This window comes from Eublepharis macularius, chromosome 3 (genome assembly GCF_028583425.1).
Source record: "Eublepharis macularius isolate TG4126 chromosome 3, MPM_Emac_v1.0, whole genome shotgun sequence".
Classification (NCBI taxonomy): domain Eukaryota; kingdom Metazoa; phylum Chordata; class Lepidosauria; order Squamata; family Eublepharidae; genus Eublepharis; species Eublepharis macularius.
This window is the reverse complement of record NC_072792.1, coordinates 177,531,082-178,052,706: the sequence shown is the minus strand read 5'-3', so window position 1 is coordinate 178,052,706 and position 521,625 is coordinate 177,531,082. Positions and strand designations below refer to the sequence as shown.

At 45.1% G+C, this 521,625-nt stretch overlaps 1 protein-coding gene and 1 non-coding gene across 10 annotated transcripts; both read right to left on the bottom strand.

The window, feature by feature from the left end:
- Positions 1 to 44,478: 44,478 nt before the first annotated feature.
- TENM4 (teneurin transmembrane protein 4) lies at positions 44,479 to 516,981 on the bottom strand. 9 transcript variants are annotated; one of them, XM_054974008.1, is made up of 30 exons: positions 516,759 to 516,981; positions 512,297 to 512,581; positions 401,032 to 401,056; positions 313,808 to 314,029; positions 297,484 to 297,719; positions 246,932 to 247,054; positions 235,045 to 235,262; positions 232,460 to 232,670; positions 204,691 to 204,792; positions 200,819 to 201,013; positions 190,143 to 190,343; positions 167,691 to 167,876; positions 146,043 to 146,189; positions 137,117 to 137,333; positions 123,728 to 123,847; positions 114,082 to 114,343; positions 106,367 to 106,634; positions 103,117 to 103,260; positions 101,322 to 101,571; positions 97,882 to 97,902; positions 97,708 to 97,710; positions 93,945 to 94,171; positions 88,350 to 88,504; positions 79,691 to 80,568; positions 72,458 to 72,630; positions 64,457 to 64,692; positions 61,495 to 61,791; positions 58,123 to 59,737; positions 49,995 to 50,137; positions 44,479 to 46,132 (listed from the first exon to the last, which is right to left on the bottom strand). In XM_054974008.1, the coding sequence occupies exons 1-30, from the start codon at positions 516,979 to 516,981 to the stop codon at positions 45,374 to 45,376; spliced, it is 8,142 nt and encodes a 2,713-aa protein (XP_054829983.1). In that variant the 3' UTR covers positions 44,479 to 45,373. The 9 variants fall into 9 exon arrangements, with proteins under 9 accessions (XP_054829983.1, XP_054829980.1, XP_054829984.1 ...); XM_054974005.1 differs by lacking the exons at positions 97,708 to 97,710; positions 401,032 to 401,056 and adding exons at positions 159,027 to 159,053; positions 302,920 to 303,018 and having other exon boundaries at positions 93,945 to 94,177; positions 235,045 to 235,259; positions 246,884 to 247,054; positions 313,808 to 314,060; positions 512,312 to 512,581; XM_054974009.1 differs by lacking the exons at positions 97,708 to 97,710; positions 97,882 to 97,902 and adding an exon at positions 101,106 to 101,108.
- TRNAA-AGC (transfer RNA alanine (anticodon AGC)) lies at positions 127,764 to 127,835 on the bottom strand. Its single transcript has one exon. It is a non-coding gene; the product is annotated as a tRNA-Ala (tRNA).
- Positions 516,982 to 521,625: the final 4,644 nt, after the last annotated feature.

Below are 521,625 nucleotides of genomic sequence, written 5' to 3'. Positions count from 1 at the left end.
CACAGAGTTGTTATTAAATACTGTGTAATAAACGTAACTTTGGAGCAGAACATCTGAGGGGGCTGTCTTTCGCCACATGAGCTTGCCATAGTAGTACAGTATGGAGAACCTTACTCATTATTTATTATACTGCCAGCTATATAATGCACCCAGAATCAAATTCCTGGCAGAATTTTATCTGTCACAGCCACAGATGAGAAACTGAGAAAACCATGTTCCTGTTAGCAGACAGCAAGAGCCACGCATCCTGTAAAGTTTCACAGTTTGCGTTAGCAGCCCGGAATATCAGATGCAAGGCTTCTCCGAATGGGGTGTCTTTATGACCGGTACGATTCCTCGTACAGTTTATTTTAATTTTTTCTAACTCACGTGGGATGGAATGGTTTTTAGGTGAAGGATGTTCTTCTTATTTTGTGATGGCCCACGGCGAATGACAATAAATCTAAAATCTGAGTAGTGCAGTGTTGAAAATGCCAGAAAAGGCCCAGAAAAACTTGCTTCAAAACCCACCTCAGCCAAGTCCTTGGGCTACTTATTCTCTCTCAGCCCTGCCTACCTCACCAAACTGTTGTGAGAGCAAAATTGAGACATGGGAGACAAGGAAGAACTGAAGTAGATAAGATAACCCGCATGGACCTGCTCTTTCTTTGAGACCGTTTGGTGCTAGACTGCTCCACAAGCACTTTTGCTAGCCTGTAGTTACAAAATAGTAAAGAGTCCAGTAGCACCTTTAAGACTAACCAACTTTATTGTAGCATAAGCTTTTGAGAACCACAGCTCTCTTCATCAGATGCACCTGATGAAGAGAGCTATGATTCTTGAAAGCTTATGCTTGTAGAAAGAGTCACACATGAGTTGAGGAACTCGCATGTCACACTGCATTTAAAGAGGCTTGTGGAGAGTGGAGGGGAAGGAGGGAAACTTGTTGGATGAACTTGGGCCAGTCAAACACTGGCAGCCTAACCTACCTTACAGGATTGTTGTGAGGATAAAATAGAGCTGAGGAGAATAAGGTAAGCCACTTTGGGTCACCGTTGGGGAGAAGGGTAGGGTATAACAGTAAATAAATAAATACTTTGGAGGGCTAGGTGGCAGTGCAGTATAGTGGTTAGAGTCGGGCTAGGATGGGAGAGGCTCAGGTTTGAACCTCTACTCTGCCACAGAAGTTCACTGTAGGCCAGTCATATACCCTCACCCTGACCTACCTCACAAGGCTGTTGTGAGGACAAAATAGAGAAGGGAAGTGCAACGCTGTAAGTCATTTTTAAGGAGAAAAGTGGATCATGGTTATATCAATTCATTAACAGCAGGATTTGAATCTGGCAACACTTTAGAGACTAACAAGATTTTATTAATTAATTAGAGCCAGTTTGGCGTAGTGGTTAAGAGTGCGGGAATTTGGAGAACTGGGTTTGATTCCCCACTCCTCCACTCAAAGCCAGCTGGGTGACCTTTGGTCAGTCACAGCTCTCTCAGAGCTCTCTCAGCCCCACCCACCTCACAGGGTGATTGTTGTTGTGGGGATAACAACAACATACTTTGTAAACGGCTCTGAGTGGGCATTAAGTTGTCCTGAAGGGCAGTATATAAATCAAATGATGTTGTTGTTATAATCATCCTGCAAATGAAAAACTAGTAAAACAGGGAACTGCTCTAGAGCAACCTGCTCCTTGTGAGAATGCTCTTTCATGTGCCAAAAAGATTTTGGCAAATATTCAAAAACATTAAATACCCGCCCCCCCCCAACTCTGCAGCATAAAACAGTACAGTCTGCCTTTTCTACAGTTTCTGATAAGCCCTGTACACACATAACAGTGAAAGCATGGACAACTGACACACACATGCCTACATCTGCTTGTAAAAAACAGCTCACGCCCTGGAAATCTAGTTGATCTCTAAGGTGCTACTGGACCCAAATCTTGCTCTTCTACTCCAGATCAACATGGCTACCCACTTGAAACTACTGTTTTATTATATTAACCAAGGACTAAAAGAAATAGGGACGCTTCATTAACACCCCTTGGATAAATGTGGGACTTAAAAGGCATATTCAACTGCACATGTATTGAATGGTTATTATTCAGCCCATATATACAGAACAGTTATGCTTGTACATGCATTTGTAGATAAAAGGTAAAGGACGTCACATCACATCACAACGTTTTCTTGGCAGACTATTTATGGGGTGGTTTGCCATTGCCTTCCCGAGTCATCTACACTTTAATCTATTGTAGTGTAGATGCATTCGTAGTAACTTGCAAATTTTAAGCAGCCTCGAGATGAATACGTATGGCATCACCACCAATCTCTTTATTGCATTCGCACAGTCTCGTAGGAACAGTACACGATAAAATCAAATATCCATCAAGATAAAATAATAATTTTAAAAATTCCAGACATTTTCATGGAAAAGATTTAAAAAATACTTAATAACTGTTTTAAAATAGCACACAAGGCAAACACCACACAATCCAAAAGCTAATGGTGTACAGGTCATATGCACATGAGAAACGCCTTCTATGCCTATAATTTCCCTTGCCAGTCTCTCCAAAGCCTCTACAACCCCCTTATACCTTTGCAAAGATGCCCTTTCGTGCAACTTGAGACCACCTTGCATACAACCCCCGTTGCATTGCATTGTATTGCATTGCATGCAAAACCCCTACCCAACTCTGCCAAATCCCAAGTTATCTACCCCCAACTCGTTTCGCTCTTTCTTTCCACGAAACCTTTTAGCAAGCTCCATCCTTACCCACCCCAGAAAGCTAAAAAAAAGGAAAAATCCTCTTTAAATAGCCAAACCACGCTGCTGCCTTCCGCTTTCCTCCTTTTTCAGTCCACCCGCATGTGATTCACCTCTCAGCCAATAGCGATTGCCAGATGGAGAGAGTAGCCAATCGGAAAAGGAGCTCGTTGTGAAAAGGCCGACCCTCCCAGGTGCAATGTGTTATGGGATTTGTAGTTCACAAGCTAGCGCAGGCTCTGTTCTTTGCTGGTGACCTGAAGGTCATTGATTTAAATCGATCGATCGATCGATTTTTATTGCATTACGAGACAGCCGTAGCAACAGTACAAGACAGAAAAAGAAACATCCATCAAGATAAAATATTAAATAAAAAAATTCCAGACATTTTCGCGGACAAAGTTAAAATATATAATAAATATTTCCTCTGTTTATTACAGTCAAAGACCAACATAACACAGAAACAGGAAACTGCATTACCCTAAAATATGATGTAAAAGTATAAAATCGATATACGATTAAAATATGATGCCAATATACATCCATGGTTAAAAGTTACATATATATAAATATTTCCTAATAATAGCTATAATAGCAGCCATCCCATAAAATTATGCCGTCTTGTTTTGTTAATAACCATTTAAAATATTTCATAACAGTAAATCAGATATTATTTTGCCCCCACCTGGGCGGGAGGAATTTATAGAAAGCAGAGCAACAACAGACCTCAGCTCCAGAATATATTCTCAATAGTGTTTGTTTGTTTGTTTGTTTGTTTGGGAAATGTGCACGCCGCCTTGCCTTGCGTTTAGTATAAGTTGAGGTCCGTGAGCTGTTCAGACAGAAAAACTTTGGAGTAGAGCATAATAAAGAGTCAAAATAATATGTTCAGTCCAAACTGTTTTACGCCCTGGAGGAAGTGAGGAGTGGTACTCACGAAACGGGTTAATGTTATTTGCCTGCAAATCCCCGTCGGCGTTGTTTTCCACATGTTTTTGACTTCATGGACTGTTAATGAATAATATTTGGCACAAGCCCCCACCTGCCGATTCTTCTCTGTTAATTTTGGCATTCGCACTTTAACTGGTGGATTTGTTCCGGACAGTGAAGATTTGTAATCTCCTTGTATTTGCTAATGATTGGACTCTGTATTTATGCACTTTTGAACGATATTGTATAATCTATTATGTACGTATGCATGTATATATAGCACTTCTGCACTTTGTAATATATGAAATTGGATTATACTTTGGTTTTTGATTGTTTTGAGCCCTGGTCTGTTGTTTTCGATTTCCTTGTGCCGGGGTTGCCCTTGGTATTTTTAGAGACCAACTCAAGGCAGGTTGTAATCAAAACTATAAAGCAGGGTGGGTACATGCAACGATATAGAAACCTTGCTTAAAGTAAAGCATAAAAATCTGGGTTTAGTCAGTGCATGGATGGGAGATCATGGCCTGGTGCCTTGGATTGCATGGGAGAAGAAAGGTAGACTATGCAGTTACATTGGGTGCAAACTATGCAACACTTAATTATTTAGGAGCTTTAAAAAAAAAACTCAGGCATTAAGACTGTGCTTTAAGAAAATGCTTGAAAGAGATACTCTGGTAAAGGGACAGGGACTGTAGACTATACTACTGCATATTGCCTGTTGATGTCAATGTGCTCTTTTGCTGGGTAGTTTCCACGTTGTTTAATATGTCATGTTCAAAGTGCTTGTGCTTGAATATAATGGCAGATATACGCCCTTTCTACCAGGGCTTTTTTTCAGCAGGAACGCAGTGGAACGGAGTTCTGGAACCTCTTGAAAATGGTCACGTGGCTGGTGGCCCCGCCCCCTGATATCCAGACAGAGGGGAGTTTAGATCACCCTCCGTGCTGCTGGAGCAGCACAGAGGGCAATCTAAATTCCCCTCTGTCTGGAGATCAGGGACCGGGGCCACCAGCCATGTGACCATTTTCACCGAGAGTGATTTAAAATTTTAAAAACTCCCCCCTTGTTCCAGCTGACCCAAAGTGACATCATTGGTCCTGGAAGCATGCGTGCACTTTGCGCGAGCGCATGTGGTACCAGGGGCACCACCTCCCGCTAAGAGTTACCCCCTGTGCTGGCAACCCACTGAGTTCTACCGCTTCTTTTCCTAGAAAAAAAGCCCTGCTTTCTACTATGTATGGCAGTCCTGTTGTTTCTTTTTAAAGCATTCTTTTTAAAGCTGATCTTGTATTGAAAGAAACAAACATTCATAAGGTTGCCAACCTCCAGGTAGTGGCTACAGACCTCCTGGAATTGCAATGGATCTCCAGGCCATCGAGATCAGTTCCTCTGGTGAAAATGGTTGCAGTGGAGGGTGGACTCTGTGCCATTATACCCCACTGAAGTCCCTCCCCTCTCTAAACCCCGCCTCCTCCAGGCTCCACCCCCCCCCAAATCTTCAATAATTTTCCTACATGCAGCTGGCAGCTCTATTTATTTTGTTTTCAACAACTTTTCACCCCCATATTCCTGTACGGTATTTATGTTTCTTTTCACGTTTCTGCTATGCACTCCCCCTGTATTATATCGAACGTTCCACTGTTGATCGTGGAGACTGTGAGCGGAACTACAAGTGACAAAAGGCACAGATTGGACACTTGCCAGCTTCCCTCAAGTTTTGATGGGAAATGTAGGCAGCTTGGCAGAATGTTGGACAAGTGACAGTTGAAAAGTCCATTGGACAGCAGTCAGAGAGCCAAGCTGCAAGACCAGGACGCCTACATTTCTCATCAAAACTTGAGGGAAGCTGACAAGTGTCCAACCTGTGCCTTTTGTCACTTATAGTTCTGCTCTGTGTGATCCGCCTTGAGTCTTGGTGAGAAAAGAGGACCATAAGTAAATAAATTAATAAATAGATAAATAAATAAGAGTCTAGCCTTTATTCTTTCTCCACATAATCTTCACAATAATCCTGTGAGGCAGGTTAGGCAGAGAGTAAGTAACTGCCCTCCCATAACCTAGCAAACTTTGTGTCAGAGTAGGTATTTGAACAGCGATCTTTCCAGCTCTAGGCCAACACTGGCTGTCATTATTATTTTATAAAGACGTGTGCAACTGCTTCGTTTCGTGCTGCTTTTATTGTGTTGCACTGAGCTCACCCAACCTAATTGAAAGCAAATATTTATTTTATTTATTTATTTCAAATTTGTATTCCGCCCTCCCTGTGAGCGGGCTCAGGGCGGATAACAACATATTAAAAATACCATTAAAAATTCATGTTCATTAAAAACAACACATTTAGAACAGGATGGTGGACAGCCTTCACAGAGAGGGTTAAGATTTATACACCCCATTTTTCCAGGCCAGCGGAGACCCAGCCTCAGCCATATGCCTGGCGGAACAACTCTGTCTTGCAGGCCTGGCGAAAGGATAGTAGGTCCTGCCGGGCCCTGATCTCAGCAGACAGAGAGTTCCACCAGGTTGGAGCCAGGACCAAAAAGGCCCTGGCTCTAGTCGAGGCTCGGCGGGCCTCCTTGGGGCCAGGGACCACCAACAGCTGTTTGTCCCCTGATCGGAGTGTCCTCCGGGGAATATATGGGGAGATGTTTGCCTCGCTGCCGGTCATAATTTTCTTTAGCCTGTTTGTAGGTCTGTTCATAAGAAGTCAAGAAGCTTTGCTGCACTGTGATATTTTATTCTGCAACAGCCTGTCCTGAACTGAATTAAAAGCCAAGAGGCAGACTTCTCTTTTATCATGCACAGAGTTGCTAGGGGGGCAAGCCCCCACAAACCAAGGGGCCTTTTGCTAACGCCCCTTGGGTTGGGAAAACGGAGGCTAGAGATCTTGTTTTTCTCGCAGCGTGGTTGGGCGTTTAGTGGAGTTACAAGCAGAAATTCGACAGGGGAAGCTTGTTCCTTGCTTTGCACCATTTGTCTGCCTGGTTCAGCCTGTGGTATACACGGGAGGACGTTTTCTCATCTCACAAAGCTCACCAGACAGCTGCAGACCAATCTGCACAGTGGTTCTTTAATTGAAAAAAATATCTTGGTATTTGGCCAGTTGCATAATACCGTGTGGTGCGAGCAGGGAGGAGGGAAGTAAAAGTAGAAGGGGGGAAATATAGAATAATTGCTTGTTGGAAAAGAGAAAGAATACGTGCAAAATCCTTCACTTTTAACCTTTCCTTGCTAGCAGGAAAGCTTTTATGAAACCAAGTGGGTTCAGAGATTAAAGACACAGGCAGAACCCTACAGTGAGCAGAAAAACAAAGACGTGACTTTTACTTTGGTGGTTTTAAAAAAATATGAAAGTATAAGAGAGTATATGCAGGAGTTTCTTCACCAAGTAAGGGAAGGAGGAGGTAAAATCTGCCTAAAAGCCATCCATGAAGCCGAGGCCCTTCTTACTAATTTCCGTTGGGTTGCAGCTAAAACAGTGTTTCTCCGCACGTGCAAAGAGTTGCCAGTTTAGTAAGAATTATATAGAATTTTGTATTCTCTTGGACAACAGCCAGAACTAGGGAAATGCAACTGGGACGAACCCCAGCAGGGAAGTTTTTACTTTGAGTCGTCTAGCGCACTTGCATCATAACAGCAGAAAGGAGAAAAGAGGGCAGTAAATATTTTAAATAAATAAATGAAAAAAATACAATACAATTGCATTGGAACCCATTCCAAGTCACATCTAGGGAGCCCTCCTAAGCCATTTTTCCCCCTACGCTAAGGGCATGTTTATGTAACTGGTATGCCAAACAGATGCTTGCAATAGAGAAGATGAGAATTCATCAATATTGCACCCCCCAAAAAAAACTTGTATTTGCTTTTTGAATTTAACAGATAATTGACATCAGAATACGGTATAGCAAAAGTGTGTGTTATGTGCCATCAAGTCGCCTCTGACCTATGGCGACCCTATGAATGAAAGACCTCCAAAATGTCCTATCATTAACAGACTTGCTCAGTGGTTGTTGGGGGTTTTCCGGGCTGTATTGCCGTGGTCTTGGCATTGTAGTTCCTGACGTTTCGCCAGCAGCTGTGGCTGGCATCTTCAGAGGTGTAGCACCAAAAGACAGAGATCTCTCAGTGTCACAGTGTGGAAAAGATGTAGGTCATTTGTATCTACTCAGGAGGGGTGGGGTTGAGCTGAGTCATCCTGTAAGAGTTTCCCAGGGTGTGGAATGCTAATGGAGGGAGGCTTCACTGTATTTTGGAGGTCTTTCATTCATAGGGTCGCCATAGGTCAGAGGCGACTTGATGGCAAAATCCTGGCAAAAACACTTTATTTCTTGAACAGCTTTAGGTTACACAGTAGGAGGGCACAACAGGGCATGATAGCAATGTACTACAAAAAATAATACAACCCACTTCACCGTTTTTGACAGCAATTGTGTTTGTGTGATTCTCTGATGTGAAGTGAGTTGTGTTATTTTTGCGTAGTACACTGCTTTCCTGCTCTGCGGTGCCTTCCTACTGTGTAACCTAAAGCAGTTACAGAAATAAAGTGCTTTTGACAGCTATTTTTTGGGGTGATTCTTTAATGTGAAGTGAGTTGTGTTATTTTTGTGTAAGATACTGCTTCCATGCCCTTTGGTGTCCCCCCCCTGCTGTGTAGCCTAAAGCTGTTCAAGAAATAAAGTGTTTTTGACAGGAATTGTGCTTTTGTGATTCTCTGATGTTAAGTGAGTTGTGTTATTTTTGTGTAAGATAGTGCTGCCATGCCCTTTGGTGTTCCCCCCTGCTGTGTAACCTAAAGCTGTTCAAGAAATAAAGTGTTTTTGACAGGAATTGTGTTTTTGTGATTCTCTGATGTTAAGTGAGTTGTGTTATTTTTGTGTAAGATAGTGCTGCCATGCCCTTTGGTGTTCCCCCCTGCTGTGTAACCTAAAGCTGTTCAAGAAATAAAGTGTTTTTGACAGGAATCATGCTTTGTGATTCTCTGATGTTAAGTGAGTTGTGTTATTTTTGTGTAAGATAGTGCTGCCATGCCCTTTGGTGTTCCCCCCTGCTGTGTAACCTAAAGCTGTTCAAGAAATAAAGTGTTTTTGACAGGAATCATGCTTTGTGATTCTCTGATGTTAAGTGAGTTTTGTTTTAATTTTTCTGTGTGGGGGACTGCTGGTGTAATGTGTCATAATGCTTTGCCTACTTGTACTTTGGAAGGGAGAAAAAAAAATTAAAACTTTATTTTGTGTTGTTCTTGTTTTATTCTTTGTTGTGCAGTTGGTTCCCATCATAGGGAACAATGGGGCTGGCTGGCCAGCCATCTCTGTAGGTGGTGGGGGAATTTGAGGGAGGGTGTCTGTGGTTCAGGTGCTCTTTCACAGGGACCAGCTGGCACTCAGAAGTGTGCCCACCATTGTGGCACCCCTGGGCTGTGCAGAATTGCCCAGGGAAAGAGAGTTTAGAAGTTCCCAGCATAGGGAACAAAGGGAGAGGGCTGGCCTTTGCCAGCCTGTTCCTGGGGTTATGGGTGTGGGGCAGGTGGGGGTGGATTTGGGTCTGTGAGGGGCTAATGTGGGGATTTGGGTCTGTGTGTGGCAGCTGGGGGGGAATTGGGTTTGTGTGGGGCTGTAAGGGGTGGACTTTAGGGGCTGAGAGGACCTACTTGGGGATGCCATGAAATGGCCCCCCCAAGTGGGAGCAGTCTGAGCCTTGGTGGGGGGTGGGAGGAAGGGTGGGAGAAGGGCCCCAGAGGGCTGGGGGGCATTTTGCATGCAAAATGCCACCCCTGGCAACACAAGCCTCCCCCAGCTGTCAGTGGTAGAGATGAGAGCAGAGCACCTACTTGGGGAGGCCATGAAATGGCCCCCCCAAGTGGGAGCAGGCTGAGCCTTGGTGGGGGGTGGGAGGAGGGGTGGGAGAAGGGCCCCTGAGGGCTGGGGGGCATTTTGCATGCAAAATGCCACCCCTGGCAAAGGAAGCCTGCCTCTTCATTTTTTCCCCATAGGAAATAATGAAGAAAGATCAGCAGCAGCATGCTAACAATATGCTGCTCCTTCGCTTTCTTATGGGAGGATGGGGGGACCTGCTTTGGGGGGCCATAACATGGCCCCCCAAAGTCCAATCTGTCTGAAACTTGGGTGGTTGTTAGAGAAGGGTTAGAGGAAGGTCCCCACCAATTTTGGGCTTATTCGGTGGGAAAATGCCTCCTCCAGGCGTCCTGGAAGACGGAGGCATTTTCCCATAGGAAAGCCGAAAGAATCCCGAAACGTTTCGGCTTTTTTCTTTCGGCTACCCGAAACGTTTCGGCATTCCCCGAAACGTTTCGGCATTCCCCGAAAGAAGCCGAAACACTTTTGTTTCGGCATTCTTTCGGCATTCTGAATGCCGAAACGCACATCCCTACTTTTCATATTTGCAAGTGGACAAGAAGATTGAAGGAAAGCAAATTCTTAGTCATTGAGTGATTCCGCACACATTGGATAATGCGCTTCATCTGGAACAGATTTTTTTTTTGTGCAGAACAAAAAATCCAACTCAAATGATTGATAAAGTGCATTGAAAGTGTATTATCCAACGTGTGCGGAACCAGCCATTGTTATGAAAATCCAACCTAGACTACTTCTGCTTCCCACTGGTGGTACATGTCCTAACAGAAAGGTGGTGGAAAAGCACATACCTTGTACGGAGAAGGGCCGTTTCCAGACGGCTTACCTTCTGCCGCTCCATGCCACAACGCCGCGGCTCGTGCTGTGGCGAACGCAAAATAGCGTGTTTTCTCGCGCGAGTTTTGCGCAATTGCGCAAAACTCGTGCGAGAAAACGCGCTATTTCGCGTTTTCTCCAGCACGAGCTGCGACGTTGCGGCATGGAGCGGCAGAAGGTAAGCCGTCTGGAAATGGCCAAGGTCTCCATCCCTGGCGTCTCCCATTGAAAGTTAGCGGAGATGGCTAAACTTACAGCTCTGATCAGAGGTAAAACATTGTCTGTTTTTATGCTTAACTGGAAACCCCTTATTGATTTTCTGCGTGAGTCGAGGAAAAATAAACTGATGGTTTGTGGATTTGATTTTTAAGAAGATAAATCTGGGAAAAATAAATGGAAGGGGGGCAGTATTGGAAAAGGTACATTTTGGAGATATCAAAAAACCCTAAAAGTATAATGTTTGTTGAAATATGACGTGTTGAGAAAAATGGAAAATGAAACGTATTCTTTGTTATTTCTAATCTTCGTCTTTCTTTTCTCGTATTCTTTTTTCTTTACTTTTTTCTTTTATTTCTTTGCCTTTTTTAATTGGGCTTTTAATCTTACTAATAAAATAAAAAATTCTTATTTTAAAAAAAGGTTGTTCCAAGTGCGTAGCAGTAGACGAGTAAGGTTCAAGTCCCGTAGCACCTTAAAGACCACAAAGATTTTCCAGAGTATTGAAAAAGTATTGGAAAAGGATATCTCACAAACTGGGGAAAGACCTTGCGCAAATGAGAAAGCCGTAATGATATGAAGAGACAACAGAGTGTAATGTTCAGTGTGTCGGACTAGGAGTACGGTTTCCAGGTTCGTTTACCCTCCCGGCACCTTACTGCTCTTACCGCCTTCTTGCCTTCTTTATTCTTTACTTGCATATGTGCAGCGCATACGGTCCCACGGCCAGGGCCGGATCCAGGATTGCCGGCGCCCAGGGCAACCCAAGTCTGGCTTCCCATGCACGCGCACAGCACACGCACACTCCCAGTGCTGCGTGATGATGTCATTTCTGTGACATCATCATGCAGGGCGGAGCGTGCTGCCAGCGCAAGCCGGCTGCCCCAGTGCATGGTGTGCCACAGAGCTGGCAGTGGCAGCGCGGGCGGTTGGGAGGCCGCCCATGCCATTCACCTGCCCTGCTGAGGGGGTGGCCGGCTTGCTGCATGCTCCCTGTCTTGCAGGGCGGGCGAATGGCATGGGCGGCCTCCCCCCCTCCACTCAGCTGCCCGCACTGCACTCCCAGTGGGTGGCAGCTGCGCCTGGCGGCCCCCTCTTTGGCGGCACCGGGGGCAGACTACCCCCTTGCCCCCCCCATCGATCCGACCCTGCCCACGGCTGGGCTGTGATGTCACTTCCGTCGACGGCATTTCTGGTGATGTTGCCGCACAGGTACAGGGGGTGTGCCCGCTTAACTGCAGGCTGATTTGGGCCTCAAACAGGCCCAGTTCTGCCCATCTGGGACCCAAATTGGCCCACGGTGAAGCATGGGAGTGCTCCCAGGGTGGGACGATGATGTCAGTGACATTGTTGTGTCACCTCGGGAGCATAGCTGGGAGGCCTGTTCCCGTACATTCTTCCCCCGCCAGCCAGGTAAGTGGTGGCGGGGGCAGAGGGTGAAAGTGGGGGATCCCCTCCTCCCACTGGGGGAATGGGTTCCCTAGATTAGAGAGACCCAGATTTGAATCTCCACTCCACTGTGGAAGCTTGCTAGGTGACCTTGGGCCAGTCACACGCTCCCTCAAGATTGCTGTGTGGACAAAATGGAGGATGCAAGAATGACGTAAGCTGCGTTGGGTCCCCGTTGGGGAGATAGACAGGGTATGGGTGAGCTTGAGCCCATCGCTACGTCTCAGCCTGAACGACATCAGTGGAGGATAAAATGGAGGAGATGTAGGTTGCCAGTTCCAGGTCAGGCAATTCCAGGAGATTTTGGGGGTGGAGCCTACAGAGGGTGGGGTTTAGGGAGGGGAGGGACCTCAGCAGAGTATAATGCCGTAAAGTTCACCCTCCAAAGCAGCCGTTTTCTCCAGGGGAACTGATGTCTATCAGCTGGAGATCAGTTGTAATTCCAGGAGATATCCAGCTACCCCCTGGAGGCCTCTGTCTATCATCTTTGAGAATTCATGGGGAACAGGTAAAGTGCCAGAGGCAGGCAAATGTCCCCATCTTCAAGAAGGGGATAAAGGAGGATCCAGTGTGTCCAGACCGAATTTTTTCATGCCCAAGATGAAGTGAGTTTCCCACTCACGAAACGGGCTAATGACATTTGCCTGCACTTCCCCGTCGGCGTTTTTTGAATTAATTTAAATTATTGGACTGTGAATGATACAACACCTCTCCACGACTCTCCGCCTCCGGCTTTTTATTAAAATAGACACTTTGCACTTTAAATGAATGGAATGAACTGTATGGACTGCAAAGACTCTCTAATGATATGTGTACTGGATATGATTATACTGTGTATTTTTGTATTGTGAATTTATTAACTATATAATTGGACACTTTGCACTATTGCACTTTTGCACTTTCATATGGTATACAGAATATACAATATTTGTATAAGTGGTTCCCTGGTGTACTTGTTTTTCCTCCACCCCCTGGAGGCTGGCAACCCTAAGGAGACAGGAATGACGTATGTGTCCCTGAGCTCCTTGGAGGGAGGGCAAGATTAAAATGAATGTAAAAAGCAAATAAGAACTTGTCTCTCTCAGGCCTGGAGAAAACTCCCCGCAGCTGTGCATGTGTGTCCTTGGGGAAAAATGGTAACATTACTTTGTGATACTCGGGGATTAAGCAAAAAACAGAGCCCACGAGCGCTGAAAATGGCCCTTTCTTTCCCCCTTTATTGATTAGCAAGGCACCAGCCGAGTGCATTAGATTGCCGGCATTCAGCCCCTTGCCTGATTTCTGAAAGGGACTCCATGCACGGCCTTGTCTCTATCCGTGCGGTTGCTGACACCCGCAATCATGAAGCGTTATATTTAGGATTGAATTACAGTAAGAGGTTGGCGGTCGTGCGTCAGACGCTTTCTGCCGGCTATTACAACTGCCATTCGCCGAATGCCCCAAAATGGGTCTGTTATGTACAAAATATCTACAGGGTGCTTTATGTCTGCCGCAAAGTGAAAGAAACAGCGGAGCTATTGATCAGCCACCACTGAACCATTGGAGAGGAGACGGAGGGAGGAAGGGAAAGAGAAGGGAAGGAGGGAGAAGCTGGAGAGAATAAAGTGTTAAGGCTATGGAATAAATAAACCGCCTGTCAACTGAATGAATGTAGGACAAGCAATAATGTCCATTTACAGAAACTCCTAGAGTTGGAAGGGTCTTTGTAGACCATCTAATAATCCAGTTCCTTGCACAATACAAGAAACCCAAAGCTAGATAATCTCCGACAGGTAGGGTTGCCAACTCTGGGTTGGGAAATTCCTGGAGATTTGTGGGTGGAACCTGAGGAGGGCAAAGAGTCCAGCAGGGATGTGACGTCATAGAATCTACCCTCCGGACCTGCCCGTTTTCTACAGGGAAAGTGATCTCTGTAGTCCAGAAATGAGTTGTAATTCCAATAGAACTCCAGGCTGGAGGTTAAAACAAAAATAAAGAGTGGATAACCCCCAATCGAGAGGAGAAGAATACACAATAAAAATAGACAATTATTTATATCTAATAAAGTACAATAGTGAAAAAGTCCCAAGTTAATCATATACGCGTATTTTCCTTTTCCTTTTTGCAGGCGTTCTCCTACACCTGCAAAAAGAAAAATATGAGTATATGCAGGGCTCATTTCGAGGGGGAACGCGCAGGAACACAGTTCTGGCAGTTCCCCAAAGAGGTCACATGACAGGTGGCCCCACCCACCTGACTCTCGGCCATTTTGGGCCTGTTTTGGTCTGGATTGGGGCTGAAACAGCCTGGATTGGGCCTCTGACAGGTGGTGGATTACTCTCCCACTCAGCAGCGGCCTGATCCTGACCATTTTGGCTCCCTTTTTGGCCATTTTCAGCCCCTTTTTGCCATTTTGGGCCCAATTTCGGCCCTGAATGACCAGGATTGGGTCCAAAACACGCAGGATAGGTGATGTCAGGGGGTGTGGCATATGCTAATGAATTATGCTAATGAGTTGTGCTAATGAGTTCCTCCAGCTCTTTTTCTACGAAATGACCCCTGAGTATATGATTAACTTGAGACTTTTTGGCCGTCTTTGCCACTTTTTAGATTGTGATTTGGACCCTGAGGGGTGCTTCTCCTTCCGGTCAGTCCCCACTTGGAGGCCAGGTCTACTGGTCCTGTAATGGAATGGGTGGTAGACCTGGCTTCTGTGGGTCCAGAGGCCAGTCTACTACACCAGCTGACAGTAGCCGTCCAGCCTTTGTCCGAAGAAGCAGAGAACACTCATACCTTGGCAATTGGAGCCATTGCCAAGTCCGCTGCTGGGACTTTTTTCTTAATATTCAACCCAAATCTGTCCTTCCTGTAACTTAAGCCCCATTGATCCAGCTTTGCCCTCTGAAATGGAGAGCAGAGAACATGCCTTCCTGTGAAGAGCTCAGTCATGTCTGCCCTCAGCCTTCTCTTCGCTAGGAGTAACCTACCCAGTTCTGCCAACCTTTCCTCATAGGACATTTGAGCAGGAACTCTGACCATATTCGTTGCCTTCCCCTGAACTGCTCCAATCTGTCTACAACTTTCTAAAAGTCCGGTGCCTAGAACTGGAACAGTACTCTAGTTAGGCTCTGACTAGTCCAGCATGAAACGGACCCGCTACTTCTCATGACTTGAACACTGTGGTGTTATGAATGCCTCTCACAATCACATTTGCCTTTTCTGCAGTTGCATCACCCTGCTGGCTCAATGTTCCGCTTTTGATCAATTGCAACCTGATGGAAAGGAGATTATGGTGGATCTGGTTGATTGCCTGTTGGCTTGGTATGATGCTCAAGAGCTGACCGGGATTAATTTTACAAAAAAGTCCCACAATTTCTGGTTGTAGAACTTTTTGTGGTTTATTTGCCACATTGCCAAATGAGGGCATCATAAAGCAGGCTGTAGTCTAGCAAAGGTAACTTATGTACCTCCATGTGGATGTGCAGGTAGGCAGCTCTGCCCCTCCACCTGCTCGATGGATTCATCGAATGCTAAAGCTAGACGTGCTTCTAGGGTCACTACTAGCAAAGCATAACCGTAGCTCGATCAGGGCTTTAGGAACAACCCAGATAATTTTAGTCCAGTTTAAATTACTTCTTCATAATGTTCCACAAAACATTTGTCTGATTATGAATTGCACTGCATTTTTTAAAACCTGGAAGCAAATTGTGTTGTATGCAAACCCTTTACATGCGCTTAACAGGCAATGTATCTGCCATCCATCCTTCTAGTATTTGCTAAACTAGAAGCAGGGATTAGAGGGCAAAGAGCAAGCAAGTAGCAGGAGTGGATTCTAGTTGGCATGCAGCAGCTGGCGAGGCTGGGGGCGTATAATCTGGCTCCAAAGCCAATGGCCAGATCCATATATTGTTGCATCTTGCAAAAAGGTATGTATGCGACAGGTGCAATGTGCGTTTCCCAAACAGCTGTGCTAAGAAGGACCCTGGGGATATTTCAGCACCAGAGACTGCAAGAATACACACTGCCCTGGAAGGAAGTATGACTGCTCCCTAGCTAGAACTGTATTGGTCTGACCTTAATTGTATCCTTTGTAGCGCCAACGTTGTAACGGTTCCTGCTTATGTGCCTTTAACAGCAGCTTGCTCTGCCATCAGTAGCAGATGACAATGTTTATTCTCCATGCTGTGCAAAGTAGCTCCTGCTGGTTTCTGCAAATCTATGGAAGGCATAGGAGCAGACCAGGCTGTTTTTTCCTGGTTAGTTAGCAACTCTACTCACTGGCCACGGGAAAAGCAGACAGCTTTCCCCATCGTTTTATCTCCAAGCCAGGAAAAGACTTCAGCCAATAATTATTTTAATGCCAGGCTCCTGTTAAGGCATAGTAAAAAAGCTGAATCCCTGGACAGTGTTGTTGTATACACAGTAGCATGCACACCGACGTGTGAGACGCCTAAACAATCGCACATTTTCCCCATTTTCATGAGAATGGGAAGTTGGAGAAGCAATGTGCACATATGGCCAGGAGGTGGCAGCATAGCACAGTAAAAGATTTTTTTTTGCTTGATTATTCCTAAAAGACATTTTATCTCTTAGCGTTTTTCATTTTTAAAAAAATAAAGAAACCATTTTTCTATCCAAAAGGTGATGTTTTCCAGCCGTCCATCTTTGCAGGATTGCTCCTGCGAAAAGCACGCGTCCATAAAGTTCCCTTTTATTTTCCTAAGTAAAGCCATCGCTTGCTGCCTTCATTGGACATTTATGCCGAGCCTCCTCTTTCCCCTTAAAATATTATTTTACGGCTTCTGCAGGTAAAGCATTTTGATGTTCATAAAGTATAAAATACTATAAAACGGAGAGTTCCCAAGCGAATTATTTTATGCATCAAGTTACATTGGTGCTTTTTTTTTTACTTTGGGAGCAGTTTTCACAGTGAAGCACAGGTATGAAACATTTCCTTCTTAAGATCTGAAATAAGATAGCTTAAGATAGCTCAAGGCTTAATTCTTGGGTCGTCTGGGTCTACAGAGTAAAGGATAATTGTTAGTGCATCCTCCCAACTCCAGGGGGCGCAGCTTCATAACACAAAGTAATGTATTTCTAAGTTAATGGTGGAGACGCTCGAGCTCAAGGCATGAGCGATCTTTCCCCTACTTTCTCCTGCCCGTTCCCCATCATTCTTTTCTTGGAGTGATTCCGCACACGTTGGATAATGCACTTCCAATCCTCTTTATGGATCATTTGGAATGGATTTTTTCATGTGCGGAACAAAAAATCCACCTCAAATGATTGATAAAGTGCATTGAAAGTGCATTATCCAACGTGTGCAGAATCAGCCTTAGAGTCATAGCAAAGTTTATCAAAACTAGGCAGGGCCAGTGTCAATGGTAAGCATCATTGGACAGCAGTCAAGGGCTTAGGAGAAATTTGGAAGGGTCCGCCAGGAACAGCAATCGCAGGCCGTGCGCTCACTTTTCCCTTTTCTCTGTTGTGGTGGCAGTATGTGCATTTCTGGAACGATTGGGCCTGCACATCCCTGCCCCAAGGTTGCCAACCCTAGGGGTGGGAAAGAGGCTTGGGAATGGAGCTTTGGAAGGGTGGAGTTTTATTATGAAAGGGAAGGGAAGGGATTGCCCACCGTCACTCGGAGCCGTGGTGGGAGAACAAAAAAAATTAACCTGCAGTCTCACTGCAGCATTGTGTCGTTTTTGGTAAAAAAAAAAAAAGAGGAAGTGATGTAGGGTAGCTCTAGGAATTGCCAGAAACTCTGTAGTAAAACCATAGCATTTCCAATGGGTTTGGGAATGGAGCTTGGGAAGGGTGGAGTTTTATTATGAAAGGGAAGGGAAGGGATTGCCCACCGTCACACGTAGCCGTGGTGGGAGAACAAAAAAAATCAACCTGCAGTCTCACTGCAGCATTGTGTCATTTTTGGTTAAAAAAAAAAGAGGAAGTGATGTAGGGTAGCTCTAGGAATTGCCAGAAACTCTGTGGTAAAACCATAGCATTTCCAGTGATTCCTAGAGGTACCCTATTTTATGGCTTCTTCTTTTTTTATGGAAAGTTATGTGATGCTACAGCTGGCATCGTGGCTCCTCCATATCCCTACCACAGCGCTCCTGCTGCTTTCCAGGCATTGCTTTGCCTGGCAACACTAATATGATGCCATGTTGTCATCCCCCACCCCCCCAAAAGCTGCTATTTTCTCCAGGGGAACTGATGCCTGCATCCTGGGGAGCAGGTGCAATTCTGAAAGAACTGCAGGCCCTGCCTGGAGGTTGGCAGCTTTACCCTGCTGAGCTCCCCATTAAGGAAGGCGGCGTGAGACTGAAAGAAAATGCTGCGTGTGAGAACATGAACACTACTTTATTAGAATACAGCAATGTATTAAAGCTGCTCTTGCCCTCGTGATGTATCTCGTCCATAAGAGTTTCCATTAACGCTAAATAAGGAACAGCGCCTTGAAACTAGGAACTCCCAAGAAGCTGCCTCCTGCGGAGTTGGACTGCTGCAGTTCCATCCGTCCTAAGCTGACCCTTAAGCACTCCGCCTCAATGAACTTACTTGGCTGTAACTCTGCTGAGACTGAACTGTAGGTCTGTTAAGGTCAATCTTGCCTGCTTGGACGAGCAGTGGCTTTTCAGGGACACGGGCTGATGCCTTTCACTGCACCTACAACCAGATCTTTTCAAATGGAGATCCTGGGGGTTGGATCTGGGACCTTCTACGTGGAAGGCAGATGCTGTACCACAGCCACAGCTCCTCCCCTTGACAAGAGCATATGAAACTACCTTATACTGCCGGAACATTGATCTATCAAGGTCAATAATGGTTACTCTGACTGTCGGCATCTATTCAGGTTTTCAGGTCTTTCATGCTACCCTTGTAGGGAGATGGGTACAGGTGCCAGTCTGATTATGTCTTTTCTGTTGATGGGCTCTAGGAGCTGCATCTCCTAGGGTTGCCAGGCAAGATCTGCAAGCAGTACGAGACTGGGGGGAGACATGAGGAGGCAGGAATTGGTGATGGTGTGACGTGACTTCTGGGAAAACCTGGAGTGATATCATGCCTCTCTAGGCATTGCCGAAAACTCTATGGTGAAACCAGTTTCCAGTGTTTCCTAGAAAGAATTGACATCACTGTGTTTTACCTGAAAGTGATGTCACACCATTGGTCCAGTGGCCATTAAAAAAATTATCCAGTTGCTGCACTGAAATGGGAGCTGGGGGAAATAAGAACCCTGCATCTCAGGCAGAAATTCAACAGGTGAAAGGTTTCCCTGATCATCACAGCTCTGTTTGGAGGAATTCTGCATCTGTTGAATTTCTTTGCATCATGTATTTGTTTAAGAGTACAAATACCTGAAAGGGGAGAAAACATGATATCTAGTTTTCATACCTTTACAGGGAAAGCATAAGAAGAAAATAACAAGAAACTGCTCCTGTAAGACCAAGATAATGTAAGAATTCGCTTTTGGTTGAAAGACATTGTCAGGAAAGGGAATTTGCCATATAAAATGGCAGTGTTATTTTCTTATTATTTATTTAGAATATTTATAAATCTGCCTTACTCCAAAGACCCTCAGGATCCAAGCCCTCTCCGTAAAATCACTCATGGTGGCTTGCAATACAACCCCCACCCCCTGCACACACGCCCCAAATAAGCCCACAAAATGGAGGGAGAGCACAAAAATGGTAAAATCGACGCACTGGATTAACCAAATGTTTGTACAAATAAAGTCATTTTTCTCAGGCACCCACAGGCTCACAGTGAAGCCAAGCAAACCACTGTAGGGATGTTCTTCTGTAGTTGAGAGGCCACCACAAAAAAGGCCCTGACTTATGTTGCTACCCATCTTACCTCAGAGAAAGTAGGGCCTCTTATGTATGTCTGAGGAGGCAGTCTGTCAGTCTGTCTGTCTGTCTCCCTCTGTCCGTCCGTCCATCCGTCCAGTTTATATACCACCTCTCCACCATGTCTGGTGCTCAAGGTGATTTACAGCAAACATATAAAATACAAACAGTAAAACTGGTAATACAATATTAAAATAGAAAACAGACATTAAAAGCAATAACATAGTAAAATACAAACATTAAAACCCATAGTAGAATACCAATATTAAAACCCTTGCATCTAACATTTAAACATTTAAAAGAACAATGCCGTCCCTAAATCCTACTGATGTCCATTGTATATAATAAATAAATCCAGGGCTTTTTTTCAGCAGGAACGCGGTGGAACGGAGTTCCGGAGTCTCTTGAAAATGGTCACATGGCTGGTGGCTCAGCGGCGCGGAGGGCAATCTACACTCCCCTCTGTCTGGAGATCAGAGGGTGGAGCCATCAGCCATGTGACCATTTTCTCCGAGGGCAACCCACTGAGCCCTGAATAAACCATATGGAGTCAAGCTAACAGCCTCCAAATGCCAGATGAAACATCTCTGCTTTGCAGACCATCCAGAATTTCACCAAATCCTGGACGGAATGAGTCTCCTCTGTTAGTGCATTCAAGAGGGAGGTAACCACAACTGTAAAAGCCCTCGCTCTGGTCGAAGAGAGTCAAACAACCCTAGGGACAGGAACCACCAACAGGCCCCGAGTTGCGGAACGTAGGGCACGTGGGAGGTTATACCAGGAGAGGCGATCCCATAAATATGAGGGTCCCAGACACATAGAATCTTGGCCTTTCCTGAAGAACTCTAGAAGTTAAGTCTCAGATAAGGTTGCCCAGCAGGGGGGAAAGGCGGCACATGTGGTGAAATGTTCTGTAAGGAACAAAGGGTAGCTCTAGGAAACACTGTACAGAAAAGCTGGACGATCTTACCATGGCAGCTCTAGGAATTGCTGGATAAGAACTTCCTGTAAGCAAAGCCTTATTTTCTTTTTAATTTTTCTCCCAAGACACGGATCCCACCCACAACCCTCCCTTCATACCTGGCAGTGTTACGAAGCAATTGTGTCACTTCCGGATCATGCAGGAAGTGACATCATGATGCCAGCAAGCCGCTGTTTCCCTCATCCCCCCCCCAGGATTTCCCCCCACTGCCCAGGTAAATGGAGGCAGACACAGCTGAGGGTAGGTAGGAGGTCTCCTGCCAAAGTGGGAGACCCGGCCTCCCTAGAAATATTACATACAGAAGGTCCTGAAGAGCTGTCAACAATGTGAAACAGAGAGGGGCAGCCGTCAGCCTCCTAAAGTGATATTTGGTGTGAAAAGGGGGCTTTATCATTCTTTACCAAGTCCCTATTTTTATCTGTGATATGTTAGCAATTATGTGATACATAATTCCTTTTGGGGATGTTTATTTATTTGTTTACTTCATTTATACCTAGGGACCCAAAGTGGCTTACATCATTGCCCACTTCTACCTGGTAAATGGCAAGTCTACACTGGAGCATGTTGAACCTCAGGTAGTTCCTAGATCAAACACAGGGCCAAACTACAAGCGACGAATGACACAGGTTGGACACTTGCCAGCTTCCCTCAAGTTTTGATGGGAAATGTAGGCAGCTTGGCGGAATGTTGGACAAGTGACAGTTGAAAAGTCCATTGGACAGCAGTTGGAGAGCCAAGCTGCAAGACCAGGATGCCAACATTTCCCATCAAAACTTGAGGGAAGCTGACAAGTGTCCAACCTGTGTCATTCGTCACGTGTAGCTTGGCCCACAGTAAGATACGGGAGATCAAGATTGGGGGGGGGTTGAGACTGGGTGTTCTTGGAGCCAGCCTCACCTGTTGGGGGGTGGTCCTTCACCCTCTTGTGAAAGGGGCCTCCTTGACCACAGAAAAAGAAAGGAAGGAGGCCTCTGTGATCACATGATACTGAGTCAGACCATTTGTCTATTCAGGTCTTTCCCATCACCTGCCACCAGTTTCTTTAACTGGAGATGCCGGGATTGAACTAGTGGTGAACTACTGCATGCAAAACAGATGTTCTCCCCTGAACCAGGGCCCCTCCCTGTGAGGAGAGGCACCAAGCATGCCCTCCTTGGTCAGCTTTTTGGGCCCTTATGCGCATACTTCACAAGGACCCGGCAAATAAGGAGGGAGAAAGTTGCAGACGGCAGAAAAAAACGCTTGGAACAGAGTCGAAGCTCGAGGGGGGTGGGAGAAAGCCTGAAGCTGCATGGAAAGGCGATTGCAGACAGCGCAGCTCAATCCCGAAACCCACTCCTTCCGAACACAGCCATGTGCGTTCCCTTTAGCATGTGCACATGGCTAATGAGATTTGCAGAGCAGAGATTTGAACTTGGGGATCCCACATCCTAGCCCAATCTGTTTTTCATCGGCGCTCCTGTACATCAACAGCTGTCCTTAATGTGACGATGGACGCGCAGCACGTGTCGTTCCATTTCATGCGTGTTCCTTCCTCAGCATGTTCAAGAAGAGACGGCACGGTTTGCTACTCTAGAACGATCACCGCACCATGAAGCCATCATGAGTTGGTTCCTAAGAGTTAATTCATACATCCATTATTAATGTGTGCCTGGAAATTCAATTTACTCTCATTAAAGAGTGATTAATAGTAAAGGTTCGGTAGATTACGGTCATGCTGCCGCGGCTCTTCCAGTACATTCAACTTGACAAATGTGGGGTTTTTTTAAAAAAAAGAAAACACACACACAACTTGCAACTTCTAGCTATTTGGAAACCATCTGAATTGGTATCTCTAGTAGGGGGAGTTAATGAAAAGGGAAGGGAGGGGTAGGACTCTGAATTAAGGAAATGTCCCCTTTCGCTGGTGCCTTATCTTCATCAGCTTTCTTAAAGATAAGCACAGATGGCTAAACTAAATAGGGTCCCGTCTCAATGGGAAAATATAAATAAGTATTCCATTATCAACTGGACTACACACTTGCCTGCAGGTAAAGAGATGAGGTGGCAGAACAGACTGCAGGTGAAAGATGACTTTTTCAAAGTGTCTTTACATTTGTAATTCCTTGTAACTAGAAAATAAGAACAGCATGTAAAAGGCTAGGAGAGAAACCATCTCCCTGACGTGCAAATCTTTTTATTGCAGGGAGTTTTCGGCCCCGACCTGGGAGGCCCGGGCTAGCCCAACCTTGGAAGCTACGCAGGTTGACCCTGGTTAGTACTTGGATGGGATACCCACAAAGGAAGTCCACAGAGATAGTTTAGGTGGGTAGCTGTGTTAGTCTGCAGTAGAACAGCTGGATTTGATTCCAGTGGCACCTTTGAGATCAACAAGAGCTTCATATTGTATGCTTTTGAGAGAGACAGAACTCCGTGCTGCAGACCCGATCTAATCTAGTGAAACTCATGTCTGAAGAAGGGAGCTCTGACTCTTGAAAGCTTACACTCTGAAACTCTTGTTGGTTTCTAAGGTGGAACTGGACTCAACACCTGCTGTTACACAGAGACAAGGCATGGAAATCCACTGTCTCTTAATTGTTTTGCAGGTTTTATTTCATTCTTTCAAAAACTGCATTTTCAGTTTTTTGCCAACTGCTCTGAGCATTTTTATTTTATTTTTTAAAAATATTTATATACATTTTATATCTAAATTATATAAATTTATATTTATATAATTCATGTAAATCAATATATTGTATTTATTTATTTAAAAGATTTATATGCTTTCAATCCAAAATTGGGTCTCCAAGGTGGTGAACAACAGATAATTAAGATACGTAATTTAAAATGCATATATAAACAGATATTTTTAAAATGCATCTGAACGTACAATTAAAAATATGGACTTAAAATCAAAACGCACAGCCAGGGAAGAGAGCCAATAAGAGAGAACCGGGGAAACTGGCTAAGAGTTTACTGACTTTTTCGTAAAGCAGCATAGATGTTTTAGACTAAACAACTAAATTAATTGTTAAAAGGCACGCCGCTGAGCTTAAGAGTGTTTATTTGGAAGTAAAAGTCACCGTCCATTACAACGTACGCCTAGGTTTATGCAATGTAATGGCACAGCATTCATATTGTTAATATACTAAGGCATTGCTTTGAACAACGTAGCTTGGAATAAGTGTTTTACGACAGCAGGTAGTACATAAGACAACATAGTGGTGAAGTCTATGGTCCTTAACTCATTAGCGGAGCATCTGAGAGCCCCTCCCTACAATACAAAAGCCTTTTTGAATAATTTGGTTTTGCATTGTTTGTGGAAAGCTAGGAGAGTGGGGGCACCTCCTCAGGCAGGCCGTTCTACAGGGTAGGGGCCACCACAGAGAAAGCCCGTGTACAGACTGCTGTTGATTTCGCCCATGTGCAGGGTGGCACCTGCGGGAGACCCTGTTCAGATGACTGAAGCTGCCGTGGGGGAACATAGGGAGGGAGGCAGTCCCATAGGTATGCTTGACCAAGGCTGTGAAGGGCTTTGTATGTGATAATACCTTGAACTGAGCATGGTAGATGATAGGTAGCCAATGGAGTGACTGCAGAATGGGGGTGATGTTCATGCTCCTGCTTGCTCCTGATAGCAGTTTGTACCAGTTGGAGTCTCCTAGTTAATTTGGATGGGAGACCTATGTATAGCGCATTACAATAGTCGCTAAGTCACTTTAAGTCACTTGAATAGGTTAGGCTCCCATACAACCCCTCAAAGAGGCCAGTAGATCTCCAAGTTTGGTAAGAATCACATTCCTTGCAATTTACGCCAATGTGTACTGGATTGCTCTGAATTATTTTGTACATCAAAGCTACAAAAAGGGATATTGAATTGTGACAAGGTATAGACTTCCTTCCCTTAGAACCTGCTTAGGATGTTGTATCCAATATTTTGTTTAGCAGAGTCCCCGTCACTGGCAATCAAGGGTCTGCATTAAGAGAGTCTGCCAACATTTCCCCCCAGGTATCCAGACTTCTGTCTCCTCTCAACTCTAGTACCTGTGGGACCGCCTCTTCCATTATGTCCCCTGCAGGGTGTTGCGCTCTGCAGACAAGCAACTCCTGGTGGTCCCCAGCCCGAAAGACATCTGTCTGGCCTCAACCAGGGCCAGGGCTTTTTCTGCCCTGGCCCCGGCCTGGTGGAACGCTCTCCCGCTGGAGATCTGGGCCCTGCGGGACCTGTCACAGTTCCGCAGGGCCTGTAAAACGGAGATGTTCCGCCGGGCTTTTGGCTGAGTGCTAGTGGGTGTCCTCCTTCTTCCATCTAAGACCACCACTTTTTATGGGGCTGCCCACGGCCATCTGCTATGCTCATATACGGACTCCCAATATTTGTTTAAACAGCCAGCTCCTGGACTATTTTAAAAATTATTATTGACTTTATGGTTTTTGTGACTTTTAATGTATTTTTTGAATGTTGTCAGCCGCCCTGAGCCTATCTGTGGGGAGGGCAGGGTATAAATCAAAATAAATAAATTAATTAACAAATAAACAAACAAACAAAGAAAGAAACAACCCATTCTAGTTTCCCCACTGCATGCTCAAGGAGCCAAACTTTTATTCCAAGCCCAAATTAGTCCATACTGCCTTATCTGAGTGAAGGCGTATACCAAGTGTGAGCTCCATTTACATCTTGTAAGAATGAAATGCTGCCCTCAAGTCATGGTTGACTTATGGCGACCCCTGGTGGGGTTTTCATGGCAAGAGACTAACAGAGGTGGTTTGCCATTGCCTGCCTCTGCAATGCTGGTCTTTGTTGGAGGTCTCCCATCCAATTACTAACCAAGGCCGACCGTTTAGCTTCTGAGAGCTGATGAGATCAGGCTCACCTGGGCTGTCAAAAAAGGCAGCACCCCAACAGGTGCTGCTTGCTTGTTTTCCATGCCTCCGGTATTTTTCATGCATCCTTTTTGTATAATTTTAAGACACCCCTAGAGTGCCTTATGCACTTTGCGTGCCCTTACATCAGGCACCTTTTTGACCAGTAAATGTTGTCCAACTACTTTTTCAGCGTTCTACTTGAGATTGGTCTCTCTTCAGGACAGGTCATATGCTTTATTATTGCGCCTAGACTCACACATACACTAGTATATTTAGGAATGTATAGAAACAGTAAATCAATCAGGAAATCTGTAACATCCTGTTAGTTATGGCCGTGTATGATTTGTAACCATGTATGATACGGAGTGTGCGTACAAGTGATTATCTCTTCGTTTTGTTATATGTCTTTTGTTGTATTCTTTCTAGTTTGTGCCTTTGCAGTGATTCCATTGTTTGTCTATGAGATAGTAGTAAAGCCCCATTGTCATACTTGAGTATCGAGTCCCCCAAACGATCATGATAGAGTAATGGGGGCACTCCATCCTGTTTCTCCCTCCCTTATTCAGTTCTCGTCTTTGGGTTGTACTGCTAGTTGTTACTATCCATGGGACCCTAGTATATATTGGAACAGGTCCCAATTTATGCATTAACCTTTTTGGTACTGGTCTGCACTAGAGGTCGGCACGAACTGAAATATGAACCAAAGTTCGTCACGAACCGGGCCATATTTTGGTTCATGAACTGGCTGTTCGTCAGACGGCATTTCTGACAACTCGCAACAATTTTTAGGCTGGTTTGTTTGGTTAGTTTTTTGGTTCGTCACTGCAGACAGCCTGGCACTGATCAATCAGTTTCCTAGGCAACAGGGTGTGGGCTTTCTGCAGACCGTCTAGTGCCCTGGAAGTGATGTATTCACGAACCAAATGAACTGGTTCATGAACCAGGCATGCCGGTTCATGGTTCGTGAAACATGATGAACTACAAACTGCAACAAACCACTGTTTTCCTGGTTCATGCCCATCTGTAGTCTACACTCTAAACTTACTCAGAGGGGCACCTCTTAGGGCTAGTGGATAGATATGTGTGGTCATTTGGGTAACAGAGTGTCGTATTTCAGCCTCCATTTATTTTGGAGTTTTAGACATGGCTCCCAGTACCTATTTAAAAATGTACAAAGGTTGAGCAGATGAAAATCAAGCATATATGCACATGCATACAGTACCAGCAACATCAGTCCAGCACCCACCACTTGTTTAAGAGGCTAGTGTGGTATAGTGTTCACTAGGGATCCCCCACTCCCATCCTCCACCCTCCACTCCCTGCCACCACTTGGTGGGGGAATAGGCCTCCTGGGCGTGCTCTAAGGGCAGCACAACATCACTTCTGGGAGTGATAGCATCAGACCTGATCGGAGCCAATGGGCCCTTTGGGGCCCAAATCGGCCTGCTATGAAGTGCAGGAGAGCTGCTAGCCTCTATGCGATGACATCACTTCCTGGAAGTGACATCATCACACTGCCCTGGGAGTATGCGCCCTGGGAGTATGCGTAGGAGGCCTATTCCCCTGCCTCTCCCTTGCTGGCCAGATGAGTGGTGGATGGTGGGAGGGTGGATGGTGGGAGTGGAGGGTCCCAAAGGTGAGTGCCAGGTCTCCCTCCTCCTGCTGAGAGGGTAAAGGGATCTGACAACCCTATGCTCAATCCTTCCTCCGCCATAAAACTCACTCAGTTGCCTTTATTAGAAAACTTTTCCAACAAGGTACAAACTCATCTGATTTTCTGTGCAACCCTGGTTTCTCAGCTCCCTTTTGTATAGGTGAAATATAACAACAACAACTTTCGATTTATATACCGCCCTTCAGGACAACTTAATGCCCACTCAGAGCAGTTTACAAAGTATGTTATTATCATCACCACAACAAACACCCTGTGAGGTAGGTGGGGCTGAGAGAGCTCTGAGAGAGCTGTGACTGACCCAAGGTCACCCAGTTGGCTTCAAGCGGAGGAGTGGGGATTCAAACCCCGTTCTCCAGATTAGAGTCCCGCACTCTTAACCACTACACCAAACTGGCAGTATTTAGGGTGACAGTATTTAGGGTGGCTTAGAGTAATGACTGGCACCAAAGGCCAAGGTCGTCACTTATCTACCATCAACAGCTTCCAAAATCAGTATAAAGAATACGCGGACACTGAGAGATCTCTGTCTTTTGGTGCTACACCTCTGAAGATGCCAGCCACAGCTGCTGGCGAAACGTCAGGAACTACAATGCCAAGACCACGGCAATACAGCCCGGAAAACCCACAACATCCATCGTTCTCCGGCCGTGAAAGCCTTCGACAATACAATACGCGGTTCATTTTTATTTATTTACGTTATTCAAGTTTAGCGTGATCTGGGAGACCCAGGTTCAAATCTCCGTTCTACCATGAAGCTCACTGGATGATTTTCAGCCAGTCTCTCTGTCTCAGCCTCTCCCACTTTGCAAGGATGTTGTGATGGTAAAATGGAGGAGGAGAGAACAATATAAGATGCCCCAAACTCATTGGAGGAAAGACAGAACCAAAACATGCTCAATAAAATAAATGAAAATAAATGTTCGTAAAAAGAGTACACTGCTCTGCATGCTTATGGAGCATACAGAGAGTGACCAGTTCTGCATGATTAAGAAGCGTATTTCAAACAGTATTATTATGTCTCGGTGGCCCCCATCACGTTTGTGTCGTATGTTCCAAGTGGGATTTAATGATCTGGGGCAAAGGAGATTCCCTAAAGAATAGGGGAGGTCCTTTTCAATGAAGGCCATCTGTAGAAACACCCCTCTGTCCGTTATCGCAGCTGTTTTCCTTTGGCTTTCGGCTACGAAGAAAAGCCCCTTTCCGCCGGCAAGAATTTGGCTTTAGCTATATGCACATGTGGGGAGCACTGTTGCAAATCGTGCTGAAAATCAGAGTTGGCAGGGCGGCTCAGGGACGTCTTTGAACAGTTATTGCGAGCAGAGTAAAACATTTACGTAAGAGCATGCAAGCAAATCCCTGGGGTGAGAAAGAGCAGCCAGAGTCCTGCTCTACGTTAGCCTGTGGGGTTTTCTCACCTGTTCTTTCTTGAACCCATTTATGCTCTTCTATTACTACTATTATTTTAAAAACACACTCGCCCTGTGCTCAGATCTCCCAGGTAACTCATGCCATATGTGTGGTGCCCTTCAAACTGAAACGGCACCGAAAGTTCACATTTCACTCTCCTGTTTTCCTAGCGTGCGGAGATTTGTTTGGAGTAATTTCAGACACTTTCATAATTTCCAAAAGCCATAATTAGATCACGGGCCCCGAGACCGTCTCTGGCAGGGAAAATAACCCTTTATTTCCTTTCCTTTGCCTAATACTAATAGCTCGGAATTTGTGAGGGCTGCTATCTTTCTCCGGCTTGACCCCTCAAGGGTAATTATAGCCGTTCTGAGGCTAGGTCAATAACCACATTTATGGGATTCTAGGTGAGATTTAACTATTCCCTTTCCTAATAAAAATCTGGTGTGCTCACTTAAAAACATTATTTATCATTGCATTATTTGGAATATAAGAAAAGTCCAGAAATATATTGTCAGCCTCTTATTTATTTATACGGCATTCTTCTTTTTCAAGCAGAGCCAACTTGGTGCAGTGGTTAAGAGCGGCAGGACTCTAATCTGGAGAACCGGGTTTGATTTTCACTCCTCTGCTTGAAGTCAGCTGGGTGACCTTGGGTCAGTCGCAGCTCTCTCCGAGCACTCTTTTAGCCCCACCTACCTCACAGGGTGATTGTTGTGGGGATAATAGCATACTTTGTAAACCGCTCTGAGTAGGTATTAAGTCATTTTGAGGAGTGGTATATAAATTGAATGTTATCTCCCCCTTCCCCTCCTCCCCCCACCCCTTTTCTTGGACCTAGGTCTTGAACACTATGAGCCAAGCTACAAGTGACACCTTACACAGGTTGGACATTTGTCAGCTTCCCTCAAGTTTTGATGGGAAATGTAGGCATCCTGGTTTTACAGCTTGGCTCTCCATTACAGCTGCAAGACCAGGACGCCTACATTTCCCATCAAAACTTGAGGGGAGCTGACAAGTGTCCCACCTGTGTCAGGCGTCACTTGTAGCTTGGCTCTAAGGCTAAAAGAAAACTTACATAGAACCCATGTCTCGAAACACCTCCCCTTGATACTTCTCTGCGGCCTCTTGAAATCGAGCAACAAAATAGGTACGTTTGCAGTCAGAAAGCTCTAAAAGGAATTGAACCTTTCGCACTGATGTCGCTAAAGGAAACATATTCCATTTATCAAAACAAGGCATAATCCGTTTTAGCCTAAACGGGAGCACATAAGGGCATTGCAGGAATTTATACCGCATTTATGAAACTCGAAAGCTTGGAGCCTATCCACCCTTTCCACTGGGAAAGATACTTCCAGCCAAGGAAAAAGGGGAACGTGATTTGTGGCGAATTCTCACTCTTTCTGCAGACCTTCACTTACTCCACGTACCGTTCATGGGGGTACACCAAACTCTGTGGACACGTTTCAGGTATAGGGGATGGATGAACTGCAGGCTGTGGCACCAGTGGAAGGAAGGAGAAAAGTTCCCATTTATCTGGTTCAGCTTCACTGCAATTAGGATCCAACCCTAAATCTGTATAGGGATGAATCCTGCCTGCTTTTCGACTGGTGAAAGACTCATTGGGATACCATCCTCCAGGAATTGCAACTGATCTCCCGACTACAGAGATCAGGGTGAACTCTGGCATCACATACCTGCTGAGCTCCTTACCCTCCCCGACTCCCCGAACTCCACGTACCCCAGACTCCGCCTCCATATCTGCAGAAATTTCCCGAGCCAGAGCTGGGAGCCTTATGAAAGAGGGAAGGCTCTCTGAAAAGGATCATGGGATTCAGATGGATAAAAACCATGCACAACAGGGACAGTGGGAACTAGGAGGCCAAATGGGAATTCTACTGGGATGTAGCATAGTGGTTATGGGGTTGGGATGCGAGTCAGCACTCTGCTAGTTTGAATTCCACTACTGCCACAAACTCAGCAGGTGGCCTTGGGTGAGCCAGTCTTCTCAGCCCCCGTTCCTCAGCTGTGTTGTGGGGATGATAATAACACTTTGATATTTGTTAATATAACATTGTTCACCTTTCTGAGTGGGACCTTAATCTGTCCAGCAGAGCGGTATATCAATACACTGTTAGGTAAAGGATCGAGTCATTACTGACCCATGGTGGGACGTCGCATCACGACGTTTTCTTAGCAGACTTTTAACAGGGTGGTTTGCCATTGCCTTCCCCATTCATCTACACTTTACCTCCAGGAAACTGGGTACTCATTTTACCGACCTTGGAAGGATGGAAGGCTGAGCCAACCTTGAGCCAGCTACCTGAACCCGGCTTCTGCCAGGATCGAACTCAGGTCGTGAGCAGAGCTTGGGCTGCAGTACTGCAGCTTACCACTCTGTGCCATGGGACTCTTGTGAAAATACACTGTTATTATTAACTTATGAGCCAAAAGTAAACTTCCTTGTCACGTAAGGTTGCCAGCCTCCAGGTGATCTCTTGGAATTACAACTGAACTCCAGGTGACAGATATCAGTTCCCCTGGAGAAAATGGCTGCTTTGGAGGGTGGAATCTATGACATCACATTCCTGATGTAATGCTCCAAACTCCACCCTCCCCAGGTTCCACCCCCTAAATCTACAAGAATTGTCCAATCGGGAGCTGGCACTTTGAGCTAAATGTTGGGGTGGGGGTATTTATAAGCAAGAGTTGCTGGGTGGAAAAGAAAGTTTTTCTTTTATCTAGCTCATCAAGGAAAAACATGGAAGACTTACATAAATTGTGCCCAGAATGAGCACAACTTGTGGATGACCTCAAACACGGGAGGTGCTTCCTCGCTGTCCACAAAGGGTAAAATCCCACACAAGGTAAAATCTAGCTTTTAATTCTCCCTGGAGTATCTCTTTGCGAGAAGCCTTTCCTTCCAATTGGCACAAGCGGCCAAAATAAACTCTGGAGGTGAAAAAGCCTTCGGGGGAAATTTGCAGGGGAAACTGGTGGAGTGAGGAGAGGGTTAAGCTGTGGATTCCCCTTTGAGGTAGATTAAAACTGGTGTGCTTTTCATCTGGTTTAAAAGAGAACGCCCCTGGAAGGCCGCATGTCATGCTGAGATAGGGTTGCCGGCCTCCAGGGGATTGCTGGAGTTCTCCTGGAATGACGACTGATGCCCAGGCTACAGAGATCAGTTCCCCTGGAGAAAAGGGCAGCTCCAATGGGTGAACTCTATGGCATCACACCCTGGATGAGCTCATACCCTCCCGAAACTCCACACTTCACAAATATCCCAAGCTAGACTTGGCACCCTTATACTTCGACTGAGCACGATGTCATGTGGATTTCCCCCTTTGAATGTGGGGGCTTCCTCCTTTCCAACAGGGAAAAGTCCCCATGTGGAAGAGGAATGGTAACGAGATGTGCTACAGAGTTCAGACATGAAGATAGGCAGGTAGGGTTGCTAGACCCCTCTGCCCCAACTGGTGCTTCTTGCTGCTGCCCAAATGGCCAGTGGGGGGAAATATGTTGCAGAACGGAGGGGAATTAACAGCTGTGTAGATGTGTCATCACATCACCACTGATGTGCTGATGTCACTTCCTGTATGCGTGGAAGCAACAACATCACATCACTGGGTGAAACCCTGGTATTCGGGCAAAACCACAGTGTTTTATCCGAATTCCAGAGTGGTTCTGGCAGTGCTGGTGATGTGATGGCATCACTTCCAGAAGTGACATCAGCATGTTCCTGGTGACATCACAACTTCACTGGAAAGGGCCTTGCGATCCAGCAAGCCCCTCCTTGCCTTCTACCAGTTGCTGGGGGGACCTGAAAAACCATTGAGTATTACCTAAATTCCAGAGTGGTTCTGGTGGTGCCAGCGACATGATGACATCACTTCCAGAGGTGACAACAACACATTGCCAGTGACATCACAGCTCTTCTGGCAAGGGTCCCTGCGATCCATTAGAAGGAATTAGGAAAAATCCCACACCAAATGCGGAGGAAAGGATCTGGTTAGTTTGCTAGCTCACTCAGAGGTGTTTCTAGGGTTGCCTTCTTCTGGTTGGTGGGGTAAGGGAACTCTCATGTCCGATGAACTGTTCCTGCTGCTGGTGAGCTAGGCGGTGGTTGAAAAATGGGGGAAAGGGGTTGATCACCAACATTTTGGCTGAATGCAAGAGCATCCCCAGAGATTTGATGATGTCACTTCCGGCCACACCCAAACTGATAGCTTTGTCATTACGTGTTGTTAGCTATGTCATTATGTCACCGCTGAGCCCCCCAATGAATTTCCCACTGGTTGCTGGCTTTACGCTTGTGTAAAACCTATGTCAGTTAAATATGTGCATTTACTCCATCCAGATACACATAATCATTACACTTCCAACCCTAGATCTCTCTCGGCTTTGTTACCTGAGATCAACAGGAAAACATAATTCAGTATCCGTGGTGCACATTTATCTCTGTGTTGCTGTGTCATGGCTGTTCCATGGGACGTCGCAAAACTAATTCTCATATCATCAGAAGCAAAAGGAAAATGGAAGGTAGGCAAAACAGAAGGGAAAGAGTTTGCTATCTCCACCGCCCCCTAATCCCCTGTCTCTCCCGGGCCCGCTATCACCACTTCCACAACGTTCCTGCCACATTGCAGCGCAGAAGATAACATAATCCTAAATCCCCCATACAGTGTGGACTCCGCAGTCCTGACTTTGCTCCCCCCAACCCGCTTTTGATTTAAAGCAGAACATATTACATCAAACAAATCACAGCTGGAGAATGTGCTTCCTTGCCCAGTATCAAACTGAATCCCACCGGGTTTCACGTGTATTATTTTCTAAGGCCAGATATTTTCATTTCACCCTCCCCTTCTTTCTTTCTCACAAAGCCATGCACCCTTTTAACGTGGCCATGTGCACAAGCCTTGCTGTTAACAGGCCCCCATAAATATTGTGATGTATTTTCCCTCTTACTAAATAATTCTGATTTATTGGTAGGAAAGAACTACACTGGCTGCCTAGGACTTAATGCTTCCAATATGTTGTTACAGGCTTCTCAAATATAAAATGGCTGCCAGAACTCAGAGAGTTGCTCACTTACTGTTTTGGACTCTCCAAGTCTTACTGGAAACCACACGGACAACTTTAGTGGCTGTTGCGGCTGGGTAATGGCACCATCAACGCAACCGAATCTGAGTTATGTGCGCAGCCAAATCACACGGTTGGGGTTTTAACCGTTATTTTAAATGTAAAACTCCCTCACAAAGCATGTCAAAGACTGGGATAAAGCTTCTAACCATCTTCCTGTAGCGCGAATCTGGTCTTTGTAGTATGGGTTTTGTTGTTGCTGTTGTTGCTTGGGAGAGCAAAGATGCAATTTTTGCACTGCAGTCCAAAGTGGTATAATTAGGGTTACCAGCTCCAGGCTGGGAAATTACTGGAGATTTGGGGGGTGAAGGACCTTAGTGAGGGTATACTTCCAAGGCAGCCATTTTCTCCACGGGAACCAAACTCTCACACCTGGAGATCAGTTGTAATTCTGGGAGATCTCCAGCCACCACCTGGAAGTTGGCAACCCTAGGTACAATCCTAGGAGACATCTATCATGTGATTCCACAAGGGTGGCATTGTCAGTCTGTAATGTGTACATTAAATTTCTCATCAGCATCATGTGAGAAGACATTTTGAAGCCCTCATTTAGTGCTGAGATCCTCTAATTTACCTGCCTGTCACATTTTTATCCTGTCCATTCTCTAAAGAGAACAGGGCTCTTTTCACACTACATACCTGCTTCCAGAACATCGTGAAACACAGCGCAAAAAACGCGGAAGATAGCATCTTCTTGCAAGAGTTTTGCGCGATGTCGCGCAAAACTCGTGCGACGTCGTGCAAAACTCTCACGAGAAGATGCTATCTTCCACGTTTTTTGCGCTGCGTTTCACGATGTTCTGAAAGCAGGTCCGATTCCACACGGCTTACCTGAAGCCGGAATGTTGTGGAACATGCCGGAAAAAACGCGGAAGATCACGTTTTCTTGCGGGAGTTTTGTGCAACATCGCGCAAAACTCACGCAAGAAAACACGATCTTCCACGTTTTTTCTGGCATGTTCCACAACGTCCCGGCTTCAGGTAAGCCGTGCGGAATCGGCCCAGGTATGTAGTGTGAAAAGGGCCCAGGTTCTCCCCTCCATTTTATCTTCACAACAAGCCTGTCAAGTATGCAAATCTAAAAATGTCTAGCAGCCTTAAGGTCAGAAAACAAAGCTGCATGACAAAGAAGGGGCTTGAATTCAGGTTGAATTCAGGTCTCTTCCCCGGGTGTTTCCCCTCTCTGCTAAGAAAGAGGCTTATGGAGTTTTGCCCCAAACTTCACAGTAGAGCAGATTTGGCAAAGACCTGTGGAAATCCCAAGTAGCACATGAATGCATCGTGTGTCTGTGGTGGAAGTGAGGGAAAAACCCACTTTCCAAAAGCGTCAAATCCATGGCAAATGACCTGTGTGGAACGGCCTAGTCTGACACTTTAGAAGAGCGTCGGGTGACCGGATGAAAAAGCTTCTGGACTTTTACTAGATCACAGAAATGTTCTCAAGTTCAGCTTGCCGTGCAGGAACATTAGCAGATGTTCTGTTAACAATCCCTTCCTTTACACAGCTGCTAAAGGTCCAGATCTCCTGTGTATCTGGTCGTTCAGAGAATGGAGGAAATCAGTCAGTATGTCAAACTGCTGCATGCATGTTACTTTTGTGTTATTATTCTAAAAAATAATGGTAATATATGGTGACGTTAGGCTCTAAAGCTTTTGACAAAGTCCTTCACCAAAAACTTCAGAGTAAACTTAACAGTTTCAGGACTGCCAGACTGTGGGTGGCAACCAGAGGGAGTTTTGAGGGCGGGGACAGTTTGTAGGTGCTGCTATGTCACTTCCAGGGAAAAGTGGCATAGAGTAGATCTAGGAATTGCCAGAAACTCTTATGGTTTCACCATAGGGTTTTCAGCAATTCCTAGAGCTACTCGACATCACTTCCAGGTTTTCCCTGGTGCATAGAACAATGCCTTTTTTTCTTCCTACTGCCTGTAGTGGGAGGCCTAGCAGACCTAGACCTAGAGGATTGGACTTACTCTGGATTAGAAACTGATCAAGTAACAGGAATCAGGGAGTAGGAGCACATGGACATTTCTTACCATGAACGCAGACAGAGAAACAGCGGAGTCCTCCAGGGACTGGTGCTTTTCATCTTCTGCTCATGAATGATTTGCAATCAGGTGAGGAGTGAAGTGGTCATATTCGTGGCTGAGACCAAGTTATTTGGGATGGTAAAATAGAAACAGGACTGTGAAGAGCTCCAAAAAGACATCTCATTTCCCCTGCTATTCTCTCTCTCTCTCTCTCTCTCTCTCTCTCTCTTTTAAAAAAATCTGCTACGTTACTGGGTTTCATTGAAGGTTTATTGCTGTCTTTCGGTGACTTTATATGTGGTTGAAGTTTTATAGCTTTAGGCTTCTGGGGTGTCTTGGAGTTTTTATGAGGGTTTCTATTTTGTATGTTTTAAAGTTATAAGTTGCTGTGTATACTTTTGGAGAAAGGCAGGATAGAAACGCCATAAGAAAATATCTCCAAACTGAGCGAGCAGCTAGGATTTCCAGAATTGTCTAGGCAAATGTTGGGATATTTTAACGGGTGGTGCCCGAATGAATCCTAGAGCATCACCCTGACTTGGTGACATTCGCTTCCACATTTGCACCAGAAGTGACATCACAGCATTGGCACAGCACCAATTACGTTGTTCACCTCCCCAAAACTCTCACGTTATATGTTACCAGCAATCGGCTGGGAACCCTTATCTTGTGCCACTTTTTAACCGTTTTACTACTGGAGCAGGGCTGGCTCATTCAGTGAGTGGATCAGGCAGAATTCAGTGGATTTCCTAAATCAAATAGGAATCCAGGGGGCATGGTGGTGTAGTGTTACTATTTCTGGGCTCATTCCAACACTGTGCATCCAGACCGCATCCTGGACCTCAAAACTGTCTCTCATTGGTGGTCGACAAGTAGGGCTGCTGCTAAGCCCTGGGTCAGGCCAGGGAACCCCTTACCTCAAGCTGTTATTGCCCACTGCCACTTCAAGCAGTGGTGAGTGGGTGCCAGCATGACATCACTTTCAGGGAAAACCATAGAGTTTCTGGCAATTCTTAGAGCTACTCATCATCACCTTTAGGTTTTCAGTAGAAAAGAAGGGGGGGGGGGCGCACGAGCAAAATGAAGAAAAAAAGGAAAATGGTGCAAAGGGAAGAGTCTTTAATGTTTATATAACCTATTCATTTCACAACTGCTTTGTCAGAGAGATCTTCCAAATTCCTTTTAGCATCATTCCCATGTACATGCTCTGGGTCCACTCTGCTATAGTGTGTACACGGCAATGATACTAAAAGGATGTATTGTCGAAGGCAATACAGCCCGGAAAACCCCCAACAACCATAGATACTAAAAGGAATTTGGAAGATTCTCTGATGAAGCTGTTGTGAAATATGCAGGGATTATATAAACATTAAAGACACCATTTGCCTTTTTTCCTTCGTTTTATCTCCAGGTTTTCTCCAGAAGCCCCCCCCCCCACCCCATTCCTGTCCCCAAACCTCTCTCTGGCCAATAGCCAAGTCATGAAATTGGGTACTTTCTCTTCCCTTTTTGTTTTTAACCACTTGCCTTTTTGTTTTTAACTCAGTGGAAAGTTTTCTGGTGCATTTTACCTGTCACCTCTAACTCCCCCCACCACCATGGCCTCTCTTGCTACCAAGTAGCACAGAAGGGTCCAATGAGATGCTACTTGCATGGGTTGAAAAGCCCTGCCAGAAGGGACTGGAGCTGCATAACACAGGTGCAGCTTTCTCACATCCTCTGTTGCCATTCACATGGTGGGGTTAAGGTTAAAAGAACTTTCTGTCCTCTCACATGGGATGAAAGGGCAGGGGCGCACAATGGTGGGTGGAGTCTCTGTGAGTGGGACCCAGGCCGGGGGTCAGGTGGGGTGCCCATGGAGTCCCTTAGGCTTCAGACTGCCTAATTCTATTGAGGCATGGACTGGAGGGACGTGCAGTTGTCTTTCTGCGGTTTTGCCCTAATTACTAGAGCTTTGCGTGTAAGGTGTGAGTGAGTGAGTTCAAGGTGATGCACTCAAGTCGGATTTATTTGGAGATGTCAGCATCTGTTCCTCCGTTAAGGTGAAAAACTGGTGAAAAAAGGGACGGTGATTACCTCCAGCTGAGTTAAAAATCTTACGAGTGCCTGAATCGGTGCGAAGATGATGGCAGGCAAGTTCTCAGAAAGCATCAAAGAGAAAGTTTAGGAGGAGCTCGGATGTGACAGGATCTCTCTGGGGGTGGCAATCTTCTCTCGGGCTTCAAAGGCCCTTTGGTGTCCACGTACGCCACAGGTTTGTGTTCTCAGGGGATTTTCCAGAGGCTGTGTGGCGATCAATACTTCCTCTTTGATCAGTTCTTTTTCTAAAGGAAAAGAGTTGGCTTTGAAAATCATTCTTGTTTTAAGTAGTAAAACGGTCCCAAGAGATCGGGGCTCCCTCATTGCCGTGAAATTCCAGACAAACACATATTCTTTGGGGCCTACTGGGGTTAGGTCTCTCGGTTACCCATCTGGGGCAGGGAATTACATTCCCCAGCTCCAATTTCCTGTCCCTAAGAAACGGAACAGGAGAAAAAACAGCCTCCATATAGTGATGCGCTAGGAATTTCCCTTTTTGCTTTATGGCAAAAACCAGGGGTGGTAGCCTAGAGCATCACCTGGAATTGACACCACGCCTTGCCCGAAGTCTTGTCCTTCCCAGGCACCAACACCCCAAATCTTCCAGTATTTGCCTATGCGGGAACCCTAACCTGAGAGGTTAACTAAGCTGGAGCGTTCTGTTTTTATCCATTGCCCTGGAATGTTTAGGGATATTTCACGTGATGCGATTATCGCTTGATGATGGAGCAACAGTCTGTAGGCCTTCTGGACCAAAAAACTGTAGATAATCCTATGGATGTCAATAGAAGCCATTGTGTTTTCAATACCCCAGTGTTAACTGTTCTTGTAGACTTAGAGCCAAGCTACAAGTGATGCCTGACACAGGTTGGACACTTGTCAGCTTCCCTCAAGTTTTGATGGGAAATGTAGGCATCCTGGTCTTACAGCTTGGCTCTCCATTTAGTTGAAGTTTACAGAACACCCCCCCCCCCACACACACACACTCCCAGCAGAGGGGAAGGGGGGCGCCCGGCGAGAGCCCAATGCCTGCACTTCCCTCCCAACCACATGTTCTCCCTCCCATAGCTGCTCTGTAAACTTCAGTTAAGTGGAGAGCCAAGCTGCAAGACCAGGACACCTACATTTCCCATCAAAACTTGAGGGAAGCTGACAAGTGTCCAACCTGTGTCAGGTGTCACTTGTAGCTTGGCTCTTAGGCTAACTTTGTGATGGACTGTAGCCATAATAAATAGCAAATAAGATCAAAATGTTACTAGTTCTCCCTTAAAGGATCTTAAAGTATATCTTTTCACCAAACCATCACTGTTGGATGGGTCCTGTGTTGAACACCCATATTGTAAATCTCCATTTGGATCTGGAGTCAATGTTAACAACTCTTTATCTATTCCAAGCCATCAAAAACTCTCCCAAGTATTTTTTTTTAAACACAAAATATTCTTTTATTTGTCACCGAAGGCTACACACGGTCACTTTTGTTCTGAGATTTTTTTTGTTTGATTTTTGTTTTCTAGAAGGTATCTACATCTGCATGTATTTACAAGCCGGTCTTATTTACACAGTCAAGAATACAGTGTTAGAAACACAAAAGTGTTGAGAGAAAAAAAATTCTCAAAAAATTAGTTCCAGACAACAGGAAATTACACGCAGTAATGAGAACAAAATTTCCAGTGCTGGGATTTCAAGGACGGCTTTGATCGAAAGTCCTTCTAAAAGTGGTAGCCGTGTTCAGCAGTTCTCCTATTATATAAAGCATATTTTTAAATTCTTTGCTGACCGTAGAAAATAAGGTGTTTGGTTATTTCCATAACAAGTGTCTTAACCTTAAGCCATTCCTTGCTGGAAAGGTATGGGGAGGTTTGTGATTGTGTGTGCATGTGTGTTCACATGGGAGTTTTGGACTCTCCTTTGTAAACATCAGTAACCTCTGAAGCGGTGTCATAATTTACAGCTTCATCTTTAGCACGATTTTGTTTTTTTACTGTATGGGGAAAACAGTCGGCATTATGGAATTTCAAACCAAGAGTTTCCGAAAGAGTTCTGGATCGCTTCTTATACTATCTGAAACAAAATTGCTCCCATTACGTGAGGAATGTTTTCAGAAAGATTCTGGGGTCTTAACCAGCGAGGGTGAATTCAGACATGTACCAAGCAGTTACAACAACATATGTATAACTATGTATGTTATTCCATGGGTTGGATCCAGGCTAAATTGGCAATATCCACCGATTCTCCCTTCCCGCTGCAGGACATGTCATTTCTTGAGGTCCTCTATCCCCCCTCCCAGATGTAGCATTTTATGGTGATAAATGGGCTACAGTGGGGCGGGGGGGGGGAAGGAAAGTTCCATTCTGCCACTGGAAAATTAGTCTGGATCTAGCCTCTTATGTGTATCTCCACTGACATCTCTTTCCTAGGTGGCTAACAGTCCACTTCACATTGCACGGCACAGTCCAAAAGTAGATGCCACCAAGTTCCATTGAAATGAATGGGATGAGAAGCCCACTTCATATCCATTGATTTCCATGGGGCTTGGGCCCAAGGAAATTTTTCTGGATGGCATCGTGTGGCCACAACTCACTGTAGAGAGAATTCTTTTTTGGAATGTTGCCCCCCAAATATGCCCTGGAGTGATTCCACCACTGTGTAAACAAACGAGATACTCAGCTAGAGAGAAATAGAAAGCTATAATGCAATACGGTGTCTACCGTATCAGGTCCAGGAGCAGTTATTACACGTTTCATACATCCTGGGCTGTATGTTTATTATATTCCCATTCTCCCATTTCCACCTTCTTTTTGATACCCCATCTAGTTTGCGCTCTCTCTTTCCATCTACCAAGGTTTTTTTTCTGGAATCTCATACTAGAAATCCAAATTGCACACACAAGATTATGCCCTCCAAAATCACAAGTAGGATGAATCTGTTGGACGTATCACCTACAAGGGATGAAGGATTCAAAGAGTTAACAGCCAACGATGTAAATGAAGAATGTCAGTCATTCCCTATGTGTTTTGAAACATAGCTTTATCGGGAATCTGCAATTCTTTCCTTTTTCTTTCAGCAAAAAACAGAAGTCGTCTACTACTACTACTTCTACTACTGTAGTAGGCTACTACTGGTAGGCTTTTGCCACTTTTCATTATCTTGTGTTTGGTGCAGCCCTCCGGTATTCTTCATGCCCATGAAAGATGACAATTTAGTTCATCTAATTGACTTATACATACATTGCATGACCATTAAGGCTCCCTGCACACTTGTGGCATTGTTGTTATTAACAATGTTCAGCAATTGCCTTAAGTCTGCACGCATCGATGTATGTTTTGGGGTGGCAATACCAGGCCACTGGAAGACACAGCCAAAATTTCATTCTGGACCCTTGTTGTTAGCACACAACCCTTTGGAAATCAATGAGTGAGGCAGGCTATTGTGTAGAGAGAGGAAAAATCCCGACTTTCATAGTTGTTTGAATTCACCTTCCGTGTGAATGCATTCAGCATTCTAAAAGGAATCTTTCTAAAAGGAATAGCCTTCGAAGCTGCAGAGAACTTCATTCAAATATACTCCAGTTTGACCACTCCGCTGGTACGTCTCTTTTCCTTTGCTGAGGATTGTTAAATTAGTGTGTGTGGGGAAAACACCTCTTAATTAGTTCTCTTAACTTGGAATTGAGTAATGGTGAAGTCTTTTGGTCCTAAAAACAGGCCAGACACACCACTGTAATGAAAACTTGGAGCTTGGTTGTCAAGCTGGTAAGAATTTTTCACAGGGCAATCCTGAGCAGAATTATACCGTTCCAAGACCAATGAAATGAACAGGCTTAGAAGGGTGTCACTCAAGACTGCAGTCAGACTCTCAACCCATGTTAGCGCAGGGGTTGATCAAACTGTGTTTGACAGTTCTTTGGGTGGATTATCGAGAGCTCCTCGTGAAACAGTGGACAGATCTTCCTATCAGATAACTCGTCCACCGCAACTGATCCTTTCCTACAACGTACAGCTAAAGGAGTGTGACGAGGTGGATGCTTTAAGAGGCATTGTCAATTCATGTCAGCCAACGAGGAAGACCTATAGCACAGATCGGAAGCCCGCAAGAATTGAGACTGTGCATCATAGAATGTGACCCAGAATCCAAACATGAGCCAGAATCTTGTACCGTGCATGTGGATTCCATGGCAGTGTGTCAGGGATTTCTTGGCAGATAGATCAGTGCGAAAAGGGTTCCCTGGATATAGAAAGTCTGGAAACCAATGCATCCCTTCCTATTAGGAGTCTGTAATAGACAGTGCAGTAGATCACAACTCAACAGCTTTTCGAGAACAATTTTCATGTCTACACATGCCACCATCTGCACACACAATTGTGAATATCCTGCCCTCCTCATCTGCTGTAACGCCCCCTACCCCGGCCTTGGCATGTCTTTTCTTCAAGGCTCTTATGGAAAGGTCTGCATGGGTTTTCCTAGCTGTCTCCCCTCCAAATACTAGCCAAGTCCTTATTTGGGCTTGCGGAGCCTCCAATTTCAGGAAGACACATGCTACGAAGTGCCACCAACGTCCCCTGCAGTTGGAAAAATAGAAAATACACAAATGCGCCACATGGAAATAAAAAAGAGGCTCAGGACGAACAAAAGACTGTAAAATCCTTTTCGGTAAAAGTGATCAGAAAAAACACCTCTTGAGGAATGTGCATGTTTTATGACCGTAAGAGTCAGCTTATATTTTAGCTGGCCTTATTGCACAGTGAACGGCGCATGCAGCAGAAGGTCAAGTAAGGTCAAATGTGAGAATGCCCACGTGGTGCTTAATCCTGGGTTTTCTGGGGCCTTAGGGAAGAGTCCTCTGCTACTTCAAACCCTCCCCCCCCCCGCCCCAGATCGCTCACCTTGATAAAAGTCCCTCCTTCCCCACAAGGTCCTCCCTGCTAAATGTGGCACGGGGAGAGGCTTGCTGTCTGGACACATTGCGTCCAGGTGCATTGCTCACACCCTACTTGACCTCCAGCGCTGCATTCATTTCTCTCTCCTAGGCACCAGCCTCCTCCTCTCTTGCTCTCTTGCGTAGTGGAGAAGCAGGCAAAGGTGCACCTAGAACGACGCAACAAGCCGCTTTTGCCACTGCGTGGAAACAATGTGTCTAGTTTGCAAGGCATCTAGAAAGCACCTTCCCGTCTAGCCAATGCAGTTCCTAGAATAACCTGCCCTCTCTTATTCCTGACTCTGCAGGAAACAGCAGCGGGGGCCAGGAAGGGGCCAGGATGGTACTGGTAGGCATATGCCCTAACCCCTTTCCAAGAATCTCAAGAAGGAGGCTCAGTGAGCTCAAAGTGGCCCAGGGATGTCTTGCTCGGGCTTGAACCCAGCCTTCTTGGGTACATATTGGTGCCCGTGTGCAAGAGCTGCAGCTAAAGATGTTTTCCAAACTATGCATTCATATAGCAGTTTGCATGCACATGGTGACATGAGGTCACAGATTCCACATTGCACCTACAGAACTGCATCTTGATAAGAGACTCTTGGGATGTTGCGGCGTTCCTGTAAGAGGCTGGTCTTTAGCAACTGTGCAACTGAGCAGAACTAGCAATTCTCAAGAAATGTTAGTTTGATTTTGCAGAACCGTCTCACTATAGGAAAACTGGGGAATAAAATCATGGGGACATCTTGCGCCATAATTCGAACTCAGGTTGAACTGACCCAATTGCAAGGCTGAGTGGGGGGCACCTTGGCTGGGCATGCAAACATGCCTTGTGGATGTGGCAAACAATTCCCGTCCCTTCATTGTTACTATTTCTCCTGCCTCCATCACTCCAGTTTCCCTGCTTTGGATCTACATAGCGTTCAACTCCACGAAGTGGTTAAAAAAAAACAACCCTCAACGAAATCCAAATTCTTTAGAAATCCACATTTCGGAGGCAAAATGAAGCGCACAAAATTAGCAGGCGTAGGAAATTCTGCGTAACTTATTCTGGAAGCAGAACTTGTATTTCCTGGGGTCACGATAGCGCAGAATATGGATTTTCTTTGCAAAGAATCAATGGCTGTATCCACAGATCTGGCCAGACAGTATAATGTGCGCCGGGTTGTGTGAATCTACCCTGATGCTCCAGGAAGGCTCAATGGTGGAGTGTCTGCTCTGCATGCTTAATGCCTAAACTCCAACTTTTAGTATGTCCAATTAAAAGATCTCAGCAGAGCAGGGAAACGTTATGCCTGAGATTACGGGGAGTTGCTACCGATCACAGGATACCATCCTGGGATATACAGATTAACGATCTGCCTGCGGCTAAGATATATCCTTATGAAATCATTCTGATCAATCCAACAAGAAGACTACGCCTGGTATACTGGCACTCCTGCTGTTAAGGGGGAGCTTGCATTCTAGAAAGAGGACGTTTAAGTCACTTGACCTGGGGTACAGAAATACTATATATTTAAGGAGGGTATGACATTGACAAATATACATCACTGGTGCTTTCCGTCCAGACGTTATGTGAGAAAGTTATGCTAGCTGAGCGTGAATCTTTTTCTGAAGTTTCCCCCCGCCCAACCGGGTTTCAAACCAAACGACGACAACGAAATAAAATCTGCAGGAAAACACATTCTGTCGCTCTTTCACAGAAACGAAAAACAGGACAACAAAATAGCCTATCGTAGTAAAAAAAGACTCGTTTTAAAAAAATAAAAAAAAAGATTATTCTGTTTCGGGACGGAAAAAGACTCATCTCGCAAGTCTTTAAGAGGCAGCTATTTTGCCTCGTTTGGCCATTTCTCGAGCTGCAGGGTTGCCCAGAAAGGGTATGAAATGGGAAAATGACCCACAAGTTCTCTTTTTAGAGGCTCACAATTATCTAGAGGGATCGCGTTAAGAAGGTTTGGAACAGTCTCCAGCTTCTTTTTTCTCTGTTTTCACAGCAGAAAGTCATGAGCTCATATCCCCCCGTTCCTTACCGAAAATCCATTCCCCCTACCCTTAACTCTAGTGTGAAGGGACTGTAGGAACCCAGTACAGAAACCCTTCTCTTGTTGCATGAAGTAAACTAAAGACTCCCTGTTTTTCCCCATTTTTCTGAACGGGGAAAGGACAAAAACAAAAGGACACACGGATCCCACTGTCTGTACTGGTCCTCAGCGGGGCAAGGGGAATAATGATAAAAGGCGAGAAGGCCAAATTTTCAAAAAAGAAAACAAAATGATGTTGCATGAGTTACAGTGCAACTGTATTATCGCTCCATCCCCCAACCTTGTTCATTATCGTTTTTGTGTGTGTGTTTGTGTTTTTATAAAAAGGACTGAGTACAACACAGTCTGGTACGCGGCCACAAAAGAGCAGCTGTCTTTGGCAAGAAGTCAACGCATCAACCCTCTCTGTCACCTTCTGCCCATCTCGCTCTGTCTCATAAAATGGATGTTGTTAGCGCTGTCCGAGAGTTCGGGGTACTGCTCCACGGAGATTACAAAGTAGCCATCGTAGCCCTGAACCCGCCCCGTGTTCAGCAACTGCTGTTTCTCCCCTTCTGTCCAGGAGCGGGTCCCTTCCTCCCCATCCCGCAGTCTCTGCTGCTCCCGTGCCCAGGCTTGAGCTATGGCACGTTGCCTGGCCAACTCCAGCACCCGGGTCTTCTCCTCGTCCAAAGTGGTCCCGTAGCGGGTGTTTAGACACAGTGCTCCGTACTGGAGCTGGATGTCCGTGTAACGTCTAGTCCTTCCATTAAGCACTGTGTTGATTTGGGAGACGGTGACATTGACGCCATTCTCCAAGGTTCTCCGCCCGCCCGTGAGACCCAGAATGGACAAGTCGCTGTCTGATGGCCCTTGCTTGACAAAATAATGCGTGTCCATGCCCTCGATGGTGAAGTGCAAGTTCTCCAGGTAATGAGCATTGTTCAGTATGGCTGCAATCCTCCGCCCGTCCTCATTTGCCGTGCTGATAATGTCAGTGGTGACCCGCCCGTCTTTCATGGCAAACTTGACCCCCTTGCCGATGACGGAGCCGCCTGAAGCAAAATTATTGTTCTCCTTGACCTCTCGGCATCCGGCAATGCTTGAGGTGTAGATCTGTTCAAAGCGTTCCAGGGTGACAAAAGACTTCAGTTGTTTCTGTACTTCACACTGTACTCCCAAGATCGACTGACAGCGAGAAAAAAGGAAGGAAAGGGAGAAACTGATATTAGCAATAGGTGGCATAGGTAATATTTCTGCAAGACAACTAATGCGTCCCAGCCCTTTAAGAAGGATGGAGAATAATTTCTGTAAATACATTTTTAGCTTATTTTAAGCTTTTTCCTCCCATAGGATGCTGTTGTGCTTACATTACTGCCGTTTTTTTCATGCTCTTAGAGATACATTTCACTACGAACTGTCGTGCTGGATCAGACCAAAGGTCTATCTGCAGTCCATCAATCGGCCTCCTACAATGTCAATCAGATGCCAAGGGAGGCTTAACTGCAGTGGACAACGGTGGGAGCTATTTTATTAATTGTCTTCAACATCTAGTAATCAGCAACCTACTGCCTCTAGCACAAAGATCCGTCTCTAGCTATCGTGAGTCACAATTCTTACTAGCTCCTTCCATGTGGAGGCACATACTTAGGGCCAAGCTACACATGACGAATGACACTTGAACAGCAAGTGTATTTCTCCCTGTTCACTTGCACTCCACTCAATCCACTTGCCGTTCAAGTGTCATTCGTCATGTGTAGCTTGGCCCTTAGTTTGGCGGCTCTGCAATAACAGGGCAGAGGGAGAACGTGTTCACTGAATGACCTTGCTGTAGCCTTCCCTGCTGCATAAGGATACCTCTCGCCGTCTTCGTGTGCATTGCACACCTGCAGTCTCACAAACCAGCATAGCTATTTACTCAGGTGGACAAGAATATCTGTGCACCAGACCAGATCATATCATTATATGCAAGCGGCATGTAACGGAGAGCTGGAACTGTAGGGAGGAGATACTATAGCTTTGTGCTATAGTAACCCACTTCCCTTCCACCCTCCACGCCCCTTTCAGCTATAGGAGCTGCCACACATCCTCGTCCCACTATGTTTTATTCAGGAAAGGCAGCTGGGAAGGAATGTATCCCCAGTCCTTTGGCTCTCAGGCCTATGTTCTTGCCTTTGGGTGATGAGACATTTGATGGCAATGCTTATAAACGTATCAGAAATACTTTTCATCCTGGCTGGCCTACCGTCGTACTAAGTGATTGACATGTCACATGTTCTCCAAGGCTCAAAAGGTGATACCCCTTTAGTCTTCTTTGACACACTGTCCCCTAGCAATGGTGGTAGAGAGTGCTGTCAAGTCACAGCTGACTTATAGAGACCCCCCCCGCTGCAGTTTTCAAGGCAAGAGACTAACAGAGGTGGTTTACCATTGCCTGCCTCTGCAACCCTGGTCTTCGTTGGAGGTCTCCCATCCAATTACTAACCAAGGCCGACCCTGCTTAGCTTCTGAGATCTGATGAGATCAGGCTTGTCCGGACTATCCAAGCGAAGGCCACCTAGGAATACCAGAAAGCCAAAGACCCATGACAGCCAATGTCGATGCCATTAGGTCATGGGTTCAGATCTCCACTCTGCCACAAAGTCTGCTGAGTGATGTTACTCACTCCTTTCTCTCAGCCTAACCTAACTTGCAGGGTAATGCTGGTGATAAAATGGCTACGAATAAGCCACGCACACTGTCTGAGTTCCCCGGGTGAAGGACAGAATAAAAAGATACTAGACTGATAGTCAGATAGTGTGGGATGTTATCACAAGTACTGCCAGAACCATAATTTAAAAAATTCTCTGTTATCACAAAACTAAGTCCTGTGTCTTTGAAAAGCTGCTTAATTTTAAGATCTAACGACCCTGAATACACCCTTTTTAATAATACAGCAACGCATTGGGGAAGAGTGCTTTCTTCTCCATATGAAAAACAACTCGTGCGCTCCATGGCAGTGAAAATAAAAAGGAAGACCCGCAAACAGATTATTCAGAGTTCAAAGAGAGAGTGTCTCCTGCCTTTGAAATTTTTCTATCCAGTCTGTTTCATCTTCCATCACGAATTTCCCCTTAAGTGAACTGGTGAAGAAGAGAAATAGAAAATGCCATTTGAGTGGGGAGGGAAAGAGAGAGGGAGAGAGAGAGAGAGACTCCAGACCTCTGATAATGCAGCGGCTTTCAGCAAACCGTTGAGATAAAGAAGGATGGCGCAACATCAGAAGTGAGGAGCGCCTCGGTCTAGCAAAGAGCAGCTCTGGGAGATTTGAAACCGAGATCTGGCCGAGTTCTGGATTCACTTTACTTATTGCAAAAGTCTCACTTGAACTCACTTTGGTCATTGCAAATGTCTTTCGCTGTAGCAATTAACAGGCAACCGGGCAGGGCTATTGCATTCCGCGTTTGTCCCAGTGCTAGACAGTTTTAGAAAACACTGTCGAATCTCTAAGCCTTGGTAGGGGGAAGAAGTCAGCCTTCCCTACCAATCCCAGCGCCTTACATTTCTGAACCAGTGAGAGAGAGAGAGAGATTCTCTGCCCACCAGCACTGGACTGGAGGCCTGTCTGGGGACACAGAGTGCATTGTCCCTTCTGAGGCTTCTACAACCTACTCCGCTATTCTGGAAGAACCCAATGAATTCATTCTACTCCTCCACAGGTCAGAACCATGAAGTTCCACTCATCCATTTTTATTCTCCCCTTCCTCTAAGGAGTTCACAATGGCATGCAATATAATAACATAACAACAACAACAACAACAATATATGATTTATATACCGCCCTTCAGGACAACTTAACATCCACTCAGAGCGGTTTACAAAGTAGGTCACTATTATCCCCACAACGATCCCCCTGTGAGGCGGGTGGGGCTGAGAGAGCTGTGACTGACCCAAGGTCACCCAGCTGGCTTTCAAGGGGAGGAGTGGGGAATCAAACCTGGCTCTCCAGATTAGGGTCCTGCCGCTCTGAACCACTACACCAAACTGGCCCTCTTGTTTGTCCTCACAACAGCCCTCTGAGGAAGGGGAGAGAAAGTGATGAGCCCAAAGATACCCAGAGAACTTCTTGTCTGACTGCAGGGCTTAGAACAACACTCTGCTCCACTGCACTTGCTTTCCGGTCCCTGATTCTGGGTTTTCAAAGGCTGACTGAGAAGAAACATCTGTGACAGGCCCACACTGTATAAGGGAAAGAGCACTCCAATCCTCCGGACTGGAAAGAGTGCCGTCATGCTACTGTGTCGGGGTCAGACAGAACTGATTCCAGCCAGACCAGCTTCCACATCTAGGAAGCTGACATGGCCAAGCCAAAGGCAAGCAACACAGGCAAGCAAGAGGTCAAGTCTGATAAACATGCAACGAGGCCCGGAAGCAGTCACAGACAGACGTTTAGTAAGCTAGCAGACCTGGATCCTTTCCCAATGAAGAAGTTACTGGGAGTGAGGAGTCAGCCCAGAGGCAGGATAGCTCCAGGCCAGCCCTGATTGGCTCTCTCAACCACATTTTACTGGTTTGTGGCCTCAATCTGAAGAGGCTGGGACTTAATACAGCTGATGACCAGGTATAGTTTGGTAAGGCCAGGAGCTTGGTTCCCAGCTTCTGGCTAGGACTTCGTAGGGGAATTGGTGGCAGCTTCTGAACTTGGGAGCAAGTAGTCCTTTGCGACACCCCCACTCCGACCCTGAGAAACCCCTCTGAGTTCTTGACAAAGAAAACGTGGAGAAGATCCCACAGTCAGCATTGGTGTCTTCAGATAAAGGATCTCAGGTAGCAGGTGCTGGGGAAGAACTTTGTCTTCCCCAGACCCTGGAAAGATGCTGCTTGCTAGAGCTGTCGATATGGGGTGAGAGCTGCTTGCTAGAGCTGCTTGCTAGAGCTGTCGATATGGGGTGAGATGTCCTGACTCCAAAAAAGGCAACATTTCATATTCCATAATCTAGCAACAACCCCAAGAGAAGGTCTCCTTGAAGCCCCAGAAGCATAAGGGTCCATGCAAAGTCCGGTGGGTTACCTTGCTATTGTCCCATTCCTGGGTTTTCAGCTGCGTGTGGGTGAGTTCATAAGAGGGCTCCACAGCCTCCACATCAGGTTTAGGATATCCAGGGATAACATTGTGTAGCTGAAACCCGAATGTAAGCAGCCAGCTGTTGACATCTGGAACAGGAGAAGAGAAAAACTGGAAGTCATTGGCTAACTGCACAGCACGACATGTGGATGCCAGAAAGAGCTGTCAAGCAACCACATTTCAGAGGCGGAACAGCAGACCATCCCACCCAAGTTGGGGAAACTGCGGTTTGGGTAATTTGTGTGTGTTAATTCATGTCAAGAAGTATATATCTGAAAGTGTCCTTTGCGCCTGGAAAGTGTCCTTTGCCCTCCCACCATGCCTGTTTCTGGCTTAGCTGAGAATCTCCACCCAGAGGAGTATCTACATTTAATGCAGTGATTCTCAGACTTTGGGTTGGGACACAAAAGTGGGCTATGAGGCCTGGAGGGGAATCAGATTGAGCCGTGAAAGGATATTCTGGGAGGACTGACAGCAAATTTGGGTTTGCGTCAGCAGAATAGGCAGAACGGCCACGAAATACAGCCAGTTGCTCAACTAGTGCTGTATATTTATAAATGTCAACAAGGGAAATTTAAAAAGGGCTTCTTGTTCAATTTTAACTGTCGCAAAATTTCTGCGTTTTTGTGCTGGGGCGGGAGACAGTGGCATGGAGTTATTTTGCAAGGCGAGTCCAAAAAAGTTGAGTGAGCTAAGAAGGTGGTTTCATTTAAAAAAAAGTCTGAATACAACGGATTAATTTTTTTTTCTAAAAAAAAAAAAAAAATTATCATTCCCGTGAGTTACTAGGGGAGCCAAATTTAAGCAGCTGTGGTATATAAAAATATATATTAAAATAAAATATAATGTAGAGGCTGAGGTAACGAAGAAAATTGGGTAGCTAGCAAAGAAACCGTGGTGACTGAAAGATGGCCACATGACCATACATTCAGGGAACCGGTGGAACCAACTGGTCAGGGAGTTGGGCTTGGATTCGGGAGAATCGGGGGCTGAAGTTCTACCTCCTCCATGAATTTATCTTTCCTGGAGCAATAAAGTGACCCCCCCTTTAGCCATGTTACAGCCACCTAAGGGTAAGTTGCTTATCACACATCCTAAGTTCTCCTTCCACATGATAAGGGAAACAGTGGGTTCTTTTTCACTATCTGTCAGCAGCAGGCCGAGGGCTGGCTTCTCCCAGCTATCCAGAATAGAAAACCATGTTATCAGCTAATGAACCAAAGCACAGCAGAGGGCTGGATATCCTTATCTGCTTGCTTATGCGCAGGGCACCGAAACCTGCGCCTCTAAGAATTTAAGAGATAAAAAGCAATATTATTCTTTAAAAAAAAAAATTATTTGATGAACATTCGCTTCAAAACAAAAACAGCTGAGCTCTCCGTCCCTCACCTATTCACCTGCTATATTAATCACAGCAATAATCTGCTTCCTTTGGGCTGTATGACTATGCCGGGCAGAAGATTGTGCTCTGAATTTGCACAACAGAAATCTCAGTCTGGAAGCGCACCCAAAATAATCCGGGGTGCACACCCCCTGCCCCGGGATACATCCCAAACAGGTCCAATCCTGTACCGCTCGTCGATATCCACTGCTCTCCAAATTAATCAGCTCCATTCCAAGCTGTTCCCATTGCTCAAAAGCAATGAACATCCATTTATTTATTCTATTTATTTACTGGATTTTTAGCCCACCCTCCCTGCAAGCAGGCTCAGGGCGGGTTACAATCATAAATGAAATACAATAGGTAAAACCAGTAATAGCATCTCAGTGCAAACATGGATATCCACATTCCAGATGGGGCACCCTTCCCCCTTTCCCTGCCCACCATACACAAGGGAAGAAAAGGGTGGGAGGTGTGGGTTGGTGAACCTCTAACTCCTCAAGCATGGGGAGGCAGATGGACCATATGCTCCCCACCCCCACTGACAGGAGACCGGCAGGGAGGCTAATTAGATGGATCCAGTGCTGGCCTCAACCATATGCCTGGCGGAACATCTCTGTCTTACAGGCCCGTCGAAAAGATACAAGATCTTGGCGGGCCCGAGTATCTTCCGACTGAGAGTTTCACCAGGTTGAGGCCAGCGGAGCCTCCCTGGGACCAGGGACCACCAGTAGATGCTTACTTGCAGATCTAAGGGCTCTCTGAGGTACATATGGGGAGAGGTGGTCCCTCAGGTATGCTGGTCCCAGTCCGTTTAGGGCTTTATAGGTCAGAACCAGAACCCTGAACCTGATCCGGAGCCAATGCAGCTGCTGCAGAGTTGGAGTCACATGTGCCCTGAAAGAAATTCCTGTCGGGAGGACACAAGCAGCAGCGTTTTGGACCCACTGCAGTTTCCGGGTCAGGCCCAAGGGAAGCCCTGCGTAGAGCGAGTTACAGTAATCTAATCTGGAGGCATAAATTGTATTAACCATCATTCCTTCATCCCAGGGAAATCTGGGAACTTGAACCAGGCAGCAGGAGGTAAAAGAGATTTAAAAGAGACCTGCAGCGCACGTGAGGGTGCTCTACGCTAGTCCTTTTCAAACAACCCCTCTGTATGCTGACGGAAAGTGTTAAGAGCTGCCCTCTTCCACGTGCTCACTGGCTGGTAAGCACGGTGCCTATGCGTAGCTCATGACCATGGCGGCGTGCTTACGTACGCTTTCTTCGTCCTCGTGACTAGGATCGCTGCTTCCCAAACAATGTCGATCACAGGGAAGAAGCGCATGCACAGCTGCTGTCTCTACCCATATGTGCCAAGCTCATGAGCTAGCGATCACACAGAGCGGCCAACATGCTCATGTCCACTCTCCCTCCTTGCATGTTCAATCAACGCCTGGAGAGGCTGTGACTACCGAATTGGGCCATCTAGTTCAATATGAGACTTGTTGCAGCTCTGAAAGGTCTCAGCAGAGGGGCCTTTTCAAACACCCACTTCCTGAGACTATCTGGAGGTGTTAAGGACAGAAAATGGGCCCTTCGGCCTCCAAAGCACGGGTCCTTCTACCGAGCAGTGGCATTCTCATATGTATGCATGTGCTGTCAAGTCACAACTGACTTATGGAGAGCCCAGCAAGGGGTTCTCAAGGCAAATGAGAAGCAGAGGTGGTTTGCCATTGCCTTCCTCTGCAGAGTCTTCCTTGGTGGTCGCCCATCCAAGCACCGACCCTGGTTAGCTTCCGAGATTTGACGAGATCAGACTATACACCCTGCTGCCTTCCTTCTCAGCATCCTCATCACTAAATTTTTTAATGAGAAGAAATCCATGAGATCTTCTATACAAAACCAGTGCAAAGAGTGGCAATATGCTCTTTGCATAGCTGCTTAGTCTTCCAGTGCATCCATTTGAGATAATTTTTTTTAAATAGCAAAACTACATGAAGATTTACCCCTCCAGATTCTCAGGGTTGATTTGCAGGGGTTTTTTTTGGGGGGGGGGAGAATCCACCTTCTCCCTTGTGGGTGAGCACAGCCTGCAAGGTGTAGTTTCAAGATGGGGCGGGTGAGAGGTTACCAAATTAAATGTCCATGCCCCAAAAGATCAAGATGGGTTGCTGTGTGGAGCCTGATCTTCAACATGATTGGGAAAATCAAAAAGAGTCCAGTAGCACCTTTAAGACTAACCAACTTTATTGTAGCATAAGCTTTCGAGAATCACAGTTCTCTTCGTCAGATGCATGGAGGGCAAGAAGAAACTGGTCAGATATATAGGTGGAGAGGGGGGGGGAGAAGTAGATGCAAACAGTAGCTTCTGATATGGAGATCAGTTTGCTTCTGTTAAGGAAGTCAGTTATTTTCCCAATAACCAGTTATTGGGAAAATAACTGGTTATGTCATTCAACCATGTCCTGAACTTGTTTTTCTTAATTTGTGGGGAAATGAGGACATCCACATAATCCGAAAAGATCTGATTTCAATTATGATCAGTGCGGCCAAAGCCATAATCACAAAATCATGGAAATCCAAAGTCCCACTCACAAAACAGCCTTGGATTAATAAATTATGGGAATTTCTCACAATGGAGAAAATCACAGACCACGTCTCAACCGCTGAGAACCAGAACTTCTGATCCAATTTCTATGAGAAATGGTGGCCTTTTCTAGACTATACGGAAAAGCAAAACAAATACTTGCAGTCAATACCTGACAATCTCAAAGTTATAGCAATTTATTAAATTTCATGTTCTTTCGTTGTCTTTACTGTAGATATTGTAAATACTGCCAAGGCAACTGATACGCTGTCTCGAGCACATGTTTATATTCATACTGTTTATATAGTTATATGGTTATATATTTATGTTTTTTTAACTATTGCATATTGTTAAAAAAATTCAAAAATTAAAATTAAAAAAAAAAGCTGGGTCGCTGTGTTTGTCTGTAGCAGTAGAAAAGAGCAAGAGTCCAGTAGCACCTCTAAGACTCACAAAACTGGTGGTAGGGTATGAGCTTTCGTGAGCCACAGCTCACTTCTTCAGATAACTACAGCTCACGAAAGCTCATACCCTTCCACAAATTTTTTGAGTCTCATGTCCAAAAAGGCACCTTGAAAGTTTACCAGCTCTTTGGTACCTGGAAGGCAGGGCTTTAAAAACATCAGTAACCACAGGACCCTTCTACTGCCTCTTGAGCTCATCCAAAACCACCTAATTTAATTTGGCAGCACCCCCCGGGTGCTCTGTTTCAAGAAGCCTACAAAACACAGATTTGGGTATTCATCACACCCTGGAAGGTTTTTACAGTCTCCTCTTTTACACCGAACAGTCTAATGAAGAGTTCTGCAAAACCTGAAAGCTTGCTACCCATTTTGTGACATGTTGGTTGGTCCCAATTAAGAAAATATCAGATTGCCGTTGGCTTCATGATTATCAGCATTGTACACGCTGTTTTTTTGCAGGGGAGGTCAATGCAATGTAAGTAGAAGTTCGAAAGAAACTTTTTCCTTCGAAGGACAGAAGATCACAAAGAGAAAAGGACTAAAGGGCATGATCGAGTCTCAACATTTTAAATGCCCACTGATTTCAAATTGAGACATTTAAATATATGCTTACATCTGCCACTGAAACCCGTGGGAAACCTGTGGATGGATCGTGTCCCAAGTATTAACCTGCTGGAAAGGCCACGACACGTTTCTAATTTTGAGGCAGAGCAGTGCATCTCACATGACACGGATTACATTCTTGTTTCCTCCCACAGCGGCTTGCTAGCACATGTCAGAATGAATTCATTTGGGGCCATGGCCAAGGGCCTGCCCAATGCGCACAGGGGTAATAGAAACGTTGATCCAATCGCTCAGAGTTTCCCACCCCTGGGACCGAAAACAATTTGTCAGGAAGAGATTGCTGCGCCACAAAAACGCATTTACAAACGCATGTTCCAAAGGCCCCTGAAGGTGAATTCCAATTAAGGAAAAATCTCCTTTGCCTTGTATAAGCTTAGGGCCTTCAGCTTTCATTCTGGCCTCTGGTGTAAGGCAGTTCTGTATGGGAGCATTTCTGGCATCAGAGGAGAGGAAAGGCAGTTTTACCTGCGCAATACTGACAGTGCAGTTCTAAGCAGAATTACATTTTTCACAGACTTTGACAGACCCAGAAAGACGTAACTCAGTTTACCATTACCTGGATGGGCCAGGCTGATTCTGTGAACCTACTGTCCAAAGAGACTACCTCGTGAAAACTAAGCCCAATAACACATGAATAAACTTTATATTAGGGTCATATTCTGTGTTTTGATCTATGCAAAGGTATTATCTTTCTACTAGTTCCTACCACAAAATAATTTATATCTAGCCTAATACAGGCTTTTGCCCTTGAAAGGTTTTAACATGTATCCATATCAGAACCATACATTTAAAGTGCTGGTGCATTATCAATGTTCCGTAAAGACCATTTTCCTATGCTCTATATTCAAGTATACCTAATATAAAGTTTGTGTGTTATCTGACTTAGTTTTCATGGCATAGTCTCTTTGGATAGCTTGTTCTCGTGATACTCTCACATTTTTCTGAGAGTCTGTGAACCTGGGCAGAGGGAGGGCAGAAAAGGTTACATCAGGGCTTAGTTCTTGTGGCCCCTTCTTACATGCCCAATCACCACTTTGGAATCAGGAAGCAATTTTCCCCAGGGCAGTTTGGACAGAGATCCTGATGGTGTTTTGTCATCTCTCTGGACATAGACCAATGGTCACTGGAGTGTGTGTGTGTGTGTGTGGTGGGGGGAAGGTAGTTGTGAATTTCCTGCATTGTGCAGGGGGTTGGACTAGATGACTCTGGAGGTCCCTTTCAATCCTATGATTCTATGACCTTGTCAGAACTTGGAAGCCAAGTAAGGTCAGCCCTCTTTAGTACTTGGATGGGAGACCACCAAGGATGCCCAGGGTCATATTTGAACCCATATTGGTTTGGTATGTGGTATTTTATCACACCTCCAAGGTAATCCCACTGACTCCAATGCTGCTAGTTTTGTTTGTCCAAAGGCTGCAGTCTCTTCCGTCTGGCCTACTTTTAAAGCTATGGATACTTGTTTTCCATCAGCCTTTAAGTACCAATTCTCATGGATGAATTAACGCTTAATCACATTGTTATTTTTAAAAGGCTTGATAAAAGGTCGTGATTAGAAAGGATTTATCCGCTGTTCAGCAACAGAAAGGATCCCTAATGCCATTTATTTAGATGCAATTTAGAATCTGGGCTGCCAGCTGATGCACACGGTGATACCTCTGTGTGACCGATAGGAAATTAGAAGGACATTAATCACCTTTTAATCTGGTGGAAGGGATGTCTGGAGAAGCGGGAGGAAGCGGTGGGGGAGAGGGGCTCCTCAAGTATGTTTTTGCTTCTTCCTTGGCTTCAGAGGTCGCAGGTGTGTGTTTGGGGGAAATGTGGTTGCTTTAGTTGTTTATGATACACTTTCCGCATAGAAAAGGCCCTCCTGCCCCATTGTTTTAAGCCTTCCTCCATAGTGCATTAGATCTTACCAGCTTTACCTTGATAAGCTAAGTACAAACTTTCCCCCTTTATTTAACCTGCCTGTCACAGACTGGTTGCCACAGATAAACGGCAGAGACGTAACGACAAACTATGGTTTACTGTATCATGAACAAGGACAAGGGATCCTGGGTCCTGCATGTTCACTCCTCCTCCCTCCTAACCTTGCATGGGGCTAAACATTCTCACTTTCATGGCAAACCAGAGTTTGCTGTTATGTCCAAACCACAAATTAGTATGTACCCTATTCCCTACAAACAATCCAAAGTTCTGGTTTAATCCTGGTTTGTAATAGCTGGGGACAACGCATAGCGTGTGCTTCGGCTGTAACAACAAATTGTTCACAAGCTGGCCATGTCTGAGGGTAAAAGGGAGTGGGGGAACTTTTATTTATTATTTATTTATTTATTAGGTTTTTCATTCTGCCTCTCCCTCGAAAAAGGCCTGAAGTGGTTTACAGCATTAAAAACAACTCTCTCGTTCTGAGCCTCCAGGCTTATTTGCATAACAACAAACCACACTACATGGTACAAAATTTGAGTAGCAGGATCTGAGCCCAGTGGAACCTTAGAGACCAATAACATTTTCTAGGTTTAAGCTCTTGAGAGTCAAAGCTCCCTTCTTTAGATAGCTTTGAACCTCGAAAGCTTACATCCTGTAAACCTTGTTGGTCTTTAAGGTGCCACTGGACTCAGATGCTGCTGTCCTACTGAAGACCAACATGGCTACTTACAAGAAATTAGGGTGTGATTCACACATGCAGCCTTCCAGTTACCTAGAGGGATGGGTGGGGTCTCCCTTCTTGAAGGTCTTCAAGGAGAGGCTGACTAGCCATCTGCCAGGCATGCTCCGGTTTTAGGTTTCCTGCACTGAGTCTGGACTTTCCATTCCATTTCTGGACTTTCCCTTTCCATTCTAGGACTTTATGACATAATCGTGTATTCTTCCGAATAAAGCCCCAAAGAAGATCCCAAGAGCTTGGAAACACTACGAGTGCAGATTTGAAAACCTTGCACATTAATTTTTTTAAAAAAGATACATAGACAAATATAAAGTAATTGGGAGTTGATGCACGGGTAACAGAGCAGATAGCCAAAAAAGGAACCTTACCTGTCATATAGCACTTGATATCCTGAGAGTTACTAATAGGGTTGTTATTTTTGAACATGTAAAGATTGAAAGGCATTATGTTGCTGCTGCTCAAGCGTTTCCAAATTTCATGGTCTGGGCTTGTCCACCGACCGGCAAGCACATCATAATCTCTCTTCCCCATATGTATGAGTTTGGTAAGGGGATCATACAGGCCTCCTTGGTAACCAATGATGATTTGAAAGTTTGGGTTGGTGTCCATGTAGATCTCCCCGTAAGCTGTGTACAATATCTGCTTGATCATTAAGCCTGTCCCGCTAAAGACTGCCAAAGGAGTCCCAATGTTATCGCAGGCAATGTAAAACTCGTCTCCACTGCTCAGCTCCATAGCAAACAGGTGTCCCTGGAGGTCATAGTAGAGGGAGGTTATCTCTGAACTTGAGTGATTGTAGAGATGGGTGACTTTGGTGGGGTTGGTGAGGTCTGCGTAAAAGAACTGCAAATGATGGCCGTGGGCCGTTTTGCTGGAGACCCTTCTTCCAAGTCCATCATAACGATATTTCACACTCCACCCGCTAGCTTTGTTGTATGCCTTGATGAGCAGCCCGGCTGAGTTGTACTCAAAAACGTCGTTCCCTCTTTGCCGCAGGAAGCCATCTTCATCCATCTTGTACTGCACGTCCCCCAGTCTCGTAATCCTGTCCCTGAGATCATACCTCAGTGGAGTGAGGCGGGCACTATTGCCAGGACTCAGTAAGTGGAGATTTCCATTGAGGTCATAACTGTACCGCCAGAGCGGCTTCTCATTGATCGACACAGTCTGTAGCTGTCCGTCCGCATCATACTCGTACGAATACCTGGTTGTGTTTGCATACGGGCCGACCTTCAACTCCTTCTTCACGACTCTCCCCATGTTGTCATACTGTACGGTCATCCAGTACATGAGGGACCTGAATATCTCATACTGCACTTCTTTCATCCTGCCGTAGGCATCAAAATGCTTTGTGTGAGTCATGACAGCTGTGGTGATGATTTGATTGATGTCGTAATAGATGACCCCGAACTTGCCGAACTGTTCGGTTTTACCCGAAACGTCATCGTATCGGTAAAGGTCAATGGGTAGTGGAGTCTCGTTGATCACCGCTTGCATGCTGGTAACCCGGAAACTGTTGTCATAGTTATAGTCAAAGCGGGCATTCACCATTCCCTCTTCTGTGAAGCGAAAGATCTGCCGGTCAATGAGTGGCCCAATCTGTCTATATCTGATGGTACAGGTGAACCCTTCATTTTGCAAGTTTATGGTCTTCAACATCCCAGCGGTTTCATCGTAGGTGAAACTGATTTTGGTTGTGTCGTAGAGCATTTCAGCCAGCTTGGAGAGCTTGCCGTATTTGTAGATGACCCGCCTCCCCGTCCCCAAATGATAGGTGTGAAGGAGCTGTTTTTCCTCATTGAAATCCTGAATGACACTAGCGTTGCCCTCGGGTGGCCTGTAGATATTCCTGTAGTAACCAATGGAACGGATGGTTTCCAAGGTCTGCCGGGCTACGTTGGGCATTGTCACGGATGACAAACGATCGTTCTTATCAAACTCGAAAATGTACTGCCGCTGACTGTGAAGCAGTAGCACCATGGACTGTAAGCAGGAGAGAAAAATTATGATAATTCCTCATTTTTAAAGACATGAGAAATTTGAACTTCCACAAGCAGGAAACCACTGGCAAACTGCTTCTTTCAGAGATTTATTCGTGATCTGCCGGAGAGGAAACCCCTGACTGGTAGCACAATGAAACACTCTCACACATTCCTGTTTTGTGATACTGATATGCTCCCCCCTTTTGGCGAAGCAATAGATCCAAAATGAAAGAGAAGTCCAGCGGCAGTTTAAAGACTACCAAAGTTCATTCCGGCACAAGCTTTCATGAGTCAGAGCTCACTTTATCAGATGTATTCAAGTCTGGAGCTCTGGTTCACTGAAAACTTACACTTGCAGTGCAATCCTAAACAGAATTACTCTAGTCTAACCCCATCGATTTCAACAATGGGGTGAGACAGGTGTAACTCTACTTAGGATTGCAATGCAAGTGGCTAAAATGCTATTTTATTTGGCTGCTATAAACTAGCATGGATGTTCACTGGGAATCATCAGCAGATCCCATTTCTGAAAGAAAAAACAACAACCCAAAAGAGTAAAGGTTTATGTTTACTTAAGTCAAATCCCTTTTGCCTTTACTGATGTGCCCTTGTGAAAATCCATTGCTCATCACTAATGTTCCAAGATGTGGCTAGTGGAAAGAAGGAATTGTTTTCCCCGGAATGAAGAATTTGTGGACAAATACATCTTTTCCAAGTTTATGGTTAGATAATTATGAGGGTTTTCCACACAGTAACCATTCCCTATAGCTTTCCGGTAGTTGCTGCAGCTGCCAATTCAGCGCAACAGCAACAGGGCTTCTAGATGGTGGATCTCCGCACACTTTCCCTGCCCTGTTCCTCTGTGGACAATATTCTCATCCCATATCACATTTTTTTAAAGCAATAACTAGATTGCTATAGCACTGTAGCATTATAATAATCTATTTACTAGATTCTCTGAATTCCTAGCTTTTGCTTAAAAGAAAAAGTATCTAGCCCTTTTTGTTGCAGAGAGAGAAAGGAAAAGATGTATCTTGCTAATGAAAATGGCTAGATACTTAAAATCTTAAGCTGGGAATTCAGAGGACCTAACAGATAAGGGAGGTATAATGGTATAATGTATAGGTACTGCTGATTTTTAAAAAAGTCCTTCGATTGCATGGGGGAGGAAATGGCAGTTGCAGGGGAATGCAGCTGGGAAAAATGGCCCTGAAGTGGGTGGTGCCATACCTTCCATATAGAAAGCAAAACAGAAAAAGTAAGTATCTAGCCCTTTTTGTTGCAGAGAGAGAAAGGAAAAGATGTATCTTATTAATGAAAATGGCTAGATACTTAAAAAATATTAAGCTGGGAATTCAGAGGACCTAACAGATAAGAGAGGTATAATGGTATAGCGTATAGCAAACAGAAAAAGTAAGTTCAGCTGCATACTGGCAGAAAACACTGGATGGGGAAAGCATGGGAAAGCCATGGAAAGACAACGGACGGGCAACAGTGCTGTGCGGATGCTTGGAATAATCTGCTGCAGTTGGAAGCCTAAACCAGAGCAAAGAGCCCGAGTGGAAGTCACCACTGCCTCCTCACCCAGAAGCCCCCAAACTACCCATTGAACTCGCTTGAGATCAAAAACAAATTTGAGTATTAACCATAAGAGCCACTGGAGTAAAAGACGAAGGAAAGGCAGAGGATATATGGAGGGGAATCAACATGTGACCCTCTAAAAGCTCCTGCAGCGTCCCATCTGTAGGTGGTACTGACCTTTTCTAAGTAAGTATAGCTCCAAGACTTCCCATCGGCAAAGATTCGGGACGTAATCCGTCCTGACTGGTCATAGTCCATCCTTTCTGACATGGTCCCTCTTTGGATCCCGGCAATGTGTCCTCCCGAGGAGTAGGTCACATTCACCCCATTCAGCCTGCTGCTGGGAGACCAAAGGCTGGGCCTGCCAGCTTGGTCATACAGAATCCGGAGGGTAAACTTGCGATGATCGTCATAGATCTTCTCTGTCCTTGTCACCCGGTCAAAGTCGAGGGATAGCAAGTTTCTGTTATGAACCTGCAACAGACATGGGAGGAATGAGAATCAGAAAGACACAGAAGGGCCTGCGAGGATGAATTATTAACTTCTCTTCGAAGCAAACAACCAATAATGTTTTTTCTAGCAAGGTGACAAATTTTGGTTTCTGTAAAACAACTCTAAGCTCCAGGATGTAATGGGGGTGGGTGGGGGGGAGGAAGGAATAAGAAAACTGCAGGAAAATAAAACGATGCTGAAACACAGAAGTCGGCCCCTACACCGAATACAAACACCCTTGAAACTCCGCATTGGAATCTGAAGGGGGAATTAAGTGACCGGAATTAGGAAGAAAACCCGAAGAGGTACAGGGCCAAAAGTGGCGAAAAGCACCCGTGCAAAAAAGGTGTCCCATTCGTCTCGCAGACAATAACTCAAGTCCCGGTTTGCCTTGATACACACAGGCTTCCGCATTCCAATCTGCGCTAGGCAGGGCTTTTTTTCAGCTGGAACGCAGTGGAACGGAGTTCCGGCACCTCTTGAAAATGGTCACATGGCTGGTGGCCCCGCCCCCTGATCTCCTGACAGAGGGGAGTTTAGATTGCCCTCTGCGCCGCTCCAGCAGTGCGGAGGGCATTCTAAACCCCCCTCTGTCTGGAGATCAGGGGGCGGGGCCACCAGCCATGTGACCATTTTCTCCGAGGGCAACCCACTGAGTTCCACCACCTCTTTCCCCAGAAAAAAAGCCCTGGCGCCAGGCATCTCTGTAGTGAAAGAGTGTATGATGGCATCACCAGGGAACAAGCCTAGACTTAGCCAGGATGTATGTGGTCCTACGTCACATGAAACCACAGTTAAGACTGTGATTAATAAACCCGTTTCATTCTATGGGTACAAACCCTGGTTTGACAGAATGGCCTGTATTCAGACAAACACGCTACTGACATTCCGTTTAATTCAACCATACTTACATGTTATGTCTGAACTGAACCCCAGTGCGTGTTTGTGTGTTTAATTTTTTTTTTCAATCTCAAGAATTTGAAAATATCACTTTTTACCACCAATGCCACATAAATTTCCTTCTGTACCTCCTGACTGAACTACAGCCCAGTACACATTAAGAAGTCCCAGCTCTGGAGGGAGTGTTTTGATATGCACTGCAAGGCCTAAAGAATGAGAATTTATAACACAAACACAGAGGCAACAGCTGAGAGCCAAAACAGAACCTTGTAATAAGAGCTGCATCCCCAGGAGTAATTAATTGCAATTGCAAGGCTAAAATATATGGCCCGCGTGGCAGTTTCACCAGCAAAAAAACCCAAGTGCATTTCAGGGGAAGCCTGTAGCTTGGCGACGTGCTGTATTGAAGTCTGGAAGGATGGGGTTGCAACGTTCCAATTAGCCAAGCCGGGGCTTTGCTATGTAGTACGGTTCTGCGTGCTGGTACGATCTATCATTGTGACTACCACTGCTCTCTTGCCACCTGAATGGCAGCGAAATAACGAGATGGTTTGTTAAATACACAGAAATGGATTAATCAGATAACTCCTCTAACTGTGAAGACGCCAGGGTGCTGGGCAGCTTGTCTAGCCAGCTGTAGCAAAAGGTTTGCCTCGGTGGAAAAAAGCCCGTGTGCTCCTGAGCGGCGTTAAGAGCAGATGCTTTTTTTGAGAGAGGGTCCAATCATTACCTAGGCAGAACATTTTTATTTATTTACGAAACATTTATATATCACCTCTACAGGGAACTTTTCAAGGTAGCATGAGCCTGTGGGGGGAAATCTAATGCTTTAAGGGTGTTGGGAACATCTTAGCATTTGCTTGGCATGCAGAAGGTACCAGGTTCGATCTCAGGCATCTGCAGTTAAAAGTCTTAAGGTTGTCATTGATGTGAAAGCCGTCTGCTTTAGGCCCTGAAAAACCGCCGCTGACCCTGATACACCAATGGTCCGATTCAATATAGGGAAGATTCATGCGCCTGAGTGGTGCGCGTTCCTCTACATGTGGCAGCTGACTGTGAAACAGTCAAGAAATACAGCCAGCTGAGCATTTGTGCATTAACTTTTGTTCTATATAGGGGAGAGAGGGTGCAGAATACTTTGACATAGAACTCTTGGTTCGTTGCCACAAATGTGGCAAGAGCAATGTACTCTCTGTAGCATGGCTAAGGTATGCCCATTAGACATGTCCAGCAACCCACCTCTAGGCTCACCTGTGAATTCAGTTTAGTTCACAGAATCACCTGTGGCTGGCCTGCCTATTTATGCACAGATCTCTCTTCTGATCAAGAGCTATTTTTTTTTATGCAACTTGATTTTGGAATTCTATCACCTTCTGTAGTGAGTTTTTCACAATACAATTTTTCCAATAAATTATATATATATAAAAAGAAGAGCTATTTGACTATTTGGGAGATACACTCACTCGCCAGCCTCCTGGTTGGGGTGGGAGAGGGGGAAGAGGATGGAACACCAAAAACAGAATGAAGAGTATGCACAGAGAAACAGCCTACCACAAAACAGGTATTTAAAAAATAGTCAGGACAGCCGGAGAAAAGCCGTATAGTGGCTGGAGTGACTACTCGTAGCGGCAAATCTGGTGCAGACGGTAACAAAAAAAATGCCGCAGTATGGGAACAGAGCTGGTGAAATTGACCTGTGCAGACTCGATTGGCATAGCACAAGAAGAGCACAGCCTCTTTCACTCACCCTCAGCCTGCGTCCAAAGACTGTGATCTGGCCTCTCGCCTGCTCTTTACGTTGTCTCCACTCAACCAGGTTGAGGCCGTTGTCAATGGGGAGGGTGACGTTCCTCTTCCCCACGGTGGGGTTCACTGTGCCGGCCAGCAGATGAGGTTCGGTCTGCAGGGCTACCTCCATGCCGTTGGCCAGCATAAGCCGGAGAGAGCCGTCGGCACCGATGTAATAGCTGTTGCGCACTTGATCTGTAGGATGGAAAAGTCGGATCAGAGCGGGTTCTGAGGACAGCGAAGATGCTACCAACACCCTTAAAGCATTATGCCCGTCTTTACATTTACTATCTGCTGGAACTGACTCATTCTTTGGCCTTTCAGCTGTAAGCTCTCTGCACGGGGATCGTGTCATCTTTCAATTCTGCAGAGAGCCTTGAAATGCACCGGCAGAAAATGGAAATGTAACTAGGTGGCCTTACCTGTCTGTCATGGACAGAACAATCTCTCTGGTTTTGTGCATCTGCTTGTTAACACCTCGGCTTGCCAAAGCACAATTACAGGATGTCATTGTCAAATATGTATCAACTAGTAACAAAACCCATCGTGGGGAAAAATACAATGGGCTCTAGAAAGGGGAGGGTGGGCAGTTGGGCATTGCCACCTGCTCCACACTTGATTCCGGCCGGGAGAAAGTGGGAGTGGGTACTGCCACCTGTTCCACGCCTGATCCTGGCCTGGTGACGGGGGATGTGCATTTCCTCCTGCTCTGCTCCTAATCTTGGCTGATGAAGGGGGGTGGGCATCACCGCCTGCTCCTTTCGTGATCACACCTGCGTGAAGAGGAGCAGGCATTGCCTCCTGCTCCACGCCTGATTCTGGCCAGGTGAAGGGAGGCAGGCATTGCTGCCTGCTCAGTGCTTGATCTCAGCTGGGTGAAGGAAAGTGGGCATTGCTGCCTGCTCTGGGCCTGATTCTAATGGGCTGAAGGCAGGGGGGGGGCTGCCACCTGCTCTGCTCCTGATCCCAGCTGGGTGGAGGTGGGTTGTGGGCATTGCCTCCTGCGCCACGCCTGATTCTGGCCAGGTGAAGGGAGGCAGGCAGGCATTGCCCATATCCAGTTCCTGATCCCAGCTGGGTGAAGCGGGGGCTGGCATTGCCACCTGCTATGCTTCTGATCCTGAGCAACACAGAGGGGAAACCCCCACGGAAACCAAACAAAACACCAATCAGTATATAAACTTTGAAAGTTCTTAAAGTGCCAGTGCAATATACAGTGCAAACTTTTAACATGAAAAGTATCAAATTCATTCAAATTACATTCATATACAGAAACATAAACATTCAGATAAACTCTACAGTAGTAGTTATAAACATTCAGATAAACTCTACAGTAGTAGTAATAGCAGCATAGACAGAAAGTGTCCAGAAGTATGCACAGACTACAGAGGTAAACCCCTCCTAATGACGATATTCTTGCTGTCCTTTATTCCATATTCTTCCAACAGGGATATATAAGAAGCTAAGACCTTTTTCCTCCACGCTCAATCTGGGGCCGGCTGCAAATCACAGATTTCGTGCCCACTTCATCAGGAGCGTGATTTCTATCGTGAAAAAGATTATATCAATCACTCCCCTCAATATATCAACCTAACCCAATTCTCACTGTTCCCAATTCATTTCCATACTCACATATCCCATCCATTATTCTTATTCACAATAAAGATTGCTAATTAGTCAACCTGGAGTCTGGCTGCTGCCTGTTCTTTACCGCGTGCATAGTCCCCTCATTAGACCTTTTTGTCTCTACTCCTTGATTGGAGACTCACAACTTAAAGGTACAGGCTTACAAAATACAAGTCAACTATGATGTGCAACTTACAGGTAACAGTTCAGTAACAGCTCATTATTCAAGCCCTTTGGTTTCACACAGTCAAATTTGAATATCCAGTAAGCCTCCCGTTGGAGAAGCCACGATTGTATTCCCTCTCGTTCACCCTTGGCAGCCACTTCTAAAATTACAATCTTAAGGCTATTAGCTTGGTGCTTTTGCTCCTTAAAGTGCTGAGTCAGTGGTGCTTCTATGACATTGTTCCGAATACGTGCCATGTGCTCCAGTATCCTGACCTTGACGGGTCTGAGCGTGCAGCCGATGTAAAACAAGTTGCAGGGGCATTCCAGAGCATAAACCACTCCTTTACTCTGGCAATTGGCAAAATGGCCAAAACTATGCTTAAATCCCCTGATGGAGATCTCTTTACCCTCCACAAACAGATCACAAATCTGGCAGTGCCCGCATTTGAAATTCCCCTTAGGGAGGCGGCATAAGTTGGTCTCACTGCAAACATCAGCCCTAACTAATACATCCTTAAGATTCTTAGTTTTACGGAAGCCTACCCTTGGTTTCAATTCACAGCCTTTGATGCTCTCTATAATATTCCAATGGTGAGAGATGATCTTCCTTATCTGGTTAGCCCTGGGAGTGAAGTCCAAAGCCCAGACTATCCTATCTTCCTGTGTTTTTCTTTCTGATTCAAACAGGGATCTTCTCTCTCTCACTCTTGCTCTCTGCCAAGCATGCTCCACCACTTTCTCTGGGTAATTCCTCCTCAAAAACTGCCTACAGAGGGATCTGCCATCTCTGTCAAAATCCACTGCACAGGACGAATTCCGTTTAATCCTGAGCAGCTGCCCAAAGGGGATGTTCTCCCTTAGATGCCGGGGGTGAAAGGATTGGAAATCCAAATATGAATTTTTATCTGTCTCCTTACTGTAGGTCTTAATTTTAACCAAATGGTCCCCACTCCTGTATGTAACCACATCCAAATAGTTAATTTGTTGTTCATTATGTTGCCACGTGAACTTGACATTAGGATCCTGACTATTCAGCCACTCACAAAATTCTTCCACTCCCTCCATGTTCCTATAGATGAAATAAAGGTCATCTATGAAACGGAAATATTGGACAATATGTTCTCTATATGGGTTTGAAGGATGTAGTATAAAGTGATTCTCCCAGCTGCCCATGAATAAGTTGGCTATACTGGGTGCCACAGAGCTACCCATCGCTACCCCTCTCAATTGAAAATAGAAATCTTTCTCAAAGCGGAAATAGTTTTTCTCAAGTACCAAGTCCAACAATTGTAACAGAAAAGCCCTAGAATGCCTATGGCCCTGCTCCCTAATCAGCGCATCCTCCACCACCATTCTAGCTGATTCATGTGGGATGATTGTGTACAAGGAGCACACATCCATGGTGAGGATTGGTGTTTTGTTTGGTTTCCGTGGGGGTTTCCCCTCTGTGTTGCTCAGCTTTCATTACGGAAACGGCCATTCTCTTTAACTCCCCAATGCTTCTGATCCTAGCTGGGTAAAGGCAGGGGGTGGGCATTGCCACCTGCTCCACTCCTGATCACAGCTGGATGAAGACTGGGGAGGGGGGGAGGCATTGCTGCCTGCTCCGACCTGCTCCCAGCCTGGGCTTTCCACCATGGCACACTCTCTGGAGGGATCGGCTGCCTCACCTGGGCTTCCCTCCATGGCATTGCCCTGTGGAGGTACACCAGGGTAGGAAGTGAGTCGTCAGGAACACTCTTACTCTTTTATATAGTAGGATGGGGGTGGTCTATATCTGTACATCAAAGAAAGAGGCTAACTTGCCAGTAAATTTCAAGAAAACCTCATCTTCCTATCTAATTGGAACTGTTAATTAAAACGGGAGAAGCTTAAAAAATTAATTTACAACAGAAGGCTGCAAGTTCTGGCCTTTGCCAGGACCCCAAGACCAACAAAGACCTATTTTAAACAGAACCTCAGTCCTGACTGCATGGAGCACCCGCAAGGTCGTAGTAGGACAATTCTCAGTTTTCAGAGAGTTTGCTGTTTGTCCTGCTTCTTCCATGATTATGGGGGCACCTTGACTGTGCCCCAAAACCACGGCACTGGTTTTGATTGGGGATGATGTGTCTGCACAGCAGCCTAGCAGCCCTTCCAGCTCCAGCAAGCTCGAGATTGAGATACTTGACCAGGAGACAATTATTAGAGACCTGCGTTCTTGTCTCGAGATGCATAAATCACAGCTGAGTCAATTAATTCCCTGAAGAGCCCTGAATGGCAGCGTCTGTTGCTTAATTAGACTCCTGAGGTGAAGCTGACCTCCCGGCCCAGCATTCGCCAGACATTTAATGTTTCTGAAATCTGCCTGGGCTGATTAAGAGCAGAGTTGGCTTGCTTATAAGAGAAGGAACAGTTAGGTCATAAAGCAACCTGAACACATGAATCTGTCTTATGCTGAATCAGAACCTAGGTCCATCAAAATCAGTATTGCCCACTCGGACTGGCAGTAGCTCTCCAGATTTTGGGCAGAGGTCTTTCACATCACCTGTGACAAGATCCTTAACTGGAGATGCTGGGAGTTGAACTTGAGACCTTCTGCATGCCAAGAATGTCCTCTACCATTGAGCTACAGCCCCTCCCCAACTTGGAAAGGACAGGTGATGTCTCCTTGGCCCTTCTATACCCCTGATCTATGCCCCTGTCTCCTATCCATCTATCCATCCATCCACCCACCCACCCAACCCACCCATCCCGCCCCTCCCTCCCTCTGTCCATCCATCTGTCCCTCTCTCCCTCCGTCCGTCCGTCCCTCCCTCCCTCCCTCCCTCCACAATGGGGACTCGAAGTGGTTCCTCCTCCATTTTATCCTTGCAACTGGGGATATGCTGAGAGTGTGCATCTGCCCCAGAGTAACCCAGTAAGCGTTAACGGTAGAGTGGGGGATTTGAACCTGCATCTTCCAGATCCTGGTCTAACACCTTAACCATTACACCACATTGGCTCTCTTACCACACCAGTCCTTGCACATACATCTATTCCAGATTCCATCAAAAACTCAAAATAACCCCTGACCTTAAAGAGCAGAATGTCCCCGGACACTTGGTTGAAATGTGTTCTCAAATTTAGTTGAATGCTTCCCGATCAACAATTAGAAAAAGGTTGCCTCGGAATAAATTTTGAAGTGGAAATGCTTCCACGTGGGAAGTGTCATTCATTGTGTATGTGGGTCATTATGAATAATGATCGGTATGGGAGAGGGGTTTTTTTGCATGTGACGAACGGTGCGCACATCGCCTATTACTGCCCACCCAATAATCCCCTTTTATGCAGAGATCTGTAATTAGCAAATCTGCTGATTTTAATGGCAACTTGAGCATGAAAGCTTTCTCTGGAATGCCCTTTTGTGTCTTTTTGCATACTGTCAAGTCGCAATCCATTTATGGTGACCCCAGCAAGGGGTTTTTGAAGGCAAGTGAGAAGCAGAGGCGGTTTGCCATTGCCTTCCACTGCAGAGTCTTCTTTGGCAGTCCCATCCAAACACCGACCCTGTTTAACTTCCAAGATCTGACGAGATCAGGCTGTACCATATCACCTTCCCTTTTTCTGTCTTTTTACTTTAGAAAGAGTTATACTATGCATGAGATTTAATGCACATTTAGTTTTCCCTGGTGCAGAATTTGGTTTATTGGTATGTCGCTATATCACTAGGCTAGCCACTTAACCCTGCCTCTGGTTAAAATCCTTTTAATATCAAGAGTAACCAGAGGCCTAGGCTGTGTGGCGAGAGGAATGCACGAGCGAGGAAACAGGCTGAACACCAAGTGGAAAACAGCTGTGGCACCAATAACAGGTCTTGTTTGTTAATTAGGTGTGAGCGTGTACACGTCAGCACTGAAAGGCATTATAAGGCACCAGGATATGGGGCAGTCACGGTGCTGGGATTACTACAGTGGTGTCTGTTTCCTGCAGCGTGGTCAGATGCGTGCCGTTCAGCCCTTCTCACCCCTTGCCCAAGACTGCAGAGGAGTCCTCGATTCCTTGTTTGGATAGACTTGGATTAACGTCCTGATTTATCTGCATAGCTCAGGGGAAGTTACAGAAATATTCCCAATTTTGCATTAACTCCGACTCAAAGGAGGGGGGTAGCCAATGGAAGAAAGCTGGATGGATACTTGGACTCAAGTTTGTTGCTGCAGGGTGGAAGGGCTAAACTAGATGTTACGGTGTCCGCAGATCTGACCCTGGGAAGCTGCCACCATTTCAGAGCTGAACTCGGGCCATTTAAAAACGCTGCAAAATTCTGACCCCGATTGGGCCAGCAGTGTGGTGGCCCCGGGTGCTCTTGTTTCGACTTGGGAGGGGAAACAAGAGCTGGTCCTGCCGTGCTATGGGCTTGACCAGAATGGAGCCTCCACAGTATTTTCAAACGGCTTGAGTTCAGCTCTAAAATGGTGGTTGGCCTCTTGGATGCGGTGACGTCTACTTTGGCCCAAAGGGGTGGAGAGTCAGTTGCTCTTAAATCCACCAAAGGAAATGACTTGGCTTCAGTTCCCCCTCTTGCTTTTGGGGAGCTGATTCACACCCTTGTCAGACCATTTTCACTTTTTTACAAACTAGCAGGAGCCCTCCTCTGAGCCAGGTGGGTTTAGTAGTAACCTGGTATAGACGATGCTGTTACTCACATGTTGACTCAAGGAGGGAGAATGAATCATAGGGTTGGAAGGGACCTCTATGGTCCAGAAGATGGCAGAAAACCTCCAGGATCCCTGGCCAAACTGGCCTGGGCATGAGTTTGCTGGCCTTGCCCCCTGCCTCCACACGATTGCCTGGTGTCTGCATATACACCCCCACTCCACGACACCTCATGCATTAAAGGGATAGGAAAGCGGTATCAAAACGGGAGAACCAGTTTGGTGTAGTGGTTAAGAGTGCAGGACTCTAATCTGGAGAACCGGGATTGATTCCCCACTCCTCCACCTGAAGCCAGCTGGGTGGCCTTGGGCTAGTTGCAGCTCTCTCAGAGCTCTCTCAGCCCCATCCACCTCACAGGGTGTTTTGTTGTGGGGATAATAATGACATACTTTGTAAACTGCTCTGAGTGGGTGTTAAGTCATCCTGAAAGGCGGTATATAAATCGAATGTTATTATTCAATGTTTTAAATAAATATGCCAACATATCTGACCTTCTGAAACCTTTCATATTTGGGTTAGAAAGCCAGCCTGGTGTAGTGGACTAGGATATGGGAGGCCCAAGTTCAAAACCCCACTCTGCCTGGGAAGCTTGCTGGGTGATCTTGGGCCAGTCATGCTGTCTTGGCCTAACCTACCTCACAGGGCTGTTTTGAGGATAAAATTCAGGAGAGGAGAATGAAGCCAGCTGCTCTGGATCCCCAGCGAGGAGAAATGCGGGGTGTCAATAAAATTCATAAATAAATTTACTAAACCGACAATTGTCTCATTTCTAAAGTTATTAATAGAATCATAGCGTTGGAAGGGGCCATACAGACCATCTAGTCCAACCCCCTGCCCAGTGCAGGATCAGCTTAACTGACAAAATCAAAATTGACAAAATCAAAATCGAGAGGGTGCAGAGGAGAGCGACGAGGATGATCAGGGGCCTGGAGACTGAGCCCTACAAGGAAAGGCTGAGGGCCTTGGGAATGTTTAGTTTGGAGAAGAGGAGATTGAGGGGGGACATGATTGCTCTCTTTAAATATTTGAAAGGCTGTCATTTGGAGGAGGGCAAGGAGCTGTTCCAGTTGGCAGCAGAGGGTAGGACCCAAAGCAATGGGCTTAAATTACATGCACAAAGGTACTGGCTGAACATTAGGAAAAACTTTTTCACGGTCAGAGTAGTTCAAAAGTGGAATCAGCTGCCTAGGGAGGTGGTTAGCTCCCCTTCACTGACAGTTTTCAAGAAGAGGCTGGATGAATATTGGATGAATATTCATGTTAGATTGTTTTGTGCGTTCGGACTGTGACGGCCTTTGGCCACAGACAATATACTACTACCACCAAATGAGGCCGAAGACAGATTCACACAACCCTTGGGAGTGCCTGTGATTTTCCACCCATGGTGGCCCATCGCGTGATGCACCAGAATCAGATGTTCCTTGCCATGTGCCTAGCCCCTTCCCGCCAACTAAAGCCAGGCCAAAGCTCAGCGCACCGGCGCTCGGCTCACCTTGCAGTAAGGTATAAAAGGCACCCGAGGCTGACAGGTTAGTCGTTATGGTGACGTCATCTTTGCTGGACGTCTCCACCTGGACGTGGACCGAGCTGTCAGTGTCACTCCGGAAACTGCTGACCTGACCGGTAGGGAAAGTGATGTTGGTGAGACGCCCAAAGCTGTCGTACCTGGAAAGGAAGGAAAAGATGCATCAGTTGCAAATGCGGCGGGGAGGGAGCCTCCACCCCGTGGTTTTGGGCTTAAAATAGTTGTGAACGTGAGATAATCCATTGTCTATTTTTTAAAAAAAATTATTTTCTAAATGACAAAGGAGATACAGAAAAAAAAAGATCAGAAAAAACAGAAATATCCTTAAGATACCGGCTGATTCCGCACACGTTGGATAATGCACTTCCAATGCACTTTAGCTGTCGTTTGGAAGTGGATTTTTTGTTTCACACTCGAAAAATTCAGTTCCAAATGATCTCTAAAGAGGATTGGAAGTGCATTATCTAACGTGTGCGGAATCAGCCACCCTTTACACAGATTATCTAGAGCACGATCACTATACATCATTTGAATATTATGTTCAAGCCCGCAACATTATTATAAAGTGTTTAACAATATTTACCACTATATCCCTTCCACCTCCAAATCAATAGCTCAGAACACACCATGATCTATACATTTCATGACTATATGCACTCTACTCTACTACTCTACTACACTTTACTACACTAAGCTAATCGAGTTAAATAATGTATGTTTCCATTTTGGAAAATCTAAGGCTTATAATAAACAACAGGTAATCTTGATGTATTGTCGGGACCACATCGGGACCACAAAGCGTAGCATCCAGACAAGAATAAAAGAACATGAAAGACACTGCAGACTTGGACAACCTGAAAAATCAGCAGTGGCTGAACATAGCCTAACTCAAACAGGGCACAGTATCTTATTCCAGGACACCAAAATACTGGACAACACTTCCAACTACTTTGTCAGACTGCACAGGGAAGCCATTGAAGTTCACAAGCATAAGCAAAACTTTAACAGGAAAGAAGAAACCTTAAGAATGAACAGAGCATGGTTTCCAGTTCTGAAAAACACCAGGCTAACAAAACACTCTATACACGACAATAGCCCTGCAGAGAAGATTAGCACATCAAGCACCAATCCATATGCAAAAGAACCTTCTCAGGATACAGTGAAGCCTCCCTCCATTAGCATTCCACACCCTGGGAAACTCTTACAGGATGACTCAGCTCAACCCCACCCCTCCTGAGTAGATACAAATGACCTACATCTTTTCCACACTGTGACACTGAGAGATCTCTGTCTTTTGGTGCTACACCTCTGAAGATGCCAGCCACAGCTGCTGGCGAAACGTCAGGAACTACAATGCCAAGACCACGGCAATACAACCCGGAAAAACCAACAACAACCAACAGGTAATCTTGACTTCTCTGAAAAAGCTCTCTGGAAACGAGATGACAGCCGGATTCTCGTCAGTAGTCACAGATGGACTGGGGCTTTTCCATGTGATTCTGGGACCCCCCCCCTGGATTATTTCTTAGTTAGCAGGATTGCATCAAATGTTCTTTGATCTTTATGAATGGGCACACTGGCGCTAGCACTTTAAATGAAATAAAGTTTCCTGCTACAGCAAGGTTACTTAGAGAGGCTTGTGTTTCTCTGCTATTTAGGATTGATTATTTGTACCTGTCTGTTTTCTACTGTAAATGAGACTTGTGGAACTGTGAATTGTTTTTTGAAATTACTGTATAAAAACCAGATATATTTGTTTAAATCATATATATTTATTCGTTCATGCAATTCACCAAAAATATAGATCAATATAGGTATTGACCTATAAGGCCCTGCGTGGACTGGGACCAGCGTATCTGAGGGACCCTCTCTCCCCATATATTCTGCAGAGGACCCTCTGATCGGGAGGAAAGCAACTGTTATCAGTCCCTGGCTCCAAGGAGGCCCGCCTGGCCTCGACTAGAGCCAGAGCTTTCTCAGTCCTGGCTCCTACCTGGTGGAACGCTCTGTCTACCGAGACCAGGGCCCGGCAGGACCTACTATCCTTCCGCCGGGCCTGTAAGACAGAGTTGTTCTGCCAGGCTTATGGCTGAGGTTGGGCCTCCGCTGGCTAGAGGATACACCATCTACCCCCCTCTCCATGAGAGCTGCCCGCCACTGTTTTTTAAGCTGCTGCCATTTTCAGTTTTACTGTTGTATTGTTTGTCTTAATGGTACTGCAGCCATCAGGAAAAAGCGTGCTGCTATTTTTGTATGATGTTTTTAATGTTTAATATGGAATGTTTTAATTGATTTAATGTTGTTATCTACCCTGAGCCTGCTCACGGGGAGGGCGGAATACAAATATGATATAAATAAATAAATTAAAAAATTATTTAAATATTCTTAACAATCCCTTGTTTGTAGCTAGCTTTCACGGTGTTCTGTTAACTATAGCCTGTATTTCAAAGAGATAGGAATTAAGTACTTAAAAAAAAAAGGTATTTTGTGTGCCGTAAACAATCTGAGCAACCATCCAGAAACCCACCCAACATCCTGTGGTTGGGCTTGGCATCTGTAGAGCAGCCCTCTTCCCAGTTTCCGAGGTGGGTGGGCGTCTCACGTATGATAGTTGCTAAATGGTTGCCCGTTGTGGGAGCTGGGATGCAGCCAGGGAGATTTAACATTCTTTTTAACTGTTATTTTTAATTAGCAGCAGACAAGGTGTAAAATATTCATGCCCGAACACAAAAGCTTCCCTGCTACCAAGAAAAAAAAAAGTTACAAAAGGAAGCTCTTAATACAGGTCTGCCGTGGAAATTCCTCTTTGCCACACAGGAACGATCCCCCCCTCTCAAATCCTTTCATTTCACTCTTCCTTCTTTCTTATACTTTTGCTTTGATTTGCAGTTTCTAAAGATAAATGTTGGCCTTTCATCTTGCTTTGGAGGTTTTCTTCCCTAATCCCGCACCTTGATTCATGCAATTTAACATTCTGAAACCTGTGTACGTGTGCGTGTGTGTGTGAGAGAGAATGAATTAAACATTTTGAATAATTGGTTTATGTGAACATTGTTTGAAGAATCTATCAAAGATTGTGTGAGAAAAACACCACTGTGGAAGCAATCCTACACAAATCTACTCTGAAGTAAGTCCCGTGTTAATTCAATGGAGTTTACTCCCAGGAAAGGGCCCTTAGGATTTCAGCCAAAGCGTGGAAAGGCACCAGCCTGCTTTCGACTACTGGTGCAAAAGTCAAGCTGAACAGGCATAAACAGGGTAAAGAGTGTGTCTGTGCGTACGTGCGCTTTCTGAGATTGCAATGCTCAATGTAGAACTTAAAAATGGGCAGACAATTTGGCACCATGAAAATAAAACACTTAAAAAAAGAAAACAAGCTTCTAGTCCTTAAGGCTTGAAAGCAATGCCTACAATATGCTTTCTACCCCACTTTTTTTTCCAAGGAGCTCAGGGTATATGGTTTGCCCCTCCCGCATTTTATCCTTACTATAACCAGAGCTTTTTTTCAGCAGGAACATGGTGGAACAGAGTTCCGGCACCTCTTGAAAATGGTCGCATGGCCAGTGGCCCTGCCCCGATCTCCAGACAGAGGGGAGTTTAGATTGCCCTACGCGCCAGTGGTGCGGAGGGCAATCTAAATTTCCCTCTGTCTGGAGATCAGGGGGCAGGGCCACCGGCCATGTGACCATTTTTTCCAAGGGCAATTTAAACTTTAAAAAACTCCCCCCTTGTTCCAGCTGACCCAAAGTGACATCATTTTGCAGTCCTGAGTTCCACCACGTCTTTTCCCAGAAAAAAGCCCTGACTATAACCATGTCAACACTAACCACTACACTACACTGCCCCAGTTCAAAAGATTCCCAAGAAACAGGGGCAAGGTTTCAGCATCCTGTACATCTTTTTATTGCTACCATGACTTGCAATGGTTGAACACACTTTGCAGAATAAGCACCCATCTCACAATGTGGTTGGGACATGCCCTTGGGAAATGTGCATGGACCATATATTCCACAGCTGTGGCACCAACGCCCAGAAACAATACTGCTTGTGCATCATCCGGCAAATCTCAGGCTTTTGAAAAAGGCAAAATGTCTAGTCTTAAGGCTGTGGAAACAGAGTATGGGCAACACCTCTGTGTGCGAGCATATGCATGTGAGAGAGTATACAATATTTCCGCACACAATAGTATGTGCAGCTGCATGCTCTTTCTTTGCATTCAGTGGAAGTAAAATTAATTCTGCAAAACAACATTGTTTTGCTAGCTTTGTCTCACTTAGCTGTTCTTGTCACAGTAGTTGGTGTGTGCGTGTTTTAAATGCAGCCCTCACTAAAGGACTGGGCTTAGTGCGTAAATCTCTGTAATGTGACCAAGCTAAGCAGAGGGTCAGCCTGACCAAAATCTCACCCCGGCCCTGCCAAGCCCCACACCTTCACCTGCCATCTTCATTACCATTAGCCTCCTGCTGCCCCCTCTATAAACTTACAGTGCAATCCTATGAAGAGTTCCTCCAGTCTAAGCCCATCGATTTCAATGGCTTTAGAGCGGGGTAACTCTTCTTAGGATCGCACTGTTATTCTTGCAAGGGGAGTGGGGTGGAAGAAATAGCAGAAGAGATATTGGAGACCTCAACAGTCATTCCTGGGCAGGAACTAGCTGCTCCTCTCGATCTGGATAGCCTGGCAAGCCCGATAACCTGCAATCACACTGATCAAAGAAAACCATCTTGGTGGAAATCTCTGAATCGCACGTCACTGGTTTTGTTAGTAATTCTTGCAAGTCTGCCTCCAGTAAATAGATTTTTCACATTTTGTTGCTCGCGAACAAAAAAGCTGATTTGTGTGATACGTCATAGGATATAAATCCATGAGAAATGGCTAATATCCACTCATCTTCATTCTTGGAGAGGAGCCTTTAGAATAGAAATTAAGCACGTCTCTCCCTGCCACACCTGACAGCTCTCTTTCGCAGGACGTCTACGTGGGGCGCTTTTACAAAGGGACAAGGCCTATAGTTTATGGCACTGTTTATTGTGTATGCCTTTCTGGTTTTTACTGCATTGTTTTCTAATTTCTGTAATCCGGGTTTTGTATTTCTTATGTCATGCCTTATCCTGTTTTTATCCCGTTTTCTAGCTTGTGAATCCAATCTTGCTGCCAAGTTATGTCTTCTACTTTTCCTATTGCATTGTTAAATTTTGTAGGACGCCTTGCTTCTCAGCGAGAAACGCAGACTTTAAATAAAGTTAATAAATAAACATCTATTTATTAAAAAGGAGAACACTGTAAATCTGTCAACCCTGGATTCTAAAGAAAAACCACATTCATAAGACCAGTTCAGTGGAACAGAACTACAGCAGGCGTCAGCTTTGGTTGAGTGCACCTTTAAGAAAAAAAAAGGTTTGAAATCAGGCAGAAGTGGAGCGATGTCAATGTTCCATCTCTATTCATCTCTCCATCCAGCCTTCATGGAAGCACTTAACGGCTACATAATTCAGTTTGGGAAAGTAGGCTAAGAGAACGGCTCTCCTGCAGCTGCAGGTGCGTCCTGGTATTTGTAGGGAGGCAAATCCTCCCCAATTCAATTCATTTCAGCTAAGCCGGCTAGGCCCTACTTTCACCGCTGAAGGATTTAGAGGGAGGCTGGCCTCCATCACATCCTAATATTCTCATGTTCCCTTAATGCTCAGACTTGCACCAGAATTAAGGACAAATGCCGAGTGCGGGGGAAGAGTCCGAGCAGCCGGTGCGCGGCAATGAATTCATCACCGGCTAAAGGCAGAGCCGTCGCCCGTCCGATTGGGCTGCCCCGGCCTTTGCAATCACTGGCAATTATTAGCCTGACAAAGGAAACCACAGCCATCCGTCCCGTGAACAGAAAGGCATTCAGCCAAGGTTCATTGCACAGAATTAGAGCAATATCGGGGGCTTATGAGACCTAATTGTTTGCTTGTGAACATCCGACGATGTCATTTGTCACATTGCTGGCATGGAAAGGAATCTTTCCCTGGGAATGGAGGCGGGGACTCCAGAAGTACCTACTCAGAGGGGCTGATCCTTCCATTCTCACAAGCTCTTTATTTTCAGCAGATCTTTGGCAGTGAAACAATTTGCTGGAAAAATGGCTCAACACAGAATACTGTTGCAATACTGCGCTCTCCTTCTTTGGAGGTTTTTAAAGAGAGGCTAGATGGCCATCTGACAGCAATGCTGATTCTGTGAACCTGGGCAGATCATGAGACGGAGGGCAGGAAGGGTTACGTCAGTGCTTAGTTCTTGTGGCCCCTTCTTACATACCCAGGGGAATGCCAATTGCCACTTTGGGGTCAGGAAGCAATTTCCCCCAGGCTAGTTTGGCTAAGGATGGTGTTTTGCTATCTTCTGGGTTTGGAGCAGGGGTCACTGTGTGTGTGTGTGTGGGGGGGTAGTTGTGAATTTCCTGCATTGTGCAGGGGGTTGGACTAGATGACCCTGGAGATCCCTTCCAGCCCTATGATTCTATGATTTAGGATTAGCACTAGTGCTTTCGGTGCAAGAGAGACGGAAGAAAGAAAGAACTGGACTGGATCCTCTGTTTTAGGAACCAGAGATGGAGGAGATCTTTGAAAATGAGGCACTGTGGGTTCCAAACACAAATTTCCGCAATCTGACCCCTTGCTGATCTGAACGCTGCCTGAGTGTTAGACTCGGGTTCATTCTGTACTCCAAACGGTGAGCTCTGGCTGGTTTGTTAAATTAGTTTTATATTTTTATGATGTTTTAATGTATATTTTATGTTGTAAGCCGCCTTGAGCCCGTTTGTGGGAAAGGCAGGATATAAATCGAATAAAATAAATATGTAAATAAATATCCTCTTATCCTTTCCTTTCCCAAACTCACTTGGCAGCAGTCTGGAAGATTCACAGCAGGGCCTCCTTTAGACCATGAGTGTGATTTTAGCAAGTTGTGAATTCCACCCAGTGAAATCTGGGCCCTTTTCACACTACTTACCTGCCCCTGGAATGCTGCGAAATATCGCGCAAAACCCCCGGAAGATAGCATCTTCTCGCGAGAGTTTTGTGCGACATCGTGCAAAACTCTCGCGAGAAGACGCTATCTTCTGCGTTTTTTGCACGATATTTCACAACATTCCGGGAGCAGGTAAGTAGTGTGAAAAGGGCCCTGTTCCAGGGTGACCAAAACAGAGTCCCTACAGATACTCACTCGTAAAATGTGGTCCACCCGTTTTCGTTGCTCTTTGTAGCCAGGAGACCGGAGTTGCCATGATAGGTCATCATAGTCACTTCATGCCCCTGGGCTGTTACGCTCTTAAGGGCGCTGTTGGTGCCAATGGTTAGCCAGTAGACTTGGCCATCTGGTACTACCAGCCCGAGCGGCATCCCTGTGGAATCTCTCCGGATGTTGACCAAGTTCCCGTTGTTGTCAATAATCAAGGTTATGTCCCCGTCTCCTGTGTAGGTAAAGTTGTAAAGGTAATCTCCGGTAGTGAGACTCTGAGTGAACAGGTGCTTGCCGCTGGTGTCGAACAAATAGAGCTCCTGATCGATGGGCGAGGACAGCTCGTATAAGTTCTGCGTGTTGAGAAATGGCTTGTTCTTCCGGATGAAGCGGATCCGGATGTTCCCGAGATCAGCCACGTACAATTCGCCATCGGCACACACAGCAAGGGATGAAGGGGCATTCAGTTTGGCATCCTTGGCATATCCGTCATCCCCAGAGAAGCAATCACAGTTGGCATCGTTCTTGCAATCGCAGCCACTCGGAGCACCGGCCACCAGTGAGATCTCCCCGTTGGTGGTGACCTGCCTGATACGGTTGATCTTCTTCTCGTCGGTCTCCGCAATGTACAGGACACCGTTGTGGGAGACGGCCAGGGCTGTTGCAGATTCCAAAGTTGCATGAATAGCCACCTTACTCAGGAGGAAGTGATCGATACCTGGGACCTGGCAGTGCATCGGCCTTCCTGCCACAATACGTACTTGGTGGTTTTCTGAGATTTGCAGGACAACGTTATTGTCGAGGACATACAGGGAATTGTCCATTGGGTTGACTGCTAGGTCGGTGGGCCACTCCAGACGGACCTAATTATATAGGAAGAAGAAATTATTGATAGAATTTACCACCCCTTTTTTATATGCTGTTAGCATTCTGCAACAATAACATCTTGCAGAATACAGAGGGTATGCAATTTTTTTCTCATTGATTTTATTATCTAAGTAACATGGATGGGAGAGACCATAGTGAGAGGAATGCCAAAGCGGCAGGGAGCAGCTCCTATCAGGAAAAGCCCAGTGGCTGCTACAGTAGATAGCAGCAACTGTTGCTTTCAGAACTTACCAAAAGAGGGAAGAGGGACCCTGCAGAGGCCGGGAGTGAGGATCTCCTACTCCCACCGGGGGTGGGGCGGGGCTGGAAATCCTACCTCAGCCTGACTTACAGCAAACAGTCCTGCGGAGACACTGGAGTAAAATGGGAAGAAGTGGATGCACCAATCCACCCCAAGCTCTGTGGTAGGCCTTATCCTCACTGAAGAGGTAAACCAGTCCAAGCTACATTGCTTTAGGCTGTAGATGGGAACGTGCCATAACTGAAGGCTCCTTTGAAGAGATGTAAAACCCCTGCACTTGGAAAGCTAGCATGTCCAGGAGAAGACTACATCAGCATGCGCCTTCCTGACATTTTTTTTTCCAATGTGGAAGATATTCATTTTTATACAGAGAGATGTTCCTTTAAGAGAGCCACTCCCCCACCGCACAGCCCGAAGAGGTTTCGCCCCCCTGCACAGAACTTGGCAAAGCTGAGCCATGTGCCTTTTTTTTTTTTGGCTCCTGGCCCTCTTTAACCCTTCCTGTGGTAAAACATGACAGCCTGTGGTTTCCCCCTTTCAATAATGCATGCTCGTCTCTGCCTTCCTGACAGTCTTCAGAGCAAGAGTTGCGCTTTCAGCCTCGAGTTAGCATCGAGAATGTAAGTTTATTCGGAAAACGACAAGGGAATTTTTCTTTCCCTTCCACCTCTTAAAACCAATTTCTTGTCAACAACGGCAGCTAAATATTTTATAGCTTCTGGTCCCTCACTGCCTGAGGGGGCCTGACTGAAGAGACCTTCCCGAGCTGCTTTAAATGATGAAAAGAGAGGTTTCTCGCTGGAGTTCCTTTAAAGAGACCTCTCGGCACCATCTGTCTCTGGCAGGCTGCTAAAGCAGAAATGGGTCCCTTACATTTTAAACTGTCGCTGATGAGCTAGGATTTTTTTAAAAAAAAAACCTTTTGTAGATTATCATGTATGTCTTAAAAGTTCATCCGAAGATGAGATGGAACTGGGCAAGCCTGTGTGTGTGTTTGTGCGTGTAAAAAATAAGACAGAATTTGAAGCCTGCAGGGGCTGTGTGTGTGTGTGTGAATAATAGGACAGAGATCCCTTTCTTCCTCTTATTCTTTCTGCAGCTGTTATGTTTGTGCTGTCCTTAGCTCGCTGAATCCACACATTGTTGTGCTATTGCTGTGCAACAGCAACAGTTTGCAATGGATGTTGTCTTGTCCACGCTGGGAAATCAAGTTGCAAATGACTGATATAGTGCAACGATAGCACAACATCCAAAGACGTACAGATGCAGCCTGACTTTGCACCTGTGTTGTAGCATGTTAGCGCACCTACGGGGGGAGCATTACTTTTAAGACAGACATACCGAGTCTCCGTACACGAGACATCTTCCACGGGGATGCTCAGGTGTAGGGAGATGCAATGTTAGCTGAGAAGTGAAGTTTTAAAAGACAGAGCAGGTGGAGATGGCTCCTCAGAAGGCCTGTCAATTTCATCTTTGCCTCCCTGAAGGGGAGGTGAAATTGACAGAGCCTTTGGGAAGGCGAAGATGAAATTAACAAAACCTCTGAGGAGCCATCTCCTCCAGCTCTGTCTTTTTAAACTGCCCTCTTGTAGAGTGGTGAAATTGACAGCGCCTTCAGCTTTGTCACTTCCCAGCTAACACTGCATCTCCCTACACTTGAGCGTCCTCTTGTAACATGTCTCGTGTAGAGACACTCATACAAACACTCATACTGCATATTGCATAGCAATGCTTGAACTTCTAAACCATAGGGGGGTATTAAAATGGTTGTTCTCTTTCTTAGCTTTTTTTTTTACAGCTCTCTACTTAAAGAGATATCAGAAGTTTATCTGTTCCAGGTACAAAGTGAAACCTACATGTCCCAGCCAATAATCGCTCAGTGTTGCCTTTAGAGACGTTTATTATAAATCAATCTAATCTGCCAGATTAGCTCTATTGGATTACAATCAACCAAAGTGCACAGAAAAATCTCTGCTTTCTCAACTTTTGTGATTAAGTTTGTAGATACCCAACACTTATCTATTCTGGAGTGTATCTGATGTTTGTCCAAAAAATATGTAGTCTCTCTCCCTTGGGTGCAATAATCTCCAGATATCTTCAAGTTCCAGGATGTGCATATAGTTGAATATATATTTGAGGAGTTTCCCTACCAGATTAACTTCTTATATGCATAATAAGCCAATTTCAGAATTTTAGGAAAAACTGAAAGTCTTTTTTGACTATCAAAAAGAGTCCAGTAGCAACTTTAAGACTAACCAATTTTATTGTAGCATAAGCTTTCGAGAATCACAGTTCTCTTCATCAGATGCATGAGAACTGTGATTCTCGAAAGCTTATGCTACAATAAAATTGGTTAGTCTTAAAGGTGCTACTGGACTCTTTTTGATTTTGCTACTACAGACTAACACGGCTAACTCCTCTGGATTTTTTGACTATGTGGCTGAAAGATAAGTTTTTGCTGAATCTAAAATAGTGAGTATAAATAAGTGAGGGGATGGAGAGAAGAAATATTATGTAGTTTTAATAATTATGTCTATTCTTTAATGTTACTTTTTGTTATATTATTACGTAGTTTTAATGGTTTGTTACATATTTTGTTTTCGATTGTATTTATTGTTTAATGTTACTTTCTGTTATATAGTCTGCTTTTGATATTTTTTCTACAGTCCAATGCTATTTTCTGCCTTAATAAAATTATTTAAAAAATTAAATAAATCTAATCAATCTTAAAATTATCAGTATACAAAGATCATAAAAAAGACAATGCCTTATGTAAAAGATCAGAAGCAGATAAGCATACAAGTCACCACCAACCCTTATTCTATCCATCTTAAATCCAAAAGATCCATTTTAAATATCTCACCAAAGCACTTTCTAATAGATTAGATATTCTCATGCAACATGGGCTTGAAAGATTCAGGGGTCTTTGGGCCGTGGCAATCTAATATAGGCTCAATGATATGAAACCCACACAACTGTGCCAAGATCCTTTTATTTGTCATTTCAGATGGTCTGAGAAGCCCTTGTCTAGCCTAGAAGAAATCTTTCTATTGAAATGCCCGTAACAAAGTTTGTTCTAAAAAAGATTAAATTGAACAGAGATCTGTCTGGGCGTCCTTCTGGTCTTTGTCGCAGAACCACAAGTGACAAAAGGCACAGATTGGACACTTGTCTGCTTCCCTCAAGTTTTGATGGGAAATGTAGGCAGCTTGGCGGAATGTTGGACAAGTGACAGTTGAAAAGTCCATTGGACAGCAGTCAGAGAGTGAAGCTGCGAGACCAGGATGCCTACATGTCCCATCAAAACTTGAGGGAAGCAGACAAGTGTCCAATCTGTGCCTTTTGTCACTTGTGGTTCTGCTCTTAGTTATCCTTTTCAGGGATGTACAGCAAGAAAGTCTCAGAAAAAAACAGAACAACTGTCAACCTTGCCTTTGTTTAATCAATCAATACCAATCTCAACTGAGGGCCAGAATACACCATAAAATTCCACATGCAAAGGATTACGGGGTGTGTTTTGGTCTATGCGTTCAGTTGGTTTGAAGAGCAGGCCTGGGGGTGGGGGACAGCAGGCTCCCCAAGTAAAATGGAAGCATAGACAGGGGAGGGAATGTGGGCTTGTGTTTGCACTGTACCTACCTACTGCCCCGCAACTTGTCAACTCACAACTCTCCATGCCCTTCCCTGTCTTGGCTGGATGCCATTTTCCTGCTTCATGCCATTTCCCTTTGCTGAATTAGAAGTTGGGTACCGTTTCCTGAGAACTTAATAAGGACGTGGGATTCTTCAGCCAATACAAGTGTTAACTTGCTGAGTGAAATGAAGGAACCTCCATGTTCAGAGGTAGTGTACCCCAGAATGCTATTTCTTGTGAGATAGAGAGTGATTCTGCACACCTTGGATAATGCACTTCCAATCCTCTTTATAGATCATTTGGAACGGATATTTTCATGTGCGGAACAAAAAATCCACCTCAAACAATTGATAAAGTGCATTGAAAGTGCATTATCCAACGTGTGCGGAATTAGCAAATGTATGGGTGAGGGCTATAGCCTTAAGATCCACCCTGCCTTTGGCTGGCCACTGTTGGAAACAAGATTCAGGAACAAAGGAAGGCACCCTTTGATCTGGGAAGGATTTTCTTACGGTCTTACTCCCTGCTTTCCCAGGAGAGGCTGAAAAAGGAAGCCCCTGGGTTATCCATTGTGAAAGATCAGCACACAAATAAGAAAAACCAAACTTTGATGGCTACTTTATAAAGTTTGTCTTTAAAAAAATATCACAGAGGGGGAAAAAATCCCGAGTCTGTCTATATCAGGTTCTTGCCTGTCGGACAGAAGCTACGGTGTGCCAAGATGGCTTTTGACAATCAGTGTTTACCTCAGGTCCACTAGGCGGGTGACCTTTCTAGCTCTGTAATTTTTATCCTGCTCGTAAATGGCGGACCGTGGGGTAGCTGCTGCATAGAAGCAGGAGCAATCTTTTCAAATTAGGGGGGGGGGGGGAGGAAGCAAAAGAACGGGTACCAGGTGGGAGCACGGAAATTATATGGGTGGTTGCAAAAAGAAAAACCCCACGGGCTTCTATTGTGTGTAACTAGCAGCATTCTAGGTTTCCAACTGGGAGCTGTGGTTTTGTAGAACAAAGTTTCCATCCCTGCAGCCATTCAAATAACAATTTGGGGTGTAAAACCCTGGCAGTTAGAGGTGATGTCTCCAGTACTGATTGTCTGGACGGACAGTGCCCTGAACACTAAACCCTGTGCAGCATCCAATGCAAAGAAATGCAGGTGTCAAAATAGATTTTAAAAAACCCAAAACGTTAGCAGCTGGACTTAAAAAGCCCAGCACGACAGCCGTTGCAACCTGTTTGCAATCTGATGTAATTCAAGTTCCTTCGTTTTTCCTGCTGTTGATAATTTCGGCAGAACGGAATGTTTCTGAGATATTAATCTGAATCAGTCCCTGAAACCACACACTGTGTCCAATTTTATCTGTTCCCTTCCCTACCAAATGAAGGGGGGGGCGGGGAGGAAGCCAAAACTCTCACGTACTTGCAAATGTATCTGACAGATAACAGCGAATCTGAAGTCATTTCGAAATCGAGCTGCTTTTTGCTATAAGCGGACTCTGATTATCCTAGGCCAGTGGTTCTCACTCTCGCAGCTCCGCGTTTGTAGTTTTACCATAATCTAAAAGAGATACATTTGCTTTCAACCCTAACATGAGGAGGACACCTTAGGAAGCCTGACAGCTTATCTGTTCTTCTGGTAATGGCTTTTTTAAAAAATGGGAACCACTTACTCCATTGGGTAAAGGTTTTGCTCAATTACCTGTCCCATGTTTCAGGAGCCGTATTTGGAAACAATGCTATTGTAATGCTCTATACATTGGCCTCCCATCTAAGTTAACTAGGAGGCTCCAATTAGTGCAAAATGCTGCAGCTCAATTGTTATCAGGAGTGAGCAGGAGCATGAACATCACTCCCATCCTACAGTCGCTCCACTGGCTACCCGTCGTTTACCGTGCTCAGTTCAAAGTATTAGTTATTATATACAAAGCTCCTCACGGCTTTAGTCCGGCATACCTACGGGACCGCCTCGCTCCGTATGTCCCTCCATGGCTGCTTCGCTCATCTGAACAGGGTCTCCTGCAGGTACCAGGCTGCACACAGGTGAAGTCAGCAGCAGCCCGTGCACGGGCTTTCTCTGTGGTGGCCCCTATCCTGTGGAAGTCTGAGGAAGTCAGAAGAGCTCCCACTCTCCTGGCTTTCCACAAACAATGCAAAACCGAACTTTTCAAAAAGGCTTTTTACTCAAATGGGAGGGCTGCATTGTAGGGAGGGGGTCTCAGGTGCTTCACTAACGAGTTGGGGATCATAGACTTCATCACCATTTTTGCCTCCTATACTATCTGCAGCTTTAAATATGTACTCCTATGTACAACCATCGCTCCGTGCTGTCTAATGTTAGTCCTAGAATTGATCATGTTTTGCTTCAGTATCTCTACTGTGTTTTGGATCCTTGCTAATGCTATGTCTTTAAACTTGTATCTGTTTACCTTATGGTATTGTATTGAAATGTACTTACTTGATACTGATTGTATGAACCTCATATTAATCTCATATTAACCTTGGACGTGCCACAGGTGGCATGTCCAAGAACCACATGTGAATTCTGAGCCACTGCGTATCACTGTCCGAGGCTATATTCAGCTTAACACTGGCTGTTGATTGCAAGCCAATGGCAGAGCTGCAGTGACGTCACGGAATTCACAGACATTCAAAAATCTGAGGGAGAATACTCAGTGACGGAATTCTGGCAAAGCAGCTTTCGGAGGTGAAATGTCAATTTCAGCTGAAGAAAAGAAGTCATACATGTTTGGGAGTCAGGAGAGGGGCTATGGGTTGACAGCTGAAGTGCTGGGTGGACAGACGTCAGTCTGGGAATTCTGTGCCTGGAACTTAATTCCCAGGTGCCCATGGACCCAGTTTGGATCAAGATCACAGCGTGCAGGGGCTTAAGCCTCCCCCTCCCTCCTACAATATTTTCCAGCCCTAAAATGGCTCCAGGGAACTGCCATTAAGTTTTCCCTAACAGGGCAAAAATTGGCTTCTTGGGAGCTATTTCAGGTCAGAAAAATGGCATTGGAAGGAAGGCTTAAACCTCCTTTCCCTAATCACTGTTTTCCCAATCCAAATTTGGCTCACACGGCTGTGGCTTCCTTTTAATGAACAGGCTTCCTTGGGAGGTGACGGGCTCTCCTTCTTTGGAGGTTTCTAAGCAGAGGCTAGATGGCTATCTGACAGCAATGTTGATTCTGTGAACCTGGGCAGATCATGAGAGGGAGGGCAGGGAGGGTTACATCAATGCTTAGTTCTCGTGACCGCTTCCTACATGCCCTGGCTAAGGTCGCTCGCCACCATGGGATCAGGTAGCAATTTTCCCCAGGCCAGTTTGGCTAGGGATCTTGATGGTGTTTTGCCATCTTCTGGGCATGGAGCAGGAGTCACGAGGTGTGTGTGTGGGGGGGGGGGTAGGTAGTTGTGGATTTCCTGCATTGTGCAGGGGGTTGGACTAGATGACCCTAGAGGTCCCTTCCAACCTTATGATTCTATGCATGTCTATGTTTTGTTTTTAACAGCATTTTAATGCTTTGGTTTTATTATTTTACTTGCAGTACACCCTGAGCAGATCTCTGGGGAGGGGGGGATAACATATAAATTTTCCAAGCAAACAGACAAATAAATAAATAATCCAGGAAGAGCTTTATGAAAGAAATGGGCATTGAATGGCAGTGATACCACAGAACGCAAACAAACACTTCAACTTCTGACAGGCAAGACTTAACGATAGAAAGCTGAATCACAGGAGAGCTTGTGAGAGAAAGGATCTGGAAGAGGAGAAGATCAAACAACTCAACAGAGATGGAAGGGAGGCAGCTCCATAAGAAGAATCGAAGTCTAAAGCAGGGAAAGAAAATAAAACGATGAAAACAACAACAGAAGTCTGAGTACCTGCGAGATATCCATGACCGAGTCACAGCTCAAAGGCCTGGCAGAAGTGAGGTCATTGGAACCGAGCACAGTCGAGATAATCCCATTCTGGTCAATGCGGCGGATCATGGTGCCATCCACAAAATAAATGAGCCCAAATTTGTCCACAGTGATGCCTGCGAAGAGGGAACAGACATGGCATGGGTAACCCACAAAGGAAGAACGAGTCTGTCTCAATGTCTCAGCTTTGTTAAAAACAAACAAACATGCTTTTGCATGCCTGTTTATTTTACATACACACATTCATGCAGTAAGTTCTCAATAGGTGACAGGAGCAGGAAGAGTCAGAAGAAAGCTAAAAAGGGGCCGTTTTCACACTACTAACCTGCTTCCGTAACATTGCGAAACGTCGGGAAAAAAACCCGGAAGATAGCGTCTACTCACGAGAGTTTTGCGCGACATCGCGCAAAACTCCTGCGAGAAGACGCTATCATCCACGTTTTTTGCGCAACGTTTCGCAGCGTTACGGAAGCAGGTTAGTAGTGTGAAAACGGCCAGGGCAAAGCCGGTGAAAGCATCAATGTTTCTCATGTAAGGGATAGTTTTGAATCCCTACCTTTCTGTAACGACTCGTGGAAAAGAAGACTACCTGATCCCACCAGAGTCAGCTGAATTGCAAGACCTCACCTTTCCCGTTGTCCTTTGTTTCATTCTCTAATAGCTGATGAATGTGTGACGAAGAAATGATTTACATATGCATTCGGTAATGAACGCTCATGGGAAATAATCTCTCTTCCCCAAAGAGATACTCGCGATGCACCGTTTTGTGTGTGTTTGTTACCCTTTTCTTCTCCCCTCCCCGGCTCGCTCATTGCAATCTTCTTCAATTGTGAGACTTTATGGTTCTTCTGTCTAGTTTTTCTTTTTTAGTGAAGACGACCATCCACTGGTGAGCGAACGCTTCGGTGTCAGCAGCGACAAGTCGGAGATCTAATTTTTCTTCCCTTCTGATTGCTCGTTGGAGAAGAACAGTATGAACAGATGATAATTGGAAAGTGATAGCTCTTTAATTTACTGGGGATGTGGAAATTCATTAGCATCTTTGGTGTTTTGCAGTGCTTGAGGTGAAATAAGCTGGAAGCAGAGGTACGAGACACAGTCTGCGTTGACATATGGCTACAGAAACTTTTTGTGTGGGCGGCCTGCGTAGATTTCTCTTGTACATGCAGAATCTTGGCTTGCAGTTACCGTAAAGCGGTTTGCTAGGTCCACTAGCTGGCCATGAGCATAAATGGCTGTAAAAGGGGGGCAGACAGATTCAAGGAGAGGTCCATCATCAATGGCAACTAGCTACAGAAGTAAAGGGAACCTCTCCATATATTCAGACCCAGCAAACCTCTAAAACCTAGTGCTATACCCTGTTTGTTGGCCATCCAAAGCAATGACTGGTTGCTGTGTGAAATGAGGATGCTCTTTAGATATGTCATCAATGTATTTGTTATCTATTTCTGTATATGTTGACTTAAATTCTGGTCCTGGATCATGATAACAAAACTTGAATTGACAGCTGTCCACATGGAGCCAGGCAGGCTGGTTATCTGAGGTTCCTCTTTGCTGTACAATTGTTGCATTTAGAGGACATTAGAGGACATTTAGAGGACTTAGAAGTATCCAGCAGGGGTCTTCTTTTTATGACTCTATTTTCTATTTCTATGAGGCCCATAGACACAACTGAAGAGCCCGCACAAAAAGGTGGAATTGGGACTGTGTCATTCCACATCCCTCGTACTCCTGACATCTGTACCTTCAAGGCCATATTTGATTAAGATTTCTTTTAAAAGCTATATATTTGGATATCATCTTTAAAAAATAAAAATGAAGGCCCATGTGTTTAAAGCTCAATGTGCGTATTGATGAAACTGATGTTCTCCAAAACCGGGACAGAGTAATGGTTACACAGATCGGACCCTTTCTACTTACAGATTTAGGAGTTAACCGTGTTAGTCTGCAGCAGCAAAATAGCAAAGAGTCCAGTAGCACCTTCAAGACTAACCAACTTTATTGTAGCATAAGCTTTCGAGAACCACAGCTATCTTCATCAGATGCATCGTCAGCTTTCAAGAACCACAGCTCTCTTAGTGACGAAAAGAGCTGTGGTTCTTGAAAGCTGATGATGCATCTGACAAAGAGAACTGTGATTCTCAAAAGATGACAACGCATCTGACGAAGAGAGCTGTGGTTCTTGAAAGCTGACAACGCATCTGACGAAGAGAGCTGTGGTTCTTGAAAGCTGACAATGCATCTGACGAAGAGAGCTGTGGTTCTTGAAAGCTGATGATGCATCTGACGAAGAGAACTGTGATTCTCAAAAGCTGACAATGCATCTGACGAAGAGAGCTGTGGTTCTTGAAAGCTGACGATGCATCTGATGAAGAGAGCTGTGGTTCTCAAAAGCTTATGCTACAATAAAGTTGGTTAGACTTAAAGGTGCTACTGGACTCTTTACTATTTTTCTATTTACAGATATAGCCTTGTTCAGTTGTTAATATGATTTTGGCACTCCAACCCTGCATGACAGGTGAGTGTATTACCTGTACCCTCCAGACAAATGTGGTCACTATTTTGTGTGAATGGGGTAGTGGGTGCATTTTCAAGCTTTAGTGCATCCCAATTTGGCACATCAAAAATCTGGGTTTCCGACTGAGCATAAAAAAGCCTGAAAATATGCGGGTTGCCAAAATCACACAAAATGGCGACTGCACGAGTTGACAGGATGGCACCTAGTGTGTATTGAGAAGACTGTGAGAGGGGGAGAGAAGGAGAGGGAGGAATATTGGTTTGCTCCCCATTGAGGGTGCAACAGAGGCAAGCCCAGGTTTGCTGTGTGGTGTATGATTTTTACAGTGCAGTTTGGTATGGTATTTTTTGAAAACTTTTATTTTTACTGCTTTTAATGCACATTCTTTTATTGTTGCCACTTTTTTTTAAAAAAAACTGATTTTAATCAGTTCTCTTTTTTTAAAAAGAAGGGTTGCAGAATATTTTAAATGTATGCACTGCCTGGAGATGGAAACCGATCAATACAGAACTTGTGAAACAGCCCTTTTGCAAAGTAGGAAGAAAACTCAGGTAAGAAGTTTCTAAATACTTTGATACGAAACAAAGGAAGGCCTTTCCCTTCTGATGTACAGCAGGATAGAGGCATTCTGGACTTCCTTTAACCTGCATTCTGCCAGGGTATAATTTAGATTCACCTGACAGGCAGACATCAGCAATCTTTTGTGTTTGGTTAAATATGGGGAACAATTTCTGCCTGCTGTAAACGATGTTAAACAAACAGTATTGGTGCCTCCGACTCAATGGTCAGCGCAACACAGAGAGTTCGGGGCCTCTGCAAAAAGGTCCCTGCTGAAAGCTGGGCTGCACTAAGGAGATATTGTTGATGGGTGACAGGGTGTGAGAGATGCTCATTTACAAGAGGGGGGTGGGGGAGAGCATGCCATGTGCAATCCATTTCTACCCCAAATGCACAGAGGCATTTACAGATCCAGGCTCTGTAAATGCCAGGAGGTCTCTGTGAGGACGGCAAGGTTTTTACAATAACTGCAAACCAAAGCCTTATTGATAGTGTCTTATGCATGCAGCTAATAAGCAAGGCAATGCATCAGGCGTGCACACATTTCTGGTTAACCGATTTCCTTAGCCTGCAAGCCAATGCCAGAATTTACAAAAACTTCCTTTCCTTCTTTCTTGCTCCCTCCCACATATACACATACGAACTCCCTTGTCCCTCCCATCCAACTATCTGTCACGCTTTATCTCTTCCATCGAATGAAAACGATACGATTCCTCCTGGCCAAGTTTCAGTTTGAATCCAAGCCACAGATACAGCGAAAATGAGATTTTAGAACATAAATCTGCCAAGGTTATTAAGCAAATCTAAAACAGCTATAAAGAGCGGCTCCCCCTCGCCCCCCGCCCCGTTGGCATGGAGTATACATGGACGGCAATGAGACACGGGCTGGTCGATTGCAAACATTTGGGTAAGGCTTGCAAGTGAGCACTTCGTATGAAAACAGGAAGATGCCTTTATGCCAAGCTGAACTTTGGGTTCATTTCTCTTAGCGCAGCCTGAATGGAACTCGAGTGAAGAAAGGTCTTTCCCAAAGACTTGCGATCACAGATCCTTGAACTGCAAACGGACAGGTGGCATCTTTGGTATACAGGGCATGTGCGCCACTACCACGGAGCCACGACTCATAGAATCATAAGAGTTGGAAGGGGCCATACAGACCATCTAGTCCAACCCCCTGCCCAGTGCAGGATCAGCCTAAAGCAACTCCTCATTGAACGGGGTGGCCCCGCCGCCCCTTGAGCTGCGAATTTCCCCTCCTCTGTCAATCAATTAATATTATTTTGGAGAAGCAGGAGGAGCTTGACAGGTGTGGATAAACTTACTATTGTAGGAAATCCCAAGCTCTATGCTGGGGCCCACTCCCAGCGTGCCACACAAAATGAATCCATCAAATAATTAAAGCCACTTGCAAGGCCGGAGTACCTCCCTACCCCTTAAAGGGATGCTGCGCGCTTTCTGGCTCCGGCTTCACCTCCTTTCAAACGGCTTGCATCACTTACTCACTCAATGCAGAGACGCAGCTAGGGTTGCCAGCAGAGCACTGGCAACTGTCAGAGGTGGTAGGGGGTGGGGACATGCAAAACAGATGTCACGGCAATGTCACTTCTGGCACAAATCCGGAAGTGACGTCAGCATACTGGAGGCAAGGGATGTTATCATAGAGTTTTGGTGGAATCCTAGAGTGTCGAGTTCTCAAGGGAAATGATACCCATGTCCCCATCCCCCCACTTCGACTGAGTGGAGATGAGTATCCAGGCCCCAGGGAGGAAGAACCATCCTATATGCAAGAGATTTAGATGCCCTCAAAGGAAACGAGGCCGGAACTAGGAACACTAAAGAAAACTCAAGGTTGTATTCTCCTTTGAAGGCTGGAAATTCTTACTCTTCCAAGCTCTAAAAAGGGATTTTTTAAGGCATAAGAGCATGCCTCTGAGCTGCTGCTACCAGAATCGGCTCTCTCCTTCCTTCACAAAGTTCAGAGCATGCCTGGACCAGTAGCACCCCAGAATGCACAATATCTACTGTGGGACTTACAAGTTTGCCTTCATGGACTTTTCGGCTCCCACTCACTGTATTTACATAAGTGGAGAACCACACCTGTTGGACTTATAAGACTTTAAGGAGTGGCTTGCCTGCTATTGATTTATGTATATTACTGTTTCTTTACTTGTAGCTATACGTTCATACGAAGTGACGTTCATTATATAACATCAGAGCATTGAAATTTGTCCTTTGGGTACTCTGATTTTCTTACCGTCCACTTGTGGTTAGTCTGCTTTCTGATTTATTAGTTTACGTGGAGGTACCTCTTTGTTTTGAGTATCAGAATGCACCCAGGGCAGCACTGTATGTGTTTAGGGGGTGGTGAGCTGGCTGGCGGGGGACCAGGGCACCCAAAGCCCATGGACCAGTCCGCTTGTCCACACAGCATGCCTCTTTCCAAGCCTCCTAATTCTCTCGAAGAAGGTTGTCTGCCTTACCCCTGGGATTTGTGAGTGTGGCCTCGGTCGCTTTCCCACCGTCTCCGCAACGGGTGTCATCAAAGGGCAGGCACTGGTCCCCAGTGCCAGCCACCACCTCCGAGTTCTTCACAACGTCCTTTACTACAGTGGTTGATTTGATTTTGAAGACTCGGCGGCTGTTGGTGTCAGAGAGGTAGATGGATCCGGTAATGGGGTCTGTGGTTAGGTAATACTTGTGAGCAGGGCTGTGGCTGGGGGGGAAAAAAAACAAGAGAGAGGGGATCACGGGAAGGCAGTTTGCACCCAGCTCATGTCATGAACCAAATGATGTCATAGCATCACAGCCAATCGGATTTGGCTGCATGGTGGCAGCACTGAGGGCAAAGGAACTTATTCGTCGACCTCAACGGATGGGGGAAGAAAAGATTCTGCCAACACTCTCAAATGCCAAACAGAATTCGCACCCCTTTTTGACCCTCCCCTGAAAAAACACCAAAGGGAGGCACAAATCATTTGTGCAAATCAACCCTCTCCTGGCAGATCTGCTTTGATTCTTACTTGCTCCTTTGCTGGACTGGGGTGGGTGGGTGATGTTTATGGAGATTCCCACCTGGGAGAGATGGGAGCATCCAACCCAGAGGCTTTCACCGTTTTGGGAATCCCTGATCTAATCAGCCTCCCACTGTTCCCTCAGATGTCAAATAGCAGCTTAGGTATATTTGCCAGAAATTAGTTTCACAGATCCTCGCATTTCTCTATTGCCTCTCTTTTAAATAACACCTATTTTCCAATTTCTTACAAACGCCTCAACCTGTACATTGCGGCTTTCATCCAGCTTAACTGAGCGCTGCTGCTGCTTTATTTTGAGGGGCTGCCGGCAGAAGGGAGAGGGGAGGGGAGAAAGCGGCCGTTCTGATTTATCCCTGAATATCCCCTGCGATTTACCCTATTAAAGCCTGAGCAGATTCCATCTGCACAAGATGACACTGATTCTTGCTAAATAAAATACTCTGACCTTCAACAACTCCGCCTGGCAGTTTGGGTTCCATCTGTATTCCTTCCCCATGACAGCCAACTGGCAGGGTATTATTTCATTTACCTGCATGTCACTCAACTTGAGCAAGTGGTATCTACCCTGGTGGCGGAGGTGCCCTGTGGGAATCCGCCGCCATCCATTCTGATCAGGCCCCGGCGTGCGCCGGTATCGTCAACACAGCTAGGCTGAATGTCAGTCAACTGTTGAGCCGCTCATAATCACCAGAAGTGGGCAGGCGAGAGATTCATAACCGAACGCTGACATTCCCTCGCACCTTGTTTGCCTCAGGACATTCAAAGCACTTTTGGCAGGGATAATCTTCAAATTGAATAAGGCCCCCGAGACAATTTACACAAGTGTGAAGGGGCAACCTGATACCTCTATCCACTTCTTGTGGGTGGGCATGATTACGGATTTCCGAGAACTCTGTTGGCTTCCGAGAAACATTTTCATATTTATATCAGAACAGGGAGGACCCCAGCTTTCGGGTCAGATCTACTTCCCACATGTAATGTTATTTGGCACGTTTGCCAGGCTGGGGGGGAGACAGAGACTCACTCTTGTGACATCACTTCTGATTGTATAACTGGAAGTGATGGCACTGCATTGTGTGGCGCTCTAGGACTCACCCCAAACTCTATGGTTTTTACTATAGAGTTTTGGTTGAATCCTAGTGCGTCCCATGATGTGGTAATATCACTTCTGGTTACGGAGCTGGAAGTGTCATGGTGGCTTCATGGGATGCCATTTCAGCCCTTCCATTTCCCCCCTGCCATTACTTCATAGGCTGCTTGATTGAGTCAGCGGTTGGAGGCTGCTCGCCAAAGCGGGAACATGGCCTCCCTAATTTGGCAATATCCCCAATTCTTAATCAAGGGTCTGGTTAATTTGGCCACGGTTTTATGCAGCAGGAATAATTTTAAAGAAGGTGTTCAAATGGTAAGAAACAAGAGCTATTCCACGCTTTAATATTATATACAGAATCAAAAAGCAAACGAGCCTATTGTGTAAATATATGTTATTGTAGGTAATGTCATGCTGAAAAGGACTTCAGGGAAGTCTTTGCTGCTTGGCAGTGCCTGATCATTGGGATTAGTCTGCGTGGCAAAACACACTCCTCGCTCCCAGCCTGCTGTCTTGAGAACAAGATGCTCAGCTGAGAACACAGAAGAATCTGGAGACCCAGGGACCAAATTTGGCATGATGCAAAAAAAAATCTGCGCTGAGGACCTTTCACTTAAAAAAAAAAAAAGACATCAGGTGGGCTGTATAGGGGTTGAGGTTAATTGGAACTTCAAGGGAGGCAATTTAAATCGTCAAAGAAGGAGAGGCCTGGATTATTATAATAATGATAATAATAATAATAACATTCAGTTTATATACGTCCCTTCAGGAAAACTTAATGCCCACTCAGAGTGCTTTACAAAGTGTGTTATTATTATCCTCACGACAATCTCCCTGTGAGGTGGGTGGGGCTGAGAGAGCTCTGAGAGAGCTGTGACTGACCCAAGGTCACCCAGCTGGCTTCAAGCGGAGGAGTGGGGAATAAAACCTGGCTCTTCAGATTAGGGTCCTGCCGCTCTTAAGTGACTGACCCAAGGTCACCCAGCTGGCTTCAAGCGGAGGAGTGGGGAATCAAACCTGGCTCTCCAGATTAGAGTCCTGCCGCTCTTAACCACTACACCAAACTGGCTCTCACTCCTCCTCCAAACAACCACTCCCCACTCTTCAAAGCTGCTGCTAATTTGCTTTAAAAAACCCAAAAAGCGGGAACAGATCCTGATCACAAATTTCTTACATCATGTCTAGGCTTGGGCCTTAAATTGGGCTGGCGTTTAAACAAAATGGCCATTTACTCATGCACAAGGCTTGCAGGGGGTGGGGGGGTGGTAGGGTTACGGCTGTGCAGATATCAAAAAAACACACTTATTTGCCAGCTGTTGATGGTAAAGAAGTGACAACCTTGGCCTTTGGTGCCAGTAATTGCTCTAAGCCACCCTAAATACTGCCAGTTTGGTGTCGTGGTTAAGAGCGGCAGGACTCTGATCTGGAGAGCTGGATTTGATTCCCCACTCCTCCGCTTGAAGCCAGCTGGGTGACCTCGGGTCAGTCACAGCTCTCTCAGAGCTCTCTCAGCCCCACCTACCTCACAGGATGATTGTCATGAGGATAACAATAGCACACTTTGTAAACCGCTCTGAGTGGGCGTTAAGTTGTCCTGAAGGGCGGTATATAAATCAAATGTTGCAGTTGTTATTATTATTAAAACTGCGACCATCATGGCAGCCACTTGTGTATATGGGAGAGAGCCAATGGGATACACTCAGAACAGATGGCGCCTAAACTCAACCACTGAGAGTCAAGTCTGCTCCTATCTGCATAACCCCAGCCAGGGTTCAGTGGCAAGCCACTCCTTCTCAGTCCAGCCCCATATCTGTAATATATATTTTAAACACCAGTGCAAAAGTAAATGCAGACTTCCTCACGGGACCCCAAACAGAAACGGACATGAGAACTGGGCAAATAATCATGGTTTTTCCTAGCAACGCACTCGCATGTTACGTTCCAGGGAAATGTGATTTTTCTTCAACGGCCATTTCCATACGGCTTACCTTATTCTGCAAAATAGCGAAAGCTCGCGTGATAACAGCGTCTTCTCGCGAGATTTCGCGTGAGATTTCACTATTTTGCAGAATAAGGTAAGCCGTGTGGAAACGGCCAACATTACGTGCTTGGGTCTCTTACTTGCTTGAAAAATATAGACGCAACTTCCCCGCCCTGAGGGCCAGCCCTTAACAAGAACACCTTCACCTGTTAATCACTTGCAAATAGCTGGACATTAACAAACGAACAAAAAAGGGTAAGAAAGAAAGAAATGAGCAGGGAGAGAAAGTGACAATTCTTCCCTGCTTGGCTTACCTATGTCTGAAATCTTTATTTCTGACAGAAGAGCAGGAAAGCAGAAGGGAGACGAGAAAAGGAGGAGAGACAGGGTTAGCGGCGGAGTCCCCAGCATTATTAGCAGGCTGAAAACTTGACAGTAACAACCGTGCCATACAAGGCAATAATAAATAAAGATTTAACAAGCCTGACACTGATACATTTCATAATGGAGATTACTTGTCAGCGAGCCACCACGGACGCTCCTGTCCATCACCGAGAAAGCCATTTCTTGGCTGCCGTTCGACTTGCTGGTGCAGGTATTATCTGGGGTACGGCAGTCTTCCACGTCCACGGTTCCCCCACCATTGCTTCCCCCTCAAAACTTAATTTCTCAGGACACAGCTCTCTGTTCTTTGCAGTCATTTACACAAATCCCTCAGCACATGTGCAATCGTGTTTTCTTTCCCAGAATCCAACCCCCCACCCAACCGCTCATACCCCCTCAGCATCATTCCATGGCAAAGAGACTGCCCGCACTATTCACCAAGATCAGAAAACCTGTGATTTTTGCATGCTACTGTAGTAGGTTTAATAGCATTCTCCTCCAGGGCAAGGAGACTTGTTTCTCCTTTATTTAGTAAATTTATTGACTGCCTTTTAGCTGTAACTGGGTTCTGAGGCAGTTCGCAACACAATTTAAAAACAAAATAACATAATAACGGCAACTGGAAAACAATTACCATATTTAACCGAGAAGCCGCTTTTGCCAGCCTAAACAGAGTTACATTCTTCGCAGCTTGTTGACTTAAAGGGAATTTGGTTTAGGATTGCCCTGTTGGTGTAAGGCCCTCCCTAACAACTGGTCATCCTGCCCCAGGGGCTGTGTCAACGTTGGAGGGTTGTTACATTATTTATGCGCTGCCGTTTTAATGATCTATTGTGAATTTACTCTTATGCTATCATGTTTTAAATTTTATACACTTGTAATCGGCTCAGAGCCCGCTTGTGGGGTGGCCGGACTAAAAGGCAAACAAACAAACGAACGAACAAATGAACGAACGAACGAATAAAGCGGCTCTTCAAACCAGTCCAGAAATTTCACATGGATAATCACTTTCTATTCCTAAGGAGAGGGCATTCCGCAGGTAAGGGGGGCAGCAACAGAAAAGCCCATTTCTTTTTAAAGTTTGTCGCATCAGTAGAAAACACCTTTCTCGGGAGGAAAGTGCCAAGCTGCACCAAGGAATTGGAACCACGAGGAGCCATTTTTTTTGCAAACTGGGCCTTACAAGAAACTTTCAGTTGCACACTTTAAAAAAAACTTGTACCATTGGTCACTGTGTCTCTTTTTATTTTATGGGAAGGCAATTTAGCACCTGCAACATGGGCAATGCTGCTGGCCTTATGTTTTACTGCATGAGGCTCATAAAGCGGCCATGGGAGAGAGCCGCAGCGATGCTGGCGCTGTTTACAGGATTCGTGAGCACAAGTTACAAACCTTCCCTTGCCGCAATCTTTCTGAAACCCCATTTTACAGCTGCCATTCCTCCTGTGGCACGCAGGCCACCGATCTCCAATAAAGAAACCACGCTGAATGGCATTCATCTCCAAGGGAACACTGCTTTGAAACGGCATTGTTTAAAAAAAAACATTTGTGCCAAAGTAGCAACCAACACCCCCCCCCCCCCATGGCTGCTAGCCGAGGGAAGCTGGCCAGCCAGTCAGCTTGGTATATCTCTTTCAGTCTTCAATCCATGGAAGTTAAGCACAAAAGAAGCCGGAAGGATGGAGGCAGCTTTCCAACTGGAGTGAATTTGTCATTCCATCATGAGCTGGAAGGTATCAGGTTTCTCTTTTGAGATTTAGCCTAGACACAGTCATACTCTTATTCAGATCCACTGAGCCTGGGATCAATGGCTGTGGTTGGCCACAGATCTCCAGTGGTTTAGGAAGAGGGCTGTCTTAGCCCCTACTAACCATTCTAACTAGAGATGCCACAGAATGAAACTGAGTCCATGCGAGCGAGTAAATTGTGGGCCCAAATACTGACCTCCAAACTATGAAATTTACATCAAAAAGGCTATCCTTGGGAAACTGTGCTTTTAAGGAAAGGGCGGTGGTTGTTAAGAGAAGCTTTGCTCGTGTTTTCTAAGCGAAGGGTGCATCTTCCTAGCAGCTTGCTAGTGGGGCTGTAACTTGAGGTCTACAGCCAGCTGATAGAAAGGGCACGGAAAGTCCTTGTGAACAGTCCCTGATTTTTCCCTGGTTCTGAAAGCAGAATGCATTCATGGGCCCTTTCCATGTGGCTTACCTTGTTCCGGAAATCTTGCGAGAAGACGCTGTTATCACGTCTTCTCGCACGATAACAGTATCTTTTCACACAATTTCATGCGAGATTTTGCTGTTTTCCAGAACAAGGTAAGCCGTGTGGAAACGGCCATGAAACCCCTACAGTGGCTTCCTGTCTCCTTCCACTGCAGGCGCAACCTTGTTCTCACCCTCAAAGCTCTCTATGGGTTTGCTTCCCCTCCTCTGTGCGTCCTCGTTTCCCTAGTTCTGAAAGTCACCTGCCACCTTGCCACCCAAGGTTTCCTGAAAGACTCTGCCCCTAGCTCCTTCCCAGCCTAAATTTGGATTGTAAGCTCTTGGGGCGGGGAGGGGGGATGATTGTCCCTTTCTGGTAAATCAGGGAGGGGCCATGGCTCAGTGGCAGAAGGTCCAAGTTCAGTCTCTGGCATCTCCAGGCAGCGGAGGTGGGGAAAGGCCCTTCCTTCTCTGCCAGTAGCTCCAGAAAGATGCCTCCTGTTGGTGCAGATAATACTAAACGGGATAGATCAGTGATCTAAACTGGCAGCTGCGTGTGTGGGCAAACGTCACGGGTACCACTGGTGCTACATTGGTAGCATATGGTCTGTCGATGTCTCTTGTAAATGGACGCAGGTTGCACTACCTCTGCAGGATGCAGAAAAAATATAGTATGAATTGTCACTTTATGCGCTTTGCCCGCTGACCTGCAATTTCTCCCTCCTTGCCCCTGTACTATAGGGAGTTGGTGGGACAGTTGGTAACTTGGAAGATGACTTTGGACACATAAATCACAGTTAATTCGCTGTCTGAGTTATGAATGACCCTCTAATGTCCCGAATACCCTCTACACATTGTCATTAGTCCCGATATCCTTCCAAGCTCATGTCCTTCCTTGGGGCTGCTGGTTAATTCTCAGCATTCCCCATGGAGGCTCCAAGGAGGAGAGGCTGAACTTACTAGGCCAGCCCTTGTCTCTGGCTCTTCTCCAGCCACACCAGTGATGAATTTGTCCTGCCCGTCCTTCTGTTGGCACTGCTACTCTCGCACAGAAACTATAAAAAAAGTCACTCTTTGCCACTGGTGGGGGGGGGGGGCGGGGCATGCCATATTTGGCACACAAGATTGGCTATCAAAACTGACTCCTCCCCTCACCGGGCAGCCTGGCATACCTTAACTCCAGGATGTTGATGACATTTCCGGATGGGAAAATTCTTCGGATGTAGTTGAAGTCTCCGACGTAAAGGCTCCCGTTGGACCCGCAGGTCAGGGCAACGGGAGCCAGGAGCTTGTTCCCATCAGCAAGGCCGTTGCAACTCGGGCAGGAGATGCTCCGCCTACGTCCGTTCCCCATAATGCTCCCTATGACGGGTGGCTGCTGAGAAATGAACTGGTTTTCCCCATTTCCCTTATGCAAGATCCCTAGACAGAAGCAGAGGGGGAAACAATGTAGAAAAGACTGGTGTAAACAGTTTAGCAGCTGCCACTGAGCCGCCTGGAATAATATAAATGCATGCAGCCCCCAAAGCAACAAGAGCAATCTAAGCAGAGCAATATTCACCTCCCTGTACATTCCTCCCTGCTTTCAAGTGTGAACAGTAACCCATACGGCTTCCCCTTTATGCCTAGTTTGGTCCTGAGTAGCTTAGAAGCTGTTTTCCAGTCAGCAATTATCAGCCAGGCCTCCACTTTTTTCTTCTAAATGTCTTTTATTGTATTCAGCTGCAAGCACAGAGTGACTGCAAAACTGCTACGGCCTGGCCAGCTGCCCTCACTAAGCCTCTGAGCAAACTTGTACCAAAATGCTCATCTAAAAACAGCTGTCTAACATCTAGAGGAGTTAGCCGTGTTAGTCTGTAGCTGCAAAATAGCAAAGAGTCCAGTAGCACCTTTAAGACTAAGCAACTTATTTGTAGCATAAGCTTTTGAGAATCACAGCTTAAATGCATGGAGTGCATTCATGCATCTGATGAAGAGAGCTGTGGTTCTCAAAAGCGAACACTGCATCTGACGAAGAGAGCTGTGGTTCTTGAAAGCTTATGCTACAAATAAGTTGCTTAGTCTTAATGGTGCTACTGGACTCTTTACTAGCTGTCTGACAGTGACAAATGGAAAACAAAACTTGCTATAAATCATGGAAAGTGCTGTCAAGTCACATCTGACTTATGGCAGCCCCATAGCGTTTTCAAGGCAAGAGACATTCCGAGATGGTTTGCCATTGGCTGCCTCTGTGTGCAACCCTCGACTTCCTTGGTGGTCTCCCATACAATTAACAATCAGAACAATCCTGCTGAGCTTCCCAGAGCTGACAAGTCTGGGTTCTCGTGTCTGAAGAAGGGAGCTCTGTCTCTTGAAAGATTATAGTCTGAAAATCTTGCTGGTCTCTAAGGTGGTCTCTAGACTCAAATCTTGCTGTTCTACTACAGACCAACATGGCTACACACCTAAAACTATCTAGATTTCATTGGTTTTCTGGGCAGGAGAATCTGGCCACTGTGGAACATGCCCTGGTTACACCTAGATTAGATTACCGCAATCCATCTCCTTTGACATTGCGCTTCTTGGGACCATACGGGTTTACTTGCAATGAGGTTTTGACCAGACAGGCCGTCCATGGTGTATGCCTGGATTTCCTGCCCTGGTCTGAACGTGGAAGAATTCAAAATGCTTTCCTTCAAGATGGCAAAGAATAAATCCTGCCCGAAAGAAACACTTGCAATGGATATTCTTCCATCCCCTCCAGTTTCATGGATGCACACAAGAAGTTGGCGCACTATGTAGGTTACGATAAATAATTTGTTAGCAATTTACGTGCGCCTGTGTGTTTCCCTCCCATTTTGGCTGAATTATTTATGGCGAAAAGCAGCTACACACTACGGAACTGTGTCAGCCCTGTGCTATTTTTATTATTGCAGTTGGGACTGGGGGGTTGGAATAAGTAGGGGAGCTGGAAAGGAGCCAACGCACCACTCTGGATGTTGAGAGCGTGATGCTTATCCAGAGACCATCCTCCGAGTTTGGACGCATCAATTTCGTAGCCCTGTAGCACTGCCGTCCTCTTTTCCCAAAGGATCAAGTCAGGACATGATTCGTACTCAAACCCCACCGAGACTGAGAGAGAGAGAGAGAGAGAGAGAGAGAGAGAGAGAGAGAGAGAGAGAGAGAGAGAGAGAGAGAGAGAGAGAGAGAGAGGTTCGTTGTTTAATCATCCCAGAAATGTGCACGTGGTATGCCGCAGTAACTCGTCATGGTAGCATGGCCAGAAGGCCCTTTTGCAGGTTAGAACCAGTTCTGATTGAAAACACCATCACGTTCATGCGAAGTATCCCTCTTGAAAGGCTACTGTGCATTTAAAAAAAGGTCAACATGGCAATAGATTTTGAAGAAACTGCTAATTATTTAAAAATTGCTCCACCGGGGAGATTTTTTTAAAACTAGGGAACATTGGAGGTTTCCCAGTTTGCAACTGTGATCTTCTAACTCAGTGACTCTCATGTAGAGACACATACGTAGTGTGAAGGTCGAATAACTGGTGCATTTGATTAGCCAGCAATCCCCATTACCCATGGTTGGCAAAGCTTGTACTATACTTATAACAACAACAGTCGTTTTATATACTATATATTTCCTTTTAACTGACTTGAATCTATTGCCAGTCAGTTCCATTGGGTGACCCAAGTTCTAGTAATAGGCGAGCCAGTGAAAAGTCTCTATTTCTCCATATTGTGCACAATTCTATAGACATTTCACCATGTCACTCCTCAGAGCCAAGCTACAAGTGACGCCTGACACAGGTTGGACACTTGTCAGCTTCCCTCAAGTTTTGATGGGAAATGTAGGTGTCCTGGTCTTGCAGCTTGGCTCTCCATTTAATTGAAGTTAACAGAGCGGCAGTCTATGGGAGGGAGAACATGCGGTCGGGAGGGGAGTGCGCGTGATGGGCTCTCACTGGGCGCCCCCCTTCCCCTCTGCTGGGTGTATGTGTGTGTGTGTATGGCGGGGGGGGGGTTCTGTAACTTGTAGCTTGGCTCTCAGTCATCTTGCCTTCCAGACAGGCATCCCAACACTGCCATTATTTTGGTTGCACTTTTCTGCATTCCCCCCAGCTCTTCAAGATCATTTCTGAGATGTGGCAACCAGAACTGCAGACAGCGTCCCAAATAGCCATGCCAAAGAACTTTCCACCGCTCCTCAACCTTTGCTTGTCAGCCCTGACAGCCTTTAGCCAGCTAGTTTTTTATTCCACCCCCTTCTTCAAGGAGCTCAAGGTTATGTAAATGCCCTCCTGTGTGTATCTTCGTAACAACCTTGTGAAGACTATGGAAGCTAGGTCTATTTATGGAGGAGAGGTCTACCAGTGGCTATTTGCCAAGGTGACTATATAAAGACAGTAAACCTCTGAATCTCAGTGCCAGGAGGCAACTTCAGGGGAAGTGCTCTCCACAGTAACTTGCCCCTTACCTGTCAACCTGTGATCTAGTGACAGTGATCCATGCAAAGGTCACCTCTAGACTGGATTACTGTAACTCGCTCTACGCTGGGCTGCCCTTGTATCTGCTCCGGAAGTCACAACTGGTTCGGAATGCGGCGGCATGGGTTCTGACTTTCCGGTCACACATTACACCTGTTCTGCGCCACTGCACTGGCTCCCAGTGGCGTTCCGGGTCAGGTTCAAGGTTTTAGTTTTGACTTTTAAGGTGCTTAGCGGACAGGGGCCAATATATCTACGGGACCACCTCTCACCCTATATTCCCCGGAGGCTGCTTCGATCAGCAGACGAACAACTACTGGTGATCCCTGGCCCCAAGGAGGTCCACCCTGCCTCAACAAGGGTCAGGGCTTTTTTGGTGCTGGCCCCTACCTGGTGGAACTCTCTGTCTGTGGAGGCCCGGTCTCAACAAGATCTGCTATCATTTCACCGGGCCTGTAAGATGGAGGTGTTCCACCAGGCTTATGGGGGTTGAGGTGGACGAACAACCCAATTGGCCTACCCCAGTGGCGGGGGGATACGTGCCCAATGCTACACTGATTACATTTTAACCGCTCTGCCCTGTGGGCTCGAGGTGTTTGAGATGTGGAGTGCAATATGAGCTGCTTTTTATGTTTAACGCTGTGTCACATGATTGCTACCAATGTTTTTAATTGTTCTATATATTTATGTTGTAATCCGCTCTGGGCCCGCTTGTGGGGAGAGTGGACTATAAATTAAATTAATAAATAAGTAAAAATAAATAACTGGTTGGCCACTGTACGTGACAGGATGCTGGACCAGATGGACCACCGATCTCTTCCGGCAGGGCTCTTCCAATGTTCTTAAGGTTAGATCGAGAAAAAGTGATTGGCCCAAGGTCACACTTCACAGCAAAGAGAGGACTGGAACCCAGGTCTTCCAGCTCCTAGTTTGACACTGTTACACCTATCTTTTCGCCAGGCCTGTAAAGGTCAAGCAGGCCTGCGACCTGCCTGCCATACTCAGTGATTTCTCTTTGGTGGGGGATTGGGGGTTTCCATTCTTTCCCTATTTTCTCTGCTGCCGCCCTGCTCCCAGCTGTCTTATCTTCAGGAGCCTGAGAATCGCCGAATGACCTTGGCGCCTGTCTCTTATTTTCAACTTTCTGCCTCTCTTCTTCTAACTTTCCCGCGAGAGCCTGCGCGGCAAGAATTACGGACATCTGCTTGAGAGAAAGGGGGGGGAGGGTATCATTAGCCTCTTGGGCTTTGCTCTAGTATTCCTGGCAATTACTCTGTACTGTGCTCTAGAAGGGTAGAAATCCTTTAATAAAGACCTTTAACTCAACCAGCCTGGCCTGATGAAGTGAAACAGCCTGAAAGGAGCCCCCTAGCAGAGCCTGACAGTAAGACAGAGATGTTTCACCAGGCATACGGTGGTTGAGGTGGGCGGGCCATCCAACTGGCCTCCTGCCATGGTGGGGGGATGCTGCCCCTGGGTCTGTGATGTACCAGGCAGCTAACCACCCCACCCTACGGGATCTTTGATGTTGAGGGAACTATGCTATATGTGCGCTGCTTTGTTTTATTGAATTGTACCGCTGTAGGTTTTATTGTAATGCTACCTGTTTTTACCTTTTATAGTGTATTTACTGATGTGATCCGCTCTGAGCCTGTTCGCGGGGAGAGTGTATAAATATAATTAAATAAATAAATCATGCTGACTTTTTGCCAAGAGCATCAACAAGACACCAAAACAGCCTCTTACCAAAGGCTTCCGATAGCCCGTACACCTTCTGATTGTAGACATCCGTCTTGTCCCATATGAAGTAGTAGGACAGGTCCGGGCCCGCGGCAAACCACTTCCGGAAGAGGCGTCCCTCAACCGCTACCATGAGGTGGACTTTCATGAGGTTGAATGGAATGGTGGGATGGGTCAAGCTGATCCTCAGGACCGACTTGTAGCCAGAGGTACGACTGCTCAGGTAGCTCAGCTTTATTTTACTGCCTGAAATTTTAATCTCTTCTTGTAAAGCCTGGAAAATAGCAACGTACGAAGACAGTGTTATTCAATAAGCACGCTAAGCAATGTAAAACCTGGAAACTAGCAATGCACAAGGAAAGCATTATTCGATAAGCGTACTAAGCAATGTCAATAGAGTTGATATTCAGGAGCTGCTCCTGTTTTTTTTCAAAATGACGGCATCGATAGAATTCGGTTCTTATGCGTACCTGAACAAGACATCCCCCCAAAACTGCACAATTTATAGGACTGTTCTCAGAAGCTAGGGGACATATCTATGTGCATTTTGGACAGTCTGATTTTTAAGATATGTATTATTTCTAGTCTCTTCTTGTCCATTTTGGGTTGGCAAATGGCCCTTCCTTTTAAGCAGACTGTGCCTTTATCATAGACCAGGGGGGTCTTCTGTCTTTTATAATTAAAGATTACACTCAAATTTAGAGCAGGAGATCAACAAGAGCTAATATCAGAAAGCTGGTTTGTCCAACTGAATATAATCCACGTTTCTGCAGCCCCAAACCTGATTGTTGTGAGCCTTTTATTAGGTAGCAGCACACACCTTAAGTAATAAATATAGATGGGAACACCAGCACAGCCTTTTTAGTTTGCTGGCATAAACCTGGTTCACACCTGAATTACAGGTAACTGTTTGTCTCTATCATTTCCCTTTCTGTAACGCATCTTGTAGAAGCTCTTTAGTTTCATCTTTGCCTGCCATTCCCTACACCTACTGGCTATACTAGCATCCAACCCCCCCGCCCCCTTATTATACATATTTCATTTTCTTGTTAATGAACAATTCTTAGCTCTGTATGAGCAACATTTGGGTCCGGAGGCATAGGTTGCATGCCCTTGTTCTAGATCACCATGGATCCACAAGATTCCAGCATTCAAATGTTACTGGAGCAGCAAGAGATCCAGTCCCTGGAAGGGACAATTATGTAGCACCCAATTGGGGTTAAGTATTCCCCATAAATTATGTGAACCGTCTTTTTTGGTTGAATGTCAGAGGAAGAACACTGGGGAAAATGAAAAAGAGTCCAGTAGCACCTTTAAGACTAACCAATTTTATTGTAGCATAAGCTTTCGAGAATCAAGTTCTCTTCGTCAGATGAAGAGAACTTGATTCTCGAAAGCTTATGCTACAATAAAATTGGTTAGTCTTAAAGGTGCTACTGGACTCTTTTTGATTTTGCTACTACAGACTAACACGGCTAACTCCTCTGGATCTTTGACTGGGGAAAATGGTTTCTCTGGGCACTTCACTCTGTTCTTCTCGACATTTACTCACAAACAGCAGTCAAGGATTGGGGCAAAGGTAAGTATATCCACTGGGCACCAAACACAGAGAGTGGCAAGAACAGCTGCCCAGCAACAGATGTGCAGTAGTTGACTCAAGCAAGCTAAGCAATGTCAGCAGAGTTGCAATTTATGAGATCTGTATGTTTTTCATATAATGGCAGAGGTAAAATCCTGTTTTGATTAAGGATGTTCACGAGTTTCTCTGCCAAATTTGATCTATCCCCTTACTGGCACGATGCAATGAAATATACCCGACTCTGCTTTTTCTAACCCTTCCATCATCTCACCATCTACAGAATGGTGAAGTAAAACACACGTTCCAATATGTATCCCAATACGAATTTTCGGGAACAGTGTACAACTGCAGGGTTCATTCAGGCAAACACAGGTGAAATGTTACCGGGCAGAAAAGCAAATATGTATTCCGATATTTATTCCAATAAACATTTTCCAGAAAAACACTGGAAAAGAAGAGGTACAGAAGGCCTATGTACAAATAATCAGAGAAATGATGGTGGAACAGAGTCAGTTTATATGTATGCATGTATATATTAGCATATACGAGATCTCTAATGAGAAAATCACACCGTTTACAGGATTTTCTTGAAAGCTAAAGGACATATCTACGTATTTTCAACACATTTTTAGAAATGTTTCCTAACATCTCAGACATTAAAAGTATCTACACATATAGCAGTAGGCCAAAAATGGCTAATCCATACTTCCAAAGACCAGATTGGTCCATCTCTTGGCAAGGGCATGTGGGAACAATGGTTGCTGCTGAACACGGTGGATATTCCGAGTAAGTACTTTTACAGTGAAATCCTAAACAGAGTTACTCCAGTCTAAACCCATTAATTTCAATGGGCTTAGACTGGAGTAACTCTGCTTAGGATTTCACTGTTAATAATAGGGGGGGAAATCCATGCCTGTTATTTCCCCATGCAAGTCAATTTTAATTATACAATAATAATAAAAGGATGCTTTGAGCCATTATCAGAGACCTCAAATGCATCCTGAAAAGGGTAATTTAGAAGCTAGAAGCCTCAGAGAACGGATCCCTCAGAAGAGTCAAAGCACCGTTCCGTTGTTCTCATACATATTTACTTCCTCTAATGTAGCCTTTTCAATTTGCATTGCTTGCCGTGTATGAGGGTGAGAAATGACAGAACTGCGAAAAGCCAGGGCATCCCCCCCCCTTTTAAAAAAAAATTATGTATTTTACAAGCTTAGCAACCAGGCATGCTGGGATCCAACACAGCTAGTTACAAGCTGAGGACTGTTAGGCGAAGGAGGTGTGCGGGGAGTAGTCCTTTAATGCAATCTGTCTTCGCAGCCAGCTCACATGGGAAAGAAGCAAGCAGAAATAACTACCAAGGATGCAACAGCCCATCCAATTTGGTGTTAGGAAATTATTGCTTCTCTCAAGTGTGGTCCGCCTTTATTGATTGACTGCCGTTTGGTAGGAAAGGTCAATCACGGGAGGAAACGATGCCGAGCAAGCGGCGATGAAAGGCTTTTGGGAAGGGTATGGCATAAAATGACAAAGCAGCGGGAGAAACGTTAACGTGGTAACCCTGTGACTCCAGGCTCCGTTCAGACACCGTTACTTTAACCCGTGGTTTACTTGGGATTCATCTTGCAAAGATCATTCAAATCCTTCTCTGAACACACACACAGACAAACACACATCTCTCTTAGTTCCATCAATGTCAGTATTGTCTACTCAGACTGGCAATAGGACTCAAACACAGGTCTTTCATATCACCTACTGCCTGGTCCTTTGGAGTCACTGAGGATTGAACCTGGGACCTTCTGTGTGCAAAGCAGCTGCTCTACCACTTTGCCACAGCCCCTCCCTCTGCCTCCACACCCTTTATCCTTGCCCTTGCCTCCTCTGCAGAGACCTGGCTGGTATTCTGACCCACATTCTGGCAAGTGCAACACAGAGGGAACAATCCAGAATTAAGCTACAATACCCTCATTTTTATACCATGCAAACCTACCGCTAAGGTTAACAGTGGTTAATAAACCATTTTCAAACCACCGCTTCAGATCCTGGACGGAGCCTAACTAACCATAGTCAGTGAAGCGTTCTGCGGTCCAGCGATCACAGTAACCAGAGTTATTTTAATTAAGCCATGGTTTTATCTACACTACAAACTTACACCATCTTTATAGCATTTTCAAAAGTCATGACTAGAAATGGGCACGAACTGGAAAAAAAACCGAACCATGCAGTTCGTGATTTGTCAAATTTCACGAACCACGAACTTTCATGAACCTGCTCCTGGTTCGCAAACCGGTTCGTTTGGTTCGTGAAAACATCACATCTAGGTCAGAAAACCATCACTTCCGGGCCAGGAGAAGGTCACTTCCGGCCAGCAGAAGGTCTGCAGGAAGTCCATTCCCTGTTGCCTAGGAAACTGATTGATTGGCACCAGGCTGTCTGCAGTCACGAACCAAAAAACAAACCAAATGAACCAGCCTAAAAGTTTGTGGCGGTTTGTCAGAAATGAGATCTGATGAACCGCTGTTCATGAACCATGAACCTGTATGGTTCATGCTTAATTTTGGTTCGTATTTCGGTTCGTGCCCATCTGTAGTCAAGACCCCCCACGCAAAAAACCGTATCGTGCAATTACAGAATTTGCTAATAAGCACAAGAATATGCCTCTTGGAAATCTTGGCTTCCATTTTTTGAAAACATTAACTCTAGATCCCGTGATTATGGGTTTGAGGGTTCTGTGGAGCTTCTTTCCCCTTCCCCTCTATAGCAGAAGGGGAATGTGAAATATAATTTTTTAAAACATTTCCATAATTTATTCAGAAAGCAAACTATAGGTTACTTTGGAGCTGAAATGGGTTTTTTTTTAAGGGTGGGGTTATAGCATACAGCTCTGCTATGGGGAATAGGGTGCAGGGACTGGGAAATAAGCACAAAATGACCGCACAATGGTAAGTGCAACCTCATTGTCGGAAAACCTGTGGAGGTATTTCTAGTGAAATTTCAGTGCAGAATGTGAGACCTGAGAAGACCAGAAGATGCTAGCCATAGGCTAAGATGGCTGTAAAAGCGGGTTAGACACATTCAGGGAGGACAGGCCCATCAGAAACCATTAGATATGATAGATAAATGGAATATGTATGTTCAGAGGCAGTATACTGATCATCGATTGATAGTGGGCAAACAATAAGAGGGGAGGGAAAGTGGTGTAGTATAGCCAGATCATAGAATCATAGAGTTGGAAGGGACCTCCAGGGTCATCTAGTCCAACCCCCTGCACAATGCAGGAAATTCACAACTACCTCCCCCCACACCCCAGTGCCCCCTGCTTCATGCCCAGAAGATGGCAAAACTTTGTCAGGATCCCTAGCCAAATTGGCCTGGGGAAAATTGCTACCTGACCCCAAGGTGGCAAATGGCATTATCCTGGGCATGTACGAAAGGGCCACGAGAACTAAGCACTGATATAACCCTTCCTGCCCTCGCTCTTATGATCTGCCTAAGTTCACAGAATCAGATCTCAGAAACTAAGCAGGGTCGGTACTTGGATGGGCGACCACCATGGAAGTCTCTGCAGACGAAAGTCATGGCAAACCACCTCTGCTTCTCAATTTCTTGAAAGGCCCTTGCTGGGGTCTCCATAAGTCAGTTGCGACTTGATGGCACATACATATGAAAACAATAAGGGATGGATTTTGCCTTTATACCTTGCTCGTGGGATTCTGAGGGCTGATTCGCATGGTACAGGTTCCATGTATCCACACAAGGACTTTATATCGGATGTCCGATGGGAACCCTGTACTTCTCAGCTGCATGGAGGCCGTTTTCTGACTGTGACTAAGAAGCACGGGGAAAAGTGACTTCAGCCTCCTTCCATCCCCACTATTTCCTCATTTTGCAATGGCCCCAGCAAGCCATTATTTGCCCTGACCAGAAATGTATGTGTAATAATGGCTATGATTAAATTTCACTGGAGGAGCAAATACTGGTCCGTTACAGAAGGGGAAAATGATGTGTGTGTGTGGGTGTGTGTGAGATGATCAAACCACTCCCTCCCCCCCCACAAGAAGCACTGTGATCAAATCGGCCATGTGTGTGTCCGGTAAACACAGAATCCGCTTAGCACAAGTCCATCTGGACTTTGTGTTGTGAGAATCGGCTCTTAGATAGAGACATCCTGTTGGCCCTTCGTGGAAAAAGGCTGCTGGTCTAGATGGAACTTTGGGCCTGATCCAGGAGAGATGCCCTAGACCCCAGTGGAGGATGCAGTCTTATAATCAGGGAAGGAAGGCCAAAGTGGATTCTCTGTGGACTTCACCAAAGAATTTCGTAGCAGCAGGATGAAATGGTACAAGAAACCTCTGCCCTGTGTTCTAAGAATGCCATTCTCCTGTGGTACAGGAGAGCCCCCCAGTTCTGGTCATATTGCAGTGAGATTACCTAACTAACTTACACAAAGAATATTGTTGCTTCCTCTGCCAGCGGCCCTTGAGCAGGCATAGGAGGCTGAGAGGCGAATACAGCCCCAGGTTCTCTGGTTTCCTTCTGCCTGCTTTGTTTTGTTTTTCCCCCTGCATGCCACACAGCCTTGAGTGATAAATCTGGGCCTTTTCCTCTCCACGTTTCACTGCTACCCAATTGTAAATAATATTGCTCTGGGAGCAACGGGTTTTCCTTTCCTTTTCTTTTCCCCCAACAGAGACAATTGCAGATTTTCGCTGCTGGTGACTGCTGTTAACCAGCATTTCCCTGTCAGTCGATCGGTTGCGAGCGGAAACAAGTGACGGCAACGTGAGCAGCAAGCTTTAAATATTAAAGGGATGCAAATGTGTATGTAAATTAGTCGAGGGCTCAGAATAATAATAATAATAATAACATTCGATTTATATACCGCCCTTCAGGACAACTTAATGCCCACTCAGAGCGGTTTACAAAGTGTTATTATTACCCCACAACAATCACCCTGTGAGGTGGGTGGGGCTAAGAGAGCTCAAGAGAACTGTGACTCGCCCAAGGTCACCCAGCTGGCTTTGTGGAGGAGTGGGGAATCAAACCCGGCTCTCCAGATTAGAGTCCCGTGCTCTTAACCACTACACCAAACTGGCTCTCACTAAGGGAGAGACCTTTGCACATGATGGAAAGGTACAGTTGTTTGTGTGTATGGGGAGAACGACCACAGGTACCCATGCTGGAGTAAAAGAAAGCAGAGCGGCTGCTTGGCTAGAGCATCTCCAGACTAATCACGCTCCGACTGCCTCTCTGCCCATCTTTAACCTCTACATCCCTCTGGACAGACCTCAGGGATGCTGAATTTTTGCATTTCGCCAACAGGGCGAATCCCTGTATCGTTCCACCAGGAGGGAAGGTAGCACAGTATAGCCCAATCTTGTCAGATCTTGGAAGCTCAGCAGGGTCAGTACTTGGATGGGAGACCACCAAGAAAGACCCCGCAGAGGAAGGCAAGTGCAAACCACCTCTGCTTCTCATTTGCCTTGAAAGCTTCCTGTTGGGGTCTCCGTGAGTCAGCTGCGACTTGACGGCACTTATGTACAAATCTTTTCACCTATGACTGGGAAAAAAGCTTGGGGAGGGCTGTGTGTGTGATTCTGAGCAGACAGATGGAAGAAGCTTGAACAGTTTATCTTGCATAACCTCCAGCCCTTCTCTTGGCTCTCTGTTCAACCTAAAAGCACTACCAGCTCCAAGCATTACTTGTGGATCTTGACATTACTTTATGGCTTGATAGAGATGCTACTGAAGTTTGTATTCCATGGACTTGGGATCTGAGCTTCAGTAGCATCAAAACAAGGCAATAATTGTATGTGTGATGTGCCATCAAGTCGCTTGCAACTTATGGTGACCCTACAAATTAATGATCTCCAGAACATCCTATCATTGGCAGCGTTGCTCATGTTTTGCAACCTGAGAGGCAATAATTACGTCCCCCTACATTTTTCTCTGCCCACAACGCCACCATGTCGTTTGTGTACCCAGTATCAGATTTAGGCTAACCAGAACTTTTTGGAAAAGAGCTCAGCTTTGCTGAGGTTGATTCCAAAGGGAGCTTGAGGGAACTCATTAATTAAGTAGTTCAGCCTTAACGAGGCTGCCATGAGGTAATATCCTGTCACCTCTTCATTTCGGTTCACACCTGGATTTCTGGAACGATGGGGCCTCTCTCCGAACAGGAGGCTGCAAATGCCGTCAGGGGGGATGGTGAGACCACGGGATTCGGCCGGGCGAAGTTGCTGAGGTCACAGCTCGGGATGTCGTTTTCTTCATGCCTCATGACTATAGTTTCCATGACAAAGAAACGATCCCACGGCAGCCAGAGTGTGTGTTCTTGGGTAATGAAGGGAGCCCGTTCAAAATGGAGGATAATGGAGATCCCGCCGTTAGTGACAAGGTCAAAGCTGTTGAGGAACAGACACAAGGAAAGAGGGAAAGAAAACAAACCAATTAATATGAATTTCCTGCAGCTGCTGAGAACCACTGAAGAATGATTTCTTGTTTTTGCATTTTATATCCCAGTGAAATTTCCATTTAAAAAAACGAGTGCAGACTCACCCCAAAATAAAAACGAGAGTTGATAAAAAAACAATCTTTCACCACTTCCCATTGGGCTAAGGAAGCAACAGAACAAGGATGGGAGAAGGCTTCAGCATTCTGAGAAGAAAAGGCACTTAGAAATCACCCAGAAGATAAGGATAATATGTGGGAGATACGTCTGAAGTCTGGGTGGAAATTGGGCTGCCAGATTTCAACCTGGAGATCGAGGCTCAAATTAGCCATCTACGTTTAAGATAGCCCTTAAAAGCTGCCGTGGGAGGGCCAACATGGATCGAGGCTCTGGAGAAGGGAGAATGAGCTCTTTCCCTTGTGCTGCCTTCCCAGCGGAAAATCCAGAACCCATCACACACACTGATGGTAATGAAAAAGACAAAATGGGAACCTGGCCCTTTGTCAACCAGGGCTTAAAGCAGCCACTGGAGGTGTAAGGTGGGGGATTTCCAGTTCAGCAAACAATATTAGTTAACCCACCCCCAACCTTTAGAACTGTGACCCTGATCCACTCCCCCAACACAGACAAAGTCCAATTCCACCCATATTTTTCATATAAAGACCTATTAGGCTTAATAATTATAATAACACTATTACTCTCACTAACCCTATTTTACCCAAACCTTCTAGGAGACCCCGAAAACTTTACCCCCGCAAACCCATTAATAACTCCCCCCCCCACATTAAACCAAAATGATACTTCTTATTTGCTTACGCCATCCTCCGCTCAATTCCAAACAAACTAGGGGGTGTACTAGCACTAATAATATCCATTGCCATCCTACTCATTATTCCAAATCTACACACAACAAAACAATGCACCCAAATATTCCGCCCATTGTCCCAAGTTATATTCTGATTATTCACCTCAAGCAGTTTCTTTTCAGGCCCCAGTTACACATCTGGAGTTCCAATCACGGAATGTTAACTGTGCTGTGCTGTGCCAGCTGCACTGGCTCCCAGTGGAGTTCCGGATCCGGTTCAAGGTGTTAGCCTTGGTGTTTAAAGCCCTTCACGGACTGGGACCTGCATACCTGCGGGACCGCCTCCTGGTGGTCCCCGGCCCGAAGGACATCCGTCTGGCCTCAACCAGGGCCAGGGCTTTTCCCTGGCCTGGTGGAATGCTCTCCCGCTGGAGATCCGGGCCCTGCGGGACCTGTTACAGTTCCGCAGGGCCTGTAAAACAGAGATGTTCCACCGGGCCTTCGGCTGAGTGCCAGTGGGTGTCCCCCTTCTTCCATCTAAGACCACCACTTCTAGGGCTGCCCTCAGCCATCTGCTATGCCCGTATACGGACTCCCAATATTTGTCTAAATAGCCTGCTCCTGGACTATTTTAATGATTTTTAAAAAATTATTATTGATTTTATGTTTTTGTGATTTTAATGTATTTTTTTAATGTTGTTAGCTGCCCTGAGCCCATTTGTGGGGAGGGCGTGGTATAGATCGAATAAAATAAATAAATAAATAATTAACTTGGGGTCTTGTTGCTGGATCTCCAGCTCCCAGATGAAGTGGGAGACTCAGCAGTGGGGACTTTTCCGCTCCCCACTCCGTAGAAAGCAGGACTTCAGACCAGCATCACAGCAGGCCATGAGGATCATGGGAACAATACATGGGAACAATGCACATGAGAACAATGCACAGAAGAGGTTATACAGCGAAACCTAGCAGTCGCAACTGGAAAACTCTATGAGGGGAGGCCAGCTTCATGGGAGACTTGTTTCCAAATGCCTCAAGATGCTGGAGAGAAAAGCAAGGGGTTATTTTGTGCTAAATTGTACTCCCAGGCTGACCCTTCATCCCCTTGTGGCTTGGCAGGAAAACACCAACTCCTAACGCAATCTTGCAGACAGTTATAGCAACTCTCCTCCCTTTGAGGTACACAGAAAGGAGGAGGAGATGGAAGTGGGATCCTCGTTTCCTGTATGTGTATTATGTGCCGTCAAGTTGCCTCCGACTGTGACTCTATGACTGAAAGACCTCCGAAACATCCTATCATTAACAGACTTGCTCAGATCTTGCAAACTGGAGGACGTGGCTTCTTTTATTGAGTCCAGCCATCTTGTTTTAGGTCTTCCTCTTTTCCTACTGCCTCCCACTTTTCCTAGCATTGACCTTTCTAGAGAATCTTGTCCTCTCATGATGTGAACGAAGTACGATAGCCTCAGTTTTGTTATTTTAGCTACCCATTTGCTACCCGCACCATTTCAGCTCCAGTACAATGCGTTTTCCCTTAATTCATTTAGAAAGTTGGAGAATATTTCCTTTCATGTGCTCGTGATAAAGGAAAATAATGTTATTTGCTTTGTTGCTCTTTAAGAGTGGTCTACCCATGAGCCCCCATAACTGCCATTCTGCAGCTGTTGGCAATCTGGTTATTTTCCATGTATGATGACTGTGTGATACCTACTGAAGCACAAAAACTATTAACAGAAACAGGGACAGCCTCTGGTAGAGCTTGGGTTGCCACTCTCCAGGTGGGGCCAGGAGATCTCCCAGAATTACAACCAAACTTGAGACTAGAGATTGGTTCCCCTGAAGAAAATGCTAATTTTGGAGGATGGACTCTGTAGCATTATACCCCACTAAAATCCCTTCCCCTAACTCCACCAGGCTCCACCCCCAAATCCCCAGGTATTTCCCAAACCTGGATCTGGCAACCCCAGACTGGGTTTATAATAATGATGTCAATGTAGCTTATTGACAGAGCACTTGCTTTGTATGCCAAAGGTCCTAAGTTTCCAGTTAAAATAATCTCAAGTAACAGGCCAGTGAAAGAGCCCTGGAGGCTGACAGTGGCCAGAACAGACAATACTCAAATAGATGGACTGACGGTCTGACTCAGCGTCTCTCTGCACGAGACATCTGACACGTGAAGAATATGTGTTTGGAGAAACAATGGTAGCCAGGAGGGGTAGTTTAAAAAGACAGAGCTGATGGCAAGGCAAAGGCTTTGCTAGACACTGGAGCTGTGTGAAGGGGCTGTGAAATGCCAGAAGGGGAACTTCAGCCCATTCTAACCTCTCCAGGTCCAAGCCTGGCTCTGGAAAGCAGCTCTAGCCATTTCCATTCCTGGCTGCCCTCTGATTGTGATTCCCACACGGTTTTAGACGGGAGGGGTGAAACTGACAGAGCCTTTGGGGAGGCAAAGATGAAATTAACAAACCCTCTAAGGAGTGATCTCTGCCAGCTCTGTCTTTTTAAAATACGCTTCCCGGAGAACATGGTGTCTCCCTACACTTGACGAACACGCACCGAGGCATCTTTTGCAGAGAGACTCTCAGAATGTGGTGACTTATTTTGAGTTATGAAAAATAACCAGAAGCTTTCATTAGTATTCACTAGTGAAATGTCAATGGTCACGTCCCATTGTGACCAAGAGACAGTACTCTAGGAACAGGTGAATTAAATATACCTCTGCACAAAAATAAATGACCGACTGACTGTTGACACAACCAGAAATAAAATAAGGAGTCTCAGAGACAAGGCCCCAGGGAGGGGGGGGGTGTTCGTCATTGCTAAATTGAAAGTGCTCCAGACAGATGAGATTTATTTCTGTCTGTGTAGGGAAAGCAGAACATCTTAATTTTTAAATGGAAGCATTTATTCTGCAGTTCAAGTAGGGACCTCAAATTTCCAGGACTGTGCAGCTCCCTGGCTCCCCACCCCCATTGCCAACGTACTTCTTGCTTGCCAGAAAACTGAATAGTATTTAGGCCCTCATGACGGAATTTTTCAACAGTCAGTTAGTACTTGGTAAAGCTTGTAGCCTTACTAGCCGATTCTGACGGCAGTATTTCCCATAAAATGGCCTTATTTGCCCTGGCTGCAAAAAAAATACGGGCTAATGTGGTTCTTAAGGGACCCAATTAATACTTGTAGGGTTTTCACTGTTTTACCCATTTCACTTTTTATCGCTTTATCTGAAATTAACTGAATACTGTTCATCGGTTTTATCAGTTTCATTCTATATTGTTCTGACGCTGTTATATTACGTTTAATCATTCACGTTTCTGTTTATACTCTCTGTTATTTGTGATTTGTAATGGCCTATGGCTACCTCCTCTTTGTATGCTGTGGGCAGGAATGTGTAGCTAACTATATCAGGTTTTTGTATATATATAATTTTAATTGCTGAATTTTATTGTAGAATTTGCTATGCAATTGTATTCTATGACTGTTGTACCCCATCCTGAGCCCACTTGTGGGGAGGCTGGGTTAAACACCGAATAAATAAAATGAAACAAAACGAAACGAAACACAATATATTTATTGTCAAAGGCTTTCACGGCCGGAGAACGATGGTTGTTGTGGGTTTTCCGGGCTGTATTGCCGTGGTCTTGGCATTGTAGTTCCTGACGTTTCGCCAGCAGCTGTGGCTGGCATCTTCAGAGACTCTCAGACTGTGACACTGAGAGATCTCTGTCTTTTGGTGCTACACCTCTGAAGATGCCAGCCACAGCTGCTGGCGAAATGCCAAGACCACGGCAATACAGCCCGGAAAACCCACAACAACCACAATAAATTTACTTTACTTACTATTTGGTAAAGCCTTGAAACCAGTCTGGGACTGAGACTGCTGAGGGAAGATATAGGATGAGATGGGGCATTTTTTCCCTTTGAAATAGCCCCTCCCATCCCCAAATTACATTGAACAAACCGCTGGAAAATAAAAGGCAGTCTATTTATGGAAACACCCCAGCTTTGCTCGGTGGCGAGCAAAGTTGCTAGGAACAGTAGACTCTAATGAGCTTTGGGGAGCCCGGCAGACCTGGGGAGGCGGGGGGAGCTTCCTCTCAGACCAACCGTGAAACTTGACACAAAAAGGAAGGCATCGATCTCATGTCAGGCAAGCTCAGCAGCTGTGAAAGCATAAGAGGCGACATTGTGTTGGGGGAGATGCGGCTGCCTTCGTCTTGAAGTTACCTTGCTTGGGCAAGGAGGAAAACGAAAAAAGGGAAAAAAGAGAAAGCATCCCCTCCAGCAGAATCAAAATTAATACTGGCAAAACTCTCTCCGTGTCAGAAGGCATCAAAGCGAACCCGCTGATGCGAGGGCTGCTTTGTGAAAATTGTTCTGTCGTACGCACGGTACAAGGTCTTCGGGCCTATCAAGGTGATCAGTCCGGGCAAGGGTTTTGTTGCTGTTAAAAGAAGCAAGTTTTACAGTGATTCTTTGAACCAGTATACAAAGTCAGCAGTCTACCAGATCTGAGGATGAAGGTCTTAGCATCCCACCAAGGGATTCTGCCTTCTCCTGTGCTAACGTGGAGACTCACCTGAGGCCTCTTTTACTGTCCCTTAGATTTACATTTTTACCTAGTCTTTTAACGAAGGGTTTAGCTGTTTATTATGGTCTGCTTCTAGCTTGCGGAGTGTTTCATGATTTTATTTTTATTATTTACGATTATGATTTTATGGTTTATGATCTTATGATTGAAATTTTTATTATGATGATTTTATGATTTATGGTTACGATTTTAGGCCGCTGAATACTGTTTTCTTCTTTTTGTTATTAATAATGTGCTTACTGTCGAAGGCTTTCACGGCCGGAGAACGATGGTTGTTGGGGGTTTTCCGGGCTGTATTGCCGTGGTCTTGGCATTGTAGTTCCTGGAACTACAATGCCAAGACCACGGCAATACAGCCCGGAAAACCCCCAACAACCAATGTGCTTACTGTTGTTTTAATTTTTGTTTGTTTTTACTTTGCAAACACCTCAAGCAAGTCTTTGGCACAGAAAATTTCCTAACTAAGTAGACAGCATGCCATCAACGATCCTGTTTATAGAACAGCTTTTTTTGCTGCTAATTTCAGACAGGTAGCATGTCAGTCTATAGCAGCCAAATAAAACAGAAGTCAGTGGCACCTGAAAGATACAATTTATTCTAGCACGAGTTTTTATAAAACGCAAACATTTTATGCTAGAATAAATGGTGTAGTGCCACTGGACTCCTAATTTATTTACTTTGCTGGTGTTGCACTGATGTTTCCAATGCTTTCATGCACAGCACAGTCTCAAGGATTAAATAAGCAGATTCCCTCTTCCTTCCTTCCTTCCTCCCTTCCCAACCCCCTTTCCTTCCCACTCTCCCTTTTCTCTTTCCTTTTTATCCCATTTTTATTAGAACTCAGAGCAGCTTACACACATTTTCCCTCCTCCCTTTTTTGTTCTCACACATGGCTGCCACTCCCTGCTGCCACCAGTATAAACCAACTCACCCACAAATTCATCTTTTTCTGTGTATCTTTCTCAACCCAACATAGTTACAACCTCATGGGCGAAATGCAGAAGAGTCTATAGTTGGGGGGGGGGGAAGGCAAATAATGACACTTAAAATAACCAGGCATACTGCAAACTTCTCCAGGTTTACAGGGGTAACTTAGCGTAGGACTGCATTGCAAGAATACAAACCGAGAGTACTAGAAATGAAACTGATCGATGTGTTTCAGTGGCTAGGAAAGCCTCCGTCAATTTTATTTCAGGCTCTTAGGCAAGGAGCTCTGCTCTTCCAGAGTAATATGTGAGGAGAGAGACACTTACTAGGCTGAAGACAAAATTAACTGAAGATTTCTTAACCGCTGAAACCCTCAGATATTTCCCTAATGGAGAGACAACCGGATTTGGAAGTTAGCAAATGGTTTAGGAAAGCGGGGAGGGAAACCCAGCCGTTTCAAAGCATTGTGAGAACGCACACACTCAAATTATTCCCCGTCACCTGCCTTTCTTGTTAACGAACATCACTGCAGGCAGCTGCAAGGGAAAGAGGAAAGCGCCTCGCATCTACAAGTCGCTCACCGTGAAATGTAAATATTTCATGTAATTAAAAGACAACACCAGGCAAGGAGGGGATGAGGCAAAGGTAGACTGGGGGTGGTGGTGGAAGGAAAAGCCCCGGGAAAGTAGTATGAGAACATACGCAAAGGGTTCAAATGCAAACTCTTTGTCAAATGTTCCACAGTGCCAGTTGCCTTGCAGGTCAGCTTTGTTGCCTTGAAACTGGAAACAATGAACCAGCTAAACAACTGAGCATCTCTGAAAAATAAATCCTATTCGCTGACACTGTAAGCATAACCCCAACGTGCATTAGAATTACTCCTTCACATGTGTGAACTGATCTAGACATTGTACTGGGACAACAGGATGCAGATTCCTTCCCACTCCCCACCCCCCGCCCATAGCCAAGCTATACACCCCACAGCCTTATTGTTAGAACAAATCAATGCATACGTTGGGGCCCATGTATTATCGATCGCACCCTATATTCTTCATTTCATAAGGCGCTTGATGGACTGAAAGAGATGTCTTCCCCCATATAAACATGAAACTGCCTTACGTTGAACCTTGGACTATGAAGGCCATTATAGTCTTCTCAGACTGGCAATGGCTCTCCAGGGTCTCAGGTGGAGGTCTTTCACATCACCTACCATGTGAACGTTTTAGCTGGCGAGGCTGGGGATTGAACTTTGGACCTTCTGCATGCCTGGCAGATGCTCTACCACCGATTCAAGGCCATGCATACCACATAAATCTTCTCTTATGTATTGGTCATCGGTGGAGGCCCATCTCCATGCTTAGCTCCCTCCAGCAGACATGAGGTGGGCAGTGATCAGAGATACAACTGTCTTCGTGGTGGTGCTCTGATTCAGGAACCCGATATGGATCGCCAGCTCCCTCCTTTTCTTCCCGTTCATTAACAGTGCAATCCTAAGAAGGTATACTCAGAACCCTACTGAAGTCTACTCAGTGGTGTATTGTCGAAGGCTTTCAGAACTGGAAACACCAGGCTAACAAAACACTCTATACCCGACAATAGCCCTGCAGAGAAGATTAGCACATCAAGCACCAATCCATATGCAAAAGAACCTCCTCAGGATACAGTGAAGCCTCCCGCCATTAGCATTCCACACCCTGGGAAACTCTTACAGGATGACTCAGCTCAACCCCACCCCTCCTGAGTAGATATAAATGACCTGCCAACATCTTTTCCACACTGTGACACTGAGAGATCTCTGTCTTTTGGTGCTACACCTCTGAAGATGCCAGCCACAGCTGCTGGCGAAATGTCAGGAACTACAATGCCAAGACCACGACAATACAGCCCGGAAAACCCACAACAACCATCTACTCAGTGGGTTTACTCCCAAGGAAATGTTCTTAGGATAGCCCTGTAAGGCTAATTATTTAATCAAGGTTTAGGAGGAGGGGAGAGAGAAGAATTAATGGGCTCGCCTTCTCCTAATTTATCGCTTGTTAATTTTTTGCGAATGGTGTACTAATTGGCTGATGTTAGACTGAGCTATTTTATTTGTATGATTATATGATGTATAAGCTATTTTATATGTATGATTATATATATGATTATAAAAACCAAACATTTAAATAACAACAACATTCGATTTATATACGGCCCTTCAGAACAACTTAATGCCCACTCAGAGTGGTTTAGAAAGTATGTTATTATTATCCCCACAACAATCACCCTGTGAGGTGGGTAGGGCTGAGAGAGTTCTGGGAGAGCTGCCACTGACTCAGGGTCACCCAGCTGGCTTCGAGCGGAGGAGTGCGGAATCAAACCTGGTTCTCAAGATTAAAGTCCTTCCGCTCTTAACCCAAACTGTATGTGTGTGTATAATGTGCTTGTGTATATATATTGTACGCTCTCTGGGGCATCTTTTGAACAGAAGAATACACATTTTAAAATAACCAGGTAACAAAAATGTTGTTTTAGGTGGGTAACTGTATTAATCTGCAGTAGAACAGCAGCATTTGAGTCCAGTGGCACCTCAGAGACCAACAAGATTTTCAGAGTATAAACTTTTGAGATTCAAAGCTCCCTTATTCAGATCCCTGGAGATTTTCAGCGTATCAGATTTTCAGGAATAAGAGAGCTTTCACTCTGAAAAGTTTATCGCCTGGAAATCTTGTTGGTCTCTTAGGCTGCCACTGCACTCAAATTCTGCTGTAAAGTTGTACATTTCCATGCCTTGGATCTAAGTCAACAGCATTTGCCAATATGGCCGGGATGGACGGGGAGGGAGGAATGACTTGCCACACAGACACAACTACCCTGTAGCAGGTCTACTAGCCCAGTAGTTGCTGAAACTAGTGAGAAAGAGTTAAAAATTGTGCTTCGTGGGTGGGTAAAGAATACACATTGCCCAGCGAGGCGGCAGCAGACTTTGATGCCGTCACATACTCTGTATGGCCAGAGACTGGAGAGGGCCACCATACCTGCCGTCTTGTCTGCTGATGGTGTAGCCATAAAGGGGGTTGTTGGAGAAACTGATGTTCACACCGACAAGCGGGGTCCCGTCGGACGTCATCACCTGTCCACGGATCACACAAGGGTGGCTGTACAGAAGTGAAAAAGAAGAGTTTGAAACTTCTGGAAGAAATGGAGATTCTGCCAACAGTTGAAAAGAGCAAGAATCCAGTAGCACCTGTAAGACTAACAACATTTGCGGTAGGGTATGAACTTTTGGGAGTCACAGCTCACTTCTTCAGATCAACCACTGAGAGTCTGTCTTCTGATTTGAGGCATAGCAACTGTAAGAACATGGCAGCTGTTGGCTGGGTCTTACCACCAAGGCTAGGTTCTCACTGCTACTTGGTGCATTGCTGGCCAGTTCTCGTCTAATTTGCCGCTAGGATTCTTTAACGAGCAAGGCAGAATTTTCAGGAAAGGAGGAAGGGAGTGGAGAGGTATGGCACAAATGGTTCTTCCTTCCCCACATTACCCCTACAACAACCCTGCGAGTTAGGCTAGAACGAGAGACTCAACCAGCGAGCTTTTCTTTGCACAGTGGGGAATTCAAATTCCAGTCTCCCAGATCCCAGACCAACTATTTAACACACTAACTCTGAAGTGGTGCAGTCTAGGAAAAGCTTTAGCATTTGACTCTTAGGCATACTGAAACTGGGTGGCACTGCCAGCTGTATGAGGATCTTTGTATGTAAGCAAGAATGCGGGGCCTTCGTATGAGGTCCAAGACCTTATTCCAGTGTATAGGAACCGAACCTTGACTTCGGTGTTCGGTATTTGAGAGCAGTGCCTAGCATGGCCAGATGGCAAATCCATCTAGCTTATTTTTAGCCTCCCTTCCTCTAAGGAGCTTGGGACTGCACACTCCATTCTCCTCTTCTCTGTGTTGTTCTTACAAAAGCCATGTGAGGTAGGTTAAGCTGAGAGAGCGTGATTGACCCACATTCACCCAGTGAACTTCATAGCTGAATGGAGAACTGGGGGGCAGTCTTTCCAGGAACTAGGCTGACACTCTAACCCCTACGCCTTACTGGTTCTCCGAAGCAAATCTGTGATTGGAAGGAAGCTGAATGCCCGGAAGGGGGCAATTTTCTCTCACTTTGGCTGACTTTGCCCTAGATACGTGGGTGTTTTTCTCTGGGCTGCAGAATCACCCAAAGTTACACTATCAGAGTTTGGGAAGAAGGGTTCCTTCCTTCTCTGTTTGGCTACGGTGAACTACAAAGAGCATAAGGACAAGGTGTGAAGGAGACATCCTTGAGTAAAATGGCTGCCATGGGACAATCTGAGGCATTTTTTAGAGATGTCGCTTATGGCATTATTGTAAGAAAAAAAAAAGACGTGGTGCAGGAGAAGGTTGGAGTCTCCCTTTACGGCTCCCTACAAGGAAAAAAGACCCAATAATTTTGTGGGTCTGGCAAGAGGATTCCAAAGTGATAATCCAGTCACATTGACAAAATGGGGGGCTACAAAGAGACTGGGGCAGTACAAAATTTTTTTATCTATACTGGCCTTAAATGCAGCTGAGAGCGATGAAGAGGGAAAAAAAATGATGAAGAGGTTAAATACCACACTTTGCCTGATGAGATTTTTTTTTTTAATTTCATTTCCCCAAGTGATAAAATTTGCCCCATTTGGGAAAATCAATTAACACTGTGCCTTGTAAGCATCTGGCCTCTCACGGGTCAACTTGTCCTTTCTGGAGGCAAGACTGGCTACCCACAATGCACCGAGCCCCACAGGACCCCGGTTAACGCTAATTTAGTCAGCCATTTCCTTCAGAAGACCTTGGTCTAAATGCAATTACACTGCAAACTATTTAAGTGGTACTGCGAAGGGAGCCTTTTCTCTCGGCTTGGCTCAGGAAGGACTCTCGATATATGTACATAAAATTATCTCTCCTGTTAATAGGAGGAAATCCATTTCAATCAGTCCTCTCCTTGTCAATATGGTTCTTTAGTAAAACCAAATTTCTTGAAGCTAAGAGCTCAGCAATCCACTGATTGATTAATATATTCCTGTATTATGAGTTTGCTTGCATTTTTTTTTGAAGTTATTTTGGAATCTGCTTTGAAGCAAGCTTGGAAAGAACTCTTTTAATTGAAAACAACTCTGTAGTTGCTATTTTTAATTAGTCCTTCTCAGAGCCCTGAATTTTTTTTTTAAAAAATTGACCTCTGGGGTTTCCTTAATATTTGGGGAAGATAAGTTTACTTCTAAATTGCAAGAATGTAGATGGTAATTTTGGCATATAGTAATTTGAGACTGTCATATTACCAAGTAATGCATAATTCACCAGGAGATTAAGTTAATATTTATATATTCCCCTGGGTGAAACAGGCAGTTCTATGCCAAACGAAGGAAGAGATCATTGCCTTATAAAAAGTCAAGAGGGAAAAAAAATCCTATATTCCACAGCATGTATTGTTCTGCCAGTCTTAACATTACTGTATCTTAGTGGTTTTGAAGCTGAAGCTACAGAAAGCAATAAGCCCAAGGGACCACCCAACCGCTGTCCTTTCTCATGTACAGGAGTTGCAAACTCCTGTATTTTTGTTATTATAAAAATTCTCTGCCATGTTTAATACACAAAGTGCTTTGCAACAATTAATTCAAAGACCACAACATAATCCTTTATTGGCGTCCCAGGGCAAAACGTTGGACTAGGTTGAAGAGTCCTGGATTCCAGTTATCCAGATATAGGACTCTCTGAAGCCCTGAGTTAGAATTCTTGCTCAGTAACTGGACTGAAACTACAACTGGGCCCTTTTAATATTCCTCCTCTTTATTTAAACACACACATACACACACGTACACACGCATGCATGAACACACATACCTCTAGGGGGGGAAACCAGGGAATTAGTGCTCTACCAAGTCACTGGACCAAGAATGGTTCTTCCTTTTGCAGAAAGATATGTATCAACTAGGGTCATTTTGTAGAAAAAGAGCTGGTGGAACTCATTAGCATAACTCATTAGCATACGCCATGCCCCTTGATATTACTGGAAATGTGTCATTAGCATAACTGATTTGCATATGCCATGCCCCCTGACATCACCTATCCTGGCTGTTTTGGACCCAAGCCTGGCCGTTCAGGACTGAAATTGGGCCCAAAATGGCAAAAAGGGGCTGAAAATGGCTGGAAAAGGGCCCAAAATGGTCAGGATTGGGCTGCTGCTGAGTGGGAGAGAGATCCATCACCCGTTAGAGGCCCGATCCGGGCCGTTTTGGCCTCAATCCAGGCTGAAACGGGCCCAAAATGGCCAAGTCAGGTGGGCGGGGCCACCTGACATGTGACCTCTTTGGGGAACTACTGGAACTGCGTTCCTGAGCATTCCCCCTCAAAATGATCCCTGTGTATCAATTACTGGAATACTAAATCATGTGCAATGGGTAAGAACGAAGTTAAGGATTTCTCCACTCCAACATTCTGTCCAGCATCTAGCAATCGGACGCTTATAGGAAACCCACCAACAGGGCTGGAATGGGGCTTCCCCAATTCTTTCTCCGCACAAGAGGCATTCGGAGGTACATGGGCTCTGAACAGGCAGGTTCTGCTGACCACTGATAAACCTTTCCTATGAACTTGCCCAATCTCCTTCGAAAGCACTTTTAGCTTGGGGCCATTGCCACATTTTGCACCAGTGAATTCCACAAGTTAATTGCACCTTGTGTACTTTTGAACTGTATGTACAACGTGCATTTGGGAGCAACACACCCTTGCAAGTTTACAGACCATATGAAGAACATACGAAGCTGCCTTATACTGAATCAGACTCTTGGTCCAGCAAGATCAGTATTGTCTGCTCAAACTGGCAGCAGCTCTCCAGGGTCTCAGGCAGAGGTCTTTCACATCACCTGCTGCCTGGTCCTTTAACCAGATTGGGGATTGAACCTGGGACCTTCTGTACGCCAAGGAGATGCTCTTCCACTGAACCACAGTCACTCTCCTGGATCGCAAGTGGAAGTTTTTCACATCACCTGCTACCTGGTACTTTTAACTGGAGATGCCAGGAATTGAACCGGGGGCCTTCTACATGCTAAGTAGATGCTCTTCCACTGAGCCACAGCCCCTCTCCATGGCTCTCCAGGATCTCATACAGAGGTCTTTCACATTAACTATAGGACCGTCTCTCCCATTATGTCCCCCACAGGGTTTTACACTGCATATAAGCAATTACTGGTGGTCCCCAGCCCGAGGGACGTTTGTCTGTCCTCGACCAAGGCCAGGGCCTTTTCAGCTCTGGTGGAACATACTCTCGTTGGAGATTCAGGCCCTGTGGGATCTGTTGCAGTTCCGCAGGGCCTGTATGATGGTGATGTTCCGCTAGGCTTCTGGTTGAGGACCGGCGTCCGTCCCCTCTTCCATCTTTTTTCCTGACCACCATGCCACATTTTCTGTCCCACTCTGGGTGCCATTCCACCGCTGACCCTATAGAATTTGAGCTCAGAGTGGCTTACGTATTTTAACGACGCCTGGAAATGAATCACCGTGATTGGTGATAACTTTTATAGTTTTCTGTATTTTTAAGACTGTATTTATTGATGTTTGTTGATGTTAGCTGCCCTGAGCCCATTCGCAGGGAGGGCGGGATATAAACCTAAATAAATAAATAAATATACCACCTGTTCCTTTTAACTGGAGATGCCAGGGATAAAACTTGGGACCACTCGCATACCGAGCAGATGCTCTGCCACAGAGCCACACACTCCTCCCTCTTTCATGTTATACCGCCATTCATTATCTGCTTAGGCTTATTGACAATAACCGCGAACTGCTACTACAATAGCCATGCATACAAAAATGACACGAGTTTGCACCAATGCAATGTCGCCAGTGCTAAGAAAAAAACCATGCTCGGATGAGACCCAAATTATGTTTGAGAGTTAGTGTTCTGTCCCTGCCAGCCAAGGTCTTAAATAAGCATTTAAAAGGCGTTATAGCAAACTGCTGGTAAGAGAAGTTGGTTTTAAAATGTGGCCATGCAGAAATGTTCCTGTACCACCTCTCTGTGTTGCAAGTGAGTTCTTGCAAGAATCAGGCATATTCACGGCAGCAGGAAAACAAAACAATTATTCTCAGCAATGAACAGCGCTCCCGCCAGCCACTGATGTTGGACAGACAGCCCGCTGCAGGGTTTGGTGAAGTGCCACCGATGGATGGGGGACTATGACAGATTTGTGGACAAAATGACAGGAGGGTGAGATGGAGGGAAGGATGAAAGAAAGGAAGTAAATAAATGCATAGATGTTTAATTTGAAAAAAAAACTCATTGCGGTTTGTAAAACAAGATATTTCTAGTTAAGGAAAAAGATGACAAGTATGGTAAATATGCAGTTGCTACAGAAAAGAGCAGCCAAATATCTAAGTGTCCTGACTGACCTGTGACAGACCTCCCTGTTGTGGGCAGCAGGCACACAAACCCCTGGCATATGTATCACCTTCCAAATTCTGTAATCTTGATGACAAAGGAAGAGGGACAGACTAGAAGCACAACTGCCATTTTGGTGTAGTGGTTAAGAGCTGTGGGACTCTAATCTGGAAAACAGGGTTTGACTCCCCGCTCTTCCAGTTGAAGCCAGCTGGGTGACTTTGGGTCAGTCACAGCTTCTTGGAGCTCTCTCAGCTTCACCCACCTCACAGGGTGATTGTTGTGGGGATAATAATAGCACACTTTGTAAACCGCTCTGAATGTGGCACTAAGTTGTCCTGAAGGGCGGTATATAAATTGAATGTTATTATTAATATTTTTTAATTTGTAATTTTTTTATTATTTATGGGTGCAAGACAGAAAAAATAAACATGCAAACAAAAACAGAGCTGCCATTTTCAGCGGCAGTCTTAACTTTAGCATACTGTGAGGACAACTCACAATTTCCAAATGAAAACAAAGTTTAAGCAGATAGGACAAAATAACCTCCAAACAAAAACAAGGTTTAAGCAGATGGAACTGCATCTCCGGACATTCGTTTTGTTTTCTCCTTCCTTGCCTCTTCTGTGCCCCAGCTCTCTTTCTCTTCTCCCCCCCCCCCCGTTGTTTCGTCCACTATGTAAAACAGGAAGTAACACAGAAAATGTGTGGTCTCTGTTCCTAAAAGTTTACTGTGAGATCAGTACATCTCTTTTTTGGGGGGTATTAAATTTCCTTTATTTAAACTATAAACTACTCACCACAACACAACAAACAACAAACAGAGAGAACAAGAAAAAACTCACAATTCTAAACATAACACACTAACAATACAAATATCTATAAAATTAAGAGGAAAAGAAAAAAAAACAAAAAAACCCACCTAAATTACACTACAAATTGAGTTCCAATTTTCTCTGCAACAAGTATGTATCATTTCTAGAGTCCCACTTATTCTAAGTTAGTCACAACCCCCCTTTTTTCTATTGTTCCTGTTTCTTAATCCATAAATCCAGATGTCATCAAATCCTTGTTATCCATCTCATGCAAAAAGGTCTATTAATGGTTTCCATTCAGTCAAGAAATTAATTAATGTCCTTTCTCTAATTAATGCAGTAAGTTTTGCCATTAACGCAAACTCCAAAACTTTTGTCAACCATTCCTCCACTGTAGGCAATGTCGTAGTGTTCCACTTTTGTGCATAAAGTACTCTTGCTGCTGTAATAAAGTATAAAAACAGTACATCTCTGTACTCTTAATGAGGTGTCCATGTATAAACACGAAGGGTAGGGAGATTGTTCTTTCCAGTGAATACTGTCAGAGTTGATGATCACCAGAATTTTTTTTTCTGCCTTAGCAATGATTTGACAGTGGGCTTGGACTGAAGGAAGAACACAGAGCCAAAGGATAGACAGGACTTAGTTTTGATGACCCCCTTGAGACTGGTAGTGATTAAGGAAGTTTGAATGCCAGGAATAGAAAGAAATGGACAGGAGCTGGTAGCTGTCAGCTGCGTGGACAGCTTTTCTGAAGAACTTCTGCAGACCTGAGCCGTGTGCAAGATAAAAGCAGAGGGATATGCGAAATAAAGAGTTACGGGGTTTTCGAAACAAGGATAGCACGCATGATTTTTTGAAACAAGTCATTTTGGAGCACAAGAATAAGTCATCATTGGCAGATGTATACCGGGGTGCCCTGAGCATCTTGGACTCCAAAGCCTACATTAATTTTGGCTCCCCAGTGAATCTCAACTAGTGAAAGTGTCACGAAGACAGGAAGACGTGATTCTATTGAGGCTGCCCCAAACTTCTCATGGCTCAGGAAAGGATGGTGGGAGAAAATACTGTTAAGTAAAACAGGCTGCTTTGGTTTATTCTGAATGCATCTAGTTTTTTGGAAAAACGTGCTCTCTAGTTGTGAAGGAATTCAGTTAGACCATAAGTATGGGGGAAACAGAAATTCCCGAGAATGTCATAAAGTAGATGGTGTTTAAAAAAAAAAAAGCTCCCAATGTATTTCTTGGCATAAAATGCATATAATGTCATCTCTTCTCGGAGGCTGGCGAGAGGAAGACATAAAAATGTTGTTTCAGCCACTAATGAAAAGATGGAGCAGTTAGACGCTCAGCTTTCTGCAGTTCCCTTTTATGTCTCTATTGGTCTCTACTGGCATGGTGGTTGCTGAGTTGTGCTTCAAAATGGGAATACCAGCCCCAGTTGTGAGATTGCCCTGTGGCCTCTGAGCTCAGTCTCCTATAGATTTCATCCAAATCTTGTTCCAATCCAGCTGGAACTCTCAGTTTTGGTGTACTTGGCAGCCTACAGCCCGTGCCAGATACCCATAATTCCGATGTTTTATTGTTGCTGTTCTTTGTTTACTGCTAATGAGTATATGTGGGTTTTCTCCCTCCCTTTGACAGAATCACTAACTATTTGTTGTGGCTCAATGACTGCAGCTTCATACATTTATCTGCATGGGTGGATAGCCACCACAGATCAAACATTACAGCTAGAACTCCTCTCAAACACTGTACTTTCCAATGGAGGCAGGTAACACAGGTGACACCTGCAGGCTATAAATTCCTGCTGCTAAATGCCAGGTAGGTCACAGGAAAAACAGCCGCCACCCACAATACCAGGTCAGCCTTTAACATAGAATCATAGTGTTGGAAGGTACCTCCAAGGTCATCTAGTCCAACCCTCTGCACAATGCAGGAAATTCACAAATACCCATCCCCCATACCACCAGTGACCCCCGCTCCATGCCCAGAAGATGGCAAAACATCTCCAGGATCTCTAGCCCTCGGGGAAGTCGCTTCTTGACCCCAAAGTGGTGATCGGCATTACCCTGGGCATGTAATAAGGGGCCACAAGAATGAAACACTGATGGAGCCCTTCCTGCCCTCCCTCTCATGATCTGTCCAGGTTCACAGAATCAGCATTGCTGTCAGATGGCCCTCTAGCCTCTGCTTAGAAACCTCCAAAGAAGGAGGGCCCACCACCTCCCAAGGAAGCCTGTTCCACTGAGGGACCGCTCTAATTTCAACACGCTGGTTCTGGTCTGAGCTTCTGGGGCAGCAGAAAACAACTCCGCGCCATCCTCTATATGACAGCCTTTCAAGTACTTGAAGATAGTTATCATATCACCTCTCAGTCGTCTCCTCTCCAGGCTAAACATACTGAGCTCCTTCAACCTTTCCTCATAGGACTTGGTCTCCCGACCCCTCACTGTCTTCGTCGCCCTCCTCTGGACACGTTCCAGCTTGTCAATATCCTTCTCAAATTGCGGTGCCCAAAACTGCACATAATACTCTAGGTGAGGCCTAACCAGAGCGTGTCTCACTGAGGCTTGGCTGGGGGTGGAGGGAGGATTAACCTCTCCCAATTAGGGGTACTCCATGGCGGATTCTGCACACGTTGGATGCACTTTCAATGCACTTTATCAGTCGTTTGAGGTGGATTTTTTGTTCTGCACACAAAAAAATCCGTTCCAAATGATCTATAAAGAGGATTGGAAGTGCATTATCCAACGTGTGCGGAACCAGCCTGTAACATATCAGCACAGATCTGGCAGGTGGGGCAGTGGTTTGGCTCTAGCCTATAAGTTTTCTATTCCCCTAGCACAGTGATCCATCCAGCACACTTTCAACTTCAAGGCTGTGTACCTAAAGTAAGGCTTGGCAGACAGGACTGGGATTCTGCCCCACCCCACTGCCAAACAATCCCCTGCCTGAGGTGGTCTCACGGGTGGGCACTGGGCAGTTCTCAGGGGACTTCAGTATTCATGCTGAGGCTGCCTTCTCAGGAACATCTTAGGATTTCATGGCTTCAGGGACAGCCATGGGCTTGTCTCAGGTAATAACAGTTCCTATAAACGGAGCAGGTTGCGCTCTTGATCTGAACCTTGGTCTGATCTTGAACTTTTCAAAAACAGAATCCAACGGAAAGCTGCTGAATTGGAATTCATATGTAAATTTGACTCAGTCGGGCTTGGATTGAATAGGGACTATGAATGGTTATCTCATTATCAGAAGTAACTGATCCCATTATCAGAAGCTACTGATTGCATCTACTCCCCTCTCCCCTTATATCTGACCAGTTTCTTAATACCCACCATGCATCTGACGAAGAGAACTGTGGCTCTCGAAAGCTTATGCTACAGTAAAGTTGGTTAGTCTTAAAGGTGCTACTGGACTCTTTTCGATTTTGCTACTACAGACTAACACGGCTAACTCCTTTGGCTCTTGATCTGGTCTTTTGCTCTGGGTGAGAGGGTGGTGGAATGGATGTGGGTTCTTTGGTCATAGATAGATCACTATCTGCTCGGGTTTAGTCTGGTGCAAAGAGCTAAGATACAAGTGACGCGAGACACGTGTTTTTTAATGTTTCGGGGATGCAACATTACCTGGGAAGTTTAGGCGAAAACATTATATCCCTATCGCGGGGAGGCAGGAGAGGGGAAGAGCTTTTCAAAAGCAGTTTTCAAAGACAGAGCTGCGCGAAATCGCTGGGGGAGAGGAACGTTTCAATGGTTTTCTTGCAGTCTCAATGGAGAGATGAACTACCAGCTCTTCCCCTCCCCTGCCTTCCTGCACTAGGGACAGAGTCTTGTATCCCTTTCTCCTGTTGATGCAGTTAGCCAAGATGCTGACTGGAGTCTTAGCTCATTTACACTGAATTTTCAATTTTTTCCAAGGACAATTCAAAGTGTTGGTGATGACATGTAAAGCCCTATATGGTTTGTGACCAACATACCTGAAGGACAGCCATCTTCCTTATGAAGCCTTCAGACCACTGTGGTCATCTTTGGAGGCCCTCCCCAACTTCTAAGACTAGATGGATGGCAAACCAGGAGTGGTACCAAGCGGTGGCACCGAGATGCTAGAACTTTTCTCTGTCTCCTTCTGTTCCTGTCTACTGCCAACGAGTTAAGACTCGTTTCGCTTGGCGTTCCCTTTATGATCCCCCCTTCCCCAATTTTGTAACTGTTGTTTTTATTTTTCGTACACCTTTTAAGCTCTAGTTTAAAATTCTTATTATGATTTTTTTGGTACGGATTTTAATGGATTTTTAGAAGAGTTTTTTATGTGTTTTAATTTGTTACCTACTTTGGTGACCCTATGTAGGTGGAAAGATGAGAGCAAAAATCTTCTAACTAACTAACTAACTAACTAACTAACTAACTAACTAACTAACTAACTAACTAACTAACTAACTAACTAACTAACTAACTAACTAACTAACTAACTAACTAACTAACAAACAAACAAACAAACAAACAAACAAACAAACAAACAAACAAACAAACACCTGTCTTCTCCTTATCTGAAACGGCATGGAGGATGAATTAACCCAGCTCTTCACCAGAACTGCAGTGTAATCCATATTGCCTAGTGGCACAGTGATTCCGCACGGCTTACCTGAAGGCGGAATGTTGCGGGACATTGTGGAATATGCCGGCAAAAATGCGGAAGATCGTGTTTTCTCACACGATTTTTGCGCGACATCACGATCTTTCGCGTTTTTGCCGGCATATTCCGCAACGTCCCGGTTTCAGGTAAGCCATGCGGAATCGGCCACTTTGGACAAAGCAGTGAAATGAAATACAAGACTTGGTTTCTACACGGTACGTCCCCAAAGTTTTAAGACACAGCTTTGGACCCCCCCCCCTTCCAATGAGAAACAGCAAAATTTGATTGTTTGATGGAATACAGGGAAACCAGTGACCTGTGACAGGTTGCTTTTGGTTGAATTCATTACAGAATTACACTCTAGCTTTCTAACAAAAAACAGGGGAACGTTGCTACGATTAGAAAGAGAGAGAGGAGTACAGGTATGAAAAAGACACCGATGAATTGCTCCGCAGCGTAAAACGTAAAGACCTCCGCTCCCCCCCAAATAGCAACAATTTTGCATTATTCATAGGCAAGGGGGGAAATGCCAAAAGCTCAAAAGGAATGCCCGTATTGAAATGAGCGTTTTATGATGATAAAACAAGTCGCCGAGCTAAATCCCGAATGTCGAGGATGTCTCTCCACATCATCGTGACGAGCAGATAGTAAGTGCTCTTCTGCCACTTGATCATTCTCTTATTGATTTCCCGGCCACTTAACTCTCGCTGTTAGCTTTGTATCTTTAAGCCATTTTTAGCTGTCCCTCACCATACGGTTCAGCATGAGATACGCTGCGGTCTCAAGCTTTGGAAAGCGACACCTGAGATCCCATTCCCCTACGTTCCCCTCTGCCTGGTGGGCGAAAGGTCACAGGACTATGACAGAGGGCTAAAAACACTTGACATCTATGGGTCAAAAAATCAGCTTAACCAAAAGGGCAAATTTAAGCAGTACTAAGTGCAAAGCTATGACTTCTGATATCCAAAACTTGATGAAAAAGGTAAGTCTCCCCGGATTACAAGCTTGACATAGATATAGGAAGTGCTGGAAAGATAACTCCCCCCATATGTCATGGGGTCTATTGGCTCATCCTCCAAGTAAGATGATTCTGCAGCCTGCATAAATTATGCAAATTATGCCTACTGTGCATAATTTATTATACTTCCATTAGTTGTAGGAAGGAGCAAAGAACAAGGGCGCTGAACTCCCAGCACATTGGAAATTGTGTTTCCATTCTTGGCTTAGGTTTTAAGCATCAGCAGAGTTCCTTCAAACCTACTGCTTTAATCTTGAAAGAAAGGATCTTGTGTGTATGATTTACAGTGACCCTGTAGGGTTTTCAAGGCAGGAGACAAACAGAGGTAGTTTGCTGTTGCCTGCCTCTGCAGAGCAGCCCTGGACTTCCTTGGTGGTCTCCCATCAAAGTACTAACCAGGGCCAACCCATCTGAGATTGACAAGATCAGGCCATCCAGTTCAGGTAAGAAGGATCCTGAAATTGGTGTCTGATACCAGGTTTCCCACCTATATGTTAATCCAAACATACAGCCATGAAGATAACAAACAGATAGGAAAGGCCCCAAATGAACTTTTTGCCTATTACATTTTTGTCCTTTTCTTCCCCCCCAAGGAGCTTCCCCTTCTCTAAATTATCTTCACAACTATCCTGTAAGGTTGGTAGGTTAGGGTGAAACAGTGGCCTAAGGTGACTCCCAGGGCCAGAGTCACATACTTCTAAGAGTGTCTCTACGTGAGATGCCTCAGCATGTGTTCGTCAAATGTAGGGAGACACAACATTAGCCTAGCAGCGTAGTTTAAAAAGTGAGAGCCAGTGGAGATCGCTCCTCACTCAGAGGGTTTGTCAATTTCATCTTCACCTCCCCAAAGGCTCTGTCAATTTCAGCTCTCCAGTCTAAAACTGTGTGGGATGGCAACCAGAGGGCAGCAAGGAATGGAAATGGGCTGGAGCTGCCATCCAAAACTAGGCTTGGACCCAGAGAGGTTATAATGGGCGAAAGTTTCTGGAATTTCACAGCCCCTTCACACAGCTCCAGCCTTTGCCTGCTGCCAGTTCTGTCTTTTTAAACTACCCTTCCCTGCTACCGTTTCACCTTCCGGACCATGTTCTCCATGTGTCGGATATCTCATGTAGAGAGACTCTAAGTAAGTGAGCTTATATGGGCATAACTGGGCTTAGAAGGTTCATAGCAAAGAAAGATTCGAACCCACAGCTCTAACAAGCACATATGCTGCGTTTTAAAAAAACTCTTGCTGTTGCATGAGAATTGGCTGACCCCTATCTTTCCCCCCGCTAGGAAAAACTAGTTAGAGGGAACTATCAGTTTGCAACCTTTCTCTCTTTAATTTCTCAAGCTGTATGCACCGTGCCTCTGCCAGACACGAAACATCCTGGTTCTTGACTGCATTCCTTGGAAAGTCATTGACTTATCCTCATACTAGGTTTCGGGCAGGATGGGATTTCCGTATCGCCTATCCCTCTGCTTTTATCTTGCACGTGGCTCAGGTCTGCAGATGAAAAAGAGGAGCACTTACCCTTCGTTGAAAGGATTCTCTCCGGGAATGACGTGCGTGCTGTCCTTGCCAATGAGGAACTTGATGCGATCGTAGAACGAGAGCAGGTTCTGCTGGGACAGCGGCGGGTGAGTTTCCTGGATGATGTCCAGGGGGTCTGGAGAGCCCAGGCAGAGGGAATTGGAATGGCACAGAGGCTGCAGGCAGCAATCCGGATCCATGCAATCTATCAAGCCATCTGCATATAGGGAAGGGGGGGGGGGGGAAATGAAATGGCAGAGATATGAAGTGTGAACGCAACTCCACGTATTTTGTGTTTTGCATTCCTCAATGATTTTTTCATGGTCTGTTTCTTTTATGGGACTAACTGCTGGAGATTTATATATACAGGGCTTTTTTTCTGGGAAAAGAGGTGGTGGAACTCAGGACCGCACAATGACATCACTTTGGGTCAGCTGGAACAAGGAGGGAGTTTTTTAAAGTTTAAATTGCCCTCCTTGAAAATGGTCACAAGGCCGGTGGGCCCCCCCACCCCGAGCTCCAGACAGAGGGGAGTTTAGATGGCCCTCCGCGCCGCACGGTGCAGAGGGCAATCTAAACTCCCCTCTGTCTGGAGATCAGGGGGTGGGGCCACCGGCCATGTGACCATTTTCAAGAGGTTCCGGAACTCCATTCCACCACGTGCCCGCTGAAAAATAGCCGTGTGTGTGTGTATATATATATATAATTTATTTCTTCTAAAGTATTTAGAATATTTATTTCATTTATTTCTTCTAAAGTATTTGCCTGCCACTTTTCCGCCCAATTAAGCACCCCCACCCGCAAGGCAGCGGACAATTAAAAAGATACTAAAACCTACTTTTAAAAATCTGTTTCCTTTCTTTTTTCTTGTTAGGTTTGTATATATTATATTTAAGAAACAGAATAGACAGTACATAAAAGAAGCAGGAATAATTATATATAACAAAATAAAACAGCAAAAAATATAAACCACAAGACATTTCTCCCTTCCATCCTCGTACTTACTTATACGAAAATACATTATATTCAGCATTTTATATTCAACATTTTAAATTACTGATTTAATAATTGGTATATTTTACTATTAAACATGCTTATATTTCCAAATGTACAGGCGGAGCTGGCATTTGTTGGTCCAGGAGATGGAATTTCAGGCGGTGTCAGATTCCAAGCAACCTCTGCTCAGTTTGGTGTAGTGGTTAAGAGCGTGGGACTCTGATCTGGAGAGCCGGGTTTGATTCCTCCACTTGAAGCCAGCTGGGTGACCTTGGGCTAGTCACAGCTCTCTCAGAGCTCTCTCAGCCCCACCCACCTCACAGGGTGTTTTGTTGTGGGGATAATAATAACGTACTTTGTAAACCGTTCTGAGTGGGTGTTAAGTTGTCCTGAAGGGCGGTATATAAATCGAATGTTGATGATGATGATGATGATGATGATGGAAGTCAAATAAGCTCCCTCTCTCCTTTGGGTGCATGGATATGAGCCATGTCGTGCAAACCTAATCCTGGGCTTAAACTGGAATAACTCTCTATAGGACTGCACTGATTGTGTACCTGTCCCTCCCCCAAAATTTTAACTTTTAAAAATCTAAGGGAGGAGTCTGAAGAACAGACAAAGAACTCAATCCCCCCCATTTTTTTCCAAGTCATCGTAAAGCCAAACTAGAGTCAAAACGATTTATCAGAGATTTGGGGTATGGGGCTATGGCTCGGTGGTAGAACATCTGCTCAGCATGCAGAAGGGCCCAGGTTCGATCCCCGGCATCTCCAATTTAAAGGACCAGGGAGTACGTGCTGTGAAAGATCTGTGCCTGAGACCCTGAAGCGCCGCTGCGTCTGAGCAGCCGTTGCTGACCTTGATGGTCTGATTCAGTTTAAGGCAGCTTCATGTGTATATTATTGTGTGTTGTGGAAGGTCCTGGAAAAACCATGCAGAACTGCTGCCAGCCAGCCAGAGGAGACAGTCTAAATTAAACGGACCCATACAAGAACAGAGTCATGTGCTCAATTGAGAAGGCAGCTGTGGCTTGTTCTTCGAGCGCAAACTTTGTATCACACCCCCCTCCCTTGGTTTCTCCTTTGTTCAGTCCTCAGATAAGGCCCCGAGGAATTTGTCTTCCACGAACTAGGCAGGTGTGTTTCAGGGGCATCTGTCACGAGGCACGAATGCTGCAGAATGAACCTTGCACCTCGTATTTCTTCCGGACCATGTGCTGTTTTATTTTACTTCTACCTTTATCCTGAGCAGGTGTAAGTATGACAAAGAGTCTTTGCCACTGGCATCTTTAGGGCTCTCAAACGCTCAGAAAGCTGGTCTGGGATTCCGCTCCTCTGCTCCCCTCGACTTTTAATGGGTGTTACAGGATTACACTCCCTTCGGTTTGGGGAAATTTAGAAGCTGTTTGTGTCGTGAAGCATCCAGAAAGAGAGAACTAAAGGCAGACTTGAAACTTGAAATCTCCAAACAGGAACAGGCAACTGAATTGGCCTTTCTTTTAGCATGCTTTGATTTTCTTTCCTTCTTCCTTTTAAAGGAAACTGGATATCACGGTGGCATCTTCTGAGAGAAATAAATTGTGCGGGATTAAATGGCACCTCTTCCTAATGCTCTGCTATTGCTTAGTTACTTAGTTATTTTGCTCGGTGTTGAAAGAATAAAATCACATTTATAAACAAGTCTCTCCTAGCAAAGAGTCCTGTAGAAAAAAGAACTCTCAATTTTTTTGGCAATAAAGGGTCCTATTTATAAGTATCTAGAGGATCACCAATTCCTATATGATCAGAGATCAAAGGACCTTTTGTGGGTCCCCAGACAACTGAGGTGACGTGTGTGTGTGGGCCTTTTGGGTTGGGGTGGGGGTGGGTGGGACAAACCTGACTGGTCTCCATATTCGTTACTGGCAGGGCTCATTTTGAGGGGGAACGCACAGGAACGCAGTTCCGGCAGTTCCCCAAAGTGGTCACATGTCAGGTGGCCCCGCCCACCTGACTCTCGGCCATTTTGGGCCCATTTCTGCCTGGATTGGGGCTGAAACGGACCAGATCGGGCCTCTGATGGGTGGTGGATCACTCTCCCACTCATCAGCGGCCCAATCCTGACCATTTGGGGCCCAATTTTGGCCCTGAATGGCCAGGATTGGGTCCAAAACAGCCAGAATAGGTGACATCGGGGGTGGGTGGTGGGGGTCTGGCATATGCAAATCAGCTATACAAATGACACACTTCCGGTGATGGCAAGGGGTGTGGCATATGCTAATGAGCTATGCTAATGAGTTAAGCTAATGAGTTCCTCCAGCTCTTTTTCTATGAAATGACCCCTCGTTACTGGTGTACAGACACCAGCAGGGAAAAAAATCAGATTTCCTGTGCCTTTCGCTGACATCTTACCTTCTGTTCTTTATGGGCTCTTTCTCTTGCTTCATCTACTGCTGAGTTTGGTGTGGCACTGTTCTCATTTTATTGAGATTTAAACTGTGGCTTTGATGCTACTGGATAGGACTACTGACCCTCCCTTGCCACTGTGGGCATGGTAGATCACCTGCCCTGTAACAGAGGGTCAAACTACGTTATATTTGGCACCAGACAGCAAAGTATGGTGTAGTGGCTAGAGTGACGGGCCAGGATCTGGGCAGTTCAGGTTTGATTCCCCACTCTGTCATGGAAGACTGCTGGCTGACTTTGGGCCAGTCATATACTCTTGGCCTAACATACCTCACAGGGTTGTTGTGAAGATAAAATGGAGGAGAGCTGGTTTGAGTTCCCATTTCTTTTCTATGAGTTGGAGGTTGTTTGTTTAGATGCTGTTTCCGGGTTTTGCTTTGTGCGCATATTTTAAAATTCTGTCTCTTCTCAGGGGTCTTTTTATGTTACGTGGTTGCATGTGGCAAATGTGAGATTCTCTGGGGATTTTGGTCTTTGGGGATTCTGGTCAAAAAGTCAGATAGAAAACCAACAAATAAACAATAAAATACTGGATTAAAAAAAAATCCTTGGCTGTAAACCACTTTGACCACAAGTTTTTTGGAATATTTTAACAACTTATACTCCTTCAGGTCTCTCTTCGCTCAATGGCTTGAAATGTAACAGTGCATGAAAAATAAACCTCTGAAGGGTGGTAATAATTACAGTAGATTATTTATGATGGCTGTTTCAAGCCCTTAGATCTTCAACTCGTGAGTGAGAACATGAATATTTGAACTTAGCCTCATAACCCTGTCCTATACAAAAAAAAATATTAGGCACTATTGAGTTTTGTGGGATATAACTTCCTATCAAGTCCATTAAGGACTGCAGTTGTTGATAAATACATCATTATGTAGGCCCCAGAAACCTAATTAAAGGGTTCCATGTTTGGGCCATTAGCAGAGTCTATCATTTGGCATAGGAAGCGTGGTTATAGGTGGTCGTGAGCTGGTTCTGTTGGCTGGTGTGTGTGCAGGAGAGAAAATAGTAAATCATACACTTGCTTTATATTTAGAAAAGAAACAAGAGTTCTTTATTGCAGGAACTCCATACTCTGATAGGAAAGGAGGAGAGACATATCTTTACTACCTACGTAGTCTAAGGATGGACATGAATGACAGGACAAGGCCTGCATCCATGCTGCCAAGATGGAGGAAGGAGAAGGAGAGAAGCGTTGCCTGGAACAATGCCAGGAAGAGAAGAGGAAGTGAGAGGGAGGAAGTCAGGAGGAGGAAATCCTGAGAATATCAGTCTACATATCAAAGGGACAGTCAGAGCAGTAAACAGTAGAGTGTCCTGACCTCTCTATCTTTCTAACGCTTTGGTTTGTCCCCCTCTGAAACCTGAGGAAAGGGACAGCGCTGAATCCTCCTCTTCCAACAGTTGTGCAAACCAGTGTGTCTTTATTCAGAAGTAATTGTCAATGGGGCTTACTCCAAAGTAAGTGTGCAGAGGATTACAGCCTTACTTTTATGTTGCATTCATTTCCCCCCATGATAATACATCCTGCCGTTATCAACCTAAAGTATCTCCTAAAGGAGTGTGGCAAGGACCAGTCTCAAATTCCTCAAATTTTTAAAAATGTATGCAGTTCTGATCAAGTACAACTGCAGGGTTAGACAAGCTTTGCTGGAAGATAATGTTGACACTTTTCTGTTTTGGGTGGCCTCTTTGAAAAAGGCAAATGCCCCTTGAGGGGAGGGGGATGATCATTTTTTGTTCCCATTCACAGGAACGGAGAGTACAGAGTGGATCTGAATACTTTACACATCTGGTTGCGGTGAATGCTTTTGCCGCCTTGAGTCTGCTGTAAATAGAAATGCTTGCCGCGGTATCTAGTTTCATGTGAGAGAAAGAAGAAAGTGGCCTTTGTTTTAAAGCTTGTATTCTTCCCGGAGAGTGAAACGGAGAAGTGGGGAGGGGAGGTGGGGGGGGGGGAAGAGACACTTCTCTCCTTAGCCCCTCTCTGCCAAATCTTTTTTCCAAGAGAAGTAATTTGGGCTAGTTAACAAACACACCAGATGTGCAAAACTATCTAAGGCATGCAATAAAATAAAAAATAAAATCACAACCTCTGATTCTTTTGCAACAGATAATCGAAAGCTTGGCTTTACTTCGCCAGCCCCTCTTGAAAGAGCACAAAGCTTGCACTTTACTGCAGGCTGGAAGGGGTAGGGGTCGTGCAGCCCCACAGTTTAGAGAATCAAATGATGCATTCCTCCGTCTGTCTTACAATAGGATCCCTCTTAACCTCTAATCCAAACCGTAACAGTCTACTAGAGTTTTCTTTGTGACAAGATAAGCTGCTGTTAATAGCACACACACACACATATATATATAAACCTGCCTGACATTATTTCACATGGAATAATGTGTGTGTGTGTGTGGGGGGGGATGTATTCAAAGATTATCTACAACCAGTCGAAAAGGACATCCAGGGGTGAAGGAAAGGGATAAATTTTGCCTGCTATTCCAAACCTTGCCCCGATGCTATTTGTGACCTTCAAGAGTTAGGCTTTACTTTGCCTACCGAAAAGAGTCCAGTAGCCCCTTTAAGACTAACCAACTTTACTGTAGCATAAGCTTTTGGGAATCACAGCTCTCTTCGTCAGATGCGTAAACTGTGATTCTCGAAAGCTTATGCTACAGTAAAGTTGGTTAGTCTTAAAGGGGCTACTGGACTCTTTTCGATTTTGCTACTACAGACTGACACGGCTAACTCCTCTGGATCTATTACTTTGCCTATGATATCTTGGATCCAACTATATATCTGTCATCCATCCATTTGTCCTTCTATGGTGTGTGGTGGAGAGTGCCTTCAAGTTACAGCTGACTTACAGCGACCCCTGGTGGTGTTTCCATGGCAAGAGACTAACAGAGGTGGCTTGCCATTGCCTGCCTATGTGACCCTGGTCTTCCTTGGAGGTCTCCCATTCAATTACTAACCAAGGCCGACCCTGCTTAGCTTCTGAGATCCGATGAGATCAGCCTCCCTGGCCTATCTAAGTCAGGGACTGTTTATCGTGTAGCTCCATACAAAAGCTGGAGTATAATAGCTAAGATTAGGTATGTATGCATCTACCCCTTTTCATTTCTTTTTCATTTTTGTATGTCTTTATAAGCCTTTTTTTACCTTGCCCATCTGTACTGCTGATGTTGCAGATTAATTTATTTCTTAAAAAATGTATTTTGTGCTATCTGTGCATTACGCACAATTGACAACAAAAAGAGATAACATGGTAATAGAGCTATTGTATTTCAGCAGTAGGGTTGGGAAAACTTGTCAGAAACTGAGATTTTCAAAATGCAGCCGTGTGTTCTCGAAATTCGGCATCATCTGTAACTGAAATATGAATAGAGAACTATGGTATGAGCTTTCGAGAGTCAAAGCTCTCTTTGTCCGATATCTGAAGAGAGCTTTGACTCTCAAAAGCTCATACCCAGGAAATCTAATTGGCCTTTGAGGTGCTACTAGACCCAAATCTTGCTGTTCTACTATAGCCCAATGCGGCGACCCACCTGAAATTATGAACAGAGTAGTCTCTGGTTTAAATTTCACCTTTCTCGTGATCTTACTAAGTAGCCCCAAGCAAACTGTCTCCTCAGCCATCTGAAATGTGGAGATAATGGGTAATATCCTACCTTAGGTTGGAGCAAGTTCTTCTACCCCTTTTCAAATGACGTGGCTTCAGATTTGCTCTGTGTAGTGATAGGATGCAGGCCACTAATACTGATAAGGTAAAGGTAGTCCCCTGTGCAAGCACCGAGTCGTTACTGACCCATGGGGGGATGTCGCATCACGACATTTTCTTGGCAGACTTCTTAATGGAGTGGTTTGCCATTGCCTTCCCCAGTCGTCGACACTTTACCCCCAGGAAACTGGGTACTCATTTTACCGATCTCGGGAGGGTGGAAGGCTGAGTCAACCTTGAGCAGGATGGAAGGCTGAGTCAACCTTGAGCCGGCTACCTGAACCTGGCTTCCGCCGGGATCGAACTCAGGTCGTGAGCAGAGCTCGGGCTGCAGTACTGCCGCTTACCACTCTGTGCCACAGGGCCACTAATACTGATCTGCTTTTATATGAAACACTAACTCCTGAAAGCACCAAATAAATATGGATTTGTAGAAGCTTTGTGTGCTGCTGGTGAGGTTCTTTAGAGCTCAACTGGACAGAGAACAGGATTGACACTGTATGACCCGGTGCATTATACTGAGATTGGCTTTTCAAGCTCCTGACCCCAGTTGACCAAGAACACAAGAAGAGCTATGATGGATCAGACCAAAGGCTCATCCAGCCCAGCATCTGTTCACATGGTGGCCGACCAGCTGCCTCTAGGAAGCCCACAAGCAAGATGAATACGACAGTATCCTCCTGCCCGTACTCCCAAGCAACTGATATAAAGAGGCACACTACGTCTGGTACTGAAGGGGGTAGGGAGTAAATATCCATCATCTCATCTCTAGCAGTCATCAGGACTAGCAGCCATTGATGGCCCTGTCCTCCATGAATTTGTCCACTCCCCTTTTAAAGCCTTCTACATTGGTAGCCACGACCACATCCTGTGGCAGCGAATTCCACCATGTAACACAGCCCTGCTATTTGAGAACATTTGACTAGAGATGCCAAGGGTTGGACCTGTAACGTTCATGCAAGTCATTTGCTTGAATGGCTCTTCTTTGAATAGCAGCAAATGTGACCAGTGTTCTAAGGAGGACAACAAGATTTTCAGGGTATGAGCTTTTGAGAGCCAGTTTGGTGTAGTGGTTAAGAGCGGCAGGACTCTAATCTGGAGAGCCAGTACCATTAGGTGTAATGTAGTAATGTCATATAGAGAATGTACCTACCCGTTTAACCCTTCAGAGGTCTGACCATATGAGGCAACAGGAGGCAACCCGAGAAAGGGCCTTCTCAGTTGTGGCACCAAAACCTTGGAACTCCTTCCTCAGGGAGATTCATTCTCTCCTCCCTCTATTGTTGTCTTCTGCCAGCGGGTGAAGACTTCTGCCTGGTATACCCCCAATATTACTGGCCCTCCCCTGTTCTTGTTGTTGTGTGTTTGTGTGGCCGTATTTACTGAATTGTTTTAATACTATTGGAAATGTTGTTTTAAATAGGCCGTTTCCACACACGTTGAATAATGCACTTTCAATGCACTTTAGTTATCCTTTAGAAGTGGATTTTGTGTTTCACACACGAAAACCCAGTTCCAAATGATCACTAAAGAGCATTGAAAGTGCATTATCCAATGTGTGTGGAAGCAGCCACAGTTAATGTTTTAGCGTCCGCTGTCTTCGGGACCCTGTTTGGGGTAAAAAGGTGAGCTGTAAATGTCTTAAATCGATCCTTCAATAAATAGTGGGCTAACACCGTTTGCAGCCTGGAGCGGTTGAACCCCTCCCTGATCTGCAAGCTGGTGCAAACGTAGAGGCTTACTCCAGGAAACCAAACTGGTGCAGCTTCCTACCTCCGTCGTTATCTTTCCCATCGCCACATGCCGTCTCCATGGAAGTGTCACAGCCTGCTCCTCTCCAGCCCAGCTGGCAGACACAGTGCCACCCGTTCACATCCAGCGTGCATCTACCGTTGCCGTTACACAAGCCCGGGCATCCCTCTGTTAAGGACAAAAGGAAGAGACAAGTCCTGTTACACTGTAAAAAGCACTGGAAGGTTAGAAGGGGGTGGAGAGGATCACAGAAGGGCCACCTGGCAATCTGTCTACGCCAACAAGCATTTGTACCGTCTTACTTTTCGCCACGCAGAGTCGCGTTTGCATTCTACTGACTCTTCCTCTTAACTTTTGTGTTTTGCTCCAGAGGCGCAACTGGAGAACGCTACCCTTTGTGGAGTGGATTCACAGAACTCAACCCACTGATTCTTAATTTTCTTTCCAGGAAACGCTTCATTTTTTTGTTTTGTTGCAATATTGGGTCTTTTAAAGTGATTGTTTCATGTTCACACATCTTGCAACAAATCCTGGTCAACCTCTCTCTCTCTCTCATCGTAAACAACTTCTTTTCTCATTTTCATATGACAGAATTCGCAGATCATTACAACAAACTGCACAGGAACAAAAGAAGACACCCACCTCAGATCAACTCCATGTTTTCTTATTTCAAAAATGTACAAGGAATATTCTTTCATTGGACAAAAATTTAAGATTTCCCCTTACGTCCTCATGGCCATGCGTAATTAAAGTAATATAACTACTTCCACAACTATTTTGAGTTCTTCTTATCCCAGTATGGACAATAAACACAATCTTCTCCTCTACTTTCCAATGATTGGAGTCTTCCATTCTCCCCCCCCCATCTATTTATAAATTAATTTTGTATCTTTTTTCATAAGGATCACTTTCTCAAAAGTTAATAGAATGGAGGGACAAAATGGTGCAAGCATTCGGGAAAAAAGGGATTTCTTGATCTGGATGTAATAAAGGAAGAAGTCCTTCCAATGGATGAAAGAATGATTTTGTTGGATGAAGCTAATTTCCTCCAATGAATGGACGATGCCTCAACGGAAGATGCCTCATTCCGTGGAAGGAAACTACCGGATCTAAACCACTGACTTTTCGTGACATCAATAAGGTATTAAAGATTAACAGTGAAATCTGAAGCAGAGTTAACTCCAGTCTAATCCTATTGATTTCAATGGGCTTAGACTGGACTAACTCTGCTTAGGATTTCATGGTAACTGTCTTAATGAACATAGATCCAGAGGGCTTAGCCGTGTTAGTCTGTAGTTGCAAAATAGTAAAAAGTCCAGTAGCACCTTTAAGACTAACCAACTTTATTGTAGCGTAAGTTTTCGAGAAAAACAGCTCCCTTCGTGCATGCATCTGATGAAGAGAGCTGTGGTTCTTGAAAGCTTATGCTACCATAAAGTTGGTTAGTTTTAAAGGTGCTACTGAACTCCTTACTGTCTTAATGAATTACTTTTTCATCTATGGCTATATGCTCTGATTTCTAATTATGAACACCCTTATATCAGAATAAAGCAAAGTTAAGAATGTAAGATAATGTTATGGGGCGAAAACCACAGCCACAGGCCTTGTGGTTTATTTTGATCCAAATACCCAAATTTTATCACATGGAAATAACTGCTTGCTTCTGGGTTGGATCCAACCAGCTTTCTCACGTGATCTTCTTTAATCCATCTCCTCACCATAGCCCCCATCCTCTGTAGCTTTTATTAACTAGAGTCCAATGATTTCTGGCAGAACCTTTGCAGCAGTCAAAAAGGGTCCCTTTCTCCTCTTTCAACCACAGAAAAACTGGTAGTATCAAATCCTATTTATATTTCTCCAGCATTATTTCTATTTATACCTCCAGCACTAAATCAAAGAAAACTGTCATCTGTTGTTTTTTTTAAAAAAACAATGATTGATCATTAGTTTTAGGCAGGTAGCTGTGTAGGTCTGCAATAGAAGAGCAAGATTTTATTTATTTATATTATTCAATTTATATTCTGCTCTCCCCGCAAGCGGGCTCGGCTATGGCACATAGCCATAGATGAAAAATTCATTCATTAAGACAATTACACTGAAATTGCAAGCCGAGGCTAGCGGCACCTTAGAGACCAACAAGATTTTCAGGGTGTCTGAAGAAGGGAGCTGTGACTCTTAAAAGCTTACACCCTGAAAATCTTGTCGATCTCTTAAGGTGCTGCAGAACTCAAAACCAACAATACTATAAATCAAGACGGGTAGCCGTGTTGATCTGTAGCAGTAGAAAAGAGCAAGAGTCCAGTGGCACAATAAGACTAAAAAAATTTGTGGTTGGGTATGAGCTTTTGTAAGTCACCGCTCACTTCTTCAGATACAAGGACAGATGGACTCACATTCTAGCTGCATCTGAAAGTCAGCTGTGACTCACGAAAGCTCATACCCTGCCACAAATTCTGTCAGTCTTCTAGAGCTACTAGATTCTTGCTCTTTTCTACTGCATTGATACTTACTCTCTTTCAAATTCATATGTAGAGAAAACACTGAGCTGAATTGAAATAAATACCCTACCCATCCTCCAAAAACTGAAATTGTTTCCCGCAGTTAGGAAACATTAGCGCATGAACTAATTTTCAGAAAAGCAAGGCATGTGGATTTTTTTTCATATGTATGATATGGGCACAGAAGAGGTGATTACGAGGATCATGTTCTTGTTAAGGATGAAAACTGGAGTAGGGGGTTAAAGAATGGATTTGGGGAGGGTTTTGGAAGAAAGGGAAACCTTGCCGCCTGCACAGTCCACATTTCACCCGAACACAGGCCGTTTCCACATGGCTTACCTTCCCTCGGAATGACCCAGAACATCGTGCAAAAATCGCGGAAGAACACGTTTTCTCGCACGAGATTTGCACGACGTTGCGCAAATCTCACACGAGAAAACGCGATCTTCCGCGGTTTTTGCACGATGTTCCGGGTCATTCCGAGGGAAGGTAAGCCGTGTGGAAACGGCCACAGTCCCGATCACGTTATTCAAACAGTTGCTCAATAGAAAGGAAGACTTAGCATTTTGCCTTTGCACAGATACTTCCCGCTTATTCAAGCAGAAGTACCCAGCAAGGATACACTGGGAGGCGAGGGGCAGAACAATCAAACAAAGCAAGTTGCTTCAAATATACAGTGACATTTCCCCATGTCTAGCAGGGCTGTTTACCCGGATTAGCAAGTGATTACCTTGCAATTTTTCAAGGCTGGTAGCCGGAATTATCTGCTGTTAATGATCTGGGCAATTAAAGCTCTTTAATTAGTCCCAGTCATAAACCTTCTAAATCCACGCAGAAAGCTCTTTCTACCAAAGTTCTATCTCCAATTGAGATTTGATTTAGAGATTAGAAACGGATGTTGAAGGAGGGACTGGTGAGAGAGCGGGACTCATTTATTTTCTCCTTTGCCCTCCCTCCAGCAGGGAAGTGCAGAAGAAGAGGAATATTCCCGCCCCCCCCTCCCCGGACTTTGATGGGAAAGGAAATGATTCCAGACGGGCATGATGAAAATGCAACTCTGAAGAAGGTTACACTTGGGGGGGGGAGAGGGGGGGAGAGAGAGAGAGAGACCATAATTTCAAGGTTGCCCAGAACTATAGCTTATCCAGGACTCTGATTTGTTTGTTATCTGCAAATTGCAATTTTTTTTTAATAATCCTTGTTCACATGTATCTTTAGGGACATGAAGATGACTCTGCTATCTACCGATATATGGCTCAGTTAAAATGGAACACAAAACCAGGGTTAATTAATCTACTAATTAATCTACTAAAGTTTGTCCAAACATGGGACTCTCTACTAATCAGAGGTAGTTAGGGTCCATCCAATGATGATCTAAAACCATAACTTGAACTTGGATTCTTCACCAAAGTTGCTCTTAACGAAGGTTTCATGTACGAATGCTAGCTTGTTCTCCCACACCGCTTTCCCTGGCTATAGAGTGCAGGTGAGATGAACTGAGATGAGAAGGAGAGCACCTGCAAGCCAAAAATAGGATTTTGCTCGCATGGTATGTCAGGGTAAACCAAAGGCTCTTTGGGAGCTACTGAGGACTAAGTGGCATCTCGGTTGCTAAGGCTTAAACAAAGGTAAAGGAGGCCTTTCATTGCAGCCTTCTGTGGCTACTACCCAACGGAGCTTAATGGGAAAGAACCATGTGCACAACTAGAGGTTTCTTTGATGTTTCCACTAAAGTTGCTTGCATTGCGGAAGAGGGCAAGCTGCTTTTCAGTTGAACTTTCGAACTGAAAAACGGACTGCTTCTTTTGCATATGGTGGAAACGTCAAGAAAAGCTACGGGTTGCCAACGATTTTTCCTAATTCATATCTTGGGCTGATTCCACACACGTTGGATAACGCACTTCCAATCCTTTAGAGATCATTTGGAACTGAATTTTTCGTGTGTGAAACGAAAAATCCACTTCCGAACGATAGCTAAAGTGCATTGAAAGTGCATTATCCAACGTGTGCGGAATCAGCCTTGGTTTTGGGACCCCTGAAAACTGTGCAAGATACCTTGCAGAATGGCTTGCCTGATGAGGACAGAAAGGCTCCTTTTCTTCTTTCATTCTGAAGAACGTGTACAAATGAATCGGGCATTCTTATTGAGGGAGCAAGGTTGTAGTTTTAATGTCCGTGAAATTTTTTTAGGGGACTTTCACTGCGCTCTTTATTGTACACATCCTACTGTTCTTTGAATCGTTTTCTAATTGTGCAAGCCAGCTTTATTGTGTTGTTTGTTCTATGCTTCTGCTTTATTGTTCTCCGATTTTGTAATTTTGATTGTGTTGTCTCTCGCATACACTAGACTGTCATTTTCTGCATTGTTCTCTAATTTTGCAAGCCAGTTTTAATGACTGTATGTTTTTTTACTGCCTTTATTACATTGTCTTTTTAAATGATGCAATCCACCTTGAGTTTGGGTGAGAAAGGAGGAGTATAAATGAAGTACATACGCAACTATGTAAATAAAAAATTAGTTTAGGAGGGAGGGCCAACCTTCCCCAGCTCATGCAGTTTCCCAACCTGAAATGGACTGGCAGAGCTGCTTTCTACAACGGCCGTTTCCACACGGCTTACCTTGTTCTGGAAAACAGCAAAATCTCGCAAGAAATCGCACGAGAAGACATGATAGCAGCATATTCTCGCGAGATTTCGCATGAGATTTTGCTGTTTTCTGGAGCAAGGTAAGCCGTGTGGAAACGGCCAACGTGGAGGAAAAGATACCGGCCACAGCTTCTATCTTATCACTCCACCAAGAAGACTTCCTTTCAGGCTAATGAGACATCCTCCAGTTTCCTCCATCGTCAAGTACAATATTATCCCACTGTAAGGAATGCTTGTATTGTTTAGCCCAATGGAACAAGCAAGCAGCTTTGTGGAGCTGTATCAGATTGGGAAAATGACATAGGGCTAAAGACTGAAAACCGTTCTCCCTCTGTGCTGTGGTTCTGATCCAACTCAGCTGCTATTTAAAAAAAAGGGGTGGGGTGGGGAATGCTTGGCAGCTCCAAACACTGAACTTCCAGTGTCACGTATACCTTGGCCCTTAGACAGCTGAGTGAGTAATGTTCCCATAACTGAGATATTTATGAAGTTTAAACCTTTATTATAAGCATGCTTTCCCTACCCACTGTGACTCAGCTAAATAAGTTCATTTAAACTTTGTACGGCCATGTAGGGCAATGGAAACAGATTTTTAGCCATACTAATTGTATTTGGAACTTACGTAACCATGAAAGACAGAAACTTGCTTCTTTTTTCCCGCAAATTGTCAAATTCCTAATACGGTTGGCCACGAAAAAGTGTTTGGGAAGAATGCATTCAAGCATATTCAATATGTCCTAGCCAACTTTCCACTAGGGTAGAAACCACTATGGGCAGAATGGAATGGTATAGCCCAATCTCATCAGATCACAGAAGCTCAGCACAGCTGGTACGTGGATGGGAGACCACGAAGGAAGACTGCAGAGGAAGGCAACGACAAACCACCTCTGCTCATCATGTGCCTGGAAAGCTCCTTACTGGGGTCACCATAAGTTGGTTGCAACTTGATAGCACGCACATACATACCTGGTGGGGTTTTCATGGCAAGAGACTAAAAGAGGTGGTTTGCCATTGCCTGCCTTTGCAACCTGGGTCTTCATTGGAGGTCTCCCATCCAATTACTAACCAAGGTCGCCCCTGCTTAGCTTCAAAATCTGACAAGATCAGGCCTGCCTGGGCTATCCAGGTATGTACATACATACATACATAGAAAGTACTATTTTGTGGTAGATGTATCGGTTTTGAATTGTTCATCCCATGATTCTCTCTCCTTAAAGTACATACAGAGGACACACCTAAGCTGAGAAATTATATCTGTTGTATGTCAGTCAGGCTTCTCCCGATGAACTCCAGGAATTGTAACATGGTCAGAGTGCCGAGTCTTTTCTGTTTGGGATCTACAGCCCTTGCTTCACTCAGCTATGGTTCCCTGGGGAAAGGGAATTGTTATACAGCCAGATGCAGTGAAGATACATCCATAAGGGCTTGGTTATCTTGCTGGATTGGATTAGTGGAGAGAGGAAACTGGCGGGTCTCTCCAACTCAGATGAGAACGGTTGATTTGGGGATTTCAACCAGAAACCTGTTAATAATTAAGAAAGCCTAAAAGACATGAACAATGTTCATTTCAAATCGCACATTCTGCTCACATAACCAAGAATTATGCACACTGGAAGTTGCCGCTTTTGCAGATGGCTCCACAGTGCGTTGTAAAAAGCAAAGGTTTACTGCAAGCACATTCCTTTTAACCTGCTGCAAGCTTTACTGAGTTCTACTCCTTTTCATCTCCCGGTCTGTACGGACAATTCAGACTGTCCGGAAAAAGCGAGTGCTTTTACAGAAAATTCATTTTTAAAAAATCAGATAATGAGCGAGGAGGAACAGAGATGCTCCTGACGTCACATCACTGGATCCCCAAGTTTAAAGACCATTTATAAAAATCCTCTCTTCTGCTCCACCGCCTCACTGCTTCTCTCTTTAACTTTTGATACACTTCTCTGACTCTACCTAAAAAAAGATGAAAGGCAGAAATCTGGCGATATCTTGAAATGCAAAACTCCAAACATGCACTGTGTTATCAGGGGGTTCCGCTCATTCCGCGTACTGGTGACCTACCTATTCTTTAAAGATTGCCACCACCGTTATTGCATAAAGGGATACAAAAGCAGCCTTCCCGTTTCTTGATCTAACAAAGAAGTCTTTTAAGAAATACCGCATCAAGCAATTCAGGGGCATTTCATTCACCCCGGGCAATTAGAGAACCTAACCATTACCGAACGAGCGTCCCCTTCTGAAGCCACATTTGACAACAAATGCTATCCTTTGTTGAGGTTGTCTCTGTTCTTAAGAGGCTAATTGGCTTGCAAAATCCAGCTTTGCTAGCTCTTTAAGATTAGTGCTTGTTGGGCCACTCTCACTGTCCCTCTGTTTGTGGTCCTTTTTGACCCTCCACCATAAGGCCATACACAAAAGACAAGAAACGGATACCAGGTCAAAAATTTGATCTGGAGGGCTGCAGCCACCCAGACAACAATGCTGACTGTTATGCAATGGAAAGTGGAGCAACATCCAGGGTGGTTACAACAAACAGATCGGTTGCTGTCCAAACATGGCAACCCCCTAACTAGGGCCGTTTTCACCTGCTCCCGGAATGTTGCGAAACATCGCGCAAAAAACGCGGAAGATAGCATCTTCTCACGAGAGTTTTGCGCAATGTCGCACAAAACTCTCGCGAGAAGACGCTATCTTCCGCAGTTTTTGCACTATGTTTCGCAACGTTCCGGGAGCAGGTAAGTAGTGTGAAAACGGCCTAGTTCTTGTTCTCCCCTGCAATATGAAGAATAATGTGATTTGTGTCCTGACTTTGCAGCGCACTTCCCTCTCAGAGCCAAAACACACGTTAAGAAATACCTAGGTTCAGCACGTGTTCTCTTATCTCAAGGTTTGCCGGGATCTGTAGGCGTCCTGGAAGCTTAAAGTAGGCGTCCTGGAAGCTTAAAGATCTGTAGGCGTCCTGGAAGCTTAAAGTCCTGGAAGCTTAAAGGATCTGTAGGCGTCCTGGAAGCTTAAAGGCGTCCTGGAAGCTTAAAGCTTAAAATACAGGCGCCTGTATTTCCCTTCCCCTTTTTGCTGCTCTGTAAATGCTAAACTTTAAGCTTCCAGGACGCCTACAGATCCCGGCAAACCTTGAGGTAAGAGAACACGTGCTGAACCTAGGTATTTCTTAACGTGTGTTTTGGCTCTCAGCCAGTGAGGTAGAACAGAGGTGTGGATACAAACAGCATGAAGTTGCAGAATCGGAGGAGCAGAACCTGACTTGGGGATTCCCTTTTCTGCAGCAGTCCCGCGTCACTCAGTGGTCCCTTGATGAGTTTGCTTTGCACCTGTGTGATGGGCAGAGCCAAAGTCACCACCTTTTTCATACCTGCCAATCCCCTTTGTGCTCTGGTAGAGAAGGCCATCAACAGCCAGTGAGAGAAAGGGGAGGAGTGGAGGGGCAGATCAGAAAAGAGCCATTTAACTGTTTTTTGATCAGATAGGCAGATCTCTTATAGTAAAGAGTCCAGTAGCTCCTTTAAGACTAGCCAACTTTACTGTAGCATAACCTTTCGAGAACCTCTTTGTCCGAAGAGATCTCTTAGGCAGGTTAGGGGATTTAGCTCTATATAACAACAATAACAACAACATTCGATTTATATACTGCCCTTCAGAACAACTTAACACCTGCTCAGAGTGGTTTACAAAGTATGTTAGGTGGGCTGTGAGGTGGGTGGGGCTGAATGAGCTCAGGGGGAAGGTGATCATTTAGTGGAGTACCCTGGTGGGGCACACACTGGTGTAAGGCTCTCTTACATAGTCTTTCTGATATATTTGAAAGCTACAGGTAAGGCGGCGGCCTGTGGTTAAAAGGTTCTAACAGGTTAGGAAACCTGTGGGAAAACTTCTTACAGTCAAAATTCGTCTTGCAGTTACTGGTGTTCTCTTCATTCAGAAGCAATATAGATAATCTGGGAAGAAACTGTATCTCTATATCTCTTCATTCAGAAGCAATATAGATAATCTGGGAAGAAACTGTATCTCCATATCTCATTTTCTCAATAAATTCCACTGTACAAAGTTGATTTAAACTTCCATGGTTTATTTTTCCTGGTTGTTGTTTTAAAATCTCTGATTTCCTTTTGGTTATCTCTGTAGCAGGCAAAATTAACAAGGAGTTTTAGCAAGGAAGGGCTGAAGGTGTGCCTCAGAAGATTCATCATGATTTACCTAAGGGGTAGGTAGCAATTAATAGTGCCAAACACTGGGAGTAGGTTACCAGGCCCAGCCAAAAGTGAAGTCAGTCTCCTCTAGGAATTGCCCCAAACTCTATGATTTTACCACAGAGTTTTCAGTGATTCCTAGAAAGGCTAACAGTTTGGTGTAGTAATTAAGAGTGCTGGACTCTAATGTGGACAACTGGGTTTGATTCCTCACTCCTCCACTTGAAGTCAGCTGGGTGACCTTGGGTCAGTCACAGCTTCTAGCTCTCTCTCAGCCCCATCCACCTTACAGGGTATTTTGTTTTGGGGATAATAACAACATATTGTCGAAGGCTTTCACGGCTGGAGAACGATGGTTGTTGTGGGTTTTCCGGGCTGTATTGCCGTGGTCTTGGCATTGTAGTTCCTGACGTTTCGCCAGCAGCTGTGGCTGGCATCTTCAGAGGTGCACACCTCTGAAGATGCCAGCCACAGCTGCTGGCGAAACGTCAGGAACTACAATGCCAGGACCACGGCAATACAGCCCGGAAAACCCACAACAACCAATAATAACATACTTCGTAAACCACTCTGAGTGGGTGTTAAGTCATCCTGAAGGGCGGTATATAAATTGAATGTTGTTGTTGTTGTTGTTATTGTTTTTATTCTGAGTTTTTCCTGGAAGTGAAGTCACGCCATCATCCCAACCACCATTTGGGGGGGAAACTAAAAGTGTGGATGGTGCATACCCTGCCCCCACTGGAGGACTGGCAACTCTGACTGGGAGACCAGTAAATACATTTCTTTGGCCTCTCATCTTGGTTGTGTAACGAGGAAGTGTGGTGTGGGCAAGTAGTCCTCAATCACAAAATCAATATACGTTATCATCAGCAGGACAGCGGAACTATACTGACTGGGGAAGCTCTACCCACCAAAAATATATCACTACCTGTTCCTGCCCCCTTCCCCCACCACAGGCCAAATCCCAATAAAATTTTAAAATAAATTGTAGAGTCAGATTTATTTCCTGTTTGAGTCTTTAGGTTAAGTATAACTAGAGTATAAATTAAATCTGAAAATGGGTAAGATGGGTAGCTGCCATAGTCTGGGTCATTTGGTCTGCAAATGAAGAAAATTGTTTTGAAGGTGGGCATTATTTTTAGTTTTAGATACTCAACACAAATGTTATATCAAGAGCCGTCATGACAGATGTATTCCCTCTTCTATGTGGGAGACACAGGGAAAGAAGAGGGGACTGTATCTTTTTAAACGGCCTCCACCACTTGGGGTTTTGTTAAGTATTAAAAGCAAACAAACGGATTCTCAGATTTATTCAGGGAACCTACTTTTTTAAAAAACAACCAATATTTTGAAACTGGTTGATCAAATTAAATATTGCAATCTGACTTATTTATTTAAAAGTAAAGGAGGCTCTCCCATACAGAATGTGAAACCCTGTCTGCCATTGATTTGAAGCTAAAACTGTCGGGCTTCAATGGAACAAGGGGGCATTCGATGCTTTGTGACAGAGAATGTAAGCCTCACAGCTATGTATAGTTGCGCTACAACAACATATAAGTAATTTCAAAGGGATGTGTTTGTCCAATTCAGCCGGGTTTACTGTCAGCTTGTCAGACCTATCAGGAACGCATTAGTGCCTGTGGCCTAGGTATCTAATGCATATAATTAGCTTCCCATTTTGAAACGGCAGGCAATGTTTTCCAGCTTAAAAAAAAGGTGGGTGAAAATCAATTTGACCACTTGGACTCTTAATTTCACAAATTAAATTAATAAACTGCAGCTCCAAGCCCGGAGGATCTTGAAAAAGGAAAATTGTTCGGGAGCAGCTTTCATGACTTTAACTGAGACACTGAAATAAAATACAATAAAATGAACAGCATGGTTCTAAGGCCTGGAAATAAACAGTGCAATCCTATGCAGAGTTACTCCAGTCTAAGTCCATTGAAGTCAATGGGCTTAGACTGGAGTAACTCTCCAGAGGATTGCACTGAAAGAGTACTAAGGTTTGAATCGCACATCACTTTCATTTATTCATTCACAAATCTGGCTTTCCGCTTAGGATTATAAGAAGCTTGGTTAAAAGCCAGCGTTTCCCAAATGGGAAGTGTAGGAACTGCTCAGAAGGGTGGTACAAGTAATTCTGCACCTATCATACTGCTATTAGGGCTATAACTAACCCAAGGCCATTTCCCCACAGAGATGCCAATTGGACAGGATAGAGGAAGGGCAAGCTCCCCTTCCTCCATCAGAGCTGGTTCACCATCTATTTATTTTATTTGATCAAATGTATACCCCGCCCTCCCTGCGTCTGGGCTCAGGGAGGCTAACAACATATATTATATAATTAAAGCTCTCTATATATCTTAAAAAAACACATAAAAACAATACAAACAACTGGCACCATGATGAACTCAGGCTATAATAAATATCTTTTTAAAACCATGTATATAGCTGTGGCACAGGCCAGGGTGGCCGCTAGCAGAGCACGGGATGTGGCAAACAGGAAGAGAACAATTCAATGGTTCTCAACCAAAGGCCTGGCAGAACATCTCCATTTTGCAAGCCCTACGGAACTGTAACAGGTCCCACAGGGCTTGTATCTCAATTGGGAGTGTGTTTCACCAGGCTGGGGCCAGGGTCAAAAAGGCCCTGGCCGAGGCCAGACGAGTATCCTGCCGGCCAGGGACCACCAGGAGCGGCTTATCCGCAGAGCGCAAGGCCTGCCTGTTGCTCATGTGCGCCAAACTGCCTGGGAATGATGACGAGGGAAGAGACAGTGGCATGTGAGTGCCTCCTCTTTTGACTGCCACCTTGGCAGCATCCAAGCTGCTGAGCTGCCTGAGAAGAGCCTTCCCCCTGCATTCTGCCTTAGACATTTTTGTTCTTCAATATCATCATAGGCACAGCTAGATTGTCTCAATGACACTTCATGGGAGTACCTCGGTACCAGGAGTGTTGAAGTCCGTTTATATCACCAGCCTAAACTCATTCATTGGTGGAGTTTATTCTGATTCCTTTATCATCTTAAAGTAAAAAGACCAGACTTTTCATGTAGGCCTTGAGAGTCAGTAGCTGTTCACCTAGAAACCCTAGCTTCTGTTAATATACAACATATTTTAAAGATGTCCACGGCGATGATTCGTGGTTAAACAGAGCTGGAGGATTGGTCCAGGGCTCCATTTGCATCTCAGGATAAAGGCCAGGGTCAAGATAACTTCTATTTTAAGCTACAACATAGCAGGGTCCACAGTCCATACAATAAAACACACTCACCTGGTCTTCATCTTTCGGGTCACGTAACTTTAAAAAACGGTTTTAAACATTGCTGCAGTGACTGCTGTTAATTTTTTTCCTCCTTCTGGCTAGGTGGGGGTGTGCGGGGGGGGGGAGAGACGACGACAAGAAATGGAATGAAGAGGACAGAGGAAACGCTACATGAAGTTAGTGCAAGATGAAGGCACGTACAAAAAATACATTCTTGTTTTCCAGCCTAAATGCCCCCAAAGCCAGCCTTTCTGGACATTAGGCAAGAGAATAGTATGATAATGGGGGAAAAAAAGATGCAACCTAATTTTGACTCGGCTTGTTGTTTGGGAGAGGGGCTTGATTGAGACCACAACGACAAACAGAGGAGAAAAAAGAGGAAGGAAGAAACGCCATACCTTTCACTACCTTATCCAGATAGTGAGCTTGGGGGAGATAAAAGACAGGACATGTAAAGTATAGGATTGAGTCAAGTGCAGTACAGTTTAGTACAAAGATAGTGCGGGGGGGTCACAGAGGCAAAGGAAAGGAGACTGGCCCACTGGAAGGCGGAGGACAGTGCTGTGGGAGGGGGGGACGGACGACAAACCAGATGGCCAAGCTTTACAGGGTAGCAGGAAGTGGAATGAAAGGGAAACGGGAGAGAGCAGAAACCAGGGAAGGTTTATTCATTCTGGGTGTTAAGCTCAGAATAAATGGCAGGGGATTCAAAGACCCTATGGAACTTTCCCCTACAAGGGCAACAAAGGAATCTTTTCTTTCTTCCTTTTCTTTCCTTCTTTCCATCCATACATCATTAATTGATACAGAGCTGTCAACGTCTAGAATAATGTAAGCAAAAGAGAAAGGGGTCTCTCCCTCTCCTCCAGGAAACCAACAGTCCAAATTCCTTCATTCTTTCCTTCTCGTTATTCAAAACTGATAACAGCGTCGTCCATGGCCACAGTTCTCGGCACAGAAATGTAAGCATAAGTGAGAGATGTCTGTGCCTCAAAGAACTAGCTTGCAGTAGAAATTGCTTTTTGCCTGCTATGACATCCTCTTATGCTGGTGTTATGTCTTTGGGGGGTGACGTATGGGTGTGAAAGGTCCCTTCCCTGCCCCAGGTGTTTATCATGATTTTGTAAGGCCTGAACTATAATTCAGACTGCAGCGGGTGGTCCTCCAACTTCATTTGCTTTTTTGAAAAAGACGGGCTATAAATATTGTAAACATAATACATTTGCAGGAAAAAACATGCATGCAAATAGAAAGGTAACACAGCAGGGAGAAGACTTTCTTGGCTTGCTGTGCTGGCTTTCTGTTTGCAGTGAGCATCAAACACAGGAGCGTGCCCCAAGGCGTGCTCCTTCCCTTCCAGTCTGAAGAAGCATAGTTGATTCTATCACCGTAGGGTTTTGAGACATTTCTCTCCAGCTCTGAATTTACATTGGCTGACCATCTACTCATGGTTCATAACCAGAGCTGCTACCTGGATGCCAGAGGTAACTTTTAAAATCTTGCTAAAGCAGGAGATGAAATAGCTACAGATACATCTACCTGTTTCCCCAGCGGTCAGTCCCTGCCATCTGGGATCTCGGTTGCAAAAGTGACGACAGAGGATACTGCTTTGGTCTCAGGGAACATCTGGGGGTTTCGGTGATCTAGTTTAAGCTAAGCAGGTCTGGATCAGGCTTGTGCCTGGTTGGGGGATGTGCTGGGAATGCTATCTAAGCTGCCTGAAGTTTAGGGGTGCCAGACCCCCGGTGGGGATCCCCCGCTCTGGATCCCCCGCTCTGGCCCCCCACACCCCGCCCCCACTTACCTGGCCAGCAGGGGGCGCACCCTCCATGCGTGCTCCCCTGTGGAGCTGCGCGCTCCTGCGGATCGGGCCCGTTTTGAGCCACTGTGGAGCGCTTCCCAGAAGTGACATCATCGTGCTTTGCGGGAGCGCACGCACCCCCCCTCAGAAAAGAGGTAAGAGCCAGACCCCAATCCCCCGCTGGGAGCTTGAGGGGGCCTGGCAACCCTACTGAAGTTCCAGAACGGAAGAAAGACAGGACATAAATGGAATTAATAGTAGCTATTTAATAACAGATACAATGATGACCCCTATTGAGGCAGCATATGATAAAAAGTATTGACTGCTAGGCCAATGAAAGGCATTCTTAGTACTGGGGAAGGGTTTCTGCGTTCTTGCTTGAACAACCAGCTCTCTTTCCTGGCACCCTCTGAACCTCTGCGTCGCCACTACGAATTAACCCCTCCAAAGGAGAGGCCAAGTCCGATGATGAGACAAAGCGATTCAACAGAGGAAAAGAGTGCTTAAAACAGCTGAACTGAGGTCAGGCCAAGAGCATAAAGGATGCTCAGAAGCCTTGGTGTGAGCACACAACCCCTTCTCTTTAGAACAGTTGACAACTTCAGAAGAGGGAAGGAAATGTGCTTATTGGGCCAGGCAAGATTTTTCGGTGAAAGCTGTCTCATTTCGCTCTCTTCCGGTCAATGCTTTGCTCTTATTTATAATGTTGCCGAGCTAAGACCAGGGACTGTTGCTGTTCTAAGTCTGGACGCCATACTCATCCTCCATTCCATCTGGCTCTCAGACGACTCCTCATACTGTTCACCCCCCCCTTCCACTCTTGTGTTGGCTTAGGAAGACCACCCACCTAGGCGAGGTCGTGACCTGAAGAAAAATCCCCCTCCCTTTCAAGTCTAGACACCCTGACAACAATCTAGTGGGTAAACAAAACCACAAGATGCATATTTGTAAGCAAGATGGAGTGCAGACTGACGGCTGAAATCTGGCCCGAAAACGAGAGAACTTTCTGGCAGTTCGGTACATTGAAGTCACACGAATGCAGTTCCTCAGAGAGTGGAACATGTAGCATCAGACCTCACATGTTGCTTCCCTTATTCACGCCATTTTTCTGACTGAACGCGGCTCCTATCTACTACTTTTAGAGAAAATGGAGACTTCTCTTTTTGCCCTTCAAAAAAAGGGCAAACCTTGTGTGTATGTTACTGTATGTCAGTGACATGACACAAGGGGAAATTACCCCACCTTCTCTAGCACCTGATCTATATCTTGTCCAGTGCCTGACCCCCTCCCTTCACACAACAACTGCTTGTTAGAACAACAACAACAACAACAACAACGGCGGATTTCCAGTTATGGAACTTAGTTATGAGTTGTTTCACGCTTTAAATCCACAAAGACAACTAAATGACACAGTAATGGCCTCCCTCACTCCAGAGGAACTTGGTTGTCCATATCATCCTGTAGGGACTCTTGAAGACTGAACTGGGCTTGTGTCACTCACCAAATGGGTACAGGCAATTTTACCACAGTTGCTACACCGGTAGGAGATATGCATTAAAGTTCTCTGCAGGATGTTGCAGGCAACCAAGTTACCTCAGAGTGAGGGAGCTCATCTCAGGAAAGTTTGCTTGCCAGTTACTTATCTAGTACATCCATATCCTGTACCTCCTCCAAGGTGCTCAGGGCTCACATGTAACATGAGCACACCAGCTCCCCTGCCCATTTCCAGAAACTCCGCACCACCTACTCTGTGGCACATGTGCCCTGAAATGTGAGAGAATGAAGCATTAAGCTAATGCAGACAGCAACTCGGACTTGCAGCACATTTAGAGCTGCTGTTGAAAACGGCAGCCCTGTGTCCCTCCTCTTCCTTTCTCCCATGGTCCTATGATGCTCGGCAGAGCTTCTTTGTCATTAACGGGGACTTCCTTCCTGTTTTGTGCGTGTTATGTGCCATCAAATGGCTTCTGACTCATGGCAACCCTATGAATGAACAACCTTCAAAATGTATTGTCGAAGGCTTTCACGGCCGGAGAACGATGGTTGTTGTGGGTTTTCCGGGCTGTATTGCCGTGGTCTTGGCATTGTAGTTCCTGACGTTTCGCCAGCAGCTGTGGCTGGCATCTTCAGAGGTGTAGCACCAAAAGACAGAGATCTCTCAGTGTCACAGTGTGTCTTTGTTTGCAAGACAGCCCGGAAAACCCACAACAACCAACCTTCAAAATGCCCAATCACTGACAGCCTTGCTCAAATCTTGCAAACTGAAGGCCTTGGCTTCCTTTATTGAGTTCAGCCATCTCATTTTGGGTCTTCCTCTTTTCCCACTGGCTTCCACCTTTCCTAGCATTATTGTCTTTTCCAGTGAGTCTTGTCTTCTCATGATGCAACCATATAATAGCCTCCATTTTGTCATTTTAGCTTCTAGGATTCAGGCTTGATTTGATCTAGAAGCCACTTATTTGCCTTTTTGGCAGCCTATGGTATCTGTAAAAAACTCTCCTCCAGCACCACATTTCTGATGAATCAATTTTCTTCCTGTCAGCTTTCTTTACAGTTCAACTTTCACATTCATACGTAGCAACAGGGAACGCCATATCCAACTCATGGAGGTTCCATGGCTAACAGTATGTAGAGCCCTTTCTTTCACGAATTTGCTTCCTCCCCTTCTGAAGCCACCTTGAGCCAGTGGCCATCACTACATCTTATGGCAAAGAATTCCATAAATTAAATACACACTAAGAAGTGCCTCCTTTTGTGTCTCTTGAATCTACTGCTGATCTACAGTGTCAAATTTTTGATCAGACAAAAGGAAGTAAAGGTTACCACTATGAAACATCCGAGGTGATGTCACCATGTTGAGAGATTCTCTGCCTCTGCCTGGCAGGCAGCAGGTGAGGGAATGAACTGAGGTGTGTGTGTGTTTGCGCATTAAACTCACAACCCTGATAACCTCACATTGTGCTTTTGTATTACTAGACTTACGAAGCAACAGAGGAAGAGGAGACACTGAGCTACCAGCTTTGATGGCAGCTGTGCATGAGCCATGAGATGGGCCTGAACCAAAATACGAACCAAAGTTTGTCACGAACCGGGCCGTTTTTTGGTTCATGAATCGGCGTTTCGTCAGTTTATTTTTTGATGAACCGCGACAAACCACTATGATTTTAGAGCAGTTCATCTGGTTTTTCAGTTTATCACTGCAGACAGCTTGGCACCAATCAATCAGTGTCCTAGGTAACAGGGGGAAGGGGCCTTCTGCAGACCCTCTGCTGCCCCGGAAGTGACGTTTTCGTGAACCTGGCAATTTCATGCTGGTTTGTGGTTCGTGAAACATGATGAAACACAAACCGCAACGAACCACCATTTTTCCAGTTTGTGCCCATCTCTAGACATAATATTAAATTCTGGCCATGGACTAGCAACTTTACCCTTTGCGGGGACAATCTAAGCAGGCTGGGATTTTCACATCATAGCCTGAGAATGTTTCTAAAAAGGATGGAATTGAAGAAGGGATTCTTACTCCCCCCCCACCCCCAGGATCTACAGGAAATACTGAAAGAAATGTCCTTTGCTTGGGCCAGCCCCTTCTAGAAATGTGACTGCATACCTGTCAATTACAGGTACGCATTTAAATCAGCACTGGGGCATTACCTTGCTCAGGGGAAAGCAGGCAGGGAACATGAAACATCTGGAATTATTGTAAACAGTGCAAGTTGCCATGCGGGGAAATCACAGGAGGATAAGGGAAATGCTTACCACAAACACATGGTATGATTCCATGCCAATGTCCTTTCATCTGTGCCAATACTACTACCCCTTTTGGGTTTTCAAGATTTGTTTGTGATGTCTTTTTATGTCTATATTCTTTAGGGGGTCTTCAGGCCAAGTAACTAGGTAAAGGAATTGAATTGAAAGGTGGAGCGGGGTACAAAGGAGGGTAGTCTCTTGATATGCTGCAGGAGAAACCCAATGGTAACATGACAGATTGTCCCTATTAACCTTGGAGTGATAACATTCTTGCCTCCTCCTATGGTGCCGATCCTATTTGCTGTTCATATCTTATTGGGAACAGCTCACCATTCTTGTAGATGCCTATAGATCTCTGAGCCTGCTAACATTTTGATCTTGTACTGGTGAGGGCTGGAAGATTCCTGCCCCTCACCTGGGGAAACATGTTCTATGGACCTGTGTTCCTCTTCTTGGAACTCCTGCCTTTAAAAAAATCCTTCTCTCTAAAAGAATGTAACCTTGTCTCTTGACTGTGAACATGCAACCCAGCGAGTCAGGTGCACCATGTCAGAAAGCGTATGAAAAGGATGGGGAACGGGAACAGTTGGAGGTGAGTTTACGAATCGGTAGGATACAGGGCTGTGAAATAGCTGATGTCAGAATCTGCTCAAATGAATTAGCCCGAAAATCATTCAACAAGTGGTCTACGCTGAATGCATGCGTTAGCGAAAGGAAGGAAATGGCTTGAAGAATGACAGAGGAGAACTGGAGCAACGGCTGGGACAAAGCACGGTGAGAAACTTCTGATCACAACAATTGTGCAAAAAGTTTGGACCCCTTCATAAAGGCTTTCATGCAGGTGACTAAAAGAAAAGAGGAGTGCTAAACAGGAACAAGGGGTAGCATGTGTACTTCATCCCACATATATGACCTTTAATCAGGGGTCATTTTGTAGAAAAAGAGCTGGAGGAACTCATTAGCATAACTCATTAGCATATGCCACACCCCTTGACATCACCGGAAATGTGTCATTAGCATAACTGATTTGCATATGCCACACCTCCTGACATCACCTATCCTGGCTGTTTTGGACCCAATCCTGGCCGTTCAGGGCCGAAATTGGGCCCAAAATGGCAAAAAGAGGCAGAAAATGGCCGAAAGAGGCCCAAAATGGTCAGGATCAGGCTGCTGCTGAATGGGAGAGTGATCCACCACCCGTCAGAGGCCCGATCTGGGCCGTTTTGGCCCCAATCCAGGCCAAAATGGACCCAAAATGGCCGAGTCAGGTGGGCGGAGCCACCTGACATGTGACCTCTTTGGGGAACTGCCAGAACTGCGTTCCTGTGCGTTCCCCCTCAAAATGAGCCCTGCCTTTAATCAAACAGGATTGGACCACCACCAAAAGATAAAAAACAAGAAGTAAGGATACATATTGTGGTCAACAACCACTGGATCGTATTGCCATCAACTCTCTTCAAAACTATTCTTCTCCTCCAGTTTTATGTAGCTGCTAAACTTACTTCCTTGGAAGGTTTTAGGAAAAGAGTTGGGACACATTTGCTTAGGCTCAGATCAAACGCCTGGTGACTCACACTGGCCTAGTGGTGTGGGGTTGTGAGCATAATTGTAACCCAGCAGGAAGGACTGCAGGAACCAGCCCCACTACATGGGGCTTAGGTGTCACAGAGGCCCATGTCTGAGCTGCTGTGATTGTGCAAATCACGGCAGCCACAGGAATGCGCGCCTGGCATGTCTATGCAATCCCTGCCGGGCGGGCAAACCTTGGATGGCTGCATGTTCTCGGATGCATTGTGCTAAGCCACCAAACATGTTAATTAGGATGCAGATGCCGTGTTATCTGGAAACACTATAGCTAAGTAAAGCTGTAAAAATTTCCTTTGCAGTGCAGTAGTCTACTGGGTGCCTCACTGTTCCATTTTCATTCCAGGGTGGCTTTAAAAGGGAAAATGTTTTGTTCGTCAGCTGAAAGCTGTTAGGTGCGAGGAATGGAACATTAAAAAAAAATGCAACCGGCTGGGAATGTTGCTTTGTGCCAGTTTATGGAGTGTCAGTTTATGCAGACCCCATAATGGACCCTAGCGGGTGACATTAGCATAAATAAAAGATAAAGCACGCTTTGGGTGAAGTCATACTTTTAATGCTGGAGTTTACGGAGCCCAATTCGCATGTGATGGATAGAGTCTCATGCTTCACGGGGGCCCTCACGTTTATCGTTCACACATTTTATTTACATTGTACTTTTTTCTATTGCTTTTACTGCATGTTTTGTACTGTTGTGGGCCGCTTTGGAGAGGAAAATGGGAAATAATTCTAAGTAAATACATCCCCATAAAAAATGTGGGTGGGATGTGTGTGTGTGTGTATGTGCCATCAAGTCGGCTCTGACCTATGGAGACCCTATGAAGGAAAGACCTCCAAAACGTCCTATCATTAACAGACTTGCTCAGATCCTGCAAACTCGAGGACGTGGCTTCTTTTGTTGAGTCAAGCCACCTCGTTTTAGGTCTTTCTCTTTTCCTACTGCCTTCCACTTTTCCTAGCATTATTGACTTTTGCAGAGAATCTTGTCTTCTCATGATGTGACCAAAGTATGATAGCCTCAGTTTTGTCATTTTAGCTTCAAGGCAGAATTCAGGCTTGATTTGATCTAATACCCACTTATTTGTCTTTTTGGCTGCCTGTGGTATCCGCAGAACTGGGAGGGATGCATCTTATTTTAATCTGAAAGGAGTCACCTTGAAGACTGAGATGTAATCTGGTAGATACATCTTGCTTGGGCCTGCATCACTTTAGCCAACCTCCCAGGGTTACAGTGTGGGGGGAAGGCACAATGTTTGCCATTGGTCTCTGATGTTTCCAATCCTGGGACTCGACTTTAACCCTAACTGGTAGTAGCAGGGATGCCCTAAGGTGCAAGCATGTGACATCAGAGCCATGTGACAGGAAGAGGGGAATCCAGATTCTTTGAAGCTGCCTGGGCTGAAAGGGAAACCACTCCACTGCTAAGTGACTCCACCCTACCGTCCTGTGGCTTCTCTGGTATGCATGTGAAAAGAAGTAGGGGATGTGATGCATGTTTTCCCCAGAGATCTACCTTAGCAGCAGGTCCTCCCCAAAACCAAGAAAAAATATTGGCTCTATAAAGGCTTGTGACCTGCAAGTGGGTCCCGGTGACCTCCCTGAAGGTCCCGAACTTTGGGTCAAAGACCACTGACAGATGCCCCCTGAGCTCCTCAGAGAACCGGTGGAATAAAAATGTCATAGATTGGCAGATGTTATGTAGTACAAGCGTGCTCGTATTGCCAAATGAAAGGACATTGGGGTGTTCTCTTTTGGATCGCCGCATGAAAATGTATGACGCCGGTACGTGAAAATCCAAGAACAAAAAAAGATGCGCATGCTGCAGTCATGTCACACCAATTCAATTAAGCATGCTCTTTTCATCCGACCCCTCCTTCCACCCTCATCGGTTATTCCCTTTCAAATGGATTCCCTTTTTTTTTCCCCCTACCGATGGTGCAGTGCTCTCCATTCCAGCCCGGACTGCATTCACACTTGCCGTCCCGGCAGGTCCCGTGCTCGTTGCAGCGTGGGTGACATGCTCGTTGATCACAGGCCGCTCCCATCCACCCCTCCTCGCAGCGGCAGGTGCCTCCGACACAGATGCCATGCCCGCCACAGTCCGCGGCGCAAATCTCTGTGGGAGAGGAAAAAGGAAAGAGACCGGAGGGGGGCAAGAGTGGGGGAGGGCAGGGTTGGAGTGAAAAGAGAAATCCAGAATGTTATTGTTATGAAAAGGCAGCCACACTCCACTACCTCGCCTGACGGGGAATGAAAGGAATTCCTGCAGCTCATAACGCTAATCCTTTCTGACAATAAGAATCTAATAAGCAGATTACAAAAAGAGGAGACGGACATGAATTGGTGAGGTCCACTAGCGATTGAACCTTCTATTTGCTTTCTAATACTATCACGCTCCTCTAGCTTTTTGTGAGCCAGCCGAATCCAAAGGGGGAAGGCTTTCTCCACGGCAAAAGGAACAAAAGTCACTTTTTAATTAAAAACTGGTTAAGTGTGAAAACAAAGAGCTGCTAAATCGCCTGAAAATAAAGTTAAGTGTTGTTGGCAAAGTCTATTTTTGCAGCTTGTTAGCCCTCTTGTCCGAGGGCTGGGGCCTATGGAACTTTGCTCTTTTGTTCTTGCCCTTGCTAACAGTTACAAAAAGATGATTTATTTCTGTTGAATGTTTTGAGAAGCTTTAAAAGCTGGCATTCGCTCCGGGATACAGACATGGTGACAGGAAAGTCTTTATGGTCCAGTACGGGCCTGCATAGGCTGAGATCCACCAAGCTTGAACACAACTTACCAGGTAAGGCTATTTCCTGAATACAGAGATACTGGTACTAGAAACTCCATTCTGGTGGCCTAGTCTGGTGGCCTGGTTTGGGCAAGGTGACCTCAAAAAGGCCAAAGAAACTCTAGAGGCCTCTAAGCTGCTTTGAATATCCAATGGATTCAACTGGGAAGCCACCGTATGTAACTAGTATGGTGTTCAACACTCACAAGCTGCTCTAGGCCCATTCTAGATTTCGTCGATACTCAGTGGAAGTCCCTGAAGCACATTATCAATATTAATGAGAATTGTTCATTTTTCGTCTACTGAGCGAATTATGTACCTCACAACTTCTCTCCAGACCACCAACCCGGAGAGACAGGTTCAATGATTTCTATGGGCTTAGATTGGAGTCACTCTTGTTTAGGATTTCACTGACTGTGCTAAGAGATTGCAACTTTCTAAAGGGACCTTCAAGGCTTTGAAAATGGGTCTCTTCCGTGGTATATACACGATACCTCAAGAAATAACAACAACAACAACATTTGATTTATATACCGCCCTTCAGGACAACTTAATGCCCACTCAGATCACTTTACAAAGTATGTTATTATTATCCCCACAACAAAACATCCTGTGAGGTGGGTGGGGCTGAGAGAGCTCTGAGAGAGCTGTGACTAGCCCAAGGTCACCCAGCTGGCTTCAGGCGGAAGAGTGGGGGATCAAACCCGGTTCTCCAGATTAGAGTCCCGCGCTCTTAACCACTACACCAAACTGGCCCATGCATGCGCATTCTCCACCTTATGGAACGGCCTGCCTGAAGAGGTCAGGAAAGCTTCCAATCTCTTGGCTTTCCACAAACTATGCAAAACCAGGGGCTTTTCCGCAACCCATCCCCGTTGCATTTTTTACTGAACGTCCTAGCTGTTGATCGTATTGACGTGCAGTGTGTAATCTGCCTTGAGTCTCAGCAAGAAAGGAAGACTTTAAATAACATAAAATGACTAATACACACACACACACACACACATCTCCACAACACCAACCACATGAGGAAGGTTAGGCTGAGAGTGTGTGACTGGCCTAAGATCACTCAGCGAACTTTCATGGCAGAGTGAGGATTCAAACCTAGGCCTCTCACACTTTAATCACTACACCATACTGGTTCTCATAATGTAACTCACAATGTGGTGGTGGTGGAGAGGTGCCATCAAGTCATAGCTGACTTATGGTGACCCCTGGCGGGGTTTTCATGGCACGAGGCTAACAGAGGTGGTTTGCCATTTCCTGCCCCTGCAACTCTGGTCTTCGTTGGAGGTTTCCCATACAATTGCTAACCAAGGCCAGCCCTGCATAGCTTCTAAGATCTGATGAGATCAAGCTCACCTGGGTATTCAGGTCAGGGCAACTCATAAGGTAAAGGAGGCTTTTTAATAATGTTTTGTTGTTGCCCTATTATTTTCTAATCCAGTCTTTCTCCTGCAGGATGCTATAATCTAAAGCATTTCCTTCTTCAGCTATTGTTCATCTTGCTAATAAGAAGGATATGACTGAGCCCACAAAGAAAAGATAGGGGTGGGAAGCAAAAGGGCTGGTGTTATACATTTGCTTTAGGTCACTGCCTGCTGGCAGAAAAATGTCCCAAACTTTCCCCAGCCTGTACTGGCATTATACCTGAGCTAAATTCATCCTTACATAACTTTCCTCCTCCTCTTTATTGCAAGAATGTGACAAAATTTCACTGATCAAACAAAAACGTCAGCACTGTTTCTGCTCGGCTTATGAGTCTGGAAGGTCCCTAACATGTACCGTCCAACCATGACAGGTTAATGATAAGAAAACTAAAGATCTTCTTCTCCTTCCCTTGCAGCATGAATGGCACTGACAGGAACCTTATACACACCTAGCAGTTTTTGGGATAGTCAACGTAGCATGCCTTGGCATATAGGGTTGCCAGGTCCAGGTCGGGAAATTCCTGGAGATTTGGGGGAGGGTGGAGCCTGGAGTGGGCGGGGTTTGGGGAGGGGCCTCAGTGGGGTATAATGCCATAGAGTTCACCCTTCAAAGCAGCCATTTTCTCCAGGTGAACTGATCTCTTTGGCCTGGCGATCAGTTGTAATCCTGGGAGATCTTCAGCTACCACCTGGAGGCTGGCAACCCTACTTGGCAATTAGGAGGTGCTGCATGTGTCTCTGATAAGCAAATAAGAAGGGAATGCCTCCTCACTCCTCCTCCCTCTCTGTCTCCATTGAAAGATTCTTTCTCTTACCCCCCCTGGCCTCCAAACAGAAAGATCGCATCTACCTCTCTCTCAATGGGGAATTTCCCTTTCACACTCATGCACCCTTGATGCTGAACTAGTTGGCCATGATACAGGGAAAGTAGATTCGTACACTTTCTTTCTTGTTTACGGTATTTCTCTGAATGGCATCTACCTCAATAAACTGTGAGTTCTATTTTTCAACCATGTAATTGCCTGAGGATTAATTACTGCACGTTGTAGAAAAACGCTTCTGCTACCAAATGGAATATGACTATCTCTATAGAAACATGGCTTCATTTTGGAGTACTCAACCTGTTTACAAGAAGAACTTACAGAAGGTCCATACGATCTGTCCTCCGAACACAGGAGTGACAGGTAACAGAAAAGCTAGCTTCAACCCAATTTCTGCTTTCTATGGAGAGCTTCTCCAGTTTCTAACAAGAAATCACAGAATGTCCACCCCGCCCTGCCCCATTGTCCAACCACATTTACATTCACACCATGTGAATCGGTAGCTGGTGTGTATGTCTGTGCGAGTCATTCAAAACTGACTGGCACTAAACTATCTTATTGGCTGAGCAACTCGCACACATTTGTGGATGAGCTTTGTAATCCTGCAAATATTTGTAATTTTTCCCGAAGGTGGGAGAAAGGTTTACATAATCAAACATGCAAATCTCATTTTTTTTCTTCCTGACCTTTCCCCAAGGACCTCAGCTGTACTGTTTAGCCTACATTTTATCCTACAACAACCCTGTGTGATAGGTCAGGCTCTGTGCATGTGTGTGTGTGTGAGAGACTAGTCAAATGTCACTCAGTGAATTTTCATGGCTGAGATGCGATTTGAACCACAGCTGCATCCAGGCTTCATTGCCTATTACACTGTTGTTGCATTATTGCTATGCCACTGGGTTATTTGGCAGGGAGGGACCAGCCGATCCAGTTGTGAATGACTGCTATAGCGCAATGACTGTGCAATATCCAGCCATGTGTGGATGCAACCCCATTCAGCACTACAGCCAGTCTACCATGAAGCTCCATAGGGTTTATAAAGGTTCCTCAGGAGACCTCTTGTCTGGGATTACACCTGATTAGCTTCAGCAACGTTGCTGAGTTATTTGCCCTTCAACTATACCCTTGGAGCCAGCCATACATGGCAACCTGCCAAGGAGCTCAACAGCAAAAATGGAAAGGTTGTCAGGGTCCCAGAGGGCTAGCATGTCTGGGCTGCCTTTGGTTCGGTGGGCCACCCACTGTCCTAGCAGATACAGTCAGAGATGAAAGCTGCCTTTTTTTTTTGCCTGCCTTCGCTCTGCGCATCCCCAAATCAATCCAGAGCATCAGAAACAAGGCCGAGCTCCTCCCTAAGGCCAGCGGACGCATGGAACGAGCTGTTGGCAAGAGTAGAAAGTCTGCGGAGGCCAGTACAGTAAGTGATGCCTGGCTTAGAAGCAAACTCACAGCAAATCTGCTCTCTAAAGTGCTTGATTAAACGATGGGCAATAAAATTAAGCTATTGGGTGAGCACACTGCAAGACAACCGTGAGCAAATGACAACCCCTTGTTGGAGGATTCAATACAAGCGTTTGCCACACTGTCTTAGGGCCAAGCTATAAGTGACGAATGACACTTGAACGGCAAGTGGATTGAGTGGAGGTTAAGTGAACAGAGAGAAATACACTTGCTGTTCAAGTGTCGTTCGTCACTTGTAGCTTGGCCCTCACTCAAAACAAAAGGTTGGGTGGACTTATGGCATCAAACCCTAGGCAGAGGAGGAGAGAGAAAGAAAATACTAGGAGTTCGAGTAGAAGGCCAAGCTCTTGCCAGTTAAAACTCCAGGCTAAGACACCAACATCCACCTCACTTGTATTATCTCTCTAGTTCTGCAAGAAAACACTTTGATCTCGGGAGAGAAAGGGCTATTGAGATTAGTCAAGGCTATATCATATAAAATATGATGGGGAAGGGCTGCAGCTCAGGGTTGACAATTTGCATGCAGAAGGTTCTAGGTTCAGTTCTCGCCACCTCCAAAGAGCAAGATTCAAGTCCAGTAGCACCTTAAAGACCAACAACATTTCTGAGGTGTAAGCTTTAGAGAGTCCAGCTGTCAGGCTATGGATGACAGGATATGGCAGAGAGATCCCTGGATCATCACAGAAAGACACAGGTCCTTGGTTAAATGACTTTTAATCAGGAATCAGATCTTTTCCATATACATAGGTCCATAAGCTTACTTAGAAGCAAGGATGCATCTGAGCAGTACAACTTCCTTGAAGGGAATAAAGGCTTGAGGAAAGTACAGGTCTAAATACTCAAACATTCCCCTCCCTTCTAACCCACAAGTTTGAGTGGGAAGAAGTCTGGGAAACGTTTCTGGAGTTTATACATTAGCTAGACAAGATATGGAGAACTGTAACATTTCAGACACTACAAGGTCATTTCAGTGAGCTTAGAAGAAAGAGATTACCTACAGCTCTCCCGGCTGTGTTCTCAGGCTGTGAGAGGGAGAAACGAAAGCGAGGCACATAGTCCTTGCACTATGAAATCAGACAGTGATGTACATAGCATTGGCGATATGAAATCAGGCAGTAACACAGTATTAGCATTTAGCATCCCCTAGAACAGCAATGGCAAACCTATGGCACACGTGCCACAGCTGGCACGCAGAGCCCTCTCTGTGGGCATGCGAGCCAAGTCGCCAATCGCTAGGTCCAGGGCTCATTTGGAGGGGGGAACGCCTGCAACGGTGTTCCAGTAGCTCTGAGCAGAGATCACATGGGTTTTGGTCTTGCCCACGTGATTCCTTTTCCTCAAGGCTGCCTCCTTGCTGCCCGTCTCTTTAGCAGCAGGAAGTGGAGGCAGCAGCCAGGCGGCTGGGGCTGGCTTTCTAAAGAAGAGTAAGCTGCTTTGATTTAACTTGCTTTACTTTCAGTCATGGCTCTTGAGTGAATGAGTGAGAGAGAGTGCTTGCAAGCACGGCTGCTGGTGTAAAAAAGGGCAAATGGCTTTAACTTGCTTTATTTTCATTCGTGGCTCCTGAGTGAGTGAGTGAGTGAGTGAGTGAGTGAGTGAGTGAGTGAGTGAGAGAGAGAGAGAGAGAGAGAGAGAGAGAGAGAGAGAACTTCAGTATTCAGGTTTAATTGCAGTGTTGGCACTTTGAAATAAATAAGTTGGTTTTGTGCTGCAGTTTGGGCACTCGGGCTCAAAAAGGTTTGCCATCACTGCCCTAGAATAATGACATGGATGTAGGGGCTACAGACATGATACAAGCTCCCTTCATTGTGGACCTGATGATGGAAGCTGGACTACTGAAAGGAAATTTTGTTGGTCCTTAAGGTGCTATTGGACTCGAAACTTGCTCTTCTACTGTAGAAGAACATGGCTACCCATGTGAAACTGCCATTTCCGAGTGAAGGATTTCAGGTAGCAGGTGGGGGGAAAGACCTTTCTCTGCTTGGGTCCTTGGAATGATGCTGCTAGTAAAAGTAGACATACTGCCTTCCGGTCACAGGTGAATCACAGAATCATAGGATTGGAAGGGACCTCTAGGGTCATCTAGTCCAACCCCCCCCTGCACAATGCAGGTAGACAGGTAGTTTGCTGCCAAATTTATTGGCAACAAGTCACAGCTTCAACACTGGGTCCAGGTATTCCCAAGTATACATCTCTGTTTCCCTCAAGCCTAGAACTTCGTGAGTTGTGAGTGAATCCTAAAATTTTCCAAAAAATTGGTTTTGTTAAATAATGTGATAAGGTAACATCTGAGCTTTCCTAGCAATTGTGAACATGGGTTGATTGCGTAAACTGGTATTATGATTGGCAGATGGTGGCTGGAGATCTCCCGGAATTATAGGTGACAGAGATCAGTTCCCCTGGAGAAAATGGCTGCTCTGGAGGGTGGGCTCCATGGCATTATATCACTCCCCAAACTCTACCCTTTCCGGGCCCATTACCACAGCTGCTTTTACTAGAAGTGAACCTGAAACCTTCTGTATGCAAAGCATGAATTCTATCGCTGAGCTTTTCACCCCTTTCCATTAGACAAAATTGGGAGTGTTTCATTTTGCCTAGACAGACATTTTAAAGCCCACGTCCAGACAGCATTAATGAAAAGAAACAGTAAGCATATCTAATGCTGATCATGCAACGCTTGCTAATTTGGGAATTTCTGGGGATGACTTCATTGGCTTCACTCGTTGTGGATAGAAAGGAAGGTTCTCAGGTAATCTTGCGTGTTGTTTTTGTCAATCTTTGTGAACATCATGGCAAAATTTCCATGAGATATTACTCATGATTCTTTAAAAAAAAATCACATTTAGACCATTTGTAGAAGCTTTAATACAGAATTTCTTCTCAGGAAACAAGTTCGCCGTCTCAGGAGGCTAGAAACCACACAGACTGGTATTGGTATGTGTGCAGACACTTATTCCAAAATGATGTCAGGCGGGCCTGGTGACAGTGTAATTCTAATCTTCTCGACTCTACAAAAGGTCTACAAAGATAAAACAAGAAGCAGATAGAGCTTGTTGGACTGCAGGTAAGGAGTGGTTCTGAGGTCTCAAGCTTTGACCCCAAGACTCAGATTTGGGGGCTCATTCTCATGGCAACAGACTGAATTCTCAGGTTGCTCCCATAATATTGAGGGGGGAGGGGTCAACAGCCCCTCTCTGCAAAGCCACACGAGAAAGAATATCCAAGTCACTTCCAACTTCTGGAGACCCGATGTACGAACAACCTCCAAAACATCCTATCATTGATAGCCTTCCTCAGAGCCAAGCTACAAGTCACACCTGCCACAGGTTGGACACTTGTCAGCTTCCCTCAAGTTTTGATGGGAAATGTAGGCAGCCTGGCGGAATGTTGGACAAGTGACAGTTGAAACGTCCATTGGACAGCAGTCAGAGAGCCAAGCTGGAAGACCAGGACGCCTACATTTCCCATCAAAACTTGAGGGAAGCTGGCAAGTGTCCAACCTGTGTCGGGTGTCACTTGTAGCTTGGCTCTTAGTCTTGCAAATTGAAAGCCATGGCTTCTTTTATTGAGTCAATCCATCTCATGTTGGGTCTTCCTCTTCTCCTACTGCCCTAAGCTTTCCCTGCAACTATTGTCTTTTCCAGTGAGTCTTTTCTTCTCATGATGTGACCAAGGTATGATAGCCTCAGTACAGTCATTGCAGATTCTAGCTTGATTGGATCTAGAACCCACTTACTTGTCTTTTGGGCAGTCCTTGGTCTTTGTAAAACCTATTCCAGCACCACACACAGATTCACAAATGCTATGCAGTGCAATTCCTAGTGGTGTGCAGAAGTATTAGACACTCAGAAAACTGAAGGGTACGTAAGGTTTCAGAGGAGGCTCAGTTTCCATTTATTCTTCCCTCCCACTGCAGACTGTTATTTTGCCCCATTGGGTCCACTGTCCTCTAGGAACGACACTTCAAAGGAAGGGAGAGAGGGGAGAATTGGGCAAATGGCCCTTCCAAATATTAAAGTGCCCTTAAATGTCAAGAATTGCATGGCTGGATACGTGTGAATATCAGCTCAAAGAGTTTTGGTGTCTGTGTTGAAGGAATTCTATTGCAAAAATTTTAATATAGCAAACGCTTTGCTTACTGTACTGGTTTGCTATGTTCAAGGAGTATAAAAAACAACAACAACAGAAAGGAGCATTCCCAAATGTGATTACCCACCACAAGCCTCCCATCTGCAAACAGAAGCTACGTGGTCCTCTCTATCGCCTCATCCTTCCAAATGTGGGAATCAGGGCTTAAGACATATTGGTCAATGGTCTAATTTCCTTTGCTTATGTTACTCTGTAAAGAGGCTTGAATGATGATGGAGAATCATAGAATCATAGGATTGGAAGGGACCTCTAGGGTCATCTAGTCCAACCCCCCTGCACAATGCAAGTAGACAGGTAGTTTGCTGCCAACTTTATTGGCAACAAGTCACAGCTTCAACACTGGGTCCAGGTATTCCCAAGTATACATTCCCTCAGGCCTAGAACTCTATGAGTTGTGAGTGCATCCTAAATTTTTCTAAAAAATTGGTTTCGTTTAATAATGTGATAAGGTAACATCTGAGCTTCCCTAGCCATTGAGAACATGGGTTGATTGCGTAAACTGGTATTATGGTTGCCAGATGGTGGCTGGTGATCTCCCGGAATTATAATTGATCTCCAGGTGACAGAGATTAGTTCCCCTGGAGAAAATGGCTGCTTCGGAGGGTGGACTTTATGGCATTATATCACTCCCCAAACCCTACCCTCTCCAGGCCCCACCTCCAAAATCTCCAGGAATTTCCCAACCTGGACCTGGCAACCCTAACTGGTATGCATCTAGGGGCTAGAGGAGGCTTTTAATACACATTATCACATTGGCAGCCTTTTTGGGCAGCTGCATCTTGCCGACGCTGCCTTTTTCAGCAGAGCTAAAATGCTCTCCATGGGCATGAAAGCCTTTTCCCGTTAACAAACATTTTCACTCCAGCTGTTTTCCCCCCATAGGTGGTTAAATATTTCCTTTCATCTTTAATCTCTTTTACTGTTTGTGAGAATAACTCTGCTATCCCCTGTGCTATCTCTGAGAGTGTGGCGTGCCCCCCGCCCCCATCCTCACCTTGCCCGGATTCATTCGCTTTGCAGCTCGAGCCTCTTGTTGGAAGGAATCTGAGAGAGCTTTAGAGGCCTAAGCTAGGGCTTTCTTTTTCTTCCTTAGAATTCAGGATTCACGAGTGGGTCTTTTACCAGAGGGGTATCTGATCCCAAAACGGCTGAATCCAGTGAAAGAGGCTTGGGCTTTCACAGCGAAGAAAACGATGCAAACGGAAAGCATGAGTCAGAGCAAACAAGTTGATCACAATAGCAGGGAGCAGCGGCGGGCAACATTAGAGAAGAAAAGGTGACGAAGCAAACAGCCTTAATCCAAGAGGAGTCCATTACTTAGCAAGGCTGCGTTCAAAAAACCAAATCGCTAGTAACAGACTGCGAATGAGTCTCTGAAGAAATGCAGTAAGCAGTCTTCGTACACGAGGAACGCATTAACTGGTACACGGCTAGTCCAAAAAAAGCACACTGCAAGTAGCGGACAGGGACAATGTCTGAAGAAACTGATAGGAGGCAACCGCAACAGACTTAAGAGTTCATTAACTAGCGCGAAGGATTTAAAGAAGCACATCACTAGCAGTGACAGTGAATTCAAAATTCTTCATCGAGTCTTTGTACTTTGCTGAATCATCAAAGCCAGGGCTGGGCATCCATATAAGCCTTTAGGCATGAAGCAACTTCCAGCTGGAGGCAAGCTGCTTCGCAGAGCAAACACTCCTTTCCCAGATGCTTGTAAAAAAGAAAACCATTGTTTTTGGCTATGGCAAACTGCTTCTACAAAGTACCCAGTTGTTCCTCGCTGGAAGCAAGCTACATCTTTGAGCGGTGAAGGAGGAGGGATTGGCTTGACCAAGTTTACCAACATTTGCGACAGGTCCGTGGGACACTTTTTTGATCTCCCTCAATACAAGTTAGTCATATCCCCCCCTCCCCGACCCAGCATTTAAAACTCTCAAGGTGCGTTCTCACGACTTTCTGATGATAAGACTGTTAGCAAGCATGCACGTAATGAAACAAGGCAAGGGAAATTCCTGTAATATCCCAGGTTGTATCATGGAGTGACACAGGGCCCTAGAATGGATGCTGAGCCAGAGGCCCTTCGAAAATTAGCCTGGCTGCCTGGGATATATATAAATTGCTTCCAGTCCACCTGGGTTGATCCAGCACCACCTTTTGCAACTTTGCATGCATCTCCCTTTTGCAAAATGCGACCCTTGGAGCTGTCCTCAGTCCTGAAGGCAACCGTTTGCTCCTGGCTTTTAACAAAGGTCACGTTGTCAGAAACAACAGAAAGGACAACGAGACTAATTAAATCACAAGTTGTTTCCACAAGCTTACAAACGTTTACTGTTATTCAGAAATGGTATCTCACACCATTAAAGCTGTCTAAAAGAACATCGAACTGTTCCCCACTCTGTTGGAAAAAGTGTGGAGACATAGGATCCTAAGCACACTGTTGGTGGCAGTGTTCATTTATTAAAGATTTTTGGAAGACGGTGCTGCAGCAAATCACAGAAATAACTCTGTCATTCCTTCACAACCTGAACTCATATTTTTAGGCCTAGGGCAAAATTACCAAATCCACAGATTAGACAAGATTTAATTACTTCTGGTTGCAGCCAAAACCACAATTGCCTCATGCTGGAAGTCAATCCACGCCCCCCTAACTTGACCATGTGGTTCAATAAAGTTGGCAGCACATAGCAATGGAGGAAGTTATGAACAGGATCCATCAATCCTCTCACTATCCTAAAGAAACAAATTTTGCAACGAAGTGGCAACCTTTCATAGATTACCTTTCTGACAAAGACCCACAAGTAGCTACGTCACCGTACCAAAAATACTTAATTCTTTACTCCTCAAATTGGGAATAACGTACTTTGCAACTTGTTACTTGGGTATTCTTTTTCACAGTATTATCAATGCTTAGTCTTGGACATTGTTAAAACAATACGATTGCCAATAATTAATAGTGTGTTTGTGTTAGCAAAAAGGTTGATTTTGAAGCATTTATCATGATGATTTGTTGTGTTCCTTTTGCTGTTTATTATGTTCCTTTTACTGTTTATTGTTGTAGTGTCAATATTGATATTAATAAAAAAAGAAACAACAGTTTGCACACCTTTCCTGTAGCCTGAAATGGTACAGTTCATATACAGGCTGGCCTTGTGGGGGGGGGGCGGTGTTGGGACTCCGTGGTAGAGCAAGAAGTCCCCACGTTCAATCCTCGGCGTCTCTAGCTGAAAGGATCCAGTAATAGGTCATGAGACAGATCCGAGGCCCGAGAAAACTGCTGCTGGTCTATGTAGACAACACAGAAAGACTGCAGGCAGCTTCATGTGCACCCCTCATCTGCTGTTCGTACGGGAGGTACAAAGCAGTTAACTTTATTTGGTTTAAAATAAACCATGCCCAGAAATTCAGCCTGAATTTCTTTCTTCAGCTTGAAGGGGGGTGCTTAAGGATGCTTGGTTCGGCTTCATTTTTTTGATTTTTATTTTTTGCAAGAAATCCTACATTTGGCACAAGTGAATCTTCTACTCGTAACACTTTCTAAGTTCACAGAATCATAGGGTTGGAAGGGACCTTAAGGGTCATCTAGTCCAGCCCCTGCACAACTCAGGAAATTCACAATTACCCCCCCCCCAACACACTCAGTGACCTCCATGCCCAGTTGCTTTTGTCTGAAACAACTTCTTTCGGCTGCAGCTCTTTTTTTGATTGTTGTATTTCTGTACTGTTTCCTTCCAGTTGTGGTTTATCCACCTAGTTATTGGATCCATGCCCAGAAGATGGCAAAACATCATCAGGATCCCTAGCTGAACTGGCCTAGGGAAAATTGCTACCCCAAGGTAGCAATCAGCATTACCCTGGGTATGTAAGAAGGGGCCACGAGAACTAAGCACTGATGTAACCATTCCTGCTCTCCCTCTCATGATCTGCCCAGGTTCACAGAATCAGCATGGCTGTCAGAGGGCCATCTAGCCTCTGCTTAAAAACCTCCAAAGAAGGAGAGCCCACCACCTCCCGAGGACCGCTCTGTCAGGAAGTTCTTCCTAATGCTTAGCCAAAAACATTTTTGATTTAATTTCAACCTGCTGGTTCTGGCCTGAACTTCTGGGACAGCAGAAATCAACCCTGCGCCATCCTCTACCTGACAGCCCTTCAAGTACTTGAAGATGGCTATCATAACACCACTCAGTCGTCTCCTCTCCAGGCTAAGTTGCAATTGGGGGGAGGGGGAGACATTTGTATGCAAGCGAAACAAAACGAGTGTTAGCCACTTCTGTTTCACCTGTTAAATCCTTTAATAAATGCGGATTTAAGGCTAAAATATAGGATCAAGTAAAATTGCCCCGAGCTTCTTAAAAACTGGAACTGTTCCACTGACCTTCAAAATGTTATTAGAAAATTTAATAATTGCAAACTGTCTTAAGTTGGATTTTCTAGCATCAAGTAAGCTTGATTAAGGCTTCTCTTGCCTCCAGTGCGTTGAGATTTTCCAGAAATAAAAGACTGCATTGCTATAAAAAAAAGACAGCCCTGGATGAGATATTCACTGTTAACTTCTGTGTCATGTTAATAGGGAGGAAAAATGCTGCTATGTGAAGGCCAGCCGCAAGGCATTTGTGCTTCTTTAAGACCCTTAGAAGTGAGGTAAATTCTCTATCTCATCTCCAGGCAATCCCTGTATGACAAAACAGTTTCTCTCCTTAGGTGTTTCTCAGGCTCTTTCTGAAATGGCGAATTCAGAGCTTGCAGATGTACCTTTTGTTTGTAATGCCTCCTGCGACCATTTCACATTTGCTCCGTCGCATACAACTCTATTCATACTCGTATGCCCAATTAACGTGCCCCCGTCTGAATTCACGCTCACACAAATACCAGACATTCAGTCTCACAACTGACACCTGTTGCGACTTCTCTTTCCACCAGTTCTGACTCAAAACCATGATGCTGACGCTGTTGGGATCTCTTTGTTATATGAGCTCTTGGGCAATTGGAATGTTCATAAACATTCCATAACGTCCTAGCAGGGAGGTATCACTTTAACAGTCTGAAGTCACAGTACTTAAAGCCAATAACGATGCAAGTTCCAAAGGCTGTAGCCGATATAAGTGTCTTTTCCTTTTGTTGAATTCATCTGATCTGACAGCAAGTTGGCAAAACCATCTTTTTCCTGATTTATTCTTTGAACGGCTATTTGTCTGTGTCCACAGAAGGAAACCACAAGCAGATAGGGAGGTTGATCTCAATTAAGAATACTGACTTATAGTGTCCACACACAGTTGGCACAAGGGTGTCATCCACTAAGAGTCTGAATTAAGTTCTCCGAGTACAGAATCTTTAGGATGTGGGAACTTTAAGACTACCTATATACCCATCCGTGATCTTAGATCTTCTGCAGTGACCCGCGTTGATGGGAACCAAGAGGGTGGACATACCAGACAAAAGTTAGTGCCCAGACAGCGGATTGTACTCCCTCATTGCATTTGGTTGACCACCTCACACAAACCCACCTTGCAGAATCATAGGGTTGGAAGGGACCTCCATGGCCATCTAGTCCAACCCCCTGCACAATGCAGGAGCTTCACAACTCCCTCCCTCCCTCCCTCTCCACACACCCCAGTGACCCTTACTCCATGCCTAGAAGATGGCAAAACACCACCAGGATCCCTGGCCAAACTGGCCTGGGGAAAACTGCTTCCTGACCCCAAAGTGGTGATCCGGTATTACCCTGGGCGTGTAAGAAGGGGCCACGAGAACTCAGCACTTGATGTGACCCTTCCTGCCCTCCCTCTCATGATCTGCCCAGGTTCACAGAATCGGCATTGCTCTCAGATGGCCCTCTAGCCTCTGCTTAGAAACCTCCAAAGAAGGAGAGCCCGTCACCTGCCGAGGAAGCCTGTTCCACTGAGGGACCGCTCTCACTGTCAGGAAGTGCTTCCTAATGTTTAGCCAAACCCCTGCCACAGTAAAGGCCGCTAGTTTAGCAGGCATTAAAAGAGGCTTAGACGAATCTCTGGAGGACAGATCCATCAGGCGCCATTTGCTGCAATGACTAAATGGAACTTCCATACTCAGTTCCATGTTCAATTATCAATTGCTGGGCTAGACGGACTGTTGGACTGACCAGGGCCGGATTGACGGGGGCGGGGGGGGCGGGGGGGAGTCTGCTCCTGGCGCTGCTAAAGAGGGGGCGCCGGGCGCAGCTGCCAGCCGCTGGGCGCGTGCGGGCGGCAACGCGAGGGGCTGGGAGGCCGCCTGCGCCATTCGCCTGCCCTGCAGGACAGGGGGTAGCTGGCTTGCTGCACGCCTCCTGTCCTGCGGGGTAGGTGAATGGCAGCGCGGGCGGCCTCCCAGCCCCCACGCTACCTCTGCCAACTCCGTGGCATGCTGGGGCAGCCAGCTTGCTGCGCGGGCAGCACGCTCCTCCCTGTGTGATGACATCACGGAAGTGACATCATCACGCATGCGAGAGGGGCCAGACTTGGGTTACCCTCGGTACCGGCAACCCTAGATCCGGCCCTGGGTCTGACACAGCATGGCTATTCTTAAGTTCTGTCTCCTCACTGTCAGATGTCTGGCTAAGACATTCTTATTTTGCAGGGCATATGGAGGTTGGCAACTACTATTGGGCTTGCTGGAACCTGGGGTAGTGTTGTGTAGTGGTTAGAGTGTTGGATTAAGATCTGGGAGAACCAGGTTCGAATCCCCACTCTGCCAAGGAAGCTTACTGGGTGACCCTGGGCCAGTCACACACACTCAGTCTAACCTACCTCTCAAGGTTGTTGTGAGGTGTAATGGAGAATTATGTAAACCAGCTTGGGTGCCCGTTGGGGAGAAAGGTGGAGTATAAATGAAGTGAAATAATAAGATTGCTTTAATGCTTTGCTGTTGTACTGATACTCCTTAATGTGGTTGTGGTTTTTTTAAAAATGAGTTGTTTAACGACTGTTCTTGCAATTTATATTCTTTTTAAAGCACTTTAGATACTACTTGTTACTAGAATGCTGGTGTCATGTCTCTGTATATCCATGCCATGTTTGTTTTTTTGTTCTATCACTGCTGCCACAGTATACTGAATGCCTAATGTCTAACCTGCTATAGTCTTTCAGTAGCCATGTTATTTTCATATTATAACTGTTATTCCTCCAGCCAGGTCTCCTGTTATCTTACAGAACTAGGCATCTCCAAGCTAGAAACGACCTTGGAGACTCCAGGCGCCTGCCTTTGTTACTTTGCGCAGATGCTGGGGATTCAGTATTGTGTACTCACTATTTAGCCATAACTATAATGGGTTCTCACAGAACCAGTGTAACCCTGTGTGCCGGGAAAACTCAAGTATAATATTGACCCGTTGTTTTGAATTGTCACTTCTACCAAGCTCTATGACAGAGATCAGACCTGGACTGTAAAATCCTGAATAAAGCCTTTTCTATTGGAACCCATGTGTGTTCACCGGAGAGGGACTGAGGGATCTACCTGCCAGGAACTGACAGGTGGGGTACGGACCTCAGAAACGGAACCTGAGGTCAGAAAGATGAATAAGCACAGCCTGGATGACTGTTCATTACATTTAGCATTGTGAACTTTGCTTTAAATATCTACCTGCCGTTGGGTGGCAGTGCGTGAAATGAAATCTCTCTGGGGGATTTTGTTCCTGGTATTAAGATTTGGTTGAAGTAAAACAAATATTCCGGCCTCAATGGATTATGTTTCCCCCCCCCCCAGCTTTGATGTTTAATTGGATCACCAAGCATTAGAGGACACGAATTACAGCTTCCCAAAGAAGAATTCCTGCTGCATAGCCGCATCTCCTTTGTGATGGATTTATCTGACTTTCTCATTTGTTAAAGAGACTTACTGCATTGTGGACTTGCTGGGGTGTGTGTATGTTTGTGTTTATGTACACACACCCTGGATGAATTTTGTGAATGGCTTAAAAAAAAAACAACCACCTTTGGAGCTACACTTAGGAAAGATAACACTCAACTAAATAGGATAGGTAGTGCATACTTTTATATGTTCCCATAGTGGTGAGACACACAACGAGTTTTGGGCTTTTGCGTAATTTCATAGCATCATAGAGTTCGAAAGGACCTCCAGGGTCATCTAGTCCAACTCCCTGCATGATGCAAGAAATTCACAACTACCTCTCCCCCACGGCCACAGTGATCCCCGCACCACGCTCAGAAGACGGCAAAAAACCTCCAGGATCCCTGGTCCAACTAGGCTGGAGAAAATTGCTTCCTGACCCTAAAGTGGTGATCAACGTTACCCTGGGCATGTAAGAAGGGGCCACAAGAATGAAGCACTGATGTAACTCTTCCTGCCCTCCCTCTTATGATCTGCCCAGGTTCACAGAATCAGCATTGCTGCCAGATGCCCATCTCACCTCTGCTTAAAAACCTCTAAAGAAGTAGAGCCCCCACCTCCCGAGGAAGCCTGTCCCACTGAGGGACCACTCTAACCGTCAGGAAGTTCTTCCTAATATTTAGCTGGAAACTCTTTTGATTTAATTTCAACCTGTTGATTCTGGTCCGATCTTCTGGGGCAACGGAAAACAACTCTGCGCCATCCTCTACCTGACAGCCCTTCAAGTACTTAAAGATGGTTCTCATATCACCTCTCAGTCATCTCCTCTCCAGGCTAAACATACCGAGCTCCTTCAACCTTTCCTCATAAGACTTGGTCTTCAGACCCCTCACCGTCTCCGTTGCCCTCCTCTGGACATGTTCCAGCTTGCTTATATATAGGGGAATCAGGGCTAGATAACATTGCTTTGGGGCCTTGATCAGGGATTTAGAGCTGCCTGTGGCCAGATAATATTGGTCTGGGGGCTGATTCTGGTCAGTAAGCTAGATCATGACTCAGCCATGGACGAAATTTCATCACAACTCGGTTTTCTACACATGAAATGGGGAACGGGCCTTTGTATAATATGAAGAAGACAGTACTATGTATTCTTATAATAAAAACAATTAGCTTGGGGGGAATGAGAAGGCCAGTGTCAATTTCTGAAGGGAAGAAAAATGCAGTTAGGGTCTATGGAGTAGTTTGCTAAAACTGCTTGTTCTTCTCATCTGTGTGTACTACCCCCCACTTCCACCCACACTTCACTCCCACAAGGAACAACCACCTCCTTGGGTTGTGTATCAAAACATAACCTTTCCCTTTCTTGCATCTGTAAAATTCACCTCTTGTCACTTTCTCTGGCAGTGCAAAATTATACATAACCCTCGCTCCAAAACTTCATTCCTCACAGAGCTGTTTCCGATGTTAAAGTTATTATTGCTTTATGCCTCACGGCTAAAATCTCTACTAAGGTGGTTTGTAAACACCCATTTATTACCCGGAGTTCTCCAGTCTATCTAGGCCTCAACTCTGAAAGATGGATTTATAACCCACACACATGGTACTCCTCAGGCACAGGGAACCACTGAAATGAATTGCTTGGCTTGTGTAAAGTGTAGCACAAATTGGGATCCAGCACAGGGCAGGAGGCATTCACAGACTTCTATGTTTTTAAAGGATTTCTGTATAATCACAGGGCTAGACGTTTTTGTCTTTTAAATGAAAAGCCAGGGTTGCCAACGTCTAAGTTATTTGATGGCTGCTCCGTTGGATGAAAAATGGTAAGATCCTGGCTATAAAAAACAACAACACAAAACCTCTCTTCACAAAGGAAAACTATAAAGTTTGGAAGAAAAAAATACAGTATTCCAAGAAGTCTGTGAGTCTCTCTACATGAGGCATCTCAGACAAGGACACTCAAGTGTAAGGAGACACAATGTTAGCCGGGAAAGCAAAAGGCTGTGTTGATTTCACCTCTCTACTTAAAGCCAGAGGAGATGCTCCTCAGAGAGTTTGTTAATTTCATCTTGGCTTCCCTGAAGGTTCTGTCAATTTCACCTCCCCTTTGGGGAGGCAAAGATGAAATTAACAAACCCTTTGAGGAACAATCTCTGGCTCTTAGAGAGGTGAAATTGACAGAGCCCTTGGCTCTGTCTTTTTAAACTACATTTCCCGGCTAACATTGCGTCTCCATAAACCTGAGAGTCCTTGTGAAAGATGGCTCATGTAGAGAGATTGTGTGAACATATAAAACTGCTTTATACCCAGCTAGCCCTTTAGGCCAAGTAACTTGTATTGCCCACCTCTACTGGAAGCAGCTTTGTAAGATCTCTGGCGGAGAAAAACCTTTCCTCAGCAAGTATTTCCTAGGATCCTTTTCAGCCCTTTTAGGCCCTTCGGTATGCAAAGCACGCGCTCCACCACAGACCCATTGCTTCTGGATTGCTCCTTCTTGCTATTTTTTTGCATATTCTTTGCTAAACTAGATGTCATTTTTTTTGCATACTTCTTATCAAACGGTTTTCGAAAAGTATGGGCACGTGGCACCCTACCTTACACATTAAATTAGTGCTGCTTTCTGAGAAAGCCCTGGAAATGCCCTAGAGAAGGAAAATATATCTCCATGTCTGACATGTCTTTTGGAGACTATTACACATTGGAACCCGGCCAGTTTTTTTTACTGGTGAATACGGAGAATACGAGAGAGAGTAAATCCCTTTGAGTGCCCAGAAGGCTATGACTGGGGATCATGGATCCTGCATCGACAAGAACCATGTGGGACCGAGATGGTAGCAAGAAAGGGAATTGGGTTGAGCGAAAAAGCTAGCGGGATCCAACCCATGAACTTACCTTTCACTAAGAGTTACATACATCTGAAAAGTATTTATAGCCTGATTTGGGAAGCTGCTGCAGGCCAATGAAAGCAAGGGCCCAATTCCAAATAAGCACCGTGGCAAGGCAAGGGAACTGGTTGTCCCTTCATGACGGAACCAGGACTCCACCATGAGTCTGCCCTACTAGCTCCTTCTGGCACTAGTCATTCCTGTTGGCTTATTCCAAATAGCTCAGGGGGCGCTGTACCACCCTGACCGCTGCAGCTACGAAGTCGGGATAGACCAGGGTTCCCCACGCAGCGTCCCTGTCATTCCCTCCTACTAATTTACATGTTCCCATTCGCTTCTGCTTGACTCGATCAAGGAAGACACGGCCTTCAATTGGCAAGACCCAGGGATGTCAATGATAGGACATTTTGGAGGTTGCCAGTTCATAGGGTTGGCATGAAGTCAGAAGCAATCTGATGGCAAGTAACACACACAGATTGCCCTGATCTAGATAGCACATGTGAGCCTGATTTCGTCAGGTCTCAGAAGCTAAGCAGGGTCTGCCTTGGCTAGTAATTGGTGGGAGACCTCCAACAAAGACCAGGGTTGCAGAGGCAGGCAATGGCAAACCACCAACTCCCATGCCTTGAAAACCCCACCAGGGGTCACCATAAGTCAACTTATGACTTGAGGGCACTCTCCACCTCTACCACCACCACCACACATATTATCTTCAGTCAGTGCCAATCCATATTCCTTATATTTTTAAATAAAAGCACTGCTATCTATTGTGAGTCCTTTGGGATACTGGGATGAGGTAAGTCAGGTGCCCAGGTCCAGGCACTGGCAAGACCCAGGCCCAATGGCTGGACAGGTGGCAGGAACTTGGAGCACAAGGACCAAAAGGCAAACAAAGAGTGTTGGGGGGATACGGAAGGATAGCTTAGTGGCTGGGCATCTGCCGCAGACTGAAGATGCATAGCAGGAGGTGGCAGGGAATGATCTCTCTTGAGTTCTGACTCCCAGAACTGGGGAGGGGTGTTGATAACCTGGCTCCAAGTGTGTGCCGTTTCTTCCTCTGGCTAGAGGCTTCAGCAGCATGGAAATCTCCCCAGAGAATATCCACGCAGCAACAGGTTGCCCCCGTTTTCTCCATATGATCCTGTAAGTTGGGAAGGATCATACAGAGAAAGAAGAAAACAAAGGAAAGGCAGAAACAACGTCCTGTTTGCACTCCCTCTCTCTGCTGAGCCTTGAACACTAAAATGGAACTCTAGGGAGGGTGACCAACGGGCTACCGCGAAACAGCCAGCATCTTCATTTGTGACCAACGGGCTACCGCGAAACAGCCAGCATCTTCATTTGTGACCAACGGGCTACCGCAAAACAGCCAGCATCTTCATTTGTGACCAACGGGCTACCGCGAAACAGCCAGCATCTTCATTTGTGACCAACGGGCTACCGCGAAACAGCCAGCATCTTCATTTGTAGACATAAAGCTTTATGACCGCAGAAATAGCAGGGGAGAACAGGCCATTTAACTGACAGGGAGAGCTCCCGTTGGGCTGCTGTCCTGGAGGGTCACTATTGCCAGGAGCAAGCACAATCAAATCCCGGTAGTTGTGCCAGTGCCACAGGGGCCAACTGGTACGGTCCCCTTAGCGGCAACCACTACTAGTGTCAGCTCACTCAGATGTCTCCTCCTGGGAGCAATGTGGGCGAAGGTAATGGGTGACCAATGTCCATCTGTTAGCAGCAGTGAGCAGAAGCATGAACGTCACTCCCATTCTACAGTCACTCCACTGGCTACCTGTCAGTTACCTTGCTCAATTCAAGGTATTGGTTATTACATACAAAGCTCTTTACGGCCTTGGGCCGACATACCTACGGGACCGCCTCCCTCCCTATGTCCCTCCACGGCAGCTTTGCTCATCTGAACAGGGTCTCTTGCAGGTGCCAGTCTGCGCATGGGCGAAATCAACAGCAGCCCGTACACGGGCTTTCTCTGTGGTGGCCCCTACCCCGTGGAACCGCCTGCCTTAGGAGGTCAGGAGAGCCCCCACATTCCTGGCTTTCCACAAAGAGTAGAAAACCGAATTATTCAAAAAGGATTTTTTCTTGAATAGGAGGGTGGTATTGTAGGGAGGGGGTCTCCGATGATTTGCTAATGAGTTAGGAGCCATAGACTTCATCATTATGTTGCCTTACATATTATCTGATGCTTTAAATATGTACTCCTATATATTACCTGTGCTTCATGCTGTCTAATGTCAGTCCTAGAACCAATTATGTTCTGTTTCAGCAGTTCTTCAACCCCATATTGAATCCTTGCTAATGGCATGTCTTTGTAAATTTGTATTCATTTACCCAATGACATTGTTTATGGAAATGTTCTCGACACCATATGGAAATGCCTGCACTTGTCCTTGCTACTGATTGTACTAATCTCACACTATGTAATCCGTCTTGAGTCTCAGTGAGAAAGGCGGACTATAAAGAACATAAATAAATAAAAATAAAAATCTTTGAACTGAGTGCTCCCTGAGTGGTGGCTTGTATTGCCACAGAGCTCCCTCTAAGTGCTAGCTTGCACATCGGCCAGGGTTAAGTACCCAGTCTGTTCCAATAGACAGCATGGCTTGTAAGACATAGAAGGCAAAAATGCTGGGCAAAACAGCCTACGTAGGGTTCATGCAGTGCCTTTCCTAAGTGATCAAAAGTGAATCATGTCCACCACCAGTGCAGATGTACAGGAAGAGCTGCTGTAGTGTAGTAGTTAAGTGGTTGGGTTGTCAGTCAACACTCTGCTGGTTCGACTCCCACTCCTGCCATAAGCTCTGCACGTGGCCTCAGGTAAGCCCCTCCTCTCAGTCCATCTCCCCAGCTATACTTGTGGTGATAGTAATAACACTGACTTTGTTCACTGCTCTGAGTGGGCACTCATCTATCTAGAAGAATGGTATAAAAGCACACTGCTGTTGTCGTCGAACGAAGACAATGGGATAAACTGAATGCAAACTTCACTCAAGAAATCTCGATTATACAAGCAAGGGTAAGGTACGTAAAAACCATAGGCACAATTACCAATTGAGCAGTCATGTCCAGTCCAGCTGGGATCGCAACTGCACAGGCCGGTTTCGGGCAGAAAGGTACCGTGGCCGGAACACTGGTCCAGACAAGTAGCTCTTGGTGTTTCACAATTGGTTCCTCCCCAGCCCACCGAGCAATGGCATTCTCCTCTGACACACACGCCACGTCCTGAGCAAGTGGGGTCCATGCAGTCCACTGTAGGGGTGGAGACAGGGAAAAAAACGCAAAGATCAGAAAAATAAATTTTGTTTCGTGTTTATGAATATATCACTTGTCCAGGCTTAGCCCGACTCTATACATTTATTTATGACTTTTTTACTTTGCCTCTCCAGAAACTTGCCCAAGGTGTAGCTTAGAAAATAAATAATAATAAAAACAAAACATTAGAAGATGGTAATTAAAAACCAGCTTTTAAAACTGAAACCCAGCCCAGCATAAAAACACAGACTATAAAAACAGACCACAGACATCCCATCAGACCACCTGAATGATAACACCTTTATGGCTTTGCTCAACATCCTGCCAGTTTTAGGAATGTTATATGGTACTTTTTATGTTGTTTGAAGTTTTAGCAGTTTGGGCCGTTGATTGTTAGGTTGATATGGTTTAATTGCTGGTGAGGTTTGTTTTAGTGTTGTTTTTGAGCGACTGTTTTAATTTATGCTGTTTAACTGTTTTATCTTTCATTGTAAGCCACCTTGAGCAGACTTCTGGAGGGACAACATACAAATAGCACAAACAAAAATCTCCAGGAAGATCTTAACATTGCTTTTTAATGATTTTGTGCTTATTGGTTTCTTTAAAAAAATATTTCCATCATGATAATTTATTTTTATATTTACATATTTATAAATTTATAGCCCACTTTTCTCCCCAACGAAAACTTAAAGCAGCTTCCAACATCTTTTTCTCCTCCTTCATTTTTCCCCTCACAACAACCCTGTGAGGTAGGTTAGGCTGAGAGAGACTGGCTCGTGGCCAACCAGCAAGCTTGTACGACTGAGCGAGGATTCAGATCTGTGTCTCCTAGGTCGTAGTGCTAACCACTACACCACACTGGCTCTCATGTGCTGAAACAGAAAGAGTTGCAGAATTTATTCTGTTGAGGAATTAGCAATTCTACTAACTGATCCACAAAGACACGTGTACACATTTATTGACCCTCTCCTTGACCAGATACAGAGCGATGGTGTTGCAGGGGTGCTTTCAGATAACCCCATGTACCTTCTGAGGCAATCCATGAGGACAGTACCGCGTAACCCTCCCCAAACACATGATTTGATTCAATAAAGTCAACTTCATTGCGGTATATCGAAGACTGCCGTAAGAATTCTCAGCAGGGTGGATACCCCGTCTGACACATTTCTGGCCAGTTCCAAGCAAATTACTCAGCATTCCCCAGAGGTATGAAAGGGTTATATTTCTCTTATGTAAGCTCATAGCAGGAACCCGCTTAGGGTCTTTCAAGATGCCGCAAAGGCCAAGTTTATAAATCTTTGTCGCCATTAATGAGTACGGAGCCAAGGCACCAATTTTAGAATAAGACCCTCGCCGGCCTGACCCTCTCCCTCCTTCAGAAGTAACAACTGTGAAAGGGGAACTGGGAGCAAACTGCCAGGGCCGTACATCCTCAGCAGATGGTTCAACCGTGGAGAACAAAGATTGCCAGCTAACTGACAAGGGGCGACTGCCAGGCAATTAATCATCTCCTCAGAAGGCCAACGGGGAGGAGACGAAGGTAAGCTTTAAGGGGGTCTCCATCACAGAAGGCAGAGCGCTCTGCTACCTCAGCGTTAACACAGGATTATAGGAGGGGGAGTGCGTGTGTGTCAGGACACCCCATTCATCATAATCCCAGGACTATTTTTCATGTTGAAACGAGCCCTTTCACAAGACGCCGCGTACAATGGCTACTTTAATCTTGCTCTTGCTGGCCGCATTACTTTAGACATTAGGCACCGTGGCAAGGGTCCTGGGATAGGATTAGAGAGTTTCGCTTCTTTCTTTGTTGTAAATGCTTTAATGGTTGATTCTTTCCCCCATCTCCACAGCTTGCTTTCTTTCCTTTTTAAAAAGCAACAGCCTGGCTTTTTTTTTTTGCTAGGGAATTCGGCTCAGCAAATTTCGTTGCTCAGCTGCAGGAAAGCAACATGGCAACAGTTAGCTTTCAGTTCCTTTCTAAGAATTAGTTCTAGCAGCCAATGGCAGAAGCAATGAATATCAGGCTGTGGCTCATGCTTTGCTTGTAAAATGTTCAAGCCTGGGCATTGATAGTTAAAAATCTTAGGTAACATCTGCCTGAGAACTTGGCGAGACCCTACTAGTTGGATTGGGGGATGGGGGTATAAATTGCAGAGCTGTGCAAGCATTCATTTCACATGATTGGGGTGTTCATATGACTGGGGTGCTACAAATCCTGGCCTGCTCAGGTAAAGCCACGTATTCTATGGATTGAGTACAGATGCCTGCTCTTTCCTTCTTCATCAGCAAATTTCCTTACTCCTAAGGTAAAGCAGTAAGAGCCCCGTGGGGCAGAGTGGTAAGCGGCAGTACTGCAGCCCAAGCTCTGCTCACGACAGGAGTTTGATCCTGGCGGAAGCTGAGTTCAGGTAGCCGGCTCAAGGTTAACTCAGCCTTCCATCCTTCCGAGGTCGGTAAAATGAGTACCCAGTTTCCTGGAGGTAAAGTGTAGATGACTGGGGAAGGCAATGGCAAACCACCCTGTAACAAAAGTCTGTCAAGAAAACGTCATGATGCGACATCCCCCTATGGGTCAGTAATGACTTGATGCTTGCAGAGGGGACTACCTTTATCTTTAAGGTAAAGCAACACACAATTTTTACGTTTTTTCCCAGCTCCCAGGGATACGCAACACTTATTTCTCTTTCTGGCCAACTCGTGCCTTTTAAGGAATAAAGGCCTAGTGTCAGTCCATGGCAGGTAGAATCCCCAAGTTCTCCACAGCAAACACGCAGGTGTATTGGTTGAAGTAACTTTATTAGAGATCCATCGGTTCAAGGTGCTCAGACAAGTGAAATTGGCAGAAGTGACGTAACTGGGGTTCAATATATTGTTGAAGGCTTTCATGGCCGGAGAATGAAGGTTGTTGTGGATTTTCCGGGCTGTATAGCTGTGGTCTTGGCATTGTAGTTCCTGATGTTTTGCCAGCAGCTGTGACTGGCGTCTTCAGAGGTGTAGCACCGAAAGATAGAGATCAGAAAGACAGCATCTTCTCCACACTGCGACACTGAGAGATCTCTGTTTTTCAGTGCTACACCTCTGAAGACGCCAATCACAGCTGCTGGTGAAACGTCAGGAACTACAATGCCAAGACCACAGCTATACAGCCCGGAAAATCCACAACAACCATAACTGGGGTTGATATTGATAGTTATAGGGAACATTCCTGCCATCAGGATAAGGGTCATTAAAGTTTTGAGCGTGAAAGAGCTGGGGTGGGGTGGGGATGTCAGGGAGAGCTAGGTTTAGGCTAGACAGAACAAAGAATGAAATCATCTCAGTTCCCAAGAAAGATACATTTCGAGCTGGTTGCAGCTAGCCTTCAAGGACACTTCTGGAGACAGTGGGGAAAGAGAAAGTAAATACTTGTGAGATAACCTACTGCTTTAACATCAGTAAGAAACTTGTCATGCTCTCAGAGGACCAGTAAGTAACACAGAATACATTCATGGCAGATATGCAGACAGGCATATATGACGCCTAGGCAAAGAAAACCGGCTTTGCCTGGCACCTAAAGGAAAATAAATCAGGCACCAGGTAAACACTCCACAGATGGGATGCCACCACTGAAAAAGGTATGTCTCTGGCTGCTTTCCCCGCACCACAACTCATCTTTCTCTGCAGGGGCACAATTTGACAGCATCAACCTGAGGACGGAATGGACATCTCCATATAAATTTCAGCACTGCTTACTGGGAATAAGGTGCACATCCCAGTTTTTTTTTAAAGCCAAGCTAGCTCATGCAGCCCTGCTTATTTTTCACAATAGAAAGTTATTTGGATAGTATCAGACAGGCGGTGGCTTCAGATTTATTTTCTGCAACAGTTGAATATCCATGTTGGAAATCATGCATGAGAGATGATTGGAGCAACTCTATAACATCTCTGGGCCTGACCCTCAAATGTACCATATGAGCTTCTCAAAGGGAGAGGAGAGGGGGAGCAGAGATAAAAGGGCCTGTTTAACCACCACAGGGTTTAGAAGCCCAACAGGTAGGTTAGGAATAGCTCCCTCATAGTCTCTTCAAGCAAAAGTAAACAGGTTTAGTGTGACTACCAGGAAGTGGTGGTTGTTCTAAAAGTTATGTCTTTCTAGGTAGTAGGAAGCCAAGAAGCAGACTAAGGTCCGTGTGGTAAAAGCTCAAGTAATCTTTCGCCAAGGTTTGGAAAACCTGAGAGAAAATTGGCTACTCTACTCTCCTTACAGTAGATTGACAGTTTCGGACTCTTTCTGAAACATTATATTCTCAAGTGAAACTGTTTCTCTAAGCTCACACGGTTACGAAAGTATATAGCTTATTCTTGAATACAAAAACACATTATTTCCCCCAAGTTCTTGTTTCATTTTCTGCTGGTCTCCTTCTTTGTTCTCAAGAGCACAAAGTTATTCCATTTTAAAGATCAAGAAAGGGGTGAGATGAAATGGACCTCCACAGCTCACCTGAGGAAGATGAGAGCCTGCATCTAAACAGTAGTGTGATTTACCTCACAGGTGGCTACCTGTAGGAAAATTACCAAGCACTTTTAGGCCAGTTTTTAAACACTTCTCTGGCCACTTGGTTATCTGAGTTTTGCCCTGAGATAGGGGAGGTGGAATGTGATATGGGAGTTGATTTCTAAATATCCCCAATATTAACACACTATGATAAAGAGGACATTTTTAAAAAAATGAGGCATGGGATATTCCCGCCAAAAATAAAATAGTCACTCACGGGTTTCTCACACATCCACAGACAGCAAGCCATGCTACAGTCATACTCCTATATGGCTACCAGGGAATCGTTGTTTGGTTTCTGCAGTTGTGTGAGAAACCCTATGAGGAAGGTCAGGCTAAGAGAGGGAGTGAGTTAAGATAACTTTATGGTTGAATGGCAACTGAGCTCCACAATACTAGTCCGGAATATAGCCCTATTACCTTCATAAAAATGCCCTCTTGAACAATTCTGTTTTTCATAACTTGCGGAACTAACAGAAGGCAGCTAGGGCTCCATGCCTTCGGCCTCTCTTGGCATGCATGTCGAAAGAAGGTGCTGGGCAGTCAGGAGGGAGAAGAGGGGTTCCCTCTTCTCCTTCTCATTGAGTGAAATAAGTGGTGGCAGGACTTCCCATGCTTCAACTGGCCAACGGAGCGGGATCCCCCTCCCCTGGTCTGCTGAAGCCGAGAAAGGGGCCTTTAAACACCAGCTAGCCCACAGAGGAGGGATCCCCCAACATGGGCCTGCTGGAGCCTGGAATGGGCCCTTTAAACTCCAGCAGGCCTGCAGGGCCAGCTGGAGTTTGAAAGCATCCCAAAGTTTCCCGAAGCGACGCGAATCACTTCGAGAAGCTTTGATTTGGCATTTCTGAATTGGGGCCAGCATGCTGGGCCCGATTCAGATATCCCAAATCTTTACGAACTGGGTCAAATTCAGGTATTCATCCTGAATCGGAAACCCAAATTGTACACCCGTAGTCCCAACCTATCATGCTCTTGCAATACTCCCATTCACTGCACCCTTCTTTGTGCAGGGAATCTTCCGGCCGGAATGCCAGCTAGCTGAGAAACCCTTCAACCCTTGCTAGAACTTTCACTGATGTTTTATATATATTGCTCAATGAAAAAGAAAGGGAAAATGGAACAGCTATGGTATATAATAAGACTGAGGTTGCAAGCCAAAGGAAACAATACCAGATGGCTCCTCTTTAAGGCAAAGAAATAATATTTGTAAAATAGTGAAAACCAACTTTATATTAGACGAACATGGAAAAAAAAGAAAAGAATCCCGCAAATTTCCTCTATAACAATATTTCAAAGTTTCCCTCCCTCCTCATTCCTCTTGGCACATTACAAATTATTGTGTTGCACATAAGAAACAAATCTATAGCAGAGGAGGAAAAGTGCCAAACCTCTGCTAGGAAAATGCCTGTTTTTCTTTCATGCCTGAGCTTTTCATTTATTTGAAGAATATTGTGGGGTGTGTGCATTTGTGCCTGCAGTTTAAGAACATCTAGCTCACTTACAGCCTCAAGAATATCCCAAAACAGTGTGCAAAAAAAGGGAGGGTATTGCAATAAAATTACAGTAAAATCACAACAGAAGCATGGCATGATCAATAAAAGCAGCTTCATAACTATCTAAAGGAAAAGCCAGTCTAAGAAGCCACAGCTGGAGCTGGGAAGGTATTGTTTATTTAGATCTAAATAACTATCTAAAGGAAAAGCCAGTCTAAGAAGCCACAGCTGGAGCTGGGAAGGTATCGTAGTTGGAGTACCGGACCCAGAATCATCATGACCTCGGGCCAGTCACACTCACTCAGTAAAATCCATGTTGCAGGGCTAGAATTGTGCAGTGGTGAGATTGCTGGAACACATACCGAGGAGATTCTGGATCCAGTCTTCAGTTATGAATTTGACCTTATGCCAATTACTGTTTGTCTCAGCCTGTTCCGAAAACCGTAACAGGAATGTCTGGAAAGCACTATTTGCAAAAAACAAAAAGCTTTACTGGATTTGACCTTAATTTCATTTAGCTCAGACCCCTGTTTCCAATTACCTGCTTCTGGGATGCCCACAAGGAGGACAGGAGCTCTCTCCTGTGTTGCCCCTCAGCACTTGGCATTTAGAGATACACTGCCTTTGTACATGGAAGTTCCATTCAGCCACGGTGTCTAATAACTTTCTACCCAGAGTGTGCATGTTATGTGCCCTCAAGTCGCCTTCAACCTACGGCGATCCTATGAATGAAAGACCTCCAAAATGTCCTATCATTAACAGACTTGCTCAGATCCTGCAAACTGAAGGACGTGGCTTCTCTTATTGAGTCCAGCCATTTCGTTTTAAGTCTTCCTCTTTTCTTACTGCTTTCCACTTTTCCTAGCATGATTGATTTTTTCAGAGAACCCTGTCTTCTCATCATGTGACCAAAGTACGATAACCTTAGTTTTATCATTTTAGCTTCTAGGGAGAATTCAGGCTTAATTTGATCGAGAACCCATGTATTTGTCTTTTTGGCCGTCCATGGTATCCGCAAAACTCTCCTTCAGCATTACATTTCAAAAGAATCAATTTTCTTCCTGTCAGCTTTCTTCACCATCCAGTGTTCACAACCATACATAGTAATAGGGACATCTTTATCTTTAAGGATCTTTTCTAGTCCCCTCAGTCCTCAATTAAGTTCTTTAATTCCCTTTTACAGCCACCTATGCCAATGGCCACCACCATATCTTGCAACAGCAGGGTTCTGTAACTTAACAGTGTGAAGAAGTATTTATGATAGGGATACCATACATTTATTATTTTTAATATTATTGTTATTATTTATTCCATTTATAGCCTGCCCTTCCCGCAAGCGGGCTCAGGGCGGGTTACAACATAATTTAAAAACATCTATCACGCCCCCCCCCCAACTCAAGCTATCTTTTTCTAACTAGAAAACCCCAAAGACTTTAGTATTTTCTTTCTTTTAGAGACAGAACTCAAACTTCCTGATAATTTCTCCCACCTCTTTTCCAGCTCCTGCTTTCAGAGATAGAGAAACCAAGTTAAAAGTGTGGGAGATGAGTGGTGTGTGTGTATGTATACAATCACAATGTGAGCTTATTGCATGTGGGTGTGTGTTTGGAGGAAAAATGACAGGAAAGGTCCGCTAAAGCCTCCGCTATGAACAGAAAAATGATTATTTTTATCATCAGCATAAAGGACACAACACACTATACTTTTCTGTACGGAGTAACTACGGGCATCCACATAGATGGACAAAAACACATTAGGCACACCTTCCCTGTATATTCTTCTTCGTAATTACTGTTTTCACAACCAAAGTCATAACCAGCAACCCATCACCTACTGAAAGGGAAACCTAGAGTTTACTGCCAGAGGTGCATTTAGAAATGCAAAAGCAATCCATAATACAGCAGATATATTAAACACCATTTCAGTCGACATTAAGAGTCTGCATATTGCAATTAACTTTTGGAACATCAGGGAGAAGGGAATAAGAACGTGGAACGGATAGATTATTTGCATCTGATTCTGTTTGACAGCTTGGTGTTCAAGCTCATCTAATTTTGATCAGTGAAAAGTCTACGATGTCTGAATTGATAGGTACATTCTGGGTAATGAGATGTCATTTAAAAAAAATGAAAATGCTGTTGTCACAATCCGACACTAGCAATGCAATCCTAAACAGATTTACACCCTTCTAAGCGCACTGAAGTCAATGGCTTTAGAAAGGTATAATTCAGTTTAGGACTATGTTGTAAATTCAGCATGCTTAAATTATTATGTCTAAATCAGTGTCCAATGGTACCTAAAATATGCACAGAAGAAACTGTGGGTTGGCAAAAAAAAAAGGGGGTGGTGGTGGCTTCAGAGAACTTGGTGGGATCATAAGGTAGATAGGGACTGAGCTAGCTAAGAAACAAATATACTAGGGAATGGCCGAGAGAGATTTGCAAGAGAGCTGTCAGATTTTTTTTTTTAAATAATGTTCTGAGAGTAGAGGAAGAGGAGGAGGAGGAAGACAGTTTGAGATCCTGCCTGGTTAGTGTTGGGTTAGGATCAAGGAGAGACCAGTTCAACTACCTACTCTGCTCTAGAGCTGACTAGGTGACCTTAGGCCAGTCACTATCTGTCAGCCTAACCTATCTCACAGGGTTGTTGTGAGGATAAGACACAGGAAGGGGGAGCAAAATAAGCCACCCTGAGAATTTTGGGTGGAATAAAAATAAGCCTTTTTTCGGCGCCTTTTCTGAGAACGCACTTTCCTGTGGTCCCCGAAAAGGCGCCGAAAAATGGAAACCAAACAGTCCACAACCGTCTTGAAAACGGAGATGTCTGGATTACTGCGGGAAAGCCGCCAGTGTTCCATGAGTGGGCCGTCCCTATAAGGGCGCGTGGAAATGGCCTAAAATAGATGTAATTTAAAAACAAGAAATAGACTTTTTTAAAAAAAAATCCAAATTGCCCTAAGGAGAATGGCAGAAATACTTTTTTGACGACTTTATATACTAGAGAGAGAAGGCAGACCTACATGTTGCAAAGAACATGGGACTGATCCTGAAAATGGTAGCCTTGTGTCAAGTTCCCTCCGGCTGTTCTCCCAAGAGGTCACATGTCAGGTGGCCCCGCCCACCTGATTTTTGGCCATTTGGGGCCAGTTTTGACCTGGATTGGAGCTGAAACAGCCCGGACTGGGCCTCTGACAGGTGGTGGATCACTCTCTTACTCAGCAGTGGCCCAATCCTGACCATTTTAGGCCCCTTTTCGGCCATTTTCAGCCCCTTTTTGCCATTTTGGGCCCAATTTCAGCCCAGAATGGCCAGGATTGGGTCCAAAACAGCCAGGATAGGTGATGCCAGGGGGTGTGGCACATGCAAATCAATTATGCTAATGACACACTTCCAGTGATGTCAAGGGGCATGGCATATGCTAATGAGTTATGCTAATGAGTTCCTGTAGCTCTTTTTCTATGAAATAATCCCCTTGGAACGATACAGGGCTGGCATTTTTAGTGGCAGCCCTGTGTTATTTGCAAGGTGCCTTAGCCTCCCAATAACTTAATTCATGGGGTGTTTGCTAACAAAGGCCTATGTGTTCATTGCCATTACATCTGACTGATATCTCATGCACTGCTTCACAATAATGAAAAACGGCATTTAAAAAAATCCAGTTCTACACACCCATAATGGTCAGATGGGTTCCATCCTACACATACATAAAAGGAAGAATAAAACACACGGTGCTGAAAAGGCATGGAAATGAATGCAAATCAAGGAGAAATGTGACAACATTTCCATTACAGGCTTCGCACAGATGGAAAGTGATCTTTGCCAAGATACTTGAAAAGATACTTGATTCTGAAGCGGCGTTGAACCCATGGCCCTAGAAACTGCAAAGCTTTCAAGATGCCAAAGGGAAAAAAAACCGCGCCCCTTTCCTGCCGTTTTACAAATGCTAGCATCTACAAGTCACTTGCTGTGCTGCATCAAGAAGGAAAAATTATACGTTTCACTTTGTGAATCGGAGATGTTCTAAAAAGACCATTTTGAGCACGTGACTGTACATGCTCCAGATCTTTGAGCAGCTCTGCCTATTGTACACTTGAAAGCTTTTCTCTTTAACATTTTGTGCATGTAAGAGACAATGAGCAGCTTAGAGGAGAGGCCCGTCCGGTGTCAAGGGGAGGTGCCATGGCTCCGCGTTAGAGCATCGGCTTGACACGCAAATGGTCCCAGGTTCAATTCCCAGCATCTCCGGTTACAGAATCTGAAAGTAGATGATGCGAAAGGCCTCTCTGCCCGAGACCCTAGAGAGCTGCTGCCAGTCCGAGTAGACAATACAGACAGCTTCATCTGTCCAGGTGGGCACCAAGGTTCTCCCTGGTTTCTCTCCAGTAGGGTAGAAAAACCATCAACAGGGTAAGGGGCCAGTGGGATGAAGACTGGAAATACCTTCTTCGCAGCTCTCTCCCTTGTACCCCGGATTGCAGATACAGGTCCCCATGATGCAAGTGCCATGGTTGTTGCACGAGACGTCGATGCACTGGTTGGTCGGGACGTCGCACTCCGCTCCTTTCCATCCGCTGTGGCATAAGCACCGCCCCTTCATGTATTGCCCATTTCCACTGCATAATACTGGGCAAGATGCTAAGAAGCAACAGAGGGAGAGCAGTATGAAACTTCATCTATCTTCAGGCGCAAGGGTCTCTTCTGCTATTACCATGGTATCGAACAGTAAATTTGCCAGCTCCCCTGCAGATGACAATCATGCCACCTGGGGTGTCAGTTGCCATAGTAAAAATAGCAAAGAGTCCAGTAGCACCTTTAAGACTAACCAACTTTATGGTAGCATAAGCTTTTGAGAGCCACAGCTCTCTTCGTCAGATACTGTGGTTCTCAAAAGCTTATGCTGCAATAAAGTTGGTTAGTCTTAAAGGTGCTACTGGACTCTTTGCTATTTTGCTACTGCAGACTAACACGGCTAACTCCTCCGGTTCTAGTTGCAATGGTCTGTCTGGAGAGGGGAGCAATCCGGCTCAATCTCCAGGCAGTTCTAGGAAAACATTCCTTTCCCTAATGTTCCATTTTCCCTTTGGCAACAACATAAAAGAGATTTTACTCTGTGATGTCTATATATCTGAGTTCTTCTCTGTTTGCAAGTAAGGTGGGTGGGTACCACAGACAGGGCCTCCACTGTTGTGGCACCCTTTGCGTGGAGCTCCTTCCCTGCATCTGCTGACCTGGTGTCCAAGAGTCTCTCTATGCAAGACTTCTTTCACGGGGATGCTCAAATGGTCTTATATTCAAGTGTACTCTCTTTCCTTAGCAGTGCCTGCGTATCCACAATGGGAGAACAAGTGGAAGATCTTTCACTTCAGCGTCCTTGTGTAAGATGTCTTGTGCAGAGAGACTCTAAGCTTTTGAGTTTCAGGTGTCAGGTGTTTTTATCATCATCATCATCATCATCATCATCATCATCATCATCATCATCATCATCATCATCATCTTAGATTTTTAGTCCACCCTCCCTGCCAGGCGGGCTCAGGGCGGAGTACAACATTCTAGTTTACATAAAATACAATTTAAAACAAATAAAACATTACAGTAAAATTAGAACAACTGCATACAATAAAACTTGTCCTCAAGATGACGATGGTAAAATACTGCATTTCAGGCATGGCAGCTATATAGGGTGGTGGACAGATCTTTTCAGTATGGCCGGCGGGGGCCCAGTCTAGCCTCCCCCATATGCCTGGTGGAACATCTCTGTCTTACAGGCCCGGCAGAAAGATAATAAATCCCACCGGGCCCTGGTTTCCTCAGACAGAGATTTCCACCAGGCCGGTGCCAGGACCGAAAAGGCCCTGGCTCTGGTCGAGGGCAGGTGAGCCTCCCGTGGGCCAGGGACCACCAAAAGTTGTTTATTTGTAGAACAAAGTGTCGTCTGGGGTACATACAGGGAGAGGCAGCCCCGCAGATATGTTGGACCCAGTCTGCATAGGGCTTTATACGTCAACACCAACACCTTGAACTGGACCCAGTACTCAACTGGTAACCAATGCAGCTGGCGTATATGGGGAACATATAACAGGTGTTATATGTTCCCCGTATAACTTTCCTGAGTATTTGACAAGAGTTCAAAGATGTGCCCCCCCTCCTGTTTGTTGCTTGCTGCCATTTTCTGTCACCCTTACCGATTTTATTCTGTTCAACTGTATCAATTCTAACTTATCGTGTTGGTTTTTGACAAATGGTTATCAAGAATCTGCGTCCAGATATTTTAAATGAATTTTAAAAATAAGGTGGTAGGGTTCCCCCCCCGCCCCACCAGTCTTATTTTCATCCCTCTCTTTTGAGCTTAAAGCAAAATAAATAAATCAGCTGAAATAAAGAACTCCGAGTGGACTTCTTTTATTAACATCCTTTTCAGGGAACAGTTGCAATGGGGGGGGGGACACCTCAGGTAAGACAATGTTACTGGTCAGGGGTTGTCTGAATTAGTGCCGGGGGCCCTCCCTTCGGACACGGTACCCCGGCAGGCCCCTCACAAAACAAGGATAACCTCTAGGGCTCCGGCAAGGAAAAGCAAGGGCTTAGAGACCACCTAACGGATGGCTGAGCAGAAGAGGTCACCCCCTAAGCTCCGCTGAGCTATTGACAGAGCAGCCCCTGGCCAAACAATAAGACCCAGCCCTCTCTAAGCCCTCTTTGGCTTACTGCTTTCCCCCTCAAAGGGCAGTATTCTCGAAGGGTCATTATTCTCATTGTTTGTTCACATGCAACAACCGAAGAGAAGGGGAAGAGGAAAAGCGGGCGGCAAAGTCACAGCAAACGATAAATGAACCAAGCCCCGAGGGGGTTTATCAGTTTCCAGGCCTTTGCAAACCAGAGTTAGGCTTATTGCACCTAGTTAGACCTCTAGGCACCTCTGTGCTCATATTCTGGGAAGTTTTCCGTAGCCAGTTACTAAACATGAGAGGAGAAGTGTGGCTGAATGGAAAGGGGAAACTGTTGCTGAAAGAGAAGTTGTGTGTGCACGCAAGAGCTCCTGGCGCGGCAAGGGACTGGGATGCATACAGTTGCAAGACCTCAACAAATTAACTTTACGAGACATACTGATCCTATCTTTCCACTGTTCCAAGGCACAGACGCATCTGGTTGAATCCAGGCTAAATTTTCCGCTCGCAAAAGGCACGTCTGTCAGTGGAACAGAACGCTCTCGCCACCTGCTGCAGCCCACCAATCTCCCCAAAACGCTGCTCTTGGAGGCAGGGGAGACGACAGGGGCGGCATTAGAGGCAAATCTGTGTCTGCAGCAAGAAAAGGGAGTCGGTGGAAATTTGCCCGTCCCTTCTGCTAGTGGGAAATTTAATCTGGGCACCAACTCAACATTTCTGGAAAAACGGTCCCAGAATTGAGCAAATTTATTCCCTTGCTTTGGTGCTGGGACACATCTGTGCTGTTTTGCTGGTTCCTAAAAGTCCCTACGCCCTGACGTGCGTAGCTCAAGTGAGCCTGATCTCGTCAGATCTCAGAAGCTAAGCAGGGTCGGCCTTGGTTAGTAATTGGATGGGAGACCTCCAACGAAGACCAGGGTTGCAGAGGCAGGCAATGGCAAACCACCTCTGTTAGACTCTTGCCATGAAAACCCCACCAGGGGTCGCCGTAAGTCAGCTATGACTTGAGGGCACTCTCCACCACTACCACGAGTCCCTGCAGTGGTATCCAAAAGAGCGATGAGCCTCAAAAGCACAGAAGTGGTAAAGTAAGAGCTCTGAATGCAGAAGGTCTGAGGTTCAGTCCCTCTCCAATTCCATCACATGGTGAATACATGATAGATGGATGGATTGCATGGCTGTTAGCCATTTTTTAAATTTTTTTTTTAAAAAAAAACAGCAAAACAGGCAGAACAAGGGCTTCCCTAGAATGGGATGCCCCACGAGCACCACTCCAGTAAAAATGGCAGCAGAAAGGCTTCGCTTGGCCGATCGTGAAAAAAATAGATGAAAGTTTGGAAATAGCGCACATAACTATGATGAGTAAACTCCATGAGCTTCTTTTTAAAATTTTTGCAAAGTATATAAATAAACAGGGACACTCTGCTTGATAAACCTGGGGTAAAAAAACAACAGACTTGTAGTCTGCATTGTGTCTCATCAGGCAATTTCTGCAAAGCATATCCCCAAGATTAAAGCTGAGAGGCACAGGGAGGGGCTGTGGCACAGCGGTAGAACATTTGCTTTGCATGCAGAAGGTCCAAGGTTCAATCCCCAACATATCCAGTTGATAACATGTGGTTGTAGCAAGAGTAAAAATAACCTTACCTCGGCCACAATCAGGACCTAGGAAGCCAAGGAAGCAATGGCAAGTGCCTGAAATACAGTCTCCATTCCCGTAACAGTTGCTGGGACAGTTATCCACCGATTCTAGGGAATAAAGAAACAGAGAAGATCAATCCATAAGTGAAATAATGAAGGTGGGTTAGGGACTGTGTCTCTGGCACATCGCTCAACCCCTAAATGGGCAATTTCAACCACTCCTCCCTCGTGTCATTCCTCGTGGTTCCGCCCCCCCCCCCCCCCGAGAACAGCATTTTGTGAAGATCAGTGAGCTGGAAGGCAGGAAGTTTCCATTTTGCTACTGAAAAAGTTAGTCTGGATCCAACCCCATGTCAGGAACTAGACAGAGAGATACTGTTAGTCTTAAGGAACAGCAACGCGCTATTCAGAACCTCGACATCCTGCCCCCAAATCCTGTGGAGCTATGCTCTCCTCTGAGCTTCTTAGATTTTATCACTGCAGCACATTTCCAAGTCTGCCACTGTGACTTGAACGAGCAAACACGAGAGCGAGATAGAATACATTTGATGCAAGTACAGCACTTAACACCCACTAAATGTTGCCCTCGGAGCTAACGGCTGCATTTGGTGGCGGTGTCATGGAATGCACACATGCTCCTGCCCTGCACATGTACCTCTTGTGAAAGCGTGTCTGGACAGCCCAAATTGTAGGAGATCTTCTAATCTGAGGTGAGCCCCAGAAACAAGGGGCTCACCTCAAAGGGGCCATAGCATCGAAATCGCAGGAGGTCATAGCCCCTCTCTATACTGCCTTGGTCAGGCCACACCTGGAGTACTGTGTGCAGTTCTGGAGGCCTCACTTCAAAAAGGATGTGGACAAAATCGAGAGGGTGCAGAGGAGAGCGACGAGGATGATCAGGGGTCTGGAGACTGAGCCCTACGAGGAAAGGCTGAGGGCCTTGGGAATGTTTAGTTTGGAGAAGAGGAGGTTGAGGGGGGACATGATTGCTCTCTTTAAATATTTGAAAGGCTGTCATTTGGAGGAGGGCAGGGAGCTGTTCCAGTTGGCAGCAGAGGGTAGGACGCGAAGCAATGGGCTAAAACTACATGCACAAAGGTACCGACTGGATATTAGGAAAAACTTTTTCACTGTCAGAATAGTTCAAAAGTGGAATCAGCTGCCTAGGGAGGTGGTGAGCTCCCCCTCACTGGCAGTTTTCAAGAAGAGGCTGGATGAATATTTGTCAGAGATGCTTTAGGCTGATCCTGCACTGGGCAGGGGGTTGGACTAGATGGTCTGTATGGCCCCTTCCAACTCTGTGATTCTATGATTCTAAACAGATTCCTCCTTGATGGCACCGGCTGCCATCTTTGTAAAGAAAGGGCCACCTGTGGTGGCTTTTACAGAAACAGCCTCCAGCATTTTAGATTTATCTCCCCTGCCGTGAGGGCTGGAGACCTTCTCCCTGTAATGAAACTACAGTGCTCAGAATTTTGAAAACACCACCTGTTGAGTGTGTGTTTTTGTGTGCGCGTGTCCACTAGAAAACGACGATCTAAGCCGAGAATGCAGTTGCCTTGCAGAAATGCGGATTCCATCACTCTGAGCAGCAATACAGACATAAATGTGGACGCCTAAGTCTTACATCCATGGGGAGCGGAATGGGTGTGTGTGTCAGTTTTCCATTTATTCTTTTCCTTGAATGACGCTGCCTCCATTATAGGTAAAGGTAGTCCCCTGTGCAAGCACTGAGTCATTACTGACCCACGGGGGGACGTTGAACCACAACGTTTTCTTGGCAGACTTTTTTTTTTTACGGGGTGGTTTGCCATTGCCTTCCCTAGCCATCTACACTTTACCCCCAGGAAACTGGGTACTCATTTTACTGACCTTGGAAGGATGGAAGGCTGAGTTAACCTTCAGCCGGCTATGTGAACCTGGCTTCCGCCAGGATCGAACTCAGGTCATGAGCAGAGCTTGGGCTGCAGTACTGCAGCTTACCACTCTGCGCCACGGGGCTCCATTATAAGGCATGGGAAAACCATTGCAACTATTAGGGTTGCCAGGTCCCCTCCCCTCCCCGTGCCGTGGGGGGGGGGGACACCCAGCACTCTCCTTTCTTGGTGTGTTCCAGGAAGTGACATCATCACACCATCCCCAGAGCACTTCTGTGCATCACAGCAGGCCAATTTGGTGACCTATTGATGCTCCATGTTTGCACTAGAGAATTCCAGTGATTGCGCAAAAGGAATGAATCCAGGAGCATGTGTATTTGCTCAAGTATTCTAACAGGATAATATGAAATACCCTAACAAACACAGCTCCCATACCTTTCTTCGGGTGAAGTTACACATTGACAATGGAGAACTTTCCCTAAGGACCAATTTAGTTCCTATGGCCACGTGATGGGAGTTTTTTGCCTCCCAGATGCACATGGACCAAAATCTGATTACAACTGTTGGCACATTTGTGCACCCTGAAGTGGCCCCAGGGAGCTATTCACCTCGCTGTGGAAATTAAGTGTAGCTATGTAAGTTACAGGCATTTCCCACTGACCCAAAGCCAGAGGATCATGTCAAGATGTGAAAATGTCGAGGGGAGGTCAGGGGAAGGCTGAAGCCACTGCGCACTGTGGTTGTGAGCAGAATCACACCTGGGTGACTGGGAAGAAATATCTGATACAAAGTCCTACAGGGACTTCCTATTGTGTGAATTGGCCCTAAATCAATCTGTAATAATCCAGAACTTGAAACTGAAGTTTCGTTATATACAGATCTTGTATACGATGTCGACCACTTCCTGTTTGGTTTTACTGATGGCTCCAGCTATTCGTGTTTACACCTTGCTTGAAATAAAAGGAGGGGGGAAAATAATGCTGTAGGCTTATTAAATGTTAACTTTTTTTTTCCAAAGAGAGAATAAAGATCATCCCCCACAATTTCTTAGCACAAGTTTGCATAAAGACAGGGTTCGGTTGTGCTTGGAGGGCTTGGCGAAATGACAAAATAGCACGGTTCGTTGGAACCTATTGTTTCTGATCCTAACCCAATGTAATGGGTGTCATATTAAAAATGGGATGTAATTACAGAGGCGCAGACTTAACTTCTCTGGATTCATTTTTCACTGAGACAGGTTACAAACGGTGGCAGAGTATCAGGGGGAGGAGGACATTGCAACAACTACTCATTGTTTTTTTTGGTTTTGGGGGGGGGAGCTTAATTCCAGCCTGTGCAGCAACATTTCTTACTTTGAGACAAGGAAGAAAATTAATGGTGCCAAACATCCACAGAGAGGTGGAGCTCAGGACACTTTGGGCCTTCCTAGATGATTAAAAAAAGTTCTGTAAAGGCTACGGCTGCTAGACCAGGTTCAGAAGTAGCTAAGCAGTGTGATATTTCATCCCTGATTAAAGGGTGTGGCGAAGAGAGGAGGTAAGTATCCCTTGGGGATGGAGAACCACTCTCTTTTCGGCCATTTTAAAAGCACCTGTGGAGGAAAACTGGAGAGACCACAGAACTAAAGGATAAAGGCGGAGAGAGACACAAACTGGTGAAGAGCACCGCTGTTGGGTCAGGTCCTGCCTGACTCGGGTGTTTCCACATCGGTTATTTGTGTCGAGTTTGCTGTTTCTGGGCAGTGGGGTTTTTCTCTTGCTTCCTCTCAAGCACTGGGGTTAGGGTCAGGGCCGTATTATTCATAAGGCTGATTAGGCCGAAGCCTAGGACAGGGCCGTATTATTCATAAGGCTGATTAGGCCGAAGCCTAGGACAGGGCTGTATTATTCATAAGGCTGACTAGGCCAAAGCCTAGGACAGGGCTGTATTATTCATAAGGCTGATTAGGCCGAAGCCTAGGACAGGGCTGTATTATTCATAAGGCTGACTAGGCCAAAGCTGAGGACAGGGCTGTATTATTCATAAGGCTGACTAGGCCAAAGCCGAGGACAGGGCTGTATTATTCATAAGGCTGACTAGGCCAAAGCCGAGGACAGGGCCGTATTATTCATAAGGCTGATTAGGCCGAAGCCTAGGACAGGGCTGTATTACTCATAAGGCTGACTAGGCCAAAGCCAAGGACAGGGCTGTATTACTCATAAGGCTGACTAGGCCAAAGCCAAGGACAGGGCCGTATTATTCATAAGGCTGACTAGGCCAAAGCCTAGGACAGAGCCGTATTATTCATAAGGCTGACTAGGCTGAAGCCTAGGGGCCCCACAGGGACTAGCGGCCCATCAATTTTTTTGGCGGAGGCACACCCCCACATAAATTACAATTAATTGATTCTCTTATATAACCTCTATTAATAAGATAATTAACTGCTTCCTTATTGAAGTGAAACAGTTTCTTATATTAAAACAATAATCCATAAATTATATATTTTAATTAATAATAAAAATTGTATTCATTTCAAAATATTACAGTATTGAACAATTATACCCCTCAAATGTGCTTTCCTGATGAGTTCTACTCACACAATAAAAATATTTTAAAAATTGTGAATAGAATTCTTCAGGAGACCCTCAAAATGGATACAGGGCTATGTACTGCGGTCTAGTACCTACCGTACCAGGGTCAGGCTGTCAGCTGTAGTGGACTGAAAGCCTGAAATGCTGGAGGGGGTCCGAAATACCTGAAAGCCTAGGGGCCTGGGTATGGGTTAAGACAGCCCTGGTTAGAATTACCAGGTCCTCTTACCCTTCCAGTGTGGGGGAGACCCCAATACTAACCTTTTTTTTCTCCGCATGCTTCACTTCCAGAATGATTTTGGGGCCCAAATCGGCCCAGTACAAAGAGTGGGAGCACTTCTGGGCCTGTGTGATGATGTCACTCCTAGTGACATCACTGTACCACATCGGAAGCATACCCAGTAGACCTATTCCTCCACCTTTCCCCCCCCACCGGCCAGGTAAGCGGTGGCAGGGGACAGAAGCTGGGAATGGGGATCCTCCACCCCCACTGAAGGACCTGACAGCCTTAATCAGGGGGCATTTGTACACCTCCAGGGGTTTCCACAGGTTTTCTAGGATCTTTCTCAAACCCGCATTGCTCTGAAGTTGTGGGAAAGACTACAGCAAAATCTGAGTGGCTGTTCAGATTTTCCTGGTTCAACCCACACAGCAATCATTTCCCTCCAGGAAACGTTTCCTCTCCCTACTGCAAAGAGTTTTTCAGTTTTGTATTTAATCGGCATTGTATTGATATACTGTTATACCAAAATATGTGTCAGGTTCTTCGCGTTCCCAGCTTTCATTTACAAAATTAAGTCTCTAGTCCCTTTCCTTGCAGAGATACATGGAAGAAAGCCTAGCTTCACAACAAAGTGAACCTGAGGCATATTTTAGTTTAACGGTATATCGATATAACACTATTAAATCACTGATTAAAAAAAATGAAACATCAGGGAAACCAGCTGTGTGGATGCCGTATCACTGTATTAGCAGCCACAACAACTACATGGAAACGATACAAGCTTTTTCCCTGTGGAAACACCCCTATTTTTGTTAGTGTACAAGGCTTAAATAAGTTATCATCATGGAAGTGGTGTAGCAGAAAATATTCAGTGCTCAGTTTTTTTAAAACATTGTTCTTAATTGACTGGAGAACGTTTAGTTGACTAAACATTGGCCACTTTAACCAATCTGTCAATTACATAACTGCCCATTTCAGAAATATATATTCCTTGTGGGCTGGGACATGCCTATTTTTGCCTATGACACACTTGGTAACATGCCACGGAGACAAGTAAGTTTGTAGAAATGAATACAACAGCAACGACAATCTTCATACTAAAATCACCATCTCGCTGCCTACTTTACTTTCTGAGGAAAAGTATATAACAAGTTAGTGAGAAAAGTTTGCAACAGTCACCAAAATCAAAATTCCCTTAAAAAATCCTGCATTTAACTCAGGCTCACCAGTCAACCAACAAAGGCTACCGTTGATTTATCTACTGATTACATCAAGTAAAGCTTTTTTTGCCTTAGCTGAAAAGTATTGGTTGTAGAAATAAAAACCCTAAACTTCAAGAACAGAAAATGGCATAAGCATGAAGGAGGAGGAGGTGTGTCATTGGTTGTTAGCATATTGGCCAATAGCAACACTGTGAGATAGATTAGGCTGAGAACGTGACTGGCCCAAGGTCAACCAGAAAGCTTCCATGACAGAGATCTGAACATGGGTCTCCCAGATCTTGGTCCGACACGCTAACCACTGCACCAGACAATACATGTTTGGGCTAAGTGTATTCGGTATCTGCTCCAGTTTCTGGCTGGCCCTCCTATAATTTGGCATAAGTGGGCTTCTTAACAGTTAGGAGATGATGGTGAAGGGCAGAGAGCAATGTGGTACATGAAGAGAAAATGCTCCACATCACTGCGGAGTATGGGTGCAAAGGCAGGCCAAGTTGTAAGCGCTGAACATCAAAGTGATAGCTAGGGTTACCAGCCTCCAGGTGGTGGCTGGAGATCTCCCAGAATTACAACTGACGTCCAGGTGACAAGAGATCAGTTCCCCTGGAGAAAGTGGCTGCTTTGGAAGGTGAAGTCTGTGAGATCTAGCCCCTTACCAACCCTTGTCCTCCCCAAGTACCACCCCTCAAATCTCCAGGAATTTCACAACTTGGAGCTGGCAACCCTAGCGATGGCACTTTTTTTGGTTGTGTGTGTTATGTGCTGTCAAGTCGCCTCTGACCTATGGCGACCCTTTGAATGAAAGACCTCCAATACATCCTATCATTAACAGACTTGCTCAGATCCTGCAAACTGGAGGACGTGGCTTCTTTTATTGAGATAGGCCGTCTCGTTTTAGGTCTTCCTCTTTTCCTACTGTCATCCACTTTTCCTAGCATTATTGACTTTTCCAGAGAATCTTGTCTTCTCATGATATGACCAAAGTACAATAGCCTTAGTTTTGCCCTTTTAGCTTCAGAATTCAGGCTTGATTTGATCTGGAACCCACTTATTTGTCTTTTTGGCCGTCCATGGTATCTGCAAAACTCTCCTCCAGCAACACATTTGCAAATGAATCCATTTTCTTCCTGTCATTTTTCTTCACTGTCCAGCTTTCGCATCCATACATCATAATGGGGAATACCACAGTTTGGATTATCTTGACCTTGGTCCCCAGAGAGACATCTTTAAGGATCTTTTCTAGCTCCCTCACAGCTGCTCTTCCGAGTCTCAATCTTCTTCTGATTTCTTCATTGCAGTCTCCCTGTTGGTTGATGATTTGGTGGGTCCATTATTGAGTCCGGGTTCTAACAACTGCCTCACTCCAATGCCCTCTGAAACTATCTACCTTGGAAGCAAAGCAATCCTAAAATGTCCCAGGCCAGTTTGCATACAAGGCCTGAGACAGTAAAGAAATCTTTTTAAGCTGCCTTGTTCTGCCCTGCAATTACCTGTGTGAATTACTTTTTATACGAACAAAATGCAATTACATATATTAAAGGGATGGACAAATTGGCTAGACTCCCAATAGATCCTTCTTTTCCATCCCCCGTTTTGGATTAATTACCTACCCTCCAATTCCACACTGGGCAGCACGGTGACTGCAACAGTAATTCTCTCTTATTTATCTACCAGGGTAGCATTGGACTTAATGACTTGGGGGGCCTCTCTCTTTTGGGCTAGAGGCCAAGGCGATGTCTGCCTGATATACCAAGCCCTATTAGAGGTTGCGGTAATGCGGCTGCATGTTCAAAGTTACATATTTTATAGCTTCCATGCCTCGCTGCTCCCCAGACATTGAGAAAAGCATTCTCTGATGCCAAAGGAAAAAAAGAATCTAGTCATTATCGGGGAAATGGGGTAGGGGCAGAATTAGAGCAGGGATGGGTGGGTAGCTTGCCTATTAACATAATATTATTAAAAGAATAGGCACCGGTTTAACACAATGGATCAAATGCAGTATAATTTCTGCAGATAAACTACTGGTTGCTCACATGAAATAGGCCATCCTGCACTTTATAGTACTGTTTTGCAACAGTTTGCCATTAAAATCAATAGAATTCTGAACTTTAAAAAAATACAGAAGGATTTCAAAGCAATAAAGTACTGTGAGTGGATGCTGGGACGTGTAAGTTATTTTTTAAAAATCTTACCCATCTTCCAGGAAGCTCAGAATAGCATATGTAATTCTCCCTGTCCCCCATTTTACCCTATAAGATAGGCGAATGGGCCACAGTCACGTGGATAGTTTCACAGTGGCATAGGGATTTGAACTCATGTTTCTCTTAGGGCCAAACTACACGTGACGCCTGACACAAGCTGGACACTTGTCAGCTTCCCTCAAGTTTTGATGGGAAATGTAGGCAGCTTGGCAGAATGTTGGACAAGCGACAGTTGAAAAGTCCATTGGACAGCAGCCGGAGAGCCAAGCTGCAAGACCAGGACGCCTACATTTCCCATCAAAACTTGAGGGAAGCTGACAAGTGTTCAACTAGTGTCAGGCGTCACTTGTAGTTTGGCCCAACCACTCCACCAATTGTAGTTGCTTCTTGCGCACCTAGTTTCAAGAACTGTGGCACCAGAACCAAGAGTGCCAAGAGTGACCTAGGAAAATTATAACCCTCCCAGCACCATCCCTGGATTCAAAGAAGGGTTGCGAGGTCCACGGGGACCGAAAGCAGGAGATGGGGGTTTGTTAGGGGCATGCTGGCAGGGCTTTACTTTGAGTGCAAGTGCGCTCCAGAACACTCCCGTGTCGCAGTGTGAATGACATCATTCCCAGATTGATGCAGAAGTGACGGGTCCTGAAGGGGGCTGATTCAGTAAAAATTGGCCCCAAACTGAACTGGTCCCCAGTGCGACTCACTGCTTCCTCATCGCGCCCGGAATGAAATTTCCAGCATGATGCGGAAGCATTCCCGAGTGCATTCCACATGCTCTGGAGTTTCTAACTCCATTTTTGCAGCTCCTGCTGGCTGGCCAGATGAGAGGTGGTGGGGGCAAATCCTGGGAGCAAGGGATCCCCCACCCCCACTGGAGTGGCGGTAACCCTAACTCAAAGTGTGGCCTCTACAGCTACCGGGGAGCTCTGCCTCATGAGCCAGAGCTTCTGTTTGGGGAAATACAGGCCTTGGGAAAGAAACTTGCTCTGTTAGCTCTCTGCCTCGCTCTCTCTCCCCCTCCACTGTGACTGATCACTGCCATAAGCAGTCTGAATATATATACCCTTTCCTGTTAACATACTCTGCCTGCAGAGTGGACCTCTCTGACTAGTTGTAGCTTACACGCTCTGCTTTCTGTCCTGTATATGTCTCATGTCCTGACTTTTCAAACAATCCCCTGGTTTCTGGGCCCCATCATTGTAATATGCTTCTCCCTTCAGATCAGCTTGGTCTGGCTCATTCCACACTGACCACCATTTGCCTCTCCAGGCTAGACTTCAGACTCACTCCTTGTTCTGGAATTTTGACCCAACCAGCTCATGAAAATGACTCAGTCCTTCATATGTCCAGATCATCCTTCTCTTCCTGAGATACCAAACACCCTGCAGGGGAACAATCTTCCTCCTAGGATTGCCAACCTCCAGGTTGGACCTGGAGACCTCGCAGGCCCTGGGCCCAGCCTGGTGGAATGCTCTCCCGCAGGAGATCCGGGCCCTGCGGGATCTGTTACAGTTCCACAGGGCCTGTAAAACGGAGATGTTCCGCCGGGCCTTTGGCCGAGTGCCAGCGGGTGTCCCCCATCTTCCATCTAAGACCACCACTTTTTCTGGGGCTGCCCTCAGCCATCTACTGTGCCCATATACGGACTCCCAAATATTTATTTAAATAGCCTGCGCCTGGACTATTTTAATGACTTTTTAAAGATTATTATTGATTTTATGGTTTTGTGATTAATTCACTGCGTTTTATGAATGTTGTTAGCCATCCTGGGCCCATTTGTGGGGAGGGCAGCGTATAAATCAAATCAAATAAATAATAAATAAGAATTACAAGTGTTTTCCAGACAACAGAGGTCGGTTCCCTTGGAGAAAATGGCTGCTTTGGAAGAAGGATGCTATGGCATTATACCCAGCTGAGCTTCCTCCCTTCCCCAAACCCCACCCTCCCTAAGGCTTCACCCTCCAAATCTCCAGGAATTTGCTGTCCCAGAGCTGGCAACCTTACCCCCTCCCCAGCACATCTATGCATAGCATTTTCCATGCTGAGCTATTTGCTACAATTTGGAATAGACAAGGGATTCAATCTAAGATTATCTGCCCATGTGTTTCCTGTGGCTACTTCCTTCTCCTCCAAAGAAAAGGACTAATCCTAGCTTTCCTCTATCAGGAGGTGCTTCAGAAAACTTCGTCCAAAAACAGCTGCCTCCATCATAGGATGACAGCTGGCTTGGATCTCCCCACCACATTCTGTGACTTATTCCATGTCAGCCATTTTGGGGGGCATGGAGCACGACATGGCACCCGTTTTGTAGTGACTGGTACCTGCTCCCAGCTCAACAAGTTTGCAAATCCCTAATCTAAAGGAAGTTAGGAGAAGTTGGATGACAATAAGACTATCTACTTAAACCAGAGAAGTGAAATCATTACTAATGATACCATCAGATTTTGCAAACTCACAATCTCGGTTTGAATATCCACTTTCCCGTCTTCTTCAGACAAATCAACTCCCTGAGTCTTTATTGCAGAGCCATTTACTGTTTCCTTCTACTGAACTTTAAATGTACACATTTTTCATTGTTATTTGTGCATCAATAAATCATCAATACACATATATTATACACATCAATTGAATAAAAATGAGTAAAAGAAACAAACAAATCAGTACCAGCAATGAAAACGAGTGGAATGAAACCGTTCAAAATGACAATGTACATTAATAAAGAGGAATGAAAAAGAGCGTATCTGTCTGTCTCTAATAACTACCACTGACATAAGCACAGAAATAAAGTATGGGATGAAAAAAGATACATGCAGCATTATTTAATCCATAGCTGTGACGAGATACTTAATGAACCCTATCGTATATGTTAATGTTACCGAACAGTAAAGATAGTGGGACAGATTCTGTGAACGCAGAGCTAGAAGTATGTACTAAAGGTCGTGGGCCAAGACTAGAAGAACAGAGCCCACAAACTCCTGGAGGGGGTGGAGGACCCCCTGCCCCGAGCGCCAGTTGCCCACCACTGCTCCAAGCGGTGGCAGGGGAAAACTAAAAAAAACTAACAGCGGTGTCTCGAGCATGACGACGTAGCTCTCTGGCTATTCCTAGAGCTACCTGCTGTCACTTCTGGGTTTTAGAGGCTTAGAGGCTGTTGTTGGTGCAAAGCTTACTGGATTGTAGGGGCTAATAGGAATTGTAGTCTACTTGACCTTCTAAGTCAATCTTGAAGGCCATTTCCCATCCAACCTGCCACAAAGTTAAGCAGGGGAAGGAAGAATAGTTTACAGAGAAGACAGGTCTGCTTTCAGTTTAAAGAGCCATTCTCACAGTAGGTTACTTCCCACCCTGGCACACAAAAGTTAGGAAGGCACGTTTTACCGTTTGGGGTGTATATACCCATTAAAATTTTCCGAGCAATCAGCAGGGTTGCTTGCAAAAATGTGAGCAGTTTTAGAATGAGAACAAGAGGTTGTGGTTTTCTCCCAACCTCATTGGCGTACAGAAACCAATTTTTTTTTTTTGGCTCAAGTACGATAAGAATAGAAATATAACATTGGTACAGATAATAAGTTGAAATGCAGTAAGTTGATTTGTTGGGGTTTGTTTTGGGAAGCAGCAGCCCTGATTACTTTTGCCTCTTTCCAACACCTTTAACAAATCAGTGCCTGGGTGTATTACACAAACATCTGAATGATGGAAATGCCCCTCCTGCTCCCTCCCCGCAGATAATGTGGCAAGACACCGTAATGCTGATTGATGAAAGGCAAGGAGAGGCCGGCAAATTATCATTTCTCAGGATTTACGTGTACACATTCTCAAAATTCTTGTTCTGTCTTACTTCTTGTTCGTTCTTTCTAATGCTGGTCGTTTATCACACATGTCAGAGGGCTGGCTGGAACAGGCGCGTCCAGCAAATGGTTTCAGCTAGGTAGCTGTGTTGGTCTGCAGCAGAACAGCAGGATTTGGGTCTAGTGGCATCTTAGAGACCAACAAGATTTTCAGGGTATACGCTTTTGAAAGTCAGAGGACTCAAATCCTGCTATCCAACAAACGGAAGCTCTCATGGCTTTTCGGTCTGTAAAATATAGTTCCCGGGATGTACCGGCAAAAAAATAAAAGAAGCTCAGGAGTAGAACAACTGATACTACCTTGTGTAGGCTCTGTCTTCTTTCCAACTCTCCATTGGCTAAGGTTCTTCCAATTTCCCCTCTGTTTCTAAGGTCCCAGGACACAGCAAACCTCTATCTCAATATGCATGATTTACACAAGGATAGACCTAGAACTAATTAAAATATTGGAAGAGCACTGTTGGATTGCCCTGACATGGATAACCCAGGTGAGCCTGATCTCATCAGATCTGAGAAGCTAAGCAGGGTTGACCTTGGTTAGCAACTGGATGGGCGACCTCATAGGAAGATCAGGGCTGCCAAGGCAGGCAATGGAAAACCACTTCTGTTAGTCTCTTGCCATGAAAACCCCACCAGGGGTTGCCATACGTCAGCTATGACATGAGGGCTTTCTCTACCACCACCAAGGATGGACCTAAAACTAATTAAAATGTTGGAAGAGCACTGTTGGATCAAACCAAAGATCCAGCGAGTCTAGAATCCTTTCCCAACAACATCCACCCAGATGCCTGGTTGTGGGAAGCCAATGAGCAGAGGAAGGCCGCAGACCAACCTTCTTGGTATGCTGTGTGCTGTCTCTGAACATGAGTATTTTATTTAAGGTTGTGTCTCATTGCCATTGAGAGTGCAAGCACCGAGTCATTGGGGGGGGGACGTCACATCACAACATTTTCTTGGCAGACTTTTTGTTACGGGGTAGTTTGCCATTGCCTTCCCTAGTCATCTACACTTTACCCCCAGGAAGCTGGGTACTCATTTTACCGACCTCAGAAGGATGGAAGGCTGAGTCACCCTTGAGCTGGCTACCTGAACCCAGCTTCCACCGGGATCAAACTCAGGTCGTGAGCAGAGCTTGGGCTGCAGTTACTGCAGCTTACCACTCTGCGCCACGGGGCTCCTGCCACTGAGAGACTGATCCTCCATTAAAAGGCAGGGAGGAAGAGTTAGTCCTTTTTGCCCTTGCTGCCCCCAGCTTCGCTCTCCCTTTTTAAACTGGACATCCTGTGGCTGCACCCTGTTGCCGGCGAGGAAATCTTTGGGGGAAACGATTACGGAGCTATTTGCAAGAGGGTGGTTTTGTCGTAAATGGAATTTGTTGCTCTAATATTTAATAACTGGATTTATTTTTTCAAAAATGTATGAGACAAACTCATGGAGGGAACGTATTTCAAAGGCCCTTGTAGAACCTCCACGTGATGGCAGTACACTTCTTGATGCTAAGCAGAAAGTGTCAGGATGTCAGTTCTCTAGCCAGAGTCACGCCATGTTAACTTGTGTTATAATCAGTAGTTGTCTAGTTTTCCTCCCTCCAGGCCCAGGTGTCGTCCAGGCCGCTCATACCCATGGGAGCGAAGAGTCCTTATCTACCCAGTCCAGCCAACGACCTTGATGTCCTCGTCTTCTCATGCCTTCACAGACGGGGCTGGGGGGAGGCTGGGAATGGGTGTTTGAAGTATTGTAACTTTCACTTTGCATGCCATTCTCAACAAAGCTTTCGTTCAGCCAAGGGCCTCATCAGCCTTTGGATTATGGACACCTGTATCATGAGCATAGTCTTTCAATAAACCTTTTGGAATCAAGAAACCTTGTGCCTCTTGCAAGAGGGGGGGAGACGAACTCTAGATAACTGGGATTCCATATTCTGACAGAAAGGTCATCCCGTTTAAATCCCATTTTTTTTTATTTCCCAGAAATGACCGTGTTGGACTTCGAAAGCTGGACTAGATGGGCCTTGTTCCGATCTAGCAAGAAAATCCTTATTTTCTTATGTCAGAAGTCGTAAGTAAGTTTTAGATAAAAAGGGGCTACGATTCGTCCCTTTTTTGTTTCCAAGCCATGTGTTCCCTGCCCTGTCAACTCAGGGTATTTTTAAACCATGATTTTCCTGCAGTAAATGAAACATTCTCCTCTTGCCAATTTGCCCCAGAGACTTGAAAGCTAGGTCTACTAAAGGGGTCTGCTGCACGTACATTTTGTGTCTCTGTGTGCGATGCACTTCCCACCCCACACACGTTCTTACACACTACCACAGGAAACAACAATTATTCAGCCTTTGGGGGTTCGATGTGTGGGGTGTTTTTTGTTTTTTTTTTGGCTGTAAGCAGGAAGCTGGTTTATGTCTGGTATATTATAGTTTCTGCTCTTATAGCTGGGGGAGAAAACCCCTAAGGCTGGCTCTGAGTTTTTCTGCAAATGTTAATCAAAGGACAATGTGTACATTAACACACACATAAAATATGGGACGGATACAGGATAGCAGCTATTCAGAGGCTGCCAGGAGGAGGCCTTCCCGAGGATATTCTAGGCCTCTTTCCTAAATTCTCAGCTTTCGTTTAAAGAAAGCTGCTAGACCAAGGAGTCTTCACTGGAGCCCCTGGACTCGGGGGCGAGGGGAGAGAGAAATTCTAGTCTCTCTAGTCTCTAGTCTACTGGGGGCATTCATGTTCCTGATGGTGGCAGCGCTCAGAGATAAACTCTCCCGATCTTTCTGTGATTGTTTCAAGTTGGGCAAGATCCCAGTCTTGGTAAGGACTGGAAATTTCTGGGGAAGCTCTATAACTCCAGCTGAAAGAACCAAAGAATTTCCAACGAGCTAAAAAGTGACAAGGATTTTTAAAAGGGCAAACACTCTCTAGGTAGAACCGCAAATAGAATTATTAAGTTGATTCCAAGTTGGCTCTGTATTACTGATCAAACATGTAAGCACAACGGTGGACCGCATTCTATATTTTATCAGTCTGTTCAACTGTCTCAGGTCTTTCGACTCCTGATCCCCAAAGGTCCAAAGGATTCATCTGTTTATGTGCCTGCATCAGCCTACCAACTCAGGCTTAGTGCACGGCATCAATGAGGGCAGCTCCTTATTAATCAACTCAAAACAAATTCATCCAGGCCCTCTCTTGGGTAACATTTGAAAAGTGCTGGCTTTTTAACAGCTTCATACCTAGGGATATGTTCAATTGCACACTTATGTGCGCAAGTCCATTGATTTTTATGGGTACAAGTTCAGCGCAAAACGCTGGAAAAATCTAAGCTTAAGAAGCTCCATTGTTTTGGGCCATAAGGGTTTCATATCAATGTGCCAAAATACACAAACAGCTTGGCACCCCCCTTCAACCCCTTCCCCCAATTTTTGCTCTCCACTGTTATAGCTTACATGGTAATAAGAGCCAGGCGATGCAATAATGTAAAACGGGAACAGAAAATGCTCTGCTTATATTATCCTAGAGTCCAAGAAAGTTATACACATAATGGAGAGGGCTCGGTCTTTTAAAGGGCAGAAACTCAAACCATATCAACTTGAGTTTCCAAGTTTCGGACGGCAAATTTCTTGAGAAAGAACTCTGGATAACACTGGAGCCCTTGTCATGAAGGTGGGAGAAACAGAACAGCAAAGTCCACCCCCCCCCCCCCCGCACACCAAATGAATGTGAATGAAGTTTAAAATTATGTAAACCTTTTCTTGACCCCCAAAGCAAAAAGCAATTATACCAATCAATGAACCCTTTGTAGAAATTCTCAGATCAAGCAACGTTACCTAGCTGAACTACCAATAGAAATGACAAGCTGTGAGTGACGGAGCGAGATCTTGAGGCTACTCAGTCCGGGGGAACAAAGGACGCACATAGGGGAGAGAGAGAGAGAGAGAGAGAGAGAGAAGAGAAAAGGGATGGTTTCTACCTCTTCGGGGCATGCAGAAGGCCAAAAACAAAGAGAACTTCTTATACGTTAACAACCACGTATTTGTTATGCTTACGGTGCCAATTTTTCTTTTAAAAAACCGTAGGAGCAATGCTATCTTATCCAACACATCGGTGATGAATTATTCCATTCTGCTGCTTAGCGATGACCTAGCATTCCAGGAGAGGTCTGAACGAGCAACAAACTGTATCTTTCGTGGATGCCAAAGATGTGTTTGCATCATGGGGTTGCTGCTGAGAGAAGTTATCCCCAGAACTTTTTCGTTGGCTTACTGCTTTTTAGGAACTGCAGCCCACATTGAGAAGAGAAGCAGAAACACTGCTTGTAAACATAGTAGAGGATTCCGCCCCCCCCCCGCAGGCCTGTAAATGCTCTACAAATGGAGGGCCCTCAAAAGGGGGCTCTTCGGTCCTATTGATATTGGGGGCAATGCTCTTCCCATCTCAGAGCTAAGCTACAAGAGGCAAATTACACAAGGAGGAGCACGTGAAGGGAGTCGCAATCTTAGCTGGGAAGCTAAGTTTTAAAAGAGATCTGAAGGCTTTGTCAATTTCTCCTCTGCAGAGCCAGGGAGATCTCTGCTAAGAGGGTTTATTTTTTCTTGGGTAAGGGAAACTGACGGGGCCTTCTGGAGGCAAAGAGGAAATTAACAAACCCTCTGAGCAGCGATCTCCCCTGGCTCTGTAGAGAGGCAAAATTAACAAAGCTGATCTCTTTTAAAACTCAGCTTCCTGGCTAACATTGCAACTCCCTTCACGTGCTCCTCCTTGTGTAATTTGTCTCTTGTAGATTGGCTCTCAGTTCCCCTCTGACTGATGCCCACTTTCAGCCTGTGATAAGCTTGGCCCAACACGGCCAGAGGGACTGGTTCTCCGCGTCTCAACAGGAGCTGCAGTCAAACACGGAAAGGCGTGTGAATTAAGAGCGGTGTGAGCAGCTGAAAAAGGTGGAGCCCCCTGTTACTGCTTTTGGTTAAGAGAAATTAACACATTAATGCGTTCTTGTGTCAGTCTGGTGCACACATGATTGGCAGTACGCCTGGCATTGGAAAACATCTGTTCCTCCAGTATGGCCGATCCTGCAATGCATGGTGGTTTCCCAAGCCTTGGAAAAGGTTTACAGCTATATCAAAACAGTCGTCATTTACTGTTTTACAATCCTACTTTCCCCATCTTTAGGAGATGGTGGGTTGCGGGGGCTCTTCCTCGTTGGAAATACAATGTCTTGTGTACAGAGAAGGCAGAAGACACAGAATACCTGCAAGGGGCAGCGGGTCTGACAGTTAGATAGATGGCAGAGTGGGATCCTTCTTTCCTCCTCTTTTCTGTCCTTCTTGCACGTCTCCAGATTGGTATTCTTAGGCTACTTCCTGCTTCCTGCCTCTTCCCGGAAGGTCCCTCCTCCCCGTTTACTGAGGTTGTTAGTATCTATTCTCTCTCCTTTCTATCAACGTTGTAGTTCCTGAATAAACTCTCTTCATTCACTCCTTAATCAGACTCAAGATCATCCCTAAGATATACCAGAGCCTACATTCCCTCCTATTGATATTGGGGCCACTGCACCATCTCTGTCCTCCCATTTGATGCCCATTTTCTGTCGACCCCCTCAAGTTCCCTGAAGGCTTTTCAGCCTCACTGCATAAGGCCACATCTAGGAGGATTTTACCCACCACACAGGCCCCAAACACCTGCTCTGTACTAGGAAAGGAAGAGGCAGGATGATTGATCATGAGTAGGTTCCTTCGGCAAGAGGGTTCTGGCCTGCTTTGAAATGTTTCTCTTCAGAGCCAGAAAAAAAGAGCTTGGAGAAGTGGGTTCAGACATACCATATGTGTTGATGGTGGAGAATACCCTCAAGCCATGATTTATGGTGACCCTTGGTGAGGTTTTCTTGGCAAGAGACTAACAGGGGTGGTTTGCCATTGCCTGCTTCTGAAACCTTGGTCTTCGTTGGAGGTCTCCCATCCAATTACTAACCAAGGCCGACCCTGCTTAGCTTCTGAGATCTGATGAGATCCGGCTCTCCTGGGCTATTCCAGGTTGGGGCACCACATGTGTTAATTTCTCTACTATGATTTCCTGGGGTGAACTGCAAAACTGTGGTCGAGATGGCCAGCGTAGCACCATTCTGGCCAACATACAGCCGGTTTCTGAAACATCTAAAACCATATCTTGGCTTGGAGAATAGCTCCTTTCCTTCTCTTAACTGGATCTGAGAACAGGGTTCTGTAAGTGGTACAAGTATGCCCAGAAGATAAGCCTAGGCTGGGTCACCAGTGGCCCATCTAGTCCAGCATCCTGCTCACACAGCAGCCAACCAGGGGGCCCAACAAAGTAAGAAGCAATATATGAGAAAAGGGGGGGAAATGGGAGGTGCATCTCTGTGACTTCAGAGAACTGCAAGATCACAAGGAAAGGATGACCTTTGCTTAGAACTTTGCCCTACAACAAGCTAACTTGGGAGGAGAATGCTCTGGGAAGGCAGCACAAGAGACGACCCAAAAGGTAAACAGCAGGCGTGTGAAGGATACGGAACAAGCTAAATGTTTTTGGGTGGTGCAGAGAATGCCACTCATGGAGTCAACAAGTAGGTGGGAGATTCTGAAAGAGCCAGGGATGCCTGAAGACAAGCCGTTTAATTTTTGCTGTGGAGTGGTGGAGAGGAGATCAGGAGTTCGATGCACACTGCATGTCCTCACTTTGGGACTGGAAGCTCAGAGGCAGTGATTCTGCCCCAAGAGAGCCACCAAGCACACCTGTGTGACCTCTCCAAACTGACACTGTTCCAACATTCACCTGTTCCTGACTTTTGCTTGACATAATGAGGCCATCCCCATATTTTTTTTAATTATTATTATTTCTGTCCCAGGCATTTTTCTCCTTGGACTGCCTGGTCCTTCAAGCTTGACAGCAACAGCTGTTGGAAAGGTCCGTAGGTGCCTGAAGCTGGGCTCCTGGCTCCTCCTTGCCACTGCCGAACAGGTTTTTTTTGGCCAACATCTGCCCCAGATGTGCTGACTCCAGCTCTCTCTTGGCCTGCAATTTTGTTCTATTTAGACCAGACTGTCCCAAATAAATCACTGCTGTCTAGCAGAGGTGAAGCCACTAGACATTTTGCCTAGAAGCATCTGTGTTAGAAAAATGCAGCCAAAGTCATTTTACAAGGAGGTTAATTTATTACAGGGACAGACCTTGGTCTTCCAATGCTATAACTTGAAAAGATGGGAATGAAAAGGGCTTCTTACAAGCACCTTCTTCCTTTTGTCCCTTGCCAAGGGGGTGTTATTAGCCAGTTGTGATGACCTGGGTAGGGAGTGAGATGCTGTCATCAGACAACAGGAGGAGTAGCTGTCAACAAACAAGGATGCTCTTAGCTTTGGTTTTCTGCCATCACACATAGCCACTACCTTAACAGGGAAGAAAGATAGAAGAGTAGAGAACTGTAGGTGCTTTTCTTGCTTTGTCAGACTCCAAACCAATCTAGCCTTTAAAAAAAAAAGACTATTTTTTAATCGCACCACTGAAATTAATTGCAGTGTAGAGAACAAACGGCCAGGATTGACATTATTGTGAATTTTTTTTTCACCAACATGACAAAGTACTAAAATCCAATTTCGAACTCAGGCTAATCTTTCTCTTAAAGCAAACAATGAATGAGTCTGGTCTGTGATGTGTCTTCGCCTACATTCTGGAAGAGCTATGCAAAGAAAGAGGAAGGAGTGGGGATTGCGCACCCTGGTTCTTTTATTTATTTACTTACTTTGCAAGACCATAGATGTGAGGTAGCGAGCAGCTTGGGTTTACCAAATTAAACTTAGTTAACTACAGCAAAGACAGAGATCCCTTGAAAAGCTCTGGTTGAAGCTCTCAGCAAAAGCAGCTTTAAGGAGTCTTTGTACATGAGACACAAGGTGAGAGAAGGTTAGCCAGGAAGTGTAGTTCAAAAAGACAGAGGCGAAGGCGCTGTCAATTCCACCTCTCTGCACAAAGCCTGCAGAGATCGTGTCTCAAAAGGGTTTCAGATTAACAAACCCCAGCTCTGTGTAGAGAGGTGAAATTGACAGAGCCTTCAGCTGTCTTTTAAAACTACGCTTCCCGGCTAACATTGTTTCTCCCTATACGTGAGCATCCTCACGTAAGAAATCTCGTGTAGAGAGACTTTAGCTTCCTAAGCTTGCTGGTTTCAAAAATATTTATATATTCTTAAAAGATATATTCACAGTTCTAGTCACAAAAACTAATTGTCCACACAGTTCTTCACTCACAAAATAATTCTCTCATCTACACACACTCTGATTGTCTCAGGCTCCACACAGTTTACCTGAGTTAGCCAGAATGAATCATTCCCCTCAAGATCAGACTAAAAACTGCAGTTCATACCGACCAGCTACAAATGAGGTTGCCAGCTTCAGGTTGAGAAATTCCTGGAGATTTTAAGTGTGGCGCTCTAGGAAGGCAGGGCTTGCGAAAGGGAGTGACCTCAGTGTGGTATAATGACACAGAGTCGTCCTTCCAAGGCTACCATTTTCTCCAGGGGAACTGCTCTCTGTTGCCTGGAGATCATTTGTAATTCTGAGAGATCTCCAGCCACCACCTGGAAGTTGGGAACTCTAGCTACCCTCCAGTCACAGCACACCTGACTCCCCCATCCAGTTCCCCCTCCTTTTTTTCTTTAGAGGCCTGCACTTCTAACTACAGTAAATATATATTCAAAACCCCACATTAACATACAGAAATAAAACTCACACTTCTTTTACGCGTAAAACATTACACCATCTCATTTGGGAGTAATAGATTCCACATCTTTCCATCAATTTACCAGTGTAACGTGGAGAACAGAGGAATGGATATGAGCCTCAACAGCGCAAATTTACATCTCCGATCCTCTATGGATGGAGTCTCTCTTGTTGTGCAAGCTTGAGGTAGTCATTGTACGCCAAGGCAACTTGCTTCACAGAGTTCTTATGAGAATATTTATTTATTTACTTCTTTTATAGTCCACCTTACCTGCTGAGACTCTGGGTGGATAATGCAATTAAAAGCAAAATAACTACTGTAAGGGCCTTTATGGATATATTTATTATAACATTTTATACCCTGCATGTTCACAGTGGCTTACAGCATCCAAACTTAAAACCAACTCTTCTTGACTTTTCTAACAGCTCCTATGCACCTCCAATTTGTACTTCCTGTATTTATTTTTTTCTTCCCAACTGAAAACTAATTTGGGCCTCCCAGTTCATATGGGGCTCCAACCTCTGTTGATACGAACTGCAAAAACGCAGTTAAAATTAGACATCCTTTCATAAAGATCTAACTTTCCATCTGCCTGCAAACCTGGAACATCACACCCTCATTCATAAAAAGAAGTGCGGCACACTGTCATATCCCCCTTCCTTCCGCACCCACAGAACTAAGTAGTCAAGATGCCACAGCATTTACAAAATTTACAGCGTGCCAACAGTTGCTTAAAAAAAAAAATCTAAAACTTACACCTTGACTTTCAGCTCCTAAAATGAAGTTCTCAAAGCTGCTTACATTGATAAACCAGAATAGAAATGATACACCATTGCAAAATATTGGGAAAGAAGCAACAATAAAGGAACCAGACAACAGAAAACTATGCTGTACTATCAAGTAAAGTTTAAACCAGTGTTTCCCAAATAGGGTTTTAAAGAACCCTGAGGTTACTCAGGACGTTGTTAGGCATTCCATGAGAAATCGTGGAATAAATAAACAAATAATTTGAAATCTGAAAGAGCCCCGTGGCGCAGAGTGGCAGTACTGCAGCCCAAGCTTTGCTCATGACCTGAGTTCGATCCCGGTGGAAGCCGGGTTCAGGTAGCCGGCTCAAGGTTGACTCAGGGCCAAGCTACACATGACGAATGACACTTGAACGGCAAGTGGATTGAGTGGAGGGCAAGTGAACAGGGAGAAATACACTTGCTGTTCAAGTGTCATTCGTCATGTGTAGCTTGGCCCTTAGCCTCCCATCCTTCTGAGGTTGGTAAAATGAGTACCCAGTTTCCTGGGGGCAAAGTGTTGATGACCGGGGAAGGCAATGGCAAACCACCCAGTAACAAAAAGTCTGCCAAGAAAATGTTGTGATGTGACGTCCCTCCCACGGGTCAGTAATGACGCGGTGCTTGCACAGGGGACTACCTTTACCTTTTACCTAATTTGAAATATCATTAAAAGTCCCAAATATCCCTCAAAATATTGCCGTTATTAAGGGTATGTAGATGCTCGCTGTCTCTCTCTCTCTCACACACACAGCACCTCTTTACAAATAATTCTTGATAATAATTTAGCAGTAACTGAATTGTGTTCCCCACCATCAACTTCCTCTGGCCTGAAAACATTTTCATAGGTAGGGGTTCCTCGATATTTGAAAAATTATTTTAGGGGCTCCTCCATGGAAAAAGGGTCAGGAACCACCCGTCTAAATGATAAAGTCAGCTGCCAGTTGGATTAGGTTTCGGGAGACCTGGAGTCAGATCTCCATTCCACCACTGAGCTTGCTGAATTACTTCAGACCAGATATTTGAAGCCAAACCTACTTTCCTGGGTTGCTGTGAGGATAAAGGGGAAGAGCCATGCGCACTGCTCTAATGTGAATAGAGGAAGGGTGGGATAAAATTATAATAGATACAGAGGGTGAGATTCAAAGATCTTCCTACAACTCAAGGAGCCTTCCACCAGGGCATAGAGTCTCAGTCTAGTGGAAGATGCATGTTCTATCCATGGAAGATTATTTGTGCCAGTGATGGTTGCACCGTTAGTGGACCTAGATCGCCAATTACAGGTTGAGAAATTCTTGGAGATTTGGGTGTGGGAAGAGTTTGCGGGGAGGAAGACCTCAGCAGGGTATAATGCCATAGAGAGTCCACCTTCCAAAGCTGCCGTTTTCTCCAAGAGGAAAAGATCTCTGTCATTGGGAAATCAGTTTTAATTTCGAGAAATCTCCAGGCCCCAGCTGGAGGTTGATGGTCCAGGAGGAACAGAACCTTTGGCTCTGAACCACAGTTTGCATATCATGTTAGCTGTCCACCAAAGCAAAAGCAACCACAAACTAGGTGAAATACACGGTGGTGGAGTCTTGGTCTACGCATCTCCCCTCTCAGATACAGAGAAGACAGCACGGAATAGATGAAGTTGGCCTAGCAACTGTCCCACCATCCCCTTATTTAAAATTAGGCTATAAAATATAATTTCACAGTAACATGTCTGCTCTTATTAGCCCGAACTAAATATCTCTGAGCGCACAGAACAGGTCTCGTTAAATACCACGGCTGCCTGGAGAGACTTGCTTATGAAGTTCATTCATTCCTCATTAGAGATGGGCACGAACCAAAATACGAACCAAAGTTCGTGACAAACCAAGCCGGTTCATGGTTCGCGAACCGGCGGTTCATCAGAGCCCATTTCTGATGAACCGCCATGAACTTTAGGCTGGTTCATTTGGTTCGTTTTTTGGTTCATCACTGCAGACAGCCTGGCACCGATCAATCAGTTTCCTAGGCAACAGGGGATGGACTTCCTGCAGAACTTCTGCTGACCCGGAAGTGGCCTGCTGGCCTGGAAGTGACCTGTTGACCTGGAAGTGATGATTTGCTGACCTGGATGTGATGTTTTCACGAACCAAATGAACCGATTAATGAACTGGGGCAGGTTCGTGAAAGTTTGTGGTTCATTGTTCGTGAAATGCGACGAACCAGGAACCACACGGTTTGATTTTTTTCTGGTCCAAGGCCATCTTTACTCCCCATGTATCCAAAGGGGAACTCTTTGGGCATACCTTGTCACCACACTGGGCATACCTTGGGCACACCTTGCTCACCACACTGGCGAGCAATATCAACTGAGTTATTAACTAAGGAAAACTACACCAGAGTTCCCTCTGGGAATTTAGACATGGAGATCAGGCAGGGCTGCTCTCTTAATCTCACACCAGCTGCTTGGGGCATGTTCCTCTGCTGCAATGACCTCCTCCTGCTGTCCTGTCTCTTCTGCTCAACATCTACCCTCCTACTCTTCAATGCACCATCTCCTTTTCTGAGAAGTGGAAGTATTTGCTGACTTCACCTGCACTGGGGTCCCCTAATTGCTTCTGGCCTGACATCATTCAATCTGGCTGTCCCATGCTTCTCAAGTCCAAAGGTTCTAAAGAGCTCTAAAATCACCCCTTATCTGGGTCTTTATGTCCTTTATGAGCTTTAAAATCACCCCTTATCGGTCTTTATGTCAGTGAATTTTGCTTTAGGCAAACATGCAAAAAAGCCAGAGGCGGGAGATCCAGTGCACATGCAGAACTCCGTTTTTCCAACATACAATCCTGCATCCAGCATCAGCGGAGCTCTTGTATGTGCCCAATTCCCCATTCAAGGCATTGGGAGAGGTAGCTCCATGGACGTATATGCTGATATAATTTCCACTGAAGTGGAGGGGGAAGTCCATGTGCAGGAACTCCACATAAATTTGGATTGCCAACTCTGGACTGGAAAAAGCATGGAGATTTGGGGATAGAGTTTGAGGAGGGAACTCCGTAGGGACGTGATACCACAGATGGAATCCTTTCAAGCTGTCGTTTTCTCTAAGGGAACTGATCTCCGTAGTCCAGAGATCAGTTGCAATTCTGGGATGTCTCCAGACCCCACCGGGAGGCTGGCAACCCTAACATGTATTGCTCTGGGGTGACCATTTTTTTATTTTTAAAGAATTGTCTTCGAGACCTATCATTGCCCAATAAGACCTTGGAGTGTCCTCTGGAAAGAAGGATGCTATGTAGAGGCAAACCCTGACTCATTTCCAATCATCGCCTGCTAAAGAAATGCAAAACACAACTGCATTCAGATGGGTAAATTAAAATGTAATTATTTTTGGTACCGTTTAATGATGAACAAGTTTATGTGCGTGAGTGTTCCTGACAGCAAAGACTTGCTCAAGTTCAAGCAATCCCATCTGAAAGCAGAATATTACCATTGCATTTCTACTTGCGATTAAATAAACTTTCAAGGTAGGAAAAAAATGTATATTGCAGCCTTAATGACTTTGCTTTAATAAGACCTAAACTTTTAATTAACCTGCCAAGACAAATTACAGCCAATAGCTCTCAGGTAACTGCCACAGACAGCTGAGACTCAACGCCAATGCCTCTTTGGGGAGAAGGATTAATGGCGAGCTCAGAACGAGCCGTCGTTTTGCAGTCAAGGAAAAAAAATTAGACCATTAAATAATCATTGTGGTTAGAAGAATGCTAAGTGTTAATTTTTATGGGAGGGTCTGTGAATTACAACAAGATGGTTGGCTTGGTTCGGTAAAATATGATCGTGGTACAAATGGCCACCCTATGCGATTTTATTGGGAGTCTCCTGGTACTTAGCAGGGTTTAAAAATACTGACTTGAAATAATGATATTCTCGGCTTTCAGTCAAGCAAAAACTCCTGTTGCACACTTGGCTTGGTTGCAAGCCAAGACATTTCTCGATCAAATCACACATCGGCCACAAACTCCTGGGATGGCCAAAGAAAACCTACACTGTCTCAACCTTTACTCACTCTTTGCAATAGGCCAAGAAGAAGGCAGTAAAGAGGAGCTGTCAAGATTACTGAGAAAAAGGATGTGAAACCCTTCAGAAAGTTCTACATAAATGCTAATTTTAACCATTATTACTATAATAGAATCATAGAAATCGAAGCAGCCTTTATGGACCATCTAGTCCAACCACCCAACTAATGCAAAAACACTTCTGAGAGTATATTTGCTTGAAGACATCAAGTAATTGGTTTGATTGTTGAATTGTTTTATTGGTATGAAATTTCTTCTAACGTTCAATCGAAATTAACCCTCCTGTAACTGAAGCTCATTCAATCTAGTCTTGCCCTCTGGAAGAGCGGAGAACAATTTTTTGCCGTCTTCTGTGTTATGGATGAGTTTCAGGAACAAGTGTGGATATGAGCCTTTCTCAAAGGTCAAGGCCACATCGTCCATTAGAATTTCCACCGTATCTCATCTATGTTCTTTCTGTGACAGACCATCACATGAGGGTCAGGCTTCTTGGAGGTTTGATAGGCCACAAAATATGCCCCTGGGCATATTCCGGCTTTTACTGTTCATATTACATCATCAGTGTACGATGGAGTCTTATAGACTGAAGTGAGGGACAAGTCACTACCTTAAGAATTGTACAACCTAAATTAAGATGGGGGGGGGATGTGACAGAAGGAAAGACGAAGGTAACAAGGGACGGCTGAGAGGAAACTCAATGACACATTTTCACAAGTTTGGCAAAACGGGTCTCCAGGAGAAGAAACTATATATATAAAGACAAGTGACCTGACTGACTCATCAACACCCAGCCCAAACCCCTGGACCTAGAAACATACATTTGAGGAAAACATTCCTTTCATGATGTAAACACCCACTAAGAAGGGATTTTAAGAAATTTGCCCCCTAAGTTAGTAAAAAGGGGTCAAATGTGTTTTCCCCAAAAGATACCGCTTCCCTGTGTGGCTGGCAGGCTGCTGCCTGCTTGCACCCCTGCCCACTGCCAGCTCGACCACTCTCCCCTGATTGGGCCAGCCTTTCAAGGTCATTTGCATATGCGACCTGATTGGTCCTCACCCCCCACATTCAAAACAGTATGTAGTTATTATTGGGAGTCACTGAATGTGGCCTGAGGTAAAATGCACCTCCCAGTCTTCCCCTCAAAGTTCACCAGGGTTGCCAATCTCCCTGTGGGGTCTGGCTTTCCTGTTTGGCTGGTAGGCTCCTGCCTGCTTGCACCCCCCCTCCGTCTGATTGGTCAGCTGTGGAACTCTGTGTTGAGGTAAAAATCAGGTCAAGGAAACTGCAGACAGTTGAATAAAAGCAGTAACTGGATTTAAGGTAGTTAAATACCGTAGTGAAGCATGGGTATCTAGCTAGTAAATCATAAAAGATGTGGTAGAAAGACTGTGGATATGTGGAATATAAATGAAGTATAAATAGAAAGAAAGAAAGAAAGAAAGAAAGAAAGAAAGAAAGAAAGAAAGAAAGAAAGAAAGAAAGAAAGAAAGAAAGAAAGAAGGTAGGAGGGAAGGCAGCATGGTATAGCCTGATCTCGTCAGTTCTCGGAAACTAAGCAGGGTCGGTACTTGGATGGGCAGCCACCAAGGAAGACTCTGCAGAGCAAGACCATGACAAACCACCTCTGCTTCTCACGTGCCTTGAAAGCCCCTTGCTGGGATTGCCATAGGTCAATTGTGACTTGATGGTAAATACACACACAAGTAAGTAAGTAAGTAAGTAAGTAAGTAAGTAAGTAAGTAAGTAAGTAAGTAAGTAAGTAAGTAAGTAAGTAAGTAAATGGAAACATGTCTCCCCCCGTAACATGCAAAGGCTCTCAATTTCCCAAGGCCCTACATGCCGAGGAATGTACAAAAATACCTGGAATCAATGGAACTTGAAACAGTTAAATTTTGATTCGGCTGTCCTCAGATTTCTAGACCTTAATGCTGAGAAGCTGGAGTTACCTTCTCTTTTGTAAAATAAATCATATGAAACCTAGCACACAGTCTCTGACACTTCCCTCTTCGTCATCCCAAATGACCAAGGGGTCAGAGTGTATTCCTTAAAAGGAAAGGACGTTTTCAATTTGAAAAAAGACAACGAGAAGGGGGAAGAGAGTAACAATGATAAACATCTATAAACTTATGCATAGTATACAGCAAGTGGCCACAGGAAGAGAATTCTATTTCTCTCTTACAGTAGTGGCACCTGGTCACCCAATGAAAAGGACAGCCCAACACTAATATTCGGTTGGCTGGAAAGACACCCCTCCACCGCTTGCCCACCCAGCAATGTTAAGTCCTTACCAATGGCTGTGGTGAGAAAGGAGACCACCTCAGACTCTTTCCCATCGTTGTAGAAGGCGAGGTGCCACATTCCTGAGTCCAAATACTGAATAAACCCCGTCTCATGACTAGCCAATGGCACAAAGCCCTTTTGTTGCCGCTGAGGGCCTTCTAGGCTCCTTGCCTCCTGAGTAAGAAGTCGCCTCCCATCGAGCAGTTCCACAAAGTCAAACTGAAACACAAGGAAAGAATGGATGGAACAATCAGATCAAAACAAAACAGAATTAAGACAGCATTTGATGTTTTCCACGTAAGGTTTTTTGGGTCCTGTAACCAGGTCACAGGTATACAGCCATATGGGACTGGAGCACATGGCGTATCACATCACGTCAGATGCAGGTTGAAATTTCTTTATAGGATAGGAACTTTGGCCGATTGTTTAAGGATGTTCGATCCACTGGAAGAAAGAGACATGGCCACTGTTAGAAGTGTCCTGCTAAGCTAAGGACTAGACTACAGCAATGCATTTTACAGGAGTATGCTCTTGAAGACCGCTTGGAAGGTGTAACTGGTGCAAAATGCTGCGGTCAGATTGCACTAAAACAAAACAATACTAAAACAGTTGCATTGGCTACCAGTACATTTCCAGGCCCAACTGAAGTGATTGGCTTTGATTTATAGACTCTCAACTATATTGCATTTCTGTTTCACCTGGAAATCACTGTTTTTATCCTTTATTTATTTACAATAATAGCCCCTCCCCTTCTCTCAAACAAAGTGTGACCCAAAGTGGGTAGCAAAATACTTTTATTTATATTTGATGGATTTAATTGCCCTGTTACATTGCTGCCCATGTTTATTTTACTGTGGTTTTTATGTTATACAGGCTATATTGAGAGCCAGTTTGGTGTAGTGGTTAAGAGCGCGGGACTCTAACCTGGAGAGCCGGGTTTGATTCCTCCACTTGAAGCCAACTGGGTGACCTTGGGCTAGTCACGGCTCTCTGGAGCTCTCTCAGCCCCACCCACCTCACAGGATGTTTTGTTGTGGGGATAATATAACATACTTTGTAAACCGCTCTGAGTGGGTGTTCAGTCATCCTGAAGGGTGGTATATAAACTGAATGTTGTTGTTATATTGTAATAATGTTACTATTTAAGATTTTTCAATCTGACCGCAGTACACCACTTTGATTATATGATTTATGAAATGATTTTTTTAAATGAAAATCGAATAATAAAGTATGTAAATTCAAAAAGTGTAAGTGTATAAAGTGACATCAAGTCACAGACAACGTATGGAGACCCCATGGGCTTTTCAAGGAAAGCACACATTTATAATTGGGTAAAAAAGAGGAATGGCCTGATTGGATCTGCTAGATGTTTGATTTAGCAAATTATGAATATATGATGAATTTATCTTCTCATACACTATTAATATATGATTAGACAGGCAATCAGTCTGCGATGGAAGAGTAACTTGCTCATTTCATAAAATTCCAAGAGTATAATATTTTTCCTCCTTAAAAATGATAAAAGAGAAGCACGGTATTTTCAAACATGCAGCTTGCTTAACACAATCAGAATTTATTTATTTACTTAAATGTATAGTCCGCCCTCCCCAACCAAGTGGGCTCAGGGCGGATACAGGTGGGGCTCTGAGCTTTCTATGACCACACCGCATAAACACGGAATCTGGCATGGGATGTGCAATTCCAAATCTTGAGAAGCTCGGTTTTCATTCAAAAGACAGAACAAGAGTACAGACTAGCCAGAGTTCATTTTCAACTGGTTCCAAAGGGTTGGTAAAAAAGCATCCTTAAATCTCAACCATACAATTAAGGGGGGGAGGCCACATGCAAATGGCTTTAATCTGGTTTCTGCTTTGCATGCAGAAGATTCCAGATTTGATAACTGAAATCTAAGTGGCAGGTTTACGGAAAGATTCCTCTTGCCCTGAGATCCCAGGGAGCCTCCCCCATTCACAGTAGGCATGACTGACGTATAATGACCAACAGCAATGGCACACATTCATATTTACATGCACTTAACATACTGAACTTTGACAGGTTTATTTATTATTTCTAATTATTCTATATCTGATTGACCTATACAGACTCCCACCTTGTATGCCCAGAATAGCTCGAGTGCTAGAAATACACGGCGCTCTTTGAGAACTGCTAATTTCTTCCTCCTATTCTATCGTCAGCACTGGAGGAAGAAATTACCAACTGACAGTATAAGGGAAATGAGCAAGATCCACTCTGGGGATTACCTGTGTGGTACAACATAGATACCAGAGAGCCAGTTTGGTGTAGTGGTTAAGAGTGGCAGGACTCTAATTTGGAGAACCGGGTTTTGATTCCCCACTCCTCCGCTTGAAGCCAGCTGGGTGACCTTGGGCCAGTCACAGCTCTCTCAGAGCTCTCTCAGCCCCACCCCCTCACAGGGTGATTGTTGATGTGGGGATAATAATAACATACTTTGTAAACTGCTCTGAGTGGGTGTTAAGTTGTCCTGAAGGGCGGTATATACACCGAATGTTATTATTATTATGTTGTTGTTGTTGTTGTTATCTAAGTACCATAAGATGACCATTGTCCTTACCTGAGTGTGTGAAGGAGGAAGGCCTTTTCTGCCATAGATCCCGACCAGAGCAGACTTTCCTAATGAAACGTTGAACTTCAGATGCACTGGGTGATCGATGAACACCTGAGATCGCCAAAACGTACCAGGAGGGATCTTCTGAGCGGCTCGCCTGCCAACATCAATCTCTCCGGTGTCTATAAAGCTGTCTTCTGGAAAGAAACTATTGGGTTTTCCTGCTGAGATACAGGAAAGACAAGAAAAACCACAGATTACTTGGTTGAAATGATGTCACCTCTGATCACTTCCACAGCAGCCTACGACAAGGGCTTGGGGAGACGATCGCGCGCCATCTTGAAATACTGTCACCGCCCCCTGTCCCCATATCAAAGCCACAAAGTCAGAAGGAAGCTTTGCTGCTAGCTACGTAACGTATTTTTACATTACAGACTAATGTAATGGTGGTAGCTGGTGACACAGGGCAAGTGCTGCTACTGAATTCAGAGTCCCTGGCATGAGAAAAACTTCAGAGACATTTTTGAGGCAAGTATATAACAATTCCAAGGGGGCTTTTGACACATTCCTACTTGGGAGAACCAAAGGAAACATTTATGCACAATACATGACCTAACCATAAATTTACTGAAGTGGACTCTAATCCACAGAAGTCCAAGTAAAGTGGACTCTAAACCACAAAAGTCCAAGTGTGTCAACTTCACTAACGCACTCAAACCCCCTCACCACGTTAAGGTGTGTATCCAAGAGGAGGTTTTAAATAATATAGGTTATTTATTAAAGTATGCCGTGGACATCACTGCTCTTCCCTGAACACTGGCAATACAAACCCTGTTTTAGTTTTAGTTTTTTTGAAGAATTTTTCTTTATTTAAGCTATAAACAGTACCATAAAAGCTATAAACAATAAACATAAAAAATAAACACAACATTCTAAAAACACACACACTAACAATACATACAAACATAAAATAACAAACAAAAAAAAAGAAAAAAATTAAAACAAAACAACAAATTGAGTTCTGGTTTTCTCCGCAACAAATACACATCGTTTTCAAAGTCTCACTTATTCTATGTTAAATGTAAGAGCCCTCTTTTTTTCTATTGTTCATGAGTCTTAATCCATAAATCCAGATGTCATCAAGTCCTTATTATCTATTTCATGTAAAAAGTCTATAAACAGTTTCCATTCAGTCAAAAATGAAACTAATGCCTTTTCTCTAATCAGTGAAGCAAGTTTTGCCATTGACAAAAATTGGCAATACAAGCCCTGTTCACAAGTTACAGTGAACACATGTACAATCCATATACAAACCCTGTACACAAATTACAGTGGATGCATGTACAATTTATATACAAGCCCTGTGTACCTTTGAGTAATTCTCACATTATATCCATATCCGAATCCCACATTGATCTAGGTACCGGTCCTGGTACCTGTTGGCTCTTTCCCACAAACCGATGTATGCATGTAGAAGCAGGACATACATCTGCTCAACGTAACATGTGAACAGGGCTACTGTTAATAGTTTATGGCTTTTAAAGAAAGCCTACACGCAATGGGCAAACTTCGTAAGACCAAGGGCTATGGCCACCTGTTGATTTTGCAGAAAACAAAAGTTTCGAAATAGATATTGGAGGACTTCTGAGGAAAGCATAGAATTCTAATAAGATGTGGAATTTCATAGTGAATTCCATGAATTCTAACGCAGGGAACAAAAAGACTGCACTTGCCAGAACTCTCCGTTCTATGCAACTGCTCAAGGCATAGGAGTCTGGGCTTCTTTTACAGGACTGATTTTTGGGGCAGGTGTCCAGGCAACTGCTTGCGCAGTCAGTCTGGGGATGTTCAGCGTGCCTGCCAAGGGTTATCATCGACCCACTCGACAACTAAAGCAAAGCGCATGGACATTCAGTGTTCACTAGCAGAGAGGTGGCTTTCCTTGCTAGAAGTGGATAACTTTTTTGATTTGATATCAGAAAAATGTATGATGTCCAGTTGGATCTACTGTTTTTCTGCTGCTGAAAAAGGGAGGAGGAATGCCCTTCGACCACTCGATAAGGCTATGCTAGGGATCGTGGAACTTGCATGAACAGAGGCCGTATGGGGCAAGGAGTGTTGTACGGAGGGTATCTGGGTGAGAGTGAGTGAACAAGTTGGCTGGAGCTGATCCTTGGTACCCATTTAACAAGGAAAGATCAGGCACACAAATTGTGCATCAGCACCATGAAATGGGCTACAAGTGTAATAAAAATAAGGGGATGGATCCTGCAAATCCACTTAGGTAACAGTGGTGCTTTCCTCTAATGCAAGGAGTTTTCCGTTGACACAAGAGTGTCTTCTGTGAGAGAGTTCTGGACATCAGAAGAAGGTTTCCTGCACTGGAAGAAAGTGTCACTGTTATCGAAATGAGTAGGGCCATCAAGTAAGAGCCCCGTGGCGCAGAATGGAAAGCTGCAGTACTGCAGCCCAAGCTCTGCTTACGACCTGAGTTCGATCCCAGTGGAAGCCGAGTTCAGGTAGCTGGCTCAAGGTTGACTCAGCCTTCCATGGTCAGTAAAATAAGTACCCAGTTTCCTGGGGGTAAAGTGTAGATGACTGAGGAAGGCAATGGTAAACCACCCCGTAAAAAGTCTGCCAAGAAAATGTCGTGATGCAACGTCCCCGTGAGTCAGTAATGCTAGGAGCCCCATGGCACAGAGTGGTAAGCTGCAGTACTGCAGCCCAAGCTCTGCTCATGACCTGAGTTTGATCCTGGCGGAAGCCGGGTTCAGGTAGCCGGCTCAAGGTTGACTCAGCCTTCCATCCTTCCGAGATCGGTAAAATGAGTACCCAGTTTCCTGGGGGTAAAGTGTAGATGACTGGGGAAGGCAATGGCAAACCACCCCATAAAAAGTCTGCCAAGAAAACATCAGGATGTGACGTCCCCCCATGGGTCAGTAATGACTTGGTGCTTGCACAGGCGACTACCTGTACCTTTCTTAAGGCCATCAAAGATGTTATAAACCTGGGGCGCCATTTGGGCTACAACCGCCCCTACTCCTCCGCCAGTCACATCTATCTTGGGCATTCTTAAACTGAGACAATTATTAAATAAATGCATACATATGATTGTCGATGAACCTCAGTTAATAGCTAAACACACTTAGCATCCGAGTAGTGTGTGTTGGCTTCAAAGGGACAATTAAAGGCCAGGAGCAACAATGTGAGCTTGTATTACTCTTAGGAACTAAAATCTATCAACTTCTATCTCGTCTTCCTGAGCCACTAAAGCAGACTTCGGTATATTGTCGAAGGCTTTCACGGCCGGAGAACGATGGTTGTTGTGGGTTTTCCGGGCTGTATTGCCGTGGTCTTGGCATTGTAGTTCCTGACGTTTCGCCAGCAGCTGAGAGATCTCTGTCTTTTGATGCTACACCTCTGAAGATGCCAGCCACAGCTGCTGGCGAAACGTCAGGAACTACAATGCCAAGACCACGGCAATACAGCCCGGAAAACCCACAACAACCATCAGACTTCGGTATGTTTAACAGCAAAACAATGGTGCCGGGGGTGGGGGGGACCAGGAGCACTAAGGAAGATAAACCGATCACTGGAACTAATGCCACATTGGTGAGAACTTACTCTTCTTTCTTTCCCCCCTTTTTTTTTTTGGAAAATGAAAATGGGATTTAGGGAATAAGGAATTAATATACCTTCCCTATTCACAGCCTTGCGATACAGCCAAATTCCCTCACAATGCATGCGTAGTGGCAAGACTGTGATTGGTAGCACATTCCCAAAGCCGTAAAATAAAATATTTATACAATTCTAGACAGTAAAAGTCTACTTAAAACTTTTAACGGATTCCATCTGTTATCAACTTGGCGTAAAATCCTCCTGTGGGCATAAATGTGTGCTACTCATTTGTCTATGAAAAAATCTAAGCAGAAAGGGTGATTTTCAGATTTGCAGTCACAGCCTAGGCGAAACATGTGACAGTGAACTAGGGACTAGCCACTTGACAGCTCATTAGTTTGCTAGGAGCAACTGATAGAGGGGAGGAAAAACCCTGCACAGCAGGTGTTTCCTCCATTTCTGATAGCTGACAAAACTAGAAAAGCATTTCACTTACATACTCAAAAGTTTTGCTTTTAGAAGAGTCAAGAAACATCCATCTACAGAGGATTCTGCTCCTTGTACACCTGAATTAATCTTTATTCCAAGTTTGGGAAAAAGCCACCCCAGAACAGGAACTCATGCAGAGTCACAACGGTGGGCATAGCTTCCCCAAGGGCAGATAATTCTGCTGCATCAGGGCTGCCTGAATTCACACACACAGTGCAAAAATGAAGCAGAATTACCAATGTGCGACACAGGCGGATCGGAACGAGGAAAGGCTAGGGGTAACAAATCACACAGAGGCAAGCCAGGCAGCTCCCTTCATTGGTGGGTACGTTGGATTCACAAGATCGCTTCATCATTTAATTAACCCCTCCCCTTTTTGTCAAAGCACACAATTAGGGCATTATTGATATAGAGAGTGACTGTGTGTGTTACGTGCCGTCACGTCACCTCTGACCTATGGCGACTGTATGAATGAAAGACCTCCAAAATGTCCTATCGTTAACAGACTTGCTCAGATCCTGCAAACTGGAGGACGTGGCTTCCTTTATTGAGTCCAGCCATCTCGTTTTAGGTCTTCCTCTTTTCCTACTGCCTTCCATTTTTGCTAGCGTTATTGACTTTTCCAGAGAGTCTTTCTTCTCAAGATGAAGATGGGTAGCTGTGTTAGTCTGTCTGTAGCAACAGAAAAGAGCAAGAATCCAGTAGCCCCTATAAGACTAGCACAACTTGTGATAGGATATGAGCTTTCATGAGTCATGACTCACTTCTTCAGTTACCAATGTCCTGACCGCAAATGTTGTTAGTCTTATAGGTCTGTCAGGGCTCTTCCCGAGCACTGCTGCGTTGGGCGCCAGGGTGCCCGACTCTAACGCTGGGGGGTCATCAAGGATACTGCAGGACCCCGCTCTGTGGAAGGAGGGGCGGTCTACATCACCCTGACTCCCTCTCAGTCCACTCGCTGGACTGCTCAACCTGACCCAGCCTCGACCCTCGCTTCCCTCCATCTCCTCCTTCACCAGCCTTCCTTTTCTTCCTTGCATATTCCTACTCCTTTGCTTCCAATTGCTGCCAATCCCTGCCATCGCTCCTCCTTCACAACCCACCACGAACTCTCTCCTGGGTCAGTTTCTATAGGGTTTTCTCCACTTTCCCCCTTCCAGGCTCCTTCCCTCTCCTGATGCTGCCCAGCTGTGCCTGCCCTCAGGTGTTCCTTCCCTTTCATTAGCTCCTCCTTGCATTCCCTGCCTCTCTTGCAGGGTGGGGTTGAATGTATCCCAGCTGGGGCTTCCCTCAGGTGTGCCTCCTTCTCCTCTTCCCTTCTCCCTCATTCTTTCCTGCAGGACAGGGCTGGCAGGGCCCTTCCAGGTGATGCGGCGCAGCCTCCTCTGTCTTTGCTCACGAGGAGCTGGGCTGGTCTCCTGGAGTGCAGCCAGCTCCCTTTGTTGGCTGGGGTTGCTGGTTCCCCCTAGGGCTTGGGCAGGGGCTTCCAGTACCTCTACCCCCTTGTTGGCACTCTGGACAGGTGAGGGTGCCTCTTGCCCTTTGGGGTGGGGTTGGGCAGCGTGCCCCTGGCTGGTCTCTCTCTCTCTGGTTCCTGCACCCCCCCTCCCTGGGGCTTCCCACGCCTGCCACCAGCATTCCATCGGCTTTCAGGTAAGGGGGTTGGGGCAAGTCCGGGGTGCTTGGGGTACTCGCCCCCGGACAAGGTCCTACTGGACTCTTGCTCTTTTTTGCTTGTCTTCTCAAGACACTGATTACTGTTCTAGGATTTACCAGCTAAGAACTCCTGACTCATACAGTAAACTTAGTTTCCATCTACTGAATAACAAAGATAATGCTCGCCTTCAATTTATTAACTACATCATTGCCAGATATACTATCCCTGATGATCTATTGCAGCCCTCGGGGAATAGCTTTGATCTTCGTGGTTGGGTCTTTAGAGAAGATGCCCTAATTGATGCTTCTCTGATTTCTCAATCAAGGTTTGCCCCCTGGTTTAACATGATTAAAAAAGATCACTGTAAGGCCTCCTACTTAACCAACATAACTGTGTATAATCTTAGGAGGACCTTTACTTCATTGCGCTTTCAAACAATGCCTACAGAGATGCTAGTGGGTCGATATAAAAAGACGCCAGTTGACCAACACATCTGTATATGTGGTCATTCAGCGGAGGACGGACCTCCCTCATTATATCCCGGCTTGCCCTTTAAACACAGAACCTAGGAATAAATTCCTGGCTAAGATCTCGCTTGCTCTACATCCCTTGTCTGTCTCTGATAAGATGGTCACGATGCTCTCCGACAAGGATTATTTTATTTCCCTAAGACTGGCGCTTTTTGCTTTAGCTGCTAGGAAGATCAGAGCAAAGGAATCAACCATTGATTCGCTGAGATTGCTTTTAGAAGGTTTTATTAATTTTAAAGTTTTTTTAGTAGGGCATTTTATGTGCTTTTGAAGTATTTGATTACCCGATCATTTTGATTATGTATTATACTGACATTCGAGAGTGTTTTGAGATTGTGAAGGCCAATGGCCATATACAATAAAACGAATCCGAATCTGGTATGGTTCATCGAGTAATAAACAGAGCAATCCTACATATACTTCCGTTGGAGTTCCTACTGAGCACAGTGGGTCTTGCTTCTGTGTAAATACACACAGAACTGGGCTGTAAGTGAACCATCAAGTACGTCAAGTGGGAGGGGCTGTGGCTCAGTGGAAGAGCATCCGCTTGGCATGCAGGACGTCCCAGGTTCAATTGCCAGTATCTCCAGTTAAAGAATCTGGCAGCAGGTGATGCGAAAGACCTCTGTCTGAGACCCTGGAGAGCCATTAGCAGACAGAGAAGACAACACTCACCCAGACAGACCAATGGTCCGATAAGGCAGCTTCCTCTGTGTTCCTTTGTGTACTTGATCAGGGTCTGCAAAGCCACTTCAGGGTTAAAATGAGAACTCGGATTAGCACTGAGCATAGCTAAGCATTGGTGACTGAGTGTGGCTAAGACAAAGAGCGGGGAGATTTAATGGAGGAGATGGATATGTGAGCACATTGGCAAGGATGCCTCCTAGCTTGCAATCCATGCTTCACAGCCAGCCGGTGGCACTCCTACATTGGGCCTTTGGCACTGAGATCACTTCTGTATGGCATCCCTGAGCAATGCTGCTTTAAGGAAGGGTATAAGGATGATTTGTTTTCATCTTTAAAAACAATCAGGACAACGTTATCTTGGCTACAGGCTTGATTTCATTATCATTCTATTATATAAAAGGCTAACCGTGTTCCTAACAACTCCCTACCTTGGTGCGCCTCCAGAGAGCGTGCCGCCGTGGGAAGCCCAAGCTGGGATCAGGCACGGAGCAGGTGGCAAGGCCTGCCCCCCCTGCCTTCACCCAGCTGGGATCAGGAGCAGAGCAGGTGGCAAGACCTGTCCCCCGCCTTCACCCAGCTGCGATCAGGAGTGGAGCAGGAGGCAAGGCCTGTCCCCTGCCTTCACCCAGCTGGGATCAGGAGTGGAGCAGGTGGCAAGGCCTGCCTCCTGCCTTCACCCAGCTGGGATCAGGAGTGGAGCAGGTGGCAAGGCCCGCCCCCTTTACCTAGTTGGGATCAGGAGGGGAGCAGGAGACAAGGCCTGCCCTCCGCCTTCACCCAGCCAGGATCAGTCATGGAGAAGGATGCAATGCCTGCCGCCCCCCACCCCTTCTCTAGACCCCGTTGTATTTTTTCCCCACAACTGGATTTTTTGCTAGTTCCATAAGAAACTTGAAAGGACTCAGACTCTAGAGTTGATAACAGGTTTATCTTACGCAGCAGATGGATACGTTCTTCAAAATAGTGACATGGGACAATCTCTCCAGAGGTAACCATTTTAAAGACCCACGTGTGGCATGCATGTAAATCTCTCTCACTGAAATCTTAAAAGCTCTTCATTTGGGCCGGACTGGACTTCACTGTTACAGGTATCTAAGCCTTCTTGTGGCTTGAGGCTTTTTTAGCAAAGGAAGGTTGGGAGTATCTCTGTCAGCTATAAGAGGTCTGGGCTTGGCTTCTGTTTTTCTCCTTGTTACAGGTATCCAAGCCTGGTTGTGGTGGCTGGAGGCTCCAGCCTTTTGCCCTTTGGCTTGCAGCCTGGGGCCTTGAGTGATCCAGGCCCGTGGATCTAAGACCAGCCCAGGATGTTGGAGTTGTATTGTACATTTTTCTTTGTTTGTCTAAATTACATTTTTGTGTTCTTTTATAAACAGTTTGGATTACCCAGGGAAAAGAAAAGCAGCATTGAAATACTTTTAAGAAAAGGTGAGCAACAAAGTTATTACTGGGGCCTTGAAAATGAGCTTGAAATTCCCATTTACTTTTGTTTGGGATGAGGTCAGAATAATATCCAAAAAGGTTGGGGTGGGAGAGAGTCTGACGGTTCATCAAGGCCAAGACGACATAGAGATCACTAAGCATGCATAGTTACCAAGGCAACAAGGCCTGAAACTTTTTGGAAGAGTAAGGTCTCAAAATCTAATGTGATCTTAAGGAGACTGAATAGTTTTCAACCAATTTCCTTTTCGAACGGCATAATGGGATTTCATTATAATCCTGTTTGCATATTTATCACGTTGTTTAAAGGGCGCTGTCATTAAGCCCATGTGAAACTGTACAGACCTAAATAAAGATCGTCTAACGCGTTCGAGGGAAATTAAACATACGCCAAGCGCTCGCTAATCGTACCAGAGTCTATGTGGCCATTGGCCACTAGAAGGCAGGAACTTAGCTGAAATTTTGAGTAGAATATCACCTGCATATTTTCACTTAAATTTCCCTAAATAAACAGGTTATAATAATATTCAATTTATATACCGCCCTTCAGGATGACTTAACACCCACTCAGAGCAGTTTACAAAGTATGTCATTATTATCCCCACAACCAACACCCTGTGAGGTGAGTGGGGCTGAGAGAGCTAGAAGCTGTGACTGACCCAAGGTCACCCAGCTGGCTTCAAGTGGAGGAGTGAGGAATCAAACCCGGTTCTCCAGATTAGAGTCCTGTGCTCTTAACCACTACACCAAACTGGCTGCCTGGTCACAGGGTTCCTTACTGTTTAATGAAAGATGGAGATTCAGAGCCAAACTAAAAGTGACGTCTTACACAGGTTGGACACTAGTCGGCTTCCCTCAAGTTTTGATGGGAAATGTAGGCATCCTGGTCTTGCAGCTGTAATGGAGAGCCAAGCTGTAAAACCAGGGTGCCTACATTTCCCATCAAAACTTGAGGGAAGCCGACTAGTGTCCAACCTGTGTAAGACGTCACTTGTAGTTTGGCTCTCAGAGAAGGGACTAGAATATGCCTGAAGGGAAACCAGACCCCACAGTGTCCCCCCGTATGTATATGGTACTATACAGATCAACCATGTTTAATAGAGAGAAGAGGCCCTGGCTTATACTTGACTGCTCTGCTCAGTCAAGCGGGAATCCTTCAACTGATGGAAGTACTTCCAGCTGGAAGAAGAGCCGCTTCCGTCAGGAGCTTTAGGACAGAGAAAGACTTCCAACCTGACTGAGAAGTTGGAATATAGAGATAAAGCGGTTTTATGCCCACTTTTTGTGCCACTGCCTACCTTATTACTGTTTTATCCTTTTTTGTAAGCTACTCTGAAGTTCTTTCTGAGCAGAAAAGTGAGGTATATATTTTCTAAAGATTTCCTAAAGGACATCTGTGGGTATTCATTTTCTAAAGATGGTCTAAACGTCATCTGTGGGAGAAAGGAGGGCACTAAACGTTTCTTAATAACAAAGCAAAAGGAAGGAAGGATGAAGGTCACTTCACCTAAATTCAAAGGTCACTGAAATCACCAAGGAGACCTCCAAAGATGTTGAAAACTCTACGATCATCTTTTTCTCAAATGTCAACCAGTGGTAATATAATTCTCGTAGGGATGGCAAAAATGCCTTGTCATACTATTAACCCAGTTTAAATGGCTAGAGAAGTCAGCTTTGCTCCTTATCCTGTTATTCCAGGGTTATCACCTATTTTGCTATCTGCTGATTCTTGTCTTGCACACACCCAGCCTATCACTGTCTCTCCCACCTTTTGCCTGATGTATGTTTCCATGCTTGCAGTAGGCAGTCTGGGCATATAACAGTCGGGATTGGATGTCCAAGAGCCACCATGAAAACGTAGAGGCCATGGGCGGGGGAAGTAAAGATGGAGACTCAGAACCTGTTGTATGATCTACTGAGGAACAAAGACTTTGGCAATGTGATCTATAAACCAGCAGTGTCAGAATATACCTAGAGAAAAACCTATGTAGCGATCTAAGCACTGGGCAAAATGACATCTGGGTCTTTTGCCTTTCAAATTTGCTGTAGGCCATCTGGAGAAGAGAGAGAATGTTTTAATTCAGCTAGGACTTTGTTTGGAATACTTTTGTTTTCTTCAGCACAACATCTTCTCTTCAGAGAGGATGAAAAACCTGTCTGCTGTACACCTAGAGCAAAATCCTGACTTGACGTTCAAGTGGGGAGTGATTGGATCTTAAAGAGAGTCAGGACTTTACCTCTCACAGGTATTTCTGACATGGGTTCCTCATTAGATGCCATCTCGGAGACTGTCAAACTGTCAAGGTTTTTCCCTGAGCAAAAACCTGGATTTATGTAGTTCTGAACAGCTGTGGTTTACTAATTCCAGTGAGTGGTAATGCTGTTAGCATCTTTAAGGAAACTGGGAAATTTCCTATATGACATGGACCCTTTCATTTGACTAGGAAGAAGAGAAATAAGATAACTTCCAGCAACTTGTCTTGCTACAAATCAACCTTCTTTCTTCCTAAATAAAATGTGTAGAATGAGGGTGATAGATTACACCAAGGAAATCAAATATTCTTGTAACGTTTGCTTACTAGTCAGGAGAAAGATTGTGCACGCTCCAAACCAGACTTTTTGAAATATTAAATAGCTAGATTCAGCCTCAACATTTGATCCCAGAAATGTTAACATTTAATTTTAGATGATAATTTTTTTAAAAAATGAAAATATAAGAATCCAGCAGGAAATCTCGATTCAGAGTAACAGGATGGAGGAAATAATAACTTTCTAAGTCTTAGCAATAGCAAAATGTGAGTTCTGACAGGAAAATTATGGGCAATTTCACACAGGACAAAATTCTATGTTCTGAGTGGAGAAATATTGTGAATTTAGTCAGCATATTTCGATGACTTCCAAAATGGGCTGATTCAGAATAAGTGATCTGAAGACAAGACAGTTGGTTAAGGTGTGCAACGGTTAGCTAATGTTTTGATATCGGGGACAGAATTCAAACAGAAACCCCCCTGTGTCAGCAGACAGAGTAAGCAAGAATTGTGCAGCCCTGTAAAAGAAAGAACATTGAAACAACAGTTTAATTAGCACAACATTTGATGGAAGAAATGAAGCCGAAGTGTTTTGGCGTCAAAATATCAAGCAGAAATGCGGATGGCAGAGATATTTCCCATCATGAATGGCTCCGTATGCATCAGCGCATGGATGCATGCGTCAGTATTTGCGGGCGACATTGAAAAAGAGACAGGTGGAAATATGAATGGACAACTACTGACTCTAGAATAGGTGACAAAGTGGGAAAATGCCAGAATGTGGCAATGATGGAGAAAAGAGCAGGTACTCAGGAGGCTGATGAAGTTATGAGAGGAGATGTCCGGAATTCAGAGGCAGACACAGAAGACTCACAACAAGGATAACACACCGATCGTACCTTCGCTGGCTCCTTTGCCTTTCCTGTCAGGTAATTCTAACCCCGTGCCCCCTGAGGAATATAAGGAGACGTCCGTCGGCACTGGCCAACTGCTGGCCGTGTCTTCCGTCATCTCATACATCTGCCCTTCCATCGGCTGCAGGTGCCAGTTTAGGCCAAACAGGTGCATGGCTGTGGTAGGCAATGAGAAAAGTCATCTATTTATTGGCTTCACTTCTTTGCTGAGGAGCATTTCGAAATTTAAGAGCTGCGCTTACGAATTCTCTCGTTTGACTCCCAGGGCACCAACATCAGCACAGTTCACATAACTGGTTTTGACCTATAAAGGTCTCACCGGCTCAAGTATAATATTTCTGAAAAGATATCTCCTCCCTCACATCCAACCACAATCTGTAAGCATGAGGGACCAGGACTGGGACGCAAGAGCATAAAGAAAAGGAATCCTAGCATTTGCCCAATAACTGTAGGGTTCTCTTGCTATGGAGATCCATAAATGTGTAATCAGAGCAATTTTCACACATAAGATCTTCTGTTTGGACAGGTAGGAACTAAGGATATAACTGCAAATTATCTTAGAAAAAAAATGCTAAAGACTGTGCAATAAATATATGGGTTTGCACATGAAAGAAGCACTTCACAGGCTGAAGGGGGGGGTGATATAACTATTGGCCTGTTGATTCTTATCCAAAATGGCCCTTATTCCCACTGTTAACCTTCTCCTAGTTGGTATTATTTCTGGATATAGAACTAAGCTTGGGACAAAAAGACATTCTAAAGTAACTGTGGGGTGGAGGGAAGGCAGATATTTATAGGAAGAGTTGGTGCAGCGATAAATGGTCAATTCTGCCAATTCTTACGCCTTTTGTTTCCTGCAGCCCCGCTCACTCCCCAAATAATAAGGACTGGGAACTTTGTGTTTGTTTTATAATATGCCACACTATCCTAAGCCAGTCAGAAGTGAAGTTTTGTTAACATTTGATACACGTTTTAAAAATTAATATTTGATATTTCATTATAGTTTCAACCATTATTTTATACTAACGTAACCACACCAAACCTTAAAAACACCGGCCACCAAAAAGTATCTATTTAACAGACTTATTTTTAACATAACGGCTTTAATTGAAGTAAATTTTTTTTACCCCTTTAGATCAGTTGGGAAAAGACCGGTCATATCGAGCCAAGAACAGTGCTACATAATCTAGTCTCAGCGTCCTAACTTGGAATGTACTCATTGCTTTGAAGAAATATATACAGCATGGTTGCATAAAATTCTCATAAAACAACAACAACAACAGAACTGGGGTGGGGAGAACTCGGAATTTTATATGACCAAGAAAGTCTCCCAAATTCCTAACGGACCCTTCTCCCCACCTCACCCCCTGCTTTTCCTCCACATCTCCAAATCTCAGCATATCTACTGCCTTCTCTTTCTTTTTCATAATCTGATGCCAGTTCCACATCTTAGCTTCATTCACAAATCTGTAATATGCACAGAGGTATCCCATGCCAAATTACTCGAGCCTAAGCCCATCCATTTCAGTGACTTGGACTCAAAACACACGAGACGAAATACCTAGATTCAACTCGTGTTCTCTTACCTAAAGGTTTGTCGGGAACTGTAGGCGTCCTTGCAGCTTAAAGTTTAGCATTTACAGAGCAGCAGAGAGGGAAGTGCAGGGGTCCTTGCAGCTTAAAGTCTCCCGGTGCAGCCAGGCGTTGCTCTGCAGGGCCAGGCCGGGTGAGGGGAAGGGAAAATGCTGTGATGCACCTTGAGAGTGGGAGGAAAGGCGCCCCACGCCTGCACTTCCCTCCCTGCTGCTCTGTAAATGCTAAACTTTAAGCTGCAAGGGCGCCTGCACTGTAAATGCTAAACTTTAAGCTGCAAGGACACCTGCACGTCTCTCCCTGCTGCTCTGTAAATGCTAAACTTTAAGCTGCAAGGATGCCTACAGTTCCCGACAAACCTTTAGGTAAGAGAACACGAGTTGAATCTAGGTATTTCATCTCGTGTGTTTTGACTCTTAGACCGGACTAAGTTAGACTGGACTAACTCAGCAGGGGATCATCATCTGCCCTCAAAAATTGCAAGCCCACTTGCCCACAATTATCTACACTAGGCAGCCAAAAAGTAAAAGACACAAAACTTTTCCAGTTGTCAGAATATTCCTTGATGGTCACTACGGATCAGTTCTTACGAGTCACAAGAGACTGGTTGAAAGGCTGTCTCTTAGCTTGCAGCTTCATGAATTCCTCCCCCTTTTGCCAGCCCTCTTGATCCCAGCTTGGAAAACAAAAAGTGCAGGGACAAGGACAAGTTCCAGGCCCAAGCTCCAGGTCACAGTACAACTTTTTACCCAGGCTTTTAATTAAGGTTAATTAATCCGTTTTATGGATAGTTTTTATGCTGCTTATGTCCGGTGGCTTCTTCTTACTGGCTTGTTTTTAGGGCAATTTCGAGGATGGGACCACGTTGTTTATCTGTGCCATTACATCATTTCCAGTAAAAAACTGGAAGTGACGTCAGGTAGATCTAGGTAGATCTAGGCATCATTGGAAATTCAGTGGCAAAAATGTAGTGTTCCCAGAGATTCCTCGAGCTACTTGATGTGTATTAAGTTGTCCTGAAGGGCGGTATATAAATCAAATGTTATTATTATTATTATTATGTCACTTCTGTGTTTTCCCCAGAAGTGACGTTGTGGCACAGATACTGATGCTTTAAAAAATTCTTCTCCCACCATCTCTTGAAGTGGCAGCAGGCAACCTTTTGAAGAGGGCTCCTGGCAGGAGGTCTACTTGTTTTTAATATTGTGATTTTAATAGTAAGCTGCCTCGTGCAGGGCTCTGCAGGGACGGCACAGAAATATCCCAAACAAATAAATAAATGTGCAATGGGGCCTCCGCTTGAACTGGGAATGAGTTCAAATGAAATAATTCATTTTATTCAAACTGTTGAGCTAATCTTTGGGAGCTCATCTTGGGTAAAAAGTGAGATATGAACTTTAAAAGAAACATATACAGTAATCTGGCCAGGCCCGGTGCCAGGTTTTCTGGCGCCTGAGGCCGGGGGCAGCTTCAGCGCTGTTGCTGCCCCCACGCATGCGTGCGCGCCCTGGACTGCATGATAATGTCACGCGGCAGGCAGCTGGGAGGGCGTGCGTGCGTCCTCTCAGCCATCATGCTCAGTTGCTCTGCGCGCTGCCCCGGCAGCCTGCTGCGCCTAGCCCGCAGCTGCTGCACCCGGCCAGGAGCACGTGCTGGCGGCAGTGGTGGCACCATGGGGCAGCTGAACAGGAGAGCTGGGAGGCTGCAACAGCTGTGGGCCAGGCGTGGCAGGCGGCCAGGGCGGTGCGCAAGTGGCTTCCCAGGCCTCCAGCGCTGCCGCCACCAGCTCCATGCCATGCACCCCTGCCCCCGGCGCCCACTCCAGCGCTTCAGCGCTCGAGGCAGCTGCCAGACCTGCCTCTATGGATGCGCTGGCCCTGAATGTGGCCTTGATCCAAACCAGTCAGAACTTAATTTTTCTGCATAGGCCATGCTGAGGGAATTACCTGCCTTATTCATAGGTCAACCAAGGAAGCCAATGGCCAATCATTCAGAAGCCCTTTCCAACCCTTTACCCTCTCCCTGTATGATGGGAGAGTGGAAAAAGAAAGAGTGCTGGGCTTCTGCCTTGATTCAGTACTGGCCTTCTCGTCATCAGGTAAAGGATGCATAAGGCAGGTTGGAAAAGCGAAGGAGGAACACGTTACCAGATTCACTTGATGCCAAGATGCAGCACTTGGCTTATCACAGTAGACTGTTGCAAAAGCAAAGTAGGGTATGAATCAATTCCACATGGACTAATACGTACATAAAATCAAGGAACAAGACAGCACAAATGGAGGGGGGGGCACACTCCAGCTCAGCATATACAAAAGGGCATGTTTATACGATTACCCATCACCTCCTAAAAGCACAGAAGAAAACCGAAACAGTTTCCCGTATCATTTCTTTCTTTTCTCCAGTATAAACATTTCATATTTAATCATGATCCTAATTTCCCTCTGGGCTCTTTTTAGCTCTCAGATTTGCCGTTCGCCACACTCGGAATGGCATTTCCTGATTAAGGAAGCGCACATTACCCCCCCCCCCAATACCCCCACACTTCCATACAACACAGCACGTCCTGTAGGAAAGTGTACAGTGGCATTACCATCAAGTCCGCTCGATGTAATTAAGAGCAGAAAAACAGAAAGAGAAGAGCTCCTAACATTGCCGTTGTTTAAATCATGCCGACGTTTGGCAAGCATTCCAGAAAGAATCTCAGCACGAGCTCAGAGTGAGATCGAAGGGAAGCAAATGGTTTTTGAACTTTCATAACCAAACAAATAAAACCCTTCCATGGCACTGGAAGGATGCTTCTGGGTGCAGGTTCAAATCTAACTTCTGAAGTTTTTCAGTGACTGTTTGTTAGAACCATTTGTTGGGTTTCATAGTCTGTCCCTTAGGCAGATTCATGCAGATATAAATTCGCATCAATCTCCCTGCATTGCAGCCTTCAGAGGTGGAATAAAGGCCATAACTATGGTTACCGATTTAGACCAGTAGCCCATCTAATTCCATATTGCCCAACTAGCAGGGACTCCTCCAAGGTCCCAAGCATAGAAGGATCTTTCCTAACATGTTTTAATGTGATATTCCAGAAATGGATGTAGGACATGTGAAGGACATGCTCTGGACCTTAGCCACGGCCTCTCCCAGTGAGAGTGGAATAATCTAGAACAAATTCTTCGGTGGTTGGAAAATAGTGCAAGCAATTACCTTTCAGAAGAGCCCCCACTCTCCTAGCTTTCCGCAAACAATGCAAAACCGAATTATTCAAAAAGGTTTTTGTATTGTAGGGAGGGGCTCTCAGGGCCAAGCTACAAGTGATGAATGACACAGGTTGGACGCTTGTCAGCTTCCCTCAAGTTTTGATGGGAAACGTAGGCAGCTTGGCGGAATGTTGGACCAGTGACAGTTGAAAAGTCCATTGGACAGCAGTTGGAGAGCCAAGCTGCAAGACCGGGATGCCTACATTTCCCAACAAAACTTGAGCGAAGCTGACAAGTGTCCAACTTGTGTCATTCGTCACTTGTAGCTTGGCCCTCAGATGCTCCTCTAATGAGTTAAAGACCATAGACTTTACCACTTTGTTGCTTTACGTACTACCTGTTGTCTTAAATATGTGCTCCCATGAGCTACTTGTGCTTCATGTGGTCTAATGTCAGCCCTAGAACTGCTTGTGTTCGTTCTGTTTCAGCATTTCTTCCAACTCTGTATTGGATTCTTTGTAAAATTGTATTTATTTACCCTATGGCATCGTTTATGGAAATGTCCTTGAAACTGACTGTACTGCTCTCACACTGTGTAACCTGCCTTGAGTCTCAGTGAGAAAGGCGGACTATAAATGACATAAATAAATAAATAAACCCAGGAACACACAAATCACAATTTACACTGTTTAGTTGATGGGCTCATGCGGTGTAGTGGATGGAGTGTTAGACTAAGATCTAGGAGATCCGAGTTCAAATCCCACTCTGCCATAGAAGGTTGCTGGATGACCTTAGGCCAGGTGCACACTCACACCCTAACTTGCCTCAAGCACGGTTGCCAGCCTCCAGGTGGGACCTGGAGATCTCCAGGAATTCCAACTGATCTTCAGGTGACGGAGATCAGTTCCCTTGGAGAAAATGGCTGTTTTACAGGGTGGTCTCGATGGCATCATACCACACTGAGGTCTCTCCCCTCCCTAAACTCTGACTTTTCCAGGATCTTCCCCTCAAAAAATCACCAGGAATTCCCAACCCAGAACTGGCAACCCTTCCTCAGGGGGTTGTTGCAAGGATAAAATGGAGGATGGAGAACATTTAAGCTGGGGAGAAAGGCAGGGTATAAATGAAGTAAATAAAATTGGGTTTCATTTAATATAGCTCTGGATCTCGTACTAAGAGTTGAGCAGGATTTAACAGCCAGTTAACATAAAGCGTTTTCCCCCCTGGACTGTACCATTTCAAGCTGCAGGTGGAAAAGCTGTATGCACGAATGATTGTTCCCCTATAAGGGAAAAAAATATCTTCAACTTGGAAAAACGGTATGAAGCAAAGCTAGCCTTAACCCTTCATTCAGATATGTTTATTTCATGTCCACAAGACATTTAGCAAATGGGAGAGCATGTAAATATTCTCCCTACCATGACAACCTAACTGGTACAGTCCAGGAAAAGCCCTCCACAACTGATTTTGCTGATAGTATAAACCAGCCAGAAATAAATTGAATCTGAGCCGTTCTTATACTGCCATGCAAAAGACAAGCTGGGTTTCCCAAAGGAGGTGAAATCAATTAGAGATTTCTACTAATTCCCAGGCAGAATAGAAACCACCCATGTCTCTCATGGGGGGGGGGAGTCCTTTAAATGCACCTCAAATGCACCCCAACTTCACAACTCTGGATCTTGAAAGTTTCCAAAGAAGGAAATTACAGAAGTTCGGCAGGCCGATTATTTCAACGCCGAAACTCTCTTGCAGTTCTGAAATTCCACCTCAGGCTTTACCTCAGCTTTCCTCTGTGCAGTATAAAATGGGGAAAAAAGGAATATTTAGAACAGCGTGTGAAAGGTTTCTTTTTTTAAAAAAAAAATGACACCCTCTGAAGTACTATTAGCTCCTAAAAGCAAAGTGGAAATGTTCAAAGAAAGGGAAGAGACAGGTTGCGTTCCCTGATGGGTCTTGCTTTAAACCTACTGAGCCCAGACCAATCAGAACCATTTCCTCACTGTTTTTCCACTCAGCAAGACATACAGAAAGGCACTCAGAGCACAAATGCCTTCTTAACTCTTCTTTTTTTTCACCTCGTGGGTAATGTTCAATACATTTTCACCCTGCCACCGAAGGTTTCCCACGTCGTAGAAGAGCACAGTGCAATTATTAGCCATTAAAAACAGCCGTTTGCGACAGGAGTTATGAAGTTTCTAGTGTTTCAGACTGCTGTATGCATGTGTTCGGGGAGGGGGGCGTTGTTTTGGCTACATTTCTGAGAATTAATCGAAATGTTTTTTACTTCCCCGTAAACCCTTTCTCGACAGCAGTCCTGCCGGCGGATTTAAAATAGAATTTCAACATGCTTTTACTGTAGCGGTTTTCTTTGTGCAAAGAAACCCAACTGCAAACTTGTGATGGAAAGGGAGACACCACTTGGCTAAAATTATGATTAGTATTATTCTGTACACAATCCACCGTTTTAATTCCTCTAAGGGCCTGTGTTAATAACCGAGGCCCTGATTATCACTGATGGTACGCTGCACCTAGCACCTTCTTCTCTCATTAATGGAATTCTTTCTTTTCATTCTCAGAGCAGGCTCATTAATTAAAAAAAAAAACCTCTAAATTTTCGCATCATCTCTTGTTATGCTTGCCACTCTGTTTCTTGCCCTCTCTCTTTTATTTTCCATACGGCTGAAATTTAGATCTCAAAGGCTCTATCCTGGTTAGAATGTCAAGGTCAGGGAGACCAGGGTTCAAATCTCCGCTCTGAGTCTCTCTCTATAAGCTATCTTACACAGAGACACTCAAGTGACTTACTTTCTGTGGTCTTATATTCAAGTGTACTCTGTCTCCCTAGCAGTGCATGTGTATCCACAATGGGAGAACGAGTATAAGATCTTTCACTTGAGCATCCTCGTGTACGGTGTCTTGTGTAGAGAGAGTCTCTGTTATGAAAGGTTGATGGGTGATCTTGGCCCAAGGACTCACTTGCAACCTAACCTACCTCACAATTTGTTGTGAGGATAAAATGGGTCCTCATTAGGGAAAAAATGTGGGGGTATCAATGAACTAAATAATTATGAGTAGAGATGGGCACGAACAGGAAAAAAAACGAACATGATGTTCGTTGTTCGTTGCCATACAGGAACAGTGATTCACGAACATCGATGAACATGACCTGTTCACGAACAAGTTCATGGTTGGAGGTTCGTTGGGGCCAGAACAGCCCCCTTGGGACTTAGAGAGCCCTTATTCGCAGGGAGTGTTCAGAAGGCTCTCCTCCAGCCATCATCCAAGTTTGGTCAATATTGCAACACAGAGCTCAGAGTTATACATTCCCAAAGCTGGCGCCCCAGGAAACTCCCATTCGATACAATAGGAGCCATCAGTTGACTTTGGCCCCATTTCAAGAGGTGGACCGCAGACCCCTGGACAGGCACTAAAAATCACTGTGAGCCCTCAGCCGAGATGCCCACTGAGCTTGGCCCCAGAGCCTGGCAGCAGCCCTGGAACCAGAGGGAGGGGATAGAACCCTAGCTCAGCACTCCCAGAAACCTGATCAGATCAGGCAGGACAGGTACTAAGAATCACTGTGAGCACTCAGCTGAGGTGCCCACTGAGCTTGGCCTCAGAGCCTGGCAGCAGCCCTGGAACCTGAGGGAGTAAATCTCTATCCCACCACACACACAAAAAAGTTCAAGCTCCAATGCACTCTCCCTTTCTTTCTCTCAAAATGCCAGTAACAGCTCTCTCCCACTCCACTGTCTGCTGAAACTGAAAGCCAGAGCTGGAAGCATGGTGCCTTTTATAACCAGAGTTCCCATAGAGCAAAATAGGAGGTCTGTGGTTGGCAGTCAGAACTGCCTTAACAGGGTTTGGAGGGATGAGATTGGTGTCCCTATGGCTACAGAAGACCCCCCCCCCCTGCTCTTTGCTCCCTTGTAACAAATTTGGAGCTCCACACTTGGAAGGAAGACCTGCCTATCAAGCTAAGTTGGGCTTAGATTGGGGTTTCCAGGGCAAGAGAAGGAGTTCAGACAGTTCCTGCCTACGTTGCCAAGGGAAATGATTGAAAGTGCCAGACTGTCTGGCTTAACAAACGACTGACAAACGCAACGAACAGCTTGCTCATGGACAGCAGAACGAGCTGTTTGTGGCTTTTTTTTTTGTTCGTATTGCTGTTTGTGCCCATATCTAATTATGAGACTCAGCAAAATATCATGGATATTGATAGCGCAGAATACTTAACAAATTAACAGTAATATACAATGAAGAGATCACAAGGAAATTATGGGCCGGCTTTAGATTTGCGACCTTTCCCCATCTTTATCTGCTGTTATCCTGACCTGGAATCCCTGGAGACCTTGATCTTGTCAGATCTCAGAAGTTAAGCAGGTTTGGCTTTGGTTAGTCATTGGATGGGAGACCGCCAATGAAGACCAGGGTTGCAGAGGCAGGGAATGGCAAACCACCTCTGTTAGTCTCTTGCCATGAAAACACCAGCAGAGGTTGCCCTAAGTTAACTATGACTTGAGGGCAGGATTTCATCCATCAAACTAAGGTTTCATCTTCTTGATTTCTTTTGTACAACCAACAAGGGACATATGATACCGCAAAAAAAAAAAGAGAAAAGAACAAAAAAAGAACTCACCCAGAAGATCACATTCAGCAGACTACGGAAGAGAATGGAAGAAAAGGGATAGGGAGGGGTAGGGCAGGACGGAAACAAAAGTAGGGATTCTGACATCCAAGCAAAATGGACTCTTCTTGGGACAGGTTGATGGAGTGAGGGAGCTGGCTTGGACAGGTTACAATGATTGTGATAGATCGTCCTCAGCAGTAAAGATAAGACATGCTTAGTGAAGCATAAGAGAGGTGGAGGGACAAAAACCCACACTAGTCAGCAGAAAAAAAAAAAAGATTTTGTTTAAAAGATCCACAACCCAACCCTCAAGCACTGCTGGCCTTTTACTAGCTTGTTGACTGGCCTGAGCCGAGTAAAGGAAATGTAATAAATAACCAAAGTCATCAATTACAGAGTTTTAATTTAAGACCTGAGTTAAAGCCCTGGGGCTGAAGACACTAATTGATTTCTAAGCCAGCTCTGAAAGAGGGATCCTCCAGAAAGCGGAGCTCTCCGTCAGCAGTCTTTGTTACAACTTCTTGTTTAATCTTGGGGAGGGGGGGGCCTCCCAGGCAGGGGCTTTTGTCCTCAATTCTGGGCCATTGATCTTTAATTGAGGAAAATATCCAACTGAAAGCCATTTTTCTTAAAGTAAATGCATGCGTGTGCATGTGTGTAGTCTAGTCCAAGCTCAGCAGCGGCAGGAAGAGAGAATAGCCGGGCTTGGCCCTCTGAGAGAGGAATGGCGGCGTTGCCAAAGGCTGTCAAAGGCCGCCAAATAGGGTTGCCAGCTCCTGGTTGGGAAATTCCTGGAGATTTAGTATGTGGATCCTGGAGAGGGTGGGGTTTTGGGAGGGACCTCAGCTGGATATAATGCTATAGAGTCCACCTTCTAAGGCTGCCATTTTCTCCAGGGGAACTGATCTCGGTTGCCTAGAGATCAATTGTAATTCTGGAAGATCTCCAGCCACCACCCGGAGTTTGGTAACCCTACTGTCAAGGGTCCCGGTTGGAAGCAAAGATGGAAGTACAGAGAACAGTTCCCAACCCATTTCATATCCTTTATTTAGAAGGCATGTGGGGGCTAGGGTTGCCAGCCTCCAGGTGGTGGCTGGAGACCTCCTGGAATTATTTATTTATTTATTATATTTCTAGTCCGCTCTCCCCACAAGCGGGCTCAGAGCAGAATACAACAAATATAAAACAGCAGAACAATTTTGTTTAAAACCAACTAAAACATCAATAAAACCAGCAATTTTGCACAGCCCAGCAATAACAACAAACCATAGGGCTGGGTGGCTAACTGCTAGATGTTAGCAAAATGGGGGACGGGGACAGGGGACGGTAACTGATCTCCAGGTGAGAGATCAGTTCCTTTGCCCATACCCTGTCCTCTCCAGGCTCTCCCTCCCCAGATCTCCAGGAATTTCTCCACCAGGAGCTGGCAACCCTAGAAGGGACCCAATTCAGCAGCATAACTCAAGAGGAAGGTAAGCCAACTTCCTGATCCAAATCACGCCCCTGTTTGTCTATTAGGTGGAGGCAGAGAATGCCCTCAAGTCAGGGATGACTTATGGCGAACCCTGGTGGGGTTTCCATGGCAAGAGACTAACAGAGGTGGTTTGCCATTGCCTGCCTCTGCAGCCCTGGTCTTCGTTGGAGGTCTCCCATCCAATTACTAACCAAGGCCAACCTTGCTTGGCTTCTAAGATCTGATGAGATCAGGCTCACCTGGGCTATCCAGGTCAGGGCTTATCTGTTACATAAAGGTGGGGGGGCGGGATGCACAGGGAGCCATTCACAGCATCCCTTCAGGGGTGGCCTTTAGTGAGTTCATAGCAGAGATTAAATTTGAACCGAGGTGCGGAGCTTTCCAAGTCAGAACCCCATCTTTTAGCCAACACACACAGGGCTGACCCGCCCATTGAGGCTGGTGAGGCCGCTGCCTCAGGGCGCTAAGGCGCCAGAGGGGCGCCAGAGGAGCCCGTGCTGGTGGCGGCAGCATGGGGCAGCTGAGCGGGCAGTCTCCCATTCAGTTGTTCTGCAGGCCAGGCGCAGCCGGCGTCCAGGGTGGCCGGCTGCACCTGGCCCGCAGAGCACCTGAACGGGAAAGCTGGAAGGAGGCCCCCCGTTGCGCACCAGCCCTACGTGATGACATCACACACAGCGACATCATCACACAGTCTGGCGTGTGCACGCGCTTGCACATGCGTGCACAAAGGCAGCCATTAAGCTGCCTCAGGTGCCGGTGACACTGGAGCCGGCCCTGGCACACAACACAAGCAACCTGGTGGTGAATTTCTCCTCCTTCGCTTTACCTCCATGCCAGGAAAACTTTTAACTGACATTTTTGCTTTGTCATGGAGCTGCTGAACAGAGCTAGTAAGCCGTTTGGAATCTCAGCAAGAAAATCAGAGTAATAAAATGTCCCAGTGAAATATGCAAGAAGTGTTGAAACGGATTAAAGGGGGGGGGGCTTAATTTGCACTGAACGGTCTCACAGACGCTTCTGCGACTCTTTTGTACGGAGGACTCGAATCCAGTGTGGATGCTGGACACAAATCAGTCAAATCACAGGCCGACCATTTTCCCACTGGCAGGGAACAAGCGTATCATTCCCCCTTTCTGTGACCGTCAGTTCCCAGAGCTTCTGGCCCAAAATACCAAGCAGGCCCTGGCATCCTATTTATCCATTTTAGCTGTGGTGGCATAAACAAGGACTGCAAAGCCACACCACTCTGTGTCAGACAAGAAACGGCATCGTCTTGCTTGCTCCTGTGCCAGCGAAAATCACTACCCCGACCGCTAATGTTTCTGACTCCAACGCCCCAAGGACTTTTAAATGCAGCTTACAGTTGCCTACTTTTCTATAGGCCTCTACAGACGTGTTTTTAACGAGGCTTGATCTGCAGAAATCATCGGGTGAAGCTTTCCACAGCCCAAGAAAAAATGTTACCATCCGCTAATTGCTGAGCTGTGGAATGGAGCCACCAAGCCCAATTTGAGGCCTAGTTCTCACAAAACTGCCAAATCCGGGTCTGGGCTATATTGTGTCAGATGGCAGGGTTTTATATGACAAAGTTTTTTTCCGTACCAAAAGATTCCCTGCAGGCGCTAAGTCAGATATGAAGGGGAAAGAAAGGGCTAGAACCCTTTCCCCCTGAACTCTTATGTTTTGTGTGTAGAAATGTTAAGCGTGAAGGAGCTTGGCCTGAGGGGAGACCTCAGCCCAAACTTCATCTGGAATATGGCGTCCAAACAGTGCCACACTTGGGATGGGTTCATAGCAGGACAATAGTGACAGCTGGAGGTCCACAAAATAAATCAGATTTCCTTGTGTGAAGGAAATGGATACATTTAGCCTACAGAAGACTATAGGAAAACATAACTGTGCTCTTCAAATACCCAAAGGGCTGTCATATGGAAGAGAACAAAGAAGTCGTCTGCTGTTCCAGAGACAAGGTTGGCTCTAATAAAGCCTATTACCAGCTACGACAAAACCAGGACAAAAATGTGAATGCGTGTGTTTATTTAAAGGTAGTTTTTCCAGGCATGGCAAGGAGTCTAGGGAGGCGAGGATATGGGGTGTCAGAAGTGATGGGGTGATGTCACTTCTCAGGAAAACCTGGAAGTGAAGACATGCCTCTCTAGGAACTGCCAGAAACACTATAGTAAAACCATAGAGTTTCCAGTGCTTCCTAGAGAGGTCTGATGTCACTTCTGGGTTTCCCTAGCAACCCTAGGGGAAGTTCCCTGGCAACCCTAAGGGGGAGGTATTATTGAGATTGTGAAAACTCTAGGAGCAATCCATCAACATTTCATGATTTCAGTCATCCCGTGATTTTCAGGCATGTATGGAAAAAGGGTCAACTGCCACACAGAACACCCTTTCCCTGCTGTTCTAGAGCACAAGACTATAGCCAACGTCTTAAATTACAAGAGGACAGGTTTTAGTTGAACATTATATGGAACTTCATAACAGTAAGAGTGATTTGCTAACAGAATAGGGTTGCCAGCTTCAAGCTGGAAAATTCCTAGAGATTTTGGAGGTGCAGCTTGGCGAGGGCAGGGTTTGGGGAAGGGAGTGACCTCACCCGTGTATGAGGCCACAGAGTCCACCCACCATCTAAAGCTTCCATTTTCTCCAGGGGAACTGATCTCTATGACCTGGAGATCAGTTGTAATTCTGGGAGATCTCCAGCCACCACCTGGAGGCTGGCAACCCTATCAGAACCAACTACCTAAAGGGGTGGGCGTGTTTTTTCTCACTAGAGATTTTCGAGCAAAACTATCTTTAAAGCATTCTGGCTATCCAGCCTCCAGGCAAAGACCTCCAGCGAAGCAGATTCTGCTGCCTCTCAAGGCTGTGTGCTCTTACCATTAGGAAGTTTTTCCTAATTTTTAGCCAAAATCTACTCCTTTGTTATCATCACCCATTCTTCCACTCCTACCCTCTGGAGAGAAGTCTGCTTCACCTTCTAAACAACAGCTCTTCGGATACCTGAAGACGGCCATTGTGTCTTTCCTTAGTCTCCTTCAAAGACTCTTTCGGCCTGTCCTCATACGGCTTGGTATGCAGACCCCTCAACATGGGAAAAAACAAGTTGGTGTTACAGATCGTCCGGCCCTGATGGGTAGCAATAATTTTCACCCACCTCACAGGGTGTTTGTTGTGAGGATAATAATAACATACTTTGTAAACCGCTCCTAGTGGGTGTTAAGTCATCCTGAAGGGCGGTATATAAATCAAACGTTATTATTATATTATTAAGGGCTGATGAGAAAAACAAAAGTGATGTTTGGGTTTATATGGAGATGGGGTGTTCGCAATTCTTTCCTGATAGGATCTTTGTGCCCCGCATTTTACTGATGGAAAAAAAACACAGGGTTATTGTAATGCGTGGCCCCAGATCACAAATGAACCAGTCCCGCTACCCACCACCAATGCCATTTAATTCAAATTCATTTCAAATAAGGACAATGAGGCTCCTTTCATTCTTTTCCCTGGGATAAATCTAACAGTAATTACCAAGATAACTACTCCACACCCTTCTCTTGCTCTCCCCATGATGAAATTATGTCATTTTTGGAGAAGCAGCTGCTAGGAAATTAATCATACTTCGGTGATGACATTCCATGCAGTTATACAATGAAGGTTTCAGGGAACGGAAAGTCTGCCAAGTTGTCAATCTTTCAGCAGCTCAATCCAGCCAGCAGTTGCTACCCCAGATCCTGGGGTGCAAGGCTTATAAAACAGGTAAAGTATTTTACTGAACATCTGTTAGGCTGTGTTGGCACACCAGTATGCCACAAGAGCACTGCAAAAGCAAAGAGCAGCACGCGGACTGCCTGCCAGTAGGTGCCCAGTCTGCCGAAGTAAGGAAGGGTCTCTCAGGCAATCCTCTGACACAGCAAGCAGAGGTTACTTTGCCACGATGCAATTTACTCAAGAGTAAGCCTGCTGTTTTGAATGGGAAATGTGTATGGGACAAGGGTCCGATGACCCCTTATCTGAATATTATATATTTAACAAGTAAATGTGGTTCTCAAAATGTGGGTTGGGACCCCAAAGTGGGTTACGATCCCTTTGCGAGAGAGACAGTTTGGTGTAGTGGTTAAGAGCATGGAACTCTAATCTGGAGAACCGGGTTTGATTCCCCACTCCTCCACCTGAAGCCAGCTGGGTGACCTTGGGCTAGTCACGGCTCTCTGGAGCTCTCTCAGCCCCACCCACCTCACAGGCTGTTTGTTGTTGTGGGGATAATAATAACATACTTTGTCAGTTGTCCTGAAGGGCGGTATATAAATTGAATGTTATTATATTATTATTATTATTATTATTATTATCACAAGATCAAGAGAGAGAAGGTGGAACAGGGTGGGCTGGGAGAGAAGGCTCTGGGAGACTCAATGGCAAATTTCCATTTGCATGATGTTATGAAATGGCCATGAAATCCAGTCTCTTTCTTAAAATGTATACATTTGTAAACACCCAAAGCAGGTTGAGCGGGCTGGGACTGGCATATCTTCAGGACCTCCTCTCCCTGTATGTTCCCCAGAGACCACTTCAATCAGCAGATAAATATTTACTGGTGGTCCCTGGCCCTAAGGAAGCCCACCTCGCTTCAACCAGAGCCAGGGCCTTTTCAGTCCTGGCCCCAGCCTGGTGGAACGCTCTGTCAATGGAGACCCAGGCCCAGCAGGACATATTATCATTCTGCCGGGCCTGTAAGACAGAGCTCTTCCACCAGGTGTTCGGTGGTTGAAGGGGTTGAAGGGGGCAGTGCCATGTCGGCCTCCCACCTTTGGGGTGGGGGGGTTCTCCCCACCATTGCACTTCAATGTACTTGGTTAATTTATTTTATTATTGCTTATTGTATGTTGATTTTAGTATTATTGTTTTCTTGTTATTATTGATTTTAACTGTTGTTCATTGCCCAGAGCCCCTGAGGATGGGCAGTTTTATAAATCGAAATAATAAATAAATAAAATAATAAAAATAGAAAGACAAAAAAATTTGCGCAGTACTGTGATATGAAATCCTTGTATTTTATGCTAGAAAGGTGGGGGGGGGGGGAGCTCAGAGTGACTTTGCAAGCAGGTTTAAAGGACTAAAGGTTTAGTCGTAGGTCCCGCTACAAAAAGTTTGGGAACCATGTTGTTACTGAATTCCTCAACACAAAACTAGGACTGGAGTCCTAGCCAGGAATACCACCTATGTTAGCCATGCCTGGTATAGTCCAATATGTATTTGGGAAAACTGGACACGGTTATGGCAGACCCATTTCTTTGAATGTGTTTCTTCCTGAATCAGATATAAAGGTGGAACCTGGTTTTTAGAACAGATGTGGCATGCAGGCGGGCACAGTCTGTCCCTCACAGGCGCTTTGCTATGATACTGAACTGCGGAGAGACAAAGGGGAAAGTGTTTCACTGTTTCACTGCTGTCGTTTGTATACAAATGGCTCTAAAAAAACTGTGCTCCCCCTCCACTACGCGCTTTGTAAACAAACAGATCGGATAATGTCATATCCAGTTAGACCTTTCCTTTAGTACTCTATGCAGCATGAGGGAAAGGTTGCTAAAGAACAAATCTTTTTCTTCTGATGCAATGGTTTGGCTGAACCCTGTGGAATATTCCCACCAGAATTAGTTATCTAGAAATAGTTTTCTCCTGGATGGATATTTCAAACAGGATCCTAGATCCTAACTGGGACTGACTAAAACATTGGTTCCATTTGTGATTATCTCTTTAAAATAGGAAAAAGTTTCCTTAGGTATTGACTGACCTTTCAAAACAGGACAACACAAGTCCTTCGTCACCTTGTTTCAGCTTTCTGTATCCCAAGAGTCAGCTCTTCCTATTCAAGGGGCTTTCTTTCATAACCCAGGGAGATCAAAGCATTTCAAGGCACTGCTGGCCCTGACAAATGGCCATCAGTCAATGGTGGCCCTTCCAGCTCTGCATGGGCAAAATGTCACTTTGGTTAGCATTTCCCGCAAGGAGGGAAAGCACATTTCATCCACATAGAAGGATATACAAATGACTTCTGTGGCATGGAGAAAATAAAAGAGACACTATTGGGGAACTGGCATCTGCTCAGTACATATACCCCATGATGCACAAATACACATCTGGGGATGCTCAGATCATGCACAGCTCAAAGGAAGGAATCTGTGGCTTGCTAGCATCACAGCTGACACGGGAGATGAAGAGCGTCATATAATGGATAGCTGATGCCTCTATTGTGGTTTCACAGAAGACTGAATTTTCCTCCTACTTACCAGTGTGGAATGGTGGTTAGAAAGCCAGACAAAGATCTGGGAGACCCAGGTTCGAATCCTGCACTTTGCCATGGAAGACCATTGGGTGACCTTGGGTCAGTCATACTTTCTCGGCCTAACCTACCACACAGAGTTGTTGTGAGAATAAAATGGAGAAGAATATAACCTGCTTTGGGGAGAAAGGCAGGGTGTATGTGTGTGTTAAGTGCTGTCAAGTCACATCCGACTTATGACGATCTTGTAGGGTTTTCAAGGCAAGAGACCAACAGAGGTGGTTTGCCGTTGCCCGTCTCTGTGCAGCAACCCTGGACTTCCTTGGTGGTCTCCCATCCAAACACTAACCAGGGCTGATCCTGCTTAACTTCCAAGATCTGAAGAGATGAGGTTAGCTTGGGCCGTTGAGGTCAGGGTGAAAGGGAAGGTATAAGTAAATAAATACTTGCTCCAGGGCATTCAGAACAGTTTTACTGGGAAACCTGAGATTCCTCAGAAGCTTGTCAAGGGTCACCAAGAGAAGATTAATCATAGCAGACAAGTTTTTCTAAAAGACAGCTGTCTCTCAGTTATCTATCACTAGGGGTCATTTCGTAGAAAAAGTGCTGAAGGCACTCATTAGCATAACTCATTCGCATATGCCACACCTCTTGACATCACCTGAAGCATGTTGTTAGCATAACTGATTTGCATATGCCACACCCCCTGACCTCACCTATCCTGGCTGTTTTGGACCCAATCCTGGCAATTCAGGGCTGAAATTGGGCCCAAAATGGCTGAAAAGGGACCCAAAATGAGTGGGAGAGTGATCCACCACCTGTAAGAGGCCTGATCCTGGCTGTTTCGGGACCAATCCTGGCTGTTTTAGGCCCAATGCTGGCCATTTTGGGCCCAATCTAGACCAAAACGGGCCCAAAATGGCCAGAAATCAGGTGGGTGGGGCCAGCTGACATGTGATCTCTTTGGAGAACTATCGGAACTGCATTCCTGCATGTTCCCCCTCAAAATAAACCCTGTCTATCACCCCCCGCAATGTACAGTTTTGTGGTAATTTGAACATAATCCAAGGAACACTGCCAATTTCATACAGCAATGGCTGCTACCCTGTGTGAAATTTGTGTGCCTGCTAAAACCCTTCCCAAAATCCTCTGTACCATCTAGGAGTTCCATAGCAAAAAACTCAGAGTTGGGAAAGACAGTTTGCAAAACACTGGAAGAACATGTATGGGATTTGGACCAGGTGAACTAAGACAGAAATCTCCACACAGTCAGGAAGCTCTTTTGGACACTTCAGGTGAATCAGCTATGTTTCAGCCTGTTATACCTCACAGGGTTGTTCTGAGGGTAAACTAGAAGCCAGTCTAAATTTCATGAGTTTCAATTAGTGCATCAAAAGGTTCACATTCAACAAAGGAAAGCAGCTAAGAAACTGCACAAACATCAGAAATGTTCATTTGTTTTCCATGCTCTCCAGTAGACCTACCTCCCAAATTATAAAATCTCAAAATTTCTTTACTCATAGAAAAGGTGCTCCAATCCCTTCATTCCTTTAGTCACTGGTTTACTTTTTCCTGCTACGTGATGCTCTTTTTTTCAAGTCAGCTAAAAGAACTGGATCAAAAGTGTGTAATTCTTACCCTCAGCTCACAAAGTGTGTAATTCTTACCCTCAGCTCACAAAGCAGCAGTATTCAAAGAACCCAAAAGACCGAGGACCAACCTAGGAAAGATGCTGGGCTATCTGTGAATTCCAGGGGGCATTCTGGATTAGGGATGTGTGCATCAGGTTTTTGATATGGGTTTTTAACCCAAATTGGGCTCAATTTGGAAAGATCCGGGATTCCCAAATTGGCCCCAGCATTGCTGAGCCAAATCGGAAATCCCGAAGCAAAGTTTTCCGAAGCAATTCGTATCGCTTTGGGAAGCTTCGGGCAAAGCGGCAGCAGCCAGCCCACAGCACTTTTCTAGCTGTTTGCATTTACAAACACCAATAAAAGTTTCAAATTTCCCGCCCCTCCTCCCCCTCCCATCAGGTGAAAAAAGCAGCGGGGCAGGAAGTTTGAAACTTCAACATTTTTCTTGCTGCTTGCAAGTAGCAAGAAAAGCGTTGCTTTCAAACGCCAGGGTGGGGATAATTTCAATCCAGTGGTTGGTTGCACCGGGCCCCACCAGAAGCCCTGGACCCCAGCCACTTCCACACCAGCCCTGCCCCACACTGTTGCTATTTTACTGATACAAAATGCTTGGGATATCCATTCACAGAGTTCTCCGTTCTAATATGATCCTGCATTTCACTGACATATGTGAGCCTCTAGCCATCTTCTTCCACTGCAACAGTTCACTGCAGATCCTGGTAAATGCTTGTACGTTTCTGTGGTATGTATCCTATCAGGGCCTACCCCAGTAAAATAATATTTTCCCATCTAGGTACCTTTTTTAATGATGGGAACCGTATTACTATCTAATCTATACTGCGGTTTGTTTCTCCACGATCAAAGTCAATTACCTCTTGGTCCCAACTTACCTCTAAATGGAGTTTTAATTTGTGTATATTAAAGAGGAATCTTCCCATCGGGGTATTCACTGTAATTAGAGAAACTAGGACAGGCAGATTTTACAGGGAGTCTCCCACTATGCTTTGTAATTGCTAAAGTGTAAGGTTGGCCCGTTATGGTCAGTATAACTTTATACAAGCTACTTCATTAGACAACCTATAATTCAGGGGGTGGGAAGGAGGGAGCTTAATTGATGAAGTGTGATTCATGCACTTAATTCAACTACCTCCAGCTGATTCCAGATCTGCCCCCAATATACCTATCTGAACACACTGAGTCTATGAGTCCAGCCCATTTTTATTATCAATCTGATTTATTTATTATACCCTCCTTCCTACAAGACGCTCAAAGCGCTTTACATGAGGTTTCTTGCCAGTCGCTTAGCCGGAACAATTTGACAAATTTACCCGTTCTCAAGTCTCAAGGTATCCAAAACAACACACCATTTTCTGTGGTGACAGTACTGAAAAGCCTTTTGGACAGCACTAAAAAGACTTCGGTGAGTATTCGTCACTGTTTGCCAAAAGATTTCCTTATTAACTTAAATTTCCATCTCAGGTCCTCACTCTCCATTGCTCTTACTGACAACTCTGGTTGTAACATAGGCAGGGTTGCTGTTCCCCCGGTGGGGATGGGGTACCCCTGCTCCCACCACCAGCCCCCTGCCACCACTCACCTGGCCAGCAGGGGGGAAGGGCGGGGGAATGATGTCATCGCACAACCCTAAGGGCACTCCTATGCTTCACACTGGACCAATTTGAGCCCCAAACAGGCCAAACTGGACCCGTTTGGGGCCCAAATCAGCCCAGTGTGAAGCATGTGCAGTGAGCTCCCCTTCACTGGCAGTTTTCAAGAAGAGGCTAGATGAATATTCTCAGGCCTATGCAATAACAGGAAGAAAGACAAAAAGGAAGAAAAAACAAAGCCAAGGCCGCCTCGCTTCAACCAGGGCCAGGGCCTTTTCAGTCCTGGCCCCAGCCTGGTGGAACAGTCTGTCAATGGAGACCCGGGCCCAGCGGGACATATTATCGTTCCGCTGAGCCTGTAAGACAGAGCTGTTCTGCCAGGCGTTCGGTGGTTGAAGGGGGGCGGTGCCATGTCGGCCTCCCACCTTTGGGGTGGGGGGGGGTTCTCCCCACCATTGCACTTTAATGTACTTGGTTAATTTATGTTATTATTGCTTATTGTATGTTGATTTTAGAATTATTGTTTTCTTGTGATTATTGATTTTAACTGCTCACTGCCCAGAGCCCCTGAAGATGGGCAGTTTATAAATCTAAATAAATAAATAAATAAATAAATAGGTAAGTGCCAGGACGCTGGCAACCGTAAACTTGGGTGTCTTCCACATAGGGATGGGATTTTGTGGTTTTCCTATTGCTAGTGTGGCCGCAAAGAAAACACAGCAGCATTGGGGTTTTCCCTTGGCAGATTTCCCCCGTTTCCTTACCCCAATCTCCCAGCAGAGGCCACACACCCCTGCTGGGCCACCAGGACTTTGGCAATTTTTTAAAGAATTGGCACTAGAATATGGTTATATTGATAGGGTGGATGCAGGAGATCCCCCGCTTCTTGTCTCCTCCTCCCTCCACCACTCACCTGGCCAGCAGGGGGGAAAGGTGGGGGAATGGGCCTCCCGGGCAGCACTTCCAGAGCAGCGCCATCACTCCCAGGTGTTATGTCATCGCGCAGGCTCCAGGAGCACTCCTGAACTTCGCACTGGGCTGATTTAGGCCCCAAACACCTCGGTGCAAAGTGCGGCAGTGCTCCCGGGGCCTGCGCGATGACGTCGCTCCCCGAAGCGACATCGTTGCACCATGCTGCGTTAAGTGCTGGGTCCCCTCTCCTCCCACCAGGAGAGCAACCTGCTGTTCTTTGAATCCCCCCCCCCCCAAAGTAAGTCTCTAACCCTTTAGGTTGCAAATATCTCTGCATGGGAAGGGGCTAGAGCCTTGAGAATTCAGAGAACCTGCTCTATCGATATAATTTTAGGGCTAATGTTTTTTAAAAATTAAAATGCCCCTTAGGGGGGAATGGCTGCCACAAGGACAGCGTCAGGCCACACGGGCTGGCAAATCTAAATTTTCCCTCCTACCCAAACGGCAACCATCTAGTCTTTGCTGCAATCTTTGTCAAAACTCTGGGGCAAAGCAAGCTTGAGAAATAATAAAGAAAATCTGGGGAAACCACTGGAGGTGCATGAATGCATTCTGGTGCTGTAGAACAGCAGGAAAAAGAACCGTACTTCCCAAAATCTTTGAGCTTGGGGCAGATAACCCATCATTGTTTACTTGCATTCAGTGCTTTTACTATATTAGATTTACAGGGAAATCCTAACCAGAGTTATTCAAGGGCACTTATCAATGGGTTTAGACTGGCGTAACTCTGCTTCGGATTTAACTGTTAGTGTTGCAGCATCATTCGGTTCGTTATGTGATTTATCTGTAACTAGTTCAGGAAAAGGAACTGGAAGCAGCCAGGGGATACAATGGCACTTAACAGAATTTTTTTTTTAAAAAAAAAAATCCAAGTCTTTTTGAGGAGAAAATTTTACCCTGCCAAAGCTGGTGATTGTTCAACTTGAAAAGCCAAATGGGTAAATAGTCAGTACCACCCTAACTATCACCTTACATCCTCAATGCTTAACAGTCCGTAGAGTGAGTTTCTACAGAAGGTCAGGAAAAGTGCAGAATGTGGTACTGGGTGCAGAATTCAACTTCCTGGGAATCTCAGCTTTTGGTTTTAAAAAGCTTCTAGCCAGGGATTTTTTTTCTGGGAAAAGAGGTGGCGGAACTCAGGACTGCACAATGACGTCACTTTGGGTCAGCTGGAACAAGGGGGGAGTTTTTTAAAGTTTAAATCGCCTTCGGCGAAAGTGGTCACATGGCCGGTGGTCCCGCCCCCTGATCTCCAGACAGAGGGCAATCTAAACTTCCCTCTGTCTGGAGATCAGGGGGCGGGGCCACTGGCCACGTGACCATTTTCAAGAGGTGCTGGAACTCCGTTCCACCACGTTCCTGCTGAAAAAAAGCCCTGCTTCTAGCTATGAGGGCTGTGAAGATATAACTTGCAAAATCAGAATCAATTATGCAAAACAAAACTAAACAAAAAAGTAAAATGAAACTACAAATTTGTTCATCGTGCATCTCCGTGCAGATTTCATTTGTTTTAAAACAGCACGGCATAATATAGTGCTGCATATAAGTAGCACTCTTTTCTTTCTTTTCCAGCACAGATTTCTCAGAGACCTGTTTGATTTCACCCATGTAATCACTACTGAGTTACTTGAAGGGCTGAAAAAGACCAGGCCTGTCAGAACTTTAGCCACCTGTCCCCAGCTGGTTCCTTCCCTAAACCCCTCTGTTCTGGCTAACAGTTTGAGCATGAAAATAGAGATTTCCTCTGCTCCACCAGGCTCCATGCCTCAACAGCTGCAGGACAGACATTAAAAGGAGAAATTTTCCTGACCACTGCATTCCTACTGTGGAGTAAAACTTCACCTGTTGAATGCCTGCCTGTTAGTAAAAACACAAGAGGCCTTGCGAGGAAACCCTGTCAAAACCCTGAAGCAGGCAGTCGAGGAAGGGTGTTGATTGGACTAATGGAGAGGAGCTATGGTGTCTTCAGATTTGGGGATGAAGTGCAGTCAGCATGGCGCATGGAAAAGGGTGCTAGGTCTGGGGTGATACAAGAAGGCAAATAAGCATGGTGGAACATAAGTTGCTGAGAGAAAAGGAGATGCAAGATCCATCTGGAGAGCCAGTATGGTGTAGTGGTTAGAGTGTTGGACTAGGATCTGGGAGACCCAAGTTTAAATCCCCGTTCTGCCATGTAAGCTCATTGGGTAACCATGGGTCACTCACACACCAGCCTAACCTACCTCACAGGGCTGTTGTGAGGACAAAACAGAGGAGAGGAGAATGATGTAAGCTGCTTCATGTCCCCACTGGGGAGGTAAGTAAATGAATAAATATCAACCAATCAATCTGTATTTATCTGGCACTTTCTTGAAAGATTTCAGGCAGGTGTTCTCGGTTCTGCCTTTCCCATTTTATTTTTATAACCTTGTGAATTAGGTGAGGCTTAGAGGGGGCAACTGGCTCAAAACCATAAAATAAGCTTCACAGCTAAGAGTCTCTCTACATGGGACATCTGACATGAGAAGAAGACGTGTCAAGATAAGCAAAGATAGTTTAAAAAGGTAGAGCTGGTGGCAGGGCAAAGACTTTGCTATACACTGGAGCTGTGTGAACGGGCTATGAATGCCAGAAGGGAACCCCTTTATAACCTCTCCAGGTCCAAGCCCAACCAACTTTATTGTAGCATAAACTAAATCTGACAAAGAGAGCTGTAGTTCTCAAAAGCTTATGCTACACTAAAGTTGGTTAGTCCTAAAGGTGCTACTGGACTACTGTTTTGTAACTACAGACTAACACAGCCAATTCCTCTAGCTCTAGGTCCAAGCCCGGCTCTGGAAGGCAGCTCCAGCCCATTTCAATTCCTTGCTGCCCTTTGGTTGCAATCCCACACAGTTTTAGACTGGAGTGGTGAAACTGACAAAGCCTTCTGGGAGGCAAAAATGAAATTAACAAACCCTCAGAGGAGTGATCTCTGCCGGCTCTGTCTTTTTAAAACTACGCTTCCCAACTAACATTGCAACTTCCTACACTTGACAAACACGTGCCGAGGCGTCTCGTGTAGAGAGGCTCTTGAGTGATGATTTAAACCCAGATACTAGTCTGACACTAATCACTCCACTTAGTGATCCAAGAAGGCAAGATGAATGGGAGAAACGCATGTGTGGAACTAGTCAAGGACTGGTGACAGAGGCTCAAACAGGGAAGAATCAGACGGTGGGATGCTAATAAATGCCAACTGGGGAGGTTGCCGCTGTGTCTTGAGTTAGTGGTACAGGAGGAAAGCTGAGAGCTGTAGTGGAACTTGCAGGGAGAATGGAATATGGTGGCCAGGCCTGCTGAGGCTTGGATCCTGCAACTGGGAAAAGACAGACTGATGGCCCTGGGTAATTTTTAAAAGATATCACAAGCCTCTACTTTTAACAGATATCCCAGTGTGGAACTATTAGGCTCTTTTCCAAGAGAGTCAAAACATATCGGTATTATGTCAGTATTTGTGACTGCCTCTTCATCAAGATCCCTCACAAGAAAGAGAGACAATTTTAAAAAAAAATGGAATGAGGCAAGAAGAATAGTTTGAGGAAAGGGAAATTTAAATAGGAGAATAGGAGAATGAGCCCTGCAGAAAATTGTTGGTTTAGTTTGGTTTGGGCTCTTCCCCCTGAGATTTAATTCCTTCTCCCACAGACTTGGAGAAGATGGTTGAAACATCAGGTTGAAGCCTGACAGCCCTGCGAAGAAACAAATGTGGTAAAATGGAAGCAATTGATATGGTCTAAAAAGCTGAGGGGGGGATGGGGTGGGGGCTTGATGTGGGAACATATAGTGGAATTCTGGCAGCGATCCAAAGTGGTCTCAGACTAAAAAGCTGGCGGCAGGGGGGGAGTTAAGCCTGAGGTGGCAACCCTTTTCAATCGAGAGTCACTACTGTTATTAACTTTGGGTGAGACCCAGCCTGGCAGGAGATAAAACAAAGCTCAGAAATTGGAGGAAGAATGCAGACCACAGAAATGGCTGGCACCCAGCCAGGACTGAAGGGTAACCCCAGCAGCCAAACAGAGAATTCAGTGTGGAAATAAATTCGCCACAAGGGAAAGGAGGAAGGGTTAGTTATACAAAGCGGAGAGAATGTCCATTACTCTTTGTCTTCCTAGTTGGAGCTGCGAGACAGCCCGAGTAAAAGTTTACTATATTAAAATGACAGATTGAATGGCAAGGAAAAAAAGAAAGAAACGGGTTAGCAGAAAGTTCCGACACTTTGGTCAAGTCGGAAAGGTTGAAGTGAGACTGATCTAGGATTTTATTTGCGAAGAGAAAGCTGTAAGAATGCTTTATCCCAAATGCCCTGGTCGTCTTTCTCTAAATGAGCCTGAACCATAAAACCCCTGTAAAAAACTAAGGGTGGGGGGCAGACAGATAGAGAAAGAGGTACTTTTCTCTTTTACACAAAGGCCTAGCAAATTGTTACAAATGGACTCGAGTCTGGGAGGGCTGATTAAGCCGCTGACACTGCAAAATTAATGACATTCTCCCCTCTGGAGAACTCGAGTAAAAAATCCAGCACAGAGCGGCGGGAGAGGCATAAATCTAAGCGAACGGGACAGATCAGCGTAAAGAGCTCTATCAATAAGAGAATTTAAGTCTGCCAGGCAGTTGGCTCAGGAGGACAGCCTCCGAACTAAGTCGTCAGAGATAGCAGGCTCGGTCACACCAGGTCCCATCCCCTCCTGCCCCCTCACCGCCCGATGACACCACGGAGCAACCGCACACATTATCTCAGAGCACAGTGCTTCTGTTTCCAGACAAATTGGCACCTGGGGCCGGTGTATATGGTAAGCTATCCCTAGATAACAATCCTTTCACGGCTCAGTTTGACTTTCAATTTGTTTAACATGTTCAACGGAGGTTGGAAGTGAGCTCAAAACAGATCAGGAGTTCTTCATCTCCCTTTCGGGACTCGTGACTGTGGAAAACTCCAGCAGGAGTGTGACTTTCTGGTGGGGAAGGTTACGCTCCCCTAAAAACACACAGCTGTAGGCTTGTGGACGATCAAAGGCAAGCCACAAATAAACCCTCTTTTTAAGCGCTGGAAGCACTGCAAGAGAGGCAGGGGTTACTGTGATATGTACCCATATTTCTTGTGCTCCACTTGCCATGTGTCAAATAGATTTGCAGGTTTCTGAAACACTACAAAAAGCTGAGGTAGAAGTGGGATAGCGTACACACTTACCATTTGTCCACTTATGATGATTCTTCCCTTTGCCTGCTACCACTCTGAGTGTCAGTGAGAGAAAAAATTAAAAGGAAAAAAGGCTCTGGCCTAGTCACCAGCACATCACTTCCAAGTACAACCCGGACGTGACAGTGGTAGCTCTAGGAATTGCTGGAAACTCTACCACAGCTTTACCACAGAGTTGGGCGATTCCTAGAACTATTCATTATATTCAGAAATAACATAGTAATGTCAAAGATGTTGCTGACATCGCCCTTTCTGCTGGTTGCTAGTCTTGGCCTGGCAACCCTACCTATGGACAACGATTCCTCTTTTATAACCGTTTCAGTTCTCAAATATAACTATTGTTGATTTAACTTGCCTTTCTCCTAAGCATCAGACACAGATATAGACACATATATTCTCTCTCTTTCTCAGACACACACACACACACACACACACACACACACACACACACACACTTTTTTCCCTTTTTGAGTTCACCTTTCTCACTGGGACTCAAGATGAATTACAAACACAATAGAGCTAAGCAGTCAATCGGTTTCACTCTCCCTTAGCACGCCGGAGGCTATAAACGGCAGCTTGCTCTAGACTCACACAAGGAAATACTTTACTCATTACATAATCAAAAGTGCAGTCCTAGGCACTGTCAATGGGCTCAGAAGGGCATAATTCAGTTTAGGACAGCACAGCAACTAACAAAACACACACAGAGAGTATTGAGATGGACTCTTGCTAGGACCGGTCTACAAATGCAGAAGAAAGGGAGTGGTGTTACCTTGAGGTAACAGAATGAGCTGTCTCTCTTCAAGCACTCCTAGAACATTTATTTACTTACTTATAGTCCACCTTTGTCACCGTGACTCAAGGCGGATTAGCACATCAAAAGTTCTAGCCTAGCTGCTCCTATGCTCTACTAGTTTGCCACTTACAGAGAATAATTGAAGTAGGGGACCTGAATCTTTCTCCTACAGTCTAAAGTGGTACCACGCATTCCACCACCTCAGTTGTCTGTCACTAGCATGTCATTCTGCTGAACATTTAGACCAGGCCTTAGGCAGCTTCAAAAGAGGACAAGACAAATTCATGGAGGTCAGATCCATCAATAGCTATTAGACAGGACAGCTTAATAGAACCTTTATGTTCAGAGGCAGTCTACCTCAGGGGCGTGCTGTCACAGTTGTGGCCTACTTGTGCACTTTCCAGAAGACCTTGGCCGGTCAGCGTTGGCAACAGGATGCTGGAATAGATGGACCCTGTGCTTACGGTACACTGCAACCTGGATTGTGTTTTGTAGGATCCCACGTGTGCAAACGGAGCTGAGAATCTACGGCGTCACAGTCCCAACCCTAGAATTCCATAACCAAAGGACTGTGTGAAATACAATGTGGAAGTAAAAGCTCAGTAAAATGCAGAATGTCAGAAAAAGCCAAGGAATACAGAGGAAGGAAGTCCAGACCTGGATATCCTGACCTGCATAGCCCAGGAGAGCCTGATCTCGTCAGATCTTAGAAGCTAATCAGAGTCAATCTTGGCTAGTAATTGGCTGGGAGACCTCCAACAAAGACAGGCAATGGCAAACCACCTCAGTCAGTCTCTTGCCATGAAAACCCCACCAGGGGTCCCCCAAAGTCAATTGTGACATGAGGGCAGGATTTCATTTTTCATCTCTTTAGCTGTAGCAGCTGTTAGCTGCGGACTCCAATACTGGACGCAAACCCACACCAATTCCCAAGGTTGCCTTCCACTGTAACGAGGAATCCTTCACCACAGAGGAGGGGATTTGGATCAGTGACAGAGCATCTACCTTGCACACAGGTCCCAGGTTTGATCAGGTAGCAGGTGATGTCAAAGACCGGTCTAAGACCATGGAGAGCCACTGTCAGTGTTAGACAATACTGACCTTGATGGACCAAAGGTCTGATATGGTGTATGTGTGTTTACCTACTTGAAATCAATATGCTTAGACTGGTGTAATTCTGCTTAGGATTTCACTGTAAGTGCTACCAGATGCCAACAAGCAAGAGAAGAAAACTTTTTAAGATTCAGACTCTGAAAATCTTTGAAGTCTATGGTTGCATTTTCACACGTCGGACTTCTTTTTGTAAAGGAAACAGGAGACTGAACAGAAGTCGGCTGAATTTAATTTAGCAGCGTCGCATCCCCTCCCCTCTCCCCAACACCTCAGCTATCCGAGCCTCTTTTTGTGATCGGTTACTCCACGCTAATATGCGGCATTTGAAGACAATGGAAGCAGCCATCGGCTCTCTCTGTCTGTAGTTAACGACAATTAAAATACAGTATTTCACAGCAATTAGTATGAAATAAAGACAGGGACATAAGGACGCCGCTTTTCAGAACTTATTAAGATCGGTAAAACCAGATTCCTTTTAGGCACTTGCGAGCAAACTGCGAAGTGAAGAATATGGCTGAACATCTGCCCTGCTCAAGATGAAGTCCATGCCAGGTTTTGTTTTTTCCCACCCCTGGTGTTAGCTGGGACTTCTGCCACTGAGGATTTATCATGTATGTTACCTAAAACCCCTCATGACAAGAAAGCTTAAAACTGGAGGGAGAAAGTTCTGAGCAAAGCATAATACAAGCAACTTACATTCAATCTTGCCACAGATACCTATAGATTGAGAAATAGCATGAGAAAAAATGCTCATCTTCCAAGGTCCTCCCGAATACAAGAGTTCAGCTTTCTTCCTGTCTCTCATGGAAGAGGCAGATAATAAATGACGAGAGGTAAAGGTGGAGGTCATTTGTACATGGCTTGCTTGCTCTGGCTTGGATGCTACCCAGTAGAGATGGGCATGAACCAAAATACAAACCAAAGTTCATGACGAACCAGGTCGGTTAGTGGTTCAGGAACCAGCAGTTCATCAGAGCCCATTTCTGACGAACCACCACGAACTTTAGGCTGGTTTGTTTGGTTCATTTTTTGGTTCGTCACTGCAGACAGCCTGGTGCCGATCAATCAGTTTCCTAGGCTACAGGGGACGGACTTCCTGCAGACCTTCTGCAGACCTGGAAGTGGCCTTCTGCTGGCCCGAAAATGACTTTCTGCTGACCCAGAAGTGAAGATTTGCTGACCTGGATGTGATGTTTTCACAAACCAAATGAACCGGTTCGTGAACCGGGGCAGGTTCATGAAAGTTCATGGTTCGTGAAATGAGACAAACCACTAACTGCGTGGTTCTTTTTTTCCCGCTTCATGCCCATCTCTACTACCCAGCATGCCTTTCTCCAACTCAGTCTAGTTGGAAGATGGCCCTGTATCTTGACACAGCTGATCTGGCCACCTGGATCCATGCCACAATAGCATCAAGACTAGACTACTGTAATGCACTCTACATAGGTCTCCCCTCAAAGTAAACTCAGAGACTCCAGTTGGTACAGAACGCCACAGCTCATTTATAATTGGGAGCTGGGCATATTACTTCCATTATACAGTCAATCCACTGGCTACCCATCAATTATCCAGCTCAGTTCAAGGTACTAGTGATCACATACAAAGCTCTCTGTGGCTTTGGTCCCTCTTATCTGCAAGATCGCAAGATCTGTCGGATCATATCACTTATATGAACACTGCAAATGGCAAAATCAGCATTCACATGCCTTCTCTGCTGTGGCCCCTGCCTTATGAAATAGCCTGCCTGAAAGCGTCAAGAAAGCACCCACTCTCCTGGATTTGGGAAACTGTGGAAAACTGGATTATACAGGATTGTTTTTTTACACAGGTATTTGTACAGTAAGGAAATGGTTCAAAGAGATGTACTGCTAAAAGGATAGGGACTACAGTCTATACTACTGTGTACTGCCTGTTGCTGTAAGTATGTTCCTGCTGGGTAGTTTCTGCTCTGTTAAATATGTTATGTTTAATTCTTTATGCTTTGTTTCAGTGTTGTTTCCACTCTATACCAGATTTCTGCTTGTTTTGAACTTCATGCAGTTTTTGCATTTGCACACCCTATTGCCTTATGGCTGTTGATCGAAGGGACTTACATAATGTAATCTGCTTTGAGTGTCAGTGAGAAAGGTGGATTATAAATAACATAGATAAATAAATAAGAAATACTGGGAAGGGTTTTCCCCCCCTGCTTTCCCACAGCATGTGGTGCATCTTTGCATTTTCTGGGTGTTCCCATCTTTCCTGCAATCTTTTCCCAACCTGGTGTCCTACGATGTTTTGGGAAAGATCAGAGCAAACCTGGCACCCACCAGAGCAAAGCTGGTACCCACGTAGATGGAAGAGCCCAGATCTTCCTGGTTCCACCCACGCCAGCACATTTTTCTTGCCCTGATCCCATTTCCCCCATGCCAATAGGGGGCATCCCCACCACCAGTTGCAGACCCCCAATTCACCTCCGTACTGCCCTTGAGGGACAATGAACCCTAGGGGCAGGATTCCAGGGGGCAGGGCAGGCTGCAGTGGGAATAAGGATGACAGAAATTTCCATGCTTCGCTGCTGTACGTCTAGAGTAAAAGATTGAAGTTCTAGAGGGCAGCAGCAGATAGCAGGCTTTCTGAGATCACTCGATTCTCACAGCCACGAGAATCGTGGTCTTTTGCTATCCACCTGACCTTTAACTGGCTGCAAATTTCCTCTTTGAACTAGCAAGCCGTGGTGGTGCAGAAAACACGGCATCAGAGTCAGGGTCCTTGGTTCAACTCTCATGATTAGAGATGGGCACAAACCGGAAAAAAACCTGAACCATGTGGTTCGTGGTTTGTCAAATTTCACGAACCATGAACTTTCACGAATCTGCCCCTGGTTCACAAACTGGTTCATTTGGTTCGTGAAAACGTCACATCCAGGTCATTAAATCATCACTTCTGGGTCAGCAGAAGGTCTGCAGGAAGTCCATCCCCTGTTGCCTAGGAAACTGATTGATTAGCACCAGGCTGTCTGCACTGACGAACTAAAAAATGAACCAAACGAACCAGCCTAAAAGTTCGTGGTGGTTTGTCAGAAATGGGATCTGACAAACCATGGTTCGTGAACCACGAACCGGCCTGGTTCGTGCTTAATTTTGTTCGTATTTCAGTTCGTGCCCATCTCTACTCATGATACCTGAGGACTAGATAAAATCATAAGTGCAAGATCAGAAAGCCATGTGCAGCAGAACCCAACCTGAAGCCTTGAGGGTTGCAGTGGTGGAAAAGATCAAATGTGCAAACAAACATGTGTTCTGTTTTTTGGTGCCCTAGGCGAACAGTTTTATATTATAAGGTTTGGGGGCTAGTAAAAAATAATAAAAAAATGTGCCCTGCTGCTTCATTTTGGGCTGCTGTTGAACTGGAAGATCACGCTCAACATTTTTTAACAATTATTTCCTGGCACGGATGGATGTTTTTTTCAGCAGTTCCTATAGGGCTGTATATCTCCCTTACCCCATTGCTTTTAAATGTCAGCCTCCAGGTCTTGGTTAGGTTTGTAGCAGAAAGAGCAATCCATTACAGCATTGCTTCAGGTAAACTCTCCACTCCAGTTTGGGTGTGTGTGTCTGTGGGAATGAATCGATCTCGAGAATAACAGCACTAACGCAAGATCTTGTATCTTTTAACACCATTACTTTTAGAGCCGCAGTTAAATCTTCATACCTTCCCCAGTCCCTGGGCTATAAAACTAACCATGGCTGCTGTCCAAACCTGTAACACCACACTCCTCTGCTCCCGACAAAATCAAAAGGCCTTTGCCTGTGTTACAAAAATGGCTTCAAACAGGTTTGGAGAACAGGGAACAATGTTATTTGGGCTATATTTAGCTCCCACAGCACGTTGGAAGGTAAGATCGAAAAGAGGAGAGGAAGGGGTGAAAGTGACCTGGTGGAACTGGAAGCAATTTCCCCATCTCGATATTTTCAAAGGGGGGGGGGACTTTTGCTAGCTTCTAAAGCCTTGGATTGCGAGCCTGGGATTGCAGCTTTTAAGCACTCAGAGGTTGCCAAGACAGGGAAGCTTTTGGCTTCATACTTGGTGGTGGTTATATGGATTTGATAAAATTACTTGGGGGTGGGGGGTAGAAGCGAATTTTTTTTAAACAACTAGCTTGTGGTAAGCTTTTGAGCGACTGACAAGTGGACCAAGTGAGAGGGAATACTTTGGCTGTCACAGTCCGTTCCCGCTCAATGCGTCTCGACTTGCACCGTTCAAAGGTTTCTTCTTCTCCATTAGCTGGCTCAAGTGTGTGGTTCCTTAATGAGAGACGGTGTATTAATTAGGCTAGGATACAGCCAAAAAAGCCCCTGGGGTTTCCCACCGTCTGTACTGTGTGAGGGGAAACTACCGGGGAGAGCTGCCATCCCAGACGCTCGGCTATCGGTGCTGTCAGAACGTCTCCCTGGTTGTCCCGTCTGTCTGTTTACCTCTCTGGAACTCTTTTGCAGATCAGGTTCCCAGAGACACTTCACAAGGGTGTATTGTAGAACTCAAGGGTTGAGTTAACAGAGAGATCATTAAGTGCTAAGCAGAAGGGTCGGAACTGAGATGAAATAAAATCTGCATATAGTTAAGGCCTAGGCTGGCTCACCTTGAAATGTATGAAATGAGAGGTTTGGACAGCAACCAAAAATGGGGCCTACCAGAAACTATTTTTTCTCCCATTTATCTAAGTCACAGTAAACTTTTCTGAGAGTTAATGCACTTTTAAAAAAAACATGAATATATACCACTTTTGTTTTAGACACAGATTTTGCAAAGCGGGGTGCGAGGAGAAGCAGTGCATTCTGCAAAAGAGTAAAACTGGACAGAACTTGCCATTCAAATGTATTTAATCTAGATTCTAAACTCCAGAGGGGGAAAGAATTGTTCGGAAATTCAGCACAACGGGTTTCAAAATCTGAAAATGTTTCAAAGTTCCCATTTTAATGATCAAAATTTGCAGGTTAATAAAAGATATATTTTTCCCAGCCGTATCCAGCAACCACAGATTGATAAGAACTTGAACTGTCAGCAAGGAAATTCACACGGACCCCAAAAGAGTCAAATTCTAAACATCAGCTTGATTTCAGGGGTAGTTCTAATTAATAGAAGCCTGTAGACAAAGAACTGGCTGTTGAATCCAAATCACTATGTAAAATCCTGCCACTTCAACACAGGTTGGGGGGGGGGGGCTTCATGTCCCCCTTTAGGTTTCCTGTCTGTTCAAAAGTGATATTAGATGCTTTGGATGGCAGAATTATCCAATTAGGTTCTAGACTAGTGACTCTTAACTAGGGCCTTTCAGCCCCTCAGGAAGCAATGTACAAATCTTGGGTGGCATTCTGAATTGGTATTTGGGATTTTAGACAGCCCCTTCTCCCTATTTGCAAGGGCTTCTGATTGTATCGTATGCTTATATCATAGAATCATAAAGTTGGAAGGTACCTAAAGGGTCATCTAGTCCAACCCCCTGCACAATTCAGGAAATTCACAAATACCTCCCCCACCAGACACGCCCAGCGACCCCTGCTCCATGTCCAGAAGATGGCAACAAACCTCCAGGATCCCTGGCCAAACTGGCCTGGAGATAATTGCTTCCTGGCCCCAAAGTGGTGATTGACATTACCCTGGGCGTGTAAGAAAGGACCATGAGAACTAAGCACTGATGTAACCCTTCCTGCCCTCCCTCTCATGATCTGCCTAGATTCACAGAATCAGCATTGCTGTCAGGTGACCATCTAGCCTCTGCTTAAAAGCCATCGAAGAAGGACAGCCCAGGGTGGACCCAGCCATCTTTTCTGCTGGTAAGAGAGCCGGTGTAGTCTGCATATAGAGAACTTGTTGTAGCATAGTAGTTAAGTGGTTGGGAAACAAATCAGCACTCTGCTGGTTCAATTCCCACAACTGCCATGAGTTCAGCAGACGGCCTCGGGTCAGCCCCTCCTCTCAGCTCCAGCTCCCCAGCTTTATTGTGGGGATAACAACAACACTAACTTTGTTCACCGCTCTGGACAGGCACTAACTTGTCTGGAAGAGGGGTATACAAATGATTATGATTAAAAAAGGAGGAATTGTTCCCCATTCATCACCTGAAATGGTTATATTGGGATCATGGGACCTGAATGGCCAAAAGCCATATGAGACAGGGGCTATAGTAAGGAGCAGAGTTGAGTGAGATTAAGTAGAAAACCTGGTTGGGTCCACCCTATTGTAAATACATGTAGAATGGTATCTAGTCTGGAATGCTGATTTTATGACCCTCATTTTTTACTTGTGGCAGGGAGGGACGAGGGGGCATTCAACGACAATGCTGCATAAGTGATAGCAGCAGTGGATTAAAGGTCCAAACCCAGCTGAATTGGCACCTTGAAGACCATCTAGTTCTGGCAAAAGGAGGGTGCCAAGGTGGCCGACTACACGGGAAAGGAAACCCCTTAGCAACAATAGGCCAGGGCAGGTCATGTGGTCCTCTATGACCTCTTTAAATGGTCAGGCTTTCTCGCTGGAGACTTTGCAGTTGCTGCTCCCACAGAGAGCTTATTTCTCCTATTTTTAGCCACGCTGTTTCTCAATCAATCCTCCTTCCCAGGACCTGTTCCCCATTTTCAGCTTGCTGCTCCGTGAGGTCTTTACCCTTGCTGAATTGACAACTTCCCCTCCACTCACAGAAGTTGGACTGCAAACTGTTAAGTTCCCAGAGCAACAGAACATTCCAAGCAATCACCTCTCCTCAGCCAAGCAGTGCCGATCTTGGACTTAGACATGCAATGGCATAAAGTTACAATACAGTAGCCAGTATAATGGACAGGGCCAGATTGCATGAAATATATATATTTTAAAAAGTTTCCTAACAGTAATTTCTTGTAAGAGGAAAACACAGTAGTGCATGCAAACGGCTAGTATAACGTTTGTTCTTGTGGCTCTATTTTCTGCTGGAAGGAGCATAATTATGCTGCTATCAATTTCTTTTAATCTGCTGGAAGTTTTTTACATGGAAAAGCATCCAAAATGTATTCTGAAGTGATGCAGTTGATTTTCATTATTCTACCACCTCATTCCGTTGCATGCCTAGACTAGGCCCCAGAGGCTTCGGTACCAGAACTGAAGTACAATGCAGGTGATCATAAAAGGCTCCGTTCACTGCGGAACAGCTACGTGTTGTTCTCTGGCACATCCCTGTTCTTGGAAGATACAGCACTGGCATCTAGTTCTGCTCTGTTTGCAATGCTAGCAAGCATGCCAAGTAGAGATGCACTCAGGATCTCAGCCTTGGGTCAATAAATGGTTATAATGGCGTCCTCTGTCCAGATTCACATAGGGGCTAGTTCATTCACCAATCTAGCAGGACTAGAGGTCACAGTGGATACTGAAGTGGTACCCTGAAGACCATCTAGTTCTGGCAAAAGGAGGGTACCATGGAGAACGACTACACAGGAAAGTAAGATTTGGGTCGAATAGCACCTTAGAGGCCAACAAGATATGAGCTTTTGAGGGTCAGAGCTCCCTTTGTCAGAAACACGGGAAAGGAAACCCCTTAACAACGATAGACAAAGGCAGGTCAGGTGGTGCTCCATGACCTCTTTAAAAGGTCAGGCTGGCTCACTAGAGACTTTGCAGTTGTTGTTCCAACCTAGCTGTGGGCCACTTTGCTTGGCTTTTCCATAGCCCATCTTGAAAGCTGAACTGAGGGTCTGATTACATGCAAGTTGGGTTGGGAAAAACCTCAACTCCATGTGACCTGACGCTCACCTTTGAAATAGTGCAGAGGGCCCAGACATCGACTCCCACATGTGTGTGGAGGCAGTAAAGGCATCTACTCCGAGCTTTAGTAGTGAAGGGCTGGGGGGGGGGTATTTATTTTACGGAGACACAGGGCATAAGCCATTCTCTGCTAGTGAAAGCCAGTGGGGTGGAAGGGAGGGAACGAACATGAGCCTCCTGTCTATGTGCATGCTTGAGATACGATTTGCACCTCCCCACACACACTATTTCAAAGGAGACCATCATGTTACATGTTAAACATGAGCTGGGTTGGGGTTTTGCACAATCCAACTCATGTTTAATGTACTGTCTCATCAGACCCTGGATTTGAAAGACGAGGAATTCAGTTTGTGAGTGAGTTTGGGGGCTCGCATGCGACTGTTTTTTTATCACGTAGTTGTGCTACTGCAGTTATTGGATTATTATTTGAGATATTGATGATTTTACTACTTCACTAAACGGTATTGTTTGTTTTTAATGTTATACACTGCCTTGAGCACTGTTAGGCAGAGGTTCAACTTAGAATGTAATACAAAGCATGTGTACTTGTGAATATAATTTTACAGTAATGTACTAAAATAAGGATAAAATCCAATCAACCCTATGGAGAAAAAATCCAATTAGATATACCAAAAGGAAACACTTGATGCTAGCGCTCAATGAAAGAGACACTGTTAGCACTCAGGGGATTTTAATGAGCGTGAGATTGTGAGAAAATAATTGTTTACAAGCACTGATAGGAAATTATATTTTTGAAGTTCTGCTCATATGGAATTGATTCTAATATGGACATGCTCTTATGAAAATCGTTCCTTGGCTTTCTGGTTAAATCTTATGATGAATCAAGGAAAATGCCAGCACCCTGTTGAAGTCTGAGAACAGTCTCATTGTTCAATCTCTTCAGTGTTATTCTAGTTAAACTGCAACTTTTTTCAACTTGGAATCTGAAATCCAGGTTCTACTGTGAAAGCTGAAGGACTTGGAATTCAGCTTCTCTATCTTGTAAATTGCTCGGTTTTCTGTATCTAGTTTGATTTTTTTTGTATTGTGGATTGGACTTTATCCATATTTTTTGTATATTTCTGTATATTTAAATATGCAATATAATAAGGCTCACTTCTGTATACTGGCAATTTTTCGTGATCATCTTTTTTACCTTCTCCCTCTCCATTTTACTGAAGGAGACTGAACTTCTACCTGTGTATGTGTGTGTGTAAGGTGCAGTCAAGCTGCAGCCAATTTATGGTGACCCCCGTAGGGTTTTCAAGGCAAAGACACAAACAGAGCTGGTTTGCCATTCCCTGCCTCTACATAGCAACCCTGGCTTCCTTGGTGGTCTCCCATACAAGTACTAACCAGTGCCAACCCTGCTTAGCTTCCCACGATCGGATGAGATGAGCTAGCCTGAGCCATTCAGGTCAGGCCAGACTTTGTCATACCATAAGGAAATAAAACAATAAACCACACACACATTCTTTGTAAAACACTATGACAAGTGCCAATTAGAGATGGGCACGAACCAGAAAAAAAAAGAACCATGCGGTTCATGGTTCGTTACATTTCATGAACCTGCCCCGGTTCACAAATCGGTTTGTTTTGGTTTGTGAAAATGTCACTTCCGGGCCAGCAAATCTCCACTTCTGGGTCAGCAGAAGGTCACTTCTGGATTAGCAGAAGGTCACTTCTGGGTCAGCAGAGTTCTGCAGGAAGTCCATCCCCTGTTGCCGAGGAAACTGAATGATCGGTGCCAGGCTGTCTGCAATGGTGAACTGAAAACTGAACCAAATGAACCGGCCTAAAGTTCGTGGTGGTTCATCAGAAATGGGATCTGATGAATCGCTGGTTCAGGAACCACGAACCGGTATGGTTCATCATGAATTTTTGTTCGTATTTCGGTTTGTGCCCATCTCTAGTGCCAATCCTTAGGTGATGGATCACAGTTGACAATGTGTTCCAGAGGAGATAATGAGGATGAACCTGAGTCTCCTATCTTGCCTCACTTTGTGCAAAATTACATTCTAGATCTCCACATGAACCAGCTAAAAGAAACCTAGCCTGTATTAATGAGCAGGGAACTGGGTCTATCACAATCTCTTTGGACGTTCGCTTCTCTATCCACCCCATCATACAACAAGCACTTCAGTGTGATAGAACTCAACTCTTGTGCTCACTGCTGGGCACTCAAATGCCCTTTGGCATTCCCCCTCTGTGCTCTCGCTTTTGTTTTGGTGCTCCGCATGAAGTGCAGTTGAACGCTTTGATGTGCTTTGGTGCCTCCATACACATCTTTGTGAGTATCTGAAACAGGACTAGCGGAAGAATCAAAGCCTGGTTAATTCCAACGGGAATATAATGGCTTCTCCAAGTTAATACAACTTTATCTTCTTTTTTGCCTGTTTATTCTCTAGAAAAGTGAGTCAGCCTTGTGAAAGCTTCCGTCGAGTCGTTGTGTTTACACATCACACAATTTCTATGGAATCTTGCTTTCCTAAGGGGGAAAAAATCCTCAAACCCAAACAGAATAACTCAACACCAGGTTTCCGTAGTAGGTCTTTTAACCAAAGGAATGAAAAGCTAGATAAAGACTCGGTTTTGGTGAGGTCTATGAACTCTTGGGGAAATGATATGAAAACAAACGCTTGAATGGATTGGATTTCCGCCTGCAAAGGGATGCTTAAATTGCACAATGGATGAAAAATGCTGTTCCATGTTGGCCGATGAAAATGTGTGGGGCTGGTTCTTACCTGTAATCCCTGCCAATCCTTGAACCAACACACCTGAAGGATTCTCTCCATACCAGCCCTTACAATTTACTATGCCCACCACCTGGCAGTTTCTTACAGCTTCTAAGAGGGTTTCTGCTTTTGCTACTGTAGCTCCTGTCTTATGGAACAGTCTGGCAGAGGAAGTTGGCATAGCATGATAAAACTTTCATGTCCTTTCACCGGCTTATAAAATCATGTTATTTCACAAAATTTTGGATAACGAACGGTATGATATTATGTTTATTGCTTGTTAAGAAGAGTACGATGCTTTGAAATTTAGGAAGGCAAGATACACATTTCCTGATTCAATAAAACAGAATGTAAAGAATCCAAGAAAGGTCCTATTGCTTCTTAGTTTTCATATAGCGGTTTCGTAACACCAACTATCATCTTAATCCAGTGCTTCCCAAACACTATGAAAGGACACAGCAGTATACCATGCAAGGTGCTGAAGCGATGACTGGGAAAATTAAGCAACCATATTGGATGCATCTATCAAGCTTTGCCCAATATAATAGGCTGGGCTAAGCCCAAGCTAAGTCTCCAGAAAAACCAGGATCCCCTTAAATATCCTGTGCTACAAACAGTAGATCCAGGGAGGCCCTGAAACATCAAAATTGCTTGGAGAAACTAGTCCCGATCCCTGACCTTGGAAGCAATATCAACTGGCTCATCAAGAATGTGCAAAGATGATGATGTTCCCATTGTTCTCAGAGCTGACATAAAACGCATAGTTAAAATTTTGATTTTGAGGCTAGAGTGAAGTGTGTATGTGTGTTATGTACCGTCAAGTCACCTCCGGCCTATGGCCACCCTATGAATGAAAGACCTCCAAAACAGTCTATCATTGACACACTTGCTCAGATCTCGCAAACTTTTATCGAGTCAAACCATCTAGTTTTAGGTCTTCCTCTTTTCCTACTGCCTTCAAGTTTTCCCAGCATTATTGACTTTTCCGGAGTGAAGTATACCCTTTTTATTTAAAACATCTTTACTTCACACTCTCAATTTTTAAAAAAGCCCTCAAGGCAAGTTTTTGTCGAGGAAAACTATGTATTCCAGGTATCAAAAGATTGGCCAATGAGGCCTTAATCCTAAATCTTAAATCCAACAATTTCAAAACTGGTTATGGCAAGTCTCCCAAAATCAATATGGAGTCGATCTTATCCCTTTCTTACCAATCCACTGAGAAAAGTTAAAAGCCTTCCACCTGCTAAATTAAGTGGCTCCTCCATTGGAAGAAGAGCTACTGAAGTTGGAGGGCTCCTTGTAAGATGGCTGGATCCACTGCAGTGACAGGGAAGGAGGAACACTTAAGTATTAACTGATTTTAAGTCAAGTCCCTGTGGCACAGAGCGGTAAGCTGCAGTACTGCAGCCCAAGCTCTGCTCACGACCTGAGTTCAATCCTGGAGGAAGCCACATTCAGGAAGCCAGCAAAAGGTTGACTCAGCCTTCCATCCTTCTGAGGTCCGTACAATGAGTACCCGGTTTCCCGGGGGTAAAGTGTAGAGGACTGGGGAAGGCAATGGCAAACCATCCCGTAAAGTCTGCCAAGAAAACGTTGTGATGCGACATCCCCCCATGAGTCAGTAGTGACTCGGTGCTTGCACAGGGGACTACCTTTGCCTTTTACCTGATCCCTACATTAACTTCTCATGTGGTAAATCCTGACAGTCCTGACATGGATAGCTCAGACAAGCCGAATTGTCAAATCTTGAAAGCTAAGCAGGGTCAGCCTTGGTTAGTAGTTGGATGGGAGACCACCAAGGAAGTCCAGGGTAGCTACAAAGAATATAGTGATGGCAAACCACCTTTGAATATCTTTGGCCTTCTTAACCCTAAGGGGTAACTGTAACTTGACCACCACAAGATGATACTATTTTGAGAGACTGAACCTTTAGCATGTCAGGAAGTATCTTGGTTTTCAGACAGTCTCTATGACATGTGAAGATACTTCCTGTTACGAGGGCTTCTAGAAAACCAAGAATTTTCTTGAGACGCTAAACAGCAGATCTCACTACAATAAAGAAAAAGAAAGCTTTATGTGACAAATGTTGGGGGTGGGGCAGAATTATCTCACGGTGATTCGACCATATCACATGGTAAAGTGTGATTCAGGTTTATATATGTGCTCATCATCTTCGTCTTCAGCCTAGAAGCCTACTATCTTTCTGCTGGGCCTGCAAGGCAGAGATGTTCTACCAGGCATATGGTTGAGGTCAAGGATGGGTGAACTCTTTTTTGCCCGTCTCCTGCTGAGCGGGGAATGTAGCCCTCTTGATTGTCTGCCGACCCACCAAATATGTATGCCATCACCCATCCCATGGGATGCACTAGGTTGGGTTTGGTTCATGGGCTGTTGTGAAGAATTGCTGCCTCTTGTACTGATTTTTTGCACTGATTTTTTCATGTTTTAATGAATTTAAATGTGCTTGTGTACTTCACGTATTTTACTGATTGATGTTACCTACTCTGAGCCTGCTTGTGAGGAAAGAGGGTTATAAATTTAATAAAATAAAAATAAATAGAAGCACAGCAGTTTCAAGGGGGAAAGGGGTGGGGGAAGCTTTGTTCAGGATACCCGGAAGACTGCTACCAGGAGAACTGAACACCTTTCTGAAGAACTGAAGCTAGAACACTTTAAACTTTCTATGACATCACAGAACGTCTGCCAATGATATAGAAGGCTCAAAAATCAACAACCAGCTAAGTTTACCTCTAATCTTGTCCTTTAAAAAATAAAATCCAATGATTTGTTCAGCCCCCTACAAAGCTATTACTTTTTTTTAGAAAACATGTATGCTTTGCATTTTTCTCATTTTTTTCATTTTTTCTCATTTTTTCATTTTTTCTCATTTTTCTCATTTTGAAGACTGAGAAGAAGACAGAGATTTTAACAGAAGTTTTAGATTTCCTATCTCTTGTAAAATTCAAGTGATTATAAGTCACACTTAGGAGTAACAGAGGTAGTTATCAGTTGATGGGTTAAAGGAGAGAGAGGAGAAAAAGATTTCCCTTAATTTGATACTGTAAGATAACAAAATTAATTGTACCTCTGAAGAATTATACATTGAGATCACTAATTTGAGTTATTTTAGTTAGCTATCTAATATCGTTTAGAATCTTTGATGTAATAAACCCAAGCTCATTACTTTCCTTAATCTAACCAAAGCCATCGTAGGATGCATTTTGTCAACGTTGTTCAAAATTAATACCGAAACTTAATTAAAATTAGTGGAATAAATTGGAGGATGAAATATTACCCGGCAAGAGTAAAAGTATATAAAATAGGATTACAAATGCTCACCAAAATTCAGAAAATAGGATCCATTCTTTTAATGAGCTGGGAAATACAAAATGAGTATTTTCATTAAAACTTTCACTTTAAAGTCAGAAAAGAAAATAGTGACAGAAAGTTAATTTTTTTTCACTTTCTCGTTAGGTGATAAGATTTTTATCTTCAGCTTGACAGGATGTAGAAAATAATTACAAATGAAAAGGTTATTCATAATTTTTAAATGAGTTAATTAGTAAACCCAGTCAGAGCCGCTCATTACATTAATTAATAATTGATTATACTTGAAATTAAACACAATTTTTCATTAAATCTAATTAAATATCTGCATTTTTTCCACCTGCTGATTAGATCAGTGGGCCTGATAGCGGCTCTCTTCATTAAATATGTTTATGCTGAGCTGAACCAATTAATTTGATTTTGAATAACTGATAGTTCTTTTAGAAAATTACTAATTACTGCTCATGGTAGCCACCAGTTTGACATGACCAGGATATTTCTGGCATTTTGCCAGACTCTCTTACAACATGGAGAAGCTGCCAGATGTGGTGTGGAAGAGACCCAATTTCTTACGTATGGAATCTACATGCCAATGGACACAACACATATTCTTGAGATGCTGTGAAAAGCAGGACTTTTAACATGCTTTCCCCCAGGAACAGACTCGAATCCTTCAAATAGCACTGGCATATGCTCAACATTGTGTTGTTGGCCTTGGATGTTGCGTAAGCCTACACCAACTGGCATCATTGGCGCAACATGAGTCTGGGAGATTCAAGTACCACAGTGTCCTTTGGCTCACTTGCTCCTGCCTGCTAATGGCCCTCCCAGGCCATTGGCACATCTCTGGCAAGTCACGGATGGACTCAGCTTCAGATGCTGAGATTTCCAGAAGTGAAAGTATGATTGACATGTTTTCTCCCCCTGCCCTCCACTGTGGCTAGCCTGAAATGGCAGTTGGGGATGGATTGTTGGAGAAGCTGTCAGTTGAAGTTGGAGAGAAAACAAGAGAGTGGAAGGGAGTGGGAGCCTGGCTTTTGACCAGAGAGGGTCAGCCAGAGAATCCTCTGTGTGAGGAAGAAACGTTTGTGAAGCACTGTTAGTCCTTGGACTAAAGTGGGGAAAACCAGCACTAACTCCTGCTTCGACTTGAGAGATCTGGGAATTACAGAGGGCCAAGGGAGTGGGTAGAAAGGAGTCTCTCCTTCAGTGCTAGGAACAGGGTTATAGCTCATAACTATAACACCTGCCCAGTATCTAAGAAGGGTTTGTCTCAGTGGAGCACCCTTAAGTCTGGAGAGGAGGGAAAGTCGTGCTGTGTTTGTGTTTGAGTATATAAAGTGTAACATCTGTGAAGCAGTGTCAACCTCTGAAAGAAGCCAGCAACCTAGGGTTATACCAAGTGTTTTGTGCCTCACTCCAGTGAAGTTTCTGTATAAAACCCTTTCTGTTTCTTCAGTTCAAACACCTGCCTACCTGCCTTCTGACCTTACCTACTGTAAATAAACCTTCAGTTACCTTTTGAACCTCCCCAAGCCTTGTGTTCCAGTTTCCGCTAAAGAGAACCGCAAACCCCTGATCTGTCCCCTGCTAAGACTTGGCTGGGTAACCATTTTTAATATTTCTTAAGGGTGGGACAAGAAGGAAAGTTGAAGCTACACATCAACTACGCTACCAGAGGCTTCCCAGCCCAGTATAGAGCTTCACAGGCTTAAAGAGGAGAAGTTTTACCTCAGAGTAGGGGAAGGTCAGCCTAAGCCTGAGTTGGACATGGGTTTGTGGCACTGCCCTTCACACTTCAGAGAATCAACATGGGTTGCCATCCTTTAACAGGTTAATTATGGCCAGCTCAACTATTCTCTTGAATTCACAGGCCAATAAAAGGTAAGACATCAATAGTCTTCCTTTGACCACATGGATGCTGACATTGTTTCATTTTATTTAAACAAAATGAAGAACTGGAAATGAACCGGTCTGTACTGATATAGTCCCTGATTGTCGTTCAATACACACTTGGTTTTCATAATGGGTATGGTGGGCTGATACAATACAGAAGATTACCAAGGGTGCTTAACTAACAGAAAGGCTGCTAAAAATTAGGCAATGACAAAATGTGTCCTCTTTTTTTGTGGACCTGACCCCCACAAAGGAAGGGTAGGGGAAGACACTGGCCAATGCAGAAGACCTTCTATGTTGATTTAAAGTGGAAACGCCAGGCAGTGTTCTGGACAATGGAAATACATAAAATAAAGCAAACATCTGACCGTATCTGTAGTTTTCGTTATGTATACTCTATGTTCAGAATAAATTACGCATATTAAATACTTTCCGTGGATCCCTTTGTTCTGTTTCCAAAATCAAAGTTTGCAAACTTTTTTTGATTTATATAAAACCTGGGTGGCTACAGCAAAGAAAAGAAGACCATGGGTAGATAGTAAGAACACCTTATGCATCACATTCTTATCTTGCCCTTCCCCAAGGAGGTCAAGATAGCATAACTGGTTCTCTCCTCCTCCATTTTATCCTCACAGCCACCTTGTGAGGTTAACTGGCCCAAGATCACTGAGCGAGCTTCAGAACAGAATGAGGATCTGAATTCGAGTCTCACCTGACCCAGTCCTGGCCTCTTTCTAATCGCCTCACCACACTGGCTCACCACACTAGTGTTCCACACAATCTGTGGTTCGACTATCCCTTAGCCAATCATAAGAAGAGACAGACGCAGAGTCCTGAGAATGAAGTAAGTCTATAACGTTTATTAAACATGGAGGAATGAGGGTTACACAGGGAGTAAAGGGTTCCCTTGTGTCCAACGCTCATCAAAGCTACAATAGCTGTGCAAAGCCACCCTGAGCCATCTGTGGGGAGGGCGGGGTATAAATCGAATCAAATAAATAAATAAATAAATAAACTTTTTGATTAATTACAATATTTGTTATTCCATTGGCTCAGATATTGCTGTGGTCTCCATTGGTTCAAATGGGCTACCACCTCTAATGATACAATAGTCCAGGGGTATGCTTATTGGAAGAAATCACTTTGGTCAACAGCATAATTACGATGTTTCCCGATTGCCATTGCTTATCTTATCTGTCCTTGGTTTATCTCTAGGAGGAACATCTCTCTTCCTCTCCCACGCATCTCTTTCATAAGCTGTTCACTCTGCCCCCTTTTCTGGTCCATGTAGCATTTCACTAAAGGCGCCCCAATATCGCTTTTGGCAACCTTGTATGCTGGGCTCCGTGGGAGGGGAGCGCTCTCCCTTCCTGAGGAATGTGCTTGAAGTTGCATTTAGCACCCCTTCCCCTTCTCTAGGGCTTCTTCTCAGCCTTGAAAAGTACAGCTCATCTGATTAACTCCCAGCTAGCTTCCATCTTTCAGTAACACATTTTCTGTCCCCTTTTCCTATTGCTACATTTAACATAAAGCAGCTTTGCTAAGAAGTTTCTGTATCAAGTCATGAGCAGGTGTCCTGCAGGTGCAACAACGTTATAGCAAGCTCCGCAGTGGCTGATCTTAATCTTCACAGTGATTAACATACATAACATACATTCTGCTTTGGTCATTTTGTTTCAAGTTTCATTTTCTTGCAAATTGCGTTACAAATACTACATTAGATCCTGAGAATAATAATGCATGGCAGTAATAAAGGCACATAAAGGTACATGAAATATTCTTCATTAAATCTACTTCCCACATTAGGAAGATAAAACATGCACCTGCCCATTAACTAGATCTGCCTAATCAAAGGCAGAAGTACATATGATGCTGAGGATCGGGGCTCCCACCAAAGACGGCCACCACACATCCTATCTCCCCTTCTCTCTCCATAATATTTAGGTTTGGAAATGTGTGACATTTTAGCATTGCATCAAGTCTCCTCCTATCTTACAGCAACTAATAATGCGGAACAAATATTATGTGTTTTCTTCTTTCAGGGTTGCCGTATTTTTGCAAACAAAAATATCACGGCAATTACCTGGTTGCCGCCCTTAGCAATGTGATAGTTCCCATTTTTTAAAAAGCTACTGGAAATAGGTTTTTCTGTATACATGACACCAGAAAAAAGGATGCTAAATCCCACCAGGGGCAATCAAAATTTTCACACCTCTTTAGAAGTATAAAGAGAAGAAAAGAACTCACGTGGCCCTTTCTATTTTTGATGGATGCCAAAGTTCGACACAAAACGGGCAGAAGTTCCGGAGACATGCAGAGATAATGTCCAATGTCAACTTGGTGCGTAAGGATAATGCAAGATGAATGGGGTACCAGGGGTTGAACATACTTGGCAAATGATAAAAGGTGACTGTGCGTTCCATCATGCTGCTACCAATTTAATGCTCTCCGATTAATCATTTCTGATCTCATTACCGCACACTCTAAAAAGTGACCAAAAGCATGAGACAAGGGTGTGTGTATTGCAGGCAGAGGATCATTACGCTACATCAAGAAACAAGAACAACAGCTAAGGAGGTAATCTACGATAGTAAGAAACTGTGCATGGGCCAGATGCGTGGAAGGGTCCCTCATTGCCACTCACGTGGGCACCCTGCAGCAAGTGATAACACTAACATATTATAGATTGAAAACCACAGAAGAAACAAGTGCAAAATCAAAGGAGATAGCTTGATTGTACTGAACAAAAACAAGCTCCTTCATCTATGCTTAGAGTCCTAGGAACACAATTATAGCAAAATGAGAGCTCATCTAAGGAGCTGCAGGAATCCCTCCTCCCCCAGTTCTTCTAAAAGCAACACAAAAACTTGCAAACCAAGGGAAACGTTTGCCATGTCTTGTCCAGCTATTATGCAATGATCTCAAAAAGGAAGAAAATAAATTTCCAGATATTGTGAGGAGAGAATACCTTTGAGTCTCTCTACACGAGACGCCTCGGCACGTGCTCGTCAAGTGTAGGGAGACACAATGATAGCTGGGAAGCGTAGTTTAAAAAGACAGAGCCGGCAGAGATTGCTCCTCAGAGCATTTGTTAATTTCATCTTTGTCTCCCCAAAGGCTCTATCAATTTCACCTCTCCAGTCTAAAACGGTGTGGGATCGCAATGAGGAATGGAAATGGGCTGGAGATGCCTTCCAGAGCCAGACTTGGACCTGGAGAGGTTATAATGGGCTGAAGTTTCCATTCTGGCATTTCACAGCCCCTTCACACAGCTCTAGCGTCTAGCAAAGCCTTTGCCCGGCCACCTGCTCTGTCTTTTTAAACTATCCTTCCCAGCTAACGCTGCATCTCCCGACACGTGTTCTTCACGTGTCAGATGTCTCATGTAGAGAGACTCTAAGATTCTGGTGGTGAGCCTACGTTATGGAGGATGTTAACATTTTAGACTGTGAAGTTGTCATACTGATTGTAACGTTTCTTTCTGCAAACTCTGGCTGATAACAGAAGCCCCCTTGAGTGAGTGGGAAAGGAGTGATGAAAAACCCTTTGAATAAATAAATAAATAGTTCTATTTGAAGGAACTTGTTACCTGGAATTCAAAGCATAAGAATAATCTATTTCTGATTAGCTTCATGTTAATAAAAAAGGGGATCAAAATTCTATTGAAGTCTTCTATTGCCCAAGATTTGCATTACGTGGAAAATACATTGGGGATATTTTATTGCAATATCCTAGGAGAGTGGAGAATGATGGGTTAACTATACTACTTACCGACAAAAGTAAATGGATAGCGAAGTAAATGGCAAAGGTCACTGCAAGGGTGGTTAAAAAGGCCTTACCAAAACCATGTACTGCTGTTGTGGTTGATAGATACACTTATGTATTTTGCCAACTATCTGACTGAACGGCTTGAATTGATGTTGGTTTTAGTTTAAACTTGTTGTGATTTAACAACTGCTATAAAATCATAAGGTATATTAGAGTTTTTACTGTTATTGTGACTGTTGTATTATAATCCTGATGTTGTTGATGTCAATTGCTAAGGCTTTGAGCTATCACTATCAAGTTTATTTAAAAGGGGGGGAAGGCTTACAGTGTAATCCAAAGCAAACTTACTCCCTTCTAAGCCCACAGCCCTACAAGGGTGCAAATCTGTTTAGGATTGCACTGTTAAGTTATCTAGTTTTGAGCAGTCCATTCCAAAGCCAGATTCAAGGGCCAGCCACTGATGAACTAAAGCACAGGTCAGAAAACAAACCCCACGGCAATCTATCCCATAGCAAAAGAAACCATTTATAGTCCCAACACTTCCGAAACGTACTTTCATACAGAAAACTTTCAGGACTGGGGAAAGAGGGACACCTCCCCCCAAATGCCATCGATGGACCGCCCGACACTTTATACATCATCGAGACTGCAAGAGGGAAAATTCAATCACAGAAATTGTGGGTTCTGTTCTTCATCCTGGTGAAGGTTGGGTTAAATTAATTATTCTAGATGGCGGAAATCAGTCACCATGCAAAATCTAAACTTTTCATTGCCGGGTAGTCTGTTCCCTTTTTCCAAAGAGTGATTGGGCAACAATGAGCAGGCTGTTAGAGACAGGAGAGTAAAAGAGAGAGCCGAGTACTGCTCCCAAGCTAACAAAGAATACCTATAGCCGGTACAATGTCCTTTTTTTGCTGTCCCCCAAAACAGGTTTTAACTTTTTTGAAATGAAAGCCAAGCTGGCAAAACCTTTAGCAATCATGCCCTCCAAAAAAACCATCCACATGCTCTGTGATTTTTTGCATGATATGACAGGCAAGATCTCGATTCTCTCTAAGGAGTGGGGGTTCTTAACATATATAAGAACCTTAATACAGGTTCTTAACAAAGAAACAGCAGTTGGCTCTCTGCGTCTTACCATATACAAAGAATCCTATATTGCATACATTTAAATATGGAATCTACCTGATACTATATTTTGCTGTTTTTCTCCCCACCACCCACAGCCCTCCACTCTATAATACAATTCCCTTGTCACTTTCTCCACATTGTGAGGAAGAACCACGGCTCAGTGGTACACCACATCCTCTGGTTCAGTTCCCAGCATCTCTAGTTCCAAGGTTCTCAGGTGGCATGCGCTGGGAGCCATTTCTCCCTGCATCAGGGGTTCACGTAACAAGGGAAAGGTGTGCAGGCGCCAGAGACTGTTACTGCATTATGAATTCCATCTCCAAATGTGCCCTTGGAAATGAGGCCTAACTATTATTCTCTTTGATGAGTTGTGACCACGCTGCCAATGCCAAATTATGCCTGGTGTTTTCAATGGTACCACAGACGTACATTTTATCCAGCACTCATTGCTGTTTTGGGTGGCCAGAAGTTTTTCCATATCACCTATAAATTCTGGGTGAAAGGCAAAATGGGCCATATCTCCCCCACTTAGAAATTCAAAAGCAACATGTGTTCTGCATTGCATTTTGGCTGCAGAACCATTTTTAAGCCTTTCCTGTATTTATTTAGCTATCCTTTCTCCTGCTAACTTCTGGTGTCCAATCCAACAGGAAGGAGATCACGTTAGAGAGCATTGCCCTTGATTTCCCTTCTGTGTTTCCAAATGCCCCGAAGGACTCAGCGGGGAGTTGCATTGTAACTGTCCAAACACTAAGGAACAAACTGTAAAATAAACCCATAGACGAAACATAGGTTCTTTCTTTTTCCCTTCGACTGAAGGACAACAGTTTTTTATGCGAGACAAAGACAGTTAAACCTCATTATATGAATTCTGCAAGACCAGTGAATTGTGCTCAAAAGTAAACACACACCCCAGAAGATAGGTACAGTACAAATGTAACACTGGTTCCTTGCAAATCCTGGTCTGGAAATGCCAGTTAGAATGGGAACCTTAGCTGTGCTTAACTGTGTAGGTTGCTGCACATATAGCATTAAACCGCAGTTGACGCTAATAAAGGAGGGAAGAGAATTCGAGCTGGAGAAGACGGTGCATTTACGAGGATGGCTCAAGCTGCTTGCACGGAGTCAGTGTTAGGTTTGCACAGCGAAATAACAATGCACCTGTGTTAGTGGTTTGACCCTCTTCTTACAGTTTTCAAACAGAGGGCTTCACGTAAGGCTGACTGAGGTCTTTGGACCTTTACTTATTCATCTGCTTGTCTGAGGAAGGTTCCTCCAGCTATAAAATCAATCTGTTACGGCCAATACAGCGTACAAAGCAAAACTCTCCTTTGGGTGATTCAACATTGATGGCAGGGTCGTCCTCCCACATTGACCTTACACTTGGGGATGTGTGGCTACCGCCATTTTTATAGGCGGTCAAAAGGAAAGGCAGGCTTACCGATAAAATACGCCAGCAGTATCACCAGTGCGACAGAGATGATAATGGCACTCAAGGCAGCGCATTTCCAGGTGCAGTACTTATAGGGCTTCTTCAGGTTAAAGGCTGGCCTAGAGAAGGTGCTTCTGGGAAGGGGCCGAGGGGGAGGTGAATATACAGTGCTGGACGTCAAGGGGTAACCCGGCGACGTTGTACAAAAGAGGGGAGATGTCCCTCCCGGCTTGAACAGAAAGTGCCTGTGGAAAGAGCGAGAGAGAGAAAGAGAAGGTGATCGACTTGCACCGGAGAGAGTTCGAGAGCAGTTTTGTTTCGTTTTGAACATCAGTCCCATGCACCGGAGAGAAGAAATTTTAGAGGAAAGAAAGGAAAAATACATAACTTAAAAAAAGAGAGAGAGAGAGAGAGCTGAGACTACAGACAACACCAAAGCTATCGATTTGTATTTCCACAAGGAAACAAATGCTACAGGTGAAATGAAATTGTTTCAAGCACAGATTATGGAAGGCTCTATGAACACGTGGTTCCCCCCCCCCATTTATTTGGGGGAACAGTTTACACAGAGAGCCATTTTTGCACCTGTGCTCCGTTTGAAGCAAACCCCAAGGTTTTCGCTTTCATTGGTTTTCCTGAGTAGATATTTACACATTTTTTTTGCACAGAGTTTCTTTCCTTTAGGAATTAGTAAACTTTTACATGGAGCCAATGGGGTTTGGGGGGGGAGCATACTTATTTTCTGGAAGGTGTGCAACTACTGACTGAATGAAAGAATTAAGGTTTCTCTTGATAGGGACAGAAACACGGGCAAGGTAGAGCTAAACTACACGAGATGCCTGACACATGTTGAGTTCTCATGTCTCTTGCAAGAGTGTCTCTTGTAAAAATCCGCTCTGCTCAGATTTTCCTCCGGGAGCTCGGAGGCGGGGGTGTGGGGGGCATGTCAGACAGGCAACTAGCAGCAGCAGGTGGCTCTCTTCGGGCTCCCCTCATTTGAGACACTCTTGCAAAAATACACTCCGCTCAAGTTTTCTTCTGGGAGCTCAGGGGCGGGCCCCGGCTATACTTCCCATGTAAACTTGCAGGGACCCAACACGTGTCGGGCATCTTGTGTAGTTTGGCTCTTAGTCAGCGCTTCTCAGAAAGCTGCCATCCAAATACATGACATATTGCAATTCCGCCCCCCCAAAATATACTTTTGGGGGAAATGCTAGCTTCTGTTAAAGACCTGAACCGTTCTGTGTTTAGAAGTGAAGCATATGAAGTCTTTCACCCAGACGGGGTGCTGTTACAGTGTGGATAATATCCCTGGAGACAATGATCAGTCCTTTGGGGGGAGGGTGCACACAGCTTTCCTGGTTGATGCCTACTAAGCAACAGTAGCTGATGTGAGCGGAGCTGGGAGGGGAAGTGCCTCTACCCACAGTTCCTCTGAGCCATTGCTGGATTTTCAAAAAAGCCTAAAGAACGGAACCAGAGGATGTAGTATGTGACTGCAGATGCACAACAATTTCAAGAAATGCAACCATGTTTTCATCATCACGGCCACACAAACTATATGTTATCGGACAAAATCAGAAGTTCCCAACCCAGCATGGAAGAGGCAGAAAAAGGGATGTGTGCTTGCAGAGGAAAACTGGCAAGAAGGGAGTTTTTAACCTATCCCCATTCATCAGTTCTTCAAGGGAAATGAACCCCCCCCCCAAGTCACTTGTCTATACACAAGTGACAATACTGGATATAGTCTCAGCTAGGGGAACACAGCCTCTTCCGACTTGTGCATTCATTGGGAATGTGCGTTTGACAAGATAACTGGCATATCTTCAGGACCGCCTCTCCCTGTATGTTCCCCGGAGACCACTTCAATCAGCGGATAAATGTTTACTGGTGGTCCCTGGCCCTAAGGAAGCCCACCTCGCTTCAACCAGGGCCAGGGCCTTTTCAGTCCTGGCCGCAGCCTAGTGGAACAATCTGTCAATGGAGACCCGGGCACTTCGTTTAAAAGTTATTGTAATGTTCATATTCTTCAAAACTTGTAAACTATTGCTGATTAGTTGTTGTGTTACAGTTGATGTTCATTGTTGATTTCTATTTGTTGTATGTTATAAAGCTTAATAAAATTTTTTTTTTTAAAAAAAATGGAGACCTGAGCCCAGCGGGACATACTATCGTTCTGCCGGGCCTGTAACACAGAGCTGTTCCACCAGGCGTTTGGTGGTTGAAGGGGGCAGTGCCATGTCGGCCTCCCACCTTTGGGGGGTGGGGTTCTCCCCACCATTGCACCTTAATGTATTTGGTTAATTTATTTTATTATTATTTATTGTATGTTGATTTTAGAATTATTGTTTTCTTGTTTTTATTGATTTTAACTGTTGTTCACCACCCAGAGCCCCTGAGAATGGGCGGTTTATAAATCAAAATAATAATATAATATAATATTAAAAACCTCTGTCCTTAGAAACCAAGATAGGGAGTATTGCACTGGGCAGTTCACAGATGTGGACCCCATAAGGTAACTTGTGATATTATGTGGTACAAGCCATGACAAAATCAGCTGCTGTGAAAGTAAGCTAAATGACGAACAGTGCAATCCTATGAACACTTTCTTGGGAGTAAGCCCCACTGAATATAATGGAGTAGGATTCTGAGCAGATCTGCTTATGATTACACTACAACAGTGCAATCCTAAGTGGAAGTATGTCCATCGAAATCCATGGAAGTCTATGTTTTCAGGTGGCTAGTGACGTTAATTTGTAGCAGTAGAACAAAATGTGAGTCCAGTAGCACCTTAAAGATCAACAACATTATCCAGGGCATAAGCTTTCATGAGTCAAAGCTCGCTTTGTCAGACAGGAGTGAATCTTCATGGCAAGCGACCAAGAGAAGTAGAAGAAAATATCTTATGGAAGTGAGAGTTACCTCGCAAAAGTTTATACCCTGGAAAATTTGAAGTCAGTGGTGTAATTCTGCACTACAAAATCACTATTTTACCAAATACGTGAGCCAGGCCCCCCAACCTCTTTGGGCCTGCAGGTACTTTTGGAAGTCTGACATAGTATGGTGGAGCAGCCACAAAATGGCCACCACAGGAGGTGGAGACAACCACAAAACGGCTGCCACAGGAGGTGGAAGCAACCACAAAATGGCTGCCATAGGAGGTGGAGACAACCACAAAATGGCTGCCATAGGAGGCGGAAGCAACCACAAAATGGCTGCCACAGGAGGTGGAGCCAGCTATAACAATGGCTGTTGCAGCTTACCTTTATACACGCAGTGAAGATCCTTGTGCTGGGTGGATAGCTACTGCTGAAGCAACGTTTTTAAAAATCTGCACCACCAATCTGAAGCCTTGCTGGGCAAAAGTCCTACCAAGCCCCCTCCTTCTTTCTAAAAATACTTGGAAGGCGCCAGAAAAGATGTTCGTGGGAGTCATGGCACCCATGGGCATCGCGTTGGGGAACCCTGAACTAGGAGTTATAGGCTAATGGAAACAGTGTCTGTGTATTACGGGCAAGGCACAAATTTGGAATTGTTTTTGATCTAGCATGTGTAGGTCTAATTGCCACGGGAATGCTTCAGATGATAAGAAAGTGCATTAAAATGAGTTCAATAGTAGCAAAGTGAACTGCCAGACCTCTGGCTGCTGATTCCAGTTCACATTTAAAATCTTTGGTACATGTGGTTCAGTAGGACAGTAGCCCGGGTCACACATTACAGCCCACACAAATATGCGCTGCATGTACATTAATACATACGTTTGTAAGGAAGAGCCAACATGTGTACACTTTGAAAATAAAACTGGGGACCAGGACTTGGATAAATGTGGGGTTTCTATTGCAGGTTCAAAGGAAAGAAATGAAAGAATTATTCAACACGCACAAATCAAATTCAAGAGTATGCTGTACATGGATTGTACATGCATTCACTGTGGCCGTTTTCACAAGCGCCCCCGGAGATCGCGCAAACTCATGACATGAAGCGTCTTCCTAGCACGATCTCCTGGCACGATCCCCTTTAATGACCCGATGATGTCAGAAAAAGCGGCATTAAACGGGATCGTGCTGGGAAATCGTGCCAGGAAGACACTTTTATGCTGTGAGTTTTGCACGATCTTCCAAGAGCGTGGCCGTGTGAAAACGGCCTGTAACTTGTGAACAGGTTGTGTGCGTGTTTACACAGAAAAACCGATGGCCACTAGTACCCTGTTCAACATGACCGCTGTTCTTCTGGGGCTGTGCCAACACTGTTTTGGAAATGTTCGTAAGTTTCTGCCCATATGCCTTACTTTGTAAATCACACATTTCCTAAGAGGGTAAGCATCACTCGCATCATACGTAAAATATACTGTAAGTAATATCTCAAGGAACATTCCAGGGACTAATTGCAAAGAGGCATGGAGGTGTTGGTAATCACTTGGCTAGGAGCATGTAGAAAGGAATTCTGCCTCCTAGAGAATAAACCCCTTGCCAGGTTCTGACTGAGTTTTCTTTGGCTTCTTCTACCCAGTTGTTATGAAGATTGTCTTGGCCAAATCTCTCTAGGACCAGCTGGCTGCTCCCCATCAGAAGAGAGAACGGCTGGGCTAGACAGACCGTTGTTCTGGCTCAACACGACACACCTTCTGTACTGTCACAGTTTGCGAAGCAAAGCTGTCATATGAGCAGTCATTTAGTAAACAAGCTGTTCGACTAGTTGTAAGTAGACTTGGGGCCAAGCTACAAGTGACGAATGACACTTGAACAGCAAGTGGATTGAGTAAAGCGCAAGTGAACAGAGAGAAATACACTTGCTGTTCAAGTGTCATTCGTCACTTGTAGCTTCGCCCTTGGTCACTTATTTTTAAATGTGTCTTTGGGTTAATCCTGTCACTTTCTGGAACCTAAAGGGACCTCGTTTGTTAGGGAGGGGAAGAGATCTGTCCGAAGTGAGCTATCCCTGACATGTAGTAAAATCCACAGACCGATCGAAGTAACAGGTTGTCTGGGTAGTTAAAAATAAACACAAACGGAAAACACAAAATTATTACAATTATCACCCCCCTCAAAAAACCAAACGTGGAAAACATCAGATCACGTTTATATAGTCAAGATGGCGCCAGGGCTGCTTTGATCATCTCGAATGAAGGCCCCTTCAACTGCTACAGCTGCCTCCGTGTTAGTGAAATGATTTCCAAGGTGTCACGAGGGAGCCAATGAGATGCTATGGATCAGCATATTAACGAGGCTGCCATTAATATGTACAGGAACCTGCCAAACCTCATTGTTTTCATCGCAACTTATTTTGCCTTGGTGAGTAGGGGGAGCAAAAGGGGTTAGGATCAGCTTGTGCAAGGCAGAAAGTGAGAAATAATAATAATAAAATGACCGATTAATTGTCATGCAAGGATCAGAGAAATGAGAGCAGAAGTAAAAGAGGAAAGACGACATTAAGCGTCAAACGTACCCATCATTGTAAGCACCGTCATGTCGGGAGGAGGTAAGAATGTCCATCTCAATGAGGTTGTCCTGCAATGTCTCTAGGAATGTCTGCTTTGCTATGTTTCTACGTACATATGGAAACATGAATGAAGGCAGTGAGACATGCATCTATGAAGTGTGACCTTATCCTCCCACCATGGTTATAGCGCAGCTGAACATGGAATTAGAATGATGAACCATTTCTTAAGATCAAGCATACACTTTAAAATACGCAGTGTTCAAGAATGTGCAGTTCCATATAGACATATGTCTCCCCTACACTCTGCTGTAGCATAGCGGTTAAGTGGTCGGGCTGCAAATCAGCACTCTGCTGGTTTGACTCTCACGATTGCCATGAGCTCAGTAGTGACCTTGGTTAAGCCACTCCTCGCAGCCCCAGCTATACTGCAGGAATAATAATAACACTGACTTCGTTCACCACTCTGAGTGAGCCACAAATCATCTAGATGGGTGGTATATAAGCACAGTTATTATTTATTACGACATATACATACATAGAATGTACATCTAAAATTTGGTGAATGCTGACATTTCCTCACTCGTTTTATGAATAACCAACAAAAATAGACACACACACCCCTTCGCAAAGCGGTTGGGTAAACATCAGTAAATGCTAATCTTAGTTTTTTTTAAAAAATTATATTTTTATCCCTCTCTTCCTTTGTGGGACTCAGGGCAGATTGCCCTTCCTTCATTTATCTTTATTATAACTCTGTGAAGTAGGTAAAACTGAGAGACGGCAATGGGTCCAAAGTCACCCCAAAAAGTCTCATGATAAGCATGGATTTGAACCGACGTCTCCCCAGGCCGAGTCCAATGTTCTCACTACAACAACACAGTAGGTGACGTGTTAAGGGAAAATACTTGTCAGAATATTGGCCATTCACGGAATTTGCCTGACGTCATCCCCAGTCATGAGTAAATGCCAACATGAACCAAATTTCAGGCAATCTCTGCAACTGCTCTGTGTCCACCCAAGAAATTATCAGATGTTACTATTCCCATTTCACGGCTTAGCTGCCAGCTTAGCTGTCCCAAACAATCATATATAAATCTTTTTGATCCACTGGACATCTTAATTTTGCCCAGCAAGCGTCCACAGTAATGAGTCTGCCTCAGTGGGTGCTCTGGCGAGAAGACGGAATAGGCCAGTCAGTCAATAATCTTCCTGGAAACCATCTCTTCACAAATCCGCAGATAAGAATTCAATCAGGCGGAATTGCATTCTCTTGTTTCCCTTTTAGTTAGTCACTCATTTCAAACTGAATTGTTAACCACCAAGACAGAAACCTCGATATTCTTACCTTGCACGACAGGAACATAACCATACCAAAACTGTTTAAAGCGAACAACTGGGTTGTGGTTTGAGAAGAATATAGCTCAGGTTATAGTAGGAGTAACTTGTACAGAATGAGAGGAGGACAGAATGATTAGGGCCTGGGTCGCTCCTTGAAGTCACGTCAACTTCTGGTTTGATTACAAATTCCGGGGCCGCAACTGATCCAGAAGAGAATCAAGAGTTAACCCCGCCCGCTTTCATCATCGTCAGTTCTCCATTTTTTCAGTTCCCTCAGAGCAGCCGATATTGAAGCTGCTGTTTCCAGAGAACCTTCTGGATGTTCCCTATTGAACTATTACCAAATTGCACAAATAGGACTAAATTTTATACCCCCTTGCCACAGGTGGATAGACTTTCTCCATCCATCCACGCTGGACGGCTGCGTCCAATGCATGGAACTTTGATCGCATCTCTCAACTGCATAGAGAGCGAGTGAGAACTTCGTCCTTTAGCCACACCCACACAGGGCTGGATTCGGTGATTTGTTAGCAGAAGGCACGGACAGGCAGGGAGATTTCCCACCATCCTCTGCCTGCTAGCAGTGTCCCTTCTTGTCGCAGGAAAGATGATATATGGGACACATATGAATTAATAACCACATTGGATGGTGGGCTGTAGTGAAGAGGGGAAGGGGGGGAATTTGGCCTTCCTGTATCTTCTGCCAGAAATGTGCTGAAAGAAGAAGGTGGATGGAGCAATTTTACCCCCTTTGCACTGCAGTTCACCAACCTGCATGGCTATTACTCCACGGGGTACCATGGCCCTGAGTATCAACGTCCCTGGACCAGTGAAAGGGGGGCAAGATTGTAATCCTTGTGCCAGTGGATTGTTGGTCTCGGTCCACATTTTTCAAAAGTAACATTCATTGTGTTGTTTTGTTTTGGGGGGAGGGAATCCAAAGTTTCTTCCCATCGAACAAATAAACGTTAAAGCAGAATCTTCCAAGTTTGCTACGCCTGAACTATAATTTGAATTCTTGGGCAGAGACGAGCATAGCGACGCATCCTGTTTTGGGGCATTCTCATCGTTTTAAACTTTGAGGCTGTCACATGGAATGATCCCCTTTCGCAACAGAAGCTGCATTCAGGTATCATCTTTTATATAAAAAAGAAAGTTTTAATTCCATCTTAACGGTACTTGATTGATTGATTGATTGAATTCCATCTTAATGAAAACAGAACGTTCTATCAAGCTCGCTCATCTTTTGGAAGGTTTTAGTCTCACTTTTTCAAATGTAACTGTTTTGTTCAAGCTAGTTTTATTCAAGCTGCCCTATTTGGCTGGGCAATGGGCATCTCAAACAGATTACCAGTGAAATCCTAAGCAGAGCTACTGCAGTCTAAGCCCACAATGGGCTTAGCCTGGAGTAATTCTGCTTAGGATTTCACTGGCAGCACGGCTGGTTGATCCCAACGCTGAATACGCGACTCACATTTAAGGCTCTGAAGTCGGGCGGATCAACCTACGGGCCTCGAAAATGGCTAAAATTCAAGCTCTGAGTATCTCTCGCTTGCTCGTGTTCCTTGAGAATGTAAGAAAAGTTGTATCTCAAAATGCAAGCAACCCCGAAAGAGAGGAAGGCCCTGATAGATACGCTGCCATGTGGGTGTAAGCTGTGAGCATTTAAATAAAAATTTATCTGTAGTTAAAATCCAAGGTAAAACTGTTTTTTACAAGGGAGCTGTGCATTTTTAGTGGGGAAATTGCCAGTGTAAAAGGAGATAGGACACTGGGCTATATAATTTTTAAAGTGAGTGTCAATAACAGAAATCGGGAAGGAATAAAAAAGTGGGGCAGTAGAGACGAGCTTCAGAGGAAGCACGGGCTTGTGGCTGAAATAAAGCAGGCAGAGACTATTGTGCTGTTGACCAGGCCCAGAAGCCCTGTGCAAACAACTTGTCTGTGCCTTGACTCACTGCACAAGGAAGGAAAGAGGGCATGAATGTGCTACCCTCGCCATTATCGTTGGGTCTGCATGGTGCAACTGTACAGAAGAAGAACCCACATGTACACCCCTTTCCTGTGATCAGCAACACTGCTTTCCAAATGTTGTTCATCACGGAGAGGGGGCATCTCTGTGGGCATCTCCTCTGTACATCTGCACCGTGCAAACAACTTGCTGATCATGTGAAGGTGAGGTCAGCACGCTCGCACCCACTCTCCCTCCCAGCATTGTGAGTCAACGCGCAGACAGAACGTTTGCACAAAAGTACACAGTATATCATACATTTTTGGTTTTAAAAACAGAATGCTGTTCTTTCATTTTTCTCTCTCTGGCTCCTTGTGCGAACATGAAGAAAATCATTTCCAATCGTAGTACCACACTGGCCTGAATGCAAGAAGGCCATAGCGTGCGTCCTGTGTGCTTAAAAAAATCTTTGGTTTTATTTGTTGGGAACGCTTTATCTCACACGGTCTCAACCCTGACGTTAAACAAGTCATTGCGTGTTTAACACCAGTGCTGAGACTGTGTGAGATGGTCTCAGGAGGAAGCCAGCATTCTTTCCTTGACAGAAGATATGGGACTTAAATTTACTCTTTGCAATTCTGCTTTGGCTTTAAAGAAACTTAGGCCGATTCCAGACGGCCCTCCCCATCCCAAAACGTCGCGCGTCGTCGCACGGAAAACGCGAAATATCGCATTTTCTCGCGCGAGTTTTGCGCGACGTCGCGCAAAACTCGCGTGAGAAAACGCGATATTTCGCATTTTCCGCGCGACGACGCGCGACGTTTCAGGATGGGGAGGGCCGTCTGGAATCGGCCTTATTTAGAGAAACTGCTCTGAGTGGGCATTAAGTTGTCCTGAAGGGCGGTATATAAATCGAATGCTGTTGTGCTGTTGTTGTTATTTACATGTAGCACCAAAGGATTAAATAAAACAGAAGGAATTATTGGGTTGGAATCAACAATGTGTGCTCCTAGGCAACGTAGGAGATACCTGGAGATTTGGCCCTGCTTCCTCCATATGCAGAATACAGCACCATTCTCTGCCATGCTGTTTCAGAGACCAAGTGGCGCTGCTCTCTGTACATACATGACCGCTCCCTTATAATAAAGCGAGATGGAGGATGTGGGGGAGGTTAGGGCAGGTGTACCCTCTGCACTGCCTTGTATTACTTGGGCCAGTGCTTACTCAAGCATGTCTAAGTGGCATGGAAAGATGACAAGAATCGGTCCTCTCCAGACCTGTAGCCGGAAGTGAACCACTTCCTCCTACCCATCTGGTGAAGGTGTCATTCAGAGAAGTGACAGACGGCAGGCCATCACCGCCCTGACGTGTGGCACTAGTGACTGCAAAGGGGTAGTCTGTTGTAGCACATTAAACAAAAATCCAGCGGCACCTTAGAAACCAACAACGTTTGTCTTAATATGCACATTCGTGGTTCACAGCCTACTTCATCACGGATTGGGCAGTGATCCCTGAACGATCATATTGGAGTAAATCTTTTCAGACTTTAAGGTGCCACCAGGTTTTTCTTATTTTCTGCAGCATCGGAGGCTGAGGCTTGGAAAAAGACGAGCCCAGAGTTGCTAGAACTCGCTTTGAAGTGTCCCAAGCAAAGCCATGCCCGTTGCCTCCTTCTTCACCAACATCCTCTTCAAAAGGAGATGCGCAAAGAGCTTGGGCTGTGAGCCAGCCCTGCTGTCTTCCCTCGCTGTGCTCCATCACTTTCGACTCTTCCATTTCCAACTGAGCACTGATTTTAGAAATGAGCGGTGAGGGCCACGAAAGGGATGGAAGCAGGACAGCGTGCAGAGAGAAGGGGCGCCAATTCTATTCGCTTTTCTGCTTCGGATCTGATAAAAAAAAATCAGACCTCATCACCTCCCTACATTAAAAAGGCAAAGACACATCAACAAGCAAACGGGGCTGCCCCAACACATCTCGTTTGGTTCTCAGTTCCACGGGAGAGTTTGTTTTTCCTCCAAACTCTATATGCTGAGGGAGTGGTTTATTGAAGTTCATGCTGAGAGCTGATTGCTGAGAATAGTTTGAAGCAGAGACTGCCTGGCTGTTAGTCATGCAACTGAGAGCCAGTGTGGGATAGCAGTTAAGAGTGCTGGACTAGGCTTGGGAGATGCAGGTTCGAATCTCGCCTCCATCACAGAACGTCTGCAAGGTCACCTTAGGCCACTCCAGGGCTTTTTTTCAGCTGGAACGCGGGGGAACGGAGTTCCGGCACCTCTTGAAAATGATCACATGGCTGGTGGCCCCACCCCCTGATCTCCAGACAGAGGGGAGTTTTGATTGGCCACTGCACCACTCCAGCGGCATGGAGGGCAATCTAAACTCCCCTCTGTCTGGAGATCAGGGGGCGGGGCCACCAGCCATGTGACCATTTTCTCCGAGGGCAGCCCACTGAGTTCCACCACCTCTTTTCCCAGAAAAAAATCACTGAGTTCTACCACCTCTTTTCCCAGAAAAAAAGCCCTGGGCCAGTCACACATTTTCAGCCTAACCTACCTCACAGGATTGGTGTGAGGATGAAATGGAAGAGAAGAGCACAGTGCAAGCTGTTCTGTGTCCCTATCAGGGGGAAAGGAGGGAAAGAAATGAAGTAAAAAAGTAAATCAAAACCGTGCAAGATAAGAGATGTTGCAAGGGTTTGTGTATGTGTGAAGAGGTGTTGCAAGGGGGTGTATGAGTGCAACACAAACAGTTCTTGTAGAGACAATAGTCAAAACTGGTCAGCTGGGATGTGCGCCTTGCAAGCAGTAGGGGGCAGAGAAAAAAAATTGATGGGAAGACAGTGTGGTACAGTGGTCAGTGTGGGACTAGAATTGGGGGACAGAGCTGAATTTAAACCCTAGCCCAGCCCTGAGACTCACTAGGTGACCACAGGCTAGCCTAATATTCCTCACAAGGTTGTTGGGAGCAAACCAGGAAGAACCGTGAACAGTGTCTTGAGCCTTCTGAAAGAAGGAGGGTATTAAAATATATGAGACCGAGAGATAACATTGGAAGGGCTGTTCGTCTCCTCCCTGGCACTAGCCACTTTCCTCTTCTTATAAAGGTCCATATGGCTGAGATCAGAAAGGCACATCGGCAGGACTGTGCCTGCAAAAACAGAGCTGCCAAGATGAGACCTTAGACTCGGGATAAGTTTGCAGCCGTCTCTTTAGGCTCAGAATAAGTTTGCAGCCATCTCTGGTCACATTCCACTTGACAACACTTTAAAGTGATGGAATTCCTTAGGAGCAATAAAGACTAACCTGTAACATGCGATTATCCAAAGACAGGAGGAGGAAAGAGAGATGTGGGGTGGGGAGACGCTAATGGAAAGCGATACTAATTGACTGATGGGTTGATTTGCAGGGTTCCAGACTCGCCGGAGTAATATTTTAGGACGAGCAAAATGCAGTCACCGACATCTTGCCTATTATATCTTAACAAGATCAAGTTCCCCTGCACTGTAGACTAACAATTCTGCTCGCTGTGACTGGCACAGCCGGGAGGCTAAATCTTTTCAATATATTGACTGATTTCAGTTTCTTAAATAGGATATTGATTTATTCCACTTCGGGGGGGAAGAAACGGCGTTGAAGAGCGTGCGCACACGTAAGCCCGTTTTGAATTTATGTTTCTCATTCCCCTTTTAAATGGGGAAAATAGCCTTACAAGCTACTGTTAATGCTGACGATATTTTCAAAGTAGTGGAAGACGACTGCAGGGCAATTTCCTGTTTTGTTCATCCGAGCAGAGGGGGGAAAAGGTGACGGGAAGAAGTTAGGAAGCTGCTATGAAAATAAGGAATCAAACAAAAGGAAAATTAAGTCCCCACTAAAATTAAAGAGGAACACTAGGGCAGTGGCAGAGAATCTTCTTGGCATGCAGAACGTCCCAGGTTCAATTCCTCGCGTCTTCATTTAAAAAATTGGGCAGCAGATAATGTGAAAGGCCTCCATCTGAGACACTGTTGAGCTGCTGCCCTTTCATGTAAACAGTATTGACCTTGATGGACTAGAGGTCTAATTGCATAGCCCTGTTCACACATTACAATGAATGCACATACATCCTGCATGTTTGTAATAAACAGCAAACGTGCAATCATTTTACAACTGAAAATGGGAACCGGTATCTGGAGAAGACGTGAAGTTTATGTCACCTGTTCAGCTGTACTTGCATAGAATGTAACTTGAGAGTTACTCAACAGGATTGTAAAGAAAAATCAAGCGGAGACTAAACAGATTGTTCGTATGTTCACTTGTAACTTGTGAACAGGTCTAGTAGGATGTACTCTCAAGTATTCTTTATTAAGGGGATGGGCTGCAGTCAGGGTGGTTTTGATTTAAATCAAATCCATTGAAATCACGATTTAAATCACTATTTAAATCACTAGTCGGTAAGACTAGATTTAAATCATGGTTTTCAACATAAAGACTCCTCCCATTTAGCTTCTTGCGCAGATCTACTCTACTCCCAACAATCTTCTATTCATTGAATTTTTTGAAACTTAGCACTTAAGAAGTAAGGGGTTGAATCTGTGTACAAAGATTTGCAAAGGAACAACGGGTTTAAGGTCTTTTTCTCAACTGTGTATGTCTATTTTATAACCTTTTTGCTGTGAAGAAGAGAGACGTGATCTCTGTAGACACAAAGTCACAGTTTTGAGAACTGTAAAACCAAGCATCTGTGATAATATCTTCTAGATAGAAAAATTGCCCAATAATCTTACAGAAACCTCTGGAAGAGCATGATACTGTGAACGGATGAATGGAATTCGTTTACCAAAAAATTTAAACAGTGCATGAATATACAGCCTCACACTACATAATTAAAAACTAATATTTCATGACAATGTAATGGACTATAATGTATCTTAAATAGAAAACTAATTTTAGATAGATTTTTCCTCAAAAAACAATTTATTAAAAAATCCGATTTAAATTTTAAAAGTCTGATTTAAATTTTAAAAATCCGTTTTTAATTATTTTTTTTAAAAAAAATCATTGATTTATATCCACCCTGGCCCCAGGTTCAATCATTGCATCTACAGTTCAAGGGAATAGGGAAAGATTTCTCTGCCTGGGACTTGGAGAACCATTGCCAGTTGGAAACAGACAGTATATGGCACGATAGAGCAATGGTCTAACGAACAACACGATTCCCAGGATATAAGTTTTCGAGAGTCAAGTTCATTTTGACTTCTCCTTTCGAGAGCTTGACTCTCAAAAGCTTACACCCTGGAAATCTTGTTGGTTTTTTAAGGTGCTCCTGGTCCGTTTCCACACGGCTTACCTGAAGCCGGGCCATGGCGCAACGTTGCAGATCGTGCCGGGGAAAACGCGGTATTTCTCGTTTTCCCGGGCACGATCCGGAACATTGCGCCATGGCCCGGCTTCAGGTAAGCCGTGTGGAAACGGACCAGGACTCAAATGTTGCTCTTCGACTGCAGGCCACACACCTAGAACAAGGGTCTAATGTGGCATAAAAAAGATTTACACGTTCCTAACCTTACAGGGGTCGGAATTATGAGTACACGAAATGAGATGGCAAAGTATTTTCAATATTATGGTGACTACAGAAGACGCTTTCTTCTCTTCCATTATCCCCCCTTTGTAATTGTAGCCACTGTTCAATGCCTGAATTAATTGCCTTCTTTTGTTTAACAGCAAAGTAGGATCTTTTTAATCTAAAATGTCTAAATAAACACAATGAATACCATCCATACAAAGCAAGGCACGTTTATATCCTGTTGACTACAATGGGATAATTAAGCATCTTTCCCATTGAAATCAAAAGCACTTCACAAAATCTTGATCGTGCCCATTGTTTAAAAATCAAAACACAAACACTTATGTGTATGAGTGACTGTACCAAAGACAGTACTTTGTGTGAATCAGCTACATCCACACATGAAACGTTCCCATTTTGGCTCTTATTGCTAAAGAAGAAAGCCAAGAAATATTGAAAAACCCTGGGCAAAACGGCACCTGAGAACATGGTACCAAATGCCAATTCTCCTCTGTAAAAAACTTTCAGTAAAGGAATATTTATTATAAATCCCGTGGGGGAAAAAAAGTCATGTTTTCCCAAAGGGGCTGGATGAACACCAAAGCCACCTCCCAAAGGCCTTAGACATTTCTCTGACATTTAAAAAAACCCCAAAATTCTGCATTCAAAGAAACTCGTATTTTATGCTCAGGACACAGTATCCATTTTGCTTTCTTCGACTCTTTATTCATGATTCAGGTACGCACTGAACTGGTGGAGGGCCCAGTTGCTAGACTACCTATTTTGTACTCAGAAGGCCCAGTTAAAAAGGGATGCACACACACAAGAAGGTGCCCTTTACCGATTCGGATGCTTGGTTCATTAAAGTCAGTACTGTTTACTCAGGGCCAAGCTACAAGTGACGAATGATACTTGAACGGCAAGGGAACAGACTCACATGCATTCCTCCCAGTTCACTTGCTCTTCACTTGCACTCCACTCGATCACATAGTGATCAAGTGGAGCGCAAGTGAACAGGGAGGAATACATGTGAGTCTGTTCCCTTGCCGTTCAAGTGTCATTCATCAGTTGTAGCTTGGCCCTCAGACTGGCAACCGCTCTCCGCGGTCTCAGTTAGTCTTTCACATCACCTAGTACCCGATTCCTCTTAAATGGAGATGCCAGGGATTGAACGTGGGACTTTCTACATGTTAAGCATAGGCTCTACCCCACTGAACCACAGCCCTGAGATTCAGGGCTGGACGAGACCTTAGATCCAAAAACTGAACAGCTTGCTGGAATGAAGGTTTCCCTTAGTGAAAGACTGGTTCATATATTCAATTCGGAGGGAGGATTGTGTGTCCTGGGGACAGGGTGTGGCAAGGGGAGAAAAGAATCAAATTGTCAGTAGAGTCGCAGGCAGAAGATGCACAGAATCGTGGCGCGGCTTTTATATGCTCAAAAATCGAAGTGCAAGGAAGTGCAAACTTCACTGGAAGTTTGGATTGGAAAAATAATGGACTTAGCTGAGATGGCCAAACTTACAGCGTTAATCAGAGACAAAACACTGTCTATATTCATGGCAAATTGGAAACCCTTTATGGATTATCTGCGAGAGACAAAGAAAAATGAATTAATGATTTGCGGGTTTGATTTTTAAGAATAAGGATCTGGGATATTAAGATGATGAGATATAGAAAAAAATATATTAATTAGACCACAAGCTGATTGATACTAAAGGAGGAAGTGTTGTGGGATGAAAACTGTAATAGAGTAACAATATGCTTATTATGCTTTTTACTGGTTTTTTTACCTTGTAGATAGATATGCAAGCCACTGTTGGCTCCTTGTAGTTGTGGTTTTTTTTATGTTTAACTTTCCTTCTTTGCTCTATCTTTTAACTTTTCTACAATAAAAATAAAAAATAATTTTAAAAAAAGATGCACAGAATCCTACCCTGACCAGATTCACTGTAGTTTCCAAGGCCTCACCAGACTCCCTAGACACATTTCCTGGTTTTTATCCATCTGTGTGAGGCTTAGACAATTGTTACAAGCAGAAAAAAAACGGTAGCCTTACCTCGTCTCAAGGGGGATGTTACTGTTAAGTAACCAGTTGTCCTGAGCATGTGTGGACTCTTGGGTACCGGCTGGCTGCTCTCCAGAAAGGGAGTGGTCTGTGGGAGCGGGGCTAGGATTGCTGCGTGGCGTGAAGTTCCCTCGGTTTAAGGAGTTGACGGAGGCCGCATGATGTTGGTTTGGCGTGTGAGCGTGCGAGAGTGGAGGAGGGGGTGTTCGGAGTCTCGAGTGGTTTTGAAGATTCGGCGGGTGATCTGGAGGGGAAAAATATAGCCATTGGTGAGCTTTAAGGAGACATAGGGGAGATTTCTTTTACAGGACAGACTCCTGTTAGCTAAATAGGGTTGCTAGGCTCCAGGTAGCTGGTGATCTCCCGGAATTACAACTGATCTGCAGGCCACAGAGATGAGTTCTCCTGGAGAAAATGGCTTCCTTGGAGGGTGGATTCTATGGCAATATACCTTGGTGAGGCCCGTCCTCCGCCCTCTCCAGGCTCCACCCATTAAAATCTCCAGGAATTTTCCAACCTGGAGCTGGCAACCTTATAGCTAAACAATATACTGGTTTGGGGATTAGGTTACACAAAGACGGCCAGCAGCCTTTTTTAGGATTATTTTTGAAAACTGTATTTTCAATTATGTTCCACAATAAAGAAAAAGCATAACAGACATTATATGAGACAAGAAAACACCTCCGAGAGCTAAACACAGGAATAATCTCTACTACCTATCTGTTACCATTCCAGAGTACTTGAAAAATTCGGCCCAAGGTTTTAGTATTCTCAGACTTGTTATTCACACCTTTTCTAATTTTTTCCTCATGCAGTTTAGTTTCCTTATGTTTAAAATGCCCTAGCTCTTAATTAGAGACTGATGCGTAGGAGGTGTGTTCTTTTGTTTCTAGGAGTTAAGCAATTAACAGTTGTCACTAACAGAAAACCATTTTACCTTTGGCCCTTTCTACAAGACTCCGACATAATTTCAAGAGCAGGAGACACAACAAAAAATAGTGTATATCCATCATAAAAATCTGTCCTGGGATTTTTAGCAACAATTGAACATATCTCCTCAAAAAAATGCAGCTTCTTCTCGTTCCCACAGACAGCAATCGGATTCATTACACAGAGAAAATTCTCGTGATACAAGAACTCACAGACCGTCAACAAAGTTGATGGACAACAGATTTGGAATGGGAAACAGTACTACTACGGGGAGGGTGGGATATAAATCTAGTAAACAAACAAACAAACAAAATTCACTCAGCGAATTAAGAAAATTAAATTAATTAAATTGTGAAATTCACTGCTGATGATATGAGGACTACTAGCACAGACAGTTTTAAAATGGATTGGACAAATTCATGGAGTTCCACCTATCCTCCACGGCGCTGAACCAATCCTGAGGAGTCTCCCATGGCTAGCACTGGAACTCCACTGGATGGTGGGTGAGCCACCTCAGCTTAAAAAGGGAGAGTTGGTAGATTTCCCTTAGACTGGGAGATTGCAGCTCTGGATAAGAGCAAAAGCAGTAGTCAGGCCTTTGATTTTGTGATATTACTTAGGATTTCGGGGTCAGGGTAGGTTATGAAACTTGTTTTATGGAAATAAACAAGCACCCGGTGCAGGTTGTCAAAATCTAACCTTACTCGTTCTGGTTCTGAGGTCAGGACTCAGGATTTCTGTGTGAGAAAAGAGCAACCTAAAACCTGGGTAGAAATCTGTCAGACCATCAGCCTTAGTAAAGAAGTTACAAATGAACCTTCAATATTGAGGAGACCTGTCTGGAGGAAAAGCATTAATTTCTCCCCTCTTCATCTCTGTTAGTGTCAACTCAGGCTCTGGTTCAACGACTTAAATCTCAATGGGGAAAAAACACAACCTCTGGAGGGAGTAAAGTTGCAACCCAGTTGTACATTTCTTTCTGTGTATTCCACACTAAGTCTTTAACATTTTTATACACCTTATTTTCTGTAAATAAATCTTTGATCTTTGTTAAGTCCCATCTGTGACCTGTCTCCCAAGTCAAAATAGCGGTGGAAAAGGAGTTTCCAACTACCTCACTATTAAATACCACAATTAAAAGCCCTTCATGGAACACAAAGTTTACATGCTCCCATCCAATTAATGAAAACTTATTGCTATTGGGGCAGTTAGAGTTTAAGCAGAAGGAAAGGAGAGGCTGGGGTGCAAAGATAATGGGGCAGCATTCAGTCCAGAGAGCCTTTTACCTCAGCAGTCTTAACTCTCCCCTGTTTTCCTTCCTCCACCACATCAGGGCTGCACCACAAATAAAATCAGTTGCTGTCCAAGCCATGCAGTCCCAATAGAGCCAGTTTGGTGTAGTGGTTAAGAGCGTGGGACTCTAATCTGGAGAACCGGGTTTGATTCCCCACTCCTCCACTTGAAGCCAGCTGGGTGACCTTGGGTTAGTCACAGCTCTCTCAGAGCTCTCTCAGCCCCACCCACCTCAAAGGGTGTTTTGTTATGGGGATAATAATGACATACTTTGTAAAATGCTCTGAGTGGATGTTAAGTCATCCTGAAGGGCAGTATATAAATCAAATATTGTTGTTGTTGTTATATATACCATAAAAACTGGTAACAGCCAGACAGCTACTGCCATAACACGAGGAGGGGAAGTGGTAGGAGAGAGGTGGAAGCAGCAAGAATCTCAACATGGACAGAGACAGAGAAGTGAGGTTTTTTTTTGCTGAAGCTGGCTAAATGTGAAGAATGTTTAAGGTACAATTTGAGCTTTGGGAAATCCAACGTAGGATGAGACATTATGCTACTTTATTTCCTTCCAGTAGGCTCTCCCTGTACACTTACAAATATTACATAGACAATGGAGGTCTCCAGGGTTTCTCTCATTCAAAGGAAAACAACTTTTGCAGTAATGACCCTGGACCACATGGGAAGCACATAGCAAATATGTTCACAATGGCCCTTCTACAGTCCCCCCCGATACGACCCAGCACTTCTTACTAGAAATACACAAGACAGATTCTTACTTCTAAAGAGCCTCTATGTAAATTCCAATTTTCATCTTTACATGCAGGCACATTGTAAGTGCCACGGCAAATAACGCCTTCTGAATTAAGAGGCAAAAGTGTCGTATTTGCTGTTTACATTTCCTCTTCAATTTCTCCACTGAATGAAGGATAGCATATTTATTCAACTCCTGCAAGTCTGAACTTTTTTTAAAGGGGATTTATAATAAACATTCTTTTCCCAGCAGTCATTTACCATTCCGCCAGCCCCTCCTTCACCCGTAAGCCTTTTGATTATATCCATATACACTTGGTTTATTTTGTCATGCCTCAATATTACTAAATGTAATATGCCCTATCTAGGATTAAAGCAGATTTCTCCAGCTTCTTTTTCTAAATTTAAAATAAGTTTTCAAATTGGAGACACTGATAAAACAAGCTATGAAATCTGAGTAATGTAAAACCTTGCAGGCGAGTAGGGATTTGGGGGAATACTTAAAGCCAAATTCTTGATTCATAGTTTTCGAAGAGCGTCTAAGAAGAACTCTGTTTGTCTGTCTAGACAAACACGCGGATTTCTACAACTGCCTGTGGCTACCCTTCCCTGTTATTTGCCCCTATCGTTTGGTATAATGCCCCTAAACATGTGGGAGACTTGGATTCAAATTCTAACTCCATTATGAATCAAAATGGTTGACTTTAGGCCACTCATTCAATCACTTACTTGGACTGACCTACCTGGCAGGGTTGCTGTGGGGATAAAACTGAAGGGGATCATGTATGCTGCCCTAATCTCCTCTGAGGGAGAGCAGGTTAAAAATGTAGACACAGAATTTGTCTAATAGTGTGTGCTTGTTTAAAAACTTGTGGTCACCATTTCTTACAATGTCAAAGAAGAGATAGAGGGAGGGAGGGAGGGAGGGAGGGAGAGAGAGAGAGAGAGAGAGAGAGAGAGAGAGAGAGAGAGAGAGAGAGAGATATTAAGGATGCAGAAATGCACAAATCCTACAAGAACTCATAATCCAAGCACTGCTGGGTCAATAGCAGCCAAACCCCAATGGGGTCACCCTAAATCAACTGCAAAAAGATTTCAAGATTACGGCCTTCTTTGGCCCCACCATCTGGCGCTCGTCTTCAGAATATGGAGGTTCTCATTATGCTATCAAGTCTAACTTAGGCCTGCCCCCAGGGCCATGGCCTGCTCTTTCCTTAAATTCATCTAAACTGGAACCCATCGTTACATCTTGTGTCGGTGAGTTCCAAATGTTAATCAAGAGCGACTCCATCTTTTCATTTGCCAAAACATGCTTTGTTGGCGAATGGTGCTCTGACATGATTATTGTGCAGATCAGCAATATAATCTCAGACCTTTCCTGAAGAGGGAACGGACAGTGCAATCCTAAATAGAGTTACTCCAATCTAAGCCCATTAATGGTCTTATACTGAAGTAACTCTATTGAGGATTGCACTGTGAATAACAGCAGGTAGTCAGATTCTCTCTCTCTCTCTCTCTCTCTCTCTCTCTCTCTCTCGCTCTCTCTCACACACACACACACACAACCCACACACTTTCTTCTCCATCCTGAGCAATATTTATAGCATAACAAATACGCTTGCTTGCTCTTTCTTTCTTTCTTTCTTTCTTTCTTTCTTTCTTTCTTTCTTTCTTTTTCTTTTTCTTTCCTTCTTTTCCTTTCCTTTCGTTGCAATAAGAAAACAACATTTGTGCTGTATTAACTTTCCTGACGTTACTCTGCAAAATGACACTCTTCTGAATTATATAGGAAATCAGATTAACAGCCTACTTAAGCCTCCATTAAAGAAATGAATCAACACGGGGAGGTTAGTTTTTTATGTCAGCAATCCACTTCTCATTCCTTATTTTACAACAAGAAATAATTACACAGCACAGCTACTGCGACCTTTAGGAGCTTAACTGAAGAAGGTTGACTTTCTCATACATATATTTTTTTCACCAGAGCTTTCAAATTCAGGAAAGATCAGTGTAGCAGCGGGGGGGGGGGTGGCAGGCGGAATGAGCAGACCAAAATCTTCAACAAGAGGTGAGGTCTCACATGCTCATTCTTTAACATTCTGCTATACATTCCCTTGGAGGCAATTCCTTGACATTCAGTGTCAAGAAAATAATAATTAGGCCTACACCTGAAAGTACATATGAAGTGGAATGAGCAAGGTAATTTCTAGAACACCAAGCAAGGGAGCAGGTTGGACCCACACCCTAAACTGGTCTGTAGCCCTGGTCCAGTAGTCAGGCTTCCCAGGTGCCCGCCAGTGGCGGGCAAATTCCCCGAGTTTTGCCACTTTGCCTGCTAACCCACCTTGCCTGCCGACCGGGGGTGGGGGTGGCAAGCTCCCAGAGGTTGCCCGCCACCAGCAGGCACCTAAGGAACACGTGTTGTGCGCATGCTCCCAACAGGCGCAGTGATGTCATTTCCAGAAGTGACATCGCGCTGACCACAGGAGCGTTTGTGTGCTTCGTTTGGGGTCGATTTGGGCCTCAAACGGGCTGAATCGTCCCCGTGTGGGAGTGTCGCATGACTGGCGCAATGACATCACTTGTCAGATACGCCTCCAGCATATCTGTCATGTGTTATGGATTCCTTGCTGCAGTGTAACTGAGAACATGCAGAGGGAACCTGTTTTGCTAACTGGTTGCTAGCTGCTTATCTTGCAAGTGTTTTGGTTTCCATTTCCTGGCCAGCCTGAGAACGTGGCCTTGAAGTTCCAGCTGAGGCTGCACAAACCTCCTAAGAGACTGAGCAGAGCTCATCCTTCCCCCCCGCTCCATGACCCAGTGTGCCAAAATCCTAATGGACTTTCTTTCTCATTAGGGGCATGGACTTTGTCCTACAATTAACCTTGTTTTGCTACCTTGAGTAGCTATCTTGATACTGGTATTCTTCTTTAATAAAGTATCTTTAACTCATACACCTCAGTGATGCAGTGAAGTGTTTGGGGAAAATGCCTGGCAAGACTTGACATCACTTCCGCAAGTGACATCATCATGCAGGTACCAGAGTGTGGGTGCACAGAGACTTGGCAACCCTCCATCTTGCTTCTAGAGGCATTCCTGATGATACAGAAGTGATCTCAAAGGGCAGAAAAAAATATGAACACCAACAAACACAAAATGTTTTCAAGATTCAAACATTTCATCTTAAAATTCAAGACAACATATTCCACTGCTGTTTTAAGTAACGTACATCACATAATGCAGTAAGTAACGTACATCACATAATGCAGTATTTGTAATGCAGTAAGTCTTGTCAAAGTAATGTAGTAAGTAAGAAGTAGTTAGTTATAAGGACTTTTGTTATTTTGCTTTTTCTACTTTTAGCTTGGCTGCACTTTTCTTAGGATACCAGATTGTTGAAGTTGGTGAAATATGCCCATGGGAAATGGAGAGGTGCATTATCTCTTTCATTCATTGGTTCTTTCCTCAAAGTTTTGCAAAATTTGAGTTAAAGAGATAATGTGGGCTAAGGATCGATTCTGTTCATCCTTACTAGCAAAGTTGTGCTTTTCTGATCATGTTTAAGTTCTGCCTGCCGTGGTAGCAATACATGTTAAAAAACGAGCCACTTGGATTTAGCTAGAAGCAAGTTTAGGATTTCAAGTGTGGCTGCTGCTTGGAGACTAGGACTGCCAGCTTCCATGCCCTCAAATTCCCAACTACACCTGTAACTGGCTATGCTAAAAAGTAGACTGTTTTTTTTTTACTAATTCTTGAAGAAAGAAAGGGATATCCTACATTGCTCATGACTGAAACGAGTCGTTGAAAGATATCATAAACAGACTGGAACGCCTGTTTCCACCTCTCCCGATTTTTTGCATTAGATTCTACACAGGAATGAAGAAAACCATGGGGCGGGGGGCTGCTTACCACTCAGAGAGGAGGACCTGACCTGCTGGCTGACTTTCCCGCTTTCTCGTTCATCACTCCATCGTCAACCCTCGTTGCCCTTTTCAAAAACGTCTCTGCCCATACGAATTTAAACAAAGCCATTTTTGTTCAAAGATCTCCAAACAGCAACATAAAACTAGGGGCAATTTCTGTCTGGCAGCTGCAACTTTGACACCGAGCCTGTCAAAATAATTAATATCTTGCTCTCTCCTGCCCCAGCCATTGCTTACTGCACAAAGCTCCACTCATTTCTCCACCCCGTCTGAAAACCATGGGTGCACTTAAGTGTAAAATTTCTTTGCACAGGTGGACAACCTTATTCCCTTTCGGTGACTTGATCTGATTTGTGGGAGGTGGTTACTGTGACCTTCCCGTTTTGTAGGCTCCATTTGATATTCTCTGAATTGTGGCCCACAGAAGGCGGTGCGTTGATTTATTCCAAAATGGACATCTAATGTTTATGCTTTTTTATCAACACTTGAAGGAGACCGGCAAAGAAAATCAAAATGTATGAATCTGTCAGGAGACAGGCACTCCCCACCATAAACACACACATACAATTCTGCACTTTGTCCAAACGAATGTCACCATGGAAGGTCGGGCAATCATTTCTACGTCGGGTTTGTCAATCAACCTGTCTCTCTCTTGGACCTCTTAATTATCATTGTCTACAGCACCACCTATATTTGCATAAATCTCCAGTATCCTCCACTAGGTTTGCCAACCAGCCATTATTTTACTGGTCCAACCAATAAAGGTGTCTTTTCAGACAACTTTAATCAGGTTCTTTCCAGATCCTCCCAAGTGTGCCTCGAACGCCATCCTGGCTCTACCAGATTTGCCAAGTCGCCTGCTATAATGGAAAACCTCCTGCCAACAACCCCTACTTCTCGCCACCACTCTGTCAGCCAGCAGGAGAAAAATTAATCCAAAACATTGTTATTGGCATGACGTCTCTTCCAGGAGGGGGCACTGGAAGTGACATCACACAGTTCTAGGAATCACCTGAGTTTCTTGAACTTGAACTGAAAAGCCCTAACCCAAGCTAGGACTTTTAAAAAAAATTAAAGCCATTTTAGAGTTACAGGGCTTGTAGTCTAAGTATTTTCCAGAAAAGATGCAAAGATCTACCATTCAAATGTGTGTGTGTGTGTGTTGTGCAGTAAAATCTCCTCCGACCTATAGAGTCCAGTAGCACCTTTAAGACTAACCAATTTTATTATAGCATAAGCTTTCGAGAATAAAGTTCTCTTCATCAGATGCCTGATCAAAACTGGGCTCTGACTCTGAATGAAAGACCTCCAAAACGTCCTATCATTAACAGACTTGCTCAGATCCTGCAAACTGGAGAACGTGGCTTCTTTTACTGAGTCAAGCCATCTTGTTTTAGGTCTTCCTCTTTTCCTACTGCCTTACACTTTCCCTAGCATTATTGACTTTTCCAGAGAATCTTGTCTTCTCATGATGTGACCAAAGTATGATAGCCTCCGTGTTGCCATTTTAGCTTCTAGGGAGAATTCAGACTTGATTTGATCTAGTACTCACTTGTTTATCTTTTTGGCTGTCCCATTCAAGTGTTTTTATATTTTTATGGCTGATTTCATCTTAGCTATGACCCATATCCCAAAACAGCTCGAACCGTGCTCTCCTGTTTCTATAAAAAACTGGAGGCGCAGGGCAAACCCCTCCAAGATGCCTCCCACACTGTACAAGGAAATGAGGCCTGAAAGATGAAAGGAAAGGTACAGAATCATGGTCTGAACACGCAAACAATATTCAAGGCTTCTCAATACAGGTTTCTATAGATCATTAAGAGAAGAATCAAAGAAGATCCCTATGGCATTAGACCAAAGATCCATCATGTTTGACACCCAGTTCCCATGGAAAGCTCACAAACAGTACACAAAGGCCAACCCTCTGCTGCTAGTCTCCTCCTTCCAAAACTGCTGTTCAGAGGTACAGCACTTCTGAATAGACATGAGCACGAACCAAAAAAAAATAACGAACCAGTGGATCGTGGTTTAGTGCAGACGACGATCCCAAATTTGCGAACCACAACTAACATCTCCCGATGCCGAACCGAACCGGATCGTGGTTCGTGGAGGCCAAAGGGGAGCGCATTGGTGTTCCCAGCAATACAGGAACGGAGGGTGATGCCAAGCTCAATTGTACTCTCAGTCTCTCTCCCCAAAGGCTAGCAAGTGGCAAGCAAGAGCTCTGTCCCACTCCACTGCTTGTAGAAAGTGAAACCCAGCATGGGAGACCACGGCAATTTATAAGATGGGTCCCATTCAGCAACACAGGAGGTCTGTGTTTGGCCGTCAGAGCTGCCTATCAGGGTTTGCAGGGATGAGATTGGAGTGCCCATGGCTACAGAACACCCCCTTCCCCCTCCCTCCCCTGGGTGTCTTCTCCCAACTTGTAACTGCTTTGCAGCTCCGTGGTTGGAAGGAAGCCCTGCTGATCAAGGAAAGCTGGGCTTCCATTCGGGTTTCCAGGGCGACAGAAGGAGGGCAGACAGAGCTCAGGCATTCCCCTGGCTCTGTTGCCAGGGGAACAGATTGCTGGTGCCTGACTGTCTGGCTTCCCGAACCGCGCCCGAATGCAACGAACCAGGCTTTTCCCGACCGCTGGTTCATTGGCCGTGGACGAGCATGAACCGCTGGGTCACGATCGCACGATCACCATTTTTGTGGGTTTCTGAGGTTCGTAACGCGGTTCGTGCCCATCTCTACTTCTGAATACAGAGGCTCCATTTAGCCTAATAGCTACTGATGGATTTCCTCCCCACTTCCATAAATTAGCATGGCAAAGAATAAGCAACTAGGGCTGCAATCCCAATGACGCTTTACCTGGAATAAATAAACTTCTGAGAAGACCTGCTTGAGAATACTCCTTAACTCTGTGTGCGGTGTGTATATTTGTGTCTGTTTTATACCTCTTCCTTACCTACTAATATCATAGTCTAATACTGCACGTTGTTTACTTGTTCTATGTCTCAGGGAAAGGGCAGGAAGGAATAAAAAGGCCAGACAAATAAATAGTATAATCCACTCTCCTCTTCTTCCCCCATCCCGTTCTGAAATCTTGTTACCTTTCTTTACTGCTTGCTACTGGCACTGAATAGTAGCACACAGAGAAAAATGACAACAAATTGGGGTAATTTCAAGAGTAGATCATAAAGATATATTATCTGTAACTCTAGAAGTACATTGCCATTTCTCTTGCTCTCTTTTTATACTGAGAGAGACCAAACGGCATTCTGGAGTGGGCTCCTTCATAAAAGCCTATAAATTAAACAATAGAATGAATAACTGACTGGAAGGTTTTATTAGATCTAATGTAATACATGCAGCTCAGTCAGCTGTAGGGGAAAAACTCATTCAGAATTTCATTTCGGAAAGAAAGGGTACAACAACGTAATAAAAATGAATTAAATTAATAAGGATCGGAATTCAGTATACTCCAGAGAAGTTTGAATTTCATAGCGCATGTCGAATTGTCCATGACAGATTCAAAATTAGTCTTACCCCAGTTTTACCTCAGAAATGATTTCACATGTCAACCGAGTCGTCGAGCCAGGCTGGACCTGACAGTATCTCTGAATTTAATGTTGGTGCAGGGAACACATGAACACACAAAGCTGCCTCAAAGAGAATCATACTATCGGTCCAACAATGTCAGTATTGTCTACTCATCTGGCAGCTGCTCTCCATGAAGCAGAGATCTTTTGCATCATCCGCTTCCTGCTGATTTTAACTGGAGATGCCGAGGTTTGAACCTGGGACCTTTGGTACACCATACAAATGCTCTACCACTAAGCTATGACTCTCCCTCAATGTATACATGCCTCATGCTTCCGGATTCTTCTGTGCTTCTGCCTCTTTAGAAATAAGGGCCGTCTGAGAAGTTAAAAGAGGGCAGGAGAAAGCTTAACCAAGTAATGGTGGGTCGAAGGGTGTATCTCTCCTGTCACCTCATCCAGTGCCACTGCTCTGCACCCCTAAGCGCAGCAGCCCCTGCTGTGCTGCCAGCATCACTAGGGTTTGACTTGACTCACTCGTGGTCACCAACAGCCCCCTGGAGCTATCAGAATCAAAGGGGCCAGTCCCATCCCTGCTGGAAATACAACTTTTGTGTTACTCCCCCACCTGTTCACCGTCAGACACCTTCCTCATGCTAAAAGGGCAGTTTATGGTGTAGCGGTTAAAAGCAGCAGGACTTTAGTCTACAGAACTAGGTTTGATTTCCTACTCTCCCACTTGAAGCTCTTTCAGAGCTCTCGCAGCCCCACCCACCTCAAAGGGTGATTGTTGTGGAGATAATAATAACATACTTTGTAAACTACTCTGAGTAGGCATTAAGTTGTCCTGAAGGGAAGTATATAAATCAAACGTTGTTGTTGTTATGGGTGGGATATCATAAATGCCCCTCATAAGTCCCAAGCATTGCTTGGCTCAGAGCAGATGCCAGCTGGGTTGGAGCCTGGAAAACTACCAATATGAGTCAGAGGCAGATGACTGACTGACGGCCCCGCTATGCTCCAGAGAGACGCAGAGATGAATCTTCCTAAGGAAACCCTTGTCTAATCCCATCAACGCCCTGCTGCACTTCCTCTTACCCACCTATCCTATTCAAAGCTATTCAGCAAACCTGGTAGCTTTCCCATCCAGTACTTGCCAGGTCACCAAACAATATTTTCGCCTATAGTCTGTCCTAGAAACCATCAAACCTCTCCCAACTTATTGTTCTACCTCTGGAAAAACCATTAAGCCATTGTTTTTGAGAGCAAGATGTCAAGCTTGCCCCAGGGAGCATTTTACCCTATAATTGGACACCCTGGCCATGTGCCCTCTGTATGTGTTTTTGATCCATCCTCAAGCACCCTTGAGACTCTTCTCTTCTTTGTGAAACACTGGTCGTTTTGCTCCATCCTATCACCAATACTGGTAATTATCGCCCTCCCTGAAACTGCTTCTCTCACTTTCCTCCCTGTTTTTTTTCTAGTTAGCCTTATATGTGTGTTGTGTGATTTTCTGTACATTTGCCTTTTACTTCTCTCGAATAAAAAACCTTTCAGTTGAACATCTGCTTGATCTATTTGAGAGTTCTCTAATGGAATAATCCCTGTAAACATTGGTGGAGATTCTGAGTTACCTCCTCTTGCTTGCCTCCTTAATGCTAATTCCCCAAACACATTAAAGAGACCACCTATTTGGGTAACACGCCCTCCATCTAGAGATGATGTGAAAGCTTTTGGAGTAAAAAAGTGGGATTCAAGCTGTCCTAAATGTGAGGTCATTTCCCCTAAGAAAGCATACCCGTTCATAGGAAACACAGTCATGAACTGCCTTATGTTACATCAAGGAGGGGATTATATTGTGATTGATGGTCTTACCTCCAATCCCAACAGCACAGCATAAAGGAGAAGAATTAGTTCATGGCTGGTAGTGGTTATCTGACACATCTGCAGGGTCACGAGTCTTGGGAGAGTATGGAGGAATTCCACCAGGGGAGGATGGGTTTCATTGAAAACCCATAACCCTCCCAGGTATCTTAGCTCTCTCTTGACCACTAACTGTCCTAGACAGAGTGACAGGATAGGATAAGCCCAGCAGGGATTTGCGGCACAAGTTACCCAGCATTGTATGTTTAAAACACTGCAAGATGGCTGGAAACCTAAATCCCTTTTCATGGATGCTTCAACTAAACTTTTTTAAAGTGAACATACAAAGATATAACCGGGGGGGGGGGAATCTGGATCTAATTGTGAAATAGACAAGAACCAGCTCAGGAGTCTAATTCATATGCTTTTGGGGGCATATGGAGATTCATGCTTAAGTATGCAGAGAACAGACTATCGCAATGAAACTTTGCCAGATCTCTGCTTGACCTTTCATGCGCCGAGAAACAGTGAGAGAAGACTGAGTGGCAGAGATTGCCAGTATGCTGCTCTAGTGATGTGTCTTGCGGGAAGCAAGCAGGGCAGGCGACAGCATCCCACAGCAGGCAGAGAGGTCATTTTTGGATAATGGTGAGGCAGGTGGGATATCATTGTCTATGAGGCGTTGTCATGTTCAGTGAAATCTCCCAGTGTCATGATGTTCCAATGGGACTCCAGCTACTCCCAAGAGCAAACGGAAAAGCAAATCTCACACCAAGTGGGTGCATATGACTGCCTGGGCAGAATGATGTCCCAGGAGCTCCAGACAAAGCAAGCCAAGACCTAAACTTTAGGTGGTTTGCTGTTCCAGTTCTTCAGGAAAAGCAAATAGGAAAATGTGTAACCAGAGGACAGACAAGGATAGAGAGCCAGGCAGAGGCCAGCTGGCAATGCCAATTTCCAGAGAACCACAGACTTCTGATAAGGCAGTGTCTTGGGCGTAATCCAAACTGTCAGATCAGGTAGCGGCTGGTCTCACAGGCATCAGCCAGATCAAAGCCAAAGAACAAAAAGAGGCAGAAACAGCCAGCCCAGGGACTTGAGCCTTACCCTTTGTGTTCATGTAAAGAAAGAACCATTTACTCCAGAGGTTATATCTTTCTTTGTGGATATGTATATTGGAACAAAAACCATACACAATTTGGAATCTGTGGTACAGATAGGGTAAAACTGGCCCTTGAAATAGGCTGTTGCTGGCAACAGATGGAACCTGGTAGTCTTCTGTTTTGAGAGATGATGCACTAATTCTGTCTCCCCGCCCCCCAATCTCTTGTTGAAAATGTCAACAGTAGTTTCTGACTAGGGCCTAATTCTCACTGAGGTGGTAAAGCCTGTGTTTGGGCTGTATCATTTTGGACCGCGGTTGCAGGCCCACATGCTCCCCAATGCATATAATATCTCCGCACACAGAAAAACAGTGTGAGATGGGAAAGGGTTATATCCTCCCCTTCATTTCAGCATGCTAGCTTACTATATTCACAGGGGCTTTTGGATGGAAGAGGATTTCACCACGTGAGCCCTCAGCTGCGGCCTGGTGGCCTAACTACACGTTACGTTTTCCACTGGGTTTGTGAAATCCACTTGCTTTTGCGAATTCCCCACTGGAAACTCAATTCCCTGATTGGGACTGTGGTGTGCAAGGGGAATGGGCTGACTACTCAAACCCCTACCCCCTCTCTCCGCTATGCCACTTTCCTGACCTGAAAAAACACTAGGAGACCAGTATGTGCCCCACTGGAAGCTCAATGTAGGCCACATAAAGGTTTCCTCAGCAGGGCAAATGATGCACAATTTCAACCGGTCCTTGTATGCCTGAAATAGAGTTCCCAGCTGGGAAATTGCAAAAAGTCCTTGTGGCAGATCCAGACCCAACCCCAGGACAGCATTTCATGTATCTAGGTCCTGAAGTGGTAAAGCTGAGAGACAGGGTTACCGCCTGAGTGAGATGTAGGCCCGAGACAATAAACACAGAGGCTTCACACAAAAACACGAGCCACAAAGGCTGCAATCAGACATCACGCTGAGCTACAACACCACAAAGGGCTAAGACGCAGCTTGTTTCTCATACTCGGTCACTCTCCTCCCTCCTTGCAAGGAGCACAATATCTGGTCCCTGGTTTGAAACAAACCACTGTGATATAATGGGGCAAATTCTGCCCTTATCCTACCCGCTGCGCAAAGTATGAAGCCTTCCTGCAGCCCAAGGAACCTTCCTCCAATTGCCGCGGCTCTTCTGTTGGAGGAATGCCCACCTCAGCTGGAGGAAGGCTTCTTAAGTGGGAGGGAGGCCACTTGGAGGTCGGTTGGGTTCACCCCACTAACACAGGCATCCAGGTGAAGTGGAGTTCGTTTGCTCTTCTCAAACTGGGACTCTAAACTGTAATTCAATCCTGGTTTAAAATCCGGGCTTGTGGGGATTCAGTGGGCTAACTGCATTCGCCCATCTCAGAGAAATGGAGGGGAATCCTTATCGATGTTCCATTCTAAAATGCATGTATGTTGCGAAGGGCAACGGATTTTTTTTAGATTTGGTGACAATAAACACACAAGGGTCAAAGGAAAGGAGATTTATTAAATCCCACTGACAATTTACAGAAAGGAAGAAAGAGAGCCAGTTTGGTGTAGTGGTTAAGAGCGCGGGACTCTAATCTAGAGAGCCGGGTTTGATTCCCCACTCCTCCACTTGAAGCCAGCTGGGTGACCTTGGGCACTCTTGAGCTCTCTCAGCCCCACCCACCTCACAGGGTGTTTTGTTGTGGGGATAATAATGACATACTTTGTAAACTGCTCTGAGTGGGCAATAAGTTGTCCTGAAGGGTGGTATATAAATCAAATGTTGTTGTTGTTGTTATATGGTTATGCTGCTATACTGCTGTCGGGAACCCTAAGGAATGACAACGAGTGGACCCCCGGTTCTGGTTGGTTGCACAGCATGGTTCCGCCGGCCTAAACTGAGGTTCTCCAGTGGACAGTTTCTGTGAGACTTATATAGAAGTTATATGGTTGCACTTGTGCACTTGTTTTCCCCTAGTTGGCCTTGGAGAAGAGTGACGTATTCAACACCGACTGATAAGCAGTATGTGTCAAGCATCCAATATGAAGACCATTCTCCCTAAAAGCCCCCCGTATCAGGTGCATGGTTTAACTCGTAAACATTCCACTCCCGAATGCAATGACAGGACTCTGTGATCAGAAAAGATCACAGAAAAGAGAGCTAGTTTGGTGTAGTGCTTAAGAGTGTGGGACTCTAATCTGGAGAGCCAGGTTTGATTCCCCACTCCTCCATTTGAAGCCAGCTGGGTGACCTTGGGTCAGTCACAGCTCTCTGGAGCTCTCTCATCCCCACCCACCTCACAGGGTGTCTGTTGTCGGGATAATAATAGTATACTTTGTAAACCTCTCTGAGTGGGCATTAAGTTGTCCTGAATGGCAGTATATAAATCGAATGTTGTTATTTTTAATGTTATTAAATGAAGGGGATAAAACACGTTTTAGAGACAAAAATATCTTACGTTGCCGAAATCGAATGTTCGGGCCTGGCCTTCAAAGAATTCTGGGCACAAGATGGAGGAACTGTGGCACACCAAACCTGACTCATCGAGTTCTCAACAGCCTTCCGCATGTACCACTACAGAGAGGGGCAAAGGAAGTGCCCCCCCCGGGCAACAAGCTGTGGCATAGTGTGCCATATGAATGCATACTGCGTCCAGAAGTTCAACATGACAGTCAACCCTTCAACGTCATACCCTTTCCAGTCCTGTCAATAACCGAGGGAACAACAAATCCCAGAAGTTGCTGTTTAATTGCAAGGCACCCAGGAAAGGTGTTATAAAGACATTCCAACTCTTTGTGAAGTGACATTTTCGGAATAATCTGTTCTGTAGCCACAGGAGCCCTGACCTTTCCGCAGGCGCACAAGTTGTATTTTGCTATTATCTTTTGACTTTCACCCTGTATAATATCAGTGTGCTTTGTGAGTATGGTGAGGAAGTTCGAAGGATAAGAGAGTGCCTGATCCTAAGTATGTTTGCACAAGAGTAAATCCCACTGAGTTCAATCTAACTCCACATGGGACAGCAGCTGTACTGTGCATGACTCTGTGATAACAAGATTATTGCAAGGGCCACTGGCTGCTTTTTTAATTGTTAACTGAAAGCAACTGCTTAGAAGTAGCACCGAAATCTGCAAATATCTACACTGAAATTTCCAAATTCAAACTTAAAATTCTGGTTTGAAACAGCAGCATCTCTTTCCAGTACATGAATGTTGCTGTGGTCATGCTTCTTGTTCCTCAGCCTTTGGGAAAGGTTAAGCACATGGGACAAAACAAACCTGTATCCAACCACGTCCTCAGAAAAGTTGGAGGCCTTCCTCCGGCTTAAATGGCTGCCGTAGCAATTTTGGGATAATGGTACCACTCAAGAAAGCAGAATATGATCAGACTTCTCATTTGCAAAGCCTGGCATGAGAGGCGGACACATTTTTAGCCTGAGGACCGCTTCTGGAACTCCCGCTGGTTTTGAAGGCTCCAAGCTGAATGCCAGCTTACGCTGTACCTAGCACTGGCAATCCTGTGTCCCTTCTGGTTCCGGCTCACCTCTGTTTACCGTAGGGATCCCATTCTTCTGGTGGGAGAGGGGGATCCCCTGCTCCCACCTTTCGCCCCCTGCCACTGCTTACCTGGCTGGTGGGGGGGAGGGAGGCAGGGAATGTTATACTGTTCAGAAAAACTTTCAAAATAAAAACTGGCGATTTCTGTATGTTTGGCTCTTTTGCTATTATGCACACCCCTAGTCAGTATTATCTACTCCAGCAGTGCTTCTCCAGGGTCTCAGGCAGAGATATTTCGCTCCATCTCCTGCCTGGTCCTTTTAGCTGGAGTTGCCGGGGATTGAACCTGGGACCTTTTGCATGCAAAGCAGATGTTCTACCACTGAGCCATTGTTCCTCCCCTTAATCAGTACACATGAAGTGGCCTTTTACCATGTCAGACCAATGGTCTATCAAGACCAGTATTGTCGTCTTTGGCTAGCTGCAGCTTTTCAGGGTTTCTGTTGGTCTTTCACATCACCTCCTACCTGGCCCTTTTATCTGGAGTTGCCGGAGATTGAACCTGGGACCATGCCAAGTAGATGCTCTATTAGTGAGTCATAGCCCCTCCTTTGCTTCTGCAGGAGGGCCCCTCCCCACCTGTGTGTGTGTTATGTGCCCTCAAGTCACCTCTGACCTATGGTGACCCTATGAAGGAAAGACCTCCAAATCGTCCTATCATTAACAGGCTTCCACCTAGTGTGGAAGTATTTTTGTTGGGCTACCTATGATCTTTGTAAATGTACTTTCTCACTAATTTATAGCCCTTTGGAACTAAGACATTTAATTAATTCAAATTCTGAGAGATTGTTTTACCTCCAAATTAGCTCTCTCTCTTTCTTGCTGCATTAGATTGTTTTGTAAACCTCGTGGTTCCCCCTGGTGGGGGAACCTCGTGGTTCAGAAATCGTGCTAGAAAGACGCTCTACTTCCAGGTGTTTAGTGAACATTTAGCGCAATGCCGGGATGCTCCGAGGGCGTTTGGATTCAGCCCTGGTCCTGTTTGAAAATCTACATGGGGCGCATACTTGGCTACTGGAAACAGGGAGATTATATATTATACATATTATTGCAATCAACCCCGAGAAAGTTTTATGAAACAAATAATCCAAGAGTGGGAAAAATTTAATCAAAGGCAGCAATCATATTTCCATCTTCAGGTACCAACAACTGATGTTTCTTATTTATGCTGCCAAAATTGTCAAAACAGGGGAGGGAGGGGTTCTTGCTTGGCACTCAGAGTGACTGCAAAAGGAACAGGGGAAAACATATATAACACCTATATCTTTCCACTCAGCATCTCAGGGATATTAAACAACTTCAGAGTTGGAAACAATATCCATGAGGGATTACACCTGTGAGTAAGCATCGTAAACTTGGTAAATTAAAAAAAGAGAGAGGGAAGTACAAAGTAAACTTTTCATTTTAAAAAGTTTGTTTTTATGATTTTCGTTTCCCACAAAAAGAAAATTAAATCGGTTGCCTGCATGGCCCTGCACAGTCACAAGCGTTTAAATATGGATATATTTACCCACTAATAAAATAATGTACCTTCCTTCAGGTTTACATTATTATTTATACTGAGATGTTAAATTCCTTAATTCCTTCAGTCTGTGATTTATATGCATTTTTATTTGATTAATCTGAGACAGAAAGCAAAGAAACAGTCCCACAGCACTTAGAGGTTCTTTATATGCCTCTGTTTCATCTCAAGGTCTAGAAAGTTGGGTAGATATGAGAACTTAACGCAAGCACACCTTAAAATGACCCCAAAGCAAGGTGGTAGAGAAATACTCCCACTTGTGGATGGACATTAGTTATAACAAACCAAAAATCTATTTGACTGTTTTAAAGCAACGCATTAACTACTAAACCACAAAGCTGTGTGAAGAACCATCAGTTTCTTCATTGATCATACAGGACAGGTACTAGATTTCTGGCTGGAAAGAGGTAAAAAGTCTATTTATTCCAGGTCTTGGTGGAAACCTTGTGTCAGAGTGTCAGTTTGCTTGTCAGTTCTCTAGCCAGAGTTACGCCATTTTACTTTGCTATAATCTGTAGTTGTTTAGTTTTCCTCCCTCTAGGCCCAGGTGGTGCCCAGGCCGTGTATATCCAGGGGAGCGAAGAATTCTTATCAGGCCGTTCTGGAGACCTTGACGTCCTTGTCTTCCCATGCCTTCGCAGACAGGACTAAGGGGGGAGGCTGGGAACGGGTGTTTGAAGTGTTGTTACTTTCATTTTATGTGTCATTCTCAACAAAGCTTTTGTTCAGCTAAGGGCCTCAAGCCCTTGGATTGTGGACACCTGTATCCTGAGCATATTCTTCCAATAAACCTTTGAAACCAAGAAACCTTGTGCTTCTCGCAGAGCGGGGAGATGAACTCTAGATAACTGGGATTCCATAGTCTGACACCTTGTTTTCCAGCCAATGATCACTCAATATTATCTTTTAAGAACTTTTATTTAAAATCAGTCTAGTTACTCTTGAACAGATTAAATAAACCTGAATCCCAATTATACCAAAAACACTAGCATATGTAAAAGAGATTCTACATTTGTTTTTAAAAGTATGTCATCCCTTCTCCTACCTAGCCAGCATTTAAAGACGAAATTTCCTAAATTCTCACCAAGCTTTTTTAGAAAAGGTAAGGTAGTTTCACCACAGCCCAGATTTTAGAGATTTCGGGGGTTCAGGGTACGGCTCTCAGATCTGGTGAGCCTCACACGGCTTTCTTAAACCATCTAAATTCGCTTTCTCTGAAAGTATGATGTTAGACACCTCTGATCAGTGTGAAGAACGACTGTTGTAAACTTCGTTCCATTTGTTCTGGGATTTATTCTGGACATAAAGCCATTGATTCATAAATTATCCTTCTCAAGGCTGAAGCTGTAGGTTTGCTTGAATAGTGGGGGAAAAAATGAACGCTTGCAGATTTACACAAGAACCTAAACCCAGATTCTTAGGCTGAATGTGTCAAAACATCGTAAACAGTGATTCAAAGTTTCAATCCGCTCGCTACAGACAGAAGTGTATGCAATCCTCACACGGCAAGAGCCATTTTTTTTCAGGGTGAATAGATAGGAAAGCTACTGTGGTCTTGCCATACAGGTACAACGAGCATCACAGAGGGTCAAACCCGATGTGACTCAAATGTATGTTGTGTACGTGGGGGACCAATCTGGATCAGGGCTGTGGCACCAGGAGAGAGAAGGCAGCCCTTTCCAATGTAACTTTTATTTCCCCCCCACACACACTTTCTCCTAGCTGCAGACTTGAACAAAGTAATGGGAAACTTTTACTTTACTTTACTTTACTTTACTTTACTTTAATTGAATTTTTATACTGCCCATCTCCCGAAGGACTCAGGGCGGTGTACAGCCAAAATAAAACATACAAATATAAAACAGTAAGGATATAAAATATAAACATATTGGATAATTTAACTCAGAACAGGACAACTCAATTAAAACACATTTAGGCCAGCCCCGCTTGTTGGAACAATAACGTCTTAAGGGCACGGCGAAAGGTGTGTAGGTCAGGGAGCATACGTATCTCCGGGGGCAATTCATTCCAGAGGGCAGGTGCCCCGACAGAGAAGGGTCTCCCCCTGGGGGTCACCAGCCGACATTGTTTGACCGACGGCACCCTGAGGAGGCCCTCTCTGTGGGAGCGTACCGGCCTGTGGGAGGCTATCGGTAGCAGCAGGCAGTCTCGTAAATACCTAGGCCCTAAGCCATGGAACGCTCTGAAGATGGTAACCAGCACCTTGAAGCGCACCCGGAAGACCACCGGAAGCCAGTGTAGCTCGCGCAGGAGAGGTGTTACATGGGCGCGTCGTGTCGCTCCCATAATCACCCGCGCGGCCGCATTCTGCACTAATTGCAGCCTCCGGGAGGTCCTCAAGGGGAGCCCCATATAGAGAGCGTTACAGTAGTCCAGACGGGAGGAAACGAGGGCATGGGTGACTGTGCGCAAGGCGTCCTGATCCAGAAAAGGACGCAACTGGTAACCAGGCGAACCTGATAAAAAGCCCCCCTGGCCACAGCCGACACATGATCTTCTAATGACAGCCGCGCATCCAGGAGGACACCCAAGTTGCGAACCCTCTCTGTGGGGGCCAAAATCTCACCCCCGATAGTCAGCGATGGAACCAGCTGGCTATAACGGGGCACCGGAAACCACAGCCACTCGGTCTTGGAAGGGTTGAGTCTGAGCCTGCTTCTCCCCATCCAGATCCGCATGGCCTCCAGGCACCAGGACATCACGTTAAGGGCATCATTGGGGTGATCCAGGGTAGAGATGTACAACTGAGTATCATCAGCATACTGATGGTACTTTACCCCAAAACCACGGATGATCTCACCCAGCAGCTTCACATAGATGTTAAACAGAAGGGGCGAGAGGACCGACCCCTGCGGCACCCCACAAGTGAGGTGCCTCCGGGTCGACCTCTGCCCCCCGGTCAGCACAAACTGCGAGTGGTCGGAGAGGAAGGAGGAGAACCATCGCAACACAGTGCCCCCTACTCCCAGCCCCTCCAACCGCCGCAGCATGATACCATGGTCAATGGTGTCAAAAGCCGCTGAGAGGTCTAACAGGACCAGGACAGAGGAGCAACCCCTGTCCCGAGCCCTCCAGAGATCATCAACCAATGCGACCAATGCCGTTTCCGTACTGTGCCCAGGATCCAATTTGGATCAGGGCTGTGGCACCAGGAGAGAGAAGGCAGCCCTTTCCAATGTAACTTTTATTTCCCCCCCACACACACTTTCTCCTAGCTGCAGACTTGAACAAAGTAATGGGAAACTTTTAGAATGGTGTAACTTCTAAGTTAAAGAGCCTGCCTTAGAATAAGAGCTGTTAGAGTAGGTACAGACCAAGGGACAGAGGAACTGCGTGCTTACGCTTTTCTTTTGGGGTCCCTTGCTCGATCCATTGCGGAGGTGAAAGTATGCATCTGGACATTTTCTTTTAATAAACACTTTATAATTTTGAATGCTGGTGGTTGTTCTCTGTACCACACCAAACATGCTATTTAAAACAGACACCAGAGGAAGGGGGGGTAGTCAGTTGGCAAATTGCTAATCCCTCAGTGGTGTGTAACAGCACTGAATTGTGCCCAGGGTAGCCAGACACAAGGCAGTAGGAAACGCAGGTATGAGGCAGGGCTTCAGAACGGCAACCCAATGAGGGCAAGCTGGAAGGACTAGTCTTCTCAGTAGGTAATTCCTACAAAGGGAATTTGGTTGCAGCAGTACTAAATGTCACGGGCTGGGCCAGCCCAAGCAGGGTGGTGCAGGTCCAAACCTTGATACCAAGTCCAGAGGGAGTTTCAGGAGCCAAAAGCCAAGTCAAAGTAGTGGTCAGAGCACAAGCTAATGCCAGAGTTGAGTCCAGAGTCCAAGAGCAAGGTCAGGCACAGTCCAAGGTCAGTTACCGGTAGTGTCAGGTCCAACAGTAGGCACGGGCAAGGTTCACGGAGCATGGAGTGGTTGCAGACAGTAGAGATGTTGCTTCCACACCTGGCTGTTGCTCCTGACTGGCTTTTATAGCCAGGCATGGTTTTCAGCCAGCTGCTGGGGCTCCATCCTGAAGCTACTCATCATCATCATCCAGCAGCTGGCGTTGGCTCAGGAGACGAGCACTGCGCCGTCTCTCCTGCAGCTCCAGTCTCTGGCGCTGTCTGCGGCGTTCTCTGGGTGTGGGTGAACCTGGGGGGGTGGAAGCCTCTGGCTGGGCTTCCCCTGTGGTGCTGGCAGTCCCTGACTGAGCTTCCCCTGTGGAAGTCCCTGGCTGCACTTCCCCTGTGGTGCTGGGGCTGGAGAGTACTGATGGCTCTGCTTCAGCTGCTGGCTGTAGGCTCTGATTAGCCAACAGCTGTGGCTCCTGATTACCAGCCTCTGCTGAGTCAGGGCTGGCTGCATGGAGCTCCTCTTCTCCTGAGGAGTCCTGGCTGGCTACACGAAGCCCCTCTCCTCCTGAGGAGGAGTCCTCACTCTCACTGAGCCCAGGCTGGACCATGACACTAAAAGAGGCAGAATCCCTCTAAGGGTTGGGGAAGCCAAGAGAGTGACATGTTGCGGGGCGGAGACTCAGGTGGCTGACGGTGTCTAGATGCCTCAGAGGGCAGGATGGAGCACTGCCCACGAGTCAGTCGGGCTCTTCCACCACATTCTGGTTTCCTCCCCAATGGGAACCAAAAGTGACTTACAATGGTCTCCATGCTCTCCTCACGCTACCATACTATCCTCACAACAATTCTGAGGGTTAGATTAGGCTAAGACAGAGTAACTGGCCCAAGGCTACCCAGTGAACTTGTATGGCAAAGTGGGGATTTGAATCCGGGTCTTGTAGCCTGAGACACCAACCACGATGCCAGTCCTTCTGAGAATGGACTCACCAGTAGAGATGAGCACGAACAGAAAAAAAACAGAACATGATGTTCGTTGTTCGTTGCCATTCATGAACAGGGACTCACGAACAACCATGAACCTGACCCTGTTCACAAACATGTTCACGGTTGGCTGTTCGTGGGGGCCAGCAGGCTCTCCTCCAGCCATCATCCAAATCAAGATCCCTACTGCACCACTCCCAGAAATCTTACCTGAGCAGGCAGCAGGAAAGGTACCAATAATCAATAATAGCTTGGTCCAGAGCCTGGCGGTAGCCCTGGAACTTGAAGGGGTAGATCCCTATCCTACCACACACAAAGAAAATTCAAGCTCCAATGTACTCTCTCTATCGAAATGCCAACAGCAACTTTCTCTCTCCCCCTCCACTGTCTGCGAAGTCAGAGCTGGGAGCCCCCCTCCCCCCTGCTCTTTGCTCCCTTGTAACAAATTTGGAGCTCCACACTTGAAAAGAAGACCTGCCTATCAAGCTAAATTGGGTTTAGATTGGGGTTTCCAGGGCTACTGCAGGAGTTCACAGTTCAGGCAGTCCCTGCCTCCGGTTGCCAAGGGAATTGATTGCAGGTGCCAGACTGTCCGGCTTGACGAACAGCAACAAACGAGGCTTGCAACGACCACCTGTTCGTTTAGAATGGGGCCTTACGAACAGCTTGTTCACGAACGGCAAATTGGGCTGTTCGTGGCTTTTTCTGGTTCATATTGCTGTTCGTGCCCATCTCTACTCACCAGTAAACACATCCATGATGCCGCACTACTGATTAATCTCTGATGTTATTACTTTGCACTGCCCATGGCATAGGAATGGACACGTAATGAGGAAGAGATTATACTAGCCCCGATAAACCTTTGCCAGTGGTGACTTTTGGCGGTAGGCAGCCCACGAAGCTTTTACTATATCCCAACAATGCGCACGTGCCTTCTTACTGCTTTGTGCTGCATTAATTCAATTGCATTAGAGCCTCTATTACAATGCTGAACAGATAAAGGAGGGGGAAAATAATCCATAGCATCTTTCCAGAAAGCCTAAACAATTTGATTATAAAAGCCGTAAGGTAGTCAAAACACATTAAGCCGAACAAACGTCACACACAATGACTTTTCTCCTCTCCTTTTCTTCAACATTGTCTCTGTGCGATCGACTTCCTCGAAGAGAATATTGCTAATTACACTTACTTGCATTGATTACCCCCTCTGCCGCAGTCTCCCTCCCAAGGGAATAGATTACCATGTCCTCCCAGGCTCTTAATGATTTAGATTAGAATAAAACTGCCATCTGATAACATGGTAAGGCCTCACCTTTAAGGAAGACATCAAACAGACCCTTACCTCCCCCTGCCTCGATTCCCTCTACTTGCCCTGAGCTCCTTAAAAGAAAATCAACCACTTGAGACATACAGGCAACAATCCTTTTCCAAGTCAAGTTAAGCACAAGCAAAATCTTCCTCGAAACTGGCAGGAAACACCAAGTGGCTTCTTCTTTAATAAAACCCATCAAATCATCAACCTCCCAAAGGGCTCCTATCACTTTGCCAGTAGCTTGTCACATGCGGGCCTGCATAAACTGTCCCAGCAAATCAAAGACTAGCTTGGGATGTGCTGTATCCCATCTCCCTGCCCCAGCTTCATTGTTTACGTTGTATTTTTATAAGTAGTTTTAGGTCTCCGTTTAGGGAGCAAAGAAGGGTAAAAAAGGCTAAACGATTAAATAAAGACTGTGCAACATGCAGAGACAAATGTGACTATACCCCAGAGCATCCGTGAGCTTTCCAACACACCAATTTCCTCGTCCTTCCTTCCAGCCTTGAGATCCACCTGTAGGGAAGCTACTATCCAGTTCTTGGTCCCAACCTAAAAAAGCATCAGCACCTACACTGACGTTACAATCCAAAGCACAGTTACAACCTTCTAGATCTATTGACTTCAATAAACAGAGTGGATGGCCCGAGCTAGCCTGATCTCATCAGATCCCAGAAGCTAAGCATGGTTGGCCATGGTTAGTATTTGGATGGGAGACCACTAGGGAAGTCCAGGGTTGCTACGCAGAGGCAGGCAATAGCAAACCACCATGGGGATGGGGGATGCCATAAGTTGGCTATGACTTGACAGCACTTTACACACACAATTGTTTAGGATGGCACTGCAAGACCACTACCCCTTTTTAAAATTCTGTCCTGTGATTGTGACAGATCCCACGGGTTTTACCGGTGCGACAGCACCATTGTGGAAGAGGTGGGTTTGGGGGATCTGGGGGCTAGGGTCACCAATCCCCTGCTGGATTCCCTGCTCCCAGCCTCCACTCCCTGCCTGGCTGGTGGGTGTCAGATAAGCCCCAGCATTTCTGCCATGTTTCATGCTTTCTGTTTCATATGTGTTTTGCTTCAGTACCTCTGAGGGAATGTGAACCTGTTGCTAACTGTTTCTCTTTCAGGCAAAGTGTTTTGATTCCTAGTTCCTGCTGAGCCTGGGAATGTGTCCTTGAAGCTACTGTACAGACTGAGTGGTGCGCCTCTCCTTCCCTCCCCTCCCTTCTTCCCAGGCGAAGCATGCCTAAACTCCTAACTGACTTTCTCTCTCCTAGAGGAGGGGACACTGACTTATAATTGAACTGACAGTTTTCTGCCTTTAAGCATTCTGGCCAATGACCATGTTGCAGTTTCTTGAAACTGATATCTTTTCTTAATAAAATCATCTTTAACTCATACGCTGGAGTGATGCAGTGAAGTGATTGCAGAAAGTACCGGGCAAGACCTGACAGTGGGGGGTGGGGGAGCGCAGGGAATAAGCTCAAGACCTTCAGAGCACACAGGAGCACGCTCTGGAGCTCTTCCTTAATGGTCTTGGAATGACATCATCAAAGAAGAGCTCTGAAGCACATGCGCACATCTCTCACCCCTCCTCCAATTCCCCGAGTTGGGCTCCAGAGGACCTGGAAACCACAGGGGCAAAGGAATAAGGCTGAGCAGGCATGTTGTGCTCAAAGGAGGATGTGTTTTAAACATGTTGTGCATATGTCTGAGGATAGACTAAATTTCCAAATGGCAGAATGGAACTTTCCTGCCTCTCCTCTCTCACTGCAGCCCGTTGACCTTCACAAAACACTGCTCCTGCAGGACGGAGAATCCCAAGGAATGACTTGGGAGGAAGCCGTCAATTGGAATGGGGGAATTGGTGGAAATTACCAGTTTAGTCTGGATCCTACCCCTAAAAGGTTGCCAAAGAGTAAGCACAAATGCTTACCACTGTTAATCAAAATATTGTTGTTAATTGCTTGATTTTATGCTGTGGGTTTTGTTGTGTTATTTAGTTTGCGAAGCCAGTGTGGGATAGTGGTTAGAGCATGAGACTACGATCTGGGAGACCCAGGTTCGAATCCTCACTCTGCCATAGAAATTTGCTCAGTGACCTTGGGCCACCCATACACCCTCAGCCTAACTTAACCCTAACCTACCTCATTGGGTTGTAGTGAGGCTCAGTCAAACGTATTTAATATGGTTGTACTGAGGCTAAAAATAGAGACGGATGTAAGCTGTTTCAGGTTCCCATTGAGGAAAAAAGCAGGGTATAAATGAATTGCTTTTTTCATCTATTGACAGTCACTGGCCCCCGCAGGCCCCAAATGACTGTATACGGGATTGTGCAATGTGCGCTGCTGAAGGCTGACTTGTGAAATTGTATTTGCTCCTTTTATGCTACTAGCTTTTACTTGTTTTTATGTCTCTTAAATTGATGTGATCCGCTCTGAGCCTACTTGGCAGGGAGAGTGAACTATAAGCCCATTAATTGATTGATTGATTGATTGATTGATTGATTGATTGATTGATTGATTGATTGATAGTTTGTGAGCTGCTCTGAACAGATCTCTGGAGAAGTGGCATATACATTTTCTAAATAAACAACTATATAACCAGTAGCGCTTATCAGTAAAAAGATAGGGAAGATTTGGGGTGGGGGGTGGGGGGGGAGAATTATTCTCTCAAATTTATGGTGTGTTAAGGAAGAAAGTATGGATTTAGCTGCAGGAGAAAGAACGACAGCAAATGAGCAGAGAGGTAAGGGAGGGGAGGCTGAACTCATCTGCCTGTAGAGTTAATTACTTCTTTCGAACATTTCCTCCGGTCAAAACTGACAACAATATGAGTGCTGTGTAATATGAGTATTTTAACAATTTTTTTTTGCTTGATACATAAAAGACAGCTTACAAACACAAATTACTTCAATAACATACAATTAGTCTGTGCCTTGACAATGGAAGACAGAAAGACAGGAAAGAGAAGAAAATTCTTCTCCTTCATTTGCAATTTGAGTCGGGTAAGAACTCTGGAAAATCTCTTGCAAAGGTAATCACAGCAGTAGGGTGTGAGTAGCCTTTGGGGCGGCTCTTGCTTCACTGTGAATTCTGCTTTCGGATCCCCGTCTCTCAGGAAGGATATTTTAGCACGGGGAACGCTATAGAAAAGGGTGGTCAAAATCCTTAACTTCACTTATCAGGAAAGGCTAAGGAGCTTGGAACATTTCAGTTGAGAGAAAAGATGACTGAGGGGAGACTTATCAAATGACGCATTTTGTGTTATGTGCCGTCAAGTCATCCCCGACCTATGGCGCCACTACGAATAAAAGACCGCCAAAATGTCCTATCATTAGCAGTCTTGGCCCAGATCCACATGGCTTCTTTTATTGAATCAAACCATCTCGTTTCATGTCTTTCTCTTTTCCTACTGACTTCCACTTTTCCTAGCATTATTGATTTTTCCAGAGAATCTTGTCTGCTCATGATGTGACCAAAGTACAATAGCCTTAGTCTTGTCATTTTAGCTTCTAGGGAAAATTCAGGCTTGATTTGGTCTAGTACCCACTTATTTGTCTTTTTGGCTCTCCATGGTATCCTCAAAACTCTCCTCCAGCACCACATTTCAAATGAATCAATTTTTTTCCTGTCAGCTTTCTTTACTGTCCAGTTTTCACATCCATACATAGTAATGGGGAATACCATAGTTTGTATTATCTTGATCTTGGTTCCCCAGAGAGACATCTTTATCTTTAAGGATCTTTTCTAGCTCCCTCACAGCTGCTCGTCCAAGTCTAAATCTTCTTCCGATTTCTTCATTGCAGTCTCCCTTTTGGTTGATGATTGAGCCAAGGAATAGAAAAGTTGACAATTTCTTCATTGTCAACTTTAATATTCCGCAGAACGAGCCGGGCCACCCCACAAGACCCTTTCTGGCTCACAGACACAGCAAAGGACGTCCACTGACGTTACACAACTGCGGTTCCGAACTCCCGACCTCAAGCGATCCGCCGGCCTCAGCCTCCCGTGTTCAGGCTGGGATTACAGGCGCGCGCCACCGCGCCCAGCTTTAATATTGTGTAATTCCTCAGTAGTCATTACTTTCGTCTTCTTGATGTTTAGCTGTAATCTTACTCTGGTGCTTTCTCCTTTAACTTTCATCAGTAGTCGTTTCAAATCTTCGCTATTTTCCGCTAGTAGCATGCTGTCATCGGCATATCTCAAATTGTTAATGCACGGAGGTCAAGAAAGTGGATGAAATTATTCTTCCTCTCCCGTAACTGTACAAATTGGAGGCACCCAATGAAGTTGATGGACAGTAGACTGAGGACAGACAAAAGGAAGCACTTCTTCATTCAAAGAATAATTAGCCTGTGGAATTCACTGCCACTGGACGTCCTTCAATGACTATCAGCTGGGATGACTAAATGAAAGCTCCATGTTCAGAAGAAGTAAACCCTGAATATCAAGTGATGGAAGCAAAAATCGGGGGGGAAGATAGCTTTTTTGCCCTGTCCGCTAGCCTTCCAGGACAACCAGGGTGGAAATCCGCCCCCCCACCTCAATATTCTACAAAGAGTATGGGAGTCACCCTACAAAGACACAAACATAGGACTTTTAAAAGAGCATTTGTGAAGAACAGTGAAATTATATTTGTGGAGAAGGTCCCGATAACTCATCTACAGCTATTAAGGAAAACAATTAAGAGCTCTTACCCTTAATGGCTCTATTCCCCAGAAACATTTTTTTAAAAATTGCTAATCTAACAGAAAAGTGCTGGAGGTGTTAAGCAAAGATTTCATATTTTACGTAGATGCATTGGCACAGTGCAAAGCGGTTGGGAATTTTTTTAGGGGGAAAGATTTTAGTAATTCGCGGAGATAATTGGGGCAGAGTTTTCATTTTACCCTCTAGTCTCCTGGTTACAAAATGTCAAAAGGATGAGGAGGTAAGGTATAAAAACCAAGTTGGATCATTTGTTAGCGGTAGCGGGAATGGGTGTGGGAAAACGCGGGAGAAACAAAGACAAAACCTTCCAAGATGTAGGTTAGGAAGTTTTGGCACATATAATGCTAATTAATAAAATAATAGCATTTAAGCAAATGTGGGAAGGAAGAATTAATACAGTCTCCCAATTTACAGAGCTGGCAAGCATTTACTGCTAATCAAACCAAGCCTGTTGAGGCAATGCCCCTCCCCCCACTCCATCAAAGATGCTGCAATTTAACAGATGTTACATTTGTGAGTGCCTAAAACAGAGAACTGTTTTAAGCTTGCAGCTTTTTCTTTTTTAAAAATCTCAGTTGATATTCCTTGTAAGTTTTTTGTGATTTTGATGTTTTCAAAGAGTGTTTTTAAAAAGATTTTTCTTTTTATGTCCCGACTCAACCAGCACCAACGTGGAGATGAAATGCACACAGCACGACCGGTGGTGACTCTTCCATCTTCATCTGTCTGAAAATACTACTATCTGTTTTAAGTCCAGCCATGGCTTTTCCGGAGTTTTTTGTTGGTCTGTTTGTTTCAAGGCCAAATGTCACAATAATATATCTGGATGGCAACACTGGCCCACAAAGCCGTCCCTGACATTTCAGCTCGGGAGCAGCAATGGACTTCCACTCTGGCCTCCTCCTGCACGCTGACAGTGTATAACTCAGTGTGTGTTGCTCCACCGGCAAAGAAGTAAATAAATCTCTGTGGGCCTAGATCCAGTTTAAACTGGAACATAAGGGTTTGTGTGTGTGTGTGTGAGAGAGAGAGGCAGAGAGAGACAGAGAGGGAGACAGAGAGAGAACACCATGGGACAAGTGTAAATAGCTCCAAAAGAGGATTTTGTCACTCAGAACAGCTGAGAATTTGGGATGTCCGGTCTCACACTGGCTACGCACCTTGCAAAGTCATTGCTCTTTTAAGGAACTGATAAGACATCTATGGAGGTCAGATCCCATCAGTTCCTGTCTGTTCCAACATCAACCCCTACTCCAACATCCAGGCCTTCTTGGGCATATTTACTAACTTCCTATACCTCCGCTTCAATTGCCATGTGCACGTCCAGTGCCAAACCATGGCCAGACACAGAATAAAGACATAAAGACAGAACTGCGTAATCCGCCTCGAGTCACAGTGAAAAAAGACTATAATTAACAACAACAACAACAACAACAACAACAACAACAACAACAAAACATCCAAATATATTTTCTTAAGTTATGTTTCCAACCGGATTTTGCATTTCCTGTGTTGCGAAAGCTTAAGAAGAGCCCTGCTGAAGCAGACTGGTAGTCCATCCAGAACCAGCAATCTGTTTTACACAGTGGTCAACCATTGAAGGGCAAACAAACGGCACAATGGCTAAGGCCTTCCACAATGCTGCATCCTAGCACTGGAATTCAGAGGCGTGCTGCTTCTAAATATGGAGGTTCTCTTTAGACATCATGCCTAGTAACCACTTATAGACCTATCCTCCAAGGATGAGTTTAACCATATACAACGAACAGCTGCTATAAGCAGAAGGCTCTTTTCTGTACCAAATCAGAGAGGGAAGCTGGCATGGTATAGTCTGGTCTCGAAGCTAAGCAGGGTGAGTAGTCAGTTTGACACTGAGAGATCTCTGTCTTTCGGTGCTACACCTCTGAAGATGCCAGTCACAGCTGCTGGTGAAACGTCAGGAACTACGGTGATACAGCCCGGAAAATCCACAACAACCATAGTTCTCCAGCCGTGAAAGCCTTCGACAATGCATGTGCAAATCTTCACAAGTAACACATCCACAAACAAACCATGTATCACTTCCTTGGCTGGAGCTTTTCCTATGAGGGAAAGGAGTCAAGTGTGAAGAGTTCCTTTTTGCAAGTGATGTATTTGTCCCTTTAGGATACTTCCTAAAGGGATGACATGGGAGCCGGGAGGGGAGGCTCCCAACTCCATGCTTGCTTCCTCTTGCTGAAGGAGAGTCTGGAAATTTCTAGGGGAGTATCAGCGGGCATTAGGGGTTGCTTAACTTATCCCTACTTATCCAGCCCTCCTCTCCAGCTAGATTCCGTCACTTTCAACTGAGAGCCAAGCTACAAGTGACGCCTGACACAGGTTGGACGCTTGTCAGCTTCCCTCAAGTTTTGATGGGAAATGTAGGCGTCCTGGTCTCGCAGCTTCGCTCTCTGACTGCTGTCCAATGGACTTTTCAACTGTCACTTGTCCAACATTCCGCCAAGCTGCCTACATTTCCCATCAAAACTTGAGGGAAGCTGACAAGTGTCCAACCTGTGTCAGGCATCACTTGTAGCTTGGCTCTCAGATACAACCAGTTAAGCCAAGGTGGGGAGAGTGGAAGGATGAGCTGAGGTGAGAGCTTAAAAGAGTTAAGCACTCCACCACCACCAATTCTCCTCTCCACATATCACCATACTCTTCTTTGCTTTAGTGTAAATTGACAAACGTGTTTGCCAACACAGTACATAACGTAACTACAGCACTACCTTTACACAAATGCATTTCTCACCTCAGGCTGGTGCGGATGGGCGTGAACACTAAGCAAGAGTGCAAATAAACAGTACTTCATTTGCAGGCCTTCTAAGTGCAAACACAAACCACCACACTTTCGTACAGATTCCTGTCTGTAAAGATTTAGGAGTAGCGAGAAAGATGTTTAGCAGTCGGCCCTGTTCTTCTCCTACGCTACAGGCAGTTCTCAACTCACAGTTCAGGGAGAAGAGGTTAAAGGAGAGGCGTTAATCCCCTCTAATTCCCCTGGGGTCACGTCTGAAATAGGAGGCTGGCTTTGTTTTTTTCCCCTGCGAAGAGCGAAGGAATCCTGTAAGGTTCTTAATTAAAGAGGAGGTGCCACCATCGCTCCTGAAGGCTGCAAATACAAATCCTAGCAGCAGACTAAGTGTCAAAACACAACGGGGGCTTTTGCAAAATGACAACACGGCGAGTCAAAAGAAGAAGGGGGGGGGAAGGGACAGGAAATTAGCCAGGTGCAATCTAAATGCAGAAATGCAGTGGAGACCGGCTTAGGAATTGTGGCAGAGTCACAGAACGAGAGAGCTGGAAACAGCCTTACGGGTCGGGTCGGTGGGTCCCAACTCCTGCAAGCAGCGGGAATCTTACCTGATATATCTTTGTTGAAAGAAAAGGCCATCTTCCTCTTCGGTAATATTCAGCAGCAGCAGGAATATCTGACAGCGAGAAGTCACAGGTTCGATCCTGGACATCCCAAGGAAGATTTCACACTGTAGATGTAATTCCTGTAGAGCTGCATAATATCCGTATCTGAACTAGATGGGCCAATGGTCCGGTTCTGTATAAGGCAGCTCCATCTGTTCACCCTTGAACAGTGACGTTCAATACAGTGACTCTCTCTGTCAGATGGCTAAAGTTTGACACCCACCCACTCTTTTTATCAAGTATGCATGGGGGGGGGGGACCCTCTCTCGCTTTCCCAAGCCATCAGTTACTCACATTTATAATCTGGCTGATGGAGAATGATATTTGGTTAACCTGACTTTTGTACTTCTTTACCTACGTTGGTTTTAATTTTTCACATTCAGTTTCATTATTGATTTCGAGTTACGCTTTTAATTCACATGAGGGTTGTGCCCATGGAGGTCTACTCAGAAGTAAATGCCATTGTAACCAATGATGTTTACTCCCAGGAAAGTGTTCTTTGGATGGCAGGTGCCATCCAAAGGCATGTGCGTATGTGCCATAAAGTCGCAACCAACTTATGGCGACCCCACCCAGCAAGGGGCTGTGAAGGGAAGTGAGAAGCAGAGGTGGTTTGCCATTGTTTTCCTCTGCAAAGACTACCTTGGTGATCTCCCATCTGCGTACTGACTCTTCCTAGCTTCTGAGATCTGATGAGATCGGCCTATACCTCCTTTTAAGAGTTCAATTATTTCTTTTATTAAAGTAAATGCTAGTCTTTTTAATAAAACAAGATACCAAAATATAAATGCTTATTAAGATAAAGCCTACAAAGATGGAACAGATAAAGGCGCCACGCAGCTGCAGGACTGCATGCATAGCCGGTGCGATGACAACATTAAGAGTAGAAGGAGGAGGTAAGAGCTAGGTCTCCCCGCCTTCCTCTGGGAGCGTAAAAGAACCTGGCAAGAATGTCACATGATTGAAAATATGAAGAATTAATTAAATCTCAAACCAATCATGGTTTATCTATGTTATCCCATGAAAAAGATCTGCATAAGATAACAAAAGCTCTAACCAGATAGCAGAGAAGATTTTTGGCTGAAAGATATCTCATGAAGATCTAGGTGAGAAACTTACTTTTGTAATAAAATCAAAAAGAGTCCAGTAGCACCTTTAAGACTAACCAATTTTATTGTAGCATAAGCTTTCGAGAATCAAGTTCTCTTCGTCAGATGCCTGATCAAAACTGGGCCGATACAGAAGAGGAGGGGGGAAGAGAGAGAGAGAGGAAAGAAGGGGACATAAATCACAAGGGGACAGAATGCAATTAGCATGGAGGCAATCAAAACATTCCTTTGCTTGGAAATGTAAACATCTCCTTTTGGTGTGCAGTCAGTTTGCCGTATTAGTTTGTAGCAGTGAAAGTATCCAATTCCTATGTAGTATAAGCCTTCGATAACCACAGCTCTCCCTGCCAGCTGCATCTGACAAAGAGAACTGTGGTCCCCGAAAGCCCACACCAGGCGTCACTTGGGACTGAATAGAGACTATGAATGGTTATCACATTATCACAGGTAACAGATTCTCTTTACAGAGGCGTGATCTGGGGGAGCCCCAGTGACGCCTGGTGTGGGCTTTCGGGAGTTCACTAATATACAGGGCTTTTTTTCTGGGAAAAGAGGTGGTGGAACTCAGTGGGTTGCCCTTGGAGAAAATGGTCATATGGCTGGTGGCCCCGCCCCCTGATCTCCAGACAGAGGGGAGTTTAGATTGCCCTCCGCACTGCCAAGTGGCGCGGAGGGCAATCTAAATTCCCCTCTGTCTGGAGATCAGGGGGCGGGGACACCAGTCATGTGACCATTTTCAAGCGGTTCCGGAACTCCGTTCCACCGCGTTCCAGCTGAAAAAAAGCCCTGCTAATATACATGTGTATCACTCAATAGAATGTGCTCTGTTCCATATTTCCGGGACAGGCCCACGTGAGTGAATTCTCCTCCATACAAAAACCTCAATAGAGGAGAGTAAAGCCTGACTTAAATGTGCCATCGCTGCGTGGCACAGGCAGAAAGCTTGATATCCAGTTCACAAAATCACATTTCGATCGAGCCTACCGTCACGGAGAAGGGCTCTAGCCCAATATTCTATATATCAAGGGGCCACCTTGCTGAGAATAAGTCCCAGATCAATTCGTGAATGCATAGCTGCATTTCCCTCTTGCTCTGGAAACCTGCAAAGGCCTGAAGCAAGCACGGACCACCCCTGCACGGGATTCCTTGGTATGCAAGCCATTCGTCTGGGTGTTAAATCCAGCCCTTCACTTGAAGTAAGATCGGACAAAGAAACAGCAATCAAGCAATTATGGAATCTGTGAAATTACAGTGATTAGACCTTGCACCGGAGAAGCACAAAGAATCTTCTAAGCAACTTTTGGAGCAGGGGAATGCGAGTTTTAATTAAAACAGCTGCATGCCTCTTCCAATGGATTGGAACCATTCCCCAACAACACTCCCCCCCTCCGGTAATCCACCACCTCCCTTAAAAAAGCAAGCAGGTTAACAAGAGACAAAAGGCAGAGAAGGGTGTATAAGTGGATCAAGCGGAGCCTTGGGAAACCTCTGCACAATAGGTCTGAATATGGCATTAAATGGTTCATTTGGTGGAAAGTGATTAAATGGGAGAGATTTGCTTTTGTTATGGAAATGGGAGCTTGTGTGCTGTTGGACCTATGCTAATGGCCAGAAAGAAAGGGATGGCAGTGTTCAAATGCTATATAATACACTCCTTTGCCATTGGACTCCAAAAGGTCATTTACATGAATACTGTCAAGCAAAAGAATCCAAACGCCGATAGATTTGGGGAGGGAAGAATGGGCAGAAATCATTCTTATCGATGTCAAAAGTTCACAACATAGAAATTGGGATCTGGCGAGTACCCCTGGCTCCTAAACAACAATGCAGAGAAAGACAAAGAGATGGTGTTTTTATTTGCTGAAAGAGGTATTCGAAGGTTAATTGAAATTAGCTTCTTTGACGGGAAAAGCTAAATTACGATTGCCGCGAGAAAATGAATACATATTTTAGAAAGCTCTCGTACTTAAGCCATTTAAATCCTTTAGAATCTCAAATTACATTTCACGACATAAGCTAGCTAGGCTTTGGGTTACAAAAGCTCGTCCCACAATAACTGGTCTTTAAAATGCCACCGGGCTCTTTGCGCTGGTTTCGGGCTCTTTGCGCTGGTTTGTGTTTTTTAAAATATAAACTATGCCAACAGTGGATTAGAGAAAGGAAAAGCCTGATTGCTGAGGAAAGTCGGCTGGAAAAGTTTCAAGTGAGACTCAAGTTCCTGTCTGCCACACAAATTCCGTTTCCTAATTCTCAAGTTGTGGGTGGCTGTCAGTTAAGCCTTCATCACTTTAGCATCCTACCTAACACTTTGGTTGTATTCCTGTAAGAATCTCGGATGGGGAGAAAGGGGAGGGGAAGGAAACATTTCAAGGCCTAATTGCTGCGAACGTCAAAAATCACTTCAGGCTTTTAAAAGTGAATGGTGCCGGACCAGGAGAGAACAGACATCAGCAGGGCTCATAGATGGTGAGAATGATTGCCATCCCAAACGTGCACACAATTAAAAAAAAATACATACATGTGAGCATGCTAAACTTTAGAACTCAATTGCATTCCTTCAAACTTTGCAGGAGTCCAAACTTGAGTTAAACCTGTCTTCCAAACTGCAAAACAGAGCTGGAAAAATACAGCTTCTAGAAAGCTTTATCGGAGGCTTAGAACAGTAAAGAGTCCAGTAGCACCTCTAAGACTAACCAATTTTATTGTAGCAACTTTATTGCCACTGTGGTTCTCGAAAGCTTATGCTACTATAAAGTTGGTTAGTCTTAAAGGTGCTACTGGACTCTTTACTAATTTGTGACTACAGACTAAGGGGGCTCAGAAATTTGACACAACATTGGAAATATTTTTCACTCTAACAGCTGCAGAGCGTCTATTCCCACAACACTGGGCTTCCCCCCACCAGAAGAACCATTTCGAGTAGCACTGCAGACAGCAGCAGGATCAGGGAGGAGAGAACGTTCCATTGCACCAAAGGAAATACCTTCCGCCTGTGGCAGTTCCTTCTGGATCGGACCCAAAGTATTAACCATCAAAGCTGAGCAGACAGTTGTAATGATCTCCAGCAATTTTCCAAGGCTTGTCTTTTGCATGTAACAAGATAAAAAGTTGTATGTTGCACGCAGCTCTTCCTTATCCACAAGATGCCAAGATCTAAGCCGAAAGTTCCACATCTGACATGCAAGCTTCAAATAACGTTAATAGAGAACTATCATCTATAAAATGTTAATGCTTCTTTAAAAAGAAGTTAAAAATCCTCACGGACCGCTCTTATTTCCCCGAACGACGGGCAAGGGTTTTCTTTGCTGCAACCGAAAATAGCGCGACTGGTTCGGATACGTTTTTCAATATTGACTGGAGAGCAAATACACAATTCGATCCAGTACAGGGTTAAGACTGAAAGTTCACTCTTAGGGAAACATAAAGAGGGCAAAAAAACAACGAACGATTAAGTAGACCTTCAACGCAGCCACCGTGGCAAAGAACATAATCTATGTGCCATAGGAATGTGTGATATTTGCCCTCCAAATTAGCTGTGGGGAACTGCTGGAATCTCAGATCTACAAAATGCTTTCTTCAGCTCTGGGATCCTCGCTCAATGATCACATTCTTGCTTCGAAGCACCCAGGAGGCACCAAGAGTCGTTCTCGTTGGCAAGGTCACAGCTCGTCTATAGACCTGGCAAAGTCCGAGTCTCAGATCTGGTCTATACATGCAGCAGAATGAAGTGATTAGAATGAACTTTTTCTATTTTGCACAACAGGAAGTCATGTTAGTTTTTAACTATCCACCATGTAAAACAAACAAACAAACAAAACCCTCCCTGCAACTAGAAAACTAGGAAGCCCAGCTCATTCTCTTCCCTGCGGTGCTTGTTTTCTACTTGTAGGGATTTTTTCACATCCACTTTCTGCATTATGCCTTATCCCACTTGAACAGTTTCTTTTTCTTTTCATTGCTATTATTGTAGTTGGCACTATTTCCCAGCCCTGTAATCCTAGTGCATTAATTGTGTTGCTTGTGGGAGGTCCTTGATGTCTGATAGAACTCAGTGTGCGTATTTTTAAAAAATATTGTAATCTGCCTTGATTCTCAGTGAAAAAGCAGGCTATAAATAAAGTAAATATTTTTTTTAATGATCCCATTTGCAGTTTGCAGTGGTGGAGCCCAATCACTCTGTTTTACATAGTTGTGCAGATTTTATTTCATTCATAGGTTCCATGGAACTCCCTTTGTCTGGAAACTGGCCAGTCCTCCAGTCACTTCCAGGAGTGAACATTATGAGAATTTATTTTTTTTTACATCAGCTGGCTTTGAGATACATGAGTTGAGGAGGACAGGCAACTCAGCATGTGTTATCTTTTAGCTGTTTTCAGAGGGTTTTAACTTGATATACTTCCAAAGCATAGTTGGACCCCATTTGAGGGTAGTTTGCTCTTTTAGCTGTAAAAGGAAACATTTTTGGTTTTGCACATGGAAGCAGAAATTCCTCCTAAGTAGGCTTTTATTAAAGCGGTTGCTTATTCCAGTGAAGACAAGAGATTCACCAACTCAGGCTCCATATGATTTATTGCCAGTACTAAACAAAAGAACAAGAGATGCTGAGCGCAGCATATCTCAAACACCGTCTTAAACGAGGGGCCGGTAATTAGAGGCACCCCCTAAACCAAATCTGACCCCCTCAGAGGGTTCTCTGAGTTAATTTCCTAGGACAGTGGTTCTCAAACTGCGGGTTGGCTCCCAAAAGTGGGATGTGATCACATCACCGGGAGGGAAGACAAGGAACAAGGGGCTCAAACCCCAATTTGGGTTTAATAAAACATAAAAGCTGCAATTGAAAAGAAACGTCGTTTGTCTTGAAATTGCCACTGGATTTGTGTTTTATTTTGCAAGGACAGATTTGCACGGCTACCCTCCGGCAGCAGTCAAATTTGGATTTGGCTGTACTTCAGGTGCAAAGGACCCTGAAAAACACACACACAACACACACACACACTCTGTAACACTTTTCTTTATTTAAAATATCTGACGAGTTTGGGTTAACCTGGCCCATCCAGGTCACGGCATCTTATTAAAGCACATCATTTTTCTTTTTTCCTCTATTTTATCCTTACAACAACCCTGTGAAGTAGGTTAGGCTGAGAGGGTGTGACTGGCCCAAGGTCACCCAGCAAGCTTCCATGGCCAGGGGGAGATTCTAGCCTGGGTCTCCCAGATCTCAATCTGACATTGTAACCACAACTCTACACTGGCTCTTACTAGAACATCTTATTAATACACTGTATTTATTCTGTAATACGCCTTGAGTCTCAGTGAAAAAGGCAGGCTACCAATTAAATAAATAAATAAAGTAGCAGCTCTGGTGAGTCCCAGAGAGAGATGGGTTTAAGTCCCCATTAAGCCATGAAGCATTTAAGGTGACTTTAGACATCTGACAAAGAGAGCTGTGGTTCTCGAAAGCTTATGCCTCAATAAAGTTGGTTAGTCTTAAAGGTGCTACTGGACTATTTACCTACCTCGTAGGATAGTTGCGAGGCTACAACAGATGACTCAACAGCTACACACACTTACTGAAGCTCTCTCAAGGAAGGTGAAGATAAAAATGTGATGGATAGACTCAGGGCTTTTTTTCTGAGAAAAGAGGTGGTGGAACTCAGTGGTATCATGTACGCACACCAAAATGCGCACATGCTCCTGGGACTGTGTGATGATGTCACTTCTGGGAAGTGACGTCTTCACACAGGCGTGGCTACCCCAGGAGCGCTCCCGTGATTCAAGTCCACTCGCCTTCCCACCCCAGGCCAATTCAGGCCCAATCCTGGCCATTTTGGGCCTGTTTTGGTCATTTGGGGCACGTCTTGGCCCAATTCAGGCCCAAAGTGGCCAGGATCGGGCCACTGCCAGGTGGGGTAGTGTTCCCCCACCCGGCAGAAGCCCGATCCTGGTCATTTTGGACCCGATCCTGGCCATTTCAGGCCCATTCTGGCCATTCTGTGCCCATTTCAGCCCAATTAGAGCCTGAAACAGTAAGAATTAGGCCGCTGCCGGGTGGGGGAGTGTTCCTCTGCCCAGAAGCGGCTTGAATCCGGCCGTTTGGGGCCAGATCCTGGCTGTTTGTGCCTAAAAAGGCCAGGATTGGGCCTGAAATGGCCAAGATCACTCCCCCACACGGCAGCAGCCATTCTGGAGCGTTCCAGCAGAAAAAAAGCCCTGAATAGACTGAAAGCCACTATACAAAAGCTTGCGTTTTTACAGCAGGCACTGCATTTCTTTTTAAGGTTATTTTATTTTAGTGTTTAAAGGAAGTGTTCCATGTACCAGGAATATGAGTCCAGGACCTTCATTCTGGCCCTCCCCACCCTCTCATGAGATGCCAGTCCATCTCAGAAACCTGGCACATCTGCATGGAAGCTGGATTTTCTTCACCACTAGGTGGCTAACAACAACAACAATAACAACTTTCAATTTACATACCGCCCTTCAGGAGAACTTAATGCCCATTCAGAGCAGTTTACGAAGTATGTTATTATTATCCCCACAACAACAATCACCCTGTGAGGTGGGTGGGACTGAGAGAGCTCTGAGAGAGCTGCGATTGACATAAGGTCACTCAGCTGGCTTCACGCAGAGGAGTGGGGAATCAAACCTGGCTCTCCAGATTAGAGTCCTGCCGCTCTTAACCACTACTTAAAGAAAGTGTTTCAAGTATCAGGAATATGAGTCCCAGACCTTCATTGTGGCCCTCCCTACCCTCTCATGAGATGCCAGTCCATCTCAAAAACCTGGCACATCTGCATGGAAGCTGGATTTTCTTCACCAAAAGGTGGCTAACAACAACAACAACAACAACAACAACTTTCAATTTACATGCCGCCCTTCAGGAGAACTTAATGCCCATTCAGAGCAGTTTACGAAGTATGTTATTATTATCCCCACAACAACAATCACCCTGTGAGGTGGGTGGGACTGAGAGAGCTCTGAGAGAGCTGCGATTGACATAAGGACACTCAGCTGGCTTCACGCAGAGGAGTGGGGAATGAAACCTGGCTCTCCAGATTAGAGTCCTGCCGCTCTTAACCACTACTTAAAGAAAGTGTTTCAAGGATCAGGAATATGAGTCCCAGACCTTCACTGTGGCCCTCCCTGTCCTTCTCATGAGATGCCAACCCATTTCAGAGACTAGGCACATCTTCACGGAAGCTGGATTTCTTCACCAAAAGGTGGCTAAGACAGTTGGGCTCAGCTCTCTGCTCTGGACAGTCCCTTGACACACAGCTGAGCTACGCTCTCCAAATAAAGAGACAATTATACTCCACTCCCCAAGGGACAGTAATGTAATTGTCTTTCTCTTGCTCTCTTATCACTTGACCTATCCTGGGGATACAAAATATTTCAAATATCTAGACTGGAAAGGAAAGAGAGATGTCAAGCACTACCTGTATTATTGCAAAGGCCTTAGGCAGGGCTGTGTATTCTCAGCACTTGAAAATAAAGTCTGCACCAAAGAAGCCCTAGAGGGTCATGATTCTCTCGCAGGGGGAAACTGTAAGGCCCAGAACAAGAAAGAAACCGAAGAGGAGGGTCTGAGAGGACTTCTGCGAAATTTGCAAACTGTCCTAATGTGGATGGCCCAGGCTAGTCCATCTCTTGCCTACGGGGTCACCATTTGTCGGCGGCAACATTTTCCAACACCAATCTGCAAAAAAGCCATGAAATATAACCTGTAGCTCAGAGATGCTATGCCTTCTTAAGTGCTACACACCAAAAATAAAATATAAACTTGCTCTGTGTTAACTGGTGTGAGATTCTTGCATTTTATGTCGGAGCCAGAGACGGTCGCACGGTATTAATTTGCAAGGTAAGGTCCCAACAGAACAAGTGCAGAAGTGGGTCCTACTTCAGAAACCTTTGAGAAATATGCCGCCCTAGTCCCCTTGCGCTGGTGACCCCAATCATGCACTAGCAAAGCAGCCATGACATTCCTGGTCCAAATTCAAATGAGCACATGAAGCTGCCCTTCAGCGAGTCAGACCACTGCTCTATCCAGGTCAGTATTGCCCACTCAGATTAACAGCAGCTTTCTAGTGTCTCAGGCGGAGGTCTTTCACATCACCCGCTACACTGATACTTTTAACTGGAGATGCTGGAATTGAACTTGGGACTTCCTGCATTCCAAAGCAGATGCTCTACCATAAAGAAACTGTTGAGTACCAAGGGGCGGAATTTCAGCAAAGGGCGAAGTGGCTAATCCATCTGAAACATATATATCCTGATTTTCCACGGACTGATTGCCAAAACAACTTACAAGAGAAGGAAACAATAAAGAAACGTGATTTCTGATGGAATGTGGCAGATGGAGCAGCTGAGAGCCGAACCACATGATACGAATTACTCGTGAATGACACGAAAACGCACTTACACGTATTCCAACGTTGTTTTCAACTACACGTGCAAGGAATGCAAGACCTCCATCGAACCCCGCATTCCTCCAAGATGCAGGAAGGATATCCCATCATGCATCTGCACTCTGCGCATAGACGTGATCGCCATCTACCCGCAGTTCTGAAAGCATGGTGGAGTGAGCTGCAGACAGAAGCGGAAGAGCCAGGAAAAAAGGACACTCTGCATTGTCGACTTACTGGTTGCGACTGCAAACGCGCTGTCGCGGCCACACTGGAGCATAACATTAAGAATCCGTGCCTGAACCAGGACACGTGCTCATCGAGCATTTGGACACGTACTGGACACAGGCATTTGGGGTAAAACAGGACTCCTGACACTCGCTCGGTCTCGTGTAATTCGTATTGTGTGGTTTGGTTCTAAGAGAGACACTGCAGGCATGCCACAGTACAGTGTTCCTGACCAGCTCTCTGGTATTCCTGCTATCTTTATGGAGCCCATGCTGAGCCCAGGGGAAACAGGCCTTATAATAATAATAATAACATTCGATTTATATACCGCCCTTCAGGACAACGTAATGCCCTCTCAGAGTGGTTTACAAAGTATGTCATTATTATCCCCACAACAAAACACCCTGTGAGGTGGGTGGGGCTGAGAGAGCTCCTAGAAGCTGTGATTGACCCAAGGTCACCCAGCTGGCTTCAAGTGGAGGAGTGGGGACTCAAACCCAGCTCTCCAGATAAGAGTCCTGCCGCTCTTAATCGCTACACCAAACTGGCCTTCCAGGAAATGAGCTGTTAAGCAGCACCAAGTCCAAGCTTAAACTAAACAGGGCTTCTCAGCTAGAACTAACTGAAAGTGGATCCCTGCTTGGTGGCAAAAATAAATTATTATTAGACATTCTAACCTGTTTACACATAGGTCTCCCCCTAATTTTATTCTCAGAACAACCCTGTGAGGTAGCTTAGAACATGTGAGAGAAAATAAATTACCATTATATATTCGAACCTGTTTACGCATAGGGCTCCCTAGGGTTGCCAGCTCTGGGTTGAGAAATTCCTGGCGATTTTGGGGGTGGGGCTTTAAGTGGGTGGGCTTTGGGAGGGGAGGGGCTTCAGCAGGGTATAATGCCATAGAATTCACCCTCCAAAGCAGCTATTTTCTCCAGGGGAACTGATCTCTGTTGGCTGGAGATCAGCTGTAATTCCGGGAGATCTCCAGCCACCACCTGGAGGCTGGCAAGCCTAGGTCTCCCCCTAATTTTATCCTCAGGAAAAACCTTGTGAGGTAGCTTAGAACATGAGAGAAAGTGACCCAAAGTCACCAGGACTGACTGGAGAATTGAACCCAGAACTCCCTGATTTAGGTCCTACCCTTGATATTGATTGATCTTAAAAACCTCTTTTCAGCTTCTCTTTGGTATACCCCATGTTCAGAAAGGCTTTTTGGAGATCCCACTGCTCATTTCCCAAAACGGTGGCTGCCTAGACACACCTTAGTATTTTATCAATATTTCATGCTGGGAATAAGGATGCTGTTTAGAAAGGCACTTCTATGACAAGCGAGTTCCTGACCGCCGTATTCCTTTGCTGACAGAGACCGTAATCCAAGCGGAGGAAAGCGAAACAACAAGCGCCGTCCTGTGCTCACTGTGCCGTAAAAATATTAATTAAGAAGCTAATGAGCCCCTTACTTTTGAGTAAACCAGGTTGAAGGTTTTGCCTGACATACTGCCACAGAAAAAGCTAATTCTTCACCAGGGACCAGTTCAGCGAGTTAGAAACGCTAAAGAGGCTGACGAGAACCGGCGGGCGGAAGTCGATGAAATGAGCCCGGAGGAAATAAAGAGGGAAGGGGAAATGCGGAAAGGTATTTCTGCAACCTCAGGACCGATCGCCCTTCCCCATCCACCTGTACCCTAACTATAGTTGTAGCCGTGGCCAGTTGAAGCTTTTCATAGCATGGAAGTAAATAATCTGTTAAGTAATAGCCCTTTGGAAGCTAAGCAGGATCAGCCTTGGTTATGGATTGGGTGGGAGACCTCCAAGGAAGACCAGGGTTGCAGAGGCAGGCAATGGCAAGCCACCTCTGATAGTCTCTTGCCATGAAAACCCCACCAGGGGTCGCCATAAGACAGCTATGACTTGACGGCACTCTCCACCACCAAGCTCCTGTTAAAGGGAAAGGACGCCCATACTTCCGTCACTCCACAAACTAGGTATTGTTCACATTATAACTTTTATAGAGGTAACAGGGCTATAGTTTATTTATTTTATTTATATCATATTTGTATTCCACCCTCCCCGCAAGCGGGCTCAGGGCGGATAACGACCTTAAAATCATTTTAAAACGTTCCATATTAAAACATTAAAGCATCATATAAAAATAGCAGCACTCTTTTGCCTGGCAGCAACAATACAATAACCAACAATACAACAATACAACTGGATATAGCAGCACAGTAACAGCAGCTGAAAAACGAACAATGGTGGGCAACTTTCGCAGGGAGGGGGGTAGATGTTGCATCCTCCGGCCAGTGGAGACCCAACCTCAGCCATGAGCCTGGTGGAACAACTCTGTCGTACAGGCCCGGCGGAAAGATAGTAAATCCTGCCGGGCCCCGGTCTCAGTAGACAGAGCGTTCCACCAGATAGGAGCCAGGACTGAGAAAGCCCTGGCTCTAGTCAAGGCGAGGCGGGCCTCCTTAGGTCCAGGGACCGATAACAATTGTTTTTCTCCTGCTTGGAGGGTCCTCCGGGGAATATACGGGGAGAGACGGTCACTCAAGTACACTGGCCCCAGTCCGCACAAGGCCTTATAGGTCAACACCAGAACCTTGAACCTGATCCGGTACGCCGGTATAACGGAATGGTTCGGGAAGGTGCTTTTATAAAGGGAACAAGACTGTACTTTATGCCCCTGTGTAAGAGGCACAGGGCCAGTTGCAGATTTTGGGGGGGGGGGGGCTGGGCAGAGAGTTCACACACACTTTCCCATCCACTCACCATGTGTCTCACTGCCTTCCTCTGTCCTGCTCGCAAGCCCATCTTCACAGCAATCTGCAATTCCCGCAGCCCTTTCCCTGGGAAGTTTGTGCAGCCGAGAATTTTGTGCTGCAGGGCGAAGCACTAACAGAGAAAGGGAATGTTGCGGGGTTGACAGCCGTGAGCCCTACCAGAAGTCCTGGGCCACCTAAGGGCGTGCATTATCTGTATGTATTATTCTGCTCTTACGGAAGTATTTTCTACTTTCATAGTTCCTTTTCTGCATTGTTTGACTTACCACATTTGATACTTTTTTGCCTTGTTTCTAATTTTTGTAATCCCAGTCCTATGGCATTGCTTATTAGATGCCTAGTGCACTTTGACTGCATTGACTTACACTGCGTAATCCACCTTGAGTCTCAAAAAGAAGGGCGGGTTATAAAGAAAGTAAATTAACTAACTGAAACGTATTTTTCTTCCAGGCCAACTGACCACTGTAGCAATGCTCACCTGCCGCGGGGAGCCACCACCAGCAAAGAACTGCAGCTAGGATTCTCCCTGGACAGCATTTCTGCTCAAAATTCAACCCTCTCTACCCTTTGCCATCGACGTACAACAACTGAATTTGCTTTGTTGTGCCAGGCTGCAAGCACAGGACGAATGAGAGCCTGAAAAGATGCCACAGTGTGGACTTGCAGTGCTCACAAAATGGTCTTCCGCACAGCAATAGTTTCCCACGGTGTTCTTGCTACACCAAATGTTGATTAAGCACAACGGAATCAGGGCTTCCACACGACATGTTACTCTACTTTTTTCCTGCTCTGGTGCCCTGCAGCAGCCATTCTCCAACCCCATGCCACGGTTACAAACAGCCATGCCACATACTAAGGCAATATCTCATTGACGCCTAGATTCTTCAAAAAAATCCAGGTTGGTGAAAGACCAAACAATTCCAGCCTAGTCATCTGATCGACTGCGATAACAACAAGTGCGCCTATATACCGCTCTTCTGTACAGATCAGTGCCCCACTCAGAGCTGTGAACAAAGTCAATGTTATCTTTATACAGCTGGGGAGCTGGAGCGGAGTGGCTTACCCAAGGCCGCCTGCTGAGCTCAAGGAAGCCGTGGGATTCAAACCACCAGAGTAATGATTCGCAGCCCAACCACTTAACCACTAATAATAATAATAATAATAATAATAATAATAATAATAATAATAATAATAATTTTATATGCACACACGTGTATGCATACCCCATCCCATGTCCATCACACAACAGAAAACGAGCGGAAAGAAGATGCGTGCAGCTCCATTCGATGACACGGACAGCTTGGATAGGAACAGTACATCCCAGAGAGAATTCCCATCAGGAAAGAATTTGGAAGCATTCCTCACCTCTTCCCAAAGCAGCGATGGAAGAAAAGAGACAAACTGGATCGGGGCTGTACTACTGGAGGAAGAGGATACTGAACACATGTAGCTACCTTATATTGACTCGGTCCTTCTGCTCTATCAAGAACCACATTGTCTACACAGACCGGCAGCCGTTCTCTTGGGTCTTAGATCACTGTAGATGCTCTACCAGTGAGCCCCTCCTGGATACCTGTCTTCAGTGCACTATTTCCCCAAGGAAACCGCTCCCCCAAACACTGTATTTAGACTGAGGGCCAAGCTACACATGACGAATGACACTTGAACGGCAAGTGGATTGAGTGGAGGGCAAGTGAACAGGGAGAAATACACTTGCTGTTCAAGTGTCATTCGTCATGTGTAGCTTGGCCCAGAGATCTGGATCGTTTGGGTCTTTTTTCCCACTGCAGCTAATAGTGGCTTGAGAAGAATTGATAGTTTCAGGTGGGTAGCCATGTTGTTCTGCAGGAGAACAGCAAGATTTGAGTCCAGCTGCACCTCAGAGACCAACTAGATTTGCTGATGTTGAATTGATTGATGAAGAATTGATGTTGACCAAGGAACAATGGGAGAGGAGAGGAGAGGAGAGGAGAGGAGAGGAGAGGAGAGGAGAGGAGAGGAGAGGAGAGGAGAGGAGAGGAGAGGAGAGGAGAGGAGAGGAGAGGAGAGGAATTAACCCCCACCATTTCCTACGGTGCTGTGGCCACCATCCCAATTTAGTCACACACCTTCGACTACTCTGAAGCCAAGACAAGGTCCAGTGTAACGGATCATTTGTGTGATAAATATAATTCGGTGCTTCCTGCACTCAAATCTAAAGCAGAGAGGTCCGGGGGAAACCAGAGAACGACGTTTGGTCCATAACTTGGAAGATCGCTTCCCCCTTGGCTTGTCATAAGACCCCCCACTCCCTTTACCTTCAGCCCTTGCCATTATCAACAGCACTTGACTGAAAAGGCCTCCTTCCTTTCCAAAGCCTCTCTCCTCGCTTCTGAAAGAACAAAGAGTCAAATCAATGTATTCTTCGGCAGGCTGGCTGGCATGGGTTCTCCCAAGCAGGGAAGCCACCTCTTCTGGCTGACCCCCAGAATGCTGGGATGGGGGGGACCGTCCCCACTTTGGCAGGCATGGCAAAGGAAACCCAGAAGTCTGGTCCTGTTTCCCACTTGCCCCTCTACAATTTAAAAGCCGCAGGAAGCCAAGCGTATGCTGACTGAGAACACAGCTGGTTTCTATGTTCTTGAGTCTCCTCTGGTATCTTAAGACACCACCTTTTCTTTTTTTAAAGCAGTAGCGGTAGTAGATTTCATGTTCTTTTAACTTGCCAGAAAGCTGGCTGCTTCTGAAAAGAGCATTCCGCAATGGCGGAAAACTTTGTGCAAAAGAGGGGGGGGGTGCTTTCAAAAATCCACAGGCCCTCATCTGCATTTCCTTTGCTCTGACTTTCCCACCATTGCTGGCACATCGCAACGTGAAAGAAATCTCCCTGACATTACAGGACTTTGGGGGGGGGGGGAGCTGTAAGAATTCACAGTGAAATCTTCTATCTCCATTAAAGCCAACGGGAGCATGGCGACAGAGACACAAACTGATTTCGGCCTTTATGATGGGCGTGCGCATACGTCGGAACGTGCTGTGGTTCAATAAAAGGGACTGTAGATCAGATCAAACCCCCAGAAATAAACGTGATGTGAGAGGAGGGGAGATTGTGTCTAAACATTACTTGCTAGTTGAGTAAATTGTCGAGGCAGGATTGAGTTTGGGGGTTACCAACACTGGGAAGGAGGGGAGAACGAGGGGTTATATTTCCCTTGAAAAGAGATGTGGTAGAAGGGAAGGGGGGGGGGAAGCAGCCTGAGAAACTGTGCCAAAGACGCGTCAAGTTTCCATATACCGATTATTTCTCTCTCTCTCTCTCTCTCTCTCTCTCTCTCTCTCTCTCTCTCTCGTTTTCTTTCCCTCGTTTTTGTTCGCTCCATTAAAATTCCACCTTAGACATCGTGGTCAGGCCAATGAACAAGCCAACAATTGTGTGGCACCAAAACCCCACAGGAACCCGTGCGGGCACCAATAATGCGACCCTGGAATTTGAGCTTGGAAAAAGGAAGAAAACGCTCAGGCAGCGCAGCGAAGAAATGCTAGCGGGACAGATTAAGCACATCACTAATCCATGCGTTGTGTTCCTACCGCACAGGTGTGTCCGGGGATTATCTTTCTGACAAGCAAAGTACTTACGCCCGTCTCATTTCAGGGGGAGAACCCCCTCCCCAGACAGCTCTCTCTTCCCTTTCACTATTTCCCAACTAAAAGAAAAGCCCTGTGGCTATTTTGAACTGAAAAGGAACAAGGGGGAAAGAGAATCAGCAATTCTTCTGAGGAAAAAAAACAACACCAAAACACTGAGAACAACCAAAGTAGTTACTGACACATGATTATTTAACCGAGCAAAGGTGCACACAAACATTTTTGCCTCAAAAGACCATCCTGTACTTAGCTACGAATATTGAAACACAAGACAAGGAAGCTTTGGGCAAGTTTGGAAGGACGCCTTGCGCAGTCGATGGCTACTCAGAAACAGGATTTCAATGGCTCATTCGACGTTTGTGGACCAACAAGTGTACACTAGTAGCCAAAATTGTGGAAACCTTTTGGGAAAAGTGCATTTTTGAGGTTTGATGGCTCATAACACCACTTTTTTTGGAGTAATGCCATAAAATTATATATCAGTGGAAAGATAATTTAATCAAGAGTGTAACGCAACAAAGCTTGTTCAATTATCTGTATTCTATCAAACGTTACAGCCAAATAACCAGGAAAAGGAAGCACAACTTGCTTAGGTTGGTATGAAGTAGTTTTCCTTCATTTGAATGTAGCCATTCAACGTAATACAATTAAAGAAATGGCACAAAGAGTTGACTGGTCACCCAGAAAGCGATGTAAGATAGTACTACTAAGTGAACAAGGCTACAGTTTTGAAGAAATTAGAAGAAAAATTGGTGGAAACTTAACCAAAGGTGGCATTTCTAAATTTTTGAAGAGGTATAAGGCAACTCAGTCACTACAAAACCAGACTGGTAAAGGCAGGAAAAGGTGCACACAAGCAAGGGATGATAGAAGAATTGAGAGACTGAGCCTAGGTGACAGAAGAAAATCATCGGGGTATATAGCAGGAGTCCCTGAAATAACAGCAAAAATGAGAGGGAGCCACGCAACAACAAAAACCCTTGGCACCTTGCTCGAAAAACTATAAAGGAGAGAAGGACGTTAAGCTGCTTTGGGTCAAAGCTGGGATAATAAATGAAGTAAATAAATAAGGCAACGGGAAAGCTGCCATTTCTGGGCATCGCTTTTGCACAATTTTACCTGGTCTGACTCCTTATAAGGTAGCTACATAATAAGATCAGAAGTGTTGGATAAGACGAATGGCGCATCGAGCTCAGCTTTTTCTCTTTCACTGAGGCCAACAGACACAAGCAGAAGGCCATAGATCCAGAGGAGTTTGCCGTGTTAGTCTGGAGTAGCAAAATAGAAAAGAGTCCAGTAGCACCTTTAAGACTAACCACCTTTACTGTAGCATAAGCTTCGAGAATCACAGCTCTCTTCGTCAGACGCAAGCAGAAGGCCGACAAGCAAGTCCCAGAAGTCCAAGCCTCCCCTTGCTACTGCCCAAACCCATACTAGTATTTAGAAGGTTACTGCATTTGAATATGGAAGATTATGCAGATTGCTATGGCCTGCCTATCAAATAAGATGGAGCAGAGAGAAAACATAACGCCGATTTTTGAGAGAAAAGTATTGGTCATCTATTCCTTTCCAGGCCCATTTCAAGGTGCTTACTTTTAAAATCACAAAGAGTCTGACGTTCTGATACCTTATGGAGTTTCTCTTCCCCTCCTTATTCCCTCAGATCAACAAGTGAGGCCAAATTCTATATTAAATCCTTTATTTACGCATCCACACACCCACAAAAAAATCCACACACCCACAATTTTTTTTAAAATAGGTAACCTATTATAAAAACAGATAACTTTACTTTTTTTTTTAAAGGTAGTCTTTAGGCACCTCTAGTACTTTCCACTTCAAATGGATTAAAACACACTTTACTAATCCAGTGCAGAGAGGGATAGTCAAATAGACCCCATAAGAACATAAGAACATAAGCAAAGCCATGTTGGATCAGGCCAGTGGCCCATCCAGTCCAACATTCTGTCACACACAGTGGCTAGAAATCCAGTGCCATCTAAAGGACTGTCAGTGAGGCCAGGACACCAGAAGCCCTCCCACTGCCTTCCTTCCAGCACCAAGACAACAGAGCACCACCTCCCCACAAAGAGAATACCATCTATCTCCTGTGGCTAATAGCCACTGATGGACCTCTGCTCCATATATTTGTCCAGTCCCCTCTTGAAGCTGGCAATGCTTGTAGCTGCCACCACCTCCTGTGGCAACGAATTCCATGTGTTTATCACCCTTTGTGTAAAGTAGTATTTTCTTCTATCTGTTCTAACCCGACTGCTCAATAATTTCATAGAGTGCCCACGAGTTCTTGTATTGTGAGAAAGGGAGAAAAACACATCTTTCTCGACCTTCTCTAACCCGTGCATTATCTTGTAAACCTCTATCATGTCTCCCCTCAGTCGTCTTTTCTCCAGGCTAAAGAGCCCCAAGCGCCTCAATCTTTCCTCATAGGGAAAGTGTTCCAACCCTTTAATCATTTTAGTTGCCCTTCTCTGTACTTTTTCCAGTGCTATGATATCTTTTTTAAGGTGTGGCGACCAGAACTGTACACAGTACTCCAAATGAGGCCTCACCATCGATTTATAGAGAGGCATTATGATACCGGCTGATTTGTTTTCAATCCCTTTCCTAATAACCCCTAGCATAGCATTAGCTTTTTTTATGGCAGTCGCACACTGTGCTGACGTTTTTAGTGAGTTATCTATCATGACTCCAAGATCTCTCTCTTGGTCAGTCTCCGCCAGTTCAGACCCCATCAACTTGTATTTATATTTTGGATTTTTGGTTCCAATGTGCATTACTTTGCACTTGGCTACATTGAACCTCATTTGCCACATGGATGCCCACTCTTCTAGCCTCGACAGATCCCTTTGGAGTGCCTCACAATCCTCTCTGGCTTTCACCACCCTGAACAATTTCGTGTCATCTGCAAATTTAGCCACTTCACTGCTTAATCCCAATTCCAAATCATTAATAAACAAGTTAAAAAGCATTGGACCCAATACCGACCCCTGTGGCACCCCACTGCTCACCACCCTCCACTGTGAGAAGTGCCCGTTTATGCTCACTCTCTGTTTCCTATTAATTAGCCAGTTTTCGATCCACAAGAGGACTTGGCCCTTTATCCCATAGCTACTGAGCTTACTTAGGAGCCTTTGATGAGGAACTTTGTCAAAAGCTTTCTGGAAGTCAAGATAAACAATATCTATCGGGTCTCCCTTGTCCACTTGTTTGTTCACTCCCTCAAAGAACTCTAACAGATTGGTGAGACAAGATCTTCCCTTACAGAACCCATGCTGAGTTTTCCTCATCAGCTTTTGGTCATCAATGTGCCCACTAATTTTATTTTTGATAATAGTTTCCACCAACTTACCCGGTATTGACGTCAGGCTGACTGGCCTGTAATTTCCCGGATCTCCCCTGGAACCTTTTTTAAAGATGGGGACAACATTAGCTACCTTCCAGTCCTCAGGAACCCCAAAGTCAGTGAGGGAAATAATAATATTGATACCAACGGCAAAGAAAAAAAAACTATATTTCATTAAATATTCCTGTGCGACAGTACCAACAGAGAATAGCAGCACAGTCACCAGTTAAAAAATACCATTTTTTCTTTATCACCTGGTTTCTCATTTCACTTCCCCATTCAAAACGAGTGGGGGTAAAAAAGACCCCCAATACCATCATTGTATATACAAGAAAACAGGGGGTGGGGGAAATACTAGAAAGCAACTGACTTCACTGAGGAATACGACAAAGCGATTTGATCTCTCTGTCTGTTAAGGGATTATTAACAATAAAACCAACGAAAGCAGCAAAATCCAAAACAACAGAAAATAAAAGGTACAGGAAGAACACAGAAATCCGTAAGAATCAACCATTTAACAGCAATTGCTAAAATAATCATAGTTATGTCAAGGTCTAGCTCCTTCCACATGGAACTCAACCCCCCTTTTCACTACCAGGGCTTCCTAAAAAGAAAGATTCCACAGATAGTCTAAAATGGATTTTGGCTGCTATTTCCGAGTCATCTATCAACATACATTCTCCACTTTTATGTATTTTTCTCTGCATTCTTATCAGAGAAATAACTGAGCAGATTTACACATAAGTACCTAAAATATACGCACGCTTTGTCCTGATTTACTTTCAACCGCGTTCTCATGGGCCCTTTCAATTCCCACGTCTACCTCTACCAATTTTGCAGCTCTTACCCTATCTCAGACCATCCGAATCCAAGAGGCTTTGAGCTATCCACTTCGCCATTAGCCACCGACTGCTTCAAACGCATCGATTTCATGACAGCGATCTCTGCCCATTGACCATTCGCGAGTCCCTCGGCTCTTCATTTATTAGCGGTACTCTGGGCTGCTCTCCTAGGTAGGCTGCCTCGCTAATGAGCCGTGCATCGCTCCCCTGAACTGTATCACAATCCTTGCTTCTCAGCTTGTAAGGTGCTAGTTTTGAAATCCAGTTATTGGGCCCATCATGGCAAAGCTAGTCAATATGATACATACAATGCTACAGAACAAAAAAAAAAGGGGGGGGGGAGCGGACAAGTGAAAGTAGGCCAGGCATTTTAAACAGCACCTGAAAATCAAAATTATCCTGCAGCTCCCGATTTCTCACATATTAGGGCTGCAGTCACATGAACAAGCAGAGCATCAAGTAGGAATGGAGTGATTCTGCAATCAGGCCCTTAGAAATAAATCTGGTCATTTCTTGATACCGCTATCAAATTTGGTCCACTTCCACCCCGCAGTTTTTCCAGCGACTTCTGCCATTTATGCCCTCCAGTCCTTTCAAGGAAGCCACGCTTGCCCACTATGAATGATTCCGCACACGTTGGATAATGCACTTCTAATCCTCTTTATAGATCATTTGGAACAGATTTTTTTGTGCGCGGAACAAAAAATCCACCTCAAACGATTGATGAAGTGCATTGAAAGTGCATTATCCAACGTGTGCGGTTTGGGAGTCCTGCTTCCACAGCAGTCAAAAGGTCGAAGCGGACCAAAAGCCGTACTAGAGAAATGGATGGCGGAAGCCAGGGGCCGCTTCATTCGATTCAGCATGTTACACGCAGGCAGGTGTGAGCTCAGCTCCGCATTTTGAGCAATCAGAAGGTACTCCAAACATAGGGAGAGCAAACACAGAGCTAGGCAGAAAACCTCCGGCCACCTTTCTTCATCAATCCCGTCTTTCATCTCTGCTTACTTTAAACAATGGGTCAGTGGCCAGAGAGAAGTGGCCACGGGCTCCTGGGAGTAGAGTACTCCTGCAGAGTAGCTGCAGACTTCTCAACCATTCAAGAGCCCTAGTTTATATCTGGAGAGTATTGACATTATGAATGTAGTCACAATCTTCTCTGTGCTTACTGGGAAGCAAGTCCCATTGAGCTCAGTGGGACTTGCTTCTGAGTAGACGTGTTTAGGCTTGCATTGTGAGTCGCCCACTTCATCCAGCCATTCAAAGGTATGCCATCTTCTCCAGGTCACGCCTTCAGAACCAAAGCCCAAACATACATTTATAGCTCAATCCTAAAAAGAGTTACTCCAACTCCAGTCTAAGCCCACGGATTTCAATGGGCTTAGACTGGAGTAACTCTTCTTCGGATTGCACTGTTAATTGCTTCCTTTTCATATCTCTTGTCCTGACCATCTCCGCTCATGATGACCGAACAATTAATTTGTTTCAAAAGGGATGAGTTCGCTAATTCAGAGAACATAAACACTTCCTCCCCCCCCCTTGCAAAAGAGACCGCACAATGAATTAGTCATACTTCGAAGCATCAACACTGAAGTATAATTATTTAATCAAAATGAACACACTGTATACAACTGTTTGCTTATTGCTTATCAACACGAAAGCATTCACTATTATAAAAGCCATTATTACATAGCAATTTTAAGGTGTAAAAGCTCACCTGAGCCGTAACAACAATTTGTGCCCTTAATTCACAGCAATTGTTTCATTTTGTTATCCGCTTGCTTTAGTTATCATATACTTTTACTTCTAATTATTTAATAGCAACTCTGTAGGGCCAACTGCTTACATACTACTGGCATCACGACAACACCCTAACCTACAAGTCCGCAGTTTGCTTTTAAGAAAACTTTTCGGTTTGAGCCGCCCATTGGGCTGCTCTTGCAAACGGAGGAATCCTGTGTGTGTGCAGTGGCTCAGTGGTAGACTCCTTGCTTTGAATGTAGAACTCAGTGGTGGAACTCAGGACCGCACAATGACGTTACTTTGGGTCAGCTGGAACAAGGAGGGAGTTTTTTAAAGTTTAAATCACCCTTGGCAAACATGGTCACATGGCCGGTGCCCCCGCCCCCTGATCTCCAGACAGGGGAGTTTAGATTGCCCTCCGCACCGCGGTGCGGAGGGCAATCTAAACTCCCCTGTCTGGAGATCAGGGGGCGGGGGGCACCGGCCATGTGACCATTTTCAAGAGGTGCCGGAACTCCGTTCCACTGTGTTCCTGCTGAACAAAAGCCCTGGCAGTAAGTGATAAGGAATGTTTTATAACCCCTAGTCTAAAAGACCTATGTATGAGCAAATATTGGAGCTGCCCTTTCACACAGAAGGCAAAAGCTTTTGCTTGGAAGCAGATACAGTTTATAACACTGAACACTGTAGGTTAGAAAGCCCTATTGCAGCCAAAACATTATTGCTTTGGCTTTGTACACAAGAATTTACCTTGGGTAAGCACCCTCTCAGGAAGACACCCAAAATTCCTGTGTGGCACCGGACATGTAGCAGGTTTATATTACAGATACTGGCCATTTCCACACACGTTGAATAATGCACTTTCAATGCACTTTTGCAATCCTTTTGAAGTGGATTTTTTGTTCCACACATGGAAAATCACTTTCAAATGTTCACTAAAGAGTATTGAAAGCGGATTATCCAACGTGTGTGGAAGCGGCCTGTTTTGATGCCATGTCTCCTGAAGAATTTGATTCTGAAGAATAGTTTGTATCTAGTTTTGTATAACAGTTTTATCTTTCATTCTGCAAACAATTAGCTTTGGAAAGTATATAAGATCCTCTGCTATGGCTGATCTATATGTTTATGTCCTAACAAGGCATAGCATCTGAGCTTGAGATTAGTACAATCAGTAGCAAGGAAAGGGCAGGCATTTCCATACAGTGTCATGAACATTTCCATTAATAACGTCATAGGGTACATGAATACAAGTTTACAAAGACAAGCATTAGCAAGGATCCAATATGGGGTTGAAGAATTGCTGAAACAGAACATAATCAGTTCCAGGACTGACATTAAACAACATGAAGCACAGGTAGGATATAGAAGTTCATATTTAAAGCAACAGATAATATGTAAGGCAACATAATGGTGAAGTCTATAGTTCCTAACTCATTAGCGAAACGTCTAGGACCCCTTTCCTACAATACCGTCCTCTTAGCTGAGAAAAAGGCCTTTTTGAATAATTCAGTTTTGCATCATTTGCGGAAAGCCAGGAGCGTGGGGGGTTCCACAGGGTAGGGGCCACCACAGAGAAGGCCCGTGTATGGGCTGCTGTTGATTTCGCCCATGTTTTTCACATCCAGAACTGAGTCTGTGAAGTATTTTTTGGAAGCACTGCCAAGACATCTCTGTTAATGTCTAACAGGTAGCCTTGCAAAAAGAAGGAGAAGAAGAAGAAGAAGAAGAAGAAGAAGAAGAAGAAGAAGAAGAAAGGTAGGAGGATGGATATATTCAAGCTGTGCGAAAGAGGGCTGTTGCCAAGCCTTTTCCTGTGCGTTTAAGAAGTGGAAGCGTTGGCGTTTTGGAGATCTCCTTGTATGGGGCAAAGACAGACCACTTTGAGAGCTCGCATGCACGTCTGATGCTGCCCCCTCCTTGGTATATCGTTAACGGCTGCCTTTTATTTAATATACGCTTTAATGAGAAACTGTTACTTGAATGTGTTTTGTTTCACTGACAGACAATATACGCTTTAAAGTGCATATAAACATTCCTTATGGAAAGTAGACTAAATTTAAACCACAGCCATATGAATTTTCCACCACTGTTCAGTGAAAGCTGAAACCACACACAAACAGGCATTTACAAAATAGAAAGAATATGTTACAAACCACAGCAACAAGGAATAATAAGCTGCTAGTTCCTCCCAGTGCAGGCACCAAAGTGTTTTACAGTGTTCGGCTTCAACAGTATTAGGGCCAAACCAGACGTGTGGTTTTTTTAAAGAACTGGGACCGGGCTCCACGGACTGAACTCGAGTTCTGGCTAACCACACAGCAGCGGCAAGGAATGGCTGTTAAAAATAAAGGCGAGCCTGTTTGGCCTTGGAACGCCACCACAGGGGGAATAAGGGCTCTTGCCTTTCCCCCAAGCTGTTTCCCCGTGCCAAAATCACACTGGAGGGAGTTATTTCCCTGTTTTTGCAACTCCACAGGCACAGTTTTGGTCCTTAGAAAGGTGGATCTCTGCTTAAGACAGCACAAGCAAAGGCCCTTCTCCAGCGGTCTGACTGCAGCTCCTTAAAAACGATCTAGTTCTCAGATCAACATTTCATTTGTGTGAAGATATGGGCAAGAAATGCCCTTTGGACCTCTCCCCATAACACTACCTCCACAGGTTGGAAGCCCGGCTCGAGTTGTCTGGTACTTATGAATCCATTCTGTTATTGGCGGAGTCTTTCTCTAGAGCAAGGATGCTCACACCAGAAGAAAAGGCACGTTTCTCTGGAGCCAAGTTCTCTGCAGCGTTAGCGGAATGAGTTCACAGGAGCCAACCCAGAATTTTCACAAGCTGCCATCCACATTCCACGTATGTCCATTTTCATCTGGACATCTGTAAAGATTTCAAGCACTTTTCTTCCTCTTGACACAGGAAGAACTGAAAATGAAAATCAAGAGCCCGCGGCTGGCTTCTAAACACGTGAAGTGGACTTTGCAGATGTGCGGGGCACACGTAGGTCTGACACCCACAGTATTTTTTCGATAGGAGTAAGGAAGCAGGAACAAAGACGGAAGTTGAGTGAAAACAACAGCATTTGTGAGTTAAAACACACACAACCTTTTGAACATTATGAATCAAGGCATTAAATGGAGCAAAATCTCTGGCCTGTTCTCAAAAAACCTTGGCGGCAAGAAGGTGCCGCAGAAACACACCTGTTCGTATTTTTGGGTTATGGTATGAGATTTAGCAAAGGTGAGTGAGCTCGATGTATTGTCGAAGGCTTTCACGGCCGGAGAACGATGGTTGTTGTGGGTTTTCCGGGCTGTATTGCCGTGGTCTTGGCATTGTAGTTCCTGATGTTTCGCCAGCAGCTGTGCCTGGCATCTTCAGAGGTGTAGCACCAAAAGACAGAGATCTCTCAGTGTCACAGACTGTTTCTGTCAAGTGCTAAATGCAAACGTCATGAACCGAGGTAGGCTATCTTTGAATGCCAGATGCTATGCAAAGACAAGAAGCGCCCAGAGGATTTGACTGTTGAAAACAGAAGGCAGAGTTTGAAGGACTTCGGCCTGATCTAGCAATGGAATCCTTACGTTCTTACGTAGAGAAGAACTGTTCCAACTGAGTAGCTGACAGGGCAGACCGCTGAGTTTTTCCCTTGCTCTGATCATTTTGACCACTACAAAATGATCACGCTTAAACCATATGTATTTGGGGGAACGGCATTACGACTGTGAGGTTCAAAGTGAGCCAAGTACACAGGAAATACCTTGAACAGCAGAGTAAATTTCTTATTAAAATATGCATTCAAATGTGTATTCTGGAACATAAGTTGTATTCTCCCCTCCTCCCTTGGAAAAAAAATTAGAAAAAAAAGTAAAGCCTACGTACGTAAAACCAGGAGGAAAAAACTGATAGGAGCAAGGAGAAATTGGCTCATCCGTAATTCCACCCAGAAACCACTTGCCAGCCACTTGAAATGGACATGGCAATAAAATCCCTTTACTTATCGAATCAGCAGCTGCAGTGGTAAAACAGGGACCTGAATAGCTAAGAATCAACTGAAGATTCCCCTACCACTACATGCCCCCCCCTTCCTCCGAAACCCTCTCAGTTCCCACCCTGTGACCTCTGAATGCGAAGAGCCTTGGCTTAAAGGGTTAATCCCCTCCCAAGACCTTGTTTTTATCCAGATTATAATGTGGGTGACACTAAGACATGCCCTTCTCCTCCTAGGCCAACCTGTGCAATGCTCATTTGAGGAGAGTGCCGCTGGAATAGAAGCGCCAGCTTGTTGAATACCATCTCCGGAGCGGCTCTTCTAATAATGCGGCCAGCTTTCCTTCACGCTTCTGGCCCAACATAAGGATTCCATTGCTGGAGAAAGCCATGCAGTTTTCAACAGGGGATTACTGTTTTATGCATCTCTGTGTATTAACACACAGCAGGGTTTCAAAGCTCTGTTCTTTAGACCCCAGAACCCTAACAACAACAACAACACTGAATTTATATACTACCCTTCAGGACAACTTAATGCCCACTCAGAGCGGTTCACAAAGTATGTTATTATTATCCCCACAACAATCACCCTGTGAGGTGGGTGGGGCTGAGAGAGCTCTGAGAGAGCTGTGACTGACCCAACTGGCTTCAAGCAGAGGAGTGGGGAATCAAACCCTGTTCTCCAGATTAGAGTCCCACTGCTCTTAACCACTACGCCAAACTGGCTTGAATGTTTTCTGAAATGGTCTTGGCTTAGGAGGAGGAATGGAAAGCCAAAAGCTCACGTGTCCCTTTGCCAAAGCTTAGCTGAAACGTCAGAGGAGAATGAAGCTTCTTTGACGATAATGCAGGCTTATGACCGCACAAAGAACATATTTGCTTAAATAATAATAATAGCACTGTGGTTAAGTGGTTCGGCTGCATATCAGCACTCTACTGGTTCGAATCCCACTACTGCCATGAGCTCAGTAGGTGGCCTCGGGTAAGCCCCTGCTCTCAGCCCAGCTTCCCAGCTGTAGTGGGAGGACAGTAACACTTTCTTGTTCACTGCTCTGGGTGGGGCACTAATCTGTCTAGAAGAGTAGTATAGAAGCACAATTATTATTATTACGTATTTGCTTAAAGTGATTTTATTAAAATATTTATAGCACAAGCACCTCCCTCACAAGGTACGTTCTGCAGTGCCTCAACTGAAGACTACCAATGAGTCCATAGAAGAACAGCGCGAAACAAGTTTCAAGGCAATGATATTATCAATCAATCGTTTATTTATTTATTTACTTACCACATTTGTAATCCACCTTTCTCACCCAGACTCAAGACAGATTACACAGTGTAAATTAAGGGCAGCAGAAATTAATAGAATAATCCGAAAAGCATTTTCCCCACTGAATAAAATGGGACTTACTTCTGAGCAGACCTATTTAGGATTGCTCTGCAGATCTTTTTCAACGGCAGAAAACGAGTGCCAAATGAATCTGACGACACCTTGACGACAAACTTGCCACAATAAATTGGCTAGTCTTTAAGGTCTCACAAGACTCTTGGTTTTTGGGGCGGCTGCAGACTAACACAGTTTGCTTCCCCTTCCCCAGGGAGAGAACTGACCAGAGTTTAAGGACGTGCACCCTTTGGGGAAGCATGTCATTTGCATGCCATTCTTCTAACAGCTCCTTATATTTTAAGATTCTTCCCATAGTTGGCCTTTCGGTCCAATTGTCTTGCAAGGGGCAAGACAATTCCAATAGGATGTACAGGTTTTACACACTCTGGATCAATGCTAATAAGAGTCAGCAAAGAGTTAAGTGGAACATGAACCCTTAGCCGTCATGGTAACGAAAGGGCACCATGGCAACACACTAGTTCTTTCTCTTTCTCTAGGTTATAAGTGTAAAGTGGGAGATTCCGCGCCAGTTAACTAGCCACTACAGATACCAACCATCAAGCAACTTGCCCATGGTACAATCCAGAGAAATTCAGCAGAATAATCTTTTTAAAGCCGTTTTTATGGTCTGCTTTTAGCCTGAGGATTTTTTTTTAAGAATATCAATTTCGCCTGCAGAACTTCGTTCAGGGCTTGTTTTTTTATGATTGGCAAGTCACACTTTTTTTAAAAAAAAAGACTTTACTGAGTTGCTTTTACCCTTGCAGCTGCCTCAAGCAGATTTCTGCAGAGGCAACATAAATTTTCCAAATAAATAAAGCCTCCACCTGCAAAGCAGTCTACCTCTGCCACCCAGAGGCTGGGTACACAAAATGGGCATTGACCTTCATGATCTGTTTGTGAACATCCAGATACACCCAATTGGCTGCCATTAGGGGAAAAAATGTAACATGCACTCTATTTCTCCCCTAACATTGGGGTGGATTTTACCCTTATCCTATAACTTGCAGAAGAGGAGATACAGCCCTCGCACACTCAGCCTAACCTACCTCACCGGGCTGTTGTGAGGATAAAATGGAGAATGATGTAAACTGCGTTGGGTACCCAGTGAAGAGAACAGAAGGGGATAAATTAATTAATTGAGATTTAGTGTACTGAAACGGGCAGTCAAAGCTTTTCATGGCACGAAGATAAATAACCTCACCTAGTAAATTACATCTCATCAAGCCTCTATTAAAGGGTCGGGATAATTTTCCTTCAGGCCTTGGTGGTCTTACTTAGCAGCCCTGGTTATTTCGGCAACACCCAAAAAGGTGCTACAGAAAAATATACCTCTTGTTTTCAACCTCCTGTCGGAAAAGACACACAACCCCGGCTTGTTTGGGGGGGAAACGAAACTCATCTTGTTAAAAAGAATGCTCCATTGTATTATCCAGCAAGGGTGGCTGCTCCTATGATTCCACAAGCAATACACTTTCCATTTACATGGGGATTTGCAATGGCTGCACTTTCTCCCTGGGTGTTAGTTACTTTGGATGGGTTCCTCCTGGCTTTAAGCAGAGTTTACACAGCTGTGGAAGGAAAATCTAGCAGCGATCAATTAAAAAAAAAAGCACAACACAAATCTCATGCAAAAAGAAAGAAACACAGCTAGCCCCTGCTGTTGAAACAGCTTCTTCTACACAGAGAGAACGAGTTCACTAAAACTGTATTAAGTGTAGCCCTAACCAAAATAAGCTTTAGCTCATTTTCACCATTTAGAGACATGAAGGCTCCCTTTTGTCATCCGAAGTCTGAGCTGCCTAAAGCCTTTGCAGAAACACAACATTTTAGGAAAGCAAGCAATTAAATCCATTTAGAAAGGTCAGAAGAGGAGCCTTCTGGGAGTTGCCCGGTAGCCAGGATGGGCTTGCGTGGATGTGTGCCTGACAGATTGGAAGATCATGGCGGGCCATCCCAAGTCGCTTTCCAAAAAAGTGACAAGAAGGTTGCAGGAGACCTGGAGCAGACGGGCGTTACACCTTCTCAAAGAAGGAACGTTGGCAACCGTCTGAGAGGCATAGTTGCGCTCTCTGCACGGGATGTATTTATTCCCCACCTGCAGGATTTCTTTTTCTGGCAAGAAAAAGGCTCCAGGGAATGCAAAAGTATAGGCAAAAGCTTCAAGGGCGAGGCGGAGGGATGCCAGACGGCCGAAGGGCCCCGGAGTCTCATGGGTGCATCAATAATACATCAAGCCACCACAGAGGCTGAAGAATGCACCTCCGAGCCGCTGCAGAGGCTGAACAATGCACCTCTGCCCGTCAGTTAATTAGGAAAAGGAGAGATTAAGGGCTTTAATCTCTCATTTGCTCTCACGCAAACCCTCTCTCTCAAAAGATCCCCTGCACCCGCCAAACGGAGGCTTACGTGTATTGTAAGTTTCTGAAAAATAGAAACACAACACATATCCAGCAAGGCGACTCCAATAAGATGCCATTATCCTCAGTTCTGTTCACTTATGAAGAGGAAAATTTGTCATGAATTGATTTTTACTGTCTCTACATTATAGATGTTACAGATATCAGCATCCCTGGGGCAAGTTCTCCATCCTTCAGGTTCTTATGTATCATTGTTTTTTTCTAGCGGCCACCACTGATATAATGTATAGACGCTGACTATGTGAGCATACCGTAAAATGAAGTAAAAGCTTGCACGTAACTGAAGGAGGGAAGTTTGAGAACTTGTCACAGTAATACTGTTCCTGTAAGGCAACCTCTTAAATTGTGGTTTTACCATAGAGTTTCTGGTGATTCCTATAGCTGCCCCATGTCACTTTCCCTGAAAGTGACGGTGCATGCCACATCACAGCCCCACCCATGACTTCTCTGACCAACCTTGTGCCAGTTGTCTAGCATGGCCTGACATCCCAACACAATTGGTTTCATGACAGAGATGGGATTTGAATAATAATAACAGTAATAACAATAGTGCGCTTATATACCAGTCTTCCAGACAGATTAGTACCCATAAAGAGTAGTGTATAATGTCTGTGTTATTATTATCCCCACAATACAGCTGGGAAGCTGGGGCTGAAAGGAGTTGTTGCAGTAATATAGATTGAAACACATTAGACAAAGCGATACACTTGTATTCTAAGTGAACTTCTGCACTTTGAATGAACCGTCTTGAGTTTTTTTCAGAATGTTGTATAACTGAAAAAGGTGTACTTTCATCTTTGACAGCCAATTAAAAATAGTGGACACTATCTAGATTAATGTTCTCCAATCGTAAAACGGACCAAGGGTCCAACTTAACTCTTACCAACTTAACTCCTTCTGTCATTTCTCACAGATTCATAGTTTTGTTTTGCAAGTTGAATATAACGCTACTTTTGGCTAATTAGAATGTTATGCAATAGAAAATACAGATATTTAATTAAGCATTAAACCAATCATAGTTTATCTATGCTGTCACATGAAAAAGACCTTAGATTTTTGCATAAGATAACCTATAAAAATACAAATTCGGAGAGTATGTTAGAGTTCTGATTGAAAGAAATCTCATGAGACCAGGTGAGACTCTTATCTTTGCATTGTATGCAATGGGAATCTTAATGCACTTCATAGAAACTTTGTTTTAAACTTACTGAATTAGGAAATGTTAGCAAACCTAATTCTTATTGCTTTTCTGTGTTCTATCTTTGCAGGATTTATATTAATAATCACCTATGTTTTGATGTCTACTAGATCAAATCAAGCTAAAATGACAAATCTAAGGCTATCATACTTTGGTCACATCACAAGAAGACAAGATTCTCTGGAAAAGTCAACAATGCTGGGAAAAGTGGAAGGCAGTAGGAAAAGAGGAAGACCTAAAAAGAAATGGCTTGGCTCAATAAGAGAAGCTGCGTTCTCCAGTTTGCAGGATCTGAGCAAGTCTGTTAATGATAGGACGTTTTGGAGGTCTTTCATTCATAACGGTCGCCGTAGGTCAGAGGTGACTTGATAGCACATAACACACACACGTCTTGCTTCTTTAAAAGACTAGAATGTAATTTTAATAAAAATAAAGAAACTCTAAAAGGTGTCTGCGTGCCTTGATGAGAAAAGGCATTGCAAAAAGAACGCTGTAAATAATGTATTGATGAGTAGATCTTGTTCAAAGAGCAGCCCTGTTTGACAGGTCTAATTTCTGAAAGCTATCCAAGAGTCTTTCGTCTAGCATAGCGGAAGCTGAGTGAAGACATGGGTAAAACAATCCATTACAGAGTGGTTTTACCCAAAGCCAGCTACTGAAGCTCATGGCAAAATCGAAAAGAGTCCAGCACCACCTTTAAGACTAACCAACTTTACTGTAGCATAAGCTTCCGAGAACCACAGTTCTCTTCGTCAGATGCGTGACTCTTTTCGATTTTGCCACTACAGACTAACACAGCTAACTCCTCTGGATCTATGACCATGGAAAGCTGAAGCTCATGGCAGTTAGTGAGATTCAACCCAGCAGAGTGCTGATTTGCAGCCCAATCACATAACCTCTATATTATAGACCCCAGTATAACACTCTGGTGGTTTGCAAACCACCCCATAACAAAAAGTTTGGAGCAGTGCGGAGGGCAATCTAAACTCCCCTCTGTCTGGAGATCAGACGGCGGGGCCACTGGCCATGTGACCATTTTCGCCAAGGGCGATTTAAACTTATTCCAGCTGACCCAAAGTGATGTCATTGTGCGGTCCTGAGTTCCACCACTGAGTTCCACCACCTCTTTTCCCAGAAAAAAAGCCCTGCTTCTGACACGTTCTGTTCTTTTTATATCGTAGCTTTTTACAGAACGTAGGGAAATAACGAAAATGCTCAGTGCACTGTTGTGGGAAATTTTTATTTATTATTTATTTTGTTTATATTTAATTTATATTCTGCCCTCCCCACATCAGCAGGCTCAGGGCGGATCACAACCAAGTTTAAAAACGTATTTCATCGTATATACCATTTAAAATCGTAAAATGGGATGGGGTTACTTTTTTCTGTTCTGGCAACTGGGGAATATGATGAAGTTCTGGTCCATTGGCATGGCAATCCCGCTCAAGCAACCTCATCGCAAAGACGATATTTGCCTTCTCTCAGCGGACCGATTTCACACAGGCCTTTCTTCTGAATCAATGGATCCCACCTGAAAGAGGACTGTGCTCGAGGTGGGATGAGGTGGTAAGGACACCTCGGTTGGTGGCCTTCCTGGAAGTCATCAGTTCGTCACCCAGTGAGGAAAGGAGGTTGGGGACACATGTGAACACATCTTGACAGGGTTCTCCTTGGTGACTGCACAGGGGAGCCACTGTGAACAGTCACACCCCAGCTTGAAACAGAGGTGTCAAAACATCAATTCAGGATTTTTATCACCTCTTAAGCTAGCTCTAACCTTGGCCTTTACCCAACATGAGGTCCTCAAGCTGGGGTGGAAAGTAGATGGTATCTGTCAAGTCCTTCCTAACTTCAGACTTTTGGGCATGTGTGTGTGTTATGTGCTGTCAAGTTGCTTCCGACCTATGGCGACCCTATGAATGAAAGGCCTCCAAAACATCCTGTCATTAACCAACTTGCTCAGATCTTACAAACTGGAGGACGTGGCTTTCTCTATTGAGTCAAGCCATCTTGTTTTGGGTCTTCCTCTTTTCCTACTGCCTTCAATTTTTCCTAGCATTATTGTCTTTTCCAGAGAATCTTGTCCTCTTGTGATGTGACCAAAGTCCGCTAGCCTCAGTTTTGTCATTTTAGCTTCTAGGGAGAATTCAGGCTTGACTTGATCTAGAACCCACTTACTTTGGGGTGTACTTGCAGTGATACAATATCTAGGCTGATAATCTTAGTCTTTTGCAGCAAACTTAAGCAAGAGCTCAGTGGCACCTTTAAGACTAACAAAATGTATTCCAGTATCAGCTCCATGAGTCACAGCTCACTTCACCAGATGCCTGGATTGTACACCTGTTAGACCGGTGAATTTATATTAATGGCTGCAAACAACAGAAAGGTGGGGAAGGGGAGAGTTAGTACAAACAAAGGCCAGTTCTATTATTTGCGCTCTTTAATATAAATGCACCAGGCTAGAGGATGTACACTTGATGCATCAGATGAAGTGAGCTCTGTGTCATGAAAGTTTATGACAAAAAGGAGGATAAACCTCTGAATGGAGAAGAGTTTATGATAGTTTATGCCAGAATAAATTTTGTTAAGTGTCTGAAGTGTCACTGGAATCCTTTTATTTTAATAGAAAAAAGGTATGAGATTCTAGCTACTATCAGAAGGTGCCATTAGCTTGTATTAGGAATTGTAGCCGGTACAAACCAGACCTCGATATTCCTTACAACAGCCTGACAAGGTAGGCCAGTAACAGTATCTCCACATTGTTGAGAAAATCACGGCTCATGGCAAGTTTGGTATGCTATTACCCTAACAGATATTGTTAGAAGAGGTACTGCAAGAAATGGTACACCCCCAAGAACTGTTACTCGGAGGGAGAAAGCGCTACAAAACCTTTAAAACAATTACAGCTTTAGGAAAGATTTACTGTTCAGATAAGGCTCACAACAGCAGATTTCTGAATTTATTCATGCTTGTAAATGTGTGTAACCAAACAAGATCGTTCAGGAGGGTGGCTGTGTTGGTCTGTAGTAGAAGAGCAAGACTCGGGTACAGTAGCACCCTAAAAACCAACTCGATTTCCAACTAGATTTTGAAGGGAGCTCAGATAACGGGGTGTTACAACCGTTAACACCCTGTTATCTGTCCCAAGATGTACATCCCTCCCCCACAAAAGTTCAAACACAGCTCTAAGGGCTGACTAAGGTCAGAAAAATAGTAAGGAGTCCAGTAGAACCTTTAAGACTAACCAACTTTACTGTAGCATAAGCTTTCAAGAACCACAGCTCTCTTTGTCAGATGCATTGTTAGCTTTTGAGAACCACAGCTCTCTTTGTCAGATGCACCGTCAGCTTTTGAGAACCACAGCTCTCTTTGTCAGATGCATCATCAGCTTTTGAGAACCACAGCTCTCTTTGTCAGATGCACCATCAGCTTTTGAGAACCACAGCCCTCTTTGTCAGATGCATCGTCAGCTTTTGAGAACCACAGCTCTCTTTGTCAGATGCATCGTTAGCTTTTGAGAACCACAGCCCTCTTTGTCAGATGCATCGTCAGCTTTTGAGAACCACAGCCCTCTTTGTCAGATGCATCGTCAGCTTTCGAGAACCACAGCTCTCTTTGTCAGATGCATCGTTAGCTTTTGAGAACCACAGCCCTCTTTGTCAGATGCACCGTCAGCTTTTGAGAACCACAGCCCTCTTTGTCAGATGCATCATCAGCTTTTGAGAACCACAGCCCTCTTTGTCAGATGCATCATCAGCTTTTGAGAACCACAGCCCTCTTTGTCAGATGCATCGTCAGCTTTTGAGAACCACAGCCCTCTTTGTCAGATGCATCATCAGCTTTTGAGAACCACAGCCCTCTTTGTCAGATGCATCGTCAGCTTTTGAGAACCACAGCTCTCTTTGTCAGATGCACGATCAGCTTTTGAGAACCACAGCTCTCTTCATCAGATGCATCTGACAAAGCATCTGATGAAGAGAGCTGTGGCTCTCGAAAGCTTATGCTACAGTAAAGTTGGTTAGTCTTAAAGGTACTACTAGACTCTTTACTATTTTGCTACTACAAACTAACACGGCTAACTCCTCTGAAACTAAGGTCAGAAAAGCAGCTCAGAGAGGAAAACTTGTATATCCCTTCTTCTCATATTGCAATTCCAGTGAGAGTGGCTGCCCTCCCCAGCTGCCATTTGTTCTTAAAAAGCCACAGGAGATCCATTCAAAGATTTCCCAACATCATATTCAGTTTGACCCTGGCAAGGAAGGCCACACAGATGGGACAGATGAGATGGGCTTCCTCTACCCTCCTTTCCAGAGGTATTTATTTAGCTTCATTTATTTATTTCGTATGTTTTGATCACAGAATGTTGACGCAGCTTATTTCAACGGGCTTCGCACGCCATTCTTGGGACGCCTAGTCTAAACACACGGCAGAATGAGGGGAGAGAATGGGCCAAGCCGCTTCAGACGCCAGGTGCCCCCCCATGAAAAAAATCCCTGCCAACCCCCCCCCCCCACACACATAAACACATCAGCAAGAGGGGACCTAGATTATGCCTTATCATGGCATACCAGTTTTCTTCTTGCAGGGAAATTATTTGTGTAAAGGAACCTGGAAAAATTTGTTGCTACGACTGTCTGAAGCTGCCTGGTCTATTTAACCGTCTCATTTTACGGCAGGTATAGACTAGACCGTAGAGTCGCCATCCTCCAGGTGGTGGCTGGAGATCTCCTGGAATTACAAGTGATCTCCAGGTGAGAGAGATCAGTTCCCCTGGAGAAAATGGCTGCTTCGGAGGGTGGACTCTATGGCATTATACCCACCTGGATCTGCCTTCCTGAAGCTATACTCCCAAAATCTCCAGGAATTTACCTATATGGAGCTGGCAACCCCAGCGTGCTTTGCAACGTCCCAGCAAAGTGGGCCTGTTCCATTACCTCCGGGAAATGCTAGCTCGTAGCTCAAGAAGCAAGCTCTAGTCCACAAAAGCTTTTACTTGATTTTTTATTCAGTTAGTTTTTAAAGCTCTGGTTATTCTTCCTTGTTTGTCTGCCGCTGAGGGCAAGTTTTCAAACCACAGCCCAGGCAGCGTTTAAGGGAACCTGAGCTCTTTCCAACCATCCTCTCCTGTTTTTTTTTTTTTTTGCTTTTTTACATGGGTTCAGAGGAAACAGCAACAACACAAAAAGATACCCAACTGTGAAGTGCCAAAAGGTCAGCCACATGGCTGGAAACCCAACTGTACAGTCAAATGCCAGGAGGAGGGGGGGAATGCGTGCGGCCAGTGGGTGGGCATGAATGTTAAGCAGTTCTCCAAACAGACACAACACCGGACCTCTGCCTTTTTCTCTCTGTATGGGAACAGCTCAAAAGCTGATAACCTCCTTGCTTGAAAAGCCCACCACGCTGCAAGAAAATACTTGATTTTTATCATAGCAGAAGGAAATAATCGTGACAAAAGAGGGGAGAACAGAAGGAGGTAGTAGGCAGGCAAGAAGGACGAAAGCTCCATTTATTTTGAAACTTTACCAGAAAGATGTTACTTGACCAACGCTCAGAATTCTCCACTGTTCGTCATGTCTTCTCTCGGTAGCTAGGAAGATTTTGGTGGCCTCTAAATGGTGTTCTCTTATCAGAGAATCAGATGAGCAAGGGTTTGCAAAAGCCTCAACGAATGCTTACAACTTCAAAAAGGTCGAGGACCATGGCAAATCTTGGCAATAAGCTGATTTTCTTGACTTTTGTTAACAATCCTATAATCCCGACGAACGCCCAACTTTGTCCTTCCTCTTTACAGATGCTAAGCCTCAACAACTGCAACGGGAACAAATGTGCAATATTCGAGTCTGGAGGTACCTTAAAGAACAAACAAGATTGCCAGGGTATAAGATTTTGAGAGTCAACACTCCCTTCATCAGATATAAGGGAGCCTGACTCTCGAAAGCTTACACCCAGGAAATGCCTCTGGACTCAAATACTTGGGGGCAAAGATCTATATTCTTGTCCTCTGTCGATCACCATGCACACTGATGGCAACAGGCAAAATAATGATGATGATGATGATGATGATGATGATGGAAAATGAAGTCCTGCCCTCAAGTCATAGCTGACTTATGGCAGCCCCTGGTGGAGTTTCCATGGCAAGAGACTAACAGAGCTGGTTTGCCATTGCCTACCTCTGCAACCTTCATCTTCGTCAAGGTCTCCCATCCAGTTACTAACCAAGGCTGACCCTGCTTAGCTTCCGATATCTGACAAGATCAGGCTCTCCAGGTCAGGGCAATAACAACAACAACAACAACAACAACAACAACAACAATTTAAATGTGTTGCTTTAATCCACCACTTTTTATGCCTCTCTTATAAATGCTGGGATCATTGTGTGCGAGTTCTTTGTATGTTTCACAAAAATAATTTAAAAAATCAGAAAGATAACTAAGTCAAAAGGAAATGTTACCAGAAAGACAATAGAAAGCGCTACATTATATTAAGGCAAAGCCCAGAGAAATCAAGAACCCTCAGGTCCCATCCACACATCATAGAATAAAGAGCTGCTCTTTTGTTATAGCAGAAATTTGCAACGTGATTTTCTTATGTGGACAAGACAGTCCAGAAGCAAATTTACATCCTGCATTTCTTCCAGGCTACGGGAACCCAGAGGTTTATATCATTAACAAAAAATGTCCTTAAAAACCACACAAATACAATACAGACAAATGGCAAAGAGTCCAGTAGCACCTTTAAGAATAACCAACTTTATTGTAGCACGAGCTACAATATTGTAGCTTTACTGTAGTTTATGCTACAATAAGGTTGGTTCGTCTTAAAGGTGCTACTGGACTCTTTGCTATTTTGCTCCTGCAGACTAACACAGCTAACTCCTCTGAATACAGATAAAAAGACAGAAAAAGCAAAAAGGGGACTACTCAGCATCCATCAAACTATCTGATATCTACTTAAGAACCACTAAAAAGATGCTTTATGGAAGTTTGAAAATTTTTCCAGGGCTACGGCCTCTCTCGCATCCTCAGGAAGGTAGTGCCACAGAGCAGTACTAGTCACCGAGAAAGTCTGCAAAGAAAAGGTAGTTACGGCCCTGAGTGATCAAGATGGGTAGCCACGTTAGTCCGTCTGTAGCAGCAGAAAAGAGCAAGAGTCCAGTAGCACCTATAAGATTTACAAAATTTGTAGTAGGGTATGAGCTTTCGTGAGTCACAGCTCACTTCTTCAGTCTTGAAGAAGTGACTCACAAAGGCTCATACCCTACCACAAATTTTGTAAATCTTATAGGTGCTACTGGACTCTTGCTCTTTTCTACTGCCCTGAGTAGACACAGGTAATCCTCCTCTGGTCTGAGGATCAGAGCTGCTGTACAGGAACGTAACGGGTGGAAAGGGTCCTGCGAGGGGTCATTTTGAAGAAAAAGAGCTGGAGGAACTCATTAGCGTAACTCATTAGCATATGCCACACCCCTTGATATCACTGGGAGTGTGCCATTAGCATAACTGATTTGCATATGCGACACCCCCTGACATCACCTATCCTGGCTGTTCTGGACCCAATCCTGGCCATTCTGGGACGAAATTGGACCCAAAATGGCAAAAAGAAGCTGAAAATGGCCAAAAAGGGGCCAAAAATGGTCAGGATCGGGCCGCTGCTGAGCGGGAGAGTGATCCACCACCCGTCAGAGGCCTGATCCGGGCCGTTTCAGCCCAATCAATGAGAGTCAGGTGGGCGGGGCCACCTGTCACGTGACCTCTTTGGGGAACTGCTGGAACTGCGTTCCTGCACGTTCCTCCTCAAAATGAGCCCTGGGTCCCGCAGATATGAGGGTCCCAGTTGCAAAAGGCCTTAAAAGATTAACACCAGCACTTCAAATTAAACATGGAGGCAAACTGGCAGGGTTAATGATCTTAAACTTGGAGTAATACATGCACACTTAACCTCTGTCAACAGTCTTGTTGGCTGTAGCTTAGTGGTAAAGTGGTTGGGTTGCAAGTCAGCACTCTGCCAGTTTGAATCCCACTACTGCCATGAACTCAGCAGGTGGCCTTAGGTAAGCCGCTTCTCTCAGCCCCATCTCCCCAGCTGTATTGTGGGGATAATAACAACACTATCTTTGTTCACCACTCTGAGTTGAGCGACAACCTGTCTAGAAGAGTGGTATATAAGCATACTGTTATTGCTGCTGTTGTTACTATTATTAATAATAATAAACAGCCTTGTTGGCTGCTGTAGCATAGTGGTTAGGCTGCAAATCAGCATTCTGTTGGTTTGAATCCCAGGACTGCCAAGAGCTCAGAAGGTGGCCTTGGGTAAGCCACCTCTCTCAGCCCCAGATCCCTGGCTGTATTGTGGGGATAATACGGACACTGACTTTGTTCGCCGCTCTGAGAGGGGTACTAACCTGTCTAGACGAGCGGTATATAAGCACAGTTATCATTGTATTTGTTGTTATTGTTCTATTATCAAGATTAAGCTTCAGCATATGAGAGCTGAAAATAAAGGTACCCTGAAGGTACCCCTGGGACACGTTTATTACAGTAGATCCAGAGGAGTTAGCCGTGTTAGTCTGTAGTCGTAAAATAGTAGAGAGTCCAGTAGAACCTTTAAGACTAACCAACTTTATTATAGCATAAGCTTTTGAGAACCACAGCTCTCTTTGTCAGGTGCATGGAGGGTATGCATCTCCATGCATTTGACGAAGAGAGCTGTGGTTCTCAAAAGTTTATGCTACAATAAAGTTGGTTAGCCTTAAAGGTGCTACTGGGCTATTTACTATTTTCTGATTACACAAGATGATTCCAGAATTACAGGTGAGTGCTTTAATGCTAACAATTTAAGATTGGGGTGCCTGAAACTCAAGCATTTCAGAGGGCCCAAACACATACATAGAAACATTACATAAAATCCATAGAAACATTAGCGTATTCCAGCAAGGAATCCCCTTTTTGCCTTTCTGGTATCTGCCTTTGGGGTCTGGCAAGGATCTGTCACACCTTCATCTCACACTCACCTTCCACAGGGGATGAGAGACGCCAGGAGGGGCGGGGGGGGGGGCACTTTCAATAGGTGTTATCTGAACGGTGTCAGATAGCACTACCCCCTGAGGAATTCACTGCCTCTTTGTCAATAGCCCATCGCCCTACTTAGCACTCATTGTGCTGCGGATGTGAAACTGAGAGAATACACTCATTTCCCTTTGCAACAAGGAGATTTTACAGCCGCTTAGTCAATAGGGTACTTTGTGGATTGATCCCACGGGTACCTTGTTGTCAGAGAGAGAGAGAGTTGAAGTCCCCCCTCCCTCTGTTTAGATCTTTCCCTGACCTGATCTCAAGGCATGAAACACACAACCAGAGATCGGCTGAGGCCTCATCTGGATTCTTTCTGCCCAGATCTGGGCGCCTCATTTTAAGAAGGATGTCAACGAACTAGAGGAGTGAGCCAGGTTAGTCTGTAGTTGCAAAATAGTAAAAAGTCCAGCAGCATCTTTAAGACTGACCAACTTTATTGAGGCGTAAGCTTTCGAGAACCACAGCTCTCTTCGTCAGATGCATCATGCATCTGACAAAGAGAGCTGTGGTTCTCGAAAGCTTATGCCTCAATAAAGTTGGTTAGTCTTAAAGGTGCTCCTGGACTTTTTACTATTTAACAAAGTAGAGCACGTCCAGACGTGGGCGACCGGGATGGTGATGGGTCTGGAAATAATACTGCGTGAGGACAGGTTGAAGGTGTGGATCTGGAGACATCTGAGTAAAGGGACAATCGCTGTTTTCAAACATTTGAATGGCTGTTATTTTAAAAAGATTGTGTTGACTTCTTCTTGCTAGCTCCAAACAGAAGGACTAGTGTGGTGTAAGTGGCTTGAATGTCAGACTAGGATCTGGAAGAGCCAGGTTCGAATCCTGCCTCTGCCATGGAAGTTCACTGGGTGAGCTTCGGCAATTTGCACTGTCTCAGCCTATCCTACCTCAGAGGGTTGTGGTGAGGATAAAATGGAGGAGAGGGGAATGTCGCAAGGCACTTTGAGTCCCCGTTTCAGGAGAAAAGTGGGGTATAAATAAAGTGGGGTATAAATGAAGTAAGTGAGCTTGATAGGCTCATGCAGTAGCAATGGTTGAAGTGTTGGACTAGCCCAGGACAGGCCCAGAATCAAATCACTGCTCACCACCGAAACTCACTGTGTGACCTTGATCCAATAGCCTACCTCACAGGGCTGCTGTGAAGATTAAGACGCAGGAAGCGTGGAACCTTGTATGCTGCTTGGATATCTTTGGATGAAAGGTGGAATAGAAACGTAACAAAGCTTCTCTCTGATTCCACACACGTTGGATAATGCACTTTCAATGCACTTTATCAATCATTTGAAGTGGATTTTTTGTTCCGCACACAAAAAAATCCATTCCACATGACCTATAAAGAGGATTGGAAGTGCATTATCCAACACGTGCGGAATCATCTGTTAGCTTCAGGCTGCACTCTGCAATACAGGGATAATGCTGGGCTACCTTATAAGACTGGCATAAGAAGTTCTTCACCAAGTACCATCTGATGCTCTGAAACACCATCCAGAGGCTAAGAACTACTATTATTACAGACCCATGAGAAGACTGCATCGCTACGGGTTTGAATCAGTTCTAAATACAAGTTTCAGGCATGGCTTTGAATAGACCATAAATGATCGTTTGCGCCCACAACTCAAACATCCTACACACCGATACACACGCAACTGACCCAATCCAGCCATCTGAATTAATTTCTCCAGCGGACGAGTGGACCTTTAAGGAGAAAGGCCATTTCCCCACACAATCCGGTCCTTCCCGTTATTATTATTTAATAAATGGATTTATTTGCACCTACATGCGTGATATCCGTAGTCGTGCCAAGGAGAGGCAGGGCAAAGAAGTGTCCTCTGCTAGCGTCCCAGCCTTTGTCTCTCACGTCCCGGGGATGCTCCAAGCGGCATGAACGCTGGTTGCAGCTGTTGGCACCAAGATTATACTGTTCACCCCTCATGTGGTCTCACACTGCCCACGCTTCCCTCTCCACTTTGGATGAGGGAGAAAAAAGATAGAGGAGGAGGAGGAGGAAGAGACTGGGCAGCCATTACCACAGGCTGGCTGGCTGGTGATGTCTGGGGCAGGCTGGGTCCTAAAAACCCATGCTGGAATAAATGTTGTTAGGTGCTGCTGGAGTTCTGTATTATTCAGCTCAGGCCAGCCTGTGGGCTAAGTGCCGGGGTAGCAGCCCCCGTACGGCCATGAAGCCAACCAGTCTATCTTCACCCACTTTTTGCTTTTTTGCTTCCTGACGTTTCCAGCACGGGAAACAGAATAACAACAATAACAACAGTGCTTATATACCGTTCTTCTAGACAGATTAGTGCCCAATTCGGAGCAATGAACGAAGTCAGCGTTGTTGACCATACAATGTGTATGACTTTTACCTGTAGTATACAGCTTGGCTCACTTTCCTGAGCTATCTATTGGAAGGTACATTGCTTTCTGCTTTTTGGTGGTGCTGCAGTTGAAGAACGGAATACACAATGATTTGTGGGGCCTGTTATCCTGTCTATATGGTGTTGCTAAATGGCTGGGGACTTTTCAGCCCACAAAATGGTAGCACAGTTTAGATGGACAGACTGCTTTCTATAGTTCCATTTCTGCACACCACCCAGGTAAGAGATTTTTTATAATTATTATTTCTGGAGCTGGCATTCCAGCCAATCAAAAAGGTGACACTTTTTATTGGGAAGATCTACAAAACTCTTTAATTGGACTGATTCTTGGCTGAAAAACCACTCAGTGCAGTCAATTCATCTTGTAGATCAGGTCTTGTCCTTACAAAATCTAGACTGGACAAAAGTATTCCTGGTTTTTTGGGGTGGCTGCTTTTGCTATACACACACGCATAAAAATGTACAACTAGGTTCAGGTAGAGGGAAAAACTAGGCTATCCAGCTGTGAGCTAAAGATGAACAGGAACGCACTACACATAGGTCTCCCATCGAAATTAACTAGGAGACTCCAGTGGGTGCAAAATGCTGCAGCGCGACTGCGAGCAGGAGTGAGCAGGAGCATGAACATCACCCCTATTCTGCAGGCACTCCACTGGCTACCTATCAGCTACTGTGCTCAGTTCAAGGTATTGGTTTTCACATACAAAGCCCTTCACAGCCTTGGTCAAGCATACCTATGGGACTGCCTCCCTCCCTATGTCCCTCCATGGCAGCTTCGCTCATCCGAACAGGGTCTCCTGCAGGTGCCACCCTGCACATGGGTGAAATCAAGAGCAGCCTGTACATGGGCTTTCTCTGTGGTGGCTCCCACCTTAAGAAATGGCCTGCCTGAGGAGGTGAGGAGAGCCCCCACTCTCCTAGCTTTCCGCAAATGATGCAAAACCGAAATATTCAAAAAGGCTTTTGTATTGTAGGGAGGGGCTCTCAGATCCTTCACTAATAAATTAAGGACTACAGACTTCACTACTATGTTGCCTTACGTCCTACCTGTTGCCTTAAATATATGCTCCTATGAGCTACCTGTGCTTCATGTGGTCTAATGTCAGCCCTAGAATTGCTTATGCTCTGTTTTAGCATTTCTTCAACTCTGTATTGGATTCTTACTAACGCTGTCTTTGTAAAATTATTTTTTATTTACCCAATGGTATTGTTTATGGAAACATCTCTAAAACTGACTGTACTAATCTCATACTGTATAATCCGCCTTGAGTCTCAGTGGGAAAGGCAGACTATAAATGGCATCCATAAATAAAGGAATGGGGGGGGGGGGGAATACATTTTCTTCAATATGATACAAACATGCTATATGATCAAAGCATTTTGCATACCATCAAAGTTGCATACAGTTTCCAACATATAGAATCACAGGTTAGGAAGGGATCTCCAGGGTCATCTAGTCCAACCCCCTGCACAATGCAGGACATTCACAACCACCTCCCCGTATGTACACAGGATGCACACAGTGGATTTCTCATCTTCTTAATGCTCCACAACCCCGCCAACCTCCTTTCTCATGCCATTTTCTCTGCCCAACATTTCAATTAGGGTTACCAACTTGAGGTTGGGAAATTCCTAGAGATATGGGGAGTGGAGCCTGGAGAAGATGAAGGGAAGGACCTCTGTGGATTATAATGCCATAAAGTCATTCCCCCCAAAGCATCCGTTTTCTCCAGGGGAACTAATCTCTGTAGTTGGGAGATCAATCGCAATTCCAAGAGATCTCTAGCCCCCCACCCCAGAGGTTGGCAACCCCACTTTTGATAGCAGTTGACTCCAAACACTACAGACTCTTGGTAAAAATTCTCTGGCCGCAATAGTAAAGAGTCCAGTAGCACCTTGAAGACGAATCAACGTTATTGTAACGTTATTGTAGCGTAAGCTTTGGAGATGAAGAGAGCTGTGGTTCTCGAAAGCTTATGCTACAATAAAGTGGGTTAGTCTTCAAGGTGCTACTGGACTCTTAATATTTTGCAGTTACAGACTAACACGGCTAACTCCTCTGGATCTCTGGCCACAATGTTAATGAAAAGTCCTCTCATCTGTACTCACAACACAGTCACAGCATCTCTCTGAGACAGGAGATATAAAAAACTACAACCCTTTTTAAAAAAAATCCTGCAGTTTCTGAAGGCCGAAGAAATATTAGGACTCCCCCCCCCCCCCATGAATTCAAAAACAGCCATTTCTGGAAAGCACAAACTCCATCTAATTTTCTATAACGGGTCAACAAAATAAACAACACACACACAACAGCTGCAGAAGCTTTGTGGTGGATTCCAGGGGCTGCGCTAAAAGTGTTTGACAAGTTTTACCGGAGCGAAAGCTGCACTGGGGGTTTGAGGTTGGCTGAGCGACAATTCCGTACTGCTTTCTCCCCGGACTGAAATCAGATCAGCACTGAAGGGTTTGCCTTACTGGGAGTCCAATATTTTTTAAAGTTAAAAAACAACAACTCCACAACACCGTATGCAGGAGTTGCAAATTACACTGGAAGACATTTAAACTTAAAAGGGAATTAATGATTGCAAAGCTTTGTTGTTGTTGCAAAATTTAAACAGAACAGGGAGCATAAAGGTCATCACAGAGGTCTAGAAGCCAAGAACGGTTCAAAATAGCACCCCCCCCCCAAAAAGGTGATTTTTAATGTGCTCAATTTCACTGCGCATCGTTCTTTGCAAAATCCCAAACGTGATCCACCAGATACGTAATGAATGCAACCTCTTCCAGACCAGACACGCTATCTGCAGCTTGAAGCCAAGTCCAGTATATAACAGTGCAATTCCAAAGAGAGTTACTCCAGCTCTAAGCCCGCTGAAATCAGTAAGGCTCAGACTGGAGCATCTCTGCTTAGGATCGCGCTGCACATATAAAAACACTGCACACAGCTCCAAACTCAAATCACCGAGTCAGCTTGCAGGCAACACAAGCCTCCCCCGACCCCCCAAGCAAACCCCATTTGCAAACATTCAAAACAGGACGATGCATTTACAAAAAGAGGCAAAGTGCATGCACAGAACTGCACAAAAACTACCCTGGATCCGGTTTCCAATACAAAAGGGGAGAGGGAAAAAAGAAAAGAAATTCGACTCACCATTAGGGGGTAGAGAAAGGGTCCCAGAGCCACGCTTAACTAAGAATGAATTGGGGACAAACTCTTCGTCAGAGTCAGAGTTCTGGGCTGGCTGGGCTGCACCGTTGCCTAGCAACCGTCCCTGGCTCTCATTGGCTGCGGGGGAAGGGGGAGGGGAGGGGGATTGCTCAATAGGAGTTGATGAGGCGGATGAGCAATGCAAACGAGGACCTGTGGACCACAAACACAAAACACAGACAGACAATAAATAAAAAATGTATTCAACCAAAAAAAAAACAGAAACCCAAAAGTGCACACAAAAAGACACAAGGGAAAATATATATATACATATATCAAACACAGAAGCATGCACAAAGAAGGACCTTTGCAAAAAAATTAAGAGAACAAAACAGGGTAGGTATATTTCTTGCAAACACATTTGCACAAATACATCTGTACATAGATTTTATATACGAGAATCAATTGCACTGCTCAACTCTGCAAAGCCAACAGGTTTTTTCTTCATCCTAAGGTTTAAAAACAACCGCTTTGTGCAGCCAGCATCGAATTTCAGGTGGCCGGGTTTTCTTTTTAAAGCAACTTTTTAAAAAAAGTTCTTGTCTTTATAACAATCAGCTCGAGTGTGGCTTTGCAGCTTGAAAGGAACATTGCAAAGGGGAGGGGGTGAAACACAACAGTATTGAGGATGGATTTAATCATACATCTGTGTGATTTCGAAGCCCAGTCCCTCCGAGGAGAGGCTGGCAGTTGCGCCAGCGTCGAGAGAACATGATGAAATGGGGCAGTAAGAGAGCAGAAGCAAAAGTTAGTAGAAGGTAAGCCGCATTGAAGGAGCAATGCCAAGAAAGCGGCACTTTGGAAGTTTCTCATGTGAGGGCCAAGAAGCGGCATCTTATTAAGGGCAACGCGCTGGCACACTTCTGGTTCGAGTGCACGGTTGCCAATCGGCAAGATGTGCCAGCTCAGCCTGATTTGAGTCCGGTGGTACCTTAGAGACCAACAAGATTTCCAGAGTATGAGCTTTAAAGAGTCAAAGCTCCCTTCAGAGAGTCAAAATAGTAAAGAGTCCAGTAGCATCTTTAAGACTAACCAGCTTTATTGTAGCAATAACCAACTTTATTGATGCTACAATAAAGTTGGTTAGTCTGAAAGGTGCTACTGGACCTGAAGAGCCCCGTGGCTCAGAGTGGTAATTTGCAGTACTGAAGCCCAAGCTCTGCTCACAACCTGAGTTCGATCCCGGCGGAAGCTGGGTTCAGATAGCCGGCTCAAGGTTGACTCGGCCTTCCATCCTCCCAAGGTCGGTAAAATGAGTACCCAGTTTCCTGGGGGTAAAGTACAGAGGACTGGGGAAGGCAATGGCAAACCACCCCGTAAAAAGTCTTCCACGAAAATGTTGTGATGCGACGTCCCCCTGTGGGTCAGTAATGCTAGGAGCCCCATGGCACAAAGTGATAAGCTGCAGTACTGCAGCCCAAGCTCTGCTCATGACCGGAGTTCGATCCTGGTAGAAGCTGGGTTCCAGTAGCCGGCTCAAGGTTGACTCAGCCTTCCATCCTTCCAAGGTCGGTAAAATAAATACCCAGTTTTCTGGGGGTAAAGTGCAGACGACTGGGGAAGGCAATGGCAAACCACCCTGTAACAAAAAGTCTGCCAAGAAAATGCCGTGATGCGACATCCCCACCTCCCGGGTCAGTAATGACTCGGTGCTTGCACAGGGGACTACCTTGACCTTTTTACCTACTACAGACTAACACGGCTAACTCCTCTGGAACTATGTTCAGAGAATCAAAGATCCGTTCTTCTTGGAAAGAAGCTCTGACTCACAAAAGCTTACACTCTGACAAACTTGTTGGTCTCTGAGGTGCCCTCGGACTCAAATCCTACTGTTCTACTGCTACTCACGGCTACTCACCTAACTATCCTCATGGAAGGCACCAGATCAGCCTGTTTGCCCGGTTGCCTCAGTGGCCCAAGAGCAGCTCCGGGGAAGTGTCACTTCTTCCCCCGCGCATAGATGGCCTTTTCATGACTTCAGGGCTCCCATGCGGGTCTCCAAATATCTACTTTTTAAATTTGCTTTGTTTATAATCCGCCTTTCTCACAGAGACTCAGGGTGGGTGCCGCTGATGAAGCAGCCATCGCCGCACAAGTGGTGTCCCTCCAAAAGGGCAGAGCATCAGATGTAGCATAGCTGCTCAGAAGCATAAGAGGAGTCCTGTTGCATCAGACCAGTGGTCTGTCTAGTATGGCATCCTGTCTTACACACAGAGAGGGTTGAATCCTGTTGTGCGCTGGTACAACTTTAGATCCTAAACACTCTCGACAGCGCATTATTTTTTTAGTTTCTACCATTTGGCCCAGGTGAGCCTGATCTCGCCAGATCTCGCCAGATCTCAGAAGCTAAACAGGGTTGGCATTGGTTAGTAATTGGATGGGAGACCTCCAACGAAGACCAGGCATGCAGAGGCAGGCAGTGGCAAACCACCTGACAGTCACTTGCCATGAAAACTCCACCATAGATCACCATAAGTCAGCTATAACTTGAGGGCACCGTACACACACACACATCACTCTTTTAATAACAACAACAACAACATTCGATTTATATACTGCCCTTTAGGATGACTTAACACCCACTCAGAGTGGTTTACAAAGTATGTTATCATTATCTCCACAACAATCACCCTGTGAGGTGGTGGGGCTGAGAGAGCTCTGAGAGAGCTGTGATGGACCCAAGGTCATCCAGCCGGCTTCAAGTGGAGGATTGGGGAATCAAATCCCACGGTCTTAACCACTACACCAAACTGGCTACACCCCGTGGCCTGAGCATATGGGTGGTGGATACAGTGTATCTTTTAAGAGAAAAGTTGCCACCGAGTGTACAGGTTTGTGTGTGTATCCTAGACTGTGTAGCTTTGCAGAGTTTCGTGGCACCCTGAGAGCATCACACATCCCCCGTTTTCTACAAACAAAGGGGACCGGGGGAGGAAAGGCGAGAAATGAAATCCAAGGACACCTGTCATATATTTTTTCTGTTAAGTGTAAAGAACACAAATTCCTAAGAGACCTTTGTACCAGACTTTGAAAAACAGCAGCAACAAAACTTTACCACGTTTTCTAATTTTTTTTTAAAAAAATAAAACCTACAGTTTAATGTAAGCAAAACCACACAATGACTGCACAGTATTTCTTCTAGATATGCGCAGCAGGGGTGCATAATCTCGACATGAAACCACAGAGGATTTTGTCTTAGTGTAAAAAAGAAAGGGAAAAAAAAGAGAGATTCAGAGAACTAAAGGCCGATCTTGGGTTCTTCGTTTCCTCCCTTTCTTCATTTGGGCTGCTGGACCATGTCATGATAGGCAAGTGCAACCCCCCTTCCCTCCCTGGTTTATGTCCGTCTTGCCTTGTACGTTGTAAAAATTGCAATCAGGCCTCTCCTTTTTTTTGTCCGTGAGGTTTTGATCACAGCTTGCAGCTGAGGCCTCATCTGCAAAACTGAATGTTTTGGAACAGGCGGATAAATGAAACCGAAAGACTTGTGTATATTGCCCAGAGTATTTCGGATTCCCTGGAGGCAAACATCTTGCTAGAACTTCATCGGTTCAAGCAGAGAGATTTGAGCTCAATCCGGGGCCCCAATCGATCACATCTAAATAACACAGGGTATTATTAAGCACCACCGGGAATTTTTTTTGAGAGGGGTTACTCTGTTACACTAACAAATACTTTAATGCAATTTTATTCCAGCGCAGTACATCTGAAGAGGAGGGTTTTGGTCCACGAAAGGTTGTTCTGGAATAAAACCACGTTAGTCTTTAAGGTGTCACTAGATTTCCAGTATTTTCCAATTATTACGGTTGACGGATGAAAACAACATGTAAGTTCAGATAAATGAGAGCTACAGATCTTTTGTCGTCTTTGCAGACACACATTTCTACACTAGCCAGAATGCAGTTTCCTGCATCTCTGGAAACTGTTGTTTTAGATATAGATATAGAAATAGATAAAGAAGATATGGAAGAGACAGAGGCCGTCGTCACACAGGCATCTGTTCCGTTAAATTTACAGCATATAGCGTCATACCTGATATCGGCACAGTAACGTTTCTTTGGGTCACCTCACGGCTCTTCGCGCTCCGAGCTGTCCACACCGAAGCGCTCTGTTCTGTTCTCTCTAACCGCGCAGAAGCAGCTCCTCCCCCCCTTTTTTATTTTTTTGCCGTTTAATTCCGCTATAACGGAATAACATTATATAAACATTCCCGTGGACCAACCCAGAACGACGCTGATAGGTTGCCCTTTTTTCCCGCCCATGGAGTGGTCAGAACATTGGTTGACCCTTTTGTTTTTCCAACTTTAGCGAGGTGTGGTTTTGGGTTAAAATATTTCTCCAATGGTGATTAAGTCATTTTTACTTCAGCAGAAAATTTGCATTGTGTTATGTCGTTATGGTGTTATAAGGACATAATTAAAAAAAAAAGGGAGTCGCGGGGAGAAATGGATTCTGGGATTGAAGGGAGGGCATAGGGCGTTGCAAGGCGAAATACATCGATGTGAGGCATTCACACTGAGTCACAAAATATCGCGACTATCAAGCACAAAGCAGAAGAGAGAAAATCGCATCAGTGTTGGAATAAGGTGGGTGTTTGCTAGGAAATTGCGCCATTTTCGCGCAAAATAAAAGCCCGTGTGACGACGGCCAGACACAGAGATAGAGATAGAGATATTCCTTTTGTTATATGATTTTCCTTTGCATTAACAATTGTGCTGATTGCAGAGTCTGTATGAAATGATTGTTGCTATATACAATACACATTTTTACTTGATACTGGGACAAGTGTGTTTGATACACATCTATATGTGATGCAAGTCTTCTATTTTGGACACAATCATATGAATAATTGTCTACTCTTTCTCAATATATAGTTGGAGTTTCTCAATATATAGTGTCACAAGCATAAGCAAAACTTCAACAGGAACGAAGAAACTTTAAGAATGAACAGAGCATGGTTTCCAGTTCTGAAAAACACCAGGCTAACAAAACACTCTATACCAGACAATAGCCCTGCAGAGAAGATTAGCACATCAAGTACCAATCCATATGCAAAAGAACCTCCTCAGGATACAGTGAAGCCTCCCGCCATTAGCATTCCACACCCTGGGAAACTCTTACAGGGTGACTCAGCTCAACCCCACCCCTCCTGAGTAGATATAAATGACCTGCCAACATCTTTTCCACACTGTGACACTGAGAGATCTCTGTCTTTTGGTGCTACACCTCTGAAGATGCCAGCCACAGCTGCTGGCAAAACGTCAGGAACTACAATGCCAAGACCACGGCAATACAGCCTGGAAAACCCACAACAACCATCGTTCTCCAGCCGTGAAAGCCTTCAACAATACATCGATCTAGGATAGCTCTAGGAATTGCTGGAAACTCTGTGGTAAAACGATAGAGTTTCTTGTGATTCCTAGAACTACTGCAAGTTATTTCCAGGTTTTCTCTGGTAGTGATACAGCAATTCAGCCAATGTTGAAGTTTTAATTTGTTTTTTTCTCCTACTGCCTCTCGGAGCAAAGGCAGGCAAACTATGGGATGCTGGTGGGAGGTCTAGCTAATTTATTAGTTAGGTTTTCCAGGTCCCTTGAGCCCCCCAACGGGGGATTGGGAGCCTGGCACTTACCCACTGATGTCTTCGGTGTATTTTCTTGCATGCACGCCAGCGTGCATGATGGCATCACTTCCAGGAAGTGACATCATCACACGGATCAAAGGACGGCCCAGCATATGCTCCCACGCTCGCCAAAGGGCTGAATTGCCCCCCTGCGGGCCTGATTTGGCCCAAAACAGGCCCATTGTGGGGCATGGGGGTGTGTTGCAGCGGGGCACGGGGGCACACCACGCCACTAGGGGCTCCTCAGGGGTGTGCCCCTCCCCACTGGCCAGGTAAATGGGGTTGGGGGGGAGGAGGTGGGAGCAAGGGACCCCCCGCCCCGTCGGGGGATTGATAAGCCTATAGCTAGTTCAGATCATGAAAAAACAAGTCTCCCCCTGGAGACCCTACATGTCTCCTTGGGCTTGCTACATCCTTGTTTCCCTAGCCCACAGGTACCGTGGCCCTGTGGCCACTTTTTTGCCCTGCAGGCCTCTTTTCAGAGGCCTCTCCTCTGAAATTTGTTAATTTGGAGGATGTGGGCCAGGGAGAGACACATCTCCCCACAGCATGTAGTCTGAGCTTCAGTCAATCCCATTCTGTCACCGGACCCAGCTCTTTCCTTCCAGCTCTCCATTTTCTTGCTCTCCCTCTCTGCCCTCTCCTGGTTTCGAGGACTTAAATGTTCCCACCCAAAGTGGAACGAAAAGCTGCTGACAAGTACATGCCAAGCTCTTTGGCACCTCGGCCTGAAAAGGCCTTGGAGGGAATGTGTGAAAAGACTGGGGGCTGAAAGGTGAGAAGAGCCCTGGGAGAAGCCCCTGGAGAATGGGGAAAGGATCCGAGGTTCTAAGTACTCTTAGCAATAAGCTGAGGCTGGTAACAACAACAGCAACAACTGCAGCAACAACAACAGCACAACAACAGCAAGAAATGTATTTACTTCATTTATAACCTGTCTTTTCCCCCAATGGAGACCCAAGGCAATTTACATCATTCTCTTCTCCATTTGATGAACAGTCCACAGCCTGCTATACAAAATTCCCAAAAAAATACGGAGAGAGCAGCCAAATGAGTCTCTGGATTTCTATGTGCCTAGCTTAGGCTGCAATCCTAGGCACACTTATATGGAAGCAAACCCCACTGTCTATGGCATTTTATTTTGCTGAGCAAAATAAAACAGGAGTCCAGTGGCACTTTAAACACTAATAACATTTGTTCCGGCATACGCTTTTGGGAGACAGAGTTTCTGGCATCTGATGCATGAAACATTTATCCATCAGGTTGGTGCTTTTATGTTCCACAACAGAAAAGTGGCAGGACAGATGTTTACAAAGCGAGGCCAGGTTCTGTTGTTCGCAGCCTTTAATATACACACATCAGCCAAACGGATGTACACTTTGTGCATCTGAGGAAGTGAGCTCTGACTCACAAAAAGCTTATGCTGGACTCAACATTATCGGTCTTCAAGGTGTCACTGGACTGTTGCTGGAAACACAAAGTGTGGGCGTCTGTTCTGGAATCCCGACAGCGCACGGAGACCCTGAGGTAGCCCTCAGACTGAAAAGGTTGTCTGCCCTGACCTAAAGCTTGCTGGTTACATAGATTCTTGCAAAGGTGTTGGCTTAAATGAGCACTGATACAGAAAGGGAGTGAGTCTAGTATATTTAGGATCACTTAAGATCAATTGGTTACACCTTAGCGCTCCTGAATTGCACATAAAAACCACACTGGGGATTCTAAGTTAAGAAAAAAGCAGACCACGGAAGATTGACATCCCTACTTTATAAAATTCAGAGAAGCGTATGAAGTTGGCTTCTACCAGTTCAGGTCACTGGATTGCTTGGCCCAGTGCTATCCTCTGACTGGCCACTGCTTTCTAGGTTTCTGGGAACCGGTTTCCCCCATCTCTGCTGTTCAACACCTTTTTAAGTGAAGTGCCACAGACTGAGCTAGGGACCTTCCACATGGAAAGTTTGTACAGCGTTGCTGATTAATGGGTCCCTCGCCCTGGGGCATTCTCTTAGTAATCCTTGCAACAACCTTGTAGGGTAGGTCAATAGCAGTATATCCATATTGCAACTGGAACTCGGAGGCAGGGATGGGGCTAAGGCAAAGAGATAGCTTTCTTAAAACAGCATTGTAGATTCACAGCAGAAGCAGAATTGATTGATTGATTGATTGATTGATTGATTGATTGATTGATTGATTGATTGATTGATTGATTGATTGGTTGGTTGGTTGGTTGGTTGGTTGGTTGGTTGGATTTATATCCCGCCCTCTCCACTAGCAGGCTCAGGGAGGGTTACAATATCATATATATTAGTATATCATAAATACATAAACAGCTATAAAACACTATAAAATACAATGCAAACAGTAAAACAATAAACCACAAGAACAGACAATTACAAACAGACAAATGGCTGTGGGGCAGATAGGGCAGATCTAATCAGAACAGGAGAAGCGAAGCAGACCTGGCGAGAGGCCAGCAGGATAGTTCGCCAGCTCCTCAACCATTTCCAAAGGCCTGGCAGAACATCTCTGTTTTACAGGCCTGGCGGAACTGTAATAAATCCTGTCGGGCCTGAGTCCCAGCTGAGAGAGTGTTCCACCAGGCTGGGGCCAGAGCCGAGAAGGGACCTCCTCAACTGAGGACAACCTTGTTTATGTCTCTGTTACTTAGCCATGCCAGAACTTGGGAGCACTTTAAGGAACGTGATTACTGATTAGGCTGAGAACAAATGAAATGATAAATAGCGCATGGCATAATTAACTTAGGGCACTCGTTACCATAAGGTAGGAAAAATGGCTTCCAGGTAGGGTCGCCAACCTCCAGGTGCAGCCCAGAGAATTCCCCACTGATCTTCGGACAACAGAAACCGGTTCTCCCGGAGAAAACAGCTCTTTTGGAGGATAAAATGTATGGCATTATATCCTTCTGAGCTTTCTCTCCTCCCAGGCTCCACCCACAAAATCTCCCAGAATTTCCCAACCCTACTTCCAGGAAAGTTCAAAGAAACTCACACCTACCCATGATATAGCTGAATGAAGGCTTCCTGTCTGAAGGCGTGAAATGTCCCTGATTATTGGACGCTGGAGATAAACCACAGGAGATGCTTACCGATTTCATGCCCTGCATTAGAGCCTTTGTAGAACACCAGTTCGGCTATTATCACAGTGCCCTGCTGCATATCCTGTCTTGTCCCGAAAAGGAAGCACTTCTGCTTCTCACCTTATCCAGAGCCCTGTACTCTATTTAGATGCACTCGCTCTGTTTCAAGGACTTGAGGTTGGTTGCACGTAGTTTACATCAGATTTTCCTGTCTGTGCTTTCAGAGGGAATATGTATGTGGCTTGTCACTTGCAATGGGCAGGAAATTCTGGTCGAGCATTTGGAGTGAGGTGCCACCCATTTGCAGATGACACCCGGCTTTATTTGACAGCTGAGTCTGTGGAAATCCTAAACAAGGGCCCAGAGAAGGTAATGGGATGGACGAGGGCCAATAAACTGAAGCTCAATCCAGACAATGTTGAAGAATTGCCAGTCAATGGAGCAGGCACTCGCTGCCTGAATTTGTTTCCTCCTTTAAAATGAATGGAGCTCCCTGCACGTTCATATGGACTCACAAAGAACTTCTTTTTTTTTTTTTTTTGAAAAATTTTTATTGGGTTAGAACATTTTTATTTTTACATTACAGTCAATTTTCCCCTAATTTTTCGTTTCTAACCCCCTCCCTTTCCCCCCCTTTTGTTGACTTCCAACAGCTTTCCCACCCTCTGTCCCTTTTCCCTTGCTTCTATTAAATTCCTCTGTCTAAAACAGATATACATTCTCCATTATATTAAGCAGTACATCTTTAACTCCTTTACTTATTATACACCCAAACTATACGTCTTTAGATAAACAATTTATCCCATTTTCCAGTTTTGAATATTTCTATATAAACCTATATATCATAAACCATAAAAATTTCCCACATTTAAATCAAACAATTTGATTTGTTCTCTATATATTACTCATTTCAACTTTTTATGGTAATTCTATATAACTCCTCGCATAATCAATCAATTTAACTCTTCTGTACATTCAGTTTGGTGCATATAAATCTTATCAAAGAAAGAAAATATTATTATTTACTCAATCCTCATGTTTAAACCTTATCATTAATTATTCTCTATCAATGTTCTATCAGTTAACCTATACATATCTATATATATCTCAATCAATTAATCTAACTGCTTATAAATTCACATTTCTCTTCCACCCCCGGTAAAGTCACCCCTCTCTTTTATACTTTTATTATACTTCAGTAGTTCTCAAACTGCCACAGTTTTCCTCCCACCTCCCATTTCTTCTCCAGATATTGTTTCAGCTTCTCCCAGTCTGTGTTAAACTGCCCTGAGTCCAGATCTCTCAGTTTTCTTGTCATCTTGTCCATTTCAGCCATATACAGCAATTTGTAAATCCAATCTTCAATAGTTGGCACTTCTTGTACTTTCCATTTCTGCGCGTACAAAAGTCTAGCTGCTGCAGTCATATAAAAAATCAACGTCCTGTGATGGGCTGGAATTCCCTCCATTCCCAAGTTTAGCAGCAGGAGTTCTGGGTTCTTATTTATTTGAAACTGTAAAATTTCACTCATTTCTCTTATTATTTCCCCCCAGAACTGCCTAGCTACCTCACACGACCACCACATATGATAGAGGGAGCCCTCATGTTTCTTACATTTCCAGCATTTATTAGAAGTATTCAAGTTCCCTAGCGCAATCTTCTTTGGTGTCATGTACCAACGATAGATCATTTTGAAAATGTTCTCTTTAATATTAATGCATGTCGTTGTCTTCATTGTAGTTTTCCACAAGTATTCCCATGCCTCCATTGTTATTTCTTTATTGAAATTTATAGCCCATTTCACCATCTGTGTTTTAACTATCTCATCCTCAGTATACCATTTCAACAGTACTTGGTATACCTTGGATATTCTTTTCTTGTCTTCTTTAAGAAGGGTCTGCTCTAGTTCCGAGTTCTCTGTTCGTATGCCCCCTTTTGCAAAGTCCGAGTTGTATAAGTCTCTAATCTGTCTATACTGGAACCAATCATAGTTAGGTGATAGTTCCTCTTGCGTCTTTATTCTAAGTTTAGATACTTCAATCTTAGTTATTTCTTTGTACGTTAAACATTGTTGTTCATTATCCACAGCTCTCGGATCTATCACCTCATATGGAACCACCCACAAGGGGGTTCCCTCTTGTAGGTAAGTTCTGTACTTCTTCCAGATTGTATATAGACTTCTCCTTACAAAATGATGCAGGAACATCGAGTTGACCTTTACTTTGTCATGCCATAGGTATGCGTGCCATCCAAAAATTTTTTTATATCCCTCTAGGGCTAATAGTTTCTTATTCTTTAATGTCATCCAATCTTTTAGCCAAACTAGGCAGATTGCATCATGGTAAAGTCTCAGATTGGGCAGTTGCATTCCGCCTCTCTCCTTTGCGTCTTGTAGAACTTTTACTTTCACTCGAGGCTTCTTGCCTGCCCAAACAAAATCTGATATTTTCCTCTGCCATTTTTCAAATTGTTTAGAGTCTCTGATGATTGGTATTGTCTGTAACAAAAACATTACTCTTGGTAACACATTCATCTTAACTGCTGCAATCCTGCCCAACCATGACAAATTCAGTCTATTCCATTTGATCAAGTCTCTCTCTATCTGAGTCCATAATTTTTCATAGTTGTTCTTGAACAAATCTATATTTTTTGCAGTCAGCTCAACTCCCAAATATTTCACCTTACTAGTTACTTCACAGTCCGTTGTTTCCATTAACAATTGTTGTTTCTGCTTAGTCATGTTTTTACATAGTATCTTTGACTTCTTTTTATTAATGAAGAAACCTGCCAAGTCACCAAACTCCTTGATCTTATCTATCACTTTTGGCATGTTCTCCAATGGATCTTCTACAATTAACATTATGTCATCTGCAAATGCTCTGACCTTGTATGAATAGTCCTTTATTTTTATTCCTCGTATTTCCTCGTCTTGTCGTATTTGTATCATCAGAATCTCCAATACTAATATGAACAACAATGGAGATAACGGACAACCTTGTCTTGTTCCTTTACTAATCGTCAATTTCTTGGTCAGTTCATCATTCACTACGATTGCTGCAGTCTGGTCCCTATATATTTCTTTAATTGCTCTGATGAATCTTTCTCCCAATTGTAGCTTTTCCATAGTGGCAAACAAAAAATCCCAGTTTAAGTTGTCAAACGCTTTTTCAGCGTCTACAAAGAAGAAACCAACCTCTTTATCGCAACGCTTGTCATAGTATTCAATAGCATTGATCACTGTCCTTAAATTGTCTCTTATTTGTCTGTCCGGCAAAAAACCTGCTTGTTCTTCCTCTATAACTTCCGAGAGCCACCCCTTCAGTCTCTCCGCCAATATCTTTGCAAAAATTTTATAATCATTGTTAAGTAATGATATAGGCCTGTAATTTTTCACGCTAGTCAGATCTTGGCCCTCTTTTGGGATCAATGATATATTCGCTTCGCTCCAAGTGTCTGGAATTCTTTGATCCCTAAAAACTCCGTTCATCACCTCTTTTAGGAATGGTGCCAGTTCATTGGCCATTGTCTTATAAAATTTAGCCGTAAGTCCATCTGGCCCTGGCGCCTTTCCTAGATTTGCAGATTGTATTGCCATATTTATTTCCTCATCAGTTACTTCACTGTTCAGCTTATTTCTCCAAGCTTCCGAGATCTCTGGAAGTTTGGTTTTCTCCAAATATGATGCTATTGATTCTTTGTTTACTTCTTTTTTATTATACAGCTTAGCGTAAAATTTATAAAAGGCTCTGCTAATGGTAGTCTGCTCCAAATACGTTTTGTTTTCTTCACAAATTTTATTTATTATTTTCTTTTCCCTTTTCTTCTTTAATTGCCATGCCAAATATTTCCCAGGTTTATTAGCACCCTCAAAAGCTTTTTGATTCAGTCTTTTAAGGTTCCACTCCAATTCTTTATTACTCATTGCTGTTAACTGTTCTTGAAGAATTTTGATTTCCTGATGTATTTTCTTTTTCCCTGGTCTCTTTTTTAACTGTACTTCTTTGGCCTTTATTTTCTCCTCAATCTCTTGTCTTTTCTCCTCTTTCTTTTTCCTTGCTCTACCATTTAAGTCCATTAGTATGCCCCTTACAACCGCCTTATACGCGTCCCAAACTTTACTGGTTGGTACTTCTTTATTCACGTTGTATTGTATAAAAAACTTAGTCTCTCTTCTCAATGTTTCCATATTCTCACTTTCCTGTAACAAGTCCTCATTTATTCTCCAGGCTTTCCTTTTTCTCCTTTTTCCAAATTTCCACATGATTGGGTTGTGATCTGAGCCTACCATCGGCATTATTTCTACCTCCTTAGTCCATAACGCTAAGTCCTTTGAGGCCCAGATCATATCAATTCTTGATAATGTAAGATGCCTTGCAGAATAAAAAGTAAACTGTCTGGTTTTAGGATATTCTCTCCTCCATACGTCTTCGAGAGTCTCTTGTTGAATCAACTCAAAAAAAAGCTTTGGCAATAGTCCTCTTTTCGATGGTTGTTGGGGGTTTTCCGGGCTGTATTGCCGTGGTCTTGGCATTGTAGTTCCTGACGTTTCGCCAGCAGCTGTGGCTGGCATCTTCAGAGGTGTAGCACCAAAAGACAGAGATCTCTCAGTGTCACAGTGTGGAAAAGATGTAGGTCATTTGTATCTACTCAGGAGGGGTGGGGTTGAGCTGAGTCATTCTGTAAGAGTTTCCCAGGGTGTGGAATGCTAATGGCGGGAGGCTTCACTGTATCCTGAGGCGGTTCTTTTGCATATGGATTGGTGCTTGATGTGCTAATCTTCTCTGCAGGGCTATTGTTGGGTATAGAGTGTTTTGTTAGCCTGGTGTTTTTCAGAACTGGAAACCATGTTCTGTTCATTCTTAAGGTTTCTCATAGTTTAAGGAAAACTATGCAAGACTGAAGCACAGCCACCTAGACTATATGGACTCCCCAAAATACATAAAGATTCAGTCCCACTCCGACCCATTGTGAGTGCCATTGGTTCACCGACATATGAATTAGCTAGACATCTGGCAGATCTCCTGCAGGACCACATCGGGAAAACCTCGTCTTACATCAAAGATTCAGCAGATTTCATCAACAAAATCAGTTCTCTGAAACTCAATCCACAAGACATACTTGTCAGTTTTGATGTTGTATCCCTGTTTACCAAGGTTCCAGTAAAAGACACTATTGCACTGATTAATCAGATTTTCCCAGAGGATGTAACAGCCTTATTCCATCATTGTCTGACAACCAGTTACTTCCAATGGGACAACGAATTCTATGAACAGATGGATGGGGTGGCCATGGGGAGCCCACTCAGCCCAGTTATAGCAAACTTCTACATGGAACATTTTGAAAAAACAGCTCTAGAATCAGCACCCCACAAACCCAGTGTATGGTTCCGGTTTGTGGATGATACATTCATCATTTGGAGCCATGGGGAGGAAGAATTGAGGGAGTTTTTGAATCATCTCAACAACATCCACCTGAACATACAATTCACAATGGAGAAAGAAAGTGAGGGAAAACTCTCATTCCTGGATACCTTGGTCATCCGCAAAGCAAACTTTCAGTTAGGTCACAAGGTCTACAGGAAACCAACTCACACTGATCGGTACTTACACAAAAACTCCAATCACCACCCCCGACAGAAAAGAGGCATAATGAAAACATTAGTGGATCGTGCAAGACGGATATGTGAGCCGCGCTTTCTCAATGAGGAAATTAATCATCTAAACCACGCACTTCAGGCAAATGGCTACTCCAGAAATGAAATCCGAAGAGCAATCAAACCCAGGATGAATCAAACAACCAAGGAAAAACAGTCACCTACAGGAAAAGTGTTTTTGCCATATATCAAAGGAATTACTGATCAGATGGGAAAGCTTATGGAAAAGCATAACCTTCAAGCAGTATTCAGACCCACCCGAAAAATACAACAGATGCTACGATCAGCAAAAGACAGCAGAGACCCCCTCACCTCTGCAGGAGTATACCGTATACCCTGCAGCTGTGGACAAGTTTACATCGGGACCACAAAGCGTAGCATCCAGACAAGAATAAAAGAACATGAAAGACACTGCAGACTTGGACAGCCTGAAAAATCAGCAGTGGCTGAACATAGCCTAACTCAAACAGGGCACAGTATCTTATTCCAGGACACCAAAATACTGGACAACACTTCCAACTACTTTGTCAGACTGCACAGGGAAGCCATTGAAATTCACAAGCATAAGCAAAACTTCAACAGGAAAGAAGAAACCTTAAGAATGAACAGAGCATGGGCTCCAGTTCTGAAAAACACCAGGCCAACAAAACACTCCACACCCGACAATAGCCCTGCAGAGAAGATTAGCACATCAAGCACCAATCCATATGCAAAAGAACCTCCTCAGGTTACAGTGAAGCCTCCCGCCATTAGCATTCCACACCCTGGGAAACTCTTACAGAATGACTCAGCTCAACCCCACCCCTCCTGAGTAGATACAAATGACCTACATCTTTTCCACACTGTGACACTGAGAGATCTCTGTCTTTTGGTGCTACACCTCTGAAGATGCCAGCCACAGCTGCTGGCGAAACGTCAGGAACTACAATGCCAAGACCACGGCAATACAGCCCGGAAAACCCCCAACAACCATCGTTCTCCGGCCGTGAAAGCCTTCGACAATACATAGTCCTCTTTTCTTTTGTGCTTTTGTAGTCTTTTTGTCTAGTTCCAAATCTGTCACTCCATTGAAATCTCCAGCAAGAATTATCTGGTCATATACAAGATCATCTAGGTGCTTCCTTAAGTCTTCAAAGAAGCTTTCCTTTGCACCGTTAGGTGCATAAAGTCCGACTACCAACACTCTCTTTAAGTTCCAATTACATTCCACTGCTACAAATCTAGCTTCCACATCTCTCATAACAAATTTTGGCTGCAGCTCCTCTTTTATATACAACACCACTCCTCTTTTTTTCTTGTTGGAAGCCGCTACAAATTCTTTGCCCAATTTTCCGGATTTTAAATATTTTACATCCTGTTTTCTAATATGGGTCTCCTGCAAACAAACAATATCACATTTTTGTTTTAGTAGCCAATGAAAAATATTTTTTCTCTTATTCGGTGAGTTTAGTCCATTTACATTCCAAGATAATACTTTACACTCCATATTCATGGTTTTGTTGGTAAGTCTTTTTCATTGTCCTTGATAAATCTCTCCATCTCCCGCTCAGATCTGATGCGTTTTTTTGCCCCTCCAAACTCAAAGGACACTCCTTCCGGTAACTCCCATCTGTATCTGATATTCATGTCCTTCAAAGTCTGAATTAGCACTCTATATTTTTTCCTGTCCAATAACACTGATCTGGGCAATTCCTTCATTATAATAATCGTCTTGCCATCAATCTCCAATGGATCTTGAAATTGTTTTGTCACAATCCTCTCTTTCATATTTCTAGTTGTAAACTGCACGATCACATCCCTTGGTAGTTTCCTCTGGGTTGCAATTCTCGAGTTCACACGATACGCCACATCTAGGATAGCCACAATTTCCTCCTCCTCCTTCCCCAGGTAATCAGCCAACACCTCAGTCATCTGTTCTTGCGCTGACTTCCCTTCCACTTCTGGCAGACCACGAAAACGAAGCTGCTTCTCCATGTGTTTAGTTTCTGCAACTGACATCCTCCCCTTCACCAGCCTCATCTCTGTTTGTTGCGTGTCTATTAAATTCTCCATCGCGTCTTCTACTGTTTTAACTCTCTGCTGCGTTCCTTGTAATTCACTGCTAATCGTTTCCACACCTTTTTTCACTTCTGACAGCTCCGACTTTACTGTCTGTGTAACTTCCTTGACCTCTTTAATAAGCTCCAATTTCGTGTCCTTAAGTTCTTTCATCATGTCTATAAGTTTTTTGTCCAAATTTTCTATTGCCGATTGCCACTCTTTTTTCGACATCGTGGGGCTTGCTTTAGCTCGCTCCCACGAATCTGCTCTCTTCCTCAGCTCCGTGGCGTATAATTAAACGTTTTCCTTTTTTTTTTTTTTTAAATGTCCCAATCTTTGCCAAAATTAATTTTTTATATCCAAAATGTCGGGCGTCTTTTCTCTATGGTTTCTCTATGTTATTATAATCCAAGATGGCCTACTTCCTCTTCCGCTGAAGCCACGACCCTTCCACTTTCAAAGATGGCGATTCCCCACTTCCTGTCCTTTGGCAAGGGCCGCTTCCCTCCAGCCACTCTATTGTTGTTACGCACTTCCTGTCTCCCGTCTTCCCACAGCAGGTCTCGCGATGGTGTCTTTTTCCCACAGCTCCAAAACCACAGGTATTCAAAACAATAGTCCGATTTTTGTAATAACTTCTTTAAACTTAGTCTCTTTTAAAATACAACTCCTGCCGAGTCTTCACCTCCTTTTCACTAGTCTGTTGCAGTTTAAAAATCTACTTTCTTTCCTCTCTGTTTTTGTCAATCTGTCCCGTTTCAAGAGATAGCGATCTTTACCTTCTCTTCAGCTTTCTCGGGTTGTAATCGCTGTTTCGATCTTAAATTCTCCTCTCGACTTCCCTCCCCGATCGAAGCTTGGGTATGTAGGTCTTATGCCAGCCGAATTGGCCCCAAAATTGCCGCAGAGATTATAGCCGACCCGTCGCAAGGTGGGACCTCAAGGATCGGGGGGGAGACTCCTTGTGTAAAGCCCCCCCTCGTCCGAGATCTAGCTCACCCTAGGGTCTTGAGCGTTCTTTGCCTGCTCCCCGCCTGAGAGCCGTCGGCTGCGGGTTATTTTCACCCCTCCGGCCGGTTAAAACGGCAATCCGGTCAGCTCCACAAATGGAGCTGCGTTAGACCTCCATGAATCCCAAACCGGAAGTCGGACTCACAAAGAACTTCTGATGGGGAGAGCAATCACTAACATATACTAAAGAGTCCAGTAGCACCTTTAAGACTAACCAACTTTATTGTAGCATAAGCTTTCAAGAAACACAGCTCTCTTTGTCAGATGCATCATGAGAAAGAGAAGTGCCATACCTGCAGACACGCCAATATATTCTCACAACTCTCTGTGGTGGGTTAAGGTATAAGAAGGCCAGGATAAGAAGTGGAGCAGGGGGCAATACCCGCCCCCTTTAACCTACTGGAATACAGCACTGAACAGGCGGCAATGTCCACCCCATTGTCACCCTGTCAGAATCAGGTGCCAAACAGGCAGCAATCTCTGCCCCCCTTCAACCTGCCGGAATCAGGAACAGAGAAGGTGGCAATGCCCGCACCCCCTTCACCCAGTTGGGATCAGGAGCGGAGCACGTAGCAAAGCCCACCACCCACCTTCGCCTGTCAGGATCAGGTGAGGAGCAGGAGGTAATGCCCACTTCTTCCTTCACCCAGCAGGGAACAAGTGGCAGTGCCCACCCCTCTTCACCCAGCTGGGATCAGGCTTGGAGCAGGCAGCAATACCTATCCCCCTTCACCCAGCCGTAATCAGGCACAGAGCAGAAGGCAATGCCTGTTTTCCTTTCACCCGCCTGGGATCAGAAGCGGAGCAGGTGGCAATGCCTGTCCCCCTTTACCTGACCTGTATCAGGCATGCAGCAGGCAGCAAAGCCCACCACCTCTTCCCATTGCTGAGATCAAGTGCAGAGCAGGTGGCAATGCCCACCCACCCCTTCACTGACCCTGATCAGTGACGGAGGAGGAGGGAATGCTTGCCTGCCCGCTCTCCCCTTTCTAGAGCCCATTGTATTTTTCCCCACAACGGGCTTTGTTTCTAGTGCTACAATAAAGTTGGTTAGTCTTAAAGGTGCTATGGGACTCTCTGCTATTTTGCTAACACAGCTAACTCCTCTGAATCTATAACATATACTAAAATCCCATCACTTGTTGGGAAAATACACTCTTATAATGAATGGGAGTCAAATAAATAATTTGTGAGAGGAGGGGAGCTTGAGATAGCAAACACAAAATTCTTGACATCCTGCCCAAATTTCTCAGGATTATGTGAATATGAGATCCACAGTTATTACACTTGTATTAAATGAGTATCATAGTTTCAGATACAAGTTACATGCTCAGATGGATAATGAGCATGTAAGCAATGTCTTAACTTCAGGCCACAATGAGAGCCAGTGGGGTACAGCAGATAGAGGGTTGGACGGGGTGGGGGGGAAGAACTGGGTTCAAATCTTCACAGTCATAAACCTCAATGAATGGTCTTGGTTAAGTACCTTTCTTGCACCTTAACCCACCACCCAACGTTGTCGTGAGGATATATTGGCATGGCTGCGGGTTTGGCACCTTGAATCAGCTGGAGAAAGGGATTTGGGATTCAAATGCCTTACATAAGCCCAGGCCAGAACTTTTCAATATGCCAGAAAATCAAGAAAGTTGGAGCATCACACTTGATGAACGGTGCATGGAGTCACACCAGTAAGTTCCATGCATAAACTGAGTTTGGTGCGAAGAAGCTCTAAATACACGTGCGCGTATTAGTTTTCCCTCTCTGTTCCTGTTCTTGATGCAACAATTTAGATCAGTGCTCCTAACATCCCACCTATCTCATATTGTGTGTGTGTGTGTTTGTGTGTGTGATGTGCCATCAAATCGTCTCTGACCTATGGTGACCCTATGAATGAAAGACCTCCAAAATGTCCTATCATTAACAGACTTGCTCAGATCCTGCAAACTGGAGGACGTGGCTTCTTTTACTGACTCAAGCCATCTCTTTTTGGGTCTTCCTCTTTTCCTCCTGCCTTCCACTTTTCCTAGCATTACTGATTTTTCCAGAGAGTGTTGTCTTCTTATGATGTGGCCAAAGTACGATAGTCTCAGTTTTGTCATTTTAGCTTCTAGGGAGAATTCAGGTTTGATTCGACCGAGAACCCACTTATTTGTCTCATATTGACTTACGTCCAAAACTGCATCTAGTTTTGCACTGGAATAATCCACAGGTTGGATATTGTCAGGTCTGACATAGGTTTCTTCTGTGATCTAACCAAAGAGACTCCATTTTAATCCTATCAGTGTTTCAAGCTCTTCTTTTGCAGGTGACAAGCAGCCCAGTAACAGTTATCTCAAAGAAGAGGAATGTTTTGACTACAGTCTTTCCAGCCTTGGGAAAGTTTCACTCTCTCAGCTTCAAGCCGCTTGTTTTGAGAACTGTGGGGGGAGGATGGGAATTGCTGGGCTATGCTATCCTGTACCTTTACCTTCATTCGTAACAATACCCATGTACCAGCCAAGATATTGCATTTTGGCCAGTGGACTATAATGGCTGTTTATATTCAGTAAAATCTTTTGAAACCAATGGACTCATGTCTAATTGCAAGAGATAGTCTGGATTGCAACTTTTAATAAGCCACAGTCTGACAGGATATGAGGAAATGTACCTGTGGAAGGAAAGAACAAAGCAAACAAACCCCATTTCCTAACCCGCACCCAGACAACTCAATTCAAAGGGAATGAAATCCACAAGTGTGAAACAACACAACAAGATGAGATTTGTAATGTACATGAAGCTAAGAAGAGCTTTCTTTTTAAAAAAGTTATCGTGGCCAAAACAGCACCTAGGCACCAAATTCTGTTGCTTGTCAAAATATGCTGATCGGATTGAATCAATAAGGGGACCTGAGGATAAAGGTGAGATGAACAGGAGACGTAACCTGGTGTGCAGATTTTTAAACACACACAACATCGTCTGCTTAAGATTCAGGTCTTTAGACCCTCTGCTGCTTTCGAGAAAAGCTGTTTACATCTCCCCTCTAGGACTGTGACTTCCAAGAAGAGGGGAATGTGTGATGTGAACAGGACTTCTAATTATTGGAGATCCAGGGATCCTCCCTCCCCTTTTCCTAGAGGCTCTTGGCCTTCCTCTGAAGATACACCGATGCAAACTGATCCCTGTTGGCTAAGAATTCTCTCCTGCATCAAGCAGAGATTTCTAATCCCAAGTGAAGACATATAAGAAGAGCCCGGCTGGATCAGACCAGAAGACCACCTGGTCCCTCATCCTGTTTCACACGGGTCTTTTCTGCCCGGGGTTTTTTCCATCGTTTTTTGGCCCCATGGTGCATCGGTTTCTCTCCAGTCTCAACACATGGTCAAGATACTCCAATTCAGTCTCCAGGCTGCTTCCCAGCCTTTTTGGTGTTCTGCATGGGGAAAGGCTACGTTTGCCAATGCATCGATCTTTCCTCAGGTTTTCCGCAGGTTTTCTCCCTCCGCACATACCTCCATGTTTAATTTCAAGCAAAGTCAAAATGGGGTTTTTTTGGAAGTGCAGAATTCTTTCTTCACCCTCCCCTTTATTACCCTGCCTCTGGATTGGTTGAACAGCAACCAGTTTTTTCCTATTTTTTTTTAATTTAAATTGCAATGTTGCAACGTAGGTGCCTTAAAGGAAAAAAAACCTTACAGCTGCTGGGGGGCGGGGGGAACGCAGCTACATGGCTTACGCAAAAACTCTGCAGAGAGTCCTGAATCCCAGTTGATGTTTTATTTATTTATTTAATCAAATTCATACCACGCCCTCCCCATGTACAGGCTCAGGGCAGCTAACAACAGAAGAAAAGCATCCTGCTGATCCCCAGGAACAAAGTTTGGGAGGGAGAGAGGTCTCACAGTGTTGAGAGCCAGTTTGGTGTAGTGGATAAGAGCGGCAGGACTCTAATCTGGAGAGCCAGGTTTAATTCCCTACTCCTCTGCTTGAAGCCAGCTGGGTGACCTTGGGTCAGTCACAGCTCTCTCAGAGCTCTCTCAGCCCCACCCTCCTCACAGGGTGTTTTGTTGTGGGGATAATAATAACACTTTGTAAACCACTCTGTGTGGGCATTAAGTTGTCCTGAAGGGCAGTATATAAATCGAATGTTATTATTATTGCTACGGGAGAAGGAAGTAGTGAAATCCACTCTGAGAAATCTATCGATAAAGTCAAATAACTTTGACTTATTGTCGCATTTCTTTATTTACGTGTTTCAGTTTGATCTTATGGGGGCAAAGAAGACAACATGCAAAAAATAAACTTGAAAAAACGTCAGGAACTACAATGCCAAGACCATGGCAATACAGCCCGGAAAACCCACAACAACCATTGAAAAAAATAATTGCAAAGAAACGTCACTCCGTGGTGGTAAATCCCTGGCTACAAGTAGCCCAATCCAAGCTTGCCACAGAGAAGGTCCCCTTTCAGGTGGCTGCTCAAACTCTTATTCCCACAGCATTTGTGCAGCACCGCTCAGGAGGATTGCAGTTCGCACCTCCTGAACGGATGTAGTAATCCTTTGCTTGGCTTTTGTATTCATTTTTACTGTGCAAAGAAATGAAACGCACCAAATGTGCTCTCTTGCATGGTTTGAGCTTTTAACCTCACTTGGTAAAGGGAGGGGGGAACCCCTCCCTTCTCTCTGCATTCATGTGAAAGACACACACACACCTCTCCGTACTTCTAGAGGACCACCTAGCAAAGTGGAGTTGAACACACAATGCATTTGTTTCTCTTTAGGATGGTGATCCCCAACACGGTGCCCGTGGGCACCATGGCACCTGTTGAAAGGTTTCCTGGAGTGACCACCTGCTTCTTCGCCAAAGCAGAGGGCCAGTTCCCTCTCTTCTGCCTCACTACAGCAAAAGACCTTAGGAATAGCTGACTTCATAGAAGGAGGATGTTTGACTTGCAATTTTCTCAGCATCTTGGGGATTGGCCCCTGTACCCCACGGCAGTCTTTTTCTGATTGGCCACAGCCCTCCATAGCGGCTATTTGGGATGGTGCCATTCCCAGTTCCCAAAATTCTCCAGGTGGCAACTCCTGGACATACAAATTGCTGTTGTTCTTTTCGGTGCAATAGATTAGCATACCTACTCCTCTGCAATCTGATATCCTCCCAGGATATTTTTCCCAGTTATTTTTTCCGTTTGCTTCACTTTCAGTGTAATTCTAAGCAGAATTACTCCAGTCTAAACCCAATGATTTCAATGGGCTTAGTCTAGAGTAAGTCTTTTTAGGATTGCACTATTTGTAATTCAGACACCTATGTGTTAGGGTGCACATATGAATCAGACTCAAGCATTTACTACAGGGATATAAATTGACTGATGCTCTGATCGGACATCTGACATAGCAGAATCCAATACACCCTGACATTCTTGGAAAATGGGTCTTATAATCACAGGAGAACCTGTTTGTGAATTGCGTGAAGCCTCGCTTGTAAGCAAGTTCCTGTAAAAGGAACAGGAACAGGAAAAGTAACGGTGTAAGAACCCAGTTAGGCTAACAGCCTTTAATTAAAAGCCTTACAGCGAGAGAAGGGAAATCATCACATTTTTAAGTTTCTGTTTTTGAATCAAAATAACCCATTAAAAAGCGAGTGGCGTCCCCCTCTCCATTTATAAGATTAATCCAGCCTCATCTCATGCAGGAAAAAAAATGTACAGGAGATTCTCTGGAAGGCTGAAGTGCTTATTCATCCTTCTTCTGGGAGGAGACTGGGGGGAATAGATAATTTTAAAAGCACATAAACAAGTCTCTTCACCTAGGGATCAGTGCTTTAAGACCCTTCAGACCAGAACAATTCAATGGGGGTCTAATCTGCTATCGTTTCTCCATTGGCAGCCAACTGTGGACGCATAAAAATCCCCATAAAGGCCTTAATTATGCAGTACTGTACTGTGGGGAGGAATTTCTTCCACGCATCACCTGGTGATGACTCGATGCGGCAAAACTTAATGACTGACAGCACTTCTCATGGTTAACCTAGCCCAGCAATGCCCAAACTGTGTGCCGTGATTGAACTGCTAGTGTGCTATAAGAAACACACACAACCACACATACACCAATGAAGTTTCATGTGCGTATAAGATATTGATACTTACAGGAGGGTGCCTGCTGTGCCTCTGTATGATATACAGTTCTTCATGGGGGATAGTGTCTGTCCAGGGCGTTGCGGACATTGTGGGAACTAGCCAATACCTTCCATTACAGCCATAGCACAACTAGGGTTGCCAACAAGCCTGGGCAAAAATGTCCTGTCCCTTTAACAGAGACACATAATGTGTGGAAGGGCAGCTAAAAATTTGCACAGCATGGAGTTTAATAACATCACATAGCAAATAACGTCAAAGACACACACACACACACACCCCTCCAAAATAATAATAACATTCGATTTATATACCGCACTTCAGGATGACTTAACGCCCTCTCAGAGCAGTTTACAAAGTATGTTATTATTACCCCACAACAATCACCCTGTGAGGTGGGTGGGGCTGAGAGAGCTCTGAGAGAGCTGTGACTGAACGAAGGGCACCCAGCTGGCTTCAAGCGGAGGAGTGGGGAATCAAACCTGGCTCTCCAGATTAGAGTCCTGCCGCTCTTAAGTGACGGACCCAAGGTCACCCAGCTGGCTTCAAGCGGACGAGTGGGGAATCAAACCTGGCTCTTCAGATTAGAGTCCTGCCGCTCTTAAGTGACTGACCCAAGGTCACCCAGCTGGCTTCAAGCGGAGGAGTGGGGAATCAAACCTGGCTCTCCAGATTAGAGTCCTGCTGCTCTTAACCACTACACCAAACTGGCCCTCTCTCTAAACAGAATTCATCAATACTCCTTTCTCTTAAAGATGGGGAATCGAGCTTCACATTGCTTCAACCTGAAGAGTGCCAAAAAATGTGCAGAACTGATTTCCCTAGGACAGAAGGAACATTATGAGATACAGCTAGTGTCAGGGAACTTGAGGCATCATATACATTTTTTGGAGAGGCAACATATAAAATTTCTAAATAAATAAATAAAATAAAGTGTTACACCTCTCTTCACTCTGAGTAAACCCAGCAGCTAGATTTATAGTTTAAGCTCCTGAGACTGAGGAGAGGGCCCCCCGTCAGTCTGCTTTGAGTTCTGTCTTTGATGAAAGGCGGCTGATAACTGTCACAAATAAAAACTCAAACAGATACACACAACACTTTCTTCTACCTATCCAGCACTAACCATAATGGAATGTTTACTCTGCAAACGTAAACTGGTTCCTTTTAATGGTTTCTGAAAGATCTCTAGAAACTAGAGTTTTTAGCCAGGATATCTTCTGTTAGCCATTCTTACCATCCCCATACAGAAATACTGCTCCCAAGGCAAGCTTGTAGAATAGACCCAGGGCCCATTTCGGTGGGGAACGCACAAGAACGCAGTTCTGGCAGTTCCCCAAAGAGGCCCTGCCCACCTGACTCTCGGCCATTTTGGGCCCGTTTCAGCCTGGATTGGGGCCGAAATGGCCCAGATCGGGCCTCTGACGGGTGGTGGATCACTCTCCCACTCATCAGCGGCCCGATCCTGACCATTTTGGGCCCCTTTTTGGCCATTTTGGGCCCAATTTCAGCCCTGAATGGCCAGGGTTGGGTCCAAAACAGCCAGGATAGGTGATGTCAGGGGGTGTGGCATATGCAAATCAGTTATGCAAGTGACACACTTCCAGTGATGTCAAGGGGTGTGGCATATGTGAATGTGTTATGCTAATGAGTTATGCTAATGAGTTCCTCCAGCTCTTTTTCTACGAAATGACCCCTGCATAGACCTGTCATAAGCGATACCCATGGAAACCCTGCTAGAACGAAGGGAGTTAAATCTGCCATACAGTGGGCTGTCACACCTGTCTTTCACTAGCCCCAAATCTGCCATTACCTTTAGATTAATACACAAAACGTGACAGTCTATAGAAATCAGGAACCAAAAAAAGGTATAAACAGCTGTGCCGGTCCATGCAAAATCCAGAAAAAGAAACTCATGTAATAATACCTTTTATTGAAGCCAAAAGTGGACAAAAACGGATGGAACGCAGATACAATGGCTCGGATCCAGCAAGGTGCAAGTGAAAATGAGCGCAGACTTAATGCATTTCTGCCTGCGCAAGATCTTACGCAACACACGTTTCCTTCCTTGTATTTATAGGGCTCAGAAACTGGTTGCATATCTTATACAAGTGGAAACGCCAAGTGAGGATACAACAAGTCCAACTTAGCACAAGCAGCTACCACTGGCTTTTTCTTGCATTTCTACTTGTGCAACAACTCAAGCGCAAGTGAAAATTTTGTGCTGGATCCAGCCTGCTGACTCTGGTTTATTTTAACTTCACAAAAGTCACTGTAGGATGTTGTCAATTTTTACAGAGAAACTGCGGGGGAGAAAGGAGTAGTCTTCTCTGACAGTGTCCTCAACTGATGCTCTAGAGAGTGCTTTTTTCCCCCGGGCAAAAGGTATGGGTGTGTGTGTGCCTGTATCTTTCCCAAGAGGGTGGCAAATCAGTTTAGCTGATTTTGAGTCATGGTTGCCAGGACGAACCTGGCAACCAGCCGGTTTGTGCAACGATGTGGGGGGCATCGTGATTCGTGAGCATGACAACATCACTTCCAGGGAAAACAGCCACTTCTGGGCTTTCTCTGGACTAGCTTGCCTGCGATGTCACCACTTAAAGTGTTTGTCTCCTGCCATTGCTTGGAGCAGCAGCGGGCAACAGGAGCTCAGGACAGGAGCTTGGCAGCCCTATTTTGAGTTGGAAGTGGCAGCAGAGGAAAAGGTTGCACCGTCCATTTCCCCCATCCGTTTTCTGCAGCTGTCTGCAGCCTCCTGATTCTGCTTTTCAGTAAAAGCAAAAAAAGAAGAAGACGAATTCAGGAGACTGTTCGCATGTCTCTCCGGCATTGTGTAGTTTGGCCCTCAAACAACTATAGATTTCCTGTGAATTTGAACGACGGGACACTATTAGCTTCCACAGCAAATTCAAGACAGAGAATGCATTCAATTATCCAACACAGCCTGAAGCCAGCGAGTAACAGGAGGAATTATTACCGGGCCTCTTTTGTAACACGGCCATAATTCACTTCTGCCTCGGCTATGTGCAAACTCCAATTAGAATCTGGTGTGTGGATAACAATTTTGCTTTTTATTCACAGTTCCGCTTTCTATGTCAATGCCGGTGATACTGGAACCGCTTTCATGTACACTTTTATCATCCTAGCTGATCTGTCCTAATTGAACACACTAACCATTGTTTCTCATCTATCTATCTATCTATCTATCTATCTATCTATCTATCTATCTATCTATCTATCTATCTATCTATCTATCTATCTATCTATCTATCTATCTATCTATCTATCTATCTATCTATCTATCTATCTATCTATCTATCTATCTATCTATCTATCTATCTATCTATCTATCTATCTATCTATCTATCTCAAGGTGGATTACATAGTGTAAGTCAATATGAACTGCAGCTGGAACATCCCATAATCAATGCAATAAGTTATGGCAACTTTCAGGGCCGGCGTGCCCAATGAGGCAGGTCCGCCCCCTGCCTTGAGCGCTGAGGCGATGAAGGGGGCACTGGAGGGGGCGCCGGGGTGGGGGCGCACGCCACGAAGCTGGTGTACCTGGCCCACAGCTGCTGCAGCCGGCCAGCCCCGCACCACCACCGCCACCAACACATGCCCCCGGCTGGGTGCAGCAGCTGTGGGCTAGGCACGGCAGGCGTCCGGGGTGGTGTGCAGAACCTCCCCAGCCAACTGCCGTGCCTGACTGGGACTGCGGACAGCCTCTGTGTGACGTCCCAGCCACCCACCGGCCAATGGGGCCAGCTTGCTGCGCGATGACGTCACACGCAGTGACGTCATCACACAGTCTGGGGGTGCGCATGCGCACTCTGTGCGCGCATACGTAGGGGCAGCCGTGGGCACTAGAAACCCTGGCGCCGCCCTTGGCAACATTCAGTACACGGGGCTCATTTAAGTGGTATTTACAAGATCTTAGCAGCCAAGATGGGCAAGGATCCAGTGCACAAGTAGTGGCCTCCACAGATGCCAGCACACTGTTGATGTCCATCACTGTAATGGGACAAATTGGTCCATATGAGGACCAGAAGATGTATGAAGCGTTTCTTCCCCCTCACCTATATTGCATCCAGATCAGAGCATATTCTTGCAATTTTTATCGGCAAAAAACTTTGCAAAGGTGGCAGAGCTAACTGTCTGTTCCGGAGACTGTAAAATAGTAGACTCCAGTAGCACCTTTAAGACTAACCAGCTTTATTATAGCATAAGCTTTCGAGAACCACATCTGACGAAGAGAACTGTGGCTCTTGAAAGCTTATGCTACAATAAAGCTGGTTAGTCTTTAAGGTGCTACTGGACTCTTTACTATTTTGCGACTACAGACTAACATGGCTAACTCCTCTCAATCTGAGACTGTAAAAGTTCAGCTCTGAGGGTCAGAAGATGTTGAGATACCTTAAACAACTGGGATGGTGATGATCAGGGTTCTTTTTGAGGGGGAACGCACAGGAACGCAGTTCTGGCAGTTCCCCAAAGAGGTCACATGTCAGGTGGCCCCGCCCACCTGACTCTCAGCCATTTTGGGCCCGTTTCGGCCTGGATTGGGCCTCTGATGGGTGGTGGATCACTCTCCCGCTCATCAGAGGCCCGATCCTGACCATTTTGGGCCCCTTTTCAGCCATTTTCAGCCCCTTTTTGCCATTTTGGGCCCAATTTCATCCCTGAATGGCCAGGATTGGGTCCAAAACAGCCAGGACAGGTGATGTCGGGGGTGTGGCATATGCAAATCAGTTATACGAATGGCACACTTCCGGTGATGGCAAAGGGCGTGGCATATGCTAATGAGTTATTCTAATGAGTTCCTCCAGCTCTTTTTCTACGAAATAACCCCTGGTGATGATGCAGTGCTTGCCTAGAAATAATGTTTCTTTGCCTCTCTCACCGCCGCTTCACAGGTCTTTCAATGGGTGCTGTAGCTCTATCGGATCCCATGTGAATTTTCTACCAGCGTCTTTCTAGATATCTTCAGCCCTTTTTAACTCACACAGCTCCACGGTAGAAGGATCTGGGAAGTTGTACGTGGCTCTGTCCTATAGGCTTGGCCTTTGAATGAGCATGGTTCTCACCTCCCCATGCTGATAGTCCATGCACTGGTTTAAAGCCTTCAAAGTGAGCCACTGTTGTGCAGTGGTTAAAGCCTCGGATCTGGGAGAGCCAGGATCTAACCCCGACTCTGCTTCAGAAGCTTACTGGCTGAGCTCAAGCTAGTTTCACTCAGCCTAACCTACCTCACAGGGTTGTTGTGAGGATAAAATGGAGGAGAGGGGAAAGATGTAAGCTGTTTTGTGTCCCCATTGGGAAGAAAGGCGGAGTATAAATGAAGTCAAACAAACAAACAAACAAAGCCTCCATTTGTTTGAAGCTTGCAGGCTTGGTTGCTGTGATCTTGGTGGCAAGCATCAACTGCATTTGTTCTAGGAGTGTTGGTTCAGGCTCAGACCTTGCAGCTGGACACTGTATCCCACTACTGTCACCAGAGTTATGCTCGCTGTACTTCTCTGAGTGCTGAGAAGTTCCAGGGGTTAAAATTTAGCCTTTGACTTGGACACAAGAAGCTGCCTTTTACTGACTTGGACCAATTGGTCCATCAAGGTCAGTATTGTCTACTCAGACTAGCAGCAGCTCTCCAGGGTGTCAGGCGGAGGTATTTCACATCACTCACTACCTGCTCCTTTCAACTGGAGATGCTGGGGATTGAACCTGGGACCTTCTACATGCCAAGCAGATGCTCTTCCACTGAGCCATGGCCTCTCCTCTTTGGAGGAGAGTGCACTGAGGGATTATGGCTTTAATCAAAGGTCATTTAGTAGAAAAAGAGCTGGAGAAACTCATTAGCATAACTCATTAGCATATGCCATGCCTCTTGCCATCATCACTGGAAGTGTGTCATTAGTATAACTGATTTGCATATACCACACCCCCTGATATCACCTATTCTGGCTGTTTTAGACCCAATCCTGGCCATTCACGGCCGAACTTAGGCCCAAAGTGGCAAAAAGGGGCTGAAAATGTCTGAAAAGGGGCCCAAAATGGTCAGGATCAGGCCACTGATGAGCAGGAGAGTGATCCGCCACCCATCAGAGGCCTGATCCAGGCTGAAACGGGCCCAAAATGGCCGAGAGTAAGGTGGACGGGGCCACCTGACATGTGACCTCTTTGGGGAACTGCTGGAACTGTGTTCCTGTGCGTTCCTCCTCGAAATGAGCCCTGGCTTCACACAGCCAGAAAATGGAATGGTAAACTAGGATAGGGCAAAATATGAGTTCAAACCCACACAGCCTTCTGTGAATTCATGCCCCCTTCAAGGATACTTCCTTCCCAACCTAATCCCAGATGGCTGTTATGAAGACATGGCAGAGATGGGCAAAACCACGTACGACACCTTGAGTTTCCACAAGGAAGGGAGAATCAAAATATAATGGATAAATAGCTCATGATTTATTAATTTTATAAAAAAATCCTGCCTCCCTCCCTCCCCACTAGGGGCCAAAGGCCACTTTAAAAATCCCCATATTTTGTTTCAACAGCTGTACAACAGCCAAACAAAGTGGGCTAGGATTACTGTCCTCATATGGCACGTACAATTGTGAAGCGGGGGGCGGGGGCTTGCCTAAGGATATCTAGGAACCAAAATGGAGACAGAATCTGGGATTGCCTTTGTTTCAGGTGCTCCAAGGGGACCGAGTTGTTAAGCTTTCACAGGGAAACTTTAAAAGTTGTGCATTGCCAGAAATAACTATTTACATTACAACATGAACATTTCATGTGCACATAAAAGACACTCACACACCTTGCACCTACATATAGACACAAACATTATGTATGTGCTTTCCCCACTCAGTCTGGGTCCCCTTATTCCTTTTTCTCAACCTCAGCTCTCTTCCTGCAAAATGGGGATAAAATTACTGGAAATTTTAAAGCAGCAGAGAGTGTTTTTAAAGGGAGGGGGTTTATCGGGGGGGGGGGGATCCAGAAATTTTGGAAGGCTCTAGATAAAAGAAAGCTCTACTCATGTTCTTATCAAACCTTACTTTTCTGCTTTAACAACCTACAATCCATTTATACACATACACACCATACATAGTGCTTCTTTTCTAAAAGAAAAGAGGAGCCAGGACTCATAATGTCTTCCCCTCTCTGCTCAAGTCCTGAATGCCCAAGAGGTGATGGTACTCCAAAAAGAGGTGCTAGTACTCCGTACCGGCACATATCCCCTGAAAAAAAGCCCTGGTTGTGTGTATCTGTATCCATGTGGTAGAGATAGATCAAGATGGGTAGCTGTGTTAGTCTGTCTGTAGCAGTAGAAAAAAGAGCAGGAGTTCAGTAGCACCTATAATACTAACAAAATTGGTGGTAGGGTATGAGCTTTCGTGAGTCACAGCTCACGTCTTCAGATATGTGGTAGAGAGTAGAGATGGGAACGAACGAAAATGCAAACCAAAATTCATTACAAACCAGGCTGGTTCATGGTTTGTGAACCAGCAGTTCATCAGATCCCATTTCTGATGAACTGCCACAAACTTTAGGCTGGTTTATTTGATTCATTTTTTGGTTCGTCACTGCAGACAGCCTGGTGATGATCAATCAGTTTTCTAGGCAACAGGGGATGGACTTCCTGTAGACCTTCTGCTGACCCGGAAGGGACCTTCTGCTGGTCCGGAAGTGATGATTTTCTGACCTGCATGTGACGTTTTCACAAATCAAACGAACCAGTTCGCGAACCAGGGCAGGTTCATGAAAGTTCATGGTTTGTGGTTTGTGAAATTTGATGAACCACAAACCACATGGTACATTTTTTTTCTGGTTCGTGCCCATCTCTAGCAGAGAGTGTCCTTAAGTCATAGCTGACTTTCATGGCAAGAGACTAATAGAGGTGGTTTGCCATTGCCTGCCTCTGCAACCCTGGTCTTTGTTGGAGGTCTCCCATCCACTTACTAACCAAGGCTGACCCAGCTTAGCTTCTGCCATCAAACAAGATCAGGCTCACCTGGGCTATAGAGATCAGGGCACATATATCTATATCTATATCTATATCTATATCTATATCTATATCTATATCTATATCTATATCTATATCTATATCTATATCTATATCTATATCTATTATTGTTTGCTATATTTAGGAAACATAAAAGCAGAGTTTCATCTTTCTAAGTGCACTGAAGTCAAGTAAATAACTCTGTTTAGGATTGCGCTGCAAATGCCTGACTTTTATTCAAAAGATAATTTACAAGAATACCCCATTTTAGAGATGGAGCAACAAGGGACTATGTCGTAATCCACCTAAGACCACCTTAATCATTACCAGGTAAGGAGCAAGGGTCTGCAGCAAGAGGTGGAATTGCTGAGAAATGGCCGTTTCCACATGTCTTACCTTCTGCCGGAACATCATGGAAGACAGCGTCTTCTTGCGCGAAATCGCTGTCATCCGGGATTTTTGCACGAAATCGTGTCTTCCTGGAGCGATTTCGTGTGAGAAGATGTCTTTCGCGATGACAGCGTCTTTCTGGCGCGATTTCGCGAATGAAGATGCTGTCTTTCGCGATGTTCTGGCAGAAGGTAAGACGTGTGGAAACGGCCAATGATGCCTCCTCCACAGAATTAAGTGCCGTTCAGTTTTTGGGACTGTGCAGCGAAACGTCCATCAGTTAAACCAAGTGCCTCTTCAGGAAGGCGATCGCTAAACTCTGCAAGTGTCACTAAAACTAAGGACAAGATCAGCCACGTGAAACTTTTATTCATTAAGTCATTTAAATTAAGGTTGCCAACCTCTAGGTGAGACCTGGAATTTTTTAGAATTACAGTATCTCCAGACTATAGAGATCAGTTCCCCGGGAGCAAAAGGCAGGTTCAGAGGGCAGACTCCGTGATATACCATATAATCTATTTGAAATTCCTCCTCTACGCAAGTCTTGCTTCCCAATATTCAGGAATTTCCCAGGCTGGAGATGCCGACTCTTAATGAAACACTAATATATCTTTCAAAGTATTGGGATCTCGAGTTTACAATCAGCATCGGTTTCCAAATAATCAGCAGCTTCCAATTTTGAGTTTTCATTTTTATCTCAATTGACTTCAGGAAACTGAAGATTCACGTGGGACCGAAACAAGCTTCTGTACTTTTTCTCGTGATTGTTCATTTCCTGAATGGGTGTGCGTGTTTCCAAACATAATTGCTTTCGTATGCTGCCAAAGCAGCCCCCCTTGCTACAGGCTTATTTTGCAAGCCTTCACCGCTGCTGCTCCTTTACCACAGAGTTATCCGGTGGTGGTGAGAACTTGCACTAGAGATTCCTTTAAGTCTCCAAGACTTCACTACAAGTGTCTGCCCCAATTTCTGGTCCTAAGAGAGATCCCACCAGAAGCATTTTCCTTCAAGGGAAGCAGGAACAAGCAGGCAGAAGTTACACAGAGGTCAGATGTGAGTCAAAGACCACCTAAGGTTGCAGGGCGTAGCATGCTTTTCCTGGGAGTAAGCCTCACTGAATAAAATGGGACTTATTTCTGAGTAGACCTGCTTAGGATTATTCTCAAAGGCTCTATGGCTTTGATGATATCACACAAAGTGCAACGAGTCTTCAACTCAAAACAGGCCTTGCCATTAAAACTATTTTTAGAGGAGTTTGAGAATTATTTTTGATGTTTTATTTCTTTATTTCTATTCCACGTTTCTCCTTAATGGATCCTCAAGGTGGCCTACATTGTACCTGTCTCCACCATTTTATTCTCATAACAACAGTTATGGTGTATGACTGGCCCAGTAAACTCCCATGGCAGAGTGGGGATTTGAACTTGGACCTCCCAGATCCTAGTCTAGGGGTTACCAGTTCCCACTGGCGGCGGGGGATCCCCTGCTCCCACCCTCCGCCCTGCTTACCTGGTGGGGGGGAGGCGGGGGAATGCGCCTCCCGGAGCATTCCCATGCTCTGTAGTGAGCTAATTTTGGTCCAGTTAGTGCCCAATTGGGCCTGTTTGGGGCCTAAATTGGTCAGCTGTGAAGCACATGAGCTCTCCAGGGCCCTCCCAGTAGCGATCTTGTGCTCTTCACTGGGCCCATTTAGGGTCGAAAGCGGCCCACTGTGGAGCACAAGAACCCTCCAGAGCCATTCCCGCGCTCAGCAGTGGACCGATTTCAGCTCCAAGTGGCCCTGATTTGGCCCACTGCAGAGCGTGGGAGTGCTGCTGGAAGGGCCCTGGAGAGCTCCTGCACTTCACAGCGGACCAATTTAGGCCCTAAATGGGCCCAATTTGGCACTGCTGAGTGTGGGAGCTCTCCAAGGGACGGCACAATGCCCTGCATGATGATGGCACTTCCCGGAAGTGATGTCATCATGCAGCCTGGGAGCGCTTGTGCGCCAGGAGGATAAAGGGACCTGGCAATTCTATCCTAGTCCGACACTCTAATCATTACACTATGCTGGCTCTCCAGTGGGAAAAATAATTTGTTGCACTGGAGCTCATTTCAAATTAGTGAAAGAGATTGCACTTATTAATAGGGTTGCCTAACAACCAACACCATCACCACCACAACAGTGCACTTTGATACTGCTTGTCTAGACAGATTAGTGCCACACTCAGAGCAGTTAACAAAGTCAGTGTTGTTATTATCCACAGAATACAGCTGAGGAGGTGGGCTGAGAGGAGTGGCTTACCCAAGACCACCTGCTGAGCTCATGGCAGGAGAGGGAGTCAAACCAGCAGAGTGCAGATTCACAGCCCAACCACTTAACCATTATGTTACAGCAGCTCACAGTGCACTTAAATACCTCTCTTCTAGGCAGATTAGTGCCACTCAGAGCAGTTAAAAAAGTCAGTATTATTATTATCTACAGAATACAGCTGAGGAGGTGGGCTAAGAGAAGTGGCTTACCCAAGGCCACCTGCTGAGCTCATGGAGTCGAACCGGCAGAGTGCGGATTCACAGCACCACTATGCTACAGCAGGGGACGGGAGGAGGGAATCCTTCCTCTTTAATAGAGGCTTAATGTGTGGAAATGGGCAGCTGAAGGTTTCAAGACTTGGATGAAAATAACATCACCTGGTAAATGACATCCCATCAAGCCTCTATGAAAGGGACAGGGCATTTTTCTCCACACCAATAGGCAACTCCTCACTCGGGACAGAGACTTATAAATTCTCTTATTTTGTCATCAAAACTACCGTATAAAGACAGTGATGCTCACAATGATTTTCCCAAGGCCTCTCTCCAAGGAACATGAATTTAAAATCTGCGTGTCCCTTACCCAAGCCTTAAAGTATAATCCGTAGCTACGTATCCAACGGTGCTGTCCTAAACAGAGTTACACCGTTCTAAGCCCACTGACTTCAATCAACTCGGAAGCATGTAACTCTGCTTAGGATGGCAGCGCCAGCGTCCTTTACTGTGGATGACCTGTCCTTTGAAAAACAAAATTAAAGGGAACAAAAACAATTTCAAGGAAATATTATTTCGGAAAGACAGTCTGATTAGAATCCTTGAAATGCAAGCAGGGTTCGCTTCAAGCTTCTTTCCGTTTTTATCTCGGCCGGCACTGAAAGGTAAGCAAAAAGATTCAAATAGCAAGCCCCCACAGATCTTCCAGCCCCATCAGGGTTAGATTATCAGCCAGATAAAACTTTTTTGTTCTGCGCTTCCCATTCTGAAAAAAACTTCCTGATGGGGTGGGCGAGGAAGAAGGCTTGGCTGTCTGCAGATACAATTCTTTTTTTTTTTAAATCCTTTTGTTTGAATCAAGTGTTTCCCCTTTCCTTGGTGGGGTAGCAAATCAGAAGCAGCTGTTTCACAGACATGAACACATGACGTTATCTTATACTGAATCAGACTGCTGGTCCATCACAGTCAATACTGTCTTCTCGGACTGGCAACAACTCTCCAGGGGTCCTTAACTGGAGATGCTGGAGACTGAACTGGGGGCCCTCTCCGTACCAAGCAGATACTCTGTCACGGAGCCACATCCTGCACTACTGTGGACATGCATGCTGTTTAATGGCCTTCAGAAACTATGGCTTTGCATACAGCTCCATTGGACTTGCAGTTATATGGTGATTAGACATGGACACGAACCACATTACGTTGCGGTTCGTGAGTTCGGGTTCGGCGGCAGCACCGAACCATGAACTGCGGGTTCGTTATTTATTTTTTTTGGTTCGTGCCCATGTCTAATGGTGATAGCCTGGTATACATTCATCCCATCTCATAGAAAAAAATATTAAATGCATTGTTTGTCTAACTGTCTGTCTAAAGGGTGAATCTGCAGCCCAGTTTTGACATTCCCTCATCGTTAAACAGCAGAAATGGCACCAGAGGTGTTTTTAAAATTCCAAAAAATAACTAACTAGTTTGTTTACTTTAGAAGGGAAGGGTCAGGTGAAATCAGGGGTTGAAAATTTCTGAGGTAATTCAACACACACACACAAACATGCACACACGAACACACACAGACAGACACATATCTAAGGTAAAATCAGAACATGCACAGATTTCAGTTCTTATGCTCTTCACAGATACTTAAAAGCTTCTGTTTTGAGGCTTTGGTTCCCTTCTATTTCCCCAAACATTCTAGTATACTTTCTTTTAGTATTCTCTTTCTCTTCTGGAATCAGGAGGGCTGGTACTCACTTTCTAGTACTCCAAACCTCCTTGTGTCACACACCAGTGCTTTCCTTCAGGGAGTATGCACCTACTTCCCAAACCTCCTTGCCAACTTTTCCCCAGTTCTCCTGTCGGTGTTAAAAACTGGTCTCTATTAGGACTCAGTCTCTCACCTCTTCACAGTCAATCTTTCTCTCTCTGCTAGAACTGAAAACAGATCCTCCTCTTTCCAGCTCATGCTACCCAATCAGTTCCCTTGGAGTAGCCTGTCACTCATAGCTCTCTGTATCTGTGAGGGATTAACCCTTAACAGTCCTGCAGCTGTGTGTCTACAGCACTTCCAGACTTTGTAAAACATGTCACACCAGTCCAAACCCAGGCTTATTGCAACTGATTTCTAAGGGCCTAGCTTCGAATGCTGGGTAACCCCCTTGATCATAAATGTCTCCACATTGCCTCCCTGTAACAATTTTCTATGGCCACTCCCTCCCTCCCTTTTCCACTCCTCATATCTGATGAAGTGAGCTTTGACTCTTGAAAGCTCATGCCTTAGAAATCTAGATGGTCTTTCTTTATGGTGCTATTGGACCTAGATCTGCTCTTCATTCAATGCCTGGCAGTCATCAGTGGGTTCTCTTATGCTCATGTGTCACAGACTCAAAGATAGACAGCCATGGGTGAGGATATGCAGATGGGGGTGGGGGAGGAGGGAGAGCATCTCTGCAGACAGAGCAAAATAAAAATGGGAGGTAATTGAGAGAGGGAAAACCTGAGGCTTAGCTGAGGAACTGAGATCAATGGCATGTTATTTATTTATTTACTTCATTTATACCCCACCATTCTCTCTAATGGACCCAAAGTGGCTTGCGTTATTCTCTTCTCCTCCAATTTATTTCTACAAACCCCTGTGAAGTAGGTTAGGCTGAGAGTATGCAACGAGCTGAGGGTTACCCAGCGAATTTCCATGGCAGAGCAGAGATCCAAACCTGGGTCTCCAGATCTTAGTTTGGTACTCTAACTGGTCCACCACACTGGTTAAACCCACAGCACTGGTCGTTTCCACACATCCTAATGTCACGCCACACTCATAGAATGAGGGCATCTTCCTGGCGCAATTTCTGACGTCATTGTGCCACGATCCCGTTTTCGTGGCGTGATGATGTCAGAAATCGCGCCAGGAAGACGACCTCATTCCGTGAGTGTGGTGCGACATTAGGACATGTGGAAACAACCACTCTTGTGTTCCACAATACAGCCTTTTATATTCTACCAGAGAAGTGAAAGACTACCTGTTGCGCAAATGGAAACAAAACAAAACAAAATCACGGAAGGCAGCATAACTTGACTCTTCTTCTGACGCGGGGTAGGTCAGTGTCCACTGAGAGATATCCCAAGCGGGGGGCACAATGTGTCTCTGTACACAGAGATGCGGGGCGGCTTTTCCTGAGAGTTCCTGCAACAGAGGAAGCTCTACATACACACCACAATGATGAGTGTTATGGTAAGGAAAACAAAGATGAAAATGGCCATTTTATAATTTGCATTCATTCTGCTGATGTTTCTAAACATATGCCAGATGTAAATGAGTTATAAATATTTTCCACACACCTATGCTTTAAGATAGCTGCTAATATCTTTTGCCAGTAATATTTTTTTTTACATCTAAAGGTTTGAGTAGCCATAAAACTACAATCACAACTTCTATCCATTCATACAAATTATTAAGACCTCTCCAAGAGGGTGTCCTGGATAGCCCAGGCAAGCCCGATCTTGTCAGATCTCAGAAGCTAAGCAGGGTTGCCCTTGGTTAGTAATTGGAAGGGAGACCAGCAAGAAAGTCCAAAGTCACTAGGCAGAGGCAGGAAATGGCAAACCACCTCTGCTAATCTCTTGCTTTGAAAACCCTAGCAGGGGCCACCATAAATTGGCTACAGCTTGACTGCACTTTCTACCACCACCAAGAGTCTTTCTGTTGCTCATAGTTCTTACAGATTAATTCTTCAATTTATCTTGGAGTTTCTCCCATTAGAGTTCACGGCGTTGTTCAATCAAGAGGACTCACACTTTCATCCTTGAGTGCAGTTATGACAACTTCCCCTCTCTCCCAGTTTTAACTTTTAAAAAGATATGCGGTCTTTACTACTGCATTTGTGCGGCTCTTCAGTTCCTCCAGCTGTCTGAATTTTAACAAGGCAGGGAAAGAAGAAGCCAGCGGTACCCAACCGTTTTGAGCCTATGGTCACCTTTGGGATTTTCAGAGGAGATAGTGAGCAGCACCACTCCAAAATGGCTGCTGTGAAAGGCATTGCAAAACCAAAAATGGCTGTTGTGGAAGGTGGAGCCAACAACAACAACAACAACAACAACAACAACAACAACAACAACAACAACAACAACAACAACTGCACTTATATATTGCTCTTCTAGACAGATTAGTGCCTCACCCAGAGCGGTGAACAAGTTAGTGTTATTATTATCCCCAGAATACATCTGGGAGCTGGGGCTGAGAAGAGTGGCTTACTCAAGGCCACCTACTGATCTCATGGCAGTAGTGGATTCGAACCAGTAGAGTGCTGATTTGCAGCTGAACCACTTAACCACTGCGCTACAGCAGCTCTCTTACCTCCCTCTTCACTTTGCAAAAGAATCACAGAAGAGGAATAAAAAGAATAAAGCCTGAAAGGGGAATGGAACTCCAAGCCTGATCCTGACCCTCCAGTGCCTGCTGCTTCTATTACATTCATGAAAGACCCTTTCGTTTGAATGACAGCAGCCAATAAAAAGCCCTGCATTCCAAAGGCCACACCCACTATCTGTAAAGCTTGATGGCTACCTACGGGCACCATGTTGGGGAACCCTGACAGAGGCAGGAGAAGAGTGTATTTAGACAGAGGTGACTCATGTTTGAATTTCTGCTAGGGATCTCACTTCTTGGCTAGCCTGGGAATGTTCACCACCGTGGAGCCTAAATAGAGTTACCAGTCCCCTGGTGGGAGCAGAGGATCCCTCACTCTCAGCCTCTGCCCCCTACCAACACTCACTTGGCCAGTGGGGAAAATAGAGCAAGGAATGGGCCCAGGAGCTCCAGAGCGTATCCCCATGCACGCCAGAGCATTTCCTTGTCAAGCCGGGAATGACATCATTCACGGAGTGACAAGGAAGAATTCGAGAGTATGCGAGTGCACACAGCATGCACATGAGGCAATTTCTCCCACCTGTGCCCCCCCACATCCCCCGGTTTGGGCTCCAGGGGACCTGCAACCCTTAGCCTAAATCTTCTCTCAAAACATGTATTTGATGCCCATCTCACTGTATTCCTTTACACTCCAGTTAGAGATGGGCACGAACCTGAATACGAATCAAAAAAACTCATGAACTGGCCCAATTCGTGGTTCGCAAAGCAGTGGTTTGTGGAAGCTCGTTTCCACGAACTTCCACGAACTGGTCTACTGGTTCGTTTGGTTCATTTTAAAACAGCAATGCCTGTTTCCCTGCTGCTGCAAAGCAGCAGGGAAAGGGGCATTTAAACCCATGGATCAGCTGCTTGTCGGGGAGATCCCTGACAACCAGCTGATCATTTAAACAGCAGGGCTTGGCTGCCCAGCCAGGAGTTCCTGGCCGGCCAGCCAAGCCCCACCCGCAGTTTAAATGGTCATTTCCCACTTCTGCATCGAGAGGAAGAGTACCATGTCCAATGCAAACTTTTTGTTCTGTGCTGAAAATTATTCTTTTTCTTCGCTGTATGTTTGGCTTGCCCCCTTAACCCTCACCCCCAACCAAAACTAAAGTTGCATTATATTCATCCATGACTCTTTTCTCCCTCCCTTCCATTTTCCTTCCCTTTCGAATCTAGATTAAAAACTATATACTCCTTTGACAGAGAACTGTCTTTTGTTTACGTGGCTTTGTCAAGTGCCATGCGCGTGGATGGCCAGATCGCAGGAATAATGTCATTACAGTTCTATGCAAGTTCCATTTCTGGGACTGCACAAGCCAGTGGCCCTTTTCAATCGGGTCTTGTGCTGGAATAATATATTGATTTACACAATCTGCAAGAGAACATATGTCTTAAATTGAACAGGAGAACAATGCCCGGCCGAACGCTTCCTTGTATAGAATTTCATGGGAAGTAACTTACACAATTAGAAAAGAAATTACAAACGAAATCACAACAGACGTCGCTATGCATGAAGGGAAGCGAGCAATTTCTTCACAATAGACCCCACGGTTTGGGGGGCGCTTTTATTGCTTTGCCGAAATCCAATGAAACCAGCTGTCATTTTGATTCAAGAGACCAAGCCCTGATCAAAGTTTCTCTCCTTCATTCCTGCACGGGCTATTCTTTCCTCTTTCGATGAGACACCCTCCCTATCTTGAAATGGCGAGGTTGTAGCCTACCGGCCAACTCTTATTAGATTATGCAAAATTTTGCAGACGGCAGCAAGAAGGTCCACCGGATCCTTCTTGATTAACACCAGGGTCATCCCGCTAGAAAATGAAAGAGCTGGACCAAGGTGGTGCAAAGTACAATTAATGAAAAAAACTTAAATGGATGTACTGCAAGCTCAGCACGATAGCCGCAGTGAAAATAACACATTCCATTTCCTCGTTTTCTGTAGCCCTTTCAGACCAAGGGGCGCCAGTGTCATCTCAAGAGTTCCAGGTCACCGTCCGCGGGCTAACCTGCCTTAAACCCCAACTATCATGCAAAATCCAGTGATTTCACAGCAATTGGAACGAAGCGCCTTGTGGACGTCCTGTTGCCGAGCCATGCCGAATGAACGGCATTTTAGCTTCTAATCACAATGTTAAGGGGCGGGGGGAGATAGTCAACTGAACAATGATGGCAGCGCAAGACAACAATCACAGAAATTAGAAGTGGAGGAAATACAAAGACCTCTGAGGTCACGGTGCCCACCCCAGGAGTAACCGTGATTGCTCCCCATAATATATTCTCAAGTACTTTATTCTCGCAAGGTTTAAATGACATGAATGATGAGTTTCGCGATGTCGGATGAAATGCAATTTCTGTATTCTGGGCAAAGAACGTTTCTGCTCCTGAGTGGTTGCTAATCAGACCCTTAATGATAAAAGTCAAGGGGGGTAACTACAGGGTTGGCTTGTTAGAAAGTTGCTGCAAATTTGACCCCTGATAGGGGTGGAAATTACTTTCCAGATATTTCTTCTGCGTTGCTGGAATATCTCGTCTTTAACCAAAGCAAAAGGCTGTGAATATGCAAATGCAAGACTGCATTAGCAATTTGGGGGGGGGGGGTATTCCTTATTACAGTGGATCAAGAGAAGAGCGGAGATAGAAACCCCATGCAGACAACCCATCTGCCCATACGTTCACCGCATGAGGTGGGGAGAGCAGACATGAGTGCAGTGGCCCTGCCTCCACCTCCATGTGATTGTCAAGTTGTCTGCATGGTATGAATTTGCAGCAAAAGTGCCCACACATATGCCCCCTCTTCATGATCTGAGACACTGCTTTCACAGTATTTTTTATTGTATGGAGGGACTATATTTGAAGGCACCTTTGCATGTTCATACCGTACAGACAACTGAGCAAACATACAGTGGTGGAGGTGGTTGGGCCAACGCACTTGTGCTTGCTATCCCTTCTTGCATGGTAAGTCAACATACAGATGGGTCATGTAATAACAACAGCAACAACAATAACAACAACAACAACAGGACAACTTAATGCCCACTCAGAGCGGTTTACAAAGTATGGGGGGGGGCAATCAGTGGGAGGGCTTCTAGTGTCCCTTCCCCACTGGCAGACCTCCAGAGGACACCTGGTTTTTGGCCAATGTGTGACACAAAGTGTTGGACTGGATGGGCCATTGGCCTGATCCAACATGGCTTCTCTTATGTTCTTATGTTCTCTTATGCTATTATTATCCTCACGATAATCATCCTGTGAGGTGGGTGGAGCTGGGAGAACTCCGGGAAACTTTGAGTGACCCAAGGTCACCCAGCTGGCTTCAGGCAAAGGAATGGGGAATCAAACCTGGCTCTCCAGATTACGGTCCTGCCACTCTTAACCACCACACCAAACTGGGTCTCTACACAGAGCGACTCTTCTTCCACTCTTTCAGTGCTTGCTTAGGGTGAACTTTAATGTTGGAGATTATGGAGGTACCGCTGTGCTGTGGGGACCGCAGTGATGGACTTGGAGTGGGGACAACTAGTTTCTGATTCCTGCTCAGACATAAAATGCTCGCTTCGTGAATTTGGGAGAGTCATGCACTCTCATCCTAACCTACCTCGCCCAGTTGTTGTGAGGATAAAACCGAGGAGGGGAGAACCCTACGTGGAGGCCTCAGTTCCCTGGAAGAAGGACAGGGATTTTAAGAATGGGACAATATGTGTATGTATGCAAATGTGGTATTTATTCTTTTAAAAACGGTTTCAGAGATACTTTCATAAGATACAATTAATTTTTTTGTACTCCCCCGCATCACAGCTCTTCGCATTATATATTTTTCAGTGTTAATATTCTTACTCTTTTAGCTATGTAACTTCAGCCATTATTTTCCAAAAAGTGGGAACTGCCAAAAAGGGGATTTTATTCTTTTAATTTTTTTAGTATATATGTGATGGTATTTTTATTGATTCCATTTTATATTAAAATACATTTGCCTGCCATTAAAAATAAACTGAATATTTCAAATTAATAAGAACCCAGAACTCCTGCTACTGAACTTGGGAATGGAGGGAATTCCAGCCCAACACAGGACGTTGATATTTTATATGACAGCAGCAGCTAGACTTTTGTATGCGCAAAAATGGAAAGTACAAGAAGTGCCAACTATTGAAGATTGGACTTACAAATTGCTGTATATGGCTGAAATGGACAAGATGACAAGAAAATTGAGAGATCTGGACTCAGGGCAGTTCAACACAGACTGGGAGAAGCTGAAACAATACCTGGAGAAGAAATGGGAGGTGGGAGGAAAACTGTGGCAGTTTGAGAACTACTGAAGTATTGAAGTATTGAAGTAGAGGGGGGAGACTTTACCGGGGGGAGAAGAGATAAATGTGAATTAATAAGCAGTCAGATTAATAGATTGACATATATATAGATATATATAGGTTAACAAACAGAACATAGAGAAAATAATTAATTATAAGGACTAAATATAAGGAGCGATTAACTAACAATATTTTCTTTTTTTTCTGACAAGTTTTGTACCAAACTGAATGTCTGAAGATATAGATGGGTCAAATTGATTGACTACGTGAGGAGAGATATATAGAACTATTATAAAAAGATAGAATGAGTAATATATATAGAGAATAAGTCAAATTGTTTGATATAAACGAATGTATGATCTATATGGTTTATGATATATAGAAATACCTGAAATTGAAAAATTGGGATAAATTGTTTATCTAAGATAGAAACAAAGGCTTACAGTTTGGGCATATAATGTTAAAAATAGTTAAGGATGTACTGCTTAGAATAATGGAGAATATATATTTGTTTTAGATAGAGGAAGCTAATAAAAGTAAGGGAAAGGGGACAAAGGGTTGGAAAGCTGTTGGAAGTCAACAAAAAGGGGGGGGAAAGGGAGGGGGTTAGAGATGAAAAAATTGGGGAAAATTGAATGTAAATGTGGAAATAATGGATTCTAACCCAATAAAAATTTTTCAAAAAAAAAAAAAATAAACTGAATATAACTATGTATAACACAGGGCCTCTTGGTGGTGGAAAGTGCAGTCAAGTCATAGCTGATGTATGGCGCCCCCTGGTGGGGCTTTCATGGCAAGAGACTAACAGAGGTGGTTTGTCATTGCCTGCTTCTGCGACCCTGGTCTTCGTTGGAGGACTCCCATCCAATTACTAACCAAGGCTGACCCTGCTTAGCATTCGAGATGGAGCTTGCCTGGCCTATCCAGGTCAGGGAAAACCCAAGTGGGTCCCTGATATTCAGCTACAGCCATTGTTTTTCAGGAGCACAGAAGCTCTGTGGTTCCTTGGTTCCTGCATACCAATAGAATTATTCTCTTCAGGCTTCCGATTCCCTCCTCCCCCTTTTTCCCAAGCGCGTTCCATACACCATTTATTAGCATTGCTAATACAGAGCGGCTCATTCTTATGCCGCTAGCAGTGGCGGGCGAGAGCCATACTGAACTTTCTAATCCATTTATCTATTAATTTATTATCTAATTACGGCTCACGATGACAATGCTATTTGTTTAAATAGGCCTTCCAACTAAACCAATATGAAAAAAAGCAAGCATTCAAATCAATTAGAATGATCCTTAGTGATGTTTTCTGTAATCAGCTGGTAACTGTTATTACCGTTTTGCAAAAGGAAGGAGGCATTTGTGCCTTCACAGAAGTATACAACCGAGGCTGCTTGCGTGGAAATAAGCCAGTTTAAGACATGCGCACGCCCCTTCGCCACAGCAGCAATGTACAAACAGGGGATGTCTCATTCTTTGGGTCAAGGCAAATTTAATAGTTAGAGAACAGGGCAGGCATGCCAGTTTGAAAGTATCCTTACTGCACTCAGACCTGTAGCCTGACTTGTAAACATGAAGCTCTAGCAGAGATCTTGCCTTATTAATCTTACCTGCTTACTGCCGATGCATTACCCAAAGAAAGTTCCTAAGGGATGCTTGAGGTTCCAGATAAGTGTGGCGGTGCAAAGCAAAATCCCCAAAACCAGAAGTCACAGAATATGTTTGTTTAGTACTAGAGTAGCCAGCCTCCAGATAAAATAGAGTTCTCCTGCAATCTCAACTGAGCAGCAGACTACAATGATGAGTTCCCTTTCAGAAAACTGCACTTTTGGAGGGAGAGCTCTATGGCATTGCATCCCTGCTGAGCCTCCTCCTCAAACTCTGCCTTCCTCAGGCTCCACCCCCAAATCTCCAGGTACTTCCCAACCTGGAGGTGGCAACCCTAATTAGGACCAACCAAAGCATCAAAAAAGACTGCACACTATGGTGTTCTTTGCCAGTCTTCATCAAGCTGATTGTTATAAAATAACCTCCACCACAAAGATGGTGGTTGGGGGTAAAAAAGATTATTTGTACGTTTTATTTTCATTTGAAATATTTCTATCCCATCTTCTCTCCTTTAGACTAAAGGTGGCTAGCAGTATCAGGGTAGAGATGGGCGCAAACAGAAAAAAAACCTAAACGTGATGTTCATTGTTCGTTGCCATCCACGAACAGGGACTCATGAACAACAACGAACATGGCCCTGTTCACAAACATGTTCGTGGTTGGCTGTTTGTGGGGGCCAGCAGGCTCTCCTCCAGTCATCATCCAAGTCAAGATCCCTACCGCACCACTCCCAGAAACCTTACCTGAGCAGGCAGCAGGAAAAGTACCGATAATAAATAATAGCTTGGCCTCAGAGCCTGGCAGCAGCCCTGGAACTTGAAGGGGTAGATCCCTACCACGCCACTCCCAGAAACCTGACCTGAGCAGGCAGCAGGAAAGGTACCAATAATAAATAATAGCTTGGCCCAGAGCCTGGCAGCAGCCCTGGAACTTGAAGGGGTAGATCCCTATCCCACCACACACAAAGAAAATTCAAGCTCCAATGCACTCTCTCTCTCAAAATGCCAACAGCAACTCTCTCCCTCTCCACTGTCTGCAAACTAAGCCAGAGCTGGGAGCCCCCCTCCCACAGTGAAAACTGATGCAAAGAATTCATTGAGATGTTTGAAAGTAGCCCATAGCTTCCAACTGTTTGGGAGCCCACGAGACCACAGAAGTATTCTAACCAAAGGGCAATATGTCTTCTGCTTACTACTGGAAACTCAACCCACTGGTTTCACTCGTGGCTCAAAACTCCATGTTTAGATACCCAGCCTGTCTGAAACAACATTCAGTCGTCGCCTAAAAATACACCGCGAAACCCACACGCATTCTTAATATTTATCGTGACAGCATATGATTCCACACAACCCACCGCACTTTTATTTTCTTCCACGCCCCTGCATGACTCCTCATTTTCCTTTCAAACTGGATATTTATACCACAGCTGGAGACATTTTTAAGATGAAGGAAAGCACAAGAACAGTCACCAAGAACCTAGCTGGAAGTTTCTTAGGGTGAAATTACATGCTCTGCCTCTACCCTACATTTTCCAACCCCAGAACAAGGCTGGAAGAGTGAAAGCAGTGTACGTGGGACCAGATGGAGGTGGGGGGACCGGTTAAATCAATGGGGAAAAGGGAGACTGTGAGGTCAGTATACAGATATATCCAAGATACCTTAAGGACCACCTTCTCCTATAAAACCTACCCAACTTCTCTGATCATCTTTGGAGACCGTGCTTCAGGTGCTCCCACCATCCAAGACTTGGGTGGCGACCTGTGAAAAGACCTTTGCATCACGGCATTGAAACTTTGGAACTCCCTCCCCCAGGATATTTGCCTGTCTCCCTCTGTCATTGTTTTCCACCAACAGGTGAAGATTTCTTGCTTTATCTGGAGTACCCTCAGTAAACTACTATCAGTACCCCTTCCCTTGTTGCACTTACGGTATGTATGCATGTGTGTATCTGTGTGTATAAGATGCTGTCTTCATGTTTTTAAAGATTCTAATGATGACTTGCGGACCTGTTTGGGTGGAAAGGTGGCATGTAAGTTTTAGAAAAATAAATAAACATCTAAATATTTTTGCCTCTTGCTGTGGAAAGGGAGCCCAAACAAACCTGAAAAGGTGTATTAAAAATGCACTTTGAGCAGCGCCGGATCTAGGGTTGCCCACGCCTCGGACAACCCTTGCCGGCCACCTTGCATGCCCCCTGTCCTGCTGGCCGCCCCCTGTCCTGCAGGGCAGGCAAAAGGCAGCGCGGGGGGCTGTGAGGCTGCCCGCGCTGCTGCCTGCACCCTCTGGCAGCTGGCAGCTGCTCCCAGTGCCCCCTCCCAGGGGCAGACTACCCCCCTGCCCCCCCTCGATCTGGCCCTGGCTTTGAGCCCTCTTTCTAATATATGGGCATAGCATATTAGTATGCAGAGAGGCCGCTGGGTGGCCACTCGGATTTCCCCCCTTCTCCTCTGGAGGAACAATGCATCACAAAGCCAATTACTTAATGGGCGATTTCCATCTCTGACTTTTGGCTATGGGCTGCTTTCATTCCCAGGGAGCAGCAGAAGAGGAAGGAGGCCAGGTGAGTGCTTGCCTGCCCCTGGGCTCCTGGCTCTTCCTTCTGCTGGGAATGAAAGCCTTCGGTGGCTGAGACGGAAGCTGTCTGTTGTAGGCAACCGGCAGTGGGGTGTCTTATTCCCCAACAGGAGGTGGATCTGGCTCCTTCCCGGCATTCCTTGATGGATTCATTGATGAGCTAGATTAACAAGGGAACCTTGACGCGAGTTGTGTGAGCCTCTTGTTAATGTCCTGCTATGCAAAGGCTTAGAATGCAAAATCTGAACTGGCATGGAACCCTGTTCAAAATGAGAGATTCGCCCAATCCATCTGACATTGCAGTACACCTAATACACTCAGTACTAGAAATCTCCCTTTCTCATTTCTCACACACTTTGGAGTTTTTCTGTCCATAGCCATGGACAAGAAACTTCCTTCAAAAACACATACGTGTGCAAACACGTGCAAAAATGTGCTTCATACACACACACACACACACATGCACACACGAAATCTGTGCTTCTCTGGAAGCTGAATCTGGCACACCTTTTTTCCATGTCATTTTCCAGCACTGCCAATTCTTTCATCGATGCCTCCAAGACACAACTCCTCCATCTCCCCTCTGTCCTTGCACCTTCCTTCTCTGCCCCACCCCATCCCGCTCGAACCAGTAGCACTCTGCTTTTATCCCAAGTAAATTCTGGGCTAAGAAGCGGATCCCATGCTAATGCGGAAAACCTGGAGCAGTGCGGCATGTATACAGCTTGGGAGTGAAATGAGTTAAATGCAGGATGGAGTTAATAGCGCGTAGCAGAGTTCAGGGTAGGATGCTTCTTGAATGGCCCATGAAGTCCAAAGCTCCCAGAATTTCAACTGAAAGCTGTGCGTGGTATTTCATGCACCACATCCCCTGTTCAGGTATTCCTTCTGAGCTGTGACTCATGCATCCCTCTCGAGCATGGCGGGGATCTAACTCACAGCTCAAAGGATCAGACATTGCCCTTGTGTGCCAGGTGAGGCTGCAGAGAGTGCCTATCTACAGTGCCTATCTACAGTGTCAGAATTCTTGGGGACCTGGGAATTCCAGTGCAATGCTTCTTCGGTGTATAGCAATAAAATCAATGGCCCTTTTATTTAGGAGAAGGATAATTTTGGTTCAGTCTCTCTCCTGACCTGCCTCACAGGGTTGTTGGGAAGATGAAAATGACAGACCATGTACACTCATATTTGAAAGTAGGGGGAGATATAAATGTAAGGGATTAAATGGGGGGGGGGTGATACGGTGCACAAAAATAACCAAAGAGTAGTGGACGCATGCTAATAGTAAGTTTTTAAAAATTTGTTTGTATATTAAGGGGGCCCTGGAAGGAATCTTCATCGAGGAGGGGAGAGGCTCTTGGTGGTCCTGGGTCAAAGATCAGAAGTAGAGATGGGCACGAACCGGGAAAATTCCGAACCGTGTGGTTCGTGGTTCGTAATGTTTCATGAACCATGAACTTTCACGAATTTGCCCCGGTTCGCGAACCAGTTCATTTGGTTCGTGAAAACGTCACTTCTGGGTCAGCAGGAAGTCGCACAGAACGCATCCCCCCATTGCCTAGGAAACTGATTCACAGAATCACAGAGTTGGGAGGGGCCATACAGACCTTCTAGTCCAACCCCCTGCCCAATGCAGGATGAGCCTAAAGCATACCTGACCAATATTCTTCTAGCCTCTTCTTGAAAACTGCCAGTGAAGGGGAGCTCACCACCTCCCTAGGCAGCTGATGCCACCTTTGAACTACTCTGACTGTGAAAAAGTTTTTCCTAATATCCAGCTGGTAGCTTTCTGCATGTGATTTAAGCCCATTGCTTTGGGTCCTATCCTCTGCTGCCAACTGGAACAGCTCCTTGCCCTCCTCCAAATGACAGCCTTTCAAATATTGACTGGCACTAGGCTGATTGATTGGCACTAGGCTGATTGATCAAATGATTGATTGGCACTAGGTTGCCTACAGTGATGAACTGAAATACGAACCAAACTAACCGGGCTAAAATTCATCACGGTTTATGAGAAATGAGCTCCTATGCTACAATAAAATTGGTTAGTCTTAAAGGTGCTACTGGACTCTTTTTGATTTTGCCACTACAGACTAACACGGCTAACTCCTCTGGATCTATGAACCACCAGTTCGTGAACCATGAACTGGCCCGGTTTGTGATGAACTTTGGTTCGTATTTCAGTTCGTGCCCACCTCTAGTCAGAAGTTCCCAATAATTCTAGACTGGGCATTCTCAATGTGGCCCGTGCCTTTCCAGACCTGGAGAGTCAGAATGCAGAGAGCCACTGACTGACATGAAGTGCCCCAAAACATCCTTTCTCTCCCTCTGGGCAGCTGGGCAACTCTCAGGTCTGCCCTCTGCACCACCAGGGCTTCTGCCTGCTTGCCACCTGCCTAAGAGATCTGAGCGTGGGTACCCGGCAATCTCACCAAGAATTGCTCGAGCCTTCTTGGTAATGCACCTCTGCCATCCGGGAATGAAAAAAAAACACCTTTCTTCCAAAGGCCATTACGAATCAGAATCCATTATTCAACATCTATAAAACTCTATGATGCATAAAGAAGGCTAAGTAATCACTGCTGATATCAATGTTTTATGTGCGCTTTCCTAGGGCGCGCTTCCAGGCATGGGAACCAGGAAAAGTGACAAATGATATTTCCTTTATTTTTTAAATGAAGTCGAAAGTAACACTGGACCCTGCTTCTCAGTGCAGGAGAGGGGGACAGAAGCAATGAATGAAGGTCTGTAGCTGGAGCAGAATTGCACAGATAGGAAAGCAAGACCACCCAGGAGCTTTTATGGCATCGAAGAGCACAACTTGTTTGCCTCCATCCAATACTTAGGATGCTTCTTAGTGGGACTGGCTATTTCTCTGAGTTCATCTTTGCCACACACAACATATAGGATGTCCGTGCTGGAACTGTGGGTGAAGCAGCCCATAAAATAATCCCCTAGATACATTTCAGAGTCTTTATAAACCAATGTCAGTATTTCCAAAACTCTCCAGGTTGTCTTCTTCATAGAAAGGTGGGCAGAGCGATTCCACCTTATGTCCTACTGCACAACAAAAAGAATCGTTTTCACAAATTGGGATAACATGAAACCGTCCTTCTGCCCAGATGTTCAAGGCAGTGTGCATGGGATTCTCCCTTCTCTATTTTGGCCAGTGGGGTCGTTGAACTTTAGCAATATCTTGTATACAAAGAGAAAGAGAAAAAGATCCTGCAGAGGGCAGCCAGCTCTAGCTACACACGACTGTAGGGGCATACTTTCTTTCTAAAGGGGCTTTTCCTTGTTTGTCAGCAGAATGCTTTTTTATAGAACTCTCCACTAGCAAGGCAGCTAGTTTATCTCCTTCTCTTTTCTGTTTGTTAGTTCCATAAATAGAACTAACTTAGCATCCTGGTTGCTGCAGAGGCACTCTCCAAACAGGGATACATAAAGTTAAGAGAGAATGACCGGCCCAAGATCGCCGGAAGTGGAGATTTCCCCTGGGTCTTCACAGGCTTAGTCCAACTCTCTAACCACAGCACCACACTAGCTCTATAGCACTGGTGATGAAGCTATGGACCATACACTGCCTGTAATTATGTGGCTTGATTGATAGCTACATGACTATTTAGCATATCCTGCAAGGACAACAGTCAGAACTGACAGTCTGGTGGCAAAACAAGCCCTGAGTAGGCATGGCCAGTCTGTAAGCAGTTGGTTTTCACTCACATGACCTCAGGACTCACACATGAATATGATGTTTAAGAGGGCCAGGGAGCAACCTGTTGCCCCTTCTGTGTGATGTGCCAAATGTTGAACTCCAAGCTGAGTTACTATCATCTTACCAAATGGATGAGCAGTAATAGTGGCTGAATCCACAGTGCGAGGATTTGCCGTTTTGCATTCATTGCCAACATAGAGGCACTCACAATGGTAAAAGAGCAGCCGCAAGAGAATTTCCTGCACACTTGCTTCCATCAGCCGCCATTTACCCTGCAATTTCTTCCTCGCCAAGCCACGAGAGGGCATTTTGAAGGCTTTTTGAAAAATTAGTAACTGGTTCTTTGTACAAGAATACCACAACAGCAGGTTTGAGAAAGAAGGTGAGGAAAAGGGCATGGAGGTTACAACTAGAACATGAAGCTGTGTGGGTGCTCCCACCATAAAAATAATGCTCCAATTTGGATGCCAAAGAGGAGAAAAGCCTCTATGCTGAAGTAGCTGGAGGGACAAACTACAGATGACTTTGGAGGTCTGAGGCTGAATCTCTGAGGTGTGGTTTAGCCTTTAAAGCAGATGCAGGAATAGGGTTGGAAAGGGTTGGATGTGGGGACGTAGTGGGGGGTAGAAGCAAGAGCATGATGACTACTTCTGCGGAGAAAACTGGGAGTGATGTTGGTAGCTCTAGGAATTAGGGGTGTGCGGTTTGGGAATCCGATTCGGAAAAAATTCCCGAATCGGAACTGATCCGTAAAGATTTGGGATTTCCAAATCGGGACCAGCATGCGGGCCCTGATTCGGAAATCCCAAATCAAAGATTTCCGAAGCATTTGTAATGTTTTGGAAAGTTTCAGGGCTGAGTTTAAAGGGCCCCACCGCTGCTTGAAAGCAGTGGCGGGGCCCTTTAAACATCCCGAATCTTTTTGGACTGCACACCTCTACTAGGAATTGCTGTCAACTCTATGGTAAAACCATGGAATTTAAAACCACAGAGTTTATAGTGATTCCTAGAGCTACCAGTGTTGCTTTCAGGCTTTCACCTGAAGTGACATCATCATGCTTTCAATGCTGGTGGGATACCCCAACCGGTGGGGAAGATTGGCAGACCTATGCAGGAGTCCTTCAACCTGAATCAGGGACATAGCGCTTGGGAAGGGGATTTAAGCTGCTCCCACCCTGTACTATTTGCCAGATCGTATTTTGCTCTCTTCTAGGCTGCCATCAGAATGAGGGGGCCCCGACAGACTAAGAGTAAGTAAGATTTTGTATTGGGTTGCCTAAGTCCCCAGGTAAAGACGCACAAGTATCTTACAGTTACATACTCATATTTCAGGAATGGGTCCAAGGGAAAAGAACTCCACCGAAAAGCGGTTTGTGGAACGTTGCCAAGATCTACACGAGCTGAACTTCCAAGGCCAAGATCATTGAAACAAGTCAGTCAGTATCACAGTCAATTCGATCTCCCTTGGTACAGTTTGATCTCTTTGCTCAGTGTTTATTTTGGCTTTCCACAGCTAATTCTGACTCTGTCTATTTGGGACCATTAAGCATAATGGAAATGTTCCATGGTTAAAAAGCATTTTTCACAACCAGCAATTGGACCATTTTCATGAGGAAGATGTAGGGGATGTCGTTCTTTTTTAAACTCTCCCTCTTGCTTTTAAAGTGCAAGTATATATTCAGCAACCTGACTTCTTAATTAGATGCTATAAAAGTACTTTACAAAGGAGAATTTCAGCACAGTATGCACTTTTTATAAAAAAGGAACAAATGAATGACATTATAACGTCTTGTGAAATCAACCTATTCCCTCCCAAGCTTGAGAATCAACTGCTCTTTCAGAGAGCTTGAGAAAATACCTATCTCGGCATGTTGAGGGTGCCTATACACCCAAACAAACTTATCAGGGCCCTCTGAGAATGCTGGGAATTTGAGAAGAGATGCATTGGAGGTGTGGATGTCAAACTTTCTACCTGACACCCCAAAATAGGCGTGCCACCACCCTGCTTGATCTGACCAGAATTCCCAACACTGCCTAAGCAAATGCTGGGAGACAGGGGGGGGGGGGGTGTTCCTGGAGAGGGTGGAGCCTGGAGAGGAAGTGATATCACTTCCAGGTGGTGCTCTAGGAATTTCCCTAGATCTCTATCAAAATGACCATAGAGATGAAGGGAAACTCCTAGAGCAACACTATAAAGGGATTTTTCATTTGCTCTTTAGTTTCTCAAGGATGGGAGATTGAGGTTGGGAATGTGGAATTTCCAAGTAGTTTAGGACGCCTAATTCTGATAATGGGAAACACTATCTTGAGGCTGTGCTTTACAAGGAACACATGCATTCTTACATGTATATCCAATCTTTCTTCCAACATGAACTTTAGGTAGCTAACACAGGATTTCCAAGTAGTGACCAGACTCAGATCTGCTTAGCTTAAGAAATTATCACATTTCTTCAGAACACACCCTAGGTCACTAACATATGTAACAGAGCTAGAGTCAGTAAAAAAAGCACACCAACCCACAGTGCTACTATCCAATCGTAACCATCGGAAACCTATCTTGTAAGAAGCGTTCTTCAGGTTGGACTACTGTAACACGCTCTACATTGGGCTGCCCTTGAAGACATTTTCCCCTTTTCAAACTGCAGCTACTCAAGTGATAATCAGAATGAGCCATTTTCTTCACATCACATGGTATACCTCACTGGCTTCCCTTTTGCTGCCAGAGATGCTGGTTTTAACCTGTAAAGTTCATTTGTAAACTACTGAGCATGGAGGGCGGCACATTTTACCACCACCCGTTCCGGGGCCTACTCAATAGTGCTCCATCCCTCTGGGACAAGGTTTTTGGGGAGATCCACTGGACCACTTATTTATAGGCCTTCAAACGGGCAGTTAGAATACCTAGTTTGAGTGTGCATTTTCACAACTGGAATTGTTCTAATATGTTTTGAATATGCTTGCATCATTGTTTTTTGAGTTTGTAAATATTGATTTTTTAAAAATTGCACTTATCTTTTTTATATAGCTATATTAAACTCCTGGGAGAAAAGACAGGATAAACAAAAATAGTAATTAATTAAATAATATCCTTGCCATTACACATCTTCTTATAATCCATGAGACCCTCCCAGAGTTCCCCCGAGCACTCTCCATCCGGTGTGTGCGTACAAGTGGGTTTTGGAAAGACTTTTGTATTCCGGCTCTGGTCCACAACTGGCCTCGTTGTTTGTTGACATCATGTTTCAAAACTTGATTTGAATATTCGTTGTGAATGGCAGTCTTCAACCCCTCCTCAGTCGAAAGCAGGGCTCATTTTGAGGGGGAATGCGCAGGAACGCAGTTCTGGTAGTTCTCCAAAGAGGTCACATGTCAGGTGGCCCCGTCCACTTGATTTTTGGTCATTTGGGGCCTGTTTTGGCCTGGATTGGGCCCAAAATGGTCAGGATTGGGCCTCTTACATGTGGTGGATCACTCTCTCACTCAGCAGCGGCCCAATTCTGACCATTTGGGCTACTTTTCAGCCATTTTCAGCCCCTTTTTGCCATTTTGGGCCCAATTTCGGCCCTGAATGGCCAGGATTGGGTCCAAAACAGCCAGGATAGGTGAGGTCAGGGAGTGTGGCATATGCAAATCAGTTATGCCAATGACACACTTCTGGTGATGGCAAAGGGCGTGGCATATGCTAATGAGTTCCTGTAGCTCTTTTTCTGCGAAATGACCCCTGGTTGAAATGTTTCTCAGCCACGTTTCTGACTAACCCATTATCAATCCCTCAGGAATAAGATTGGGGTCTATAATCTGGGGACGTTTTGGTTTTATGTTGTTTGTTTACTCTGAATGTGTAGTCAAAAAGCCCATATCAAATAATTTAGCTCAATTCTTGCGAGAATTGTGGCATCTCTGAAACTGTCAGCCTTATCCCTGACTATTGGGGCTTTTAGAAGGGAATTTAGAAGGCAGAATAGCTGGGGATGGGGACAAGGGGACATGTGTCTGACATTGGTGACATTGCCAATTTCTGGTACAACTCAGGGCATCATTACATGTTACAGAAACTCGAGTGTGGTTTGGAAAAAACTTCAACTTGTGTGTGAGTAATGTATCGTCAAGTTGCCTATGGCGATCCTATGAATGAAAAACCTCCCAAACGTCCTGTTGTTAACAGACTTGTTCAGAGATCTTGCAAACTAGAGGACGTGGCTTCTTTTATTGAGTCCAGCCATCTTGTTTCAGGTTCCTCTTTTCCTGCTGCCTTCCACTTTTCCTAGCATTAGTGACTTTTCCAGAGAATCGTGTCTTCTCATGATGTGACCAAAGCACAATAGCCTCAGTTTTGTCATTTTAGCTTCTAGTGACAATTCAGGCTTGATTTGATCTAGAACCCACTTACGGTATCCACAAAAACTCTTTAAAACAGTGGGGGGGGGCAAGTTATCTTCCGTGCATGCATGGAAGTAGGAGGTGCCTCTTTGTCCCCTCCTTTCCACCCCGCACCCTTTAACTAGCAGAGAATGACTGTGGAGAACGGCTATTTGCATTACTGATGGTTCCATGAGTCTGCCAAGGATCTTCCCTTATGTGGGACCAGGAAGTAAAGCAAATAGCCTTAACGTGCATGGGGTGTGTTTGTGTGTGAAAATTCTCCTCCTGTCTCTGCACATGCATGGGAAAGGATTTGCACCACCTCCCCTCTGTTTTAAAAGTAAGTTTACAGTCACACATTAAGCACAAGTTAGATTGGGCTTTCTACCAAACCAAACTCAAGTTTCTGTACCATCTAAAAAGGCCCCCAGAAGTGATGTAACAGCACTGCTGTTTTAAATTTTATTTTAAACAAGGTTTGCAAGCAGAAAGCCTGGTGCCATATATATCTGTCTACATATCTGCCATGAGTATTTTTCTGTATTCTGTGCTCTGTACTGATCCTCTGAGAGTATATGAAGTTGCATATCAGTGGCCTGTTTGGCTGGGAGTTGCTTATCTTACAGGTTCCTACTGTGGTGTCTACTTTTGTTGTTGCAGCCGCAAGAGAATGTGTCCTTGAGTGCCGGCTTGAGCCTGGGAACTAAAAATGACTTCATTTTTTGCTTCTCTCCTCCAGTTCTTCTTTCCTCCTGTCAGGGCTTGCCACAGCTGCTGCTGGGCGTGGCACTGGGCAGTTGGCCCCTGACATCACAGGGGGGCCAGGGATTCTGCAGGACCCTGCTCTGTGGAAGGAGGGGCGGTATACCTCACCCTGACTCCCTCACAATCCACTCGCTGGCCTGCTCAACCTGGCCTGCTTACCCCCTGCCTCTTCCACCATCTCTTCCTCCCAAGACTCTCCTTCAAACCTCCACTCTCCTTCTTGCCTTTTCCTTGGCTTCTCTCCACTCCCACTCTGCTCTATCACTCCTACTCAAACCCACCACCGCAGAGCTCTTCCCAGCCACCCTTTATAGGGTTTCCTTTCTCCACCCCGCCCTCCTTCCAGGCTTGTTCCCTCTCCTGACTGGGCCCAGCTGTGCATTCCTCCAAGTGTTCCCCTCCAACCACTAATCCCTCCTGGGCTCTTTTGCCTTGCTGGCAGGGTGGGGTTGAGTGTGAGCCATCCCCAGCTGAGGGCTCCTTGGCCTTGCTCACGAGGAGCTGCCCCAGCCAGCCTCTGTGCTATTGGGCTTGCCTGGCCTTGCTCACAAGGAGCTGCCCCAGCCAGCCTCTGAGCTACTGAGCTTGCCTGGCCCTGCTCACGAGGAGCTGCCTTAGCCAGCTTCTGTGCTGCCTGCTCAGCAATGCTGGGCGGGGTTACCCATCTCTTCCCCCAGAATGCCTGTGGCAGCCCCCCCTGGAGAGGCTTGGCTTCTAGCAACTCCTGAGCCAGGCTGCTGTCTTCTAGCCATGGTGTGGCTCTGGGCTGCAGCAGCGGCGTCCTCTCCCTGCCAGGTAAGGGCTCTGCTTGGGCTGCTGCTGCTGCTGGACCCACCTTCCCCCTGCTGTGGCCCTTTCCCTCCAGCCTGCTTAGCCCCCTCTCTTCCCCCTGGAAGGTGGGGCTGGCTGGTCTCTCCTTGCCCCCTCCACCCCTCTGAGGTCCTGGCCTTTTGCCCCTTCCCCATGGAGTAGGTAGGTTCTGGCCCTGGTTGCTGGCTTGGGGGGTGGAGTTGCTGCCACCCTTTTGTCCCCTGCTGTTCCCTCTTGTCAAGTCTGGGGGCTGGGGCTCAGACCCCGGACACCTCCTATCTCAACACCCCTTCCCCCACCCCCCTTCCTGGCTCTTTCGTGCCAGAATCCTAACCGTCCATATCCTACAGGCAGGAACTTCCCCTATAACTAACCCCTCCAAACCTCTACATGCCACTTCTGCCAATGCCCTTGTCTGTGTATGCTGATACTGATGGATCTCTAATAAAGTAACTTTAACACATACACTGGAGTGTGTGCAGTGGAGAACTAACTGCCAGAACCTGACACCCGGCATCGCAAGCTTCTAAAGTATGGTAGTAATTGGATGGGAGACCTCCAACGAAGACCAGGGTTGCAGAGGCAGGCAATGGCAAACCACCCCTGTTAGTCTCTTGCCATGAAAACCCCACCAGCGGTCACCATAAGTCAGCTATGGACTTGAGGGCACTCTCCACCAACAGGCACAATATATTGAGCTCCAGGGGCTAATATGTACATCATAAAGAACAATAGTAAAACTGGTGCCAATCTCTTGAAATCACCTCCTCCTCTTCATCTGGTTTTGCAGGGGATTTTGATAAATTCAAGGAGGATTGGGCCATCAATGGCTATTAGTCTTGGGTACTCAATTAAACTTACACATCTAGAGGCAGTAAACCTCTAAACACCAATGCCGGGGGGAGGCAACCACAAGGGAAGGCTCGATGTCCTTTTTGTAGGTTTTGTGGGGCCTTTGAGTAGCCACCATGTGAAAAAGGAGGGTGTACAGACCTCTGGCTATATCCAGAATGGCTGTATAATATTATCCACTCTGACTATGCGGATACTATTTTTGTGTCAATGGGGCAAAGTCTGCAGGATTCCAATCAGTTTCCAGTGTGAATTAGTTCAAAGACTATGCATGATCTTTGAACTAATTCACTAATCAAAGACTATGCATGATCAGGAGCCCCGTGGCGCAGAGTGGTAAGCTGCAGCACTGCAGCCCAAGCTCTGCCCACAACCTGAGTTCAAACCTGGCAGGAGCTGGGTTCAGGTAGCCGGCTCAAGGTTGACTCAGCCTTCCATCCTTCCGAGGTCGGTAAAATGAGGACCCAGTTTCCTGGGGGTAAAGTGTAGAGGAATGGGGAAGGGAATGGCAAACCACCCCATAAAAATTCTGCCAAGAAAACATTGTGATGTGACATCCCCCATGGGTCAGTAATGACTTGGTGCTTGCACAGGGGACCACCTTTACTTTTTAAAATATATATACTATGCATGATCATTGTAATAAAGCCAAAGCAGAGGATTCTTTTTCACTAAGGGAATATATCCGATTTTTTATTATATTTGGCTCACGTTCTCAGCTTCCCCACCACCTGATACAAACACCCTTTCTATTTCAAGCATTACCTTAAGAAATAAAAATGTTACAACTAGCACCTTTTGCCATACATCAACAAGGATGAATGTTAATTCTTACAATGGCGTATGCAAATCATACCAAAGTACTACAAATCATTCAAATTTCAGAGGTAATATTTTGTGACATTGTCTATATCTATAGTTCCGCTGTGCAGCACATCGTTATTAATTGATGCATTTTATTTTTCTCTTTCCCAGGAGTTACATCCCATGTGGGATACATGGTTGCTCACGACATCCCTGTGAGGCAGACTGGCATGAGTCGCTGATGGGCTGTAGGGACTTGAACATAGGTTACTTCGGGCTGAGTCCAATGCTCTAACCATTATACTGCACTGGCCTCTTAGTAGACAGAAGTGCCGTCCTAAGAGAACTTTCCTGGGAATAAGCCCCATTGAATAGACTTAAGCAGTGCTTTTTTTCTAAAAAAATGTTTAGGGGTACTCTCCATTTGACTCAAGAATATGACCATTTTATAGTTCAAATTGGAAAAAATAAAAGCAGTCAATGGACAAAATTACCAAGAACATGCTCACTCTTCACGTGGTCAACAAAAGACAGGGCTGTGGGCCCACTCTTCATGTGGTCTACAGCAGACGTTGTGTCACACAACACCGTTGTCGCATCTTTTGTTTTTACAGAGTCATCATTCACTTTACACTTCTTTGCTGGCTGTGATGATGTAAAATAGTAATTTTCCTACTCATATTGAAATGCTGCCACTCAATGAGGTTATAGGCCAAACTTTCATCAGTAAAACACCACACTACTTCACAAATTAAACACTCACTTCCATCTGAGACTCAGGAAACACCGTGAAAGGAAATGACGTCAGAAGACTGTTGGTGATGAGAATTATGGGTATTGCCAACCAAGCCCCTCTATAGTGACATGTGCGCACAAGCAAAGAGTTTCGGTATAGACAAACTCTTTGCACTCTTTGCGCAAAATGTACACAAATACACAAATTGGTCGCCATCAGGGGTAGCAACAAGACTGACCAATCACCATGCTAGATTCCAACTACCAGAGCTCCAAGTGGCTTAGAGAAGACTTGTTTGTATTTGTCTGCACCCTAACCGATTATGCCAGCGATCTCGGTGGCATGTTCGATGCTCAAAGATGTCCCATTTTTTGTTAGAGGAACAGCGCTCCTAGTGAGTTTAAATATAACTAAACATCTTTGTTGCCTACATATGCTACATAAAACTTAACAAATCACATAAATATCCATAATACGTTTGGAGTTGGTTTAGCGGGAATTCCAACATTTTAAAATTTTTACTTTCTCCTGTTAGATTCACAAAATGTTTAGAGGTACGCGTACCCCTGCGTACCCCCAGAAAAAAAGCACTGGACTTACGTCAGATTCTGAGTAGATGTGTTTAGGATTGTTCTCTCTGGAAGACAGAGTTGCTAACAGTGCAATTGCAAGCAATTACTCAGAGGTAAATCCCACAGAGCCCAATGGGACTCTCTAACAAGTGTGCTTAGGATTTCAGCCTTAAACACACAAGTGTTTCTCACATTGCCGACATTAACAAATTGGTGTTTTTAAAAATAAGTTATATACAATTTTTAAAAAATCTTTGTAACATTGCTTGTGTCTGAATAATTGTGGATTCCCTTGCATTTGAAAGGGAAAAAGTGCTTCTAATGAACGGCATTAATAAAACCAGAACTCCTGAATAATTCAACTCTTTCTATTACTTCCCGAAATCATCACAAAATATTAATTACCTAGCAGGCTAGAGAATGTTGATAAGAACGGAGAAGCCCATCTTTGAGGGCAGAGCTCCTTCACCTCGGACACACTGGGAATTCCTGCCGCGGTCTGGGAGGTGTCTCCGAATACTGGGTTTAGCTGCAGAGATACCACCTCTAGCATAACGGAGGTGCTAAGGGGTGGCTAAGCCAAGGTGTCTAAATTGCAAAGCAAGCTGAATATTTGAAGGAGGGGCTGTGGCTCAGTAGTTGAGCCTGTGCTTGGCATGTAGAAGGTCCCAGGTTCAATTCTGGGCATCTCCAGTTAAAAGGACAAGGCAGCAGGTGATAGGAAAGACGCTGGAGAACCACTGCCAGTCCGAGCAGTCAATGCTGACCGGGGGGCGGGCGGGCACAGCAATCTGATTCTGGTTAAGTCAGTTTCATCTGTGTTCATATTTGACCATTTCTTTCTTGTAGGCTGGCCAACTATCTTTGTGTCTAAAGTGGCACATGCAGGGCTTTTTTCTGGGAAAAGAGGTGGTGGAACTCAGTGGGTTGCCTGCACAGGACCACACAATGATGTCACTTTGGGTCATCTGGAACAAGGGGGGAGTTTTTTAAAGCTTAAATTGCCCTTGTCAAAAATGGTCACATGGCTGGTGGCCCCGCCCCCTGATCTCCAGACAGAGGGGAGTTTAGCACGCCCTCCACGCCACGAGGGCAATGTAAACTCCCCTCTGTCTGGAGATCAGGGGGCAGGGCCACCAGCCATGTGACCATTTTCAAGAGGTGCCGGAACTCCATTCCACTGCGTTCCAGCTGAAAAAAAAGCCCAGGGCCTATGTAAGTTTATTAGCATCCTGTTACAAAAATCACAAATATTTAAAAGGAGGAGTAGGAGGGGAAGAGATTTGTGAGGACATAGTTGCTAGCCAATAGGTATCCCCTACAGCCAGTTTTATCTCAAGCAAAGGGAGCCATTATAAAATAGTGCAGAAGCAATTTTGGAGATAAACTTTGGCTGCGATCCTAAGGACGCTACCTTGTAAGCCCCACTGAATAAAAAGGGATTTATTTCTAAGTGGACCTGCTTAAGATTGCTCCTTTTCTTCCTTTACAAAGCATTGGAGTTTCTGCTGATGGTGAAGATACTCTATTTCTTTCCTGCTATCCAGGATTTCCTGCTCCGTTTCACACAAACACGCCACCGGATTCCCACCACTGCTTGTTTGGAAAGTGAAGCAAAATCGATTGGCTCAGCCTACCCCTAAAGTTTGCATACTTTTTGGCCCTTTCTTGCCACGATGACAAAATGTGCATTGTTCTCCTTTAAAAAAGGCGCATAATAGCAAGCAATTGAGCATGGGATCCCGATGCTTTGATGTGGTGGCAAAACCAGAGCAGGAAGCACCAGGAGGAATTCTTCCGAGCTTTGTTGGAAGTCAGGGAAATGGAAATGAGAGACTTTTGCCTCCTCACTTTTCCTTCCAGCTTCAAGAGCCCATCCAGAAAGACCACCCCGTCCTCAGCAATGCCCCTTTTGTAAAGGAAACGGCCACCTTGCAGCCAGAGATCCAGCCAGCTCTTCTCCTTTGGAAATCGGATTGAATCAATTCCCGAAAATCTCAATTGTTTCTAAAAGACTGTACGAGTGGACACTAAGCAAAGGTTGCTTTCCAATGCAACACAAACGTGCTGTTATAAAACTAAAGTGCAATTCTCAGAGGGGTTCTTTTGGTGTCAAAATACATGTCCGGACAGGTTTGCCACCAAAAGCACATTTAACCCGCCCCCTGCCCTCAGCAGCACCATGGTTGTTGCTTTAAGCTTCCTTAGGAAGAATTTTAGGATTATCCACGGTGACTAATTTCTCATCAAGGCTGCTCTAGTCCACTTCCACTCTACATCCTCATAACTCAGTTCCTATAAGGAAAGATACTCCACAGAAGACTATAGCTCTGAGGAGGTTGGTCTGGAACCGCCCTCCTCACAGCTTTCCTGTCAGTAGCCAGGCTCAGTCTGGCAACTCTAGGTGTGATCCTCAGGTAGGCTTACCAGTTGCCTGTCAGTGGCAGGCAATTTTCCAGGGGGTTGGTGGGTTGCCCACCAATCGCTGGTGATCAGCAGGAGGTGCCAACCCCTTGGGGACCACCCGCCATCGTCCCAGGAAAGTGTACATTGGGCATGCTCACGGGGGGAGGGACAACACAATGATATTACTTCCTGAAATGACATTATTGTGCTGGCCATGGGCATGCTTCCATGAATTGTTGTGAAGTGTGGGAGCATGTCTATAACTGGAGTAATGACATCACTTCCCGGAAGTGACATCATCACAACTCTCTATGAAGAGGCCTCAAAAGGTAAGTCCTGGGTCCCCTACTTCCCACTGGAAAGGGATAGGGACCTAGGAAGCCTACCATCAGGTGGACCATAGAGGCTCACCTGCTCAATCCCAAGCCCCCATAGAGTGATGACTCACCCTCCCTTTTTTTTGGACAGATGTGTTATTAGTGCAACAGTCTGGTGTGGAGAACCAGTGTGGTGTAGTGGCTAGTGTGACGAACAAAGACCTGGGCAACTCAGGTTTCATTCCCTGCCCTGTCATGAAGCTTGCTTGGTGAGCTTGGCCCAGTCACATATAGAGATGGGCATGAACAGAAAAAAAATGAACATGTTGTTTATTGTTTGTTGCCATTTACGAACAGGGACTCACGAACAACCATGAATATGGCCCTGTTCACAAACATGTTCGTGATTGGCTGTTCATGGGGGCCAGCAGGCTCTCCTCCAGTCATCATCCAAGTTTGGTCAAGATCCCTACTGCACCACTCCAAGAAACCTGACCTGAGCAGGCACCAGGAAAGGTACCAATAATAAATAATAGCTTGGCCCAGAGCCTGGCAGCAGCCCTGGAACTTGAAGGGGTAGATCCCTATCCCACCACACACAAAGAAAATTCAAGCTCCAATGCACTCTCTCTATTAAAATGCCAACCGCAACTGTCTCTTCCTCTCCACTGTCTGCAAACTAAGCCGCAGCTGGGAGCTCCCCTCCCCCCTGCTCTTTGCTTCCTTGTAACAAATTTGGAGCTCCACGCTTGAAAGGAAGACCTGCCTATCAAGCTAAATTGGGCTTAGATTGTGGTTTCCAGGGCAACAGCAGGAGTTCAGACAGAGTTCAGACAATCCCTGCCTAAGTTGCCAAGGGAGTTGATTGCAGGTGCCAGACTGTCTGGCTTGACGAACAGCAATGAAAGAGGCTTGCAATGACCACCTGTTCGTTTAGAGTTCGTTTAGAATGGGGTCTCATGAACAGCTTGTTCGCGAACAGCAGATTGGGCTGTTCGTGGCTTTTTTTGGTTCATATTGCTGTTCGTGCCCATCTCTAGTCACATACTATCAGATTAGCCCGCCTCACAGGGTTGTTATGAGGACAAAATAGAGGGGAGGAGAATAATGTCAGCCCCTTTAAGAAAGGCAGGGTATAAATGAAGTGTGGTAGTGCAGAGGGCCCTCAAGTCATAGTTGACTTATGGTGACCCTTGGTGGGGTTTTCATGGCAAGAGACTAACAGATGGGTTTTGCCGTTGCCTGCCTCTGTAACCCTGGTCTTCATGGGAGGTCTCCCATCCAACTACTAACCAAGGCCGATCCTGCTTAGCTTCTGAGACCTGATGAGATCAGGTTCACCCGGGTTATCCATGTCACTGCATTAATGAAGTAGAATTAAAAAATAAAAATAAAAAACAGTTTGCCTGCTGAGAGGGGAATTAGGATGACAAGAAAGATGGAAACGATTTCCTTTGAGGGGGGCAGGCAAAGGACATTGGAAAGTCCTGCCACACACAAACAGTTTGGCTTCCAATAACACAGAAGGTGAAGAATTTGGAACCTCTCTACTTCACCTACTTGGTTTCTTTAGTGAACTAAACAACAAGATCAGGAATATGTATTCTTAATGGTACAAAATGTGGAAATCTCGTCTTCCTCCCCCTCCCCTGTTCAACGTTAGGGATGGCAGGAAGGAAGGAAGGATTCAATTGTCTTATTTAAAAAAATCCCAACCCACAACATGTTAATGTTGATTGAGAAATGCTTAAAAATCTTTCCTGCAATCATCCACGGCTGATCCTATTGTTTAGCTTACAAGAGAAACAGAGTTCCAGAGTTTGTTCAGGACCGATAATGATGGTGCTGGTGTGATGGAGAGGAACCGTAATTCATTGCAGGCAGGGAGGTAATTCAATACAGAGATTGGAAAGGGGAGAATAAAAATGACTGACGACTTCTACAATAGTTTACGATGGTCTTTTCTCTGTCTTTCCCAATCCTGAAACTGGTAATAATAAGAAATGGAAAAATTGGCTCAAAGAATAGTCATTGACAGTTAACGTTCAAGAGCAAAGGATTGGCACCTGGCCCTTATTTAATGTTTTTTTTTTTTAAAAAAGAAAAATCAATTTGAAGGATTCAAATTCTTTCCCCCCTCTTCTCCTACATATATACTCACCGTGTCCGTGTTAAAAGTTTCAAACAAGTTAGTGGAAATGTAATCAATAGAACCCTACTAAAATAACCGTGAGCGATGAGGGAATGCAATGGAGAATGATACACTTTTGATATTTTTAACTGCTCCCTATTAAATTCCATAGGATTGCTCACAAAACCTCTAACAAAAGGGTAGCTGTTTTTTCCACCCTCTCCGTGCTCAAGCTGTATCCTAGTCTATGATGTTTTCATTAGAGAAAAGGGCCTATTATATTTAATGTGTCCCATTGGTGTAGGCCTGATGTTCTATAATAAAATGGAATTTTTATTTTTTTTAAAAGAGAGTGAACGCACACTTAGGAGAATTTACAAACTATGAAAGGCAGAAAGCAGGCCACTGTCTTGGGGGGGGGGGAAGAGAAGAAACAGGCAATGGAAAGCGAGAAGCAAAATGACTTTGGGGGGGGGGAACAAACAATAGCTGCTTTCAAAAGTCTTTGTCAGAAAATGGAAAAAACGGTGTGAGATGAAAGACAAGTGACCATCATAGGGGAGAGATGTCAACTGTCTCTTTACAGGAAGTCCTCATTTATTTACCTTTCTGCTTCCTGGTCCTCTGTGGCAACCAGGAAGAAACAGAACTCTTTGATCATGCTGTGCTATGAGACTGAAACCAGGGCCGTTTCCACACGGCTTACCTTTTGCTGGAACACAGTGTGTTCTCGTGCGAAATCGCGTGATAACAGCGTGTTCTTATGCGAAATCACGTGATAACCGTGTTCGTGTGCGAAATCGCACAATAACAGCATATTCTTGTGCGAAATCGTGCGATGACAGTATGTTCTTGTGTGAAATCGCACATTAAAAGCGTATTCTTGTGCAAAATCACGCAATAACAGTGTGTTCTTGTGCAAAATCACGTGATAACAGTGTGTTCTTGTGCGAAATCGCGCAATAGCATGTTCTTGTGCAGAATCGCGCAATAATAGCATATTCTTGTGCGAAATCACGCGATAACAGCATGTTCTTGTGCGAAATCGCACGATAACAGTGTCTTCCTGGCGCTGTGTTCCGGCAAAAGGTAAGCCGTGTGGAAACGGCCCAGGGCAGAAATGGCAGAGCATCTTCTGAAGCTTATGACCTGAGCCCGCTTGTGGGGAGGGCGGGCTATAAATGTAATCAAGCAACCAAGCAGAAAGTGTTCCTGGCCAATAACAGAACCTGTCCCATCTGCTTCCATTGGGAATGGCATATCGCCCCATTTCATGCTGGGAGAGATGCCAAAAAACACAATTTTATCTCATTTCTTCTAACCTCACTGGAAGTGTTGCCAAGTTTAGGTTGGGAAATTCCTGGAGATTTGGGGGTGGAATATGGGGAGGGGGGAGGGAGACAGCAGACATGTGATGCCACAGAGTCTACCCTTCAAAGCTGCCATTTTCTCCAGAGGAACTGATCTCTGTAGCGGGGAGATCAGCTGTAATATTAGGAGAACTCCAGGCCTCACCTGGAGGCTGGCAACCCAATTCATTGGCACAAGGGGGTGTGAACTGTTACAAAAGAGTTGCACTAGGGTTCCCAGGTGCCCGCTGGTGGTATGCAAACTCCGGGAGGTTTGCCCCCTTGCCTGCTGATCTGCCAGCAATGGGAGGGGCAAGCCCCCCAGAGGTCACCCACCACCAGCAAGCACCCCAGGAATACGTGCAGTGTGTATGCTCCCAGGGGGCGCAATGATGTCACTTCCAAAAGTGACATCATTGGGGTGTGTGGGAGTGCTCCAGTGCTTTGTTTGGGGCTGATTTTGGCTCCAAATGGGCCGAACTGGCGCCGAGCGGCACTCCCATGGCTGGCATGATGATATCACTTCCAAAAGCGACATCATCACACAAGTGCTGGAGTGCGCATGTGCACAGTATGCACACAAAGGGAGAGCACGCGACTGTCACAAGGTAAGCGCCTGGTCTCCCTCTCTCTCTGGGAGGGTAAAGGGACGGGCGGCAACTCTAAGTTGGCTCTTCTACCCTTTCCAAGAAGATGTTTCTGTGCATGCACATGATGAGATCAGGGCCGGATCTAGGGTTCCCGGCACCCGGGACAACCCAAGTCCAGCCGCCCTCTTGTACCCGCGCTTCTGGGGCTGCATGATGACATCACTTTGTGACATCATCACACAGGGCGGGCATGCCGCCAGCAGAGCAGCGGCAGCACCGGTGGCTGGGAGGCTGCCCGCGCCACTCGCGTGCCCCACTGAGGGGGTGGCCAGCTTGCTGCACGCTCCCTGTCCTGCGGGGCAGGCGAACGGCATGGGCGGCCTCCCAGCCTTCCATGCCACTCGCTTGCCCAGCAGGACAGGGAGCGCAGCACATGGCAAGCTGGCTGCCCCCTCAGCTGGGCAGGCGAATGGCATGAACGGCTGGGAGGCTGTCCGCGCCATTCGTCTGACCCGCAGGACAGGGAGCACATGGCAAGCTGGCCGCCCCTCTCAGCCGGGCAGGTGAATGGCATGAAGGGCTGGGAGGCTGTCCGCGCCATACGTCTGACCCGCAGGACAGGGAGCACGCAGCAAGCCGGCTGCCTCCTCAGCCGAGCAGGTGAATGGCACAGAGGGCTGGGAGGCTGCCCACACCATTCACCTACCCAGCTGGACAGGGAGCACGTGGCAAGCTGGCCGCCCCCTCAGCCGGGCAGGCAAGTGGCACGGGTGGCCTCCCAGCTCTCTGTGCCATTCGCCTGCCTGGCTGAGGGGGCGGCCAGCTTGCCGCGCACTCCCTGTCCAGCTGGGTAGGTGAATGGCGCAGGCGGCCGCTCGTCCACTCATCCGCGGCTGGCAGCTGGCAGCTGGCCCGGCGCCCCCTCTTTAGCGGTGCTGGGGGCAGACTACCACCCCTGCCCCTCCTCAATCTGGCCCTGGATGAGATGATCTGCTTACTTGGGGACACTACTGGCCTTCTTGCCCAGGGCCTCTGAAACATACTGCCAGCTCCACTGAAGTCTCCAGGGTACTGAGGCTGGGTCCACACCTTATTGCATACTGTGCAATCACTGCTTTCCCAGGCTCCTTCGTTGGACCCCAGCTGGATTGAAGACACAAGCTAATGTCCCATTTTCAGTGCCAGCTTCTGCGGAGTTACTGCCATCTAAACCCACTGCTTTCTGGACCTAGCCACAAGGGGAGTTTACAATCGATATGTAGCACTGTTGTAAAGCCGGCAGTGTGGTGCCTCATAGCCTATCCCATATTACCCACTTGCTCACTAACACGCCACGAAGCCTCATGTCAATACATCCCTATATAAAGTGGAGTTATGAGAACGGAGGAAAACAAATGTTGGATTTTAGGGGAGCTTTACTGCGAGCCTTCTGGTCCTTTATTATTATTATTTTTTTACCATTGCATTTTTACAACTGTTTTGATCGCAAACACAAAACTGTCACTTGTGAATGAACAGCATAAAGGAAGTTAAAGAAAATCATGCCTATATAGAAAACTGTTAATGGCGTGAGTTTACGGATATGTGACCAAAAAAATTGGGTATAACCAGATGATGCTGGCATTCCACAGACTGACTATGAGTGCAGAACAAGCACAGAATACAGATTTTAGGCTCATAGTTCAATTTCTTTTTTCTTTTTCTTTTTCAAAAGCAATTTTCTGGACATTATGGTTTTAAAAATTGGTTTGAGAATACGTAGGTAATGCTTGGTGAAATCAGCAAAGGCCAAAGTGATGCAAGAACTAGAATTTCCGAGGTCATGATGGTAGTGGTTAAGAGCGCGGGACTCTAATCTGGAGAGCCGGGTTTGAATCCTCACTCCTCCACTTGAAGCCAGCTGAGTGACCTTGGGTCAGTCACAGCTCTCTCAGAGCTCTCTCAGCCCCACACACCTCACAGGGTGTTTTGTTGTGGGGGTAATAACGGCATACTTTGTAAACCACTCTGAGTGGGAATTAAGTTGTCCTGAAAGGCGGTATATAAATCCAATGTTATTAATGTTATTAGTTTATTGTTCCTTAATCCTTTGAAAGAGGACTAAAAAAATCAGTTTTAGGCAGGTAATTGTGTTGGACTGTAGTAGAAGAGCAAAATTTGAATCCAGAGTATAACCATTCATGAGTCAAAGCTCCCTTCATCAGACATCTATACACACACAAATCACAGATTAGGATGTGCACTAAAAACAATCGGCACTTTTGGCATTCAGGTATCATATATAGTCAGTGTTCTTAATATTTGAATCCAAAAATAGCGGTGTAGTATTGAGATTCAGGTTTTATTTGGAATTTTGAAAATATTCAGCACCATATTCAGCTTTCCATGTTGAAAGCTGCTGTAGCACAGTAGTTAAGTAGTTTGGCTGTGAATCAGTACTCTATTGGTTTGAATCCCACGACTGCCGTGAGTTTAGGAGGTGGCCTTGGGTAAGCCCCTCCTCTCAGCCCCAGCTCCCCAGCTGCATTGTAGCGATAATAGTAACAATAAATTGTTAACCACTCTGGGTGAGGCATTAATCTGTCTAGAAGAGCGGTATATAAGTTCAATAATAATAATAATAATAATAATAATAATAATAATAATAATAATAATATGGAGGGCCCATTTTTCAAGCAAACTGCACCAAAATTACAGGGAATCTAGTCCTGCCTGTTCAAGTTTCAAAGAAAATGTTACCCGCGTAAACTTACTAACGTATTCAAAATTTTATTAACAATAATGTATAGGCACGTAACAGTATATAGAAATTGATTATTGAACCGTATAAATACTTGACATCAACCCTGCTCACAGTTAGAAAACCAGTTACACCGGTGCTAACCACTAGGCTTTGCCTCAACAATTGATAAAGCGCTTAAGTGCTCTAAGTGCTAACAATATGAATATTGCACAACAATGTAAACTGCAAATGCAAGTAAAGCACCATACGGATACTAGTCCTTCCAACAGTTTGTGAGGCCCTGAGCACCGTGTGTCCAACTCGCAGGGAAGAAACGTTGCCAGAGATTTTTCCTTTTCACTCCAGATGACTGTAACCACTACACAGGCAGATCCTTAATATTATTTCTTCTTTAATAATTCCTCTAACGGGTTGTCTAGATCCTGGTAAGGCCCGTTTCAAAGCATCTTTCTCAAAGAGTACAGACAAGTTATTTCTTTAAAGTTTTTTTCTCATGAGTACCCAGTAGTACATCCACTTCATACAGCATCAGACACAGACATGCATTAATGCTGCCTCCCTTCCCCTTCCTCCTGTGGCCTGGAAAGTCTGCAAAGGGGGGGAGGGGAATTAGGTACTGTAACCTTCATTATGCAATTCCTGAATATATCTGGATAATTTGGGAATGTAAATACTGGTTTATCCAAAGAGACCCAAGTAAGACATACATGGCACAGAGTGGTAAGCTGCAGTACTGCAGCTCTGCTCACGCCCTGAGTTCGAACCTGGCAGAAGCTGAGTTCAAGTAGCCAGCTCAAGGTTGACTCAGCCTTCCATCTTTCTGAGGTCAGTAAAATGAGTACCCAGTTTCCTGGGGATAAAGTGTAGATGACTTGGGAAGGCAATGGCAAACAGAAGTTTGCCAAGAAAACGTCGTGATGTGACGCCCCCCACATGGGTCAGTAATGACTGGGTGCTTGTACAGGGGACTACCTTTACCCTATAATAATAATAATAATAATAATAATAATAATAATAATAATAATAATGACGACGACGACGACGATGACGACGACAACAATAACAACGTTTGATTTATATACTGCCCTTCAGGACAACTTAACGCCCACTCAGAGTGGTTTACAAAGTATGTTATTATTATCCCCACAACAACAATCCCCCTGTGAGGTGGGTGGGGCTGAGAGAGCTCTGAGAGAGCTGTGACTGGCCCAAGGTCACCCAGCTGGCTTCAAGTGCAGGAGTGGGAAATCAAACCCGGCTCTCCTGATTAGAGTCCCGCGCTCTTAACCACTACACCAAACTGGCCTTACCTTTAACCCAAATAATACTGAACAGGTTTCTTTCAGCACATCACTGTCACAGGTTTTTTTTGAGGAGGGAAACCATGCAAAGTCACATCATTTATGAAGATCACCGAATGCTATTTTTCTTGGGGCAACGGACACTCCCACTGCACCTCTAGCTGTTTTACCCAGAGCTTCCCTATGTGCTGCTTAAGTCCAAGTGGAGAAACGTCACATTGGAAACAGACCTGAACGTGAATTGTCCTGGATATGGGTTGGGTCCAGACTGAATTCTCCATCCATCTCCCACAGCACTCCACTGATCTCCACGGAATGCCTGTCCCTGGGGAAAGGAGACCCTGAAGAACAACATGAAAGGGGCCTGAAATGGACCTGAAGTTGGACGTGGGAATTGGTGGAAATGGGTCAATTTAAACTGGATCCAACCCCCAAACCCTTGATCAGTCCCTGTACAAAGCCATCAGTCCATGAGTTTATAGATGAAGGAAAATCCTATCTGCTTAAACTGAGCTCTTTTCTGATGGCTTTATGCAAACATATCCAGGTTTGAGGGTGTGTGGGGGGGTGGGACTTGGGGAGTGGAATAAAACACAGTCTGAAGTCAGGTGAGTAATTCTATCCCAAAGGGGTCTTTAGGCCCTGTTTCTTTTGCTCTCCAGCTGTGGCGTGATCAGACCCCAATCATTTGGCATCGTACGCTGGCGAGAAGGCAGACGGGGAAGCACAAAATATCTCCTGCAACTGCAGCAGTAGGACAGGCAAGCCCACCCCAGCTTCCCCCTTGTAAAGTGAAAATCCCCCTAGGAGACTCTAATTATCCTGCTGAAAGCTAAATGATAAAATCAGCATGATAGCTGAAGGCTGCCTGATGTAGTGCGAGGGGCTCCCTCCCATTTCTTTGCCTTTTGCGGGGGGGGGGGGAGTCTTAATGCACATCCCATTACTGTGAAAAAATGCTTGGGCTGATCCACCATACTACAGTACTGAGCAGAAATCAGAGGGAAGGAAATTTGGCACTTAAGCTCTTTTTTTCTTTCCAGAAATCTACAAGGAATGTTCTTGCAAACTCGACAGACTGCAGCCTCAATGCCTTCGCTAGCAAATATATTCATTGCAATCCTGTGCACACTTACATGGAACGCGATGGGGACGTGCTTCCAAATAAGTTTGCAAGTCAGAGTCGGACGGCCAATCCCTTGAGCGAGCATTTGGGATTCTTCAACTGCATTAGGTGCTAACAAGCTGAGCAAAACCACAGAAACTCCATTATCACTAATTATGCATATTGTGATGTGAACGGAATGCGTCCTTCCTCTGATTACATTTGAATTTTACCTAATTGCATCTCACCTTTTATTTCCTGCATTTCACAGCCCGTTGACCCTGCTGCTTACAACAGTAAGAGGAACCTCTACTTACATCGGATGTAGTACAGGCAGGGCTTTTTTTCAGCTGGAACGTAGTGGAATGGAGTTCCGGCACCTCTTGAAAATGATCACATGGCCGATGGCCCCGCCCCCTGATCTCCAGACAGAGGGGAGTTTAGATTGCCCTCCATGCCACTCCAGCGGCGAGGAGGGCAATCTAAACTCCCCTCTGTCTGGAGAGCAGGGGGCAGGGCCACCAGCCATGTGACCATTTTCGCCAAGGGCGATTTAAACTTTTTAAAACTCCCCCCTTGTTCCAGCTGACCCAATGTGACGTCATTGGCCCTGGGAGTGTGGGCGCACTTTGCCCACACATGTGGTACCAGGGGCACCACCTCCCGCCAAGAGTTGCCCCCTGTGCTGGCAACCCACTGAGTTCCACCACCTCTTTTCCCAGAAAAAAAGCCCTGAGTATAGATTTACTACCCCAGGTTTTCCCAACCCTGATCTGGATGGCCCAGGCTAGCCAGAATCTTAGAAAACTAAGCAGTGTCAGACCGGGTTAGTACCTGGATGGGGGAAGTTCAGCGATGCTATACAGAGGTAGGCAATGGCAAACTACCTCTGCTCGTCTCTCGCCTTGAAAACCCTATGGGGCTGGCTGCAACTTGATGGCATTTGCCACCACCAATAGGTTTTCCTCACCTGATTTGCCCCTGGCAGGGTTGCCAATCTTCAGGGGGGGGGGCTGGGGATCTCCCAGAATTCAACTGATCTCCAGGCAACAGAGATCAGTTCCCCTGGAGAAAACAGCTGCTTTGGAGGGTGGACTTCATGGCTTTATATGCCCCTGAGAGTATACCCTCCCCAACCCCCCTCCAATGCAACAGAGGTCCCGAGTCACTGTCTGACAGCTGTGGTCAATTGGCTGAAAGTAAACCAATTGAAAATGAACCCAGACAAGGTGGTAGTGATGATGGTGGGAAGCCAGAGAGATCTTGAAGGACATTGTGCTCCCCACTTTCAGTGGGGTTCAGCTGACCTTTGCAGACTCGGTTAAGAGCCTCGGAGTTATACTGGATCCAGCAGTGCTGCTAGAGGAGCAAGTATGCACCCAAAGTAAAAGGTAGCAGTGCAAAACTGTTGTCTCCACTCTCCAGTTATTATCATGCAGGTCACCTAGAGTGGCCAGCTCCAGGCTGGGAAATTCCTGGAGATTTGGGGGGGGGGTGGAACCTGGGGATGGTGGGATTTGAGGGGGGGAGGAACCTCAGCAGGGCATCATGTACTGGGTTTTAGTTAAGGCACGTTAACTAAACAAACTGCACGCAGAAAGCTCTCATTCAAGTTAGAGAACCAATAACTGTTTATTTATCTAAAGAAATATATTTACATAAGATTAGTGGAGAGAAAGAACTAGTAACTGATCTAACTGGCTAGGATGGCTTTAGATAGAAAGTAGGCCATCTCTCTCAGGAGGAGACACCATGCTGCCTCTCCTGGATCATGCAGAGAAGAAGAGAGAGAGGAGGGAGAGAGAAGGGAAGGAAGTTCCCCTGGAAAGAAGGAGACTGACAGCAGCCTATCTATCTAACTGACTCTATGGTTGTTGCTTTCCTTCTCTGCTGGCAGTCCTAAGGGCCTGAGCAAGAGACATCACCAGTCCCGTCTTCTAACACCCCCTCTTGATGGATCTTGGCTCAGTGTACCAGGCCCACCGCCATTTGGAGAGCTTCGAAACATTCTCTCTGGAGAGGTTTAGTTAAAACATCAGCAATCATTTCGTTGCTGGGACAGTAGACTAATTTAATAGTCCCATCTTTGTACAAATGCTTAAGTATGTGGTACTTCAGGTCAATGTGCTTCGAAGATGTATTACTGATGTCTTCGGCTTGTGGCATACAAATGCATAATGTTTTATATTGTTTTATACAGAGTTGCTGTTGGCATTTTGATAGAGAGAGTGTATTGGAGCTTGAATTTTCTTTGTGTGTAGTGGGAGAGGGATCTACCCCTTCAAGTTCCAGGGCTGCTGCCAGGCTCTGGGCCAAGCTATTATTTATTATTGGTACCTTTTCTGCTGCCTGCTCAGGTCAGGTTTCTGGGAGTGGTGCAGTAGGGATCTTGACTTGGATGATGGCTGGAGGAGAGCCTGCTGGCCCCCACGAACAGCCAACCATGAACATGTTCGTGAACAGGGCCATGTCCGTGGTTGTTCGTGAGTCCATTTGTGGATTTCAACGAACAACGAACATCATGTTTGTTTGTTTTTTCTGTTCGTGCCCATCTCTAATCGAGACTAGACTGCTGTAATTTATTCTACGTAGGTCTCTCCACAAAGTCAGCTTAGAAACTGAAGAAGAGAGCTTTGACTCTTGAAAGCTTATACCCGGAAAATCTTGTTGGTGTCTACGGTGCCATGGGACTCAAATCCTGCTGCTTGGAAACTCCAGGTAGTACAAAATGCAGCAACTCAAGTTATTAACAGGAACTAGACAGGGCATGCATATTACTCCCATTCTGCAGTCACTATGCTAGTTACCAATCAGTTACTGGACTACGTTGGCTACGTGGGCTACCCATCAGTTGCCAGTTTTGGCTAACACATACAAAGCCCTTCATGTCATGCAAAGCCCTTCGTGTTTGTCATACCTACAGGACCACCTCTTTCCCTATGTTCCATTGTAGCGGCTTCACCCATCTGACCAAGGCCTTCTGCAGGTGCCACCTTGCAAATGGGCAAAACCAACAGCTGCCCATACACGTGCATTCTCTGTGGTGGCCCCCACCTTATGGAATGGCCTGCTGGAAGAGGTCAGGTAAGCTCCCCCTCTCCTGGCTCTCTGCAAACTATACAAACTTTAACTATTCAAGAGGGCTTTTTTCACAGATAGGAGGTTCTATGCCCACCCATCATTCACTCATTCAAAGAAATGTATAGTAAAGGGACAGGTACTATACACTGTGCTACTACGTACTGTTTGTTGCTATAAGTATGATCCTACTGGGTAGTTTCTGTGTTATTTAATATATCAGGTTTAGAATTGCTTGTGCTCTGTTTAAGCATGTTTCCACTCTGTATTGGATTTCAGCCTATTTTCAAATCTGCAAATTTAATAAATATTACACTGTTTATTGACTGTTTCTGCTATTGACTGTATTGACTTATACTGTGTAATCTGCCTTGAGTCTTGGCAAGAAAGGTGGACTATAAATAATGTAAATAAATAAATAAATCTCCTGGGATTTCCCCACCTGAAGTTGGCAACCCTAAGCCATGCACATCTGTCCTTTGTCCCACTGGGGAAACATGCAGGTTCCTCAAGGGGCACACAGCAATTCCGCAACACTGCTTCAGATCAGGACAGTGTGCCACAGTGGTTAGTCTTAGATAGGGTTGCCAGGCCCCCTCAACCTCCCAGCAGGGTTAGGGGCCTGGCACTTACCTTGGGGGAGAGGCGAAGCGCCCCCACAAGCGTGATGACATCACTTTGGGAGTGACGTCATTGTGCAGCCCCTGGGAGTGCGCCCGGGCTCTGCAGGGGCTCAAAACGGGCCCGATCCACGATGAAACAGGCCCATTTGGAGGCACTGTGGAGTGCAGGAGCGCTCCCGTGCTCCACAGCAGCCCCGATCCAGGCCAAAACGGGCCCGATCCCGGTGGCTGCTGCGCACGGGAGTGCACAGTGCCACGGGAGAGTGTGCATGGAAGTTGCACCCCCCCTCCACTGGGGTGGGGGATCCCCTGCCCCCACCGGGGGTCTGGCATCCCTAGTCTCAGACTAGGACAGGAGAGATCGGGCTTCAAAATTTATGCTGAGCCACGAAGCTCATTAGGTGACTTTGGGCCAGTGACTCTCTTTCAGTCACAGGGTTGTTCGAAAGCTAAGATGGAGATAGAGAACTGGGCCTAATGCCACAAATAAGCACACAAAAAGGTGCCTTATACTGAAGCAGCCCATTAGTCCATCAAGCCCAGCATTGTCTTCTCAGACTGGTAGGAGCTCTCCAGGGTCTCAGATGGAGGTCTTTCACATCACTTACTTTGTGGTCCTTTCACCTGGAGATGCTGCGGATTGAACCTGGGACCTTCTGCATGCCAAGCAGATGTTCTACCACTGAGCCACTGTTTCTCCTCTTAATCAGAACACACAGAGTGGCCTTTTACTGTGTCAAACCACTGGTCTATCAAGGGCAGTATTGTCTGCTTTTCAGGGTTTCTGTTGGAGGTCTAGCACATCACCTATTTTTTAGTCCTGTCAGCTGGAGACGCTGGGGATTGAACCTGAGACCTTGTGCATGCAAACCAGAGGCTCTCCCACTGAGCCACAGCCCCTCCCTGAAGCAAGACAACATAAAAACATCCTAGATATAAAACAGCAGAGGTGTGATCCCTCTTTCCCCCTGCTGTGGTTGTGATACAAACTGGGGACCTGTGCAGCTGCAGTTCGGAAAGAAAAAAAAACGTTTGACATCTCCAGACATGGGACTGTGTCGCTCGGACCTAAGAAAGCCAACTGCTGATTTCCAGGCATTATTACCTTCCCAGACCCTGCAGGTGTAAGATGAGCTGGAAATCCAAATAAATAAATAAATAAATAAATAAATAAATAAATAAATAAATAAATAAATAAATAAGTATATAACAGTTCTGACATTAAACACGTCTACTGGGAAAGCAGCCAGTACTTTGGGTTGATTTACAAAGTCTGCCTGGAAGACTGCCACTCCAGCCATCAAGGCATAGATGCTGCTCTACCGGGCCTGAGTTCTCCATACCCCAACTGTGCGTAGGAGAGACTCTGCATTATGACTTTAACTGTATCAAATAATGAACTTGGCAGGACGACGAAATGGGGACCTGCCCACACATAGAGATAAGGTAGGGGCTTCAGCATATTCGAGAGATTTCCCAGAAATGCCGAAAATATAAGTTTTATGTTCAAAAGAAAATTTGAAAAAGGAAAGAAGATGGGGAAAAATAAGGCTAGTTGACAAGAAGCACATCAGGCCATAGACCTGCAGTCACGTCTGGGCGAGGTTTTTGGTGGATGGGTGGGTGAGAATTATAGTTGGTAGATTATGGAGGGATTCATTAGAAGTCGAAGAAAAGCACTCAATTTGATTATTTATTTAATTAAATTTGTATTCCGCTTTCTTTGCAAGCTGGCTCAAAGCGGTTCACAACAGTAAAAAAAGGTGCAATAATAACATATATAATAATAAAACTTAGCAGCATAAATATAAAATCAGCAATTAGCAATAAAGTGTGTAAGACAGCCACACACATATTGCACTACCCATTCAACCTAGACAAAGCTATGGGCAAGGTGGTCGGTTACAGATGGATACAGAGTCGGGGACCCCCCCCCCCCGCCATGGCAGGACAATTTGGATGGCTTGCCCACCTCAATCACCATATGCCTGGCGTAAGATCTCTGTCTTGCAGTCCTGGTGGAAAGATGCAAATCCAAAAGCACTCGGGTTGTCACGGACAGGGAATTCCACCATGTTGGTGGCAGGACTGAGAAAGCCTGGGGCCTGGTTGAGGCAAAGTGAACCTCCTTGGGGCCGGGGACCCACCAGCAGGTGTTTGTATATTTAATCATCACTTCCAATTAACTGGCAACTTCATGGATATAAGTTAAGATTTCCAGTTTAGGGTTGGGAAAGTCCTAGATATTTGGGGAGTTGAGACTGGGGAGGGGTTAGGGGAGGGAGCTCAGTGGGGTAGATAATGCTGTAGAGTCTACCTCCAAGGCAGCCATTTTCTCCAGGGAAACTGAGCTCAGTAGTCTGTAGATGACTTGTAATTCTGGGAGATCTCCAGGCCTCACTTTGAGGTTGGCAACCATACCTTGGACACATACTGCAAGATGCAATTTAGATTTGGCCGCCAGTCCCAGTTTGACAGGCGGCCAACTTCAGAAAGGGAGCCTCAAGGGAGCCAGTGACATTTTGTCTCCTTCCTCTCGTTGCTACTGCAGAGAGTACTATCAAACGCTGACTGAACAGGAACGCTCAGCTTTGCTTTTGGTGATCTGTTCCAAACGGTCTCTGAGTGTTAACAACTTATCGGCGACTTGCTACTTTCACTCAATCCTGCGCTCTAGAGAACAGCATTTTTGTAAGCCTGGGACAAATCCCCTAATCTCTCCTATCCACTTGTGCTTGTTTAACCTTGGGCCAGAAAAGAAACTTGCAGATAAAGCACACAAAAACCTTATCCAAAGATGGAGGGACAGAGGGTAGAGGTGTTTGCGCTAGCCATATGCTTCATGTCTGTCTGAGGAACATGGAAGGCGATTGTGGTCTCTGTAGTAACTGAGGGTGGAAGGAGTAACACCAGAACCATGAAATATCGTTTATTTTTTAGGTCAAATTACTACCCCCACTCCCAATTTGAAACAGGCCTGTTATATAGAAAGGAGAGAAAGTGTTTTAACACTTTCCCTCCCGCATGATTTTGGAAATCGAAACTTAGACCACTGCACAGTAATATTCCTTTAAAGAAAAAAGACAGGCAACAGATGATGACCTGTCTTTTTTCTGTTATAGTGTTAAAAAACAGAGTGACTAGGGAAGGGGTCATTTAGTTCAACAGAGGAAGGGTTAAGCCCCCTCCTTCTTTGCACGATCCTCATCCGTGTTAGGGCTGTGCACAGCTTTAGTTTGACTTTAATGAACCCATGATCTCTGTCACGGCTATGTTGACTCCCTGATATTGAAAGTTCCCACATCCCCCAGACCCCAAAGTTTGTTGTGATAGCCAAAATGAAGAAATGGTAACCCTGGTTTGTGTGCAGAAAAACAATTCATAGTTGTTTCGCCCAACTTGAATGTCAGAAGATATTGTGGTGACTGGGGAATTTGGAAAATTTTAGTATTGGAGCCAAGTGTGAGGGGAGAAAGAAGGGAGAATGTGACTCTTTCAGAGGATCATTTTCATAATGAACAAACTATGATTTATTGTCGAAGGCTTTCACGGCCAGAGAAAGATGGTTGTTGTGGATTTTCTGGGCTGTATCGCCATGGTCTTGGCATTGTAGTTCCTGACATTTTGCCAGCAGCTGTGACTGGCATCTTCAGATGTGTAGCACCGAAAGACAGAGATCTCTCAGTGTCAAACTGTGAAGAAGATGTTAGCAGGAAGGTAGGTTTGGGTTGCGTCATCCTGTAAGAGTTTCCCAGGGTGTGGAATGCGAATGGAATGCTAATGCTTCACTGTATCCTGAGGAGGTTCTTTTGCATGTGGATTGGTGCTTGATATGCTAATCTTATCTGCAGGCCTATTGTAAGATGTAGAGTATTTTGTTGGCCTGGTGTTTTTCAGGACTGGAAACCATGCTCTATTCATTCTTAAAGTCTCTTCTTTCCTGTTAAAGTTGTGCTTATGCTTATGAATTTCAATGGCTTCCCTGTGCAATCTGACACAGTAGTTGGAAGTGTTGTCCGGTATTTTGGTGTCCTGGAATCAGATACTGTGTCCTGTTTGAGTTAAAAACTATGATTTGCTCATTTCATATTAATGCAGCTCTGACTCCAGTCCCTCAGTTTATCAACTAATCTCAAGGACCCTTAGCCTTGAAAATATATACTTCAAGTTGTGATTCAGGTCTAAATGTGATTGTGAACACTATTTATTTTACTTCATTTTCACCCCATCTTTCTTGCCAATGGAGACCCAAAGCGGCTGGCCCCATTCTCTTCTCCTCCATTTTTTCCCTCACAACAAACCCTGTGAGGTAGGTTAGGCTGAGGTTGTGACTTGCCCAAAGGCACCCAGTGAGCTTCCAGGGCAGGGAATAGAACCTGGGTTGCCCAGATCATAGTCCATCACTCTAGCCACTACACCACACTGGCTCTCGAACAGGCTTACTGATCTTGTTTTGTATAGTGGTTACCAGTGGCGATGCCACCTAGCACCCCAAGTAGGATTTGGGAGGGTTGGGACAGATTAACTGGTGTCATGCCGGTGTATGATGTCACTTCCAGCAAAAAACTGGATGTGATGTCATGATGCTGAGGGTGACGCTCTCGGACTCACCAAAAAATTTATGGTTAAACCATACATTTTTGGTAAATCTGAGAGCCTCACCCTCCAACGTCATGATGTCACTTCTGGACACTGCACACTGGTGTGCCCACCACATGTCTCCTCACGTTCCCCGGTCTCCTAACATTCCTCGGTGGGGAACAGTGGGATTGCCGGGAGATCTCCAAATGAAGTAGGAGACCCCTAGTTACAAAGCCTTCTCCAAGTTCTATAGGGAAATCTAGAAAAATATACTTCTGTGTCCCTAACAAGCATGTCATCCCATTATGCACATGTGCACACCTCCCCTCAAGAAGGGTACAGAATGGGACTTTTTCACAATTCTTAAACCCTTCACCATTGGAGGATCAACAGGAGACTGAAAGAGTTACTTATTTATTTCATTTATATCCCGTTTTTCTCCCCAAAGGGGAACAAAGTGGTTTACATTCTTCTTCTCTCCTCTACGTTATCCTCACAAGAACCCTGTGAGAAAGATGAGGCTGAAAATATGTGATTGGCCCAAGGTTACCCAGCAAGCTCCTGCAGCAGAGTGGGGAATCGAACTTGGGTCTCCCATATCCTAATCCATCACTCTAGGCACTACACCATGCTGGCTTTCTTCATACTCCTCTCCCAGCAGGAGAGGTTTCTCTAGACGTCAATGGGGCCTCTGGGATAATATCCCACCAGGTGGAAGAAGCTGGAACAAACATCTCTGGTTAGCCATGGGACCTCCGACAGTTCACCAGCAAATATCCAACTACGGTGACCTTTGACTCTGTCCCCGGTTGATTGGCAAGCCTCCCTCCATGTTATCTTCCTTAAATAAAATATTTATATCAGAAACACATTAAAAATAATAATGAACAACTGCATTATTAATGGGTTATCGTTTTTAATAATTTTATATAGATTTCTTACGGTATATTGTTTTTACAGGGGTTGGTGGGCCATTATTAGATCTCCTTGTGTACATAAAGCATTGAAATGAATTTGGGTATTTAATATTTAATCTGATGAATATTTATGCTGATAAAGAGTTGTTTTATTTATGATTATAAGAACAACATTCTGAGAACATAAATGTTGATTTTCTTTTTTGGGACCACTGCCTTTAGATTATTTCTCTAAAGAGGAACCGGCAGTGAAACCTGCCAAGATTATGAATGGGACAACAAAAAATATGAATCGTTTTTGCATCAGTAATTCTAGCGTATTACTTTCATGGAATATACTTTGATATTTTGCAGATGAAAATAGGTACTGTTCTATATTAAGTAAGAGAGTAGCTCTCCGCAGTAGGGCAACAAATAATCAGGAATATCTGCTTACAAACTTTCTCCATAGGGACCCGAGACTGGCATGGCTCATCTACAACCTTTTGAAGCTGAAGGTATGATTGCTTTCCATTCCGCAAGCACACCTAAAGATCTATTTGCAAAGTAAAAGCTAGTCTTTGATTATCTTCTAAGACAGTGGAACCCACCCCGTGGCTTTTAAGGAGCCATATTTGCAATTTCTATCAACTAAGAGGTGGTGGCTTGTATCTAGGTGGGAACCACCTGCCAACCACAAGCTACATGAGGCTAGAGCCTTGCCCACCTTCCTGAAACATGGAACAGGTGCCACAGGGGGGAAGAATGCTTTGAAGAGCCACCAGTGGTGGGACAAAGAGCCACTGGATGAGTATCACCGTTCTAAGACAACGGTCTTCAACATGTGTCATGGGATCCTGTAGAGCTTTCTAAACCATCTGCTGTTAATGCACAGGAGCCAAGAGGAAAATGCTTCTAATGCGCATGTGTGGAGACCAAGGGTACCATGTCTCCTGTCTTTGCACACAAAACAAGGAGGACACCATGACCGGGAGGTGGGGAGGATGGCATTTTATAGCACAACCTCCCTTCTGGTGTTGCTGTCTAGGAACCCTTTACCTACCCCTATACCACGGTTCCTGGAGGGTTGGGTGCCCCATGGCGATTTTTAAAATAAAAAATCCGAAGGCTCTAAAATGACACCACATCATTCGGGACGTTGTATCGTCTACTTAGTTTAAAAAAAAATTTTTTTAAAGAAAAAGATAACAGAAAATGCATTAAAAAGCTGAGATAGTATACATATAGATTTAGGCTACCACCAAAAAGGAAAGGGGAAAAAAGGCACAGACAAGATGTATAACAGCACAGCTAAATTGCAAAATGTCACTCCTCTCCCTCTCCTTAATTACTTCTACTCAAAATTTTATACTCAACTTTCTATATTCAACCAAACACGTCTCATTTTGTATTCAACATTTTTAAACCTTTGTTTTATAATTAGTCTATGTCCATATTAACTATTCTTAATTTTTCTTAATTTGCAAGTACACATTCAAAGGAATCTGTCCATTTTTCCTGGAATACCAGTGTCGGTCTGTTATGCATATAAGACGTTAGTTTGGCCATAGATACATATTCACGCATCTACTTTGGACCTCATGTAACAATATATAAACCTAAACACCATTTACCTGGGTACCCCAGGCAAGCTCAGTCTTGTTAGATCTTGGAAGCTAAGCAGGGTCAGCCTTGGTTAGCAATTGGATGGGAGACCTCCAAGGAAGACCGAGGTCACTATGCAGAAGCAGGCAATGGCAAACAACCTATGTTAGTCTCTTGTCTTAGAAAACCCGGCAGTCGTCGCTATAAGTCAGCTAGGACTTGACAGCACTTTCCACCACCACCATACTTGAGTGTCAGTCACCTGGTTATTGCTGATGATAGCCCTGAAGATCTCAGCCAATGGCCTTACGGAGAAATTCCAAGAGCACTGGGGATGAAATAGACCCTTTGAGTTCCCCATACAACAGAACCCAACCAACAGTTCTGCTTCCCTTTGGCAATAATAATAATGATGATGATGATGATGATGAAACCAAAGTTTAGTTGGAGCTCTCCCTCCTTCCTCCTCTTGGGAAATCCCTCGGAGAGGACTCAAGATTCAGAGGGAAGGCATGCAGCCTCTGTCTAAATCAAGAGAGCAGCGCATACCTGTTTCAATAGCTGATGACTTGAAACATTAAAGGAGAAGGTCACAGGTCCCGGACCTTACCCTGTTGCACATTATCTTACCCTCTTATCTCAGACAGCCCTTCCTCTCTCACCCTTTGTCCGTCTCCTTCTTTTGAGCTCCACTCCTGTTTGCATCACAATGTTCTAGATGTAGTTAAAAAGGATGATTGGAGGATGCGTTGATGGCAACGCCACCGGTGGTGGTACAGTACAGCAGTACAGTGCAGCTGCTTGCTTTCATACTAGGGGTGCCATTCCGCTGCCCGGGGCAGGCAAATCCCCTGCTCCCACCCTTCCCCCCGCACCCACTTACTTGGTTAGTGGACGGGGTGCACTTCCCAGGGCACCCCCTGGTGGCGCAGTGTGCCCCCGGGCAGTGCGGCGTGCTCATGTGCTCATAGTGGCCCAATTTGGGTTGAAACGCACCTCAGAGTGGGGCCCGTTTCGGGCTGAATCGAGCCCTGCAGCAGGCCTATCTAGCTCATGGGAGCGCTCAAAGCCGCCCTTTGACCCCAGCATGACGACATCATTTCCTGGAAGTGACGTAATGGTGCAAACCGTGAGTGCGCGCAAAGTGTGCGTGCGTGAAACAAAGATGCAGGGCACAGAGAGGTAGGTCTGTGAGAGGTAGGTAGAGAGTCTGACATGATTTTAGATTGGCGTGCCCAATTTGTTGGCCATGTTTGAAAGATAGTGGGGGGGGGGTAGTCAAGGGACCGGGCAACCCTATTTCATACCCATGATCTTTCAAAAATGACCAACAAATTGGGCACTCCAATCTAAAATCCTGTCAGACTCAAGATTGTTTCTGCTTTGTACTTTAACTCCTGAAGGAGCGGGGTCACCTCTGCAGAGAATTTTTTTTTCCTCTTAAGGTGATGAAAACTCTTAGAATCGCTCAGTGTCTCCCCGATGTAGAGTCTCTACGACACTTCAGAGACCGATGTGGACCTTGGCTTTCAGCAAAGACAAACTGCCTCTACATTCCTATGGAGGAAAGTTCATGAAGCATAACAGAAAATATAAATAACAATGGTGACAGAAACCCAATGGAGTTGAGAAGGGGGAGAAACATATTCTACATATGTTTCATTCGTCCTTCACTGTGTGGTAAAATTCCCATTTTATTCAATGCTTTCCAGATAGGCCCAAACAGAATCTTATCAGTGTCTGGGATTTATGTTAAATTATGTGCCAAGAGTAAAGTGGATTAGAAGCACTCACAGTTGCCGTGGGTGTAGCTGGCTTTTGTTTTATTGTCTATTGTAAAGATTTAAGAGTAGCTTAGAAACTCCGTACTACTGCAGTGAAGTATGTTAGGAATTAAACCTCCCATCGTTTGCTGAAAAGGCGTTGGGAAGATTTTAGACTTTCATATGGAAAGACACTCATTTGCATGGGCGGTACCTACGTACCCATTTATAATAAGGAACACTGACAGCCACTTGAGATGCTGCTATGAAGCAAGGCAACAGGCATTTTACAGAAGCACAAAAATTAGTGCTGGGTGCAGAATTTAGCATCAGGATGCTGGCTTTAAAAAAATTTCTAGTCCATATGACCAGAAAGATAAGATTTAAGGCCTGCAACGGCTGGTGAACGTTCCAAAGTTAAATGAGTGTGTAGTAGGGTTGCCAGCCTCCAGGTAGTGGCTGGAGATCTCCCGGAATTACAACTGGTCTCCAGGCCACAGAGATGAGTTCACCTGGAGAAAATGGCTACTTTGGGTGATGGACTCTATGCAATTATGCCATACCAAGGTCCTTTCCCTCCCCAAACCCCATTTTCTCCAGGTTTCTCCAAGTTTCACCTCCCAGATCTCCAGGAATTTCCCAACTTGGAGCTGGCAACCCTAGTGTGTAGTTAGATTTCCACTGGGCAAGGCTTCTACACACTCTTAGCCTGTGCCTTTCTCCATCCAAGATTAATCGCAACATGGGGTGTTGGTGCTTTTGATTAGAAAACATAGCAGGCCGGAAAGTGTCAAGCGCTCTTTCTTCCACACCACAACCCCGAACTGAATTGGACCCCTATGTAGTTTGTTTATTTACTTCATTTCTACTCTGCCTTTCTGTCCAGTGGGGACCCAAAGTGGCTTTCAACAGTCTCCTCTCTTCCATTTTATCCTCCCAACAATTCTGTGAGGTAGGTCAGGCTGAGAGTGGATGACAGGCCCAAAGTCAAGACTGGCAAATTTCCTGAGAAGGTCCTATCCTAAGTCTTTAGCTGCATTGCTTCAAGCGGTGGAGAAGCCCATAGAAGTGTCTCTGAGGCAGAGCTCAATAAACAGGTTTATTTTAATTTATATCCTGCCTTACCCCACAATGGGGACCCAAAGCAGCTTACATAATTCTCCTTCATTTTTTCCCTCACAAAAATCCTGTGAGGAAGTGTGTAAGTGGCCCAAGGTCACTCTGCAAGCTTTCAGGGCTGAGCGGGGAATCGAACCTGGGTCTCCCAAAGCCTAGTCCATCACTCTAGCCGCTACAACACACTGACTCTTTATTTCTGAGAGAGCAGCCGTCCTTCTTACAAGCTCAAACCGAGCTCGAAACAAAACTTAACTATTTTAATCCAAAGAAAGAGTTTCTCAGCCAACACTGAGAAAGGTCATTCTTATCTTGTTTGATTAGCAGAAGGCATCCAGGTCTCAGACAGAAGTTTTTTGCATCAATAAATACCTGAATATTTTGAGTAACTCTGAGGCTTTCTGCACCACTGAACCATAGCCACAAATGGTCCCCAGAACACCTTGAGAAGGAGAGAAGGCCGCCCCTTTGCATTTGCAAAGCGAAGGTGGGAAGAATGAGTGGTCAGGAAATTATTTGTGCCCACTAGGGCTGCCAACTCCAGGTTGGGAAATTCCTGGAGATTTGGGGGTGTGGAGCCTGGGAAAGGCAGGGTTTGGGGAGGGGAGGGACCTCAGCTGGATATAATGCCATAAATCCAGCTTCCAAGATAGCCATTTCTCCGGGGGAACTGATCTTTGTCACCTGGAGATCCATTCCAATTCTGGGAGATCTCCAGCCACCACCTGGAGGCTGGCAGCCCTAGTCCCCAATGAGGAGACGTTCCAATATTCAGATGACCCACATAGCACATTTTCTTTCTTTTGTGAAAGGCTCGAAAAGGATAAACGAAGCAGGATGTCGAAATAATACTTTGAACTTCTCTTTGTAAAAGCGCTTCAGCTTTTAAGTTACCTGAGAGGCAAAAGCCCTCAAGAGTTAACAAAACATCATGGGTAAGGTCTGCCATTTTTTTAAAAAAAATATAAATGAACAGTGAAGGGGAGGGGGGAGAAGAGTGCTACATTATAGGGGAGATTAGAAACGGTGATGACAAGCTTGTATAAAGGGAGGCCAGCATGTTTTATGGGGGATTGGGGGTGGATAACAATAAGGGGATGCGTGTTTCATAAAGCTAGGCCAGATTGTCAAAAGACTTTGAAGAGGCTCACGTATTTCACTCTGTAATCCCAGAATGGCAGGCTGGAGACAAGCCAGGCACTTTGGGATAAAGGTGTGCCAGGTGAGAAGAGCTCTTGACTCCCACACAAGACAAAAGGACGGCACATTCCAACAGCATCTCTTTGAAGATAACGCAGCTCCTCCTTGCACAGTGAATGGATAAGGCTGCAGTTTACTCTGCTAGGGAAAGAAAACAAGCCTGAAATATAACACCCACTCCTGCCAGGTCTGGTTTCGAAACTGCTTGCCAGATCTACAGGGGACTCCTAGGAGCCACAAGCAGAGATTCCAACACGCCTGGAGAAAAATGCTCTGCCCCAGTGGTTAAGTGGTTGGACTGCGAATAAGCACTCTGCTAGTTCGAATCCTACTACTGCTATGAGCTCAGAAGGTGCTAGAGTTCCCATCCCCCCGCTCGGGTGGCGGATCCCCCGATCCCACCCTTCCCCCCCGCACCCACTTACCTGGCCGGTGGGGGGGCACACTCCCTGGGGCGCCCTCTCCCTGGGTGGTGTGGTGCGCTCCTGGGTTTGGGCACGCTCCTGCGCTGCGAGAGCGGGCGGCGGCGGCAGTGGTAGAGACAAAGCAGGCAGCGGTTATAAGAGCATGCCGCTCTCACCGCTGCCACTGCACCCGCTGCGGTCTGCTCTCTCACTGCCGTTCCCGCTGTCCCCGTGCAGCTGGCGCCAACAGGGACAAGGGGCGCGGTGGTGGCGGCAGCGAGAGAGCGAGCTGCGGTGGCCATGGCCTGCTCTCTCTCTCACCACCGCCGCCACCGCGGCACCCCTTCCCCTGCTGGTACTGGCTGCACAGGGGCGGCCGTGGCTGCGGCAAGAGAGAGCAGGCTGTGGCCACCGCAGCTTGCTCTCTCGCTGTGGCCGCTGCTGCCCCTGTGCTGCCCGCACTGGCAGGGACAAGGGGCACCACGGCAGCGAGAGAGAGCTGCCCGCTCTCTCTGCCCTCCCCGGCGCGTGTGACATGGTCACACGGGCGCCTTTGACCCTGCGTGATGATGTCACTCCCAGAAGTGACGTCATTGCACGTTCACAACAGCAAGAGAACCAAGGAGGTAGGAGCTGGTCTCCCGCTGGGAGACTTGAGGGACCTGGCAACCCTAGAAGGTGGCCTTGAGAAAGCACTTCTCTCAGCTCCAGCTTCCCAGCTGTATTGTGGGGGTAACAATAACACTTACTTTGTTCATTACTCTCAGTGGGGAACTAATCTGTCTGGAAGAGCAGTATGTGAGGTTATTGTTGTTATTATTATTAATAGAGGTTGTATGGAAATGGGCAGCTGAGGCATTCATAGCATGAAAGTCAATAACTTCACTAAGAAAATATCACCAGTAAGCCTCTGATAAAGAGAGAGGAAGTTTTTCTCCAGGGAGTGGGCAACCCTATCTGCACAAATGCAAGGCACTTGCAGAATTGGATCTTACTTTAGCAGCCCCTTTCCACCTATTAAAGGCTATCCCTTCCTCTAGGGCTACTGGGCCTCCTGCCATCAGTCTTCTACTTTGTGATGTCACATCCTGGGGAAACCCGGAAGTGACATGGGGTAGCTCTAGGAATCACCGGAAATCCCTAAAGTGACTCTATGTTACAGATCCAGAGGAGTTAGCTGTTGTTAGTCTGTAGCTGCAAAAGAGTAAAAAAGTCCAGTAGCACCTTTAAGACTAACCAACTTTAGCATAAGCTTTCAAGAGCCAAAGCTCTTTTCATCAGATGCAAGATGAAGAGAGCTGCATCTGATGAAGAGAGCTTTGGCTCTCGAAAGCTTATGCCTCAATAAAGTTGGTTAGTCTTAAAAGTGCAACTGGACTTTTTTCTATGTCACCGGAAACACACCAGTTGTCAGACTTGGCCTGCCACTCTACCACCCCCCAGAACTTGTATGAATATTCCACCACCGACCCTAATTCTGTCGCCAACTTACTTGCACAAGCTCGCGCAGGCTGTGGATCATTAAGCATCAGGTAATAGCCAGCCTCTTAACTGCCTTTCCCCCTCAAATCTATTACGGCTGGTTCTAAGCAGCTGCACAGTACAGTACTTTAGAAACGACAATCCCACTGCAATGGACTGTTACCGGATGATTTATTAGAGTGGCAGCCGCTGCCTTCATGGGGATTATTCCTCAATTAACAATCACTAACTAGTTGATGCTGGCTTTTTAAAAAAAATATTTTAAGCGGAAACAGAGAAGCAACTCCTTTGCCTCCTCAGCCAACAAACGAGAGAAAGTGTGCTCAGCTTTTATTCGCACTGTTGGCAGAATGGAAGAGCTCTCTGGTTGGATCACATCAGTGTTTCAACCCAACAAGCCCAATGGTGGCCAAAACGATGAATGCACAGCGGCTTTATATTGAATCAGACCATTGGTCCATCACAGTCAGTCTTCTCTACTCAAACTGGCAGCTGCTTTCCAGGGTGTCAAGTAAGAGTGATTCCACACACGTTGGATAATGCACTTCCGATCCTCTTTATAGATCATTTGGAACGGATTTTTTCATGTCCAGAACAAAAAATCCACCTCAAACGATTGATAAAGCGCATTGAAAGTGCATTATCCAACGTGTGCGGAATCACTCTAAGTCTTCCACATCACCTCGTAATCCTCATTCTTTTTAACTGGAGATGCTGGGGTTTGAACCTGGGGACTTCTTCATGTTAAGCAGATGGGGCGTTTCCACACGTCCTACCTTCTGCCGGAACAGCAGTGCGAAATCGCGCCAGGAAGATGCTGTCATCACAGAAGACAGTGTCTTCTCATGCGAAATCGTGCCAGGAAGACGCGATTTCATGCAAAAATCCCAGATGACAGTGTCTTCCTGGCGCAATTTTATGCGAGAAGATGCTGTCTTCTGGGATGTTCCAGCAGAAGGTAAGACGTGTGGAAATGGCCATGGTCTACCATTGACCCATGGCCTCTCCCAAATGTCCCTAGGAGGTATATTTGAATTCTTATAACATATTATGAGATAATCATATTTCTGATAGATCAAGATGGGTAGCTGCGTTAGTCCGTCTGTAGCAGTAAAAAAGAGCAAGAGTCCAGTAGCACCTGTAAGACTAACAAAATTGGTGGCTGGGTAGGAGCTTTCGTGAGTCACAGCTCACTTCTTCAGTATCTGAAGAGGTGGTATCTGAAGAAGTGAGCTGTGACTCACGAAAGCTCCTACCCAGCCACAAATTTTGTTAGTCTTATAGGTACTCCTGGAATCATATTTCTGGTAAGATATTTTTATGGGCAACTGTATTCTCCATGAGCGAATTGGTTTAGCCAGAAAGGCAGTATGTGGACCTAGAAGCTGGTTGCTGGGGAGCTTCATAAGTAATACAATTATGCAGTCTCTGCTACCATTTTAAGCCTCTGTTATTACAAAATAATTTTTCAATATTCTTGGTATCAATTCAATTAATAGAAAATCATACCATTCATTATAACTACATATAACATTAAAGGAGAGCAATTACACGAGTCCCAAAAAGTATTCTTAACCAAAGATACGAAGGTCACAGGCAAGCAGCCCCTCCAAAGAAGAAGTTCACAATTAATTTCGCTTGTCGTAGGGTTTCAGAACCTGGCCCATCACACGGGCTTCTATTTAGCGCGAAAATGGCGCAATTTCCCGGCAAACACCCACCTTATTCCAACACTGATGCGATTTTCTCTCTTCTGCTTTGTGCTTGATAGTCGCGATATTTTGCGCCTCAGTGTGAATGCCTCACATCGATGTATTTCACCTCGCAACGTCCTATGCCCTCCCTTCAATCCCAGAATCCATTTCTCCCACGACTCCCCCTTTTTTTTGTAATAATGTCCTTATATCGCTATAACAACATCACACAATGAAAATTTTCTGCTGAAGAAAACAAGTAAAAATGACTGAATTGCCATTAGAGAAATTTTTATTTTAACCCAAAACCACGCCTCGCTAAAAATGGCCGTGTTCTGTCATTTTCCATTTTTTTAACATTATCTAATGTTATTCCGTTATAGCGGAATTAAACACCCAAAAAAAAGGGGGGGGGAGGAGCTGCTTCTGCGCCCATTAGAGAGAACGGAACAGAGCGCTTAGGTGTGGACAGCTGGGAGCGCGAAGAAACGCGAGGTGACCCAAAGAAACGTTACTGTGCCGATATCAGCGATGATGCTATATGCTGTAAAATTTAACGGAACAGATGCCCGTGTGACGACGGCCCCTGTTTTGAACAATAGCTGCTTCAGAGACTCAAATGCTTGGCTAACTATTATCTTATGATTTCATACACGCCAGATAAGATTATCCATATCTGCAGCATCTTCTTGAAACCTATAACAATAACTAGTTCATTCTTTTTGTGTTAACAAAGTGTATGTAGAATTAGTGATTACAAGTTTCTCATACCTCTGAACATCTTTTAGCCCTCCACCAGTGTAACTATCTTCAAATGATGTTGACAGTCTCTATGAAGTCAGAAATTCCTGCCATTCTCAGGTAATCCATGCACCTGGGCCGTGGCACATTGTAGGCATTAGTATGAGTTAGATGGCTCTTCTAATCTACACATGGCAATACAGCTGTGTAACTCTATGGTTTTAGGCCCCTCTCCAAGGCTGTTTTTTTAATTCTAGGCCTCTCCCTTAGTGGCCTATCTGGTTATGGGGCTGGGCGAGCCTTGTTTCTGTGTGCATAGGTATTTTGAACAACTTTCTTTGTCATATCCTGAGAATGTTCCCCTATAGTTCTAGCCATATCCATGACATTACTGCTGCCCAATGTGTAACAATAGAAATAAATAGAAACACCAGAAGTCTCCAGAACTCTGTGCATGTTCAGAGGCACCGTGACCTCAAGGCCCATGTTTGGAAAAGACTAGCCAATTTCTTTAACAAGGGAAAGATACTCTTCATATACTTTTTGCTCAAGTCCCTTAAAGGAAAGGCATTCTGTACATGCTCAGAAGAACTGCCCAAGGCAGTGCTGGAATATTAACGTAAGTGACCACAAGGGCACACCTCACACTTTTTGAGAATATAGGGCTAATTTTCAGAAAGGTGCCCCATCTCCCCTGAAAAGGTTCTCTGAGATGCTACCTCAAAGGCCTGCCAAGGGACTGCTATTCCTCCATGAGTCACAATATCGTTGTTGCAAGAAGATAATTAAGTACATGTTCAGTTACTAGGGTTGCCAGCCTCCAGGTGGTGGCTGGAGATCTCCCGGAATTACAACTGATCTCCAGGTGACAGACATCAGTTCCCCTACAGAAAATGGCTGCTTTGGAGGGTGGACTCTATGGGATTATACCATTCTGAGGCCCCTCCCCTCCCCTCCCCAAACCCCACCCTCTCCAGGCTCCACCCCCTAAACCTCCAGGAATTATCCAACTTGGACCTGGCCACCCTACCTGTCACTCTGTTGCTCACTTTTGTTGTGTTTTGCTGAAGAGGTGAGCCAGTTCACTCAAGCCATTCCTGGCTAGCGACAGAGGAATGAAGTACACGCTCTTTCCCCCAAAGGTTTGCATCACAGACTTTAAAATATGGACAGATACAGAGTTTGAGAAGGGACATAAACCAAGTAACAGAATACAGAGAGAACCCATGTAGGATTTCGGGTGCCTCTTCCCCTCCTTGGTACAACGCTATTCATTTATCACCTTTTTAAGGAGTCAAGCTGGCATGGTGAGACCTCTGTCTGAAACTCCAGGTTCAATTTCAGCTCAATGGGGTGGCCAAAGGTAAGCTGTTTTCTCTTGGTCTTTGCTTTCCCCTTGCAATACGGGAGACAATTACGCTGGCCTACATCGCAAGGGATGTTATATGCTTGCATTATTTCCTACTCTACAATAGCCTTGTAAGGTAGGCTGGCATTATGCACACAAAATAATTCAAAAACGCAAAGAAAGCTACAAGCCTTAGCCTTCTCTTTTCTCAAGAATGTATCACCATCCCCGCACTGATATCCGCTTGGTACGCCAAATCTGGGGAGTTTCCAGAACCAGATTTTTTTTAAAAAAACATTGTGTCCCGGCATTTCCTTGAGCTCTCTGTTGTTCTGCTCTTGCACCTTCTTCCGGCTCGCTACCCTGATAATAATTTCCGGTTTTATTCACTTTCACTGCTATTTGTTTTTTACGATCTGTTGCTGCTATGAGATTTTCAGCAGGCTTTAATTGGAAAATGCTCCTTTTTTAATGGAATTGCTGTTGATTAGTTTACTCTGCTGTTGCTATGATTATATTTTAGTTTTAGATATTTATTGCTGTGTTTTATGGATATGCTCTTCTTTTTTAAAAAATAGAATTTACTCCATTCTGAGATTTTGGTATCTCAGGACTCAATAGCTAGGGGTAGGGGAAATATAAATGAAGCTCTGCCTCAATATCTATTTGCCTTTCTTCTCATTATCCAAGGAGATTCTGCTGCAGAAGACACAGCCACACAGGAACATGTGGTGGGGATCCATATAAGGGCCTTCTTGGCAGCTCTCCCTTATCCCTGGAACTCCCTTCCACTGGACTTTCTTTCTTTCTTTCTTTCTTTCTTTCTTTCTTTCTTTCTTTCTTTCTTTCTTTCTTTCTTTCTTTCTTTCTTTCTTTCTTTCTTTCTTTCTTTCTTTCTTTCTTTCTTTCTTTCTTTCTTTCTTTCTTTCTTTCTTTCTTTCTTTCATCCACCTTTCTCACAGAGAACCAAGGTGGGTTACACAGTGCAAATCAGTAACAACTTTCTTTGTCATATCCTGCAAATGTTCCCCTATAGTTCTAGCCAGGGGTCATTTCGTAGAAAAAGAGCTGGAGGAACTCATTAGCATAACTCATCAGCATATGCCACGCCCTTTGACATCACCGGAAGTGTGTCATTGGCATAACTGATTTGCATATGCCACACCCCCTGACCTCACCTATCCTGGTTGTTTTGGACCCAATCCTGGCCATTCAGGGCTAAAATTGGGCCCAAAATGGCTGAGTTAAACTATTTAATATGTTTATATTTTATTCTCTTATTGTTTTATATTTGTATGTTTTATTTTTGCTGTACACCGCCCGGAGTCCTTCGGGAGATGGGCGGTATAAAAATTCAATTAAAGTTAAAGTTAAAAAAGGGGCTGAAAATGGCTGAAAAGTGGCCCAAAATGATCAGAATTGGGCCGCTGCTGAGCGGGAGAGTGATCCACCACCCATAAGAGGCCCAATCCTGGCTGTTTTGGGGACCAATTCTGGCTGTTTTAGGCTCAATCCTGGCCATTTTGGGCCCAATCCAGGCCCAAACGGGCCCCAAATGGCCAAAAATCAGGTGGGCAGGGCCACCTGACATGTAAACTCTTTGGAGAACTACTGGAACTACGTTCCTGTGTGTTCCCCCTCAAAATGCACCCTGGTTCTAGCCATATCCATGACACTACCGCTGCCTAATGTGTACCAACAGAAACAATCAGAAATACTAAAAGTCTCCAGTACTCTGCACATGTTCAGAGGCACCATGACCTCAAGGCCCATGTTTGGAAAAGACTAGCTAGTTTCTTTAACAAGGGAAAGATACTCTTCATATACTTTTTGCTCAAGTCCCTTAGAGGAAAGGCATTCTGTACATGCTCAGAAGAACAGCTAGGTCGCTTATTGAACAAATACAATAGAGTATGGGTTGTAAGAGGGAGGGAAGATAGCATGGTGTAGCCCAGTCTTGTCAGATCTTAGAAGCTAAACAGGTTGGTACTTGGACGGGTGAACACCAACGAAGACTATGCAGAGGAAGGCACTGGCAAACCACCTCTGCTTCTCACTTGCTTTGACCATACCTTGCTGGGGTCACCATAAATTGATTGCGACTTGAAGGCACAAATATACCCACACATGGGCTGTAGGAATTTGAAAAACAGCATAAATCTGAACAGAGACGAAACATTACTGAAACAAAGCATAAGAAATTAAACATGACATCTCTAACAATGCGGAAACTACCCAGTAGGAGCATATCTACATCAACAGACAATACTCAGCAAAACAGTCTACAGACCCGGTCCCTTTACCAAGGCATCTCTCTGAGCCATTTCTTACAGCACAACCCAGAGTGATAATGCCCTCCTGAATAATTCAGTTTTGCAGAGTCTGCATTAAGGCAAGATAGTGGGAACTTTCCTGACCTCCTCAGGTGAGGGTTGCCAGGGACCTGTAGTCTCCTGGCAGTGGAGTGGGAGCCGGTACTACCTTCCGTGAGTGATGTCATCACGTGGGGTCAAAGGGTGCCCTTGGGTCAAAGGGGGCCCCTTGTTGCTGCCACCGACTCTTGCTGCGACTGCGGCCGCTTGCTCTCGCCACCGCTGCTCGCTCTCGCTGCAACTGTGGCCCACTCTCATTTGGCACACAGGGGCCATAGTGATGAGAGGTGGCAGCAGCAGTAGTGAGAGTCAGCGGCAGTGGTGGTGGCAAGAGCAGCCTGCTCTTGCCGCTGCTGCTGCCACCACCCGCTCTCGCGGCACAGGAGCACTTCCCCTGCCCAGGGGCATGTCATGCCACCTGGGAAGGGGGTGCCCCAGGGAGCATGCCCCCCCACCAGCCAGGTAAGTGGGCACTGGGGGGAAAGAGTGGGATCTGGGGATCCCCTACCATGGGAATAGCAACCCTACCTCAGGTAGGCCATTCCATAAGGTCAGCAGAGAGAAAGGGCATAGATTTTGCCCTGGGAGGTACCTGTCCTGTTCAGATGACTGAACCTGCCATGGTGGAGCATAGGGAGAGAGGCAGTCCAGCAGATATGAGGGGCCAAGACAATAAAGGGCTTATGGAGTCTCCGGGTAGACTTTGAGGGGAGACCCATGTAGAGTGCATTACAATAGTCTAGTCTTAATGTTACTGCGGCGTGAACCCAGGTAGCCAGAGCGGCTGTGTCAAGGTAGGGGGCTTAATCTTATGTTTAACTTCCTCACCTGCCATCAGCTAAAGAGTTTTAAAGAAATAATATATTTGACCTTCTTAAATTGAGTACGTGTCCTGGTTTTAAACTCTAAGTTAAATAATGTTTAGTATTTTAAATGCTGTTTGAATATGGTTGCTTGTTTTTAATTAATCCACGTGCCCACCCTGAGCACTTTGCTTAAAAGTGGAAGGAAATGAACAAAGAACAACAATAATAAGTGAATAAAAATATTATATTTTTAAGTGGCTTGAACCACTTGTATTTGGGACAGGTTAAGGGGATTGCATCTCATTTGTTTTATCCTACTGCCACTATGATAGTTTTTTAGCCCTTTAGATATTTATTGCTGTCTTTGAAGGGTTTGCCATCTTGTTTACGGCTGTCTTTTAATAGTTTTATTCTGTGGTTTTGTTAGCCACCTCCAGAATTGATAAATTAAGTGTATCTGTTCATGCTTGTTTTTAAAAAGTAAATAAATAATAAATCCTCATTTTATCCTGACAAAACCCCAGCAATATAGGTTAGGCTGAGAGAGACTGATTTTCCTAGTGGGCCTCAGTATTATTGCTAAATAAGTGTGTGGGGTGGGGAGAATACAAAAGGAGAGAGTGTCAACATGAGTAAGATGGCCGGCTCTAGGTTGGGAAAATCCTGGAGATGTGGGGGGCGGAGCTTGGAGTAGGTGGGGTTTGGGAGGGGAGGGGCCTAAGCAGAGCATAATGCCATAGAATCCACCCATCAAAGCAGCCATTTTCTCCAGGTGAACTGACGTCTGTCAGCTGGAGAGCAGTTGTAACTCTGGGAGATCTCCAGCCACCACTTGGAGACTGGCAACCCTATGGGGCATTTTACTCCCTTCGGAAACATGTTTTTGTTGTTGTTCCAAAAATATTTAAGGGTGAACATTCGGCCTGCTGCTATTAAAACATCGTCCTAGCTTTTTTTGTTGGCCTCTCTGCTATACAAGTCCATGGTGAGTTCTAATGTCTCCATCCTATAGTTGTGAAAGTTGTGAAAGATAATGACGGTGATGCCTGGAAAAATGTATTTTTAACTTCCAGGCTACACTGCTTGCAAGATCAGTTATCGTTTGTATTTGAGAGGCTGGGTGTGGGTCTCCGGCAGAGAAGAGGTGAAGGCCACGCTGGCCGAAGCTCTTTGAAGCTCTTCTCTTACTATTTCTGTCTGTGCAAAAACCTTCACCTGAACGACATATATTACTGTGGGTTTTAGGGGGAAAATTAAAATTACAGGCCTAAAACTCAGACCAGCTTGTCCAAAAGAAAACAACGTCTTTGTGAGAGCTGAGAAACCTGGGCTGAATTTAGACCAAAGTCCGCCTCGCCAGTATCTGCGGCTTTGGGTGCAAAAGCCAGCCCGAGTGTCACATGGTTTCAACTAGGGGTGGTTTAACCTTGAATTCCAAATCGAACCTGCCAAACAAGGAAGGAGTTCACAAACCCTGTAATTGCCAGATCCACAGCTGGTAAAAATTGAGCAAGCTCAGGGAATTTCAAGGGCAAGGCCATTTAACAAAAAATAACAAGAGGGAGAAGGAATGAAACTCTGTCTAATTTTCCATCGTCCTGTATTGCACACAAGTATTTATACCACTGGCTTTCAAACAGAGTTCCAGAGAATACTAAGCTCCTTTGGAACATTATTAGGGGCACTTTGACAATAGTAATGGTGGCGAGCTTCCACACAGGAAATTTATACTTATTAAAACAATCAAGAAAACCAGGGAATGGTCTTAAGTTTGTATGTCCCATGGAGGGGGTGACAACCCTTTTCCTAGTGAAGAAATGCTTAATTTTAGTTGGAGCGTGTCCACAATGCCTAAACTGTATAAAAGTAAAAACAAATCTGGCTTTCTACAAACAATGCAAAACTGAATTATTCGAAAGGGCTTTTTACTTACATGGGGAGGCTGTATTGTAGGGAGGGGATCTTAAAGAGATGCTTCACTAATGAGTTAGGGACCATAGACTTTACTACTATGTTGCCTTATGTCCTATTTGCGGCTTTAAGTATGGGCTCCTATGTACTACCTGTTGCTAAGTATGCCCTTACAGAGCAGTTCTGTGTTGTCTCATGTCAGTCCTAGAATTGCTTATGTTCTGTTTCAGCATTTCTTCAACTCTGCATTGGATTTTTGCTAATGCTATGTCTTTGTAAACATGCATTTATTTACTCTATGGCATTGTTTATCGAAATGTCCTTGATATCGACTGTACTAATCTCACAGTGGCCGTTTCCACATGACTTACCTTCTTCCAGAAAACAGCGTCTTTGCGCGTGAAATCTCTCTAGGAAGATGCTGTTATCGCGTGAGAAGACGCTGTCTTCGATAACAGCGTCTTCTCGCACGATAACAGCATTTTCTCTGGCGGTTTCGTGTGTGAAGATGCTGTTTTCCGGAAGAAGGTAAGCCGTGTGGAAACGGCAATCCACCTTGAGTCTCAGTGAGAATGGCAGTCTATAAATGGTGTAAAAGAGAGAGAGATGGATTGATGGATGGATGATGATGATGATGGATGGAAGGATGGATATCAACTTTAGCATTTTCAGCATCAGCTTCCCTAAATCCACTTTGCCACTCCATTTTTGCCACGCAATATTTTATAAAGCCATCCTAAAAACAAAGGTCTCTTCTTGTCTACGTACCTTTGTCAGAGAGCAAGGAGGGGCCACAACTGAGGAGGCAGGGGACAGTGGGTTAGAACCAGACTAAGGGCCAAGCTACACATGACGAATGACACTTGAACGGCAAGTGGATTGAGTGGAGGGCAAGTGAACAGGGAGAAATACACTTGCTGTTCAAGTGTCATTCGTCATGTGTAGCTTGGCCCTGACACTGCAATCCTAAGCAGAGTTCCTTCAGTCTAAGCCCATTGACTTCAATGGGCTTAGACCGGAGTAACTCAGTGTCATGTATGTCTGCCTGCAAAGCTGCCAGTAATGTGTTTTCCATTTTGTGCTGATCATGAATATTTGCTGAAGTTATATTCTGTGCACTGTACTAATCATCTCAGAGTGTGTAAACTGCTAACATGAAATGTACAAGAGAGCCAGGGGGGGTTATCTGTTATCTGTTGAAGGTATTTACTTTCACATCTACGTTAAGTGTCCTTGAACGCAAGCTGCGGGTGGCAGCGATGTATCTTTTCTCAGAGACTGAGATGATTTCATTCTGTACTATGTCTAGCCTAAACTAATCAGTTCCCATGTAACTCTTTGGGGTTTTCGCGCCAGAATGTTAACGGACCCAAAGGGCGGGAAGTTTCCCTATAACTAACACTACCCCTTTTTGAATACTCACTTCTGCCATTGCCTTCATATAGATCACTTGGACTGTCTAGATCTCTAATAAAAGTTACTTCAACCAATGCACCTGAGTGCTTGCTGTGAGGGACTTGGGGGTCTACCTGCCAAGGACTGACACTCAGCTTAGGATTGCAAATTGGCAATTTCTACCATTCCCCGTGTCCCACTGCAGGCCCGCCACATGTCATTCCTCAGGATTCGTTACACCCCACGAACAGCATTTTGTGGATATCCGTGGTCTGCAGTGGGAGAAGAAAGGCAGGAAACTTCCATTCTGCTGTTGGGAAATTTAGTCTGGATCCAACCCTTTCATTCTTCTGGTCCTTGCTTCCTCAATAAAATGGAACAGCAACACCAAACTCCTCTGAAAGTTTCAGGGCACATGGGTGAGTATGTGGCAGGCAGGGCTTTTTTTCAGCAGGAACGCGGGGGAACGGAGTTCCGGCACCTCTTGAAAATGGTCACATGGCTGGTGGCCCTGCCCCCTGAGCTCCAGACAGAGGGGAGTTTAGATGGCCCTCCGCGCCACTGTAGCAGCGCGGAGGGCAATCTAAACTCCCCTCTGTCTGGAGAGCAGGGGGCGGGGCCACCAGCTATGTGACCATTTTCGCCGAGGGTGTTTTAAACTTTTAAAAACTTCCCCTTGTTCCAGCTGACCTGAAGTGACGTCATTGTGTGGTCCTGGGAGCATGCGCACACTTTACGCACATGCATGTGGTACCAGGGGTACTACCTCCCACCAAGAGTTGCCACCTGTGCTGACAACCCACTGAGAGCCAAGCTACAAGTGACGCCTGATACAGGTTGGACACTTGTCAGCTTACTTCAAGTTCTGATGGGAAATGTAGGCGTCCTGGTCTTTCAGCTTGGCTCTCCATTTAATTGAAGTTTACAGGAACCGCCCCCCCCACACCCAGCAGAGGGTAAGGAGGGCACCCGGCGAGAGCCCGACGCCTGCACTCCCCTCCCGACCACATGTTCTCCCTCCCATAAACTGCCGCTCTGTAAACTTCAATTAAATGGAGAGCCAAGCTGCAAGACCAGGATACCTACATTTCCCATCAAAACTTGAGGGAAGCTGAGAAGTGTCCAACCTGTGTTAGGCGTCACTTGTAGCTTGGCTCTGAGTTCCACCACCTCTTTTCCCAGAAACAAAGCCCTGGTGGCAGGTATTCACTTTCAAATATCCTGGCTTCAGAGGACTTTAAAGGTTTAAAGGGCTCGGAAAAGGTTAAGAAACCAGCACTGCAAAATAAACAGATCAAGGTGGGGGGGCAGAACCTGTCACTCCTCCAAGGTCGCAAAGGAAGCATGTGGCAGGAGTGAAGATTGCCCCAAGGACTCTAAAGATCTTTGCCATAAAACCATCCTTCCTCCCTCTTGTCAAATAACTTCCCTGCCCACCCTTTTATGGCTTCTCAGGTAATGTTTATTGCTCGGAAAGTAACTAATCATTGGTTGTACGGGAGCTCGGATGCAATTAAAAGGATACCCTTCCCTCTCTTAAAATGCAGAACATTTCTGAGCTTATAATCATCTAGGCTTTATAACTCGGCTTTATTACTTTCCAAATATACAATGCTCATTAAAAAAAAGAGAGAGAGAGCGAATGAGAGGGAGAGAGAGATAATTGGCTCTCTGCAATAATGCCGCCTCCTAATGTTCACCAACAACTCCAAGCGATCACCGGCATAACACGGGTATGATGCCATAATTGTTTTGTTCCCTGTATCTGGTTTGGAGAGTTATAAGGGCAAATGTTAGGCATCAATAAATTAAAAGATCTAGCACTAAAGGAAAACTGTGGACTGGAAAAGAGCTAACAATGCCAGTTTTAAGCCGTGCATACAATACTTACAAAAGTCGCCCTTTGAAAATAAGCTTCTTTGTTGGTCTTTGGAACTACATAGCACCATGCGTTATGAATTGCTTTTTGAGTTTCTGGCTTCCAAATTTACAAGTGTAAGGTTGTTCATGACTGATGATGACTGAGGCCATGATATTTATTCTTTGAAGTTGCATCGTATCGCATACCACCTCTCAGCTTCTGAATTTTCGTCTTCGAAATTACTTGCGCAAGGCTGCTTACGACTGATGAAGATTCGTACATCGAAACAAGAATGTAACCGGCACCCTGTCTTTGTTGTGTGAGTTGTTTGTAGCTTGTCCATTCTTTATAACATATAACATTGCAGTAATGATGTTTTGGGGTAATTTTGTAATTATAGTAATTTTGTATTATATGTCCCCTTAATAATTCCCTTCATACATTTTAATACCGTTCTTAGGCCTCTGGGAATCCGTCCCTCCTTTTTTCCCTGTCGTTTCCTATCCGCTTTGTTAATCAATATATTAAAAGCTCTAGCGCTGAAGGAAAACAGTGGGCTGGAAAAGAGCAGGGCTAACAATGGTGATCGGAAGCTGTCACATCAGCAAACAGGTGTGAAGGCAGACAGGCCGTTTTGAGAGCCGTGATTGCGGCTTCATTTCCTGCCGTGTCAGCCTGGCGTTGCAATTTGCATGACAAAACAGATGCAGCAAGACCGCAAAGAGGAGAGGCACGGGTTTTGTCCCCTTCCTCCGTGAATTAGAGTTGCCAGCCTCCAGGTAGTGGCTGGAGATCTCCCGGAATTGCAACTGGTCTCCAGGTCACAGAGATCAGTTCACCTGGAGAAAATGGCTACTTTGGGGGGTGGACTATGGAATTATGCCATGCCAAGGTCCTTTCCCTCCCCAAACCCCACTTTCTCCAGGTTTCTCCAGGTTTCACCCCCCCCCCCCAGATCTCCAGGAATTTCCCAACATGGAGCTGGCAACCCTACCATGAATTAAGCTTTTATTTGTTTTATTTTTTATGTCTGAGGTTTTAAAGGGACCCCCCCCCTGAACATTTAAAAGAAAGCAGGAGAACCAAAATTTGGGAAGGAGGGGAAGGAGATCAGTTGTAATTTGCTCGTGTTGTGCGACTGCAGCATACCCAGTACAGGGGGCTCTTCCTTACTCACACCCACAGATCCGAGGTTTGCCTTATGGTACATTTGTAAAAACCAAGATAAATTGATGAGGATGTTACCATACGCTGATGAATGCTGAGCATTGGCAGGGATCTCCATCTTTCACCCTCTCCTATCCCCAAAGCTTCAATACACTGTGATCTAGGGTTGCTAACCTCCAGGCGGAGGTTGGCCATTTCAATTTGCCAGTAAAAATCCTCTTGATTAACCCACTGGCAGTTTTCTGCTTCCCTGTATCCAGGGGACACTTTCTTTATCAACGGGTCTGCATGCCAGAGGAGTTTTTAGAAGGCAGGTTAGCTTACAGGGCTCAACCCTCCTCCAACTCGAACCGAGAGCCACCTGTAGAACAAATCCAATATTCCTGTTTGGCTGATCAGCAATGGTAAAGCTTTAGTTTTATTTTACTTCATTTATACCATGCCTTTGTCTCCAATGGGGACCTAAACCGGCTTACATCCTTCTTCTCTCCTCCATTTTATCCTCACAACAACCCTGCGAGATAGGCTGGCTGAGAATGTGCGATGGGCCCACTGAGCTTCGGTAGCAGAGCAGGGACGCAAACCTGACTGTCCCAGATCCTAGCCTGCTGCTCTAACCACTACACCACACTGGTTCTTTAAGTCAACTCCATCTTGCTGGCAGCTGTTCTTTATATAATTGCATGAAGCTGCCTTGTATATCAAGTGAGACCATTTGTCTATCAAGTTCCGTACCGTCTCCTCTGAATGGCAGGAGCTCTCTTGAGATCTCAAGCGAAGGCCTTTCACATCACATCTTACTTGATCCTTTTTTCAGGGGCGACAGAGGGGGCTGCAACTGGCACCGAGCCATGGCTGTTTCGTAAAGCTGTTCCGTCTACCCCAGTACTGTCAGCTCTGATTAGCTGCGGATCTGCAGGCAGATGCTTGAAGCATGAGAAACTTTGTCAGGAGGTGCCGGGGACTGAACCATCTACATGCAAAAATATGTTCTACCACGGAGCAATGGTCCCTACTGGCAGTCTGTCCCTGCACATGCAGACTTCAACACTTTCTTAAATTGAGCCTCCTTTGTTTACGGGGCTGGAGATCAGTTTCTGCTACCGGAAAGTGCTTCCATCAGCAAAACGGAACTTCCTTGCCTCTCCCCCTTATGTTGTAGCTCACTGAGCTTCCAGAAATTCTGCTCCTGCGGGACGGAGGATCTGGAGCGTTGAAACGCTGGATTAAAAAACTGACCTCTCCATTCTGACAACGTGCAATTGAGCACTCTCTTCTGCCTTTTTCCACCTCTGCCTTTTCTCTCTGTGTTCAGTCTCCATAGAGTCAAACCAGTTCCATGAATAGACATCACATATCTTTTTTAAAAAAATGAAATTATCTGGTGCATGGCCCCCCCCCCCCAATAAGATCAGGTCTGTGAGGGGATGGTAGGTATACTGAAACACATATCCCAGCAACAACTCAACAACATTCAATTTATATACCACCTTTCAGAACAACTTGACGTCCACTCGGAGCAGTTTACATACAGTGTTGTTATTATCCTCATGACAATCCCCCTGTGAGGTGGGTGGGGCTGAGAGAGCTCAGAGAGTGCTCAGAGAGAGCTGTGACTGACCCAAGGTCACCCAGCTGGCTTCAAGCGGAGGAGTGGGGAATCAAACCTGGCTCTCCAGATTACAATCCTGCCGCTCTTAAGTGACTGACCCAAGGTCACCCAGCTGGCTTCAAGCGGAGGAGTGGGGAATCAAACCTGGCTCTCCAGATTACAATCCTGCCGCTCTTAAGTGACTGACCCAAGGTCACCCAGCTGGCTTCAAGCGGAGGAGTGAGGAATCAAACCTGGCTCTCCAGATTACAATCCTGCCGCTCTTAAGTGACTGACCCAAGGCCACCCAGCTGGCTTCAAGTGGAGGAGTGGGGAATCAAACCTGGCTCTCCAGATTACAATCCTGCCGCTCTTAAGTGACTGACCCAAGGTCACCCAGCTGGCTTCAAGTGGAGGAGTGGGGAATCAAACCTGGCTCTCCAGATTACAATCCTGCCGCTCTTAAGTGACTGACCCAAGGTCACCCAGCTGGCTTCAAGCGGAGGAGTGGGGAATCAAACCTGGCTCTCCAGATTACAATCCTGCCACTCTTAAGTGACTGACCCAAGGTCACCCAGCTGGCTTCAAGCGGAGGAGTGGGGAATCAAACCTGGCTCTCCAGATTACAATCCTGCCACTCTTAACCACTACACCAAACTGGCAAATAGCAGAACCTCAGATAAAAAAAACACTATAGAGAAGAAGGTTAAGCCCCTCACCCTTCCCTTTTACACTGTTCTGATCTGAATTAGGTTCACATTCCAGATAATCAAATTTTAAAAACGCTCTAAGTTAGGGTCACAGACCTTCCACCCTTGTCTCTGGTTTGACCTTAGATGGTAAGCATAGAAGCAGCGTTTGTGTCTAGTACTCTATGTACAGCACCAAGTTCCAAAAGACGTTTGAGAAATAAACAAATAATGAATAATAACACATAGCCTGAAGCCTGATACACAAGGCCAGAAGGGCGTGCGTGCCGGAGCATCAGTTGTACGATTTGTGCCGCGCCTTTCCCTCAATTTCCCTGATTAAATGGGATTCTGTTTGACATGTTAATATGCGCTAAAAGCAAACGTCTTCCAAATTAGCTCCGCTGCAAGTTCTTTTGATTTGCCACAAAGATACGTGTGAAGGTTACATCTAAGGTCAATCACAGTACGTATTTATTGGCCAACTCTCAGCTTTGGAGCCGTTGATATTGAGCTGGTATAAGAAATCACCTCAGAAGGAGCTAGGCCTAATCAATAATCAACAGTTCCTTTTGCATATTGATAAGATGACCCGTAAAGAGTTGTGGGGAAAGAACGTAGCTGAGATCAGTAATATTTCTCAAGTAAACAAAGATTGCAGGTTGGGCAGTAGAAGAGTCCCAAAAGCAAAACTCAGCTATTCTTAGGACCATCCACAATATTGCACGGTACAAAAGAGTCCAGTAGCACCTTTAAGACTAACCAACTTTACTGTAGCATAAGCTTTTGAGAACCACAGCACTCTTTGTCAGGTGCATCTGACGAAGAGAACAGTGGTTCTTGAAAGCTTATGCTACAGTAAAGTTGGTTAGTCTTAAAGGTGCTACTGGACTCTTTTCTATTTTGCTACTAGAGACTAACACGGCTAACTCCTCTGGATCTAATATTGCACAGTATCACACTTCGGCTTTTGAGTTTCTGAGAACTCTTCATCGGGCAGCCTCTGCAGTCCAAAAAGGGGCAGGGAAGATCCCAATGGATAGGAAACGGGCACAGTAACATGTAGGTTTGCCAGCTCCCCTTACCTTTTCGGCAGGAGGGGGGAGACCTGGTACTTACCAGGAATCTCATCACTCCCAGCACGTGTGATTATGGTATTTCTGGAAGGGATGTCATCATGGGTGCCTGCAAGCACGCTCCTGTGTTTCACAGGGTCCAATTTGGCCCCTGTGTAGGAGTATGCCCACTGCTGGATGTGATGACATCACTTGAGGAAGTGACATCATCACGCCCGCTGGGAGTGCAACTACTGCACGCTGACCCAGGAGGTTTTTTGCTTCCTGGGCCTGTTCCCCAGGTTTTCCCTGCTGCTAGCTAGGAGAGTTGCAGCCAGTGGCATAGTGTGGGGAGGGCAAGAGGGACAGTCACTCTGGGTGCAAAATTTGTGGGGGGCGCAAGAGGCCACCCGTGCTGCCTGCGCACTGATGGGGCGGCTGGCTCGCTGGGTGCCGAGCTGGCCTTCCTGCAGCAGGCCACGCAGAATGCAGCCACCCCCCTCCACAGCGACTGCCCATGCTGCCACAGCGACTTCGGCCCACTGCAGGAAGGCCGGCTGGGTTCCTAGCAAGCTGGCTGCCCCATCAGTGCATGGGCAGCATGGGTGGCCTCCCCAAGGGCATGGCACAGTCTCCGCTCCACCGCAGCCCCCCGTGCCACCATGCCCTTTGGGAGACCACTTTTGCCCCTTGTGGCTCATGGGCAGCCAGCTCTTGGTGCCCAGCGAGTGCCCAGTGAGTGCCTAGCGAGCTGGCAGTGCTGTTAGCCACAAGCAGCAACAGCAGCCACCCAAAGGGTATGGGTGGCTGCAGTGGATGGTGGCAGCCACATCCTGCGTGATGACGTCACTAGTGATGCATTGTGCGGGCCAGGGAGCCCATGCAAGGGCTTCCCTTGCCCAAACCCTCTAGAGGTACGCTACGCCACTGGTTGCAGCAGGGACCCGAGGGCTGAGTCTGGGCTAAATGGCAATACCTGTTGGTTGGGAGACATAGGATGTTTTCAGATTGTTTTTAACGTCTTTTATATCTCTTGTTTTAATGTTCGTTTTATGAAATAGTTTGTACATGGTTGATACTTGCCTTGGGTCCTGAGATCCTCTCTAGAAAGGCAGCCTTATAACTATTTTAAATAAATAAATCAAGCTAGGTAGCCATGCTAGTCTGTCTGTAGCAGTAAAAAAGAACAAGAGTCCAGTAGCACCTATAACAAAATTTGTGGTAGGGTATGAGATTTTTTGAGTCACCGTATCTGAAGAAGTGAGCTGTGACTCACGAAAGCTCATATCCTACCACGACCTGAAGAAGTGAGTTGTGAAGTAGATCATACTCTATCACAAATTTTGTTCATCTTATCATTGCTACTGGACCCTTGCTCTTTTCTACAAATAAATAAATAAATATTAGTCATGAAGGCCAAACGGAGCATCCATGCACAGATGCAGATCTATGAATATCCGTTGCTGAGAGGCAGCAACATTGTTCAACATTGCTCTCTTCTTGCCCTGATTTTTGGGTTTCCCAGGTGTGTAGAAAACAGTATGCTAAGTTACATAGATGCTTGGTCCGATCCCGGAGCACTCTTGCTACGTTCTTATGATATCAACTTGAGAAAACTCTCTCACTCGTATTTGTGACACGCTCACTGTCAAGCCATCTTTCTAGATCACAGGGTTTCAAATGCATGAAAAGATATCATGGTATCACAGAAGCTATTCGGCTGTGACATTTAGTGGCTGAACGCTTCTGCACAAGAGCTCCACGCTAGCAGGAAGCGTTCCCGTTTCTGTTTAAAGATTCTGGACACTTTGCTGTCAATACATCACTGTCACTGATTTACAGAGACAAACCAAGAATCCTCCGTGCATTTGTGTTCTGGGGACAAGCGAACCAAAGCGTCCTACCTGAAAATTCAGTGGAATATTTAGACTGAGTGGTGTTCTATGCCCAAATGGAAACTGCTTGGAATTCTACAACTGAATCAAAGGAGTGGTGGATAAAATGTTTTTGTTTCATCTGGTGTTCCCTCAATAATCCCTTTTCACTTCCCTGTGTTTTTAATTGATCTTTCTCTGTGTAGGGCTGCCAGATCCCCCATGGGGGCAGGAGATCCCCTATAACCACCCTCCGCCCCCTGCCAACAGTCACTTGGCCAGCAGGGGGAAAAGGAGGGGGAACGGGCCTCCCAGGCATGCACCTGACGCAGAATGATGACATCAATTCTAGGAGTGATGTCATCACGAAGGTCCTGTGGGGGGCTCCTGTGCTACACACTGGACTGATTTGGGCCCCAAATGGGCCAGCCTAGCACGGAAAGTGGGAGCACTCCTGCTTAGGAGTGTGCACCTGAAAAAGATTTGGGTTTCCTACTTCGGGTTCACCTGAAGCGGGAAAACAATTTGGGATAATCTGAATCCCAAAGCAGCAATCCGCTTTGGGATGCGGGTGTTTAAATGCTTCGGTATGCTCCGTAAAAAGTCAGGAATTTTATGGAGCACACCAAAGCTAAAGGAGCGCTTTTCTTCTTGTTTGCAAAGAGCAAGAAAAGTGTTGCTTTTAAACTTCCCGCCCTGCTGCTTTTTTCAGCTGATGGGAGGAGGGGTGGGTGGGAAGTTTGAAACTTTTCTTGCTGTTTGCAAATGCAACCAGCTAGAAAGGTGCTGCGGGCCAGCTGCTGCCACTTTGCCCAAAGCTTTCCAAAGCAATACAAATTGCTTCAGAAAGCTTTGCTTTGGGATTCCTGAATCAGCTCAGTGATGTTGGGGCCGATTCGGGAATCCCAAATCTTTCTAAATCGGGCCTGATTTGAGTTAAAAATCTGAATTGGAAACACGAAGTTCACATCCCTACTCCTGCAGCCTGCGTGGTGACATCACTCCCGGAAGTGACATCACTGCACCCTGCTGAGAGGGCGCACTTTACGCATGTGCAAAGAAGCATAAAAGGTAAGTGCCACGTCCCGCCTCCTGCTAGGAGGATAAGGGGACTATATATGTGTGTGTGTGTATTTTGTTTTTTAACTCATTTTATGATGTATTTAATACTGCTCTGTTTTTAGCTGTTAGCTTGGTGGCTCTGACTGGGTTGAAAGGTGGGATAGAAATCTTTAAAATAAATAAATAAACGAATACATAAAACAAGCCACACAATCAGCAAAAAAATTAGCAGCCTAAAATTATGTTAATAAAACAGTGGTTGTCTATACTGGGATGCCAAATGTTTGGGCGGGGGGAATCTTCAAAAATAATAACAACGGTAATAATAACAGTGTGCTTATATACCGCTCTTCCGGACAGATTAGTGCCCACCCAGAGCAGTGAACAAAGTCGTCGTTATTATCCCCACAATGCAGCTGGGGAGCTGGGTGGAACAGAGCGGCTTACCCGAAGCAAAGCTCATGCTAGTACTGGGATTTGAACCAGCAAAGCGTTGATTTGCAGTCCAATCACTTAACCACAAAATGACAAGGTCAACAGACAGTGAAAACAGAACCTTTCTGAACAAGTGGCCACAACATTTTCCAAAGTACTGACTGTAGTCGGAGTACTGAACCTGGGTTCAACTGGCCGTCATTCTGTGAATCCAGGTTCACCGTTCTGATTATGACCCATGCCTTGGAAAGTTTTCACGGATGGGATTTTGACCTGGCAACCCCTGCATGGCTTTTTCCTTCTCGCACTAAGTCAACGTGTCTTATCTTTTTTTGATCGGTAGTCATAACTGGTGAGTTCCATTTTTTTAAACTCAGCTATCGATCAGTACTTCTATGGGAAGGGAGATCACTTTGTAACACACACACGTTAAAAGCTCTGTTATTAACTATAAATAAAATCATACACACAACCCACGTAAAAGGTTTCCCTGGCCGAAGAAGGCAATTTATGTTGACGTACTATACAGAAAGGGAGTTGAAATAAATCCCAACTGGAAAAGAAAAACTGCTCTTTTGATATGCCTTCATAGACAGTCTTCATAAAAAGTGTACAAAGAGAATCCAGTGTGCCAGCCATGCTCCAATGACCCAATAATTCTGACAACATTGACGCAGCTATCATTTATTTTGATCTGATTCGGCGCTGTTGAGGCATATGCCGCTTTACATGGTTACACACACAAACAAACAAGATAGACCCCTGCGCCATGGAGCTTACAGTTTTAGAACAATGCTATCCTTTATGCGGCAGACAACTGTACATTGTTGTTATTTAACATTTTCTGTAGCAAACTTATTGTATCTTTAAATGCACATAACATATGCATTTAGGAGCCAAATTTGTTGAGATGCTGGGAGATTCATGAATGGATCCCACCAGGATTTTAAATAGATAAACAGCAGCCGTAAGGGAAGGCAGCTGGTTTTGACTGAGAATGAGGTATGGACAAAAAAAGAGCTCACCGAATCATACAACCATAGGGTTGGAAGGGACCTCCAGGGTCATCTAGTCCAACCCCCTGCACAATGCAGGAAATTCACAACTACCTACCCCACACACCCCCAGTGACCTCTGCTCCATAGCCCCCCCTCCCCGTTTCACGGTTCAAAAAAGACTCTCCCCACACATTCCTTCTCTTTGCCCATTTTTCTCATCTCCAAGGCTGCGAATGACCCACAAATCACTGATTTTGATTGATGAAACTGTCTAGCAGTGAAAGGTTATCCTCTCTGGCTGCAATCCAGATCGCGATCATCCCATGGCAGCAATTTGAATAATAATTTTTTAAAAACCCGAGAAAAAGTTGAGAGATCTGCTAGTACCTACTTTGGCCCTAAGAAGTTCAACTGGATTAAATGTTTCCCAGTGTGCGTTGGTTACCATACTGCTTGTTGTAGGAAGCATCTATGTAACACATAGCGGTTTTTTCATGGAGCGACAAGTGCGGAGGTAGCATAAATTTTAACAGTGGTGCAGAAGACAAAGGCAGAGCAGGAGGGGAAAGCAGGGAAAAGGAGATTGGTTCATCTTCATGAATCAACAGTTACCAAGGAATCAAACTCACAGCTCTGGTACAGACCGATTCGGAAGACCAATTAAAAAACAAAAAGAGCTGGTACTGAAGAACGCTGCCTATAGAATTGAACAACAACTTGTGGCTTTCTTCCAGGAGGGTATTGAAATTTGTACTGTCACACTTGAATGGTCCGTAAGATCTCTAACCAAAGCTTCTGTGTGGAAGGGGAGGATTTGCTGTAGATACTAAAGCCACTCTCATCTTTGGAAAGAACCACCACGGTGGGCTCATTCGTCATTTGCAAAGCAACGAAGGGGGTAAAAGCCCAGCCCTACATTTTATGTTAAGTCTGTGCAAGTGCGTGCGCACACACACGGTTAAGTATATGCAGACATGTGTGATTGGTCTGTGTAACTGGAGATGCTTGGAAGCAGATGGTCCTAGGAAATAAAATCACGCTCAGGTTTATGCTTGAGAGCCAGTTAACAGATGTACTACATTATCCGATCCTTTTAAGATGATGTACTGTTTGGTTCAGGTCTGCTTTGGGAGGCTAATGAACTATCTTTTGGAGGAGCCATATGCCCAAAGTGCAGGCAGACCAAAATAATAACTATTATTACACATTTCTTTACTCTTTGTCTTGAGCGATCTTGACTGTATCGCCATGATGTACACAGATCCAAAGGAGAGGCAACTAGCTCAGAGATCAGCTAGAAAAGGAACATCTGCAAACAGATGCAGGACGTGATAGCTACTCTTCAGTTGGTGGCAGATTTCTTTATAAACATGACACCCCCCCCAATGTGTGGTAGATCAAGATGGGTAGCCGTGTTAGTCTACCTGTAGCAGTGGAAAAGAGCAATAGTCCAGTAGCACCTATAAGACAAACCACAAATCAAGCAGAAACTGAATTCAAGGAGACTACAACAAATCACTATATTTCACTATGAACAGTGAAAACTGAATAGTACGTCTATACAACTATTAAGTAAATCCCTTCAGGTAGTGGGGGAAAACCCTTAATTTTCAAATTTGCCACACAATCCTATTTATGGATATATCTCTTAGACCAGCCAATGCTATCAATAAATGTACAAAGTAGGTATCATCAATATTATATCTAGAATTAATATACTTAGAATCAGGGCTTTTTTCTGGGAAAAGAGGTGGTGGAACTCAAGACCGCACAATGACGTCACTTTGGGTCAGCTGGAACAAGGGGGGAGTTTTTTAAAGTTTAAATTGTCCTCGGTGAAAATGGTCACATTGCCGGTGGCCCCGCCCCCTGATCTCCAGATCTCCGTGGCGCAGAGAGCAATTTAAACTCCTCTCTGTCTGGAGATCAGGCAGGGCCACTGGCCATGTGACCAATTTTAAAAGGTGCTGGAACGGAGTTCCACTGCGTTCCCGCTGAAAAAAAGCCCTGCTTAGAACAGTCCGTTATAGTCCTTATAACCGATGCATTTTCTCAATCCTTTTTTTGCAGGCAAGTAACCGTCGCGAAGAACCCAGTTCCATCTAATGGGAAGCAGAGATCCGGGAGAGTTGTCAACGGGTGTGCTAGCAACGAAAACATCCTGTTTTGCAAAGCTTCTTCACAAGCCATATTTAAATTGCACGTCCATGCATAATTGCTATCTCGTGTGCATTGGTGATAATATCGGTGCAGTTCGATGAAGTATCTGAAGAAGTGACCTGCGGCTCACGAAAGCTTTTACCCTACCACTAATTTTGTTTGTCTTATAGATGTTATTGGACTATTGCTCTTTCCCAATGTGTGGCTAAAGGCCCTCGGTGTTTCATGCACTGTTGACCCTGCAAGTTTAATGTCCGTTCAATACTGAGACACTGGAACAGGAAGGCCTGCCTCTCCAGCTAGATAAAGCTGCATGACATTTCCCTGGTGCTGGAAAGCTTTGGGTTTCATTAATTCTGTCAATAGCTATTCTACACTGTGGATCTTCCACAGGCACTTGGAACAGCAGTAATGAAAACACACAAGTGTTTTTACAAATTGTCATGTCTGAGCCCCATCCATGCCAATTTTAGTGATCCTTTTTGTTCTGAACCAATGTATCCTGCTGTAACTCGATGTCATTTTACCAATGCCATAACTGTTTCTTTCACAGGCTTTCATAGGTGTTTATCTAATGAATTGCAGCAGTTGCCAGTGTTTCTGACCTCATGGGGAGGTCCGTGAGTCAGTGGAAGAGCATCTCTTAACCGAGGATGTGTTCAGGACGCTGGTACTCAAACACTGGCTTCTTCCAGCATAAGAGCAGGCTGATCTGCAAGTCCTGGCACTTCCTCGCAACAGATACAAAAGCACAGAGCCTCCACAGAGGGAGTTGAAAAAACAGCACAGGAGTATGAATTAGCACGTACACTCACTGAACATACATACCTGATTTAATTTTTTCAAGATGATTGCACTGTTGTGACTGCAGTAACAAATAAAATGTGAGAAGTTTTTTTTAAAAAAGTAAATGAGAAAGCAAGACAGAAAGATGCTCTTCTAAAAAGCAAACAGCCGAATACTGCTGGGGTAAATAATGAATAATTTGTAACCCTGAGATTAAACAGTAAATTCCCGCTCTGTTAATTACTCTGATGCATTTGAGTTACGTTTACAGATCACCGACAAGGTCAGTATGACTCAAGAACAGTTTTTTAAACAAAATAAAATTAGGCAAATACAACTGGGATATAAATTAAGATAAAGAATCACAGTTATATACAAAAGAACAGGAATATCTCCTGAATACATGATGCTGTCTTATAGTGAGCCAGTTCCTTAATTTCAAAAACTTCTTGGATGGTCATTAGCTAGACACAGTTTACCTCCTTTTAGCCTCCTGACAACAGCGTACTACAATCCTTTTGATGCACCAGAAACCAGGGCCGATTCCAGACGACTAACCGGAAGGTGCTTCATGCCACCATGTTCCGGATCGCGCCGGGGAAAATGCGAAATATTGCATTTTCTTGCGCGAGTCTGGCGCGACGTCGCGCCAAACTCATGCAAGAAAACGCGATATTTCGCGTTTTCCCCGTCGCGATCCGGAACATGGCAGCATGAAGCGCCTTCCGGTTAGTCGTCTAGAATCGGCCCTGAAAAGAAGCAAGCTACTAAATGCCAGTTCACATGTACATGCTGACCATGTGATTCCGGCATCAAGTGACCAAGATGTGTGAAATATACCTGAAATGCACAGGCAGAACAAATGAAGCTGCCTTATAAAGAATTAACTAGTGATCCATGTAGCTCCCTTTTCTAGCAGTGACTCTCCAAGGTCTTCAAAACAGGCCTTTCCTGCTCTGCTACGTCAGACTATTTTAATTAAAAATGAGCCTAGAAACATCTGCATGCAAAACACGTGTTCTAACTTCGTTAGCATAAAATACAATTTAAGTATACAAAAAGAGACAGCAAAATTAAACAGTATCTTGGGACCAGTCTGGAATCCAATGGGCCAGTAGTTCAAGACAACGAGCAAAGGGATAAAAGTCAAGGACTGATAGCCCTTCAGCTTGGACCCAAGGGTTTGCACCTCCTGGCCCCAGCCAAAATATGTACCCAAGACATGAAAAGTAAACAAAAGCACAGCTAAAATCCTGTAGCTAGCTGCTGTGGTTGGAAATGGAAATTGCCATGGAAGAAAGTGAAATTGTTCAAGATTTTCTATTCCTTGGCTCAATCATCAACCAAAAGGGAGACTGCAATCAAGAAATCAGAAGATTGAGACTTGGAAGAGCAGCTGTGAGGGAGCTAGAGAAGATACTTAAAGATAAAGATGTCTCTCTGGGAACCAAGATCGAGATAATCCAAACGATGGTATTCCCCATTGCTATGTATGGATGTGAAAGTTGGACAATGAAGAAAGCTGACAGGAATAAAATTGATTCACTTGCAAATGTGATGCTGGAGGAGAGTTTTGCGGATACCATGGATGGCTGAATAGACGAATAAGTAGGTACTAGATCGACTCAAGCCTGAATTCTCCCTAGAAGTTAAAATAACAAAACTGAGGCTATCGTACTTCAGTCACATCATGAGAAGACAAGACTCTCTGGAAAAGTCAATAATGCTAAGAGAAGTGGAAGGCAGTAGGAAAAGAGGAAGACCCCAAATGAGATGGCTTGACTCAATAAAAGCAGACATGGCCTCCCATTTGCAGGATCTGATCAAGTCTGTTAATGATAGGACATTTTGGAGGTCTTTCATTCATAGGGTCGCCATAGATCAGAGGCAACTTGATAGCACATAACACACAGCTGCCATGGTGTTCCTCTGCATCTGCCCTCCCTGCTCCCTACCACTGAGACATTGCATCCAAACTATTTTTTTCAACAAATGAGCCATACTTAATATATATGAAGTTGCCTTGTACTGAACAAGACTACTAGTCCATTTAATTCAGGAGCACCTAATCCAACCATCAGCAGCTTTTCAGGATCTTGGGCAGAGGTCCTTCCGCTGGACCTGTCCCCTGGAGTCTTTTAAAAACACAAACACACAACCCAGTAGCTGGAGGTGCCAAGGACTGAACTGGGATCTTCTGCATACAAACCTACCCCAGCTGTACAACTGATGATTAGACATGGGCACGAACAGAAAGAAAAACTAACATGGTGTTTGTTGTTCATTGCATCCACGAACAATGAACAATGAACATTGACTAACATGACCTGTTCATGAACATGTTTGTTGTTCATGGGGGCCAGCAGGCTCTCCTCCAGCCATCAAGATCCCTACCACACCACTCCCAGAAACTCTACCTGAGCAGACAGCAGGAAATGTACCAATAATAAATAATAGAGCCTGGCAGCAGCACTGGAACCTGAAGGGGTAGATCCCTACCGCACCACTCCCAGAAACCTTACCTGAGCATGCAGCAGGAAAGGTACCAGTAATAAATAACAGCTTGGCCCAGAGCCTAGCATGGCTCTCCCTCACTGTCTGCAAAACCAGAGCTGGGAGCTCCCTCCCCCCTGCTCTTTGCTTCCTTGTAATAAATTTGGAGCTCCACACTTGAAAGGAAGACCTGCCTATCAAGCTAAATTGGGCTTAGATTGGGGTTTCCAGGGCAACAGCAGGAGTTCAGACAGAGTTCAGGCAGTCCCTGCCTCCAGTTGCCAAGGGAATTGATTGCAGGTGCCAGACTATCTGGCTTGACAAACAGCAAGATGAACAGCAACAAATGAGGCTTGCAACGACCACTTGTTCGTTTAGAATGGGGCCTCACGAACAGCTTGTTCGCAAACAGCTGATTGGGTTGTTCGTGGGTTTTTTTAGTTCGTATTGCTGTTTGTACCCATCTCTACTGATGATACCCTCACACACAAGTAGGGTTGCCAGGTCCCCTTACCCTCCCAGTGGGAGGGGGGAGACCTGGCTCTTACTGTCTTCTTGCATGTGGTCCCACGGCTGTGCAGTGACATCACTTCCTGTGATGTCACTTCCGGTGAGGGCACCATGCAGGTGCAGGGGGCATGCCTGATTCACAGCAGGCTGACTTGGGCCTCAAATAGACCCAATTTGGCCTGTTTGGGGTCCCAATTGGCCTGTGGTGAAGTACCAGAATGCTCCTGAGGTGGTGCGATGACATATGACGTTGTTGTGCCACCTCAGAAGCGCACCTGGAAGGCTCATTCCCATACTTTCCTTCTCCACCACCGGGGGGGGGGGATGGAGGGTGAAAGAAGGGTTACCGTACCCCTCACCAAGGAATGAGTTCCCTACACACAAGGCTTTCCCCCCTCCAATGGTGTCACATGCATGCAGTCGCCAACCAATAACCAAGCAATGTTCAGGCATGTTTGAATCAACTACCTATTGGGGTAGGAAATACGTAAGCATAGCTAGGGCCATCTGAAACTAGTAGAGTTACACCCTTTTAATCCCATTGACTTCAAGGGATTTATAAAAGTGTAAAAAGTATAACTCTGTTTAGGATTCCACTGAAAAGAAAACAAACCTGGCCTTCCTTCCTTAAAAAAAAAAAAGACCTTGCAAACATGGAGCTATAAAACTACCAAGAAGGTTCTGGATATACGGCCATCAGAATTCGATACTGATTATTTATTCTGCATAATTAATGAGGAAGCATAACAAAAGTTGCTGATGTTAACATTCGATGGGAGAAAAATGGGCTTTAATGGCCCCCATAAAACCTGCTGTTGATGGCAGCTTTATAAAACTCCGTATTGACTGCAGCTAAAGGCTTATAACTTCTATCAATAGCTGGCAATTAATATTGACGGATAAAAACGTATCTGGTAAGCTCCCTTGTTTCGTCATATTCTTTTGCACTCAGCCCTTCTACTTGAAGCAAAAATTTTCATCTGCTGAAATACATCCCCTATAAAATCTCGAAGGTTCTCCGGGCGACTTGCTAGCAGCTTTAGAAATCCACAATGCAACTGAGTTACAAGAAAGTGCAAGCTGTGCTGCTATTAACTGTAAAGTAGACTGATTTTCCTCCGGCGACTTGTGGATTGACATATTCAAGTTGCTTCTTGGTTCCATTGTAGTTTATTTTAACAGGCAAATCCAAGGCTTCTTGTGGTGTCAAGGCTAGACATGGGCACAAACAGAAAAAAAAACCCAAACATGGTGTTCATTGTTCGTTGCCATCCACGAACAATGAACAACGAGCATTGACGAACATGACCTGTTCACGAACATGTGAACATTCGAACATGTGAACATCAGCAGCTTTTCAGGATCTTGGGCAGAGGTCCTTCCGCTGGACCTGTCCCCTGGAGTCTTTTAAAAACACAAACACACAACCCAGTAGCTGGAGGTGCCAAGGATTCAACTGGGATCTTCTGCATACAAACCTACCCCAGCTGTACAACTGATGATTAGACATGGGCACGAACAGAAAGAAAAACAAACATGGTGTTCATTGTTCATTGCCATCCACGAACAATGAACAATGAACACTGACGAACACGACCTGTTCATGAACATGTTCATTATTCGTGGGGGCCAGCAGGTCCTCCTCCAGCCATCAAGATCCCTACCACACCACTCCCAGAAACCCTACCTGAGCAGACAGCAGGAAATGTACCCATCATAAATAATAGCTTGGCCCCAGAGCCTGGCAGCAGCCCTGGAACTTGTAGGGGTAGATCCCTACTGCACCACTCCCAGAAACCTTACCTGAGCAGGCAGCAGGAAAGGTAAATAATAAATAATAGCTTGGCACAGAGTCTGGCAGCAGCCCTGGAACTTGAAGAGGTAGATCCCTATCCCACCACACACAAAGAAATTTCAAGCTCCAATGCACTCTCCCTGTCTCTCTCAAAATGCCAACAGCAACTGTCTCTCCCTCACTGTCTGCAAAACCATAGCTGGGAGCCTCCTCCCCGCTGCTCGTTGCTCCCTTGTAACAAATTTGGAGCTCCGCACTTGAAAGGAATACCTGCCTATCAAGCTAAATTGGGCTTAGATTGGGGTTTCCAGGGCAACAGCAGGAGTTCACACACAGAGTTCAGGCAGTCCCTGACTCCGGTTGCCAAGGGAATTGATTGCAGGTGCCAGACTGTCTGGCTTTATGAACAGCAACGAACGAGGCTTGCAACGACCACCTGTTCGTTTAGAATGGGGCCTCACAAACAGCTTGTTCATGAACAGCTGATTGGGCTGTTTTTTACTTCTGGAAGTGATGTCATCATGCCTGCCAGGAGCACAGTTGCACTCTGCATGGCCATGATAAGGTTCCCTCAGGTAAGTGCCAGGTCCCCCCTCGCACCAGGAGGGTAAGGGGACTTGGCAACTCTGGCTGTAGGGAGGGCCTATCTCAGTGTGAGATTACTACAGATGTAGGGTTGCCAGGCCCCCTCAACCTCCTGGCGGGGGACAGGTGCCTGGCACTTACCTTTGGGGAGAGGGGGGTGAGCGCGCACAGAGCGCGCACACGCATCCCCACAGGCACGCGGCCCCTGGGCAGGCCCATTTCGATTTATATTCTGCCCTCCCCACATCAGCAGGCTCATGGCAGATCACAACCATATATGATTAAAACACATTAAATAATTAATACCAGTTTAAATCATAAAATAGTTCAGATTTACACAGCACAGCATCCTGCCAACCGACCTTCCCCTACTAATCTCATACAGTGTAATCCGCCTTGAGTTTCAGTGAGATAGGTGGACTATAAATGACATAAATAAATAAAATTGTGCAACTTCAAACCTATTTGGCTTCCCAGACCTGATCACTGAAATGCTCAAAGCCCCCAAGATGCACAAGGTTGTGTGTGTGTGTATGGGGGGGAGTGGTTTATCCAGGGCTTTTTTTCTGGGAAAAGAGGTGGTGGAACTGTAGGTTGCCCTCAGAGAAAATGGTCACATGGCAGGTGGCCCCGCCCCCTGATCTCCAGACAGAGGGGAGTTGAGATTGCCCTCCGTGCTGCTCCAGCGGTGCGGAGGGCAATCTAAACTCCCCTCTGTCTGGAGATCAGGGGGCGGGGCCACCGGCCATGTGACCATTTTCAAGAGGTTCTGGAACTCCATTCCACCATGTTCCAGCTGAAAAAAAAGCCCTGGGTTTATCCTTGCAATCAAATGTTGCATTCTTCAAAGATCACCTGAGAATGTGCAGAAATTGTTGGGCCAAAACCACAGAAGATAGAAGCTAAAGCAACTCCCTGTTTCACGGAAGGCTGGTTCTTTTGTTTTTTAATTATTTTTAAAAAATACCTTCATGTAACATATTTGTTATTTCTGAACAGAAGCTTAATAGGTATCACTTACTGAAATTAAACAGAAAACGCAGCAGGTGGCATATGACCAAACCATGTCACAAGGCTTCATATACAATTGCAAACCGACCCCCCCCCCCCACATATCACCATATGTCACAACCACATGGTAGGAAACAGTGGAAGGGGAACACTTTAGAGATTTCACAAGAATCTTCTAGACAAAATCTTTATCCTCAGTGGCTGACACACCATGTCTATATTAAGAAAACCAGCAATGTAGCAATTCAATTAAAGGTGTAAAGGCACACATCAATTGCGGCTTCTATCTTTGGTACTCCTCCCCCCTAAACACAGCAGGTTCAAGCGACAATTGTACATGATGCGTCACTCTCTTTTCTTACAGAACCGCTGACCCAAAAGGTCCACTTGTAGATAGCACCGCAACGACAAGACATCTTTGCAGCCGTAGAGAGAAGGTGGAAGAGATTTTTAAAAATATTCCTGTGACCTTCAAGGTTTCATAAAAGACGAGTTTCTAAAAATATGTTTCCCTGTCGCCCTCTTTCCTCTCAGAGAGCAACCACGGCTATTTACATAAGTGGTGGGAGCCGGTCAGGAAGGGTTTGGAAATTATCTGCTGGAATATCAGTTTGAGAGATAAAGGGAAGCGAGAGAGAAACAGAGAGCAGAGAAATGCTTGATAGGGTGAAATTTAAACGCTTTTTTTTCTCTCTGAAGAGCTCCTACAAGGAGCCCCGAGGCCACTTAACAGCCCCTATTTTTTTCATGATCAATGCTGGAAACCTCCTTAGCAGTTCATTTCTGAATATTTTGTACCAAAAGGCCGTGCCATTTCACTATTAAAAAAAAGGTCGCCCCTCCCTTTCCCCGGCTGCATTTTCTCATGCTGAAGTCAAATGTCTCCAAAGACAAGAAAACAGGCTACTGAATGTTTTTTTTTTTAAAGAAAGAAACAGAACTGAACAAGACCAAGATGTCTTTTGAAGAAGCTCCACCATCCCTTCACCCTGCTGTCTCTTACCGGTTTCGGTGTTTTCGTGTTCCGTATCAGTAAGGGTGAGGTTAGAGTTGGCACGGCTCGACAAACAGGAGCTGCGGCCCGATTTGGTGTTGCGTCCCCAGAGTCTCACGGGATGCTCCGGCGACATGATGCCATCAGCTTCTGTGTCCGCGTCGGAACCAGCACTGATGGAGTAGCCACAGTGGGGCAGCCCTATATCCGTCCTGTACAAAGTCCCATGGGGAGGCGTCACGTCTTCCAGGCCCAGTTCTCTCAGAGAAAAGTTGGCCCCTAAGGTAAGGGAGAGAGGGGACAAGAAGAAGATTTTCGTATCGGGGATAACAGAGACGTCGCCAGCAGATGTCGACACACGAGAGCGCGCATTTAGGGAGAAAGGGGGCATCTTTTATAGCTGCGCGATAATTGGAATCCGCATCTCCCACCTCCAAGGTTGGTTGTCAATCTGCTGTACCACACTGGCTCTCCCTGGTTGAAGGAACTTAGCCTTTGTTTAGTCATGCAGAGAAGTGATCATGAGAACTTGTTTATACCCTGTTCAAACTCCTGCTTCTCCCCAACATGGTCTCTTTTGCACTGTGTCCCAGCGCTTTTTCAAGCCCCGCGTCCTTGCAAAAGGTATTGCCTTTTGAATGGCAAAAAACCCATCCCTTGCGGGCCCACAAGGTCATCCGCCTAGACACCTACCCACTTGACATTTTCCACTCTGATAAGGTCACAGCAGAGACCATTCAGCGGCAGAACAGATGCAATTGTTTAGCAGGCTAAAAATATTACCTGGGAAAAAATGACTATTGGATTCGCGTCTAGTTACCCACAGAGCTACATAATCAGCTCAAAGCAGCATGAACAAACATTCAAATATTAGCTCCCTCTCTCCCTATCTCTTCAAAAAGATTTGTGCAGCAAAGCTGGCTAGACCAATTAGTGATTCTATTCCAAGCCTCATTTATCCATTAAATTCACATTCTTATTTTTTCCTCATCCCATTTATTATTATTTTTGTTTAAAAAAAATACAGTATAGTAATAAGAGGCAGAATATATCTGGAGATAATCTATTTCACCTCTTCTAAATACTGAGAAAGGATCAGGAGCGTTGTGGACAGGAATAGGAGGGGGGATTATGCTGGCTGCTGTTCCTGCATTGGGCAGGAGGTTGGACTAAATGGTCTGTAAGGCCCCTTTCAACTCTATGATTCTATGTCACTTCCAGAAAAAAAAGAGGAAGTGACATAGGGTAGCTCTAGGTATCGCCAGAAACTCTATAGTTTTACCATAGAATTTCTGGCAATTCCTACAGTTACCCTATTGTCACTTGCAGTTTTTACCAAAAGACACCTCTCCTTCACACTCCCTCAAAAGCCTTGGCAACCAAGCAAGTCTTACATCACCTCCTGAAGATCTCCAAGGAAGGAGTTCTCCTCCCCTGCTCAGGGAGCCCTTTCCACAGAGCAGGGGCCATGAGGAAAAGGCCCGGGCTGTAGCTGATGCCAGACAGGACATCCTAAGTAGCGGGATAGCCAACAAATGGCTTCTTAAGGATCATAGTTGGCACCCCGGGATGTATGGAAGGGGACGGTCCTTCAAATATGTGGTTCTCAGGTTATGAAAGGCTTTAAAGGTAATACCCGAGTAATACCTTTTCTTTGCTACTGACAAAAGCCTGCACTCCTCTGTAGCAGCTGGCAATAGGGAAATGTTGACTAGCACTTCCAACCACATTTAGAGCCCCGGAAGATATCTGCTCTGAAATGAAGAAGCCCTGTTTCAGGTACATGGTCATGTTGACTTGCAGTAGGACAGTAGGGTTTGAGTCCAGTTTTACCTTGGAGACCTAAAAGATTTTCAAGGTATAAGCTTTCTAGAGTCAACGCTCGCTTCTTCAGATACAAGTAGGAGATCCCTGAGCCCTGGAATCCCTGGAAATGTCAATTTTATGATAGAATCTGATCATTCACAGAGGGATCGGGTTGCTATGCTAACCATTTCCCAGAATAGAGTGGCCGAAGATATTCAGAAGTTACAAGCGGAAGAGCAACATTCATCCTTTCCTCCACCTCCACTGAATATCAACCAGAGTCAGGAAGAACATCTCAGGTTGGCAAAGTGGTCTCTCTGGCAGATTAAGACCCACAGATGCAGTTCCCTGATACGCTTTCCATCTTTACAAAAGAGAGCAATGGCATTGAAATCCACACCTCTCTTCCCTCCCAGTGCGATTGGAAGTGCTTACACAATGTTTCCATATTGCCAGCTGCTATAGGAGGGGCACAGATTTGGTCAGTAGCAAAGCCAGCGAGTACTGGAGCAAAGTCCGTTATAGTCCTCAGCAGCTCCACTTGCCCTTTCCGCACAAAGAACACACACGTTGTTTCAAAACGGTGTCCATATGGAACCGGACACTCAACCATCCCTTCTTCTTTCCCTTCCCTTTCCACCTTTCCTCAGTTTTCTTTTCTGGTTGCTGAGAACCCAGCACTGTGCAACCATAACAAAACCACGGCAGTCGAAAGTTGCCAAGCTTTCTCTGCCACCTGTTTTAATATATTACACAAGACAAAGAACAAATTACGCTCAAGAAAATACACAAGTGGCACGATGCAAATTGCAGGTTATGGATCGGGGCTGGGAGGAGAACCTCAACACAGGGCTGCGGCAGCTGCGTGTTTCTGATCAGGTCTGATCAACAGACTGCAACAACTGTCCTGAGAAAAGGCCACGACTTTGGTACTTTTCTAAGCTGGTGTTATTATGTAGGTCACACCTGTGGACGAGCTGGCTCACCACAAAGCCGCTTCCAGAAGGTAAGGGCTTTTACAAGAATGCAGGTGCAAACGAGGTGCTGCTCAGCACAAGCTGCTTTGGCAGGTTCAACAATTTTTTTCTACACCTGGGGAGATTTCAGCTGAATTCTGTTTGCTCCCCATGAAGTTGAAGGAAGAAACAGACAAAGAGGACATGGTAAAAGTTCTAAGTAAAAATACAGAGAAGTAAAATTGGTGCAAGAATAAGCCCCCCAAAGAGCCATCCTTTAAGAGCTTTGGTCCGGTGCACGAAGGGCAGAGAAACTGGGGGTGAACTTCATGTCTTCTTAATTAATTGAGCCAGATTAAGGTTTCTGACAGCATTGACCAGGCAGGAAATAGCAGGCGCTCTTGTGGTCTGCCAATAGGACAGAGTTGGCAGAGAGAAGGAGGAGCGTATGATGAATTAATCCAGATAACGCCACTGGGTCTCTTTAAAGAGAAGTGGCCAGTCCCACTCACATGGAAAGTGGTTTCAGACAAACTAATGAAACACAGGAAACTGCACTGTCCGGGGTAAAGGGGGAGAAGCTACTGTACAGGCCACTAGAGTTTGTGCACTGTGGAAAGTAAGGTTGCTAGGCTGCCTGCTTTGGCAGGCAACCTCTTGCCACTGGCCTCCACTGCTGGTCAAATGAGCAGCAGGAGTAAAAAGGGAGGGGGAAGAGTGCTATGTGAAGCTGCAGTATCATTTCCAGGGAAGTATCCAGAAGGGGCATCACTGCATCATGTGACACTCTAGGACTCCTCCCCCCACAACTCTATAGTTTTTACCATAGAGATCAGAGAAATCCCTAGAGTGACACACAATGTGGTCATGTCACTTCTGAATACTTGCCCGGAATTGCAGCATTGTGTGATGCCATTTTTGTCTCCCACTAGTTGCCACCTGCGAAGGGATAGCAATCTTAGTGGAAAGATAGGATACAAACATTTTAAATAAATAATACATTTGTGGCATCCCACTGGTGAATCTGTAGGGTTAGTAACGGCAGAGAGTCAGGTCTGCACTACTTTTTCCTGCCTCTCCGTATTTTTTTTATTTATATCCCGCTTTTCTCCTTCATGGGGTCCCGAAGTGGCTTAGCACCGCATTCTCTCCTCCTACACTTTCTTTTCATCACAACAACTCTGTGAGGTAGTTCCCAAGCATGCCAGGGCCTGATTTGGCTCAGGAGCTGGTATGGGGACAAGAGACGGGGACAAGAACTGGTACAGGGACAAGAGAAGGGGGGGCTGTTTGCTCCACTGAAGTCAGTACACATGCAGCCCAAAAGTGAAGCAAACTGGGCCCCTCTAAAGCTATTTTGGCTCAGGAAAACTTATGGGAGGGAAATCTGAAGCCCTCCTCTTCCTGAGCCATGGTCTTGAGGGGAAACGGGACCCAGGAACCTTGGGAACATTAATTCCCCTATGGCGCTATGACCAAGTCAGGTTAGCAGAATGTTGGTGAACCTTGACCCAATTTGTCTCAAACGTGTCATTGAGTGTGGCCCACATTTAGGTCCAAATTCTTGCTCAGCTCTAAACACACTTAAATGATGTTTCATTCTCTCCCCAGAGGTATAGTTCTTGTCAATAAAAAGTTCCACGAGGAATTCTTAAAACTGCCACCATTTGGGGCCCCGTGGCTCTGGAGCTGACCTGTTCGGCAGTACTCATCCGCCTCCTGGTGTACCATTTCTTTGACCCGATTGCCGTACGTCAGCCTAGAGTCTTGATCGTAAGCCTTCAGTGTCTCACTGGAGCTGTAGGACTTCTGAGGTATTTTGCTGTCTTCGCTCTCTGCTGAGGAGCTGGTGTACCGGCGTTCGGCATCCCGGCGTCTGGTCAAAGATCGGTACGGCTTCCTTTCTTTCACATCCATGGCCCTCTCGTCTGTGTCTTCAACATCAAAAAAACGGTGTTTGTGAGGCAATCAGATCTGAATGTCCTGGAAGAGGGAATCAACGAGTTACTTTATTCAGCAAGAAAGGTGAAGATTGCAGTATGTGCATATCTACTTTAAAGGTTTCTATTCAGTCTTAGAACTAGAGGTGAATCAAAACTACACTAGTTTTTTTTCACATGAAGTCCACCCCCCCCCAAAGTCTCCCTTTTCTCAAAATGGAAATGTTTGATAAGTCAAGTAGATCACCTTTATTCTCAATTGCTCCCCCATGACTTCACTGTTACTGACTTCAGTGAAATCCCCCTTCAGTGATACGCTTAATATTGTTTACTAGTTCCCATCTCATGGGATATTTTGGCTGGTTTAAGCAACACAGGCTGTTGCCTAGAGTTCTATGTTTACTGAATTTTATGTTTTTCTTTTAATGTGATTTTACTGTGATTATATTATATGTGATGTTATCCGCTCTGAGCCCTCTTGCAGGGAGAGCGAACTATAAATTTTATATATATATATATATATATATATATAAATTCAAATTTACATTCAAAATTACATGGTTGTTGTGGGTTTTCCGGGCTGTATTGCCGTGGTCTTGGCATTGTAGTTCCTGACGTTTCGCCAGCAGCTGTGGCTGGCATCTTCAGAGGTGTAGCACCAAAAGACAGAGATCTCTCAGTGTCACAGTGTGGAAAAGATGTAGGTCATTTGTATCTACTCAGGAGGGGTGGGGTTGAGCTGAGTCACCCACCCCTCCTGAGTAGATACAAATGACCTACATCTTTTCCACACTGTGACACTGAGAGATCTCTGTCTTTTGGTGCTACACCTCTGAAGATGCCAGCCACAGCTGCTGGCGAAACGTCAGGAACTACAATGCCAAGACCACGGCAATACAGCCCGGAAAACCCACAACAACCATAGTTCTCCGGCCGTGAAAGCCTTCGACAATACATCAAAATTACATGATTGCACATCAGCGAGACACACACCATTGTAAAATAAATATTTAAAAGGTACATATTTCAACAAATTACCACCTTTAAAAATTTACTTATAAAATTGATCAGTCCTAAAAGCATAATTATTTGGCAACAATATAAACTTAAAATATCCAGGCAATCATTAAAATTGTAGCTTACTATAATTTACATAATATAAATACCTAAAATTCAAATTACCTTATATTATCAAATTATAACAATACTTATCTAGGATTCTGCACACTAAGCCAGGATTTCCTCCTATTAATGACCATCCAGCCATATTTTGCCACTTGGAGCGTCATTTCCCTATTCCTGTCTGCTAACATGATTGTAATTTCTCTTCAGATCGCATATATATCACACACACACACACACACACACACACACACACACAAGCATACATATACATATACATATACATATACATATACATATACATATACATATACATATACATATACATATACATATACATATACGAACACACACACAAGCATACATATACATATACATATACATATACATATACATATACATATACATATACATATACATATACATATACATATACGAACACACACACAAGCATACATATACATATACATATACATATACATATACATATACATATACATATACATATACATATACATATACATATACAAACACACACACATATATGTGTTCATACACACGCACGCACGCACACACACACACTCATGTGGCTACTCCAGAAAGTCAGAAATAGCAGCACACAGAAGAAAATAAAATTATATTGATGTAGCCAGGTGTTTCTGAACATGATCCAAAAGGATAAATATTTCTAACATCTACTTGATTTTCTTTGAAAAACAAAACTGGTATCCCATTAAAACTGCCCGTTTTTCACCCAGCTATCAAAACTAGAGAATAATTGTTTCAGCCATACTTCTGAAGTAAGTAAGAGAAGGGGGAGAAACGCGTTACTAGCCAGCGGACAAACTCACAATGTTTACTGATGAAAGAGAATCACCAACGGTGTGCGCCTCAGGCCACAACGTGTAGCCTTTGTATCTTGGAGTAATGCAAACCAACATATCCTCTTAATAGTCTAATAGGCCACATGCTGGGATTGTGTACAGAAGCCAGAATTCCAGAGGCTGAGTCGAAAGATGCTTTAGAGCAGTAACTCTTGCTTACGCAAATGTTTCAGCCACACCCCTACACTCATTGACTCCAATTAGTCCCTTTACAGAAAATTCTAGCCTCTGTAATAGCAGTGATTTCATAGCAGGAGAAATACAAGACCAGAGATGGGCAAGCTTCCCTGAATTGGAAAAGACTTTGCAATGAAGAGAATAACTGGAGAGTGCTCATTCTAAGAAAAATAGATCTTCTATGTCCAAGTACTCTAAATTGGTATTAATTGCCTATTTGGCTCTCTGGAGGCAAGACAGGTGAGGTCATGAGAAGGAAGAGTGGTGGTCTACCAATGACAAATTCAAACAAGTGGCTTAACTCTTATCTGTGCAGGGCGCAATGCTCAGTAGCACATCTGCATGAACTTGCTGGCACGCCAAATCTGACTCGGAACACAAAGAGACTTGAATGACAGATTCAGTCCAAGGAATACATACTACGGAGCTACCAATTTGATTTCCATAGCAGCTGTGTCTTTCAGGGCATAGTCCAAAGAATGCGGCATTCTGAGAGCCAGTATAAGGTAAGAGTGAAGGAGACCCAGGCTTAAATCCCCCAATCTGACCTGAAGCTCAGTTCGGGTTGCCATCCTCCAGGTACAAAACTACAAACCCACCAGAACTATAATTTTTAGTTTTAATTTATAAAAGTGCCAAAGTGCAATGCAAAAATGCAATATCAGTGAAATAACTTAATAAATACATAAATAAGTGTTCAAAATACAAAAGGTGTGTCCATACATTATATACAAAATACAATAAATGCAATCAAAAATTCACAGTCCGAAATATAGGAGTAAAGTGCAAAGTTCCAGCGAGGTGGAAAAGCGCTGCTTGGTGGAGAGCCAACCAAGTGTCTTCACCAAGCACTCAAAGCACTTCACCAAGCTCTCCACCTTTGTGGAGATGGACTCTATGGCATTATATACCCTGCTGAGATCCCTCTCCTACCCAAATCATGCCCTACCCAGCATCCACCCGCAAATTTCCAGGAACTTCTCAGTCTGTAGTTGGCAATCCTAAACTTGCCAGATGACCCCAAGAGTCTCTCTTAATCGGCCTACCTCCCAAGTAGGGCTGCCACACCCCCGGTGGGGGCGGGGGATCCCCCGCCCCCACCCACCCACCCCACCCCTACTTACCTGGCCAGTGGGGGGCGCGCACCTTCCATGCGCGCCCCCCTGTGGTGCTGCGCGCCCCCACGCACAGCCACTGCCAGGATGCCTGTTTTGGCCTGGATCGGGCCCACTGCGAAGCGCGGGAGTGTTCCTGCGCTCCGCAAGGGCCCACAACGGGCCCGTTCGGCGCCAAAATGGGCCCAATCTGCACCAGAATGGGCGCGGATCGGGCCCGTTTTGAGCTGCTGTGAAGTGCAGGAGCATTCCTGCGCTCCGCAGCAGCCCCCAATGGTGCAAGCTTGGAGGAGCGTGCGCGTGTGCAAAGCACGCTTGGAGGAGCACGTGCGCGTGCTTTGCACACACGCGCACCCCCCCCCAGGTAAGAGCCAGGCCCCAATCTCCCACTGGGAGATTGAGGGGGCCTGGCAACCCTACTCCCAAGTCTGTTGTGAGGACAAAATGGGAGGCGATCTTGTATGAGGTCCTCACCTCCTTGTACAAAGGGAGGGAAAAATTTACAGAGAAACAAAGGTGTATCAATGCAGGGGGGAGGGGGGCACTACCAAAATGTGCCTCATAATACTTCTGGGAATTACGAGATGGCCAAGTTATTTTATGAGGAACGTCATCAGCATTCTGCCCAAGATGTCTCCAGGGCTGTTTCCACACAGATGTTTTTCTCCAGATGCAACCAAGCATAATTATGCTTTATTTGGAAGCTTCCACACAATTCTTTCTGTGTGTAGCTCCTGAGATTCCCAAGTCTCTCCATTTTAAGCCGGAGCAAAGAAAAACCTGCTTTGCTCTGACTTATTATGTGGGTTATGTGTGAAAGCTTTGTTCCTGGCCTGTAGGGAGGAAAGAGAAGCTTTCCACCTTCAAAATGGTGGAAAGCTCCATAAGGTCTATACGTTCCAGCAGTGCCCTCCCTTTAGCCCTTTAGAATCATAGAATCATAGGGTTGGAAGGGACGTCCAGGGTCATCTATTCTAACCCCCAGCAGAATGTAGGATATTCACAACTATCTCCCCTCCCCACACCCCCAGTGACCCCTGCTCCATGCCTAGAAGATGGCAAAACAGTGTCAGGACCCCTAGCCAAACTGGCCTGGGGAAAATTGCTATTGGCCTTTCCCTGGGCAAGTAAGACAGGGCCACGAGAACTAAGCACTGATGTAACCCTTCCTGCCCTCCCTCTCATGTTCTGTCTAGGTTCACAGAGGGCCATCTAGTCTCTGCTTAAAAACCTCTAAAGTAGGCGAGCCCACCACCTCCCAAGGAAGACTGTTCCATTGAGGGACTGCTCTATCTGTCAGGAAGTTCTTCCTAATGTTTAACC

Coding starts and splice junctions, on each gene's coding strand:
- TENM4 (XM_054974004.1), bottom strand. CDS start 516,981: ATGGATGTGAAAGAAAGGAAGCCGTACCGATCTTTGACCAGACGCCGG. Junction 137,334..146,042: donor TGGGAAAGATAACGACGGAG/GTAGGAAGCTGC, acceptor CCCTATATGCAG/ATGGCTTGATAGATTGCATG. Junction 46,133..49,994: donor AGGAATGGGACAATAGCAAG/GTAACCCACCGG, acceptor TCTCGCTGTCAG/TCGATCTTGGGAGTACAGTG.